Source organism: Perognathus longimembris, chromosome 12 (assembly GCF_023159225.1).
Source record: "Perognathus longimembris pacificus isolate PPM17 chromosome 12, ASM2315922v1, whole genome shotgun sequence".
Taxonomy (NCBI): Eukaryota; Metazoa; Chordata; class Mammalia; order Rodentia; family Heteromyidae; genus Perognathus; species Perognathus longimembris.
In genome coordinates, this window is record NC_063172.1 from 38801924 (window position 1) to 39370831 (window position 568908).

Sequence of the window (568908 nt, forward strand, 5' to 3'; positions counted from 1 at the left end):
CATAACTGTTTCCCAGTACGAAATACTGGTAATAAACCAAATTTTTTTGTTCGTTCAGTTCCACTTGTGAATACATGTTCAGTCTCACTATTCACAAAACTCTCTCCCTTACATATAGACACACATACATAAACACCCACACCATAAACATACATGCATACATACCATGCACACATACAAACACACAGAGAACACTTTCAAAAAAAGACATTATTACCTTTGTTTCTCCATTATTAAAATTTTAGGCAATCTGGGGGGTTTTTGCAGGAATATTTTGGGATATTTCTTGATAAACTCATTGTGAGCATTGGAAGGACTCCGGCTTTAGAAAGAAAAAGCAGTGAGAGAAAGAGAAAAAAGGAATTATAAATATTATATGACAATCACTTTCAAAGAAAACATTTTAGCTTGATATGTACAAATTCTATATCATTATTATTGAGCTAAGCCTTACGGCTTTTATTTTTGTAATTGATTAAAGCTGTTACAAAATAAAACACAAAATAATAGTCCCTTCAAAACGATTCACAAATAGCTTATATACATTACTAAAAATATATTTATCTGAACCTCTGCAATGATTTGTGGAAAGTCTCATGCCCTATTTTTGTAAACCATAATTCAAAAAGAATTAAGTAAAAACATCAGCATTTCCTAGGTCCCAAGATATATGGAAATAACTCAGGATGTATTTGGTAAGTAAAAATGTCTACATTTTTGTCCCACTGCATCATAAACTCCAATAGTAGTACCTGAATGGATTCTCTATTTTAAGAATTATCCTCTGAACAATTTTTCTACCTATCCAGCTATTAATCCACTGCAAATATGAAATGCCAATAAATTACTTTTTTTCTAGAAACTCCTACTCATTCAATTTTCAACTGACAAGTACTGTGCAATCCTGGTCAGTTTTTCAAATGTTAAGTATTCATCTTGACAGCTTATTTCAATAATTAACAAAAATGATCATGCTTCAAGATGAACTCTGACAGTCAACACTTGCCTCATGATACTGAATGAAAAAATCAAGAGGAGACCTTTTCTTTTCTTTTTTTTTTTTTTTTTTTTTGCCAGTCCTGGCCTTGGACTCAGGGCCTGAGCACTGTCCCTGGCTTCTTTTTGCTCAAGGCCAGCACTCTGCCACTTGAGCCACAGCGCCACTTCTGGCCATTTTTTATTTATGTGGTGCTGGGGAATCAAACCCAGGGCTTCATGCATACGAGGCAAGCACTCTTGCCACTAGGCCATATTCCCAGCCCTTTTCTTATTTTATTGTCAGTAAAAATAATAACAGAATCAAAAGTATTTATAATTGCTTCTTTTTCTCTTTGATAAATTTCCTGAAGCACCACATTCATACTTTATATGCAATAAGTGCTACACCTTTTAAGAATCTTTCTTAACATATCTTAATTGGCCCAATCAATATAATTTAGACATGATTGAATACAATGATGGATTATTTTATTTTATTACTATAGGGATATATTAATCAGGTATCTAATTTTGGAATGCAGGCTGTAGCTCAGTGGTATAGTACTTGCCTAGCATGTGCAAGGCTCTGAGTTCAATTCCCCATTCTCCGTGCTGATTTTCATTTGTTTGTTTATTTTTCTTGCTTGTTATTCTGACCATTCATTTCAATAGAGACTTTACAAAGGTCTTTTTCCTTCTGTTTGGAAGTAAACCCTATGGCTTTTTACATATGTACCTGATTTTATGAAGAAATTTTTTGTCTTTTGTCTTTTGTTTTTTGGTTGGTTGATTGGTTGGCTGGTTTCTGTGGTAATGGAGTTGAACTCAAGGTTTGTGTGCTTGCTAGGCAGACACTTTAGCACTAGAGCCATACTCCTAGCTCCTGGCTATATTCCAAGCTTGGATTTGTTTCATTACATTTTAATGCTAATCTACATGAAAAGAAACTGCAATTTTAACCATTAGCCTAATCTTATAACTGGGAAATTGGAGGATTCACAGTGCAGATGAAAGTGTTTATTGTTGCTGTTGATTCAACAGTCCCCATCTCTGAAAGAGTGGGTGCTAAGCTAAGGTGATTGTCCTTGGAGACACCTAATAAAAGAGATGCTAAGGAATGGAGTCTAACTCTATGTCTGGGAAGAAAAAGACACAATTTAGGGGAACTTAGAGGATCTTTTGAAATAGACATAAATGCCAATAAAAATTACAAATGGGGAAAAAGTAAAAAAATTAATATGCAAATTCAATCTGTCTTGACTTCAAGACAAGGTTCTTTCATCCCTTAGAGGTAGGTAAAAGCTAAGAGAAGAGGCAGGAAGTAAGGACGCATGTCACGTAAATAGGGAAAACTCCAAACACATTAATTGATACTTCTTTCTCTGATCTAGGAAGGGTACTTGACATATTCATGCTGAGTGGTGAACATGAGAAGGGAAGAGGGATGAATGCTGCTGAAAAAAATATTTCCACTTGAAATTCTCAGTGTCCCCTTCTAGTTGCACAGGAGCAAGATGGCTCTGGAAGTCACACAATAAAGACGAAGAAGCAGACATTTGAGAGAAGCCAAAAATCTTAAACCAGAAACAACCTGCTAATCAAAAATATATCTTTATGGTGTGATACAAAAAAGTAACAAACTATTAAGTCATTAAGATTTAGGGTTTATCTACAGTAGCTGGAAATATCTTCACACAATATTTCTTTTACATTGCATTCCATGCTACGCAGCTCTGAGAACATAACAAAATCTTAATAAAATATTACTTAATTATATTTAAGTGTTTGCCTTGAGGCAGTCCACGTTCTTTATTTTAAATTAATCAAACCATAAAAGTTTAATCTATTCAATTTCCTACACACTTTTTTCTACCTGAATTTGCCTCACAAATACTGTGACAGTACACACACTTAGCTGATGGAAATTGAAGGAAATATGATAGGTTTTCTTTCACAATAAATAAAATATGTGCAATTTCTTCTGAATTAAGATGACTCTTTTTACATAGATATCTCTGTAACGGATTTCATCTCAACAGGGTATAGTATGACTTACTTACAGGGTATAGTATGACTTAACTGAAAATACCCTGTAAGAATGGCAATAGCAATGTATTTAACATTAAACCCTCTACCTAGTGGAGCTCATTCAAACAGTATTCTTTTCAAATGATGCCATTGCAGTGTCATTGCAGATAGTCTTTCTACTTCAAATTGTATGAAAACAGTCTCTACTGATTAATTTGATCACCTTCCTTATGGATAAAACGTATTATTGAATAACTTTATAGCTTCAAAATCATACTTTTTTCAGGACGCATGCACTACAGCACTGTTAAACATAAATGTTAATGTTAACCTTTCACTTTCATAAAATTCCTCAAGAAACTTTAAAGATGCATTTCTGAAAAGCCAACTGAAAATACATGACTTAAAGACCAAATGTAAACATTCTTTAGAGATATTGATCTGTCATACTATTCTCTGAAATAATTGAAAGTCTACCTGCCTAGAAAATCAATATTGGATTTGTGTATAAAACTCAAACAATGGTTTGAACTTACACACATATTTAAACACCTCATGTATCTGTTGTTGTTGTTTTTTTAATTTAGCAGAGCTGAGTACCAAATTCAAAGCCTTTCACTTGCCAAGCAAGGGCTCATTCACTGAGCTAAATCCCTGGCTCCAAATCTCATGTATGTACTTGTCTCTAAAAAAGCATTTGCTGTCTTGTAGACTAGAAAAAAAAATGAATGCAAAGTTTCTGACATATTTCATACATATTGTATGTAAATACATAAAATAATAAGTATTGATATACATTTAAGAATATATAGCATCTAGTAACCAAGATAAGTAAAAATATTTACTACTTCTTATCCTCCCCTACAACTACTCAGTCCTTCTGCATCTCTCACATCTAGTAATCACATATTTGTTTGCTTTCTCTGCATATTTTCAGTGATTTTTGTCATTTTATCGCATTTGAAATAGTATTTTCACATGATTAGCTCTCTAGATAATACCAAAGAGTACTTTAAATCTGCCTGCTTTACTAACATAAACAACACCAATTAATCACATATGAATAATTTTGTAAACATCAAAAAATATTCATTTACTAAATATTAAAATGATATTCAAGAAATGTCAAGAAATTGGAAAAATCCTTGCTTTAATATGCCAAGGATAAGCTTTTACTTTGATTGATTTTCTCAGATTGTTAGTAACACAGAAATTCTAGAGAAAAATAATCCCAGATGAATTTCTAGCAAATATTGATATGCATAAACTTAACCAAGAAGACTTAACCCTGCTAAACAGACCCATGTGAAGTAATAAAATAGAAGCAGAAATAAGAGATCTCCCATCCAAGAAAAGCCCAGGTCCAGATGTATTCACAGCATTATTCTCTAAACCCTTCAAAGCAAAACTCATACCAGGACTCCTCAAACTCTTCAATGAAATTGAAATGAAAGATTGCTACCAATCACATTCTATGAAACCAGTATAACCCTTATCCCAAAACTAGTCAGAGACTCATCAAAGAAAGAGAAATATGGACCATTTCTTCAATGACGATTGATGCAAAACTTCTCAACAAAATTCCGGCCAATTGACTTCAACAAGTCATCAAAAAAATTACACACTATAATCAAACCAGATTCATTCCAGGAAAGCAAAGCTGGTTCAATATACACAAGTCAATTAACATTCACATCAATAGGAGCAAGAACAAGAATCACATGATCATATTTTTAATTCTTTTTTTTAATTTTTATTGTCAAACTGATGTTCAGAGAGGATACATTTTTGTATATTAGGTATTGGAAATATTTTTTGTACTGTTTGTTACCCCTTCCCTTATTCCCCCTCCCACCACTCCCTTTCCCTTTCCCGCCATGAGTTGTTCAGTTGAAAACATCAAACAGTTTTGCAAGTATTGCTTTTGTAGTCGTTTCTCTTTTTACCCTGTGTCTCTCGATTTTGGTATTCCCTTTCAGTTTCCTACTTCTAATACCAGTATACACGGTTTCCAATGTACTCAGATAAGATACAGAGATAGTGCAGGTACAACCACAAGAAGGGGATACAATAGGATTATCAATAATAGATGCTACGGATTCACATGGGATGTTGAAAGTAATTACAGCAGTGATATGACAGTCGTTTCCATAACACGGAGTTCATTTCACTTAGCATCATGTTATGCATTCATTGGGGCATAGCTATTAGGCTCTTCTGATCCTCGGCTTTGACTAGCCTAAACCTGTGCTAATTATTCCCTATGAGAAAAACCATAGAGTCCATGTTTTTTGGGTCTGGCTCACGTCATTTAGTGTAATTTTTTCCAAGTCTTTCCATATTCTTACGAATGGGGCAATGTCATTCTTTCTAATGAAGGCATAAAATTCCATTGTGTATATGTACCACTTTTTCCTGATCCATTTGTCTACTAAGGGGCATATGGGTAGGTTCCATTTTCCAGCTATGACAAATTGTGCTGAGATGAACATTGTTGTGCTGGTGTGTGTTCTTGTTTGTGGTCTTTGGGTAGATGCCTAAAAGTGGAGCTGCTGGGTCATAGGGTAGCTCTATGTTTAGCCTTCTGAGGAATCTGCATATTGCTTTCCAGAGTGGCTGAACCAGTTTACATTCCCACCAACAATGAAGTAGGGTTCCCTTTTAACCACATCCTCTCCAACATCTGTTAGTGTGAGTTTTCTTGATATAGGACATTCTTACTGGGGTGAGATGGAATCTCAGTGTAGTTTCGATTTGCATTTCTTTTATGGCCAGTGATGTAGAGCACTTTTCATATGTCTCTTGGCCATACTCATGTCCTCATCAGAGAAGACTCTTTTTAAGTATTTAGTTCACTTGTTGAGGGTGCCATTGGTTCTTTGCAGTTTTGTTTTGGAGGAATGATTTTTTTTTAGTTCTGCATATATTTTAGACATGAGGCCTTTGTTCGTTGTATGGCCGGTAAAGACCTTTTCCCAATCTGTGGGCTTTCTGTTTATCTTGAGAGCTATGTCCTTTGCCCTGCAGAAGCTCTGCAGTTTGATGCAGTCCCATTTGTCCATCCTTTCTTTGATTTGTAGCATTTCTGGGTCTTTGTTAAGGAAGTTCCGTCCTGTGCCAAGGAGCCAAAGTGTTTCTCCTACCTTTAGTGTTCTCCTTCCTTTAGTGTTTTCAGGGTATCTGTTTTGATTTCGAGGTCTTTGATCCATTTGGAATTGATTTTGGTGCAGGGTGATATATAAGGAACTAGTTTTAGTTTGTTGCATATGTTGAACCAGTTTTGCCAGCACCATTTCTTAAAGAGACTATCTTTCTTCCAGACTATTTTTTTAGCTCCTTTATCAAAGATTAAGTAGGCATAGTTCTGTGGGTTCATTTCTGGGCCTTCAATTCTGTTCAATTGGTCTTCAGGCCTGTTCGAGTGCTAATACCAAGCTGTTTTTATTACTATAGAAGTATAATACAGCTTGAAGTTTGGTATTGTAATTCCTCCAGCACTGTTCCTTCTGCCTAGGTTTATTTTTGCTATTCTGGGTCTTTTATTGTTCCATATGAATTTCTGGATTGCTTCCTCTATTTCATTAAAAAATGGTGTTGGGATATTAATGGGTATTGCATTGAATTTGTAGATAGCCTTTGGCAATATTGCCTTTTTGATTATATTAATCCTCCCAATCCAGGAGAATGGGAGGTTTTTCCATTTTCTTATTTCTGCCTTAATTTTGTTTTTCATGTTTTTAACGTTCTCATCATAGAGGTCTTTCACTTCTTTGGTTAAGGTTATTCCTAGGTATTTTATGTTTTTTGAGGCTATTGCAAAAGGAGTTGCTTTCCTGATTGTAGCCTCGGCATTCAGGTCATTAGCATATAGAAAGGCCATTGATTTGTGAGGTTTATTTTATATCCTGCAATTTTGCCAAAGTTTTGGATCAGCTCTAGTAGCTTGGGAGTAGTCTCTATGGGTTTTTTTAGGTATAGGATCATGTCATCTGCGAAGAGAGAAAGTTTAACTTCATCTTTTCCTATTTGGATCCCCTTTATATTTTCTTCGTGCCTAATTGCTCTGGCTAGAAATTCTAGTAATATGTTGAAGAGAAAGGGAGAGAGCAGACATCCCTGTCTTGCTCCTGATTTTAAAGGGAATGGTTTAGCTTTTCACCATTTAGAATTATGCTTGCTGTTGGTTTGTCATAAACTGCCTTTATTATATTCAGGAGTATTCCCTGGAATTTCAGTTTTTCCAGGGCTTTTAACATAAATGGGTACTGGATTTTATCAAATGCCTTTTCCGCATCCAGAGATATAACCATGTGATTCTTTATCTTGCTCCGGTTGATGTGGTGGATTACATTAATTGACTTGGGTATATTGAACCAACTTTTCATCCCTGGATGAATCGAGTTTGATCGTGGTTTTTTTGATCAATGATTTTTTTGATGAGCTGTTGAAGTCGATTGGCCAGATTTTTGTTGAGAATTTTTGCATATGTTCATCAGGGAAATCGGTCTATAATTCTCTTTCCATGATGAGTCCTTGCCTGGTTTTGGACTGAGGGTTATAATGGCTTCATAGAATGTGTCTGGTAGTGAACTTTTTCTTTCAATTTCATTGAAGAATTTGAGAAATATTGGTGTGAGTTCTGTTTTGAAGGCCTTGTAGAATTCTGCTGTGAATCTGTCTGGACCTGGGCTTTTCTTGGATGGGAGATTACTTGTTGCTGTTTCTATTTCAATGCTGGATAGGGGTCTGTTCAGAAGGTTTAAATCTTCATGGTGGAGTTTGGGGATATCGCTTTTTTCTAGGAAACCATCCATTTCTTCCAGGTTCTCAAATTTGTTGGCATTAAGGTTTGCAAAATAGTCCCTTATTGTGTTTTGAATTTTGGTTGTTTCTGTGGTGATGTTACCTGCTGCATCTCAGATCTTGTTTATTTGGGTGTGTTGCTTTCGTTTTTTTGGTCAGGTTTGCTAAGAGTCTGTCTATCTTGTTAGTTTTTTCAAAGAACCAACTCTTTGCTTTGTTGATTCTTTCTACTTTTTTTGTCTCTAATAGATTTAACTCTGAATTGATTTTAATTATATGCTTCAGTCTATTGACTTGGGGTTTGGCTTGTTGTTCCCTTTCGAGGAGATTAAGGTGCTTCCTTAAGTTGTTGAGCTGCTGTTTCTCCAGATTGTTGGTGTAGGCACTCAAAGATATAAAATTTCCTCTGAGTACTGCATATGCTGTGTCCCAAAGGAGCTGGCATTTTGTGTACTCATCTTGGTTAAATTCCACAAACATGTGAATTTCTGTTCTTATTTCTTCAATGACCCATTGATGGTTCAGCAGTGTGTTGTTTAGTCTTCATGAATTGTAGGATTTTCTGTGGTGGCTGTTTGAGTTGCGCTCTAATTTTATTCCATTGTGGTCTGAGAGAATGCAAAGAATGGTTTTGATACTCCTATATTTGTACAGATTTTCTTTGTGCCCTAAGATGTGATCTATTTTGGGGAATGTTCCATGTGCTACTGAGAAGAATGTGTATTCTGTTGTTTCTGGATGTAATATTCTGTAGATGTCAGTTAAGTCTAGTTGGTCTATGCAGTTATTAAGTTCTGTGGTTTCTTTGTTCAGTTTTTGGCGTGTTGATCTGTCTTGAGGTGATAGTGGAGTGTTAAAGTCCCCAACTATAAATGTGTATGGGTCTATGAGTGTTTTTAGAGTCAGTAGTGTTTGTATTTGCTGTGTAGATATTTAGGATGGTTATATCCTCCCAAAGGAGAGATACCTATATTAGATATGTAGTAACCTTCTTTGTCTCTTCTTACCATTTTTAATTTGAAGTCATTTTTATCTGATACTAGGATTGCAATGCCAACCTGCTTATAGGGGCCATTTGCTTGATAGATTTTATTCCAACCTTTCACTTTTAGAAGATGTTTACTTTTGCTGGATAGATGTGTCTCTTGGAGGCAGCCGAAAGATGGATCTTGATTTTTGATCCAAATTATGAGCCTATGTCGTTTGATTGGAGAATTAAGTCCATTAATGTTGAGAGTTAGGATTGAGAGATGATTGTTTGTTCCTTTCATTATAGCTATCTTGTTAAAAGCTGTGTCTTCCCGTTTCTTGATCTAATATTCTGGTTTTCTATTTAGGATTCATTTCTCTGTCTGTATTGGGATCTTGATTATTTTCCCTGTATAGTACATCTTTGAGGGTTTTCTGTAAAGCTGGTTTGGTGGAGCTATATTGTTTCAGTTTTTCCTTACTGTGGAAGACTTTCATTTGACCTTCAGCGATGAATGAGAGTTTAGCTGGGTACAGTATTCTTGGTTGGTAGTTATTTTTATTTAGGGTTTGGTATACCTCATTCCAGGCTCTCCTTGCTTTCATGGTCTCTGCTGAGAAGTCTGGGGTAATTCTGATTGCTTTTCCTTTATATGTGATTGTTTTCTTCTCCCTAACAACTTTAAGGATTCTTTCCTTGGACTCTATTGATCCTGTTTTGATCACAATGTGTCGGTGGGATGTCCTATTCTGGTCTGGTCGGTTTGGAGTACTAAATGCTTCTTGTATCTGTATAGGCCTATCCTTCTGCATATTTGGGAAGTTCTCAGCTAATATTCTGTTAAATAGGTTGCCTATTCCATTAACTTCTTTCTACAGGTTTTCCTCAATACCTATTAGCCTTAAATTGGGCTTCCGATTGTGTCTTGAAGCTCCTGGAGTGATCTGCTTTGTCAATTGGATTGGTTTTCTATTGATTTTTGATCTTTCACCATAGTTTCTAGGGAATCTTCAGCTCTTGAGCTTCAATCCTCTGCTTCAGTTAGTCAGGACTGTAGGCTATCTACTTGATTTTGAATCTCTTTTCCTTCTGTCTGGACTTTCCTGTGATTTCCATGGCCTTGCTATACTTTTCTCTTAGGTTCTGCATGGACTTCTTTACTTCATTAACTTCATTAATTTGTTTTTGAATGCTGTCTCTCAAATCTTTTAGCTGGGTAACTATCTTTTCGTTTGACTCTTGAAGTTCAATTATCTTTCTATTTGTGGAGGCCATGAAATTCTCCATTAATATTTTCTTTGCCTCCTCACACTCTAGAATAGTTGACTGAAGAGATTCAAATTTTTCATTTATCATTTTTATCAGTAGACTTTGTAGAGCATTTTGAGGGTTCTCTTCCATGTCTTTGATTGACTGCTCTGCTTCCTGCTTGTTTTGAGTGGGAGATGAGACTCCATTGTTTGCCATCTTTCTTGTGTTTCTTCTGCCCATCTTGATTGGGAATGCCTATCTACAAGCACCTGTGAGCACCGTTTAAGATCCAAAGCGAGCCTTACAGAGCACTGTTGTGTAAATCTTAGAAGTTCACAATTATATAAAGATACCTTGTATACCTGTGTATAAAATTAGATTTGGTGTTCCTAAAGAGTACAATTTTTATATAACAACCAATCCTGAGCCCCATATTCAGTATTTAGTTATTTACTGTTACAACCCTATGAGCAATTTTTGTTCTTATATTAAGTTCTTTTTGGACTGGTTTGCTTTGTCTTTGAACCCCTTTGATTCACTCTGATTGAGCAGGGATACCCTCTATCCAATAACTAGGTGTCAATGGAATCTGGAAGTCCTGGAAGTAAATCAGGAGGGTATGTTAGAGGTAGTAAAGGGAATAGAGTAAAATGTATGGGGGGGTGATGATTTTGGTTTAGTTTCAGTGATGTGGAAATGTGGAGAAGAGTAGAATCAGTAGAATGAACCAGGTTAAAATCATAGACAAAGCAGAATTAGCAGAAAAGATTGGAGGTGTTATTCATAGGAAAGTAATTTTATAAAGAAAATGTGAAGAAATGTGAAGAGAGAAAAAAAGAAAAAATACTGGAAGACAAATGCACAAAACAGAGAAAAATTATATATATATATAATATATATATATATATATATATAATATAATATATATATATAATATAATATATATAATATATATAACACAGAAAAACGAACAACCAAAAAAAACTGATAAAACAAACAAATAAAAATGGAAAACAAAAAAACAATGATGTCTCAAAAATGAAAAAAAAACAGTTTGAAAAAAAAATGGAGTTTTCCTTGTTTGGGTGTGCTTTATACAGTTAAGATGGTCTGCAGTCTATTTTGCTGCTTGGTTGGTTTGACTTGCTTTCAGTTTGCAGGGGGTGGATCTGCTTTGACACTCTTCCCCTGTTACTGATATCCTGGGGCTCTGTAGTTCACACAGCTTTCATGTAGGATTTGGGTGTCCTCTGCAGATGGGGGACGTGAACAGTATTGGGAACCTTGTCTCCTCCCGTCTACTGCGGGGACTCTGCCTTTAATCCCTGGCTTTGAATAGGCTGTGGACTCAGGCCTTTGGCCTGATTTACCTGGCTGAGAGTCACTTGCCTGGGAGAGGTTCCTCCCTCCTGGGCGGCGTGGCCTCCTGGGCAGAGCTGGCTATGGAATTCAACTCTGTTTGGGGCTGGGAATTGGGCTTCCTCTGTGATGGGACCATTTATCTGTCTCAAGAACTGTTTGTTCTCCCATCTGGTTGTTCCCTGCCACTGTAGCTGCTCACTGCTTTCAGTTTTAATTTAGAAATTCCGGCGGGCAGGGTGGGGCACTTCTAGCTTAGTTTACCTGAGCCTGGGCAGGGGTCGTTCTCCTGGGCAGAGCTGGCTCTCACTGGTCGGTCTCTCTTGCCCTTTTCAAAGATGGCCCCTTTGTCCTCACTTTCCCCAGGCCCACTTTGGTTCCAGTCTTGTCTGACCCTTTGCCAGTGCCAAAGATGGTGCTTTGTTCTGGCAGTGGGGGAAGGGCTACTTTCCAGATGCTGCACTGTGGGCAGGAGTGAGAATGTCTTTTGTGGGGTACTCATGTTTTCTCTGCGATTTCAGCCCATCTGTGCTCAGCCTGCCATCCGTGTCTGTCTGCCGCCGTCTGGAGGATTTCTCCCTGGTCGCCGCTGTCTGCTTTAGGTGCACCGAGTGCAGGGCACTGTGCCTGCGCTGGCACTGGTGTGATGGCAGGATGCAACCTGGAGCTCAAGTCTGTGTTTTCAGGCCAGCAAACTCAATTTTTCTTTCCTGGCCAGAATCCCTACACTGTTATAACTTACTTGGGCTGTCTTTCTAGGAGTAAAAGTTTCTCTGGAGTGGTAAAACTGTGATGTCGGAGGGAGCTTAGCTAGGGCTCTGCTGCTCTTCTGACGTCTTCCTGGAAGTATCTACATGATAATTTCTTTAGACACAGAAAAGGCATTTGAAAAAATTCAACACCCATTTATGATGAAAGCTGTGGAGAAACTAGGAATCCAAAGAACATTCCTGAATATAATAACAGGCTGTGTATGACAAACCTACAGCTAGCATATACTTAATGATGAAAAGTTAAAGCATTTCCTTTACAATCAGGAGCAAGACAAAGATATCTACTCCCTCCATTCCTCTTCAACATAGTACTAGAATTCCTGGTCAGAGCAGTAAGGCAAGAGGCAGATATAAAAGGGATCCAAATAGAGAAAGATGAAGTAAAACTCTCTCTCTTTGCAGATTACATGATTGTGTATTAAAAGAATCTCATAGACTCCATTCCCAAGTTACTTGATCTGATCCAAAACTTTGGCTAAGTAGCAGGATCCTGAATAAATCCTCAAAAATCAATAGTTTTTCTGTATACCAACAATTCACTGCACGAGGCTAAAATCAGGAAAGCAACTCTTTCTGCAATAGCTCAAGAAATAAAAATGAAATACCTAAGAATAACCTTAACCAAAGATGTGAAGGCCTCTATGATGAAAACTTTAAAAACCTGAAAAAGGAAATTAAAGCAGATCTATGGAAATGGAAAAACTTCCCATGTTCCTGGATTAGGAGGATTAACATCGTGAAAATAGCAATACTGCCAAAATCAATCTACATATTCAATGCAATACCTATCAATATTCCAACAAGATTCTTTAATGAAATAGAGGAGGCAATACAATAATTCATGTGGAAGAATAAAGACCCAGAATAGCAGGAACAACAGTGCTGGAGAAATGTCAATATCAAACTTCAAACTCTATTACAAAGCTATAGTAATAAAAACAGCTTGGCACAAGAACATGCCTGAGGACGAATGGAATAGAACTGAAGACCCAAATGAACCCACACCTAATCAACTAATCTTTGATAAAGGAGCTAAAAAAATAGGATGGAACAAAGAGAGCCTCTTCAACAAATGGTGTTGGCTGGAAAAATTGGTTAAACATTTGTAACAAACTAAAGTTAGACCTTTAATATCACCCTGCATCAGAATCAATTCTCAATAGATCATAGACCTCAATGTAAAAGCAGATATCCAGAAAACATCGTAGGAAGGAATAGGAGAAACACGGGCTCCTTGGCACAGGCCAAAACTTTCTTAATAAAGGCCCAGCAACACAACTACTCAAAGAAAGGTTGGAAAAATAGGATGGCATCAATCTACAGAGCTTCTGCACAGCAAAGGATATAAGGATATAGATTGCAAGATGAATACAAAGCCTTCAGATTGGGAGAAGATCTTCACAGGCCATACAATAGACAAGGGCCTTATATCTAGAATATATGTAGAATTCAAAAACTCAAGTTCCGGGGCTGGGGATATAGCCTAGTGGCAAGAGTGCCTGCCTCGGATACACGAGGCCCTAGGTTCGATTCCCCAGCACCACATACACAGAAAACGGCCAGAAGCGGCGCTGTGGCTCAAGTGGCAGAGTGCTAGCCTTGAGCGGGAAGAAGCCAGGGACAGTGCTCAGGCCCTGAGTCCAAGGCCCAGGACTGGCCAAAAAAAAAAAAAAAGTCAAGTTCCCCCAAAACAAATCCTCAAAGAAACAACTGCCCCCTTAATAATTGGACTAAACACTTAAAGAGAGACTTCTTTGAAGAGGAAATGAGAATGGCCAAGGGGTACATGAAGGTGCTCAACATCACTGGCCATAGACTAAATGCAAACCAAAACAACACTGAGATTCCACGTCACCCCAGTAAGAATGGCTATTATCAGGAAAACTAATAATAGATGCTGATGGGGATGTGGACAAAAGGAAACCATACTAGACTGTTGGTGGGAGTGTAAACTTATCCAACCACTCTGGAAATCAGGGTGGAGGTTCCTCAGAAGGCTAAATAAACATAAAGCTCCCCTATAACTCTGCAGCTCCACTTTGGACATTTACCCAAAAGATTACAAGCAAGACCAAACTAAAGCTACCAGTACAACTATGTTCATTGCTGCACAATTTACCATCACTAAAATATGGAACCAACACAGATGCCCCTCAGTAGATGAATGGATCAAGAAAACATGGTACATATACACAATAGAATTCTATCATTCTACCAGAAAGAATGAAATTGCCCCAGTCATAAGGAAAAGGAAAGACTTGGAAAAAAATAATACTACATGAAGTGAGCCAGACCCAAAGAAATATAGACTCTATGGTTTCCCTCATTGGTATTTATTAGTACATGTCTAGGATAGTACTAGCAGAAGATCACAATAGCTCAATAGCTATGTACATATGAACACATAAGATGATGCTAAGGGAAATGAATGTATAGTTATGGAAATAAGTATTTACCCTTGTCGTTGTTATTTTCAATGCACCATGTGAAATTCTGCCTTTTTCTTTTGTCTTTCTTCCCCATGGTTTTACCCCTGATGTCATTGTAACTTATTTTGGTACCCTGGGTATTTTATATATGTTTGCAGGAACTAGGGAAGGGAAGGGGAACAACAAATTGGAGAGACAAAGGGTAAAAGAAGAAACAATGTCACAACAATACCTACAAGACAACATGTTCTAAACCAACTGTACAACTCTGGAGGAAAAGGGAGTTTGGTATGGGGGAAAGTGGGAGAAAAATGAGGGAAGAGGTAAAAAGAAATGTACTCACTGCCTTATGTATGAAATTGTAACCCATCTGTGCATTAGTAGATAAATTAATAAAAATCATCCCAGAATGTTAATTATAATTATTATTATTATAATAATAATTCAAGATATGACCTTTTATAGAAGTTTCATTTACAAACTTTCAAATCTTGAATCATCTAATTTGCAGCTTTCCCTTCTGTTTATATTATAAAGGAAAACTATGTGTCTATGATCATTTTAAGTGTACACAAATAATAAGCATGAAGGCATGTCTTTTTTCTTAAAATTATTTCAGACTCTTTAAAATAACTTGAAACTTTATTGTTCCAAAGTATGTAAATAATCTTTATGAGTGAAATTCTGCTAACATTATCTAAAGATATCTTAAGGGTGGAAAGAAGAACTGAATTGCCATGTCTCCATTGATTTGTTATCATTTATTTTCTCACTAAGTATAAATATTCCTTTTTATGTCTGTGTATATGCACAGTATTACAAATAAATGATACAAAGTCTAAGTATAGATATTGTAAAACTTTAGTCTTAGGCCCTAGTTATATATCAATGACTCAAAAGAATGCATCTAAAAAACTCATGAAGATTAAAGTCTAAAAAAGGAGGTAACAGATATTGTATACTTCGTAAAAGAAATCAGAAAGGACAACTAGACTGAACCTGAACCAGATGACAGGATCCAATGAAAGCACATCACCTGGAAGAGATTATCTAATCCAGGAAGGAGGATGCTGTTAAATTTAGAGTTGGCACTTTGGCAGATCCAAACCTACACTACTTGATCTCTCTCATTATAATCTCCCAAAGGTAAACCAAAAAAAGAAAGAAAGAACAAAAATCTAGAAACATGTTGAAAAAAAAAGAAAAGAAAAGTTATATGTCTTGCCCAGAAAGAAAAGAAAAAGAAGTATAAAGTTTCCAAACCCTTAACTAGTCTAATGCATTTGAGAAGGGACTAACATACATGATACATTCAGATCTTTGATAGGAAAGCTTTCAAAAGTTCAAAACTAGGAGGAGCATTTTGGGAGGACAATAATTAGAAACACACCTAAAATCCTTTCTTTGTGTCATGCAATTTGCATATATTATCTCCTTGAATAATCATGATACTCCTCAGAACGGTCATTATCCCCATTTTTCAAGAGGAACTGAGGCAAATGGTACTCAAGGTCATTTTGCACATGCGGGCTAAGCCTGACACTGTACTTCTTCACGTTATGCTAAAAGATATCAGGAATAAGAAGGAGAGAGCAATATACAAGGGGGAAATTCCCTTTTTAGTATAAATCTAGGGAATGTCAAATAATCATGCTCTCTTTCCTACCTCTGTAAAGAAAGGGGGGGGAAGAAAAATGAGAATAGAAAAGGTATTTGATATAGTGAAGGGAGTGTGAATTAGAAATATTTTAAGTCAAAGAGAGGAAATCCATAAGCCTAAGGCATTTCCTGCACAACCCCATTGGGTGGAGAGGGGAAAGGTGGAAAGTAGACCTGCAATGATGGATTTTGCCCAAAAGCCCCTTTTGAGGAAAGGAGTTGGCAACAAAATAGAATTACCAACATTTGATTTTCAAGTATCACACATCTTAGCAATCCTGAGCTGCGTGCAATGATATTTCCTAGCACTCAAACTCCAGTATATTGCAAGTAAGCATTCCCTGTGCACTGCTCAGGTACTTATTTCTCTCAGTATTTACGTTTTCAATCATTTAAGGAGCTCTCTTCTCTGGTTGCTTTTTTAATATACTAAAAAGGACCCAGAAAGGAATGAATTATGTTTGTTCCATACCAAATTGTTTCCATAAAATATGACAGAGATATTCTGCCCCTTCAATCTAGAGAAATAACCTCCAAGTTTTCTAATGTTTTTATCTGTGTGGTAAATCAGGTACATACAAGAGTTGGTGATGGTTTATTGCTATACTTTATCCATAAAACAAGCATATTCATATTCATTTCCATGACAGAAAAAGAAATGCATGAATAACATACCTGCTGCGGAGTCCTCTAATGTGGCATAATGCATTCAACTGACCATAATTAATGTTCTTAGTTACTTTCAAGCCTGCAAAAAATCAATTAAAAATGTGAGTAATTTTCTGCAATCTTATTAACGAAGTGTGTAAATAGAGTTTAATTGCAAACATTCATCATACTAAAGGAATCATAGAAGAGAGGCATTCAGAGTCTTTGTTTGATACACACACAAAGCAATTGAATTGGGTGATTTAAATGAGGGAAGAATTTGTTTTTCACTAATTTCAAATCAATTCTGGCTATTTTTAATTCAAGTAAATGCTGAAATTGTTACTTGTCATAGATTGTTATTTTGGAGCACTTTATGGTTACATGGTACCATGTAACAAAACAAATTTCTAGTCATTTTAGGTATTTCAGGTCATGCAGGGCTTTCCTCCTAAGGGAGAGGTCAAGATCACATAGACTGGGTACAAGTATAGGAGTAGATGCAAATACAATTGGAAAGGTAAAATAAGAACCCCAAAACTATTTCTAACTAGTTTCTATTTCTAACTAGTTACATATTGAAACTTTGTTTCAATATGTGAATATTGAAGAGAATAAATTACTTTCTCATTTACCTAATAATATCATTAAGACCTTCCATGCATTGCACTGCAGTAAGATATTCAAAATAGTTTGTGACATTGATCAAGATATATTGTATTCATTAACTGTTTGTTAAATGGCAACTCCTTTGTACTTAAAGATAATTTAAATTTTTAAACCAGTTTGTGTGTTTATGTGAATATCCTTTTTTTTCTATTTTAAGGTGTTTTTTTAAAATTCACATAAACTTCCAATATGAGGAGGTTTCATTGTGATGGTTGCATAGGTGTGCACATTTTGATCAAGTTCACATCTAATACTCTATTTCTATGTCTACTCTTCTCCCCCACTTCATTTTTAACAGTATATGAAGAGTTTAGTTATGCTATCATGTGCAATACTTTGCTACCCTTCGTTCCCTCAGTATCCTCTCTTTTCTCCCTGGCCCTCCCACCCATCCCTCACCAGATAGTCCCCTTATACATTGATGATTATCATCATCATCATATTCAGTCTAGATACCACAAGTAAGCCAAAAACATGAGAAATTTCAAGAGGATATCCTTTAGAATGAAGCAAAGTGATAATATTAGGTCTTTCAGAATTTCTCATCAAGACATTTAGAATATGAACTGGTCCCAGAACTATTCCAAGCATGACCATTCAAAGAAGAGTTTTCTAATATTTTATATTTCTCTCTTCTCTTTCCCTTCCTCTTCCTCCCCATTCCAGTCAACCCTCTCTAGACACACCTACTCAGTATTACAGTCTCCCATCTTTGAGCAGCCTCTCTTTAGAGTACATTTCAAGGTCTAACTTAGTTTTGTGGTGGTGCTGAAGTTCCCATGTAGGAAAATCACAAAAGACTCCTTAAGATAAGGAAACATAATCATGAATGCTGATAAGCAAATGAGTGCAGTGTCATAATGAGGTGACATCCTTTGAGTGAGATGGAAAAAAAATAAAAACACTTCAGTATGACTAGCATGATTTTGAAGAACACTTGTATCAGAGAACCTCTGTTTGCTCCAGAAGAGGGAAAGCTGCTAGACATATTGAGAAATGGAAATCTGTAATAAATTCTAGCTAATGTGTATTATCCCTTTTCTTGTGAAAAGATATTGAGAAAATGTATATCTTAATGCATTTCTAAATCTTTTCATAGGCACTGGATGACAATTCTATTTAAGAAAAATCAAACCTTCACATGTATAGACTTAATTTCAGGTTCCTAGATCATGAAGTTTTGCTTTATCTAAATCCTTTGTGCCCTAAAAACTAAACAATACCACATCATACTTCCTAATATAAAATTGAAATAAAGAATATGAACTTACTGCTTCCCACATGTATGAGACCTATAGTACATTTGCAATATCCATTATGATTTTAGGCATATTCCCAACTATATTAATCAGGTAAGCTTTAAGAAATAAAATACTACCTAACTTCATTTTAAGTATCACATGGAACAATTTGTACTTTAGATATGTCAAAGTATTTCCAAAACTAATACTTCTAATATGTGATATGCAAAATCTTATAGTAGACTGTTAAACACATAGATTAGAAAGAGGTTTGTTATGATGTATTATGTTATTATGTATCAGGTCCATTTTCCTAATCAAGTTCAAGAATAAGGTTAACAATAACTCAGAGAGTTGTATAGACAAGAAAAAAAATGATGGCATAGAAGTTTGGAACAAAGGAACCAAAAGGGAGTTTTTAAGTCAGGTACTGGGTGGCTCATACCAGTAATCCTAGTGAGTAAGGAGGCTGAAATCCGAGAATTGCCATTCAAGACCACCCTGATCAAGAAAGTCCATAACACTCTTATCTCCAATTAACCACTTAAAACAAAACCGATAGGTGGAGCTGTAGTTCAAGTGGTTGAGTGCCAGCCTTGGACAAAAATGATGTGACTAGTCCTTAAGGTCAAACCTCAGTATCAGTAAACATACACACATACATGCATGTGTGTGTGGATGCACAATACATACACACACAGTTTTTTTGTTTTATACAAAGAGTTTTAAAACAATCAATATACTTTATCCTTCATTTAAAACAGCTTACAAAAACAGGCATTAAAGAACAATTATGAGACTAGTAATTGTTTCAAAGTAGAGAAAAATTTAAAAACAGCACTTTACTTTTTTTCTAAAATCACTATGCCTGAGGAAAGTTATAGCAATTGAAGCCAAGGCTTCATGTGAGGTTTGGAGAACAGTCAAGAAAACTCAAAAACAGAAAACGGTATCTAACTAGCACCCACCACCCACTAGTAGAAAAGCACTTATTCATCAAACTATTTCTTCACTGATCCTCAGTTCTGAGTGATTATTTTTTACATGGGTCTCTCTACCAACAGCTTTGAGCAATGTAATGGATCTTACCTTTGAAAACAAATTCATTAAAAACAACAGAGCCAAATATTTCAACATGAAATTGTAACTATGTAAAGACCAGATGTGCAGCTTTTCTAGTGATCAAATTTAATAGAGGGATAAAGCTTAAAGAGTTTCCACACTACAACATTTACATTTGTTTTCTACTATAGATTTTCCCTCATAAATATGTCTTGGCTAGGCTTTTGACAGAAGCAGAGGGAACTAACCCCAATACTGGTGATAAAATCAAGGATTTTGACCAAAGTGTGAAAGAGGATTAGAAACTAATGTGAAAAAGTGGTTACAAATTAATCCTACACAAGAAACCCACTGTGCAATTAAAAACTCAACCAGTGTTTTAATCTTTACTGATAAAGTCTCAGTATATTCTTGAAATAGAAAAACAAAATTCCAATGTTCTATATAAATAGAACTTTGATGATCTTTTAAGTATATGCTAGTGTTTAGTCAGAATAATATGTTTCCCTATTTGTAAAGTTATAAAGATTTATTTGGAGTGGTTTTTGTGACCAGAACTAAAGTTAATAAACTATTTGTATTGAAAACTTTTATTAAAAAATTATATAAAATATTTGATTAACAAAACAAGAAAGCAACTATAAGTGATTTATCTGCCAATCACTGTTTTACCACATATTAAATATATGCACATATAGATCATAATAAGATGTTGTAAAATCTCAAATATCCACAGTAAATCTATTTTTGTGAGTGTTAAATATAATTAACAAGTTCTCTCTTAAGAGGTAGATAAGTATCTTTTGCAAAAGGTGAAGAGACAACAATGGAGTAAGTGGTAAGTGAATCCTGAGAAATACTATACTTGTGCCACCACTGTTTACTAGGAGAATTGGCCTCTCTGAGTGCCTAGAAGACAGGTGAGAGAGGAACAGCTAGACCTAGAGAAAAATGTCGCCTTGACTCCATAGAAGTGTGAATACACTTGGCTGGAAAGTACAAAGCTGAAACTTCCCCAGTATAGTACAGTGTGAGCTCTACAATTATTTCAATGATAAAAGGAATCATGCTTGATATATTTATCAGAGCACAAGTAAGCATTTCAGCACCAATAGCAAGAGAAAGATAAGCAACTATCGTTTTGTAGTAGTAACAACACACTTAATATACCAATAAGCAGAAGACAAATTCTAGCACAGGACTGAAGTACTGAAAAGAAAATGGATAACAAACTGTACAACGTTGGGGAGGGTAGGAGAGGAGCAAAAGTGGGAGTAAAATGAGGGAGGAGGTTGCCAGTTTGACAAGAAATGTATCATGCCTGGCACCGGTGGCTCATGCCTGTAATCCTAGCTACTATGGAGGCTGAGATCAGAGGGTCACGATTCAAAGCCAGACTGAGCAGGAAAGTCCAAGAGATTCTTATCTCCAATTAATCACCAGAAAAATGGAAATAGCTCTGTGGCGCAAGTGGTAAAGTGCTAGGCTAAAGAGCTCAGGGACAGCGCCTGGGACCAGAGTTCAAACCCCACAACTAACAAAAAATAAAAGAAACATGTTCACTGGCTTATTATGTAACTGTAACCCCTCTGTACATCACCTTGACAATAAAATTAAAGCAAATGGATAAAAAAAGACCAAAGGGTTATAAGCATGATTAATCATCCCTGTGTATTTGGATAAGTTATCCAGTTCTAGAGGAATGAAATATGTTTGGTAATAAGACAAAGCTTTGTAATAAAAGACTATTAAAATACCTTTGATACTGATTAGTTATATGCTTATTTGTTTCACTTAACCTAGACTTGGTTGTCTTCTAAATTCCAAATTTAACCCTTCAAATAATATTGGATATGCAGCTGAAATGGCACCTGGAAAGGGCAAGTAAATAAACCACTAAGAGGCAAGAAATAGAACTGAATCTACGTTTATATATAAAAGTTGGAAATCCAGAAAAATCTATTACCTAAGAGGACCTATAATGTTTTTTTACTTGTGTGAATAGAGATTAGGGTCCTAAACTAGTATTGTTTTAACTGTGTAGAGGAGAATGTTTTATAATAAATTGACAAAATAACTTTCCTTTATATCCAACATTTTGAAAAACTCATCTATGTTCATTGATCCTCTCTAGTTCCTCAACCAAATTCAATCTCTACTCACTATAATTCATCTTCTGCTTTTATTATTTATGGAAAGGAATTTCATTAACATCATCAGAGCTCTTGTCATTTCTAATACACTGATTTAAGTACAGAGATCTAGTGATCTTTTCTTACTCTTTGTCCTGTTGTGTGGCATTTGCTAGTAGTGGTTTCTTCTTAGGAACCTTCTGTCACACCTTCCTATCCTTTCTTGCTTCCTCTTTCTTGGTCTGTTCCACTGAGTTCAGTCTTCTTAGGCATTGATTTTTGTCTGAAGTTCTGTTCTCAGTACCTCCATCTTCTCATGGCCCATATTTTCAAGTATTACATATTCTTCAGATTCTCTCTTTACATAGACTTCTAAACTGTATGCTACCAACATTCATGTAAATAGAACCCCGTAAATCAAACTCAGAAGTTCCTCCCTTATTTCTTTTACTTATAAGCCTGACCTTCTTCTGAATTACCTATCTAGGGTAACAATATTCTATCGATTTAGAAACCAGGAATTATAAAGTCTATCAATTATTCTGAAACATATCTTTAGTGTCTTCCAGATGTGTCCCTCTCTGAATCCTAATGGCAGTCAGGGCCAACATTTGGGACCAGGTGACATACATCCTGGAAATTACTATTGTCCACATGCATGCATCATTTAGGAGATCATTTCAGGACCTCCTTAGTCATCTGTACTACTATAATGATGTCCTAACTTATCTCCCAAACTCCAGATTCTTTCTCTGCAACCCACCCTCCATGTAAAAATCACAGTATTTTCTAAAGTTTCCATGTGGTGATGACATTGCCTTACTTGAAATCCTTTTAATTCTCTACAGGCTAAAAGTTAAGCTTTTCATATAGAATGTCTTTCTTTATAATCATACCTGAAGTGACATCTATTGGATCTCGTTGGGTACTTGTTCCTCCCTCTGTTCCTCACCTCTCAGTTTTCACCACCTCTCAGTAGCACATCTGGCTGCTGCATGTATGTCCCTTAGACTTTCAACATTTTCTCTTTTTTATTGTAAAGGTGATGTACATAGGGATTAGAGTTACGTAAGTCAGGTACTGAGTACATTTTGTTTTGAACAGTTTCATTCCCTCCCTCATTTTCTCATTTTGTCCCAGTTTATCTTTTGTTTTGTTTTGTTTTTGTCTGTGGTGGGGTTTGAACTCAAGGCCTGGGTGATGTTACTGAACTCTTTTGCTTAAGACTAACATCAATATTTTCTTTGGTTCATTTCTCGACAGAAAATTGATCCTTATCCTTTATCCTTATTTTTTCATTTATGCAAAACAAAATAATAAGAAAACAAATTACACATCATTAAACATAAATATGTTTCCATTTAGGAAAAAAAGATAAAACTATGGCCAAATATAATGACCACTTTGAAGAAGTTAACTTAGGTGAGGACACCAGGCAAACTGTACACAGACAGAGTCTAATAGAAATTTTTAATGAATATTAAGCACCTAAAAAGAAGAAAAACAACATAATCAAATGGAGCCAATATATGATGGTGGGAGCTGCAGCTGCAATAATGAAATAGAAATCTGGATCTTCTGTGTTTTGTTATTTTTTAAAATCTGGCATGACCTCATGCATCTGACACAACTGTGGAATGAGTCAGGAATTTCCAAGTCCAGTTTAGGGAAAAGACAGTAGAGGGAGGCCTATGATTCAGAGTAAAACACTGCAGCCATGATGGCCTGAGGATACCAAGATCCTACCACAATGTGGTGGAACAGAAGCTACTCTAGAGGAAATAAGATGAGTCATCATCTGCCATTTCCACAGTAGATAAGTGATTCCTAAAACAGCAGTAGTTCTTCTCCATATAAGCATGGCAAAGCAAGTGCAGCTGGCTTTTTCAGTGGCACACCCAATGCCCTGTATGCCAGTCTGCACTGGCTCAGTGGGTCGGAGACAAACACTGCCCGGCATTGCTACTATCCACTTCACCCAGAGCACCTGCCCACATTGTCCATATGGTTTGAACCAGTAGCAGAGGTACTCAAGCATATTCCCCAAGAGTCAAGGGCCCTTCATGGCTTGAAGCAGACCCCAGCAGGACACAAAGCACAACCTGGGAAAGGTAGAGTGGGTCTTAGAGAGGTCCTATATTATACTCCTTCTCTCACATGGGGAATTGCATCAATTCAAACTGAATATGGGAGTGGTATCTCAGATTGGAAGTATGTTTCCTTTTGAAAAGAGAAACAAACTGGCAACAACACTATACCCTTACCAAGACCAGAAAACTATTTGTCCATTGTTCTTGGTGTTATTGTTGTTTCTGCCTTTGTTCTGTTTGCTATCTTCCTACCTTGATTCTTGAGTATTTTTTTCTCTTCACTTTTTTTCACACTACTCTCACTCATAACCTACTATTAATGTATTACTCAACCTCACACTTCGCTGCCATAAAATGCTTACCTTTTGCACTCATTTCCTACCCCAGACATAACCATTCTTCCTTACATCCCAACTGCATACATATGAAAAGTGATTTAAGTGGCTGTAACTATCATATTCTACTTCCCACCCTACCATCTTCCTTATCCCATATCTCCTTGCTTATCCTTGCTACTTCTACTACTATGCAAAGGAAATGTACAAGTTCAATGTAATAACAAGTAAAACCCATAATGCTATATTGCAGCACATGAAGATATACACTATTTTTCAGGTAAAAATTATTTTTTTTGCCAGTCCTGGGGCTTAAACTCTGGGCCTGAGTGCTCTCCCTGAGCTCTTTTTGCTCAAGGCTAGCATTCTACCACTTCAGCCATAGTGTCACTTCCAGCCTTTTCGGTGATTAACTGGAGATAAGAGTCTCACAGACTTTCCTGCCCAGACTGGCTTTGAACTGCAATCCTCAGATGTTAGCCTCCTGAGTAACTAGGATTTACAGGCATGAGCCACTGCACCCAGAAAAATTAATATTAAATCACAAGAATGAAGAAAAATACATACACATACTAACATACACACATTAACATGTTTGCTAAGCTCAAGAAAAAAAATTACTTTGTTCTGAGAACTGGATAAGTACATGAGCTAAAAGTACTAATTTTTCAAAAATTTCCATGCTAATGCATGCATTAATTATCCATTTATTTATTTGTTTATTTGTTTGTTGGTCCTGGGGCTTGAACTCAGGCTCTGAGCACTCTTCCTGAACCTCTTTGTATTCAAGGACAGCACTCTACCACTTGAGCCACTTACAGCTTTTTCTGAGAAGTTTATTGGAGATAAGCCTCACTTTCCTGCCAGGGCTGTCTTCGAACCACACTCAGATCTAAGCCTTGCAATGAATTTTTTAAAGCTCTATTTACCCAAATCCCTAAAGTTGTCTGAGAGTTGCTTATTCCTAATTTCATTTACTAATCACCTGTGTGATTGATGCCGAAGAACTGAGACAAGACATTTACCTAGAAGGAATCATAACCCAGAGGCATGTGTCACTGAGGTATCTAATGTGAAATTAATATGAATAGGATGGATACAGAAAAGAGGTTAAGGGAGTTCAGTGATAAGGAAGAGGTTAATTTACATTGGACTGCCAGGAGAATGTTTGCAAAGACTAAAATTGTTAAAGAGAACTCTGAGGAGGTGGAATGATAGGAGGAAATAGAGGAAGATAGAAGAAACTTGAGCGAAACTTGACAGCAGGGTGAGTATTTACAATAGCCAAACTTGAGAAATAATCTTCTACTCATGTGAAATCTCCAGCTCTGTTTTCCAGAGCCTGGACTGAGAGTCACTGTATTGAGAAACAACATCGCTTATGATAGTAATATCTCCTAGTAATTGCTACTAGACTAGGAAGAATGATAGATGACTTACAAATATCTCATGAGACATCAGAATGGGCTTTCCCAAGTACATTGCTCTTGTAGCTGAGATTTTTTTGTCAGGGAGGGGGGGGATCAGGACTAATGCCTATGGATTTTTTAATGAGATATTAGCTTATAAATTTCTTAGGCATGTATAATTCAGAACCTACCCTTGAACTTGAACTACTATGTTGGAGGCAAAGAATAGTATGTTGGCTGCTATTAGGCAGCTGTGATTTCTGCTACAGAATGGGACCCTTTGGCATCGTCCTTCTGGGAGACCATAATTCTATTTTGCATTCTAGTGACCATGTGTGCCAAGAGTGGCCATTTGATTGTTTAATTAAACCTAGGAATTCCTCCTTGCATCTCTGATCAGTATTGGCAGTTAATATTTAAGCAACTCAACACAATTTAGCTGTAGTACAGAGTTATCCATGGAACTGCAAAAGTCAAGACACAAGTAATAGATTTCAGCCAAATCATGAGAGATTTAAATGTGAGACTGTGAAAAATGAATTGTAGTCTAAGTTTTGAAAGAAAGTGGGGTCCTGACAGCTTTTGAGTGGAGAGTTAATATGATCAAATTTCTTTTTCTACTCATTTGATGAGACAAGTAATCTGCTTCTCAATATATGTTGGATCAAAGACCAGAGATTAGTTCAGTAAAATGTGATGGAGAACCTATCTAGATGGATGAAAAATTGGTAAAGCCCTAGGACTGCTTATAATAGAGTTCTAATTTCAGAGATAGGATAGAGCAATAGTCTGAGACAGGGGAGACCTAGCCTGACATCTAGTGGACAAATCTGACTTGCAGTGCAATTCTATTTATGTCACCATTTCCTGTTTCTTGCCAGAACCCTCAGGCATAATTGAGCTCAAATTTAAATTCCCATAATTTAATTATCAAGGCCACTCAAGACTGTCTGACCAACAAAAAAAAGAAAGAGAGAGGGTGGGGGAGGGAGGCAGGAAGGGAGGGAGAGAGGGAGGGAGGGGGAGGAAGGGAGGAAAGGAAGGAAGGAAGGAAGGAAGGAAGGAAGGAAGGAAGGAAGGAAGGAAGGAAGGAAGGAAGGAAGGAAGGAAGGAAGGAAGGAAGGAAGGAATTTTAAAAAGAATGACACAAATACAAACAGACTGGGGAAGGAAACTAGTGGAAAGGGAGCATTAAAGAAAGGGAGCTTAGGGGTGGAAGAAAGGTGATTATGATCAAACCACTTTATATGCATGTATAAAAACAGAATGAACCCCACGAAAAACTGCTTCAAAAGACAAGAAGGCCAGAAAAGTGATAGAGGTGACTAATTCAAAGTACATTATTATATTTTTTGTGTTATTTTGTAGGTCATGGGTCTTGAACTTGGAACCTAGGTGCTATCCCTGAGACTTTTTGCTCAAGGCAAGCACTCTACCACTTTGAGCCACAGTCCACTTCTGGTTTTCAGGTGCTTAATTGGAGCTAAGAGTCTCACAGACGTTCTTGCCTGGGCTGGCTTTGAACATTGATCCTGAGATCTCAGCCTCCTGAGTAGCTAGGATTACATGTGTGAGCTGCCATCACTGGGCAGTGAAACTCCTCAGGTATAATTAATTTACAATAGTATAAAAAATATATGACAAAAATGTAAGTACAATAAAGGGAAAGAAAAAGCATCTTTGTTTTGTTTTGTTTTGAGATGGGGACCTGGCTCTCTAGACCAGACTGGCCTAGAACTTGAAATCATCCTCACTATTGCTGACTTAAAGATATAATCTGTCTTCTGTAGTGGCTTTTTTTGCTTATTTGTTTGTTTTTACCCCAATGAAATTTCCAACAATTTTCTTTGGTATAGAAGAACAGTGAGTGATTTACACTGAAATAAAAGTCACAAAAAATAATCTTACAATACTATTTCCCCTAAGTTATACAATGGTTACTTTTTATACTATTAAGTATAACACATGCACAGACATGTATATGCATGCATTCAACATATTTTCCAATTTTTATTCCATCTTGGAATTTCTCTTCTCATTTCTTGCAGAGACATTTTTATAACCTTGTTTCTTCATACAGTTTGCTTCCCTGTTTTTGTTCTTTACTAAAAGCCTTGTCCTTTTACCTGTACTCCTAGGATTTAAATAGTTTAAAACCTTATAATGGTGCAATATTCATTTTTCCAAATAAATATATTTTTGAAACTCCTTTAATATTTAGTTTCTAAATAACCAAAAAATTTCTCAAATGACAAAAAATGATCTATGTTGAGAATGAAGGCACAGTATTATCAGACTGAGAGTAAACATACACCATAAAATGAAAAAGAACAAAGGAAAGCATCATTTAAGAAGACTATCTGGTTTCTACATTCCTTCAAATGTCTCTAGTTTTGAACACATTTTCCCCCTCTGCATCCTCATACGTTAGAACCAGTAAAACATACCTAGGAATACCTGTGAACTTAGAATTTCTACAAAAAAACACAGAAATTCTTTCTCTGAGATCAATTCAGTAGTCAAAATGTAAAGCATATTTCTAAAGTTTACCCTGGCTAAGAGTGAGCCTATTTGGGACAAGGCAACAAACAGTACAAGAAATGTATCCAATGCCCAACGTATGATACTGTAACCTCTCTGTACATCAGTTTGATAATAAAAATTTGAGAAAAAAAAAGAGTGAGCCTATTTAATTACATAGAAACTAAAGTTGCAGCATATTAATATAAACAAATGTACCTAATTTAGATCAGAGTCATAGTGATAAGCCAAGCGGTGTTGGTCACCTTCTTGTCTTCTACTAACAATCATTTCTCCTGTGTCTTTTCAGGAAATCAAATAATAATAATAATGTCAATGTATGAACTTCAACCAAATGCTTTGTTTCACTGAGGTGGTAAAACTACTGTATGCTCTGCTAACTGTAAGGCCTTTGAAGAATTCTCACCCAAAATAAAAAGTGGCACTGACTCCTTTGCTTTTGAGAACACATATCCATTCCCTGAGGCTCTCAAGCTATAAAACTGACTTGAGACACAAGTCAAAGAGGATATAGTAGAAGATTTGAAAGTGTCAAAGGAAAAGAAAAGTGATAGTAAGCCCTAAGCTGACTCAAAAGCTAAACTACTTGAAGTATTTGTGTGTCATATTTTATAAATCAGGAGAAAGAAGTAAGTCGAATTGACCATGCGTGATGTGTTGCCTCCCTTATGTCAAAAGCCTCTAAGCAAATGGCACCATGTAATTGATGTGTATTTTTCATTTAATGTATGGAATGGATGATGGATTTCATGGAGGTTAGTAGGGAGGCAATGAGAAGGCTACCATAAAGCTGCTCCTCCTGCTGGTTTTATGCACAGAGACAGCTCATAAACATAAAGACTACTCCTTCACTTCCAGGGAAAACTTCTTGAGACCCAAATCTCATTACCTTTTGTTTAAAAATGGATCATTATTTTATTGTTCTTGTAACCAGTTACCTCAATTCTAGAAGCTTAAAAACAACATATGTATGTTGTTTTATACTTCTGGAAAGCAGATTTTTAAAGCAAGCCACCAGGTTGACATTAAGTTGTCAGCAAGATTGGCTTCCTTTTGAGGCTCTGGGCTTTCTACATGAATACCTTAGCTCTTCCTTTTCTCCTATTTTCATTGCTCTCCAAAACTAGCAATGGCCATTCAAATCCTTTTCACATCTCATCATTTAGATTCTCATTCCTGCAGCTCACTTCGGTGTTACTTCAGTGGGCTCTGGGACAATCCAGGATCTCTTCCCCAATTTGAGATTAGCTGACTAAGCTACCTTAATTCTATCTGAAGCTTCCATTCCCACTTGGTTTATAGCATAGAATATTCACAGGTCCTGGGAATTAGAGCCAAGGCCATTATTCTGCCTACCACAGACCTCATAAGGTTCATGTGTAGAAAAATGAAACAGCGGAACATGCAATATGCTTGAATGCTGCCTACAGGAAACACTCAATAAACATTATTTGTTTATAAATATTTATTATAAGTAGATATAAATTACTAAATCTAGTTCAGCTGACCAAAACCAAAGTAAACAGGATCTACATAGTGACTATTTATTAGGCATCTAAACAAATATTCCTACTTATTACCTTTGCATTTTGAATCATTCCCATTTATATCTCCTTTATAATTCAGCATCAGTCATTTTATAGATTGAAATCATCAGCCACACACTGGCTTTTCATACAATCATTGTTTCAACAGTGACAACCAGAGTCTACTGAGGGAAACTGTTGATTTGCTGGAGTTGGCACAAAGACACAGCCATTAAGCAAGCAGGACACGTCTCCAAAGAGCAGTCACAGACACATAACATCAAGTAGGAAGCTCTAAAGAGAAAATCGTGAGCTCTGCTACTTTCCATTATGTGCCATTCAGTGCTGAGATCTAAATTGCTCCTGATTTTTCATCTTTTAATCACTTCACACAAGTTAAGTGTCCTTGGGAGACACTGCAGAGGGTAGCATATATCTCATTCCGTTGATTCTAAATTAATCTGATTTTTAACTTCCAGCTACTGAACTTCCTAGTCGCCTTAAAATGAAAAAAAAAAAAAAAGAAATCCTGTAGTGATGGATTTTTTTTTCTTTTTCACAAATGAAATCTGACAATAGAAGCTGTAGTTTGGAGCAAAAATATATAGAATACTTATTTCCACAAAGTGTAAAACTTTGGCAATACACAAGAATTTTTAGATAGAAATACAGACACTGAAAAGAATGAAAGTAGTTTACCTTCAGGATTATGTCTAATAATATTCAAGACATAGGTACAAGCCTTCAAAGAGCATCATCTTCTGTCTGTGCTATCTTTTCTCTGAAGACTATGAGCAGTAATTAAAAAAACTTATCTGAAGGAATTAACTCTCACAGGAAGTCCAAAGAAAAATGCTAGTTAATATTTTATTGAAGCTGGAAAGCATCATGAGTGTTACTTTTATTGTCTAACATTCTTTTTAAATCTCAATTAAAACTGACACTATTACATGTCACCAGTCAAAAGGTTGATATTCAATTAGGTCTATGAACTGTATTCTTATAAGTGGTTACAGTCTTGGAAGAAAATGTTCTGAGTGTAAATTGACTACATAGAATAAATACTGTCAGTTATATACATTGCTAAATATTGAATTCCATATTACTTCTATATTAGTTCAAAAGGTAGACAATAAAAGTTCAAATGAAATAGGAAAAAGTATCACAGCAGAAATTGTATTCCCCCCCTTTTAAATTTAAAATAAGAATGTGCCTAGTGAACATTAAATATTATTTCATGAAGGGGCAGTAAACCAACTTTGGATAAGGACTAGAAGATATATCAAAAACAGATAACCTTGGTCTATATGACCTCTCTGAGCCTCTATTTTCTTTCATATTTAGAAACACTTCACTGAATGTGAAGCTATGAGAGTTTGTAAAGATCCTTATTTCACAAATGAAAAAATATCTGAGGCATAGGGAATTGAAATGACCTCAAGTAGACAAAGCAGGATTTATACACCTAGGCTCTTTCCATTTCACTAGGCCGTTGGTAGCATGACCAATGTCCCTAGTAACCCTCAAATATCCTGTTTCTTATATCTGTTACAAGTATCACTGAAAACAGCAAAAGAACAGGACCCTACTTACTTGGTATGTTACGAAGAGGAGGAGGAGGCACATTTTCAATGGCTATCATGTGAGAGTAAATAGCGGCTGGAAGAGAAGACATGGGCATCTTGACGAGTCGAAAGCAGGTAACCAGAGGTGATTTGAGGGTTAAATGATCAGCCTTATCCTGAGAGCATCATAAAGCAGAATCCTCAGTTTCTTTTCTGATAGGCTGAGTCCCACAGAATCTTCTCATTTACAGTTCTGACATGGTGTTTCAGGATGAAATCTAGAAAGAACTACATTTTATTGCAGTGGAATTTTTAAGTGGGACTGTATGAGCAAAGGAATGAGGAGGAGGATTGAGGAAGCAACATGTAATCCATAAGGCACGTTTGCGGAGGTCAAAAACACTCTTGCATGGAAGTTAAATGGAAGAATCTGCTGTGCTGCTCTTCTTTAATCCAGAGTCCTTTTCCTTTCTACCATGTCTACACTAGGAATCAAAGACCTTTTTGGTAGCATGGCAACAAGAATAGAGCATTTCTACTGCTCTCCATGACTACACACATAGGGTATAGCACTTCATCAAACTAGGAAACTCATTCCTGATCCTGTTGGACTGTAGTATTTGTTTTCAGTTATTTTCTACTGCTGTCAATAATCAAGGCTGGTTTTACTGTCTCATCTTGAAGGTCCTACCTTAGGTTTTTTTTCAAAATAATTTACAGGTGCCATAATGATCTTGTGTGATATATGAAAGGACTATGTCAATACCTGAGCTAGACTAATAGAGTTGACCATTTATCTACCAACTTCATTTAGATACCATTAATAACTAGAGTTTAAAACTATCCATGGTGTTCAAAAAGTAACAAATGTATGTTTCTTGAAACAATTCTTACTAAATTTCATCTTCTCAATAAACAAAAACTTTTTAACCCAGTATATTTTCTCCTGTTCCTAGTGTTGCAAGCTTTAGATTCAAGGCAGACTCAAATTTATTGAATCCTACCATTTTTCATTCTACATTTTTGCCCCACATGAATCATATTAACCTACCTGGCTGCACCTCAGGAAAATATTGTCACCCCAAATGTTACCCCTTGGCAATTCCTAATGCCTTCATTTTGACAGGATATCCAACACCGTTGCCATTCTCCTATATAAAACTTTTGTCTTGCTTTCTTTTCCTAAGTTAGATGTAGCTCTATGAAATGTTTCTGTATTTCATATATAATAAACATTATATTCTGAAATCTATGTAAGATGGTAGTAATTTCATATCAAATTCGACCTTTCTTGACATTTTTAAAAAGAAGATATAAGAATTTTTTAAAAGGCAAGCAAACCAGATCACTCACAGGAAACAGAAATAAACAAAATACCTTATTAATTTTAACGTAGTCTACATAATCTTCATAAGTTTGTGCTTGCAGCTGCTAGTATCTATTCAGAGAAAGTCTACCAGTTCACAAATTCAGCTCCTATCAAAGATTTTTCATTACTCATTTCAATTTATTCTGAATCATTTTAAAACAGGTTTCAAGAACAATAGCATAATCATATGGTTCATTTTTGGAGAGATGGATTTTATTAAATTGATTTTGTATGCCTGGACATGCCTCATAAGTCTGGTCAATTCTCAATACCTTATTTCTAAAATCATCTCAGGCAAGTCCCTTAATCTGCCTTAATCTTAATAACCTATTCTACACAATAGTGATAATGATAAAACCTCATACTAATGATCTGAAGATTAAATAAAATAATGGAGATACAGCTCTTATGCACAGTGCCTAGATATATGAGTTAGAAACTTTCATCTTTATTAGTAACACTGAAAATTTCAAATGAGTAAGAAAAGAACAAGAGAATAAGAGGAAAAGTTGGACAGTTTTAAAAGAGACCAGAAGTTGAAAAGTTTCAGGAATTTTGCAAAATGAGTAACTGGAGAACATCATCTTGAGTGTAATAAATTATATACATAAGCAAGTATCACATTTCTCATCTCATATGTGGAAACTTTAAAAAAAATAAGAAGAACTATTAAGGTATGAGAAGAGAGTACAAAGAAAGGTGAGAGAAGGGGGAAATAGGAGAGCAAGAGAAGGCTGAAAGGAGGGCAGACATGACCAAAGCATGCCATGTGCACGTAGGGAAATGTCACAAGTAAACCCATCAATTGGAACAAGTAATAAATATTAGAAGACATAAGGATGATGACAATAATAACATAGCCAATATATATTGGGCATCTTTTTTCCCATGCATTGCTTTTCATATCCTGTACAAATTTATCCATTGCATTCTATGAAGTACTAACAACATAATATGCTTACTTTGTAGATGACATAAATTAGGGTATCTAGAGGTAGATAACTTGAGAAATTCATACAGGACAAAAGAGGATTGCTTTGAACCTGGTCTAGAAGGACCAGCAAGGGCTGGGCCACAAAGGAACTCTTGAGAATGGAGTAGGAAAATACAAGACAGGATATTTGCTATTTTTCCCTTCCTCAAAATGAGACTATTTTACCCAAGAACCCTAATAAAATTATTTCCTCAGTTTGTATTTGTCAAAAGCACTAAAATTCTGAGATTCCACTTGTATAAGAATGCAATTATTGATATTAAATTCCCAACAAAGGTGAAATAAGTGCATTATTTTAATTGAATATTTCTCAAAAAAATTACCAGACAAATGTTTTTTTGGAACATACAAATAAACTATAATTCTTCAATAACTCTGTAATCTTGTCCAATATGATCAAAATAATACTTCAATGATATTCAATAGACATATGAATATTCCACAGGAAAGTTGGAGTACATTAATACTAGGCTATGACTAGCAAAAGTAATCAGAATAGCATCAACTATAGGCGAGTATAAAGCAAAAACAAATTAAGTCAGCCTTTCAAGGGAATAATTAAACATTTATACCATTCATGTCTGGAAAACTACTGAGACTGAGACTCTTCTCAGACTGATGACATTATCAATCTCTAGGCAGGCTTTCAGATAAAATTATTTGTATCACATTGACTGTATCACAAAACTTTTTGAAATAACTTTTTGAACCAACTCCTAAAATTATTTCCATTTTTATGACCACTCACAGATGGCATCTTCCTATTGAAGTTGGCTTTTTTCTTAAACAAAATGAAAAGTAAAAAATGTTTACAATATATAACATTTTCATCCAGCTAAGGTATTAAGCCATTCATTCTGTTAGATTTTGAAGTGCCCCTTAGACACTTAATGTCTGTTCAAAATTCAGTATTATAAAGTCACCAAACCCATTTATACTCTACTCTACAACCCACCTCTTCAAGTTTATTTGATCAAACTTGAACTCAATAACATGGTGAGAATATTAATTTCAAGCATTCCTATTTGAACTTATGTTCTCATGACAGTAATAACTGAATGGCCAATTGTATTATCTCCTATTTACATCAATCCCTGTGAAAGACTATGAGGCATAAACTGATACTATTCTCTTTTTGTCAATTTGGAAACAAAGTCCTGGTAATGTGACATAATTACCTAGGCCTTCCAGCCACTGAAGAAGCACTGCTCTGTGATTCTAGCTTAGGCTTGCTCTGCACCCTATTGGTCCAGCATTGATTCATACAAAGGGCAGCATGTTTGGCAATCCTTTTCCCTGACCTATTTTAAAGGGTAACCCCTCTTATTAGAATCAGACTCATACCTTATTTAAGCAAATAACTGTCATTACAATTAGGAATTTATCTGACCGTTCTTATGTGCTGTGAATACTGGCTCACTTTCACTCCTTAGATTCACAGTCTATTTTCTTACTGGACATTTCTTCAGTTGCACTGATTGGGATTCACATTTTGTTCTGCAAGTGCTCAAAATTCAAATTTAAAAGTACAATATCTACTTTCTACTCATGAGAACATGTACTGTGTCTTCCTTCCTAAATTTAAGAGGTACATCTTAGTGTCCATTTCTCTTTCATTTCTTCCTCTCATGAAATTTCATTAACATGACTTAGGCATTCTCAAGCATTCACTTGACCTTATTCACATGTGCCTAGAGAAGAATTTTAGAAGGGTCCTCATTCTTTTTCTTGGTCTCAACATACAGAGCATCTTCTTTTCAGTAGGAAAAAAAACTCAGTCTTACAACTTCATCCCAACTAGTGACGAGTTAGTGATTCAGTCATGATTGAAGTTGTACTGCTCAGGTTTTCGTCACTGTGACAAAACAGCTGAGACACCTTCAGGGACATAGACAGTTGCAGAGGTTCAGTACAATTGGCTGATGATATCGAATTTAGGCCTGTCACAGAGCAGAAACAACATTACAAAACATAATACAAAGGAAAATTGGAGCCAGGAAACCACCAGAGTGGAAAAGTTCAGAAACAGGATGGACAAACCCAGGGTACTACTTTCTACAACTAGACCCCACCTCAATGCAATCTCTTCATCTACAAATGCATCAATGGGTTATCCAGGGATGGAGTTAGAGCAAATCTGAATCAAGCACTTCCCAAAAGACCATCAGCTGGCAACCAATCCATGAACACATTACCAATTGGGAGACATTTTCTGATTCAGATCATATAGAGAAACCAGCTCACAAAATCCTTTTCTGGCCAATTTCTGTCTCCTGCTTGATGTTTTTCAGTTCGTACACAAGTGAATATTATTCCCACCCAGTAATTTCTAAGTCTAGCCAGTTTTCACCATGAATGACTTTTAAGAAGGTGCTTTTCATGACATCAAATGAGCCACTTGTCATCTTGATTTTTTTTCCTTAATGCAATCTTATTGTCATTTAGATATGACATTTTAGAGACTTGAACTTCAATGTACTATACTATTCAAAGTTGCTTGGAGACATGTGCTGAGCTGAGCTTTTCCCCTGTGATTCAAGGAAGAACATTATTCTTCTTTCTTTATTGCTCCAGTCTTCCACTCTACACTTCCACAAATCACTATAATTTGCACCACACAGCATACTATCTGTACAACGTGTCCTGGAGCAACTTCTGAAATGGCCTATAATATTATAAATCTTTGTGCTATTTTGGTATAAAATGTTGGTTAGGTAAATATCCATTGTTGTGCATTTTTTCTCCAAAGGACCATTAGTCACATTTTATTGTACAGAAAGAAAGCCTGTTAGCACTCATATTTCATCTACTGGCTTGTGTGTGTGTGTGTGTGTGTGTGTGTGTGTGTGTGTGTGTGTGTGTGTGTGACTGCTGTGGTTTACAGCTATATTTCTGTACCCATTAGGCATAGTGTCTTTGAAAAATATGCATATGTGTTTATATGTTAGTGAATCAAAAATCACAAACCAGTATTAAAAGCTGACTGATGCCCATTTTAATATATTTATTAATCACTATTTTATTACTTGGCTTCTACAACAAAGAACAGATTTATAAACAATGAAAAATGGCTTAGTTGAAGAAATTTGTCCCTTCCTCAGGTCAAGTACATGAGAGGCAGCTATGGTGAAAAATCTGACTGGAATACAGATTTGATCACATCAATTTTGATGTTTTACCTGCTTTCTATGATATGTCAAATTGTCCATCAAAAATGTGCATGATGCTAAAAGAGATGCAAGCTGTATTCTGAGCTAGAACTGCTGCTTCTTGCATCAATTTTATTAGTCAGAGAAGCAAGGAGATATACTAAATGAGAGATGTATTATTAACAAATGAAAGATTTATTACTGGTAAATTGAGATTTATCACTGGGATTTGAACATAAGCAATGATACAATACAAATCCATTTTATGGAATCATTGTTCATTTCTTCCCCTTTTTTTTTTTGTTTTTTATTTGTTTGTTTGTTTGTTTGGGGTTTTTTTTTGCCAGTCGTGGGGCTTGAACTCAGGGCTTGAGCACTGTCCCTGGCTTCTTTTTGCTCAAGGCTAGTACTCTGCCACTTGAGCCACAGCGCCACTTCTGGCCGTTTTATATATATGTGGTGCTGAGGAATCGAACCCAGGGCTTCATATATATGAGGCAAGCACTCTTGCCACTAGGCCATATCCCCAGCCCCATTGTTCATTTCTTAACCAATTTCAATTGTTTTTTCCTTAAATAGACTCCATATCAAAGAAAAGTACCATAGTAAAAAACTAACATATTAAAGGAAATCACCATGAAAGTAAACCCAGGAGAATAGAACAACAATACAATTCAGAATAGTAATTAGATACCCGCTCCAATATAGTTCCTCTAAGTTTTTAGTAAAACAGACATTTTTATGTTGAAAAGACTAAATGTATCATATTAAAATTGGAGATTGATTGAAATCATAATGACAAACTATGGTATTTTAAAGTATATGGAAAAGACTGATTTAAGAATCCTCCTGCTATGGCTTGAAAAATGTGTTTTTGTGCTCACACACGTGCATGTGCACAGGTCTAGGTGCCTAAAGACACAGCATGAAGGCCAATATCATGGAGGCAGAGGTGGAAGAATTTCAAGTTTAAAACCAGCTATTATACTCCTTTCCTGACACAAATTTTATGCTGAATACATGCCACTGTTTTCTTTGCCTTGACATGGCTTTATCATGGGAAAGAGGGAAGGATTTGGTACCATCAACATTAGACTCTTGCTGAATTCAATCTCAACATCAAAAATTTTAAAATTCATTATCCCATTGAAATATAAATGCATTAAAAAAACTCAAGTATTTTATTAGGTACCCAAATGCTCAAAATAGGTCACTTTCTTTGTGATGTCCTATATACAGCTCTGTAATTAGGTCTTAAAGTTTCTTGTGCATGACGATTGTGACAGCAGAATGACAATGATAGCCATAGGTATTTTGAAAGAACTACATAGGAAGGAGAAAAGCATAATTAGTTACTGCTAAGAATATATCAGCATTATGTGAATAATTTAAAACTTCAAAAAGGTTTTTAGTGATATACATAACTACTTCAGTTCCAAATTTAGAACATCACATGTATTTTTAACTTTTAGAAGTAGATGCTCTAGGGGGAGGGGAATCCCATAAATATTCTTTAAAGAAAAAAGACTCAAATATTCTCTTGACAAAACATGGAAAAAGACTGTCATTCTGAGCAGTTGACTGATGATGACCCTAGTAGAGATGTCTGTTTTTAGCTATTTGATGCTTTTTTTCAAAAGCATCAAAGTCATTCCACAGTCTCATGATAAATTGTCAGATGTCTCTAGAGTTGTTGTTACTTTCCAGTCATATATGTCTATTCATGAAAACTTAAAAAAAAAAACTATAAGTAAACTTGTCTCTGACTCTGAGTTCTCATGAAAGAGAAGTCATTGTATATTTTATTTTCTTTCCTAAAAGCATTTACCACTTTGGTAAATTGCCTGAATTATATTCACTGCAATAACAGAAAAATTCAGACTGAGTTGAAAACACCAGAACAGATACCTGGAGTGTTCTGATGTATATTAAGTGCCCATCAAAAAAAAAGTATATGTTGAAGTTGTGGCCCTTGTCTGGTAGATCAATTGAGAGGTGAATTAATGAATAGGCTCTGACCTTATTACTGGAACAACTCATTAATGGGTTCATAATTTGAAGGTATAGTTGGGAAGTGGTGGAAATTAGAAGGTGGGTCTGATCGCTGGGAGAATGCCTTTGAAAAGACAGTATATTCGTGGATCCTCCCCACCACCACCTCTCCTTCTGCCTTGCAGTCACAATAAGGTGAGGATCTTTGCTCTGCCATATACTCATCACCATGATATTCAGCTTTGTTTCAAGTATAAAGCATTGGAGCCTACTGAAATTGGACTGAAAATTCAGATACTGTGAGCAAAAATAAACTCATCCTTACCTTATATTCTTTTCATGGGCTAATTTCTCAAGCAATGAAAATTTGTACTAATTTTCTGTGTTAGAGGAGTCATTACAGTGACTATTTCTAATCGTGTGATTCAGAAGCTTTTGGAGCTGGTTTGTGGGTGGAGTAGGAGAAGGCTTAGGAAAGTGAACTAGGGACACCTAGCATGCCATAAGCACTGCCTAACAAGTGGTTTCAATGGGCCTTCAGAAGACTAGACTTCTAATAGGAATGGAAGCAGTGAAGACCGTGTTCCTAAAGTTTCAGATGGGAATAGGACTCTGTTAAAAATTGAACTAGAGGCCAATACTTTCCTACATTGTGACAAATTTTCACATTTACGCCCATGCCCGGAGACTTTCTGGGAGGCTAAGTTTAAGGGCAAGTGAGTAGCCATGCATAGTTTTCCAGGCCTAAATACTAGCACTCAGGAGGCAAAGGCATGAGGATCATGAATTTGAGGACAGCCTAAGAGACATTTTGAGTTTAAGGCCATCTTGCGGTTCAATCCAGTTCAATCTTGATTTTTTTCTTTAATTATTTAGGTCTTGTGTTTAAAAACTGAAAGTAAAAAGTAAACATAATTGACTAATTGAGTGAAGGAAGTTTTAAGATAGCCCAGCACTCAGGCAGCAGGTAGGGGTATTCATTCCTGGCTGCACTGGGCCAAGTTAGTAGTGAGCAAAAATCAGAGCCAAGAGACTTGAAAAATATATACTTTGATCAGAAAAGGAACATGTTTAAAAATTGTAGACAAAGCTGAGAGCTGATGCCTCATACCTGTAATCCTAGCAACTCAGGTGTCTGAAATCTAAAGTTCATGGTTTGAATCCAGCCTAAGCAGAAAGGTCTGTGAAACACATCTCCAATTAATCAGCCAGAAGTCAAAGTATTTTTGGGGTCAGCTGTGCCTTTAAGAGGCCACAGCTGGCCTTGGCCTGTCTTCTCCCCTCTTCTTCTGCAGAAGCCCCTGCCCCTGGGGCGAGCACGTGGGGGTACCCCAGAAACCCAACCCTTGGGAGGCTGGGCCTCTGCCCACAAGGGAAGTCCCTTGACATCACTTGACTGACAGTTTGCGTGGCCAATCTGTTCTCCCTCTCTTGTGCCTGCCGTTGGGGTATATCTATGCCTCCTCATTTGAATAAAAATAGAACCATCCCAGAGACGGTCCCAGAGATGGTCTCCGAAACCCCTCGCGCTGGTGTCTCTCCTTGGGCTGGCGAGTATGGGGGTCCCGCAACCACACAGGAACCGAGGCTAATCCAGGTCCCCGCTTCCGCGTCTAATCCCTACCTGCCAGCGGTTGGTGGGGGACGTGAGAGAGTAAGTATGGATCCCAGACAGAAGAGATAGATAAGCCCAGGACCCCACCCCACGTGGATTGGGAGGGGTAGAGCAAAGCCCGGCAATTTGAAGCCCAACAAGTATGGCTTACGTGTTAGAGTGCTAGCCTTTAGTGAAAAAAAACAAAACAAAACAAAAAAAAGAGCACAAGGCCTTGTGTTCAAGCCCCAGTAATCAGCACCAGAAAAAAATAAAGTACAGACTGGATGGGTATGTTAGAGATTAGAACCCTTAAAAAAAAGAAGACATATATTTGTACTAGGACAATAGGAAACACATCACAAAAATATGTCAGAAATCAGCTAACTGCACCTAATGCTGGCTTGAGAGTATGAAGGTAGTCTCTGACAGCATGTCTGAGGCCATTTGTTGGCACATGGATGCTTAGTAAGTTGTTTCAAAAGGAAACATTTTACTGTTCAGCCATCTAGACACTCAAAGGGCTGCGTAACCATAGTCTAACAGGGCCTAGCCACTCTTCCAGCTGAAAGCAAGCCTGGACATCCTTCATATGAGGCTGGTTTTGTTGGTATTCAGAGAGCAAGAGTTAGAATCTGGAAGCTTCCATTCAGATTTCAAAGAAAAAACATGGGATCCAGGCAATGTGTAGTCATTTCAGATTCCCTGTGGGTAGCCATGGATAAAGTGATGTGTGAAACTGTGAGAGGAAAAAAACACAACAGATAACCACAGAAGAATTTTAAAAAATCAAAGCATGGGCTGGGAGCATGTCTCAAGCAGTAGAGTTCCTCACTGGCAAGCATAAGTGTTAACTTTGGAAATGACTAAAACAAGAGGAGGGAAGAGGAGGAGGAGGAGAAGGACAAGGAGGATGAGGAGGATAAGGAGGAAACATAAAACACAAAGTAATATAAAAACAATACTAAATGTACATCCAAAACCAAAAAGTAAAGGACAAAAAATTTGAGATGCTCCTCCAGAATTCCCTAACCTTAGAAGTCACTAGGTCTGTGGAGCAGTGACAGGGTCATTTTTTAGTCTTTCTCTGTGCCCTTGAGCCAGTTGGTACTATATGTGAGGTAGGGGCCAGGTAAGAGAGAAGCTTGTTGTCAGTGTCAGCGTAACATTCACTTTAGACGCTTCCCTCGTTTGTATGGTAGGAGACACGGGTGCCTATGGGTCAGGCACGTTCTCCTCTCCAGAGGCTGCTCAGACCATTCACTGGGGTCAGCCAACTCCAAGGTGATGGAATCACCTTGAATCACAGTGTCAGGAAATCACACAAGGTACCAAGTTCTTCACTAGTTGGAAAGAACCAAGGGAACTGGCTCCATTGCCTGCTGGTGCTTTCAGCTCCTTCCCACAGCAAGGAAGCTGTGGACATCGATCCATTTTTCATACCTACTCTCAGTTCTCAATCCGATTCAGCAGAAAATCTCATGTGGCAGCTGGAATGCCATGCCACACCAGAGGCCAGCCTAACCATCTGCCATCTACAGGCTCACAACTTATTCTCCATAGCCATCACAGATGCTAAGACTCACTGGGTCCCATAGAGGGCAGTGCCACAAACCACCAAGCCTGCAATGGCACAAACTCCCTTCTGCCTAAATCTCTCTAAGCTCCATATCTATCCACTTCTGTATCCAGTCCTGACTTCAGGCCATGTCACACACAGACTCTGTGTCAGAGCATCCCCAAGCTCCTTGACCTGGGACTACTCCTTGTTTTCAGATCCCCAGGAGAGTTCAGTCTCAAACAATAAGCCTCACCATGACCAGCTCTTGTACTAGAGATTTGGGGAGTTCAATGGATGTCTCTTCTAGTGCTGGCTTGTCAGGAAGCAGGAGTCATTATCACATCAAATTCCCACATGGGACTTAATAGCTTGTGAGAACTGTGAGTTTCTCCTAAGACTACAAAAGACAGCTTACTATCACCAGGACCGCCTGGCTTGCCTTGTGATTGTAGCCTTACATTCTTCCTTCCACTAGTGATCCAGGATTGGAGTTGAGGGCTATTTCCTCCATTTCACTGCATAACTCTGTTTTTCTGTGTTTTTTAGCTCTTCAGTCACCAACTGCTGGGTTCTATTTGCTCTTCCCCTTCCTCATTCGAGATTCTCCTTATTTATCTTGGCTCTTCTCATTCGTAGAACCACACCAAAAAAAAAAAAATCTTTTTAAAAATTTCTTTTCTTTTGCCAGTCCTGGGGCTTGAACTCTGAGCCTGGGTGGAACTGTCCCTGAGCTTATTTTACTTAAGGCTAGTGCTGAACCACTTGAGCCAAAGCACTACTTCTGGATTTTTCTAAGTAGTTTATTGGAGGTAAGAGTCTCATGGTCTTTCCTACCTGGGATAGCTTTGAACCTCGTAAGTAAGAAATTTCTAATATATCATCTTACTCTGAATTCTCCTAGCTCGTTTCCCTCATTCTCATTTGATCTGGATTAAGTTCTTGGATCCATTAGTTGTCAAGGGGAGATTAATTCCAAATACTTTATTTAGCTTTGCTATTAGAAGATTATCACTAGTATTACCTCCCACCAAAATTTCTTGTGAAGAAAAGCATGCAGATAACACACACACACACACACACACACACACACACACACAACACACACTAATATTTATTATCCATCTAGAATATTTAGGTTATCTTACAAATATGTATTATATAAAATGCTTCAAGAAATCACAGAGATGTCAAAAATGAATCAGATACAAATATTACTGTTAATAAATTTACAGTCTCAGAGGAAGGGTGTCAAAGTGAGTATAGTAGGGCAGCTGGATATATTGAAAGTATGTTATATGCACATGTTAAAATACATAATGAGACCCATTAGATCATACAATGAATATGTGTGAATAAGAAAGAAACAGTCTCAGATAGACTAAATGCTTTAGAACCACATTACATACTTACTTTTATATTCTAAAAAAATCAGGAAGGTTTTAGATTGAACTATATATAATCCTAGTATTCAGTGCTTTTTCTCCTATAAAATGGCAATTTCACATGTTTTAAACTAAAATTTCAGCTAAGCAGATAACATAAGCATTAAATTATCAAGCTCTGAAGGTTAATAGGCAGATTATACATTTTTATTCCCTTCACCATTCTTCCCCAATTTATAATAGTCACTATAAACTAAATTGAGTGCACAAAGAATGTTTGTCAGCACTGACCCCAATTCACTGAAGCTTTATTTCTGCTACCTAGTAATAGAATTTCAGTAATGCCTACAGATTAAAACAAAATATTTACTATGTTTTATATCTGATATCATTAAAATGAGTGTCTTCAATGTGAAAATAAATTTTCAGAATTAAAATTAGAATATTTAGCCAAGGGGAATTAGCTCAAGAGAAAAACGTTCCATGATTTTTCTATAAGTTGGATGAGTTCAAAGGTCCTTATCATGGAAAATGCTTATTTTAGATGCTCAACTTATTTTAGTAACAAAAATAATAACCAGAAAATTCAGTTCCAGAAAAGGGGTTAATTATAAATAGGAGAATAAATAAGAATCCACAACAGAAAATATTGAGGATTAGGAAACAACAGACTCCAAAAACATGCCAAATTTTTCAAGACTTTCTCCTTTCCTTCCTCAGAATTATGGAGAGGGAAGTTACCATGCCAACTTATTGAAACAATGTTTCTATGGTAACTAATTGTGCATAGTAAAAGGTTATTATTTTTCCAATTCACTCCTAAGGTAACTCTCAATCAAAGAACAGTGGACCTTATCAAGAATTGGCAAAGTGATGCATTTCAGTTCATTTCATGCTGACAAAATAAATGTGCCATAGACTGGGTTTATTTCTAATGAACAGAAACTTGTTGGCTTCTGGGTCTAGAAGCTATGAAGTCCAAGACTGAGGGATCAGAATCTTGATAAGGCATTTTTGCTGCATCGTCCATGGCAGAAAGCAAAAGGTAGAAAAAGATAGGCAAAACCATCCTTTTTTAAAGAAATCTACCTTGTAAGCTGGGTGCTGGTGGCTCATGCCTGAAATGCTAGCTACTCTAGAGGCTGAGAACTGTGGATCACAGTTCAAAGCAAGCCCAGACAGGAAAGTTGGTGAGACTCTCATCTCCATTTAATCACTAGAAAACAAGAAGTGGTGCTGTAGCCTTGAGCTCAAGAGTTCAAGGTCAGTGCCCAAGTTCAGAGTTCAATCCCCAGGACCAACAAAGAAAAAAAAACAACAGAAAGAAATCTATCTCATATTAACAGCACTGTCTTGCTCTCCTTAGGTCACAGATCCCAAAACAATATCAGTGTATGTTTTAAAAGAATGCATGCCCAGAAGATATATTTTGCTTATACTTAGAAGATACTTTGTATTCAATAATAACAATGTGTCAGAAAATTTGCTCGCAACTTTTTAGTCAAGCAAAATGTATAAACTTCCTAAATCTGTGTGTGTGTGTGTGTGTGTGTGTGTGTGTGTGTGTGTGTGTAAAAGCATATACAGAAAAAAAAAATTGGGTCAGAAGCAAACTTTTGTCCATACACCCTGTTTCTGTAAAGAAACTTTTCAAGCTCAGTTCATAGGAGGGAATCAACTTATCAGGGAATTAAGGAAGGACTTACAGAGAAGATGGGATTTTAGCTGAGCCTTAAATAATAGATAAGGCTTTTACAGGAAAAGATTGGATGTTATAGGGTTCCTGATGTAAAAAAGAACACTCCTAAACTCATACAGATTGCTGAGGAAGAGCTAGTAATGTGAAATCGCTGGCATAGGAGCAACAAGGACAAATGTCAGGTTACAGAGAAAAGTTTGTGGTCAGAATTTGAAAGGATGTAAAGGCTAGACAAAGGAATGCAGAACAAAGAAACATGAGGGTTGTTGTTGCTATAATTATAATCATCAAAAACATAAAGCCTGGGCTAGGAATATGGCCTAGTGGCAAGAGTGCTTGCCTCCTACACATGAAGCTCTCAGTTCGATTCCCCAGCACCACATATATGGAAAACGGCCAGAAGGGGCGCTGTGGCTCAGGTGGCAGAGTGCTAGCCTTTAGCGGGAGGAAGCCAGGGACAGTGCTCAGGCGCTGAGTCCAAGGCCCAGGACTGGCCAAATAAATAAATAAATAAAGCCTGCATATAAAGCTGAACTTTAAGAGAGTTGATCCTGAATCTTTCTTTAGAAATAATTGTAGTTTAAAAAAATCTTCTGAAAAGAAGCAGTGAGGGAATTAAGGATGGAGTTCCATGGTGGCTCAACGTATTACTATTCATGAGACCCTGGTTTTGATGCCTAGCAATGTGAAAATGGATTAAATGCTATAAAACATGATGATGATAATTACAGTAAACTACATTTGATTATCAAAATTTCTTCTTGGCCAGCAGTATTAAAAATAAGAGGGCAGGAATGAAAAACTGTGTATAAAAAGCTATGTGTGGCTCTCGGTCCTCGGTGGCGTGTTACCTGGAAAGTCCGAGCTATAGTCAAGGGCCTTTTGCAAGTCGAGGCCAACAAGGCTCATCATTAAGGGGCTAGACCAGTAGCATCGCCTCCCCAATCGACCCAGTCCAGCGCTCTGCCTTGGGCAAGGAGAGGGAGATGGCGGCCTCCATGCTTGGTGAGTTGGGCTCTGCATGAATAAGGAACCTGAGGAGCAGAGGGATGCTGGCCCTGGTGCTTCTGTCACCTCCCAGTCCAGGACTACAGTCATGTATGTACCCACACAAGTGCTTCTCTTGACATTTCCCCAAGATTGGAGAAGAAAATTGCTTAGACTCCACAACTGCCTGGAGAGCCTCAGAGACCAGCAGAGATCTACTACCGTCAACCAAGTCAAACAGAGCAAGGACAAGATGTGGAATCTGGCAAAATGGATACAGGAATGTCTACTGATCGGTCTCTGGCCCAGTTGGAATTCAGTGATAAAAAGGGTGACCTGAAAATTAAAGAGGTTCTCTTAGAAGCAAAAGATATGGCAGTAAGAGAGCACAGCGTGGAACTGAGACCCAATTTATACATTGCTTAGTGAACCTCGGGGAGAGGCCAGTGCTTGAAACGCATTCGCTACCACGGCAGAAGTCGTTGTGGCATCATAGAGAAGGTTTACTGCCATTACTTTGTGGAACTGGTGGAGCCCCTCGCCCCAACCCCATGACCAAAAGCACACAAGAAGGCTCCCACACCAGGAGTACATGATTTACACTCTGTGACAGGCTCAAGCCCACAGTGTACATATATTTTTTAAAATAAAAGAAAGAGAAATTGCTTTTTTAAATGTATGTGTGAACGTTCAGATGACTCAGCTTTAATATCTCAGCAATACAGAACAATTGTTTCTCTCAGATATAAGAAATCAGAGGGAAAAGCAAATGTATGAGTGAAGGAAAAGAAGGAGTCACAAGAGATTAGAGATTTAGATCTTCAGTGCATAAAAATATTTGTATGTCAGGCAAAAAGGAATGGATGAAGATGGAACGCCAAGATGGTGACACCCTAAAATAAAGTCTTAAAGGAAAACTCAGGACCTTAGAAAGAAATACAGTGTGGTCTAGCCTGATGAGATGATGGTATAAAGCATGCAGATTATTAGGTTTAGGATTATTAAATACTTAGAATGATTTTTTATTTCTGTACTGGAAATGATGGCATTGCCTAAACACACAATTGTCTTCAAATTGTAACTTAAAATTAGAGAGGAAATTGGGAAGGACTGAGGCAGGAATATTGCTGCTGCTATTATCCATGAGGTACGTGTAGCTCCTTTTTCTCTGTGTTGAATGACTATACCCTTGACTCCAGAGAGAGTCATGCATTCTCTTCCAGCAATAATGATTTGCCAGAAGAATTTGAATCTGTCTAATAGTGAGCAAACATGAATTTCCTCAATTGTTATTTACTCAGTAAAAAGTCTTGAAATATTTTCTTGCAATATAATGCAATTATCTCTGATAAACAACAACAGAACAGTAATGGATTTATAGACATTTGAAAGTTAGAAAAAATAAGATATGCCATTCAGACACATTTTTTACTTTTATAACAAATAATGAATTTGACATAGCCAGGGGATAGATGTTCAAAGTGTAACTCGTACGCATGGATATTTGAAACTATGATTCTAAGAAACGAAAGTTTTTAGTTCTCATAGGCCCAAGGATAAATTTTATAATAGAAAATAGCATTTCCCAAAGTGGTTAGAGATAAGAGGTAATTTACTCAAAAGCTATTTTGAAAAGGAACTTTTTCTCAAACAAATTTGCAAATTGATTATTTTAAGTTTCTTTCCCTTCTTTCCAATCTGATAACTATGTTTTTCTGGTACTTGGCAAACCAATGGAACTCATTTGTTATTTTAACTTTTTAATCATCATGGTATACTTTTGAGAAATAAATGGTAAAGATTATATAAATTCATGTCTTAAAGTTTTCATTATGGTCTAAAATTCATCTCAAGAAACAATTATTTCTGTCCTTCAAATTGCCTCAGAGTTATAATTCTGAGCCAAATCATGAAGGTACTATTTGCCAGATATTAATTAATTGAGCATACTTCTGCAGGCAAAAAATGGTCACATGTTTGGGTTTTTAATTGGGGGGATATCAGCTAATTTCATACTTTTTGGGTGTTTCTTCTATGTGTCCTCTTTACTGGCCACATTTCCAAACAATGTTCCTCACAATTCAAACTTGTCATTTATATATTAGTAAGTCCCTAGAAAATATTTTTGTCATAACTTTTTCACAGTTTAAGCTCATCAGTGGCTCTGTCTCTGTGTCTCCATGTGTGCACACATGCATGGACACAAACACACTCTTCAGTCCTGGGACTTGAACTCAGAGGCTAAGTGATGTCTCTTGAGCCATTTTTGTCAAGGCTAATGCTCTACCACTTGAACCAAAGCTCTACTTAGAGCTTTGTGGTGGTTAATAGGAGATAAAATTCTCATGGACTGCTTGGAATATGGCCTAGTGGTAGAGTGCTTGCCTCGTGTACATGAAACTCTGGGTTCAATGCCTCAGCACCACATATATAGAAAAAGCTGGAAGTGGCTCTGAGGCCCAAGTGGTAGAGTGCTAGCCTTGAGCAAAAAGAGGCCAGGGACAGGGGCTGAGTTCAAGCCCAGGAATGGCTATATCAAAACAAGCCAAAAAAAAAAATAAGAAAGAAAGAAAGAGAGGAAAAAGATTCTCATGGACTATGCCACCTGGGCTGATTTCAAAAGTCTCCTGAGCAGCTAAGATCATAAGCAGGAGCCACAGGAGCCCGGAAACACTGGCTCTTTGTATCATCCAAATTAAGATCCATATTAAGATTAAATTCTTGCATTTCTTCTCCAATTTATCTTTCACTATCTGGCCTTTTTCACCTTTTCTTTATTCACTTTTTTTTTTTTTTTTGGCTAACATTGCGACTCAAACTCAGTGTTCATAATATGGTTCATTCAGCTTGCTTACTCATGGCTAGTAGTCTACTACTTGAACCATGCATCCAGAATGGCTTTTGCTGAGGAATTGGAGATAGAGACTAACAGATTTCTCTGCCCAAGCTGGCTTCAAACCATAAGCTTCCAAGTCACAGCCTCCTGAGTAGCCAGGATTAAGGAGAAGGAAATGCTGCACAAATAGTTACAATTCTCTGTGTACAATGTGAAAACTGAAGTGGGAAACCAGATATGATTGGTGGGAGGAGTGAGGGGAGAAGAATGATGAAAGAGGTAACACTGATCAAAAACTTAAAACATAAATGGACATGTTCAATTCAATCCCCTGTATAACTGTTTGAACATAAAAAACTAAAACAATTTCCCCATCTCTTAAACAGTGATTATAAAAGTGCCACGTTCATAAGATGGAATTAGAAGATATACCTAAAGGTAAAGCATAGAATCTTCAACAGAGATGGCAGTCATTTTTAGCCACAAGTACATATTATCACTACTATAATATATTTTAATCTATGACCTGCTACTAAAACAAAATACCTGAGACTTCTTGTTTTGTAAAAAATAAAAGTTAGTCAGGAGCCTGTGTCTCACACCTATAACCGTAGTTACACAGAAGGCTGAGATTTGAGGGTTCAAAGTCATCCCAGCCAGGAAAGTATGAGACTCTTATCTCCAATAAACTACACAGAAAAAGCTGGAAGTGACTGTGGTTCAAGTGACAAGGGACAGTTCCCATGCTCTGAGTTCAATCCCTTAGCATTGACAGCAATAATAATAATAATAAAATTTATTTAGTTCATGTTTCTGGAGGCTAGAAAGTAAGATCATGGTGCCAACATCTGATCAGCATTGAGGTCATGTTGTATTATGACATAGTAATGATCAAAAAGTGACTAGAACACTAGTCACTAGATCAGAGAGCTATACAATGGGACTCAATTTGAATTATGTAGTTCTAGACTATTTTTCATGTTTTAGCTGGTAGACCATTTCCTTCCCTCTGGTCTTAGGTTCTTTCAATGTTTTCATTGTCCAGAGCATACTGTTCCTATCTTACTAGGAGCATAGCCAGAAACATTTTGATGTAGACAAACCCCAAGGTCATCTTAAACTTACTCAGAAAGTAGAAAACTTACCATCTTCACCATCACATTCTGTGGCAATTTTCTCTGGAATGTAGATTACAGGACTGAATGTACACCTTTTCCGTTATTCAGTAGACTTGATCATCACTGACGCCCTCGGGGTGGCGTGGGGGGTGGAATACACCTGAAAATTAATGAGAAAAGTGAATCTGCTACCTGTTTCATTTCATGTATTTTGAAACAACCCTAAGTAAGAGTTGATAATAGAGTTGATTAGAATAATATCTAATCAAATGACTCAATTTAAAAACATTTTTATAAAAATTTAAAAAGCCAAAGGGTGATTAGAGCATTTCATTAAGACTCTTTCTGTTTCAATGTACCTGGATCTAGTGCTCTTTAAGGACTATTTATGTTTGTAGGAAAATAGTCAAAGTAATAAATGGAAGTAGTCGAGGTGATAAATTGAAAGCTTGAAACTTTATATATGCCTGATGAAAGTGTAAAGTATGACTTAATGATGCTTAAAATTCTGAAAAATATTTCTGTCCACTGGCCCTACAAAACTCTACAAAGTATACTTACAAAATGACATGTATACTGTCAATACATTTTTCATTCAATAATTCAACACATATGAGTGCTTTAAAAGATCAATCATTCCTATTTCCTTTTATATGTATAATTTCTCCTTTTAGGACTGTTCAATTCTTTTGTGGCAGAAAGTAAATATACTGTGATTCAAAGACCATCAAAAGTTGTCAAATTAGATGCTTTTAATATGAACAATTTTATTTTCCATTCTTTTTCTGAATAACTTGAAAATTTTATTACAGTATATAAAAGCATTCTCTCAACTTCAGTGAATATAGGAAACAGCATGGGGCCGAGTTCATAATAGGTGTTCAACAAGAGTATATTAAATTCAACCTAAGTTTTCAAATATTTGGTTTTGGATGAAAATAACTAAATCATATGTGAATTAACTCTCTTTATGCTGAGTTCTATAAAACACAACCTCTGACAAGTTATTCAAATTAAAAATCCTCTTTCTGTGAGGGCAATTTGCCTCATCTGCATTCTAGAGGCAAAGCCAGAAGAATTATCCATATTCCTTTTCCGTCTCCTGATACAAAGCCCTAGAAGAACTTTCTGATATGAATGCTATGCCAGAAAGTTTTCTCCACTTCTTTACAGCTACATAGGCAAGAGAATCTGTGTATATAAAACACAGTAACCAATCTGAGGAGAGTAAGTAGAGGCTGACCTTGTGATGGCTGAAATTCTTTTACCTTTTCTACCTTGTTTTTCATATTTTACATCCTACTTGAATTTTCTAACTCCTTGATCCTGAGGCACACTCTGTGGCCTGAATTTTTCCAGTTAACTGCAACATATGCTCAATTTGTAATTGAGCAACAGAAGAGAAGTTGTATCATGGAGAACCCATTTTTTGGCATGGGAGGTGGCATAGCTTTGCGGAGCATCACTAAGGGATCCCATAGTGTAGCTGCTGCAGTGAAGAGTTAAAGCCATTGTGTCTTCATTTCATAAGGCTCCAAGTTGGCAGTCATGACCCCACCAAACTCCCTGGCTCCTCAGTGAAACACCTTGAAATTCTGTGTACTAATAAATTCTTTCCTTTAAAAAACCTACAATAGATTCTCTCTTCCAATTGTTAGTAGAAATGATTCTAAATATCTAAAAGCTGCCACTCATAATCTGTGTTCCTGACCACTCAGCTACTTTTTGCGGGCTGTTTTCCTCATCTGTGAATGAACAATGACACAGTAGTTCTTGATGGAGGAGAGACTTAACTGTTAAAAAGTGGAGTCATTAATGTTCAACCATAGAAGTATAAGATATTTAATTACAGTTTTGGTGAATATCTTCTAAACATATGACATAGCCTATAAACAAAACTGTATGTGATTATTCATCTAAATTAGACAATTTAAAATGTTTTACAGCAAGTACTTTAAATAAGCAAAATAAGGAAATATATAACATACTAAAGTCTAATGTGTTTTTGCAAAAATGGCCATGTAAATAAGATAAAAACCCAATAAGCTCAGGGAATAATGTCCAACCTCACTAATAGCAAAGAAATTGAAATCAAAGCAAGAAAATACCATTTTCAGCTTTAAAAATGTGAAGTTTGGATGTTAACAAATACAAATTAACATTACTAGCACTCACTATAGATAAATGTGTGTTAACATAGCCTTTGGCCAAGAAATTCTATCATAAATTTGCAAGCACATAAACTTTGGTGGCTCACAATTACATTTCTGAGAAAGTGCCCCAAAGATAATCTTACAAGTCTATAAAAATATCTAAAAGTATATTTCTCACAGCATTGTTTTTAGTTGAAAAATAGTAATAACCTAAATGTCCATCAGAATGTTCATAGTTAAAAATAATGGTACATTCATGTAATTCAGTGCCCTGAAACCACTAGAAAGAATGATGCTGATTTGGAGAAAATCTAAAACAAAGTTCTAAGATGAAATATTTAAGGAGATATAAAACCACAGTATACATACATTGTTGTCCTTCTAGTAAACTTTTAAAAGGATGCCATGTGTATGTAATGTTTTCAAAGTAGTTGCTTCTGGTGGAAGATTATATTTTCTAATGTTTCCAATAATAATATTTTCCATCTCATTTACCATTGCTAAACATAGGGCCTTGGGTTTGGATGTGGGTCAGTGGTGCCATGTTTGCTTTCTATGCAAAGAGGTATAGATAGTGGGTAGATAAACATTTGGTAATATTATGATATAATATTATTTTAATCATATTATGAACTAAAATAATATTAGCAGCTTTGGTTTAGAGAACTACAGGACCTAAACAAATGTTCCAAGTCTGAGAATAAAAACTTAAGCGTAATTACTAGTGTGATACCATAAACTACAATTGAGATATTCTAAGGATTGTTACAGAAATTTCAAAGAGTTACTGTCTCTAAGTCAGCCTATAGTTGGTTTTGTCTAGAAAATAATTTCTGGATAAGTGACATATGCTCAGTGTTGAAGTGTATATTTCTCTTTCAGGATGGAAAAAGTAGCTATCTAAGGCCTAACAAGTGAAAATATGGTAAGCATTTAAGAATTTTTATAATCAATTTTGATATAAAAATGTAGAAACTACACAAAGGCCAAAAAGACACAACAACATAGTGATCGAGATGCATCATACTCATAAGTGATGTGCTGAATTGAAAAAAAACTTTCTTCAACTACTTGATGATTAAAAAATAAAATGAGAAGCGACATACTGCTTAGTCCCTGGCTGTGTGCCAAAAAAGAAGAAAAATGATTTGTACATGGAGGTGATACTTAATCATGATTGTCAATTTGACTAGATTGAGAGCCCTAGGAGAATAAATACCCAGTGAAGGAATTTTCAGAGACAAGTAGATGATGAGAGGTCTCTGACCTGATCAACAGTTTAATCCATTGATGGAGTCACAATTTGAATAGCGTATTGGGAAACAGTGGAATTACAGAACATAGGGATTATTGGGAAGAAATAGATCATTGGAAAATATCTTTCAAGTGTAAATCTTGGTCCTAGACCTTTCTTATTACTCCTCTCTGCTTCTTGGCCACCATAAGGAAAACAACTCTACTTCATCACACCTTCTCTCTCATGATGTTTTACCCTACCATACACATGTAACCATAGACAAACTGTAAGCCAAAGTCTATTCTTCCTTGTGTAAATTAATTCTCTCGGGTATTTGCTACAAACATGAAAAGTCTCACACAATGGAAAGAAAGTAACTATAACAACATGGATATAGAGATCCACACCTTCCATCTTTCTACTCCCTTTTCCCTCTAATGTTCCCATTTCCTATGTACACACATTACATATGGCATAAGAATTTTTACCTATTTATCTATAATTACCCAAATCAGCACATAAATAAGATCTTCTTTCCATTTAATAACTATGCTACTACAATAGGTTTATCAGAACAAAATTCTACTGTAACACCATGTGGAAAATGAACTAGGTAACTTGTGGGCAGGGACAAGAGGGGGAAATTGGATGACATTGTCCAAAAAAAAAGAAATGTACTCATTACCTGACTTATAAACACCTCTGTGTCACACCATCATAATAATAAAATTGTATTTTAATTCTATTATAAGTATAGTAGCATCTGTACTGCTAGTAACACAATCACTTAAATTAGATTGAGCATTCCACAATGAAGAATGCATAATGAGTGTTAAGTATGGAGAATTCTGTACATAACGGATTAAGGCAAATAAAAAACCATGAACAAAAATTAACTTCATTAAAGCAGGGGCATAATATTAAAGAAAGAGGTTTCAGTACAGATGTAAACATATGTGACAATGCTGGACAGATGCTTAAATGTTATCCTACTTCCTTGAGCAGATGTAAGACATAATTCACTGTTCTATTTCAGTAAACAGGCAACATCATCATGAAACAGACACATTTGGCAAGAAGAGCTCATCACTTTCATGAATTAAATTTTTTGAAGATGAGATGTTTCAAAGAATTTTACTAGAGAATATCATTGTACCTGGTACACATTTATTGTGTATTTTTCCCCTTTATTTCCTTTCAAAATTGACTAAGTCATGTCAAGTTTCAATGAGATTAAATGAACTGATGAAAAGCTGTTTCTGAGTCTTTGAAGTGGTTTGAGCTTTTTTTTGATGAAGGCAAATCTGTCTTGTAGTATGTTAATGTAAATTATAGTAGTGAATGTCAGATCTCCATCTGCTCCAACAATCTGGTAAAACACACAGTTCTTTTCTAGGGAAAAGAGTTCACAATCCCTCAGAACACTGTATTGGTACACTTCTACTCAAAAGTCTACTTTGGTAAAATTGATTCTTCACCAATGACCCAATCCTCTACCCTCTACCCTAGCAGCTTACAACGTGTCTTCTCTATTCCTAGAAAGGGTCTCCTCAGCTTTTGAAATGGGGCCACAACAGTGCAGCCATTGCATTTAGAAACCACCATGACAGCTAGTGGTTATTCTCAGCAGTATATTCACTTTGGAAAAACACAATAAATCAAAGATTAAAAATTGAGTTTTCAGGGCTGGGAATATGGCCTAGTGGCAAGAACTCTTGCCTCCTACACATGAAGCTCTTGGTTCGATTCCCCAGCACCACATATATGGAAAACGGCCAGAAGGGGCGCTGTGGCTCAAGTGGTAGAGTGCTAGCCTTGAGCAGGAAGAAGCCAGGGACGGTGCTCAGGCCCTGAGTCCAAGGCCCAGGACTGGCAAAAAAAATGGAGTTTTCAATCACAAGAGCAACCTTACCATATCCTTGGATCATTTTGAGGCATCAGCAATGGTTTGATGGAACCTTCTCATCTGCTCTCCACAGAAAATGCTTGTGCAAGTTACTTAACACTCAGAGCCCCATTTTATAACATATACATGCAGATGAGGAGATGAAATTATTTTTGTGAAAATAACTCATAAAGCATCATGGGAGTATTGTTTAAGGTGAGATAACTACACTTGTCAATTTGTTGTAAGTGTTAAGGAATTAAAACCTGTACAATACTTTTTCATTTTAATGATTTTAATAAATTTGTATTTTGAAAACTCTTAATTTCAGTTTGGCAAAGTAAACAAAACAAAGTAACAATAATTTTAGAACACTAAACTGGAAGATATTTTAAAGATAACTTGATTCAACTGCCGTATTTTAAAGAGTATTTGAACACTGATTTTCAGGAGAGTTAAATGGTTTTATACTGATCGTCGTAACTATTTTATTCAAATTTCTTTGGAATCAATAAAACATTTTTACCAGTAACTGGAAAAAGCGGCTTCTTTCAAGGCTGTACTAAGGTCAGACTGTTTTGTTTTTGAAAGAACACTATCATACAAACATAATGTAATTTTTACTGAGATCTGTTCAGGATAGGTGTGAACATTATTTCTAAGAGCAATAAAAAACAATGGTAAGATATAAGTATAGCCAAGGGCCATAATAAACATGTAACAAAAGAAGCAAGTCAAATCCCAACCAATTACTTCACATATAACGGGTATTAACTCTGGCTATCACATTGCTTGCCATTTTTTTTTTGTAGAAACCTTTCTGTCTACTTTGTATGTCTTTGATTCACTCTTAAGGTGGTTATAACACTTTTTCAGGTCATACTATCTCATCAATTCCTTTTTTCCTTCCGCGAGTAAAGATCACATGTACCATGCTACTATTGCTCATCACATTGCTCCACAACAGCTGGCTTATTCTCTCCTTCCTCTGCACTGTGAGGTGTGTAAAACAAAGGAAAATTGCCTGCTCCAACTTGCACTTTTCTCATTCCACAATCCCTTTCCTCATTCTCTATCCACGTTGATAGAATATTTACCATGGAGAGACTGCAAAATAGTTTGTGCAATCAGTGTGAGTACTTCAAAGTTACAGTAAAGCAAAAGAATATAACTGTTGCCTTCTGCAAATAAGAAAAAAATTAGTAGTGGCACTGGTTAAAGATTTTCTTCTCTGGATAAATAATTTTGAATTTGTTCATCAGTGACTACATAAATTCGGTGCTTCCAGTGTCCATCTAGCATTTTTAGCAACAATTCTGGGAGCAGAAAACCTCAGAGAATGGAGTAAGCACTAAACTGCCAAGTCAAAGAGAGACATGAGTGATTTGTTCTATTTGGAGAAATTAAATATAAATTTGTTTCATCATAGCAACTTAATGAGACAAATGCCATTTCCTCTTTTTAGTTTATATATTGTGTTCCTTCTATGTTGCACAGCAAAAAAAAACTCTTTAATATTTCTATGTTCAGACTTCTCATAATATTCTAAAACCAAAATACATTTTATATTATATGTAATAAAGGTACTAAAACACATTTTATTCTTACATTTCTACTAATATAATTTTTAAATTTTTATTCTTATTATAAAGGTGAGATTCAGAGAGGTTACAGTTATATGATGATGTAAACTTTAAAGTCATCCTAATATGAAGCATTTTGGAAAGTAGACAACGTAGTGCCCATCTGTAATCTCAGCACTAGAGCAGCAGGATCATGCATTCAGTCTGAACTACAATATAGTGAGTTTGAACACAGCCTAGAATACAAAGTGAAACCTTGTCTCAAACTAAAATGGAGCCAAATAAAGAAAAAATATGCACATTTAGTAAATGTGCTCTCATTACTCATTCTAAGGAAATGTGAATTTATATTTGCCCATAAATGTGCATTCTACTTCAAGAATGGGAATAAGCCATAACATAAACATTGAAGATTCAAAAGAATGTATTTCATAAGAAAAAATTATTAGTCATTACACATAAGCCACTGGGAGCTGTCATGAGGACATGAATACAATTTCAGATACATTATAAAAGCAAAGTTTCACTCCTACAGCATGATATATCTGAACTTTAGAGAACTAGTATGTCAATGAGCATTAAAAGACACTACTAGAGATTTGCTGCAACAAAAACACATAAGTGCACATTCAGGGGGAAAAAGCATTCTGGCAAGTCATTATAAAGCCTCTCCTAGAGTTTCAGTAGTTTCAGAAACTGTAATGCCTTTTGATCTTTACCTGAGAAAGCAATTTGAATCCTATGTCCCCAAAACCACTATATATATATATATATATACATATATATACACATATATGTATATACACATATATATGTATATATATATATATATATACTAAAACCTTCACCTATTTGTAAAAAGCTAAAGTAAACACATATTTGAGCTCAGGAAAGTTATTTCTTGTTTTTTCTTCTAGTTTTTTGTTTTTGTTTTTATTTCTGTTGGTCAGGGAGCTTGAACTCAGGGCTTGGGTGCTGTTCCTGAACTCTTTTTGCTCAAGGCTAGAGCTCTATCACTCTGAGCCATAGCACCACTTCCTCTTAGTTATTCTGATGTGTGTAATCTATAAATGCTTTCTAGAAAACAAACAGGTTTGATCATTTAAATAGGATGTCTACAATTTTTTAAAGAAATATGTTAGCTAGGTACCAGCATCTCTTGCCTTTAATACTAACTACTCCGGAGGATGACATGTGAGTATTTCAAGAAGTAGAGCTGCGGCTCAAAGTGGTAGAGTGCTAACCTTAAGCACAAAAGCTCAGAGGTTCAAGCCCAAGACTGACAGAGGGAGGGAAGGAGGGAGGGAGGGAGGGAGGGAGGGAGGGAGGGAGGGAGGGAGGGAGGGAGGGAGGGAGGGAGGGAGGGAGGGAGAGGGGGGAGAGGAGAGAGGAGAGAGAGAGAGAGAGAGCGCTGAGTATTTCAGTTCAAAGCCAACCTGGACAGGAAAGTCCATTACACTCATGTGTAATTAACCACAAAAGTCTATAGTTGAGCTTTGACTCAAGTGGAAGAGTGCTAGCCTTGAATAAAAAAGCTCATGGACAGTGGCTAGACTCAGAGTTCAAACCCCAGTACAAGCACAAAAAGAAAAGGAAAGAAAAGAAATATATTTGTATGGTCCTTAAACTTGAGAGCAAATGTTATTACGTAAATGCACTGATGCCAGATTTGAGAAAAACTGAAAGAATCAAAACTCCAAAATGTTGATTTTAATCAAGAATAAATGCTAAAGTAAACAGAAAGCTAGTTATGTGCATACATATATGCATATATATACACATATTGGCACATGCATACAGTGTTTTCTTTCATGTCCAGAAGTTAATGAAGGAATATTTTAACTGAGGTCAGCAAAAGTTTACTGACCCTAAAAGCCTTTTTAAATTTCATGACATATTACTTGCAGTGGTTTACCTCATAGGACCTGATCTGCATTGCTTTGACAAATGTGAGGAGAAAAAGGAACTTCAACCCCAAAACATCACTCAATTTCAACAGACTACACCAACAAGATTAAAACAAGTTAGGGCTTCTGTTATTTGCAATATTGGCTATTTAGCAGTTGAATATGTGTTCCTAGAAAAAATATGGACAGAAACTATCTGAATTATATTTATATACTCAATAAAATCAAAATGATTCAAAGAGATTTAATCACACAGAATTATTGGGGGAAGGGGCAGTTATGGAGCTTAAACTCAGGGCCAAGGTTCTATTCCTGAGCTTTTGATTTCAAGGCTAGAGCTCTACCACTTTGAGCCACAAATCCACTAACACTTTTCTGGTGGTTAATTGGAGATAAGAGATTCACAGACTTTTCTGCTCAGGCTGGCTTTGAACCACAATCCTCAGATCTCAGCCTCCTGAGTAGTTAGGACTACAGTCATGAGCCACCAACACTTGACCCAGAATATTTTTTTAAACAAAGCTTGTTCCATTATAATTACATAGAAGTGACCTGGATGACCCTTGAATACAAACTGTTACCAACATGGTATTTGTATGTAAAGATGTTCCATTGTCTTCCTAAGATATTTTCTTAATCCAAATTTCTCATAAATCTCTAATAGAAGATATAAATGCTATTCATCATAATCTAAATTTTATGTTTCCACATATGTATTATATAGTAAGTATGTTCGGTTGCATGATTAAAGGATAGATTTTAAATGGCAATGAGAGAGGCATATGAGAGAGATGGTAGATAGATGTATAGATTCATACATCCAGGCATGTACACATACATAGATTACTCCTGAATTTCAAGTTTTTGAGCATATCAGTGATCATATGGCAGAATATGATCATCCAGCTTGTTTTAGTAGGAAAATCTAATTATTTTAATTTTTCTCCTCTGTCTCCTACATCAGATAACAGAACATAATTATGTTCCCTTAGTGCTTACTAAGGCTGGAAGATTTGGCTGTTCTTGACCTCTAGTCTTCAGTTACTGTTAATTCTACCTTAATGGAGTTTCAGTTTCCACTGGGAAAAAAAGTAAGAGGGGATTAGAAAGACTATCTCAAATGAGAAAAAAAAGTGACCACAGGATGTAGAAAACAGAATCTGAAGAGTAGAGTAGCAAGTATTGGGAGTTACCACAAGGATCCCTGTCAGTCCCAGAAGGCCAAAAGCTACTATTACTACTAATAATAATTGAAAAGTACCTCATCCCAGAGACGAGTCTAATTGGTCAACCAAATAACTGTCTCCCTGTTTCAATTTCTCAGTCTTTGTGTTATATAGCTATAATGTACTCCTTCAAAATGTCCACAACTTGAACTCTTTGAATATGAGTCAGGTGACCCAACTATCAGTGTTAGAGAGGACTTTACCCTATTTGCACCTCATTAGGTTTTGGAGTAGCAATGCCCATGACAACTTCACTTGATTCTGTTATAGTCATACCATAAACCCAAGCCACAGATTGTCCTGAAGTATTGTCCAACACAAAGATTCAGGGATTCTAGCAATTTAAGCAAATCTTTCCACAGACACCAGAAAGGATTTAACTCAAAAAGATCAAGCCCTCTGAACTGGAACGTGTTTACTGTTGTTACCTTTAGATATTGTTGGGTAAAAACTACATTAAATATTCTTCAAAATTTCTTTAGTGAGTCAAATAAGTCTTTAGGACCCTTATGCATCACATATTTGTCAAAGCCGCACTGTGTGTTAATCACATAGTTTCATTTTAGCATAGAAAATTCTGCATAATATATGTTTCCCTTAGAAATGAAAAAAAAATCTAGATGGTACTGTTATAAAACACAAGCCAGTGTACTAAGATTTAATAGCCAACCTAAAAAAGGACTTTTATGGGCAGCTCCTGTGAATGGAAGGACCCAAGATAGACTTGAAAAAATAATGGGAGTTTGATCCCCTATGACCCAGCAGCCCCACTTTTGGGTATCTATCCAAAAGACCACAAACAAAATCACAGTAATGCCACCAGCTCAACAATGTTCATCGCAGCACAATCTGGCATAGTGAGAATCTGGAACCAACCCAGATGCCCCTCAGTAGACGAATGGATCAGGAAAATGTGGTACATATATACAGTGGAATTTTATGCCTCTATCAGAAAGAATGACATTGTCCCATTTGTAAGGAAATGGAAAGACTTGGAAAAAATTATACTAAGTGAAGTGAGCCAGACCCAAAGAAACATGGACTCTATGGTCTCCCTTATAGGGAATAATTAGTACAGGTGTAGGCAAGTCATAGCAGAGCACCACAAGGCCCAATAGCTATACCCTTATGAACACATAAGATGATGCTAAGTGAAATGAACTCCATGTTATGGAGACAATTGCTATATCACAGTTGTAACTACTTTCAACATCCCATGTGTATCTGTAGCTTCTATTATTGATGATGTTCTTGTATCACCTTCCTGTGGTTGTACCTACACTATCTCTGTAATCTTATCTGAGTATACTGGAAACAGTGCATACTGGTATTGGAACTAGGAAATTCAAAGGGAATACCAAAATTGAGAGACACAGGGTAAAAAAAGAGAAACAACTACAAAAGCAATACTTGCAAACTGTTTGTTGTAAGTGAACTGAACACCTCAGGGGGGGAAAGGGTAAGGGGGAGGTGGGAGGGGGGTATGAGGGACAAGGTAACAAACAGTACAAGAAATGTATCCAATGCCTAACGTATGAAAGTGTTACCTCTCTGTACATCAGTTTGATAATAACAATTTGAAAAAAAAATAATGGGAGTTTGAACTAGACCTTAAAGAAATGAAAGTATCTGAGAAGGTAGAGAGAAAGCATTGGTATTACATGTTAGGAAAATAGTTCAAATAATATTATTCCCACGAGAGAAAATGAAAGAAAAACAAAGGAGGGGATAATAATATTCAAAAGGAACTTATTACCTTACTTACGTAACGGTAACCCCTCTGTACATCTCCTTTACAATAAAATTAAATTTTATAAAGATTGTTCCCTTGTGAATCTAGAATGCATAAAATATATCTTTAAATAAAGGCTTCAGAATGTAAGTCAAGTTATAGAGCAGCTGATTTCCAATTATTTTCACGAACTAATAATAGTCAGCCAATTATCTACTACAGATAGACATCATCTGAGTATTATTTTTGGCAGGTTCTATGCATATTACTCATGATACAACTGTGAGTGAAAATAGTCATGTTTTTACTGCTGGAATATTAAGGGCAACAGATTTTAATCAAAGATACCTGTAGTTTCATATGAGACTGAGGAAAATTAATAACCTGTCACATCACTAGCTAGCAGAACAGAGAGCATATTAATTAAGGACTAGGTGACCCAAAGCTCATGTTCACTGTTACAAGATGTCTTCTGTGACTTTGGAAAAGAGACTACTTAAATGGGACAGAGGAAGACGATATTGGTTTGAAGACTTTACATAATAGAAACACACATTTTAGTTCAGTGAATTTCCGAAACAATCACAAATGCTCGAAATTAGAATTGTCTGCCTTTCAGCTGGAAATTTAAGCTATGACTGAATTACTATCTGACTCTACTACCATAGGAGAGATTCCTGGCACTAAACTATATGTAATACAATTATTGTAAAAACAATCCCAAAAGTTCTATAAATGTTTATCCACTATCTTGGGTTTTCCTTTGATTATGTTTCTGAAGTATTCTCAGTAATCTTTACCTGACAGCTCCATTGTTGATTTATGCCACTACTATATTATCAAATCAAGGGGAAATTTGAGATGTTTAGCTTTGAGCATCTTTTAAATATTCAGTATATTCTATATCAAATTAGTATTCAACATAATTTCTTCAAAACCTTAAATTAAGACTTGATTTTAATTACCTCTCAATTACATCTTACACCACTCCTGTGAGTTAGCTATTTTAAAGAAAGCAAAGTCACTAGAAAGAAATAGATTTTAAAATGCAATATGACAACTTTACGTTTAACTTACATAGCAATTATAAACTAGTTCTCCCAAACAAGCTGCTTTCATGTAATTTGTTTTCTTTTTTTGATTACTTACCTCTCAATGTTGCCTGAAATTTCATGTGTATCAAGGCCTTTTCAACAGCAATAGATAGAAATAAGCATTCGTTGGTCTTAAGAGATAAGCACTAGTTTGAATGAGATTGGGAAGCAGACGGACGATGTGTATTTTTATGCATAGTAATAAAGGTTTTAAAAGACTCAAATTTTAACCACTTGGTTATCCCAAGGGTTAAAATTTGGTGGACTTATAATTTAGAAATAGGAAACTGAAAGGGAATACCAAAATCTAGAGACACCGGGTAAAAAAGACAAACGACTACAAAAAGCAATACTTGTTTGGTGTAAATGAACTGAACAACTCATGGTGGGGAAAGGGAAAGGGGAAGGGGGAAGGGGGGATGAGGGAGGAGTAACAAACAGTACAAGAAATGTATCCAATGCTTAACGTATGAAACTGTAACCTCTCTTTACATCAGTTTGACAATAAATTTTTTTTAAAAAGCTAAAAAAATAATTTAATCACATCCTCAACTGGTTTCAGAAGTTTGTCCAATGCATAGAATCCCACTAATATTTAAAATCATTGCTAATAAAACAAACATATACAATAGTGAAAATGACCATGGCTGATGGTAACAGCTACACATCTACATTATCAATTATCTAGCATGTCAAGAGAACATTTATGTATACGCTACATGTATTAATTTTCTAACAGCTTTAAGGGAAAAGTTCCAATTTACTGGCTTCAAATATATATATATATATATATATATATATATAATATATATGAGAAAATAGGTTCATTCCTAGTTCCACAACTAGAAATAAGTCTTCTAGATTCTAATATTGTTCATGAGAACTTCAAAGCCTATGTTCTAGCTGGACATTGGTGGTTCACATCTATAAATCTAGATACTCAGGAGGCTGAGATCTGATCAAAGGTCAAAACCAGCTCCATGAGATGAATCTAAGACTCTTATTTCAAATTCACCAACAGAAAGCCAGAACTGGGGTTATGGCTCAAGTGACAGAGCAGAAATTGGGAATAAAAAAGCTAAGTAAATTTGGGTACCAGTGGCTTACACCTTTAATTCTAGCTACTCAAGAAGCTGAGATCTGAGGATGGCCATCTCAAGCCAGGCCAGGTTGGAAAGTCTGAGACTCTTATCTCCAATTATCCACTAGAAACCCAGAGGTGGTGCTGTAGCTCAAAACAGTGCTAGCCTTGAGTGAAAGAACTAAGGGACAGCATCCAGGCCCTGAGTTTCAAGCACCACACCAACACTGCAACAACATAAAAAGCTAAGTAATTCAAGACCTTGAGTTCAAGCCCCTGTACCAACAAAAAAGTTAAAAACCTTACATTCTCAACTATTATCCTGATACTAATATCACTAATTTATGCTTCTGTGTTTTATCTTATTTTTTGTTTTCTTTATTTGTTTTCGTTTTATTGTTAACCTGATGTACAGAAGGGTTAGTTTCATATGTACAGCAGTGAGTACATTTCTTATTTTTTGAATAATTACTTATTTATTGTCAAAGTGACGTACAGAGGAGTTAGTTTCATACATAAGGCAGTGGGTACATTTCTTGCACAATTTGTTCCTTCCTCATTTCGCCCCTCCCCCTCCCCCTTCCACTCTTCCCCCATGAGTTGTTCAGTTGGTTTACACCAAATGGTTTTGTAAGTATGGCTTTTCGGTTCATTTGTCTATTTATCCTTTATCTCTCTATTTTGATATTCCCTTTCACTTTCCTAGTTCTAAGACCAGCATATACAGCATCCAGGGTACTCAGATGAGATACAGTGATAGATACCACAGGGGCAACCACAGGCAGGAGATACAAGAGGATCATCAACAAAAAAGCACTACTGTTTCACATGGCACGTTTAAAATAATTACAAAAGTAATCTAACACTCCTTTCCATAACATGGAGTTCATTTAACGTAACATCATCTTATGTGTTCATAAGGGCATAGCTATTGGGCCCTTATGATCCTCTACTGTGACTAGCCTAAACCTGTGCTAATTATTCCCTGTGAGGGAAACCTTAGAGTTCATGTTTCTTTGGGTCTGGCTCACTTCACTTAGTATAATTTTTTCCAAGTCCTTCCATTTCTTTACGAATGGGGCAATGTCATTCTTTCTGATAGAGGCATAGAATTCCATTCTGTATATCTACCACATTTTCCTGATTCATTCATCTACTGAGTGGCATCTGAGTTGGTTAAATATTTTGGCAATGACAAATTGTGCTTTCATGAACATTGTTGTGCTGGTAGCTTTAGTGTATTCTTGTTTGTAATCTTTTGGGTAGAGCTCTATGTTTAGCCTTCTGAGGAATCTCAATACCACTTTCCAGAGAGGCTGAACAAGTTTACATTCCCACCCACAATGTAGTAGGGTTCCCTTTTGGCCACATCCCCTCCAGCATTTGTTATTGTTAGTTTTCCTGATAATGGACATTCTTACTGGGGTGAGGTGGATCCTCAATGTTGTTTTGATTTGCATTTCTTTTATGGTCAGAGATATAGAGCATTTGTTCATGTGTCTCTTCGCCATTTTCATTTCCTCTTCAGAGAAGCCTCTTTTTAGGTCTTCAGCCCACTTGTTGAGGAGGCTGTTTGTTCTTTGAGGTTTTGTTTTGGATGAAGGTAATTTTTTTTAGTTCTGCATCTATTTTTAGATATGAGCTTTTGTCCATTGTGTGGCTGGTAAAGACCGTCTTCCAATCTGTGGGTTTTCTGTTTATCTTGGAAGCTATGTCCTTTGCCCAGCAGAAGCTCTGCAATTCGATGCAGTCCTATTTGTACAATCTTTCTTTGATTTGTTGCATTTCTAGGCATTTGTTAAAGAAGTTTCATCCTGTGCCAAAGAGCCCAAGTGTTTCTACTATTCCTTCTTGTAAAGTTTTCAGGTTATCTGTTTTCATTTCCAAGACCTTAATCCATTTGGAATTGATTTTGGTGCAGGGTGATATATAAAGAACTAGTTTTAATTTGTTTCAGGTGTTGAACCAGTTTTGCCAGCACCATTTGTTAAAGAGACTATCTTTCTTCCATCCTATTTTTTTAGCTCCTTTATCAAAGATTAAGTAGGCATAGTTCTGTGGGTTCATTTCTGGGTATTCAATTCTGTGCCATTGGTCTTCTGGCCTGTTCCTCTGCCAATACCAAGCTGTTTTTATAACTATAGCTTTATAATACAGCTTAAAATTTGGTACTGTAATTCCTCCAGCACTGTACTTTCTGCTTAGGATTGTTTTTGCTATTCAATGTCTTTTATTGTTCCATATGAATTTCTGGATTGCTTCCACTATTTCATTAAAAAAATGGTGTTGGGATATTAATGGGTATTGCACTGAATTTATAGATAGCCTTTGGCAATATTGCCATTTTGACAATATTAATCCTCACAATGCAGGAGCATGGGAGGTTTTTCCATTTCCTTAGTTCTGCCTTAATTTCATTTCTCATGTTTTTAAAGTTCTCATCATAGAGGTCTTTCACTTCTTTGGTTAAGGTTATTCCTTAGTATTTTATGTTTTTTTGAGGCTATTGAAAAAGGAGTTGATGGGGCTGGGGATATAGCCTAGTGGCAAGAGTGCCTGCCTCGGATACACGAGGCCCTAGGTTCGATTCCCCAGCACCACATATACAGAAAATGGCCAGAAGCGGCGCTGTGGCTCAAGTGGCAGAGTGCTAGCCTTGAGCAGGAAGAAGCCAGGGACAGTACTCAGGCCCTGAGTCCAAGGCCCAGGACTAGCCAAAAAAAAAAAAAAAAAGAAAAAAAAAAAGAAAAAGGAGTTGCTTGTCTAATTGCATCCTCGGTCTTTGGGTCTTTGGCACAGAGAATAGCCATTTATTTTTGAGAGTTTATTTTATATCCTGCAACTTTGCCAAAGTTTTGGATCAGCTCAAGTAACTTCGGAATAGAGTCCACGGGGTTCTTTAGATACAGGATCATCTGCAAAGAGAGTTTCACTTTATCTTTTCCTATTTGGATCACCTTTATTTCTTCCTCTTGCCTTATTACTCTGGCTAGGAATTCTAGCACTATGTTTAAGAGAAGAGGGGAGAGTGGACAACTTTGTCTTGCTCCTGATTTTAGAGGAAATGACTTTAACTTTTCCCCATTAAGAGTCATTTTCGCTGTGCGTTTGTAGTAGACATTATGAATCATATTCAGGAATGTTCCCTGAGTCCTAGTTTCTTCAAACTTTTTTCATAAATGGGTGCTGGACTTTATCAAAATCTTTATCCACATCTAGTGAAATAATCATGTGATTCTTGATCATGCTCCGGTTTTATGGTGGATCATTGATTGACTTGCATATATATTGAACCAGCTTTGCATACCAGGAATGAATCCAGTTTGGTCATAGTGTATGATTTTTTTTGATGACCAATTGAAGTCAATTGGCCAGAATTTTTTTGACAATTTTTGCATCAATATTCATCAGGGAACTCGGCCTATAGTTCTTTCCTTGATGAGTCCCTGCCGGCTTTTGGGATAAGGGTTATACTGGCATCATAGAATGTGTTTGGTAGCGAACATTCTTTTTCAATTTCATTGAAGAGTTTGAGAAATATTGGTATGAGTTCTGTTTTGAAGGCCTTGTAGAATTCAGCTGTGAATCCATCTGGACTTGGACTTTTCTTGGATGGGAGATCTCTTCTTGCAGTTTCTATTTCAATGCTGGATATGGGTCTGTTTAGAAGATTTAAATCTTCATGGTTGAGGTTAGGGATGTCAATTTTTGCTAGGAAATTGCCCATTTCTTCCTTGAATTTGTTGGGATAAAGATTTGCAAAATAGTCCCTTATTGTGTTCAGAAGTTTGGTTGTTTCTGTGGTGATGTTACCTGTTTTATCTCTGATCTTGTTTATTTGTGTGTGATGTCTTCATTTTTTGGTCAGATTTGCTAGGGGTCTGTCTATCTTGTTAATTTTTTCAAAGAACCAACTTCATTTTGTTGATACTTTCAATGGTTTCATTTGACTATAAGTCATTTAATTCTGATTTGATATTAATTATTTGCTTCCATCTATTGGCTTATGGTTTGGCCTGATGTTCTCTTTCAAGGAGCTTAAGGTGCTTCCTTAAGTTGTTGAATTGATGTTTCTCCAGTTTGTTAATGAAGGCACTCAGAGATATAAAGTTTCCTCTGAGCACTGCCTTTGCTGTGTCCCAAAGGAACTGGTACTTTGTGCACTCATCTTAGTTTAATTCCATAAACATTTGGATTTCTGTTCTAATTTCTTCAATGACCCACTGGTGGTTCAGCAGTATGTTGTTTAGTCTCTATGAATTGGAGGATTTTCAGTGGTGGCTGTTTGAGTTGAGCTCTAATTTTATTCCATTGTGGTCTGAGAGAATGCAGGGAATGATTTCGATACCTCTGAATTTGTACAGATTTTCTTTGTGCCCTAAGATGTGATCTATTTTGGAGAATGTTCCATGTGCTGCTGAAAAGAAAGTGTATTCTGGTATTGCTGGATGGAATATTCTGTAGATGTTGGTTAAGTCTATTTGGTCTATGCAGTTGTTTAGTTCTGAGGTTTCTTTGCTCAGTTTTTGGCATGTTGATCTGTCCAGAGGTGACAGTGGAGTGTTTGTCTCCAACTATCAATGTGTTTGGGTCTATGAGTGTTTTTAGAGTCAGTAGTGTTGGTTTGATGAAGTTGGGTGCTCCTGTATTTGAAGTATAATATTTAGGATGGTTATATCCTCCTGTAGGAGAGATCCCTTTATTAATATGTAGTAACCTTCTTTGTCTCTTCTTACCATTTTTAACTTGAAGTCAATTTTACCTGACACTAGGATTGCAACTCCAGCCTGCTTATGAGGACCATTTGCTTGGTAGATTTTATTCCAGCCTTTCACTTTTAGAAAATGTTTGCTTTTGCTGCATAGGTGTGTCTCTTGGAAGCAGCAGAAAGATGGATCTTGATTCTTGATCCAACTTATAAGCCTATGTCATTTAATTGGAAAATTAAGTCCATTAATATTGAGAGGATTGAGAGATGATCATTTGTTCCTTTCGTTATAGCTATCTTTGTAAAGGCTGTGTCTTCCCCATTCTTGTCCAAATATCCCAGTATTCTATTCACGGTTCATTTTTATGCATTGTGATCTTGATTATTTTCCATGTGTAGTACATCCTTGAAGATTTTCTGTAAAGCTGGTTTGGTGGAAATATATTGTTTCAGTTTGTCCTTACTGTGGAAGACTTTTATTTGACCTTTGGCTATGAATGAGAGTTTAGCTGGGTGCAGTACTCTTGGTTGATAGTTATTTTTCTTTAGGGTGTGGCATACCTCATTCCAGGCTCTCCTTGCTTTCTTGGTCTCTGCTGAGAAGTCTGGAGTAATTCTGATTGGTTTTACTTTATATGTGATTGTTTTCTTCTCCCTAACAGCTTTAAGGATTCTTTTCTTGGTCTCTATTGATTCTGTTCAGATTACAATGTGTTGGTTGGATGTCCTTTTGTGGTCTGTTCTGTTTGGGATTCTAAATGCTTCCTGTATCTGGATAGGTCTATCTTTCTGAATATTTGGGAAGATCTGTGATTTTTTTTTGTTGAACATATTGCCTATTCCATTAACTTCTTTCTCTATGTTTCCTCTATATCTATTAGCCTTAAATTGAGCATCCTGATTGTATCTTGGAGCACCTGAAGCGATCTGTTTTGCTGATTGGATTGGTTTTTGTAGTATTTGTTGTTGTTGTTTTTCTTTTGCCATAGATTCTAGGGAATCTTCAGTTCCTGAGATTCGATTCTCTGCTTCATCTCGTCTGCTCTGTAAGCTGGCTACTTGATTTCGAGTCTCCCTTTCTTCTGACTGGTCTTTCTTGATGGCTTCCATGTGTTTGGTATAATTTTATCTTAGGTCCTGTATGAACTTCTTTACTTCATTAATTTGCTTTTGAGTGCTGTCTCTCAAATCTTTTAGCTGGGTAGCTATCTTTTCACTGGACTCTTGAAGTTCATTTATCTTTCTATTTGTGGAGGCCATGAAATCCTCTATTAATGTATGGGAAAATTGATGCATTAATCTTGGGCTCGCCTCCTCACACTCTAGATTACTTGTCTGAAGAGATTCAAACTTTTCATTTAACATTTTTATCAGTAGAGTTTGTAGAGCATTTGAGCGTTCTCTTCTAGATATTTGATTGACTGCTCTGCTTCTTGTTTATTTTGAGTGGGAGATGAGATTCCCTGGCTTGCCCTCTTTCTTGTGCTTCCTCTGCTCATTTGGATTAGAAATGCCAATTTACCAGCACCTATGAACACCGTTTAAGACCCAAAGCAGACCTTACCACACCCTGTTGTATAAATCTTAAAAGTTCACGATCATTTACAGATATCTCTTTTTTGTGTATAAAAGCAGATTTGGTGTCCCCACAGAATATAATTTTAATGTAACAAACAACCCTGAGTCCTGTCTTCAGTAGTTATTTACCATTATAATATTATGAGAAAACATGTTCTTACATTTAGTTCTTTTTGGACTGGTGGGATTTCTTTATGAACCCCTTCGACTCACTCGGATTGAACAGGATACCTTCTATCTAGTCTGCCAATAACCAGCGGTCAATGGAATCTGGAGGTCCTGGAAGTAAATTTAGGAGGGTAAGTTAGGAGTAGGGAAGAAAATGGAGTAAAGGAATGTGGGATAATGATTTGGGTTTAATTTCAGTGAAGTGGAAAGGTGGAGAAGAGTAGAATGGGTAGAAAAACAAGATTAAAAAACAAACAACTCAAAAATGAAAGATTAAAAAATAAGAAAGTTAAAAAATGGATAAGAAACAATAAGAATAGTCAACCATGAGAAGCAAAAGGGAGTCTTCCTTGTTTGTGTGGGCTCTTTACAGTCTCTGATTTCCTTGCCATGGTCTACCATCTACTTTCCTGCTGCTTGGCTGGTTTGATTTGCTTTTAGCTTGGAAGGGGTGGATCTGCTCTGACCCTCCTCCCCTATTAGTTAAATCCTAGGGCTCTGTGGTTCCCACAGTTTGCAGGTAGGAGTCTTAGCCCATTTGTTAAGGGGGTAGTTGGTTCTTTGAGGATTCATTTTGGAGGAATTTAATATTTTGAATTCTACATATATTTTACTTATGAGGCCTTTGCTGTATGACTGGTAAAGATTTTCTCCCAATCTGTGTGCTTTCTATTTATCTTGAAATCTATGTCCTTTGCAATGCAGAAGCTCTGCAGTTTGATGCAATCCCATTTGTCCAACCTTTCTTTGATTTGTTGTGTTTCTGGGCCTTTATTAAGAACGTTTTGACCTGTGCCAAGGAGCCCAAGTGTTTCTCCTATTTCTTCTTGCAATGTTTTCAGGGTTTCTGATTTTACCTCGATGTCATTGATCCATTTGGAATTGACCCTAGTGCAGGGTGATATTTAAGGATCTGGTTTTAGTTTATTACAGGTGTTAAACCAGTTTTGCCAGCACCATTTGTTGAAGAGGTTGTCTTTCTTCCATCCTGTTTTTTAACTTTTAACTCCTTTATCACAGATTAAGTAGCTATTGGTCTGTGGGTTCATTCCTGGGTCTTCAATTCTATTCCATTGGTCCTCAGGCCTGTTTTTGTGCCAATAGTGTTTTTATTACTATGGATTTGTAATACAGTTTGAAGTTTGGTATTGAAATTCCTCCAGTAATGTTGTTTCTGCTTAGGATTGTTTTTACTATTTAGCGTCTTTTATCATTCCATATGAATTTCTGGGTTACTTCCTCTAGTTCATTAAAGAATGCTGTTAGGATATTGATGGGTATAGCATTGAATTTGTAGATAGCCTTTTGGCGGTATTGCCATTTTCACAATGTTCATCTTCCCAATCCAAGAGCATGGAGGTTTTTCCATTTTCTTAGTTCTGTTTCAATTTCCTTTTTCAGGTTTTTAAAGTTATCATAAATGTCTTTCACTCCTTTGGTTAAGGTTATTCTTAAGTGTTTTATGTTCTTTTGAGGCTATGGCAAAAGGAGTTGCTTCACTGACTTCAGCCTCGCTCTTTGCATTGTTGGCATACAGAAAAGCTATTGACTTTTGAGGGTTTTATATCCTGCCACTTTGCCAGAGCTTTACATCAGCTGACGTAACTTGGGAGTAGAGTCTATGGGGTTCTTTAAATACAGGATTGTGTCATCTGCAAAGAGAGAGAGTTTAACTTCATCTTTCCCTATGTGGATCCCCTTTATATCTGGCTCTTGCCTTATGGCTCTGTCTAGGAAGTCTAGTACTATGTTGAAGATGAGTGGAGAGAGCACACATCCTTTTCTTGCTCCTGACATTAAAGGAAATGGCTAAATTTTCACCAGTAATATGATGCTAGCTGTAGGTTCATCATAGACAGTCTTTATTATATTGAGGGAATGTTCCCTGAAATCCTAGTTTCTACAAAGCTTTCATCATAAATGGGTGCTGAATTTTATCAAACCCTTTTTCTGCATCTAAGGAAATAACCATGTGATTCTTGACCTTGCTCCTATTGATGTGAGTTATGTTAATTGACTTGTGTATATTGAACCAGCTTTGCATTCCTGGAATTAATCCAGTTTGATCATGGTATGATTTTTGTTGATGACTTCTTGAAGTTGGTTGGTGAGAATTTTGTTGAGAAGTTTTGCACTGATGTTCAAAGAAATGGGTTTAAAGTTCTCCCTGTTAGATGAGTCCCTGTCTAGTTTTGGGATAAGGGTTATACTGGCATCATTGAATGTGTTCAGTAGTGAACTTTCAACTTGTTGAAGAGTTTGAGTATTGATGTGAGTTCTGCTTTGAAGGCCTTGTAGAATTCCACTGTGAATTCATCTGGACCCAGGCTTTTCTTGGATAGGAGATCTCTTATTTCTGTTTCTATTTTATTGCTTGATATTTATTGCTTTCTATGAGTCTGTTTTGTAAGTTTAAATCTTCTTGGTTAAGTTTGGGCATATCAGTTTTTGCTAGGAATTCATCCATTTCTTCCAGGTTCCTAAACTTATTAGCATATAGATTTGAAAAATATTCCCTTATTATATTCTGAATCTTGGTTGTTTGTCATGATGTTTCTAATCTCATCTCTGATTTTGTTTATTTGTGTGTGCTTTTTGTTTTTTGGTCAGATTTGTAAGGGACCTGTCGATTTTGTTAATTTTTTGGAAGAACCAACTGTTTTGTAGATTCTTTCTATTTTTTTGTACTCTAAGTCATTTAATTCTGACTTAATTTTAATTGTTTACTTCCATCTATTGGCTTGGGATTTGGCTTGTCGCTCTCTTTCAAGGTCTGCTTCTGTTTTAGAAATGAACAGACAACTCCCCTACACTACGTCAGCTTGGAATGGAGAATACTAATCGCTCTTTAATGTTTAACTAAACTGCAACAGCAAACAACTAATTTTAAAAGAGCTTCAGATGAGCAAGACCCACAATAAGCATAGAACTTCTGTGTTTAAAATGTCATCGCCTCTTGTATCTCAATCCAAAAGGAAGGAAAAACCTAAAAGACTTCTGTCTGCACACAGGAAACAGCTGGGGGCTAACAAGAACAGAACCCAGGACAGCATTGAGGCATCTTCAAAATGAAGAAAACCTGAAAGCAAAAATGGGTGAGGAATCACACAGGCAGACTATGTTTTCTGGACTGTCAGTGAGATGGGTTGAAGAAAAGAGATTGAATCATCATGGATCTTTCAACTGCCAGTCTTGAATGGCTGGGAAAGAAAAGAGTATAAAATGCTTTATTCAGATGCACATACATATAATAAAACTCTCCATAAGCCTACAAGGCTACCTTCATTCTTTCCTCCTATGAGCTACTGAAGTATAAAACATATGCTCCAGCCAGAACTGTTCTCTTTAGACAAAATATTAATATGCAAGCATTTTGTACAAAATATTTACTAACATATCAAAATAAAATAAAAACAGCAAAAGAAAAAAGTGGGAACAATTTGCCAGGGAAATATTTGTAAAGAAAAATAGTAAAAATATGTTAAGAGATAGTTGAGAATGTTGAAATGTTGATCGAGATGCATTGTGCACATAAACTACTTTGTTAAACAGCAACTCCTTTGTACACCTTAAAAACAGTAAAAAAAAAAAAATAAAGAAATACATGTAGTCATAGGTGTCAGAAATTTGTTGAAAAAAAATAGCTACAAAAACAAAAACTCAAAAAGAGGGACAAGAGCCCTGGAAAGAAACAGTGAAAAAGGAGGTAGAAATAATCTGAGAAATGGGAGAGGTCAACACTGTTATAGAGTTAGATCCACTGAGGGCAAATAAACAGAATTTTGCCAAGAATAAATAAAAAATTAGGGACTGAGATTGCAGGACTGGGGAATGGAAGCAAAGTGACATAATGTTTAGCATCATCTTATACGATCATATGTACATAGTCATTGAGCCATTGTTATCCTCTGCCAGAATTATCCTAAGTAGTTCATCATTGTTGTTATATTTAATATACTATGTGAAATATTTTTTTCTTGCATTTTTCTTCCCTATAGTTTAGCCCCTTTTGACACTGTATTTGATTTTGGTACCCTAGATGTTGTCTATATCAAGTTTGACAAGAAATATACTCAATACCATACATATGTAACTGTAACCCCTCTGTACATCACCTTGACAATAAAATTAAATTTGAAAAAATGTTTAGAGAGAAAAACTAGGTAGATGATCAATTGATTGATAGATAGTACTAGAGACAAACATATAAAGATTGTTAATTAACAAATGTTATAGCATATAATCACTATATTAGATCTTTATATTATAGAAAGATAACTAATGTTCATTGTCAAATACTTCCATATATTGAACAAAAAATCACATCAAATCCTAAAATGTAGAAATGAGAATGGCAATATACTTTTGGGGTTTTTGTTTTCCTTTTTAATACTAATTTATTGTTAGAAGAGAGGTACTGCACAGAGGGATTACAATTACATGAATCAGGTAATGAGTACATTTCCTTTCATATAATGTCTTCTGTTCCCTCATTCTCTCCCAGTATCTCCTTCCCAACTCTACTCATGAATTGTATAGTTTGTTGTCAGTGTCCAATGAACTTCACTGACACACTTTTTCACTCTTTCCTTTGAGTTCTGTACCCTCCCCCTAGCCCTTCTGAAGATGCACACTTGAATACATGATACATAAGATAAAGAAGTCAGAATCAAGAAAGTCTCTGTGTCCATATCTTGGAGTTCATTCAGTATGTATATTATTTTATATAAATATGAAGAGGCACTTAGGCATTGCATCTTTGTACTTCTCTCAAGAGCATCTTCTTTCAATATATTTTTGAACACAAACGAAGAAAATTAGAAATTCATAAGAAAGGTAGAAAAGACTTTCAAACAAAACTACAATAAAAAATAAATGATGTTTGCAAACTAATAACAATGAAATTAACTTGTGGAAATGATGTGATAAAGCTGAGCTGCTTTGAAGTGAAGAGTCATAGCCTTCAAGATTTACATGGACATCTGAATGAAATAGACTTATCATCACGAGAAGTAAGGAGAAGTAATTTCCTAAGTGCTTTTGTAGTACCCTGTAGCTAAGGCTTTATTGGGACATTTGGGGTTTTCTGTCCTATTAAACTAGTATTTGCCATTAGGAACAAGAAGCATATCTTAACTGTTCACCAGTGTAAGGGTCATCAGAGGAAGCACATAATACAAACTTTTGAATGATTGTATGAATGATAGTTATACATATGTAATAATTTGGGGAATTGACTAACTTAACATCTGTTTTCAATTCCAGTAGCTCATACATATAAGATTTCTTAAGATGATTATTTTAGTCCTGTTAAATCTTTGAAAAACAGAAAGCCAAAACTAATCTCTTGGAGGTGAAGTGACAGAGCCAAACAAATAAGCACAATTATAATGCAAAAAAGGAAATGCATAATTTTATCTAAATTGCATTTATTTTAATGGTTACAGAAAATAAAAAATTATACATATTAATGGTAATATGATAGATGTATCACATGCATATATTTTGTAATGATTCAATAAGGTTAAACATATTCATCTCGTCAAATATTTTCTATTTCTTCATGCAAAATCATTTTTCCTAGCTTGTTAAAATATACTTTACATTGTTACTCTCACCCATAGCCAACCTACAGTGCATTAGCACACCAGAATTTCTCACTCCCATCTGGCACTTAGCACTGGCTGATCCATCTTTCCTCCTTCCTTCCTTCCTCACCTCTACTCATAATCCTTCCAACTCTCTCCCTTTCTGAAATTAGCTATTCTATATTCCACATGAGTGACATGATGGACTTGTCCATCTGCACCTGGATTATTTCACCTAACATAGCAACCTCCACTTCCAAATGTGTTGTTTTCATAAATTTTTATTCTGATTTTGTTATAGTATTTCACTGTATATATGAACCACATTGTCTTTTTCTGTACATTGCTTGATGGATACTTGGGTTGTTTTGGTTTCTTGGCTGTTTTAGTTTTGATTTTGCGACAGGATCTCACTATGTGGCTCAGACTAGTCTCCAATCCACATTCTTCCTACTCTAGCCTCCCAAGTGAGAAGTATGAACAGTTAGGAACCACCAAACTAGGCAACACTGACTCTTTTCAGTAGTACTCCAAAAACTTTAAGACTACAGATGTAACTTTCACATCCCAAATTCCTTTTTTCTTTAGATATGTATGGGAATGTCACTGTTAGATTATGACAGTTCTATTTTTAATTTGAGGAACTTCAGTGCTGTTTTCCATAATCATATTCATTTGCCTTCACACTAGTAGTGTGCAAGAATTCCTTTTTCTCCACATCCTCACCAGCAGTCATACATCTTTTGATAACAGCCATTCTTTCTGGACTGAACTGACACTTGGTTGTGGTTCTGACATTTTCCTGTTAATTAGTTATGCTGACCATTTTCTTATAAACTTGTTGGGCATTAGGTCAGTTGACCATTTTTTAATTATTTGTGGATTCTTGCTATTGAACTTTTAGAACTTTTATGTACTTTATTGACCCTTTGTTAATATTTCATAAATATTAATATTTTGTTAACAAATTTTCTACTCTTCAGTATTCTATTTCCTCCACTTGTTATTTATTGGTGAGCAGAAGCATTAAGTTTACTGAGATGTAGTCACACATTTTTCCATTTGCTTCCTGTGTTTTGGGTATCTTCTGAAAAAAAAAATCTTTTGCCTGTTTCAATATCCTGATAAATGTGCTCAACTACTTTTAATGTTCCCAAGAGGCAAAATGAAGAAGTTTGTTATTCAAAACTTTTGTTCCCTATTTACTAGTTACTAAAATTCATTCCCTATCTACTAATCAAAAAAGATGAAATTGTAAGAATTTCATATCTAAAGCCAGCTATTGTGTTACATGATTGTAATCCAAGCACTTGAAAGATTAGATTCTAAGTTCCAGGCCTGGGATAAGGAGAAAGACCATGAAAAAATAATATCTTAGATGATTATTATTGAATTATATAATTTTCAGGCTTGACATTTTAAAATGCCATTGAAAAGCTGTTCATTGAACATGTGCTGTACTAACCAAACTCCAGAAAAATATATTTAAGATTTCTTGGAGATTACTTTTATTTTACAGAAATGTAACAACTATCTCTTGTAAATGGTCACAATTGTTGGTCTATAGAAGAGAACTCAAAAAGGAATCAACATTGCAGACTATAAAATTTTTTTGCCAATATTGTAGGTCTAAAGGTTTTTACAGAATATATCTGCATATTTTTACCATATAGTACCATCATAGTTTGCTCACTAAAATTACCTTTAATTACTACTAGAGAGAAATTTGGCTCATAATTGAGTTTAAAATTTTGTAGCAAATCCTCATAGGCTACCTAAAACTAGTTATTGGTTGTCATGCTAGGAATAGGCATGTTTTATATCCAGAAGGTATAACTTACTTCAAAGTGTTAATAAATATAGTTAGAACTTTCCATTATTCTCCATTAAGTTGAATTGTGAATTCATTTCATATACCATATGAAAATCAATTTAGATTTTCTTAATGAAGTTTTGACTGAGCATAACCTCCCCAAAATATACCACATTAGCAATGCCTTGCTGAAGTATACTTCAGAAGTATACTTTTTTAATTAAAAAAAAAGAAATTTTCTTGATTATTTGTTCTCATTTGCTAAGAAGTTCATACAAAAGTGTTACATAAGTATTACATAAGTTACATTATTTAAGTTTTACTTACATAATGGTAAAATTATTTTTTCCTTACAAACAAATGTTTTATTTTTATATAATTTATTGTAAAGGTGAGGTACAGAAGAGTTACAATTACATAAGTAAGGAAACAAGTATATTTCTTGTCAAATAATGTTAACCCCTGCTTCATTTTCTCCCACTCTCCCCCGCCCAAGTTGTAAAGGTTAATTCCAACAAAGTGTCTTTTGAGTCACTGTTGCATTGGTTCACTGTCCTTTGTCTCGCCATTTTGTTATTCACCTTCATTTCCCCAAATTGGATGAACATATATACAAGTCACAGGGTATCAAAATAAAAAACAGTGACAACAGGGGATAAACCCAAGCAGGGAAAATGAAAGAAAAATTAACTTCACATAGTACATTAAACTACTGTTTCCATATCTTGGAGTTCATTTCGATTGGCATCATTTTATATAGCATCATTTATATTTTAATCATACATTTTATATAGCATCATTTATATTTTAATCATACATATACATAATTATGAAGCTACTGTTATCCTCAGCTAGTACTATCCTGGACCTACACTAATTATTAACAAGTGAGGAAAACCATGGAGCCTATATTTTTTAGCCTGGCTTACTTCATTTAATATGATTTTTCTAAGTTTTTCCATTTTCTTATGAATGGGGCAATATTATATCTGATGAAAGCATGAAATTCTGCTGAAAGCATGTGGATAAACACTAGGGCTCCTTGGCACAGATAGGAACTTTCTCAACATAGACCCAGAAGCCTACAAATCAAGGAAAGTTTGGTCAGAGGGGATTGCTTTAAACTGTGGAGCTTCTGCATGGCAGAGAACATAGCTAGGGAAAAAGGTCTTCACTAGTTACACTACAAATAAGGGCCTCAAATTTAAAATATGCTTAGAGCTCAAAAAATTACCCCCTCCTCCAAAAGAAGTCCTTCACTCCATTAAAAGAAATAATCACTCCATTAATAATTGGGCTAAAGACTTAAAGAGGCTTCTCTGAAGAAGAAATACAAATGGCAAACAGATACATGAAGAAATGTTCAACCTCTCTGGCCATAAAAGAAATGCAAATCGAAATATCAATTTTTTTTTTTTTTTGGCCAGTCCTGGGGACTGGACTCAGGGCCTGAGCACTGTCCCTGGCTTCTTCTTGCTCAAGGCTAGCACTCTGCCACTTGAGCCACAGTGCCCCTTCTGGCCATTTTCTGTATATGTGGTGCTGGGGGATCGAACCCAGGGCCTCATGTATATGAGGCAGGCACTCTTGCCACTAGGCCATATCCCCAGCCCGAAATATCAAATATTTTAAACCAACAAGTCCATGAACTTCTTATCAGCACAGAAAAAAATACTTTGAAACAAGATGATGTAAGTTTTTTCAAACTGAGATAAAAATTATGTGCACATCAAACCAAGGATTATATTCTTAGGCTAGGATCCAAGGGCTCAATAGCTATGTGCATATAATCATACAATGATTAAATGACACTTATCTAAATGAACTCTAAGAAATGGCAGCAAGGGATTTTTCATTTTACTTTTTATGGTTTGTTGTTGTTTTTCCCCTTTTGTCACTGCTTTTTATTTCTGTACATTTTGTCTTGAATGTAAATTTATCCAGTTTGGAGAGGGAAAACAGGAAAAGCATAGAAATGATGGGCAAAAGGGTGAACAAATGTAGCGGTGATACTGACTGGACACCATATTGAAAATGTCCTATACAATTTGTGGGGAGAGGGGTGGAGAGGGACAAAACTGGGAGAAAATGAGAAAGTCAATACCTGACTTACATAACTGTAACCTATCTGTACATCATCTTTGCAATAAACTTTAAAAAAATAATAAACATAGAATTAAAGTAGCTTTAAAATTATAATTTCATGTAGACAGAATGAAGGATAAACCAAAATGTTTCAAGTAGTTGCTATATATTCTTCTGTTTTCACTTTACATAAACTGAAAGTTTTCCCAAATACTGCTGAAAACAAGTAAACTAAAAGATTTTTAAAGAATGTGATGGTTCATTTTAAAGTGCCTGTGAAGTTCACACTATCATTAAGATGAATCCTTCAAAAATATCATACATTTTAGGAAATTCTCATAATGTCTGATAATACACTTAAAGAATCTGAAACTGATGGAATATGCAACATTTCCTGAGGCAAAACAAGTAGTGTAATTCAAGTTTGTTAAATATTTTGCCCACACAAATTTGTTTATATGCAAACAAAAGATAACAACATAGTCTCTAAAAAAATCACATTCAAGATTATTTCTACTTTTTATCACTAGGCACATATGGAGGAAATATTTTCCTAACTTTTTCATGTTGTTGCATATGAATCATGGAAAGTCTTAGAAAAAGTAAAATTCTTAAATTGAATCCATATTTTTACAAACAAAAATGAAATATGCAGGAATATTTGTGTGTGTGTGTGTGTGTGTGTGTGTGTGTGTGTGTGTGTGTGTGTGTGTGTGTGTACTAGCCCTGGGGCTGAACTCAGGGCCTAGGCACTGTCCTTGATCTTGTGTGCTCAAGGATAACACTCCGACATGTGAACCACAGCTCCACCGTCAGATTTTTTTGGGGTAGTTAATTGCTGACTTGGAACCATGATCCATGGAACTCAACTCTCTAGAGCAGCTAGAATAACAGGCTTGAGCTATTTGGAAAATGTGGAATGGAAAAGGAATGGGCCAGACTCAATCCTCAACAGGTGAGGACTATATTTATTGAGGAACAGCAAGGGGCACAGACCTTCCTGTGGGTTTGCAGGTTGTGCTCACAACTGGGCTTGGGGGTGGGCTTATATAGGGCTTAACAAGGAACTAGAAAACAAAATGGGTTATGGTCCCAGGATGATGTCTTTGACCACTCCCACAGTGGAATGCTCCACCTAGGGTGAGGGGCTATTATCTCTTGGGGACCAAGGGTGGTGTCCTTGGCTCTGCCCAATTGGAACTGCTTGAGGACAGGCACATGTGATCAAGCCTGTTGTATTGCTTAACCTTGGGAATGAGGAAGGAATCAATCCTTCATTTTCCATCTTTAGATACACAGAATGAATGGGTCTAGAAGGAAGGGTCTTTGGATATGTAAAAAGAATGTACTGAGAGGGGAGCAACATGGAGTTATGAGAACAAAGATTCCTATCACTTGAAACCCTGGAGTATAAAAAGTTGAGGGATGTCGTGGTTCTTTTCTGGCTACTTCCTGCTGACATGGGAGCATTGAGGAGTAACTGGGTCTGTGGTCTTCAGAGTCCTGGTCTGTGCTGGGCAGGGCAGCAGTGTGAGGGAAGCCTCCAGTTGCTTGCTTGCAGTGCCGATACTTGCTCCCATGTAGTGTCCTGAGGGCTGTTATCCAGTTAAAGAGAAACTGGAGAAAGGTGAGATTAGGCAAAAGACTGATGAGGTGGCAGGACTAGTTGATAAGAATGACATAGGAAAACATGACCCAGGCACATGCCAGAAAAGTTCCATTTGGAGCATAATCCCAGTTTCGCCTATTACAGGGAAAGAGGAATCTCCATATTACTGGAAAATAGATGTCTGGACTATATAATATGAATAGGAAACTATAATGGAAGGTAACAAAGGCAAGAATGTAAATTTCTGTCCAGTTAGAAGGTAAACAGGCATAGGCATTAGATGGGCAAGCCTCTTAACTAATTACCCTTGATCTCCTGGTTCTCGTTAATTTTGAAAGGGCAAGCACAGAGTGGCTCCATTTTGGATTTGACCCTCTTACTCCTCTCCATGATTCCTGTTTATCTGGACTGGCCTGAAGGTCCAGGGTCTTATTGCTGGGATGGCTCTTTAGGCATTTCTTTAGACTCAGGGTTTGATCTCAAGGCCTGGGCATGGTCCCTCAGCACTTCTGCTCAAGGCTATGATACTTTAAGATAATAACTGAGGTTAAGACATTGTCACTAAGCCTTTGTGATTGCAAGAAAGAATGCAGGAGTTGGTGTCCTTTTAGCTCTGTATTGAAGGCAGCTTGCATATGAAACAGGGGAAAATGGCATTTGAGTTAAAAAGTGTTCATTTAAAGGACCATGACAAACAAACACTTCTATAGATGGGACATAAAAGAATTAACTCAAGCTCTTTATCTTTTAAGACATACTCAAACCATCACCTACGTACTCAAAACTTTCTGGGGTTTGTCTTAATGTCCATGGAACTCACCTTTAAGACAATTGTTACTTTCTAAATCCTTTCTTATCCTGAGGAAACCATTTCTTGTTTCCTCAATTTCCCTTTCCAAGGCTCTTTACTAACTTTTCTTTTGGTTTCACCGCTGCTGTCTAGAAGAGGAGCTGGGCCTCATCCTGCTACGGGGCAGTGGCTGCTTTGTGGGCTAGAGAGTCTGCAAGATTGTTGAGGGAAATGTAATCTTGCCTTTTTGGTGTCCACAACAATGGATGATGGCTGCCTACTAGGGAAGCAGTGCAGAATCCAGGAGGTCCTGAATAATAGTGGCATTAATACGAGATCCTTTTGTAGTTAAAAATCCTCTCTCCCTCCAAATTAGATTGTTGAAGTGAATGATGCTATATGCATATTTTGAGTCGGTATAGACGTTAACTTTCTAACCGATAATGTGGTGGAGGGCAGCATGGTGGAGGGACGAGCTTCACCTGCTGTGAGGTGGGAGGGGGGTAAAGATTTCACTTCTATGTGTACAGGATGGCTCGGTTCCTCCTGGTTACCTTGAATAATGGCATATCCTGCCGTATATGCCATATATCTAAGAGAGATGCTATCAATAAAACAACCCAGGGGGCCCCAGGGATAGGCAGGTCAGAGATGTGGGAGAATGGGTTTAGAGAGACATCTAGGGTTTCAGAGTAGGAATGTATTAATGGTTCTGGTTCTTGGGCTGAGGTGGGCAAGAGGGTAGCAGGGTTTAGAGGGGGAAGTCTGTTCAAAGAAAAGGGTAGGGTCAAGGAAAAGGCATGAAGAGTCTGGATTCCAGAGGGAGGCAAGGAGAGAAAGGCTTTGTGGCTGAAGAGAACCTTAAGGGAGTAAGAGGTTAGAATGTGGAATGGGCCTCCATATGAGTGCCACAGCTGCTGGAACCTGGGGACAGTGGGGCCACCCCTGTGTCACCTTATCCAGTTGTTTGGATAGGTACCCTAAGAAAGAATCTGTCCACGCCACCTCAGGGGACCATGCAGAGGAGAGAGTCAGGAGATAGACAAAAAAAGGTTTTTAAGTAAGTTTATTAGTGGGGCCTTATCTCCCAGGCTTGTGCACCTTAATCCAGGTGATAGCTTACTTCCTTGGGGGCTAGATGGGAAGTAGGTAGGTCTGAGTGGCAAGTGGAAGTGGCCAATTAAAGCTCTAGGGCAGGGATTTCAGGTATGGGTAGAGCTGGGGCTAGAAGGAGGTGCTAAGGACCTGAGGGGGGCGGAGTGGATACTAACACCCTAGGTGGTGAAAGATGTCTTCTCCCTTTTGACAGAGAATAGAAAAGGAAAAAGGGTTGAGAGGGATAGTGTAGAGGCTTTGGACAGAGTGAGCTTAAATTGGCGGATAGGAGCCGAGAGGGATTGGAGAAACAGTAGAGGCTCATCAAGGGGCCCTTTACTGGCAAGAGTACAGAGGTTGGGCTGTAAGAGAAAAGTTGAGGATCCAGATAAAGAAGTTAAAGCGGCCTAGGAGGGCCAAGAGGTCTCACTTGGATTGAGGCTGGGGATACTTGAAGGGCTCCTGAACCCTATTGAGAGATATAGCTTGTCTCTCTTGAAAAATGGTTAGTCCCAAATATGTAACTGATTTTTGGCATATCTGGGACTTGTTTTTGGAGGCCCTATAACCCCAAGAAGCAAGGTAATTAGGAGAGCAGAGTTGTGTTTAGATCAGCAAAAGGGCTGAGGTCATCTACATATTGAACGAGGAGGCTAGAGGACAGATCTAATGAGGCTAAATCCTTTTGCAGGGCTTGATAAAAATAATGGGGGCTGTCACAGGACCTGGAAGCATGGTTCCAGATTAGCTGCTGGGCCTGGAGGGTGTCTGGGTCTTCCCAGGTAAAGGCAGAAAGGGGCCTAGAGGTGGGGTATATAGGGATCTTTAGGTCAAAGAGTGAAAAGAATGAGCAATTAGGGGTAATATGGGAGAGTAGGGTGTAGGGGTTGAACACAATAGAGCACTTGAGACAATTGCATGGTTAATTTTTCAGAGGTCTTGAACCAATCAATAGGAACCATTTGGCTTTTTCACTCCCATGATTGGGGTGTTGTGAGAAGAATGGATAGGAGTTAGGAGAGAGGCTAGGAGAAGGCAGAGAATAATAGGCCTTAGCCCTCAGGCAGGTAGAGGGAGAAAGTGAGTATTGGTTTTGGGTTACAAAAATGATGGGGTCGGGCTGGGGATATGGCCTAGTGGCGAGAGAGCTTGCCTCGTATACATGAGGCCCTGGGTTCGATTCCCCAGCACCACATATACAGAAAACGGCCAAAAGTGGTGCTGTGGCTCAAGTGGCAGAGTGCTAGCCTTGAGCAAAAAGGAAACCAGGGACAGTGCTCAGGCCCTGAGTCCAAGGCCCAGGACTGGCAAAAAAAAAAAAAAAGAAAGAAAGAAAAGTGATGGGGTCTTTGAGAAAAGGTCCGGTTGGTGGTACAAGGCTATAGAAAGGTGTGAAGTATCCCAGATTAGGGGCTTTACTTCATGGAGGAGGGTGGGGAAGGCAGAGGATTGGGTTTGGTGAGGGAGCTCACCTGAGTTTGGTTTCATCTGGAGGAAGGAAATAGTGGTGGATTTTAGGGGAGGCATATATAAGGAAACTTTTGAAGTGTAGAAAGCAAGTCCCTTCCTAATAAAGGTAGGGGACATTGAAGCATAATTAGAAGGGAATGGCTGAGTTAATTTTTCTGGAATTTCAGTGACAAAATGATTATTTTGTCCAATATGATAGAACCACATGGTCAGTTTTAGATAAACAGACAATACTAAACAAAATGCAAGACAAAATTTAAGATTTAGCAAACAGAATTTAAAAGTCTCCATGCTTAAACATTGATAACAAGAACAGAAAACCTTAAAAGTTTTGATGCTGAGGCACTTTAGTATATGAATTGGATATTTTAACACCTAGAAGATAGAAGAGTAAGCTTGGAAGTGGGGGGGGGGGGTGATGCAGAACCCTCCATACGACCTTTGTCTCTTCCTAGGTGTCAGTCTCCAAGGCCTGTAAAGAGAATTGGGAGAGGGGGTGGCTGAACAGGTTTCTAAGGAGAGGAAGCAATTGGATAGAGCTATCAGACAGGGTAGAGGTGAGAGGGAAGGATTTTTCTTCTGCAGCTCCTCGGAGTCTGCCTTAAGGGAGAAACTAAGAATCCAGATTTTGAAGCCTATAGGCTCAGGAAGAGACAAGGAATGTGTCTGAGTCCCAAAGGCAAAAAGGATGGGTTTCTTTGCGATGTGCTATGGGATTTTGGGGTGGAGGAAAAAGAAGTGAGAGACGGCAAAGGTCAATAGAAGTTTTGCTTGTAGCAGACAGTTTTTACTTAGAGAATCCAGCCAGGCTATAGTTACTGGAGCCAGGAGAGAGAAAACACTTGGGCTATGGAATGCTAATCCAGGATGGCTAGGCTTTAAGAGGAAACCTAGAGGGGCGTCCCTGGGACCCTGCCTGTGTATCACTCTCAAGGGCACAAGGACTATCAGCAGGAATGGAGGTGATGTAATGGTAAATGATTTCCCATCCGGAGGTTGTCAGAGAGAGGAGGGAGGAGATGGAGATTGCTACAAGGCAAGGAAAGTTCCCTTTCTAGAGACAGCTGGGAGGCTTACAGTGAAGAAAATAGAATACAGAAAAGGACAACAGGTGAGGACTGTTTATTGAGGAACAGCGAGGGGCACAGACCTTTCCACGGGTTTGGAGGTTGTGCTCACAACTGGGTTTGGGGTGGCTTATATAGGGCTTAACAAGGAAATAGAAAACACAAATTGGGTTATGATCCCTGGGTGATGTCCTTGACAGGTCCCACAGTGGAATGCTCCACCTGAGGTGAGGGGCTATTGTGCCTATGAAGGGTGGTGTCCTTGGCTCTGCCCAGATTGGAATAATCTGCCTGAGAACAGGCATGTGATCAGGTCTGTTGTATTGCTTGACCTTGGGAATGAGGTAGGAATCAATCTTTCATGAGCCACTATCATGTAGTTCGCAGAATTTTAAAAGAATCTAATGGCAAATTTTGAGCTAAATTGTCTCTAAGAAGTTCAAATTTGTTCTTGTTCATTAGAAATAGATTTTCATATCTATATTACAATAAGATTTGGCCTTCCACAAATGACTATGTATTTAGTTAAAATATATACCATTTGTGGAAATTAAATGAGAATGTTTCCTAAATTTTTATATATTATGATATATGTTAACACATTACAGAAATTTTTAATGTTAAAACTATATGCAACAAGTTATGTTTAATATACAGTGAAACTATATAAATATTCTTCCAATGAGAAGAAACCAAGCAGAAAAATAAGCTTTCAAAACCTCTAGCAATTACAAAGAAACATAATACATCCCATAACTGAAACTGAAGACAATGGTTTTGCCCCTTGGTGAGTACAAAGTCTGTAAACACAGCTAGGATATAAAATTTTTTTAAAAAAAGTGCAGCAATAAATCCCACTATTCAGGTTAATTCCCAGAACAGTATCAACTCTCCCAGAACAAGAAAACAAAAGAAGGTTTTATTTGGGAACCTTTCACATAATCACATAGGACTCATCATTACAAGTAGAAAGGTACATAGTCCTGGACATGCTCAATTGAAGGTCATATGTTTTATACATATCCTGTACACAAAATGCCAGATGGGTACACTTTCGATTGAAGGATTCAGCATGCTATTGAGAAATCTCACTCAAACTCTTCAAATAGAACCATTTAAAATCAGCAATCACCTAATTAACACACAGAGTTGAATTTAGGTTTTAAAAGGTGGTACAACAGCAGAGGATCACAAGAGCCCAATAGCTATGCCCTTATGAACACCTAAGATGATGCTAAGTGAAATGAACTCCACGTTATGGAAATGAGTGTTATATCACTGTTGTAATTACTTTCAACATGCCATGTGAAATGGTAGCTTTTTGTTGTTGTTGTTGTTGATGATCCTCTTGAATCCCCTGCCTGTAATTGCCCCCGTGCTATCACTGTATCTCATCTGAGTACCCTGGATATTGTATATATAGGTATGAGAACTAGGGAAGGGAAAGGGAAATTGAGAGATAAAGGATAAAAAGACAAATGATTCCCAAAGCAATACTTACAAAAACATTTGGTGTAAACCAACTGAACAACTCATGGGGGAGAGAGAAATGGGGAGGGGAAGGGGGGAAATGAGGGAGGAGGTACCAAATTGTACAAGAAATGTACCCACTGCCTTACTATGAAACTGTAACCCCTCTGTACATCACTTTGACAATAAATAAGTAATTATTAAAAAAAAATAAAGAGTGTGGAGAAAGCTATAAGGGAATCTAAAGCCCAGCAAATTAAAACAAAGTTATTCTTAGTTCTTAAGTGGCAAATTGAAAATTTATATTACATGAACTTGCTGAGATATGTAACTGAAGGAATGAGACAGAAAGGAGAAGTACCCATAAGACAAGGAGAACAGCCTCAGCATAGGAAGAGCGTGGGAAGGAAGAGGAAGAAGGAGTCAGTACTCAAACCTTAGGCTTCTTTCAGACTTCCATCTCAGGATATGGGTGACCACTACTGAACCAAATAAATTACAAAGGGCAAATAAGCTCAGGACGTATTGCTCAGAGTTAGGACCACGCTGTTCTCCACTACAATAAAGAGAGAAATCTTAGAATAAATCAGAAGAGCCAAATGGAGATACTCTGTGGCTCATAAACATACACATAAATGCACACAGATCTTTTCCTGTTATTAAGGTTCACACAACTCATAACTTATGCAAATGGATACACACAATGAACTATCTAGGTATTTTAGAGAAAGAAAAGTTAGCAAATATTGCATTTTAAAAAAATTTCTGTATCAGGGGCTGGGGATATGACCTAGTGGTAGAGTGCTTGCCTCGCATGCATGAAGCACTGGGTTCAATTCCTCAGCACCACATATATAGAAAAAGCCAGAAGTGGTGCTGTGGCTCAAGAGGTAGAGTGGTAGTCTTGAGGAAAAAAAACCCATATCATGCTCTCATCCAATTCCATTTTCATGGCTTTTGTTCATAATTCAGACATTAAGATATATTCCCTTTCTCATAAAGAGATGATTTATGTTAGAAAAATATATTTTCTTTAACAACTTTAAACCATTGCATTTCAATAGTTTAATAGTCCCATTGCCAGAAAAATTTCATATTTTACATTTGCAGATATACATTCTTGTTGTTGATGTAGTAATAGCTACGGTTTATTGAATCCCTGTTTCCCAGGAAGCATATTTGTGAATTTGCATGTGTTATATAACATAAGACAAAATAGCTCTATGAAGGAAAGACTGGGGATGATTTTAGGAAATATTTTTAAGAAAAGAATATTGTGAAAATAACTGAGTTATAGAGTAATTCATCCATGATCATATATTCAAATTAAACTTTCCTGTTCCAGAGTCTTTTTATTTTTACTGTACAGTTCTACCTTTCCTTTGCATCTCAAGCTATTGTCTCAGCTTATCTCTTCATTTACGAAGTCTGACACCCGAGCAACATCCAAAGAACTCTAAGAGAACATGTCTTGGATAGTGATGTTTTTGTTCAGAATAAGCTTTGCGCATACATTTTTGCATATAGAATTACCCAGAAAGCCATTCATTTTCATCCTTCATCAGTATATTAGCATAATATATTTAACTTATTTTTTTACTATATCCATCATTTTCACAAGTCATAGTTATTCTTGGAAGCTCATTATTAATGGTACTTATCTTATTTTTTTTCAAGTCCCATTAGTACTTATGATAATAATATGCACTAATTATATTAATGACAAATGCAAATGTCTAACCATAGAGAGAAAAGGAAAATATGGTAATTGGAGGGCTGGGTATAAAGGCTACTAAAATGGCTTTGGGAAAAGAAAGTGGTAATGAGAATGGAGGGGAAGGATGAACACAAGCAGGCCTGGGGGCTTATGAGCAAAAACCAGTGGAGGGAAGTACCATTAAGGGTTCTCAATATAAGATGTTCTGTATTTAAACAATTTGTTGATTTTATTTGCATGTGCTACCATTTCACATGTGTCTAATCTCTACAACCATTACACAAATTAAGTAAATAATTGTCATCTAAATTTATAGATGACAAATCTGGGGTCTTTGCTTTCTTAAAAAGAAATAGACTGAAGCTTTGGTAACATGAAAAAGTCAATGGCATGTGCAATTGCTAACAAACACTTCTTTTCGGCAACATTTTCTTTTCTATATACTATCACAAACTATTGCTGTCCGTTGTGTGATGAGTTATCTTTTCTGTTCCATGGCTTTTTTTTTTATTGTTTGGGGGAGGTGTGTGTGTGCATGTGCGCATGTGCACGTGCTAGCTGTATTGGTGTTTGAACAGGTTTCTACCAGCTGTTTTTATTTATTTTTTTTTTTTTTGGCCAGTCCTGGGCCTTGGACTCAGGGCCTGAGCACCGTCCCTGGCTTCTTCCCGCTCAAGGCTAGCACTCTGCCACTTGAGCCACAGCGCCGCTTCTGGCCGTTTTCTGTATATGTGGTGCTGGGGAATCGAACCTAGGGCCTCGTATATCCGAGGCAGGCACTCTTGCCACGAGGCTATATCCCCAGCCCCTCTACCAGCTGTTTTTAAGATGGTGTCTTGCTTCTAGCCTGAAGCCTCCCCAGAGCTGTAATCTCCCTACTTTAGGTTTCTTTGTAGCTGCTTGGGTCCCAGGAGTGCACTACCACATCCGTTTTGCTTCACGGAGCTGCCCTGAAACCACAATCACCCCATTCTGACAATCCTGTCATGTAGCATGGGACGAAAGGCATGTCACCCAAGTGGCCCTCGGCCAGCTATGGTTTTAAAGAAAGTCTCGAGAGATTTTGAGCCTGAGCTCATCCAGTCTTCAAGTTGCTAGAATGACAGGCATGAGTCCCTGTGGCCCAGTTCCATGGGTTACCAAATTCAAAGAAAATGATAGATTTGAGAACGAATAGGTAAGACAAGAGCCGCATCTGTGAGAATTTCATAGTGGGCCTCATTAGTGAAATAAATTAGAGGAAATTCATGCTTCACAGTTGAAAATCCCCAGCTTACCTAACTTCACACATCAGTGAAGTTAATATGAATGAAGAAGTCTTTTTAAAACTTGATGAATACATTCAGTGCAGCCTGACAAGTCTACTTTGATGCTTAAGCACTAGAGTCAAAACAATCATACTAAAATATGAGTAATGAATTGTGTCAGTTACTAATAAATTTATAAGGCACTGATCAGTTTTCTATATCCATGGTTATAAGTCTTGAAACCCATTTCCAAATCCATTTCTAGAGAACAAATTTGTTGTTTGATGACACATGACTTGAGCAGCAAAAGGATTGGAATAAAACAGTCTCTCCCTAATAGCAACAAGCGTAATGTTTTTATCCAGATATTTTCCTAGTTACACAGCTCTGACATCAATTCCATTGCAATATAAGTCATTCTAAAAAGTGCATAAAAGCCAGATGGGCAGAAAATAATTGGCAAGCCTGACATCTCTTTTAATGTTAATTTTTATTTTCAAATGAAGTTGATGATGACAGTAACGACACTAGTGACCATTTGCCAAATACTTACTAGATGTTAAAGGCTATCTATTTCATTGCTTCATTAAATTCCTATAAAAACTTTAGAATTATATGCACAAAATTTTCAGTGATGTTTGGGAACTGAGGCTTAGAAGGGTAAAGTAAAAATGTTGGAGTTTATGACATAGAAAATATACCAGCACAAACTATCTTTGCAAATTGGGGATCATCTTGGAAAATTTCACTTCTGGAACTTACTACTGACTTCTTACTCTGTCTGAATGATTTCCAACCCACTTTTCCACTGAACCTCTCCCATTGTATCTAATCATCTTGATCATCGTCCACACTATAAATACAATCCCAACTTTTTGGTTCTATTTATGATAGGACCACCTTATGAGGGATCATATACTGTGCCGTAGACATCAGAATTGGAATATGGGATTTTTTAATCTCTACCTAGATGAACCATATTCCATATGCCATTTTTTTTTCCTGATGCTGAATGACTACAGGAAGCCTTCACTCTTAGTTTTGCTAGTCATGAATGGAGACACCAACACTTCCCAGTAGATTGTGTTGTTACCTATGGTGTCCAGTAGGTTAGATGTGGTAAGTGCTCTTTTGAAGAACATCTGTATTTATCAACATCTTTCATTATCTTTATAGTCTTTTTATGTATCTATCCCTTCTTGAATGAATGGTCTGTGAAGACTGAAAACTTTCCTTCTTTCCCGTTCTCACCATTTTATTTGTGGAACATGCACTTCCTGACACAAAGGAAATGTTCAGTACATATTTAGTAATTAAATAAATGAACTCTAAAACTACAGGTGTGTGTATATAGCCCTTAAAATCCAGATAATGAGAGCTGACTTCCCTCAAGACATCAAATGCATGGACTAAACACATGTAAAGGACAAACAGACATAATGAAGAGATGGACTTGCTTGAACTACTTAGATGACTAGCTTGGTATTGATGGAAATCCGAATCCTGTGTTCTAGAAAATGAGACCATGACAATTGATTATTCTGATTTATTCATTAATATACACAATACAGAATACATTTAATTTTCTAGCTACAGCTATGAGCCTTGAACACATTCTTGCTCTATCCAATCATGTCGATGTGAAATGAATGGCCTCCAGGACTGCATGCTTCAAGGAAAATTTGTCCAGATCATGAACACAAATTCCTCCAAATTCAGCTCCTGTCAGGAGCGGGAGTATTTGAACAGGGACCTAAGTAAAGAATAGAAACTCTTTTTCTCCCTTTGGGCTCAATTCTTGCCTATATTTGGTCTCCCGATTATAAACTACATAAAACTCATTTGAATTGTCACCTATGTAATTCAATTCTGGAGCAATGTTTCCTTGAAAGAGATAACAGTTCAAATAACTAAGTAATACTAACATTAGTTAACAAATCAAAAATCTAAAAATTTACCCATGTCTCTCAAAGGCATTAGTTAATACACTCCAAATCCCTTACTAATACCATTTTTTCACATCTCTATTCACCCAGAGGCTCTCATTTTCTGCTTCTTCTCCCTTCTACTTTCCCTGCTTTTTCTTCCACCAAAGATTCCTAGGCAACATTTGCAGCTATATCTCCCTCAACTAAACTGACAATTGCAGGCCCACCAAGGCACTATACTATGATCAGTATAACATAATAAATTTTGTCTGATCACACAGCTGTTCCATTTTGCCTACAAGAACATCAGTGGAGTAATATTTTTTTATTTTGTTCCCTATTTTCAAGTCACTCTTATTCCTAAAGTCAGACTATCATCTTTTTTGGTGACTCTCTTTCTAAATCCACTAGGAAATGATATTCTCTGGGAAATAAAGAATGTTTAACTTCCAGATGTTCTTAGCACTCAAATGGGTAAACTTCTAAATACTTGCAAAGAAAGATAATGATCAATGACAGAAAGACACTGTTATTCTATCAAAGGTACTTTTTTTCCATCAAATATCAGCAGTTCTTTATGTTTACCAGATTTTTGAAGTGTATATCACGTTTAAATTACTACCATTGGTACAGGGAAAGAAAAATCATGTACCTGTAAGGTATACTAATCAGTTGTTTCAAATCTGTGATGCTAGAGCTCTACAGTCTTTCCCCCCAAGCAAATGGAATTATTTAAAAAATTATCTACATCCTTCATGGTTTCCTTTTAAAACTAAAACTCTCTCAAGCTGAAATATGTCCCTGAGGTGGATTTTTGTCAGAATATATTCATTTTTTAATTTGAAGTAATTTTGAAAAATTACTTGCCCTTGAAAGGGCAAACATACCATTAAGTGACCATGGTCATTCCTTTAAAATATTTGATGAATATTTACACATGTACTTACACATGTACACATGTATTTACACATGTACACATGTAAATATGTACTTCTCAGAAAATCAGACCCACAAGTCAATTGAGTTGTGTATTGAAATCATCAAATGAATGAAGCATGCAGCAGGAAAGGGAAGAATGATGGAAGGGATAACACTGATCAGGATGCATGGTATTTACAAATAGACATGTTAAAATAAAATTATTTTAGCTAACTACTTAAATAGTTTTAAGATTACATGACAGGATTTTTTTTTATTGATGGAGTAAACCCCTATTGTTGAAAACAAAGAAATGAAAGTTGTGGAGATTTTTATTACCGGATAGTCTTTAGAAGTGTGAGAATATTTCTACCCACTTTAATCCATACTCTCTTCTGTGTTGTAGGAGCTAGGATCCTGAAAGCAACATTTCTCACAAATCCTGACACCTGGTTCACAGATTAAAAAGTACCACAAGGAAGTCCAGATCATATTATTGTTTCAACATCGCAAGAGGAAAAAAAAATCAACCCACAGACTTACAGCTTTCAACCAATGGAATGCTTTGCATCAGCCTCTGATTGGTTACAGAGATCCCCTTAGCTCTGTTGTAAAGACCATAACCAACCAGTCTTTCCCCAGAATTCCAGAGACATACTCAATATTAGAACACCTGAAGGTAAATGATATTATTTTTAATTCCCCAACCTTCCAATGGCTTCATGAGCATTTCATTATTTGTATGCTTGCCTTTTTCTTTTGACATATTCCTGGTTCTTTTGAGTTTCTGACCAAACTTTAGACAATACATACTATAGGTTTCCAAGGTGAGTCACCTGCAACCTTGTTCAAAATCAATCATAGCTTTTTTTTCCCTCAGGAGCCAACAAAGTTTTACTAGTGTATTATAAAAATCAAAGAAGAATAAAAAGGAAAAGAAAAGCAACCCCTGACATGCAAGAAGGTAGGTGCTAGTGGCTCAGATCCATCATATACTTAGACAGTGAACTAGATCACAATCTCTAACAGAGACTTAGCAGAAAAGATGTTTTTTTCTCAAGAAAAAAGGAGCAAATCTGAAGGTTTTGGGGGGTTTTTTTGTAATCTGAGAAAAGGTCACTGGGAGGAATTCTGTGAGCAGTGACATATCTTCCAATTGATCACCTTGTCTGGGAGACTTGGGGTATGAACTATGCTTGATGAAGTCTGAGGAAACCTGAGGACAGAAAAATATCAGAAAGAATGACATTAAGTTAAGAATGAGGAAACTTGAACTTATACCTCATTTTTCCTAGTATTTCTGACATTTTATTATTCACTACTTCACTTCTCTGAGCTTTCAAAACTCATATTCAGTCACTCCCAAAGTCTATCCCAACTCTACCATTCAGGCCTGATAATAGCCATACATCACCAGAAAACGGAGGAAATGAGGTCTTTTTTGCTCTTCTAGCATTTGCTATGCAACTCCAAAATTCCTCTGAGTATTTGACAAAGTTCTAGTCTCTCTCTGAGGAGATATGCAAATAAACATGTCCGTTTTGCAATTTACACATTCAATATTTGAAATGTCATGTGTGATCAAAAGGAATAAGAGAATAAATTATTCCTGTGCATCCAAAACAAAATCATCCTGTGCGATTTCATTTGACTCAGGAAAGAAACCCTCTTATTGCCTCTTACCACCTTTCAAACACACAGACATCAACAAAGCCATCTTCCACAGCTTTCCAAGGGCTCTGCCAAGAGAATAAAGATTAGCTCTGTATCTTTATAAGAAATATAAATATACCCTTATCTTTGAACATACATTCAGTCATCTAAATTTGGAAGCTCTCATGAATATTTAAGTAATCAGTAAGTAGTAGTAATCATTTCCATTTTATAATTAAGGTGGATGGGTCTTATTTTTAATTTAGGAACATCTCTCTCTCGCTCTCTCTCTCTCTCTCTCTCACTCACTCTCTTAGGCAATCATAGCAATTCCTGATTGAATGTATGATTTATCTGGTAAGAGACATCACCCAAAATAAAAAGTCACTCTTCTTTGGAAAAAAAAATTAGTGGATTAAATCAGACAAAATTTTTTACTATTATAATTAAGATGATGTTTAATTTTTAAAATTCCCTAACTATGGATATACAAGCCAAAATATGTAATATTTTCATATGCACCTTCACAAACTCAGGGCAGTGGAAAGTGGGAGTGTAAAATTGCCTTGAATTCAGTAATCCTACTCATGTACCCAAGTTCATTTTTACTTTAACTATAATTCTCTAAATATTATTCCTACAAACTAAATATTTAAGTAACAGTGAACCATTTGTCTGCATCCGTTCTTCCCTACAAGAACAGAGAATATTCCATTCATTTATCTTTGCCTTAAAAAATAATTCAGCAAATAAATTTCACAATGAATTTTCCTGGAATTCAAACAATTCTAAACCAACTCTGAGGGAATTGAAGTAAGGATGTCAGGTTTGGCCAGTGCCATCTTGGTCACATGGTGAATTGTAGGACACATGTCTTGTCTTCATAGGTGTGCCTGAATTCCTAAATGAAGGTAAGCCCCACCCCCAGGTGATGGGTGTGCCTGAATCACTGGAGACAGGGTGGGCACTTGGCCTATAAGTTACTGAACCTGTCAGTCCAGTGCTTGAGACTGGGAGCTTCCTGTGACCCTGCCCCCTGACCTGACCCTATTTAGGATCAGGCCAGCTCAGGCACCATTATACCACACCACATGTCTCAATGGTAGCGTCCTATGTCCTGTCTCCTGATTCATCTCTGGTCACCATGACATCCTACTTGAGCTCTCCACTGGAGCTGAATTGGTTTGTAGGTATTGTTTTTGTTCTTTTTTTAAAAACTTAAGTATTTTATTTGTTTGCAACTAAGCTTGTTAACACTATATAATGAAAATGTACAAAGAATAATGTTGCAGTTTTTGGTTAGATTTGTCAAAGGTATTCATCAATAAAGAATCTTTGAATGTGAACATCCCAGGAATTTCTCTAAGCCATCGGATCAGACCAACTGTCTCTGAATATTACCTTACTTTTGGAAGGCATTGGCATATGTTTGAAATATAACTCAAGAGTTTCTTCAAAATAAGCCATAATTTAAAAAAAAACTACTCTGTATTCAAACTAAAACAATTTTAATAGAACTTTCCTCTCCAGAAACAATAGCAAAAGGAAACAAGGCATTTTGTAAAATGTGGTCCTGAACAAGTCACGGTAAAAAATAAATGCATACTTAACTTCCACCTCCTCAAAACAGAGGCTACTTTCTGTTCCACAGCCTTGGAAACAAGGTGAAGAATAGTCTATATAAGCACCTTCAGGCAGAGAGTTGCCAAAAAAGAACCTCAAGCAGTTGAATATGGACACCTCAGAAGTTTGGATGCAAGGATACAAATTCTCTTTTTAATAACTGAAAGGTGAAGTGGCCCGTGAACCTTCTGAACAGACCCATATCCAGTGTTGAAATAGAAATGGCAATAAGTGATCTACCATCCAAGAAAAGTCCAGGTCCAGATGGATTCACAGCAGAATTCCACAAGGCCTTCAAAACAGAATTCACAGCAATATTTCTCAAACTCTTCAATGAAATTGAAAGACAAAGTTCACTACCAGACACATTCTATGAAGCCAGTATAACCCTCAGTCCAAAACCAGGCAAGGACTCATCACGGAAAGAGAACTATAGACCAATTTCCCTGATGAAGATAGATGCAAAAATTTTCAACAAAATTCTGGCCAATCGACTTCAACATGTCATCAAAAACATCATACACCATGATCAAACTGGATTCATCCCAGGGATGCAAAGTTGGTTCAATATACAAAAGTCAATTAATGTAATCCACCGCATCAACCAGAACAAGGTAAAGAACCACATGGTTATATCTCTGGATGCGGAAAAGGCATTTGAAAAAATCCAGCACCCATTTATGCTAAAAGCCCTGGAAAAGCTGGAATTCCAGGGAACACTCCTGAATATAACAAGGGCAATCTATGACAAACCAACAGCAAGTATAATTCTAAATGGTGAAAAACTAAAGCCATTCCTTTAAAATCAGGAGCAAGACAGGGATGTCCGCTCTCACCCCTTCTCTTGAACATAATACCAGAATTTCTAGCCAGAGCAATTAGGCAAGAAGAAAATGTAAATGGGATCCACATAGGAAAAGATGAAATTAAACTTTGTCTCTTTGCAGATGACATGATCCTATACCTAAAGAAACCCATTGACTCTACTCCCAAGCTACTAGAGCTGATCCAAAACTTTGGCAAAGTTGTAGGATATAAAATAAACCCTCAAAAATCAATGGCCTTTCTATATGCTAAGGACTCAAATGCCGAGGCTGAAATCAGGAAAGCAACTCCTTTTGCAATAGCCTCAAAAAACATACAATACCTAGGAATAACCTTAACCAAAGAAGTGAAAGACCTCTATGATGAGAACTTTAAAAACATGAAAAATGAAATTAAGGCAGAACTAAGGAAATGGAAAAACTTCCCATGCTCCTAGATTGGGAGGATTAATATAATCAAAATGGCAATATTGCCAAAGGCTATCTACAAATTCAATACAATACCCATTTATATCCCAACACCATTTTTTAATGAAATAGAGTGTTAGGTCCTCTCCCAGAGTGCTCCATGGAGCTGCCCCCACCTCATTAAGTCTCCACCCAGTTACCTGGGTAATCTGCAGACCTGGAGGCAGTTACTTCCCCTTTCCCTCAGGTCACCTCCTAATCCACCTGGCCACACCCCTTGCCCCTGCCCTAGATATAAGGCAGGGCTGGGTGGGGGTCGCTCTTTCTCTTGGGCCATGGATCATCTTGGCCACAGGCCAGCAGTTCAGTAATAAACTTTCTTTCCTGCCTGAATACCGCGTGGTGTTCTCCTTTACCAGCAACCTACTTTAAAAACCTAACATAGAGGAAGCAATCCAGAAATTCATATGAAACAATAAAAGACCACGAATAGCAAAAACAATCCCAAGGAGAAAGAACAGTGCTAGAGGAATTATAATACCCAACTTTAAGCTGTATTATAAAGCTATAGTAATAAAAAAAAACAGCTTGGTATTGGCACCTGAACAAGCCTGAAGACCAATGGAACAGAATTGAAGACCCAGAAATGAACCCACAGAACTATGACTACTTAAACTTTGATAAAGGAGCTAAAAAAATTGGATGGAAGAATGACAGCCTTGTAACAAATGGTGCTGGCAAAACTGGTTCAACACATGCAACAAACTAAAACTAGATCCTTATATATCACCCAGGACCAAAATCAATTCCAAATGGATCAAAGACCTCAAAATTAAAACAGATACCCTGGGGGCTGGGGATATGGCCTAGTGGCAAGAGAGCTTGCCTCGTATACATGAGGCCCTGGGTTCAATTCCCCAGCACCACACATACAGAAAATGGCCAGAAGTGGCGCTGTGGCTCAAGTGGCAGAGTGCTAGCCTTGAGCAAAAAGGAAGCCAGGGACAGTGCTCAGGCCCTGAGTCCCAAGGCCCAGGACTGGCCAAAAAAAAAAAAAAAAAAAAAACAGATACCCTGAAAACACTAAAGGAATGAGTAGGAATGTTGGGATTTTTAGCCTCTCGCACTCTCCTGACCTGCAGGAGAGACGGGAAAACACGCCCCAACTGGACAAGCCAAGAAGAGGAAAAAAGGGCAGACAGACTGCCACCCCAGCCCTCCTTTCATCGGGGACAGACAGTCCGGGAGCCAAGTCAGTGCTAAGACTCAGTTTAATGGTGAAAAGGAGCTACTTTTTAAAGGGTCAGAGAGTGGTGGAAGGGGAGGGGTACGTGCACCTATGTAGGGGCTGTGAATGGACGCCTGAGCTGTCCATCAAGAGCGGAGAGCCAAGGGACCACCCTAAGGGCAGCCTAATTCTAGGTCACAGCCCACAGGACTGCCTCCGGGTTTACCACCAGGCCCCATCTTGGCTATATGTGGTCCCAAGGCTGGGAGGCAGGGCCAGCTAGAACCACCTTTCCGGTTCTGTGGATCCTGGAAGGCAGGCAGGGCTATCCACAAGGCCCCAGGGCTGGGAAAACAGGTGGGGCCAGCTAGAACCGCCTTTTAATGATGCAAGGCGTCCGGGCAGGGGTGCCCCACATAGAAGAAACGCTTGGGCTCCTTGGCACGGGACAGAACTTCCTTAGCAAAGACCCAGAAATGCCACAAATCAAAGAAAGGATGGACAAATGGGACTGCATCAAACTGCAGAGTCTCTGCAGGGCAAAGGACATAGCTCACAAGATAAACAGAAAACCCACAGATTGGGAAAAGATCTTTACTGGCCATACAACAAACAAAGGCCTCATATCTAAAATATATGCAGAACTAAAAAAATTACATTCCTCCAAAACAAAACCGCAAAGAACCAATAGCCCCCTCAACAAGTGAGCTAAATACTTAAAAAGAGACTTCTCTGATGAGGACATGAGAATGGCCAAGAGACATATGAAAAAATGCTCTACATCACTGGCCATAAAAGAAATGCAAATCAAAACAACACTCAGATTCCATCTCACCCCAGTAAGAATGTACTGTATCAAGAAAACTCACAATAACAAATGTTGGAGGAGATGTGGCCAAAAGGGAACCCTACCACATTGTTGGTGGGAATGTAAACTGGTTCAGCCACTCTGGAAAGTGATATGGAGATTCCTCAGAAGGCTAAACATAGAGCTACCCTATGACCCAGCAACCCCAATTTTAAGCATCTACCTAAAAGACCACAAACAAGAACACACTAAAGCTACCAGCACAACAATGTTCTTCGCAGCACAATTTGTCATAGCTGGAAAATGGAACCAACCCAGATGCCCCTCAGTAGACGAATGGATCAGGAAAATGTGGTAGATATACACAATGGAATTTTATGCCTTTATCAGAACGAATGACATTGCCTCATTCGTAAGGAAATGGAAGGACTTGGAAAAAATTACACTAAATGAAGTGAGCCAGATCCAAAGAAACATGGACTCTATGGTCTCTCTCATAGGGAATAATTAGCACAGGTTTAGGCTAGTCACAGCAGAAGATCACAAGAGCCCAGTAGCTATACCCTTAATGAACACATAAGATGATGCTAAGTGAAATGAACTCCATGTTATGGAAAAGACTGTTATATCACTGTTGTAATTACTTTCAACATGCAATGTGAAACTGTAGCTTCTATTATTGATGATCCTCTTGAATGCCCTTCCTGTGGTCGTACCTTCACTATCTCTGTGTCTTATGTGAGTACATTGGAAACCGTGCATATAGGTATTAGAACTAGGAAACTGTAAGGGAATAATACCAAAATCAAGAGACACAGGGTAAAAGACAAATGATTACAAAAGCAATATTTGCAAAACTGTTTAGTGTAAATCTACTAAACAACTCATGGGGGGGAAGGGAAGAAGAAAGGGGGTAGGGGGGAATGAGAGAGGAGGTAACAAACAGTACAAGAAATGTATCAAATGCCTAAAGTATGAAACTGTAACCGCTCTGTATATCAGTTTGACAAAAAAAAAAAAAAAGAAGGTTTGGTGGGAAAGAATTATAGCTAGGGTAAACACCGTGATTAGGATCCATTCAGAGGAGAGCAAAAAAGTTCAATTTCAAAATTTTGTCAATTTTATAAAGGTTATTTTTGTAAGTTTAATATTTGATGAATTCAAAGTTTTATGAAGAGGAAAGCCTGGGGCAAAATGAGGGAGGAGTAACTCCCTGACTTACCTGACTTATTTAACTATAATCCCTTTGTATATCACCTTTACAATAAAAAAGTCAAATACATAAATAAATAAATAAATAAATAAATAAATAAATAAATAAATAAATAAATTCATAGCCAGAATCTCAAAGATTAAAAAAAAATCTGCACAATACAAATAGTAACTTAAAACACACACATACACATACACACATACACGCATTCTCACACACACACTTCTTATAGAACTGTGCTTGGGGAAACTCCATTTGTTGACTGACACCATATTTTGCTAAACTGCTGCTCCAGGTATTTTTGTTTGTAAATTCTATCACAGTAGCGCACAGATGTTTATTGGATGAGCAGAAAAGAAAGATATGCTTGTGGACACCAGAAAGTTTTAAGATCTTTCAAGTTGTATGAAGTGGACCTGCAGAAACACTGAAGTGTTCTCAGGATGCAAAGTTGGAGCAAAATGTGATTTCAAACCAGTTGCAAAAAGTATACAGCAGCCATCTCTTGAGGTCAAACCTGGTATCCAGATATGCAAAAGAGTTTCAGGATACATAGCTTGTTGGCCTTGTCCCATATCGTCACATAATTTAATCATGTGTGAATTTCACAAACGATTCATACTGTTTTGCTAGTTTTATATTGGGGATTTGATCATACTCCTCCTGAATTTTTTCTTCATAGTCTTTTAAGAGTCTCTCACGTATTATTCCAACTTGTCGAAGGGTAAAAGTAGGCTGGTCCTTCATCCAAGAAGAACCTGGAGAACTGGGTGCTGTGAGTGTGGAAGAGACAGGCTGGCTTTCTGAAGTACAAGCTTCACTTTGATTGAGAACAACTTCTAGATGTCTCCACTTCTGAAAACGACTATATTCTTGTTTTATGTTCTGAAAAATTTGTTCCTGAGTTGGAAGGTGCCGCTCGCTGCCGGGCGAGGTGGGCTGCTGGAGACTCGGCGAGAGGGCGTCTGGGGGCGTGAGGCCCGGTGTGGGGCCGGGCAGAGGGGCGCAGCGCCCCCACTTTGGGGAGCCAGCGCTCAGCAGCGCGTCCTCAAACTCCATAGGCCGTTTCAGAGTCGCCCCGCAAGCCATTCAGCTGAGGGGGTAGGGACCAGGAGGGGACTGGGCAGCAAGGGTGGCCAGAGCTCCGACTGCTCACCGGAGCTCCCAAGCCCAGCCGGCTCCAGTGGCGCCTCCAGCACCCGGCCTGTTTTTGTAGATTCTATCTTTCCTCTCTGGCATGTTTTTGAACAGTGTTAAGGGTATTTGTGGGCTGCAGGACTTTGTAACAACTGGCTGCCCAAAGACTGCAAGCATTCTAATAAAGACACCAAGATTCTATCCTTCAAAATGTGGCTTCGCTGATAATTTACCTTGAAATAGAATGACTTATGATGTAAGACACACTACATACTTAGTACCAGGAAATCGGCAACAAGGAACATAAGGTTCTCTTAGTCCTTGATTCTGTTCCTTTCTGCTCAGCATTAAAAGGATACCCACATTTTTCTAACACAATCTGGTTATCAAGAATGTCCTTAAATGTCAAGTTCCATCATTTATTTTGTCTAGAACTCAATGTTTACTACATTTTACTTTCCTAGTTGAGCACATGACCATCCCAACACACAGTAATTCCTTGAGGCTAGAAAGCACATCAATGGCTCAAAGTTAATAGGATAATTATTTAAATTCTGACTGACCATGTGAATGTGACAAGAAGAAACTGCATTCTACTTTCATCACTAAAAGAATTAGAGCTAAATTGGATTATATATTTTAAAGAATTGCAAGACCACTTGGGAGGAGGTATGTTCAAATTTAAAAGGAGATCCATATAATTTGATAAGTATAAAGTGAGTTTCTGTTCTATTTTCTATGCCCAATGTTTTCATTGATAAGGAAGCTTCCTTGGACTTACAGCACACCACAGCCCACCCAGGACATAACAGAGCCTTAATTTTGTTACTGCAACATGCAGACTCCTATTCTCTGCTACTTCTTCAGCCAGTCTCTGAGAAAGTGTTCTTTCTTCAAGGCACTGATAGTCTCAAAACTATTCTTTCAGGAGCCAGAATCAAAATTAACCTTGAGAATAAACTCTATTATTTTCAAGAAGGTTTGAAAATGTTAAATATTAGTATATTTACCTAGATTATGATCATCAATCAATAGCCATATCTACAGAGAATCCCTTGGTAGTGAATAGCCTTCAAACTCTTTGGGCAATTATTTATTATTGCTTAGCATCATCCTTTTGGTGTGACTTAAAGACTGAATTACCATGGTTAAGCAATTTGGGACTTCAGGGTCAGAAAATCAGACATGTAACACCTAAATAGTGATGATTGTAACTCTCAAAATAGAAAGAAGAGAAATAACATCTAATACATGTTTCTCTCCCCAATCCATTATTTGTATGACACTTTTCACATGACCATGGTCCAGAATGAATAACTCTTTTTCATAAAGACATTATTGACTAATTTGGCTCAAAATAATCTACCCCATCTGCCACAACCTTTCCTTTGATTCTCTCAGTCTCTCAGGCAAACCACTTAACATGAGGTATTTGTCAGGTGCTCCAAGCATCAACCATAAATTGTGTCTGTCAGCTATTTCCATATTATTAAGAGTTATTGGACGGCAGGGAATATGAATTTGGGTGCCTTGAGATTCATAAAACCTAAACAAATTTTAAAACAGAGCATCCTCTCCCATTTTATTGAAAGCAATTTACTTGAAATATATGGGAGAGTTGTTTGTTTGCTTGCTTTTAACAATTATTCCATCCATTTTTTGGTATCATCAGTATATTGAATGAGAAGTGACAACAATAAGAAAAGGCAATGAGTTTCAGAGCCCAAAATGCCACAGATCAATCAGGCTTCAGTCATTTACATCCATTCATCAAATGTATCATTGTGACCACCTGGTAGGAGTGTGGTCTGGGGGCAGTTATAAGGCAATGATCATTAATGCATGATTCCTGTTCCCAAGAAATTGTATGCAAGACATTATGGGAGAAGCATAAAAGTATAAATATACTACAAGGGAAAGCATAGAAAACGTCATTGAATAATAAAGCTTAAACTTGTATCTACTGATATCTGGTAGATGTACATTGCAAAGGATAATTTTGTGTGAAAATGAGTCATGTAGTCCTAGCCTTAATCAAATAACATAGAATAAAAAGGGAGCCAGAAAAGTTGGAAGATGGTACAGATATCTTTGAGTAAAAGATTATTTGTATCCAAATAATTCTTGAAAGAGTACTTTTTCACTTCCTGTTTTAAAAATCTGCCTCTTCTTAGCAGCCTCAGAAATCTTCTTCAACTTAATTTCAGAAACTAAAAGAACATTAAGGAATCTACAAATACTAGCATTGAATATTAACTATTGAATAACTGACTTGGTTGCACATTTAGAAAAACCCAAGTCGAATATTTTAAGCTATAATTGATACTAACAGTTTCAATCATCTCCTTTAAAAGATTTTTTAATATCTTGTGGAAGAAAACAAATAATAAACCTGGCATATTGTTGCATTCCTGTAATTACTTGGGACATTGAGGCAGTAGAATTATAAATTTCAGGATTGCAGATCTGGATCTACAAAATGAGACTGTCTTAGGAAAAAGAAGTTGTGAAAATCAGTTACAAAACATGAAGAATAAAATATTGTTCTTCAGAAAATTTGTGCATCACAGTCAGCTTTCTAATTAGAAAACAACCATAAATCTAGGCAATTCATGTGGAAACACTGAAAATTTAGTCAAATTCGGTGGTTTACAAAGCCAGTTACAGGGCTGTGGCTGTCCAGGTGACCCACAAGGTCCTCCTGAAGTGGTGGAAGTAAGGACATGCATGTTCACTGGCCTCTGCCACCGTGGAGCTGCACTGCCTGGGGCCTCTGAATGGTGGATGCGAGCTCCGGAGAATGATGGGAAGATGCTGGCAGGCTGTCACATATACCCATCTGTTGAAGCACATGAACCTGCCCGCAGGAGCAAGAAGAGCTTCTGTTGCTCTTCTGCCTTCCAAATCTTGCAGAAGACCTTCTCATGGGCAAAATCTAATCCAGAACTCCACTGGCATAAATTCTGGAAACATCATTACCAAGAATCCAAAAGAAAACATAGTAGGAGAAAAATGGTAAGCTGCCATCAGATCATCTGACTTATCTCTAAATTCAACACTTAGACTTACTATGTGTAATTTTTTTTATGGTTTCAGGGGTTTATAATGTTAATCTTTGCCCTATTTCTTGCCTGATGTCACCCTATGAAGCTGATATAAATAAGTTTTTCTTTACCTTTCTACTCATTCTGGGCATACTCGAGGAAAAAGAAATAAGCATAGTTAAGGGTCAGACAGCTACTCAGAAAGTAGAGATCAGAAGGACTGTATTTTGAAGTCAGCCTAGGCAGAAAAGCATGTAAGACTCTGTCTTCAAAATAACTAGCAAAGGCTAGCTGGAAGTATGGCTCAAATAATGGAGTAGATCTGAACAAGCAAGCTGAGGTGCTGAGTTCAAACTCCAGTATTGCCACTGTAGATATATAGATAGTCTTATATAACTAAAATACAAAAAAAGTAAAATTAAGTAAATGTCTTACGTTGATGAGACATACAATAACTATTAAAATGTTAAATATAATTTCAAAAATAACATGAACTCTTATATGACAAAATCTGTGTTCATGGTAAAATTTCCCATCAAAATAATAACAATAATGACAACAGTAATAATAATATAGTTCAAGAAATAGTAGACATTATTGAAAACTTCATAACTAATCTCAATGTGTAAAAAAAAAAAAAGATGGGAAGTGAGGGGAATAAACTGGGTGTGATGGTATAATCCTGTATTCCCAGTAGTTAGGAGGCTGAGACAGGAAGTTTATGAATTCAAGGACAGCCTGGACTTCGCAGGTTAGTTATGGGACAGTCTGGGTTAAATTTCATTCCATGTCTCACAAAAACCAAAATAAAATGATTAGGAATAAAAATAATGAGTAAAAAAAGTCAACATTATAAATTATTCAATAGCTGTCTCCTTTTACATTCAAAAACACAATACAAAAATTAGGCCATTACTTCAGTGTGCAGTATTTAATAGTGTTAACGGATATGCATTATTGTATAACTTATCTAGAAAAATTGCACCAAGACAAGGGATTCTTCATATTCACTGAACAGCTCTCCTATTTCCCCAGTTGCTGAAAACCTCCATTTTACTTTTGTGTTTGTAGGAATTTCATATAAGTGGAACCATGTGGTGGTTATCTTTCTACCATTTCCTTATCTTACTTAGCTTAATGGCCTCAAAGTTCATCCATATTATAAAAATATGACAGAACTTGTTAAGACAATAATATCTGATTGCAAGTTGGAGCTTTCCTTACATCTTTAAATTAATTGCACAGAATGATTGGCTTTATTGTGACATTTTCATACTGGCATACAATGTACTTCAATTATATTCATCCCATCATACTGTCTATTGTTCCTTCTAACACTCCTTGCTGGTGCCTTTTTCCCAAATAATGTCCCTTCTACTTTCATGTATATTTTTTTCAAAAACAAATCTAGATCCTGCATATGAGGAAAAATATACAATATTTTTCTTTCTGAGCCTGGCTTATTGTGTTAGTGGACATTGAAATTGTCCTAATTTCTAGGAAATGTGGATAATGCTACATGTATAGAACTGCAACCACATCCATGAGATGCTGATTTCAGAATTCTTAGATAATCATAACAAGTAGAATTATTTTTACACGCAGCAATATCATTTTATTTCCTACCAAGGATGTACAAGGGTTCAAATTTCTCCAGAGTCTTGTCAACATTTATTATTAATGTCATTGTTGTTATTGTTGCTTATAATAGCCATCATAGCACATGATAATCACTCATTGTGGTTTTGACATCTATCTCCTTATTGGTTAGTAATGTTGAATATCTTCTTTGTGCATCTGTAGGCCACATGTATATTTTCACTGGTGACATGTTCATATACTCCTCCTCTTTAGATAATTGAGTTATTATATTTTCTATTGAGTTGTTAGAATGTATATGTGTAATTTTATGTTTGAATTATACCTTCTTAGAACTTTAGCCGAAGAGTTTCCAAAAACAATCTATTTGTAATATACATACAAATAAAAAGCAATTTATTTGTATGCTTGATATTGTACTCATTTTTATTTCCTGCAATTTTCTGAACTTTTATTATTTATATATGTGTAATGTAAAGTATACGTTTCATAGAGAACTCTAAGTTGAGTATAACATAGCTCCTTGATATTATTATATTTTTAATCTTCATTATGACTGCAAATTTTCCCTTTGTGTTCTGCATTTTTCCTATTTTGCATGTCATTTTCTTTTTTCCTTTAAATCAACCTTGCCAGATGCCTCCCTGACTCATTAATCACTTCAAAGGTCTGTTTGGGGTTTAGTTAATCTTCTCCACTGTTTTTGCTGGTGTTATTTTTGTGCAGTATTTCATGGGTCTATGCTCATTATTATTTCCTTCCCACTTGTTTATTTCAGTTTTCTCAGTGCTCCATTTTGAACTTCCCAAGCTGAATACTTAAGCTGACTTGTTTCCTATTTTCTGATTAAAATTTTAAAGCCATAAGTCACCACCACCTCTCCCTTCCTAGTGCTGCGGGAGCTATTTCTTATAGAGAAAAACTAGTATAATGCAACTTCATGTAGATTTGGCCCCTAGGCACAGAATGAGCTGAGGTCTCAGATTATACAAGATGACTCCTTGCCTTCATTGTGAAACATCAAATACCATTACAACAAGATATGGAAAACCTGAAGTGAAAAATGGGAAAGTCAGAAATGATTAATTTCATCCATCTCTGCAAATTGGTAAAGGAAGAGAAAGACACACTGGAAGTGAGATAGATAACAAATGCCTTTGATATTGAGATTTTTTTTAACCAGTTGTTCTGCTCACTCTCAGATAGTTCCCTTTTACGTTAGGTTCAGCAAATATGCTTATTTGGTTTATCTCATTTCTTCTTCCTCTTCTGATCCCAAGCATCATCTGAGTCCCAATCAGACTCATCAAACCTTTACTATATGCCAAGCCTTTATTCTATGAGCTAAGCATTATAAAAATCATGTGAAAGACAAGCGGATTCCTGTTATCAAAGTTTTAAATCTGTAAATTCTTATGCAGAGCACCTGATAACATTGCTTTGGCATCTTTTCACAAAATATTTGGATATGTGTTGCTTTTCCTATATGAAAAAAAGACTAATAGTTATAATAACTAGACACTATGGTGGAAATGAACTTTACAACTTGTGGGGAGGTGGTCAGAGACGGAAAGCAGATGAAAACAAGGGAGGGATTACACTACTCAAAAAGAAATGTACTTTTTACCTTGCTTATGTAACTGTAACCCTTCTGTACACCATCTTTATAATAATATTAAAAAATAAAATAAGCAAATTTTCAAAAATAAAGTGGAGTTTGCTCCCCAACTCCTAAGTGAAGAGGTGGGTGTTGGAGTTGTATGGCAAATGGGAAATGATAATTTCTTCACTTAGGCAGTAGGTGGATGAAGTGCAGCCGTTGGCATAGAACATATATCAGGATGAGTGATATAGTTAAAGAATGCTAGTTCAGGATTTTACACACAATTTGGGGATTTTTTTCCTATGAAATTCAAGTAAATATATATTGTTAAGCCAATGGCTATATTAGTCTAGATTTTAGGAAACATTTCATCTGGAGAATAACATATAGAAATCATGTTTCCATGAATGTTCATCAAAAACATGACTATGGATGTTATCACCCAGAAAAGTAGACAAGAAGCACACAGGGCTAACATAACTGAAACTCCCAAAGCTACCCCTTCATAGTCCTATAGCCTAATGGATGAGGAGCTGGCGTGTACCATCCTATAACTCTTGCTCTCCTGCATCTTATATTGGATACACTTGATGAATTACAACATTACCAGTGTTCTATTTACCTCCAGTCTGTTGATTACACTGCACAATTACTTTTGTATAGGCTACAGAATACATCCATCCAGTCAAGATGACACACAATCACACTATGTTAATGGTCACTAGTCTTACCCATTTGCAAACTTGGCATCCTATAAGTAATTATTAATTTTTGTTTTGTTTTACATACAGATATATATGTGTATATATGTATAAATATTTCAAGTTGACTGAAGCATAGTAGATGTATATGTGAAATATCATAGTGAAGCTCCTCTGAACAATTAACATATCCTGACTAGAACATGGGTATAAACAGACAGTTTCAAGGGAAATAGAGAATGAAAGACTGTGAATATGGTCCAAATGCTTTATTCATGTGTGTAAAAACAGAAAACTGAGGGATGAGGTAACAAATTTGATAAGAAATGTACTCACTGCCTTACATATGAAACTGTAAGCCCTCTGTACATCACTTTGACAATACATAAATAAAAAGAAAGAAAAAAGTTTTCATTTTGGTTTTAAAATACTTTTTAAATTTTTTAGTCTAAAATATTTGGCATTCAAGTTCCATTTAGAAGTAGGTAATGTGAATTATATACTGGTAAGCATTAAATATTCATGGAAAGAGAAAAGGAGTCTCAGTGTGAACACTCAGTGAAGAAGTACCTTGGGAATGAAGAAACAGGAGGGCTTTCAGGAATGCATCTTTGATATTGTAGCCCATTTAAGCTTCCCAAGAAGATAAGGGTTACCCAAGGTAAATTCAAGCAACCAGTCTCTTATTTTAACTCTCTTCTTTAAAAAAAAAAAATCTTTCGTTTCCTTTGAAGTTTAAGAGCTCTGAGACTTACAGAACTTTGCCTGGAAAATAAATGTGTTTCTCTCCCACTGCCTACTGTAGTAATTGCTCTTCTAGACATTTGAAGAATAAATAAATAATCAAAGATCATATGCTCTATTTGAAACAAATTACATCTACCATATATTACTTGGATTGCTTTTCAGCATGAATATTACCGTAAAGAATTTGAAAGAGACATTGAAGTTCACAGAGATACATTTCTGTATCTCTGTAGGTCATCAATGCCTGACCCACCAGTCAAATTTGCCTTGACATATTGCAGAATTTCAATTAGTAAGTCATTTGGGAAAACAGAAAAAAAAGTGATGGCATGAAAATTAAATATGGAGGCATTTAAGATCTGAAAGCTTTCATGCAGATGAACTCAAACTGTCCTCTGCTCAGTTTTCCAATTTCCTAATGCCTTGGCTATATAGTAGTCCTAGACCACTTGAGAATTTACAAAGAAAAAATCAGAATGTGTAGCTCAAGCAGTAGAGCACTTGTCTTGACTGAAAAAGCCAAATAAGAGCCCAAGAACCAGAGTTCAAGGTCCAGAACTTGCACAAAACAAACATAAAAAAGAAGTCATTTAAAAAGTACAGGTGATGGTGTTTACACCTCTAATTTTAGCTATTTCACAGCTTAAAATCTGAGGATCTTGAAGAATGAAAGGAGGAAGGAAGAAATAAAGTACCCAATTTTACTTTTTACAAAGTCAGCCCAAGTGAAAGGAGTTGTCTTCATAGATTGTTTCCATGCTCACCAAGAAAACTTCTGATCCAAGATATGGAAACAAGAGTGTGTTTTTTAAATGCTGCTGATATTTTTAATGTAGTATGTAAAATTATTTCTTTTTTCTTTCCTATGCTTTCCTATGCTTTACCCCTTATTGTTACTGTATTTGATTTTGGTTTCCTGATATATATGTATATATATATATATATATATATATATATACACATATATACGTATATATATATACATATATATACAGTTTTTCTAAAAGGAAAGATAATTTGCTCATACCAATATAAACATTCTTCCTTACCTGAGCATTCAATATTTAAAATGGTGAATTAATAAGTTAGAGTTCTTGACAACATGCCAGTCTCATAGGAATTGTGTTTGGTAGCAATGCCAAGAGGATGTCAACTCAGGGTAAATTTGAAAAATTAATTTCTCAGCTTGCAAACCTAACCCAACAAGTGATGACCTTATCAAATAATGACTCTGACTTTGTGTAAACCATCAACCAGCTTCCCAAATGTGTACTTCCTTAACTGCCGCAATTACAACAATCCAAATAACAAGTTGTCAGAAAACCAAATTTTTCTGTACTGCTTTTTAATTCCTGACTTATTTCCCAGAGGTACAACTTTTTAATCAAAAGCTACTTTGTTTTCTTCCATTTCATGTTTATTAACCCATTATCAAGCCATTGGCAGATGATAAATTATGCATAATTCCATTTGGTATCTCACTGAGGAAAACTGCAGCATTAACTTGTACTATACAATCCAACTTTTCTCAACCAAATCATCAGTGTGGGCTTACAAGGAATGTAGTGAGAACTTTATCTGAAAATATGGCAGACTGGCTTTCAAAGAGGGAAAAGTAAACATTCAAGGGATATGTGAGGGCAAACTTTGTTTCTGCCAAAAGCCATTGGATAATTAAAATATCATGTACAGGCCATACACAATTATCAATACAGACAGATTACCACAAACAGCCAAAGGGAAGCATAAGAGAATTATACTTGTTGGTCCTGCCATGTACAAAATACTTTCCGGACCCTTCTATGGACCTTGGATCAGCCATGGATCATCTCTGTATCTAATATTAAACATCACTGACTTCAAAGTAAAACTTTCTTATAGACAAGTGAGTGGGGGTCCTCAAACTTTAACATACATCGGAATTTGGGTAAAGAGCTTGTTAAAATCCAGATTGCTGGGCTCCATTCCAAAGGTTCCATTTTAGGAAATCTGGAGCATGACCAGATCATTTGCATTTCCCCCAAGTCTCCAGATGTTGCTGATGCTGCTGGTGGAAGATCCATACTTTTGAGAACTACTACTTTTTATTTAAGGAAAATGTCAATTAATGTTTTTTTAATCCGTTTACAACAATGTGTGGTGACACTAACTATGCACTGGAATCACCTGAATGCACCCCAGACCAGTTAAATGAGGGTGGTGCTCATGTGCCATGCTTTCATATTTTATTAATAAAAGCCCAATGTGGAAAGTTTGAGGAATGGTAATATGCCTAGATCACTAGTTGCATGTAGCCCATCACTGGATGCATTGAAAAATGAGTCTGAGGCTCATTAGTTCTTCATATGAGTTCATGAATCTTACTCATAAGAAAGTACCAGCACTGGAACCAAACTTCAAATCCCAATTCCTCCTGTGTGTTATATCTATAAAATTAATAATAATCATAATATGGCATCTTCCCCTACAATGTGGTGGATCTCTCTCTGGAATGGAGGAAATGCAAAGTAAAGGGTTTCTTTTATTATTAATATATCTACTACATCTAACATTCAAAGGTGCCTGGGATCTCAGCCCTTCTCAAAGTGACTATCTCAATGGGCAGACAAGACTGTCAGCACAAGACTGTCTACAGAAATAACTCCTCCTACTTTCTCTTTCAGGTTAGGATAAAGTTCTGGATCCCCCTTGTCCATCTGTACTGTTCAGTAAAAATATTTATATAACCTTAAATTTTTGCTATTTCAGTTCATGGTAACAACATCATCCATGCATTAGGTAAGGATGGGCCTTGGGGACTCAAATGTGAAGTTGTGCAGACTGTTCTCTGTGCCCCAAGATAGAAATGTTAGAGGTAACAACACTGTGCACAGGGCACCTTGTTCTCATTTTTGAAAGAATCTCCTGAACAGGGCACTTTATGTCCAATAGCCGAATTGTTGTAAGAATCAGTTATGAGGGGTGTGATATATGGACTCACCTTGTCATGACTGCAGCCATCTTAGGTCCTAACCATCAGGATTGCCCCAACATAATATGGTCACCTAGCATGGTTTTTTCCTTGAAAACTACAGAGACAAAGCTATCAGAGTTTTAGGTGGAACTTCGTGATTATAGCCTAACATTAGAATGTGCCTAACTCTTCAATGTGAGTTTGAGATTAAACTAGGCTCATTCTGGCGTGGATAAAGTCCTTTTTGCCTCTTTTGTCCTCATCAATACATATGCCTCCTCTGACCTAAATTATGTGGATCCAGTAAATCTTGTTGATTTGTTTCTATCAGAAAGCTTCCCAACTAATTTTACTGGGTATATTATGACCTCTATCTGCCTCTTTCTCTTGGGATCACTGTTTCTTGGGGCCAATTTTCACACAGTAGGCCCAACATGTTCTGGAACACTTATTATTCAAAACTATCCTTAAAAAACCCTATTCAGCTTTTTTTTTTTTTTTTTTTTTTGCCAGTCCTGGAGCTTGGACTCAGGGCCTGAGCACTGTCCCTGGCTTCGTTTTGCTCAAGGCTAGCACTCTGCCACTTGAGTCATAGCGCCACTTCTGTCTTTTTCTGTTTATGTGGTGCTAAGGAATCAAAGCCAGGGCTTCATGTATACAAAGCAAGCACTCTTGCCACTAGGCCATATTCCCATCCCTTGTTCAGCATTTTAGAATTATGTATTGGTAACACAAATATATTATTAATTTAGTGTGAAGGAATTTAATTATAGTGGAATTACACAGTACAGAGGCCCATGATAGTGATCTCTAGAAAGAGTGAGAATTTAGAAAATACAATGGGTGTACCAATTTAGTTCAAATAATACAAGCTCCAATTAGAAGATTCACTTAGTAGTTTATTTCCAGATATGCTATTAGCCATCCAAACTCTTTGTCTTGTCACCCTGAACAACTTCAGTGTTCAACGACTAGTAAAAGTGTCAATGGTTTTTAAATTATATGCTATAGTGTATAGCATATAGTATAGTTTCTAAATTACAAGCTATTTTTACAAAATCCTCAAATAAAAATATGCTTCAGATGAAACTATATTGAGATGATTAAGATTTTTAACATCTTTTATTAATATGTTTAGTTATCTGGCAGAATATATTGCTTGCTTATATATACAGAAGCACTATAAAGGCTCACAATTGTCATGTTATATTCCTTGCATCTAAATGCTTACATGGTCAATCTACATACATATGTCTCTCTAGAAGCATTGAGTTCTTAAAGAATAGGATGTCTCAGTTTCTGTCTCTCTAATTTTCAGTAGATAAGGAGTATAGCTAACTTCCAGAATCCTAGCTTTACTATTTTCTGCCTATGTAGCTATTGGCAAATTACTTAACAATTTTTTTTACTATTTTTTTATTTATTGTTGAAGTGACATACAGATGGGTTGTACATAAGGCAGTGAGTACATTTCTTATCCAACTTGTTACCTCTTCCCTCATTTTTCCAGTCTTCCCCCCTCCTATCCCCCCCCCCATGAGTTGTACAGTTGGATTACAGCATATAGTTTTAAGTATTGCTAGGGTTCCTCTTTTATCCTGACTTTCCATTTTGATGTTCCCCTTCCCTTTCCTAGTTCCAATAAACGTATAAACAATACCCAGGTACCAAAGCCAGTTACTTAACTAAGTTTCCTTTTACACCTGACTATTAAAGGTGATCATTAGAACCTCCATAATAAAGTATTATGTGTATTAAGTAATAAAAATGAAATTAATATTAGAATAGTTGATAGTTCCCTGTAGAAAAAGAATCTAGTCTTATTTTAAGCTACCAAAATAATGAAAAATATACAGAAAGAAAGAGAAAGGGAGAGGGGATGGAAAAGAGAGAGCAGAAAGAAGGAAGGAAGCGAGGGAAGGAAGGAAGGGAGGGAAGGGAGGAAGGAAGGGAGGGAGGGAGGGAAGGAGGGAGGGAGGGAGGGAGGGAGGAAGGAAGGAAGGAAGGAAGGAAGGAAGGAAGGAAGGAAGGAAGGAAGGAAGGAAGGTGAAGGAAGGAGAGGGGAGAAGAGAGAGAGGAGAGGAGGAAAAGAAGGGAAGGCATGAGAAAGAAAAGGAAAGACAGAAAAGACTAAAAGGTCATGGAAATCAAATGAAATACACAATCTTGTAATGAACTTTTGACCAGAAAAGAAAAAGGGACATTTTTAAACAGTTGGTAGAATTTATACAAAGTCTGTGGATTGAATGGGTATGCCATATTCTATACTGGTTTTCTGAACTGGAGTTTGAACTGAGGTCACATAGGACAGTGTCCAAAGCACAAATGGGGATATTTAAGTATGATGGGACGTTGTTTGCCACTTGCTGTTAAATCATTCAGAAAAGGACTATTAATCATTAGTACACATATATTAATATGTAGAGAAGGAGACCACAAATATAATAAATCTGAAATGTTGCCAAACTGGAGAATTGTCATGAAGTGAATCTTAACTTCTTTGTAGTGCTCTTTATAGTGACATTAAAAATAGAAACACAGGGCTGGGAATATGGCCTAGTGGCAAGAGTGCTCTTGATTCAATTCCCCAGCACCACATATATGGAAAATGGCCAGAAGGGGCACTGTGGCTCAGGTGGCAGAGTGCTAGCCTTGAGCAGGAAGAAGCCAGGGACAGGGCTCAGGCGCTGAGTCCAAGGCCCAGGACTGGCCAAAAAAAAATAATAAATAAATAAATAAATAGAAACACAGACAAGACTGCTGGATTGGTGGTAAAAAATGACCGATTTCTTTTTAAGGAGGGTGACTGTAAAGTGATTTAAAGACATTGCAGACTAAATTTTGAGCAGGCTGAAGGCATCATAATACTGAACACAAGGATAAAGTACTTCTAGCTTCTAAATAATGGACTAATAATATTTTTAAATATTGAAAACATATTTGACATCTATTCTTCTCTTTGCAGAGGCATAATTTAGTAAAGTTTTTGCCATTGGTAAATATGAGTGTTGGAACATAATATACTTATGTCAAATCAAGGATTAAGACACTTTTTTTTTTTTTTTTTGCCAGTCCTGGGCCTTGGACTTAGGGCCTGAGCACTGTTCCTGGCTTCTTTTTGCTCAAGACTAGCACTCTGCCACTTGAGCCACATCGCCACTTCTGGTGATTTTCTATATATGTGGTGCTGAGGAATTGAACCCAGGACTTGATGTACACAAGTCAAGCACTCTTGCCACTAGGCCATATTCCCAGCCCTAAGACACATTTCTTACAAACTTTATTATTAAGATAATCAATAGCTATTACTCATCAACCAAAAACCACTTCTACTTCAAATTGGATGTGTGTTTTATTGGGCAAAGACCATACAATCTTAACTCAGAAATTTCTAAAACAGTAGACTCAAACTACTCATAAATTTTGAATACAGAAAATAAAAAAACACAGTTGAAAGCAGCTTATCTAGAAAGCTAATTGTGGATAGACAATCTTCTTTGAGAATTGCACTATTAATCTTCTTACATAACAGTAGATCTTGATGTTCAGTTAACTGAAATGCTTTCAGTTAGCTCAACAGATGATAAACAATAAATAAGTAAGCAATAATAGTGAAAAATTGGAATCAAATAGTGAAGGAGGATAATCAACTTTTTAAAAGAATGAGAAAATGCCACATAGATACTCCATTCATATACAGAGAGCAAATCCATCACAACTCGATTACTGTTTATAAAATACTAACATAAGGAATTTTTCAAAACATTTATTCTATTAGTCACAGTCTCAACCAGTATAGAATTCATTAGTCACAGATGCCACTAGTTATTAACAATTTCCTGGAGGCATTTTTACCCTTAATATTTGTTATATTTGCTACTTGTGCATCTTAATTATAGATTTTTAAATCAATGCAAATATTATAATCAAAGAAATGGAGTACATTTCAACTTACTGAAATACATATTTAAAATCACTCTAGTTTCAGAAATTCTTCATGTCAGTTGAGGTGTTTTACATCTAGTCTCATTACACCTGCAGGTGACTGAGAAGAAAATTTCTAGATATTCTAAACTTGTCATCACATAATCACCCTGGCAAATATTTATAAATAGTGTTTTACATATTTTATTATGTAAAGCTTCCTCTGAGTGTCAAATTTTGTAAGATAATTAAATATTTGATGTCATCAACTCCAGAAAACCAAATATATTTAGAGTTTCCTTTGAATATTTATCTTCTAATTTAAAGTTAGTATTTTATTAGTTCTATAAAAATAAAAGGAACATGACATTGGTGTCTCTTCAGTACCCTTTTAAAATCAGATTGTTCAAAGGTAATATATAATATAAAGAAAATTGCATGTGTATTTAATGCTTATTACTAACATCTAACAGTGTTTAACAAACCTTGTTAGAGGGGTCTACTGAGAACATTGTGGTAGCTGCACAAACTGCTATTGTAATATTTCAGCTGGATGCTGTTTCTGATGTCTGCAGAGTCCTTCCATTCCACATTTGCTAAGAATTCCTCATCCTTCCAAACTGTCATGAATATTAGCTCCTCGAGGAGCTAATTCTCCATTTTGTAGTCCACTCATTCAGGCAGAATAGGCCACTTGCACTTCTATGCTACTACAGCATAGCATGTTCTTTCCCTCCATTCCTCCCTCTTCCTTTTCCTCTCCTTTCTCCTTTCCCATCGCCTTACAGTTACCTGGGATAGGCTCCATGTGTGGTCATGTGGCCACTTCTATGTACTTATAGCAGCTACTGGAGCATCTGAAACACAATAACTCAAATATTACTCTTAAATAAAATTACATTTGGCTTACAGTATCTTAAACATTAGTAGTTTCAGAAGCACATTTTATTCCATTCAATTAGAAATTGTGTGTGTGTGTGTGTGTGTGTGTGTGTGTGTGTGTGTGTGTGTGTGTGAGGCTTGGATCTTGAAATCAGGGCTTGGTCACTGTCCCCTGAGCTTTTCTTCTTAAGGCTAGCATTGTACCCCTTGAGACACAGCTTTTGAATGGTTAATTGCAGGTAAGAGTCTCAAGGACTTTCTTGCCCCGGTTGGCTTCAAACCATGATCCTCAAATCTCAGCTTCCTGAGTAGCTAGGGTTACATGCATGAGCCACTTGCACCCAACAATTTAACATTCATTCCCATGTTATTTCATTCATTAAATTCCATCATCTCCAAATCCTATAGGAGCTTGTTCTATTAGCTTCCATTGTGAAGATGATAGCTGAAACCCTGGGTGACCCAACAACAGGACAAAGGCTTTTGCCTCTCAAGTACTATAACTGAAACAAATACTCATAATTCAATCCCTACTCTCCTGTCTTAATAAATGTAATGTATACAGGGGAGTGGTTCGTTTTTTATTTCAGGACTCTGCCAGTGCTTAAATTTATCATTAGTTACATTTCTCCTCCATATAGATATCAGCCCCATCTGAGATGGGAGAACTTGCATTGTTTTCTTTCAAGTGCAAAATGTAACTTTTGTTGGTTTTATAGCTTTAGTTTGTTTTCCATAGACTGTTAGAAAAACACAAAACCTCCAACCCATCTCCCCTCATGTTCCCACCATCATAAGAGACCTTAACTTGGAAATTACTAGAGATAAAATTCTCTTCACTCAGAATCACCCTCTGATGCAACTTTGTTAAATACTATTACTACAGAGTCCTTCAAAGAAGCATAACTGTTCTCAACCCTCACTCATATTCAGTGAAGATTTTATTGTAGGCCTACAATATTAGTCTGGATAATATCAAAGTAGGTTGAACCCTGAAGCTTCTATACAAACTTGATTCACTGATAATTTTAGTCAGCTATAAAACTAATATTTATTTGCAAATTTAATATACTTAAAAATCAATACAATTAAAACAGTGCCAGTATGATTACCAATGCCCTGCTAAAGCTAAACTAGTATTTACAACAAGAATCTGATATTTATTTCATGTATGATACTACCGAGCATTATTTATATAGATGCTCTTAGTATCTAACAAACAGATTGTTATGAAAGAAGCCACTATTTTATGTAACTTTTTCCATTTTATCTCATTTATTTCTTTTTGCAAGCTTCCTCTGCTTACCACAAGCCCAGCTGAGGCTAATGTGTTCACTTCCATTACTATTAATAAAAAAGCAATTAGGCTACAGCATCCATGTTCCTTCCATGTTTTCTCTCCTTCTCACATTTAGCATCTGCCACAGAAAACTACTGTACTCTTAATCCGTAGCAAAAGTTTCTCTAAACCATTATCTTCATCATTTGCACAATAAACATTTTCAGAGTATCTAGAATACCTGAAAGCTGGAGCTGGGCACAAATGACTTGCCTTTGGTCAAAGCACACCCCTTCTGGAAGAAGTTTATACTTTGATAAGAACACCAGATATGGAAACAGTTGTATGTATGATAAGAAAGGAGAATGTGAGGATCTCCAAGGGTCATAGGGACAAAAGGGGCAACAAATGTGTTGTCAATGATAGAGAAGAGACAAGTAGGAGCAGAGAAATAATTAGCTGGAGCTACAGAAATGTTGAAAGTAGGGGAGTTGTATATGATAAGAGCAAATCGAAGTAAGCAGAAGTAAAGTAATTTAAATTAATTTGTTATAGCAGGTACTAAGAATGGGAAGAAATGGAAACTATAGATTAGACTAGAGAGTCAGTCATAAAGAGCCCAGAATATCTTAGTATGGAATTTTTCCATGAGATCTCAAGGTATGAGCTGTGGCTTTAAGGTTTGAGTTACATGAGAACAACAGAAAATTCAAGATGTTATTTGTGAACCCCCTATAAAGATGTCACCCAGAGCAAATGACCTCTTGTTTGTATTGTCCTCTTCCTGATGTTGCTCCTCTGTGAACAATAACATTTTTAAAAATACAGAATTTTTAAGTCAGAATGAAACATAGGTATTATTGTATCATTTCTAGGCTAAGGCCAAAGATCTGTCTTAGATCTCAGATCTACTGAAGTCAATAAAGCTGACTGAAATTCACAAGTCTCTTTTTGGAATTCTTTCCAATAATTTATTTTTTAATCTTCAAAATAAACTTACCTGGATAAAGTTTTTATGCTGATAGCACTCACTCTGCTGACAAAGTAAGATTGTTTACAGGTATTTTCTTTTCCTTTTTAATTTTGTCTGACCTAGGGGTTGAACTCCTTGTTCTTGAGCTCCTTTTGCATCCTGTTAGCACTCTACCACTTAAGCCATAGAATCACTTCCAGCTTCTTCTGTGATTAATTGGAAATAAGAGTCTCACAGACTTCTTTCTTGACTGTGCTGGCATCAAAACCAGATCCTCAGACCTCACCCTCCTGAGTAGCTAGGATTACAGGTGTAAGCCACCAACACCCAGCTGTTACAGGTATTTTGAGTCTTTTTTTTTTTTTTTTGCTAAAATAAGTACCTTCACTACTCTAATTCTAGCCTGCAATGAACCTAAGACTTGAACTGGATCATACCACACCCAAGAATCAAAGCTTTCACCTAGTGCCTGCCTTCATTAATGACCCAGTGGTCACAGACTAACATCAGGGATAGATAGAACAAACTTTTTAAGAAAAACCCAAAAGTATCAGACACAGAATACAATGCTATCCATGCTTATCCTGCATTTGGACAGTTCAGTTTTGTATTTTCCAATAATTTTTGAGCACTGTAAGTGAAGTCATTTCTCACAAAAGCAAAGCAAATTGGTTTGGGGCCCTCTCTCTTTCATATTCCCTTACAAAGCTTACATCCTACATTCTCCAGTCAGTCAGGCCATGTAAATCCATAAATGTAGGATTATCTGCAAAATATAATGCAAACTGACCAGAATTTCCTTATTCAATGCAATCTATATGCCGTGACTCACTTCTTCGCGCCTTTTTAGTGTTTTGTAGCAATAAAAAGATATTCAAGCAAGCACCCATGTTGAAAAAGAATTGTCACAACCTTCTGTTAAGATCTGTCCTATTCAAGACTTGTCTTTGATGTCTACATCCTAAGTTCAAAATGCAATCAACTGTGAACCAGGGGACACCCTGGCCAAATGCCAAATTTTCTTGCTATTTTATTCAGAATTATTTCTGAAGCAATGATGAAGCCAGAAACACCCCCCACCCCACAAAAAAAAAACCACTCTTTATTTTTATTTTTTTTTTCAAATTTTTATTATCAAACTGATGTACAGAGATGTTACAATTTCATACGTTAGGCATTGGATACATTTCTTGTACTGTTTGTTACCTTGTCCCTTATACCCCCCTCCCTCCTTCCCCCTTTCCCTTTCCCCCCCGAGGTGTTCAGTTCACTTTCACCAAACAGTTTTGCAAGTATTGCTTGTATGCTGGTATTAGAAGTAGAAAATTGAAAGGGAATACCAAAATTGAGAGACATAGGGTAAAAAAAGACAAACAACCACTCTTTATTTTTTAAAAAGGTAAAAATGAGTTCCTTTGCCAGGCATAATAAACCACAACTGAAACCCCCAAATTCAGGAGGCTGAAATAGGAAGATCTCAGGATCAAGTCCAGCTTGAGCTACAGAGCAAGATACTATATAAAAAAAATGTTTTGGCTAAGAGCTTATGCCTATAATCCCCATCTACTCAGAGGCATAGACCTAGAGGATCCAGATTTGAGGACAATAAAATTAGTGTGAGCCCTATCCCAACAAAGAAGTGGAACATTATAGTATATCTTTAATCTCACCTATACTGGAAAGTGTAGGGGAGGAATTGTATCAAAGTCCAAGGCTGATTGCCAGAAAAAAAGAAAATGTCTGAAACCCTATCTGGAAAATAATTAAAGAAAAAAGGGCTGGTGTAGTGACTCAAATACTAGATTGCCTAACTAACAAGCATGAAGCCATTAATTCAAACCCCAGCATTGCCAAAGAAAGGAAGGAGGAAAGAAAGAAAGGAAGGAGAGGAGGGAGGGAGGGAGGGAGGGAGGGAGGGAGGGAGGGAGGGAGGAAGGAAGGAAGGAAGGAAGGAAGGAAGGAAGGAAGGAAGGAAGGAAGGAAGGAAGGAAGGAAGGAAGGAAGGAAAAATAAATTTATGTCTCCAGGATATTATAAATCAAACTAATCAAGGTATCTATTAGACAAATTCACAAAACGTTTGAATTGACAAAATAGTTGAATCTAAAATTTCAATTTGTTAGATGTTTTGAAAATCAATAAGGGATGTGTGATTTGGGTAATTTGGAAAACTAAGATTTTCCTTTCATAAGAACGTAAATGTTCTTTCCCTCTGTGAGCTGCAGCAAATGTACATTAAAATCCTAACTAGTATCTCAAGGAAGTTTACACAGCAGAAATATAAAGTACAAGAAGTACTTGAGGAACTGAGTCAAGCTGAGTCCATGTCTCGCTGGGAGGCATGCAGAGGGAAGCCCTCCTGCTCAAAGACTGTGTAGAAGTGCACACAGTAAACATGGTCCCTTAGTATAACATTTTCCAAGTCCTTCCATTTCCTTACAAATGGAACAATGTCATTCTTTCTGATACAGGCATAAAATTCCATTGTGTATATGTACCACATTTTCCTGATCCATTCGTCTATGGAGGGGCATCTGGGTTGGTTCCAGATTCTCGCTATGACAAATTGTGCTGTGATGAACATTGTTGTGCTGGTGGCATTACTGTGATTTTGTTTGTGGGCTTTTGGATAGATACCCAAAAGTGGGGCTGCTGGGTCATAGGGGAGTTCTATATTGAGCCTTCTGAAGAATCTCCATACTGCTTGCCAGAGTGGCTGAACCAGTTTACATTCCCACCAACAATTAAGTAGGGTTCCCTTTTGGCCACATCCCCTCCAACAGTTGTTATTATTAGTTTTCTTGATATATGACATTCTTGCTGGGGTGAGATGGAATCTCAATGTTGTTTTGATTTGCATTTCCTTTATGGCCAGTGGTGTAGAAGTGAGCCAGACCCAAAGAAACATGGACTCTATGGCCTCCCTTATTGGGAATAATTAGTACAGGTTTAGGCAAGCCATAGCAGAGCATCACAAGGTCCAATAGCTATACCCTTATGAACACATAAGATGATGCTAAGTGAAATGAACTCCATGTTATGGAAACAATTGTTATATCACAGTTGTAACTACTTTCAACGTCCAATGTGTATATGTAGTTTCTATTATTGATGATATTCTTGTATCACCTTCCTGTGGTTGTACCTACACTATCTCTGTAATCTTATCTGAGTATATTGGAAACCGTGTTTACTGGTATTGGAAGTAGGAAATTCAAAGGGAATACCAAATTTGAGAGACACAGGGTAAAAAAAGAGAAACAACTACAAAAACAATACTTCCAAAACTGTTTGGTGTAAGTGAACTGAACACCTGGGGGGGGGGGGAGGGAAAGGGGGTGAGGGAGGGGGGCATGAGGGACAAGGTAACAAACAGTACAAGAAATGTATCCAATGCCTAACGTATGAAACTGTAACCTCTCTGTACATCAGTTTGATAATAAAAATTTGAAAAAAAAAAAAAGAAAACATGGTCCCTTTAAAATAAAAGAAAACTCTTTAATTGTTTTTAAATACACAAGTCCATCCTTGTTGGTTTGTTTACTTTAACAAACAAAAATCAACTGGCACCAGCACTTGGGCGTTTTGGTCTCTGGATAGAGAAGAAAGGCTCTTTAATGATTGTTGATCTTCTACCTATCCCTTGCAAAGGTTAAATGCCCAAATACACACACACACACACACACACACACACACACACACACACACACACACACTTGATTAAGCAAGATTTTCTGCAATCTAGATCAACCATGAGCAGAAGAGTTAAAGTAAGTTTAAAAACATCTTAACCTCATAGTGCAAGATTCAAGAAGCACTAGAAGAACCTCTGGGCATGTTTTGTTTTTTAATCATTTTTAATCGTTTGCATGTAGTATTTGCTTAGATTTATACACATAAAGATAGATAAGTAATTAGAAAGTAAGCACATAATGAATTAGCATGATCACATTTAAACAAATCAACCACAAAGATTTGTTTAATCCTGTCCTCATACGTGATTCACAGGGGCATTCTGACTATCAAAAGTTCTGTGCTATTCACCCAAGCAGAAGTGATTTGCTGCTTTTAAGCCAAAGCTCTGACTAGCTAGGGAGTTGCCTGTAGGAATTAGCCAGAACAAAATCCTGATTAAACAACTAATTGGCTTGTCTACTAAGGAAAAGCAAAACAAAGTACATTTCTCTACCTTGAGACACACAGTGATAAAAGGAGACACAGTGATTTCTAAGATGTGGACCTCACTCAAATTGAACAAGATTGCACCTGCAGAAGAGAACAGTGAAAATGAACAATGCTGTCAGCCTAGCAGTTACTCACACCAACCCACACCCCAGGTATGTTCTTTCCCATCCTCACTTGCATTCTTTCAGTAATGGAGGATAGCAACTGCTGTAATACACAAGATTGCCTCAGAGTAGGACCTTCTGTCCTCTGGGTTGTGTGCTCTTCAGGTTATATCCTCAGTATTTTTACATATTCTGCAAATATTTGCTAAAAGACAGTAAATATTTCTACATTATATTAGAAATTTGAAAAAGCCAAATGAGACTTTTTGTTGCTAATTTGAACTTCTCCTATCATGCACAATGAATCCCTTCTCAAATATTTTAAGTCTGACATCTCCACAGGAAGCAATATTGCCATGCAAGTGGACATTTGACAATGTCTGGGGATGGTTAACGTATCTTGCTGTTGTCACACTGGCATCTAGCAAAGTCCAGAAATGCTGCTAAGCACTCTAAGATAACTGCCTACACTGTGGGATTCTCTGCTGATGAATTTCCATCATGCCAAGGTGGGAACTTTGGCTGTAGACAAATATGTTCTGATGTTCTAAAGCCATTCATCTGTAAAATGGAGATAATAATCACTGCTTTTTAGCTTTGGTAGAAGTGGCAATTATTTTTGTCATTATTAATAATGTGTGCCTTATGACAAGTGTAAGTTCAAAGTGATAGTGACAAGAGCAATATTTATCTATACTTGCCAGAATTACCCAAAAGAGGTAAGGAAGATTTTGAAATTGATAGTTATTTTCCTCTCTGAGCAAGCTAGATGAGAGATGTCAAGAAGAAGCAGGAATTTACCCCAGGGCTTAGGGTAGTACAGTCTAATGAGTCAGGTTAAATGAACCTAGAGTATGGATAACATAGTGATTACTTGACATTGGACCTGGAAAGATTGCCATTCTATTTTGATTAATGTTGGCTATTTTTATGTGAAGAGACATAGAGGTTATACTTAGCATTACTTGACAAAAATGCCTGTTTTTCCTTCTCTATGTCAACATTGCCTATTGTGATTATTTTCACACAGATCCCCCCAAAATAATCCATGCTTTATTGTCTTAAAGAACATAATAGCTAACTGTAATTACCATGCTTCGAGCAATATACTAAGTCCTTTCCAAACACTATTGTATGTAATCCTCACAAAAGCCTTAGGTGCTGGTCTAATTTGCTGCTTGCACATAGAAAACAAATGGCAAAGTATGGTCTGGGTTCCTATTCTACCTCACATTAGTACCTAAAGGCTAAACCACCAGGTTCTATGGCCTCAGACAATGGGTTATTGGTTGAATTATCTTTCCAGATGGTTCTTCCTGTAGGATAACTAGATGATGGGGGGAGGGCGGAAAACTGAAAACAAATTGCTTTAAATGTTATGCTTTAACAGTAGCAGATTGTGGCACCCACCTATTATCTCATTTAGAAGAGAGACAGACTCCAGGAGGATCTCAATTTTAAGGCCAACTGGGAGAAATGTGATATTCAATTTCAAAATCAAATTGAACTAAGCATGGAGGTTCATATCTCCCACCTTGGGAGGCTGATATTAGGAAGATTGAGGTTTTTGAGGTCACACCTGGCCAAAAAAAAACATTAATGAGACCCTCGTGTCAACCATTAGGCTGGATGTGGTGATATGTGCTTGTGATCTGAGCTATACAGAAATCCTGAGATATTAAATCAGATCATAGAAAGTTTGTCTCCCAAGGTATGTGCAATCTTGTCAGGGAAAACAAGTACACAAAAATGTGAGTGCAAGGAAATGTAGGTGAGTTGTGTGGACTCATACCTTTCTAGCTTTACACACTAGCATCTTCATCATTGTCATATCAGTATGGCCTAACACACATGATTGCTGTGAGACTTAAAGACATCTGATTTAATAACTTTGCAGCTTAACGCACTTCTATAACACTGTCTATGAATTGTCTTCTCCATTGCTTTCCCATTTAACAACTTTGTACAGTAGCCTCCCCTCCCCCCACACTTATGTACAATCAATCCATAACATCTGTCTGGAAACTGGAATGCATGCCTTCTTTGCCTGCAAAAGAAACACATCATCTATGCAATAGTCTCCTCTCCTTTGCTTCAACACCAGTAGAATTGACTATTCCACTGCATGTCCATCCAGTATTACCATATCACCTACAATTCCTTGCACTCACATTTTTGCATATTTGTTTCCTCATCAGACTGTGCATAGCTTGGAAGAAAAGCTGTCTATGCTCTGACTTAATATCTTGATTCACTATTGTCCCTTGGGCATACATGACTTCATCCTGAATGACAGTGTGACATAGCTACATTGCAGAGCAAAGCTTCAATGCTCAGGCAAATGTTGAGGTAGAGCCACAACTAAATCATGGAAAGAAGGGAGATATAGATGAAGGGATAAAACTGCCTCTCTCTCAGCCATTTTAAATTCACCCACTGAAGATCTCTATGGGGACCTGTGTTAAGTGCTTTGTGAGGTTAAGACCAGAATTGGGAGAGACAGGAGCCGGGTAGCACTGATAAAATCAGAGTGTTTTCATAGTCAAGAAATTATGGGGTTAAAGTTCAATAGTAGAACCAAAGTTGTCTTATATATGCATAAGAATTGTCATTTTTAGTAAAACACAAATGTTCAGTTTTAATTATTGTACAGATAACTAATTGGAAGCAGCTGCATTTTGCATTCATTTTTACTTCACGTTTTGAAGGTTTTTTGTTGTTGTTGTTCTTGTTTTTATTTTTGAACTAACTCTCAGGGACAGTATGGGGGGTCAACTCCATTTATGTGAATAGAGTCTCTATTTTATTTCACAAAAGGGTGAAAACAAAAGCAAGAAAGAATATGTGAAAACCAAGAAGACGCCTGTCACATTTGAAGAGTTATACATCAAAAGGCAAGGTAATTTATATGAAAAAGTAAAATTCATCTTTCTCTGAAATGTATTGTCTGATAAAACATTTGTCCTTGACTAAGAAAATTATCTAAAGTCACAGTGAGGCTATTTAAAGAACTGAATGTCTGCAAGAACATTATTTTTCCATCCACCCATCCATCCATCCCTCCACTGAATGGTATTTTTATCACCTACCATGTTCCAGGGACCATTTCATAACCTGGAGATATAATGATTTTACAATGTAAGCTAACATGAAACTTATATTCTACAGAAAATTAAATCAACCATAGACAAATAAGAGCATTATGAGCAATGTAAATTCAGACAATGACAAGAGTTATAAGGCAATAACACAGGAATAGATTGTTCATATTCAAAGGTTCATTGGTGGTACCTCCACTGTTCTCCCTCTAAACTCTTTGCATGAGAAATCCCATCCATACTCTTTTATATATGGATTATTTGGAATCACTATCAAAACAATTACATTTTTAATATTTAGTCCAATGTTTTCCACCTAGGCATTGCACATACACACTTACATATTTTTTTTTTCATTTCAAAGAAAACTTGTAGGCCCAGAGCATGGCTCAAGTAATAGAGCACTTATCTATCAAGTTCAAGGTCTTGAATTTAAACCCTCTATTTCCAATAAAGGAACGAAAAAGAAGAAAAAGAAGGGCAGGGCAGGGGAGGGGAGGGGAAGGGAAGAAAGGGAAGGGACAGGAAGGGAAGGGATTGAAAGGGAAAGGAAGAAATGTGACTCCTCAAATAAAACACTTTTTAAACTGTATTCCTTATCTTCTCTTTAAATGAGCCCCTCCTCTGCTTTACTTGTCTTTAGTAATATTATGTTTTTAATTTCTCAAGCCTAAACACTCACATTTTATTCCTCTACCTAAGAGTCCAATTAAGAAAATTACTCACCAAATCTCCCTTCCTAATAGCACTCAAACTCTCTTGCTGTCTGTGCAACTCCAGTAATACCACCCTGTTTTAGTCCTTTATTACTTAAATTGGGCCTATACTACACACAGTTCTAGTGGTTGCTTCTACTTAGACTTCTGTTTCACTCAGTCTCTCCTCTTTGATCTAAGACTCCAATATTCCTTTCATTAATCACCACATTGTCCTCACACTTAAGCTCAAGAACTTTAAGTGCCTCCATACTGCTTGTAGAATAAAATCTTCACTTTAAAGAATCTACTGCATTCCAATCCCAACATCCCTTTCTAGCCCTTTTCTCCTACTTCTTCCCAGTATAAATGCTATGTTCTAATCAAGAAAACACAACAATGACAGAAAAGTCAATAGAATAAAATATTCCATTGCTGAAAATGGAAATATAAAATGATTGCCATAAAACTAGAATAAATATTTCATCTTCTTCTATTAGACAAAGTCTGGGAATAATGGGTTTTTTTGTTGTTGTTGTTTTTGTGGGGTTTTTTGTGGGGGTTTTTTGCCAGTTCTGGGCCTTGAACTAGGGCCTGAGCACTGTCCCTGGCTTCTTTTTGCTCAAGGCTAGCACTCTGCCACTTGAGCCACAGCGCCACTTCTGGCTGTTTTCCATATATGTGGTGCTGGGGAATCGAAACCAGGGCTTCATGTATATGAGGCGAGCACTCTTGCCATTAGGCCATATTCCCAGCCCCGGGAATAATGTTTTAACAACTTTTATTTTTGCATTAAAATTAATACTTGATCTGGGCACAATTCCGTTTTTGTTAATTAAAACTTCTCATCTTCAGAAAAACAAAAAAGAAACACTTGAAGATTGTAAAATAAAGATACAATTCACAGCTGAGCAGCATTGGTTCAAGTCTATTATCTTACCTACTTGGAAAGCTGGTACTACAAGGATCAAAATTAAGGCCAACCCAGGCAGAAAACTCTGATCCATAGCTCAATATGTCATAGTTGTTTTATGAAAGAGCAAAACTTCAGGCAAAAAGTTTCTCAAAACTCCACCTCAACAGACGAAGGTGGGTATGGTATCTCAAGTCAATCATACCAGCTACAACAGAAGTGTAAACTGGGCTGGGAAAATGGCTTAGTGGCAAGAGTGCTTGCCTCCTACACATGAAGCTCTCGGTTCGATTCCCCAGCACCACATATATGGAAAACAACCAGAAGGGGCGCTGTGGCTTAGGTGGCAGAGTGCTAGCCTTGAGCAGGAAGAAGCCAGGGATGGTGCTCAGGCCCTGAGTCCAAGGCCTAGGACTGGAAAAAAAAAAAAAAAAAGAAGTGTAAACTGGGCAGATTTCAGTCTAGGTATTCTTACATCACTAACATGCTGACTCCCTTAAAATAAAAGCAGTCAAAGAACTTGAAGAATAGAACTGAAGACCCAGAAATGAACCCACAGACACATGGCCACATAATCTTTGATAACAAGCCAAAAACAGGTTGGAAGAAAGACAACCTCTTCACCAAAAGGTACTGGCAGTATTAATTATACATGTGTAGAAAACTGAAATTAGATCCTTATATATCACTCTGAACTAGAACAATTCCAAATGGATCAAAATACCTTGAGGTAAAAGCAGATACCCTGAAAATATTACAGGAAAGGATAGGGGATATACTAGGGCTTTTTGGCACAGGATGAAACTTTCTGAATAAAGAACCAGAAACACAACAAATCAAAGGAAGGTTAAATAAATGGGATTACATTAAACTGCAGAGCTTCTGCATGGCAAAGAAAAATAGCAAAATAAATAGAAAGCCCACAGATTGTGAGAAGATCTTTGCTCGCCATACAACAGACAAGGGCCTTATATCTAAAATATACTTATAGCTCAAAAAATTAAGTTCACCCCCAAAACAATCCTCAAAGAAACAACCACCCAGTTAACTAGTGGGATAAAGACTTAAGGAGAGGCTTCTCTGAAGAAGAAATAAGAATGGCCAATAAACACATGGAGAAATGCTCAACTTGAAGAAATGCAAATCAAAACAACACTGAGATTCTACCTTAACCCAGGTAGAATAGCCATTATCAAGAAATCTAATAACAACACATGCTAGCAAGGATGCAGCCAAAAGGAAACCTACTATGCAGTTGCTGGGAATGTAAACTTGTCCAGACAACTCTGGAAAGCAGTACGGAGGTTCCTCAAACACTAAACATAGAGCCTCCCTATAACCCAGCAATCCCACTTCTGGGCATGTACCCAAATGATCACAAATAAGCCGATATTAAAGCTACCAGCACAACAATGTTCATTGCAGCATTGTTTACAATATCTAAAATATGGAACCAATCCAGATGTCCCTCAGTAGATGGATGAATCAAGAAAATGTGGTTTATATACACAATGGAATTTCTGTGCTTCAATCAGAAAAAATGTCATTGCCCCATACATAAAGAAATGGAAAGACTTGAAAAAAAATCATATTAAATAAAGTAAGCCAGACCCAAAGAAACATAGGCTCCATGGCTTTTTTGACATATAATAATTATAATGCTTTATTTATTTATTTATTTATTTATTTTTGCCAGTCCTGGGGCTTGGACTCAGGGCCTGAACACTGTCCCTGGCTTCTTTGTGCTCAAGGCTAGCACTCTGCCACTTGAGCCACAGCACCACTTCTGGCCATTTTCTATATATGTGGTGCTGAGGAATGGAACCCAGGGCTTCATGTATACAAGGCAAGCACTCTTGCCACTAGGCCATATTCCCAGCCCTATAATGCTCCATTTTTAACAGTTTATTTTCTTATTTTCATTTTTTGCCAGTCCTGGGCCTTGAATTCAGGGCCTGAGCACTGCCCCTGGCTTCTTTTTGCTCAAGGCTAGCACTCTGCCACTTGAGCCACAGTGCCACTTCTGATGATTTTCTATATATGTGGTTCTGAGGAATTGAACCCAGAGCTTCTTCATGCATATGAGGCAAGCGCTCTTGCCACTAGGCCATATTCCCAGCCCCATTTTTAACAGTTTAATGCACTGAGAAAACTACAAATAGTATGAATCCTGTGCCAAAGGGAGGGAGAAAGGAAGGAAGGGAGGGAGGGAGGGACAGAGGGAGGGAGGGAGGGAGGGAGGGAGGGAGGGAGGGAGGGAGGAAGGAAGGGAGGGAGGAAGGAAGGAAGGAAGGAAGGAAGGAAGGAAGGAAGGACGGAAGGAAGGAAGGAAGGAAGGAAGGAAGGAAGGAAGGAAGGAAGGAAGGAAGGAAGGAAGGAAGGAAGGAAGGAAGGAAGGAAGGAAGGGAAGGATGGAAAAAAGAGAAAAGAATGGAGGGAGGAAGGAACAAAGAGAGGTGGGAAAAGAAGGGAGGAAGGATGGAAGACCTGCTTTCTTCTAGCCATTAATTGAGGACAATTTTCAATCTTCAAATATTTTAAAAGGAGAAGAAGACCCTTTTGCATGTCATATTACATTGTATTACATGTCAGAATTATCAAGATAATTCAAGCAAGAGTTCTGGTTTTCCCAGGAGTTACTTGGTAATAGAGTTGATTTCAAATCTGCAGTTCCTCACACAGAAAAATACATCTTCAGTAGCAGAAAGCAAAGGAACACATATTTAGGATAACGAGTTTATACTTATCCTTGTTTTAAAGCATGCCTTTAAGCTGAAATTTTTCATAGCTGGTAGTAAAAACTCTTTGTGGAAGTTTAATTTAACAGAGGAGCTTTTGCAGTAGGAAGGAAAAAGTCATTTCATTTAAATCTGCAGAGTGTGCATATCTTCAAAACATTCCACAGAACTAAGTTATATTTAAGATATCTTGTCTTGAAAAAAGCAAAATTATTAGTGTTCAAAGATAGCTCTTCATATATGCTTGATATTTTTACGCTCTTTACTTCAAAACTTGCAGGTGCAGTGTCACAAAATGTGCAGACACTGATTTCTGATTATAGGACTCTTATCTTCTGCAGAGCTTGGTTTAATTTATATCTGCCATGGAAATGAGGAATGCAACACATTTTGGATTCAAATACGATAACTTACTAATGTCATCTTCTGATTACAATCATCTTTCTTAGGCCTCTACCTACTTATACAACATCAAATGCTTCTTTAAGCAAATATTTTTGTACCAGTAGAGAATATGCAAATGACTGACCTTAACAATGAATTATCATGCTGAAAGTGACCTTATTTGTGTGGAAATGGGTCAAATTGTGTTCTTATCACAGGATAGTACGGTACACTGAATAATGATTGCTCAAAGACCATGTTATACTCCCCAAAATATAGTGATTTGGTTTTCTGTCTGCATAAACAAAATGCTTTTATGTTATTAGGGATGTGTGATTGGAAAATACCCTGGATTATCCTGGTATCTTCAGTATAGGGAGGGCTCCCTGTGAGAGGAAGACAAGAGGACCAAAGCAGAAGGAAATGGAGAAATGAAGTTGAGGTTGAACTGGTACACTCTAGCGGTGATGGAAAGGATCATAAGTCAAGGGATGCAGGTGCCCTATAAACAAAAATACAAAAAAAAAATGAGCATCTCCTAAACCCTCTAGGAGGAACTTGGGCCCCTATAAGCCCTCAACCCCCTTAAATGTCCAACTTCCTGGACTAAAAGAAAATAAACCTTAGATTGCTTAAATTTGTAGCAATTTGCTACAGCAGCTAAATATTTCAACTTCATAAGAAGTAAAAATTTTGAAAAGAAAATGTCTCGTAAGCAATCATGAAAATTCATAGTCAAGGCAGCAGGTTGGACTAGGAAGAGCATTTTAGAGTTAACACCCCTAAATTCAAATTACAACCCTGTTTCTAATCCCTGAGTCAAGATATTGAGCATCTTTGAGTCTCACCTTGCTCATGTGTAAAATAAAGATAATATCATTATGGCTAGATTTTGAGTTAGATTATACATAGGAAGAATTTAGCATTGAGGTTGGTAAATTGTGTGGTGAGAGAAGATATATGAACAGAATAAGGAATTGTCATACATACTTTGTCTAAACAGGCCAGGGGCTACTCAGTTCTGCCCATTGTTGCTGTATGAGGATGAGAGCCAAGAGCAGTCAAGCATTTCTTATCTACAGGGACTATAAATGCAAATTTTAATAGGGGGTTTCTCCACTATTTTTATAGTATTTAGATATTTCTATTTTTAATCATTAAGAAACAATATGAATTGTTGTCCAATTTCATCAGATCATTCTGTTGCCTCTGACTACCACGTGGTAGAGACATTATGTTGGTCACAGACGTGATCAATGTTATCCTAGACAAAGTTTGCACTCTGGCAATCTCTAGCTATCCACTTACTCTTTCTTTCCTGCTTATTCATGAAATATACCTGAGATTGCTTACCTAACATGATAGAAAGGAGGTGGCCTTTCTTAAGCACCTGTGTCAATTAGTTTCCCATTGGCAAAGCCTCTAGGCTCCAAGCCTCGTCCATTTCAAGGTCTACAGAAGTGTCCTAAGCCTCATCTCAGCCCCAATCATTTTGGACAGCAGTTTAGAAGACTGAAAACTTACTCTAAAATAAAGAAATAAGCAGACATTTATTTTTAAAAGAAATGAGGAGACAGAAAAGCAGGAAAACAGTAGTAGCTTATTTAAGTAGGAAACCAGTTTTTAGTCCTTGGCAGTAACAATTAGCAGATGAAATTTAATTTGATCTATGTGGAATAGAAAAATAAACAAACTCTGCTAAAATTTTTAAGATTTAGTGAGGTATCCCTATATTATAAGTAAGACCAACAAGTTTGGCATGCATGGGAGGTACTGCTATGGCTAATTTGAGCAATATAGTCCACCTCCTACACGATCGGTTCTACCCACCAGTTAAAGGAGAAGATGGAAACATATTGTTAAGTACAATTATTTTTGTCAAAACCACTTAAAAATTTCTGTTTCATCTAATCAGAGCTAGTCTTATATAGTTAACTACCAGACTTGATGAACTTAGTAAGAATTTTATTTTCAAAACAATATTTGATAGGATGACAGAAAAATAAAAAATGAATAAACTTAACACACAAAATTTCTGAAAACTTAGTTTAGGAAAAAATACAAATAAAGATGTACTTTCTTGTTGGAAGTGATGAAAAATCCCCAACAATGCCCATTTGGCCAGGGATAGAGGCATAACCAGGCCATCTTCAGTGGTGGCCAGAGCTCATTGTAAGAAACCTGTGAAAAACTGGAACTGAAAGGAGATTCAGGACAGAGGCAGCCCTAAGAGCTAATTGCTTTCTCTGCCTCTCCCTCACAGTGAATACAGCTTCATTTCCCATGACCACTGTGTTTTCTCGGCATGTGTACTGTGCACCGCTCTCTTTCCCATTTACTCATTTCCCAGTTTCAACTCCAGGGAGAGCCGTCTGCCCAACACAGATAACAGCCTCTGCTCCCAGGGGCAGAGCCCGTCCTGCTGCCCTCAAGCTTCCCGTAGGCCACATAGTCTAGGGCGGTTGCCAGCTGTGTGCTCCATCAGTAAGTATCCCTTCCTAATGCAGAGAATGGCCTCACTCTAAATGCTTAAACCAATCAGCAGAGGAGAAGCTGAACACACAAAATATTCCATTTTCAATATCTAGTGGAAGACCAGACTCTGAGTGACAAAATTACTGCTAATACCTTTTTATATTAAAACCTTAAGAAATTCAAATCTCATGGATAGAATATTTTTAAATTCTTTTTTTCTGTTTACTTGATTTGAACCAATGTGCATAATTAAATTAAACCCTGCTTTTCAGCTTCTTTCTGCTAAAGAATACATCTGGATTATGGGAAATTGCATCATATTTTCCTGCTCTCTGCTTTATTAAGTAAATGGAAACACTTGCATGTCCAACATATAATAATGTAATAGTCTTAGGCAGATCTGAGTTAACATACATTAAAAAAAAAAAAAAGACAAGTTGTCCTGTTTACCAGGTCTGTCTGGTAGAGCGTTTTATATTTCTGTTGCATTTTTCTCAAACGGGGTCTTGATCTAATCCTTATAGTAATCCTCAGGACAAAAGCATTTCTCATTTTATGGATGAGAAGCTGTTATAGAAAACCACTTAAGCAGAATCACTGAGAGAATTAATGATATGAGAACTGGAGCTCTTTATTCAGTACCAGTGCTGCTAAATCACCACATGTCTTTAAGATCTAAGTGTGTTTTCTAAAGGAATCATTCTCAACAGGCAGGTCCCTGAAACCAAGCATGACAAAAGACAGCACAATGCCCATGAACCTGACATAATGCCAAATCTTACTTTGATGGATCCATAGTCTGCGTTTGTTCATTTGTTCATTTCTACACTCAAGATGATGCATACCAAAGTCAAAAATCTTCCAAAGCCGGGAACCAGTGGCTCCCACCTGTAAGCCTAAGAGGCTGAGATCTGAGTACCAAGGTTTAAAGCCAGCCCTGGCAGGAGAGTCCATGAGACTCTCATCTCCAATTAACCACCAAAAAAACCGAAGTGGTGCTGTGGCTCAAGTGGTAGAGTACCAGCCATGAGCTGAAGAGCTCAGGGACAGTGCCCAGGTGCAGAGTTCAAGCCCAACAACTCACAAAATAATCTTCCTAAATAACCCTTCAAGAATTTAGCGCTCAGTAAAGGACACCTAAGCTCTGAACCATTCTACTCTCCTTCCTTAAAAGTCTCCAGATTTTTCCAGAACTCCTCCAGCTAAAGGGGCTTTTGCAGGCTTATGTTTTGCTGACAAATTATTAGAATGTTGGGTGTTTAGCTTATTTATTTTGTAAATTCCATTGACAGGTTCTACTTTGTTTTCTAAAACATAAGAAATATATTTTTAAACTAAGTAATAGCCCCTCAAAGAATTTAAAATTGCTCTTAGGTCACAGGTTAATCTTCAAAATGTTAAAGAACCAAAGAACCATTCCTTATAGAAAATAGTTTCCAGGATGATTACTCTATTTCTGGATTGTTTTATAAATTGTACATGTATTTCTTTATATAAAATGTCATTGTTCTTCATTCATTCACTACAGTGAATTAGGGAATTTTTTTCAGATTCTAGTTTATGTATATTACTATAGTGTTTGTCGACTTACTCTGCCATTTTATAATCTGCAAATATGCAATATAATTTCAATTTGGTCAAAATTTCAAAATTGTTTTATTTCCAAGTACTTTACATTATCTAACAATGATAAAATTGACTATAAATGGACACAAAAATGCAATCATGGATACTATACAAATATTCATTAATTATATCACTTTGTGGTGGAATGTTTTGTTTTATTTTGGTTTGGTTTTTGTTATTTTGCAGTAAGTGTTTAAACTCTATTTCAGGCAGACACTTCACCATTTGACCTACTCCCCTAGCCTAATAATTACACCCTTCTTAAGACTGTTTTAATCACTACCTTATTTAATCATTGCCTTATCTACATATTTATTTACTGAGATTAAAACAGTATCATTATTAATCTAATAAAAGTATTCCTATTTAATCTCTATTAATTCATCAAGGATGTAGTTACTCAGGTACTGCTGGTTCTTAATCAAAGGAGATTCATTTTTTCAACATGCCAGTAATAAATTTCTTATTATAGGAATTAGAAATTCAATCAAGTAAAATCATCCCCTAGGACAGACATTCCAGCCAATGAAAGCATCTTTCAAGTCTTGTTTTGATATCCATCATAAAAAAGGGCTAATTGAATATCTTTCCAATTCACAATCTTATTCCAAATTAGGTTGCTGTGTTTGAATTTCTCCTTTTGCAGCATTTTCTTAATGGCTCTGATGAAAACTATGGAAGGTTAATGCATTTCCACATCACTTATTTCCTCACTCGAAGAGGCAAGCAGATGTTTCACACCTGCTCTGGTCTCCATGATGCACTGCTACAAGAGCCAAGCAGATTGCAAGTGGATTACCCAGGCCCAGTGTGAGATGTTGCCAACATGGAGACAGACTCAACCAGGTGTGTGGAGGGCAAACCCAATAATACTCAATCTCACACATTCAATGAAAGCAACCATAGCAGAGTTCTTTAATTCCAAATTTCACTGTGTGCTGTAGGTACACATTCCAGGACAGAATTTGACCAAGTGTGCTGATGAGACCTGGCAGTGGCTATACAATATACCTAGAGCATGCTGGCAGAAAGAGTTCTCCTATTCATTTGGGCAGCTACAGAGGAGGGAATCCTGTTGCCCATGTGTGAAGTTGGGAAGAAGTTCAACATACAGTTGAACAGCTCCATCCAGATGCCAGAGCAAGATTTTGCCTTGTATTTTAAATTTCTCCTTTGTGAGGATGAAGCACACACTCTGACCATCTGTTCCAACAAATAACTTGCTGTGTGGATAAAGAGACAAGCACACTGAACTGTGATTGGAGGGAATCCTTTTGGATTAATCCTCCTGCATTTTACAGTCATTCTACTTTGAGTCCAAGGAGAGGCAAGAACTGAATTGTTTGTCCTTTTCATCAACATGTGATTATGGATTTGTTTCATAATGAATGGCTTGCCTGCAAGTCAAATTAGACTGGGATTAATTCCTAAATCTCCTAGACTTTAAATAGACTTTTAAAACAGAAATGGTGCCATTTTAGAAGAATGTGTGAATGTGGCTAAAAGAAGACTAAGGTACTAGGATGAACAATACAATTAACTTAATACAAATTTTATAATGATAATTTTATTTAGAAAAGAGGCACTTAATTGGTACTAGCAGAAAAGTAGTACTGTAGCCTGAATGAGCAGAGATAGTAACTGCAGTTCATAGCCATTTTCAGTTCCAGATTCTTTGAATGGCCCATAGTAACTCTAAATCCCATCAATGAAAAAATAAGTATACATAACATACAGTCTTCAGTCATCTATAACAAGAGAGTAAGAATTCTGCTTTGCCATAGTTTACAATCATTGTTCCAGTGTCTGTGGGTAGGGAGAAAGAGGATAGGCTGCCACATTTGTAGCACCATGAATTCTTTTCCTTCTTTCCTTCTTCCCTTCTGCCTTCCTTCTTTCATTCTTTCTTTTTTGGCTAAAGGGAAATGGGAAAATGTAGCTTGATCCAAGCACATAAAAAATAGAGATCTTTCTCTTGTATATCAAAACTTCTTAGTACAAAGTAATTTATTACAAGGATAATTTTTTACTCTAAAAGCTCAATAATGGACTCTGTGTGCCTCTATAGAAAGAACCCTATCCTGAAAAGTTAGGTAAGACTATATTCCCTTTATCACATTTCAATGTATCTTTGAAGTGCATAAGAAGCCCTTACACACTTCAAAGAATACAATGATACAACCAAAGGCTGCTTTATATACCCAAAATAAGTTGGAGAGCTTGGAGTTTTCCATTTTTAGTCATGTTTTCTATTTTACAGACAAAAATTCTATGTAATTTCAAAATAAAAGCAATATCTTGGGAAATTCAAGGTTTTATGCTTTTTATTCATAAACTTCTAAAAGTAAAAATTTTTAGTGAAAAATTTTATATCAAAGAGTTCTGTGGTGACATTTTTAAGTGATTATCCCCTAATTTACCAATTTGAAAATTTCAAATTTCAATACTGAATTTGCTTAAATGTTTAAAGTATAATGTACTAGAGCAAAATAAGATTGATATTTTGAGGTCTGTTTTTCAATTTTCCAAGTACATCCAATTAAAAATTAATTAGGAACTGTGGGAAATGAATAACCATTAAATTGTCCTCTTTTCTTTTTACCTTTTCCATTTTCTTTTAATATTATGTAATTTTCTTTAATTAAAAATGTCTCAATAATCAAAACATTTACCAGTGAGTTGACTATTTCCTGAGTAAATTATCATTTTAATACCAATTGGAAATATTTTTAGGTTTGATGAGAAAATTTTAATTTCTGAACTGAAAATAAAGCTAGTATGTACTAATTCATGTTATTTCTTTAGAAAAAATGTGATAGCAAAAGATAATCAAATCAAAAGCAAAGATTTGATTTCATTAAAAAGTCAGAATGTGAATTTAAAGCAATATCATCAAGATAATTTCTACCTATTTTCCTTTGATGAATTTTATGATGCATCAATTTTAGCCAAGAATTATGAATAGTTTAGCAAAATCAAAAATGTCTGAAAATAGAACAATGAAAGCTTGCTGAGATTGGCTTCAGAAGGAGAGGATGGGGGAGAGTGGCAGAGGAAGTGGGTGTGAACAAGGTACATTTTGTGCATGCACAGCTCAGTACAACTAATTGATTCTAAGAAGACTGGAGGAACTGCTTTTTGAAGGAATCTGCTTTGCTGCTAATATCAAAAAGAAATATCCCATGTGCACTTTTTATTCTATAACCCACTTTTCATTGACCTTAAGGTGTTTGCAGGTTAACTCCTAATGCTTTGCTAAGAAGGAATCCCCTGGGAGGTCCTCCTAGCAACATCTTCATAGCTTATATTGCCAGATATAACTGTGTGGAGAATGGCACATATTCTTCTATATGTTGTTTCCTTGTCATAGATAAATCAGTGGAGAAAAAATCTTTCAGAGAGTCAGCCTCAAAATCTGACCTTCAAAATCCAGCAGGACAGACTGGAACAGTGTCAGAGTGGAAGGAAATGGAAACTGAGCAAGAAAACCCAACCAGGTGAGAGCTTTAACACTTAACACATATTGGAGGTGTCGATCAGCTACCACACACACACACAAAAGGCAAACACCTATTTCCCTCTTTGGTTCAGTCAATGGGTAAAGGAACTACAATAGTTATATAAAGAAACTCAACCAGAACTTAAATTTTAGTTCTGTCTAGCAAGTCACTGTGCCTTACCAGCCAGCTATGGCCACTAAAAGTTCCAGGCAGCCATTTTGGCTAGAGACCAAAATCACACCCACAGAAGCATCATAATCACATATCTGAGTCACTATCTCATCATGGAAACAGCCCACATGTTTACTAGGTATGTACATGAAAAAGAAAGAATTGAAGGGAATTTTCTAAATTCACAAAGAAATTGCTATTTCAGTTTTGTAAATATTTTATTGTTCCAGAAGATTGATTATGATTTCCTTTAAGCTGCTAAGGAAAGAGCAGCATGAAAACCAAAGATAATTACAGAAACAGGCAATCTTTATGCCATTGAAGGAATACAGCTTTATAAATACTTCACCCAAATAATGGGGAATATCACAAAGAGATGTCAATTTAAATGTGAATCTGCAAAGCCACAATAATACACAGCTAGGAGGGCCTGCATTTTGCTACTTCTTGGCACAGTGTTATATGCCTGCTGATCCAACTTGAATTGATTAACTATAGTTCAGATAATTGCAATCAGCTTATGAAACAATAACAGCTTATTCTTATGCTTAGAAAGGAAGGCTTGTCATTTTATAAGTCAAAAATACATCTTCCTTCATCCCATCCCATCCTACCCCACTTTCCTTCTCTCAGTAATTCCTCTACATTCCCAAAGCATTTCCTGTCAGCAGGCCTTTCCGTGATGATCTGGGACCCAGGATGCAGCTGACCGAGCAATTGGCATTAGAACCAATGCATTTTCTGAACACAAATATGTCTACCTAAGAAAATAAACACAAGCTCACTCTAAGCAAACACTACTTGACAAAAATAAGACTTGACATATCATTTAAGCCCAGAGACGATGCCTAAACTCTGAGGTAAGGACTAGAATTGTACCACCAGATAAGTAATTATTTATATGATTTATATAATTGTTGGTGTTTACAGAATGATTTGCACTTCTATTAGCAGCTCATCCTTATCTTTGCAGCACAGATAAACAACCAAAGCAAACAGAGGTTAATTAGTTTGCTTGTAGTAATAGGGTCAGCTCAGATAAGATTTAACTGCAGGAGACCTGAATTCCTAAGTGGAATTTTCCCCTTTCTTTCACCAATACACAACCTTTTCATCAACCCTTTAACCTTTTGAACTAATCCCTTTCTAACATTTATTTAGCTACATTTTCAGTTTTTGCAAAAAGAAAGTGGTGGTAATAGCTTTCAAAAGACATGTTGAATCCACAACTAATATTTTAGGGGGAATATTCCTGTTAACATATATTCTAATATAGTACCCACTCTTCTGAAATGTGGAAATGAAAAATTTTCAATTGCCTAGAAAGTAGGTCAAGGAGACAATACAGCTCCCAAGCCCAAAATTCCTCCTGGACTTGACAGATAAGGAATTACTTGGTCTGCCTCCTTCCTGATTTTACTTTGCCCTGTCCCAGCACACAACTCTGAATCTACCTTCTCTCTTCTCTGTTCCAGCCACACACATCGCATTTCAGTCTCTTCTCTCCTGCCATAGGCTTTGTAACAAATTGTTTCTTCTGTTCTTCAATTTACCCGATTTTTTTTTTTTTGCCAGTCCTGGGGCTTGAATTCAGGGCTTGGGCACTATCCCTGGGCTGCTGCTTATTATTTTATTTTATTTTATTTTATTTGCTCAAGGCTAGCACACTAACACTTGAGCCACAGGGCCATTTCCATCTTTTTCTGTTTATGTGGTGCTGAGGAATGGAACCCAGGGCTTCATGTATGCTAGGGAAGCATTCTACCACTAAGCCACATTCCCAGCCCCTGCTCTTCCATTCTGTACTCCTCTACTATCCCAAGTTAACTCCTCTCACTCTTCTGAAGTCAATCTGACCATTGCTTCTTAGGGTTTTCATGGTTTTCCTAACTAGCTAATACCAGAAGTGATATTAACTTCAATTTCAATTAATTTCAATTAATGTCACTATCACTCAGTCTCTTCCAATTTTCTATGTGTTTTCTTACAACAGGGGCCATCAATGTCAGTTTGTTGACGATTGATAGTCCCAGTCCCCTGCTCAATGTCTGGCCCAGAGTATACCTCCAACAAGTATTAATAAACATAATGAATGAATCCCAACATATTGAATATTTCTAAAATTTCACAGCCATGTAGCATGTCAAGAAGAGACAGTAAGATGCAAATTGGATCCAGGACTCCCCATTCCTATTCAGAACTCTGGGCAAGAGGAACCATGTCAAATCATGAAGACTATGAGAAAACAACCTTAGGCTCTCAAGGCTTAATTCCTTACCCTCTGACTTGGCTTTCCATTACCTATTGCTACCCTGAGCTAGCAAAATAGTTTAAACCTGTATAACTTTCTGATGCCTTCCTGAGATTTTTTTTTTTGTACAAGCGAGGTAGCACTGCAGCTTGAATATTCATTGACAAGCTGAGTAGCCCAAGTTAGCTTCAAGCTCATGCTTTATTACTAGACAGATGTTCATATCTTTATTCAGAATGGAGTAAAAAAAAACCACTTACACTATAAGGGCAACATAAAAAAGGGTATTGGAAGCTCCAGTATCACTTTTTAACTAAAAATAACATGAATCTGGGGCTGGAAATATGGCCTAGTGGCAAGAGTGCTTGCCTTGTATACATGAAGCCCTGGTTTGAATTCCCCAGCACCACATATATAGAAAATGTCCAGAAGTGGCGCTGTGGCTCAAGTGGGAGAGTGCTAGCCTTGAGTAAAAAGAAGCCAGGGACAGTGCTCAAGCCCTGATTCCAAGGCCCAGGACTGGCAAAAATAAATAAATAAATAAAATAAAAATAACAAGAATCTATGGGCTGGCTATGTGGCTTAGTGGTAGAGTGCTTGCCTAGCATGCATGAAGCCCTGGGTTCCATTCTTTAGTACCACATACACAGAAAAAGCCAGAAGTGGTGCTGTAGCTCAAGTGGTAAAGAACTAGACTTGAACACAGAGAAGCTCAACGACAGAGCCCAGGCCTAGAGTTCAAGCCCATGACTGGCAAAAAAAAAAAAAAGCATCTAAATGGCCTAGCACCAGATAATACTAATCAGGACTTTCTGTTTTGATCTCATGGGTATCAGTGCTATGACATCTAGAGCCCTAGAGAAGTGAATATGTGATTAGATAATATCAAAAATAAGATAACTCTACTGAAGGGCTATTTAACTATAGTCTTAGTATGGAAAAATGTTACTACTTGAAATTACTAAAAGGTAGGCTACTCAAGATCAAATTTGAAGGAACTCTTCCTCCTCCTTAATAAATATAATATGATATAGATATATATATATGATTTGATTGATGGATTGTAGATACTAAATATATATCACAGCCAAGACTGCAACCAGTTCTTGCCTCGATTTTTATTCTGGTTTATTCTGAGGTTTACATTCAGAGTCTCATGCTCACTAGGCAGGTGTTCTGCCACTTGAGCCATGCCTCCAGCTCTTTCCCATTTGTGTTATTTTTCTGGATAAGATCTTGTCTTTTCTCCTGGAGCTGGCCTTATGAGAAGATTCCAGCTGTTCTTTTCTTGGGCCTGACATTACAAACAAGCACCACTAGACCCAGCCTTGCCTGAACTTTTAAATTGTGAATGTTTTAAATCACTAAATAAAAATTAACAGTAGACCTTTTATACTAAATACATTAACTTTACCCTCTGATCTAAGCCCTGGGCCAAATCAGGATTATCATGTCTATGCTGAGTAATGAGTATAGGGAAAATGCATGCTGTGGTTATTACTACCTCTGAGTAAAAATTGCAGTAGGATGTTGTTGATAATGTCTTTGGTTTCTGCTTTGCTTAGAAGATGGACAGAGTAGCCGCCATGAGGAACATACACATGTGTAGACTCTATAGCTACATCCCCAGACAAATACAAATAAAATGAGATATATACATAAAATTATTATTAAGAATTAGCTCCTGAAATTTTAGTGACAGAAAAGTCCCAAGATTCACAGTAAGAAAACTAGAGAACCCAAAGAGCTGATTGTTCAAGACCAAGTCTGAGAACAAGTAGCACTGACAATACAAGTTACAGGTTCAAGATTCAAAAGGAGTGTATGCTTCATTTCATGTGTAAGGACGTGAAAGCTCAAAATGCTCAAAAATTCAGGAAGGACTCTCTTATTCACAGGATGACAAGTCTTTGTGTTCTATGCAGAGATCAATCTTTTTTACTCAGTCCTCTGATTTAGATCTTTTTTTTTTTTTTTTTTTTTTTTTTTTTGGCCAGTCCTGGGCTGTGAACTCAGGGCCTGAGCACTGTCCCTGGCTTCTTTTTTGCTCAAGGCTAGCACTCTGCCACTTGAGCCACAGCGCCACTTCTGGCCATTTTCTGTATATGTGGTGCTGGGGAATCGAACCCAGGGCCTCATGTATACGAGGCAAGCACTCTTGCCACTAGGCCATATTCCCAACCCTCTGATTTAGATCTTAATGTCATCCAATGCAGTACAAAAACACTTTCAAAAGTGTTACTGAGACCTGTGGCCCAGTCATTTTGACACATAATAGTAATTACTGCCCTTGTTCCATTATGTACATAAAGAAATCAAAACAGGGCTAAAGGGATGGCTCGGCGGTATCACACCTACCTAGTAAGGGTAAAGCCCTGAGTTCAAACCCATTACTGCCAAAAACAGATAGTGGAACTATGTATCTTGTTTTTTAGGATGTTCAAGTATAGCATCTTCTTGCCATTTCATGCACTTCTGGCTTCAATGAGCCCACAAAAATTTTCCACACGGTACCTCTATACTCTTGTCCATACAGAAAAATGATCATCATGCCACCGGATCTAATGTTGTCTGTTAACACAATTGAGCATTGACTTTATACAATGCTACCTTTACTCTTGCCTCAAATGTTATGTTATAAAATGAAAATATGTGTATATAGTTAAGCATATTAAATCTACTTAGCTGTTTGAATAAACACAAAAAGAATTGGATAAAATTTGCCTTGTTATAAAGATAAACATTTCACAGTGCAAAATACTTCTGTGGGCTTTTTAACCCAGTCATCAGTAAGATTGTAATTTCTTACCCAATAATTACTGCAATAATAACATTCATCTCAGCCAGGCACCAATGTCTCACACCTGTAATCCTAGCTACTCAAGAAGCTGAGATCTGAGGATCGACACCTGTAATCCTAGCTAATCAAGAAGCTGAGATCTGAGGATCGCTGTTTAAAGCTGGCCCAGGCAAGAAAGTCCATGAGATTCTTATCTCCAATTAACCACCAGAAGACTGGAAGTGGCACTGTGGCTCAAGTGGTAGAGCACTAGCCTTGACCTGGAAGAGCCCAGGGACAGCAACCAGGCCCAGAATTCAAGCCCACGGCCGACCAAACAAAAAAAAAGATTCATCTCAAATATACATCAGACAAGGAAGAATTTTTTTCAGATATCCAATATTATATGTCCACATTTCTGATGGAAATCTACTTGTACTAAACTAACATTCATTCTTCCTTTCCCTTTTAAGTTATCCTATCACAACATTCTCTCAATTGTCCGTCTGAGAAAAGAAATTCTCTACAAGTCTTCCTCAAAAAAAATCCAAAACTTGTTATCTTGTCAAGTGAATCATTTAGCTACTGAAAGACATGGGGGTTCACTGCTGCAAAGACCCACTAATGCCAGATCCATGACCAAGAAAATGCCTGCTCTGGCATCCTATCTGAGCACATCCATATTTTTAAATATAAAAAGATATAATGCTGATGAACACTAATGAATGCCAAGCAAAAGTAGATGTGTTTTGCCTGGAAATGTCAAATAAGTACGTCAGATAAGGGAAACAGTAGAAGGGCTGAGAGGTTAAGTGGCTCAATGAGAAACAAGCGGAGAATAGAATGTTGTGCCTGTGACTGGAAGGTGCAGCAAGACAGCACTCAGAGCACCATGCACACCCTACATCACAATTGCAACCACAGTGCTGAGAAGGAGGGTTAGGTCTATGAATAGTCTGCTTTGTTCATAACAGCAATCAGTCTCTATTTGGGTGGTTTTAAAATAAGCAATCATTTCACAGCGGGGACAATGAAAGCAGACGAGATTTCAGAATCTTATCAGAACTCATAAACACTGATGTTTATTGTCCCTTAACCAGAAAAAGAAAAAAAAAATCACTGCAGGAAAGATGCTTAGAAGTCTATATGTGACTTGATAGTTGAGGAAGAATAGGAATGTCAGCGATCAAGTTTACAAAAGCAAAAAGTAATTTATATTTCAACAGTTTGTAAGCATGTGATAAGGAAAAGGGAAAGTAGATACTTATTTGTTGGTTTTGTGAAATGCATAATGAGAATTATGCATCATTTAATTTTCCTGTATGGTAGGTAATGTTTTTTTATAAGTAAGCAATAAAAACACTTCAAACAGTAGCTCATCAATTTATTAGCAATAATGATTGCTAACTTGCATTTCTGATAAGATGAAATGTAAAATATTTGTAGAAGTTTGTGGAAAAGGGAAGTTAAAATATAAAACCGTACTTCAATTATCTAAAAACAAAAAATTTTAAATGACTCAATTTGAGAGCCCAGTATCTCTGAGAGAAAGTTCTTGTAAATATGATTGTATAGTCAAAAATTACTAAAGACATAGAGAAATAAATTACTGCAACATAAAAAAGACAATATAAATAAACTGAACTGTAGAACCAGATGCTTAATATCTGAAGACCATGAAATTATCAGACACGGAATATAAAATAAACATAAATATATTTAAAGAAATAAAATGGATGATTTAAAATAAGGCAAAACACAAAGTATTAAAATGCATAAGATATTTTTGCCAAACAAGTAAGCAAAACTTCTAGAAATGAAAAAAAATCTCTAAAATTAGAGTTAGTGAATTAAACAACAGATTAGACATTTGAACAGTCTGTAAAAAGGATGACAGAGCTAAAGAAATTACCTGGAACTCCACCTTAAGAAAAGATGGAAAAAGTACAAGGGGGAATGTGTGGTGCAGCTATAGGCATACATGTATATGAGAAGGAGAAAGGGGGATTAAGAAACATTGAGCATAGTGAAAAGTTCAGGAAGGTACAATATAAATATAATCAGAATGTTTGGAGAAGACAGATGATCAAATGATAGTTGGTGAAAGACAATAATTTTCAGTTATTTCTTTTTAGATATACTGTATTGATTTTTGCCATTTAACACAGCAGTTTATATGCAGTATATACAGTACATCTTGATCAGTGTCATCCCTTTCAACACTATCACAAAGCATGAAGATCAACATTAGTAAATCTATCCCAAATATATCCTAGTAGAAATTAATAAGACAAAATTAAGATCTTTAAACTAGCCAGACTAGTTCAACCTCTACTACAATAAAACCTGAATCATCTAGGATGGAAAACTAGCTATCTAGAATGTAAAGTAGGTCTCAACAGATGTTAAAATTTTAGTATCATGTTGATAATGTTCTCCAACCACTATACCATGAAACTAAAAGTTATTTTTTTCAAAGTTAAAATTTTGAAAACATCTGGCATAATTAACATTTTTAATGTACATTAAGTAGCTGAGGTCAAAAATTAAGTCATAAGCGAAGTGAATAAATGCTTAGAAAGGAAGAATTAGGGAAGTTTTGCATGCTAAACTTGAGAAATGAAAGAAATATAAGGTATCTGATTTTCCTTTTCTGTTTGGGTTTTCCTCTTTGTGTCTTTTTCAGATAGTTGATTTCAATGAGAAGTTGACGCTAAAGTTCATTTAAGAGAACAAAATGAACACCAAAAAAAAAAAAAAAAAGACGGGAAAATAATGAAAACTAAGAATTACAGATGTGATTTTATGCCTTCCAGATGTGTAAAACATACTAAATCTTCTCTAATTAAGTAAATATGACATTGGCACATGAATAAATAACTCAATAAAACAAATAATAAATACACAAATAGAATTAATTACATAAAAATAGTGTGTAAGTTGGCAGCTAAAAATCTCAAGAAAGAAATAGATTTAAATAAGTAGTGTTCAAGAGCTGGGATTATGGCCTAGTCAACAGTGCTTTCCTTGCATACATGAAGCCCTGCGTTCAATTCCTTGGTACCACACATATAGAAAAAGCCATAAGTAGGGCTGTGGCTCAAGTGGAAAAGTGCTAGCCTTGAGAAAAAGATGCCAGCGACAGTGCTCAGGCCCTGAGTTCAGGCCTTGGGACTGGAAAAAAAAAAAAGATGGGAAGTGTTAAAGTAACTGAGTAGCCACATGGAAATCACTGAAACTGGACTTAACTCTTATGAAACACACCAGTATAAATTCTCAGTGAGCCAGAGGTCTAAAAGCAATCAGAAATTCTTGATACATTTTACTATATTAGAAAAAGACTTAGTATTATTTTTTTTAAATGTTGTAAGCAATGTAGCCTAAATAGCTCACATTTGTAATTTTAGCTACTCAGGAATCACAGACTTGGAGCATCAAAATTTGAAGTCTTCTATACTACACATTACCTATTATATAGAGTAGTATATATCTACATATATAGCATATGACAAATAATATAATATTTATATACTACGCATTGCATGTTACATTTCCCTGCTACAGTCTCCGCTGTGCCTTCTCTACTTAAAAGTCCCTAATTGTGCCACCTGGAATTAAACACCACTCACCAAGAGGAAGCAGAATACTGTCAGAAGCTCGAAGAGTACTTTCCTAGTAGGTGACTATACATGAGTCAGTGGATGAAACACACAATTTTTGAAGATGTGCAGTGGCCCTGAATGAGGAACCAGCCTACAGACCCAGCTTGATGTTCTGTCTTAAAACTACTTCATTCTTTATTGTAGAGATGACAGCTCAGATAGTTCAGATGCCTGTTGTCAAAAAAAAAAAAAAGCAGAGCAGACAAAATTTATGTGTCTCTTTTTTTCTTTTTCCCTTCCTTTCAATATAGAAAGAAGAAAATTAGGCAATTGTTATATTTTTTATGGTACTTAAATTACAACTTTCAAAAATTGGATCTTCTTGAGTACCTAGAAAAGTGAGAGGAGCCATGATACAATCGATTGATACTGATTGAACGTTTTTGAAAATTACATGAGAACACCAGACATCTACAAAAGGGGCCAGTAGCACTCATGAATTACATACACTGTGGGTCAGGAAAAAAAAAAAAAAACTGAGCAAACCTGACAACAATAGAGACAGAGTAGGGGGAATACTGAGCTGAACTTGTGAGCAAGATTTTCACAAAGAATCCATCTAACTGAGAGTTGTCATCTGGGAAAGGAGATCACATGCTGCATGTGGTCAGATTTGTTTAATTTTTTATCTAGAAGTCCATATTTTGACATTAGAAGAAAGTGAACTGAAATTCTTTTAAACTTAAGGCCAAACAAAATAGAGCTACGGTCACTTGTGTAACATCTCTGCCTCAAAAGGCAGTTCTAAAGTAAACCACTATCAAAAAAGCGTAATTGCATCATAAAGTTAGAGATGTGGCTTGTAGGAATACCACTCATTAATGTTGTTTTAGGTGTAAAATACTTATAGAGGGTAGATCAAAACTACCAGAATTATTTGAACAGTTGCATTCGTTTTGTTGCACTTCCTCTCTTTTTATTTTTGTTTACGGGGTTTCAGTTACTTTAATTTTATTTTATTTTATTGTGGGTCCTGAACTTGGTCTGGGTGCTGTCCCTGAGCTTTTCAGCTGAAGGTTAGCACTCTACCACTTGAGCCACAGCACCACTTCCGATTTTTTGGTGGGTTTTTGTTTTGTTTTGTTTTGTTTTTTGCCAGTCCTGGGACTTAGACTCAGGGCCTGAGCACTGTCCCTGGCTTCTTTTTGCTCAAGGCTAGCACCCTACCACTCGTGCCACAGCACCACTTCTGGCTTTTTCTGTTTATGTAGTGCTGAGGAATCAAACCCAGGGCTTCATGCATTCAAGGCAAGCACTCTACCACTAAGGCATATTCGCAGCCTTCTGGTGGGGTTTTTGTAGATATGCATCTCATGGACTTTCCTGCCCAAGCTGGATTTGAAATGATTTCAGACTCCTGAGTAGCTAGGATTACAGGTGTGAGCCACCAGTGCCCAGCTTAATATTTTTAAATGTTAATATTTATAGATACATTTGTCTGACATTACTTAGTAAGAAGTCTTTCATGGTAAATAGGATGTCTCTGTAGTCAACCTCTTGAATGCATCTGTAATAATTGTAAATACCAACTGACAGCAAGAGCCTAGAAAAGAGATTTGGTTGACTATCCAAAATTCAAATGACAGAGGGATTGTGGAAGATCTGGTTAAAATGGGTGAAATGGAAGCTCCCCACAGTGAAAGGATAAGTGAGTGAGTCCTTGTGATTCTTAACATCTTCTTCTTCTAGAAGAAAGTGATTGGTCTGACTAGGACTGGCATTAGCCAGAGAAAAGAGTGGAGACAGATAGCATGTCAACTGGTGCTGACAGGAGAGATAAGTAGCAATCACCAGTCACCAGGGAAAGGAAATAGATTTCAACCTAGTGTTAGGTCCTCTCCCTGAGGGCTCCATTTAGATGCCCCCACCTCATTAAGTCTCCACCCAGTTACCTGGGTAACCTGCAGACCTGGAGGCAGTTACCTCCCCTTTCCCTGAGGTCACATCCTAATCCACCTGGCCACACCCCTTGCCCCTGCCCTAGATATAAGGTAGAGCTGGGTGGGGGTCGCTCTCTCTCTCCCTTCTCTTCGGCCATGGATCATCTTGGCCACAGGCCAGCAGTTCGGTAATAAACTTTCTCTCCTGCCTGAATACCGCGTGGCATTCTCCTTTACTGGCTACCTACTTTAAAAAACTTAACACCTGGGGCTGGGGATATGGCCTAGTGGCAAGAGAGCTTGCCTCGTATACATGAGGCCCTGGGTTCGATTCCCCAGCACCACATATACAGAAAACGGCCAGAAGTGGCGCTGTGGCTCAAGTGGCAGAGTGCTAGCCTTGAGCAAAAGGAAGCCAGGGACAGTGCTCAGGCCCTGAGTCCAAGGCCCAGGACTGGCCAAAAAAAAAAAAAAAAAAAAAACTTAACACCTAGTGAGTGGACATTTCAGCCATAGGTGATGGGAAAACTAGACACTAACTTGCAGCACAGAGATTTTCAACAAGTGGCAAAAATGCCCACACAGAGAATCTGAGGGAAGCAAGCCCATAAAGAACTGGAAAAAAATGTGGTTTAGCGATGGAGTGTTTGCCTAGCATACATGAGGCCCTGGATTCAATTCTTCAGGACCATATAAATGAAATAAAAAAAAAATTTAAAATCAGTTGGCCTATGAGAATCAAGGCAAGAATGGCAGCATATGATACACGCTCCTCATTTGTGAGTAGGGACTTACCTGTTACAGGAAACCAGCAGCAAACATATTGAGAAAAACCATTGTCTAGTGTGAAGCCATTCCCAGAAGGTTAGAGAATTCCATCCCAAATAGTGAGCACAGGGTCCTGGCCTTAAATCAGGTAGTTGACAGCTAAACCCAGTTTACCATTCTGAGGAATCTCCATGCTGCTTTCCAGAGAGCTGAACCAGTTTACATTCCCACCAACAATGAAGTAGGGTTCCCTTTTGGCCACATCCCCTCCAACATTTGTTAATGTTAGTTTTCTTGATAATGGACATTCTTACTGGGGTGAGGTGGAATCTCAATGTTGTATTGATTTGCATTTCTTTTATGGCCAGTGATGTAGAGCACTTTTTCATATGTCTCTTGGCCATTCTCATTTCCTCTTCAGAGAAGTCTGTTCTTTAGCCCACTTGTTGAGAGGGCTGTTGGTTCTTTGAGGCTTTGCTTGGGAGGAATTTAATTATTTTAGTTCTGCCTATATTTTAGAAGTGAGGCCTTTGTCCGTTGTAGGGCTGGTAAAGATCTTTTCCCAATCTGTTTGCTTTCTGTTTATCTTGTAAGCTATGTCCTTTGCCCTGCGGAAGCTATGCAGTTGGATGCAGTCCCATTTGTCCAACCTTTCTTAGACTCATTGCAATTCTGGGCCTTTAGTAAGGAAGTTTCATCCTGTTCCAAGGAGCCCAAATGTTTCTCCGACTTCTTCGTGTAGTATTTTCAAGGTATCTGTTTTTATTTTAAGGTCTTTGATCCATTTGGAATTGATTTTGGTGGAGGGTGATATATAAGGATGTAGTTTTAGTTTGTTGCAGGTGTTGAACCAGTTTTGCCAACACCATTTGTTAAACAGGCTATCTTACTTCCATCCTGTTTTTTAGCACCTTTATCAAAGATTAAGTAGGCATAGTTCTGCAGGTTAATGGCTGGGTCTTCAGTTCTGATCCATTGGTCTTCAGGCCTGTTCCTGTGCCATTACCAACCTGGTTTTATTACTAGAGCTTTGGAATACCGCTTGAAATTTGATATTGTAGCACTGTTCTTTCTGCTTAGGATTGTTTTTGCTATTCTGGGTCTTTTATTGCCCCATATGAATTTCTGGATTGCTTCCTCTATTTCATTAAAAATGGTGTGGGGATATTAATGGGTATTGCATTGAGTTTGTAGATAGCCTTTGGCAATAATCCCATTTCGACAATATTAATTCTCCCAGTTCCGGAGTATGGAAGGTTTTTCCATTTTCTTAGTTCTGCCTTAATTTTATTTTTCACGTTTTTAAAGTTCTCATCATAGAGATCTTTCATTTCTTTGTTAAGGTTATTCCTAGTATCTTAAGTTTTTTGAGGCTATTGCAAAAGGAGCTGCTTTCCTGACTTTGGCCTCAGTCGTTAGGTCATTGGCATATAGAAAAGCCATTGGTTTTTGAGGGTTTATTTTAAATCCTGCTACTTTGACAAAGTTTTGGATCAGCTCTAGTAGCTTGGGAGTAGAGTCCATGGGGTTCTTTAGGCAAAAGATCATGTCATCAGTGAGGAGAGAAAGTTTAACTTCATCTTTTCCTATTTGGATCCCCTTTATGTTTTTTTCTTGCCTAATTGCTCTGGCTAGGAATTCTAATACTATGTTGAAGAGAAGAGAACGGACATCCCTGTCTTACTCCTGATTTTAAAGGGAATGGCTTTAGCTTTTCACCGTTTAGAATTGTGCATGGTGTTGGTTTGTTATAGATTGCCTTTATTATATTCAGGAATTGTCCCTGGAATCCCAGTTTTCCAAGGCTTTTAGCATAAATGGGTGCTGGATTTTATCGAACACCTTTTCTGCATCTGGGGATGTAACCGTGTGATTCTTTACCTTGCTCCTGTTGATGTGGTGTATTACATTAATTGACTTGCGTATATTGAACCAACTTTGCATCCCTGGGATGAATCCAGTTTGATCATGGTGTATGATTTTTTTGATGACCTGTTGAAGTCAATTGGCCAGAATTTTGTTGGCAATTTTTGCATCATTGTTCATCAGGGAAATCGGCCTATAGTTCTCTTTCCTTGATGAGTCCCTGCCTGGTTTGGGGATGGGGGTTATACTGGCATCATAGAATGTGTTTGGTACCAAACTTTCTCTTTCAATTTCATTGAAGAGTTTGAGCAATATTGGTGTGAGTTCTGTTTTGAAGGCCTTGTAGAATTCTGCTGTGAATCCATCTGGACCTGGACTTTTCTTGGATGGGAGATCTCTTCTTGCAGTTTCTATTTCAATGCTGGATATGGGTCTGTTTAGAAGACTTAAATCTTCATGGTTGAGTTTGAGGATATCAATTTTTGCTAGGAAATTGTCCATTTCTTCCAGGTTCTTGAATTTGTTAGCATAAAGTTTTGCAAAATAGTCCCTTATTGTGTTCAGAATTTCGGTTGTTTCTGTGGTGATGTTACCTGTTTCATCTCTGATCTTGTTTATTTGTGTGTGGTGTCTTCGTTTTTCGGTCAGATTTGCTAGGGGCCTGTCTATCTTGTTAATTTTTTTCAAAGAACCAACTCTTTGTTTTGTTGATTCTTTCGATGGTTTTATTTGACTATAAGTCATTTAATTCTGATTTGATATTAATTATTTGCTTCCATCTATTGGCTTATGATTTGGCTTGATGTTCTCTTTCAAGGAGCTTAAGGTGCTTCCTTAAGTTGTTGAATTGATGTTTCTCCAGTTTGTTAATGAAGGCACTCAGAGATATAAAGTTTCCTCTGAGCACTGCCTTTGCTGTGTCCCAAAGGAGCTGGTACTTTGTGCACTCATCTTGGTTTAATTCCATAAACATTTGGATTTCTGTTCTAATTTCTTCAATGACCCACTGGTGGTTCAGCAGTGTGTTGTTTAGTCTCCATGAATTGGAGGATTTTCAGTGGTGGCTGTTTGAGTTGAGCTCTAATTTTATTCCATTGTGGTCTGAGAGAATGCAGCGAATAATTTCGATACTTCTGAATCTGTACAGATTTTCTTTGTGCCCTAAGATGTGATCTATTTTGGAGAATGTTCCATGTGCTGCTGAAAAGAAAGTGTATTCTGGTATTGCTGGATGGAATATTCTGTAGATGTTGATTAAGTCTATTTAGTCTATGCAGTTGTTTAGTTCTGTGGTTTCTTTGTTCAGTTTTTGGTGTGTTGATCAGTCCAGAGGTGACAGCGGAGTGTTAAAGTCTCCAACTATCAATATTTTTGGGTCTATGCGTGTTTTTAGAGTCAGTAGTGTTTGTTTGATGAAGTTGGGTGCTCCTGTATTTGGTGTGTAGATATTTAGAATGGTTATATCCTCCTGTAGGAGAGATCCCTTTATTAATATGTAGTGCCCTTCTTTGTCTCCTCTTACCAGGTTTAATTTGAAGTCAATTTTACCTGACATTAGGATTGCAACTCCAGCCTGCTTATGAGGACCATTTGCTTGGTAGATTTTATTCCAGCCTTTCACTTTTAGAAGATGTTTGCTTTTGCTGAATAGATATGTCTCTTGGAGGCTGAAGAAAGATGGATCTTGATTTTTGATCCAACTTATAAGCCTATGTCATTTAATTGAAAAATTAAGTCTGTTATTATTGAGAGTTAGGATTGAAAGATGCTCATTTGTTCCTTTCATTATAGCTATCTTGTTAAAAAGCCATGTCTTCCCAATTCTGGATCTAATATTCTGGTTTTCTATTTAGGGTTCATTTCTCTGTCTGTCTTGTGATCTTGATTATTTTCCATGTGTAGTACATCCTTGAGGATTTTCTATAAAGCTGGTTTGGTGGAGATATATTGTTTCAGTTTGTCCTTTCTGTGGAAGACTTTTATTTGACCTTTGGCTATGAATGAGAGTTTAGCTGGGTACAGTATTCTTGGGTGATAGTTATTTTTCTTTAGGGTGTGGCATAGCTAATTTCAGGCTCTCCTTGCTTTCTTGGTCTCTGCTGAGAAGTCTGGGGTAATTCTGATTGGTTTTCCTTTATATGTGATTACTTTCTTCTCCCTAGCTGCTTTAAGGATTCTTACCTTGGACTCTATTGATCCTGTTTTGATCACATTGTGTCTGTGGGATGTCCTATTCTGGTCTGGTCAGTTTGGGGTTCTGAATTCTTCTTGTATTTGGATAGGCCTATCCTTCTGGATATTTGGGAAGTTCTCAGCTAATATTGTTAAATTATTTGCCTATTCCATTGACATCTTTCTCTAGGTTTTCCTCTGTACCTATTAGCCTTAAATTGAGCATCCTGATTCTATCTTGGAGCTCCTGGAGTGATGTTTTGCTGATTGAATTGGTTTTGTATTGTTTTTTGTTTTTTTTATTCATAGATTCTAGGGAATCTTCAGTTCCTGAGATTCGATTCTTTGCTTCATCTAGTCTGCTCTGTAGGCTAGTTACTTGATTTCTATTCTCCCTTTCTTCTGACTGGTCTTTCTTGATAGCTTCCATGTCTTTGCTATAATTTTCTCTTAGGTCCTGTGTGGACTTCTTTACTTCATAAATTTGGTTCTGAGTGCTGTCTCTCAAATATTTTAGCTGGACTTTTCATTGGACTCTTGAAGTTCAGATATCTTTCTATTTGCGGAGGCCATGAAATCCTCTATTAATTTTTGGTTTGCCTCCTCATGTCCTAGAATAGCTGTCTGAAGACATTCAAACTTTTCACTTAACATTTTTATCAGTAGACTTTGTAGAGCATTTTGAGGTTTCTCTTGTAGGTCTTTGATTGACTGCCATCTTTCTTATGCTTCTTCTGCCCATTTGGATTGGAAATGCCAATTTACCAGCACCTGTGAGCATCGTTTAAGACCCAAAGCAGACCTTACCAAGCACTATTGTATAAATCTTAGAAGTTCACAATTATAAACAGATACCTTCCTTCTCTGTTTTGTATATAAAAGGAGATTTGGTGTCCCTAAAGAATACAAATTTAATATAACAACCAACCCTGAGCCCTCTATTCAGTTGTTACTTATTTACCATTATAACTCTATGAGCAATTTTTGTTCTTCTATTTAGTTCTTTTTGGACTGGTGGAATTTCTCTATGAACCCCTTTGACTCACTCAGATTGAACAGTGATACCCTTTATTCGATAACCAGGGGTCAGTGGAGTCTGGAGGTCCTGGAATTAAATTTAGGAGGGTAAGGTAGGGGTTGTAAAAAGAATAGAGTAAAATGAATGGGGAGGGTGATGATTTTTGTTTAGTTTCAGTGAAGTGGAAATGTTGAGAAACTAGAATCAGAAGAAAAAACGAGGTTAAAATGATAGACAATGGAGAGCCAGCAGAAAAGAGTAAAGGTGTTAGTCAAAGGAAAGTAATTTTAAAGAAAGAAAATGTGGGGGCTGGGAATGTGGCCTAGTGACAAGAGTGCTTGCCTCCTACACATGAAGCTCTCGGTTCGATTTCCCAGCACCACATATATGGAAAATGGCCAGAAGGGGAACTGTGGCTCAGGTGGCAGAGTGCCAGCCTTGAGCGGGAAGAAGCCAGGGATGGTGCTCAGGCTCTGAGTCCAAGGCCCAGGACTGGCCCAAAAAAAAAAAGAAAGAAAGAAAATGTGAAAAGAGAAACAAAGAAAAAATACAGGAAAACAAACATACTAACAAAAAAATTACCAAAAAAAATCCCAATAAAACAAACAAAAAACAGAAAACAAAAATAAATTGCAGCTCAAAAATTAAAAATAAAATTTTAAAAAATGTTTTAAAAAATGGAGTCTTCCTTGTTTGGGTGGCTCTTTCCAATCTCTAGTTTCCTTGTGATGGTCTACAATCTATTTTCCTGCTGCTTGGCTGGTTGGATTGGTTTCTGCTCTGACCCTCCTCCCCTGTTAGTTAAATCCTGGGACCCTGTGGTTTGCATGGCTTGCAGGTAAGACTTGGGTGTCCTCTGTAGTTGGGAGATGCTGAACAGTCTGGAGAACCATGGCTGCTGTGTGTCCCGTCTGCTGTGGGACCACAGCCTTTAATGCCTGGCTCTGAATAGGCTGCGGACTCAGCAGGGCGGGGCCCTCAGGCCTAGTTTACCTGGTTGAGGGCTGCTTGCCCATGGGGAGGTTCCTCCCTCTTGGGCATGGCAACCTTCTGGGCAGAGCTGGCTGTGGAATTCAGCTCAGTTTGTTGGTGGGAGTTGGGAGTTGGGTATCCTCTGTAAAGGGACCGTTTATCTGTCTCAGGTACTGTTCACTCTCCCTTCTGATTCCATACTGACAGTAGCTGCTCACTACTTTCGGTTTGATTTTAGAATTCCTGGCTGCTGGAGAGTCAGCAGCCCCAGTGGTGGGGTGGGTTGGGCACCTCTGGCTGAGTTTACCTGAGTCTGTGAGCCTTGGCCCAGGAACAAGCCTCCCGCCTGGGCTGTGGGACATTCTCTTGGGCGGAGCTGGCTCTCACCATTCAGTCACTCTTGTCCTTTCCAAGATGGCCCCTTTGTCCTTGCTTTCCCCTGGCCCTATTTAGTTCCAGTCTGGTCTGACCAGGTCTGTGCCAGAGTCAAAGATGGCACTTTGCTCTGGCGGGGGGGAAGGGCCACCTTCCAGTTGCTGCTCTGTGGGCACAAGTGAGAATGTCTTTCGTGGGGTACTCATGCTTTCTCTGCAATTTCGACCCATCCATGCTCAGCCTGCAATCCGCGTCTGTCTGCTGCCATCTGGAGGATTTCTCCCTGGTCGCCACTGTGTGCTTTAGGTGCACAGAGTGCGGGGTGCTGTGCTGGTGTAGCCACCAGCGTGGTGGCGGGAAGACACCCAGAGCTCAAATCTGTGTTTTCAGGCAAGCAAAGTCGATTTTTCCTTTCTAGCCAGAATCCCTATACTGTTATAACTTACTTGGGCTGTCTTTCTAGGAGTAAAAGTTTCTCTGGAGTGGTAAAACTGCAATGTTGGAGGGAGCTCAGCTAGGGCTCTGCTGCTCCACCGCTGTCTTCCCAGAAAGCCTCCCATTTTCGCTTATTTTTGCACTATTCCAGCATCCCATAGTATATAGACAGTTCTAAGATGTGGTAAAACATAAAACAGTGAGCAGAAACATCTAATAATTCTCTCTCAATAAATGTTTGCCCTAATTCTGCTGATTCAGTAATAGCTTAGCAATTAGTTTATGTGCCAACAACCAGCTAGGCAAATTGCCTTTACCTGGCCTAATGATTCATTTCATCACAACTGTTCACCAGTGTGGCCAGCTTGCAGAACAGGCCCGTTTGTACTCAGCCATGCCCTGGTGACTGTAAAACACCAATAGGAAATGATAGAATAATAACTATGTTAGCAGCAAAAGGATAAGTGGACAAAATAGGAGCCACCAGAAGCAAACTTCCATATGCTTCCATGAGCAAATATTGCACGCATGTGCTCTGGAACTCATTGACTCCACTCTTGTTGTTACTACACAGAATGAGCTGAGCACCCTTGTTTCTGGGCCTATCCTTTGGTGTAGAGGGTTTTACCCTCTCACCTACCCATCCATAGCTCTCTGCCAATAATCCTCTTGCTGTCCTAGAACACTTAATTACATTCTCTCCATTGCATGAATGCTGAGATTCCAGGAGTCTAACTACCGTACCTGGTTTATATTCTATGTCTTTTAAATATCTGTCTTATCCATCTCTCTCTACTAGCAAATAAGGCCTTGAAAATAGGTCTTTGTTATGTTTACTTCTACAGTCTCAGTTCTCAAAAGACTTTGTGACATATAATAGGGCTATGATAAATATATGCTAAATGGCAATATCCATGAATGAATGATTCTTAAATTTCATAATTTTCAATGGAGCATGAGGTTTTTCCCATAACTTTGCTAATATTCTTAAATCCTTAAGTTTATGATGTTGCCAAGTTCATTTCCCTTCAATAACTCAGCAAACATTTCCTGGATATATTTGATCAAGTTTCATGTCATAGCATAATCATAAATACCACTGAGTCTTTTTCAATAGGAAAAATGAATGCTGTTTCAAGATATTGATAAAGAAAGAAATTGAATTGTCATGCTTTAATTGATTCTTTAAGTCCAAAAGGTTATGCATTTGATTTCCTATCTACAAGAGTTGGTTTCAACTGCAATCATTCTGTCTCACAGGTTAAGCAGATTTCACAAAAGCACCCCAATCAGAGGGTAGCTGCTCTAGTGTGTTCACCTCAAGAGTCTAGGACATGATATAAAAGTTGCTTGAAAAGAAAGTAATGACTTAAGTCTGGGCCTCGGTAACTATCCATCCACATAACAAGAGCACCAGGCTCCTATTCAAGGAAAAGCTAATTAAAGAAAGGTTTTGCTTCCCTCTGGATTAAGACACAAATGGTGGCCACATGAAAGAGTTCTCAAAGCTGTTGCATTTTTACCTACTTGTAGCTCAGTGCAGTGCTTTTCTCACACTAATGAGCAGTGCCTACTCTCACATGCTTTTAAAATTAGAAGCAGAGGGTATTTTTTAAGTAACGAATGTTTTGTTTCAACTGTACCAACATGTGTTTTGAAAGGCACTGAATATGTAACATATGGTCCATATAGACTTCAATAGGCCTTGTTCAGACATTCATCTGAGTGGAAGAGGAGCTGTTCACTTGTCCACCTCCTTAGGCAACACTATCTGTGCTCAGTCACCAATCCATTCTTCTTAGATCAGATATTTGTGTCAGCAGGACCTGTGAAAACACTTCATGCTCTTTCAGTGATCTTTTTGCCAAATATTCCCTGAAAAAAATACAAACTACAACATAAAAAGAAGAGTATTCTGTTTGTGCACAAGTGATTTATATAAAAACTACATTTATATGATAATACTTAGCCCACTGTTGGTGTGAAGCCTCCATAAAGACTGTAGTAAGGCTCCCAAGTCAGCATCCAGGACTTGATGAAAATCTTACCAGATATCAAGTGTGTCTCTTTGATTCTTCTCATCAGCATCAGATTCTGCCTCTCTCACCATGTATTTTGTGTCTTACTATGATCCACACCATTTGGATCAACCCCATATGTTGGACAAATGCATAATTAGTAGGCCTAACAACTTTCCATCTCACTGCCCACCCCATGCCAAAATGTCTAGTGCCATATATAAACCATGTGCAGCTCTATCCAGAAGGGGGTCTGTTGGAACTGCATGCTCCTATTGGTCATGTCCCTGAAACCCAATCTGTTCTTACTATTAAGCTTTGACTATTTTTTTTTTTTGCAGGGGGGGAAGTATGGTCACTTTTCTCTTTGCAGCCAGAGAAGGTTTTCTGCTTCTAAAGGCTTACAGGATTAGATTGGACCCAGCCAGATAATCCAGGATAATATCACATTTGAAGCTTAGTAACCCACAGGCCCATTCACTATGAAACATTCACAGCATCTTGATATGAACTGTGGACATTCCAGGGGACCATTCTGACAGTATCTCCTCACACCTGAGATTTATTTGATCTTGAAAGATTAGTTTATTGATCCATGGAATAATTTGAGCTGGTAAACACTGTGAAAAACAGAACAAAACCCAAACAACAAAAAATGAAAGCTTTTCAAGACAGTAGTTTAATTGGCCAAAGAAGAAAGCTGCCTACTCACTAACAGAAATACATATGAGAATTCTACTCAGAGTAAGATGTTGTCAAAGGAATTTAGCAGATAATTAAGAATCCTAAACAATTTGTTTCTTACAAGATGTTTTTGGGGAGAGGCTTATTGTCTGTGGATAATTTTTAAATTCTTGGACATGCGCTAGTTTACACTCATTTCAAATCTAATTTTTAGCAACAATCTGTTCTTAAGCACTGCTGCTAATACCACATTTCCAATTCCAACATTGCTAGTGACTTCTGAATTTTTTTTAAAAACCTACTAACTTCTTGTTATTTTTTCATACAGATGATACCATTTTTAAAAGTGTTTTGCAAGTCACTGGTTCTTTGAAACTCGTAATGCATTTCTCCATTGTAACCATGTTAAAAATGACAGATGCACACAAAATTCAATTTGAATTATACCTTATGTAGGACCAGGGATGCATAAAATGAAGCACAGAACTAATCAGTGAGACACTGTATCCTAAGGTCCAGTTTAGAGCACCTCGTGCTACAAGGTGAGGTTGCTATCTCTTTCTCAGCTTCCCAGGCTGGAGCAAGTCCCAGTCAGCAAGAGAGAAACCTCTAGGGCCCATAAATGGCTCCCAAATCTCACCCCAGAAAGTCCTTCAGAGAAATGCCTTTGGGCAGGTAGTGAATGCTATACAGCTTTCAGAAGTATGGGGTCACAGAGCCAAGCTTCCCACCCAGGCCACCTGAAGGAATCCTGATTGCTCAGATTTGTGTTTTGCTTTTCCTCTCCACCCATTCCTCCATGATAGTTAAACTCTCTCTATTCCTGGATAACAGTATAAGAAAAGGCAACTTAATAAATTTTCCTCTTCTTTTGTCTGTCTCATAAGCACAGTCCTTTAATAATCTGCAATAAGGTTTGACTGCTAGAAATAAGAATTTTAATTTTTATAGTAATTTATTCTTTATCTTAAGATAACTTTCACAGCTACTACTGTAGACATTTTGAAAACAGAAAAGCACAAAATTAAAGTAAAAATGGCTCATAATCCTAACAGTTACCTTATTAGCCTTTATTGAAAGATGCAAATGATTGAATAAGTCTAGAATATAAGACGCAAACACGGCTTTTCTTGATTGCACAAACTCTATGACAATATTCCATAGTCTTTCCAGCACTAGCTCCTATCATGAAGCAGGCTGCTGAACCAAGACATGGATTAAGTTAAGAGGCATAGTAGCCATCAGTCACAACAAAGCTCAGCTCTGCTAACTGCCTTTGAGCAGCATCCTGTTGCACACACAAACATGCAGTTATACTGCCCTCTAGTGTCTGTCTACTAGATGTCATGCAGCAGCAAACAAAATCAGAATCTTTGGAAAGCTGAGATCAAAGGAAAGCCAAGATAAAGTGTGGAAGGAAACAACTAGAAAAGGAATTGTGGGCATTCAGTGAATTCCCAATATAGAAAAAATAAGTTATTTTTCTTTGTTCTCTACTCCCAATTCTCTTCAACATAGTATGGAATCTGGTTTGTTCCTTTGTTTTCATTCTCACTATGATTATCCCTGTAAAGAAAATTATCATTCCCATACAGCTATAAAGAAAGACTTCTGTGCATGTTACAAATACTTGAGTTTATGCAAAGAATGTCAGTCTAATTCAAAATAGGAATCTAAATTCTAGAAAGAGAATAAACTCCTTAAAAGGAAATGTTAGATAACATCACAGATCACAAGAAAACAAAGGAGTATTTGTAAAGTTGTGTTAGATGAGGAACTATTTCTAAGAATTGAAAAAATATTTACCTCCGCACCTCAAAACAAAGAGCCAAATAGATCTCAGAGGGATGAAGGTAAAATTAAAATTGTTTTAATTGCATGGAAAATTAAAGTGGATCGTCATCAAATACATGATGCATTTTCTAATCTGAAATGTAGATTGTTTGGAGTATCTGAAAATAAAAACTTTCCTGTTAAAGAATAGAGCAGGGACACATGAACAGTTAAAATCTGTTTATTATTCACACCTATAGAATGCATGAAAAGCTTATACAAAGAGAGGACAAAGATAATGACTTCAAAAGCTGTAGCACTTAACAAGTGGGAAAAGGGTGGCCAGTAAGTAGATATCACATTTTCAGCTTAAGAGTAACAAAAATCAGCTCATTAAAATTACATGCCTTTTCTTGGCCTGCCAAATTAGTAGAAGTGTCTTTTAAAAAAAAAAAAGACTATTCAATGCTGGAAAAGGAAGATAAAACATAAGCCTTCTCAAGCAAAAATAATATTTCTTCAAAAAAGCCATCAGCAAGTTAGCAGGATTCTTAGACATAGCCATGCCCAAAAATATCCAATGCTACTATTTGCGAGAATATATTCTAAGGAATTATTCTGGTGTGTATGAAGTCTTCATGGTAAAAGATGTTGCAATATCTATTAAAAGCACAACATTGTACCTATAATACAAGATGTGGCTACACCTTAATACACAGAGAGAACAATGCAGAGTCTCGCTGACAGACTGCCATGCTTTAGAACAAATTACAGAATCACTGAGCCTGTCACCCTTCAAAGGTGATAATAGGATTTTGCTGTGTAGACAAAGCCCCAGGACAGTTCATGCAAGCCTCAAGCATTCCTACTTTTCACGTCAGAGTGCCTTAAAAATAGTACTTTCTACCATCCAAAGAAAGAATCTTAAGATAGATATGTAAATGTGATTATTATTAAAATCTTTACAAAGTTTGGGGCTTGAAATCAGGTTCCAAATTATCACTCAGCACTGAGTCATGCCTCTAGTTCCAGGTTTTTGCTGATAAGTTGGTACAGAGTCTCTCAGGTTTGCTGCCCTCTGGCTTCGAATCTCCATCCTCAGATCTCAGCCTTCTGCATGGCTAGAATTAGAGGCATGAACCATCATTACTCAGCTTAAAAAAAAAAAACAAAAGCCTATGAGATGGTTACTAGCAACAACAAAAAGATACAAAGTTGTATGTATGTATAGAACAAAGACTTTATATGCACCAAAATGTTAATAGCTTTTTAAAAAAAATTTCTAATCCTTTCCTTTTTCTATAATCCAAATCTTCAATAATGACTACTTATTTTAAAAAATTTTTAAAAAATTGAGGGGAAGAGGGAGGGGGGTATGAGGAACGAGGTAACAAATGGTACAAGTAATGTATCCAATGCCTAACGTATGAAACTGTAACCTCTCTGTACATCAGTTTGATAATAAAAATTTGAAAAATAAATAAATAAATACATAAATAAATAAATAAATAAATAAATAAATTGAAAATCCTTAATGGAAACATCCCTAACAAAGGAACAAAGGAATTTGAACATACTATAGCAGAAATGATCACTTCCAAGTAGTTATCTGTCAAATTATTGTTAAATAAAATCTTCTACGAGGTGACATGGTTCATTGTACAGTATGCTATGGTGCTGTAGTCTGCCTCTTTTTTAAATTTAATTTTATTGTTACATATGTAAGGTAGTGAGACTTCTTATCAAACTTACTACCTCCTCCCTCATTTTTCTCCTACCTCTCCTCTTCCTCCATCCCCAGCCCCAAAGTTGAACAATTAGTTTACAACATATTATCTTGTAAGCATCACTATTGCATTGGTTCACCCTTTGTCTTTTGTCTCTCCATTTTGATGTTCCCCCTCGCTTTCCTAATTCAGATAAACGTATATACAATACCCAGGGTACCAAAATGAAATATAGTGACAACAGGGCTAAAACATAGGGAAGAAAAACGTGATGACAAAGAAATAATTTTACATAGTACATTAAGAATATGATCATATAAGATGGTGCTAAGCAAAATGAACTCCAATATATGGAAACAAATGGTTTTTTTATTTTTTTATTGTTTTACTCTACATTACTTAAGCAGTGCACAGAGGGCTCATCTTCAAAGATCAGGAAGTTACCTGTTCAGATGAGAGGTGGAGTGGAAATTGTACTAGAAAAGTTCTGGATTGTACTGGAAGGTTCTGGATTGGCTTCCAAAATCTGCCTTGTCTGCCCCCAAGTTATAAAGTTACAGATTATTATAAATACTAGAGCCTAATATGGATTTCAAAAAATATTTCAACACTAAAAGAAATTAAATCTCATAAACTCTGTAATATTAAAATTTAGGCACATTTGAGAATTTTAAATTTTTGAAGTTGTGCTCCATGTTCTTTATTCTTAAACCTGCCAAAGACATTTTTTTCTACAGGTAGGACTAGTTGAATCTAAAAGAAGAGTGGGATAGATATTACATGCAAAATTTTCAAGTTGGATAATTGTGAACTCCTAGCAAGTAAAAGAGAAAAACAAGCTTACTTTCCTACAGAAAATAAATAAATAAAACATTCGACAAGGCTGAGGAGGCAAGAATTTTAGTACCTGTTATATTATTTACACTTAAACTATATTTAACATGATGTTACATATAAGGATTTAGTAAAAGAATGAAGTGTGTACTAGAACTTCTGATTTTAAACCTCAATTACCAAAATATTTCAACATTGGTTATATTATAGGATTCATGAGATTTAATTTTTTCAGAGTTGAAATCTTTTCTAAAATGCATATTGGGCTCTAACAATAAAAAATCCAAAGCTAATTATAAAAATTAGGAATTACTCAAAACAACGTCTCTTTATCTTACTACTTCATCTACTTTGGGGGTATTAGTTGTCATTTTTATTATTACTGGACTTACTGGAAGTAGGAAAATAAAGAGAATCGAATTTTAAAAAGTTAATCTCTTTGAATGAAGCAGAGGTACATTGTAAATAGAAAATCAAAATAGAGAAAGAAGTTGTACTCTTTAAGGAAAAAAAATAGCAGATTTTTACTTTACTTATCATTTAAACACAGCTAAGATAAAAATATTCATTATGAAAATTTCTTAGCTGCAAATTTTCAAACATTTAAATAAATGATACCGAGTATGTAAGTATTTGAAAATGGAAAGCAATATACTTTAATAATTTTCAAGCTCTCATATAAATGCTTCATTCAGAGTTGAGTTAATCATTAACACTCAGCAAAACAAAGAACAGAGCTTTAGATCTATCTATTATTTAAGTGAAATAAACCAATAAAAATATTCTCTTTTATCACATATTGCTCTTAGGTTATAGTGATTTGTTTTGGAAATGTTTAGACTTCCTTTTCTTGAAAATGCAAGGAAATATGTATAGCAATTAATTGTTCTCACGTCACTAAAAGAAACTGAACATGTTTAAATTTCATGGAAGTTTTGTTCCTTTATTTGGCTTGATTTGGATGAAAGAAAATAAGGGAGAAAGGATAAGAGGAAAGGATAGTAATAACAGAAAGGAAAAGTAAAAGGAAGGAAGAAATTAAGAAGGGATGGCAGGGAAACAACGAGAAAGAGGAAAACCTAGGTATGTATAGGAAGGCTAGAGAAGGGAATGGAGGACCAAGATGGGGAAGAAACGAAGAAGAAAAGCAGGAAAGAAGATAAACTGAACTTTTAATTCCAAATGACTCTTCTCAGGAAGCCTAAGAAAGAAAATGAAAGTGGAAGATTATGAGCAGTGGTCAAATACAATACTTCCAAAGCCCTATCAACTTAGAGAGAGGAATATATTCTAACAAATTTGCAGTTTGGGACAATAAGAGATTTTGTTGCTTTCAGCAATTTTCATTTGCTTGTTGCAAAAATCAGTCACATTATCTGTTCAGGGCCAATATCTCTACAATACTCAACAAGAATCAATGAATACCAATTTTGTTAGAATTATAAGAATATACAATATATTAGCACTTGATCATCTTAGTGCTATTATTTATCTGCAAATTTAGGCCCGGTTCATTTACACTTCATGAACCAAGCACTACAGCAACGTCAGAAAATAATGAACATTATTTTTACAATATGTATTTTATAATCTACGGGTTACAGCAAAAAAAAATAAATAACTCCTCAGGTTTTAAAGAAATTAAGAATTATGCTTTCAGAAGAAAAATAAACTTGTATTCCACTTCACTGAGCTTCAAAATCTAAAGAAGTATCCAAATAATCACTTCCCGTCATTAATTGCTAATTGTAGGGAAACAGTCATTAGCTGATTATACAATACAGGATTTTAGAATATACCAAAAAATAGAAGAGTAAGGGTATATACAGAAGAATTTAGAATATGAAATTTCAAACAAAATATTAAGAAAGGAAGTGAATAAGAGAGAACAGGACTATATTTCCGCTGTAACAAACAGTCTTTACAAACTTATTGAAAAATTTCTGTAATCTGGCCTGGTGCAGCATTCAACTGTGAAATCGTTAAAATTTATCATCATCACCCACAGAGCTCCTTGACTTCCTCAGCTCAAAACTTTCCTTCTTTTCAAACTTTTATCTTTTTCTCATTGGAAATCCCAACTTCCTAGCGCCTCTTGTAACAACCCACCTCTTTCCCACTAACCAACTCTCACCCCAACATCTAAATCTGCTTCAAGAAATAAAATAATCTGGGTAGTTTGAATCTTGGTGCAAATAATGTGCTAATTCTCAGAAAGGCAAAACAAGTTTAATTCTGTATGTGGAGCACAAAGCTTTACCCTGTTTAAAAAAATTAATGAAATCTAACACATGGTGAAATGTGAGTTGTCAGTGGAACTGCACTCCATAGACAACACTTTTCTCCATTAATAAAAATGTTTTCTTGCCCCAGTCGAACACTCCAATAAGTTTGAGCTTGAAAAATGCTCTCTATTCCACTCCTAAAAGATAACTACCATCATCCATGATATCATAGTAATATTCACACAAATGTCATTTTTCCCTGATGAAAATAATATTTATATTTTATTTCTAAGGAAGCTCTAGGTAACAAATGACATTTAGAATTATGTTTATTTACAAATACTTTGAATCTCATTTAATAGGGGGAGGGTGAATTAATTTCCAAAGAGAGATATGGCCTAAAATCAGGAAACTAAAATTCATATAACTCTGTCAAACCTTCCAACAGCATTAGAAGATGTGGGTTTCTTGGTGTTCTTAAACCATAATCACAGAGAACTCTTTCTTTTCTTTGATAACATGCATTATTTTGTACAGCAGTGTTCCATTGGAATATTTCCACAGATGAATATAATATACTTTGACCATATTCTCCTCTTCTACTTCCTTTCATATCTACTTTCTTTCTTACTACATTATCGCCTACTTATTTTTACAATTCTATGAGTATCTTTATTTATATTACTTTCATTTATATTACATATACATTCATAATATATTTTGATGTTTTTGTGATGGTATTGAACTCACTGCCTCATTCTTCCTGAGCCGCCACTCTTTCACTTGAACCATGACTCCAGCACTTTTTTATGGTGGCTACTTTTTTTTGCCATTCCTGGGCCTTGAACTCAGGGCTTGGGCTCTGGCCCTGAGCCTCTCTGTGCTCAAGGCCAGTACTCTACCATTTGATCCACAGTGCCATTTCCCACTTTTTCTGTGTATGTGGTACTCAGGAATTGAACCCAGAACTTCATGAATGCTAGGCAAGCATTCTACCACTAAGGCACATTCCCAGCCCTAGGTTGGCTCTTTTCAAGGCAGGATATCACTTTATGCCTTGGCTAAGATCCTCCTGCTCATGCTTCTCATGTCACCAGGAATAACAGGCATGTGCAACTACAGCTGATCATTGGTTGAAATGTATTTCCTGATCTTCACCTCCTGAGTAACTGGGTTTGAACCACTGGTGCTTGGCTTAATTTTATCATTTCTTTCTCTTTCCTTTTTCACTACTAGGGTGCAAACCCAAGGTCTGATCTTGCTAGACAACCATTGTACCATCAAACTGCATCTCCAGTCCTAGAATGGATTGTTAAACATAATTTTTGACCACTTAAAAAATAAAAATAGCCTAACATTTTCCAGTATTCCAGTAAGCTTCTCGGAGGCAAGGTCTTCAGCATTCTATCTCTAGAATCAAGTGAAAAGCCTACTATATCAATAGAGGTTTATTGAGGGAATGAGTGTGATGAATTTCCTAAATAACTGGTTGAGGAAGAAATGTATATAACAAAAAAGTATCTGTTACTAAGTGAACAATTAAGTAACAGTTGCTAAATTTGTAATGTTATGCAACCATCATCTCTTCTTTCAAAATGTTTCCAAGTTTATCAAGTAAAACCTTGTACCATTGAACAGTTTCTCATGGTATCGGTAACTTTGAATTCCGGTGTCCACCAGTAGATGTTCTGTGTTCATTTATTTATGTATTCATCTAGAATGCAAATGGAATCACACAATATGTGTCCTTTTGTGTCCATCTTCCTTCACTTACCCTAGGTTTTTAAGGTTCATCAATGTTGTGGCCTGTATCAACACTTCATCTTTTTGATGGACAAAAATAAATATGTCCTATGGTAATGCCACACAGTATGTAGGAGAAATAAATGCTATCATTTGTTATTCTCTTTTCCACTAATGGATATTGGGCCGTTTCCATCTTTTGGCTATTGTGAGTAGTGTTGTTAGGAACACATGGGTACATGTCCTTGTTTAAGGCGTTGTTTTCAAATTATTTGTAGTATGTTCCTAAGGAGTTGGATTTGGGGGGCATAGGATGAAGCTATGGTTAATGTTTTGAGGAACTGCCATAATGTCTTTCACAATGACTTAACCACCTTGTTTCTCAACAATGACACAAACAAAGCTTTCAATTTCTAACTAACATTGCTAACATTGATTTTCTTTCTTTTTTTTCAATTTAAATATATATTGTTGTGAAGCAGCCCTTCTGAGTCATAGATTTTAAAACATGAAACTGTTTTTTAAAACATATTAAGTGACTTCACTGAAAAGCTAATAAAGCTTATGTTCCAGAGCCCTGCTCAGAAGACCTTATGCTGAAATGACAACTCAAGACTTTCTGTTCTTTTCCTTTTGTTAAAGTTCCCAAACTCTTTGTCAGGTTGTATCAGTGAAAAGGACTTGGATACCAAGGAAGATGATTGAAGATGAATGTGGTCAAAGTGTATGATTCAATTAGGTAACTGATGGAAGGAATGTCATGCAATCTCCAAGCAGGAGAGAAATTTATTCTGAACTGCTGCCCCTGCCCCCAGTGCATGGTTGAGACATAAGGCTAAAAGCTGCTTGGCAGGGGCTTATCTAGGGAAGGGAAGGGAGAGACCCTGTGGCCCTGGTAAGGGAAGGTGTGGACACACCAGATGCAAATGTGACCTCAGATAAAGGGGGAAAGTAACTGCCTCCTGGTGTTCCAGTTACATAGTTAACACAGGTACTGGGTGGAGACTTAGACAGAAGTAGGGGTGGAGTCTGCACAGGTAGGTGCCTTCCCAGGTGTACATTTCAGCCATTTAATAATTATGAAAAGGGGCCCAGATTCCCTCTGGCTACGTCCTGCTAGCAAGGGACATCTGCATTGGGGGTAAAAGGCAGAGATGTAGTTCCTTCTGGGTGAAGAGAGAAAGCAGCAGCTGTCCATTGGTAGTAGATGAGCATCCTTGAAATCTGGAATAAATCTCATGAGTCAGGGGCTGGATAACAATAAAGATATTAGAGAGCACACAAACTGCAAAGGGAAGTATTTTCAGGGGAGAAAATTAAAAATTGGATGACTTGGCTAGTTGAGCTGGTTCCTTTTTCCTATGTTCCAGGAAGTCCTGGAGTTGAAAAGTGTCCCTAGATACTTCTGACTTCTGGGAACTGGGTAGGGGAGAGCATGGTAGACCAGTAAGCAATCAGAAGCTGGGGCTGGGATTGGAGTGGTTAAGGAGCCTGACAGGAGGCCTTGGTGAATGTCTAGATTACAGACTGTGTATGGGAGACCCAGGAAGCTGCCAAGGCTAATAGCCCTGAGTATAAGACTCACTATAAGTACATATATCAGGTAACAAAGGCAAGAATTTAAATTCCTGTCCAGTTAGAAGGTACACAAGTATGGACATTAGATGGACAAGCTTAAATATTTCTGTTGATCTCCTGACTCTGATTCATTTTGAAAGGGTGTATGTAGAGTGACCCCATTTATGATATGACATCATCTCTTCTAACTCCTCTCCAGAATCCCTCATTCCCTGAACTGACTGGCTGCCAGGGGTCTACTTGCTCCTTGCTGGAATTGCCTGTGCCAGTTGACATTTCTTTTGTCAGTCACCGGGTTTGAACTCAAGGTCTGGGCACTGTCCCTGAGCAGTTCTGCTCAGGGCTAGTGCTCTCCCCTTCAAGTCACTGTGCCACTTCCAGTGTTTGGCTAGTTAATTATAGATAAGAATCTCTTGAGCAGTACTTTCAGCCTGGATCTTTGCTGATTAGTTATGAGATGGAGTTTTAGAAGGAGTATTCTGTCTGGGCTGGGTTTGAACTACAATCAAGGGAGTCTTTGCCACAAAAACCTTTTTGTTTAAATTTCTAATTGAAGCAAGAAGGAGACCAATAGGAATAGAACTTACCTGTAATTTATGAAGAATTGACCAACATGGGAATGTAAACTTGTTCAGTCACTCTGGAAAGTGGTATGGAGATTCTTCAGAAAGCTAAACATAGAGCTCCCCTATGACCCAGCAGCCCCACTTTGGGGCATCTACCCAAAAGATTACAAACAAGAACACACTAAAGCAACCAGCACAATGTTCATCACAGCACAATTTGTCATAGCTAAAATATGGAACCAAACCAGATGCCCTTCAGCAGACGAATGGATCAGGAAAATGTGGTACATATACACAATGGAATTGTATGCCTCTATCAGAAAGAATGACATCATCCCATTTGGAAGGAAATGGAAGAACTTGGAAAAAATTATACTAAGTGAAGTGAGCCAGACCCAAAGAAACATGGACTCTATGATTTCCCTCATAGGGAATAATTAGCACAGGTTTAGGCTAGTCACAGCAGAGGATCACAAGGGCCCAATAGCTATGCCCCTATGAACACATAAGATGATGCTAAGTGAAATGAACTCCATGTTATGGAAATGAGTGTTATATCACTGTTGTAATTACTTTCAACATGCCATGTGAAACCGTAGCTTCTTTTGTTGATGATCATCTTGTATCCCCTTCTTGTGGTTGTCCAGGTGCTATCACTGTATCTCATCTGAGTAGCCTGGATACTGTATATACTGGTATTAGAACTAGGGAAGTAAAAGGAAATATCAAAATCGAGAGACAAAGAATAAAAAGACAAATGACTCCAAAAGCAATACTTGCAAAACCATTTGGTGAAAACCAACTGAACCACTAACTCATAGGGGAAGAAGTGAAGGGGGAGGGGGGAGGAGGGAGTGAGGGAGGAGGTAACAAATAGTACAAGAAATGTACCCATGGCCTTACATATGAAACTGTAACCCCTCTGTACATCACTTGGACAATAAATGAGTAATTATTATTTTTAAAAAAAATTTAAGCCAAAAAAATAAAGGAATTTGCCAACAAATTTTTGCCAGAGTTCTCCAATGACAAAACTCAGTAGATGTAATGAGAGTTTAGAACATATATAACCTGATTTCTGGTGACCCTAACACAAAGTAGGTTGTTTCTATCTATTAAACTAGAACAACGAAATGTCTTGAATTATTTGGGGAATAGGGAAAGGAGAGTGATAGAGAAGGGAGAATTGATTGGAATATAATATAAAAATGAGTGGTAATTTAACAGTAAATCCTTCCCTGTTTAAGTAATGAATGTAAGCTAATACAAGAAAGAAAGAAAAATTAAAAGGCCTGAAAATAATACAAAATTTGACATTCCTCTTCCTCCTAGCAAATAAAGATGCCTACTGCTCATGGCTATAACAACCCCATACCTACCTCCAGCATTGGCACTGAAGTCTTTTGTCACCAACAGCGATATTCATATTTAAAAGCTTTAAGCCAGTATCTTACTACCTGAGTAAAAACCTAGCGTTATAAGATTCCTAATAATTTCAACTGCCAATCAATGTAAAATACTACAAGTTTGTGTTATTGCATAAAAGATAAATATAATTTTCCAGTTTCTCCAAGAATTCAGGTACAATTCTGCTGACAATTATCTCTTCTCAAATATCAATTTATTTTTTAAAAAAGCAGATCCATAAGGTGTTTGTAGTACTTTAACAATGTCATCTCTTACATTGCATTTGCATTTTCTTTTTTTTTTTTTGCCAGTCCTGGGGCTTGGACTCAGGGCCTGAGCACTGTCCCTGGCTTCTTCCCGCTCAAGGCTAGCACTCTGCCACCTGAGCCACAGCGCCCCTTCTGGCCATTTTCCATATATGTGGTGCTGGGGAATCGAACCAAGAGCTTCATGTGTAGGAGGCAAGCACTCTTGCCACTAGGCCATATTCCCAGCCCCATGCCTTTGCATTTTCTTGTGGCCAACAGAATGATTCTGTCATATACCCTAAGAGGAATCAAGTTGCAGATGCAAATTCATATGACTGTGGATGTTCTTCATTTACATTAAAATCTGTGATGCACATCCAAGATCTGCCCTGACTACAAATGGTTCAAATGACAAACATTCTCAACCATGCCCACATGATAAATAAGTAAGCTTTACAGCTATGTGCTGTTATGCCATTCAGAAATCAGGGTATTTTCAGTGAATATTCAGGGCAACACAGTATGTGACAGGCTGGCTATACAGATGTATTTGTACAGACACCACAAGCTGTATTGACCTTATGATTTGATGACAGTGTTCATCAGGAGATTGGTCCACCCCTCTGAAAACTCTTGAGAAATTTACATTTGTCTTCCACATAGTGTTCTTCATTTTCTATACTTTCCTCTTGGAAAACCAAGAGTATTTTCCTATAGTTTCTCATATTCTTTACCTATGTACAATATTAGATTTACCTTATGGACAAGCAAACTAAGTTACTATTGTTCAATTTCAATTATTAACAATCATCTCCTAGATTGCTAAAATGGGACACAAATGATGTATTTTGTGTAGACATGTTCTGTGATCTCTGACTGTTCCTTGCTTCTTAAGATAAAATATTCATTATAAGATTCATTTGGCCTCTTAAAATCAGAATACTCACCTTTCAAGGATACAAATATTGAGCTCTCATTATTTCTTTTTCCCTCTTCTTTGGTGCTAATTTGTTTATAACCTTCTAGCACCTATTTTCATGCATGGCTTTTCAACCAGACAGACTGAACTTCACGTAGTTTATCTGGAAAAAAATACATGAAAACCCACTCATTGGTTTTATAAGAATCATATGTCACACTGATTCAGCTGGTATTCCAGAAAAATCAGAACTTTTACCTTTCCTGCAAGAAAAGAAAATGTTTAAGAGTAAATAGAAGTTGAGCACTACAAGTGGTAGAGTGCTAGCCTTGAGCAAAAAGAAGCCAGGGATGGTGCTCAGGCCCTGAGTCCAAGGCCCAGGACTGGCCAAAAAAGTTGAGCACTAATCAGCACTTTTCAGATAAATCTACATAGCTACTCCAGAAACAATGTTTCACAGATTTTAATGGCCACACAAATCATTTAAAATGTGGATTCTGATTCCACAGATCTAGATAGGAACTGATCAGCTCTCATGGGAATGCCAACACTGTAAGTCCACAGAAAAACTCTATAACAACTGAAACTCCATAGTTTTTCCCAAGTTTTTAACTAAGTAGGGAGCCTGTCTTCAGGTTAAAGATGGCTTTTATTAACTAAGCATTTAGCTTGTGTATACTTGTGAAAAACAAAACAAACAAACAAAAACATGGAAAGATCCCTTGCTCTCCCAATGATAACATAGAACACAATACCAGCTATCACAACCCAGATGTTAACTCTGATGATCTACCAATTTTATTCACATTTCCCTCAGTTTGCTAGTACACACATTAATATGTACATATTTCATTTTTATACCTTTGACACATGCAAGTTCATGAATTGCCCACCATAATTAAGAAACAAAGCAATTCTATAACTACAAAGATCCCACATGTGACTATCCTGTCTTCATAGTTGCACCCCACTCAACTGACCCCTGACTATCACTCTACATTTTTGTTACTGCAAAAAAAATGGTTAATAAATGGAATCATAGCATATTAAAGTTTGACCTAGTGACATTAAAGGTTGAGAAACATGGCTTTCTACATCATCTTGCATGTCTAGATATGGGAAGTTATTTACAGGACCCCAACTTTTTCTAAGTTTAAGTCCCTTTTCTCTTTTCTAGAGGAAAGGGCAAAAGCCTTGGTTTTTTAGGATACTGTTTGTGTCAACATGACACCCTGGAACTGGCTTTTGATCAGCATAATTTCCCAGTGACTCATCCAGTTGGGCATCAATAGTTCATTTCTGTTTGTGTGTTTGTCTGGTTGTTTGTTAGGGTTGAAAAGTATTCTAGTACTTGGACATGCCCCAGTTCGTTTAACCACTCACCACTTGAGGGACATCCAGTTGTAACCAGCTTAGCGTTACTATATATAAAGCTATTTTGCATGTTTTTGTACAAACATTTGTGTGAACCTTGTTTTTCATTTCTCTATAATAAATGTTCAAATATAATTGTAGGCTACTTTTCCACAGCGGGTATGCCATTTTCCATTGCAACCAGCAATGTATGAATGATCTGTTTTCTTCACAAACTTTAGAGAACTTGGTATTCTTGTTATTTATTTTAGCTATCTTGAAAAGGACCAAGTCAAAGTACTTTATGGTTTTAATTTGCATTTCATAGTAGCCAGTGCTGCTGAACATCTACTTACATTTTTCTTAGTTATCTATGTATACTCTCCTATGAAATGCCTGTTCATGTCTTTTGCCCACTTTACCATGAGATTGCAGGCTGGAGATACTCACTGGTAGAGCACTTGCTCAAGGGCCTTGGTTCAATCCCCACTAACAAGAGGAAGCAAAAAGTTGTTCTATAATGAGATTGTCTTCATTGATTTCTTTATACATTCTAGATGCCAAGCCTCTGTCAGGTGTGTGGTCTACAAACGTTTTCTACCAGACTGTAGCTTTTCTCTCATTATTTTAATAAGACCTTTCATAAAGCAAAAGTTTCTGATTTTAATCATTCCGTTCAACCTTTTCAGGGTTGTGATTTTTGTGTCAAATTTAAGAACTTCTTAGGAACCCTAGAACCAGAAGAGCATTTTTCTCCTTTCTAAATAGTTTATAGTTTTGCTTCCTATTTCAGTCCATGATCCATTTTGAGTTAATTTTTGTGCAATGTTTTTTCCTTATGAGTGTCTAATTTCCCCTACACAATTTTTAAAAGGGTATCTTTCCTCCTTTAAATTTCTGTTCTACCTTTGTAAAAATCTCAGTGGGTAGCCTTATAATAGTGCCCCCAATGTTCTGCAGGTCTTTTCTCAGCAGCAAATAGCAGACAAGAGGCTGGGAGTGTGGCTTAGTGGTAGGGTGCCTGCTAGCATACATGAAGCCCTGGGTTCAATTCCTCAGTACCATATAAACACAAAAAGCTAGAAGTAGTGCTGTGGCTCAAGTGGTAGAGTGCTAGCCATGAGTAATAGAAACTCAGGGACAGTGCAAGAACCAGGACTGCCAAAGAAAAGAAGGAGGTTGGAAGGAAGAAAGGAAAGAAGGAAGGAAGGAAGGAAGGAAGGAAGGAAGGAAGGAAGGAAGGAAGGAAGGAAGGAAGAAAGGAAGGAAGGAGAGAGAGAGAGACAGAGAGAGAGAGAGAATGTCATTGACCCAGGCAGTCCAGGTTTCCTCATGAATGTAATTTCTAAAAGAAAAAGGAGAGAGCAGCCCAAGATGGCTGACTTCAAGGATCGGGTGTCAGATGAGGAGAAGGTACACATAGCTGCTAAATTCATCACCCATGCACCCCCAGGAGAGTTTAATGAAGTACTCAATGATGTTCAGCTACTACTTAATAATGACAATCTCCTCAGGGAAGGGGCAGCACATGCATTTGCCCAGTATAATATGGTTCAGTTCTCATCTGTGAAGATAGAAGGATATGAAGATTAGGTCCTAATAACAGAGCACGATGTCCTGGGTAATAGCAGATTTTTAGATCCAAGGAACAAATTTTCTTTAAGTTTGATCACTTATGGAAAGAAGCAAGTGACCCTCAGCCAGAGGAAGTAGATGGAGGCTTGAAGTCTTGGAGAGAAACCTGTGACAGTGCTTTCAGAGCCGACATGAAAGGTTATTATTTCAACGGCTTCTGTACTGTTTATGCTAAAACTATAGATGGGCAACAGACTATAATTGTGTGTGTTGAAAGACACCAGTTTCAGCCTAAAAACTTCTGGAATGGTCGTTGGAGATCAGAGTGGAAGTTTACAATCACACCACCTACAGCCCAGGTAGTTGGAGTGCTAAAGATTCAGGTTCACTATTATGAAGATGGCAATGTTCAGTTGGTTAGTCATAAAGATATACAAGATTCAGTAACTGTTTCTAATGAAGTCCAAGCTGCCAAGGACTTTATGAAAATCATAGAGAGTACATAAAATGAGTATCAGACAGCAATTAGTGAAAACTATCAAACAATGTCAGATACCACATTCAAGGCCTTGCACCGGCAGCTTCCAGTTACCCATAACAAAATCGACATTAACAAGATAGTCAGCTACAAGATTGGTAAAGAAATGCAGAGTGCTTACAAGCTGACTAAAGGATTCTTCAGTGTATGGGAGGAAAGGGATTCAACATGGTCATATGATAAATATGTGATTTATAAACAAGAGGATATTTTGCTAGGGCTTTCAAAGTTAACTGATTTTCTAGCCTCATGGAATACTGTTGAACCTATAGCATTGTCTTGATTTTATGTGTGTGTGTGTTCTCTATCTTGCAGTTCTCTGTTATCACTATATCTATTAGTGTAAATCTTTTTTTTTTCTTCCCTACTACATTTAAGGGAGCGATCTCTCCTGGAGTCACTTTACCATTTAGAAAATTTTCCTAGCCATGAATTCAAGTTGTTGACTTAAACAGAAAATATGGTCAGTAGGGTTTTTGTTGTTGTTGTTGTTGTTGTTGTTGTTTTTAACGCCTATTCTTTAAAGCACTTCTGGTACCAGTAGTTGTTACTGATCCACCAACAGCTAAAGAGGCTATGCTACAAACTAGCTAAATGGAAGACACATTCATCCTTCTCCCTCTGACTGCTTTGATCATCATCTGTAGCATCTCACAAATGTAGTTTGCAGAAGTTTAGATTGCGGCTTTTCGGGTCTATTGGGGGAAGGGGCGCAGAGGAAATTTTTAGAAATTCTACAATACTCAACTTCTCTGAGGGATCTTGTTTTTAAATCCAAAGACTTGAACCACATTCCCTGCACCTGAATGTTTGCTTTTTTTCTTTTTCAATTCCTGCATTGTCTTCTCATTAAGTACCATTGTAGTTTGAAACATCTACATTTTTAGGAAAGTTCTACCCATTTATATTTTTGTTTCCTCTTCAAGAACTGCTTAAATATTGTGGACATAATAGAGTATGAAACTTGAAAAATGAAGATGTTCAAGAAATAATAGGTATCTTGTGCTTTAAGATTTTGTGGCAGGATTGTAATATAAGCAAATGAAACAGACAGCTATAAAAACTACAGAAACTAAAAATGAACCAAAGTGAAAAGGATAACTTCCAGGCAGTATCTTTCTATTGTAACCTGTTATTTAAGGGAATACTAGTAGTCTACTAGTATTTAAAGGAATACTAGTATTTCTATTCTATATTCTATTCTAGAATACTAGTATATTCTATTCTAGAATTCTAGAATACGATTTAAGAAAATACTAGTATTTCTTCTAAATAGGTGTAAAACTTGTTCCAAATTACTCTTTCTTGATCCAACCTGCCAAGAACTCATGTAACTGTGATATAAGCAATGAAAGCATAGGTCCCAGCCATCCCAGAGGATCATGTGGAAATAATCACAGACAGGAGAAGAAGATTCATAAGGAGGTTTATTAGTGGGGCCATAGTTCCCACGGGAGAGGGAGTTACATGGCATCTGCACCTTATCCAGGTGGCAGCTTCTCTGTGGTAAAGGCGAAGTAGTTACTAGTGAGTAGGAGTGGCTCATTAGGTATGGGTGGATCTGGGGGCTAGTGGGAGGAGCTGAGGACCTGAGGTTAGGGAAATGCTAACATTCCCCCATTTGTTGTTTATTAATAACAGAGGAGGGGTACCAGGCTGGGAGTATGGGTGGAGGTTATTTCTTCTGGAGCTACTGCCTGCTGAAAAGGGGCAAAGTAGTCAGGGATCCCTGTTTCATCATTTGGCCTGGTACTGTCCAGTTTGGTTGGTAAAAGTCCTCATCATTTCCACGAGAATGGTTATCAGGGCCAATAGGTGTCATGGTCTTCTCTGACTACCTCCTGCAGCTTGGGCACATCAAGGAGTCCCTGGGCCTGGGGTCTTCAGGGTCCAGATCTGCACTGGGCAGAGCAGTGTAGTAAGAAGATGGCCTTGAACTGCAAGTTCCCAGGTGGCAACCTCGGTGAGGGATATTATCCTGTTAAAAGAGACTTTTGAAAAGGTCAGGCAAAAGGCTGACAAGTTCACAGGACCAGTTAACATGAACAACATGGGAGAACACACCCTGGGCATAAGCCAGAAAAGTTCCATTTGGAACATAAACCCAATTTTGGCCCATTACAAGGAAGGAGGAATAACTGGACTGAGGGCAGGAAGGAAGTGTTTAGGGATAATGGACTGGTTGGGAGTAACCAGTCAGAGGCTAATATATATATATATATATATATATATATATATATATATATATATATATATATATATATATATGTATAATATATATAATAATATATATAATATATAATATATATAATAATATATAATATATGTATATATATACACATATATATATGTATACAAATAGCAAGTAACTAGGGTAAGAATGCAAGTTTCTGTCCAGATGGAAGAAGGACAGGTATGAACATTAGGTGGGTAAACAACTATTCCTCTTGATCTCCCGGCTCTGATTAATTTTGAAAGGGCAAGACAAAGTGACTCCATTTAGTATGTGACACCATTCTCCTCTTACTCCTCTCTATGATCCTTGTTCCCTGGACTGGCCGAGTCCCAGGGGTCCAGGTGCTTGTTGCTGGGATGGCATGCTCCCATTGACATTCACGGGGTTTGAGCTCAGGTCCGGGGCACTGTCCCTGAGCACTTCTGCTCGAGGCTAGCACTCTACCACTTGAGCCACCGTGCCACTTTCAACATTTCTCTGGTTCTCTTGAGCCAAGCTTCCTGCCTGGCTCTTTGCTAGTTAGTTGGGAGATGGAGTTTTAGAGAGATTTTCTGCCCAGGCTGGCTTCGAACCGCAATCCGAGGAGTTCTAGCCATAAAAGCCCTTTTTATATCCAATTACAGCAACAAGGAGAACAATAGGAATAGAGCTCATCTGTAACTTGATGAGAATTGACCAACAAACACTTGCCAGAGTTTATAGTTAGAGAACAGCAGACTGAATGAGATCCATGTGCCATCAAATCAAATCATTTAACCTTACTGGCAGGTGGAAGAGAGCACAAATGAATTAATAATCAAGAGGGCAAAGGGTTAAGACAATGTAAAAGTCTCAGCTTCAGTGGATCCAAAGTGGCTGTGTCTTCCATCCCAAATCAGCAGGCTTCATTATTCAGGTGTGATGGAGGCAGGCAAGGGAGATGAGTTGGATCTGGGTGAGGCTGTAGTGGCATCTCAGAGTCCCCTGGATAGATTGTCACACCTCCTGCTGGGTTGCCTGCAAAATTTCTACGCAAGACTGGTTAAGGACATTTGAAATCTCCCAGTATTCCCTGGTTGCTTACTCTGAGTACTCTGGCTTTAAGCAGGGTTACAACTTTAAACAGATTTTAGAAGGCTTGTGCCTTTAACCATCTTCCTAGTCACAAAATCCACACAGACCAAAGGCCAACCAAGTCTGCTCTCTGTAGCAGCCATGACAGTTTCTGAGACCTGGAGGGGGAAGACCAATGCTACCCCAATGCAACCCTGTGGCCACCCCTGTAGCCACAGACCACCACAGTCCACACAGATAGCACACATGTTGACCTGAATCCTATAAAGCAAAATATGAGAGCACAGGAGAGAAAAATGGAGAATCAAAATACCAAAGAATTGCCAGGATCAGATGTACATTTGACTTTTAACATAGATAGACATAAAAAAATAACACACTGGTTTTACATCATTGTACTTATACCACATGCTGCATATTTGAATTTTTCGGAGTTTTTCTTAGACACATTTGCTTGCACCCAAACATGATCAGTTTGGGTTTAAAACCTGGAATTTTTCTTTTGGCTTGGGGTCTGGTGCACTGTGACTCCACCCACAGGCTGCAAAGGAAAGTTTAACAGAAGACTTAAAGTAAGTTAAAATAGTAGCCAAAAGCAAGTAATTTTGAAACCATGATGCCAGATTTTACATGTTTTACCAACAGACAGCAGACAGACAGTCATACAGACACTAGTGCACAAGCTTTGAGGCACACTTAGATTTTAATTTTAATTGGCCATGTAAGTTTTTTGTAATTCCAGTCACAAAATTATATTATTTTGCCCATATTTTAGAACCACATGGTCAGTTAGAAAACAAAAAAACTTTTCCTAGCAAACAAAAATTTTCACAGATTATCTGGTGAGGAAATGAAGAAGCCACATTTTGAGAAACCAGTTTAGCATTGAATTACAAGGCACATTTGAATTGCAAAACCACAGTTACAGAATTTAGGGTGGGGGGGCAGGGTTACCAGGAGCTTGAGTCTCCCAAGTCCCTGCCCTGCCTCAAGGAATTCTAGGAATTTTGCATGCCCATTACCTCTGGGATGGGTGGGACTCCACCTCCAAGAGTTTTTGGAACTTTGATGGAACCAAGATGGCACTTGCTAAAATTAATTCTATTGTCCACGTGGTCAATGCTAGAGAAAACAGGATTTAGCCAACAACAAGCAGAACTTAACCGAATCTCCAAGCTTAACAAACATCAATCAAAGCAGATGTTAAACAAATATTGGTACTTTTGGAAGCTAGTACCAGCCCATCATAGGCAGGTAGGCAGAGTTTAGAGAGAGGCAGAAAGAGAAAGAGAGAGAGAGAGAGAGAGAGAACTCCATCCACCTGAGCGCTCATAGAAGTTATGTAAGTCCAAATTTGTAAGACTGTGAGCAGCTTTAGACTGTTCCCCATTTGATGAGTGACCAGCAGAGCTGAACTAGAGATCAGTTGACTCCAAACACCCGCAATTGCTGATTCCCTTGACCTAGCCCAGTGGCTAAAGGTCAGCGGCCCAGTGGCCTTCCCTGGGAGTGGGGCTCAGAGCTTGGAGCCAAGATTTATGGTGGCCCAGTGGCCTTATGGAAAATCCAAGCTCCCAGCTAATGGTCACTCACCCTGGTTGGAGTCTCAAATCTGTTGTGGTGGATGATTGTGCCCCTCCCATGGTAAGTGATTAGCGGAGCTGAGGAGTTAATACCAAACGTCCTCGGTATTACTCTGGTCAGCTGAAATGTGAGAGACAATCAGCGATGGAATCGTCACCCCAATCACTGTGTCTCGGACCAAGTGCGGAGTGTGGCCCTGTGGCCGCAGCCCTGTGGCCCTATGCGATGGTCATTGAGTGGGGCTTGGAACTTGGCGCCAAGATTTTTGGTGTGGCCCAGAAGCCACGGCCCTGTGGCCCTACGGTAAATTGGAAAATCGGATCCGAGCCCTAGTTTAGATGATCACTTACCCTGGGTGTGAGGGCAAATTTGTAGATTGTCGTGGTGGATGGAAATAGAGCGCTCAGTCAGGAGAAGTTACCTCAGTGGTCATCTGAGTGGACTTAGGACAGCAGAATAGGTCCCGGAGGCAGCTTGGACCCCCCAGAAAAGGGGGAGCAAATCCACCAGGGAACCTATCCTGGGATCAGCACCAATGAAAGCATAGGTCCCAACCATCCCAGAGAACCATGCTTTTAAGCAACCCTTCCCAGGTATATTGGCAGGCACATTTCTGACCTTAGAATATGCAGATAACATAGATATGCTATGACAACTGGTAGTGGTGGATTCATTTACATTGTTTACGCTGCTATGTCCAGGCCTTAAGGGAAGGTCAGTTTTTTAAAAAATGAGTAGTGTCTTCCTACCTGTCTTCAAATAATTGTCAAAACAGGAGGAGAAGGAAGATGGTGCCACCACAGTAGGGAGGCACCCCAACTCACTCCAACTGAATAGAGAGCTGGGAACTCCAGCACCCAACACCCTTTCAAAAACCCAGCAAACCCGGCAGCCAGAAGCAACAGAGAAATTCAGGAAATGAAAAAAAAAATTTTTTAAAGAAGAGCCTATAACCTGCACGGAGCTGGAAAATCTCTGGGGTACCCTTCCCGACCCGCCGACCCTGGCCCAAGCAGAGCCAGGCTGGGAAAGAGGACCCGGCGCCAACAAACCGACTGCCGAAAAGTCACGCCAGGAGCACAGAGTCCAGACAGCAGGACTCCACGGACCCCAGGGGGTGCACAGACTGATCGAGACTGACGGCGGCAGAGGGGAGGTACAGGACCGCACAACCAGAATCGGATGTGAGCGACAGGGGAACCGGGCAGTGCAGAAGGGGAGAGCCGGGCTGCCACCACCAAATGACAGATCGCCACACCTCAGCACCCCACCCCCAAAGGGCCAACAGCAGCGCGGGACACACACACAATCCAGGACCAGTAAGTTCCCCATTATCCCCTCCCCCAACGGGAGACCAACTATCAGAGACCCAAACCCTACAAAGAAGCTAGAGCTCCCTCCCTCCCCCTCCCCACCCTGAGGGAACAAAGAACCCCAAATCAGGCGGCAAAAGGTCACTTCAGACTCTGGGAGGACACAGGAGCTAGCAGAGGCGGAGCAGTGCCAAGGCAGCAGAGGAGCCTGAACCAGCTGCACCGGCCCCGCCCCCTCCCCAACAGGGGCCTGGGGACTGGCAGGCATTGGAAACCGGACCTGAGGCTCCTGGTCCTCGCGGACTTTTTGAACAAAAGTCACAGGCTCGCTGGTGGGCAATACCAGCCCAGCAGGGACACCTGGGCCCGATCACACACACCCCTCTCAGCAGAGGAGCAGAGTCTGTGGGCACCAACCCGCGCCCGGATACTTGATCCTACTGGGGCCCACACATACCGCCCCCCAAAGCAAACTCGCAGGAGGGCACAAGCACACCCCAACAACCCGGGGCCCGCTCTGGTAGGCGTACGCTGCTCAGGTGGGCAGGGTCCCCCAGCAGCAGTGCCCGCAGTGGTAGGCACACTTCACACAGGTGGGCAGGGCCCCCCAGCGGCAGCGCCCACTCTGATAGGCGCACCCGCATAGGAGGGCAGAGCCCCCCATCGGCAGCGTCCACTCAGATTGGCACATTTTGCACAAGTGGATGGGCCACCCCTCAACAACACCAGCCCCAGAGCAATCCACACAGGTGGGTGAACCGTCTGAGAGGTGAGCTCCTCTGACCAAGATACTGAGTGGAAAAAAGAACCAAAAAAGAGAAAAGCCTCCACACCACGCTGAATCAGTGACCAGCAAACCCCACCAGGGGCACGCTAGGGTCAGCACAACACAGCAACAGGACACTATCCCGCAGAGAAAGACACAGAACCTACCCACCCCCAAGTGCAGTGAGGGTGACCACCTCGGCAACAACCGAGATGGTCACGCTCACCCACTGGGCAGTAAGGTTCAACAGCCAAACTCAAACCCACAGCCAGGACACAAACAAGTCTCCCACTGACGGACCAGCAGGAACCAGCACAAAGCCAAACCAGGGAAGCCACCCACAGATCTCCCAATGTGCAAATCACAAAGAAATACAACAAATTTCATCAAAGGGCAAGCCTACTTGCCAGCTCCAAAAAGCAGTACGACTGAAGAGGAGATGGAGAATAAAAAAATAACTGAGGCTATGATAGCAGAAATAATGGAAAGCCTCAGAAATGAAATCAGAAAACGATTCCAGGAGTTTAGAGTGGAAGTCTCGAAGGACATCCAGGACGCCAAGAAAGAAATGGAAGCAAAAATGGATACAGTGCAAACCTCCGTTAAAGAAGACCTTAACATCCTGAGAAGTGAAATGCATGAAAAAATAGATTTAAAATACAACTCTTTAAAGGAAGAAATTTCCGTGATCAGAGCTGATCTGGCAACAATAAATAGCTCTCTGACATCCATAAATTCCACACTTGAATCCACAGCACAAAGAATTGACCATATTGAAGCCAGAATCTCTCTCTTGGACGATGATGCAGCCGATAAGGTCCAGAAAATTACCATACTCCAAGAAATGGTAAAGCTCCAGGGCAGACTAATCCAGGGGCTAGTGGACAAAGACAAAAGATATAATCTGTGCATAACTGGAATAGAAGAAGGAGGTGAATACCAGAGCAGAGGGCTTCAACATATTTTCAATAAAGTGATTGCAGAAAACTTCCCCAATCTCACAAGGACCTCATCCAGGTAACCGAAGCCTATAGGACACCTGGCAGATCAGACACTAGAAAAGCCACGCCAAGGCACATAATATTCAAGACTTCAGATCTCAAGAATAAAGAGCAAATTTTGAATGCAGCCAAAGCGAAGAAAGAAATTTATTACAATGGGAAGAGGATCCGAATAACAGAAGACCTCTCCACACAAACCTACCACGTGAGAAGAGAATGGAAGGACACCATCCAAGTCCTACAGGCCAACAACTGCCAACCTAGAATAAAATATCCAGCGAAGCTGGAGTTCATATTCGAGGGGAAAACTAAATCTTTCCATAGCAAAGAGGATCTAAAGGAGTATGTGAATAAAAAACCAGCCCTACAGCTAATTCTAAGAGGGGAACCCCACCCAACAGAAATCGTACAGGACACACAGACAGAAACAGAAAGAAACTACAATAGCCAGAGCCCAACAGAAAGAGCAGTGCGCTAAAGACAAGAAAAAGAAAAAAAAAGAAGAGGAAAAACAGCCTAACAAGAAAATGGAAGGAGAAAAAGCACTCTTATCCTTGATCTCTTTGAATATAAATGGCATAAACTCTCAGATAAAGAGGAGCAGACTGGCAGAATGGATTCGCAAACAAAAAGTTGCCATCTGTTGTCTACAAGAGACCCACCGTACAGCAAGGGATAAAAACAGGCTCCGAATGAAAGGATGGAGCAAGATCTTCCAAGCAAACGCACCTACCAAAATGGCAGGAGCAGCCATCCTGATCATTAAAATCAAACTCAAAAAGACAAAGAAGGTCACTACATTTTAATACAAGGAAAAATCCAGAATCAAGACATCACAGTGATAAATGTATACTCACCGAACAAAAGAGGCCCTACATATGTCAAGCAAATTCTCACAGAACTACAGAACAAGATAGACCCAAACACAATCATAGTGGGTCATTTTAATACCTCACTCTCTCCAAGAGACAGATCCAACACCCAGAGGATTAGCAAGGGAGCTGAGGACCTAAGTAACACCTTATCCCAAATGGATCTGACATATCTATACAGAATCTTCCACCCTACAGAGACTCAATACACCTTTCTTCTCAGCACCCCATGGATCATACTCAAAATAGACCATGTCATAGCCCACACAAAGAACCTCAGCAAATACAAAAGTATTGATGTCATCCCATGTATTATATCTGACCACAGTGGATTAAAGGTAACCCTCAATAACAACAGTTACTACAGAGGCTATACACATTCTTGGAGACTAAACCCCACACTGTTATCCAACACTTGGGCCACAGACCAAATTAAAGAATTCATAAGCCACAATGACAATGAAAATACACAATCACAAAGAAACCTATGGGACACAGCTAAGGCAGTACTGAGGGGCAAGATCATCGCCCTCAGCACTCACATTAAAAGAATGGAAACAGAGCAGGTGAATAACCTCATGATGAAACTAAAACAACTGGAGAAACAAGAAATGATCGAATCTAAAATGACTAGGAGGAGAGAGATCACAAAGATTAAAGAAGAGATAAATCTGATTGAAAATAGAAAGGCCATTCAACATATAAATAAGACTAAAAGCTGGTTCTTTGAGAAAATAAATAAAATTTACAGACCCCTCTCAAGACTTACAAAAAAAAAAAAAAAGGGAAGAGACTCATATACATAAAATCAGGGACTCCACCGGAAAAATTACAAGTGCACACGATATTCAAACAACCATAAGGAACTATTTCCCAAACCTCTACTCACTAAAAAACAATAATTTTACAGAAATGGATCAATTTTTAGAGAAGTATAAACTGCCCAAACTGAACCAAGAAGAAATAAATCAACTAAACAAACCAATAACTTACAGCGAGATACAGGGGGTAATCAAGAACCTCCCAACAAAGAAAAGCCCAGGCCCAGATGGATTCACCAATGAATTCTATAAAACCTCTAGTGAGGAGTTAATACCAATACTCCTCAAACTCTGACACAAAATAGAAACAGAGGGAGAAATCCCAAACTCATTCTATGAAGCTAATATCATACTCATTCCCAAACCAGGCAAAGACCCAACAAAAAAAGAGAACTACAGACCAATATCACTAATGAACACAGATGCAAAGCTTCTCAATAAAATATTAGCTAACAGGATCCAGAAACTGATCAAGAAAATTATACATCATGACCAAGTAGGCTTCATCCCACAGTCACAAGGATGGTTCAACATCCGTAAATCAATCAATGTAATTCACTACATAAACAGAACTAAAATCAAGAATCACATTGTTATCTCAGTCGATGCCCAAAAAGCCTTTGACAAAATACAACATCCATACTTATTAAAAGCTCTGGAGAGAACAGGAATAGATAGAACATTCCTCAAAACAATAAAAGCTATATACAACAGACCAACGGCTAACATTGTATTAAATGGAGAGAAACTTAAATCATTCCCCCTAAACTCAGGAACAAGACAAGGATGCCCACTCTCCCCACTTCTTTTCAACATAGTGCTGGAATCCCTAGCCATAGCAATAAGGCAAGAGGAGGACATCAAAGGGATCCACATCAGCAAGGAAGAAATCAAGCTATCCCTATTCGCAGATGACATGATCTTATATCTGAAGGACCCAAAAAACTCAGTCCCCAAACTCCTACACCTAATAAACCATTTTGGCAAAGTAGCAGGATACAAAATCAATCCCCAAAAGTCATCAGCTTTTCTGTACACCAGCAATGTACAAGCAGAAAAGGAAATTATGGAAACAATTCCAGTTACAGTAGCCAAAAAAATAATAATAAAGTACCTAGGGATCAACCTAACCAATGACGTGACGGACCTATTTAATGAGAACTATAAAAATCTAAAAAGGGAAATCAAAGAGGACACAAGGAGATGGAAAGACCTCTCATGCTCATGGGTAGGAAGAATCAATATAGTGAAAATGGCCATATTGCTCAAATTGTTATACAAATTCAATGCAATCCCTATCAAAATCCCAGTTACATTCTTCACTGAAATAGAGAAAGCAATCCATAAAATCATATGGAACAGCAAAAGACCTAGAATAGCCAAAGCAATTCTAGGCAAAAAAAGCAGTGCAGGAGGTATCACAATACCAGACTTCAAGCTCTACTATGGAGCCATCATAACAAAAACAGCCTGGTATTGGTATAAAAACAGACCGGAAGACCAATGGAATAGAATTGAAGACCCAGAAATAAAACCGCACTCTTTACAGTCAGCTGATATTCGACAAAGGAGCTAAAGACATACAATGGAATAAGCAGAGCCTCTTCAACTACTGGTGCTGGAAGAACTGGGCAGCCATATGCAGAATACTCAAAGTAGACCCAAGCCTATCACCTTGCACCAAGATCAACTCAAAATGGATCAAGGACCTCAATATCAGACCTGAATCCTTGAAACTACTGAAGGACAGAGTAGGAAAGACGCTAGAACTTATAGGCACAGGAAGGAACTTCCTGAATAGAGTCCCAGGGGCACAACAAATAGGGGAGAGACTCAACAAATAGGGGAGAGACTCGACAAATGGGACTACTACAAATTAAAAAGTTTCTGCACAGGTAAGGACATAGCCACCAAAATAGAAAGACAGCCAACCATATGGGAAAGGATCTTTACAAGCACAGCAACAGACAAAGGCCTAATATCTGTCATCCACAGAGAACTCAAAAAATTAAGCCCCTCCAAGCCCAGTAAACCAATTAGGAAATGGGTAAAGGAGCTAAAGAGAGACTTCACAAGAGAAAAGACAAAAATGGCAAAGAAAAATATGAGGAAATGTTCAACATCCCTGGTAGTAAAGGAAATGCAAATAAAAACAACCCTGAGATACCACCTCACTCCAGTTAGAATGGCCTATACTCTGAACTCAGGCAACAACAAAAGCTGGAGGGAGTGCAGGGAAAGAGGAACCCTTCTCCATTTTTGGTGGGAGTGCAAATTAGTACAACCACTTTGGAGAACAGTATGGAGGTTTCTCAAAAAGCTCAATATAGACCTACCCTATGACCCAGCCATACCACTCCTAGGCATCTATCCTGAACAGCAGGTCCCAAGATATCAAAAAGACATCTGCATTTCCATGTTTATTGCTGCACAATTCACAATAGCCAAAATATGGAATCAACCCAGATGCCCCTCCACAGATGAATGGATCCAAAAAATATGGCACCGATACTCAATGAAATACTACATAGCGATTAGGAATGGTGAAATATTGTTAGTCACAGGGAAATGGTCAGAACTTGAACAAATAATGTTGAGCGAGCCAAGCCTAGAACACAGAAAACAAAGGGGCATGATCTCCCTGATATATGACTGCTAAGATGAAGTGAAGGGGAGACCAGGTCTGTGAAACCAAAAACTTCTTGTGGAATGGTATTTCCCACAGGATTGGGTCAGCGACCCAACATTATGTAACTAAAACCAAACAACTACTCAACATATAAAGGTCAAAAATAGACCTCTCAGTGGAATACAATAGGTCAAAAGCTATATATGTACATTCATATAAGACTATTGTCGACATATTGTCTAATGTCAACATTACATTTAAAGCCCTAGGCAAATTTTCTTTGGCGTGGGCCACGTGGCTACTGTATATGTTCTTGGTACATTGTGTATATGTCTACCTGACCTAGGGAAGGGAAAGAAAAACAGGGTGTAAGATATCACAAGAAATGTACACACTGCCCTACTATGTAAATGTACCCTTTTTGCACAACACCTTGTCAAAAAATTTTGTTTAATTAATAAATAAATTGCAAAAAAAACAGAAGGATGTTTGTGCTTCAGCTTTGTTTCGCTCTGTCAAGCAACAGTTTGTTTCTAAGTGAAAGCTATGTAAGCATTTTGTTTATTTCAAATAAAATATATTTGTATTATTTGTCATTCATACTATGCATCTATACCACGCTATCTTCTATATCAAGCAGTCCAATAGAAATATACTTGTTTTGTTCTAAAATAAATAAATAAATAAATAAATAAAAATAAAAAATAAAAGAAATAAAAGAAAAAGGAATGTCATTACCATTTGCTTGCATCTGAAGGGAAGTTTCAATGTAAAGCCAGGCTACCAGTAAAGTTCTTTCTCTGTGTTTTAACAGTATCAGCACCTTACTTTCTTTCATCTTGCTCTTTTTTGGGTGGGGTGGGGGTCTTCTGGTATTGAGGTTTACACTCAAATCTTTACTTGCAAAGCAGGAGCTCAACATCATGAACCATACCACCAGCCCTTTTGCTATGGTTATTTTTCATATAGGGTCTCCTATTTTGAGGGAAAAAGCCTGGACTGTAATCCTATTTAAGCTCCTGATTATAGCTGAGAAGACATGCTACAACAGTAGCTTTTGCTGTTGAGATGCTGTCTTGTGAAATTTTGCCTAAAACTGTAATCTGATCTTTAATCTGCCACCCAAATAGGTAACATTACAGATGTGAGCCATTGTGCCACCTTCATCTTGCTTTTTATTAATCTACTGTTAGTATAATTTATATACTTCAGCCTTTCCTTTAGTTGTTTGGAAATCAAAAGTTAGATTTTTCCCCCTTGCTACCCACATTCCTCAGTATGTACAGTTTGCGTCTCATACTTCAGATTAATTCACTGAATCTTCACAGATCTTTATTTAAAAGAAGGAAAGGATTCCACCATTAATTTGACACTATGAGTAGCCTTAAATATATGCACTGCTCTCTTTTATCTCAATGTCAAAATGAATATTTACTCTGGGTACTTTCTTTATTGGGTGTTCTTAATTCCTAACCTGGAATGAAAATGTCTTTCTTTATGCTTTAAAAAAAGTTATGCAAATATTTTCCAGTCAGGGAAATGAAACCCTGAAAATCATTTGTTCCCTGCTCACTCCCTAAAAAGAAGGTATCTGAGAAGTTTTCACAGTTACACACTGAATTTTCTAATTTCTAAATGAGTGAGGCTGGAAATCTGATCTTCTCAAGCTCTAGAAGCTGGTGACAGCCACACATAAGTCACCAGAGTTGAGAATTCTGTACCCAGATATGCAGAATCATGACCTTATCATATTCATGATATCTCTGAATATTAGCATCCCCACTTTCTCCTGCCTGGGTCTGATTTCCTTTTGTGCTATTTCTGGCTTCTCTAAGTCTCACATGCAGTTTTACTCCACTGACTCACAGTCGTGGCTTCCTTCTTTCTACAAATTGCCTTCATTTGCATTTAGATTATTGAATTGCTCTGAATGGATCCTCTTCCTGATTGACAGGCACATCTCCATTGGGAACCTTATGAATGAAGCTGATCTCTGCATCATGAGCTTCTGCTTCCATCACCACACTTGAGCCATACATACCACGTGTGGCAGCGGTAATGGCAAAACTATAACAGAGGGGTGGGGGTACCTCACACAGGAATCCCAGCCACTCAAAGCCAGTCCAGGCAAAAAGTTAGCAAGACTCTATCTGAAAAACAAACTAGAAGTTAAAAGGACTGGGGAATCATTTAGATGGTACATGTTTTAGAGATGCTTTCAATCCCTCGTAGTTAATGTGGGCAGAAAGGAAGAGAGGGACCCTGGAGGGAAAGAAAAGTCTCAGGGTGATTGACATTTGTTTAGGTAGGGATGTTTGCTACAGTCTTCATCAGCCTTGTGACTTGTTATCCTTATCTTCTCAACTACTCAGTGGGAGAAGTTGGGTCAGAATCCAAGGCTTCCATCCACCATATTTTAGTGCTGATTTGAATTTTTGTGCCTTAATGACAAAGAGCAGGGCCTCACCTTACCTCTAGGTTTATTTCTCTTATACATGGAATTTTAAATCTCAGGAAAATTCTCCCTTAAAATCTGTAGTAAGGTGGACACATTGCCTGGCCTGTGGCTATAGCATATTCTTCCCCAATGAAGAGTTTCTCAACTATTCTTGTACCACAGCTCTTCATTTTACAGCTAACAAAAACTCAACTTCTTCATCTGCTTCCTCCTCTTTTTAAGCACTTTTTATTTCTGAATTCTCTTCCTACTGTGTTACTTAGCTTCTTACTGCCATGACGAAATACCCAAAAAAATCAACTTAAAGGGAGAAAAGATTTTATTTTGGCTCACAGTTTCACAGACTTTAGTCCAGGGGAGTTGGCTTATTGCTTTGAGCCTGTGGTGAAGCAGAATATCATGGTGGGCAGCACATGATCAGGAAGCAAAGAGAAGAAAAAGAAGAGGTACAAGGGTCCCATTACCCCTTCAAGGGCACCCCTCTCCCAATAACCTGCTTCCTTCTACCAGATCTACTAACTAAACATTTCACCATCTCCCAATACAACAGACTGGTAACCAGATCTATAACATATTTAAGATTTAAATCATAATACTTGCTGCTGAAGGAAGAAGCCACATCATGAGTTTTCTGCCATCTCTGTAAGGTTTTAGGACTTTTCTCTTTAATGTGAGTATTCTGAGACTTATGACTGTGTGCTAGGTTAGAGTTTTCTCTTAATCACTTTTTCATCTTGATTATCTCTGCATCTGAAGATATATATTTCTTTAGAAATGTTCCTCTATAATGTCTTTAAGCTATCTGTTCCTCTTCCACTTTGTCTCCTTTGGGAACTAAGTGTTAGAAGTTCTAGATCTAACCTCATCACCTTTTCTTCTGTCCTTCCTTACCTTCTTTCACATTCTTTTTACCTGTTGTCCTTCTGGGCTACATTCAAAGAGAATTCTTCAGTTCACTAGTTCTTTCTTTAGCTGTGTCTCTTAAGTAATTATGTAACTCCTATCTTTGGTTTGGTTGCTATTTTTGGTGTTTTTGTATCTGCAAGTCTCTAATTGATTGTCTTTCACAACAATCTATGTCAATTAACACAAAATGGACATGTCTAGAAAGATCTGGATCTTTTTAAAATTATTGTGTTCTTAATTCTGCTTTGTTATATGTTAATTTCTCTGGTATTTTTAATATAATTATATTATTATTAAGGTGTTATACAGAGGAGTTACCATTTCATAAGTCACTCTTTGTTTTGTTTTTATTTTGTTTCTTTAGTACAAGTCATAGTATTGGTTTTGCACAGTTGTTTGATCATTTTAGGCTTCTACTTGAAGTTTCTCATGATTTGTGTATATCAGTAGCATAAAAAGAGGAGACAGTACAAGCGTCTACCTTGGAATGAAAATGATTTAATCAATATTATTTATTTTTTAAATTTAATTTTATTATCAAGGTGATGTACAGAGGGGTTACAGTTACATACATAAGGTAGTGAGTACATTGACATATATTGATCATAGAAAGCAGTTAAACTTCATTGTTCAGATTGTGTTTAATTGACCATATAGTATCCTTCTCCAGCCATTTATTGCCTATATTTAAAGAAGATCATTTCCGCAAAGCCCCTGTCAGTCTACTGCCTTACCTTCCTCTACTATTAGTTATGACATTGTTGCAGACATTTTTCTGATTACTGTATTGTAGGTTAAAATATTTTGAGAGGAATATGATACAACTTTTGGGCAGACAGTCCTTCAGTCCTTCTAATTTTTGCCATCTTCCTCAGATATAGCTGTGCTTCTACCATCAAACTGTCTCTGTCTGACTAGAGATAATTGCTTCTGCTTTGTTCACCTGATACAGTTGTGGTGAGAATGACAACCAAATCCACAGCTCTGAATATACCTCCTCATTCACTCATCTTAATGGCTGATCATGGCCCCTTCCAGCTTCTTGTTCCCATCCAGTCTTTGCAACATCTCTTGGGGATACACAGTGGTTTTGTTGATTGGTTCTAACAGCAACACTGTTCTGTAGCCATCAGTTGTGAGCATCAAATTGGTTAATAGAAATCTAGGCTTTCAGGGCTGGGGTTATGGCCTAGTGGTAAGAGTGCTTGCCTCCTATACATGAAGCTCTGGGTTCAATTCCCCAGCACCACATATACAGAATGAATCAGGGGTGGGTACCATTTAGTTCCTGGCCATGTAAAATCATTGGGTACTTGACAGCCAAGTCAAGAGTGCTTCTTGTTGGCTGTCCTCAGCTCTCTGCCTGTATTATAATTTTGTTCTTCCCCTAATGATGATAAAAATAGTCAAATAGGGGCTGGGGATATAGCCTAGCGGCAAGAGTGCCTGCCTCGGATACACGAGGCCCTAGGTTCGATTCCCCAGCACCACATATACAGAAAACGGCCAGAAGCGGCGCTGTGGCTCAAGTGGCAGAGTGCTAGCCTTGAGCGGGAAGAAGCCAGGGACAGTGCTCAGGCCCTGAGTCCAAGGCCCAGGACTGGCAAAAAAAAAAAAAAAAAAAATAGTCAAATAGCCTTTGGAAGAAAAAAAAGTTACTCACCCATGAAAAAGACTGACTTGGGGGGCTGGGAAAATGGCCTAGTGGCAAGAGTGCTTGCCCCATATACATGAAGCCCTGGGTTTGATTCCTCAGCACCACATATACAGAAAATGGCCAGAAGTGGTGCTGTGGCTCAAGTGGCAGAATGCTAGCCTTGAGCAAAAAGAAGCTAGGGACAGTGCTCAGGCGCTGAGTCCAAGCCCAGGACTGGCAAAAAAAAAAAGAGAAAGAAAGAAAGAAAGAAAAGAAAGAAAGAAAGAAAGAAAGAAAGAAAGAAAGAAAGAAAGAAAGAAAGAAAGAAAGAAAGAAAGAAAGAAAGAAAGAAAGAAAGAAACCTAGGCTTTCTTTCATAAATTTCTCAGATTTCTCAAATTTTTGGTAGCAACATCTTAGTTTCTAAGACTGGTTTCTTCCTTTGTTTTTCTTTTTGCTTTTTTCTTTTTGTTGAGGAGAGGATGGTACTATGGAATGAACATAAGGCCTTACTTAGACTGGTGTCCTACCACTTGAATCACACCTCTAGCCCTCCATTTGCTTCATAAAAACAGCATTATACACAGCCAGGTGCTGGTGGCTCATGCTGGTAATCTGAGATATTCAGGAGGATGAGATCTAAGGATCACGGTTCTAAGCCAGCCAGTCTAAAAGACCCTCATCTCCAAATAAACACCAAAAAGCCAAAAGTGGATCTGTGGTTTAAGTGATAAAATGCCAGCCTTGAGCAAAACAAAAACAAAACAAAACAAAACAAAAAACCTCATGAACAGCGAAGGCCCTGCTCTGAGTTCAAGCCCCAGGGCTGACAATGAAAAAAGGATTACATAAATCAAGTTATGAATACAATGCTTCTTGGTCATTATCACCTCTTCCTTCATTCTGTACCCCCCCCCACCCCCTGTGGCCAAATGATTCTTTATAAACTATTTTTAGCCAGGCATCAATGGCTCACTCCTGTAATCCTAGCTAGTCAGGAGGCTAAGATGTGAATATGAGGATTGTGATTTGAAGCCAGGCAGGTAGAAAAGTCCACTCAATCATCAAAAAGCTAGAAGTAGAACTTTTTGTTCTAGATACATATATCCTGTGTCAAGATTTACTTTCTGACAGTTCCAGTACCTAGAAGTCTAAGATTAAGGTTCTAATCTTTGAGTTTCTGGGGACAGCTTTCTTCTGGATTATAGATGGTCATCTCCTTGCTGTAGCCCCACACAGTCTTTTGGGGGGGTATGGAACAAAAACACCCTCTGGTATCTCTCACTTTCTTATAGTCACCAATCCTAGTACATGAAGGATCACACTTTCAGCCTTATCTAAACACTGTAAGAGCCCTATCTCCCAATGTAGTCCTACTGAATGTTAGGGTGTTAAAACATACAGTCAGTTCATAACATATTCAAATTGAATATCTTACAAATGAAGGAAATATCAATCTATATAAAATAGATAAATGAGAACAAAGGTAAGCGTGTACTCAAAAGGGAAGAAATATTAACTAAGAAAGCTTCAAAGTGAACACAAAACATATTATCTTTCCTGACCCAAAGCAGGTATACAATGAATGAGATACTCAAAGGCACCTCAGAACTTCCCCACAGCAATAATTTTCAGGAATATCTGTGAATGCATTCCTTGGCTTTCTCTGGCTGCCATGGACCTAACATCCAAGACTTACACATCAAAAGAAGGAAAGTTATAGAGATTAGACTGCTGATAGAAGTGAATCAAGCTTTAGAGCCATAGATGCCTGGAGCATGTTACAGACAGATCAAGATTAATTTAGGTTGGGAAATCATGTAGCATAATGTACATATGTACATTACCATATGTACAAATGAATGTGTACAAGTAATACCATATGTAAAAGTGAAATGTGATAAACAATTCAAACTCTTCATAGTATTTAGGGGTGAATGTGAGAAGGCATTGGTTGAGTTATATCCCTACTCAGTAAAAGTTGCTAAAAATGTGTAGGCTGTATGGTAGACAGTCATATACCTTATTAAAAAATCAGAATTTTGTACTACTTCAATTACTTGAAATGTGCCCCCCCATCGATGTTTTCCCAACATAAAGCTTGAACTCAGGACCTGAGTGCTGTTCTTGAGCTTTTTGTTCAAGGCTAACATGCTGCCACTTGAGTCATAGTTCTACTTCTAGATTTTTGATGATTAAGTGGACTTTTCTACCTGCCTGGCTTCAAATCACAATCCTCACACTCACATTTTAGCCTCCTGACTAGCTAGGATTACAGGGGTGAGCCATTGATGCCTGGCTAAAAATAGTTTATAAAGAATCCTTTGGCCACTGGGGTGGGGAGGTGCAGATGAAGGAAAAGGTGATATTGACCAAGAAGCATTGTATTCATAACTTGACTTATGTAATTGTAACCACTTTGTACAACTACTGAATAATAATAACAGTAATAATGATGAATAAATTTCAAAAGTAACACCTTGGGCTGGGAATATGGCCTAGTGGCAAGAGTGCTTGCCTTGTATACATGAAGCCCTGGGTTCGATTCCCAAGCACCACATATATAGAAAACGGCCAGAAGTGGCACTGTGGCTCAAGTGGTAGAGTGCTAGCCTTGAGCGGGAAGAAGCCAGGGACAGTGCTCAGGCCCTGAGTCCAAGGCCCAGGACTGGCAAAAAAACAACAACAACAACAACAAAAAACTAAAAAAAAAAGTAACACCTTACATGTATACCTTTCTTAAAAGTGGTATTTCTGAGGATATCTGCAAACCACAGATTTACTTTCTTATCTTACCTTTTACAATATCTTTCCCCCATTTTACCAAAAGAACAGTTTGTTTCTCACCCATCCAAGTCTTCCTGTGACACATTATCTTGAGGGCAAAGATCTCTGCAAACCTAAGAGATAATTTCCAACTATGTAATTTTTTTTTTTTTTTGCCAGACTGGGGCTTGAACTCTCAGCCTGGTCTTTGCCCCTGAGATTCTTTTACTCAAGGCTAGTGCTCTACCATTTGAACCACAGTGTCACTTCTGGATTTTTCTGAGTAGTTTATTGGAAATAAGAGTCTCATGGACTTTTCAACCTAGGCTGGCTTCAAACCTCCATCCTCAGAGCTCAACCGTTTGAGTAGATAGGATTACAGGAGTGATTTAATTTAAAGAAATGAGGAATATCAGTATAATTCTATTACCTCTTATCAACAATTTAAAAAGCTCTCTCCCTTTATTTTAAAAATACCCCAAATTTCATTATAACAATTCTTTATTCTTCTTTATTCTTCCTTATAAGCATGTAAATAAATTTTAGAAGTCATAGGCTTCTCAAGGGATGACATACTAAGAGATTCCTTTTATGTTTGCTTGCAAAAATATGCAAAATATTTTTGCTACTACCAAATCTTTTGTCATAAAATTATGAAGAATAATTCTGCTAAAAACATACACCAAGCCAGATGCCGGTGGCTCATGCCTGCAATCCTAGCTACTCAGGAGACTGAGATCTGAGGATCAAGGTTCAAAGTCAGACTGGGCAGAAAAGTCTCCATGAGACTCTTATTTCAATCTACTCAAAAAAGGCAGAAGTAATGCTATGGCTCAAGTTGAAGAGCAGAGTCTCAGGAACAGCACCCAGGTCCTGAGTTCAAGCCCCAAGATGGACAATTTAAAAAAATCAAATAACTACAAATGCCAAGTATAGCTCAAGGAAGAACAATTACATGAGGCATACCCATTGATTTCCAGTTATCTAAACAAAATAATATGTATAGCTTTTATATGTAGATTGAACATAGGATAGGCAAAGACTTCCAAAAAGGAAGCAGGAAAGCAAAAAAATGAAATACAGTGATATAATATTCTAGTGGTCACCAAAATATATGAGTTGTAATATATTTGAAATGCTAGCACGCTTATTAGTACTTTTTTCCATTGTTTTATCCATGAGATAGGTTTACATATCAACAGGTGTGATTAATGTCAATTATATGGTCAATTAGAGCCAATAGATAATTCAGGAATTGGAGATATATAAGTATTCCCCTTAGGCTTTAGGACTAAAATTAGACATTTTGACAATTTGAATGTGTGATATTATAGTTAATGATCTATAAACCTTAAACACTGCTTCTTATAGATTTTTGAAGTGTTAAGGCATATTAAATAAGTTCAAACAAAAGGTTAGAAGTAGCTGGTTTATTCAATAAGCAATTACTAAAAATCTTCTTTGTTCACGGTCTTGCAGAAAATAAATGAAAGTTCTTGACCTTGAGTTCTTCACAATTACAATGACATCATCCAATTATGTTGCTTTAACTGTCCCTTATAGACCCTATGACCACCAAGTTGTTGTTACCAGGACTGTAGTTCTGAATGTCTCCCCAACATGACAGTTACCCTGAACCAAACCTAAACACTGATGCACAGACAGACAGACAGACACACACACACACACACACACACACACACACACACACACACACACGCCCTTTTATTCTTGTTTTTTTTCTATGTTTTTCTATGTGCTCACTGTATATAAGCACCTGCACTCTGGATTCTTATTTATATTAGTACCACCTTCAGAAATCTAGTCTCTTATAACAAAATAAAAAGTCATTCCTGATTCTTTACTTGAGTTAGCCAAACCCTGAGAACATTCACCAAGTGTGGTACATTCTATCTCTAAACTTGAATCTTTTTTCTCTCTCTTAGCTCAGCTTTACCTGATAAAATAATTTTTTTTGCCCCAGCTTCATGCTTTCATGCTGTCACTCTTCAATACATTATTCAATGTTGCTATTTCTGCAAAATACAAATTTATCTGCTCATGCTCCTCATTTGCTTACAGTCTACATTGGCTCCTTTTTGTAATTGATTGTCAAAACTCCTGAATGGGGCAAATGGGGCCATCATAATGTTACTTTACTCTTCCAGATCCAGCTACTACTACCCGCTCTTCCTGGCACATCAGTTCCAGCAACATCAAAATACTTACTAAATATATCATGTTCTTTCACATCTTTGAACGAGTCACTGTCAAGATTTAGAAGTTAATCTGTAACTTCTCTGTCTAGGGACTATTTCTCCCTTAACCACTGATATAAGCTTCATCTGTAAAAATCCTTCCTCAAAACCTTAGTGTGATTATACTACTTTCACATAAATGTTCATGTACTACTACATGTACATTCAATGTGAGTGTACTACTTTCTTCATATGCTTATAATCTACTGTTAGCTACTATTGTATAAATGCTTGCCTCCAATGAACTATGAATGTACATAGTACCAGTCTCTAACTCATTTGTATTTATAGCACATAAAATAGAAACTTTATAACTACTTGATGGATGAATAAGCTTCTAAGCATAATAAGATCTCAAGAATCAATACATGATCTGAAGCATAACGTGTTACCTCACAAGCATATATAATTTTATGTGCTATATACAAGTTAAATTTAAATTAGAAATATTGTAAAAAGAAATCAGTGAAACGGAACTTACTGTAATCCCAAGAAGTCACTCTGGTTTTATGCTCCTCATTGCCAGCTATTTCTGTATTCATACATATCTAATTTCCCTCCAAGGTAGCTCAGTCTTCACCATTCTTAAACAGACATATATGCCTTACCTAGTGTGATACTCATAAAGAATCTAAATTCTCCAAAAGGACTTGTATCCTTTGATGGAGGCATAAATTGTATTAGGACCATAAGAAAGGAAGAGAGAAGACAGTCATAGCCCAGGAATCTATAAACAGTCATAGATATGATACCTCCAGGAACCAAGTAGCAGTTTATGAGTAGAGGCTCATACTAGGATTTCCCCTAAGTTTACAGGTTACACAGTTCCAGTGTGAACCCCAAGGGCTCCAATCTGTAAGACAGGAAGAGTGTACATGGATGTGAGTGGATGAGATGCATGGAGCTGACATGGACCTGCACAGAGCCAGAGTCCGACCGTAGAAGGAAGAGTGTGAGATCACTGATGGAAACCTCTGAAGAAATCCACATCTTTCTGAGCTACACTAGCTTATACCATGTACTCTCTTGGTGTGTCCTTTTGGATGTCTTCTCAAAAGAAAGATGTGTTGCGTTACTATTGTTTTGCTGCAATGTAACACAACTCAGTGACTTGAAACACCTATTTATTAGTTCACAGTTTCACAGATCTGGGTAAGCTTGTCTAGATTATCCTAAAAATTCACAAGGCTGAAATAAATATGTCAGCCTGTCCAGGTGAGACTGTCAATATTATCTACATTCAAATTCATTTAGGTGATTGGCAAAAAATGCTTCCTGTATTTGTAAGACTGAGGCCTATGCTTTCTTGTTATTGGCTAGCCAAGACTCACTCTAAGTCTTTCAGAAACTCATCAAGTTCTTATTGAACTATTTATTGCCAGAAATGGAGGCTTTCTCTAACATAACATTACTTTTTTGGCTTCAAACTTCTGACTTCTTTCTCTGGCAGCAGTTGGAGAGAAACTGCTTTCAAAGACCTCATGTGATTAAACTAAGGTGACTTGTCTCCCCTCTTTATCTTGATGAATAACAGGAAATAATTATAACAGTAAAACCACCATATTATTTCCCTCTTGTTATGCAGATCATGTGTAAATAGCATCAGGAGATCTTGGTCTTCTTAGATTTATACCTTTTCCTCTTTTATCTGGTGACACAACTTTTTTTTTCATTGCTAGAGATCAATCCTAGCATATTGTACATGGGCAAGTGCTCAACCACTGAGCTACAGCCTGGCCCTACCAACACTGTTACTGACTTCATATTCTCAAGATCACTACCTTCCTGTGTATGAATTCTAAGTTTCCCAACATCAGTAGATGTACTTATAAAGCAAGCCTAAGGCATCTAATTTCTAAGTGACAAGTCTACATTCTACCAGGACTATTTCCATTAAATTTAAAGGCTTGAATTTTTCTTTTGAGTTACAAATAGAGGAAGTTATAATCTTGAATATAAAGAGAGGATTAAAATATTCAACCACAACCTTGTTCAGGTCTCCTTGTGGACTGATTTCTAGCTCCATTTTTTTTAATTTCTTATTTAGTGCAAAGAGGAAACCACTTGGGGCACCTGTTATAAATGAGTATGCAGATGCCCAGCTGCAAAACCTAGTAAGGAGAATGCACCAAAGAACAGCTCTATACAAGAGAAAGCTGACAGAGGGAGAAATATCTTCACCCATACCCAGTCCACACACTGGTAAGCATCATTTTTTTTTATTTTGTAAAATTTTATTCTAAATATTTCAAATTTAAATATAAGTTATGACACATATATAATATTAGAATTAGAACTTTTAAAATATATTTTTAAATTAAATTTTGTTGTCAAGGTGATATACAGAGGAGTTACAGTTACATACATAGGTAGTGAATACATTTTTGTCATAGCCCCTCCCTCATTTTTTTCCCACCTTCCTCCCTCCCCAAATCACACCCTTCCCCTGGAGCTGTATAGCTAATTTCCAACATACTGTCTTGTAAATATTGCTGTTGGGTTGGTTTGCCTTTATCCTTTGCCTCACCATCTTGATGTTCCCCTTCCCTTCCCTAATTCAGATAAACATATATACAATACCCAGGGTAACTGTTCTTAAAGAAGCATTAGAATGGAAAATAGAAGTTTGTAATTTCATTACATGTAATTCTACACTCATGAATATGATCTCTATGGACAATCTTCAGCTAATCAAACATAATGTTTTGTTTTATGTTTGTTTTTTACTTTGATGCTGATACTTGGGCTTGAACTGTGGACCTCAAGCTTTAGCTCAGCTTTTCTGTTCAATGCTGACTTTCTACCAACTTACCCCCACCCCACTTCTGCTTTTTTGCAAATTAATTGAAGATAAGACTCTCAGATTTGTTTATCTGAGCTGGTTTTGGACGAAAATCCTCATAGCTCATCCTCCTGAGTTATAATCCTCTTGATTATAGGCATGAGACATTGGAGCCTGGTAAACACAATTATTTTTATAGAGGAAGAGAGAGTCTTTCCCTCCATAGTTTTTATTAGCACCCATTAGTTGTACAAGGGGTATCATTCTGACATCTCTGTGTACACAATATACCTTAATTATGCTAATTCCTTCATCATTGTCATTTTCCTTTTCTCAAACTAATCTCAACAAGCTTTATTATCTCATTTTTTTTGTTGGAGGTAATGCTGATTTTTATTTTATTTTATATATATTTTTTATTACCAAACTGAATTACAGAGAGGTTACAGTTTCATACATTAGGCATTGGCTACATTACTTGTACTGGTTTTTGTTGTTGTTGTTTGTTTGTTTTTGCCAGTCCTGGGGCTTGGGACTCAGGGCCTAAGCTCTGTCCCTGGCTTCTTTTTTGCTCAAGGCTAGCACTCTGCCACTTGAGCCACAGTACCCCTTCTGGCTTTTTCTATATATGTAGTGCTGAGGAATGGAACCCAGGGCTTCATGTATACAAGACAAGCTCTCTACCATGAGCCATATTCCCAGCCCCCAGCATCACTTTTTTTTGAAGCATGTGGTAGAGGATGTTATGAAGGGACACATACTTTCAATTGTTTTGGTTTGGATCCCCTAAAATAAGATGCTGAGAAGATTATTTTGGTTCACATCATTTGTTTTGAGTGACCCAGAAGGTAGGAGTATCAAAAGAGTGGGACAAAGGTGCATTCATTTTCCAAATCCAGAAAAAAAAAATTGAGCATCACATCAAAAAGGTTTCCTAATGAAAAGGAAGAAGCTGGTTTCTGCCAGGCATGTTATTAACTCCCCAGGACCTCAGACAGCTTGCTCAAGAAAAATAATCTTCAGACAGAGAGAAAAAAACAGGGAGCTCATCAGATGACAGAAAATGATCAATTTTTCCTATTAATTACAGAAATTTATTTATGAAAAAGTAATGACAATACAGTGTAGCATAAAAGTCATAGAAACTGTGATTGCATCTATGCAAAATATGTACCTATGTATAGATAAAGGAGAAAAAAGTTTGGTTTCATAATAAACAAAAATCAAATCAGTAATGACATGAGACAGTTGAGAGGAGAGTGGGTTTTCAAAATGAACTACATAGTATATAATGTTTTATCTTTTTGAGAGGTAAGACTAACTATATTGTGGTCATTAGAGTTTGAAGAATAAAATTTTTGAGTTGTACTTTCCCATGGCTTGGAAAATATGTGCAGAGGATATGTTTTCACACCATACTGAAACCTAGGGGAGGTATCACATTTCATGCAACCCCTTTATCAGTGAGTTAACTTACTGTACATTTCCTAAATTCCATTGTTTCCATTACTTGAATATTTTCATATATGTCATTGCTTTTTTTAATTGTGTGTACTTAAAGTATACAACATGCTTTTTTTGTATCCATATGGTTAAATCAATGTCTCTATTTTTAAACATGTGAGTTTTGCAAGGGGAAGATTTTCAAATATTCTAGATTCATCAAATCCCAGCTTTTTGCTCATGAAATCAACTTGTGTGAGCTTAACCTATTAAAAACGTTTCCTCTTTTTTTTTCGTCTTATAAAGCAAAACCCACAGCTGCATCATCAACGCAAGAAAGCAATTCCAAGCTAAAAAAAGAACCTAACTGTGGCGTGTTGTGTTGCAAATTCCAGAAGGTGCCTCTGAGAGAGCACTTAAAGAGATTTAGAATTCCAAACAGCATGGACGCACACACAGGTACCAACAATGGATTCTCTAATCGAAAGGGTTGGCTATCACCAAGAGTCCTTTTGATCAAAAGTCACAGATAGCTTCTGTCTTACCACAATCTGCATCTATCTAGAAAGCATCGTTTAGACCATATCATGGGCAAAAGACTGTGAGGACAATAGATTAAATATTCCAGCCTGTGTTTAAAAGGCAGTCTAGAGCCTGTCTGTCCCTAATTACCTTTGAAAACAAAACCCCAAAGCACTCAGCAATAAGTATACTGACACCAAAAAAAAAAAAAATCATTACAATGTGTCCATCTTCTCCCATGGCTTCACACAGCTAATTATTCTAATCAAACAAATTCCCTCTACAGCTTCCCATGGGCAGAAGAAAGCAATATGGGAAGGGACTGTGGAGAGCCTTAATGCATTGATTCTCAACTCCCCCTACTCAGAGCCACGACCCCCTGGGCAGCATGGGGCCTTGCTCCTTCCTGTCAGGGCTGTGCTGAAGCTTATATGCTGAGTGTGGACCTTTTGCCTCAGTGGGGGGTATCTCTGACTTTTCTTGGGTTTCTTCTTTCCCAAATCCACATAGTGTGATTACCCATTGTAACACACCTTGTCAAGACACAAAAAGGAAACTACTGTTGAAAGTGTCCATAAAATCATTTTCTATTCCATACACAGTACAACACTTCCCAGTATAGAGGCAGAATTGGATCGAATGTTTAACAGAGAGCCTTATTAGAAATTGTTATTTCTAAAATGGAATGCCTCAATTGACCAATCTGAGCCAGAGAACTCTGTTGACATCTATTCCATGCCTTTTGAATGACCCTACTTCCTTGTTTTTCAGACAAACTCTATCTCCTGTGGCTCTTGCTTGTCACCATGGCTTACAACTGGAACTGCTGGCTGATACCACTGCGCCTTGTCTTTCCATATCAAACACCCAACAACATGTGCTACTGGCTTGGTATTGACATTGTCTGCGATTGCATCTACCTTTGTGATATGCTATTAATCCAGCCCAGACTCCAGTTTATAAAAGGAGGAGAAATAATAGTAAGTGGGGTTTGGGAAAAGAAGCTGACAAATATATAGTATCTCACTAGACTATAAAAAATATATTCACAATAGTTTAATGTTTGATCTGCTTCTTCCAGGGTGTGTCTTTAACCCAGAGAAAATCCATCAGTAAGAATAATTACTGATAAAAATAATGAAACAACCATTGAGTGACCACTGCATACTAAAGAACAGGCAACTCTCTGTGCCTTGGTTTCCTCATCTTTCAGATGGAAATATTATAGTACCTTGATAGTATTGATACGAGTGTTTAAATCAATGCACATAAAGTACCTGAAGCCACCTTGGCACATAGTGAGGCAGTATGAAATGTCAATTGTCATTATTACACTAGTCAATTTGCTCTTATGTCTCAGTCCTTTCTATGAACCTACAAATCAGATGTTAGTAGCCTAATGTAAAGATGATTGAACTGAGCTTTGCTGGAGGTAGGTGATGTGCTCAATGCACAAAACTAAACAGAGTGCAGGATTCAAAAATCAGATTTTGTCTCCAAAACCATGCTGGTTCAAGTTGGCACAAGTGGATAATACCTGAGGCCACAAAGCTTAAGTGCTACACCTGGAAAGTCAGAATCTACACATATTTTAGCTGCCTAATGTCTTTAATTAAATGTATAAATTATCAATAGAAAAAGAAGAAGAATTGACTGTATATTCTTCCAGTAGTCAAGCCTGAGTCTGAGAAACAGTTGGCTTCTATCACAGCACAGTTTGCCATTCAGCTCAGTATTCAAAAAGAAAGAGAAAGGCATTATTTCACTCATTAGCACCTACTCAACCTTCTAAGGAGATAGCTGGCAGGAAGAGAATGCACTTGACTGTAATTTGTTCTGGAGACAGACTGTGCTTGCTTTATCATTTTATACTCAGCACCAAGTCCAGAGCCTGCATGTAAGCATACAAACCAAGTGAAAAGTCTGGAACGGGAGGTAATTTTACCTTTAAAAGCAATGCAGTCTTGCTGGGTACCCTGATAATTCCTGTAATACTAGCTACTCAGGAGGCTGAGATCTGAGGATTGTAGTTTGAAGCCAGCCTAGACAGAAATGTATGCTTTTGTTTTCATTTGTTGGTCCTGGGGCTTGAACTCTGGTCCTGGGTGCTGTCCCTGAGCTCCTTTTTGTGCAAGGCTGGCCCTCTACCACTTGAGACAAAGTGAGACTTCCAATTTTCTGAGTAATTTATTGGAGATAAGAGTCTCACAAACTTTCCTGCTCTGACTTGTCTTTGTACCATGATCCTCAAATCTCTGCCTCCTGTGGAACATCAGACATGAACCATTGGCACCTGGCTAAAAGTATGCTTTTACAAGGCCATACCCACATCTCTCAGCACCTGTTTCTGGCTCTTCCCTAACTCACCAGCAGAAAGCTCATTAGTGACTAAGGGACTATGCAGCATATTTCTTACAGTCACAACAAAGACTGCATAGATCAAGCTTGCCAGTGTCCAAGCAGGATGAGCAGCCTGAAAAAGGAGTAACTGAAGTGCATACTTATTTTTAGAATAAGAGTTAGGCTCTTTAATGTCTGGAATATTTTCCTTTGAATCTCTACAAGATCTCAAATTATGATAAAGCTGAAAACGACTTTCATTATTTTAGTCATGTATCTTCTGTAGAGTGCCCCCATATTCAAAAGAAATTCAAAAGGAAGAGCCGAAGCTGTAACAAAAAGCTCCTCACAGTTTTCCTTGTGCTGACTTGAAAGCATTAGTTCACTTACTAGCACCATCCCCCGAGTCCACTGGCAACTTGATGAATGGTGATGATGGTGTACAAATAAGAAGTAAACAACCCTGAAAAAAAGAGCACTAATTTCAACCTCCATTAGATGCACAAAGGGGAGAAAAATCAATGTTTGACAAATGGAAAATGACAAAATCAGTAAGGGGAGATTTTTGTTTTCAATTTTCTAAGAGGCCTTTGCACACAATGGAGTGTTAAAACCAAGAAAAATATCCAATAAAAACACACTCAATGGGCTCTATTTAAAATGCATTATAGCAAGCTACAAATACAGAGAAGGATCTAATTGCTTTGTTTGTTCATAAGAACTTTAATGGTTTCTTTAATTTAGAGTAGGTAGTTTAAGTCTTTGAAACTTGCTTACATTTTAGTCCATAGAGTTATCTAACAGACTTCACCACATTGATTTGTCCATGCTATCTGAGATGAACATCACCAGAGTATTTGTCCAACAAATAATTATTAAAGACCTACATTAACTAGGTAGGCATAGCTACCTAATATATGTATGTATCTATGTGCATATGTGTATGTAGGTATTTAATGCATACTATATTACAGGTTGGAAGATGGAAACAGTTATATTCTATAAGGAGTTGAGAGTAAACAGATGGGTAGGCAAGGGTGAATCACACCTGTAATACTAGCTAGTCAGGATGCTGAGACCTGAAGGCCAACCCAGGAAAGAATGTCTACAAGACTCTTAGCTCCAGATAACCAGCAAAAAGCCAGAGGTGGAGCTGTGACTCAAGTGGTAGAGTGCTAACTTGAGCAAAAAGGCTTAGGGACAGTGCCCAGACTCTCAGTTCTCTCTCACAGGACTGGCACACACACACACAAACATACACAAAAGAGTAAACAGATGAGTAACAGACAACAGGCCAAAGGACTAACAGTCACAACAGTGGAAATCAAGAAGGTTTATAAATAGTCTACATTTATTTTCAATATCTTTCCCTTGGAAATATGGAAATAATTCTATATACACTCATGTATATAGCAGCAATATTCACAACAGCCAAGTTATACAATCAGCCTATGCTCACATAAATAGATAAATAAATTTAAAATGCATATGTAGACAATGAAGTATTAAATTCAGCATAAAGAAGAATGTAATAATGTCATTTGCAGATAACGAGTAGAAATGGAGATCATTATATTAAGTAACATAAATCAGACTAAGAGTCTCACATGGCAATCAAATAAATATTGAGGAAGGGAAGAGACAAGAAAAAGGAATGGAGGAGAATGATTAAAATACATTATGTACATGTATGAAAATATTATAATGAAACCCACTTTGAAATATACAAAAAAGATGCTGGAAGATTAAGAACCAGCACAAATATTTCTTGAATATAATTTCTTTTTTAATTTGATTTTATTATCAAGGTGATATACAGAGGGGTTACAGTTACATATGTAAGGTAGTAAGTACAATCCTTGTCATACTTGTAAATTCTTACATACAATTAGGAATCAGGTTGGAACTGACTGGATATTATTGAGAAATGACACACATATCTCTTGGGTAGCTAAACCTACTAATCACAAGATCCATGGAAATATTAAAAAGTCATGTAGTTAAAACATTAATTAGGCCTTCTGTTATAGTCACTAAAACCTTATTACTGTTCATAAGATCATCTGAAGAAAAATAACCACTTTCTGTATTTCAGATACCTAACTCCAATTTCTGTTAATTTTCTTCAATAAAAATTTGACTACTTATGATATAACAGAAACAACCAAAGGTCAAACTTTACTTTCATAATTTATGAACAATATTATTTAAAGATAACAATGTTTTCACTGAGTACTTTCTTTTCTACCTATGAAATGAGATTAGTACCAATCTTGCACACCTATTACAAAGATTAAATAATACAGTGTTGGCATGAAGCCCAAGGTCTGGCATGTAGAAAATGCAGAGCAAATTGTTAAATTAGTTAAATGAATAGATACTTACACATGTTACATTTCCTTCTTTGTTGCCTACTTACATATTTAGCTCCCTTTCTTACTCGATACATATCTTGAAAGTTGGGACAGAATTCACCTCATTTCTGCAAACATATCCCAAAGATGCTCTTTGAGGTTAGAAAAGGAATTGGTTCAAGGATTTTCTTTCCTTAATTATACTTTAATCTTCATGACCATTATTTCAGATGACATTCTTTTCGACTTTTGCCTGTTCTATGTAAAATTGCAGAAGTATTTATCAGAAGAGGCAAATAAAAAATACTCTAACATCTGAATAGAGCTTTTTCAAAAGCTAGCTGATGGGAGATTTAGGTGCAATTACTATATTTTTCTTAAAGCCATCCTCCCCTGAAGAAACACTGCTTGCTGCTTAATGAGGAAGCTGAAAAGAGGGAGAGAATTAAGGAAGGTGATATTTTAGAAGTGCCTAATTGTTATGAGGGAGCATGCTGATCCTCATAAAGCTAATGATGCCAAATTTATTTTAACACTCTAAAGAAGAGAGATTTTAGAATCACTACATGATACCGTGATTTAATCCAACAAGTCTGATTCACATTTATATTTATTCAATCACAGCATCACAGATAATTTTCAAAGTAAATAGATAAAGGTATTAAAGCATTCTTTTGGGGTGGAGGGTGAGTTAGCTTAACAGCTTGCCATTTGACCTGTGTCTCTTCTGTACCATACAGGCTTTGAAGGAGCTGACTGATTTTCCTCCAGGTTGTCCTATAATTTATAAAGCCATCAATTTAAATCTGCCTCTGCCTACTTGTGGCTCCAACAGCCATTTTATTTCACAAAACAGACTATTAAAATGAGCATGCTATAAAGTTGGGGTATGCATGTATTTAAAATTATAGCTTACAAAGGGGCAAAAACAGCAGTAATGGAGAAGTTGATTAAGCTTTGACACTGCTCTGCAGATGTTTCCAACTTCTGAACTTAAACATCACAAATGATCATTGTTATGCAATGTTGCTTCTACATGATCAAATTCTGTTACTTTAGTCAACTCGTTAAAGGGCCATGACAAGTTTCTTCTTCTGCATCACAGAAACTGTGATGCAGAAACCTATTGAATGTACATTCAATATTAGCATTTGTTCTTTCAGGTCTGAGTATTAAGTGCCTTTCTTCTCATCTGAAACATGGAACACATTTAATGAACACCTAGCATATGTTAAACTCTAAAAGGAACTGAGAAAATATAACTCTGTACCTGTTTCTGACATAACCCAGGTGTGAAAGAGCTTCTGACATGGCCCAGGTGTGAGAGACAGACAAATAAAAGAAAAATGTAGACATTTTATATTGTAAGTCTTGTTAAGATGAACCCATAGGTTCAAATCTTGATGAACAGTTAGAGTATAATTCTATCACTGTAATTTAAAATATGTTTTGAGTTTTGAGATCAGCATGGGTAAAGAGTTAAGATGACAACCTCTAACACATTTGGGAACTACTAGTCTATGTGTTTAGCAGATGCTACCAGAGGCAACAAGAGAAGAGAAGGCAGAGCTTTGTGTACCATGAAGGGAGTTTGAGTCTTTCTTTTTTCTTGAAATCATGCTGTCAGAGGATTTGACACAAAAGGGGACTGTTAAGTACTCTGATTTGTAGATCTGCCTGCTATTGTAAAATAGATAAAAGGGATCAGAGACTTAAGGCAGGGAGATCATCTCCAAAAGGAGAGAGTGGGTTAAAGAACACTTCATGATGAAGACTCGGTAGAAATGGGTTGCGAGTGGAGAAGGGCTGAGGGAGAGAGAGAGGTCTCATGTCTCTAACGAATGTAGAGGTGGGCACTCATAGGATGCGAAATGCAATGGAGGATCACAATGGAAGGTGGTCATGGATTTAGGTTTGCTGCAAACAGCTGACAAAAACAATGTCTTCTGGAAGTAGGCATTTTTAACATCAACATATAGGGTGGTCTTTGAAATTACAAGAGTGCATGAGATCTTCCAGCAAGTAAGTGTATACCAAAATAAGAAGGGAATCAAATCTAAAAACACCAAAGAGTGAGTGCTTAACAAGTAAAAAATAAACCAAGAATGGCATTACTAGTTCATTGGAAAGAGAAAAGTTCAAGGACAAAATTGTCTCCAAAAAGATATTGGGAAATTTTCATTCACCTCTTCATTCTGGTATCTGTTCAATCTGCTCAGTAATGACTGAGCTTTTAAGCACTAGCTATAACCAGTTGATAAACAAAATCAACCATGTCCACCACTAGATTGCTATTTAATAAAGCAGACCACCTTTAAGCAAAGAATCCAAGAAATATGTGCATCATTTGGGAATGTGGCAAGGGCCATAACTGGATGCTAAGTGCAGACAGAGCATTCTGAGGGCCACAATTAAGATGATACTGTGGTCTTTGCACTGTTCATCTGGATAGAATGAGAGAAGAGGGAGGAAACATAATTGTCATTTTGTTGCCCTGGGTAACATCAAAAGTGAGAGGAAGATGTGGTGGCTCTCCCGAGAATATCAACTTCAGTAAACAGTAAGGTAATAACAACAAAAAAACAAAAGTCAGGGAAGGGTTTATGTCTTTAAATGTGAGAGGAAGGAGCATATTTTTACAATGAGGTTGGAAGAAACCAGTAGAGAGAAATAACTATAAACAAAAAGCACAAAATGAGAATTTAAATCATAAAACTGGCTAAAATTAATTGAAGACTATATGTGTGTGCGTGCGTGCATGTGTGTATTTATATAAGCATTTTTTTTTTTGCAGGTAGAATCAAATGAACTAAAGAGACACTACAGGAATTCTACAAAATTCCAGGTAGGTGATTTACAAGTTATCCATTGCTGATCAGGAAAATGTGGTACATATGCACAATGGAATTTTATGCCTCTATCAGAAAGAATGACATTGCCCCATTCATAAGGACATGAAAGGACTTGTACTAAGTGAAGTGAGCCAGACCCAAAGAAACATGGACTCTATGGTTTCCCTCATAGGGAATAATTAGCACAGGTTCAGGCTAGTCACAGCAGAGGATCACAAGGGCCCAACAGCTATGCCCTTATGAACACATAAGATGATGCTAAGTGAAATTAACTCCATGTTATGGAAATGAGTGTTATATCACTGTTGTAATTACTTTCAACATGCCATGTGAAACCATAGCTTCTTTTGCTGATGATCCTCTTGTATCCCCTTCCTGTGATTGTCCCCGCGCCATCACTGTATCTCATCTGAGTACCCTGGATACTGTATATACTGGTATTAGAACTACGGAAGTGAAAGGGCATATCAAAATTAAGAGACACAGGATAAAAAAATAAACGACTCCAAAAGCAATACTTGCAAAACCATTTGGTGTAAACCAACTGAACAACTCATGGGGGGAGAGGGGAAGGGGTAGGGGAAGGGGGAGTGAGGGAGGAGGTAACAAATAGTACAAGAAATGTACTCATGGCCTTACGTATGAAACTGCAACCCCATAACATGCCTTTAAATGTGTAAATGAGAAATTCAATATGTGAGTCTGTATATACCACACGAAAATAAATAAATAAATTCTCACATTTTAGTTGCAATTTAAATGTCAGTAAAGAAAGATAGGGTGCCTTGTTTCTTTCCTAAAATATTCATCTCCAAGTCTAAGTTTCTGAGCACAATTACTTTTTCTTCTTGTTCATCTATTAAAAGGAAAAGAATCAATCTAGTAAAAAAGGAAAAGAAGCAATTATTTAAAGAACATGGTATCTTCTTTTTTTAAATTACAATATGATTTTGTACAAGTACTGAGGCTTTAACTTCAAGCCTCATGTTCATGCTCCTGCACACACACACACACACACACACACTGCATTCTGTACTTGAGCCACATCTTCATTCCCAGGTCTTTTCTAGATAATTGAAGAAAATTTCTTTTGATATGTCTGCCCATGAAGGCAAACAGCAAATAAAATCTTGTTTTTACATTTTTATCACTCTTAAGATGATTAAGAGTAAAGAAAAAAAAGAGAAATGTTTATGAACTATTTTTCCTCTTTACTCTGAGAAATAGGTAAGTTACAAAACTTGTGTACATAAATTCCAGCCTCCTACTTCAAAGACAGCAATTTTGTTAGTGCAGATTTTGTTAAAAAAAAAAAAAAAAACAACAAAAACAAAAACTCAAATCTGGGTTTAGGTCCCAACCTGTTAAATATTAACAGTGATTAAAATCTCAGTCAGTCTGTTTTTATCTTTATTACTTTTTTGTGAAAAATCACCTTGTACTTGGATTTATTCATAAAAGATCTAGACTACTTTGAATTCTACAAAGATAATATTATTTGTTAAAAAAAAACAAAGCTAACTGCAAACTCAGTACTTTTTTAGATTGACCAAGCATTAAAATATATTTAATGTTTGTGCTTATAAATATAAATTTTGAATTTATTTAATCATAGGCACTTTTTTCGAATTCTCTTAGCACATCCTGTTTGACATTGCATTGTTGTTATTTTGTACTTGGCTGTTCCACTATACATGGCAAAATTCTCATGGACAAAAATCTTAAGGGTCTCTTGGCCTTTCTTGCCTAACCTGGGTTTGGATTGCGATCTTCAGATCTCAGCCTCCGGAGTAGCTAGGATTATAGGTGTGAGCCACCAGCTCATAGAATATTTTTATTTGCCCTTCTGTTATGAATGACAGCTTTTCTGGCTATTCTGGGTTTTGCTGTTATTTTGGTGGAGTGCACTTGGTTTTTCTTTATTGCAGCTGTAAGTATTCTTTCCTTGTTCTCTGTACTTATTAAAGCCAACCTAATCATTCATTAAATTATTTCAATTAGTTCATTAAGTTAGTTTATAATAAGGTAAAACTTTAATTTTTGACATTATGATGTTTATCAGCTAATTATTCCTCTATTGAGAGAGCAAATAAAAAGTTCTTACTCCAGATCTGACACTGTCAAATCATGAGTCTCCTTTAGCTAGGATTTTAACTATATCCTGGAGCAAATTATTTGGTTATTTTAACCTTTACTTTCAAACAAAGAAAAAAAATCCCTGCTTTACAAAAACTTTTTGATTTTGTCTGTTGTGGGGCTTGAATTCAGGGCCTGGGCACTGTCCCTGAGCCTTTTTGTACTCAAGGCTAGTACTCCCCTGCTTGAGCCACAGTGCCACTTCTGGTTTTTGCGTGGTTAATTAGAGGTAAGAGCCATATGGGGACTTTACTACCTTGCCTGGCTTTGAACCATAATCCTCAGATCTCAGCCTCCTGAGTAGCTAGGATTACATGTGTGAGTTAGCAGTGCCCAGCTCTAAAATATCTTTAAGAATGAAGTAATATACTATATTTCTGTGAAACGTTTGTCTATTGAGGAACAAGGTTGTGCTGGTGATTTTTACTGTATGCTAGTCTGTATTATTTTGTATAAATTCCCAGAGTAGAATTCTGAATTAAGACTACTGTTCTATGTTTAGGGTTTTTGTTTTTTTTTTTTTTTTTTTTTTTTGAGGAACCTCCATACTGCTCTCCAGAATGGTTGAACAAACGTATATTCCCACTAACAGTGTATTCGAGTTCCCTTTTGGTGACATCCTTGTATCCTAGAACTAATGACCTTTGCATCGTTTCCAAAGAAATGGAACAACCTGGAAAAATTATGTTACATGAAGTAAGTTAGGCCCAGAAAAATGAAGGTTGCATGTTTTCTCTCATATGTGGGAGCTAGAATTATAAATAGTTTATAAATGTATAATAAATGCTTTGGGTGGTACTCAAGTATACACAAATGTACTAACTGAAATAAGGTACAAATTCCTTAGAAAGGTGAGATCAAAGGTAAACAAAATAAACATCAGAAAATTTATTCTTAAAGGGGGTTGGGTGGGATCAGGGAGAGTGAGAATAGATGAATGAAGAGAAGAAGGGGAAAGAATGCAGTCAAAAATTAAATGTGTATCCTACAAAATTAAGAAAAAGGAGGGAAGGAATGAGTTGGGAGGGATGGGTGAGAATGTTGAAAGGGGTAACACTGATCAGGATGCATCGTATTCATAAACTGCTTCTTTGAATGGCAACTCCTTTGTACAACTACTGAAAGAGCATGTAAAAACATTTAAATTGAAAAAAATCTTACCTCCTATTCCAACTCCAAATGCTTTACAAATTGTCTTATACAGTGTTTTAGTGTTGGACAATCTTTTTCAATCATTTTTCTGCAATTCAATGAAAAATAAATCATCTCTGTCTATAAAAGTTCTTTCCAAAAGGTTGAGACGACTGTTATATCACTGTTGTAATTACTTTCAACATGCAATGTGAAACCGTAGCTTCTATTATTGATGATCCTCTTGTATCCCCTTCCTGTGGTTGTACCTGCACTATCTCTGTATCTTATCTGAGTACATTGGAAACCGTGTATACTGTTATTAAAACTAGGAAACTGAAAGGGAATACCAAAATCGAGAGACACAGGATATAAAGACAAACGACTATAAAAGCAATACTTGCAAAACTGTTTGGTGTAAATCAACTGAACAACTCATGGGGGGGGGGGGGGCAGGGGAAGAGAAAGGGAGAGGGGAGGGGGGAATGAGGGAGGAGGTAACAAACAGTACAAGAAATGTATCCAATGCCTAAAGTATGAAACTGTAACCTCTCTGTACATCAGTTTGACAATAAAAATTTAAAAAAAAAATAAAAATCACTATGACTGCATAGAAAAACTGAATGGGCAACAGCGTAGAAATCAAGAAAAGTTTCTGTTTGTTGTTTTGTGAATCCTATGGCTTGAACTCTAGACCTAGGTGCTGTCCCTGAGCTCCTTCTACTCAAGGCTAGCACTCTACCACTTGAGCTACAGCTCCGCTTCTGGATTTTTCTGTAATTAAATGTATGTAGGCATCTCATGGACTTTCCTGCCAGGCTAGCTTTGAACCATTGTCATCAGATCTCAGCCTCCTAAGTAGCTAGAATTACAGGTGTGAGCTGCCTGATGAAAGTTACCATTCTACTTGAAACAGAAGCCATGATTCTTTGCTAACACTAAACAAGTCAACAGCCCCATGCTCCTGCTTCCTTATTATTAGGATATTATATTCTGAACACTTCTCCATTTGTCACACAAATCAATATATGCAAGGTAAAATCAATGATGCTTGATGAAATGATAAAATGTCTAAATAAATACTGTTAGCAATGTGTTTATAATAGATAGTTTGCTTGATCCTAACTACAAGATTCATTTCTATTATTTTTTTTTATTATTATTATTTTTTTTTTTTTTTTGGCCAGTCCTGGGCCTTGGACTCAGGGCCTGAGCACTGTCCCTGGCCTTTTTGCTCAAGGCTAGCACTCTGCCACTTGAGCCACAGCGCCACTTCTGGCCATTTTCTATATATGTGGTGTTGGGGAATCGAACCTAGGGCTTCATGTATATGAGGCAAACACTCTTGCCACTAGGCCATATTCCCAGCCCTCATTTCTATTATTGATATTAATCATATTAAGAATTTGGACTCTGGGTCTCCCACGTGTTATGAATCTGGAGGATTACAAGCTGAGGAAAATCTAGCCAGAAAGGTTCAGACCTCTTTTCAAACCAGAGCATGGTTCCATAATACACAGCTATCATTCCGTACAAGGAGGCTGAGATTGAAAAGATCATGCTTACAGGCCAGCCAGAGCAGAAAAGTCCATGAGATTCCATCTCCACAAAAGAGAGCTGAATATTCTGGCAGGCATATAATGTTCTAAAGACTATCAGAAGCCTATAGTAGGTGAGTCACAGCTCAGGCAGGATAAGTAAGTAAGTCCCTATCCTGAAATATATCAGTGAAAAACAGGGCTTGAGGCCTGGCTCACCAGATTCATACCACATGGGAGACTCCAATCCCTGGTGAGTCACCAGTACTTGGCTGCAAGTTCTATTTCTGTTCAGTAGCTGTTGGCTTTAGAATTCTGTTACATTGTTAATTCTCTCAACTTTCTATTCTGATCTAATAATATCTTCCTAACTGCTCTTGTTTCAAGATAGATTAAAATATTTAATATACCCTATATTTAAGACTATATAAACTTTAAAGAAAATAATTCCTTTATATAAAGAATTCTTTGCTATTGCAAACAAAAAAGTATGCAAGTGTGATATTTGTCATTTCCCTAGTCATTTAGTAATGACTATGATAGGAGAAGGCCAGAATAGTATTAAGTACATGACAAAATTTTAAAATATATAGTCTTAGCAGTAAATAACATAATTTCTTCAATGTCTTTACCCATCAGAGTTGGCGAATGAATAACAGACATCTTCCTTGTCTTGTCTTAGCCTGAGATATTCTCATAGCAGTTAACTTGTAGCAAAATAATCCAAATAGATAATGGGAGAAAGCATTGAGGACCATCAATGAACTACACCAATAGAACCTACTCTACACACTAGAGAGTTGCAGGAAACAAAAAGCATGCCATGTGTAATTTAGTTCCAGAATTTAGTATTGAAAAGACTACTGAAATAGAATGGAATGATGGCCCGTGCCATCACTAAAATATTTGTGAAAGCTCAACAAAATTTCTAGCCAAGGTGGTAGCTAATCAGTAATCAGGTGCATGAAGGTGGGAATGAAATACAATAGGAATTTTTGTTTTCATGGACCCAGCATGCCTTTCAGTGGCACCATGCATATTTATCTCTATGAAATTTTGAATTAACAGTGAATTTATTGTAACTGGTTGTTTTGGCATACATTGGTATAAAACCCTACATACACTGAAAATTATGTAAACATAATATAATTGTAGGTATGTTCTTCCAACAGTTGGATATTGCATCAATAATGCCTTTTGATGTTTTCTACCTCTTCTTTGGGTTTAACCCCATATTTAGAACAAATAGGATATTAAAGGTAAGATAATTTCATTTAACTGTCTTCTTACAATAATGAAAATATTGAAGCCATTTGAAACACCTTAAAATTATCCGTGATCTTATTTTTTTCAAACTGCCCTACATTTTTCTGCCTTTATAAAAGCCATGACAGATTGTTATAGTAAAGAAAAGTGTCATTACATCTACTGATGAGAATTTTTGTTTGTCTTTAACCTGTATCTTGTAATAGGAATTGTTCAATCTGAATGAGTAATGTTTTGTATTTCTAAGTGCAACTATAATTACAAATGAGTCTTTCATGATTTTTTCTACTTGTTCTTTTTCATCAAATAGTTTTAAAAAAACAAAAATAAAGACTATGTAATAGGACATGTAGATTATCTATAAGGTTTATTCAAATTTATGTAAACACATCTCTTTTGCATCATAAAATTACATTCATATATGTCTACAACTGAAAATGTTCATCAAGAGGGAAGTAATTAAAGATATCTCCACTTAGCTACACAGCAGAGTACTTTGAACCTTTAAAATATGCCCTCTCTCTCTCTCTCTCTCTCTCTCTCTCTCTCTCTCTCTCTTCTCTCTCTCTCCCTTTCTCTCTCTCTGTCTCACTATGTGGTCCAGGCTGCCCAAAACTCATCATTCCTCTTCTTAGTATCCCAAGTACAAGAACTCAGCCATGCACTGCTATATGCAGCATAACACATAGATTTTTCTACAGAGTAACATGGAAAGATATCCAAAATAAATTGTGAAGTGGAAAGTAAAATAAGCTAGATACATAACCATCTATAGAATAATGCTAATGTCCATGTTACAAAGAAAGGGACAAGTACCCAAGTTTTCTGTTTTCCCATAAATACCTAAAGACAAAACAAAACAAAACAAAACAAAAACCAATGAAAGTAATTAATGGGAAAACGGAAGGCAAATCATGATAGCTGACCGTAAGAGGAAGACTTCTGAAGGTATATGTTTAATATTGATTTCAGAACTATAAAAATATCCACTTAAAATTCATGAATGCTTCTTAACTCATAGTCTTGTTAGGTACTTGAGAATAATCAGAGTTAGAAATTTCATATAAATCTTTTACGAGAACTTGTATCTCCAAAGACAGCCTTCATTAAAAAAACTAGAAAAGATTTTACAAAATTCAGTTGATAATCATTTTTTGCATCTTGAGAAGAAAAGATACTTTGGCATCATGACACTAGTGGATCCTGAAACACACTACCTACTATTTGTTTAATACACCTTTGGCTTACATACTTTACCAAAACTAAGTATAAATGATTTCTTCTATTCCTACAACTAGAAATGAAGAACATGATCATGGGTCAGTGATAATCTATTCAGATACACTACTGATGAGATGCAGTATCTGGACTTCATCACACTTACCTGACTATAAATTCTTTGCTAGAATAAAATTATATCAGGCAGAAAAGGCCTTCCTTCCATGCTCTGTAATGTTCCCAAAGTAAAAATGTCCTACCCAATTTCCATATACTCAAAACAACTCTAGGCACTGTTGGCTTTAGTTTATAATGGGAGTATAAATTGAGGCATAGCACAAATATTCCATGCAGACTATGGTCTAGCCATTCTTCATACAATTTACAGTTACCCAATAGTTTCAGGAGGTACTTGCTCAAACACAATCCATTTCCAGAAAGATTTGGGTGCCTGAGAATTTGGGGGCTTATCTGGTTTTAGAATAAAACCTTATAAAATACTATCTCTTTATACCCCATCTCTGTACATCTAAGATGTTAGAAAGCTTTTTGTAGCCTTCAGTTGTCAAAAAAAATAGAGATTATGAGATCTACATAGATCTTTACCCAGCTTTAAAGTCCTGAATGTCACTTATTTATAAGAATGTGATTGGAAGGGACTAATTTGTTAGGATAAATGTTCATCATCTGTCTTCAAGTTCTAAGTGGGAAAAAAACATTATGTATAAATGTTATCAATGCTATGCCCATTTAGAACATGAAAACAAAAATCCACAGATTAAAATGATCATACTCAGAGTATTTGAGGGATATTTTCTTACTTGGAAATTCTGGGAAGGGAAAAACAACTCATTTATGTATATTTCTAGTTGAAAAGTTATTGCTATTACATATGCTAAGTTCAATCCTAAATATTCTATTACACTCATATAGGATAAACTTTTGAACTATGATTTTATTCCTATCTTGCACTGCATTAAAAAAGGAAGGGACACAGAGGGGCCGGCATGCATGGAGGCAGTGAGAATCGAGATAAGGTTAGAAGTAAACAGGAAAGAACCTTAAGGGAAATAGCAACTCTTACTACACCTTTGAATAATGTGAATAGTGGCTAGCTAATGCTAACACTTAGCAAACTTCAAATGTTGTCAAAAGAAGTATATATTTACTGCATCTTGCTTAAAAATAATGTTAATACTTAGCTGTAGAAGTTCCTACATATGACTACAATATATTGCATTGTGCTTTTCCTCCTTTACTGAGGTTTAGGGGAGTGTGATTTTTAATTATTGTGAAATAGAGTTCTACTATACACTAAAATGGAAATAGACAATTGCCACAATTAAGGCTATAAATGGAGACAGAAATGACATAAAGCAAGAAGCTCTGAAAGCTTCATTCCATGCTACAATATACTACCGCCCACAGGAAAATGCCATTAAATAGGGTTAAGACTCAAGATTTTTAAGAGATCTATGAATAAAATCACTGTGAGTAACATATAGCATGTTTTAATATTCTTGTATCTAATAAAGGGATCTGAAATTAATATACGCTCACATTTCTTTTGCATATTTTCCACACAGTACACTTCATTTTTGGAGTTTAATCATCACCTCGAGTCTCTAATAGATAAAGCATATGTCTACAGGTAACGTATAATCTGTATACTTGTAGGAACTGGAAAGATAAACGGTACATTTTAGGCAGCACTTGGGAGAAAATAGCCATCATACTCAAGAAAATAGCACAATTTCAGATTTGGGTTGTATAAAGTATATTTCTATAGAATATATGGGGTATTTCAAGTGAGAGAAAAGCATGGAAATCATATCAGATTTTAGATGAAAACGAGATTAAGTAATAGGATTTATTACCTACTTTAGCAAAAACAAGTAAGTTAAACAGGCTCTTTTGTAAGTTAGCTTTCCAGTTCTCTCATGACAATTGATTTGTATTCTGTTTCACTCATTTGCTGTTATGAACTTCTTGCACAGAGACCTCTGGTCTCAGTTCATAGTTGCATAAAGACCCCGGAGAGCTTTGCAGAGATAGCCAGTTAAATCAGCATGACATATTTTATGGGACTCAAACTGGAGAGGTGACCCTTGAGGCATGTCTTTCACAGAGCTGACTCACACCATCTGTGAAAAGAAGTGAATATTTTGGTTTTTACACTCTGTCAGTCCCAGTCAAGACACTGCAGTCAGACAATCTGCCGCGGTACCTTTACTTCCTATGGTACTAATGAGAGTTAACAGTTGGCAAATCTAAAACAAGGGCTTTCAGTGGAGACTTAGAGGAAAAGAAAATGTTAAAGTAGGCTGTATTCCAGAAACCACATGAATCCTTACTGTGCATTTATTCCCTCTGACAGAATCATTCGAACAACTGGATACTTGCTGTTTATTCTTCACATCAATGCCTGCATTTATTATTGGGCTTCAAAGTATGAAGGAATTGGCACAACTAAATGGGTTTATAATGGTGAAGGAAACAAGTAAGTTTAATTTTGAAAGAAACTTTTATTGATTCTTATTAATTTTCTCTTTCTGTTCATGGAATTTCTTAAGTCAGTATCTTTTTGTTATCAACAATATCCCATTCATGAGCAAAACACCCCAGTAATATGGTCACTGTATTTTCAAGTAAGAGTATAGATATCAGTCTCCCTGATAATAGTGGTCTATGTGCACATGTGTGTATCCTGGGCTGGCTTGTGTTATACATTTATTACTCAGGATTATGACAAAAAAAGTTTAGAAGCCTTTCTGTTCAATATCTGAGTAATAAGGGAACTTTTATTATCTCCAATACTGGTCACTAGTAATGAACAATGTTAATTATTTAGAGGGCAGGTGCAGTGATTAATTAGTTTACTACTGAAAGGTTTTATGGGTTTATGAGTCAGCTATAACCACTAATTCAATTAAACAGAGATAAACAAGGCTCATAAATAAAATTTGACTGTTAGCTATGTGAGTATCTGAGAAATAAAAGAGATCATTTGAAATATGCAATGCAAAAGAACCAGGACTCAGTAACTGGCAACTGAGATATTTATAGAAATGGTTTCTTTGAATAAATATGAAAGCTTGATATAAAGTAGACACCAAGGAATTTCTGTTCCACTGAAGTGACATTGAACATATTATAAGGCAATATCCTTGCAGGAAGAAAGTAAGCCCTAATTGAAGGTCAACATACCACCCTTGAGATGGATAAAACATTATATATGAACGCTACTTCATTGTTGGTGGGAATGTAAACTGGTTCAGCTCTCTGGAAAACGGTATGGAGTTTCCTCAGAAGGATAAACATAGAGCTACCCTATGACCCAGCAGCCACACTTTTGGGCATCTACCCAAAAGACCACAAACAAGACCACACTAAAGCCTCCAGCACAACAATGTTCGTCGCAGCACAATTTGTCATAGCTAGAATATGGAACCAACCCAGATGCCCCTCAGGAAAATGTGGTACATATACACAATGGAATTGTATGCCTCTATCAGAAAGAATGACATTGCCCCATTTGTAAGGAAATGGAAGAACTTGGAAAAAATTATACTAAGTGAAGTGAGCCAGACCCAAAGAAACATGGACTCTATGATTTCCCTCATAGGGAATAATTAGCACAGGTTTAGGCTAGTCACAGCAGAGGATCAAAAGAGCCCAATAGCTATACCTAAAGATACACATAAGATGATGCTAAGTGAAATGAAGTCCATGTTATGGAAATGCTTGTTATATCACTGTTGTAACTGCTTTCACTGTTCTATGTGTAACCGTAGCTTCTATTATTGATGATCTTCTTGTATCCCCTTCCTGTGGTTGTACCTGCACTATCTCTGTAACTTATTTGAGTACATTGGAAACCGTGTGTACTGGTATTAGAACTAGGAAACTGAAAGGGAATACCAAAATTGAGAGACACAGGGTAAAAAAGACAAATCACTACAAAAGCAATACTGGCAAAACTGTTTGGTATAAATGAACTGAACAACTCATGGGGGGAAAAGGGAAAGGGGGAAGGGGGAGGGGGGAATGAGGGAGGAGGGAACAAACAGCACAAGAAATGTATCCAATGCCTAAAGTATGAAACTGTAACCTCTCTGTACATCAGTTTGACAATAAAAATTTTAAAAGAAAGTATCTTACAAAATAATACACTACATAGAGGACATTGGATACATGCAAGGGGTTAAAACTTTTTTGAGCTTTTAACCAGACTTTATTTTTTAAAACTTATATTAGAAGACCTATGAACTGTCAACACACACACACACACACACACACACACACACACACTCACAGAGAGAGAGAATTTCATCTCAGAAAGTTTCTATCCAGACCTGTAGGTTTCTAGCCAAAATGTATTAATAAGTAATTTTCTTTAGAATATGGGTTAAATTTCAATATGTAGTTGCCGTGACACATATAATTAATTTTACAGAAAATTAATATAGCAATTATGTTAAATACATATTTGCTACAATATGAAGATTTAAAACTAAGGGTTGTGATAAGGTTAATGTTACAATTTTATCACCGTGACACCTACATGAAAAAAAAAGACTGGAAAGGAGGAAAGGTTGAAGCATATAGAAGGCTAGCTCCATTACTATGGGCCTGATATAGCCACAGTAACAGGAGTAATTGAGGCGTCTGTTCACCTCATGACAGCCAGGAGACAGAAAGGAAAAATGCCAAGCTTTTGCCTTTTTCCACTGCCCCTTCAACTTATAGGAAGGTACCATTCATATTCTGGACAAGTCATTCCCCATATTGGCAATTCTCTCTTAAAATGCCCTCACAGACACCCAGAGGCATATTTTACTAATTTCTTAGGCATTTCTCAATCCAATACAGTTGACAAAGCTAACAGATCTCTGATGTATTCTTTTTTTTTAATAGTGACAGATTTTATTTACTTCATGTTACCTATTTTTTATATTTTTATATTTACACAACATAATCTTAACTTGTTGATGTATAGAAATAAAGTTATCACTTAGTTTTGTCAAGCACTCAGCTCTTTGTGATAATATACTTCTGTGTTTAAAATTAACTCTTTTGCATGAGACACTCTGACCACAGAAATAGATATATTTAGTAGCATATTTTATTACTTGAATTTATGAAGGTATCCCTACTACTCCAGCTTGCAAATATTATTACCTTAACTTTGGTGAATCTGTGAAATTTCATCTATTGGGAATTCTTATCTTGGGAATGACATAAAATAGCACAACCATTTTAGGAAAGATCAATTAGTTTCTTTTACAACTAAACATACACTTACATACAACTCAAAAATGTCAAGCTTAGATATTTACCCAAGACAATTTAAAATGTACCACCAGAGAAAAAATCATTATAAGAAAATTTGTAGAAGCTGTGCTCATAATAACCCAAAATATGAGACAGCACAACTATTCATCCATAGATGAATAGATTTTTTAAGAAAGACTGACAATAATTGGCCCCTAAGTTTCAAGTAGGTCAAACATACCTCCATACTTCAGAGTAGTAAGCAGTACCCATCATGGCCACTCAGAACTATTTTCTAATGGTTGGAGGTTGCTAGACATGCATCCAGCTCAGGAAGAATAAAAGCAGCAGATAACAGCTGTCATTTTGAGTCTTTAATTCTCATTTTCTGCATGGGGAACAGGAAATGTTTAGTGTTTCTCTTTTCAATTTCTCCCTACTTCAACCACGGTATGCCAAAATAAATCCTTGCTAAAACTTCCACATTGTGAGACTCTCCTTTTTATGAGACACCCTGAAATGCTTTCATGAGTTTATCTCAAGAACCTGTGATTTGTGTGTATGTGTGTGTGGAAACTGGGAAGCTAAGGGAATCTCTCTTCCAATTTCTGATGACAGTTTAATGACCAAATAATCTTCAAATATATTTCATTTTAAAAGGGGGCATATAGGAGCTGGGAATGTGGCTTAGTAGTAGAGTGCTTTCCTAGCATACACAAAGCCCTGGGTTCCATTCCTCAGCACCACAGAAAGAGAAAAAACTGGAAGCGGCACTGTGACTCAAGAGGTAGAATGCTAACCTTGAGCAAAAAAGAAGCCAGGGAAAATGCTCAGACCCTGAGTCCAAGCCCCAGAACTGGCAAAAATAAATAAATAAAGGACATACAAATACCCAACAAGTATCTGAGATGGTATGCAATGATGCCATTAATAAATATAGAAATGCAAACCAAGAAAAAGTTGCGGAAGACGGCGGAGGAGCGGCTGTGCCCTGCAGAGCTCCCTCTGATATGGTAGTTTTCTCACCTCATAGAAACTGTTTCTCCGAGAAAGACAGCCAAAGTAACTTCTAACAGTACAGGGATTCTCTCCAGGAAGGAAAAATTGACTTTGCTGGTCTGAAAACACAGTTTTGAGCTCCAGGCGGCGTCCCGCCGCGGCGCCAGCGCTGGCTCCGGCACAGTGCCGGGCACAGCCCCCAGCACTCCACGCAGCTAAAGCGAGAAATACTCCAGACGGCAGCCGAGCACGGAGGACCTGACATCGCAGAGACCGCGTGAGTACCCCGCAAAAAAAAAAAAAAAAAAAAAAAAATTATTTTCGCTTGTGCCCACAGTCCAGCTTCTGGAAGGCATCCCTGTCCCCACCGCCAGAGCAAAGCGCCATCTTTGCCACTGGCATAGGGTCAGACCAGACTGAAACTGAAGCGGGCCTGGGGAAAGCGAGGTCAAAAAAGCCATCTTTGAAAAGGGCAGGAGGGGCGGAATCAGTGAGAATCAGCTCCGCCCAGAAGAACGCCCCCTGCCCTGGTGGGAGGCGAGTCCGGGGCCTAGCCAGAGAAGCCCCGCCCTGCCCGCCGGAACTTCTAAACTTAAAGCAAAAGCTGGGAGCAGCTACCAGGGGCACGGAAACAACAGAAGGAGGAACAAACAGTTCCGGGGACAGCTAAACGGTCCCGTCACAGAGGAAACTAATTCCCAGCCCAAAACGGAGCTGCATTCCATAGCTACCTATGCCAAGGAGGCCGCCTCCCTCAGGCAAGCAACTCTTAGTGGAGCAAAACAGGCTAGAGGCGCCATGCTCTGCTGAGTTCACAGTCTAGTCAAGACCAGGCATCAAAGGCAGCGGCCCAACAGCAGACAGAGGAGCCACAGTTCCTGTGACTGCCCACGTCCCCATCGACAGAGGACGCCCAAGGCCTGCCTGCAAGCTGTGCGAACCTCAGAGACCCACGATTGCACCAACAGGGGAGAAAGTCAGAACAGAACCACCCCTTGCCAACTGAAATCAAGTCAAATCAGCCAATCAGGAAAATAGACTGCAGTCCATTGCAGGGAAACGAGAGACTGGTTTCTTTTTCTTTTCAAACATTTTTTTTTTAACTTTTCTTTTAAATTTTCTTTTTAATTTTTTCACACCTGAAACATCATTGGCTGTTTTTTCTTTTGTTTTTTTTTTTTTTTTTTTTTTTTTTTGGTTTGTTTGTTTGTTTTCCATTTTTACTGGTTTGTTGTATCAAGTTTTTTTGTGTGTTTGTTTATTTGCTAGGTTTGTTCCTTTTCGGTTATTTTCCTTTTTATTTACTTATACTTCCTTGTTAAATAATTTTTCTCTGTTTTGTGTATCTGTCTTCCAGTATTTTTACTTCATTTCTCTCATTGCGTCCTCTTCCTATAAAAATTACTTTCCTATAAATAACACCTACACCCTTTTCTGCTAACTCTCCAGTGTCTGTCATTTTATGAATGTTCTTTCTACTGATTCTACTCTTCTCCACATTTCCACGTCACTGAAACTAAACCAAAATCACCACCACCACCCCCCCAATACAGTTGACTCTATTCTCTTTACTACCTCCAACTTACCCTCCGGACTTACTGCCTGGACCTCCAGGTTCCATTGACTTCTGGTTATTGGATAGAGGATATCACAGCTTAATACGAGTGAATCAAAGGGGTTCACAGAGAAAGCCAGTCCTAAAAGAACTTAATATAAAAACAAGAATTGCGTATAAGGTTGTAACAGTAAATAAGTAACTACTGAATACAGGGCCCAGGATCAGATGTTATATTGAAATTATATTCTTTAGAACACCAAATCTAACTTTATAGACAGGTATACAAGTTATCTGTTTATAATTGTGAAATTGTAAGATTTACACAACAGTGCTTGGTAAGGGCTGCTTTGGGTCTTAAACAGTGCTCACAGGTGCTGGTAGGTTGGCATTCCCAATTCAAATGGGCAGAAGAAACACAAGAAAGATGGCAAATAATGAAGTCTTATCCCCCACCCAAAACAAGCAGGAAGCAGAGCAGTCAATCAAAAACATAGAAGAAAACCCCCAAAATGCTCTACAAAGTTTACTGATAAACATGATAAATGAAAAGTTTGAATCTCTTCAGTCAATTATGTTAGAGCGTGAGGAGGCAAAGCAAAAATTAATGGAGAATTTCATGGCATCCACAAATAGAAAGATAAGTGAGCTTCAAGAGTCAAATGAAAAGATAGCTACCCAACTTAAAGATTTGAGAGACAACACTCAAAACCAAAGTAATGAAGTTAATGAAGTAAAGAAGTCCATACAGGACCTAAGAAATGACATGGAAAACATCAGGAAAGACCAGTCAGAAGGAAAAGAGATTCGAAATCAAGTAGTTAGCCTACAGTCCCGACTAACTGAAGCAGAGGATCGAATCTCAGGAGCTGAAGATTCCTTAGATTCTATGGAGAAAGATCAAAAATCAATACAAATCCAGTCCAAGCAACAAAACAGATCGCTACAGGAGATTCAAGACACAATCAGGAAGCCCAATTTAAGGATAATAGGTATTGAGGAAAACTTGGAGAAAGAGGTTAATGGGATAGGCAACCTATTTAACAGAATATTAGCTGAGAACTTCCCAAATATCCAGAAGGAAAGGCCTATACAGATACAAGAAGCATTTAGAACCCCAAATCGACCAGACCAGAATAGGACTTCCCATCGACACATTGTGATCAAAACAGCTTCTGCAGAGTGCAAGGAAAAAATACTCAAAGCTGTTAGGGCAAAGAAAACAATCACATATAAAGGAAAAGCAATCAGAATTACCCCAGACTTCTCAGCAGAGACCATGAAAGCAAGGAGAGCCTGGAATGAAGTATACCAAACTCTAAATAAAAATAACTACCAACCAAGAATTCTGTACCCCGCCAAACTCTCCTTCATAGCCGAAGGTCAAATAAAAGTCTTCCACAATAAGGAAAAACTGAAACAATATATCTCCACCAAACCAGCTTTACACAAAATCCTTAAAGATGTACTATACAGGGAAAATAATCAGGATCCCAACACAGAGAGAGAAATGAACCCTAATTAGTAAACACTAGATCAAGAAATGGGAAGACACAGCTTCAAACAAGACAGTGATAATGAAAGGAACAAACGATCACCTCTCAATCCTAACTGTCAACATTAATGGACTTAATTCTCCAATCAAACGACATAGGCTCATAAGTTGGATCAAAAATCAAGATCCATCTTTCTGCTGCCTCCAAGAGACACATCTATCCAGCAAAAGTAAACATCTTCTAAAAGTGAAAGGCTGGAAACAAATCTATCAAGCAAATGGCCCCCATAAGCAGGCTGGAGTTGCAATCCTAGTATCAGACAAAATTGACTTCAAATTAAAAAAGGTAAGAAGAGACAAAGAAGGTTACTACATACTAGTAAAAGGATCTCTCCAACAGGAAGAAATAACCATCCTAAATATCTACACGCCAAATGCAGGAGCACCCAACTTCATCAAACAAACACTACTGGCTCTAAAAACATTCATAGACCCAAACACAATGATAGTGGGGGACTTTAACACTCCACTATCACCTCTGGACAGATCAACACGCCAAAAACTGAACAAAGAAACCACAGAACTAAACAATTGCATAGACCAACTAGACTTAATCGACATCTACAGAATATTCCACCCAGCAAGGACAGAATACACATTCTTTTCGGCAGCACACGGAACATTCTCCAAAATAGATCACATCTTAGGGCACAAAGAAAATCTGTACAAATTCAGAAGTATCAAAATCATTCCCTGCATTCTTTCAGACCACAATGGAATAAAATTAGAGCTCAACTCATTCAGCCACCACAGAAAATCCCACAATTCATGGAGACTAAAGAACACACTGCTAAACCATCAGTGGATCATTGAAGAAATTAAAACAGAAATTCAAATGTTTATGGACTTCAACCAAGTTGAGGGCACAAAGTACCAGCTCCTTTGGGACACAGCAAAGGCAGTACTTAGAGGAAAATTTATATCTCTGAGTACATACATCAACAAACTGGAGAAACAGCAACTCAGTAATTTAAGGAAGCACCTTAATTTTCTGGAGAGAGAACAGCAAGCCAAACCCCAAGTCAATAGACGGAAGCAAATAATTAAAATCAAATCAGAATTAAATCAATTAGAGACGAAAAAAACCATCGAAAGAATCAACAAAACAAAGAGTTGGTTCTTTGAAAAAATCAACAAGATAGACAGACCCCTGGCAAACCTGACCAAAGAACGAAGGCAGCACACTCAAATAAACAAGATAAGAGATGAAACAGGTAGCATCACCACAGAAATAACCGAAATTCAGAAAATAATAAGGGACTATTTTGCAAACCTTTATGCCAACAAATTCGAGAACTTGGAAGAAATGGATGATTTCCTAGAAAAAATTGATACCCCCAAACTCAACTATGAAGACTTAAACCTTCTAAACAGACCCATATCCAGTATTGAAATAGAAACAGCAATAAATGATCTCCCATCCAAGAAAAGCCCAGGTCCAGATGGATTCACAGCAGAATTCTACAAGGCCTTCAAAACAGAACTCACTCCAATATTTCTCAAACTCTTCAATGAAATTGAAAGAGAACGTTCACTGCCAGACTCATTTTATGAAGCCAGTATAACCCTCATCCCAAAACCAGGCAGGGACTCATCACGGAAAGAGGACTACAGACCAATCTCCCTGATGAACATAGATGCAAAAATTCTCAACAAAATTCTGGCCAATCGACTTCAACAAGTCATCAAAAAAATCATACACCACGATCAAACTGGATTCATCCCAGGGATGCAAAGCTGGTTTAATATACGCAAGTCAATTAATGTAATCCACCACATCAACCGGAGCAAGGTAAAGAACCACATGGTTTTATCGCTGGATGCGGAAAAAGCGTTCGATAAAATCCAGCACCCATTTATGCTAAAAGCCCTGGAAAAACTGGGATTCCAGGGAACATTCCTGAATATAATCAAGGCAGTTTATGACAAACCAACAGCAAGCATAACTCTAAATGGTGAAAAACTAAAGCCATTCCCTTTAAAATCAGGAACAAGGCAGGGATGTCCACTCTCTCCCCTGCTCTTCAACATAGTACTAGAATTCCTAGCCAGAGCAATTAGGCAAGAAGAGAATATAAAGGGGATCCAAATAGGAAAAGATGAAGTTAAACTTTCTCTCTTCGCAGATGACATGATCCTATACCTAAAGAATCCCATAGACTCTACCCCCAAGCTACTAGAGCTGATACAAAACTTTGGCAAAGTCGCAGGATATAAAATAAACCTTCAAAAATCAACGGCCTTTCTCTATGCTAACAACCCGAAGACCGAGGCTGAAATCAGGAAAGCAACTCCTTTCGCAATAGCCCCCAAAAACATAAAATACCTAGGAATAACCTTAACCAAAGAAGTGAAAGACCTCTTTGAAGAGAACTTTAAAAGCTTGAAAAATGAAATTAAGTCAGAACTAAGAAAATGGAAAAACCTCCCATGCTCCTGGATTGGGAGGATTAATATAATCAAAATGGCAATATTGCCAAAGGCTATCTACAAATTCAATGCAATACCCATTAATATCCCAACACCATTCTTTAATGAAATAGAGGAAGCAATCCAGAAATTCATATGGAACAATAAAAGACCTAGAATAGCAAAAACACTCCTAAGCAGAAAGAACAGTGCTGGAGGAATTACAATACCCAACTTCAAGCTGTATTATAAAGCTATAGTAATAAAAACAGCTTGGTATTGGCACCGGAACAGGCCTGAAGACCAATGGAACAGAATTGAAGACCCAGAATTAAACCCACAGAACTATGCCTACTTAATCTTTGATAAAGGAGCTAAAACAATAGTATGGAAGAAAGATAGCCTCTTTAACAAGTGGTGCTGGCAAAACTGGCTCAACACATGCAACAAACTAAAACTAGATCCTTATATATCACCCTGCACCAAAATCAATTCCAAATGGATTAAAGACCTTGAAATCAAAACAGGCACCCTGAAGACACTAAAGGAAGGAGTAGGAGAAACACTTGGGCTCCTTGGCACAGGACAGAACTTCCTTAACAAAGACCCTGAAAGGCTACAAATCAAAGAAAGGTTGGACAAATGGGATTGCATCAAACTCCAGAGCTTCTGCACGGCAAAGGACATAGCTCTCAAGATAAACAGAAAGCCCACAGACTGGGAGAAAATCTTTACCGGACATTCAACAGACAAAGGCCTCATCTCTAAAATATATGCAGAACTAAAAAAATTACCTTCTTCCAAAACAAAACTGCAAAGAACCAACAGCCCCCTCATCAAGTGGGCTAAAGACTTACAAAGAAACTTCTCTGATGAGGAAATGAGAATGGCCAATAGACATATGAAAAAATGCTCTACATCACTGGCCATAAAGGAAATGCAAATCAAAACAACATTGAGATTCCATCTCACCCCAGCAAGAATGTCATATATCAAGAAAACTAATAATAACAATTGTTGGAGGGGATGTGGCCAAAAGGGAACCCTACTTCATTGTTGGTGGGAATGTAAACTGGTTCAGCCACTCTGGCAAGCAGTATGGAGATTCCTCAGAAGGCTCAATATAGAACTCCCCTATGACCCAGCAGCCCCACTGTTGGGTATCTATCCAAAAGACCACAAACAAAATCACAGTAATGCCACCAGCACAACAATGTTCATCGCAGCACAATTTGTCATAGCGAGAAGCTGGAACCAACCCAGATGCCCCTCCATAGATGAATGGATCAGGAAAATGTGGTACATTTACACAATGGAATTTTATGCCTCTATCAGAAAGAATGACATTGTTCCATTTGTAAGGAAATGGAAGGACTTGGAAAAAGTTATACTAAGTGAAGTGAGCCAGACCCAAAGAAACATGGACTCTATGGCCTCCCTTATTGGGAATAATTAGTACAGGTTTAGGCAAGCCATAGCAGAGCATCACAAGGCCCAATAGCTATACCCTTAGGAACACATAAGATGATGCTAAGTGAAATGAACTCCATGATATGGAAACAAGTGATATATCACAGTTATAACTACTTTCAACGTCCTATGTGAATGTGTAGTTTCTATTATTGATGATGTTTTGTATCACCTTCCTATGTTTGTACCTACACTATCTCTGTAATCTTATCTGAGTATATTGGAAACCGTGTTTACTGGTATTGGAAGTAGGAAATTCAAAGGGAATACCAAATTCGAGAGACACGGGGTAAAAAAAGAGAAATAACTACAAAAGCAATACTTGCAAAACTGTTTGGTGTAAGTGAACTGAACAACTGGGCGGGGGGGAGGGAAGGGGGGGAGGGAGGGGGGCATGAGGGACAAGGCAACAAACAGTACAAGAAATGTATCCAACGCCCAACGTATGATACTGTAACCTCTCTGTACGTCAGTTTGAAAATAAAAATTTGAGAAAAAAAAAAAAAAAAAAAAAAAAAAAGAAATGCAAACCAAAACCACAATGAGATGTCATCTCACCCAAGTTAGTATGACAACAGAAAATGCTATTAATGATACAGATAAAGAGGACAGTCCATACACTGTTGCTAGAAATGCAAATTACAATAGCCACTGATGAAGATAAAGTATTCTTTTAATTATAGCCATACTGACTGATATGATATCTCTGTGGCTTTGACTTGAATTTCCCCCATGATTAATACTAGGCTTTTCATTTTTCATATTCTTTTGCAGCATTAGCATATCTTTTTTTATTTTTGCCAATCCTGGGGTTTGGGACTTAGGCCTGAGCTCGGTCCCTGGATTCTTTTTGCTAAAGGCTAACTCTACCACTTGAGCCACAGCACCACTTCTAGCTTTATCTGTTTAAGTGGTGCTGAGGAATCAAACCCAGGGCTAGGAAAGCACTCAACCACTAAGCCACGTTCCCATCCCTACATATCTTCTTTTAAGAAATGTCCCTTCATGTTATTTCCCCCTTTGTGAACAGATTGTTTATTTCTTTTTTTTTTTTTGCTGCTAAGTTTTTCCATTCCTTAGATACTCAGAGAGGAAGAATTTCTATATTGCACATTAAATTTCTCATGTAAAATTCTGCTTTATTGCTTTAACTTGGAGGGGAGTGTGTGTGTGTGTGTGTGTGTGTGTGTGTGTGTGTGTGTGTGTAGTCTGTGTATTTAATCAGCCAGATAGAATCTCCTTGAAAAGCTCCATCTGCCTAGGGTGTAGATATTAGAGATGGACACACTTGACTAATTAAGCTAATCCTAGAAAATCAATATGATGCCTTCTAATTAAATTACAAATCCTACCTTTGGTTGGGTGCATGTCTGGGTAAAAGACATTGCTGGGGAAAAAAATAAACCACAAAGTATAGAGGCAGAAAACTTCCAATTTACATAGCAGACAATTGAATATTTTTTAAGTTCAAAGTTCATAGTTTAGATCTGGAAAGACAATACCAAAATTTTACATTTTATTGTTATTTTTAACATGTATAAATAAGAAAGTGAAAAATGTTGTGTGTGTATTTGTCCCTATTAAAACTGAAGTAACCTTGAAAGAGACCAGACTCTCAATACTTATAATAGAATCGACTGTGTAGGGAGACATCTAGTCCCTCCTCACTCGTGGGCAACATTAGATTTAATAAGTTTCCCTAATTGAAAGAGATGCACAGTGACCAAAATAAATTATATAACAGGATATTAGAAATCTCAATCAGAAAAGTTAAAATGCAATCCAGAAAATTACTTTTATACTTCTTCAAGGTGGTTTGCTTTGACATCAAGTTCACTATGCTGTCAGTAAGCCCAAAGAAGCCTGGTCGAAAAAAAATTTATTCCTTTGCACAGTGATTTCAAACCCTACCAAAGAGTTCATTATCTTTTTTCTTCCTAAAACCACCATATATATATATATATATATATATATATATATATATATATATATATATATATATATATATCCCCTGTCCTTCAAAAGGTGTTGGATTTGAAAGGGAGTCATTTCTTTCCATATTTGTTTATATTTGAATATTGATTCAATTTGTTTCATTAGTTGAAAACCTCAATCTCTCAATATTTGATCATAAAACTATCACTATTGCACAGAGAGAAGATCATCTTCCTCAAAAATGAATACCATTTGTCCTTTTTCTCACCATTTTGTTGTTCCCTTTCCTTTCCCTAATGCAGATAAACATATATACAATATCCAGGATACCAAAATCAAATACAGAGTGACAACAAGGGATAAACCACGGGGGGCGGGGGGCGGTGGGGATCAAAAAGAAAAAGAAATAACTTCACATAGTAGGAGGGAAAGTGGGAGAAAAATGAGTGAGGAATTAACAAGTTTGACAAGAAATGTACTCACTACCTTATGTATGTAACTGTAACCCCTCTGTATATCACTTTGACAAAAAAAAGTAATTATTTAAAAAAAAAAACCCTAATACACAATAAGAAAGCTCACTAGAATAAACAAGTAAGAGCCCAGCCAGGACATGATTCTGTAAAATTTTCTGCATTTCTGTGTCTACCATAAGCACTAAAATTGATAATGCAGACATAGTAAATGCAAGTGATTCTAACATATCTGAAGCTATTCCTTACATATAGGATCATTTTTATGGATTCAATCAGAACACTTGTCCCCAGTGACAATCTTAGAACTGTATGAAGCTTAAAAAATGCAACACCTTATAATGCACAAAATATGAAATACATGATTGTAAGTCCACATGAGGTTGTAATATTAACTTTTATTCCCAGATCACTATGGAATACATGAACTCCATAACAAAATACAGACAAATCAATGTCATTTCCTAATCTTTATCATACTCTTTTCTGCTCTTCTCTGGGTTATAGTCACAGCATTATCTTCTTTTTGCAATTGTCCAAGTAGAGTATAGAATCTTTATTTTTTATATATCTATGAATATTTGGCTTTCTTCAGTACTAAAGTTCTAAATAAATTATGTATTATACTCAAGATTAATTTTCTGATTAAGATGTTTCTCACATAGTTCAACTGCTGTCTCCACCATGGTTTGCTTATTCAATAACATAATAAAATGTGGGTAGATAACATAGTGAAAGTGTCTATCTGTTCTATTTGCAATAACCCAAAACAATTAGATTTGAACTGTGAAAGGTTTTCCAATCAGCATGAGCACACTTAATCTCTATAATATTCCTTCAAACTCAGTTGTTGGACAGTTTAAAAATGGCTTCCGATACTTTGCTAGTCCTCAGTAGAGAGAGAACAGGCCCTAATGGTTTGCTTTGCAAATAAAACATAGTAACAAATTAAGTAGCTATAGGATTTCTGGGTTATATAAAACACTCAACTAGTTCATTAGCTGCTATGCTCTGGGGCAAGCAGCTGCCAAATAAGAAGCCTAGTGCCTCTGAGGTGGCCATGTGGTGAGGAAACCGGAACTCCTCACATTGGGAAGCAAAAGGTAAAGAGTAATCACCAGCTTCAGCTTTCCCAACCATCCCAACCCAGATTCAGATCTGCAAAGGAAGAGGCTACCTTGGGCATTCCAAGTATCTTCTACTGCACAGAAGAATAAAATAACCCATCCAACAGTAAAAATCATGACCTCAGATCAAATCTTGGAGAAATTTCCAACCATTCAGCATCTTCTACTAAGGGCCTATTCATCACAGATCATAGATGAGTAATCTCTGAACAGCCTTTCACAAATCATTCACAAAGTATGAACCTAATAAAATGATGTTTTTAGACTAGTGAAGACTGCTAAATTAAACCCTCCTTAGGTTTAATTGCATAATCATTTCATAGTGTTTATTAAGAAGTTTACATTATAATACTCCTTAATTAGTAATAAATTTGTTATAATTTAATAGTTATCTATGCTCCCAAAGAAAATGATACCTCAACGGAAAAAAAGAAAATATTCACTGATACAAAAAAGAAAATGTTAAAATGATATTTCAGTTACATAAAAAAAGGAAATGGTTTTTTTCCACAGGTATCTGAGATGTTATTATTGGGCAGTTCGAACTTTAATAACCATTGGGGGTCTTCCAGAACCACAAACTTCATTTGAAATTGCTTTTCAACTCTTGAATTTTTTTTGTGGAGTGTTTGTGTTCTCCAGCTTGATTGGCCAGGTGAGTGGAATATGAACCCCTAGGGTTTTCATAAAGCCAGCAAGTGCTTATGATTTTATGGAGAAAATCATTCAATTTTTCCAGGTGATTCTTCTTCTTTGCCCCATCCCTCCTCTTCTCCTTTTCTTCTTTTTCTTCTTCCTCCTCCACTTCTTCTTCCTACTTTATCCCTACAGTCTTTCACTTACTTTAATGACATGAAAGACAACATGTTTAGATTATTAGCATTGTATTTCCAATTCTCAACCATTACATCAGAAAACCTGTTAGCAGTGTTCACTGGTTAGGACTTTTAAAGAAAGGTAACAGATTGAGAGACAATTCCAATGAAAAAGTAACTGTTCCCACTCACAGATATCAAGAAGTGGAGTACATCCCTCCATGAGGAGTGAGAGGAACTAGATAAACTAGAGAAGCACCAGGACAGGAGTAAGGAAGGAAAACGAGGCAGGATTGGGGCTAACTGATGTGTGTGATTTCAACAAGCTCTGACTGTAGGACTATTTCAATGTATATCATACTTGGCACTGGGCATAGAAAGATAGTGATCTGAATGTGGGTACCTCATAAAGAAGGAAGCTGGGAATGTGAGCTCTTGGATTCATTTGTATATAAATGACTCTCCATGGACCATCACTATCCCTAGGAATTATCTAACCATCAGATAGGTAAGAGAGCCACCAATACATACACATACATTTTTTTGTTCTCTCTTTTTTCTTTTTTTGCCAGTCCTGGGCCTTGGACTCAGGGCCTGAGCACTGTCCCTGGCTTCTTTTGGCTCAAGGCTAGCACTCTGCCACTTGAACCACAGTGTCACTTCCGGCCATTTTTATATATGTGGTGCTGGGGAATCGAACCCAGGGCTTCATGTATATGAGGCAAGCACTTTTGCCACTAGGCCATATTCCCAGGACACATACATTTTTTTAAAGAGAAATACGGATAATGTAGATATGCAGGATGTGGCAATTCCATCCTGAACAAGTTAATAGACTAGAAAAGAAGCTAAAAAGAAATTTTCATTTGGAAAACATTTTGTTCTTTACTTAAATTCTCACATGTATTTGTACCAGTGACCACATCCTAAAACTAATCAACTTTTAACTGCACAATTTAACTGCAATATTTGGTTCTCTGTTGTAACTCATAGAATCTGACATATCATTCCACATACTCCTACCCCCATATTCTTCCTTATATTGGGCTAAGACCAAAGGCTTTCTCAATTACTACAACAACACAACACAACATTGCTTATGGATAACACATACACTACTCTGATTACCACCAGTACAAACCTTGTGGACTTGAACACCAGTCATTAATTTACCTTGTCTTTGGTTTCCAACTAATACTCGATTAAATCTCTCAAGCCAATAGTCACAGCAGAGGATCACAAGAGCCCAATAGCTATACCCTTATGAACACATAAGATGATGCTGAGTGAAATGAACTCCATATTATGGAAACGATTGTTATATCACTGTTGTAACTACTGTCAATGTGCTATGTGTAACTGTAGCTTCTATTATTGATGATCCTCTTGTATCCCCTTCCTGTGGTTGTACTTACACTATCTCTATATCTTATCTGAGTATATTGGAAACCATGTATACTGGTAAACAGTGGTATGTAGGGTAAAAAATACAAACAACTACAAAAGCAATACTTGCAAAACTGTTTGGTGTAAATGAACTGAACAACTCATGGGGGGAAAGGGAAAGGAGGAGGGGGGAAGAGGGAATGAGGGGTGTGGTAACAAACAGTACAAGAAATGTATCCAATGTCTAATGTATGAAACTGAACCTCTCTGTATATCAGTTTGATAATAAAAATTTGAAAAAAAATCTCCCAAACAAAGAGAGATTATGTAAAGCTAGCCATAGCTCAATGAATTGAAGCCATGGCCCATTGCAGCTGAGTACCACAGGCTGCTTTTTGTCCCTAGCTCCCAGTCCTTGGCTTCAAGCCCCAAGCACATGTACATATGTCCTGGCTCTTTATCTAGGTTCATTGGAGGCCTGGAAGACAGAGTAGGGCTTTGATTGCCTTAGGAAACTTTCGCACAGGAGCTCAGTGAATGGGCTCAGAAGCTTAGAAAACTTCTTTGAGGAAGTGGGTTTAGCAGTGATGGCAGGAATGTTCTCCTGTAGTTTGAGGGATGGCGAAGGCTCACAAAGGGGTATTTTTTTTTGTGCCAGTGGTGGGACTTGAACTCGGGGTCTGGGCACTACTGTTCCTGAGCTCTTTTGCAGAAGGCTAGTGCTGTACCACATGAACTCCAATATATGGAAACAGGAGGTCTTATTATGTCCTGTATATAGTTTTGTTGTTTCTCTTAGTTTTCTGTACCTTGTGTTTTGTATGTAAAATTATTCAATATGTGGTAGGGCAAGGGGATCACAGAAACAGCAGGACAAAGATGAGCCAATGCAACATTGATACTCACTTGACAGTATGTGGGATAAGAACTTTACAACTTGGGGGAAGGAGATTAAGGAAGCGTAAGTGGGAGATAAGGAGGGATGGGTAACAATGATTAAAACAAATGTACTCATTACCTTACTTACGTAAGTGAACCCCCCATCACCTTTTCAATAAAAACAAAATTTTAAAAAGATAAAATATTATAATAAAATAAACACCTTGAAACAAAGTAAATAAATCTCCAAATCCAACCCCCAATATTCCAAGTCTCCCAGTCTTGCGTGACTGGATTATAGTTAGATAATAGTCAGGAGTGCCATGGAGAAGGGACATTTAGAAACTGAGATTGTGGAGGGTTTGGAACAGCCCCTAAGATGTAAGAGACTCAGAAAGATAAGAAACAGTGGGATTGTCTACATAGCTCTTCAGGAGATACTTTTGAAAGGGAGAATTTAACATTCAAGGAAATTTAGAAAGACATTAAAATGTAAGTCATTATTTGAGCAAGACTCCAAAATATGTATAGTTTTGTTTTGGTTTTTTTTTTTTTTCATAAGCAGAAAAGGCTCTACAGCTACTAGAAAGAGCAAAGCTTAGCATGAAAGCGAGGCTCTGGCTTTTTTCCTATTATAAACCCACACTCAAAGCAAATTTACAACCACTTTCTTCCCTCTATATGAGAGGAAGAGTCAAGCAATATATCTTTTTTGTGCTGAGACCTTCAAGATGAGCTTTTAACCTAGAGTGGGTTTTTATGGCTGAGTTATAAACATCCAAGAACTACACCTGACAGTTTCTTAAGTATTGTCACAGCAGTAGAAGATGCTTCAGTAATTTTGGCACACTTCAGCTTCTGCTGAATACTGCGCCCTAAGCATGATGAGATTTGATTTTTCCTGTCTAAACAACACAAAAAGAAACACTGAAGTTGCAATTTTGTGATGAAATGAGTCTGTGTAGTATACCTCATTGGATAATCTGAGAATGCCTGCAGAGTGAGATTCCCCAAAATGGACTAGCTATTCTGCCAGATAATTGCCCACTTTTTGTTACATGTTTCTCAAGTATGCACAGGTTTTTAAATATCAACTAACAATCTCTTCTGTAATATACTTGTGTGTATACATATGAAGATTATATGCAGTCACCTATACTATATGACTGAATCCTCACAAACATCTTCCATGATATGACAAGTCTTCTTGTTACCCAATATTTTATGGAAAGGGTGTGACATTAGGATCCAGTAACAACATGGTAAAATCAGAAAACCAAGGAAGGAGGAGCTGGAATTTGTGTTGTGAGGGCAAGTCAGGGGGAGAGGGGCAGATGAATGGAGAGAGGAAATTTGGGAGAAGAGAATCATAATATTCAGTTATACATGTGAAATGGAACCAGGCAACTTGTAAACTTGATGGAATTGGAAGAGCTGGGAAAGGTTGACATTGATTAAGATACATTGTACTCAAAGTGACATATTGAATTGAAGTCTCTTTGTACAGCTACATAAAGATAATAATAATAATAGAAAGGATACGTAAAAAAATACTTAATTCAACTAGCTATTTAGTAACTTTCAATTCCTCTGCTGGATTTTAATGTGACCATGTTTGTGATTTTAGATGCGAGATATAATTGGGGCATCAACAGCCAGTCAGAATAACTTCCGTGTCTGTATGGATCATACCATTGCCTACATGAACAATTATTCCATTCCTCAAGGTGTGCAGAATCGCGTTCGAACTTGGTTTGAATACACATGGGCTTCTCAAAGAATGTTAGGTAGGTATGATAGATTACTGACTAAATTCTTACAAACCCTGTCATATAATGAAAATTATGTCAGGTAAAAGAGAAGATGAATTAAAAATCAAAAATAATTAAATGATCATTAAGACATTAGCGTAATACCATGGGAAATGTTTCCTTAAATGAGGAGTTATATTTATTTTGTTGGGTAAGATAAATGTTGAGAGAGAAAACATAACACATATTCAGTGGTATAACTTTGTCTCATTAAAAAATAAACATTTTTTAATTATGAGAAAGTAGGCAAATTTTAAGAGACAAGTAAACAGTAGAGGCTCCTAAGAAATGTGGACAAGGGTGAAGAACCAACAAGTAGCTCACTAGAACCCACACCTGAATCTGTTCTCCAAGCCCTTCTTCCTGCAACATCTCCTGCTTCCTTGAAAAGAACAGCAAACTCTCAGGCCACACTCTTCTAGAGCAGAACAGAGGTTGTTCTAATTAATAGTGTCTGCAAGTTATGATACAATACTGGAGTTAAAATATTTTTTTATTAAACGCTATAAAGTGAATTGAATATGCTAGTTAATAATTAAATTCAACATTTAATGTAAGCTATAAAAATAGGAATTAGGGCCAATGAGATGTTTTACAAAATTACTGCCTCTAGGACAAAAATAAGATTGTCATGTTACAAACATAGATAAAAGGGGCTGGGGGAGTGGCTTAAGTAGCATTATGCCTCTTTAGTACATCTGCAGTCCTGAGTTCAATACCAAGTATCATTTTTTAAAAAGAGGCACAGAAGAGGTGACATTGTTCAAAAAGAAATACCTGACTTATATAACTGTAACATCTCTGTACATCACCTTTACAATAAAATTATTTCAGAAAAGAGAATGACATATATTCCTAAGAGCATAAAGGTCCCACTGGTCATTCATAATGGGATTTTTCTTTCATCCTTTTGTCACTCACTCATAAGATATACTTCATGTTTTGAACTGCTCCCTCAATGACTATGATTCAGCTGAGTTCTCTCTTGAACAGCTACCCCAGGGAGCAGTTCAAGTGGGGACAAAGTCCCCAACGCAACAAGAGTGCTGTTTCGACCTTATCCCCTTTATCAGTTGTAGCTACTGATCCAGCCCCTTTGCCTAGGAAGTAACTGAAAACATACAGCCCCATGGTTTTATGTGGAAGATGTGTATATATCTCTTCTCTATTGGAATTAAATTAGGGTTTAACAGAGTGATTTTTCTCTTTTCTAAATAGATATAAAGAAACATAAAAAATAGTCAACTCTCATAAACCCTGGGTATACTACACATTAAGAGGAGGCAGTTTTGTTTATGAAACATTTTGTCAGTCTGAAGGCCCATAGTTTAATCCACACATGAAAAAAAACTATAATGTATTCAAATTCTTTATTGAGTTAATAAGCAACTAAGTAACAATAAATTGAATTTACTCAGTACATTTCTGCCTTAGATTCCATTCCCAGCTGTGCCACCTACTAATTACACTCAGTCTGGCAAGTCACTTACAGCCTCTTTGAGTTTTCACTCTTTTTTGTTTTTCTCCTGTCTGCAAAGTAGCCATGAGAACACTCACCCTTAGGGTTGTCACAGAGTCAAATTAGATAATGGGCATGACAGAGCTCTGAAAGCCTTTACACATCACCTGCTGTTCCTTATTACCTACCATCCCTAGCATGTTAGGGCTGGAAAACAAGAGAAACAGAAGATAAGAGTTAGATCCTTTTTCCCACCCTTGCTTGTTCACTAGCCTTTGTCCTCTGATCATTAAGCTCCCTATCTGAAGTTTCAGCAAGCAAAGACTCTGGAATTCTTCAGTATACCACCTAAAGTTAAAAATACTTCTTATATACATGCACAATAGTATGATTGTGCTAGGTATGTAGATCCAATAGATGTCATGAAACTATAGAATCTGATAGATCTGTTTATTTTATTACATATGTGTTTTGTTTCCTTCATTTTTCATAATTTCTACTTATTCTTTGGTAAGTTATTTCACTAATTGCTCTTCTTTTGGGGGTACCCATATTTATCTTTACAAAGATGAGTCTGGCTTTCTTGAGACCCTGCCAACCACAATGCAGTTATCCATCGCCATTGATATGAACTTCAGCATCCTCAGCAAAGTTGACTTATTCAAGGCAAGTACTTTAGCAGTACTAGAAATTAAGATCAATTTATCTGAAAAATCTCTCCCAAGACTTATGGTGGGCTTTTTGTTGTTGTTGTTGTTGTTTGCCTTATGTTTTAGCAAAGTCAAAATAACCTAGAGAATTTGTGAGAGCCAAATAAATCACAGGTCCCTCCTCAACAGATGACTCACTCTTTAGAAGCTTTTCTCTTCTAATTGGTGCCAAGGAAGAAGAGTTCTTCAGATTTTCTTACATTAATTTAAATATAATTAAACTCTCCAGCTCTCTATCTTTGCTAGTTATGTGTACCCCATTGCATTTACAAATGTGCTCTGGCAATGAATGATGAATCAAGCCTCAAATTAGCTCTGGACTGGCCTGACAATCACAGAATTGTGCCTAATCATGTATTTGTTCAAGTATTTTGCACTTAGACTTTTAAAATGCTAAATTTAGGTTTAGAGACATTTTTCTCAGAAATTAAAAAAAACAAATATGACTTTAACTTTTGAATATTTTTAATTTTACTATTTCCTTTACAGATTATGATGAATAAAACTTTTCCTTGCTATCAGACACCAAAAGCTCACACCTATAATCCTAGCTATTCAGGAGGCTGAGATCTGAGGTTCAGAGCTCGAAGGCACCTTGGGCAAGAAAGTCTGTAAGACTTATATCTCCAATTAAGCACCAAAAAGCCAGAAGTGTATCTTTGGCTCAAGTGGTGGAACACTAGTTTAAAAAAATGCTCAAGAACAGCATGCAGGCCCTGAGTTCAAGCCTACCAAAAGATAAAGGTTTCATTTCCTAAAATTTATTCTATGTGACATTCCTTGATTCATCTATTCAACTAATTGATATGTTTTTACTAGGTTTGGGTCACCATTTTGGCCACTAGAAATACAATAGTTGAAAACTAATACATGCATGTATGAAGCTTAAATTCCAGAAAAGGAGAGAGAAAAATAATATATAACATGTGGAAGCCATAATGTCGTGAGCAAAAATTAAAGGAATTGAGGGGGATGAGAATGACACTGACCATAATGGATCTTTCTGATGAAGTACATATGAACAGAGGATCATAGAAGACGTGGAAATTACCTGTGCAGACACAGAGAGTACAGAACAGAATGAGGAGGGAAAATGTTATGGAAAGGTGGACAGGATGGAGTTCTGAGCTAGGAATATACTTCAAGGAGGCCAGAAGGGGCTAAAGTAAAGTTAGAGGGATGAGAATCAGGGCCATCAGGGAAAAGTAATTAAAAGGCAGGCTGCACAGGAGATCCTGTTCATGGAGGAGCTTATAGGCTAAAGTGTAAACTTTGGACTCAATGGTTCTCAAAGAGATGAAGATAATGAGAACATTGAGCAGAAAATGATGTATTTGAGATCAATTTGAAAATAATTCTCTTTCTCAGTGGTTGGAGAATGCACCATAAGAATGACATATGTGACTCGCAGAGGCAAAATGGAAATTATCATAACAATCATTCAGAAAAGATGATGGTGCCCAGATGCGTGATAGTGAGGACAGAATCAGTGAGAAGGGCTCTAATATTGAGTGTGTACGGGGGAACAGAAACAAGAGTGTAAAGAGGGTAAGGAAAAGAATGACCCTGGGAATTGGGGCCTAAGGAATTGGAGGTGAAGTATTATGTATGAAATAGAAAGAGTGATGGAATTTACAAACCAACTACATTAAAGTTTGAGTGATGGTTACCTCCTCCAAAATCCATGTTGAGGTTCAACTCCCAAAGGAACAGTATTAAGGGATATGACTTTTAGGTGGTGATTAAGTGATGGAGACTTTGCTCTCATGAGAGTGAGTAGCACCTCGTTAAAATCATCCCCAAATTAATATAATGTTCTTTAGTCATATAAGGGACACAAAATGTCTCCTCTCCATAGTCTATTTTGAAAATAGAGCAGCCCACACAAAACACCTTGATGTTGGACTCCTCAGCTGTCAACACTCTATAAGAAACAGTTATATTCATCTATAGTATGTTATTAGAGCAGCAAAAATATTAAGGCAGATGTTAATTGGCAGTGACTGTTAAACTTCCATGTGGAAATGTCATGTAGCCAGTTTGATTCATAAATTTCTGTTCCAAGGAGAGGCTCAAGTTTGAACAATGAATTTGGACCCATCAGCCTATTGATCTATTTTAAGCCAAGGTACTTGAAGTGACCATTTCAATGTAGACAGGAAAGAACCTGTAATGCATGAAGAAATGAATGCCTTGTAAATACATAATTGTGGAGGGCATGTGTCTGGAAGAACAGCTACTTGGGAAATGAGATAAAGAGTATTGTGGTTGAGGATTGTGGCCAGCTGGAGCAAAACTATTAGCAGTGCCATAATCAAAAGGCAAGCTGGGCATACTGCTGTCCATTCTTGGAAATTATAAGAAAGTAATTTCCAACTTCTAGTGGAGGGATTCTCCCAGCATGGAACCTGAGAGAGTGAATTCATCATCAAATGGCATGAAACGTTTTTTTCTGACCTCACAGGTAAGCTATGAAAAGGCCTCCTTCATCACTTCGCAGGGCTGTATTGGTAAATGACTTGCATGCTACAGCTGGTCATCTGGTGCTTAAGTGAATGAATCTAAGTGAGTCACAACTAGCAAAGTGGAGAATGCATAAAATGTGTTTCTGCTATTTATTTTTAAATATGCACATACATACTTATTTGTGTGCTGGGCCCAATAAAATTGTTTGTTTTACATGCTCTGATCAAAAACATATGAAACCCACTAGGCCATATTGACAATTCTTGAAAATGTTCTCCAATTCTTGATACCTTATTATCTAACTAAATTTAAAATGACAATTATGTTTTTTTCTAAAGGAAAAAATACTATAAATTAAATGTCAAAGAGTTTTCTGTTCACAATTCTGCTTTCACTTTTACATATGGTCTTGAAAACCTATCAAGTCAGCAGCATCTGATTGAAAAAAAAAGAGTTCAATCTCCACGCCTTGCTAGAAGTGTGTATAAACAGATTCTTTCCTGACATTTTCACTAAAGATGCAGTCCCTCCCAGAAAAAGCCCATTTTTATCTCTATTTCTGTTTAATGAAAAGATTGAGGGTTTTTTTCCTAAAGCCATGTGAAGTAAAATCTAAGCAGATGTGGAATCTTTCTAAATTCATTTTCTTTTTTTTTTTGGCCAGTCCTGGGGCTTGGAATCAGGGCCTGAGCACTGTCCCTGGCTTCCTTTTGCTCAAGGCTAGCACTCTGCCACTTGAGCCACAGCGCCACTTCTGGCCGTTTTCTGTATATGTGGTGCTGGGGAATCGAACCCAGGGCCTCATGTATACGAGGCAGGCACTGTTGCCATTAGGCCATATCCCCAGCCCCTAAATTCATTTTCTTGGAGACAGTCTTTACAGTTTATACAAGTTTATTATTTTCTAGGGAAGAAATGGGTTGATAATCCTACACCCTATGTCTCATAACATAGACCTTGCTGGTTCTTGCCTTCCTACTGAATCAGTCATCTGAGCTCTTTGTGAGACACCTTTGGACCCCAAGAAGGGCACTCAGGAATTGTTGAGAGATGGTGGGCCTGGAGCCTCACAAAGATAAAAAAAAAGTCTTTGGATGAACCTAGAAATGTCCATGAAAGATGAGCTGCATGGGCAGCTATGAAAGAAGAAAACAGATAGGACAGACCTCAGTTTTACCAACACAAAACACCAGGCTACATGAAATGACCAGAAGATCTAGAGTCAAAGAAAGTGGCTGCCAACTGCATCTTGAATTCTCCTGGAAACAAATCTTTGAAAAGCAAGATAGGTACAGGGACAGACAAAGGCCCAGCATCAGTATAGAAGGTTCACAGGTAAACTTTGTATTTTTGCAAATAGGGTCACTAAGGAGATTCATAATTATTAAGCTCACAAATGCCTAATTTAGAATGCTCAAAAGAATGCTTTCAAAGTTTATGTTTTGAGCATTTAGCCAAATTTTTCAGTACCTTCTTCTCTTTTGTAAATCTGGGAGTAAATATAGATCTAATAGAGGTGATTAGCACCAGAGAATAATACTGAGTTGAATAAACCTGCTTCAGTTTTTCAATACATACTTCTTTTTGTTCCAATTTTATAGTACACCCAAATACACCCTTGTACTAAAAATGTGCTTTAATTTTATATTAGACCCAAATGTGTAATACAAATGTTCACATATTCCTTGCCATTCAGCCTTGTGAAATTTGTGTCTCCATAGAATAATGGATCTCATAAGGCTTTAGGAAAAGTAATATAGCAATGCCACAGCATCATAATTATCATTAGGATGACACCATATGAAGGTCATATGCAATCCTTCAGTTCCAGCAGTACTGGTACTTTGCTTTCCCCCCAGTTCCTACATGCCTCCCAAGTATTTTCAAGTCAGTGTGGCATGCAGTAAAATACAAGGAATCAGCGCCCCTTGAATTTTAAAAGAGATATGTATGTTTGCACAAAGTAACAACGGCTGTTTATTGAATATTGCAGACTACTTATTACCTTCTTTCAATTAATCCTCACCAAACTCACTTGTTAGAGTCTTAATTGTGTCCACTGGCTCCAAAATTCTTGTAACTAATTTTATAGCCCCCAGATATGACTATATTTGAAGACCTTTCAAGAGATGATTGAGTTCAAATGAGACCTGTAGGCTTGGTCCTGACCCAGTCTGACTGGGGTCCTTACAAGAAAAGGAAAGTTGGATATACTGAGACTTACAAGAGATTTTGTACAGGGATAGATTATTTGAAGACACAAGGAGAAGGTGGCCATCAGCAAACCTACAAGAGAAACCTCAGAAAAGCCTACAAGAGAGACCTCAGAAAATAACAATTTGAAAACAGCTGAGTATTATTAGACTTCAGGTATCTAGAGCTGTGAGAAAATTACCTTTGTTGTTTAAATGAAGCCTGTTCTATTTTTCTTTTCAAAGCTAGCAAACTAATACATCTGCAACATCTATTTTGTCACTATCCTGATATTTTTTTATATGTGTCCCAGTCTTGGGGCTTGAACTCAGGGCCTGGGTGCTGTCCCTGAGCTTCTTTTTGCTCAAGGTTTGGGCTCTACCCCTTAAGCCACAGTGTCTCTTCTGGCTTTTTCTGAGTGGTTTAGTGGAGATAAGAGTCTTACAGACATCCCTGCCTGAGCTGGCTTCAAACCCTGATCTTCAGATCACAGCCTCCGAGTAGCTAGGATCACAGGAGTGAGCCACCAGCACCCACCCAGTCCTCTCCTGACTGGCACAGAAGAAGCAAACAACTCATTGACAGTCCTAGAGCTCTAGGCAATGGACAGAGTGAACATGGGTTTCTTGGTATATTATGATCTATGAACCTAACTACAGATAACTGATAAGTGGTGGGTGTGTCAGATTTTTCACTGGGACAGTATGATGGATATCATCAAAAGGAGAAGTTGATTCTGCCTCTTGATTTGAGATGGTGTGAACATGTGGTAGAAGAGGCTCTTCACCTTATGGGGACCAGAAAACAAAGAAACAACATGCAGGGGTTGAGGTACCAATATCCCTTTCACAGGTATGTCTCTGTGACTTAGCGTCCATTATGAGGCCCCACCTTCAAAGGGCTCCGCCACTTCCCAATAAGACCAAATTCCAAATCAAAAGCTTTGCAATAAGGACGTTTCATTTGAGTCAAAAGTTAATTTTAGCTGGATACTGGTGGCTCACACTTGTAGTCCTATCTACTCAGAAGTCTGAGATCTGAAGGCTCAAGGTTGGGCCAGCCTAGGCAGAAAAGTTTATTATGCTCCATTTTTTAATTAAATTAGCAAAATGCTAGACTGGAGAGAGAGCTCAAGTGGTAGAACAAGAGATAAGCAAGCATGCTCTTCAAGTGCAAGGCACTAATTTCAAAATCCCATACTGATTAAGAAGAAGAAAATAGGGGCTGGGAATATGGCCTAGTGGCAAGGGTGCTTGCCTCCTACACATGAAGCTCTTGGTTCGATTCCCCAGCACCACATATATGGAAAACGGCCAGAAGGGGTGCTGTGGCTCAGGTGGCAGAGTGCTAGCCTTGAGCGGGAAGAAGCCAGGGACAGTGCTCAGGCCCTGAGTCCAAGGCCCAGGACTGGCCAAAAAATAAATAAAGAAATAAAGAAGAAGAAAATAAACAGTCAACAGGGCTGGGAATGTGGCTTAGTGGTAGAGTGCTTGCCTAGCATACATGAAGACCTGGGTTCCATTCCTCAGTACCACATAAGCAGAAAAAGCCGGAAGTGGTGCCATTTTTACAGAATTAGACTTGGCATATTTGTCAGAGATCTAAATTTAAGTGTTCTTTCCTATTCTCATACAAAATTCCCAGTATTTTCCCCTTTAAAAGAAGTAGATCCCATGTCATTTTTTATTAAAACTTTGCTTTGGTCAATTATGGTGTTCTGATACATTTTTCTGCTTTAACATGGGGGGTGGTCAGAGTTTTGAAACAGCTTAAACAGAAGAAGTTTCATTATAATTTTTTTTCCCCACAAAATGGATGCTGTTCCCTGCAGATTTCATTTTATTCTAGTCCTAATGATAGGTATTAAACTAATAAAGAGATATTGTTTTTATAAAATTGGGCAATTTTTCCTCCTTTATGTTGAGCTATTATTCTGATTTCAATTTTTTTTTAGATATATTTTTCCAAATTAAATACTGTAGAAATCACACTTTGTCATTGAAGTGCCAGGCACAGAAGAAAATGTAATGAGAGTTCTGCTGTGCCACCTCGTGGCTGGAATTAAAACTGCAACCTACAGAAACAGCCCACAGCTCAAACAAAGGGAACTCAAAGGACCTAGAGAGAACAAAATTGTAGCGTAGATATCACCTGTCTATCAGAGAGTCTATCAAAGAAGGCAAAGTGTGTCTGCTGCTGTGTGAAAAATACAGAGACCATCCGAAGCAAGACTCCTTGCTGTGACCTATGACTCATTATTTGTGATTATTTAGCAAACAGTGCTTCTATTCCTGGCTCAGGAATAGGTGGGAATGACAAAATTACTTGTGCCACTCATACTTAGATCTCCAGCAGTGACAGCCCATTTAGACAAGCTATCATGCACTTACTCACCATCGCCTGAAATCCATGCTACCAAAAAGCTATACCATTTTCACCAACTGCTATTTTTAACCACAGTGATAGCAATCATAAAGCATGATTCCAAGGTTTTATAAAGTATTTTGAACAGTGATCTTGTATCTGACAACTCCATTTAACTGAATATCCCGATTAGTTTCTCTCTGTAAAAGCACTGAGTGGAGACAGTAAGGGTTCCCTGGTTATTGCACCCATACTACCCCTGTTCTGCAGAGTCCCCACATTAGGGAAAGAAAGTAAATAAGATGGCATGCTTGGTTTTTGTGTGGTCATTAAGTGTGCCAAGCATCTAAAGTGCTTATATCTATCTAGTATATGTATCTAGTACATAGGAAATTATCATTCTCATTACTTTATAACTGAGCAATCAAACTGATATAAGTTTCCACATAACAAAATTAAGTTCTTCCCTACTTGATCAGAGAAAGATAGATTAGCTTCATCCTTAGGAGTGCATCCAGTTTATGATTTTTCACCATGACTACCTGAAACTCCTGGAAAAGTGGAAGTATTGTCAGTTCCCCAGGAAAAGTGACATTTACTAGTGTTTGCAAATGTTAAGTAATTTAAAGCTCAATGTTAATAAGTTGTGACCTCACACTATCTGCAAATTATTTGATACATTCGACTTGGCTGCTCCAAACAGCTTTCTATCAGTAGTATCCCTGGACAAGTCGATAGCATGGGCAACTGGATTCAGACTTCCTTCCTCGGGATCTACTGCTTCCATCATTTGCTCCTTTTATGGGGGTGGAGTTTAAATAGACCAAAGCATTTCCTCTCAGAGTTGGGAAAATCCCTGAAGACCATTGCTAATACTTAAGGGTGGGTTCTACATTGCTAATAATGTCTTAAGTTCTGTTTCAAAGAAACAGAAATGAGCCTAGAAATGGATAGGTGCTATAGAAATAAGAGTAGATATTCCAAAGACAAATTTTCCCAACTTGACCACTATGACCAGTTTTCCATTAGTAAAAAGAACTTCCAGATATAGTAACAGCCATCTAACCAATAGGCTACATTCTGAACAAAGCTAGGATTTCCCCTAACTCAATTCCATTCTCCACATCCTTTACTGAAATATGTAACACAGTTTTTAGAGAGCATCGAACTCACTACTGTCCAAAATGGAATGTCTCCTAACATCTCATTCCATACATCAGCCCCTATTTATTTAGTGTGAGGCATGTCCCAACCCTGGGGAGGCTGTGGAGACACCACAGTGATTACACACTTGGATCCCAAGTTGATCCAGATGTAGATAAAACTCATACACTGTGGTAAGAAGAGTCTGACTCTGACACCTGTTATAGGAAAAGCCAGAAAGACTTCCTGAGACTTGTAACTTTTATCTGAAAAATGAGTGATAACAATATGTTTGTTAATGCCGGGTTTCACAGAGAGGTTGAAAACTTAAGTCAACAAACAATAAAATTGAGTACAAATATTCAGTACCATTATGACAGCTGCACACCTACCTTCATTTTATAGAAAGGAGAGCAGGTGTGGTGTTGAACATCTACAATCCCAGCCAGGCAGGAAGCAGACGGAAGGATTCCAATCCAAAGGAGTTATGGGCCAAAGTACTGACCAGAAAAATTAACTAAATCAAAAGGGCTCTGTGTGTGGCTCAAGTGGTACAACTCTTGCCTAGCAAGCACAAAGCTCTGATGTCAAATTCCAATGCTGCCATAAAAAAATGAACAAAACAAGGATTGTTCTCTGTGGTGTGTCCCCATGGTGTCACTATGGTTGGGACATACTAGACACTAAGTAAATATTGGGGAGGGGAAGTAAAGGAAGGGGGAGGGAAGGGAAAGGAACTAAATGACAAAGAAAAGAAAAGCTAGCCCCAGGATGGAATTAGTTTTAATCATATAATAACAAAGCAAAATGTATCTGGAGAAAAATAATCATTTTGTACAGAAAAAGAAAAGAAAAAAATCAAACATCCTCCAACACAACATAAAATAGAATGAATTCATAATGCAAACTTCATTTCACTAAGCCTAAATCCAGATGAGAAGGATTTTTGTCCTAAAATACAGCTGTCCAAAGTCAGCTGTGGCGCCTTTCCAGAAAGCCATCCTCAGAGACAGAATGGCTTCACCCATAGCACTCAGCTGCTATGCTCAGTTTATTTGATGGCATCGATATTCCACACAAGAATATTCATAAGAAGTCAGAATCACTCAACTGTTTTTCTCTAAGAAAATCTAAGCCCTGAGTCTAAATCTATTGATGGAGTATTGTTTCTTTCTATGAACATAACACTAATTGTTGGCTTATCTATTTTAGGGATTATCTCCCAGGTTGGTCTAACACTTCCCATTGATTCAATCTTCTTAATAGTGTTTTCTGCCAGTGAGCTTGAATGAAAAATTGGAGAGGAGAGATGAAATATATTTCTCTGCAGAAAAAGAAATTATTTTATTACCATTTTAAATGAATAAAAATTAAAGTTGAAGTCTCATCAGTTTTTTTCCAGGTTCATTGTCCTTTCTTCACAATGGGGCTACAAAGATTATTTTTGAGGACATTCTTATCATTTTTAGAATTTTATATTTTATCAATAAAATATACTTGGGCAGTATTTTGTGTATTTTTTCACAATCTCATAGTATGCTCCGTAACTTGCTTTTGTTCAGTCCACATTATTTGTTGTATTCTTTGCAATCAAATATTATTTCAGCTGACAAATACACAATATTTTATCCACTGATGGATGAGACACCATTTACATTTTTCTCAGTTTTGAAAAGATATCCAGTTTCAATGCAATGGCTCAATCCTATAACCCTAGAAACTAGGCAAGTAGAGATTGAGAGACTGAGGGTAGCCCAACCATAAAAGGTTGCCGGAACTAGGAGCCTAGGGCTCACATCTATAATCCTAACAACTCTGGAGGCTGAAATCTGAAGATCAGAGTTCAAAGCCAGTCTGGACAGAAAAATTTACAAGACTCCTATTTCTAATTAACCAGAAAAATGGCATTATAGCCATTTTGGAATTATAGCTCAAGCAGTAGTCATGACTGAAAAAGCCTAGCAAAAGCATGAGACCGAGTGTTCAAGTCCTGGTACAAAAAACCAAGACAAATAACAACAACAAAAAAAAAAACTTTTCAGACTACTTTACTCAGAGGCTGGGTGTAGTGGTACTCCCCATCAGTGTGGATAAAATATTGCATATTTCTGGGTTGAAATACTGGGGAGTAGTTAAAATAATATTTGATGACAAAGAATATAACTAATAATGTGGTCTGAAAAAAAAACAAAGTATGGAACCTATCGGTTTATCATGAGATTACAAAAAATATGCTACACAAAATACCAGACCACGATCCTCCTATTTACACTTCCTACTATGACTAACATAACAAGTACATGCCACCACACCTGGCTTTTTCTGTTGAGATAGGATCTCATTACCTTTTTTTTTGTCCAGGCTGGCTAGGAACCATGATCATCTCAATCTTCACCTCTGAAAGGATATAAGTATAATTTTAATAATAATTTTACACATTAGGAAACTGATTAGGTGAAAGGTCACAGTAATAAGTACAAAGAGAATTGTCCTATATCTACTTGATCAGATTTCTGATTTTTTACGATAAGATTGTAAGTACCTCTCTTTACCTCAAGCTTGAGTCATGGCAAGTCCATACCATTCACAGTTTGTGTTTTAATGCTACTGCAAACATTTATTACTATTTATTTTCACTGCATTGTAATTTTCATTTGAAATATTAGTCTTTTAGTTGTGCCTATAAAATTATATTTTTCCTATTCTATAGGATTGTGATACCCAGATGATTTATGACATGTTGCTAAGGTTGAAATCTACTATTTATTTACCTGGTGACTTTGTCTGCAGAAAGGTGAGTGCTCACTACTTTCAAATAGACAACTAATAAATACATCTGAGAAATTCAGACACAGGCCAAGAGCATAGTTAACATAAAAGGCCAGGCTGACTTCCATATAACAGAAATAATGATGTAAAACATTCATGTATTCTTGGAGCTAAAAATAGAGCAAGACAATACAGACCTCATTACATAGATCACAAGATAGGAGTGTGGATGGTCTGAAAATCTTCTTTGTGCAAATGTAATTATGGATCATCACACCCCATTAATCCCAGATATTTAATGAGAAGGAATATTACAGAAATGATAAGTGGTTCTGCCCTGTTATGTCTTTGGCAAACTATCATTTGCCTCCATTTTGTGCTCCCAGATAGTAGATAATCTGTGCCACACTTTTAACAACTCTCCTGTGCTTTTTGTGAACACAAAAGCAATACGTACTTATTACTTTTAAATAGAAAATACATAAAACACAAAAACCTACCATTCATAAAGTGCCACTATTTATCTATTTTGCCTATTTTTATACAAATTAATGGGTAGTTACAGCTTGTTTTATGACATTGGCATCCTACCATACAAATGTTTTGAAATTTGTTTTTCCATGTAATAATATGTTATATGAACATTTTACACATTAACAATTAATCTCCTACAACCTCATCTTTAAAGTTGCATAGTATTCCAGTCAATGAATAAATCAATTTCAAAATTGGCTATTATTATTAATAACTCATAAAGGAACTTCTTGTATAAAATTGAATATCTCTCAGATGAGAGAAGTAAATAGAATGTTGAGTTTTATACACAGAGTCTAGCTCAATGGTAATGACAATCATCAGTAGCAAGATGATGAGTTTGAACCAATAAAAGTCTTTGGAGAGTTTACAAGAATGAATTAGGATAAAAAGTATTTCAATCCAAAATAATGGCAAAATATGGGCTGGGAATGTGACCTAGTGGTAAAGTGCTCACCTCATATACATGAAGCCCAGGGTTCGATTCCTCAGCACCACATATATAGAAAAAAGCCAGCAGTGATGCTGTGGCTCAAGTGGTAGAGCGCTAGCCTTGAGCAAAAACCCAGGGACAGTGCTCAAGCCCTGAGTTCAAGCCCCAGGACTGGCAAAAAACAAAACAAAACAAAATATTGGCAAAATAAGCATGGGTATTTTAGGACACTGGATAAGAGCATTTGTTCCCCCCAAACACTGGCAAAATTTCCTCAAAAAAGATATTTATACTAAGTTTTAAAAAATAAATTGGGGGCTTGGAATATGGCCTAGTGGTAGAGTGTGAGCAAAAAGAAGCAAGGGACTGTGCTCAGGCCCTGAGTTCAAGCCCCAGGACTGGCAAACAAACAAAAAAAATAAATAAATAAGTTGGAGTGAATCAGGTCAAAGAAGAAATAGGTGTTGTAAGGAAAGGAAAGAATGCTGCATGAGCGAAGGCAGAGGGAAAGAAAGATGTCTGCAGAAGAAGTGAGGAGGACTACAGTGAGATAAATATCAGAGAGGTTTTAGAATGGTCTACTGAATAAAATTCAAGAGATATAACTGAGTTCTCTGGGTGATGCACCGTGCTAGGTACTGGGCAAAGCAAAGATGATCCAGAGGCTTGTAGTCAAGTGTATGGTTCACCCTGCACATCAGATTCACCTCAACATTGGAGTCTAGGACCCACATTTAGGAACTCAGTTGGTCTGGATGGAGCCAAAATAATTCTAAATATGAAAGCAGTTCCCATATGATTCTGAAACTCAGCCAAATCTCTGGCCTAATGGAAGCAAAGGCAATCAATAAATGAAATTATGTAAATGTATAATACAAAAAATCCGCTGAATTCTAAAAGGAAAGTAGAAGTCTCTAGGAGATTGTGTACTGGATGAGGTACTTAATTTAGATTGCAGGCTGGGAGAGAGGGAGGTGCCAGTGTGTCAAGCAAGACCTTTTTCAAACCTAAAGAAAAATAGCTCTTTGAAAAAAAGAGGGCAAAAATGAAAAAAATGAACAAGATACTATTTCTGCTAAAGAGTTGGAGCCATGAGCCAATCTGAAAAACAGGGCTTAGCATATCCAAAGAATGGAAGTGAGTGACAGGGAAAATGAGAAAAGACAAAATCAAATGCAACGTGATATACTTCAAGACACCTGGTGGAAATGTCAGATCCAGGTGGAAATAGTCTGGTGAGAGAAGATGGAACCGGTAACGCTGCGGAGCTGGATTTTAACGTAAGATGACTATAAGAGAAGAAGATGTAAGAGAAAGTAGGCCAAGGCTATTTCTTCCATCTGCAAGAAAACCAGTTTTCAGAGGTCAATGGAAAAGCAGCAGAGGCCAACTCCAAAGGAACTATGAGAGATAAAAGAGGAAAAATGAGCAACAAATGGAGGGACAAAGTATGACAAAACAGACTTTGGGAATATGCCATTTCTAGAAATATATAATTCCACACAGACTCATAGAAGTTAAAAGTGAGCAGACTTGTAAAGTGAATTGTTTCCATTACAACAGAAACTACAATACCCAGCACTGTCCATTTACAGACCCCTTTAATAAGTGATGCATTGAAATGATACTGTTTTAATGCACCAAAAATACCAGTTCAATGTGCTCCAATACCAATGGGGACTGCAAATGGAAATAACTCCTGGCAACTGCACCACTAGTGCCCCTAAGCAGTGCAGATTTGCTTAACAAAGTGTGCAATGCAGAGCATAGATGCAGCTTTCTCTTCTCGTTTCTAATTCTTTCATCACATCACACTCATCTTCCAGTAGTTAAAAAAAAAAACACAGTTCCATGAACAGAAAGGAGAGAAGGAAGAGAAGTTGGGAGAGAAGCAGAAATAAGACAGGAGAACTTCAAAACACAGTTCTTAATTTTGTTTTAGTTTTATGCCTTTTTAATTTTTTATTGTTATTATACAGGTGATTTACAGAGGGATTTCAGTTACATAAGTCAGATAAAGAGGATATTTCTTTTTGGACAATGTCACCCCTTCCCTCCTCTCTCCCAGGTTTCTCCCTCCTGTCCCCACACACAGTTGTATAGTCCATTTTCCACAGAGTGTCTAGTGAGTACCGCTGCTGCATTTGTTCAACCCCTTCTCTTACTCTCCTAAAGACAGATTAAAAAAAAAAACAAGACAAAATGTAAGAAAAATAAAGAAAAACAAAGAAAAAATCTCATTTCCATTTTCTGGAATTTATTCCCATAAATATTACTTTTGTTGTTGTTGTTGTTGTTGTAGTTAGTCATGGGGCTTGAACTCAGGACCTGAACACTCTCCCTGAACTCTTTTGCTCAGGGACAGCATTTTATCACTTGGAGCAACAGTCTGGTTTTTTGGTGGTTAGTTGGAAATTAAAGTCTCACAGACCTTCCTGCTTGAGCTGGCTTCAAACTGTGGCCTCAGACTCCTGAGTAGTCAGGATTATGGGTATGAGCCACCAGTGCCCAACTCAATAATATTATTTTATATGATCAAATACATATAGGCATTGTGCCTTTTGTTCCTCTCCTAAGGGTAACCTCCTTTGGTCTCACTGTGTATGAATGTCTATCATGTTCCAGTGTATTTTAGACCAAATTTCCACATATGAAAGAGAACATGTGCCATTTGTCACTCTGAGTTTGGCTTATCCTCAACATGGTTTCTTCTAGGTATCCATTTCCCTTCAAATGACTAGTACTATTTTTTCTAATGGTAAAATTCTATTGTGTATAGGTACCATATTTTTGGAGTCCACTCATCTATTGCAGACTCATCTATTGCAGAACATCAGGCAATTTCCATGGCTTGGCTATTGTGAATAGTGCAGCAATGAACATGTGCCAATGTCTTTAAAATATCCTGGCTTGTGATGTTTTGGGTAGATGCCCAGAAATAGTTATGAGCTGGGTCATAGGGAAAATCTATGTTTAGCTTTTTGACTGCTGTCCAGATTGGTTCTAACTAGTTTACATTCCCACCAACAGTGCAATAGGGTTCCTTTTCCCCATATCTCTGTCAATATGTGTTGTCATTCAAATGATGTTAACCAATCTAACTGAAGTGAGATGGAATCTTAGTATTGTTTTGATTTGCATTTCCTTATGTTCAAGGATAATGAACATTTCCTCTTTGACATCCTGAACTCTTCTGTGAAGTCTCTCCTTAGTTCCTTTGCCCATTTAGTAATTGGCTTACTAGCTTTGGGAGGGGGTACTTTCTTGAGCTCCTTGTATATTTTTGATATTAGGCCTTTGTCTGATGTATTGCTGGTAAAGATCTCCTCCAAGTCTGTTAGCTGTCTTTCTAGTTTGGTAACCATGTCCTTTGCTGTGCAGAAACTTTTTATTTTGATATAATCCTATTTCTGAAGTCTTTCTCCTATTTGCTGTGCCCCCGAGACTCTTTTCAAAAAGTTTCTGCTATGCCTATGAATTCTACTGTTTCTTCTACTCCCTCGAAGTAATTTCAAAGTTTAAGGTCTGACATTGAGGTCTTTGATCCACTTTGAGTTGATATTATTGCATGGTGACAAATAGGGATCCACTTTCAGTTTTCTATATCTGGAGTCTAGTTTTCCTAACAGCTATTACTGAAGAAGCTACTTTTTTCCACTGTATATCTTTGGTTCTCACATCAAATATTAAATGGCTGTAGTTATATGGTTTTATTCCGGGTCTTCTAGTCTTTTCTATTCATCTTTGGGTCTATTTTTATATCTATTTTTCTTATTATAGCTCTGTAGTAGAGTTTGAAGTCTGGGATTGTGATACTACCAGCATTACCTTTGTTTTCTCCTAGAACTGCTTTGGGTAATCCAGATCTTTTGTGGTTCTATATGAACTTTTTGATTATTTTCACTATCTCAGAAAAGAGGGCTGGGGATATAGCCTAGTGGCAAGAGTGCCTGCCTCGGATACACGAGGCCCTAGGTTCGATTCCCCAGCACCACATATACAGAAAAATGGCCAGAAGCGGCACTGTGGCTCAAGTGGCAGAGTGCTAGCCTTGAGCGGGAAGAAGCCAGGGACAGTGCTCAGGCCCTGAGTCCAAGGCCCAGGACTGGCCAAAAAAAAAAAAAAAAAAAAAAGTCTCAGAAAAGAGCTTCATTGGGATTTTGATGGTGATTGCATTAAATTTGTGGATCATTTTTGGCAGTATGACCATTTTCACAATATTAATTCTACATATCCATGAATATAGAAGGTCTTTGCATTTCTTGGTGTCTCTGATATTTTTTTCTGGTCATGGGGCTTGAATTCAGCCTGGGCACTGTTCCTGAACTATTTTACTTAAGGCTAACACTCTACCACTTCAACCACAGCTCCACTTCTGAATTTTTTCTGTGATTAATTGGAGATAAGAATCTCCCAGACTTTCCTGCCTGGGTTGGTTTCAAACTGTGACCCTGAGATCTCAGCCTCTTTAGGGTTATGCCCATGTCGCGAGGAGACCACCAAGAAGACCACTGAGAGCCAGACGTTCCAAAATGCAAAAGCAAGGCTTTATTCAGGCGAGCTGCAACTCTGGCCTCGTCCTACCCACCGATACAGCGGAGGTTAGGAGGAAGGCCACGAGCAGAGTTTTACATGGGTATTTAAAGGAAAAAATCACAAAGTTACATAAACCAGGTGCAGGCAGGATTGGGGTGTGAGGAAAAATCTGACTGACATGAGCCAGGTGCAGGGTTGGGGTATGAGGACAAATCTGATTGACTGGGGGCTAGGGGTTCTCTAAAAATTGGTCTGATGACATTCCAGGGTGGTCAAAGTATCTGGAACGTTCCCGAACCAGTTGGGCCATCCGGGAAATGGGTTTTTATGGCCAGTTGGTTTTGGGAAATGGGCTTTTATGGCCGGTTGGTTTATTCTTAGCTTAACACAAACAACAAGATGGTTGCAGTTTCAAGATGAAGTCGTCCTAGTCTTTCATTTAGTAGCTAGGATTATAGGCATGAACCACCAGTGCCCAGCTTTCTCTTTGATTTCTTCTTTTTTTTTTTATAGTTTTTGCTAAAGGTATTTTGCTTCTATGGGTAGGTTTATTCCCAGATATTTTTAGGCTGTTGAAAATGGAATTGTTTTCCTGATTTCCCTCTCTGCTTCTACATTGTTGACATATAGAAAGGCTACTGATTTTTTGCGGCTTAATTTTGTATCCTTTTAAAAATATGTATCTTTATTGAAAAGGTGGGGGGGGTTACAGATCTAAGTAAAGTAATGATTACATTTTTAAAACAATGTTACCCCAATCATTCATTTTCTTCCACTTACCTCTCCTTACCCTCCTACCCCCAAAATGTAAGATTGACATCCAACCTATTGTTAAGTGGGTATCATTGTTCTGTTAGTTTCTCCTTTGTCCTGCTTTTTCTGTGATTGCCTTTCCCTTCCCCAAGTCAAATAATCTTTTTTTTTAAAATTTTTATTGTCAAGGTGATGTATATAGGGGTTACAATTACATACATAAGGTAGTGAGTACATTTCTTGTCAAACTTGTTACCTCCTCCGTTATTTTCTGCCACCTCCCCTCTTCCCCAGTCCCCCCACCCCACCCCACACACCCTCCCAGTGGTCGGATAATCTTATATACAAGATACAAGGTACAGAAAAATGTGGGGCACACCTGCCCAGACGCCTTGCATCATCACGAGGCGATTCTAGCTGGCAACGCCTCTTTTTCCAGCCCTGGGGACCTCATGGCTAGTAGCCCCACCTCCCGCCTCTGGAGTGCATGTGCTTGCCTAGAGGGAGGCAGGGGAGGAACCAAGAGGTGGCCCTGAGGACCTGACATAGATGTGGGCAGCCCCTTAGGGAGGTCCCTTGGAGCGTCCACCCTGACAGACAGCTCTGGCATCAAATCCCAGCTCCTACATAGGTGCACGTACCCCTCCCCTTCCACTGCTCTCCAACCTATGTAAAAGAACGATTCATTTCCTGAATAAATGAGTTTGGCTCTGACCAGCTTCCAGGCTGCCTGTTTGTCCTCTGTGGAGAAGAGGGCTGGGTGGTAGTCTGTCAACCCCCATATCCTCTTCCTGGACCCGCCCATGTGGGGTACGCTTTCCCGTCTCTCCTGCAGGACAGGAGAACTCGTGAGGCTAAAAACCCCCGGCAAAAAATAAGCGATGAAAGAAAAATAACTTATAAACTATGTACCGTACATAATGAGAACCTCTTACTTCCATATTTTGGAGTTCGTGTTGCTACATTTCATTATATATGGTGCTATGTACTAAGCAATTGGATGGTTGAGATCCTCTGTTAAGAATATCATAGACTAATTTTGTATCCTTTTACTTTGCCAAAGTTACCATTCAGCTCCAAGAGCTTAAGGGTGGAGTCTTTTGAGTCTTTTCTATATAAGATCATGTCTTCTACAAATAGGTATAATTTGACTTCTTTCCCTATGTAAATCACCTTTATGTCTTTTTCTTGTCTTATTGCTCTGGCTAAGAGTTCTAGAACTATATTGAATAGGAGTAGAGACAATGGACATTCTTCCTTGTTCCTGATTTTAGAGGAAATAGTTTTAGTTTTTCACCATACAGTATGATGCTGGCTCTTGCTTTGTCATATATAGCCTTTATTATTTCGAGGTATGTTCCTTCTAGTCCAAGGCTTTCTGGAACTATTCACATGAATAGATGTTGGATTTTGTCTATGGCTGCATTTATTGAGCTGATCCTGTGGTTCCTATAGTTAATGTGGTTATGTTTGTTGATTTACATATTTTAAACTAGCCTTGCATCTCTGTGATAAAACCCACTTGATCATAATGTGTGATCCTGTTTTCTGTTTTATATTTACTACTTGCTGAATTCTGTTGGCTAGAATTGTGTTGAACAGCTTTGAGTCTATTTGTCTGAGAAATTGGTCTATAGTTCTCTATCACTGGATTCCTACGAGCTTTGGAGATGAGTATGATTCTGGCTTCATAAAATTAGCTTGGAACTGATACTTCTCTTTCTATTTCACAGAAAAGTATGAGGAGTATTGATCAACTTTACAAGTTAGATCAACTTTAAAAATCTTATAGAATTCAGCCATGAATCCACAGGGATCTGGGCTTTTCCTTGTTGGAAGACCCCTGATTACTTCCTCAATCTTGTTATGTGTTATGTGGTATTTAAGTGGTTTATATCTTCTTGGTTTCACTTAGGCAGTTTAGAAGTTTGTAGGAATTTATCGGTATGTACTATATTTTCCATCTCATTTTTTCCTGAATAATTATTTATTTATTGTCAAAGTGATGTACAGAGGGGTTACAGTTTCATATGTAAGGCAAGTGGGTACATTTCTTGTACAACTTGTTTCCTCCTCCCTCACTTCCCCCCTTCCCCCTCCCTCTTCCCCTCTCCCCCCATGAATTGTTCAGTTGGTTTACACCAAATGGTTTTGCAAGTATTGCTTTTGGAGTTGTTTGTCTTTTTATTCTTTGCCTCTTGATTTTGATATTTCCTTTCACTTCCCTAGTTCTAATACCAGTATATACAGTATCCAGGCTACTCAGATGAGATATAGTGATAGCGCGGGGACAACCACAGGAAGGGGATACAAGAGGATCATGGACAAAAGAAGCTAGTTTCACATGGCATGTTGAAAGTAATTACAACAGTGATACAACACTCGTTTCCATAACATGGAGTTCATTTCACTTAGCATCATCTTATGTGTTCATAAGGTCATGGCTCTTGTGATCCTCTGCTGTGACTAGCCTAAACCTGTGCTAATTATTCCCTATGAGGGAAACCATAGAATCCATGTGTCTTTGGGTCTTGCTCACTTCACTTAGTATAATTTTTTCCAAGTCCTTCCATTTCCTTATGAATGGGGCCATGTCATTCTTTCTGATAGAGGCATAAAATTCCATTGTGTATATGTACCACAATTTCCTGATCCATTCGTCTATTGAGGGGCATCTGGATTGGTTCCATATTTTAGCAATGACAAATTGTACGGTGATGAACATTGTTGTGCTGGTGGCTTTGGTGTGTTCTTGCTTGTAATCTTTTTGAGTACAGGTTTTGAAGGTAGTCCATCATAATCTTTTGGCTTTCTTGGATGCTTGTTGTAATGTTTCCTTTGGCATCTCTAATTCTATTGTTTTGAGTCTCTTATTCTCATCAATTTAGCTAGTGGTCTATTTCACTGATTTTTTTCAGAGACCCAGCCTTTTATTTCATTGATTTTATGTATAGCTTTTTTTAATTTCTGCCATAATCTTTACTATCTCTCTCTGACTAGTAGTTTTGGCTTTGGTTTGTTCCTGTTTTCTAACAGCTTTGGTTGCATCAAGGTAATCTACTTCCACTGTTTCTGCTTTCTCTACGTGTACACTTAGAGTTATGAACTTTTCTCTCAACACTGCTTTTGCAGACATCCAAAGCTTCCCATATGACATGTTTTTACTTTATTTTGTTTTTAAAGATGATTTACCTGAGAGGCAATACTGGCAGAGAAGAAAGAGTGTTACCTGGCCAGATTCAGACAGCTGAATTTAGTTTGGTTTTTGCTTACAATTTCCACAAAATGGAAGAAATTGGAACAGAAAAAAAATTCAATTTGTGGTTACCCAAATAATTGAAAAGTGTCAGGGTTTGAGACTGAGTTTGTATTAAACTTATTGGGTAAAGTTTCCTGGCTAGGGTATCTGTCCCAGATCCTTCTATTTTAGGATCTAACTGTTCTTCTTTGACCTCTGAAAACTTTGGTTTTCTTCCATGTTACTGGGCAAAAAGCTAGACAGCTTCAAGACTACCTGGGAAATTTTCTCTGGATACTGTGCAGCCATATAGGAATGACCCACAGATCTTTAAGTACAAATTTCTGGAATTTCACTTGCAGAGATTCTGACTCAATATTCTTGCACTGAGACCTGAAAATTTCACCTTTCAAAAAGCTCTTAAGTGATGCTGTGGTCCAAGAACTACACTGTACATAGCACTATTCTTGCTACAAATCTTGAAAATAACTTTCTCTTACAGGAACCCTGAATTTCAGACATGTATTCTCACTGAGGGTTACCTCATTCTTCTCAAAGTTTTTGCATTTCTACACTTTCTCCAAATTACTGCATAAACCAACCACAAGAGCTAAGTTGGATCTTATTTTGCACATGCTGTCAGCTCTTACTCTCTAAGGGATGTCTACTTCATTTGAATGCTAATTAAACTTGCAGGAAAGGCTTAAATTAGCCTAGAAATATGCAAGAAGTTGTGGAAGTTTTGGTTCGTTGATTATGCTAGATCTCCTTGGAAAATTATTGAAATGATCATTAAGAAATAATTAAAAGTGGTGAACTATATTTAAGTACCCATTATGTACTTCCACCTCCAGTCAGTTGTAATAACTGCCTTTAAAAAATCATTCCAGATCCTTGAGAACTACTTCATGCAAAAAATAAAGAATATGACCCTGTCTTCATCATTACTTCTCAGAGTACCTCTTGGAAAACTAATTTTTCAAACAACTTGACTTAAAAAGAATAGGTATATGTAGTTATTTCATTTAAGAAATCAGTCCTAATATTGGATTCATCACTGGATGCTGTATAAGCATATAGTCTATGTACTTAGGTGACATAAGTATTGCCACTTCTCATGATATCACCTGCCAGCCTTATAACATTATTTGAGACCTTCTAAGCATGATGCTGACTACTGTTGAGGTCCTTATCACTAAATCATGACATGACCTCACATAAGAAAAGAAAAAGAAAACAGAGCAAGCTTTCAGAGAAAGCTGATGTAGTAAAGCCACTCTGGTGAAAATCAATCCATGAATGGGTAATCAAGTCATGAAGGCAGAGCTCCTGACCTGATCACCTCCCAAATGTTTCACCTGCAAACACCATTATTAATATGGGTTTTGAGTTTAAATTGAAATATGGAGGACAAGTTTCGAGCCAAAGCAATAGCTGAGAGTGATTAATATCTAATAATCTGACATGTAGGATCTGTTATCCAAATATTTCACCTTGTATTATGCAAACTGAACTATTTATCTTAAACAGGCTTTCTTTTTTTTCTTTTCTTCTTTTTTTTTGGCCAGTCCTGGAGCTTAAACTCAGGGCCTTATCACTGTCCCTGTCTTCTTTTTGCTCAAAGTTAGCACTCTACCACTTGAGCCACTTCTGGCCTTTTCTATATAATATGGTGCTGAGGAATCGAACCCAGGGCTTCATGTATACAAGGCAAGCCCTCTATCACTAGGCCATATTCCCATCCCTAAACAGATTTTCTTGACCTTAGTGTAATAAAGGTTCTTGTAAGACATGCTTTTTCTTTGGGGAAAAATGCAGTAAGAGAGGTGCCCAGGGACTCCACACTCACTCATTATTTGGCAATTTGCTCAAAGTACTCACATAATTCAACATAAAGCTATATGTATAGCTTCAGAAATGTGTACTCACAGATATAGTCAGGAACAGTGACAAAATGATGTGCATTGACAAGGACTAGAGATTTATAGCATAGGCATACTAGGTTCTACTAATGTAAGGGACACTTGACTGAATTTTTTTTCTTAGTGGATAATAGAAACATGATCAAAATATCTTCAGTTCAAGAAGTTCATCTTGATCTAAGGTCCAGAATTTTCAAATGGGACTGGTCACATACCTACATGACAGACTATAGTTTAGACTCTAAACAAGGCACTAAATACACACCAATAATCAATGGATTTATATTAAACAATGCTGACTAGTTGTTACATACTGCTTTGGGTGCACAGAATGATAGCACTAGCCAGTAACTACGTGAAAATTCAAGGAGTTGGATTCTCAGATCGTGACCTAACTTCTAAGAGACTTTGTAGAGAAGAACGAACATTACAAACATCTGGTTATTAACAACATCTCTAAAGTGAAATCAAAATAACATCCCAAAGATCTCCTATCCCTCAAGTCCCAAAATCAGACCATTAATGCTAACAGAACAGAATGACCTTTAACTACAATCCACGGTTTATGAAGAGTCCAGGTACCTTCTTTGGAGCATCATAGAGGTCACCAAATCCAGCCTTGACCATATGTACAATCAGCTACTTCCTCTGACTGTGCCTATTGCTGGATTGTGTTCTGACTGAAATACCTTCACATGTCAAGTGGTGGCTCAGAGATCATGTATCATCTTCCAAACAATTTCTTTCACATGATACAGTCAACCAATGCCAGCAATCACATGAAGTCTTCAGAAAATTATTTTACAGTGATGTTCTCTCTTTTCTTCCTTTGCATTCACTCCTCTAGAAGAGTGTATATTTCAAAGTGTGCAGTAGAATTTTCAAGAATAGAGTAGCTACTACTTCCTCTTCATGTTTATTCGACAGGGAGAAATTGGAAGGGAAATGTATATCATCAAGCGAGGAGAGATCCATGTTCTCGGAGGACCTGATGGTACTCACGTTCTGGTTACTCTGAAAGCTGGAGCAGTGTTTGGAGAAATCAGGTATGTAAAAAGTAACTCATACCTAAAATACTAAAGTTTACCACTGTCATAAAATAACAATTTTTGGATTAACAGTAAGTAATTTGTCAAATGTTTATTCTGAGAGTGTTGGTAAAATAAGGATGTTGACATTTCTACCCATCTCTTCTTTCCTTTCTTTCCCTCAAAAGAACAGGAAAAAGATACTGGGTCATTTATATTTTTAGTCTTAGGTACAGGATGTAAATCAGTGCCCAGGGTAAGGTAGATTGATTACCGATATATATTCAATGAATATGCAAATAAAGGAATGAATAAATGAAAAATGACAGAAAGTTGGGGAGAGTTGGCCTTGAAATCCTTGAATTCCAGGATAATGTGGGTTTTAAATAGTTTCCCAAACTTATCATAGATGTAGAATCAAATTGCCTGAGTCTAAATTCTACTTTCTCCACTTACTAGTTTTGTTTTTCTGTCACACAAACCCTCTATTCCTCAGTTCCCTTATCTTTTTTTCCCCATATATCCCAGGCTTGCTTGAAACTCTCTTTGTGCCTCAGCCTCCAACTACTGGGATTGCAGGCATGGAACACCATACTCACCTGTTCCCTTACCCTTAGATAATTAGAATCATAGCAGTACATATCTTGGAGGGTTGGCAAATGAGTCAGATCATTGAAAGCACTTAAAACAGTGTTTTGCATTTATTTAAAAGTTCCACAAATATTACCTATTCTTAGCATTTCTTGCTATTGGCCAGGAAAACTTTATCCTAAAACAAGAACGCCTCCAAAAGCAAGAATACAGAAAGAAAACCTAAGCATTTTGTGGGCTAAACACTTCCGTAAGCATTATTGCACTTAAAACTATTCATTATTAATCCAAAAAATAATAATATTCACTGAGTGCCTAGTACATATCAGATTGTCACAAATTGTTCTAAGCTCTCAAAGTACACTGTTCAAAAGAGTACACAAAACATTGTTTCTTCCAAGAGCTTGGTCTAGTGTGGAGAAGTGGCAATAATGCAACCTTTAGGTAAATAGATAAATTCACTTTGTGGTAACTGCTCTAAATGTACTAAATTGTTATTAAGTGATAAGGAATGTTACTTTAGATATAGTGATCACAGATGGCCTTACCAAATAGATAGGTAATGCTTGGCTTGACTTAAGAGACTAAAAGGAGGAGTTATCCAGAAATGGGTAATAGTGTCTCAGACGATAGGATAACAAAAGTCTGGTGATAAAACAAGGTGTTGAGCTGGATGTCAGTGGCTCATGTCTGTAATTCTAGCTAGTCAGGAAGCTGATATTTGAGGATGGTGGTTCAAAGCCAGCCTAGGTAGAAAATTCCTTAAGACTCTGATCTTTGATAATGAGTAAAAAGTCAAAAGTGTGCTAGAGTGCTACTCTTCAGTAGAAAACGATAAGGGACAGTGCTCAGGTCCTGAGTTTAGACCCAGTACTGGCACAATTAGATAGATAGGTAGATAGATAGATAGATAGATAGATAGATAGATAGATAGATAGATAGATAGATACAGACAGACAGACAGACAGACATTTTTTTGGTCAAAGGACAGAAGAGACAATGTGGCTGATTCATAAGAACAAAAATGCTATGGCAAGGTGAGGACACATAGATGAACAAAGACCAGATCAGGCACGGTCTCTTAAACACGATAAAGAATAGATGCCAGTAGAAAATGTTAGGCAAAATATCACATAATCTGAATTATTATTTTGAAAGACAATCCCAATATCTATGTGGCAAAGAGATAGTAGAGGAGCAAGAACACAAGTAGAAGACAGAAGCCATCCAGAAATCAGTTGTAGTGAGACACATGAAAGATGGTGGTGTCTTGACACAGGAAGCTGGTTTTTCAGACGGGGGTAAAAATACTAAGTCTAAGGCCACCATACTATAGAAGAAAAGGCCTTTTCCTAACTTCCCACTTCATGGCTGACCACACATTTTCTCTGTGTTTCTAAGAACTTGAGATGACTTCCTACTGGCATAGCTAAACGTTTCTTTAAATTTTGAAGTATGTTATTTCTCTGTTGATAATATTTCTTTGCCTTTCCATTTTTCTCCACCTGTTTAACTGGTTAATCACTCCTGTGAAGGAAGCACTCTGGAGAAATTGTGTAAATACTTCTCAGAAAGTCTAAGCCCTGTGTTCTTTGTCTATTTTCTATCATTTCCTTCCTGAGAGTCCTTGCAAAAGTGACTTAATATTTTTGTGACTTAATAATCACTGGTATCTTCAAGGCCATAAAACATGCCAAGTCTAATCTGAAACACTACAAAAATTAATTAGCTAGCCCCTCCCAAGGGTTGAGTATCTCTGAAGAATAAAGCTTTCTTCATACAAGTATATGAATTGCTGATATTATCACAGGAAGAAATAAGCTAGGAATACAATCCAGATGCTGCTGGGTTACAACTGAAAGCCATCCCAGAGTCCTGACAGCAGCTTCTCAAACAAATTTCCTGTTACCCATTTAGTCTCTAAAGCCAAATTGAAACAGGTAAGCCAGACGTACTCAAAACTTGCTCCCTAGTCTGATTGACTCAAATAAAATGGAAGGGTTCACATTGGCTCGCTTCTGGCTATGGTTGATGAGAAACAAGATACATCTGCCTCTTCCAGATGTCCAGGCACCTCCCGGGCCCACAGCTGTCCTCTGCCCCTGGAGCTCTAGTCATTTATTTCAGAAGAAACCAGGCCTGAAAAACACCCAGACACTGGAAAAATCCAGTAATAGTGTTTACTACTCAGAAATGCTGTGACCTTTGCTGAAAAAGAGCAAAATTCAGCACTATCATGATAGTAGCTTTTCTAAAGATTTTTTTAAGGAAAAATAAATAAATAAAACAGGAAAGGACTGAGGGATTTTAAGGACATTATATATTAATCCAAAAGAGCAAAGCCTGACTGAAATATAAATTTACAGCCTGCCCTAGAGAAAACCCAGACCACATTTCCAATTAACACCTGAAAAGAACAGACACCCCATTAATAAAAGAAGGACTCAGATTCTGCCAAGGGATGACACTATTGTGGTGTGGTTCCATTGTCCTTATTCCATGCACAGCTGGTGTCAAGTCATTTTTACTGAATGTAGTTGGCCAGTCCTTACCTGCCTCCTGCTTCTGTAGAAATTTCATTTTTCTTGAAATGACTGGTTTTTTACCGTTGAATTGCTCTTAGGATTCCTTGCTGGTTTCATCTCACCTTGGAATATCCTCGCCCTGGAAAAATCTTACTCATCCTTCAAAAACTAATTCAACTGCTATCTCTTAGAAGCCACCTCTAGTTACCCAAAACAAATAGTATCTCCCTGTTCTTTGCCTCCACAGTATTTTATATGAGCCTTCATTACAGTGACTACTACTGATTTATAGTTAATTTGTTTAGATGGATCTTTCCAACAGACTGAGATATTGAAATACAAGAATTGGTACTTATTTATCTTTATAGTCATAATAGCTACATGATAACTATACAATAAAAGGTCATTTTTATTTCTATCCTGTTTCTATTTTTAAAAAGTTGTATCATCTATTTGGTAATTTTCGATTAATTAATGGTCATTGTAGCTTGATAAAAAATGGCAAAAGAAAATTATATTCAGGCCCATAATAACCTAACATGAGTGCCTCACTGGTGGCCAGGCATTTTCTTCTTTCTGGGCCACACAGTGCCAGCCAAAGGTAACCAGGGAACAATTTCCCCCACTCGGAGGCATCACAAACCACTTTGATGGTAAAACCAACACTTTAGTTCCAAGGGATTCAATTGGGTCCAACAATGAGAGCCCACATAGGACACCAGGCAGAACAAAGACTTCACAAAGACCAGTGTCATTTAGATTTGACAATGATTTCAGGCTATTTGATGTGTTAGTGAGTTTTTGATCACTTAAGAAATCTATCTTAAGAAGATAGATTTATAGATTGGTCATGGCTTGAGAATGTGCCGTGTTATTATTAGGCCTGTGGCAAGACAGTGCATTCTGATACAGGCAGATAGCACAGCAGAACAGTTCATACCAAAGCAATGTATCAAAAAGGAAAGAAAAAAGGGATAGGGGCTAAGATGCCACTACTGTATCCCCTTTGCAGGTCAACCTCAATGACCTGAAGGCTTCTCACTAGATCTCACCTCTTAAGTTTTTACCACTTCCCCTTAGTGCCATCCTTGTTGTCATGTCCGCCTCCTACATGGACCTTTGGGGGATGTTTATGATCCAAACTAACAACAGTCTGACTGATGATAGATCCTTTAGTGTGCTTCAAATGATGAGTGGAGCCAGGGATGTTGTACATCATACCAGTAGCCTAACTGTGGAATATGTAAAAGATTATTCACTTGATGTCTCAGAGTGGAGTGAAGGGCTGACTTCATAAAGACTTGTTCATATTCAAACCCCCACAACCTGTGAATATAACTTTGTTTGGAGAAAGAGTATTTGGAGATATCACTAAGATAAAGATCTTAAGATGAGATTATCTCAATGGGTCCTATATCTGGTAACAAATGTTGCACAAAAGACAGAAGAGGGAGTTGAGTGAAGAAAGAGGGAGAACGGGGAGGGATCTCTACACCAGGATATGCATTGAGGGGCTTGAGGGCTGAAACACAGCCTTCACCCCACTCCTGAGCCCTGAGCCCTGTAAATGTGCTCTCTCTCTTTCTCTCTTTTTCACTGTCTCTGTCAGTATGTCTGTCTATCTCTTTCTCTCTCTCATATAGGTGCCTTTTACCTTACAAAAAAAACAGTGCATGCTTCTAGCTAATATTTTTGCATCAATGGGACTGCATACTCCCAGCAAGGCCACATTTTAAGACTCCCCAAAATCCTCTGAGACACCATATGTAGTTTATCCTGTGTTCATTCTCAGCCCTTAGGACAGTGGTTGGCCCATATAAGTGCCTAACTGTTACTGAGTAAATAAGTAGATGCAATTATCTTGCTGTCTCTGTAGATATGCAAATACACACTCATCCTTGTCATGAATATGCATATTCAGCCTTGTACCCTTTTTGTCAGTTTTTATTGTTAAGAATATCACTGTTATATTTATCTTTGTAAAACACTTTTTTATTTCTTTGAGGTTTATTCCCAAATGTTCAATCAGTAAGTCAAAAGATAGAAACATTTGAGTAATTCTTGTAATACATGAGCAGATCATTTTTAAAAAACAGAACCAATTTACAATATAACCAGCAATATATAGCTATTTCTCCTCACTATTGCTGATATTACTTTATTAATCTTATTAGGTTTGCATTTTAATCGGTTGTTTCAACTTGTATTTCTCTAAATAGTGCCTGGAAAATAATAGATCCTCAATACATTTTTGCTAAACAAATTGATTCTCTACAGGCTTATTTATTTTCATAAATGTGATCACTTGCTTTCTTGTTTACTATACTTTTTCCACTACTTCATGGGAAGAATTTAGGTATTGGTATATTTTTATATGTTTTGTATATTCTGGTTTTTACACAAGATATTTATGGGAGGTTTATTCATCAATTATCCTAGCCAGATCACCTATCCAAAGGATTTCTTTATTGATACTTACTTTATATTATTGCAAAAAGGCCAAATATTTCAAAAACTAAATTTAGGTCCTTTGTTTCCTGTCAAATCATTGCTTTCCTGTTTTAACTAACAGTCAACTTTCAAATAGTGGTCGAGAGAGATGTATATGTCTTTGGAGTACTTAAATCTATATTCTTATTCTTCATCAGGATAGCACTGCTCTCCTTTTTTTTTTTTCCTAAGTGGTAAAAGTCGTAGACATACGTTAGAGCAATGGTAAGAACATTTGATTACTGAAGAGAAAACACTCTTTATTTCTATACTTTTTCTATTTCAAATATGTGAATGGTTCCAGAATTTAAAAGTACATGTTTACATTTTCCTAATATTACATTCTTTGGAGTCCATTTGATTGTGTAGCATCATTTTGCACAAAGCAAAAGGCATAATTCATCTAAGTCTCCCGATATCCCTGTGAACAAATGTATTATCAGCGTAATTTTTCACATTTGTTCAAATATTCTCAAGAGCCTTCCTAAGAGACTTGATGCAATGGTAAATCATGGCTCTTTATTATGATTTGGTATAGCAGATGAGTGCAGATCCTTGTCGTCAAACCTGAGCATAACTCACCATGCTTGCTGGATTGGCTTCCTCCCATGGGATTCCTAGTGTCCATTGAAAAAAACTCGATATTGTTAGAGACAATAATAGCATCAGTGACTTCTTTGGTATCACTACAGTTGTTGTATAAGGAAAAGACCTTCAAGTTAGTTCTCATCTTGGCTTTTCTCTCTCTCTCTCTCTCTCTCTCTTTCTTTCTTTCTTTCTTTCTTTCCTTCCTTCTCTCTCTATCTCTCTTTCAGTCTATCTATACCTGTCTCTATTCCCTTTCTCTTTTTCTTACTTTCTTTTCTCTTCTAGTGATACAGATCAAACCCAAAGCTTTGCAAGCCCCTAGGACCTTTTGCTTTTAGCTTGTTTTTCAGATAATGTCTCATTTTTTTCCAGGGCCAGTTTTGAACTGCAACCTTTCTACCTTTACCTCTCAAATACCTGGGATTATAGGTGTACACAGCCATGTACAGTGTTGTTTGTTCATTTTCAGTGGCAAATCCCTCTCAGTATTTGCTCTTACACAAATCTCTTAGCAGAGTCCAAAACTCAGCTTTCATATCTATAAGTACAGATAAGAAATACTTTAGCTATGACAAATTGTGCTGCGATGAACACTGTTGTGCTGGTGGCATTACTGTGATTTTGTTTGTGGTCTTTTGGATAGATACCCAAAAGTGGGGCTGCTGGGTCATAGGGGAGTTCTATATTGAGCCTTCTGAGGAATCTCCATACTGCTTGCCAGAGTGGCTGAACCAGTTTACATTCCCACCAACAATGAAGTAGGGTTCCCTTTTGGCCACATCCCCTCCAACAATTGTTATTATTAGTTTTCTTGATATATGACATTCTTGCTGGGGTGAGATGGAATCTCAATGTTGTTTTGATTTGCATTTCCTTTATGGCCAGTGATGTAGAGCATTTTTTCATATGTCTATTGGACATTCTCATTTCCTCATCAGAGAAGTTTCTTTGTAAGTCTTTAGCGAGAATCTGGAACCAACCCAGATACCCCTCCGTAGACGAATGGATCAGGAAAATGTGGTACATATACACAATGGAATTTTATGCCTCTATCAGAAAGAATGACATTGTTCCATTTGTAAGGAAATGGAAGGACTTGGAAAAAGTTATACTAAGTGAAGTGAGCCAGACCCAAAGAAACATGGACTCTATGGCCTCCCTTATTGGGAATAATTAGTACAGGTTTAGGCAAGTCATAGCAGAGCATCACAAGGCCCAATAGCTATACCCTTATGAACACATAAGATGATGCTAAGTGAAATGAACTCCATGTTATGGAAACAATTGTTATATCACAGTTGTAACTACTTTCAACGTCCTATGTGTATCTGTAGCTTCTATTATTGATGATGTTCTTGTATCACCTTCCTGTGGTTGTACCTACACTATCTCTGTAATCTTATCTGAGTATATTGGAAACCATGTTTACTGGTATTGGAAGTAGGAAATTCAAAGGGAATACCAAATTTGAGAGACACGGGGTAAAAAAAGAGAAACAACTACAAAAGCAATACTTGCAAAACTGTTTGGTGTAAGTGAACTGAACACCTCCGGGGGGGGCGGAGGGAAAGGGGGTGAGGGAGGGGGGTATGAGGGACAAGGTAACAAACAGTACAAGAAACGTATCCAATGCCTAACGTATGAAACTGTAACTCCTCTGTACATCAGTTTGATAATAAAAATTTGAATTAAAAAAAAGAAATACTTTAGCAAATTAATATAATTATTAAACAAAAACATATAAAGGGATTTGGTTTAAAAAGAAAAACACTTCTACAATAAATGTTGTACATATATAAACTGTTTTGAATGCAAAGAAACGCTTAGATCACTCAATACAGTATTTTCTAACCAAACTGTTATAGAAAAGCATTTATATGGAACCTGAAGGACGGTAGTTAAGTAAGCAGAGAAGAAAATACAGAATATACATTCTATTTTTCTCCTCAGTTCTTTCTGGAAATTTTTACTCCTGGTCTTCATTTTTCATTCATTTTTGTAAGGCTAAAATCAAGCCTGAAAAGGGACTGTACATTCTATATCTGCAAAATCTAAAACTCTACAGCTTTGTTGTAAATTCATGTGTGCAGACATTTCTCAAAATATATTATTAAAAAATAAATCTAAGCCAACATATGTTTATCATTCAGCACATGATTTTATGAATATCAGAGGATCTACAAAGAGCCAGAAGCCAAGGTAACTGTGACTCCAGTGTCTTCTAATATTTGCTCATTCGAAAGTTTGGTTAGAATTTGTTCTGAGTCAAATCAGAGAAGTGTCAGGGAAAAAAATGTTCCCCAATAACATTAACACATAAAAAAGAATATCTCACACCAATTTAAAAAATCCGCACGGATTATCTAACCTCATATCCCCCCAAATACAACCCAGTTAGAAATTTGCTTAATGAGAACACATATTTAAGATTTAGTCTTTACCTCAGTATTGATGTGCTGCTTTATTTACTTCAAGTATATGCATTAGTCTCTCTTCTGCTCTAGGTAACAGTTCTGCATGAGCAAACATATTGAGATTAGAAATACTTTGTTTCAAAAACAAAAGAAATACATTGCTTTAGGAAATATTCCCTTTTCTTCCCATTATCAAGGAATTACTTATACTTATAAATTGTATTTATCTGGCTATGAAAGCTGGATGGCTAGGTTTTCACTCCAGTGCTATAACTTGTGTTCTGTAAGCCTGCCCAAGTTGTTCAACCAAGAATTAATTGTTCCTCAGCCAAAATAGCCCTAACAATGTATAACCTACCTCATATTACTAAAAAAATGTTACCTGTACTCATAGACAACTGAAACACCTGGCATACTGTGTGCACTCAGTGTTAGCTATTTATCTTATTTTATAACTATTGTTATTACTATTTATTAGTCCAACTCCCTTTATACAACTTACTTTACTCCTAGATGAAAACAGCTTGAAGGCAGATGTTAATTATCTTTATAACCCAAGAACTAGTCTCTTATGGGAGCATACACTCATTTATATATCATTTAATTCTTTTTATTGCAACTTATGCAAGGAATTCTTTATTTTAATTTTTATTGTCAAGGTGATGTACAGAGGGTTATTTTTAATGCACTATGTGAAATTATTTCTTTTTCTTTTGTTTGTCTTCCCTGTGGTTTAGCCATAGTTGTCACTTTTTATTTTGGTATCCTGGGTATTGTATATATGCTTGTCTGAATCAGGAAAGGAAAGGAGAACATCAAAATGGTGAGCAAAAGGTAAAAGACAAACCAATGCAACAAGGAATTCTTTATCTTCTCCTGCATGATTAATCTCCAAAGCACAATCTCAAATCCATACAAAAGAAAAACAAAAACCCTACTTACCAAAGCCCAGCTGTGGGATAAGGGTATAGCTTAGTTGTAGAGCAATTGCTTAGCATGTGTGAAGACAGAGTTTAGTTCCTAGCACTGCAAATATAAGTGAATAAATTGAGGGATGAATGAAAGAATAAATGACCCATCAAAGAAAGGCAACGTTTAAGCATAACTTATTTCTTCAAATATTCTAAACAGTATCACAGATCATTTCAGAGAAAGAACAACAACCAAAAAGCACAAGATATCTGGAACACATTGCACTGAGCAGACGGTTCCATTTATTGGCTTACTCCTATGTAACTGTAGTTGAAAACAAAACACAGTGTTGCAAATAGTCCTAGGTATTTTACTGTGTGTGGAGAATATGATGCTTTCCCTGTTTTACACCATGGCCTCTTCATTAAGCCCTGAAAGAGACATGCCTGCTTTATTTATTTATTTATTTATTTATTTATTTATTTATTTATTTTGCCAGTCCTGGACGTTGGACTCAGGGCCTGAGCACTGTCCTTGGCTTCTTTTTGCTCAAGGCTAGCACTCTGCCACTTGAGCCACAGCGCCACTTCTGGCCTTTTTCTATATATGTGGTGCTGGGGAATTGAACCCTGGGCTTCATGTATACGAGGCAAGCACTCTTGCCACTAGGCCAGATTCTCAGCAACATGCCTGCTTTAAAACCAAGAATAGATTTCTGTTTATACTATGAATGACTTAAAATCAAATTTGTAAATGTCTATGGCAAAACTTTGACTTTTTAATATGAATTTCATTTATCTCTCCATTTTGTTTTCCTTTTGCTTTTCCACCCAAAACAAGTTCTCTTTTTTTTAATTTGATTTTATTCTCGAGGTGAAGTACAGAGGGGTTACAGTTATGGGCTTTTTTTTTTTTTTTTTTTTTTTTTTTTGCTAGTCCTAGGGATTGAACTCAGAGCCTGGGCACTGTCCTTGAGCTTCTTTTGCTCAAGACTAGCACTTTACCACTTGAGCCACTGTGCCACTTGTGGCTTTTTCTGTTTATGTGGTACTGGGGAATTGAACCCAAGACGTCATGCATGCTAGGCAAGCACTCTACCACTAAGCCACATTCCCAGCCCTGAGGGGTTACAGTTATATATGTAAGGTAGTGAGTACATTTCTTTACAAACTTGTTACCTCCTCCCTTATTTTTCTCCCACTTTCACTCCTCCCCAATCCCCCCACCCAGAGTTGTACAGTTAATTTCCAACATACTGTCTTATAAGTATGGCTGTTGCATTGGTTCACCTTTTATCCTTTATCTCATCATTTTGCTGTTCCCCTTCCCTTCCCTAATTCAAATAAATGTGTATAAAATATTCAGAGTACCAAAATCAAACACAGAGTCAACAGGGGCTAAACCATAGAGAATAAAAATGCAAGGAAAAGAAATAATTTCACACAGCACATTAAAAATAACAGCAACAATGAAAGGCACACATTTCCATATCTTGGAGTTCATTTCACTTAGCATCATCTTACATGATCATATGTACATAGTAATTGAGCTATTGTGATCCATTCATAAGGAAATGGAAAGATTTGGGGAAAAGTATACTAAGTGAAGTGACCCAGACCCAAAGAAACAAAGACTCTGTGTTTCCCTCACTGGTAATAATTAGTAGATGTCTAGGAGAGTCCAATCTGAGGATCACAATGGCTCAATGCAAGTTCTCTTATATTCAGTTTTTCCAGGTGCGTGCTTTCTGAATACATTAGCTAGAAAGCACACTGTAGGAAGCGCACTGCTCGATTCTAGGAAGTATACTTCATGCAATTTGTATTGTCATATGTGGCAGTATGAAAGTTTCTTAGAATCAATAAACGGCTAGGAACAATCTGAATATTCTAGCTCTTTCATAAAGAAATACACACATGGGCTAGGATAATGGGCTGGGTAATGGTAGAGTGATTGCCTAGAGTGCATGGAGTCCTAGGTTCAATTCCTTACTACCGCAAAAACAGAAAAGGCCAGAAGTAGCACAGTGGCTCAAGTGGTAGAGTGCTAGCAAAAAGAAGCTCAGGGATAGTGCTGGGGCTCTGAGTTCAAGCCCCAGGATTGGCAAAATAAATAAATAAGTACATACATACATATATAAACACACACATATAAGCTACTTATGTCTATGTGAATATGTGTGTACATCTTAGCTCATTTACCATTGCTATAAGAAACTACCTGAAATCAATCATTTATAAAGAACAGAGGTTAATTTGCTCATAGATCTGGGACATCTTCCCCAGCAGAGAATACCAAGACATAGCATTGCATCTTCTCAGCTTCTGGTGAGGACCTTTGTGCTATATCATAACTAGGCAGAGGATATCACATAGCAAGATAAAGCAAAACTGCTAGCTGTGCTGATAATTCTTCATCTAGTTCTATTAAGTTCCCAAACCCCATCTCCTATACCATTCATATGTGAATTTAGATATTAAGATTCTAATACATGAACTTTGCAAAACACATTCAAACCATAGCAATGTGTATGCTGTGGGTATATAGCAATGGCATGTGTGTGCATGTGTTCAAACAGCTGTTTGTTCTTGACATTTACACACACAGGTTCTCTCTCATAGTGTCTAAATATACTATTTTCATAGTATTCATATAATGACTTTTCTTCATCCAACTTTGGCATACTTAGTGTGCCAAACAAATAGCTCAATGTCCAGTCATACATTGCAAACAAGGGCTTAAAACTATTCAGCCAGGGGCTGGGGATATGGCCTAGTGGCAAGAGAGCTTGCCTCATATACATGAGGCCCTGGGTTCGATTCCCCAGCACCACATATACAGAAAAAAAAAACGGCCAGAAGTGGCGCTGTGGCTCAAGTGGCAGAGTGCTAGCCTTGAGCAAAAGGAAGCCAGGGACAGTGCTCAGGCCCTGAGTCCAAGCCCCAGGACTGGCCAAAAAAAAAAAAAAAAAACTATTCAGCCAGGGCTAGGAAAGTGGTTTAGTGGTAGAGTGCTTGCCTAGCAAGTATGAAGCCCTAGATTCAATTCCTCAGTACCACACAAATAGAAAAGGCCAGAATTGGTGCTGTGGCTCAAGTGAAAGTGCGAGCCTTGAGCAGTGAAGCTCAGGGACAATGTCCAGGCCTTGAGTTCAAGCCCCAGGACTGGAAAACAAACAAACAAACAACTATTCAGCCATAAATCTTGCCTCATCTCAATTTCTTCATAATTGACTACCACAGGTCTACAAAGAGCTAGTTTTTTTTTTTTTTTGGTTGTTGTTTTGTTTTGTTTTTCTCTTTTGTGGTACTTCAAATTGAACTCAGGGCTTCATACTTGCTGAGCAAGGGCTTTGGCTCTTGAGCTATATCTGAAGTCTTTTAAGATGGAATGTGTGTGTGTGTGTGTGTGTGTGTGTGTGTGTGTGTGCGCGCGCGCGCTAGGGGCTCATTACTTTTTGCTTGAGCTGGCCTCAAACTCCAAATCCTTTGGCCTCTTGTTCCTGAGTAGCTGGGATTACAGGCATGTTAATATAGTGAGCTCTCTTGGTTTTTTGGTTTTGGGTTGTTTTTTTTTAGATAGGACATTGTTATGCAACCAAGTCAGGCATGATGCTCACTAAGTAACCTAAACTTGCTTGCAACTTTTGATTCTCCTGCCTCAGCCTCCAGGGTGCTGAAATTACATAGGTACCACCACACAAAATGGCTCAACTAGTTTTTAAACATAATCAGATTCCTATAATAGACTAAAGATGGCTTTGTTTTGTACAGGAAAGATCAGTAATTAAACAGACTTAGAAAGAAATAAAGTTTTTTGGTCCTTAAGCCATGTATTGTTTGCACAAAATCATATCATGCTTTAATAATTCTCTTCCCCAACCTCATGTCACTATGTTGAATACATAGTAGGGACTTAATGCTTACAGGATTCAACTGAAAATCAAGAAATCCCTAGAGTCTAAGGTCACAGAAAATAGAGGTAGGTCTAGAATTAGAATCTGATCCTTTGTTTCCTGAGCCACTGCTCAATTCACTCACATTAACCTCAACTCTTTGTCCTTCAGCCTGGGCTCTTTAAGAAATTCTGTGTAGAGCTGAGAATCTTTAGGAACCTTCTTACTAAGCAATTTAGTGAGTGAAACTTTCCATTGGTGGAATGCTAGAGAAGCATTTTGTGGGCAACAGGGGGAAAAAAAGATGCTATTTTAAACATTGCTGAGAGAGTTTGGGCAAAATCCATCTGGCAGACAGACTATTTCTTTCGTTCAAAACCTCATCAAGCACTCCAAACGTGTAACCTGTAGGCAAGTTTAATTAAAGCTTGAGAAATCTCAAAATAACCTGACATTTAAATATGTTATTTCCGCTCTCTTCTTATAGTCTGACACAGTCGTAGAGGCTTTCAGTTTCCTGTTAACCTTCCCAGTGATACCCAGCCCTGCCTAACCACTGGGTTATGTTGTATTTGAGGCTTCAGGAAGGTGAATTCAATTGACTCACCTGATGATTGTCCTTCAAATATCAATAGTCATTGTATAGAGAGGAAGAATTTCAGTAGAATAGATTATCATGATAGATAGATAGATAGATAGATAGATAGATAGATAGATAGATAGATAGATAGATAGATAGACAGACAGATAGATAGTGCCTGTGTCTTATTAACACATGATTTCAGTAAGTGGCTCTGGCCTTAAACTCAAAGTCCCTGTGCCTCCATGTCCTGAGTGTGAAGACTTAGATGTACATCACCACACCTGCCTGGATCTTGTTTGGTTGTCTGTTTTTATCTTGCCTGTACTAGAGTTTGAACTCAGAGCTCACATTTGTTAGATTAATGATCTACCATTTCAAACATACTTCAAGCCATATTTTTGTAAAGCTATGATTTCCCCCCCCCCCAAGTTAGTTTTGAACCATGACCCTCTGGATTTTATCCTACTGTTCTGTTTTTAGTTGAGCATTTTTTATGATTCATTTCTATTTCCTCTCTTAGTACAATCATTATACTTAACCAGGTGCCAGAAGCACATATCTGTAATCCTAGAAGACTGGGCAGTATTCAAAACTCTAACTTGCCAGTATTGTAGTTTATACCTGTAATCCCAGGCAGGTGGGTGCAGGAGGACCCCAAATCTATGGTGGGGCATACAGCAAGATCATTCCAAAAACATAAACAGAAAGATTTAATGTTGCCCTAAAGTTTTAAATACACATTTTAAATCAACTTGTCCACAGTCACACAAACCTATACCACCTCATATGTAGAACTATTATTACCTTAGAAAATTTCTCATTCTCTTCTCTTATCCCTTATGACACTGTTCTCACTCATTGCAGTTAATCATATGCTATTATTGCCAAACACATTGTCAAGTTAATACTTAAAAAATTAGTGTGTGTGTGTGTGTCTGTGTGTGTCTGTGTGTGTGTGTGTGTATGTATGTATTGGTCCTGGGGCTTGAACTCAGGGCCTGAGTGGTATTCTTCACCTTTGGTGTTCAAGGCTAATGTTCTGCCACTTGAGCCACAGCTTTACTTCTAGTTTTCTTGGTGGTTAATTGGCGATAAGAGTCCCTCGAATTTTCTTCCTGGGGCTGGCATTGAATTGCAATCCTTAGATCTAAAATAACTAGGAGTATAGATATGAAACATGGCTAAACAATTATCTTTTATTTAAATTGAGACTAACAAAGAAGAAGAAAAAAGAAGGGGCCAGCATGAGAAAAGAATACAAGTGAATGTGTCTGAAAAGGATGAATTTGATCAAAGTACATTATATTCATGCATAAAAATGTCATAAAGAAACCCGCTCAAATGTTATTTCAAAAGTAAGAATGTTGATTTTTAAAAAGTAAATGTAATTCAATCAAAAAAGGATAAGAAAAATAAAAATATTTTTCTCACTTTAATCTCTTCATTTCACAATATTCTTTCTTGGTGGAGAAGTCAGCTTCCGATCTATACCACTGCGTTTCTCCCTGAAGAATTTCTTTTAATGTTTCATGCATGACAAATCTCCTAACAAAGATTTTCTCAGTTTTCGCTATTGTGAAAAAGTCTATGTTTTTTTCTTTACTTTTAAAAAATAGGGATAGTTTAATTTCTTATTTTCTTATGTGATTCTCCTTTTCTTGCCTGGTTAAGAATTCCAGAGGGGCTGGGAATATGGCCTAGTGGCAAGAGTGCTTGCTTCCTACACATGAAGCTCTTGGTTCAATTCCCCAGCACCACATATATGGAAAACGGCCAGAAGGGGTGCTGTGGCTCAGGTGGCAGAGTGCTAGCCTTGAGTGGGAAGAAGCCAGGGAAGGTGCTCAGGCCCTGAGTTCAAGGCCCAGGACTGGCCAAAAAAAAAAAAAAAAAAGAATTCCAGAACTATATTGAAGAGGATGGGAGAGAGTGGGTATCCTTGCCTTGTTCCTAATTTTAGGGAAAGTGTTTTAGTTTTTCTCCTTTTCGTATGATGTTGGCAGTTGATCTGTCATATATAGCCTTTATTGTTTTAAGGAATGTTCCTTCTGTTCCTAGTTTGTTACTTTTTCTTCTTCTGTTGAGATCATGTTGTTTTTGTCCTTGGCTCTGTTGACATGGTGAATTACATTTATTGATTTGTGTATGTTAAATCAGCCTTGCATTTGTGTCATGAAGCCTATGTGGTCATAATGTATAATATTTTTATTTGTTTCTGGATCTTTTGGCTAATATTTTCTTGAAGGGCTTTGCATCTGTGTTTGTCAGAAAAATTGGTCAGTAGTTCTCTTTTTTTGTTGGATCCTTGCCTGGTTTGGGGATGAGTGTGATATTGGCTTCATCAAATGAGTTTGGAATTGCTCCCTCGGTTTCTATCTTATGGAAAAGCTAGAGGAGTATTGGTGCTAATTCATCTTTAAAAGTGAATCCATCTGGACCTGGGCTTTTCCTTGTTGGAAGACTTCTAATTACTTCCTCTGTCTCCTTGCATATTTTTGGCTTGTTTAGCTGGTTTATATCTTCTTGGTTCAGTTTAGGCAATTTGTATTTATTTAACAATGCATCCATTTTTTTTGCTAGGTTTTCCTTCTTTTGTGAGTATAAGTTTTGAAATAGAAATAGAAAATTAAAAAAAATACATAAAATCAATGAAACAAGAAACTGATTTTTTAAAAATTAATAGGAATGATGGACCACTTGCAACATTAATGAAAAAAAGAAGAAAGGAAATTCAAATCAGTTATATCACAGATGCCACAGGAAATATTACAAGTTCCAAGAAATTAGAATGATTATAAAGATTACTTTCAAAACTTATACTCTTCTTAAAGAATGCTTCTTAAAGAATGCTTTCAGTGGATATAAAATTCTTAGTGGCTTGTTTCGAACAATTTAAAATCTTTCACTCTACTCTCCAGCTTGCATTTCTGATAAACAATCCACTGTACTTCTTATCCCTATTTCTTCATATCTTAATTATTCACCCTTTTCCCTCCAGCTCTTCCAAGATATTCTGTTTTACTTCAGTTTTCTGTGATTGAATATATGCTTAGGAATAACTTGGAGTTTGGGCTTGTTTTTTTTTTCCTATATTTATCCCAATTAATGTTCCCCAATATTCCTGCTTCCACAGTTTGGTATCTGACTTTAGTGTTGGAAAGTTTTAGGCCCTTGAGGCTTCAAAGATGTGATGCATTCTCTTTCCCTTCTCCTTCTGCTCTTCCACTTGCATGTATATTTTGGTTTTTAAAATTACACTGTAGTTTGCTGGGCACTGGTGGCTCACACCTGTAATCCTAACTACTCAGGAGACTGAGATCTGAGGATTGTGATTCAAAACCAGCCTGGGCAGGAAAGTACATGAGACTCTTATCTCCAATTAACCACCAGAAAACAGGATGTGGCATTGTAGCTCAAGTGGTAGAGTGCTAGCTGTGAGCTGACGACCTCAGGAATGTCCAGGCCCAGAGTTCAAGTCTCACGACCAAAAACGAAATTATACTACAGTTCTTAATGTTCAGTTCTGTTTATTTCCCTGCATTTTATTCCTCTGGAAATGTTCTGTTGACCTATGTTTAAGCTAGTTGAGTCTTTCCTATGCCAGTCTACTGATGGGTACATTAAAGCATTTTTCACTTCTATTGAATGTCATGTACTTCTAACATTTCTTTTTTTTTTTTTTTAAGAATTTCCATATCTATTTATATTAATCATGGGCCCTTGCATGATGACTAATACACTTTTTCCATTAGATTTCTTGGGTTCTTTTTTTGGCCAGTCCTGGGCCTTGGACTCAGGGCCTGAGCACTGTCCCTGGCTTCCTTTTTGCTCAAGGCTAGCACTCTGCCACTTGAGCCACAGCGCCACTTCTGGCCGTTTTCTGTATATGTGGTGCTGGGGAATCGAACCCAGGGCCTCATGTATACGAGGCAAGCTCTCTCGCCACTAGGCCATATCCCCAGCCCTCCATTAGATTTCTTAACATATTAATCGTAGTTATTTTTGTTATATGCTTTTGATAATACTGGGGATTAAATTCAGGGCCTTGTGTTTGCTAGGCAAGCACTTTACCATTTGCTTCCCACCCTCACTTTTTTGCTTTTAGTTTGTTTTTCAGATAAAGTCTCATGCTTTTGCAGAGGCTGACTTCAGACCAAGATTTTCCTATCTCTTCTTCTAAACAGCTGGGATCACCAGGTGTGCACTAGCATACTTTATTTTTAATTTGGGATTTTTATTATGAAATTTGTCTTAATTCAGTCTAGTTCTACCCCATACTTGGTCTCTTCAGGCTGTTTCTTGTTCATGCATCTTAATATTCCTTAGAATGTTTGAAAACTCAAAATGATGTAACAGATAATAGTGTCTGAGACAAATGGACCTAGAAGTTTTAGATTATCTGACTAAGAGTTAAGTATGGAAAATGTTTGCCATATCTACAGGTACATAAGTTCCAAGTGTCTCTTGTGTCATGGATTTTGTCTCCCTGTGATAATGTCACTTCCTTTAGTACTCCTCCTCCAGGAGCATGTGCATCTTGTAGCTGTTGCTATAATGCAGTACTGTTGCATGGTGGTCCTTCCTATTGGTGTGGTAGGGGAGGGGAAAAAACTAAAATGTTAATGAGTCTCAGTCTTTGCACTATGTGTCCCTGTGCTATGACCTTTACTGGACTTACTTAGTCTCCCATTATCCTTAGATATGATAGGCTTCAGGGGCTGTGACAGGTAAAATGTTCTTCCCTCAGGTGGGATAAACTAGTTCCCATTAAACATGAGGCATGTGTTATGAAAAACAAATGTGCTCTGAGTATAAATGCATATAACATTTTCTGTTTATTTTTGTTAAAACATCTCTGTAGAGGAAGGAGATGAGTGGCCAAGTCTTGCTTTTCTCTCTTGCAGCCTTCTGGCAACAGGAGGGGAAAACCGTAGAACTGCTGATGTAGTGGCCCATGGGTTTGCCAACCTTTTAACTCTAGACAAAAAGACCCTCCAAGAAATCCTGCTGCATTATCCAGATTCTAAAAGACTCCTCATGAAGAAAGCCAGGTACAGACTTGAAAACTCCATTAGATATGGACAGGGTTAGCTTTGTTAGGATGTGTGTGTCATGACTATAGTCAGACTGTTACATGAAATATTCTAAGTACAACCCAGTGCAGTATTGTAGATGTTGTAGAAATTCTCAAAGGGCTTCCCAAAACTATGTTTGTCTCCTGTCCTCAGAGTGCTTTTAAAGCAGAAGGGCAAGGCCACAGAGATAACCCCTCAAAGAAAAGGACTTGCTTTTCTCTTCCCATCAAAAAAAGAAGCAACCAAGATATTTCAAGCTTTTCTGAGAGGCCCAGGAAAAGCAGATCTTGGAAGACTCTTCACAATGAAAAGAGAGCAAACAGCTCAGGTAATAAGGGAATGAATGGAGGGCTGTGATAGAAAGAGCCTGGGGCTCATTACACACAGATATGCTTCCATCTAATTACATTTCAGACATTGGAATAATTCAGAGTCATCTAATGCTAATAAATACTGCTTCATATATATTCCTATTGAAACTTTATCTTCAGATACCGTTCCATTAAATCTTCATAAGTTTATATAGATTACCTCAATATATATTTATAAATTCTGTCAAACTTTATTACTTATGGCGCCTTTATTTGCGAATCTCTATACTCTATATATTTGTAGTACACAAATGAACAGTTCTAATAAATTTGTGATCATTCATGAACAAATGCATATGCCAAAGAAGAAAAGAAAGAAAGGAATATCTACCTGATGCATACACTCCCAACTGAAGGAGATATCTTGCACCTCTATTTCTTGTTTCAGCTCCATAGTGCAAAGGAGTGATGCTTTTGCAATCTGTTTTGTGCTCGTTTTTAATTTCATTTTATGCTTTTTTAAATGTTTTGGTGATCTTGATGGAGAATTCAGTGAAGAATTCAGTGTACACCTTACAAAATTAATGAGTGAGAGAAGGAGTGTGTAGGGAGAGATGGGTGAGAATGTTGAAAGGAGTGATATTGATCATTGATACATTGCTCTTGTGAATGGCAACTCTGTTGTACACTACTTAAAGATATTTTTTTAAAACAAAGAATAAAACTAAAATTTTCCAGAAGAAAAAATGGCCTTCCAATGAGTGCTGAAGTTCATAAGTTCCTATGTGCAAAAATACTTTGTGTTTCTTATAGAGAAAATACATGTATAGAATAAATTTTACTGAAGCACTAGTTATAAGGCTGTTGTCCATGAACTCAATGTAATGAAAAACAATTCTTCAAACCAATTAAATAAAGCATCTCAAATAGAAACCCATGAAAAAGGTTATGTATTATCAATTAACAAAAATGTGGCCTAGCCAGGCACTGGTGGCTCATGCCTATAATAATAGCTACTCAGGAGGCAGAGATGTGAGGATCATAATTCAAGGCCAGCACAGACAGGAAAATCTGTGAGACTCATATGTCCAATTAACCACCAAAGCTAGAAATGGAGCTGTGGCTCAAATGATATAGTGCTGGTCTTGAACACAAAAAAAGCTCAGGGGAAACTCCCAGGCCCTGAATTCAAGATTCGGGATTTGCAAAAACAACAAAAAATACACAAGGGCAAAGACCCATAAGACTAACTCTCTATCTTCTCTGAGAACAATGGTTCATATATGCTATTCCAGTGCTCACTTCACTTCATAAAACAGAATTATGTATGGAATGGTAATCTCTTTGTACAACTACTTAATAAAACCTTTTTTAAAAACAGAATTATCATGAGTAAGAGCCAACAGTATACATGCAGCTAAAATATATAAACATAGTGGGATAAATACATTAGGTGGCCAACATTCCAGTAAACATTTCACAAATATTCAATCAATAAATGTCAAAATGAGGGCTGGGGATATAGCCTAGTGGCAAGAGTGCCTGCCTCATATACACGAGGCCCTAGGTTCGATTCCCCAGCACCACATATACAGAAAACGGCCAGAAGCGGCGCTGTGGCTCAAGTGGCAGAGTGCTAGCCTTGAGCGGGAAGAAGCCAGGGACAGTGCTCAGGCCCTGAGTCCAAGGCCCAGGACTGGCCAAAATAAATAAATAAATAAATAAATAAATGTCAAAATGATTAAAGACAGAAATAAGGTTACATATTTTACCCAAGCCTTTCATGTCATGGATGAAGAAACCAAGATCCAGACTGAAGAACTTAAGTAAGAGCACAATTAGTTACAGAGCAAAAAATGAATACTCAGAGTTTCGACTTACTTCTCTAATTCCTAAAAATGTAAAAGTACTCAAATGTGATTGTTTTTCCTTTCCTTTGTTTCTAGATTTTTTTATTTTATAGTAAAGCTATGAGAGCACATACTGAGAAATAGAGCAGAAAGTCAGGTTTTTTGAACTTACATTATTGTTATAGTGTAACAATAATAGGAATGGCTATGGATCTTTCAGAATATGAGTAAAGCAAATATAAAATCAATCCTAGGGCTGGGAATGTGGCTTAGTGGTAGAGTGCTTGCCTAGCATGCATGAAGCCCTGGGTTCGATTCTCAGCACCACATATATAGAAAAAGCCAAAAGTAGTGCTGTGGCTCAAGTGGTAGAGAGCTAGGCCTTGAGCAAAAACAAGCCAGGGACAGTGCTCAGGCCCTGAGTTCAAGACCTAGGACTGGAAAAAAAATCAATCCTACTCAACAGACTAAAATGCCTCTTTAATTTTTACATATCCAAATTATGAAAAAAGATACACAGTGAAAATCAAATGTCTCATTTATATCCATCCAGAAATAATCATCTATACAGTACACATATGGGGATAAAGAACTATGTAAATAAATCTGCCAATTTAAAAATATCAATTTTATCTGTGAACAATCAGTTTTAGGCAAGTCTTTCACAAGTTCATTACAAGCATTATTTGTAAGGAACACAGCATATTTTTTAAGCTATGAAATATCTAATACTAAATAGAATCAGTAAAAAAAAAAAGACGCAACTCAGGCACTGATAAGACAAATGGAGATTACTAAATTAGCAAAGGGATATGAGTTTCTCGCTGAGGTTTTCTCATACATACATGCAAGAGGGAAAGCATACACCCCGCAGGTATTACATATAGTAATTGGTTAATATTTCATTAAACACAAATACTAAAAATTTCCTATCCAAATTCAATGACCATATGTGAAAATGGAACTGCGTCACATGAGGGGATAGGTGAGGTGGGAAGAAAGATGGAAGAAGTGATTTTGATGGAGCTACATTATAATAATAAGTTGACATGCTGACTTGAAACCGCTTTGTACAACCACTTAAAGATCATTTAAAATATTTATTTCATCTCTATAAAATAGATAAAATATGCCAAAAATACATAAAAGTAAAAGCAAAGTCTCTCAAGTCCTGAATCTAATGATGATAGGAGTACAAGGAACAACAGTAAGAAATTTCCTTGGTAGGGCCAGAGAAAAATGTGATGTAGACTAACAATGTAAACCCACAAAACAGCTCAGCTCCCTTCTCCAGCACACAAGCAAACATAGTCCAATGACAGCTGGAAGCAAGGCAGACCTGCCTCACACAGTTATTTCCTTCAGGCAGTGTCTGTCCTGGTCATGACTCCAATATCTTTGATTGTAATTTCAATACCAATTCTTTGTGCCTGCTTTTTTTTCCAGAAAGAAAATGAAAATTCCAAAACAGGAGAGGGCAAAGGCGAAGAATATGAAGATAAAGGAAGAAAGCCAGAAGAGAAAACACTGGACAGAGACAAATGTCAAGCAAGTCATCCTACAGCACAGGAAAAGCCCCCTTTGACTAGAAGAGCAGTTTTACCACAAGGAACTTCCCACCAACCACTCATCATCAGCATGGCTCCTTCTGCTGAGGCTGGGGAAGAGGTTCTGACTGTTGAAGTCAAAGAAAAGGCTGGGCAATAAATGACTGAATTTCTTTAGATGTAACCTCACCAGTTCCCAAAGAGATTGTACCCAGGACTGTCATCTACATGATTAAGAGGAGTCAACCTTACTGCATTCCTTGAGAAATCCAGACATACCCCTAGCTTAGCTTCTGTGACTTATCTGAGAGTGTCATTTTCATGGAATCATGATAAGATTACTTAAAACCCTACTTTCCACTGTCATCTTTGTGCAACTGCTTCAGCTTACAGTTGTATATTTTAGTTTCCTCCTGTATATTTTTCCTCCTGCTCCTTCCTAATGATGTTTCTTCTTCCCATTTTGATTAGTATGGTCTTGGTTCTCATGTGATCCACTATCCCGAGTGTTCACCTAAATTAATTTGCTTTAATATCTGGAATAGAATAGTTAATTTTGGCTACATATCCTAGGTAGAATAACACCTCATGAGTAGGAGTAGGATATGAGATTTTATATTAAATAGGCTTAAATTTCAAGTGATTTCCACTTATATCAGAATAATGAGTCAGAAAAATTTCAAATTATATAGCAGCTGAGAGTGAAAGAAACAGAGATCATGAAGCCTTTTGAATGAGAAATCTGATGTTCACTGAAGGGCAATGTTGGTTACTGAGACCAACAAATTGGACAATCACATTGCAGTCATACAATGGAAATTTTATATTCTTTTCCACTGAAACATGTTAGTATTTTCCAAACTTAAAAAAAAACAAAAATCTATCTATCTCCTCCTGCCCAACAGACTCAGCCTGGCCGTCAGACTTTCTCCAGTCATATTAGCTAAAGTTCCATCTCAGAGCTAGGCATGGTGAATGACCCCTGTAATCCCAGATACTAGGCAGGCAGAGATAGGAGGGTTGTGGTTTGAGGCAGATCGAAGCACAAAGGGAATAGTGGTATTTACCTATAATCTCATCTACACAGGAGGCAGAGGTAGGAAGAGAGCAGCGCAAGGCTAGCTCTAGGCAACAAACAAGGCCCTGCTTGAAAAATAACTAAAACAAAAAGGACTGGTGGTATGGCTCAAGCAGTAGAGAGCACATACCTAGCAAGAAAGAGGCACTGACTTTAAACTCCAGTACCACTACAATAATCATAATAATAATAAAAGTGACACTTCCCAGACTTCTGAAGTTAAGAAGGTACCTTCATTAAGCAGGTACCAGATTGGAATTTCATGTTGTTTTAATTTTAGTTTTAAAAAAAATGATGAGGTTAGAAAGGCAGACTGTACACACGTCAGATTGACATATCCCCACAATTTGCGGAACCTACATGTACAGCTGTTTACAAAATCGCCAAGTTAATTAAGTGCACTTTGGGAAGTTGTCCTCATGAATCAGCTAGCATTAGCATAATTACCAAAGCAGCATGCTGTGAGGAGACTAAAAAGCTAAGATGATGTCAGAAATAATAATACATATAGAATTCCATTTTAATAAATTCCATTTGTGTATAATAAGGCTATTTCCAAATCCCAGCACTTTGTGAGAGGATTTTTAACAAATTATATTAGCTCAAGGGACTACAACATGGATGCATTCAGCAAATCATGTGCAAATCAATCAATGTAAATATATATATATATATATACACATATATATATTCAATCATTTGGGGATAAAACTGCCATTTTTAATACAGCATTTGAATGTCACAAAATAAGACAAGTTTTACAAAGGCTGATTGCTGTTCTCCAGGATGTCAGGAAATATAGACAAATACTTAATAAATGGGAGTGTGTAGAAAGCGATTAGAAAACATGGAAAGTAAGTCTAGCAAGGAAAATGAATAAAACTCATGAACACCTTACATTCTGTAACTTGTTCAAATAAAAGTTATAACACCGTGGCAACCTTCTTCTATTGATTATTTTTCCTAAAAATTTATCTTATTTTACTTATTATCATATCCTCTTATTCCCAGTATACACACTAAAAATAGCATAAGAATTTATACAGGCACCAGTGGTTCCTATCTGCAATTCGAGCTACACAAAAGGCTATGTAACTGCAATGGTTCAAGGCCAGTCCAGGTAAAAAGTTCACTAGACTACATCTCCAAAATAATGAGCTAAAAAGGAGGGCTGGGGATGTGTCTCCAGTAACAGTGCTGGCCTATTAAGGTGTGAAGCTTGAGTTCAACCCCCAATTCAAGAATAATCAATAGCTCTTTCATTATATGTACAGTGTTGTCAAATCTTCTTTTTCCTTTTGTTAACCTTCTTAAGTATTCTTTCTTTGTTACTCCCAATGTTAATACCCAGCAAATATTTTCTGTTCATTCCAAGTAAAGATTCACTTCCTACATACAATCTATTCTCATCATTAGTCTAGCTTCATGATCCTTTGTCTTAAGAAAATTAGATCTTTCCAAAACCTCACTTTTGATATTGTTACACAGGGGCTATATTAGTTAGTATTCTTCAGAGAAACAAAACCAAGAGGCCTTTGAGTCAGCCTCAAGCTATACTATTGGCTTTCCTGGTCTCCAGTTTGAAGATGGGAAATTGTAAGAGCTTTCATCCTTCATAATTACATGAGCTAATTTCTTATGATAAAAAAAACTTTATAGCTATATATGAGACTTACTATATATTTTAATATTGCATATAGAGATTTTAGTCTTCCATATAACATTATGAAATATTTTAATATTATATAAAGACATTTCAGTAGTCTATATGACATTTCAATTATTTGTTATTCTGGGATTCATTGTTTGGAATTGGCTTACACAATTGTGAAGGCTGAGAATTCCCATTATCTTCAATCTGCATGAGATAGACCCAAGAGATCTGGTGTTATCATTCCAGTCTGATTCCAAAGGCCTGATGACCAAGAAAGCAGATGGTATAAATTCTAGTGTAAGTCTGGATAAGACTAATAATGTACCAGCTGGAGCAGGAATTCTCCCTTCCTCCACCTTTTTGTTTCATTAAGTACTTCCATAGATTACATAATGTCCATTTATACTGGCCAGTCCTCCAGTGCAAATGCAGAACTCATCTAGAAATCCCCCAATGACACACTCACAAGTAAGCTCTTACATCCTGTCTTACACCCTGTGAACTTGTCAAGTTAACTCCTAACATTAACTATTGTAAGGCTCTACAAGCTCTCTACTAATTAAATCTTTTTTATTCAAAGTTAATTAACACTACCATAAACACACCCTCTGTTAAAGCTGATGTCTTCCATCTTCTGGCCTTTGTCCATGATGCTAGCTTTAGCTTGGACAGTGGTCTCTCTTTTCTATCACTTCTTTTCTAGGTTTTCTCACAACTTCCTCTGAACCTATGATGATCCAATTGTAACGGATTATCTTTTGCACTTTTACACTGCACTTCATTCTACTGTTGTTAATTTCTGACTAGTTATAAATTGTTTTGCCTTGCTATAAATTATAACAAGGCAAAAACTCCTAAGCTTTATTTATATAAAGACAGAAAGCAAAGTTTTTTTTAAGGGAGAAAGTCTATGAATAGGTATTTTATGGGGAAAAACAACAAGTAACTACTGACATAGGATTCTTGACTTCACTTGTGTTCAAAGAAATACAGATCAGAACAGAAATAGAAAACCATATTATATCCATATAGTTGGAGAACATTGGAAAGCAGAAAATAATGCCAAGTTCTGGCAAGTATATACCTTGGAAATACTACTCTGGTAATATATTTAGCAAAATCCTGGCAGTATGTCTTAAAATACAGCAGGACTATTTCAGAGTAGGTATGTTCCAGAAAATTCCCCAGCAGGTCTATGAGAGGAAATGGCATGAAGAGAGGCAGCATTTTTTATAGCACAAAGGAATTGGAGGCAAGTCAGGAGAATGGATTAACAACAATAAGAAGTGTGGGAGTGCAGATGTGTTTACAGGATAAAGCTCTATTCAAAAATAGGAATTAATGGATTAGATTTGCATACTGTAACATGGATAAATCTCTTTCAAATACTGTATGTGGGTGCCTAAAAACAAGGAAAAACAAAACAAAAGATACCCTCTATGGATATGTATTTTTATAAATCCTGTCAGAAAAAGACCCATCAGGAAAGAACTATAACATAGTCAGCTTTATTAACTTGCAACAAAAGAAAATACTGCCAGAGTGAATAGTGTCCCACCAAACACAAGAAAGACAAGCTTACTATGGAATATTGGAATATTGGAAGAGAGAGTTTAAGTAGAGTTTAAGTGGAGTGATCTTTGACATGCTCACATTAAAGCAAGACTGTCTGTAAAAGGGCTAACATTAAGCTTAGGACAAGAAAGCTTAATATTAATCTAAGTACTACTATCAGAAAAAGAGACTATTGTGCCCCAAAAATCTTGTATTTAAAGTTATGTATCTGTTTACTTCTGTGTGTCAAAATGGGTACAAATGCGCAGTGCATAGTGTTGTTGATAAGATTTTATATAGCAAAGTTTCTGAATCTACGATTCAAGTAAACAGATTTTTCTGAGCACTCTGTGTGTTGCTGATTATGAAAAATAGTTTTCATAGTCTCTAAAGGTAAAGCATCGTGGTTCAAGTGGCAGAGTGCTAGCCTTGAGCAAAAAGAAGCCAAGGCCAGTGCCCAGACCCTGAGTTCAAGCCCCAGGACTGGCAAAAAAATAAAAGGAAAAATAAATTAAAATGATAGTTTAAAAAATAAAAAATAAAGGTAAAGCATTGACAAAGCACTATATGCTGACATACCAGGCAGTGGCAGAGCACTTCTTATCATGCATGTGGCCCTGAGTTCAATCTCCAGCACCAAATAAAACCACAGTACAAGAATTGTACCCAAGGCCTAACGTATGAAACTGTAACCTCTCTGTACATCACTTTGACAATAAATAAATAAAAACTAAAAAAAAAGATCTTTACCCCCCCCCAAAGTATGCCGATGTCTGTGGAAATGTGCTATATGCATTGCACTTTAGAAAACAGATGATACAACACTCTATTGATGCCTAATTGCTGCAACACTGTAAATTAAACAGATAGCAAAATATAGAAAGATAGTGACTGTGGAAAGAGGAAACTGTAAATTGTAATAGAAATAAATAATCTGACACTTAGGAGAGGATCACAAAGGCTCAACAGCCATATGCATATGATCATATAAAATGATATTTACCAAAATGAACTCCAAGAAATGGAAATTAGAGGGTGTTCTTATTTTTGTTTCTTTTGTTTTCTTTTTATATTTTTTCTCCTTTGTTGCTGTTCTTGTTTCCTGTACCTTTTGTCTTATATGTAAGTTTATCTATTTGGGAGGAGTGTAAAGGGGGAGCACAGAAATGGTGGGACAAAAGCTGAACAAATACAGCAGTGATACTCACTAGACATTATGCTGAAAAAAACAATTTGTAGGGGGGAGCTCAGGAGGGAAAAACTGGGAGAAAGCAAGGGAAGGGGTGACACTGTTCAGAAAGAAATGTGCTCATTACCTGACTTACAGGACTAAAATCCCTCTGTATATCCCTTTACGATAACTTTTTTTAAAACTTATAAAAAAACAAACAGATTATCAGAGCTGGGAGTATGGCTCAAGTAGTAGAGTACCTGCTTAGCAAGCATGAGGCCCTTAAGTTTAAGCTGAAATAGAAAGATGACTTCTTAAAAACTTCAATGCTTAAAATCAGAGGCAAATCTCAGTGTTTTTTGTCCTAGTTCATTTCTCTAGAATGAAATAATTGTGCCTATGCAATTAAAAAGTAGCTGAACAAACAGGATCTTAAAATTAAATCTACATTCTCTCTATCTTCACTTCCTGAGTCTGCCTTTATCACTCCAGCAGGTCTCGGTCTCATGGCTGAACCTTTTCTGAAATAATCTGAGCGTATAATACATAGAGCCTTCTAGATCTTTCATCCTACCTTCTCTTCACTCTCCTAGTTTAGGATTTACAAATTGCCAAAAAGTTCTTGCTCAGATCTGCTTAAGATGGTAGGGATTCTTTTTCTTCTTCTTAAGTTACATTTTTATTATTTTTAAGTAGTCATATAAAGAGGTTACAATTCAACATGCTAGTGTATAACTACAATGCATCTTGATCAATATCACCCTTTTCATCATTCTCTCCCATCTCTACCAACCCCCTCAATTTTCTTAATTTAACATTGAGCATTATGACTGAATTCCCCCCGCACACATTTCTTTTCTTCATTTGGCTTATCTTCTAACATTATATGCTTAATTCCAAGTGTCCCAGCTATAGACAACGTCTTCAAAATGCAATGGGCACAGAACAACCTCCCAACTTCATTTCCAAAGGCATGCTGTATATTGTCAAGTACCTAGATTTACAATATGGCTTTTCTAAGCAAGATGTAGGTGAGACCAATGTCCATCCATACTGGACCACAACCCACCACCATTTCTTACTTTAAACATTCCAAACTTAGCATTAGCTTAAGCCAAATATTTGCAAGAAAGAAAAACAGCTATTCTCCTAGTTGTATAATACTCTCCAAATAAACACTAACTAGGGCATTTGAGATGGCCCTATCAAAAGTTCTACTATTGTATTGTAGACAAATAAATCACTTTTCAATTATGTACATATGCCACTCCAAAGTTACCCATTAGTATGAACAATTAAGAACTATTTTAAAACATGACATTTTTTCCTAATCAGTTTAAAGTCAGGAAGAAATTTTCAAGCACATACATAGTTGAAAGTTGAGTCTTCCATGCTAAGGTTTCAGACAGGCTCACAATAATTATAGTTAGGTATCGCCCATGTGTTAAAGGATCAGTCCCCAGACGTTGGCTATTGAGAGGTAGTAGAGTCTCAGAAATTGAGTCTAGTGGAAGTCTTTAAGTCACTGAGGGCATGGGACCAGGGCCATATCCTGGTGAAGCGAGCAATATTGCCTGGATACATGTTTCTGCCAGAATGTGCTACTTTGCCACAGCTAGAAAAGCAATAGGGTTAACCAATCATAGAGGGAACCTACAAAACTCTGAGCTATAATAAACATTTTCTCTGTATAAATTGATTGTCTCATATAGGTGTCCTAGTAATGGAAATCTGATACATGCATGTTCCATGTATCAATATGTCAAATATCTATTAACTGATTTAAACTTCTTATAATAGCCCTTGAGAAGTTTGTAACTTTAAAAAATCATCTTCACCTTGTTTCAGATGAAGAATATGATTCACAATAGTTATTAACTTGTCCTAGGACATTATAAACACAATGTTTTCCAAGAGGGCTTACCATACTCCACAAAGCATACTCATACTCACTAGTTTTATTTAAAGGCTCTGGAAACAATGCACCATGAAAAAAGAGCCTAAGAAAACACAGGGGGTCCATCTGGTATTCCTTGAGCCAGCTTCCCAGGGTTATAACTCACAGATGGATTTAACTACTCTCTTGGAATTGAACCACTAAATTTGTGTAAAGAATTTCGATTTCAAGTTTCCAGTTGGACACGGTGTATGTGTGTGTGTGTGGGGGGGGGGATATCTGTTAGTCTGAGTTCAGTCATACAAGCTTTTCTGATACTATTTCTTTCTTCTACACATCTCTATTTTTTTATTTTTTTGTAGTTCATGCTCATGTTATTTCTCAAACCAACAAATACTGTATTGACTAACTTGCTAATTGATAATACTTAGATAAAGAAATTTATTCCCCCGTCCCTACCCAGATCTGAGCTCAATAACCAATCACAGTAAAGAAACATGGAACAGGCTGGATAAAGATATGTAGCCTAACAAGATCTGCAGAGAAAGAAGAAAAAGCAAAGAGCCACTACTTAGCAGAGGCCCAACACTTTAAGCATTATGGGGTACAGAAGAGGCAAAACAATGATTTTTTTAAATGAAAGTAAATACTTTTTTTTTACCATGGACACAAATATTTATTTCAATAAGCAAGTTCCTCTGATTTACTGAAGTCCCAAGTGTTACTTCTCAAAAATTGATGACAAAAATAAAAAAAAGAAAAATAAAGGGTATCAGTATACTTAAAAAAATTACCTCCTACATTACTTTGACCTGTGGCCCTCAAAATACAGTACAGGGCTGGGAATATGGCCTAGTGGCAAGAGAGCCTGCCTCGTATACATGAAGCCCTGGGTTCAATTCCCCAGTACCACATATATGGAAAACGGCCAGAAGTGGCGCTGTGGCTCAAGTGGCAGAGTGCTAGCCTTGAACAAAAAGAAGCCAGGGACAGTGCTCAGGCCCTGAGTCCAAGGCCCAAGACTGGCAAAAACAAAAACAAAAACAAAAACACAGTACAATCTCAAAATGACCTCCAGTTTTCAAAAAGGCCTTCCTCTTTTAGATACCAGTGGTTCACACCCATACCCTAGCTCCTCAGGAGGCTGAGGTCCAGAGGCATGATCTGAAGCCAGCCTCAACAGAATATTTGTGAGACTATGTCAAAATAACTAGAAAAGAAAAAGAATGAAAGAAGGAGAGAAAGAAAGAAAGGAAGGAAGGAAGGAAGGAAGGAAGGAAGGAAGGAAGGAAGGAAGGAAGGAAGGAAGAAAGAAAGAAAGAAAGAAAAAGAAAGAAAGAAAGAAAGAAAGAAAGAAAGAAAGAAAGAAAGAAAGAAAGAAAGAAAGAAAGAAAGAAAGAAAAGAAAGAACCAACAGGATGGATCAGATGATTCAAGCGGAAGAACACAAGCAGAGCAAGGAAGCCATAGCCAGTGCAAGTTCCTGAGTACCACCATCAACGCCAAACAAAAGTATAGAAAAGGGAAGAAAGTGGCTTATTCAGAAATAAGGATATAGCTTAGTAGTACTGTACTTGCCTAGTACTAACCTAGAGCAATGGCCTGGGTCCTAATCCCCAGCACATGCACACACATGCATGTACACACACACACACACACACTCACATCACACACATATTAGGAGGGAGGCAATTCTGCTTTTTATCAATTTGCCTTTGACATCTAAAACTTAGTGACTTACAATAACAATTACTTATGAACTCATGATTATCTCAACACTGCCAGTTTGGGCCAAAGTCAGCTGATTAGTTCTTCTGGTCTCTCCTGGGGTAATTTAAGCACTTCTGTCAGCTGTGGGTTGACTAGATTGGCTGGAGGAGGCCAGTCTTAAATGGAATTGTTTGCCTCTAATCCACATGGTCTCCCATTTACTCTCACAAAGGTTCACCTGGGCCTAGAAGAGCGATGGCTCCACGAGACAAAGCAAGCAGAAAGTGAGCAAGGCTCTGGAGGCCTAAGCTCCAAACTGGTCATCATTACTTCCACAATATTCTATTATGGCAAGTAACAAATGAGGTCACAATACTAGCCTAGATATAAAGGTTAGAGAAGTAAAATCTACTTCTTAATGAGAGGACTGAAGAATCACATTGAAGAAATGGTGGAGCCAGACAAAGTAGAAAGATTATGGCCAATTATGCAATTTATCACTCAGAGTGTTAGGTAAATTGCTGGATTCCCATTTGTGAACAATTTGCAGTATAGATATGGTCTGTGTCATATTTAAGACATATAGACAGTAAACATCTGTAATTCAATTTTAATTTGGTATAATATATTTTTCTTTGATAGGTCAGGCAATCTTATACATATACCATGTCAAAAATCAGTAAAATTTTTCTTGAAAAGTGAGAAGTTACCTAGAAATTACCTTTACAATGTACAATGTTACCAAATGTTGTATCCAAATGGGCCAAAAGCTCTCAGTATGTGCCAAAAAAAGGAAAAGCCTGCCCCTGCCTCCATAATCTTGAGACAATTTCTGGCTGAATGCTGCTATTAAATAGTCCTAAAATAATATATAATAGATTGTTTAAATTCTGCTATATAGTAGATGAAAAACTGCTATATAGAATACCAACAAGATAAGACTCTATACTTTCTATAATTTGTGGTAATTCTTTAACTTTCCTATGAGGAATTTTTCAAACCTTTGGAGAGATTAATCACTATACTATTCTGGAATTTATTGTATCTAATCAAACCAAATATACTTGAAATTCATGTTTTAAGCACCATATCCATAACACTGTAGTAAAATTTGATGTTTTCCTCTATGAGCTTTTATGACTGGCTGTATTTTCTCTACTATAACTTTTGTGACTAGAACGGATGGTGCAAAGGTCAAATAAATGTGCATCATTAAGCAATACAACCTGACCTTTCTAGGTAATAACTCCCTTGGAAGAGGCAAGGGAGAGCTACCTGAAAGGTCACAGCCTTTCTTACTGTCCCTCTGCACCAGTAGTCAATGCTGCCCACTGCACACAGTGATTTTGCAACAAATTTATGGGCTACCTGTCTGTTGGGAATCCCAAGTAATATGGAATTCAGCACACAGTGAATGTTAAGGTTTATTACCCAGGTTCATAATGCAGTTTCTTGCATTCAGCCTTAAGTAAATCTTAAAGTTCAGTTGATTGTAACAGAATCACAGACTGGAGAATTCAGATTCTTATTCCAAGCCCTCATATTACAAAAGACAAACCATAATCCTTTTCCAGAGTTACTGTGGAGTATAACAGTTCCCGGCTAATGGATACTATATAACTTATCAAACATGAAGATCATACAGTAATTTCAAAAAAGTAGGACCTACCAAGAGCAAAATTTTTTCAAGTCAACAAATGCATTACCCAAAATTTCACAAAGTCCAATGATGATCAAGCTTGTCAAGTTTGGACCATATTTATATTCCCAATCTGATAGGAAAGAATAAATTTAGCTTGTCCTTCAGAAAGGGACTTAATCATAGACCTTATTAGGACTGGACTATGTCAAAGATGAACATAGTTTGAATTTAAATGTCATTTTTGTAAAAGTGAGCAAAGAAATGGCTGTGACACAATAGGGTACTTACAAACACATTCATCTGGCTGTCCTAACAATGTTCACTAATCCAGTCTATTCACCTATTTCATGCCAGCCACAACGGCCATTTCTCTTAGACAGCATCCTTTTGTGTTCTCTGCATTGTAACACCCTATGCAGATCCCAAATGAAATGCAAAAACACTCCCAAAGCTCTTCCAGACTTTCCCACTGCTTCAAATATCCCTTAAATTTCATAGAGAAGCTCTCCTACTTTAAACTTCAGAATTTTCTCATGTACAGAAACATTTATCTTTCTAACTTCTATCATCATTTGTGCACTAACACTTCATTCACTATGTATGGATTTAGCAAGTACCTACTAAATGCCCAGAGTTATAGGTTCTGAGATAAAAAGTTATTCTCTGACTCCTTTTTCTTTTTGATTTGGGTTTAGTTGCTTAAAATACATACACACACACACACACACACACACACACACACACACACATATTCACAGATGATGTCTCTACATGATAATAAATATCATGGGAATTAAATTAACATTACTATTCTAGTACACATTTCCTATATGTGTGTTTTTATACCTTGCTCCTCAACATTCAAACCTAAATTCCTACAGTGTTACCACAACATTCTAGGCACACAGCCACTCAGGCTCTGCACCCAAGCTCTGAATTCAAGCTCCAGGACCAGCAACCACACAGATAAAACTATGCAACTTAAAATATCTAGGAATAACCTTAACCAAAGAAGTGAAAGACCTTGATGATGAAAACTTTATAAACATGAAAAACGAAATTAAGGCAGAACTAAGGCAATGGAAAAACCTCCCATGCTCCTGGATTGGGAGAATTAATATAATCAAAATGGCAATATTGCCAAAGGCTATCTACAAATTCAATTCAATACCCATTAATATCCCAACACCATTTTTTAATGAAATAGTGGAAGCAATCCAGAAATTCATATGGAACAATAAAAGACCCAGAATAGCAAAAACAATCCTAAGCAGAAAGAACAGTGCTGGAGGAATTACAATACCAAACTTCAAGCTGTATTATAAAGCTATAGTAATAAAAACAGCTTGGTATTGGCACCAGAACAGGCCTGAAGACCAATGGAACAGAATTGAAGACCCAGAAATGAACCCACAGAACTACGCCTACTTAATCTTTGATAAAGGAGCTAAAAAATTAGTCTGGAAGAAAGACCACAAACAATAACTCACTAAAGCTACCAGCACAACAATGTTCATCGTAGCACAATTTGTCATAGCTAAAATTTGGAACAAACCCAGATGTCCCTCAGTAGACGAATGGATCAGCAAAATGTGGTACATATACACAATGGAATTTTATGCCTCTACCAGAAAGAATGACATTGCCACATTCATAAGGGAATGGAAGGACTTGGAAAAATACTAAGTGAAGTGAGCCAGACCCAAAGAAACATGGACTCCATGGTCTCCCTCATAGGGAATAATTAGCACAGGTTTAGGCTAGTCACAGCAGAGGATCACAAGAGCCCAATAGCTATGCCCTTATGAACACATAAGATGATGCTAAGTGACATGAACTCCATGTTATGGAAACGACTGTTATATCACTGTTGTAATTACTTTCAACATCCTATGTGTATCTGTAGCTTCTATTATTGATGATGTTCTTGTATCACATTCCTGTGGTTGTACCTACACTATCTTTGTAATCTTATCTGAGTATATTGGAAACCGTGTTTACTGGTATTGGAAGTAGGAAATTCAAAGGGAATACCAAATTTGAGAGACACAGGGTAAAAAAAAGAGAAACAACTACAAAAGCAATACTTGCAAAACTGTTTGGTGTAAGTGAACTGAACACCTCCGGGGTGGGGAGGGAAAGGGGGTGAGGGAGGGGGGTATGAGGGACAAGGTAACAAACAGTACAAGAAATGTATCCAGGGGCTGGGGATATAGCCTAGTGGCAAGAGTGCCTGCCTCGGATACACGAGGCCCTAGGTTCGATTCCCCAGCACCACATATACAGAAAACGGCCAGAAGCGGCGCTGTGGCTCAAGTGGCAGAGTGCTAGCCTTGAGCGGGAAGAAGCCAGGGACAGTGCTCAGGCCCTGAGTCCAAGGCCCAGGACTGGCCAAAAAAAAAAAAAAAAGAAAGAAAAAGAAGGGCTGGGGATATAGCCTAGTGGCAAGAGTGCCTGCCTCGGATACACGAGGCCCTAGGTTCGATTCCCCAGCACCACATATACAGAAAACGGCCAGAAGTGGCGCTGTGGCTCAAGTGGCAGAGTGCTAGCCTTGAGCGGGAAGAAGCCAGGGACAGTGCTCAGGCCCTGAGACCAAGGCCCAGGCCTGGCCAAAAAAAAAAAAAAAAAAAAAAAAAAAAAGAAAAAGAAATGTATCCAATGCCTAACGTATGAAACTGTAACCTCTCTGTACGTCAGTTTGATAATAAAAATTTGGGAAAAAAAATGGCTTCCTGTGGTTGCACCCCTGCTATCACTGTATCTCATCTGAGTACCCTGGATACTGTATATATGTATATTAGAACTAGGGAAAGGAAAGGGAATATCAAAATTGAGAGACAAATGGATAAAAAGACAAACCATTCCAAATGCAATACTTACAAAACCATTTAGTGTAAACTAACTGTGCAACTCATAGAGGGAGAGGGGAAGGGGGAGGGGAAAGGCAGGGGAAAAATGAGGGAGGAGGTAACAAGTTGAACAAGAAATGTACTCACTGCCTTACATGTGAAACTGTAACCCCTCTGTACTTCACTTTGACAATAAAGGGGAAAACAGACTTTCAAAAAATGAAATGGAAAGGTATAAAAAAGCAAATAGGGAAGAAGCTTAGGAAACAAAAGAGGAAGAGAAGGGGCTGTGCTATGAGGAACACTGAAGAGTTGTTAGAATTAGTGGACTAAAGGCACCAGTGGATAATTGGCTAGTGTTGTGATGCTACGAGTAAGCTAGAAAGCAAGTTGTTCTTGAAAAATGATATTATTTGGAAATGAGATTTACAGTGTGGGTTTCTTATCAATAGTAATAAGGTCTAAATGCTCTTTGGAATGTGGGGCAATGTAGAGAACAATATTATTACAAAGATATATACGATATATAATAAGGATATTAACCAATCCAATGATTAGAGAAATCTAATGATTGAAATTCAAAGTCAGAGATCATAAAGAGGGGAAAGTCTTGGTATTCAGGAGGCTGAGCCAGGAGGATCTCGATTTTCAAAGCAGCCTGTGCTATGTACTGAGATTCTGTTTGTAAAAACAAGAAGTAGAAAGTAGGGGTTAAGAAGGAACCAAGTCCAGTGGTAGATCAGGAAGAGGAAATAGCTCTACTTGACAAGGTTATAGAGGAAATAATGTGCAAGAGTCAAATTTAAGTAAGGAATAGATGGATTAGTAGTAGGGATTTTGTCAGATAAAGCATTAATCTAAGGGATTTTTACTAATGCATGACCCATTTCCACAGAGCAGAGTGAAAGGGTTGGGCATCAGAAAGAAGTGGGATGTTGGAGTGAGACTATGGCTTGTACAAAGTGGGTTAGAGTACAGAAGCAATTGATCAGGACTTGCTGTGAGGATTGACATGAAGAGACCCAGTTGTCATGGAACAGGAGGGAGGAGTAACAAATGCTTGGGTAGGTGGGATGGGATGTAACAAGTAGGTGCCAGTGGCTCATGCCTTTAATCCTAGCTACTCAGGAGGCTGAGATCTGAGGATTGTGGTTCAAAGCCAGCTCAGGTAAGGAAGTCTGTGAGACTCTTACCTCCATTAAACTACAAAAAAGCTGGAAGTGGAGCTGTGGTTCAAGTGGAAGAGCACTAGCTTGAGCACAAAAGCATAGAGTCAGCAGCCAGACTTAAGAGTTCAAACCCCTGCACTGACAGGAAGGAAGGAAGGGAGGGAGGGAGGAAGGGAAGGAGAGAGAGACAGGGAGAGAGGGAGAGAGAGAGAAAGAGAGAGAGAGAGAGAGAGAGAGAGAGATAAAAGGGAAGGGAAGGGTAGGGAAGGAAAGGAGCACAGCAAGTGAGGCACTATAGATGCCTGAAAGCATGAGAAGGGACAGCCTGACTCTACATATAGAGGGGCTCCTTAATGCTGTTTCCATATTTTATTATTTCATAAGGTTTGAAGTCAGAATCTCTTTCTGAATTCTCCTGCTATTTGCCAGGGGAATGCTGAGGTGCTTAGTACTGTGCAAAGAAGACAACAACATTTCTTATAGGGTGAAATAGATAGTGGAAAAACACAAATCATTCCCTACTTGATCTTCTCCCTGAGAACTCTCTAGAGCTCTCCAACTCCTGAAACTTCTTTGAGTCCAGTTCTGGAAGATGAGCTGCTATTACCTCGTGCTTGATGAATCAACTGATGAATGGAGTCTGTATAAGGCTGTCTTTTCCCCAGTTGTATGAAGTCATCATTCTGTTGGAACAATACATGCCTACTTCATTTCTTTTGGAATAAAGTGAATAGCTAAGATAAAGTGTGATTCTTCAAGAGCACTGCAATCTCTTGAGAGTCTTCTGTAGTAGGAGGCCAAAGATAATGGTAGTGACAGGTGACATGGGGGGGGAGCACGTTCTCACCACAAACAAGGGTTTGGCAATCTGTGTTATCACCAAGTTAAGCTTCTGAACCATTATGAAATTGAGATCTGGAGACAGACTTGTGGTAATAAAGGAATTTAAAGGGCTGGTTGCTGGTGGCTTATACCTGTACTCCAAGCTACCCAGGAGGCTGAGATCTGAGAATCATGGTTTGAAACCAGCCTGGGGAAGGAAAGTCCATGAGCCTCTTATGTCCAGTTAACAACTAGAAAACAAAGTGGTGCTGTGGCTCAAAGTAGTAGAATGGTAGCCTTGAGCAAAAAAATGCTTAAGGATAGCACACAGACCCTGAGTTTAAGCCTCATCACCACCACCACCAACAACAACAACAGAAGAATTTAGGAACAGACCAAGAATCCGATGCTGATTCTGAAGCAAAAAGTGATCACTGAAAACTCCTTTACTACCACAAAGCCATTGTGGCTAGAACAAAGCTTGGTAATAGGCCTAGGATATAAATCTACCAGCCAGTCTACTTCCTCTCTCTATTCCTCTTAGACCTCTCCTCCACAACTTAAGAGTCCAGCAAACTTACTTTTTTCCATTTCATATGACCTATTCATAGAAGTTCCTAATCTCATGTCTTAGAAAAGTATTATGGACCTACTTCAAATCTTTAAAACAAATAGATCCTATAAAACGACCTCCTACCAAGTACCTAATTCAGTAAAATACAATTTACACACAATATAAAATGCAACATCCACTTTATACTGTGGTCTGAATGGCCTTCCAATATTTGTATTGGAATTTAATTGGCATCATATCAGTAATAACAGCTAGAACTTAGGAGGCCATTAGGTCACAAGGGGATGGAGTAGTGCTATCCTCCTGTCATGAGTGGATTAATGCTGCTGTCACAGGAGTGGGTCAGTTACTGTAGAAGTGGGTTCTTGTCTTCTATGTGCTTACTTTAGCCCTCCACAGTGTTACGTCTCAGCAGAGGCCATCTTCAGATGTTGGCACTATGCTTTTCAATTTCCCAGCTTGTATTATTCATAAATTACTCAACCTTTACAATTCTGTTACAGCAGCAGAAAATAGATTAAGACAAGTTACTTCTAACTTTTCTATTGATTTTGTAAGATGGAGAAGGAATTGAAATGAAAACGAGACACCACTGTGTCACATTAAGAAGTAACTTTATCCAAAGGGGTTCACATGGAGGATATGTTTAACATATTAATTCATATATTAGAAAGTTTACACAGGCTTAGATATGACATTCATAAAAATACAAAATTGCCTCTCACAATTTCCACCACACTTCTGACCTTATATATCACTTTCAGGAAGAAAAATAGAGACTACAAGAGACTTATTAAAGATGAATTTCCAGTAAATTTACAAATGATTAAAAAAAAAAAGTATGTCAAAATACAGCATTAGCAGTAAGGGGCCCCTGAATTTACTTTGGAAAAGCTGCCTAAGGTACACCTAAAGCAAATAGCTATAAATCCCTCTTCAGACTTTAAATGTTTAAAGGTCTTACAACTGGTCTTAACCACAAGATGACATGGCTAGACCAATGGGCATAGTATTTTCTCAGCACATTTATATGTGCGAAATAATCTACCATTTCAATGCATATTTGCAATACATCTAATTACATCATACTTGAAAGTCATTTGGGTTATTTTTTAATGCATCTTAAAAAACAAATAGTTAAAGCAGGCACTGGTGGCTTATATCTGTAATCCTAGCTACTCAGGAGGCTGAGATCTGAAGACTGCAGTTCAAAGCCAGCCCAAGCAGGAAAGTCTGTAAGGTTCTTACCAATTAATCATCATAAAGAAAAAGAAAGAAAGTAAGGAAGGAAGAAGGAAGGAAAGAAGGAAGGAAGAAAAGAAAGCTGAAGTGGAGCTGTAGCTCAAGTGGCAGAGCATTAGCTTTGAGTTGAAAAAGCTCTGGGATAGCACTCAGGCATTGAATTCAAACCTAGGACTGGTAAGAAAAAATAAATAAATAAAAAGAACAGCTAGCTGGGCTCTGGGGGCTCCCACCTGTAATCCTAGTTACTCAAGAAAGTTGTTCTAAGAAAGCCCATAGACCTTTATCTGCAATAAAGTACCCAAAGAAAGCCAGAAGTGAAGCTATGGCTCAAGTAGTAGAGTGCTAGACTTGAGCAACCACAAAATTTAAAAAAAATTTTTAAAAAGCTCAGAGACAGCACCCAGGGCTTGAGTTCAAGCCCCAGGACCAGCACAAATTTTTTTTAAAAAAGTTATCTGCATGTTGGTGGCTTACAACTGTAATCCTACCTACTCAGAAGACATGGATCTGAGGACCACGACAAGAGTCCACAAGAGTCTTAGCTCCAAATAACCAGAAAACAAAAACAAAAATAGAGAAGTAGAGGTTCAGCTCAGCGGTAGACCACAGGCTTTGAGCCAGAAAGCCACAGGAGAATAGAACCTAAGCTCCTAGTTCAAGCTCTAGCACCAGCACCACTACCCCCCAAAAAAGAGGGAATGAATGACAATACAAGATGCAAGGGGTTATTTTAATAGAAAAAAAATTTAGAAAGAGAAAACAGTAGTAAAACAGCTTGTAATGTGGCTGCTAAATTTTTAAGAATTTTTTTAAATGACAATTGAGAAACTGTAACAGCTTTCATTTCCAGCTACAGAAAGGTACCAGTCATGTTGATTCACTGGCCTTCTAGCTTAAATGAATTTATTGATGAAGCTAATCAAAAAATGAACACTGGAAAGAAAAATGTGTTTTAAAGGGAGCAATTCTGGAAAAAACAGAATATAAAGTTATGAGGACCAAATGCATGTCCAATGAAAGCAACCAATGCTCACAACCAGCAGTTCCCAGGTGGCTGGGGCAGGTGACCAGGTGTCGATGAGGAAGTAGGGTAGGAGTAGAGGGAGCAGGAGGCAGAGCGAGACCGGACACAGCATTCATCAGACAAGCTACACTCCTTACTGCTTTCCACACACTGAGCATATATGTAAATCATTTATTAAACACCTTTCTACGTTTAAAAAATGGGAAATTACAAACTACAGCAACTCATCTATTCTGTTCACAAGCACGCAGAGAACTAAAATGAGGACATCTGAAACAATGACGTCTCAACAAAAGAAAAAGTGCTCAATTTTCTTTTGTATTGATAATATTGAAATAATTTATTATCTGATGAGCTATATAATAGACTAGACTAGCAGCCTTTTAGGTGGGTGCCTTGTGCTTAAGAGTCACCTCCAGGGGTCAGCTAGTCAAGTGGGAAGGGGTAACTGCCCATCTAGGCTCAGCACCTGTACCTACTGAGCTCTTTCAGGAAGCTAAGGTGTTGGTGACTGACAGCTTACTTCCTTCACATGCTGTAGAGAGAAGAGGCAGGGGCTGTACAGCAGATCTGCATTCATGTGGCAGGGCCAATTCTCTGCGCATCCACTCAGGGATATGTGATGAGCACACAATTTTTAATGTTAGCTCTCATAAGGGGGCAACATATGGACATGCACAGTCCTTGGCACACAGCTCCTTAATCAAAAGTTACTGACTCTATTCTGAAAAGGTAATGTTTACTACATAATATTTCTAATGGGTACCATTAGAAAAATAAATTCTACTCTTGAGCAAAAAAGTAGAGCCACTGGTGCTCACGCTTGTAATTCAAGCTACTCAGGAAGTTAAGATGTGAGAATGATATAATTGTACGCCATTAAAATGTTAAAAGTGATTTTGATTGATGAATACATAATGGGTCAAAAGCAGAAATGTTATTTTTTAAAAAGGAAAAATGTCAAAATAAATCTGTACAAATTAATATATGGGACCTTAGCAAGGAAAAGTATAAAAATTACTTAGCAGCCTTTCTATTTATATTAGTCTTTCTTTAGTCAGAAGGAGCTAGAATTCTGAATTTTCACCTTTATGTTTGGTCCTCATGGCTTTCTAGACAAAGCAATACTAACCATTTTAGCAAACCCTAATTAAAATAATCTAATGATGTTGATTCAGGCGCAACCTAAGATCTATGCTTCTACAGAATCCTGAGTGTCTCATTCAGTCAAAGCAAAGCAAATGGTGAGCATAGAGTGCTCCACAATGACAATGAGAAACCTAAAAAGGTGTGAGAAGCTCCCTATTTACTGCCTGTGCATTTAAAACACTGAGTATATGTTTTCCTTCTCTGTGGTCTCACGAGACTACATGTAGTTCTGTAAACCACATAATGTCTATCCTGCAGCAAAAATGTGCCACATAGTTTGAGCCCCTGAGGCAAAACTGAAGATAGGGCTACCAGAGCAAAGTCAGTATTACCTAATTTAAGACACTGGCTCAGTTAATAATGTGGACATTGACTGTGAAACATTTAATGCAAAGCCCAGTAAGCTGCAAAAAGTACATCATCCTAACAATCTCCCATTCTTCCTAATGACAAGCATTTAAACATGACATTTTCACCAAATGGAAGTAAACAACAAAAATGAGCTTTCCCCGTGCTAAATTCCCACCCGAATAGCTTCAGTACAATTACTATAAATCATATGCAGTTGCTCAATTGATTGGGTGAAGTTGAACTTGGCACTAGCTGCCTCAAAATGCACAAAAACTATGCTTTGAAAAGAATCCACAAAAAACAAATGACATCTGCATCCTAAATGCTGGGGGTGAAGAGTATACAAAGTGGCAGGTACATGGCAGATACATGGTTTTGTGTGGCATCGCTTCTCACAGAGGAGGCCCAGGAGTTCCCTTGGCAGTGGTCACGGCTCCAGTTATTTCATCGCTGGGTTCTTGGGAGGAAGGAGTTTGTATGTGTTGAAGTAGCCCACCACCTGCTGGGGAATCTCTGCCAAGACACACTGAGCCAGGGCTTCTTTAGGAGCCTTTAGACAAACGAAATCATAAAAGCTGTTATCAACCGAAAATTACTGCATTTTTTAAGAAAAGGCTAGAATTACTTCGCTAGTTATTAACAAGCTGTACTTCCCAATTCCTAGCTTTGGGAACAAGACCCAAAATATAGAATAAGCTAAATAATTAATGCTACTTATGATTGCTATTATCACCTGTGCAAATTACCTGTCAAGTTCTATTTTTGGTTCCAGTCTTTTAATGTTTGGTAATTTGTTGCTGGTGTCTTTTAATTTTTAAATTTGTCTTTTATTTGCTGGGTATTAAGTAATACCATTTCCTATTTCAAAACAATTACAGGTTCACAGGAAGGTGTGAAGGCAATAGGGTGTCATGGCCTTTCGACTAGTTTTCTTCAAAGGTACCATCATACATAGCTATACTATAACATCAAACCAGGAAACTGACATTAGTACAGACCCTCACCAGGTTTCCCTTTGTGTGTGTGTGTGTGTGTGTGTGTGTGTGTGTGTGTGTGTGTGTGCGCGCATTCAACTATAAAATTTGGAGCCAATCTTAGTAACCACAAAATCAAGCCAGAGCTCTCTCATAGCCATAAAGATGTCTAACATTTCTATTTTATAATAATACACAGGCAACTTTTGCTCTCACAGCTAGTGGTAATATAAAATGGTATAGGCACTGAAAACATTTGAGATGATCTAATATTTACATATGTAATTATGATAGGACCCAGAACCTGTACACTTGGTTATAGTAAAGGAATAAAATTTTATGGACACACACACACACACACACACACACACACACACACACACTCCCTATACATGAATGTCTATAACAGCTTTTTATATAACTGACCAAAACTAGAAACAATCATTTTTGTACAACTGGTGAAAAATGCACAGTATTCAACCACAAGTGAACCACCTTCTATCTGATAAATCCAAAATTACTTGTATAGAGGGTTTTTTCAAAGATAAAAATAAAATATATCTGAGACTTTCACAACAATACTGTATTAATAGTTCATTAAATAGACTACAAGCTGTAACCAAGGCACAAGAGTTGCACAGCCAATCAGAGCTCTCAAATAGAAAAGGGGTGATAATACTCACACATCCATCTCTGAACAATGCACACTGACTCAGCTGCTAAGTTGTTTGAATAGAGTGGAGTGGTACTCACATTCTGGAATTGTCTGAAAGGCACAAATTGGACAATATCTCTGATGGCCACTTCGCCGGATGGGGAGCGCAGACTTCCTCCATCGCCATCCAGAAATTCCATGGCACTAAAGTCAGCCCCTCCAACTCCAACAATGATGATGGACATAGGCAGCTTGGCAGCATTAACTATAGCTTGTCTGGTTTCATCAAGGTCTGTGATCACACCATCCGTAATGATTAAGAGCACAAAATATTGCTGTCAAAAAAAAACAGGCTGTGAATATGGCTTAGTGGCAAGAGTGCTCGTCTTGTATACATGAAGCCCTGGGTTCGATTCCCCAGCACCACATATGTAGAAAACAGCCAGAAGTGGTGCTTGGCTCACGTGGCAATGTGCTAGCCTTGAGCGGGAAGAAGCCAGGGACAGTGCTCAGGCCCTGAGTGCAAGGACCAGGACTGGCCAAAAAAAAAAAAAAAGCAAGTAAAGCATGTCCACTGAGCAGGTTGAGTATGATTAATGACCTCTCATTCTTGCTTCTTTCCTTACCAGTCTTTACTCGGGGTACCTGCATAAAATACCCTATGATTCTCCAAAACAAGAAAATTCTCTGATTACTCACACAGAAACTACAGTTTCATTAAAAGTGCAGCATGCCACAAAGTTAGGTTGGCAAAATACACAGAGACAAGGCATCTAAATGTCAAAGGTAAATGTTTCCATAGGCACAGAAATAAAAACCCTCATTTAATTGAGACATTAGGACACATCATCAAAGTATTGATCAAAAGAGCAGGTAGCAATTCTAGTCACAAAAGTCCAAACTAAAATACCCTGTTTAAACAAACCTGGCATTGCCAGGCACTGGTGTCTCGTGCCTAATATTCTAGTTATGGAGGAGGCTGAGATTTGAGGATCAAGCTTCAAATGCAGCCCAGGCAGAAAAATCCAAAGCCAGAAGTGGGCTTTTGAGTCAAATGGTAGAGTGCCCGAATTAAGCAAAACAGCTGATGGAAAGTACCTAGCCCTGAGTTCCAGCCCTGGTAATGGGACAATCATTAATTAATTAATTAAAACTCTGACATTTACTAGTTTAGACAGTAAATCTTTCTGAATTTTGCCATCTCTACCAAAATTTTTCAGAGAACTGAAAAATGTCACATAAAGTTGTAACTCCATCTACGGATTTATAATGTTACTTAGCATGTGCTATTTCCTGTGACACAGGCACTATGCATTTTCTAGGAATTATTTATTTATTCCTTTCAACAATTCCATAAGGGAGCTTCCAGCCAATCCCACCCTTACTTCTGAGTATAATGAAACTAGGATAGATTTGTTATTTGTTATATAAGGCCCAATTGGCAATAGTGCATTCAAACTTCTTTAGTATAGTCACTGATCTTACCAAGGTGACTAGTATTAAGTCTCCTTGAGCTTTAATCCACGAAATCTACTTTTAAAAAGATAGATGGCAGCCTTTGGGGGGTTGAGACGATAATACTCTAAGAACATTAATTCAAAACAGAATGACTCATGAATGCAGGCACTGCTTTTTTTTTATTATTGAAAACATACGCTACATTACTTCTTGCAATAGAAACATGGCAAGGGCCATGACTAAGGAGGCCCCACATCTTTCACATCCTGTGACCACAGGGCACTTACAGAAGCTGTCTGCTGCTGTGTTGCTGCAGCTGCAAATCTGGCCACGTGGTTTATGATTGGAGAAAAGTTAGTTGGTCCGTAGAGTTTGATCTGAGGAAGACAGGCCCGGTATGCCTCTATAATGCCCTGGATTCCTAGACCCCCCCCCCCAAAGAAAGATCAATATTAAAAATCCTCAAGCACAATGTATTCATTTGTAATATTCATACTATAGTTATATGTCAACAGACAGTACTTTAAGTGGTCAAAAGTTCCATATTCCATAGTTCCTCTAAACCTTACTATAAAATGCCATAGCCAGGGCTGGGAATATGGCCTAGTGGCAAGAGCGCTTGCCTCGTAAACATGAAGCCCTGGGTTCGATTCCCCAGTACCACATCTATAGAAAATGGCCAGAAGTGGCATTGTGGCTCAAGTGGCAGAGTACTAGCCTTGAGCAAAAAGAAGCCAGGGACAGTGCTCAGGCCCTGAGTCCAAGGCCCAGGACTGGCCAAAAAAATAATAATAATAATAAATGTCATAGCTAGATTCATTGCAAAACCTACAAACTCTGCTCTCTCATGGTAGCTTGTATTCTTATCTCTGTCAAATTATTCATTAGTCTACTGCTTTGTTACATTTCACTTAATTTTGGTGTGACTCCCGATATCTATGACATTTTTTAGGAGAGAAAACTATAAGAAAGTTGCTGCACTGATAGTAGCAGTAAAGAATAATTACTGACAAGATGAAAAGAGACTTGTGTATTTGGCCAAATTTTCTCCTAAAATATGCTTATAAAGCTAGTATTAATTCTAGTTAAGTAGCTAGGAACTGGTGGCTTACACCTGTAATCCTAGCTACTTAGGAGAGTGAGATCTGAAGATTGTAGTTTGAAGCCAGCCAAGTCAGGAAAGTCTGTGAGACTCTTAAATTAAGCACCAAGATGATTGGAGGCTGAACTGTGGCTCAAGTGGTAGTTTGCTAACCTTGAGCAAAGAATCTCAAGAACAGTGCCCTCACCCTGAATTCAAGCTCCAGAACCAGCACACATACACACACACATACACACACACACACACACACAAATATAGTTAATTAAGGTACACAAATGTTTACTTGATAACATAAAGATTAAGCATGTTCAGTAGACTGTATTCATTGTAAATAGTCACTTCAGGGTTATAAATAACAGTCTGCATTTCACTATAAAAACATTTGATGAGGTTCTGCTCATAGCTACGTTGAAGTGGAAGGTAACAGAAAATTGAGCTGAGACATTTGACTGGCTATGTCCTGCATGACTAAGTAGATGCTTTAAGAACCTGCTTTTTTTCTAGCCCCCTTTCTCTGCCAACTTCCAGAAGAGGAAACATGAAGAGCTGGAAGTGGTGTGGCATATCTATAATCCCAGCACTTAGGAGTCTGTGGCCAACCTAAACTGCATAGGAAGATCTTATCTCAAAAGAACAAAAGCAAACAAAGAAACGTGGAGCAGAGTTACAATTTAGCCACAGGTCAAGTAAGCAAGAAATAAACTGTTGTACCTACAAGACACTGAGATTTAGAGATTCTTTTTTGGTTATTATTACAACAGCACAGTCTAGTGTTGTGACATTTTGACTGGCATTCTTAGAAAACAGACTGTTGATGAAACTCTTATCCTATATAAGATTGTTGAATATGCCGACCATAACAGAGACTTTAAGATGCAAGTCGAATAATAAAATACTCAGAATTCCCTACAATACTTTTTTTGAGATCATCAGAGAAAAATTGGTAATGCAAACCAGAACAAGTCTCCTGCTTCAGAAATGTCCACTAGACCATAGATTAAAAGGACCATATATCTGGTGTAAAAGCTTGCTTCACAAGATCAATTCTCTTCTCTTAAAATTTAAGAATTCCAATAAACTCTTCTTGTTCATGTTGAACTTAGAAATAACTTGTCTTATGAATGACCTCGACTATAGTCAATCCAGCTGTAATAAACACAGTAACATTAACAAAGGCTAGAAGCCAAGTTGTCTCACTACAAAGAAATATACTGTAGAAAAATGGAGCCAATAACTTCAGAAACAATATTTCCTTCCATTTCTATTCTCTCTGCTTGCTTTTTAACCTGAAAGCATAAACAAACATCAGCAGTCTTCATTTCCTCATCTAAAACTGAATTATCCTAAAAGCTTTCCTGTATATTACTAAATAGTCTGTAGTCAGACAAGTAAGAAAGGGAATTTAGCTTCCTTTCCTTAACATAGGCTGCATTTTTTCTATACATAATTCCTTTAAATTCAAACCAATTATTTTTTCCAGATTTTCCATCAAAATTTAAAAAGCTGTGTTTGATAAAAAGTCCAAAAATAAGCTTGTGTTGCTTACACAGTAAATGAACTAAAATGAATTGTCACATGATGTAAGTTACCCATACTGCAAATATAATTCCAATTGTACTAGAAGAAAAAAACATATTTCTTAAAAGAATAATATTTTCAGTTTCAAACAAGGATAAAAAGGATCATAATTGCTGGGTGCTGGTGGCTCATGCTTGTAATCTTATATACTCAGGAGGCTGAGATCTGAGGATCACAGTTCAAAGTCAGCCCAGGCAAGTTAGTGAGACTCTTATCTCTACCTAACCACCAGAAAATCAGAAGTGTTCCTGTGGCTCAAGTGGTAGAGCACTAACCAGGAGCTGAAGAGCTCAGAGACAGCACCCAGGCCCAGAGTCCAAGCCCCATGAATGATTCCCCCCCCCAAAAAAGGGTCACAATTGGCCACTGAAAGTACACCAAAAGAACAATGAATTAGTATGGAGATGTATGAACAAAATAGAAAACTTGCATACGAATTGCCCCAATATTAATGAACATTGTTTAGGAAGAGAAGGAAAAAATACCTTCTTCATATAAAAAATCAGCACATGTATTAAAAGTAATTTTTAAAAACTCTATGCAAAAAATGGCATATTCTCTAGAATTTTAAATGATGCCTCTAACACCACACCCATCTGTCTTCTAAATGGTTTGGTCTTACATAATTCAGTGGAAGATTTGGACTTGTACGTTTATTTTTTTTTTCAATATGGTTAAAAAAACCCATAGGAATATTTATTTATATTTGAGGTAAAAAGTGAAAAGAAAGACAAGGTCTGCCTCCTGCTTGCTACACTGAAGAAATTTATTTCAATTCTTTGTTCCTTTAACTCGTCTTTCCACTTACAAAGTATTATGTGAGCAGATAATTAGAGACTGGATTCCGCAGAGAACACTGTCCACTTTGAAAAGGTTTCCTCAGGCCTACAAGACTGAATTGATCCCTCAACTTGAACTCAGGGGCTTGAACTCAGTACCAGGCACTGTACCTGAGCTTTTGTGCTCAAGGTTAGCACTCCAGCACTTTCAGCCACAGCTCCACTTCTGATGTTCTGGTAGCTAACTGGAGATAAGAGTCTCACGGATTTTCCTGCCTAAGGCAGCTTTGAAGCTCAACTTTCAGACCTCAGCCTTCTGAGGATTACATGTGTGAGCCACCAGGGCCTGGCCTGAATTTTTGAAGTATATTTTACAAACAATATTATGTGAGAATATTTTTCTATATGGTTTTTGTTGATCTGTTCTTAAGGTTCTGATTTTATTCTGTTAAACCCTATAAAGTAGAATAACATAGCATAAATTGAGACTTTCATCATCATAGTACTCCTGGACTCTATATTATTACCACATCAACCTTGTGCAGTTTTTATACCTTATACAACAGGAAGTTAAATGTGTCACAAAATGAAACCTAGATTTGGAATTTCAGTACTTTTAAACTGCAAGAAAAACAGAGACTAACGAGGAGCTCATTTTAAAATGTTCATGGTACCATTCACTTACCATTACAGTAGGGATTGGATGGATTGAAGTTGATTGGAAATTCATGGGATACCTGTCCAAAGACAAAACAAAGACTGAAGAGGCCTGGTTTGCTTTTTTTAGGAAGCAAAGCTTTTAAGTGACATTTCTTCTTACCTGCCATTGAGGAGGTATCTGAGCACCAAAACCAAAAGCTGGAAACATTTTATCACTAAAAAGAAAATTTTTAAAAATGTGAAATACTGTCTTTTCAAGAGAGCCTTTATCTTTACTTTCAATAAAATCAATATAAGTTCCTTCTTTAAAAAATATTTCTGAGAGAGCAGGATGTCTGGCGCTCTAGTAGCGACAGAGGAGTGAATTTACAATGGGTGATGTTGAGAAAGACAAGAAGATTTTTGTTCAGAAGTGTGCCCAGTGCCACACGCTTGAAAGGGAGGCAAGCACAAGACTGGGCCTAATCTCCATGGTCTGTTTGGTCAGAAGACAGGTCAAGCAGCTGGATTCACTTACACAGATGCCAACAAGAACAAAGGCATCACCTGGGAAGAGGATCCACTGATAGAGTACTTGGAGAATCCCAAAAAGTACATCCCAGGAACAAAAATCATCTTCACTGGCATTAAGAAGAAGGAAGAAAGGGAAGATGTGATAGCTTACCTCAAGAAAGCTAAAAATGAGTAATGGCCACTGCCTTATTTATTTATTGCAAAACAAATGTCTCATGGCCTTTTTAATGTGTACCATAATTCACTTGATCTCTAATACCAGATTTCAGATCATGAATGGCTGACAGAATATTTTTGGACAGTCCTGATTTAAGTAAAACTGGCTTGTGGTTAAGTGAATGTGATCTTTTAAAAAAAATTGTCATTTGTTCCCCTTTCTGTGATATGATTGGACTTAGTAATGTTCAATTTTTCAACAAGTTAGGGAATACCATCTCTGATTGTGTCAGATTGGCCTTATATTCAGATTTATATAGCGAATTATGAGAACATCTTTTAAACATGGGGGAAATCCCTTCACTGTCTCACAATCAAGCAAAATTAACCTGTTTGAATTTGTGATCATTAACTTGTTAAAGGCAATGGTTGAAGGTGAGCAAGCAATGTCTATATTTTTGGTCTTGACTATGCCAATTTAATTAGAGTTCCCTGTCTCTGAAATCTGCTTTTTACTTATTGAAAGACATTTTAGTGTGGCTTATGTATAAATATCAAATAAAGAATATTTAACACTAAAAAAATATTTTGATGGCTTAGAAAACTACAAAGATAAAACAAGGGTTACTCATAATGCCAACAGGGTCAATGCTGATACCTCACAACTCTCATTTTAAAGTATTTTTCTGTGCAATGAAAGGGCAAAAGTCTCTATATTTTATGAGTATAGAATTCATATTTATGTTTCACAACAATCTTTTTTCTCTTTAAATCTTGTGCATTATATCACTATACAAATGTGTAAAAAACAAACAAACCATAAGGCCCAAAAAGTTTGTTGTTAGTTCCCAACAAATTCATGTGACACAGGATAAGCACAGGCTTTACACTGAGCTATGTGTCTGGCCCCAAATCTATTCAAAATCTAACCAATGCAATCTATTCAGAAAATTCTAGCCATGTGATTAAGTGCCCAATGTTGAAACTCACAATTTTAAAAATACTAATTTAGTGAATGCTAAGGAAATAGATAGGTTAAGAAAAAGGCTTTACGAAGACATGTCATCTTTACCACACCATTTCCCCAACTTATTCCTAATGCCTAAACCTGAAGGAACAAGAAGAATCTTGCTGACATTATTCAACTAGTAAATAAGCAAACTAGGTGCAGCACATTATAGTTAATCACAGCAAGAAATGAGACATCAGAGGTAAACACTAAAACTGTCATAAAGAAGCTGGGCAATAGTGGCTCATGCATGTAATCCTAGATAGGAGGCTGAGATCCGAGGATCACAATTCCAAGCCAGTCTGGGCAGGAAAGACTATGAGACTCTTATCTCTGATAAATCACTAAAAAGCTGAAAATAGAGCTGTGGTTTGAGCGGTAGAATACTAGCATTGTGGGGTGAGGACGGGGAAACATAGCAACAGCATCCTGGCCTGGCACAAAATAATAATAAAAAATAATAATACTGTCATGAACAGACAAATAGAAAAATCTAAGGCAAAAAAATTAAAAAGAAAACTCATTTATCACCACCTTTATATTATACCACTTATGGAACACTGGATAATGAAACAGAAATTATTCCTCCTGGGGAATTATGGAAACAAGTATTGTAGCATTTCCAAAGTCATACTCACGCATCATAATCTTGAATGACCAATCCCACAGACCAGATGGCAGTCAAATATTCATTGACACCATTGGGGCTAATATAGTGAAGAGAGTCAGGAGACCTTGGGTCGCCATTGGAGCCAGTGAAGTCTACTCCCACCTGTCAAACAGAGCGAGGAGCCCTTACTAAAATAAGAAGGCAGAGACACCTGTGCTTGGGATTCAAGAAACATGAAAGAGACTGGATCCATTCATTCAGGGCCGGTACTGCCATTTCCTCACCAATGCCTATCAGTAATTCCATAGAAAATTAAATGATTAAATCTTCAACATGAAATCATCTGCTGTTCTTATTTTTCTTGCTTCCCCAAATCACAAATCATTATCTACATATACTTATATACATATAATCACTAATCATTTTATATATATGATATATATATTTGTGTTTATATATATGTATATGTAAATTCAATCTTAGGGACTGTGTTTTGTACGTTTGCTTAAATTACAGCAGGATAACCACTGTTTTGTATATATCTGCTTTCTCTCAAGACGAAGGGATTCCCATCAACAAAGTCAAAATTCCCATCATGAACCTGAACAACCTTTCTGAGGTGTGTGAGGAGAGCATATCAAATAATAGTGTAAATTCCATGACATAATCACGTTGACAGTTAAAAAGTACTGTAAAATGGAGAGGAAAAGTCTATGTTGGAAAATGCAGTATGTTACTTACAGTAAAGTTCAGCTGACATCCTCCCATGATGTAGTCAAGGAATGTGCATTCTACTGTTATCTAAAGACAAACAGCAGATTGTTAAAACTGAAACTGGCCTACTATAGGAGAGGCACAAAAGGCTCCATGGCATATGGTTTTCAGATTCTAGACATTGAGCAGCACATGATATAAACATGAGGAAATCGCCCCAGGGTTTGAGCATAAGGAACTCCTGTCCCTGGATTTCACAAATCTGTTTGATCTTACTTCAAGATTATTATAACAATGTTAAGATTACAATATTAATGGGAAAAGATGAAATATTGTCACTTTAAGTTTTTTTTTTTTTTTTTTTTTTTTGGCCAGTCCTGGGCCTTGGACTCAGGGCCTGAGCACTGTCCCTGGCTTCTTCCCGCTCAAGGCTAGCACTCTGCCACTTGAGCCACAGCGCCGCTTCTGGCCGTTTTCTGTATATGTGGCGCTGGGGAATCGAACCTAGGGCCTCGTGTATCCGAGGCAGGCACTCTTGCCACTAGGCTATATCCCCAGCCCTGTCACTTTAAGTTTTAAGAGATTAGGAATGATCTCAACATTCTGTCTTGAGAGTTTGAACAAACATGGTGATCAAGATTTAAAAATAAATAAATAAAACATCCTGATTCTCAAGTCTCACATTTTTGTCAGCTACAGAAATGACTGCAAATGGTATTTAAGTGTTTCTGGTGGACCTGTCTGTGGTCATTACATTGGATTTTGTGGTATCCTATATTTCACAAGAAATATTATTGGTGAACATTTTTCTTATCCTTTCCCACTAGTATATACTTGTAGCTGAATACTTACTGAAACTGCGGTGGTTTTTTGTTTTGTTTGTCTTTTTTGCCAGTCCTAAGGCTTGAACTCAGGGCCTGGGTGCTATCCCAGGGCTTTTTTTTTACTCAAGGCTAGCACTCTACAGTTCCTCTTTTGGTAGTTTATTGGAGATAGAAACCTCATAGATTTGCCTTCCTGGACTGGACTGGCTTGGAACCATCATTTTCAGATCTCAGCCTCCTGAGTAGCTAGGATTGGCATAAGCCACTGGTAGTCAGCTTGAAACTACATTCTTTTAGAATGATGAGCTTTCAACTATTTCCTAGCCTGAATTCCTCTTTGTTTTACTGTAAAAACAAATATAAAATTTTAGTAACTATTCGTAAATAAATGTTTTTAAAATATTTTTTCACTATAAGAAAGTTGGTCTTTCTCCTTCCATTTACAACTTTTCATCTTGACATCATAGTCATAGCAGATAAACTAGGTCAGGCAATTTCCATTGATAGGCTGAAAAAATACCAAGACTCTATATTTGCTAAGGTAATGGAAAGTTTTAATATTCCTTGTCTGTGGCTAAAAAATTAAGTAGGAAGCAAAATTTCTTAAAAGATTCTTCACTATTTCTTACTCTATACTGTTTCCTTAGTAGACCAGATCATCCAGTGATTTTCAGTTGTCTAAAGCACTTATCTGAAACAAATCCAACTGCAGGACAACTAAAAATACGACCTTGTTGCAAGTGATTGAAGCCAACTGACCTCACAGAGTTTCACGCTGATAACGCCTGAATTCTTATAGCTTTTTTTCTTTTGCCTCTTCTTTTCATTTATGCATTCATATTCAATCTGTAGGAAGAGAGGAGAAAATGTTACATTTTTCACTATCAATATTCTAAATGCCAATGTAAATTTAAATGAACACCCATTTCCTCTTGGAATCAAACCACTTATGATAGAGGTCAGTTGCAACATGCAATTCTGAATTACACAATGCATTAAGACCAAGAAATCACTACTGGTCAAACTTCCAAATATTAGGGTACTCCTAAAAATTATAAACCTTTTAAAATAGTTTGTCAGTATAAAGTTTGCCTATATAGGTAACTAATTTCTTGGGCAAGTACTCCAAATGATAACTTTCCTTCCTTATGATAAAGGAAATAAAATGTTACTTTTCGATGTTAACTATACAAAAAAATATATTTTGTTTAGGAAAGAAGAGAAAGCTGTCATCATAAATCAGGATTATATGAAGCCCAACCCTATGGTAAAATATGCAGCAAAGATCATCTCTTTTCACAGGGAATTTGTGTTAAAAAATAAATCTATTTTCCTCTCACCTCTTACCATCACAATGATCTTCCCTACATCTCCAAATCACCATCCTTCTTTAAGACTTCACTTTAGTCACCTCTAGTGTTATAATGACTGGTCTCTATCAATCTACAACTATAGCACATTCAGATAACACACTCTGTTCTCAACTGTTTCAGTTTAGTAATTTTTTTTTCTTCACAGAGGTCATAACCACCTCCAACTTATACCTTTGATTTCTCACTGTCTTGCCTAGTAAGAACATTACTTTTAGTTAATAGGAAGCTTCTTAGGTACACCATTGATAGTCATTCCTAATTTTCTAAGAATCAACATTAGGAAGTATATTTGATATAATAATGTTTATTGGAATTATGTAACGGAATTCCTCAATGGTTCAGAACTTGAACAGTTATAATTATAAACACTTATTATTACAGATACAAAAAAAAAGTCCTAAACAGAATCTCATTGAAAAACAGCTAAATTATTTTACTCTCTTCATTCATCTTTTTACAATGTGTCTACCAAGAGGCATAGTGCTAGGGCTGGGGATATGGCCTAGTGGCAAGAGTGCTTGCCTAGTATACATGAGGCCCTGGGTTCAGTTCCCCAGCACCACATATACAGAAAATGGCCAGAAGTGGCGCTGTGGCTCAAGTGGCAGAGTGCTAGCCTTGAGCAAGAAGAAGCCAGGGACAGTGCTCAGGCCCTGAGTCCAAGCCCCAGGACTGGCCAAAAAAAAAAAAAAAGGCATAGTGCTATGTAATCTTTGACAACAAAATATGAGAAAACATAGCCTTATCCCTGGTGGGTAAGCCTTATCATGGTAGTAACATTAAAAGTTTCACTTTAATAGGTTTGTTGGCACATGCCTATAATCCCAGCACTTGGCACACAGATTCAGGACTCCAGGTTCAGGGCCAGCCCGGGTTACAGAACAAGACAGAAAAGTTTCAGAAGCACTCTCTTAATTAATAAGTTGGAATGTTACATAATAAATGTGGTTAAAACAGCCAAATGGTCTTTACAAAAATCCATGCCAGGAGATTATAGCTTAATATTATATAGTTTAAATGTTAAAGAAAAGTCAGAAAGAAAACTACAAATCCCTGTGGGGAAAAAATTGCCTAAGTATACATAATAAAAGTATGTATAAAAGTATACATAATAAAAGCCTGGGAATTTGTCTGGTGGTAGAGATATTAATTATTGTAACCAATGAAATGTCCAAAGCCTTACAAATACAGATTTGAAATACAATCATATATGCTATCTTAAACTAAAAGAAATCAAACCTCTGATACAAATATACTTGGTGTGCATAGTTCATGACAGCTGCTTAGCCACATAGGATGGGTCTCAGAACTTCTTTACAGGAGATGAGTATCTACACTGTGTGTGCTGAACTGCATGTATGGAAACAGCTTGCCACTTTCAAACTCAAGAGTACTTCTTGCTCTCCTTAGGGCCTGTAGGTCAATGGCCCTCAACCCCACTGCCAGCATTCAACAGTTCAGATTACTGCTAGGGGTTTCTACTGAAGTAAAAACTTCCTACTTAGGTTGCCAGAAGGGAGCTGTTGGACGTGATGGAAGAAAACTATTCATATAGCTGATCTTGCTCTGTCTTCTCTACAACAGTGAAGTGGTGTTCCATTCAGTGCTTGACTGTGTTAGGTTTTCTCTTCTAAGATACAGGGGCGAAAGTCACTTCCATTCCCAGTGACTGAAATTGTAATGTTCTTTGCCTTCCTTCAAGTTGGAGTCCTCCTCCGCCATCGAGGACCATAATATAGTATTCAGAGAAACAAGAAACATACCCCACATATGAACTCTAGATGATCTAATCATCAAACAAATAAAACCCATCAATTTGTGAGAATTATGCAATATAACAAAACACAGTAAACTATTTCTATACCAAAAGAAAAACTAATAATAAACACAGCTAGACTATATAATACATATGAAGATGAAACTTACAGGTGAATTTCTGGAAGCTTCTTTCAGTTTTGTCATGGTAGTTTGAAATGTTCCAATAAGATCATGTGATCCATCATTGTCATAATCATAGCACTCTACCTGGAATTGATGATAAAAAACGTATGTAAATCAAGACTCTTACTAATAAGTATTAGATACTTGTTATTAAGAAGTGCCTTTGTAAATAAACCAGCTGAAGGTGTTTAGTATGAAGCCCTACCTGAATGAGTAGAGACTAACTCTAGAGAACTGATATTAAAATCCTTTCAACTCTAGCTGTCCTTAAACTCACAGATAAATCATAGGCAAGGAAAATCTGCATGTGAAGTTTCCAGCTCTTATGCTATGGCCTGTACAAGTGCTGGTAAAAGGGAAAGTGGAATCACACCCACTTTCCCATCTGCTTCTTTATTGTTTCATCACCCATATCACTTACTATATGGCTACGGGTCATAATCTAGAGAAAGGCAGGCAATATCCTAGGCAGCTAAAAAATTTATAATTAAATCCTAGAACTACGAGAATTTAGAATGACGGGAAGTTTCATTGCCTGAACTTCGTATAGAGGTTAGATATGAACTCAGATTTTCATCATTCTCAAGATCACAACTCTTACAATGAATGGAAAATTCTAGGACAAGGATACTTAGACCACTGAGGAAGTATCTATACTGTAACATAATGACTCCTTTTCCTTTGCCATGTAAGACAAAATGAGCTCCAGAATGAGCTCTAGATTAAGAGCTGTTTCTCTCTCTCTTCCCTTATGCCCTCCCTCTCTTAAAAAGATAAGAATGTTTTATTTGCTTTAGTTTTACATGAAGTTAACTGATGCAATGTAAATAGGAAAGTAAAAAGTAAATATCGTTCCAAATACTAAACTTCTTTCCAAAGGGGAAAAATAAAATCATGACTATTATTAGCAAACTGAGGTGTTCAAAGGAATCTAAAATCTGACCAAAATGGTTATGAATATTCAGTAACAATGTTTTTACACTACATCATGACCTCAAAAGAGATTTCTGTAAGGAAATTTATTGCACTTGGCAATAAAGGCCTTGTGAGCTACAGTGGGATTCCTGTCATTATTTCTTTTTAGAACTTAAAGTTGGAGAAACTGAACAAAAAGTATTTAAAGGTAGTATGTCTTATGTGGTAACCAATGTGGGTAAAGTAAGGCTATGTAAAGGATTCTTTTGAGAGCTTCTGGAGCTTCTTTCAAAATAAAAGCTTGTTTAAAACAAAGGAATTTACTTTACTGCTGTCTAATAGACAGCGCCATCTTGCCACTACTCTTTTAGGAGGTTGTATTAATCAACTTAATGCTAAAGATTTTATTTGTTCACTTGGCAGAGTGATATTTGTTCTGTTCAGTCCCAAACAATGACTGTTAAGATAACTGGAAAACTTTCATTCCTTACTTGGTTTTCATTCTTCTTTGGAAACAGTAAAAGTCTTTTAAGTGATCAGAGCAGGCAATTGTGAAAAACAATATAGGATTTTGCTTAAAGAAAAGTTTTATAAGCACTGATCTAATCTGACACTCTCACTCTTGTCCTACATCTTCAATATCCAATTTTATAGCCAGGCCCCTTTGTCTGACTTTTTATAGTAACAAGAGAAAAGAAAATTAATAGTCTTAATGATTTTTTTCTAGAGGACATAAAATATTGATAAAATAGAACACTATCTTACTATTAGAGCAAGATCAACTCAGCAGAAGTTCTTAAATTATGCACAATGAAACATTACATTTTAAATTTCATTCAGGGTGCAACAATATATATTTAAGTAAGATTAGGCTTTTATAAAGACTGGATTTTATTTAAACAAATCTCATCAAGAACTAAAAATATAAATGTTTAGACTGAACCTTCATAAAGTATAAAATATATTTTTACTCTAAAAGTTTTCACTATTCACTACAAAAAAACAAAACCAAAAAAAAAAAAACAAAACAGATGTTAGGGCTGGGAATATGGCCTACTGGCAAGAGTGCTTGCCTCATATACATGAAGTCCTAGGTTCAATTCCTCAGCATCACATACATAGAAAAGGCCAGAAGTGGCGCTGTGGCTCAAGTGGCAGAGTGCTAGCCTTAAGCAAAAGGAAGCCAGGGACAGTGCTCAGACCCCGAGTTCAAGGGGTAGTACTGGCAAAAAGAAAAACAAAACAAACAAAAAACCAGATGATAAAATTTCCTTCCAATCTCCCTGAAGGTGGACTTATCATTTTTCTGCATGCCAGTTCTGGGGCTTGAACTCAGGGCCTGGGCACTGTCTCTGAGCTTTCTTGCTCAAGGCTAGCACTCCACCTCTTGAGCCTGCTTTTAGCCTTTTGGAAGCTAATTGGAAACAAGAATTGTATGGACTTTCCTGCCCAGGCTGGCTTTGAATTGCAATCCTCAGATCTGTCTCCTGAGTAGCTAAGATTACAGGCATGAATCACCAATGTCTGGCTAGACATAGCCTTTTTTTTTTTTTTTTTTTTTGCCAGTCCTGGGCCTTGGACTCAGGGCCTGAGCACTGTTCCCTGGTTTCTTTTTGCTCAAGGCTAGCACTCTGCCACTTGAGCCACAGCGCCACTTCTGGCCATTTTCTATATATGTGGTGCTGGGGAATCGAACCCAGGGCTTCATGTATAAGGCAGGTGCTCTTGCCACTAGGCCATATTTCCAGCCCCTAGACATAGCATTTTAAATGCTGGTATGTTCAGATGAAGTTTGAGGCAAGATGGTTTATGTAACTTAATTTCTCTCTTCTCAAGAATCCAAGAGATAAGACTACTGACTAAACACAGATATCAGAAGAACTTATGAAATTTAAATATGTGTTTATATACATATATGCATACGTATGTATGTATGCATAAGAATGCACACTCCACACAATGCATTCCCATTGTAGGCATGGTGGTAGCATGCATGATTATTTCTCTTAAGCGTTTGGTTTTATTATGGAAATAATAAATGCTTGAGTGGTGACACACAGAAAGTACTGAGGATTCTGACTTTATTCTCTGCTCTGTAATTCTTCACTATGCCTCTAAGTCATTTCTGAACATTAACTGAACCACAGATGTATGACTATCTGATGTTGCAAAGAAATACAAAACTAGAGAAATAAAGTCAGTGGCAAAATGACAAGGCAAGTTGTGAATAATTAAAAAACAAACTGAGAAACTTTGAAGAATGGAACACATTCATCAGACAAAGCTCAGAAAGTCAATTTACTTACTACAATAAATTAGCCCTGTAAGCAAGTCACTGTAAGCAAAAAGTTAAGAAAGTTTTGTTGTTAGAATATCAATATAAACAATCAAATCCTTACAGATTAGATTTTCCTGCTTTCTCAGATCTAATGGTGCATACCATTTTTAATGGGAAAAGCAAAAGTTCTGGAATTTATCTAATAATGAAGGTTATTATTATAGCTTCTTTTCTATAATTTACATTATACCTAAATTTTCACTGCATATGACATACCTTCCAAATCATACTTAACACTCACTTTTAAAGTTCTCTGAAACTGAGAATAATTTTCTTCTGTAGCTCAGAAATTAAGCAGTTTTCAACAATAAAAGCAATCTCTATAGTGTCTTCCAATTTTCAAAATGTTCACCCTTTTTATTTTACCTTTACTTTCTTGTATGGGAGAAGTTATTACCTCCATCACGTAAGTAAAGAAGTAGGCTTACCTACTCAGCATCCATTACCTTGTTAAAAGTCATGGGGCTTGAACTCTAAGCCTGGGAGCTGTCCTTGAGCTCTTCAGCTCAAGGCTAGTGCTCTACCATTTTGAGCCACAGCACCACTTCCAGTTTAATGGTGGTTAAATGGAGATCAGAGTCTCACAGACTTTCCTGCCAGGGCTGGCTTTGAACCACAATCCTCAGATCTCAGCATGCTGAGTAGCTAGGATCATAGGCATGAGCCACCAATACCTGACTATTTTGACTTTTTTTTTATAAGTATACATTAGTTGTACTAGGAGGTTTCATTGTGACATTTCCACACCGGTACACCATGCACACAAATCAATCTCACTCACTCTCCCTTTCCACTCCACCTTCTTAAAACAATTTCAACACGTTTTATTGTTCTGTTTTCATAATGCAAATAAACATATCAACCATATTCATCCTCACTACTCTCTTTTTCAGCTATCCTTCCTCCTACTGGTACCCACGTATCTCCATCCAAGCCTGTTTTACTCTGTGTGTTTACTCTGTGTGTGTGTGTGTGTGTGTGTGTGTGTGTGTGTGTGTGTCCCCAAGACAAGGGATTTCAGTGTGGTTATTTCAGATACATTTATTATGTTTTGCTCAGAATAAGCTTCCCTATTGCTTTCTCTAGCCTGCCTTCCCACTCCCTGATTAACCAACAGTTCTCAGTGAGGTTTCTCATGCCTTCTTTATAGATATATTTAGATATACTCTGTTTTCAAATTACTTCCTCTCCATCGTTCTTTCTTCCTTTCTCTTCCTCCCTCCCTCCCTCCCTCTCCTTCCTTCCTTTCCTTTCCTCTTTCTTTCTTTCTTTCCTGTTCCCTTGTCCTTTCCCAGTCCTATCGTTAGAACAGTGTTTTACATATATGTATAAATGTATGTACACAGGTATATATATATGCATATGTACATGTTCATGAGATAATTTACTTTAAAACTATTAACTTGAATAAGTGAATATTTGTGTATGTGCATATATATTTATTATATATCTCAGTCCCTAACCTACCTAGGATGGTAGGACTTAATGTTTTTTGGCTATATGGTATGTGAAAGTGAGACCATCAGCAGAAACTGTACATTAAGTTTTGAATTTTGGTACCTTCCTGGGCTAATGACGGATAATGAGGTTTACTTGCAAGCTCACTCCTGCAATCCTAGCTATTCAGAAGGCTCAGATTTAAGATCTTGGTTTTTAAGCTAGCCTGAGTAGAAAACTCTATGAAACTCTTATATTCAATTAAGCAGCCAAAAGCCACAAGTAAAAGTGTGGCTCAAGTGGCAGAGTGACAGCCTTAAATAAAAAAGCCAAATAAAAGCCCACTACTAACACACACATGTCTGCGTGTGCGCGCACACACACCACAAAGTAAAAGGATTATCCTGCAATGCTGAGTAAGAGCAGAAAGCTGAAGCTTCCGTCAGCTGCATGACCACGTAGATAAACAGTGGATACTCTATAACATAGTGTGTTGCTAAACTATGTTGTTTGGTAAGTAGTATATCAAATGCATCTTTAGCATGATGTTTGCTTTCCTATTTTTTTTGGGGGGGAGGGGTGTGTGTGGAGGGTGAGATAGAGATTGAACCCAGTCTTGTGCACACTAACTACACAGTTACCAGTCAGTTGTTTACAGACTAACTTAATGATATTTTTAACTTGATAATGGATTTTTCAATACATAAGCCCACTGATAAGTCAAGTAACATTTTCATACAATTTCAAATTACCTTAATGATTTTGTCCATATCGCCATAGCAAAGAGAGTTAAGAGAGACTTTGAAAGGCTTCCAAACAGGATTCAAGTTATTTTTAATAACCTATAAAGATGACGATTGAAAGATCTATTAGAACAATATCCCATTCATTAACATTTTGCTCTTGCCTTTCCAAGGCTCTTACTACATCCTTATTATTCATCCCTCAACTTTTCACACACCTTGACTCAATAAAAAACTAGTTAGGACAATAATATGCAACTCTCTCGTGAAAAATTTAATAAGTTGCCCAGCTGTAGCACATCCTCAGAAAAGACATGTGGGAAACGTGTTAACTTAATATTTAGAAACTACAGCCAGCTGGGCATGGTGACATATGCCTGTAATCCCAGCACTCAGGAGATTGAGGCAGAAGGATAGCAAGTTTGAGGTCAGCCTGGGCTACAGAGAGATCACCTCTTAGAAAACCACAGAGAAAGAGAAGGAAAGAGGAGGAGAAGAGAGGAGAAAGGAGGGGAGAGAAGGAGAGGAAGGGGAAGAGCAGGGAGAGAAGAAAAGGAAACAAAAGAAGAGAAGAGAGGAGGAAACTGAAGCTTACTGCTTTGTGGGATACTAGGCATTTCATTGAAGGCAAATATCGAATAAGAAATGGTAAGAATTAACCTTGTGTTAGATTTGAGTTGCAGAAAGTTTATAATTTGAAAAATTTTAGTGACATAAATACTTGGGCACAAATATATGTTTCGTAGCTGTGTCCACTGAAAAAGCTGAAAAAAAATGGTATCTTGGTATCAATGAGCTCTTCTAGCATTCATTTGTTGATGTCTAATTCCAATTCTGATGCCTCTTAGAGAAGTAGAGTGCCTCCTGAGAAATGGGTCATTCCAACTTTGGGACAGGATTAAAAAACATACTCTATAATAAAGTAAAAGACTGCTTTAAAACAAATGTGGTCACAAAGAACCCAGAAGACATTTGTAGAAGCCCTCCCTAGCCAAATTTGGATTCATTTGAGCAGCCAAAATAATGATATTAATGAATTATAACAATCCAAGTGTTTACAAAGATACAAAAAGAAACCCATTTTTCAACCCCTGGTTTAAGTGATTAGCCAAAGATCATCAACAGATGCCACAACTGTTAGTAGGTAATTCGTACAATCACACATCACATATTTACTTATTAATTACAAGAAGAAAAAAATGGGACTTTATTGTGGCAAGATCACCAGCTTAATGAAGCTGCTAAGCCTAATCCTAGCATCATCAAAACTGAGTCCCCAGATGATGCAAAGGAAGGACCACACAGAGAGTTTTTGACAGATACATTTGATCTCCATCTAGATGTGAGAAAAGAGAAGATTCCAGTATGTTGGAGATTCTAGTCTTAATTATTCAAGAGTTTCAATGACATCAAAGTATAAGGAGGAAAACAAGAGCCCTATATTCGAAGCATAAAATCTGAATGCAAATCATGGACCTTCATGGGTCCATGGGTCTTAGAAAGCAAAACAAATCAATATCTATATAGAATGCGTGGGACAACTGAGGGCATCTGAGTTGGAATATAGAATGATGATGCTAAAACAGGGGTAATTTTCTCAGGTATGGTGATATAGAAAACCTTTTTTCTTTTTTCCTTCAGTATTAGGGTAGGAAGAGCCTTATATTTGCTAAGCAAGTGCCCTGCCACTTCAGCAACACCCACCCACTCAGAATGCCTTGTTCATGACAGGTGCTGCTGTAGTATTTATAGGCCAAGAGTCTTAATGCTAATGTCTTTGCCTGTATCAGAAGGGTTTTTACCAAAGGAAAATATATGTGTGTGCATATGTGTGTGTATGCTCATATGTGTTCAGAAAGAGAGAAAGGGTACCCTAGAGCTAGAGGCAGAAAAGTGCATGCAAGGATGAGCACTAGTGACTTCAGTGAGAAGAACACAAATGTTGTTTAGGTGGTTTAAAGTTTTTTAAACAGAAATAATGAAGCATGATAGCATTTCCTCATTAAAAGCAAAAAAAGTAAGCATTCTAATTTAGTATTTATTTCTGGACTCAATATTCCTATAAATATTTAATCTTTTAAAATAACTAGAATTCCAAAGAACACTTCTATTGTAGTTTTCAGATTTAGATTCTCACCTCTGTTCGATAAACCATTAGCCAGTTTCCATCAGATGTCTGCTTGTGAAATTCCAGGTATGGATCTGACTTTCCAAAAAGATCCTACATTTGAAACAAACACATTCAGTCCTCCTCTGAAGCATGTGTGACTACATGTTATATAGGCTTATAACCTTTGGTCTAACTCCTGGTATGGACTTACCATAAATGTAAATCCCATCATTGTTCTCACTACGCCTGGATATACACACATACACACACATACAAATAATTCCAGAATGACATACAAATCAATAGTAGAGATTAAACTCAAGTGGTATAATTATGGATGAATTGTTTTCCACTTTCTGTCTTTATTTTGAAAGGCAAATACTACTAAGTATATGTGAGTTGCTATTCTTAAAAATGAGAGTACTTGCTAATCCTGTGTGCAGGTATGTTTCTGAAGTAAAGATTTGTTCTGTTGTGAACAACCCTTGATATTTAAAATCCAAGATAATATTCCTGCCCTGAGCATGAAATTTAATTCAAGCAAATAACGTGGTATGCAGCAAAAATTGTAAACAAAATGATTATGTAGAACTTTAACCTTATCACTCAGAAGGATCATACATAAATGAAATAAGCCTACAAGTGTCTCTCATATTATAAAACTAAGAACAGAATCCTACTTAGATTAGTTAATACTGCAAAAACACATTACTATGCCATGTGACTTATCTTAAAAAAAATTCCCACAGGAAAGGCACAATTTACTTATTACCATTTTGAAGAACAGAAAAGACTTTTTTTTCCAAAGGTCATTAAACTGTTAAGTTCCTAACTTTGACTACCAAGTGAAAACAACAGGTGAAAAAAGTATCTGGGGGGGCGGGGGGGAGAAGGGAATGAGGGAGGAGGTAACAAACAGTACAAGAAATGTATCCAATGCCTAACGTATGAAACTGTAACCGCTCTGTATATCAGTTTGACAATAAAATAATTAATTAATTAATTTTAAAAAAAGAAATGATATAAATTTAGTACTCTAAGAAGTAGCATTGTGTTTCTTCTATGTAAAAAAATAAATAAAAATTTAATATCTCTTAAAAAAATAAAACCCAAGGCACTACAAAAAAAAGAAAGAAAGAAAAGAAAAAAGTATCTCATATGAAACATTTACTTTAAGGGCCCTTGCTAAAGAAATATTAGTGTCCACAACCATACCAAATAATTTAGTTCTTTTTTTATTAAAAAAATGTCATTTCTAGACAGGCTCTGGTAGCTCACACCTATAATCATACCTACTCAGGAGGCTAAGATCTGAGGATCATGGTTCAAAGTCAGCCTGAGCAGTAAAGCCAAGACCCTTACCTCCAATTAATGACCAAAAAGTGGGAAGTGGAACTGTGGCTCAAGCACTAGAACACAAGCCCTGAGAAAAGCTCAGAGACAGTGCCCAGGCCCTGAGTTCATGCCCCAGAACCAGCACAAAAATGTAAGTAAATAAGTAAGTCTTGTCTTTTGGACGTGGTGGCATATTCTGCAATCATCTAACTCAAAGGTATGCACTCTAGAAAACAATGAGGAACAGTATCCAATGAATTGTGAGCACATGTATATACACTGTAGCTTCTACATACCAACTACACTAAAAATAACAGGGCTGCTCTTAATGTGCCAATCTGAAACAGCACCTCCTGTCTTGCCACAGGACAAGGAATATAAAGATGCCCAAGGTCATGCCAAGAGGTCTCAGGAACAAACTAAAAGAGGTACCCTCAAAGCAAGGTTGGGATTCTTTGAATGAATAAGCTGTTATAGTTCATAATGTTTAAATCATGAGTTTATATCAATTCTTAAAAAAATACAGCAAAACAAAAATCTCATAGTTATATTTAGAGAATGCTAAGGAACCAGCTTCATTGGAAAATAGTAAACATGGGAGAAAAAAATCAAACGTTTTAATTTTCCTTCCTCTGTACATGGTTCTCAAAATATATAAATAACTAATATAGAAAAATGTCCCTCTAAGAGACATTCTTGTTAGGAAATAAAGAAGCAGTTTGGTGCTGACTTTTGAAAACAAAAAGAATAACTTACCAGTGCACTAATCCAACTACTGTCTAATAACTTTCATAAAAACAGCAATGCTTTTATTCACTTCTTGTTTTAATCTAGACAAATTATTTGATAACATCCAAGTGAAAGAAATGAAGGAAAATGAGTTCTGCTTACACACACACACACACACACACACAAACACACACACACACACACACACACACACACACACACACACCAGGTGGATAAACAGGCAGGCAAAAGAAAGGAGAATAAGAATGAGAGCAACAGAGAGACAGAGAGAGAAAGAGAGAAAGAGAGAGAGAAAGAGAGAAAAAGAGAGAAAGAGAAAGAAAGAAAGAGAGATGAATCTAGAAGTAATTGAAAACCCATGTAATACTCAGGTAATGCAATTCACGTTAACTGAATTGCAAATTGTAATTTTTTTTCAATGTGATGCAAAATCTGGTACTACTTGTTGAATTTGCATAATCGACCAACCTTATTATCCAGCTTTCTGGCTTCCATTTCAAATAAGACCACTCTGTTATCCTTTATTTCTTCTGCTGAAATCTATGAGTAGATAAGGTATGTGAAAGAAAACATATATTAGTGATTCTGATACCCTTATGAACTAAGTACTTTTTATCTAATAGTACAGAAAGTCTATTTTAGTATATATGACTTCTAAAATGATACAATTAGCAAACATTTACCCTTATTTCTTATATATGTGTGAAATAATTTTCCCAAATATACCAAGAACGCATTCTGCAACTCTTTTTAAATTCAGTTGCCCAAATTGTATATTTTCTATCCCATAAAGAAATCAATGCCCTGAAAGATTTGCACAAAACGAAAATAGCTCCAAATATAGAGAAGTATGAAGAAATCAGACTCGGACAGCTCTTTAAAGTATGTGATTATTGTGTTTTCATCCAATGAAACTGAATTACTTTACTTAAAAACAAATCGCAGGCTATCATGCCCCAACAGCCATAAAGCTAACTACTGATAATGTTCTCTTGTCTTGTGAAAGTCAACATTCCCAATGGTCTGAACATTCTTAGGCCTTTGGAAATCTAACCTAGGGCCAAACAGCTACAGAGGAAAAAAAATATTAGATAAATGCAATAACTCTTAAACATGGGTCTCTCAGGAAGCAAGGTTTCCAGTCTGAGAAAAAGCACACCAGTGGTTTCCTGGACAGAAATTCTAGGAGCGATAGTGTTTTAAATTGGTCATCATATAATAGAAATCTACAGTATGATAAAGCACATATTCCTTTTAACAAGGCCTGCAGTCTGCCAGGGAAGCTCTGGTGGGTGTGTAATGGAGTACAAGAACTAAAAGCGATGGTACAATTTATAGTTTCCATGGCCATCTCTTGAGAAACAATCCACTACAGAAAGGTTTCGTCATGTTGAGGGGACTGTTTGCCTTGTAGAGGATCAAATAATCCATTAGGGTTATTATGCCTTGTAGAGGATCAAATAATCCATTAGGATTATTAACTTAAACTGGGTGCTGGTGACTCACACCTTGTAGTCCTAACTGCTCAGGAGGCTGAGGTCAATGGATCACAGTTCAAAGCCAGCCCACCCAGAAAAGTCCATGAAATTCACGTCTCCAATAAGCTATTCAGAAAAGGCCAGAAATGGTGCTGTGGTTCAAGTGGTAGTGCACTAGCCGTGAGCAAAAGGGACTCAAGGGTAGCACCTAGCACCTGAGTACAAGCCCCAAGACTGACACAAATAATAAAAAAATAAAGCAAAGATTATTAACTTAAGTAGTGGCATTCTAACTTGGGAAGTGAACTTCCCTGGGAGAGAGACAAGCATCATCAGGCATACCTGACTGCTATCTACAGGGCAACTTAAAATGCTGAAAGAAGGGATCCTCATGCTGCATTTATCTCCTATTTTAACATGGCACATTATGGAAATTTTGTTATCACTGTGGCAAAGGAGAATGGAAAACAATATTCAAACGATCAAGCATAGATGTAGAATATTAATTTGATATACATATATAAATATATATTTGCAGTGACTGTGCTAAATCTTTTAAGACAAAAGACAACTATCTTTACCGTAATACTCCCTTTCCCAGCAGGTTTTCCATTTTTAAGTACCAGTGGTCGAGTTATCTTCTTACTGGAAACAATCTATTAAAAATAAAAAGTAATACAAAATGCTATATCATCTCAACATGCAAATTTTGAAACTGAATAATTTCAAAAGAAAAAGTTAATAATAAAGTTCATTTAAACTCATTAAATATGGGAACATTGAAGTCCACTTCTTAGAAGCATCAAGATTTTAACAACATTTAAAATGTATCTCCACATTTCAAATAATGGAAAAGATTTCCCAGAAGCCTACTCTGGCAGATACAATCTCCCTGACCAGTAGTTTCTTTACTAATTGTTTCAAAGTTTAACTTCTCCCTTGCAATGGGAAAATAGGTTCAGATTTTCATCTTTACACAGATCACTGAGCTGAAACCCTGAAAGATAAAGGGTAGGCTTCAGAACATTTAATAAATGTGATCCAAATTTTCAACTAACACATAACTAAAATCTCTGCCTCCAGAAAACATCACTTTGCTTAGAATATTATACACTGACATACCTTCAAATAGATCTACCTGTCAAATTCATTAGAATTTCAGATACATAATTTTTTTCAACAAACAAAACTAAATATTTCATTAATTTTCCCTATTTGTGAAAGTTTTACAAATCAGATCCATTCTGTAATGTCCTTGGGAGAATAAAAATCATGGTCTCCAAATAATTCAATACTCAAAAATAATCTCATCAAACACAAATTTGAAGGATAAATAAAACCTACTGAAAAAATGGACTCCTCCCCAATAAAGCTTTTCTCAAATTACACAAATAGTTATGACCTCTTCCAATACATGGGACAGAGCTAGAAGTTAGTAGTGGCTCAGCACACAGATACTGCTTTGACCAAGTGCATCATATACAGGTAATAGGCTCCTAAAATGAAATATGGTGAGAAGCAGTAGGATGTCAAGGATGAGGTCAGCAAATGGGCTCTATACTAGTCTAGAGGGTCAGAGAAGGTTCAAGGGGGAAATGAAGTTTAAGGCAACTCCTCTAAGGTGGAGGAAGAGCAAGTCAGATAAAATGGTGGTATTAGGGCTTCAGAGTAAAGAGGTATCCTCACTCACACTAGTGAGAATATCAGAGAAATTAACGATACATCAATAGGATTACAATTTGGCCATAAGAGTCAAACAATACTGAACTCAGCTAAGCTGGAATCTTAGTTTAACTTCTTTATTTTTCTCTGTGTGTTCCAGTATCCAGGCTTGAACTCAGGGCCAGGGTGCTGTCCCTTGGATTTTTTTGCTCAAAGCTGGTACTGACCATACTTCTTACTTTTTGCTGGTTAGCTGAAGTTAAGAATCTCATGGACTTTCCTGCTTGGGCTGACTTCAAACTGTAATCCTCACATCTCAGCTTCTGAGTCACCAGGATTATAGGCCTGAGTCATCAAGCATTTCTTGCAATGCCTAATGAAGCATTCCTAACTCAAAAGAATGTTTTTTTGTGCTAGAAGCATATGGTCCTTATCCTCTCTCTCACACACACATACACATATATACACACACACACACACACACACAATCATAAATTCTGTAAGCTTAAAGTCAATCATACTACTTTAGAAACTCAGTCTCTAAAGTGATTATTTTCCAAGCTTAAAAATTAAACTAGTGAATACTTGTCAAAACATCCAAATCTTTAGTTAAAAATTCAGCTAAGAAAAAAATGTAAGAGCTATTGGTACTCACTTGTCCAAGGGTACATTCAAATTCTCCTAGGAAGTCATCATCACTCAGCTCAATGGTTTTGTTGTCAATGTCATAAATTCCAAATTTCAATTTCTGAACCACTTCAAAGTAGTAATCAATAATAAATGTCTTGGAAAACTTGGGACTCAGGCAATTCTTAATTCTCTCTGTACGTTCAACCTACACCCATCACCCCAAACAAAAACAAATAGAATTTTTTTTTTCAGGTCAAAGGTACACATGGATTTCAGCATCTTTATGTACTAAATGTACATAAATATAAGAAACTAAAAGGAGTTTTTATATGTATATGGAAAATTTCACAAGTGAAGACACATTTTCAAAGCAAACAAACAAACGAACTACAGTAACAAGTTAGAGGACATTCCATTTCTAACCCTCTAAAAAAATTACTCCTCACATTTTGAAAAGAATAATTCGAATGACTTTTCACCTAAAGTATTCGGTATTATTACCTCATACCACTGATGTCCACTCGTGTTCAAAAATAGCACACATAAAGGGTCTGACTTTGAGGCCACATCTGTATCCAAGAGATTGTTGCAGGAAACATTCAGCTCCACCTTGGTGACACACTGGGCAGCCATCTCCGGAGCTGTTAAGAAACCAGTGGGAAGAAAACTTGTGACTGGGTGCCCTTAGGAAGCACACTCACTCCTAGTGGATATGGCGGAGTTCTGAAGATGAGCTGCCAGATAGGCTTGCAGAGTGAATGTGCTGGAATGAGACCATTTCTTTACGAGACTCCTGGGGATTTGCTGTTACGCGCTCAGCCCTGTGATGTTATTTAATGTACTGGCTGAGATAAAACTCACCACATGACACTAAAAGTACCTTTTAAGATGGCAATTAAGACACAGTTATCATTTTTACCTCATTATACACTTTACCCTTCAGAGAAAGTCCAAGCACAATCTCAATTATTTTTGTTGTGCTACACAGCACAACAGATTCGATTACTGCCTAATTTTTACTTTTATTTATTTAACAAAAAATATAAGGATGTTTTCTGTTTTATAAAAGTTTTGACTAAGTAAGAGCCGAATCATGGGCATAAAGTCAACCAATATCTCCTTCCCTCTACTCTGCCCCCAGGTCTACATGTTTTACAGCAGTGGTTCACAATCATGGTTCTTACTAGAACCATCTTTAAAGACGCTGATGCCTATATCTCACAAAGGCATTTGCTTTAACTGGGTTAGGGTACAACTTGGGCATCAGTCACCTAGATTTTCCTAATGAGTAGATATAAGGTGGGCAAGGCTACTGTTCTACAGGGGGCATCCAGCAAACAGATACAGTCCATCTTCTTTCCTGTTGTACCAAGGAATATCAGAGTAAATCTCACTTCTCCAGACCTACCCTCCCAAGCTCCAATCAGCAAAAACAAGAGCACTTGAAGGGGCATGCAGTATTGAAGAAGAGCCGGGAATTGACAGGAACTCAATGTAGTGCTAGCGGTGTAACCACACAAAAGTAACTTAACTTCCCTGAACCTAGAGTTCCTCATTAGTAGAAAGAGAGATACTATAATTATAACCCTAAATCTGTCATGTTCGAGTAATTTTGTTTTACATTTCCTACATAGAATCTGTGGAATTAAATCAATTGTACAATTTCCCCCTCCTCCTCATTATAAAATGGTTTAATCTTATAAATGATTGTCAGCAATACCTTGGTAGATAATGATAGCGGGGGAAAAAAGATCCCTAAAATTCCGCAACATGTAGAGAAAGCTCCACCAGCAACCAGAAAAGTCTTTCTTGGGATGGGAAGAACACAACAGCAAATGAAGGTATTTATGTACCGAATCAATCTCCACCAAAGAAGTAGAACATTATCAGTTAAATGTATTTTCCCCTCTTAAAAATGTTCATATAAAAGCTACAAAACATGTCAGATATAACTGATTATTTAGCAAACTGCTGACAATTACATTAGTTCTCTGTGGTCAGAATGCAAATTGCTTCTATTAATAGCAGGTCCTCTTCCCATGAAAATGACCCTGACCTCTGTCTGCCTCTTTTGTATGTCTCAAAACCCATTATGTCTGCTTGGGAAGTGGAAGAAATTATATAAATGCTCAGGCCTGAAGCCTTGTCAATAGCAATATTCATAAAGATGCTCTTTCCATTTGCTTTCTAGCAATTATTCATACATAATAAACAAGTTGTTAAAAATAGTAACATAGTATCTCAAGCACAAACCTGCTTCCTGATAGATTTATTCAATAAGGCTGCCAACAGCATTCTGCTAGGTCAACTCCAACCTTCTCTTAAAGGTGAAGCTACAGGCCCTCCATGTATAGTTATAATCCTATATCAAGTCTTCAGTATCTGTCCCTTGCCTATTGTATAGCTTTCTAGTGGGTACCCCACTGTGATCCTCTCTCCACTCCTATCAGGATTTCATCTGAAGTGGAAAGTGAAAATGACACTGAGGGAAACTTCATAAACCCTCAACTGGACCAGGTAACAAAATGGCTCAAGTGGTGAGTGACCACTGTGAGGAAAAAGGAAAAAAAACAACAACTTGCAAGAGCTTGAGGCTAAGTTTAAGCCTTAATAATGGAGGGGGGGGCGGGGAGGAAAATGAGGCTGACTAGAGCTTATCATATCTCATGAGCTAAGCCTGGAATTCATTCGCTTAGCCCAAATTTGTCCCCAGATCCTCTGCCTCTCTAAAGTCTTCCAGAGCTACACCAGTTGGGCATAGTGGTACATGCAAATAATCTCAGCATTTGGGAAACTAAAGCAAGAAAACTGAGTTTGAAATGACCCTGTCTCAAAACAAAACAAAACAACCCATTTCAAAGGCTACTTCTTCCATAAAGTTCATGCCTATAACCCATCTGCTCTAATGGCCTTCACCTTGTATTCCTTCCACTGACACATGCACACACCTACAACTTCCTAAAGTGGATAACTGTCACCATCGGCAAATTACCTATCTGAACCTCAGCTTCCTCATCTATGGGAATGAAAAGCACATGATAGGTGCAGATTTGTAACTTACACAATATGTGTCCTAAATTCCAGCAGTTATTTTTATCAGTTCCTCAAATATTTTAGTTGATTGTCTCTGCACAGATGGCTTAAAGTAGAGAGACATAAAGCACCTCTTCCACCCTTGCTTATGAATAACTTTGAAATAATATAAAAGAATCATTACCATAAACTTCAGTCCCCTCCAGCTACTGGAGGCAACCTGTGGTAAGAGAAAATTCCGAGATGTCCTAAATTTAGCTACAAAGATGAGGATAGAGGAAAGGACAGGTAAGAGAATAGATTCAGTTAACAACCCAGGGCCAAAACCTCAGTAAGACTACTCCACCTTCCTTGAAATCCTGAACTGAAACACTCAGGAAATCCACCTTGAAGATGACTTTGCCTTCAGAACAAAGCTCTAATCAGTAAGTCACTCATACTTCTTATAGACTAGCCTTCTATTCTAAAACTATTCCAGAACCTTTCCCACTTCTCTCTGCCTATAGCCCTCTTATCTATTCTTATTGCAGGCTCAATGTAAGAAATTCATACTCTATTTTCCTCAAATTTTCATCACAAAAAATGCTAGCTTTTTAGATCCAGTGGACATTTTTCAATTGCTACTTACCCTTACAGCTTGTGACTAGGAAAAAAAAAATGTCTCAGATTCAATCCCTTCTCCCATTCTCTTCCTGCTTTGCTCTACCCCTCTCTTTTACCCTCTCTTCTGGCAATATGGCATAAATCTGCAGTTCCAGCGTTAGAAACTTGCTTGAGGTTGAGAGATCATGAGTTTGAGGAAAGCTTAAGCTATAATAGTGATAGTCTTTAAAAATTTATTTATTCAACAATATCCTGAGATAACATTAGATGTTTCTTTTAGTTCTTCACTAAGTGATTCACTAAGTGCCATTCCATAATGCACCGCACCCCGTGTAAAGACAGCTGAAAGCAAGCAGAGGTAACCTTGGGGCAGCTGGAGTGCAGACCAGCAACATCACCTCTTTTACAGATGGCTGGCATTCTACTTACTACCTGAGCCACAGTTCTACTCCCAGTTTTTTGATTAATTGAACATAAAAGTCTCACAGAGTTTTCTGCCAGTCTGTCAAATGGAAATCCTCAGATTTTAACCTCCTAAGTAACTAGGAATACAGGCATGCGCCATCAGTGCCCCAAAACAATTATTTATTGAAGACATTCTATATGTCCTAAAAATGAGGAAGGGGAAAGCAACACTGTTACTTTGAATGTATACTACAGTAGATACGAGGGCTATGATGGTCAAGCAGAACAGTTCATAAGTCTGGAATAGGAGGATTATCTATAAAGCAAAACAATTATCTAGTTATTTTTGTGAATGTGAAATTAAAAGTATGCAATTCAGACAGAAAGCTATGAAAGCGTCCTTAGCTATAAAAGTGCCCTCTACTTAAAAAGAACAGATACTATGTTGTCACTGATCATTGGATTTTTTTTAAGCCCATTAATTTAGCAGAAGAGACTAAGAAGGAAGATGAAAGGGGAAAAGACAGAGCTAAAAATTCCACACATCTGGATTGTTTTTCCTTTTTCTACTTTTGAAAGTGCTTCTAAGTAACAGTAACATATTACCTCTGACTCTTATGAAAATCATAATGAGGATTACTCTTCATGTTGTTGCAGTGACTAAAATGTTAAACATTTAACTATGTGAATGGATTACCCTAGTATATGCTGGTTATTTTCAGAAGATTGCTAATTATCAAGACAATGCATAGTACCTATTAGGTAAAAGATGAGTTTCTACAAGTCAAATTACTCAGCCTAGTTCACCACCAGTAATAAATGGTAGAACCAAAGCTAGGATTTCCCACCATGCCAAAATGCTTTCAAGACACCAAATTAATATTTGCATAGAGTAACAATATTCTTTATCTGATTCCCTTATTGCTTATTAGTTAACACAACAAATGCCATCTTTATCCTTACACAAATAAGTAATGAAATAAGACTCTAAAATGTACAAGGCTGTAATTCTTAAAAGTCTTTCTTACACAAACAGTAACTTTCCCAGGAATGGAACAACTGGAGAGTTTATATTTGTATCATAGCAGTTCCTCTTGTGGATAGCCCATTAGTCTGTAAATGACTTAAGGTTAAGAAGTATGTTCTGTTTCTAGGCCATCTCCACACACAGGTCAGCTGGACCATCTTAGAACAGCAATATTTATTCTCAGGAATTGTTAGTCAGCTTTCCATCACTGTGACAAAAATACCAAGTCTTCAGCACATGAGCCCGTGGGAGATACTGAAGATTCAATTCATAAAAGGAATATACCGCATTAATAACCAGACTGGCTGTGGGCAGAGATCAGTGATGGAGTGCATGCCTTGCATGTTCCAGACCCTAGACTCAGTCCCCCAGCCTTAAATATGTAAATAAATGGAAGCTGAGAATAAAAATCTAACATTAAAGGATGTCAAACAAACCCTACCTTCTATTTAGTAGGAAAATACTGATGCCTAGAGTTTTTGTTTCTTTGTTGTTGTTTTAATCCCTACCACAAAATTTGAGAAATGGGGAAAGAAAATGAGGTCAAAGCAAATGCACACAAAACAGAGAAAATGACACATTTTTCTTTAATATGAAAAGGAGAAAAACAAGAATGATAATCAGATCAGGACTGAATTACATTGGACTCAGGTGGGCTTGTGTGGGGGAAAAGCATTAACTTTTTAGGTCTTGTTTTTTTCCAACTGTTTTTTCTCAGTTGAGTCAATCCCATTAGTTAACTGCTAAAATATCTTCTTAATATTATACTACTCCAGTTTAATTACAGTCAACTGAACACGGAATTTGTTTAATGAATAGAATATATCAGAATATTTATAAGAACTAAAAGGAGAAATGGAAGAACAAAGTTTTCCAAGCTTGGCCTCTGTCTTGCTCTACTAAAATAAGGTATATATGAAAATATATATAGCTAGATACTTTCTCACTAATTAAGGACTTTTTCTTGAAACTGTGATTATAATCTTGCATAACTTGAAAAAATAATGCATTTCAACAAACAAAAGGTAGAATCTAGTCTACTAAGTAAATGCAGCAGCAGGAGGAAGTGAGTTTTATGTCCCCATAGATTCTCACATTTTAAGTTCTCATTATATGACAGCAAAAAGAATCCGTTTTTAATACCATTTGTTTTTCCAAAAGTGTTTATAGGCACTAGAGATGTAGCTTTTATTAGTAGAGCATGTGCTTAGCCCTGTCCCTAAACTTGTCTCCCAAGTTTTAAAGAAAGAAAAGATTTAAACTATCACTAGTAGCTGGGTACCAGTAGCTCACACATGTACTTGTAGCTATTCAGGAGGCTGCAATCAGAGGATTGCAATTTAAAGCTAGAACAGGCAGAAAAGTCTGTGAGACTCTATCTTCAATTAAGCACCAAAAAAGCTGGAAGTGGAGCCATGGCTCAAGTGATAGAGCACTAGACTTGAGCAAAAAGACTCAGGAACACTGCCTAGGCCATGAATTCAAGTCCCAGGACCAGCACCAAATAAAAGTAAATACAGTTTTATCTTGATGTCATTGCTACAAAGTGAGCTATCAACTAAGGCTCTTTCCTTAATTTCTCTAAAAACTGATGTCCTTAAAATGTATTATCCTATTCTATGACTCAAAGCAGGCTATAGAGATTACTAAATATGCTTTTCAAGTTATATTATTTTTTCCTGTCTTGCCACTGCATATATATTTGAAAAAAGCATTAACTGATTGGATTTTTCAGTTCCATCAAAGGAACAGTACATTATAGTTCACTTAGAGAAGTGAGAAGCAATGACAATATCTCAGTATTGTCTCACCTTGTTAAGCAAGCACCTTGGCAAAACTGGCTATAAAATATTTACAGAGCCAATCATCATTTACTCTCTATAAAAATCAAAGTTGTACCCTGAAGCTAAAAATCCTAGGGCATTCATGAAACATATTAAATAAGGCCTTACTAAAGGCTGGCTATACAACAGGCAGTGTGAACAGTATAGCAGGGCACATCCATGTTGAGACTAAAATCCCTGGGGCTCTTACCTACCTTCAAAGTATTGTAAGAATTTTTCACCTTGTGGATTTTTCTCCCAGATGTTGAGCCAGCTCAACCTACCCTAGTGCCTACGATGTTCTGACTCTAAATGCTCACCTCTTAAAGCTTGGCTCCCTCTCTTCTCTCCTCATTGAATATGTAGAATGTTTAACTAGAAAAAGACAAGCATTTTACCTTTTATCACTATGTGCATTCTCCAGTGTATGGTGAACAATGATATAAAAGTTCCTTAGGATAAAAGCTGCAACAGCAACTACTTTTACTGTTAAACTGTCTGTATGTCTTAAGCAGGGCAGTACTGGTGGCTATACCTGTAATCCTAGTGATTTGGCAAGCTGAGACCTGAGGATCACACTTCAAAGCCATCCTTGGCACAAAAGTTCAAGATACTCTTACTTCTAGTTTACCACCTCAAAGCCAGAAGTAGAGGCACACAGACTTGAGTGAAAAATCCAAGGGAAACCATCCAAGCCTTGAGTTTAAGCTCCAGTACCAGCACAAAATAAATAAGCAAAAGTAATAAGTAAATAAAACAAAACACACAGATGATGTCCTTATCATTCCCAACATTAACGAATAAATAAATAAAAGCATGCATATTAAGTAAAGACTATGGAAATATCTTGACATTTTCAGATTTCAAGAATATTCATTTCCTGATTGCTTAGCAAACACAATTCAGCTGTTTAATTTTCTGGCAAATCTTCCATATTTTCCAGTCATGAATAATTGAATCATACAGCTCGCTCATTCAGCAAATACTTATGGAATGCATACTATGTGACAGAGATTACTCTGAGGTGCTGGGGAACCAACAAAGAGGAAAACAGACAATAAACAAAATTTGTACTCTGTAGAGGGCATAGGGAAACAGATAACAATACTGGTAAAGCAATAAAATAGCATGTTACGTAGCAGTTAAGTGCTAATGAGAAAGAGCAAGAGGAACAAGAAGTATTCAAAGTGAGATGCAACTATATGTATTTGAGAAACTTTTTTGATAATGCCTTCAGGAAGTATTTGTTTTGCTTTTCACTTCTTTGGTTTAAAAAAGTTCTGAACCTTTAACAAATTGAAAAAATGTGCACCAACAAGTTTCTCTTTACATTTGTAGACATATCTTTTAACATGTACTAATTATCATCTTAAAGTCTAGAAGCAAGGGAAACTAAAAGCTTCAAAACATCTAAGTAGCTGATAGTGTATTGCAACCTAACCACTGCTTTGGTAATTACCACAGGAGCTAGACACAATACATTCATTTGGTAAGAGGATATTTCAAAAGGACTTATTAACACAACTGTACAGTATTTCCTTTCATTTTTGATAAGCAAATTGTATTATGACACTACCTTTCTAATGTATATATTAATAAATTGACTATTGACTGATTTCCCTGTCATTAAATCTGTGATCACATTTTGCTATTATATGTGTATATATATCAAAAGAATACATGAACAGCCTGTCCCAAAGAACTCTATTATCAGCCCACATCCAATATCCTTCTAACACATTTGTAAATATAGTTATCAGAACCTTATTAAATGTATACATAATAACTGTTTGATAATCACTATCAGAACCTTAAATAACATTATTTAATTAAGTCTAGGTGGTAATTTAAACCTCCTTCTTGGCCAATACTTTAAGAAATTTCATTAGCCTAGCATTAGTGGCTCACACCTATGCAGGAGGCTGAAATCTAAGGATTGAGGTTCAAAGCTAGCCTAGGAAGAAAAGTCATAAGCAGAAAAACCTATAAGACTCTTAACTCCAAAAAGGCCAAAAAAGGCAGAAGTGGAGGTGCAGCCCATGTGGTAGAATGCCAGCCTTGAGGGAAACAGCCAAACACAAATAACAAATAGTGTGGTTATACCCATACCAAAAAAAAAAACCTTCCAATCACATAATTTACTCAATGGATTTGGATTTTAACAGTCAGAAATCCTAATAAGATAAACAAGAACATAAAAGGGAAACATTGGTGGGAAGAAAGCTGGATTGTAAAGTGAAGGTAATGCAGGGTATGTGATGGCAATGTCCTCCTATTTTGGCCTTTTCCAGCTTGTTGAATACCATTGATTCTGTAAAGATCCACCTGAGAGATTATGCTTGGATAAACAGTGATGGCTCACTGTAATATTCAAAAGTCAAAATGTCTTGATATCACTTTTTCACTCTACACTATCTTTCTTAAGTTTTGCTGACAGGCATACATTTCTGGCATAATAAGTAACTAATGGAAAGGAAATTTGAGAATTAAAGAAAACACTTAATAGGAAAAAAAATTGATAACAAGAAGAAAGAAAAAATGTCAAAAATTTTTAAATACACTTAAAGCTATATAAAAGAGATGTCACTTGGTAGTAGAATACTTGCTGCCTAGAATGAGGCTTGAGGTTTGTTCTCAGTACCTCAAAAAAAAAACCCACATACATGCACACACACACTCACACGTGTGTGTGTGTGTGTGTGCATAACTAGGCTTGGTGCTATATAACTGTAATACCAGCATTGAGGAAGTAAAAGCAGATGGGTAGAAGATGGATCACAAGTTCAAATGCAGACTGTGCTAGACAGAGGGAGAGAGAGAGAGAGAGAGAGAGAGAGAGAGAGAGAGAGAGAGAGAGAGAGAGAGAGAGAGAGAGAGAGAGAGATAAACCAAAAAACTCTACAAAAAGTTGAAGGAACAAAACATTTACTATGAACTGGGTTTCTAAACAAGCTAACAAAATAAATATTCAGGGCAACAGAAATAGCATTATAAGTACTAAAATATTTTATTTACTGAGCAGTGCTGGGGATTGAATTTAGGGCCTCCTATGTGGTATATAAGAGCCATTCCCCAGCCCAATAAAATATTTTAAAATGTGTAATTGCTAGACTGCCTTAAATTTATGTGGAAAGGAAGAGCATTGCTATAAGATGTTCACTGTTACAGGTAAAAGTGGAAGAAGTATCATTAAGATATCCCAGAGGCAAAGAATTCCTGGAACCTTCTTTTCGTGGGGGGCAAGACCAAAGAGGAGAAATCCTGAAAGAAATGGCATACTTCATTTTGCCATATACCTTTTGGTCTGAGAACCAGAAATTCAATTCCATAAAACATCTAGAGAATCTCAAAATGGTCCAATCCTGGAGGCTGGCCCTTTAAAGCTTTCCAGCCCAGATTAGGATACTTTTTGCCAATGCATCGACCCAAAGGAACTATCTTTTTAAAAGTTCTCACAAAAGCAAAATTAATTAATTAAAGCAAACTAAATACCTGAGAACCACAGATTCATATCTGAGACATCTATTGGTGTGGTCTAATTGCCCTCACAAGTCAGAAGTCCACAGTTCTCTTCTCCCATCCTTTGCCATTTTCCTCTACCTGTCCTCTCAGGCCTTTACAGGATTTGTGGAGAGGAGGCTGGCAGCACTCACAGTTGGAGTCTGCCGATTCCAATTAATGGCCACAGCAGGAGGAAAGTAAGAGTAGCTTACCACTATGTGCCAGGCACTCTCCTAAGTGTTTTACAAATACAAATTTTGCTAAATCCTCTGAACAGCTCTGTGACACAGCAGGTACTTATCTCTGTTTTACAAATGCATAGACATGCTCTAAAAGGTTAAGTATCCTGCTTCAGATCAGACAACTAACGCACTTCAAAGCATAAATTTGAAAGGAGACAGATGTCTGTCTTATCCAAAGAATAATTCTCCTTTACTTAAATCCTAAGACTGGTTGCCCTAAATCCATACGGACCTAATGCAAGCCCTGCCACACTGAGTTTCCTGGGGATATGAAATAGGTAACAACAGCACTTAAGTGTTCATGAGCATTATCTAGCAGAGCAGAGTTGTAAGACACTGTAATCAATCACTGCTATATTTAACACCACTTTTCCCTCTGATTATGCATTTCAGAGGCAGCCATGAAAAGGTAACAGTAAGAAGCAGCAAACGTTAGAGATAACCATCAATGCATGGGGAACAAACTAATGGTCACTTGGCTTACACACGTTTCTGGCACCATAGCACTTCCTCCACGCCCGTTTTGTAGAGTCCAGGGCACTGGACAGAATTTCGAAGCAGGAACAAGTACCCCCGGGGTTGCTAGAATACTATTCCTCCAAGGCCTGGATTTACTCCGAAATCAGTTGCTCACCTTTGTCCATCTCACCTGGCAGCTACTCCGAGAGGGCTCTGAAGCGCGCATGCCCGCTTCATCTGGCTCGCCAGCAGCGTGGCGTAGTGGCCCTACTCCACTCTCCCCGGGTGATCTGGGGACATTTCGCCATTCCCCACCCCCCCTCCCCTAGGACACACACCTGACTCTCCCCTCCCTGCGGGTCCCCAGCACCGCCCGTTCAGGTGCACGAGCTCCGCGACCAGGAGGCCTTTGCGGCCAAGGTCTGAGATCCGGGGCCGGGCTCCTCCTGGGGGCGCTAGCGAACCCTCGCTTTTCTCTCTTACTGTCTCTCTCTCCCTATTATTTATTTATTTTGCCAGTCCTGGGGCTTGAACTCAAGGATCTGGGCCACACACAGCTCTACTTCCAGCGTTATGGTAGTTTATTGGAGATAAGGGTCTCACAAACTTTCCTGCCCGGGCTAGCTTCGAATACCAATCCTCAGTTCTCCTAGGTAACTGGGGTTACAGGCGTGAGCCGCCGAAGCCCGGCTCGAACCCCTGCTTTAGCAGGCCGCGGACTCGCTGGCAGCAGCTCCCGGGGCCCAGGGCTGAGCACTCCCAGCGCAAAGCCAGGCGGCCCGGCTGCGCGCAGCCTGCGGCCCGGCCTCCCTCAACCAGGAAGATCTTCCCTACCCCAAGAAGCCGGTGGGTAGCGGAGGGGTGGGGGGTGGGGGGTTGGCGCACCCGCCCCGGGGCTGGGGCGGCCCGCACTCACGCACCGACGCACTGGAGGGAAGCCTGGCGAAGATAGTGGAAAGGTAGAGTCCTCAAGGCTGCCGCGGCCGCCCGGGGTTTACAGGAACCTGGGGCTGGACGGACAGATGGGCGGGGTCGGGAGGGCAGGGCGGGGGCCGCGGAGGGTGGGGACAGGGGAGGAGGAGGGAAGAGGGGGGGGAAGGAGCGAAGGGGTGGAAGAAGGAAGGGAGGGGGCGGGACCTGCCACTTCCAGCCCACACTGTTCCTACCACTAACTCTGCCAGATTTTAGTAAACTTCCTGCCGGTAAGCTGTTTTGGGGATTTGGGGATTTTTCATTTTTTGTCGACCACGGGGCTTGAACTCAAGGCCTGGGCACTGTCCCTGAGCGTTTCTGCACGCTCTACCACTTTGAGCCACAGCGCCACTTACCGTTTTATGGTGGTTAACTGGAGGTAAGAGTCTCAAGGTCCTTCCTGCCCTGGCTGTCTGGGAACCATGATCCTCAGAGCTAAGGCTTTTGAGTAACTAGTATTACAGGCCTGAGCCACCAGCGCCTGGCCAGTAAGTTATTTGAAAAGCTATTCAGTTCAACACTGTTCAAAAAGAAATGTACTTGTTACCTGACTTAATGTTAGCTCTGTCCATTACCTTTACAATAACATTTAAGTTAAAAAATAAAAGCTATTCGGGAGATCTTGTGAACTCCAAACCAAAAGTTGATTGTAAACATTAATAAGGGGATGCATCTAGAAAAAATTCCTGAAGAATGAAGAATGAAAATACGAGAGAGAGTGTGTGATTGGATTCACCCCAAACTTGATGCTACTACTCAACTAAGCAAACTACTGTGGAAGATAGTGATATTCTGCTTCAAAATTTATAACTTCTGCCCACAAAACAGGAAAAAATAAATCAAATACTTGGAAATTATTTGCCACAATTTGACAAGGATTAGTTCATTTACTTAACAGGCGACAGGGAAACAAAATTACACCATAGAAATGGGCAAAAAATAATATTCAATATTGTACAAGTGAAAAATGAAAAAGCTATGGACCAAACATTGTTGTAGATTCCTGCTAAATGAGTGAGCCTGACAGGAGATTTTGTACTAAAAGATGAGCAAATAATATGTTATTAAAGACCAAAGAGGTCTCACACAGCAACCAGTGTCAAGAGGAAAGGATACAGAGAACTGTGATAGAGAAGGACTTGTAGATAAAAACAGGGACTTATTTAGACTGGGGATGTGAAAGACTTTCTAAGATGGTATTTGATCTGACACTTCAAATGATAAGAAGGAAAGCTGAGTGCTGGTGGCTCATGCCTGTAATCCTGTCTACTCAGGAGCCTGAGATCTGAGGATCATGGCTCAAGCCAGCTCAGACAGGAAAGTCCATGAGACTTGCATCTCTAATTAACCACCAAAAAGCCAGAAGTGGAGCTGTGGCTCAAGAGGTAGAGCATTAAACTGGAGCACAAAAGCTTAGTGACAGCTCCCAGGCCCAAAGTTCAAGCAGGGACCAGCAAGGGGGTGGCGGGGGAGGCAAAGCCTGGGACACAGCCAGACAGCCAGACACTGGTGGCTCACACCTGTTATCCTAGATACTCAGGAGGTTGAGATCTGAGGATCATGGTTCAAAGCCATGAGACAGTCCCAGAGAGTCTCCAATTAACCACCAAAATGCCAGGAGTGGAGTGGTAGCTCAAATGATAGAGAGCTAGCACTGAGTGAAAAAGCTAAAGCTAAGTGATAGTTTCCAGATTCTGAGTTCAAGCCCCAGTGCCAGCACTAACTAAACAAAGGAATGAATAAGTAATAAATTTAAAAAGCTAGCCACCTGTGGCTCACTCATATAATCCTAGCTACTGAGAAGGTTGAGAACTAAGGATCACAGTTCAAAGTTAGACTGAGCAGGAAAGTCTTGAGACTCTGATATCCAATTAACCACCAAAAAGCCAGAAGTAGCACTATGGCTTAAGTGGTAGACTGCTAGCCTTGGGCAAAAAAGCTCAAGAAGCCCAGGCCCTGAGTTAAAGTCCCCAAATCAGTACTAAAATACAAAATAAACAAATATCTAGGGGTATAAGAATTGTAGGAGGGACAGAGGCAAGAAAAAGGCCAACAGAGTGCAAGAAGAGAGCAAGGCCTTTGTGGCTGGAATAGAGTTGAGATGAAAAGAGATTTATTTATTTTATTTCCTAAGGTTGCTGGCTCTATTTTTTGTTTCTAAATTTAAATAAATGTCCTCAGACACCACTAATTTAATTTTCAAAATTCCCATAATACACAATATCTATAACTAACTTTCAACTTCTATCTTCACTAGACTAATCAGAGAGTAGAGGCAGCTTTATGCTTTTAGCCAAAAAAGCCATTTATTTTTGGCACTGTGTCTTTGAATACATATGCCAAAGCTATTGAATGAATTTATTCATTCTCCTCAACAAGAGTCTAAAATTCCATTCTACTTTTGTTTTTACTCATTCACTTACTAATTGGACAAGTGTTGAATGCATGTTATATAACAGATATAATGAGATGTAGAAACAAAAATATAGGACTTAATGTCTGATAGAGAGTTAAATGTGTATTGAAATAAATGAGATTTTACAAACACTTACCTAGATTTTCTACCTCATAGGTTGTTCTTATCTCCATTGTGTTTCAATCCTTATAAATCCCAGAAGTTTTTGTTTGTTTTCTTGCTTTCTTTGTTGCCTTGGGGGTTTTGTTTTGTGATTGTTTTGCATTTTTGTTTTTGGAGATGGGTTTCACTATTGTAACTCTGGATATGCTTGAATTCTCAATGTTGTTCAGGCTGGCCTCAAACTCATGACCGTCCTACCACTGCCTCCAAAGTGCTATGATTACTGGTGTGAACCACACCACTCACTTTGCTAGTTTTTAAACACTGAAGTACCCCAGGGATTGGTTCTTGGATCTTTTCTTTTTTCTGTCTTCATTCATATCTTTAGTTACTGTACAACCTCAAAGATTTCAATATCATCTGTTCTTTCTTTCTTTCTTTCTTTCTTTCTTTCTTTCTCTCTTTCTTTCTTTCTTTCTTTTTTACTTGTTGAGATAGGAGTATCTCTAGCCATTTGCCTGGGCTGGTCTCAAATCAAAATTAGTTGTATTAGCCAACTGTCCCATCATGCATTTTAAATCTATGCATTTCAAAATATGTGCAGTTGCAAAGTCCTAATGAAGTTCCTCTCCAAAGCACTTCTCCTACATTCTTCTCTTTCCAAAGTAATGGAAAATCCTTCTTCTGCTGTTTGGCCTACACTTGCCTAGCAGCATAATGTCCTGATACCAACCTAGCAGACTGGAGTTGGTGCAGATGTGTGTGTATGCGTGTGTGTGTTTGTGTGTGTGTGTGCACATGCACGCATGCACGTGCCTATGGTGTGACCTCCTGGGGCTTCAATTCAAGACCTGGGCACTGTCTCTGAGCTTCTGCTCAAGAGTAGTGCTCTGCCACTTGAGCTACAGCTCTGTGTCCAGCTTTTTGATGGTTAATTGGAGAAAGGAGTTTCATGGACTTCATGCCCCTGTTGGCTTTGAACAAGGAATCTCAGATCTCAGCCTCCTGAGCATTTAGGATTATAGGCCTGAGCCACTAGTGTTCAGTGGCTCTTCGACTCTTCTTCCATACCACTGATAGAGCACACCAGGTGTCAAAGATGTGCTAACCCTGTCAGCTCTATCCAAACATATTCAGATTCTGACCATATCTCTTCCGGTGTAGTCCAAGTCATTGCCATTGCTTTCTAGACTAGCAAGTGCTTCTTACATGCTTTGCTTTAGTCTGTTTTCAAAAGGATCTAATTAAAATGTAAATTAATCTGATGTGGGTAGCTCATGCCTATAATCCTAGCTACTCAAGAGGCTGAGATCTAAGAATTTGGCTTGAAGTCATTCTGAGCAGCAAAGTCTGTGAGACTCTTATCTCCAATAAACTACTAAAAAATGCCAGATGTGGCACTGTGATTCAAGTGGTAAAATACTAGCCTTGAGCTAACAAAACTCAGACAAAGCAACCAGGCACAGAGTTCAAGCCTCAGGATTGGCAAAAAAAAAAAAAAGTAAATTAAATCATGCTATAATCATACACAAAAACATCAAAATTCTTACAATGGCCTATAAATTTCTACAGTACTTGGCACTTATCTCATTTGTGATCTCTGATATTCTCCTTGTTCGCTCTATTCCATCTATGGTGGACTTACTTTTCATGTAAAACACCATTTGCCTTCCCATAGCAGGTCTTTACATTTTCTTTCCCTTCCACACAAAACACTCAGCTCATAAATAGCCTCATGGTTCACTTTTTCTTTGGTTCTTTATTTAAAAGTTTTCAGTATGTTTTTTTTTCTGTCTATCACCTAACTTCTGGGCTGAAGGAGTCATTCACAGGTATAGAGTACTTGCCTACCAATATGATGTCCTGGGATCAATCTCTAGTACTGTGGAAAAAAATGCCGTAAGATTGCAAGTAAATAGTTATTGCAAATAGGAAATATTTCTGTTTTATTGTCCTTGTTAGCATTTACCAACATATACCATATTATATCTTTTGATATTTATGTTGTTTATATATTTCCTCAACTAAAATATGTGCTCTACTAGGAACTGTTCTGCTAACTGCTTCTAGAAGAATATTAGGCATATTGCAGGTACATAATATATATTTCCTGAGCAAATGGAGAATTTGTGCAAGCTTAGTATGAGCAAAATATCACATATGGCCATTAACATCACACTACAGTGAAGATATGTGTTACCAATCATCATCAACCATGTCTCCAAAATGTAACTCCAGATTAACATCATACAAGTAAAACTGAAATTATATTATGTGTTTAACATAAAGAAAATGAAAGTATATTAGGAAGAAATAAAAGCATTTTCTTTGAAGAACTGACATTTAAGCTGAGAGCTAATGGGAAGCTGGGAATATGGCCTAGTGGCAAGAGTGCTTGACTTGTATACGTGAAGCCCTGGGTTCAGATCCCCAATACCACGTATATAGAAAACAGCCAGATGGCGCAAATGCAGAGTGCTATCCTTGAGCAAAGAGAAGCCAGGTACAGTGCTCAGGCCCTGAGTCCAAGCCCCAGGACTGGCAAACAAAAAAACAAAAAACAAAACGGAGAGCTAATAGGTAAATAGAAATTAGTGGTCTGCAGAATATGATGTGGGGTAAAGGAGGAAAGGTATCAGGTGGCAGAATGGAAAAGATTGCTGACAGAATATCACATTGGCTCATTTTGAGAAAGAAAAGATTATCATGAGGCTCACTGAAGTAAAGAAAACTGTGTGTGTGTGTGTGTGTGTGTGTGTGTGTGTGTGTAAGAAGAGGAGGGAGGAAAGGATAAGGGGTAGAGGGAGAGGGAGAATGAGAGACTAAAGAGGAGAGTGCAAGATAGCAGATAGCATTGGTTAATTGGGTAGGATATAGTGTAGCAGAAATGATTTTAAACAATGGGGATTAAATGTCCTAATTTACCTCTTTTCTTGTCAGTGCTGGAGATCACACCTAGGCACCCTGTCACTGAGTGATATTAGCAATCCTTTTAATCTCCCTTTTAAATGGATCCTGATTCATGCTGGGGTTGTAGCTCAGTAGCAAAGCACCAGTTTAGTATGCACAGGTACTGGGTTTGATCCTAAGCACAAAACTTTTTTTTTTTTTAAATCTGCTTTTCCAGTATTTGAGCAAAATTTCATCAGAGGCCTCATTACATTAAACTATGAACAGGCTATGTCACAAAATGGTCCTGCCAAAAATTCATGCCCTGAGTCAAGTCATATGAAACAATCAACAAAACTTAAGGGACACTGTAAGCCAATGATTCTCAACCATCAAGAATATAGTGGGATTGACAGACACAACGCGGAAAATCAGAACTTTAAAACAAATATGTACCATGGAATATGGTGTAGCTCAGTGGTAGAGTACTTACCTAGCACAAGGTCCCATGTTTCTCCGCAGTACACACACACACACACACACACACACACACACACACTCTATCAGAAATGCAATTTCAGAATGGTCATGTCAAATATAGTATTTAGCAATATTGAGATTGCCATCAGCAGAAATAAGATAAAAGTAAAAGTAGTCCAGAAACTGAGGAAACTTATGTATTTTTGAAAAAAAGAACAAACATTTCCGAAACAAAGCAAATAGGATCCAGGCATGGTGACAAAAAACTCTAACTTGAGCACTTGGGAGGTGAAGGCAAGAGGACAGTAAGTTGAGGTCATCTTAAACCACACAGTGAGACCTTGTCTCCAAAACACCTTTCTAAATCCCAACCAATCAACCAAACAAACCCATTATCCAAGACAAAAACACAAATAGAGATATCACCTAATAAATCTTCAATAAATATGGCTGAAATGGTGAAGAGACAAGCCATACATCTTTTAAAAATCACTATCACTCTTTCCCATTGTATGTGTGTGTGTATGTGTGTATTCCAGTCTTCCAAGAAAAAAATCTACTAGCTTTTTGTCCTCTGTTATATTTAGTAACTTTCTTTTCTTTTACTATTGTTTTGCTATATTACTTCACAAGATAATTGGGAAGAACAAATGAAATAGGAGTCTACTTCACTATGTGTGTCAAAAAAATACCACATTAGGGCTGGGGATATGGCCTAGTGGCAAGAGTGCCTGCCTCGTATACATGAGGCCCTGGGTTCGATTCCCCAGTACCACTTATACAAAAAATGGCCAGAAGTGGCGCTGTGGCTCAAGTGGCAGAGTGCTAGCCTTGAGCAAGAAGAAGCCAAGGACAGTGCTCAGGCCCTGAGTCCAAGCCCCAGGACTGGTCAAAAAAAAAAAAATACCACATTGGGCTGGGGATATGGCCTAGTGGCAAGAGTGCTTGCCTCATATACATGAAGCCCTGGGTTCGATTCCCCAGCACCACATATATGGAAAACGGCCAGAAGTGGCAGAGTGCTAGCCTTGACCAAAAAGAAACCAGGGACAATGCTCAGGCCCTGAGTCCAAGCTCCAGGACTGGCCAAAAAAAAAAAAGAAATACCACATTGATAAAACCCATTTTTTAAAGCAATGACTACTTGCCTTTATATTCCACAAAATTCATCGTGTAGTCTATATAGAAGACATTCTTTCTGCAGCCTATTTTCACATACATCAATCTTAGAAGTAGGGAGCAATTTCCTTCATGACCTCCAAAGCTCCCATTCTAGAGGGAAAAGCTTTTAAGGTGAAACCTCAGGTCACATCTCTAACAGAGCTAGCTTATTTCTGTTGGACAATGCTAGGGATAACCACCTATGCATAGACTGTTGCATATTGGGCAAGCTGAGCTTTCCACTTCAGACTGGCATCAACTTCTTTTGAAGAGCCCTTCTTTTCCTGGTCTTTCTTACTGAGACCAGGTGGTGCTTTGTTTTGTTGCTCTTCTCTGTCTTTCCTCTTCCCTTGAAACTCCAGTTCCAGACTCAATCTCTTCCTTTCCTTGATGTGAGCAATTTAGTTCTTCCAAGCATCCATTTCCTAAAAGGAATCCTTAGTGCCAGCATTCAACCTATGTTTAAAGGCAGCAGCGAGATCGGTACAACTCTTTTTCCATACTTATGTTCTTGTATTTACTTCAGAAGTTCCAATTCTGATCTGGTTAGTGATATTTTCTTTTGGTCTAGACCTTGAAACAACTCCAGGATGGTAGCAGCAGAACACATACTCGCCAGGAGAGGGCTCTCTTATGCCCTGCTCTTGTCCTCTCCGCGCATGTGCAAGAAGTGCACGAAGCCCCACCCATCCGCGGTGTTTTCCCGTCCCCGGAACCCGTGGAACGGAAGTCGAAGGCGGAAGCAAGGGAAGACGCATTGCACCCACCCCCTCCGTAGCTTCGGGGTGAAGTGAAGGGTCTGCCCTGTGAGACATCTTTCATGGCGCTGGCCTCGCGAGTGTGGCGCTTTTTCCCTTTGGGACGCGTTGCCGCCCTGGGCCTTCGGTTCCCGTGGAGGACTAGTGGTAGCCGCGGGCTGTGCGGCCCCCGTCCTCTAGGCGGCTCCGAGGTAACCCCGCCGTCTCTACCGCGCCTCCCCGCCGAGGGACTCGGGGTTCCCCTTCCTCCCAGCCTGGTGGAACGCTGGGCTGAGGACGGAGCTCCGGGCTGGAGCTCTGGAACGCTCCCAGTGACCGCGGCGGACGGGCCTGGCCCTCTCCCCAGCCTCTGCGGTGAAACCGGGCTGGGGCCCGAGGAGGGGGTGCGGCTCCCCGAGAAGGTGCCTCCTGCCTGCCCTTCCGGTGCCCTACCCGGAGATGCCCGGGGGAAGGAACTTGGACTGCCTGCCACTTTAGCGGTGTGGATCCTGAGTCAGGGCCGGGTTACGTGGAGGTCCCCTCGACCTGCATGCTGTCACTTGGAAAATTCCTAGGATTAAGAGGCGATTTTTTTTTTTTTTTGGTACTATTTGAGGTTTTGCTTGTGTTTAGTAATTGTTTCTGAGTTACTTGACTCAGCTGGCTAATATTTAGGAAGGATATTCTCAATCCTGGGCCTGTTTATTCTTTTTCGAAAGAGGACGGGTGCATATGTTTGGTTCTCTTTAAGTTTTACATTAGTTTACACTCTTAAAATACATTTTAAAATCCCTGCTTAAAATAACGAACATTTACTATCTGTTATTGAGCCGGAACCTAGACTCCTGAGTTCTCTTGAGACTAAACCAAGCTGTCATCGGCTATGGTCTAATATAGTAAGAAAGCCCTTTTTCATTTAGTTACAGGCCTGGGCTTTGATCCTTCTGTTTATATATCTCCCACACAGCCGGGTTGACCCATACGTGCCACCTCACCACACTTTTTATTGGGTAAGATAGGATTTCAAAAATTTAACCTAGGCTGGACTTGAACCTTCATCCTCCTGATTGATCTCTGCCTCCCGAGTAGCTAGGATTACAAGCCACAATGCCTGGCTCAGATGATTACCTTTTGATAACTGGATTAGACATACAGGTTCAGAAGCCTTTAATATATAATTTTAAGTTAAGCCAGTTGCATTCAAAGTACTTATTAGTGAGACCAAAAGAAGGATCAGTAGATTTTAGGAAGTAAGAAAGAGTAGTAGCATATTCCTTTCCACTTAGTGATGGTTTTTTTTTCTTTTTCCCCTTCTAGCCCCTAAGTTTTCAATTAATATTGAAGAAAAGACATATCTAAGGAAAGCATGCTTCAGCAAACGTTTTTAAAGAACTCATGTTATGAAAGGCATTGAACTGGGCTTTGAAGATACAGAGTGAAATGGCACACTCAAGCTGTTTCACAAGCTATAAGTGTCTTTGGTTCCACTGAATTCTTTATTTTCTTTTGTTTATCTTTTATTCCAGAAACATGATTTTTTCCAAGTAATGAGCAAAAATCCTGTTTCACATTAGCCAAACTGATAAGAGCTTAGGCAGTAAGCTGCCAGTTCATGAATTTACAAGAAAATTATAGTCTCTCAGTGATAGAGTATTTTTTTTCTCCCCTTTAAGAAAGCAAGGATATTGTTGTGCATTATTTGAGCACAGAAAATGAACACTAAACAATTTTCTCAAATTATGGTGTACATAGTCTTTGTACAATGTAGTATCCCTGTCAGCTATAGAAAAATTAAAAGACTTGCTTTTTTTTTTTTTTTTTTTGGCCAGTTCTGGGCCTACATAGTCTTTGTACAATGTAGTATCCCTGTCAGCTATAGAAAAATTAAAAGACTTGCTTTTTTTTTGGCCAGTTCTGGGCCTTGGACTCAGGGCCTGAGCACTGTCCCTGGCTTCTTCCCGCTCAAGGCTAGCACTCTGCCACTTGAGCCACAGCGCCACTTCTGGCCGTTTTCTGTATATGTGGTGCTGGGGAATCGAACCTAGGGCCTCGTGTATCCGAGGCAGGCACTCTTGCCACTAGGCTATATCCCCAGCCCAAAAGACTTGCTTTTAAATCTTGGTCTTTTCCTCTTATTTTTTTCTAGACAACTACACACATTCACCTACCCACTCATCTGTGTGTGTGCGCGCGCGCACTAGTACTGGGGCTTAGACTCAGGGCCTAGGTGCTGCCCCCGAGCTCTTTTGCTTAAAGCTAGAGCTCCATTTCCAGCATTCTGTGGTTTATTGGAGATAAGAGTCTCAGGGACTTCTCCCCAGGTTGGCTTTGAACTGTGATAATCAGATCTCAGCTTCTGAGTATCTACAGTTACTGGTGAAATCCTCCAGAGCCTGGACCATCTGTACTTCTAGTTGGTAATTAAAAACAAACTCTGAAAATTAAGTGCTAGGAAAGTGAGTGTGACTGATTTAGTTTTACTACTTTGGTAACTTTTTTATATTCCATTTGTGTGGAATACATTGAAGATTCATGCTCAGCAGAGCATGTAGCAAATTGAAATGTGTTACATTCCCCTTTTTAAGCTGAACAAGTAGGAAGGTGCATATATGATGCTGAATTTTAGAAGAGACATTCAGACTAACAATGTTTTGGGGAGGTTGGTATTTGGGACTGTGAGATGAAATGAGATCAAACAGAAAAGAAGAGGTCTGAGACAATAAGAATGAAATAGCAGAGATGAGGAACTAACAAACGAAACAGCAGTCAATTGAAGTAGAAGAAACAGCATTTTAAAAGACAGAGTGAGTAGTAGAACAAAGTAAACACTGGGAAAATAAGTTACAAAGAAGAAACTTCCAGGATAATATGTGTATTATCTTTTGTTTTAATAATGATTTCCCAAGTTGAAACAAGCCTTAAAGTTGTATACCCTATACAGTCTGTATGTATATGTGAATAATGCTGTTTTAAGAAATATCCATTTGTACAGGGAATGATCCTCTGTCAAACAGGTCAAATATACAGGATGAATTTTTTTTTTCCTTTTAGTGATACTGAGGTTTGAACTCAGGACATTATGCTTATTTGGAAACTACTCTGCCACTTAGCTTCTTCAGATTGGGTCTCAGACTTCTGCCCCTGGTGTGGCTTCACACTGAAATCCTACCTCCACCTCCTACCTAGCTGAGATTACAGAAGTGTACCACCACACCTGGCTTATTTATTATAACATCTTGTTGCCTTGGTCTTGAACCAACATCCTCCCATATCTGCCTGTCATATAGCTGGAATTATAGGTGTGCAGTGTATAACCAGCATTCTTAGTCTGAAAATGTAAATGTTTTAATATTTTAAAAAGTTGAATTGCATAGTGAAAAATTCCATATTTGTGTCAAGACACAGTAAAATACACACACTAAAAATATGTAAAATTTCCTTCTGTGTGTGTGTGTGTGTGTGTGCATGTATGTGTATTTCAAGAAACATGAATTTTTTTTGGCCAGTCCTGGGGCTTGAACTCAGGGCCTGAGCACTGTCCCTGGCTTCTTTTTCTCAAGGCTACTACTCTACCCCTGAGCCACAGCACCACTTCTGGCTTTTTCTAAATATGTGGTGCTAAAGAATCGAACCCAGGGCTTCATGTATGCGAAGCAAGCACTCTACCCCTAGGCCATGTTCACAGCCCCCATGAATTTTGTATTTTGACTGGGGTCTCATCCACAAACATCTCATGTTAATGCAAATATTCTGGAATCTGAAAAAAAAAATCCAAGATCTGAAATCCTAGTCCCAAGCATTTAACATAATGAATACTCAACCTGTAGCAGTATTTTCATTGTCATTAACTAATCGCACCAGTGGGGTTGTGGGGATAAAGTGTGATTTGTGTGGGATGAGGAACGAGTAGAGAAAAGTAGAGATAGTACAGAAAACTTTTTAAAGACTTACTGAAAAGTAGGAGTTGAGAAATAAGACTAGGGAGATATCAAGTCAAAAAAATGTTTAAAAAAATATAGCTTGTTTTTCAAAACGGCTAACATTGTTTTTATGTTGGTGGAATGAAAACAGAAAAGGAAAAATGATAAGATGTTAAAGATTATGGGAAAAGGAAACTTCTGGAGTGATAATGATATTCTCTTGCCACTATTTTCAAGAATCTGACCATATTGAAAATTAATTTCTAGACCTTCATGAATAAAATCTTTTTTTTCATTTATGATTTATTTATTTACAAACTGAGTTTCTGAGCTGAAAGTGTGGCTTAAGTAGTAAAATGCTTGCCTAGCAAACACAGGCACCAAGTTCAAACACCAGTACTGCCCCACCAAATAAATATCTTTACTCTGGATATGGCAGTGCATGCTTACAATCCCAATGACTTGGTGCTCAGAGATAGGAAGACAGGTCCTGGCCAGTCTGGAAAAAAGTGCAAGACCATACCTGGAAAATAATTTAAAACCTAAAGGACTGGGGTCATGGCTCAAGTGGTAGGACATAGCATAGCAAACCCAAGGCCTTGAGTTCAAATCCCAGTACCTTTAAAATAGGTAAAGATGAATAAATTGTCTTCATGAAATTAAAACTGGGTTTTGTGAGTAGAGTTTGATGATACTTCGCTCAAAGCTAAACTACAATTTCATGTGTAGTAATTACATTATTCTTATTTTCTTCTCTTCTAATAATATATGTTAGTAACTCATTTTATATCATACAATTTATAAAACCTATATCTCAGAAAATAAGTTGCAGATCTTCCAATTTAGCATGGCTATGGTTATATTTTTATTGGGGATATACAGCTTGGGGCCTCAAACTCATTCTGTAAGCACTCTATCACTGAACAATATTCACAGCACATCACTGAGTTTTAGATGAGCTGCCACTTGTTTGTTTGTTGGTAGTGTAGCTTGAACTCGGCCTGGACGCTGTCCCTGAGCTCTTCAGCTCAAGGCTAGTGCTCTACCACTTCTGGTTTTCTGGTGATTAATTGGAGGTCAGAGTCTCATGGCCTCTCCTGCCTGGGCTGGCTTTGAACCGAGATCCTCAGATCTCAGCCTCCTGAGTAGCTAGGATTACAGGAATGCACCACTGGTGCCTGGCTTGAACTGCCACTTGTAGGTTGTGTCTTTCTTAAGATACTCTCCAAATAAGATGTGAAATTAGATGAAGTAGTTTTCAAGCTACTCATATTTAATTGATTTTGGAGATGGGAGGAAATGGATATGTTTTGCTTGGTGTAGCAGTTTGACTAAATTTTCTAAGACTGGTAACTTTGATCATGTTTTCTACAGGTGATAGGAAACATGAAAACATTCAAAAGAGGCCTGTTGTTCTCAGCTTTGTCTTATTTGGGTTTTGAAACTTACCAAGTCATTTCTCAGGCTGCTGTGGTTCATGCCAAAGCCAAAGGTAAGATCAAGCAAAACATCTACAAGATTTAGAGCTATTTTTGTCTGATAAGTAGTTATTTTTGAAAATGTAGTTAAGATTTTTATATAATATCGTTATGCAATCCTTGTATATATATTTAAATTTTTGGCAGGGTCCCTTGGCTCACCCCTGTAATCATAGCCACTTGTGAAGTTCTCATCTCAGTTTGAGGCCAGCTTGGGCAAAAATTTTCATTAGACCCTTTCTCAACTACTCACTTGGTGCTGGGTGCAGAGCCACACACCTGTAGCCCTGAGCTTTGTGGAAAGCTGAGATTTAGAGTATCATGGACCTAAGTGTGCCAAGTTGAAAAGCCCAGGAGAATCTATCACCACAAAGGGAAGCTACATGTAGTTTCACACTTGTGATCCCAGCTTATCCTTAAAGTAGGTAGAGGTAGCTCTACCTACCAGCTGAGGTACCCCTGATGAGAAATGAGACCCTATCCTAAAAGTAGCCAGTGAAAAAACAGGACTTGGAGGTGTGGTTCAGTGCTACTGTGCCCACCCAGCTCCTAGAATATATTCAGTGGTAAAAACCTCTTAGTATGTGTGAATAGGTAAGAAACATGCACACAGAAGAGTACACCAGTACTAGGACTTGAACTCAGGACCAGGACAGTCTCCTGTAACTTTTTCACGCAAATCTAGCACTCGAGTCACATTTGAGCCACATTTCCACTACAGGCTTTTTGCTGGGTAATTGGACATTTTCTGTCTGTTCATCTGTTTTCCTCATAGGCAGTTTCTGTATTTGATTTTATTAGCCTGCATGTAAAATGTGTGATTTCTTTTTTTTTTTAGAGTTACTGCTGTCTAATTAGGGAAGACCCATTTTATTATGTCTTTTTTTTTCTTTTATAATCTTTGAAGTTGAGGAAGTCCTTGAACAAGCAGACTATCTATATGAAAGTGGAGAAACGGAAAAACTTTATCATTTGCTAACCCAGTACAAAGAAAGGTAAGAAATGTATGCTAGACCTAGGACTATGGCTTCTTCCAAATCTTTGTGTTAATAAGAAAGTGGTCTCATAATCTTTTTTTTATTTCTGGTGCTGTTATATTACACCCTTGTTTGGCTCTTTCACTCAAAGCTGGCACTCTACCTCTTCTGGGTTTTGCTGGTTAAGTGGAGATAAGAGTCTCTTGGATTTGTCTGCTTTGGCTAGTGTAAAACCAACATCCTAGATCTTAGGTTTCTGCGTAGCTAGGATTACAGGTGTGAGCCAATGACACCAGGCTTGAAATCTTTTAAATTGTAGTTTTTTTCTTTACTATAATATTTCTTAAAATTTATATTATAAACGGTTTCTTATGTTAAATAAATCAGAAGTGCCACATGAATCTCATTGATTCAATACAGGTGCCTCTACTGGAATGTTAAACTATTTTTTTGTTTCTTTTGATACAAGTTGTCACTAAGTGTACCTCACCTATCTATATGTATCACCTATCTATATAGATTATTTCCTATTTCTTCTTTTAAACTAACTCCTTACTGGAATAAGTTCTAAATGAATTTATGAAGGTTTGGGATGATCATATGCCACCATTGAATGACAGCTATGTTTAGAAACAGTTTTACAAAGAAACCAAATATAACCTTCTTTTTCTGTATGTTTGGTCTAGAAAGTGAGTGTGTACTGCTTTTTTGGAAGGTATAGATAGAGGAAGACTGAGTCCTATAATGAAGTCATATAGACTAGGTGGCATTTCCAGAGACCTCATTTACCTCAGTTTCTAATCAAGGAATTTTAAGTAATTTGTCAACTACTTTTGCTAGATTTCAAAAACCAGTTTTCTCTCCAAGACCCATAGTTTTACTTCCTAGCTTTATACAAGAACACCTTTTCTTCTCCATTCCATCTTTGAGATGATGGTTTGGGTATTTTGTAGTCATTATAGTGATACTTTTAAGATGTAAGTAGTTTGATTACTCCATTTTCTTTGAATAATATACTATTTTAGTTTAAAACTCTTATGCAAATACTTTTTGCCTAAAAATGAAAAAGAACTCAAGCTTTTAGAATATTTTAAAAATTGGGGCTGGGAATATGGCCTAGTGGCAAGAGTGCTTGCTTCATATACATGGGTTCGATTTCTCAGCACCACATATATAGAAAATGGCCAGAAGTGGCTCTGTGGCTCAAGTGGTAGAGTGCTAGCCTTGAGCAAAAAGAAGCCAGGGACAGTGCTCAGGCCCTGAGTTTAAGGCCCAGGACTGGCCAAAAAAAAAAAAAAAGAATATTTTAAAATTGTGATCATTAATTTATTAACCATTTAAAAATATTATATTTCAGTAGCCATTCTTTTTTGTCAGTCGTAGGGCTTGAATTTAAGGCCTGGACACTGTCCCTAAGCTCTTTCACTCAAGGCTAGTTCTCTATAACTTTGAGCCACAGCTCTGCTTCTGATTTTCTGGTGGTTCATTGAAAATAAGAGTCTCACAGACTTTCCTGCCCAGGCTGGCTTTGAACTGCAATCCTCAGTGCTCAGCCTCCTGAGTAGTTAGGAGTACAGGTACAAGCCACCAATGTCTGGTGTCGGTGGCAGTTCTTGAAGGAGTCTGGTGCTCTTACTTGAAATAAGCTATTTATCATGGTATTCAAACATAGGACTTACTTTGTTATATTATGGTGAATCATTTATTCATTAGATGTGCCTATCATTTACCTGTTTTGTTCCTGGTGTTATATTTAAGATTAGGGATTTGGTTGGTTATTTTTAGTATATGATTCCATCATAAATTATGTGTTTTATGGTACTATCTGAACCATTTAGTGAGTTACATGAAGCATAATGCTAGTGAGCTCAGGCTTCAAGCTACATGTTGAGAGGACAAACAAAAATATTTTTTCAGGAAGACAGTATTTTAGATATTGTATTTAGTCAGTATTTAGATATTGACTAATATGGAAATTTTTTATGAGAAGTTTACCAAATAAAAATTTTTATGAAAGAAAATAAATTTAGCATTTTTAATAATAGTATCTGATATGTTGCTTTCTGTATCCTAATTGAGCTAACAGACTATTCATTAGTGATGAGACCTTTAACAGTTGTATATGTGAATGAAAATGTTCACTTTGTGTTTGTTTCTATTAGTGAAGATGCAGAGTTACTGTGGCGTTTGGCACGGGCCTCACGTGATGTAGCTCAGCTTAATAGCACTTCAGAAGAGGAGAGAAAGCTTTTGATCTATGAAGCCCTAGAGTATGCAAAAAGAGCACTAGAAAAAAATGAGTCAAGTTTTGGTGCTCATAAGGTGAGTTGGCCAATGTAAAATGTTATTTTCTGAGTGATCTATTGGTCTTTACTGACTCCTAATTTATATAGGAGAAAAAACAGCTCTATATTAAAGTAGGGAAGAGATTTATTTTTACAGTTTTATCAAAAAGTAGTTTTAAGTTCAAATTTCTTTAGTACATTAGCTAAATTATTATCATTTTGGAGGACTGGGAGATCTTGAACTCAGTGCTTGGGCAATATCCCTGAAACTTTTTCTCAAGGCTAGCTAGCACTCTACCACTTGAATCACAGCCCCACTTCCAACATCCTGGCCAGGCACTTCCTTGGCATAACCCCCCTAAGTGTGAAAGGACACACTTTGTGTATTTTGCTGTTGTTAGGCATATATTTGTAGGTTTCATTTAGGTCATTTTGGTTATTTTCTTGCTTGAGTCGTCTAAATCCATTCTGATGTTCTATAATTTATTGAGAAGGGAATGTTGAAACCTTTGAGTTTACTTCTTTTCGCAATTTCATTAATTTTTACAAGTGCTATTATAAACATTTAGGATTGCAATAGTTTCTTGGTGAATTTTTAAGGTTATAAAATTATATAATTTTAAAATATCATTATAAAATTACTCTCTTTATATTTTTGATTTTATATTCTTGCTTATTGGCTATTGTAAGCATGATTGGTTTATTTTGATGTGTTCTGTCCTTTTAGTCCATTTGTGGATTTTTTTGTTTGTCTTGTTTTGTTTTATTATAGTTCTGTGGATTGATCTCAGGGCTTTGGACTTGCTAACAAGTTTTCTACCACTTGAGCCATGCCCATTGCTTTTGGTTTGCTTTTCAAAGTTTTCTTGTTATCTTTGCCACGTCTGGGCTTGGCCTGCAATCCTCCTCCTTCTATCTCCTGAGTAGCTGGCCTCCAAAGCATGTACCACCATGAACTAGGGCTGTGGAGAGTGTTACAGTTCACAACTGTGGCCGCCCTATCATAACATAAATGTCAAGAAGAGGTGATTCCAAGAAAAGTGTGAATAAATAAAAACTTTGTCATTCATTTATAAATTTTGCTAAATTTATACTCAAACCATAACAGTGACTTACTGTCTTCTCATTATATTGACAGTTTTCTTAGGTAATTCAGTACTTTCTACTCTATAATGCCATGTTTTCTACAAACATTTCCTATCCTGTCCCTTAGTTTCTAGAGGGCCAGGACTACTTTGTGTCTACATTTTACAAAGTTTAATGCCCAATAATTTTTTGCTAAATGACAACTGAAAAATAATCATATAATTTTTCTTTGTTCTGAATGAAATATTAAGAGTATTGCTCTCCTTTTTTCCCTACTTCAGTGGTATGCAATCTGCATAAGTGATGTTGGAGATTACGAAGGCATCAAGGTTAAAATTGCAAACGCTTATGTTATCAAGGAGCATTTTGAGGTACTGATGAATTATTGAATTTCATTAAAAAAATCAATACTTTTCTGATTTGGTTTATATCAGTAATCAATTACTGAATAGTACAAAATCTTGACTTAGTCATCTACAGCTGAACATATTGACCTTTGACTGTAGTCCTAGATTCTTAAAGAAACTGAGGCATGAGGATAGTTTGAATCTAGGATTCAGGGTCAGCCTGGGCAACAAAATGCAACCCTATTTTTCTTTTCTTTTCTTTTTTTTTTGACAGTCCTGAACTTGAACTCAGGGTCGGGATGCTGTCCCTGAGCCTCTTTGTGCTCAAGGCTAGAACTCTACTTCTTGAGCCACAGCACCACTTCCAGCTTTTTCTGAGTAGTTTATTGGAGATGAGTCTCACAAACTTCTGCCTGGGCTGGGTTTGAACCACAATCCTCAGATCTCAGCTTCTTGGGTAGCTAGGATTACAGGTGTGAGCATCTCTTCAAAAACAAAACAAAACAACTTAGTGGCTTACAGTGATGAGTTTATTATTTTCCTACAATTTTCTGGTCTGAGTGCAGTAGTACTTCTGCCTTGACTGGGTGCTCAGGTAGGTCTGTTGTTCAAGATGGCCTCCTCTCCACTTGTCTCTTCATCATTTAGTGGTATAGTCCAAACCTGTTTACAGCACAGTAGTGAGCTTTCAGGACTGACTGACTGTTCTACCAAGGGTAATGATGACTCAAGCCTATAATCCTACCTACTTGGGAGGAGGAAGAGGGGATTCTAGTTTGAGGCCAACCCAAGCATAAAAGATGGATAGACTGTATCTATCTAATGGCTGGGCGTACTGGCCAATTATTCCCAGTTATGAGTTCAGCAATGTACCTGTTATTGCCCAATGAAACATGCAACCACAAATGGGAGGGAAAATGGGCATGTTTTGTGTGTATGTGTATGCATGCATGCACGCTTGAGCACATTTCAGTCCTGGGGCTTGAGCTCAGGGCCTAAGTTCTGTCCCTGAGCTTTTTCTGGTCACAGCCCACACTACCACTTGAACCACAACTCCATTTCCCACTTTTTCCTGATTAATTAGAGGTCTGAATCTCACAGACTTTTCTCCTGAGCTGGCTTCAAACTGCAGTCCTCAGATCTCAGCTTCCTGAATAGCTGGGATTACAGGCTTGAGCCACTGGCACCCGGCCAGAAAAGGCTTAGCTGTAATAGACTTTGAAAGGCTGCTCTTAATCATTATAAATATTTGAAAGTGAGTATGTCATTAAAAGTGAAAAAAGTGGTTATAGGAGAACATATATTTCTATTACAATCAACATTGTTAACTTTCCATATAGTACTGGCTAAAAGAAGTGACTCCTTTAAAATTCACTCTGTTGTTCAAGCTTCATACTAATTGGCTCAGTAAGAAATTAGAGGAAAGTTTTTGTGAACATTTTCCTATTTTGGCACATCATTATGTTCTATGAATAAGAATTGATTTTTGGAGTGCAGTGGGGAAGTTCAACAAAATATTATAAAGACTACAAAATTGTGTACTTCTAGATCTTTAAAAAATAATACTGTTATTTTATTTTAAACATTTCTTTATATTTTAAGCTTATTTTCAACAGTTAAATACTAAACATTTTAGATTTAATGTGTATATTTTGTGATTTTTCTCATCTTAATAGGCCTTAGATTAATTTATGAACCTACAGTATCCATAGTTCAGTGGACTGAAACAAATTTATCAAAGAATCAGAAGAAAGAAAATTTTGATATTCAGCTGGGTTAGTAGCTGATGCCTGTAATCCTAGGTACTCAGGAGGCAAACATTGTGAGGATAGTAGTTTAAAGCCAGTCTGGGTGAAAAGTTTAGTGATAAGCCATCTCAACTAGTAGCTGGGTATGGTGTGTCACATCTATTATCCCAGATAAAAATAAGCTTAAAATAAGCCTAGAATTGCAATTTAAGGAGGATTGAAGTCCAGGCCAGCTTAGGTATAAATGCTATATACAGTACCAAATAATCTAGGTATAGACAAAATGGCTTAGGGGGTAAAGCATCTGCCTAGCCTGCCCAAAGCCTTAAGTTCAAAACCTAGTACCACCAAAAGAAAAACAAATACTGCTTATTAAAATTCAGGACTGAATTTTTTTTTTAAATCATGGCTTTTTAGAAAACTTACACACTTATTGATGTTTGGAAAATGACTGATTTTATTTTTAAATTTCTTGATAGAAAGCAATTAACCTGAATCCTAAAGATGCAACCTCAATTCACCTTATGGGTATTTGGTAAGAAATTTTTCTTCATATTTCAGTGCTGTTTAGTATGGACTTTTTATTTTGTAGTTTATACAAAGCAAAATGTAACACTGAAAAATACTCAACAGAGTTCAGTGAATCATTAAGTATCACTTATATATTAGGATACTTTTTATTTGCCATGTTAAGTAAAACTGGATTAATTTACCTACAGTAATATAGAAGGATGCTTAGGGACTGTCCCTGAGCTTCTTTTGCTCAAGGGTTAGTGCTCTACCACTTGAGCTTCAGTGCCAATTCCATATTTTTCTGTGTATGTGGTACTGAGGAATCAAACCAAGGCTTTGTGCATGCAAGGCAAGCACTCTACCACTAAGTCAGATTCCCAGCACATCAAAGAATCTTTTGAGTAACAAGTTACAAGTGTTTCCTTTGTTTATAGTCTGCAGAGCTAAAGATTTATTGTTTTCTGAATGGGGTAACTTAACACCCCTGTCAAACTTTAAAGTACAAGCTAAAGGACAGTAAATTACTGATGATTTGTAATAGAGAGGCAGTCACTTAGTAAACAAATGGTACATCCTCTTCCTCAAGAAGTTCAGGCTCTCAGCAAAGATCCAAAACATTTTCCTACTTATTTTAGAAAGTTGTAAATATTTTGGATGTTAATTTCCATCACTCCTTTAAAAATAGGCTAAACTTATTTTTATTATTAATTCATAGCATGTTTAGTTTTTTTTTCAATTTTAATTAGTAAGTTTTTTTAACATTGAGTGAAAAAAAGAAAAAGAAATAATGAGCCAGGTTTGGTGGCATATGTCTGTAATCCAAGCCCTTGGGAGATAGAGATAGGTAGACCATGAGTTCAAAACTTCCAGCCTGTGCTTGAAGTGAAACCAGGTCTTTCAAAAAAAGAAGAAAGCCTATTCAGGCAGCTATTGGTCCAAGACTAGCTCTGGACAAAAATTTGAGATCCTGTCCAAAGAAAAACTAAAGCATTTTAAACAAGGGCTGCAAATGTGGCTCATGTGGTAGAGTCACCTGCCTTGACGTCCTAAGTTTGTGTCATACTGCCACAAAACAAAAACACTATAAACCAAGCGTGCAACTAGTGATTGTGTCTCAGCCCAGTACCTGACATGAAGGAAGCACTCAGTGGTAGATGATATATGTTGTATTACTATTATTTGTACTATTGCTTATTACTTACATTTAATCATAAAATACTCACTAACTACTAAACCAAGTCAGTCATTTTTTTTTATTTTTTTATTTTGCCAGTCCTGGGCCTTAAACTCAGGCCTGAGCACTCTCCCTGGCTTCTTTTTGCTCAAGGCTAGCATTCTGCCACTTGAGCCACAGCACCACTTCTGGCCATTTTCTATATATGTGGTACTGAAGAATCAAACCCAGGGCTTCATGTGTATGAGGCAAGCACTCTTGCCACTAGGCCATATTCCCAGCCCCCCAAGTCAGTCTTTATCATGGGTGAGTAACTTTTTTTTTCTTCCAAAGGCTATTTGACTATTTGTAACATCATTAGGGGAAGAACAAAATTATAATACAGGCAGAGAGCTGAGGGCAGCCAACAAGCATACTTGACTTGGCTGTCATGTACCCAATGATTTTACATGGCCAAGGACTGAATGGTCCCCACCCCTGATTCACTGTGAATATTAACCAATTGGATATGTAAAGTATCAGTTGTTTTATAGATTTCCTTTATAGCTTAAAAAGTTTAGTTCTTTTTATCTGAAATAAAAAGTAGTTTTTGAATGTATATCTTGAATGTTTATTTTCCTGTATAGGTGCTACACATTTGCTGAAATGCCCTGGTATCAAAGAAGAATTGCTAAAATGCTGTTTGCAACTCCTCCTAGTTCCACCTATGAGGAGGTAGTGTGATGTCCTTTGTTAAATTAGTACCGATATCTTACTGCAGCGCGTTCAACAGTATTTATACCTACGGCATATGGAGCTCAGAGTCAGTGAGGGACTTGAGCAAGTTTCTAATGACCCAATCCAACTATCCTATCACAAAGACTTAATACTTATTATCCAGGACTGGTGAGTGCTTTTTTTTTTTCCCCTTTAGGCAAGTGGCTGGTCATTCTGGTATACTGTCCACTTAAATAGCTCATGGCTAAAATCTACTTTCATTTTGTACTTGAAGTTTATACCATATAAAATCCACATGGAACAAGAAGCAACAGTATCAGTTACCCAGTGTGTTTCATGTATTCTACAAAATAAGTTAATTTAGGGAAAAAAGAACGTGAGTTGAAAACTTAATTTTCTATAAAAAAATTAACATGTAAGGCCTATCTCCTTTATTTTCAAGGCCTTTTGCTTTTAGGCATTTAAAAGGGATTTCTGCCTAACCTGTTGTTTTTGTTCATTTTTGGTACTCAGAATTAAACCAGGCCTTGTACATACAGAATATTTTCAGAGTATAAGGAAATGGACAACTGAAAACAATTGTGCCAATACTTCACACTTTCACAACAAAGAATGTAATTGTTTTCTTTCTTTCTTTGCCTCTGGAGTAGTATAGAACTTGATACAAACAATTTTTAGATATATAATTGGAATATAGTTTTCTGTAGGAAAAAAGTCAGCTCTTACAAAATTAGTCATGTTTCTGAGAAGTCAAATTTAAGGTAACTACTATAGAGATAGTAGTTTAAGTTGTACAAAAATAAGCACAGAATTTCAAGTTCACAATACATTGTAGATAGGAATTTCAATAATGGTCTTAAAAATTGGATATTGGGGGGCTTGGGGATATGGCCTAGTGGCAAGAGTGCTTGCCTTGTATACATGAGGCCCTGGGTTCGATTCCCCAGCACCACATATACAGAAAACGGCCAGAAGTGGCGCTGTGGCTCAAGTGGCAGAGTGCTAGCCTTGAGCAAAAAGAAGCCAGGGACAGTGCTCAGGCCCTGAGTTCAAGGCGCAGGACTGGCCAAAAAAAAATGGATATTGGAGCTAGAAATATGACTCAGAGCACCCGCCTAGTGGGTCCAAGTTTCTTGGTTCTACCCAAAGCACTCCACCCCCCACCCCCAAAAAAAAGAAATTTTAAAAATCACAAAGCACAATCTGTATTTTGTTGAGTAAGTTCAGCTTTTTAGTAGGAGTCACTATTATGATATAAGACTAAAGATAAAATAGCTGAATTACACTTATTTCTGTCCCTCTGCTGTTTTTTTCTTGCTCTTGGCACTGGGCTTGACCTCGTACTTGCTCCACTTGCTTCCCCAGCTGTTTCTCCAACACTTAAGCAATGACTTCAGCATGTTTGCTGGGGACAGTCTTAAGACATTTTTGCCGTGGCTGGCCTCAAACTTAGCTCTTGAGTAGCTAGTATTACAGGCTTGCACATGCTAGTTTGCTATGCTATAAATCACAATGAAATTATTCACACAGGTGTCCACATACTATAATCTTATTTGATGATTTAATAGTATGTATTCTATTTGGCCATGTTACTGTCAGTTGTTGAATTGATCATTATTTTTAGAATGGTTTTCTTACTAATATTAATTCTTTGAGAATATACTTTAAAAAATATTTAGTGTAATTTTTGTTTGTACTCTTTTTAACAGGCTTTGAGCTACTTTCACAGGGCAGAGCAAGGTAATGCATTTTGATTTCACATATTGATAGTTTAAATTATATGAATATTGAATTATATAATAGCAATTTTTTATACCCATACTGAATAGGAATTGTTAAAACATAGGTACAACTTGTTAGATTTTTTTTGTATTAGATATTGTAAAGCATACCATTGTCTTTATTTAACGAAGGTAACCTAAATAAGAAATAAACCACTACTGGAATTTAGAGATCTAGTTCTAGAATGGTCCATTTATTTAATTCAACCCTCTGTTTTTCAGGGTGAGAGAGGCTCACTGGTTTGAACTTAGGCCTTGAGGTTTTTACCTCAGTATGTACCAACCCTCAACTTTCCCTTTTGAGTGGCGCTTCTTTGACAACTTGACTATTTTGTTTAAGGATATAGCCTAATTAGATACACTTAAAATGACAGTTCTGGCTTTAAACCAGGCAGGTGTTTGGTGTGTTAGAAAATACTGTATTCTTTTGCAAGTTTCAATTTTTCACTTTAAACAATGACAAACCCTTGAAATTTTTATCATATGTCTTACACATTTATCCTTTTCAACAATATTGATGGAATGGTTGTAGCCCAGTGGCATGCAGGTAACCTAGCATGCATGAGGCCATTGTTTCAAACCCCAGCACCAGGGGGAAAAAAAGTACCAAATATACCATAAAAACCACTGCAAAGAGTGGTTCGTGCTTATAGTCCAACCTTCTTAGCAGGTTGAGATCTGTGACTATAAATTTGTAGCCAGCCTGGGGCAGACAAATCCTTGGCACTATTTCCAATTAACCAGCAACATTCCACAAGTGGAGGCATGACTCACACCATCTGTGAATGAAAAAGCTGCATATGAGGCTCTTGAAATGAAGCCCCAGAACCAGCACACACATGTATATGCACACATGCCAATCCAGATATACTTGTATAAAATTTAATCAGAAGGAAAATAAGACAGACTGTTTGTTTTATTTGAGGCCCTATACTCATGGACTTGTTCAAAAGCTTTAATGATAACAGGCAAGTTAAGTTTTTAAAAACATGCCTTCTACAGAATTCGTTTGAAGCTAAGTGCAGGACACACCTATAATCCCAGCTACAGTCAGTGATCTGGTTATGGTGGTGCAAATCCATACTCTAATTCATGAATTCTGGTTTACTTTATTGCTGTTCACAGATAGCTTCTAATCATACCATTTTATGCACTACATGAATATAAATCTTGGAATATAACTTTCTCAAAAGGATTAAAACTGCAATTACAAAGTAAAAAGTAGACTTTAGATTTAAGAACTGAAAGTGCTGATGGAAACATGGCCCTGTCTTCAATGAGTCTAAATAATCCTTGTAATACCAATCATCCTTCATGTATCATTTGAGTGCTCACTTTCCATAGGCAAAAGCTTACCCAAATTCAGAAAATCTTCCTGTGTTCTTAAATGTGTGTACCTCTCTCATCATAGCCCCTTTTCACTTAATATTTATGTGTACAAGGCTGAAAGTACAGGAAATTTGGGATTATATCTTTCTCGTATAGAATTTCATCTTCACTGCCTTACCTACGATGCTTAGCATATTTGCTGAATAAATAACAGATTCATGAATGAATCAGTGTACTTTAAAGCTGGGGAACCTTAAGTATACCAACTTGACATAACACAAAATACATGCTAAAGTTGTACAAGTATACTTACATTCCTTGCTAAGGACTAAATTAGTACATACTGTGCCATGTATTCTACCACCAAGCTATATATACAACCCCAGAAAGTGTTTTGAATAGAGGGCCCCAGATTGTTAGGAGGAAACAGAAATTAATGAATAAGCCCAACATGCCAGTTATCTTGGGAGGCTGAATTTGAAGCCAGAGGATCTCAAGACTGGCCTAGACTGCAGTGAGACATTGACATGGGCAAAAATAAAAAAAATCAATGAAATTAGTGAAAAAATCTTGCTTAGTATGTAGCTTGGCTGGGCCTCCAATGCATTGTCTTCCCATGTCTGCCTCCTGTATGCCACCATGCTCATCCTCCATGCTTTCATTCGTAGACTTCGTAAAAATTATTTTTATTAGAATACATTAGTTTACAGGAGGGGTTTCACTGTGACATTTCCACACATGTATACATTGTATCCCAATCAATCTTACCCCGTTGCTTTTAACCTCCTTCTCCCCTTCCTAAAACAATTTCAACAGGTTTCATTGTTCTAATATTATACATGCAAACAAACTACTTCAACCATATCTATCCTCAATACAAATTTACACTTAATGGACACATAATTCTTGTTTATGAAGAACTATGTCAGCTTGTAATAGTACATAAGGACCAGACTAATTGCTATTTCCATTTCTTTCAACTTTGATCATTCTTACTGTTGAGAAGCTTTAAATTCTTTATAAAATCAGTAAGTAAAAACTGTAGTCACCCTTTCTCTGCTGTACATCTTATTCTTCTTAACTATTTTGTTACCCTGCTTTGACCAGCCTACCTTTTTCTTTTCTCCACCCCTTTTCTAGTGACCATCCTGCGCTCATTTTCATAGCTCTTTTTTCATACTTTTTTCCTTCAACCAATAACACTCTTCTGTTCATCCTCCAAGTCAGCACAGGTATTATCACTCAGTTGATTTTTCCTTTGGCTTCTTGTTACTTTGAAGTTTGTACATCTGATAAAGAAGGCATTTCTCTTCATTCTTATTGCACATTGTGGTCATTTTTCTCCTTTTCATTATCAACTTCAAAAAGCAGACTGTTCATTCTAAAAATTCTGGACACTTACCATATGTTGATAAAACTTACATAATTATCATGATTTCCTTCAGTCAGCAAAAATACAGTGTGTGTGTGTGTGTGTGTGTGTGGTCACTTTTTTAGGCACTTGGGTTACAGGTAGGAAAAGAGGTTTAAAAGAATAGCTATTCATACTGTGGCTTACATTCTTGATCAAGAGCCCTTAGCTATAAAATAGAAATAGCTAATTTATGCAATAGTTAAAATGATAAATGTATGTAATCTATATTTAGTAATGGGCTTTGAGCAAATGGTAATTAGTTTACAGATACTTGTTTGAAATAAGAATAGTTGAGCAAAAGAAAAATGCAGTCTAATCGGTTACTGACCATACAATTTTATTAGTAGAATTTAGACCAAAAAAATCAGACTTTTAAAAATGAGAGCAACCCTATTTCTTTTTAATTAAATTTAATTTTCTTCCTTTTGTACAGTGGATCCAAATTTCTACAGCAAAAACTTGCTCCTTATAGGAAAGACATACTTGAAACTAAACAACAAAAAGCTTGCTGCTCTCTGGTTAATGAAAGCCAAGGATTATCCAGCACACACAGAGGAAGATAAACAGGTAAAATATTTCTAATAACTAATGTAAGGCAGATAGGTTTTGTTGAGGCACTACTAATGGTGAACTAAAAACTTCTTCAAAAGCATAATTGTCCCAACACATAATTTTGTGTCATTATCACCAAATGTTATGACTTTCTTGCTGCAATGCAGAACAAATAAGTCCTAAAGCATAAAATCAAAGGATGTGGTAGGGATTTAGTTAAGTGGTGAAGCACTTGTTTGGCAGACACAAGACCCTAGGTTAAGCTCTGGAGCACTGCAATGGTGGAATGGTTTTATAAGAGTCTTAGTTATCACTGAAGGAATTTTTTTCTTATAATGTCCTATCTTGTTATTTTGGAAACTCATAGAAACCACAGTCCACTTTACTAACTTTTTAAATTTCAGAAGTAATCCTTTAAACTGTACTTTTTATAAAATGTTTTTTTCTTTTTAGATACAAACAGAAGCCGCTCAGTTGCTTACAAGTTTGTGACAAGAACTGAGAATGTTCTAGAGAACATCAAGTATCTTAACAGATTTTGCCTTTTCATTTACTTATAAAGATAATATTTACTTTTCATTTACTTATAAAGATAATATATTTACCATAACTGTTGTGTGGCTCAGTTCTTCTAATGTTCTGATTTAACAGGTTACATATACAAAATTCTACGTTTTGTAAATACAACAGAATAAAGAAAATGATTGCCATATTGTCCTAATATGGAAGCAGTAAACTTCTAAGGCTCAGCCAGATTATTTTGCCTCTGAGATAACAATACAAAATCATTAAGATTCCACATGAAGACAATAGGGTATCACAAAGGAAAGCTTTGTGGAAGAGGTGACATGCAGCATAGTGGATTTTCAATTTGAATTTGATTCATAGTTGAGGTCTTAGAGAAGATATACAAGGGAAGTGTTAGGGTGTTGGTGGGGTTCTTGGCTTAGTTACATAAGCCATCTTGGAGTCAACTTGAATAATTCAACCTTTGAAACGGAGTAGTTTTTCTTTTAAAATGTGGTCTCTCAAATTTGTCACTAGAGAAAGCCAAACTTCTATACTCTGACCAGATAAAAGGAACTCAGAATTTAGGATTAAATGGCACTTGGTTTAATTAGGCAGAACAGTGATACTTGAGTTTGCCACCACTGAAAATCTCAAGTTTTATAAAGTAGGGGTAAAATGCCAGTGTGTAGGTATATTTTTACCAAAGGATTTGAGAATTGCAAAAGTGAAGTATAATGAATGGTTTAGGAATGTCCTGTTTATCATGTGAGTCTAAATATGAAGACAAAGTGAATTCTATATACCCATCTCTGATACACAACAACTGTTTCTTTTGCTATAGTGTACTTACACATGTCTATTCATAGATGTTTCTAAAAATCTTTGAAACTGTAGACAGAATATATCACTGTAAAATATGTAAACATCTCTTCCGAATAAAGGCTTCCAAAACTATAGTCCATTATTACAAATGCAAACAGTAATTCTCTAACATCACCTAATATCAAAAGCCTTGTAAAAATTTTTTCAACTGTCTAAAGTTTTATACTTGTTAAAGCTAGTGCCAAAGACCATATGTTGCACTTAATTGACAGCTTAATTTTAATACAGGAATTTTTGAATTTCTAATTTGGATTTTTTTCAAATCTGCAATTTATTAATTGAGCATATTGGGCCCAAATCCTTACCTCCCGAGTGCTGTGGATTAAACTCTAGAATGGGCACATATGAATAAGTGCTCTAGTAGAGGTACATCCATCCCCTTTTCTAATTTTTAAGAGTGACTTAAATGTAATTTTTTAGGTGTATAATTCTTTTGTTACCAGCAAGACTAGGTAGTCAATGGAAGGTGGTAACTAAGGGTTTAGTAGAATAACAATCCGTGAGTACATCACAGAAGTAAAGCGAATACTTAGTATACACAAGATCCTGGGTTCAATTTCCAGCACACATATACAAAATTATGTGTATAGAAGGATTTTGTGGTATTTGTAGAACTTAAAAATTATTTTGAGATAATTAGATTCACAGAGAAATTCAAAAAATTTCAGAGGTTGTATATGCCCTTGGATTCCAGTTTGCCCCCCCTCCCCACAGTAACGTCTTCACTATGCTATAACAAATACTACACCAGGAAACATACTGGTGCAACCCATATATCTAATTCATTTTAACTTTTCTGTGTTCTCACTTGTGCACAGTTCTTATTTTATCACTTATAAACTTTTATACCTGCCACCAAAGTTTGCCACAAAGATTCCTAGTGCTAAGTGGGTTCTCATAGCCAACCACTGTCTCTTCAGTACCCTACTCATCCTTGACTCTTGACAATCACTGATCTGTTCTCTACAATTTTGTCACTTCATAAATGTTACAGAATCATTGTTATGTAACTTTTTGGAGTTGCCCTTTCATATTCAGCTACCGAAAACCCATCTAATTTCATTAGTAATTTTTGATGTTGACTTGTATTTCACTGTTTGGATATACTAGCTTATTTAACCATTCAAGTGTAAAATTGTTGTGAATTTGTTTGGTATGTCTTCCCAAAATTCTGATCTGGTACTTTCTAAATTCTTCCAAAGTAGTGAGGAAGTACTTCGTTTTGACTTCTCGGTACCCTAATTTACATTGTTTCTTGTTTCCCTAGTTGAGACCCACTCTCAAGAATTTTTTCTCAACAGTTTTTCTCCATTACATTCTTGTATAATTTCCATCTACCTGACTCTCCTTGTGTACATTTCAGAGCTAACTGGTCACTGAGCAGCCTTAATACCTTTCCACATATGTGCAAATTTCTATATTGCAGACATAGACAATGGGTTTCTCTCATGTTTTTTTGCTTTTTTTCCCCTCTGAGAAAAGATCTCACTATATAGTGTCCACTATATAGTCTTGAACTCTCAATCTTGCCTCAGCCTCAAAGTGCTGCAGTCAACATGTGTGTGAACACTGTGCCTGTCTCCTTTCTTCCTTCAAGGATGTAAGAAACGAGTTTATATAGCCCCCCCCCATGTTGACCCCTGAACCTGTGCATCCTAGGCCAAAAAACTGTACTGGTTTTTTTTTTTTTTTTTTCAGTGCTAGAGGTTTAACTTGTTTTCACTTCTCCCCTTTTTTTTTTCTTCCAATTGGGGCTGGGGACTGAACCCGTGTCCTCATACATGCTAGACATATCCTCTACCACTGAGCTGCTGGCCCAGCCCTCTTGTTCTCTTGTTCTCACTTCTGGATAGCATAATATTCCCCACTACATTTTTAGTCATTGCTTATAGTGAACTAGCTATGGGTGCTGTAAACATGACTTTGCAGATCACTTTTCTCATTTCCAAACTAAACATGATTAAAACAAAAAATCACCAATCTCATGTAATGGAGTGGTGAGATCTAAGAGAATACTTTTTTATGTAAAGGATTTATAATGAGCATTAGTAACTTTCAAAAATACTGTTAACATCTAACTCCTTTGCTACATTTGGGATCAGAAATTTCACAATTCATGAGACATCAATTTTGGACTTAGACCAAACTTTGGTATTAAGTACACAGAGTAAGAAAACTAGGGACGTTACAAAAAAAAATTTTATTTTCTCATTCACAAAATTCAACAGATTTCTGTTTTGCCTCTGCAATATTCATTAGATTGTTTTAGGTTTAATCAAACATTAGGACTCAACCTACATTTGACATAAATTTACTTAGAAAGTGGTAGGGCAGGAATATAACTGGCCAGCAGGCTAACCTTGGGCTTTCTTTCAGAAGCCCTCTTACCGGCATTGTAAACAGTATCCATATTGTACTCTAAACAACCATCATCTCCTCAACTCAGGGTCTTTATAAGGGCCAGGCAGTTGGAAGTTTTCTCACTCAGAGGAAATCCTAATTATAAATCTCCCTATTACGTATCTGGACATTATTTTTACTCCAGATGCAGTTTATCAGGGTCACTTTTATCCTCAAATAGAAGCAAGGTTGCCTGGCAATGAGAACACACCACCATCTTATCTAGTTTTCAGGTGAAGAAGTTCTAGGCATTTAGTTATTATGAAAAATGTTTTGTGAATATGTTTAACTCCACCTGTTCAGCAAAGATACAAATCAAAGCACTGATAGCTTTTCCTGGAGAACAGACTGATCTGATGGATGAAACTGTTAAGTGTTAGGTTTATATTAGTGGTGGGCATGTAACCAAAATGTAGTATGAACCTGTATGAGAGCCTCTATCCTGTATTTCCTCATGAGCTGTTTTCAAGCACTATGAACTTTGTACTAATATCTCTGTTGCCACTCTAGCTCAGAGGAGGGATTGGAAGAGAGGAGTGGACTACATTTCTCTTGGGCTTTTGACTGCCACTCAGTAAATGACACTCTTTCTGTAGGTTTGTTTTTTATGTAATTAGGTATGAAAAGTGGAAAGGTACAGGCAAGTGTGTAGTCTTTGGAAACCAGAAAGCTGATGTGGGCTCTGTAGCCTTACCTGATGGACTGCAACTTCATACAAGAGGGGTCCATACCCTGAACTCTTACCTGAGTCTAACGTATCTCCACCAAATGACATACAACTTCTGTGATAGATAAATTCATATAGCAACAGAAAGTTTCTAATCAGGATCTAAGAGAGGATTCTACTCAACTAAGTGGATCACTGCCTTTTCCATCTTTACTATGGCTTATGAATAAAAATGCAGGGCAATCTAAAATGTGTAGAAAAATAAAATTTTGGCAAAACAAAAACTAGTGTTTAAAAATTAAGTTGTATACTAGTATTTTCTGTATGCACTCGGGAATATTTACAGGTACCATTCTTAGAAGTCAGTTCTTATTTAAAAAAATTTAAGTCAATGAAATTTATAGTGCATACTGGAAGCATGATATAAATAGGAATTGTAATTTTTATATTAATTGGGAAGCCCATTTTGCTGAAATCAGTATTGTCATTCACATCGGGTTTTATTTTTATCTGTATCTTTGTAGTTTACTGAATACCCTTATAATTAAAACGTATTATTTGAACAAAATTAACTTAATTATAAAATTGGGTATAGAAGAAACAGATTTTTTAATTTGCTCACTTAACAGAATTTTCATGAATCTGATAGGAAGTAGGCTACTGAAACACTAATAGAAAGTTCTTAGTATATTTGTTTAAATGTTTATGTAACTTTTCAACCCATCTGTTTTTATTCTACCTGTTTTTATAAAGCCAAAGCTTAAACACAAACAAAAGTGGCAAAGTCCACATTACCATTTTTATGTTCCTAAATATCAAACTATCAATTTATTACTAGTAATCTGAAGAACATCACATTGAAAAAAATAAGTACAGAAATGCCTGATTCTTTAAAATTCCATAAATACCTAACATCCCAAAGAAACATGTAAACAAATCTCTACATTGCTCAATGAGTTCTTCCCAATCTCTAACAGTTATTGGACTGAGTACATGAGCTCCATGTAAGTTAAGGTTTCATTCATTACTTTAACTGTTATTACTGAAAGAGCAAAGAGGGAGTTTTTCAACTATATATTCATTTAAAACAGGTCCAAGCACCTGTCTTCATAAAAGCCAGCAGCATTTTTAATATAGTCAGGTAAGATTTGGCATAAGCCCTTAATACCTTCCTGAACAGCCATGCAACTAACACTCTCAGGAGTTGTTCCCTAAGAGAGATGACCATGGGACAATTTGCACTTTCCCCTGGACAACAGAAAAGGTAGAGCAAATTATACCTTTATGAAGGAACGGCTGGCATGTTTAATACACGTGGAGCTCTATAAAACTAGAGCCACTATCATATATGTTTATATAGCTATATACTTATTATTTTTAATAAAGTCTTGCTTGCTTCAAAATTTAAGGATGATTTTTTTCCTGGTCAGTCATTTCAAGGGAAAAATAAATAAAGTAGAAAACGATGAACTGTTTTGCATATTTCTGTGGAAGAATGGAAAACATTTATACTTTGAGAGGTTCAGAAAGTTCACTGTACAGAATGAACAGCTTATATACACTATCTGTGCAATTTTCTTTGCTGGGTATTTAAATGCAAGAGCTCCTCCAAGACAAGGAGCCACATTCATTCTTGTCCAAATCCCTCTGTCTCTTCTATTGCAAAAAGTAGTTTTTCCTTTAGTTGTTCATAACTCTTATATGGTGGTAGATCCAAGCGATTAAAACTGAACAAAAACAAAAACAAAATCAGGTGTTTTCAATAAAATAAACTGAGAAGATTTATAATACAGTATTTTAACTACAGCATTCTTTAAAGCATATTGAAAAGCTGAATGGAGTAGGCTGTATATGTAAAAGCTTTTGCCAAAAATATTCTAAAATTCACAATAGTAACTTTATTATATATAACATATCCACATTTCTAAGACAAACCTATTCATGTAAGAATACATAAAATATTTAAATATTTGACAGAGTAATTATTGTACCAATACAGGTAGACTGGAATCGTTTTTCTTTTTAAGCATTAATTTTATTATTTATGTCTCTGTCCCCCTCTTCTCCTGGACTAAGAGTCTATTTTTCTTTCACTCATTAGAATGAATAACTGAAAAACTTTATGTGCAAGATACAGTTCATCTAGCTGGTGGTAAGGAGATTAAAAGATGAAACAGGGGGCTGGGGATATAGCCTAGTGGCAAGAGTGCCTGCCTCGGATACACGAGGCCCTAGGTTCGATTCCCCAGCACCACATATACAGAAAACGGCCAGAAACAGCGCTGTGGCTCAAGTGGCAGAGTGCTAGCCTTGAGCGGGAAGAAGCCAGGGACAGTGCTCAGGCCCTGAGTCCAAGGCCCAGGACTGGCCAAAAAAAAAAAAAAAGATGAAACAGGAGATGAAAGAGAATTATTTCTAAAATACAGATATTTTATAAATAAAAAATATGCTTTTTATTGTCAATTCAATAATCTAACCATATAAACTGACAGTTTTTCAGACCTGCCAGAATCAATTCCTTTCTGGGATTGAATGATTAAAAAAAAATTTTTTAAAGCCAGGCACTGGGTGGCTCAGGTCTGTAATCCTAGCTACTCAGGAAACTGAGTTCTGATGATCATCACAGTTTGAAGCCAGGCCAGACAGAAAAGTTCATGGGAGACTCATCTCCAATTAACTACTCAAACAACAACTTCCACAAAATTGTGGAGCTGTGGCTCAAAGTGGTAAGAGTACTGAACAATAAGAGATCACAGACAGTGCCCAGGTCCTGAGTTTAAGCCCCACAACCAACCAAAAAAGAAAAAAAAAATCCAACAACTAAAAATGATTAAATATACTGCTTTCCACTTTACAAAAAAAAAAAAAAGTAGTTATCTAAAACTTTCCAAAATACAGTTCTGACTGGCTGTATTAGAATTCCAATATCCGAGGTGTGTGAGACTTCATAAAATAAGTAAACGTAGTCAGAATGTTTCTGTGACTTTATTTCCTCGGGTGGAAACTCCCTATATGCCCTTTCCTACTTCTATATAAGAATCAGGAAAGTTGAAAATAAATTCTTTGACAGAAGGCTAAAAACTGCTTGGTGGAACCATATTGTTTGCATTTTATAGAAGTTAAATATAATAATAGTAGCAATTAAACAGAACATTTACTACCCTTCACTTCAAACTATATGCTTCAAAAAGAGATGACCCTTTCAATATACCATGTGAAACTGTAAAAAAACAACAACAACAACAAAAACGAAATGACCCAGGAAGGGTCTCATAATGATGGAGATTAGGAAAAAAATGTTCATTTTCCATAAAGTATTAAACCAAGACAACTTTTATGCTTCCTCACCTAACACTACCCAAAGAACCTTGCTAAAAGACATCATAGCTGAGCCTCTCCCCAAGTCTTGCTGCTTCCAGCTGCTATGGATATAGAAGAGGTCTGCTGATGCTCTTTAGTTTTGCCTCTTATCTCCTAATCTTGTTCTAGCATAATTTTCTCAGTTACCATGATCTCAGCTCTGTCTGATCTGAAATATCCTTTTCTGCCTGTGAAAGTCTCATTCTTCAGAGTAAATGCTACAGCATCTTCAAGAGGATCGTAAGGAGAATTAGCAATTCACCTATCCACACTTTCTTTTTCTGGTGGTGTGGTTTTAAACTTGAGGTTCTCATGTTTGCTAGTCATATGGTATTTTTATTTCTACTTTGTATTATTTCACTTTGTATTATGATTGACTGGTTTTCCCACAGACATTGAAATCCACAGAACCTTTGTACTCTTGTTAACACTGAACTCTTTTGTATATGATATTTAGTAAAGTGTCAAGACAGAAAATGATAAAAGTTGATTATTTGAAAATATCCAAAACATTAGTCATTATATGCTGTGCTGTTTTATAAAAGGATACTTGCTATGTGAACATCAAAGTTTTAAATTTTCATCCTGGCTTTCAAATGGATGTGTTTCAAAGGTACAAATACAAAATCAAATTTACTATTTCAATTTTCTTATTTAAAAACAGAGACAAGACTGGCCAATATATTTTCCTTATAGTATTAGGAAATGATATGCAATTGGCTCACCAACTGTACAAAACTTAAGCTTAAAGCTGCCACCTCACTAAGGAAAGCACTGCACTAACGATGATCACAGCAACAATACTAATTCCTCTAAGAATAAAATAGGCTAATTTCATAACAGATCAGATCATTGTTTACCTTAGTTACTGTTAAAAAAAAATTGGCTTATATCTGTAATCCTAGCTACTCCTGAGGCTAAGATCTGGCAGAAAAGATCCTGAGACACTTTCTCCAATTAACTACCAAACAAATGGAAGTGGAGCTGTGGCTCACGTGGTAGAGCAATAGTCTTGAGTGAAAGAAGCTCAAGATAGCACCTTGGCTCTGAGTTCAAGCCCCAGGACCTGCAAACACCCACACACACAAAAAAATCCCAAACCCTGTGCTCCAACTTAGATCTTTCCAATTATGGATTTTAAAAAAAGTTATTTTTTTCATAGTCTGTAGTTTCCTATAGTCTGCTGACCTGTGGTCATGCTAGAGCTTAAACTCAGAGCCTAGGTGTTGTCCCTTAGCTTTTTGCTCAAGGCTGGCGCTTTACCACTTCCAGCTTTTTGCTGGCTAATTGGAGAAGTGTCTTGGGGGTTTTTCGGCCCAGGTTGGCTTCAAACCACAATCCTCAGATCTTAGCCTCCTGAGTAGCTAGGATTATAGGCATCAGCCACCAGGACTGTTGTCATTTTAAATAGTAAATCCAAGTGAGTAATCACTTTGATTCAGCCCTATTTGTCTCCTCAACACTTGTCTATTATCTTGAAACTCTCCCAATTCTTTTTCCTTAAAAAGTTAGGCAATGACCTGATCTTATACTTTGAGAATACAGAAACTAAATTGTTGATAACTATTATCCCACTACAAAACTGATAATCTTTCTCCCTTACCTCAACAGTCTTTACTAGATTTTCCACTTTAATCCACAGGGTCTTAAATATGTTTGGTCACAGGAACCAAAAATGACTTTTGTTTATATGAATTCCATTGATACAAACAAAAATGCAATTTAAAAAATACTAATGTTGCCAGGTGCTAGTGGCTCATGCCTGTAATCCTAGCTACTCAGGAGGCTGAAATCGGGATCATGATTCAAAGCCAGCTTGGGCAAGAAAGTCTGTGAGACTCTTATTTCCTATTAATCACAGAAAAAGCCAGAAGTGGCACTGTGGCTGGAATGGTAGAGTGCTAGCCTTGAGCAAAAAGCAGCTCAGGGACAACACCCAAGCCCAGAATTCAAGCTCCAGGACCGGTAAAAAAGAAAAAAAATTAAAATAAATTAAAAAATGAAAAATTATATATATACACTAACATTGACATAAACATAAAAAACCGCTATTTCCAAAAACTAGTGAAGTGGATTTGTTTTATTGCTTTCCAAATCTCTTAAGATGTGGTTTAATAGAAGACATTTTGTGCATTTAATGTGTTTTATAGTTTATATTTCTTCAATTGCACATATATGAAAACTTAGATTAAACATATGAGACTTTTTTTTTTTTTGGCCAGTCTTGGGCCTTGGACTCAGGACTGTCTCTGGCTTCTTTTTGCTCAAGGCTAGCACTCTGCCACTTGAGCCACAGTGCCACTTCTGGCCATTTTCTATATATATGGTTTTGGGGAATCGAACCCAGGACTTCATGTATACGAGGCAAGCACTCTTGCCAATTGGCCGTATTCCCAGCCCCCATAGATTAAACATATGAATAACAGCAGTCCTCAGACCTTAGCCTCCTGAATAGGTAGGACTGCAGGACCACAGACAGATAAGCAGTTAGAAAATGGAGATGCACTTTTGTCACTTTCTTAGATAACTGCTGATATTCTTTGAGTTAACTACATTAAGTTTGACAAGGTAATGCACAGTAGGGACTCTGATATACCAAAGATAACTTGGCTTTTGTTATAAAGTCATTGATATCTTTTGTACTTTGAGTGAATCTTCTATCCACTCATGATATTGTAATATCATGCATTGGTCATTAAAAATGTTGGCTAACCAAGTTATAAATAAATCTAGATGTGTATATAGTTAATTATAAAAGCAAAACATCATCACCATTAATCTTATCAGTAAAGTTCTGGGAAACAGGCTTCCACTGACAGAAATTTTCCAAAATTCTAATTTTTGTTTCAGATTTCAACTTTTAGCTGGGCATAATCCTAGTACTCAGAAGTCTAGAGTAGAAGAATCATGGATTCAAGGCCAGCTTGAGCTGGCTCAAAAACAGAGCTCAAAAGATAAACAAAACAAATGTCACTTATTTTTCTTTAAGTGACAAGATTACTTCATTACTTACCAAAAAAGAAAGCGAATTATCCACTTGAACAAGCATAATTTTTCATTCTTTCATGTAAAAATAGTGTTCCATAAAAAAGCAAGTGAATTTAATCTTTTAACTGAAGCATGTGCCCAAGAACTTTCCTTTAAGAAACCATTCTTTGGTGTATAGAAATGTCATAGGCAAGCTTCTTATTTCTTCACATAGAATTTTAAGAAGACACAATCTTCAACCTTTGACATCTAATAAACTTTATGATTTAGAAATTCTTTATGCTTTAGAAACAGTCTTCAACAAATATGGCTTCTTTTGTTGTTACAAATGTGTACTCTTGTCATTGCTGTGATTTCTGAAGTGTCAGCCCCCATTGCTTTTGTACCTTAAGTATAAATTGCAAAATAATAAAAGCCAGATAATGGCTTAGGATAAAAATAATTCTGGTTTCCAGAAAGAACCACATAATCTCTGAGCCGTCACTGCTTGCTTGGATGATAGCACATTTTTGTGACTAATCTTCCTGAATTCACTCAATGCCTTCTCTACACTGCTGCGAGATGACATTTCTTGGATCTCATAACTTGTTATTTAAAATGCTTCAAATTTTCCTTACAATAGAACACCAATTCCTTGAACTAGGCAATAAGGGTCTACATAATTTAGCCCCTACCTATGTTTCCAAATTCTATCCTCTGATTCACCAAGTTCTAATAACACTGATCATCTTTTATTTCCTTGAATAATTATTACTTCAGGGTTTTTGTTTACCTTAAGAATGCTCTTTCTCTATTTCTTCCCCACAGCATGCCACTATTACACTCAAGTTAAACATTATCCCTTCCAAGAAATTTCCCTGACAACCTGAACAGTTGTGTCTTGTCGTATCACTTTATTTCCAATTGTCACTCGTGCTTTATATATACCTAGTACTATAAATATTTATTGAGTCAATGTAACACATTTCTCAAGTAATTCTATCCAATAAAAAGTCATTCTAAAGTGTTTATTGACTGCTGTGTTAATCTCTTCTCAAAAGGGATAATAAAGTTATACTGGTTCTTACATGTTTTATTTTTTGTGTGCTAGTACTGGGGCTTGAACTCAAAACTTTGTGCTCTTACTTGGCCTTTTTTTTTGTTTTTAAACTCAGCTGCCAATCTTAACACTTGAGCCACAACATCACTCCTGAGGATCTTACAAAAGACTCTGATTCCATCTTCCTATTTAGGATTTTTTAACTTACCATGTATGGCTTCTTGGTAACCAGGTGTCTTTGCCAACTTTTTCAATACAAAACTTTTGAGGCCCATTACTTCCTAAACCAGGAAAATAAAATAATATTTATCTGGTCCTTTAAATTCTTGGTTTGGACAATTCATTACATAGCAGAACATGTTATATAGTCATACGGATGACATAGAATAAACCAAAGAAGAGGTTCACAACATAAGTTGCTTCTACAAGGAGAAGGTTAGTGCTGCAGATAACCAGTAGGAATTACATCTATGGAAAGACAGCTATTTCTTCATTCAGAATCATACCACCTTCTCTAGAGAGCAAAGCCATGGTGGACATTTGGGCTAAATGAGGAAACGGTGATTTTTATTATGGTTATTTCTTATGGCTGAAACCTCATATAGAGCTCTAATAATCATTCTTAAGTTCAAGTCTATCAGATACCTCAAAGGTATTAATACAACAAAACCAGCGAGAAACTGCAGTGGAAATGCATTTACCCATGAGCTCAGCAAATCCTCCTAGAGGTAAACGGCAGGTTCCAGTGACAAACTGCAATAGTCGCATTCTTACTTCATTGTCTGTCTCTTTCACAAACTGTAACAAAAACAAATGTACTTTAATTTTTTTAACTGTGTGTTAAATTCTCTTCAAGAATGAAAATAGCAGACGGTTGAAGAAATTAAATAATATTTAGCACTGAAATTAGTTCAAAATATATGTGATACAAAGTGGATCTAGCATTTATAATTTATTCAGTTTAGGCACTATGCAAAGTTAGTATGAATCTTATGCCACTACTCCATTTAACCCTGGTGATTGGCTGCTGCTGTATTATGTCCACCTTGCAGACAGGAAATAAATGAGAATAGTAAAGAAAGGCTCTAATGATTTTTAAGTAGTTACTACTTATGTGAAGAATATGCCAGGACTAGAGATTTTAAGTTCTCAAAAACATAAAACAAGGGCTGGGGATATGGCCTAGTGGCAAGAGTGCCTGCCTCATATACATGAGGCCCTGGGTTCGATTCCCCAGCACCACATATACAGAAAATGGCCAGAAGTGGCGCTGTGGCTCAAGTGGCAGAGTGCTAGCCTTGAGCAAAAAGAAGCCAGGGACAGTGCTCAGGCCCTGAGTCCAAGCCCCAGGACTGGCCAAAAAAAAAAAAAAAAAAAAAACATAAAACAAAATGTCTACTAAAATGTGCTTCAAGAATAGTCTGGGGGGGGGCTGGGAATATGGCCTAGTGGCAAGAGTGCTTGCCTCGTATACATGAGGCCCTGGGTTCAATTCCTGAGCACCACATATACAGAAAATGGCCAGAAGTGGCGCTGTGGCTCAAGTGGCAGAGTGCTAGCCTTGCGCAAAAAGAAGCCAGGGACAGTGCTCGGGCCCTGAGTTCACAGTCTAGGACTGGCCAAAAAAAGAAAAAAAAAAAAAAGAATAGTCTGGGGCACTTTGTTTTTGTTTTGTTTTTTTCAAATTTTTATTATCAAACTGATGTACAGAGAGGTTACAGGTTCATAGGTTAGGCATTGGATACATTTCTTGTACTGTTTGTTACCTTGTCCCTCATACCCCCCTCCCCCCTCCCCCTTACCCTTTCCCCCCCTGAGGTGTTCAGTTCACTTACACCAAACAGGTCTGGGGCACTTTGATATCCAGAGATCCACCTTACAGATAAAAGTTAACACACAATAAAAATAAATAGGGGCTGGGAATATGGCCTAGTGGAAAAAGTGCTTGCCTCCTGTACATGAAGTCCTGGGTTCAATTCCCCAGCACCACATATGTAGAAAATGGCCAGAAGTGGCGTTGTGGCTCAAGTGGCAGAGTACTAGCCTTGAGCATAAAGAAGCCAAGTACAGTGCTCAGGCCCCAAGTCCAAGGCCCAGGACTGGCAAAAATAAGTAAATAAGTAAAGATAAATAAAGTTTGTTTTGGACATTATCTTCTTTTGGACATTATCTTATTTCCTTACAATATTATCACCTCAGAACAATTAACAAAACTGTGTTGATTTTCTTATTAAAAACACAATCCTCACTGGGGGAAGTAGAGAACCTCCATTGTACCTATATTTGGGAAGCTAGGGCAAGAAAATGATGAAGTTGGGGCTGGGAATGTGGCCTAGTGGTAAAGTGCTCATCTTGTATACATGAAGCCCTGGGTTTGATTCCTCAGCACCATGTATATAGAAAAAGCCGGAAGTGGCACTGTGGCTCAAGTGGCAGAGTGCTAGCCTTGAACAAAAAGAAGCCAGGTACAGTGCTCTGGCCCTGAGTTCAAGCCCCAGGACTGGCAAAAAAAAAAAAAAATGATGAAGTTGGTTAACCTGGGCTTGCTGTCCAATGAGACTGTCTAAATCTGCCTTCCTTTCCCCACATAAAAATAATAATAAATTCATAATTTCTAATTTACTTCTAGAAATAGGTAGAATTTATGGAATTCAGTTGATGCCGCAAAAATGCTCTGTTTAAAACTATTATCATTAAATTATAACTTAAGACCCTTTTAAACTTTTTAAATGTATTTGTTAGAATATATTTTCTTTGAATTCTTGGTTTCAAAAGATAAAGCAAGTACCTGCCAAAACCAAATAATTTGCTTGCTGTTTCTTGTATAATGTCGATAAACTGTATTTCTCTGCCAATCTGTCAAGTCAACCTCCTGCATGCCACACAACATAACCTGGGAAATAAGCACAGTATCAGGTCACAATCAAGATTTAGTGACAGGCTTACAATGAAACTTTCTGATACATAGTTATGTACACAGCATAATCAGGTCAAAAGCACAGCCAGTAAGAATCACAATAAACAAATCCAAATTCTGATAGCACTGCATAAAGGATTCTTTGGGATGTTCTTTTACCCATTGTGACTGAACTCAAACCAGCTGTAAGGGAAAGCATAACTACTTTATTACAGACACACATCCCAAACCAGAGATCCAAATTATTGACAATCAAACATCTTCTCAATTTCAAATCTATGCTATCTGATATATTTAAAATGTAAAAAAAAAAACATAAGCTCATTATTCATTTATCTAGCTTAATTGGGAATATTCTACATAGGTGGGATTTTCAAACAGTCCCAGTTTATTATATATGGAATAAAAACTCTGCAAGGCATAATACATATTCACTTTGAGCAATAACTTTAAGAATATTTCCCCATTATGTCTCTTTTTTGCTAGCAGACCATCAATAGCATTATGTGATCAAGAAGTTCACCATGTCTTTTTGAGACTATCATATGGATATATACATGTTTTTGTCTTGTGCCACATACACATTCCAGCCCCCTTCAGTGCCCATAACCACTCACACAATATTTCTGAGGTGCATCAATGTTGTGGGTACACATCACTGATTAGTACTGCATTATATGAATATAGAACAATTCATTTGTTGATGGGCACTTAAGTCACTTTCACCTTTTAGGATGTAATGAATCACTTTGCAATAAACATTCAAAAACAAGTATTTGTGTGAATATGTGTTTCATTTCATTTTACTAAACACCTAATAAGGATCTGTGAGAATATAAAGTAGACATACATTTAACAATATAAGAAACTACCAGCATTAGGTGAATGTGGTATTTCATTTACTTTTCATTCTATGTCCCAGTAACTAATGAGCATCTTTCAGTGTGTTCACTTGCCATCTATGTGAATGTGTACGTACTAATATTTACACTTATTTTGAGATGGGGTCTTCCTGTGTTCCCAAGGCCAGCTCAGACTCCTAGGCTCACATGATCCTCATGTCTCAGTTTCCTTAGTAGCCAATTAAGGTATTCACCACTATGTCTAACATTTATATCTTATTTTGTGAAATGGATTTTTGCCTATTAAAATGTTTTTATGGAGTTATGAGTTAAAAAAATGATTCTCTTGTCTCAATAGTCTCTCACAATTTATAGGCTGCCTTTTGATTTTCATGGTGCCTTTTGAAGGTAAGTTTTTTGACTTGATAAGGTTGAATTAATCTGTAATTTTCTTTTACAGAAGTTTCTTTTTGTTCCTCCAAAGAAATTTCTGCATACTTTGTACTTATAATTTAATTAAAATGAATCTGTTTATGGACTGAGGGAGGAGCCAAAGTTAATTTTCTCCCATATTTTGATAGCTAGTTGAACCAACATTATTTGTTAAAAAGGTTTATGCCTTTTCTTGTTGAAATACTTGTACCTTTGTTGAAAATCAATTGACAATACATGTGTGGGGTCTATTTCTGTACTCTTTAGATGACACTGAGTAGTCTGTTCATCCTTTCACAAATACCACACTATCTCTTACTTGGTTGTGGTGGTGGTCATGGGGCTTGGAGTCAGGGCCTGGGTGCTGTCTCTGAGCTCTTTTGCTCAAGGCTAGCGCTCTACCAATCTGAGCCACCAGCACCCATAAATCAAGCGTATAAATTCTCCAAGATATTCTTTTCTAAAACTGTTCTGGCTATTCTAGAGCCTCTGTACTTCAGTGTAATTTTAAAATCAGTCTAAAATTTTCTACTAAAAGAATTTCGTTGGGATTTTGAAAATAAGACATATATTACTCCATTTATAAGGGCTTCTTTTCTGAACAATAGAGGTCTTGTGTGTATTTGCTTACTTTTTTCTGATTTAAAATATATATGAGTATTATTCTGATACATGGTACAGAATGGACAACATTTCATGGTAAATGACATCAATAGTCACAGAAAGACAAATACTGCATGATTCCATTTAAAGTACAGATCTTTAGAATAGTGGTCACCAGGCATGAGGGGTATGAGGAATTGTTCATATGAACAGGGTTTTAGTTTTACAACATGCAGGAATTCTGGAGGCTGGATACATAAGGATGTGATTATACTTGATATTACTAAAATGGTTAAGATGATAAATTTTATATGTACTTTAACACATACAAACAGACAAAAAGAATTTCTGACCTACTAACAAACCAACATACAGTTAAAGAGCACTAAGAATTCATTACTTAAAATTCTAAGCTTTAAAAGTACTAAACTAAAATCTCAGAAACGTCCTCAAGTTATTAATAATGTTAAAATCATTCCTTATGACTGATAGTAGGTGACACTGATGCATGATTTTGTGTTCATGATACATTCTAGTTCAGAGAATATAATCAAGACACTTACCAAATGCTAGAATTAATGCCACCTAAAGATTTAGACAAATGAAAAGTATTTGAAGACTGTGTTATATATGCTTTTAAAATGTGTAGACACTGTCCAAAAAAAAAGCACCAAAACAAGCCAGCCATGGTGGGCCAGGCCTGTGCTCCCAGCACAGAGAGGCAGAGGTACAGGCAGGAAGACTGAGCCGGAGGTTCACTTGGTTTACACAGAGAAACCTTGTGTTAGAATAGAAAGGAAAAGGAAAGAAAACAAGGCATCAACACAGCCCCTTCCCCCATTAATATGTTTTCTACAATAGCATAATAAAAGAGCCTAACCTCCAATTCTTTTTCATCAAAGTACTGTAGCCACTGAAGGGGAACAACTTCATTAAAACCATCAAGGAAAGCTTTGGTCTGTTCTTGTACTCCTCGAGAAAAACGCCATTCTGTCATTAAGCTGAAAATAAAGATGGTATTTGATAAAAAGGTCATCTGTATGTGAAGTTAAAGCATTAAAAGAACCATTAATTTCTTAAGTTCCTTCTCTTTCTCTTAATATACCACATAGACAGCACACATATATACACAGCACACATGTATACATGTATGTATGCCTATATATAGGTAGATACAACACACATATATTTATGTATGCATGTATATATGGAAATAGTATGAAATAGTATGTGAAATCAGGGATTGCTGTTAGTTTTAAGTCAATAGGTTCCTATCAGTACACTAATAAAATTTCAGCACTAGTTCCTGCTAATATGTACACAACTCCAAATAATGTGTGTTGGCATAGGAAGGGAATGGCTTGTCTTTAAAAGGCTGCCTTTGCCAAGGACTTGAAAAATGGCTCGAGGATTACCCTGATAACCTGAAATGATAATCTGGCCTTGGTCCATGTTTTTGTATAGTTTCATAGTCTGGAAGGATTAAAACTGGAGAATAGGTTCTTTATGTGCTTGTTTGTTGGAGAACAAATTTCAAAACAAAAAGAAAGTATCAAGATCAAAATGGAATATTCGGAAAATATTTAAAATAGCCACAGCATAGGGAAGTAGGACAAAAAAAGGAGGAAGAAATTCTGTCAATGATCTATGTATAAGGATAGGTCTGGCTATATGATCTTCTGGTTAAACAGTACAAACTGCCTAAAGAGGAGAATCAATATGAGCAGGTATCAGAGAACAATCTATCCAATGCAACTCCAGTTCTATCTTTTCATTTTGTGTACTACGGAAGTTGGTTTTCATCAGTTCTTTGCCTAGGCCAGATGCCAGTGACTCACATCTGTAATCCTAGCTACTCAGGAGGCCCAGATCTGAAGATCACGGTTGGAAGCCAGCCTAGGCTGGAAAGTCTGTGAAACTCTTATTCCAATTAGCCACCAGAAAACTGTAAATGGAGCTATGGCTAGCCTTGGGGGGTGGTGGGGGTGGTGGTGGTGGTGGTGGAGAAAGCTCAGGGACAGTCCCCAGGCCCTGAATTCAAGCTCCACAACCCACCAGAAACAAAAACAACACTCAGAGGTGTTTGTTCCTTCAACCGAGGGAGTCTTAAACTATTCTCCCTCTCCTTTGAATTACTGTACTTCTAAGAGGGAATAGATTCTTTGTACCAACCTTCTCTCTTCCTACCCAACCCAAATTTAAGAAACCATGGTAGTCTAGCTTCCAATATCTTTTTCAAGAACCAAAAAATTTCTTCACAAATGTTACCAAAGGTCTAATTGTCAAACAGGATATATTCTCAGCATTCATGCTACCTCAACCGCCTGCAACAGACGTTAGTATTCCCAACTCTTACACAGTACCTCCTGGATTGTTCATTCCAATTCTGATTGAACATTGGTAACTTCAAATTAATCAATGTTGGTAACTTCAAATTAATCAATAATGACATTGTATCTCTCTATTCATGTCATATCGTCAGTAATCCATCCTGTCGTTTTTTAAGTTCTATAGCTGGCTATATTTCAAGTCTCATTACTAGATTACTGAAGTGACCTCGAGTATTCTGATCTCTAATTACTTCCTTTGTCAAATATCTCCCAGTTTATCTTCAACAAACCATAACTGTCATTCTCAAAATAATTCTGACTGTGCTATCTCAGTTTATAATGTCTACTTATAATTCAGAGTAAAAATTGAGATGTTTTAGAACAGTAGTTTCCTTACAGAAAGTTGAAATCTGGTATAATTTTAAGCTCCCGTCTAGGCACCATTTCTCACCTTTGTTGTTGTTTTGATTGGTTGTGGGGCTTGAACTCAGAGCCTAGGTGCTGTCCCTGGGCCTCTGCGCTCAAAGCCATCACTCTACCTCTTAAGCCACAGCACCACTTCGTATTTTTGAGTGGTTAATTGGAGTATGAGTCTCAAAGGAACTTTCCTGCTTGGGCTGGCCTCGAACCATGGTCCTCAGATATCAACTCCTGAGTAGCTAGCATTACAAGTATGAGCCACTGACACCTGGCTCTCATCCTCTTATAACATTCCTAAACACTGAAGTTGTAGATACTAATCTATTTCCTATGTTCTTGTTATTTTATTTTCCACCTCTCCAAAAATTCCTCGTCATGTAAATTCTCACAGATGTTGTGTGAACTCAGGTCCTGGGCACTGTCCCTATCGTTGTGTTCAAAGTAAGTGCTCTTCCACTTTAGCCACAGCTCCACTTCTGGCTTTTTGGTAGTTAACTACAGACAGGTTTTGCAGACTGCCCTGGCTGGCTTCAAAGGGCAATCACTCAGATCCTACCCATCAGAGAGGCTAAGTTTACAGCCATGAGCCACCAGAGCCTAGCTTTCTCACAGATGTTTTGTTTTGTTTTTTCAAATTTTTATTATCAAACTGATGTACAGAGAGGTTACAGTTTCCTATGTTAGGCATTGGATACATTTCTTGTACTGTTTGTTACCTTGTCCCTCATAGATGTTTTAAGACCTAACTCACACACAAAATCCTATGAAGAGATTTCCTGCCTTCACTCAGCAGAACTGATAGTTCCTTTCTAACACTCAATGCTGACAATACTTCATACATATTTCTACCATTCATTTACTCCAATTTGTAGAGGGACTATTTTGCTCCCTAAAGGTATCAGCTAAGAGAAGGGTAACATCACAGTTTTCAAAAGATTAAAAAACAAGATTAAAGTCTGCTTTACTTAAGACTGAGACAGAATCCTCCAGAACTTGTATTCAGGATTAGATTATCAGGTCTTTAGAGCAGATACTACACAGATAAGATTTTAAGATATAGTTAACACAAAACAGAAAAAGTTCCAAGTACAGCTACATAATGTGATAAACCTGTTATGATAAACCTTTATTTCAGATCACTGAAAGCATTTTCTTAAATGCATAAGACATTCTATTTATTGGTTATTGCTAGGAGTTTTAAAAAGCTTAGGTATATACTACATACTCTCTTCATGAACACATTTTCTTCAAAATATATAAACATATTGTAATTTCCAGTACTCATGGCATAACAAAGCAAACCAAAAATACCTCAGAAATTACAAAGATATACAAAGAAGAAATCAAGGACTGGTAATTTCTCTTAGTTCTTAGAAATGACTGGCTTAGCAAACAAATAGGGAACAAGAGGCCCCACATGCTAAGAAGTATGCATTTAACTTAATAAGACAAGAATAAAGGATTGCTATAACCTTCCAAGAAAGTAACACAGTAAATGTTTAGTATTTAACCCAATAATCTCATTTCTGTAGATCTACTCCAGAGAAAAGCAACATGGAGTGTGGATTCATGCTTAAGGCAGCTTTCTGCTGTCTTGCTTGTACTGGTCCAAACTGGGCACTAAGCTGAATGACTCCTAGTAACAGAAATTACAGACAATATGTAGTAAATATACTTTAATTTATGTAGGTATTAGAAAATGAGGTGAATCTCTACTGATGTGAAAGATGGAAAAAACAAGCTAGAGTAACATGAACGATATGATCCTATTTTAAAAATAAAAAACAAAAACCCCCCACAAAAACCTGACAGGAAAAAACAAAAATGAAAGCCCAAATCCAGTGAAGATGAGAGTAAGAATGGTAGTAACATGAGAATAGAAATGGGTTAGGAAGAGACTATAGGGAGAAAAAATGAGAACTTTTATTTTGGACATGCTAAATTTAAGATAATTATTTAGTAGTTTACAAGTGAGCAAACTATAGCCCATAGCACAATGTGGACCCCCATCTTAAAAAACAAAAATCAAGGTTTTGTTCCTGCCTAACAGAGCCTCGGTACCTTCAACTAAAACTGAAGGTCTGCACATTCGTTGCAAGCCCTTTTACAATGTCAATACTCAATGGTTCTTTACCTGGTCAAAAGTAGAATGCTTACAACAAATGGCAGTGACAAAATAAAGACTGCTATGTATTTTGTCATTTTAAGAACATTAGTATTTTCCCAAGTTTATTTGCAGTAATAAAATTAGTAATACAGACTGAGGATTAAGTTTTAATGTATAACTGAGCTCAAGCTAGTCTATCAGCTTACCCAATATATTCATCTTTATTCTCCTCAGTCACCAGGATATTGGAACCTCCCAACTTCAGGTCATGTGAAGTAACTTTTCCTAAAATCTCCATGTCAACAGAAAAGTACATTTCTAAGCCACATTCTTCTATGTTGTTATCCCTAGATAAAACAAATAACATACATATCCATACATATATAGGAGATATACTATACATACATTCTAATTAACAAAATGATTAAGTGTGTTTCAAGAAAATGGATTACTGAAAAAAAATCTTCAAACCTTATCCAGATAAGAGAGTTATAAAATTCAGTATCAATAGACTCCAAATCCTTAATAGTAAGTTTTTTACTTAGCATACGCTTGTAGAATGGTAAAGAGAAACCAGTGTCAATAAACTTTCCATGAAATAGTGCCTGCAAAAGAAAGCAAAATATGTTATGTAAAATTGATTTTAAGTAACAATAATTACAAAGTAATTTCTTATTTATAGTTTAATAATAACTCAAATCATGAAGCTGTCTGAAGTCAGAAAAATAAAGTAAATGGCATAAATCACAAAAAATATATTAAGTATTAGGATGATAAAAGATGTTTTAGAAAAAGTAGGAGGGGTTGGTAATAAAAATACTCTTCCTAATGTCTTGTAAGTTAACATAACTGAATTCAGAAATAAAAAAGTTTCTGTGCAGATGGAAAGCACCCACTTTTATTTATTTATTTATTTTGCCAGTCCTGGGCTTGAACTCAGGGCCTGAGCACTGTCTCTGGCTTCTTTTTGCTCAAGACTAGCTCTCTGCCACTAGAGCCACAGCGTCACTTCTGGCCGTTTTCTGTATATGTGGTGCTGGGGAATTGAACCCAGGGCCTCATGTATACAAGGCAAGCACTCTACCACTAGGCCATATCCCCAGCCCCTCACCCACTTTTATTTCTTATTTTCTTTCTTATTTTTCAGGAGCACAGCACCTCCATTCATAGTAATAGTAATCTCTTAAGAAAAGAAACTACTCATCTCCCAGAAATTTTTGACCCTGAGGAATTTAAAAAAATCTGTGACACTAATACATTATTACTGTCTTTCTATTCCCTCATTAACTTAGGCTCCCCTACCTGAGTTTTGGTTCTATCAATCATTAAAATTATTCCCTTATGTACCTGTTTAAACCCTTCCCTACTACATTTCCCACAAAATCCCCAGCCTAGCTAAATTTCAAGTTTGATTTTACTCAATACCTACACATAAATGGCAAAAATATGCCAGAAATGCATATATCAAGCTTAGTTCATTAACCAATAACCTAAAAGCGAAAGCTTAGTTTTGCTAGGATAAAATATTTCTCCACTCTCATGACTATTCCCTTCCTATTACTTTCTGCTCAATAACTCCTCTCCAGTCTTCATTTGAGTTGATCTGACTTCATATTTCACTGAGGAAACAACTGGGAGAGAACTCCTATAATGTTTCTACCAACTCTCACTAAATCACCTACATTCATGAATTTTATTATGAAAAAGCTTTGTATTATCTTCTGTGTACAACAAAGCATGTACTCTCTCTTTTACATAGGCCATTACTTCCATATTCCTTGTATTACTGACCTCATGACAGTCTTATTCAACATTATCAGCAATACAAATTGTGTGTCTGTGTGCTGGTCCTGGGGCTTGAAATCAAGAGTCTGGGTGAGGTCTCTGAGCTTTTGTGCTCAAGGCTATCACTCTAACCACCTGAGCCAGAGCTTTACCTCCAGCTTTTCTGGAAGTTAACTGGAATTAAAAGTCTCATAGGCTTTCCTGCCTAGGCTGGCTTTGAACAATGATTCTCAGATCTCAGCCTGCTGAGTAGGTAGGATTACACACATGAGCCACCAGCAACAGTTATATAAATGTTTATTCCACCCCCTCCCACCTTAATTCTGTATACCTTTCTAACTAGTTACAGCTCTATGATCCTTTAGAGCAAACTCATTAAAAGAATACCATATGTTTGTTGTCACTACTTCTTCCATTCTCTCAATTTTCCTCTTATCAATCTTTCCAACCTACTACTCATGAATACCTTTCACCTTGACAAACCAGTCAACTCAGAGTTCATTTAATTTCAAGACTTTTCAATAACATTTCATTTTGACAAATTTTCTTTCTCCTTTGTCTTGTAGGAACCACTCTTCTATTTTCCTACCTCAGTTCTTTTGCTGATTCCTTCTCATTTCATTCACTTACGGATGTCTCCAGAAATTCTGTCCAAATACTTCTTGAAATAATCCTAAAGGCTTTAGTACTCTCTTTATGGAGAATATTAAAAGCCCAGAATGCTCAAATGCCTCTCTCTAGCCTAGATAATGTATCATTCTTCTCAGTTTAAATATCTAATGACCTATTTTACATTTCCACTTGGATGTCTACATATATCCCAAACTTAGCAAGCTAAATCTATAGGCTTGATTTCACCCATCCCTGATATTAGCTCTTGCTACAACCCTGCCTACTCTGGGAAATGGCAACTTCAACAGGATATGCAAGCCATAAATTCTGGTGCCATACTTGGTTTGCATCTAATAAGTCAGAAAATTCTTTTAAGTTCTAACTTCATAATATACCCAGAATTCAGCCCTGGTAATATTGTGGTTACCATACCTCACTAAAACACTGACATTTATGAATTTATTATGAAAAAGTCTTCCTGTTTCTACCCTTGCTTTCCTTTGCCACCAATTATTATATATAATCTTTCTTCTATAGAGTAGCAAAGCAAACTTAATAGCATTTAAGTTAAATCATGTTACTTAATTTATATTGTTAACTGTTCGTGCAAAATCTTTATGTGAATTTCTAAAAGTCCCACACAGAATTTAGGTCCCATTTCCTACCACACTCTCTTCCTATGCTCTGTTCCAGTCATATTCTCTTTCTCTACCAAAACTACCTCTGCCTTGAAGACTCTGTCTTGCTATTGCTTCTGCCTAAAATGTTCTTCTCCAAGACATCTTCAAGAATTAATCCCTTGTCTTCTTCATGTTTCTTTTCCTAAGTCAGTATTTAGAGGCCTCCTCTAACCACAATATGCAAAAAAGCAATACACTCTTTCCCCGCCTCCAGCACATATTTACATTTATTATTTTGCTCCCTCTCATAAATGTAGATCCCTAGGAGTAGGAATTGTGTCTTTCCTTGACCCCCAGGGCCAAGAACAAGGCATGCCAATATAGTAGGCTCTCAATAAATAAATAACTTGTTAAATGAATTAATGGATAATCCATTCCCAAAAAAATGCATATACTTCTCAAAAGACAATCATTTCACAGGATTTCTGCAAATTCCAAAAAACATCAAGCCACTTAAGAGATAACTCAGATTTTCTTTCCTTTTATTATAAAGAAATCATATATACTTAGGCCTAAGTAGAAAATGACTTTTAGATATTAATCAGCTATTGAAGTATTCTTCATAGTAATAATCTGATTTTTTTTGGTGCCAGTCTTAGGACTTGAACTCAAGAGCCTGAGCACCCTCCCTGGTTTCTTTTTGCTCAAGGCTAGAACTCTACCATTTGAGCCACAGTGCCACTTCTGGCTTTTTCTGTATACATGTTGCTGAGGAATTGAACCCAGGACTTCATGTATGCTAGGCAAGCACTTTACCACTAGACCACATTCCAAGCCCAATAAGCTAAATTTGATATTCTCTTACAAAGTAAACTTTCTTAGTAACAAAATGTATGAATGACAAGTATAGTGGCATACCTATAACCTCAGTATTTGGGAGGCAGGAGGATCGTAAGTTCAAGGCTAGCCTGAATAACAAGACATTATCTCAAGAAACAAAGAAGTGAATAACAAACATAATGCTCAGCTTCTCTTACTAATGTTCTCATAAAATGCTTTTCAAATAAGCAGCATTTAAATAAAATAGCTAAAAGTTGGGAACTCACCATTGCAATAAAGCGACCAATGAAACAGAAGTAAGAAAGATGGTCTGGATTTATAGTTGATGCTGGATTTATCTGTAGACAATAGTTGTTTTTGCCCGCATATTCAAATAAGCAATACATTGGGTTCAAAACTTCATGTGAAAGCAAGAAAAACCATTCTCTATAAGAAAATAAGTGAATTTTTGTTTCAGCGTTCATTTATTTGTGAATTTACAAAGAAATCTTAAATAGACTTATACATGCTCATCGTATCTGTTCTCAAAAGCCTTTAACAGTTCCACTGCCAATGCTTCAGCCCTCCTCCATCTAAGCTATTCTATGATCTGGCTTTCCATTCAAGCTATCTGATGGTTCCTCTATTGGCTAACTACAAAATCACTGTTCTTAAATATACAGGTTCTTTTCTGTAACACCTTTTTATTTGGATATGGCTCTTCAACATCCATTCAATCATGTAGATTCTACCTTTTTCTCAATGCATGCATGTGAAAATACAACTTCAGCAATTTTTTAAGCAATTTCTAAATATTACCTATATTAGTCACTGAATTCTTTGTATAACAAAAACCACTTTCACTGGACTGTTAAGTTTCATGAAGTTAAAAGCTATGTCTGTCTGTGTGTGTGTGTGTGTGTGTGTGTCCTTAATTCTTACAGGCATTTTAGGATTTATTTACAACAGGGCTTTTTGTGGGGGGTGGGGTGGTGGTAGGGATCATAGCTGGGCCCTTAGGCACACTAGGCAAAGGCTGTCTCACTGTGCTACTCCTTAACCCCCACAACTGTTTTCCATATTTGCTAGTGATACTGCAATACATGGCACACTTCTATGAAAGGACAGTTTACAACTGTTGTCAATATATTTAAAAGGAACCAGAATTAAAATATTAGATGTGATAACTAAACTTTAACTTTTTAGTATTTTGTATTTTTAATCATTTGTAAGTTCAATTTACAAAACGCCCTTTCAACAACAATTTCCTCTGAAGAAGATTCCCAATTTATAAGCTAGTTGATCAGTGAGCACACTTAACATTATCTGCTTAGTCACAATCCCCCATTCCTCATTATAGCCCAGCTGATATTACTGTCTCTAAGGAAGGATAATCTTGGCACATGATGCTAGCCCTCCAGTGATTGGCTAGTGCTGGGCACTATAGTAAAACAGTGTATATTCTAGTCAAAGACTGGGATGTGGGTCTCTGTTTGCAAAGAAAAGCCATAAATATTGATTCTCAAGCATTATCTGGGCATTTTTTTTAATATTATTAAGCAATTTGAAAATTTTTAAACCACCTTAGGCCACTTCTATGCAGGTTTGTATGGCCTAGCAACTTATTTACAAATGTTTTGTTTTGTTATTTTGAAAAAAAGCTTTTAAACCATAATACTTGACATTGCTTAAAGGATACAGGGAGTTTCTAAACAAAACCAACTGGAAAACTGATTAATACTAATTTACAAAAATAAATCCAGTCCCCAAACAGTCCTTGAAGCAGGTGATTTTCCTCAGTGATGAGACTGAAATAACATATGCCCCAGGGAAGAGCACTGACCAAGTCAAGTGAGAATGTGTCTAGACACAAAGAAAGCATACATTTCCCATAACTTCAGATCATTATCAGCAACCAGGACTCCAGAGGAAACCAAAGCTATTCAAATGAATGATTACAATATGGCAATTAACCTTTGTCTTGTACTAGCACAAAGGAGAAAAATTCCTAACCAGCAAGAGACAGAAGAGTTAACAATCAACATATCCTTCTCTACACTCAAATGAACTGAAGGGACATAGAGGTTGAAAATTATGACACAACAGATGAGCTAGAAGAACCTACAAAAGAAAATAAAAAAGGTAAAACCACCAATGAAGAAAAAAAATCACATTAGAAGCAGTAAAAGGTAGGGCAGTACTGTAGTGACATAAGGATAGGCTCAAGAAAACTCAAAACAAAATAGAAAAGCATAGATATAAAAATGATTAGAGAAATGACAGACATGTAAGACTGACAGAGGAGATTCCACATACCCATGATTGATGTTCCTGAAGAAAAATGGAACAAATGGAACAGAAAAAAAATATTCAAAGATATAGTAGAAGAAATTTCCTTGAAATTAAGGAAGATCTTAATTTGTTCCTTAAAAAAAGATATAAGCAATCAACAATGAAATTAACCTTAAAGTAAGGGACTGTGTGTGCAGACTCAGACACGTTTCCTACAGGGGCTAGCTTCATACTTACTTACATTCAATGCTAGAATAGTGAAGCAATGCCTACAGAGTATTGGAGAAGCATTATTTGAGATATTTATATTAGGTAAGTTGGCTAATCATATAAAAAGCAATAGAAAATCCTTTTTTCAGACATGCAAGTTTAGGAATATACAATCTGTGAACTTTTTTTTAAACCTTTTTATGTTTGTCCTGGGGCTTTTATGTTTGCCTGGGCACTGTCACTGAGCCTCTCTGTGCTCAAGGCTAGGTGCTCTATCACTTGAGCCACAGCTCTACTTCCAGTTTTTGAGTAGTTAACTGGAAATAAGAGTATAAGGACTTTTCTGCCTGGCCTGGCTTTGAACCTCAATCCTCAGATCTCAGCCTCCTGAATAACTAGGATTACAGGTGTAAACCACTGGCACCTGGCTAGCTCATGAACTCCTGAATAAAACATTTAATTATGGATCCAGCCTATGAGCACATGAATCAAATAAAGAATTTAGAATTAAGGAAACAATAGTATAAGAGTTGTATTAGCTAGGTATATAGGTATTTTTATTACATTGATACAGAAAAATGTCTACAACATATAAAATAGCCAAATCATTTACCCTCTTGCCTTTCACTTTTCCCCTCTCCCCCTTCCTACCTTATTTAATTGGGAATGCAGGAAATGAAATTCAAGTTCTCATGCATGCTAGGCTACACTACTCACAACTACATGCTCACCACTAAAATCAATCTTATATTTTCTAATTGTATAGTTCATCTTTTTAAATGCATATTCACTGTATATAATAAGAATGCTTATTTCAAAACAGATGTGTTTAATTTTACCTTGCCAGACCTCCATAATCAAGTCCTTCTTCTCCTCTAAATATTACATATAATCGCCTCCTCAAGTCATATGGTTTTAATGCCATGATCTAATTAAAAAAACATGATTATTTAAGTATACACAGAGTATAAGTGACTTCTAAAATAATTCAATCTATACTTAAACTATATTTTCAAATGATAGTGTCTTATCTCTAAATGAACACATCAATCTACTAAATTTTCATTGACTCACTTTTATACAATCATCTCCTCTTTTAATATTCAATGGTAGTTATACTTTGGGTTAGTGATAAGAAAAAAGAGTTTAATACAAAAGATTTCTTTTTTTTTTTTTTTGGCCAGTCCTGGGCCTTGAACTCAGGGCCTGAGCACTGTCCCTGGCTTCTTTTTGCTCAAGGCTAGCACTCTGCCACTTGAGCCACAGCGCCACTTCTGGCCGTTTTCTGTATATGTGGTGCTGGGGAATTGAACCCAGGGCCTCATGTATACAAGGCAAGCACTCTTGTCACTAGGCCATATCCCCAGCCCCAAAAGATTTCTTTTTTGAACTCAGGGCCTCAGTGCTATCCCTGAGCTTTTTTGCTCCAATTAGCCCTCTAACACTTTGAGCCACAGAGCCACTTCCTGTTTTCTTGTGATTACTTGGTGATGTCTCAGGGACTTTATTGCTCAGGCTGGCTTCAAACTGCGATCCTCAGATCTCGGTCTCCTGAAGATCTAGTATTACAGGCATGATCCACTAGGGCCCAGTGAGGACACTTTTAAGTAATTACAAAACAGACTTTCTCCTCATTCCTCAAAACTGTACCAATAAGTGACCTGTAATTTTTTCTGAACAGCAAGAGCTAAACAGCAAAATAATTTGTTTTATATCCAGCTTATATTTCTCATCTCAATGCTTATTAGGAAAGTAATGATACATTTGTATAAACTATAAAATACCTTAGTAATTAACCAAGTTTTCATACTTGCTAAGTTAACAATCAACATTAAAAATAAGTAGGCTTCACCTGTGGATAAAAATGAATTACTTCCACCACACATGTCAGAACCACACAGCAAGACTCAGTCAAGACTGGCAGGTCTAAGACAGAGCACATTTTACCAGCAGGCTTCTTCAGGGGCAGTTATAGGCTCCATCCCATCTAGCTATAAAAGACTACAATTTGCTCCCCATGACAGAATAAAGGAAAATAAAATCAACAAGAATTTAGATATAATTACTAAAATCAGCTCAACACCTTGGAGCAAGGTATTTAGAAAAGTGAAACACTTAATTTGCTAGGAATTTATTAACTCACACACACATAAAAAAAGATTCATAGTAGCTACATTAATGATCATGTCACTTAGTCTATAAGTACTAGGCAAAGAACAATAAGGTAAATAGCCATGCTCTCATGGAGCTTACATTCCAGTAAGGGAGACCAAGAAAATCCAACACATGAGGTATCAAGTTTTATGAGAAAGAATAAAGTAGGATAAGTGCTAGAATGTGACTATGAAGAGGGTGAGCAGGGATGGACATCTTAAACAGCATGCTCAGATAAGGTTGCTCTATGATCATGATATTAAAAAAGAAACCTAAAGGTGGGAATGAATTATTAGAGTTACTAATAGTCTCTGTTAAATTTATCATTAGCTTATTAATAGTAGCTACTAATGGAAAGTTCAAATGAAATACAGTATCTGCCAATTTAATTTAAATTTGTGAGCATTATCAATACCTTTTTTGTTTGAGGTAATAAATTCTTAGCTAAGTAAGTACTGAAACAGATCAACTTGATCTAAAAGTTGTGTACTGTTCATTGAGTACATAGACATCTAAATTCATGATGTAGTAATTGTCTCTCAGTCTCAACACCTTTACATATAAAAAGGAGAAAGGGTCACGAGGTGGTGGTGCATGCCTGTAATCCTAGCTACTCAGGAGGCTGAGAGCTGAGGATTGTGGTTCAAAGACAGCCTGGTCAGGAAAGGCCGTGAGACTCTTAACTCCAATTGACCACCAGAAAACTGGAAGTGGTGCTGTGGATCAAAGTGGTAGAACACTAGCCTTGAGCTAAAGAGCTCAAGAACAGTTCCCAGGCCCAGAGTTCAAGCCCATGACCACCAAAAAAAAAGAGAGAGAGAGAGAAAGAAACAGGATCTCAAAAGGATACTGTGAGGATGGATGAAATAACAAAGATAAGATGCAAATGTCAATCACTCAATGAATGCATGGTGAGGTTTAATACAACTATTATTATTAAAGTGATCATTCAGGAAATGGTACCCAAATCTTCAACTCCCATTCATTGTAAAGTTGTTTTTTCAGTACAAGAAAAGTTTCCTTACCTGTTGGAAGGAATCTTCAAATAATGTCTGCCGGGACACATTGATCTTTACATGACTGGGAAGTGCATTAGACTAAAAACAAAAATATCATGTAAGCCACAGTATACATATAGTATAAGGATCAGACTTAATGATTATAAAGATAAGATTTATTTACCACTGTAGTACCTGGCACAAATAACGGAAGTGAGCAAGTTTCCACCTAAAGCTGCGTTCATAAGCAATTTGTGGACCACCTTTTGTTCTACAGAAAAACAAAACAAACTACATGTTAATTCATAATGAATTGAGTATTTAATATTCAAAATGAAATCAGAGTGTACCAGAGTCCTACATATGACTAAAGAAAGTCATTTACAAGGAGAGAAATAAAGCTACATGCAATAAAATAGAAAGCTGAGCATAGGGTCAATCACAGCACCAGAATATACACACACTTCATGGAGGAACAAGTGCTTTCTTAAGGAATTAGTTAGCTAAAAAAATATTTTTTGTTGTTTATTAATTGAACACAAATTTTTTTACAAGGTGTTGTGCAAAAAGGGTACAGTTACATAGTAGGGCAGTGTGTACATTTCTTGTGATATCTTACGTCCTGTTTTTCTATCCCTTCTCTAGGTCAGGTAGACATATATACAATATACAATGTATCAAGAACATATACAGTATTCACAGACTTGGTCTCTACTGTCTCTCCGTCTCCCTTTGTTAACAGTCATATATCAGGGAGATCATGCCCCTTTGTTTTCTGTGTTCTAGGCTTGTCTCGCTCAACATTATTTGTTCGAGTTCTGACCATTTCCCTGCGAATAACAATATTTCACCATTCCTAATCGCTATGTAGTATTCCATTGTGTATAAGCACCATATTTTTTGGATCTATTCGTCTGTGGAGGGGCATCTGGGTTGTTTCCATATTTTGGCTATTGTGAATTGTGCCGCGATAAACATGGAAGTACAAATGTCTTTTTGATATCTTGGGGTTTGCTGTTTAGGACAGATGCCTAGGAGTGGTATGGCCGGGTCATAGGGTAGGTCTATATTGAGCTTTTTGAGAAACCTCCATAATGTTCTCCAAAGTGGTTGTACTAATTTGCACTCCCACCAACAATGGAGAAGGGTTCCTCTTTCCCCACACCCCCTCCAGCATTTGTTGTTGCCCGAGTTTAGAGTATAGGCCATTCTAACTGGGGTGAGGTGGTATCTCAGGGTTGTTTTTATTTGCATTTCCTTTACCACCAGGGATGTTGAGCATTTCCTCATGTGTTTCTTTGCCATTTTTATATCTTCTCTTGTGAAGTCTCTCTTTAGCTCCTTTGCCCATTTCCTAATAGGTTTATTGGAGTTAGCTAAAAATTTAACTGTATTACAGACTACTTGATTCAAATAAAGCCTTTGCTAATCCCTTAGTTTAAATGAGGATAGTCACTGTAGGTAAGAAAGACACAGAAGAAAGTTATAACAAATCCCAAGTCTATCCTGAGCAAAAAATACTGCTGGAGAAAATAAATGAAGCAAGAACAAATTTCTAGGAAGAAGTTACAACTAGGTCACATAAATCAGTCAGTGAGAGAAGAGGCAGACTGGTGAAATCTAGGAGTTTATTTTTAATCAGGATTTGCCTCATAGGAGAGGGCTTGAATCTGCTGTCTATTTAGATAGAGATAGCCTAACAGTAGGTACAAAGAATTTGCACAACTTGAGGGAATACTTAAGAGTAGAAAGAGTGTTCTCTTACATTGTCAGCTTCAAGTTAATTCAACAAAAATTAACTAAATGCGTAGCATGTTCACTTTTCCAGACAATGAACGCATTACTTATTAATAGGTAAAAAGTGCATTTTTGTGAAACAGGTATTTTGTGGAATAAGTAAGTACTACTGAGAGAGACAAAACCACAGGAATAAGTAAACTACATACAGTATGTGTAAAAAGGAGTTTGATAAATGGCTTTCTACTTAGAGGAGAGGTATTTCTCTTAAAAGCAGAAAGGATAGGACTTGAACATAAATCAAGTGGTAAAGCACTTACTTAGCAAACATGAGGCCCTGAGTTCAGTCTTCAATACCAGAGGGAGGAGAAGGAAGAATGACAAAGATTAGGAGTGGTACGGGAAGCAAAGAGTAGATTGATAAACAAGGGCTATTTGAGCAAAAACATGAAGAAGGAGAAGACATAAGCCACGTAGGTATTTAGAGAAAGAATATAACAAGCAGAAGGAATAAAGAAGCATAAGGAGTTTGAGGTATATACAGCCAGGTGGCCTGTGAAGGTGGTGTATAGTGAATAAATAGGAAAACAAGTTGGAGAGATAACAAGTCCAATTCTACAAGGCCTGATAGGTCATTATAGAGATTCGACTCTATACTGAGGACACTTTTGTACTAGGAATTGACTTCCTATTTGGAAATTTTAAAAATCAGTCTGTTCTGTACAGAACAGGAGAACATCATACAAGGTGTGAACAGAAAGGAGAGAGAGAGAGCAAGAGAGAGAGAGAGAGAGAGAGAGAGAGAGAGAGAGAGAGAGAGAGACTCCAATGTCACTGCAGACAAAAGAAAATGGAAGATTACACCAAACGGGTGATGGGAAAGGTGGTGAGATATAGTGGACATGTTCTCAAGTTGAGAACAAGGAAAAATCATAAGTGATAAAAGCTGTTAGGAAGGCACACATCTGACACTGTGAATTTACAAAAGACTTTATGACATGCTTCTGCTTTCTAAAGTGATAAAAAGAGATCATACATGACACATGAGTAAGGATGAAGGCAAGATCTGTGAACTGCTTAATTAAGGAATCTTTATCTGGAAAACTCAGTTTTACTCAAGTCTTATTCACAGATGTTGCTGGTGCAGTATGATGTGGCATCTAAGAGCACAGACTGGGGATAGATTGCTTTGTTCTGAAACCAGCTCTATTTCAGGCCTTATAACATTGCAGTTAGCTGTGCTTGTTTCAGCCATGTACTAGGTAAACAGGAAAATAACTACTTAAAGGAGCTATTGGAAGATTAAAAATGAACTAATAGATACAAAGTTCTTAAAACAACCCTTGACAGCTATTAATCACAATATATATTTACTATTGTTATATGTTGTATAATATATAAAATAGTTTATGTTATATAGTTATATGCCACAAAGCCATTCTGGAATAAGACAAAACAAAGACAGAGATACTAGAGTTATTACTTGTGCAGGTTTTCTTTCTTTTTTTTTTTTTTTTTTAGCCAGTCCTAGGGCTTGGGACTCAGGACCTGAGCATTGTCCCTGGCTTCCTTTTGCTCAAGGCTAGAATTCTACCACTTGAGCCACAGCACCCACTTTCTGTGTATGTGGTGCTGAGGAATCGAACCCAGGGATTCATGCACGTAGGCAAGCACTCTACCACTAAGCCACATTCCCAGCCTCCTATGCAGGTTTTCTTGAACAGGAAAATAGAATTTCCTACTCAATTTGAGGCTGCATTAGAGACTAAACCCATGTTTTCATTAAGTACCATATAAGGTATTCTTCACACTTTCACTTACACAGATGACTTCCCATTGCGAGGATCTTTGAAAGTTGTTGTCCTTGTGTTATGATCAACAAAATACCTAACACCTTCCCGAGTATACCTAATTTCCCAGCCTTCCGGTAGAGGTTCTTCATTCTGTAAGCTAAAAGACAGAAGTTGCAATTCCCAAGTGAATATTTTCTAAGTACTAAAGGCTCATTGTTTTGATGTACAGTTATATGCAAGATGACTTAAATAAAGCTGCAGTATATACATACCCTTGAGTTCTAGGATCTTCCCACTGGGTTGTTTTTGTGTTGTGATTCACAAAATAAACCCTGTCCGTTGAATCCACTCTTTTTTCTAAAAACAAAGTGATGCAATATTTACATAACTATTTGACTATAGACCCTGCAAGTTGTTTTCATCAATATTCTATCAACTTACCCCAGCCTGGTGGTAAAGGTCCATATGGGTCATTTTCTGCAGCCAACATTGAAGCCTGGTTGGAGAAAGAATTGAGTGCAGAAATAAAACAACAGAATTTCAGTATAACAGTAGAAATATACTAAGGCAACACGGCAGTCGCATCTTACAATTTAAAAAATATGCATTTTAATGAAATGCTATTCCATTATCAGAAAGTTGTAAGCATAATAGCAGCTAATCAACTGATATTACCAGTTTTGCAAAAAAGATTTAGAAATAACATATTGATATCAATATTTTAATATTCTATTCCTTCCATAATGATCTATAGAGGAGATAGAAGATGAGCAAGGAGCATGTAAGTATTACGATGTTTAAATAAGGAAGCAGTTGTTTAAAATATAAAACCAAAACAAAAATTTAAAAACAGAACTATAACAGGGCCCTTTTAAAACAAATGCTCATAAATACAAACAATATTAAATTCTAGAATCATTTTTGTAGAAATAAGCTTTATCTACTACTATATTTGTAGAATTTACATATTTTCTGCCTGTTTATACATTATAATGTATCAATGTATTCAGAAAATATTCTATCATGAATTTTGAATATAAAATTATTTTTAAAATAATCACTTGTAAACACACACATATACTAGCACACTTAATTAGCACACTTAACTAGCACACTTAAAGGGGCCTCATTGTGGTGTTTCTATACATGTATACCATCTACTTTGATCAAATTCATGCCCTCTATTACTTTTTCTTCTCCATTTTTAAAACACTTTTAATGAATTTCATTATGTCTTTTCAGACATGGATACAAAATACTTTAATCACATTCACCCCTGCTTCACCTTCTGACTTTACCCTTCTTCCTTCCCTGGTTCTCATTCTCTTTAACAGTCCTCATGTTCTAAATTGTTGTCATTCTTTAATAATTTCTTATTGATAAAGCATATCAATGATGGATACCTTAGAATACTGGTACAGATATCTCAGTATATATACAACAGTATATATTTTCACCTCTTCTTTCTCAATAATGAAGCTACCATTTATCCTTATGGATATAATTCTCATCCTGCCTTGTGGCTGCTTTGGTAGAGTGAGAAGTTCTGCGAAATAGGCAGAAAGCTATGGTGTGCATATCTCTTGCTAAGAAAATGGCAAGGGCTTGCTAAATATGAGAGAAGAACAAAGTGTCTTTCCTTTCAGTTCTCCTTTCCCTTTCTTCTCGCATAGACTCTGGAAATCAGAACTGGAGGGAAGTCACACCATCTTCTCAAAGCCACAAGTATGATGCATCATAAGGACAGGTGAGCTAAAAAGCAGAACTTGGTTACTTCATAGCATGGTGAGCCAATGTAGCTCTATCTATCTATCTACTCATATCCCAAATTTATCATTCTACTGAAATAACTATCCTCAGTCCATTTAAGGAAATTGTTACAGTAGAAAATATTTCAGAACTATATCTACTACCCTTGTCCTGCTGCCCTAAGGTTTTCAGGCTCACAGCTAAGACTCATAGAGAAACCAAATCAACATTCACAGTACATAATTTCTTATTTATTATATAAAGATTGAGCATATCTAATTCAAAATCTGAAATGCCCCAAAGCAAGAAATATTTTGAGTACTCACTCTATATATGCATCAGAAACAATATTTTTTAAAACTTAACTTAAAAAAACTGAAATGTAGTCTGTTCCACTTTAGAACATGGCCAAAATAGAGAGAGCAATGGCAAACACAAAGGCTGTATTCCCATGTTATAAACTACTCATTACCGAATAGAGGTATCGTTGGTTGAACTGTTGCATTGCTCCCTGCAATTGGTTCCGCTGAGATTGCCACTGTTCAAAATTTCGAACAGATTCCATGGTAGGACGCTGCCATGTTGTTGTTCTGGTATTATGATCCACATAATAAACTCTTCCACGATCATCAACTCTTCTTTCCCAACTATCACAAATAAATAATAATATTCCATAAGAAACTGAAAACTAGTTAGTACTTCACTGAAATTAAAGATCAAGACTAAGACATAACAAAATAACCTTTTGTTACTTTGCTGACAGAATCGCGATGTAATAGTCATTCATTTAGGCCCATCCACTCACGGCCATAATATGTGGTTTATTTCACTGAAACTACTGTCCAAAAATTTGGCAGGGCCTCTTTAAGTTGATCTTTAGAACCTTTTATGCAACTAATGCCGTACAAATAAATTAAAAATTACACGTGTTAAAACTAAAAATGAAGATAAAGATGCAACATTACCCTGGGGGTAAAGGTTGTGGTCTCTCCCATGTAGTAGTTCGAGTATTATGATCCACATAATAGGTTCTACCATGAGGATCCTTTCTCTGTTCCCATCTTTAATAAAAATGCAATAAGATAAAAGACAACAGATAAGCACAATCGGAAAAATTACAATCAGCAAAATTACGAGTTAAATTTTAAATATATATATATGTTCACATAAGAAAATTATAAAGGTATTAACTGCATTTTTTACACTTTCAAAACATATTTATTGTCTTTAAATAGATGTACAAAGGAGTTACCATTCAACAAATCAATTCGTGAATACAATGCATCTTGATGCATGTCAACCCTTTTATTATTCTTCCCCATCCCTCCCGACCATTCTCCTCCCTTCAATTTTCTTAATTTTGTAGACTATGCATTGAATTTTATGACTGTATTCTTCTCCCTTCCTCTCTTCATTCATCTATTCATCCCTAGATTCCTCTCTGCTATGGCTATTTCAATCTCTTTAATCATTCTATATAACAATGTTAGAAAGTCAAACAATAATTGTAGCTAGCAGAGAAAAAATTTGAAAGTTATACTAATTTATAAAGTTCCAATTATCAGATAAAAATATAATCAAAAATAGAGGAATCTCATGCTATTATCAAGCCCAAGGCATAAAATACTATTAAGAAATATCAGTTCTGCCGATGACTTCAAGATTTTACCAGAAATAGCCTTAAAAGTATATAGTATTTCTGCTTCCTGATAATTCATCTTTTGTATATATAGCATCTTATTGAGCACCTCTATCCCACATTTGGTTTTGATAGACCTCTGAATTTACAGACAATCTTATCTACTTATTTCTATCTCAGATTTTCAGCCTCTCATTTCCTGTTTGCTTCCCATAGGATCTATATTTCCTTTTTTCCATTGTTAACATATAGAAAAGCAAAGTTTGAAGTAAAAAACCTGATAAATTTTAGTTTAGCTTTGTTTTCATATATAACAGGTTGAAAGTACTTTTCCTTTATTTGAAACAAAGGTGTCCAATTATATAGTAATTGATTTTTAGAAAACCCTTAAGTTACTTCCCACAAATTATCTTCATACACTGAGGCTCTTTTTTTTTTTTTTGGTCCATCATGGGGCTTCAACTCGGCCTGGGTGCTGTCGGTGAGCTCTTTAGCTCTTCAGATAACACTACCACATGAGCCAAAGCGCCACTTCTGGTTTTCTGGTGGTCAATAGGTGAGAAGACTCTTACAGACTTTCTGACCTGGGCTGGCTCTGAACCGCAGTCCTCAGATCTCAGCCTCCTGGGTAGCTAGGATTACAGGCGTGAGCCACTGGCGCCCGGCTAAGGCTGCACGTATTAAAACTAGTCTCTACTACTAGATTGGACTGTCCTTAACATGACATGCAAAAGTAAATTAATAATCTGTTGAAGCCTCACCTAACAAATCTAAATCATACAATAATTTACTAACAACGAATAATAGAGTCCCAAGTTCGTAGTTGTACAGAAGCATAGATTATTAAACTTCCCTATTAAAAACCACAATGGTATAAAATGCTACAGAAATGTAGATATTTCTTACTTATAAGAAATTTCCCTAGAAATAAATGATAAGTTCAAATTTACCCAAATTGTTTGAGTAAAACAGTAAGGAAAATGTAGGATTTAAAAACACAATTTCAACTTAAAGGTATTTCAATAATTCCTGTAACATTACCTAGCTGTATGAATGCTTAATTACATAAACAAATGAGTACTAGAAGACTTGATTTAGTTTCCAGAGATTCCTAATATTGGTATTTGATTTTTTTTAGATATTCTCATCATCGGTCCTGAAATTTGTATTGCTATTATAGCAATAATTCCTGATTTCAAACCTTTCTTCACAAACTATTATTTTATATTAAGCTTCAATTTTTATCAAAATTATATAATTTTAATATAGCTTAATGCATTCATGTACAGGTATGTAATTATTTGCACCTTCACATAAATTAAACAGTTATGTAGTTTGTGGAGTTCACTGTTAAAACAATAGTTCTTATTGTATCCTTCATTTCATTTCCCACTTCTAATGACAACATATTCAAATCTTTTCAATTCTCTGGTATTTATCTCTTTTTCTTGTTAACATGCTGTTTCTATTACTTATTTACCTTCAAACAGAATGTATTGATTTCTTCTGTAAAATTTACCTTGAGTTCTGAACACTTAAAAACTAACTTCTCAACAATTTCAAGTTCAAAACTTACTCTGAGTTCAATCCGCAGTACTACCATAAACAAATACAAAAAGCAGAGTAAAAGGCTGGGGTTGTGATTCAAGCAGGAGAAGGAAGAAAGAGAGGAGGAGACGGTGGGTGAGAGAGAGAAAGAAAGAGAGAGAGAGAGATGAATGCTATACTAGAGGAAAATAAAGCATGTGAAACAGTTAAGAAAAAAGAGGAGCTTAATTCAGACAGGAATCCTGAAAGGCCTCTTGAATGAGGGAATATTTTAGCAGTGACCTGAGTGTGGTTTATGCTGGAATGTAAAGAACAACAATAGTTAGAGCTTTTTACAATAGTTAGAGATTTTTACTTAGGCCCAAAACACTCTGATGTATTCACGGGGTTAGAACAGTCTTGAGAATACCACCCTGGTGAATGTCATGCGTTAACATTAAGTAACTGGAAGCCCTACAAGCATGGAACACCACCTCTCCCCTCCCCTCCTCCAAAATCAACGTTCTATAATCATTTCAGTGAAATTACACATACTTTACGCAGATACCTAAGGAAAGAGCGAGAAAATATTTTTATATCTCTCGATTTTTAATCTCTGAAATATACCAGTTTTCTAGACCTGTGCTTTAAGTTAATCTTGATACACACAACTTTGCATTTCACCTACAAATAAAGAGAATCAAAATTATGGCTCTAAATAATGTTATTTTATTTGTTTTTGTTTTGGCAGTCCTGGGGCTTGGACTCAGGGCCTGAGCACTGTCCCTGGCTTCTTTTTGCTCAAGGCTAGCACTCTGCCACTTGAGCCACAGCGCCACTTCTGGCCGTTTTCTATATATGTGGTGCTGGGGAATCGAACCCAGGGCTTCATGTATAGGAAGCAAGCACTTTAGCCACTAGGCCATATCCCCAGCCCATAATGAGTTATTTTTAAAAGCACTTAAAAGCAGCAATTCTTAAGATAGTTGTATATTAGAATCACTGACTAAAATGCTTTGAATCTATGTTATAGTTAGCTAAATAATCTGTTAAATCACCAAAGGGAGATACACAGACCAAGATTTTTTAAGCAAGCAAGAAAGATGATGTGGAGTTAAAAACTGCCGTATCAGTTACACAACCAAGTTTACTTATGCCAGAAAAAATACACCTGATTCCATTTCTCCTCTCTCTCTACCATGACTCACAAAAAGCTTCGTATGCTAAACTTTTACGATGATATTAAGATCCATATCACCCTAAAAGATTATTATCTATAAAGTTTTATATCACAACTTAGGGCAAGAAATATATTGTATAAAAAATCTGTGTGTTCTACGCTATTTACCTACAGATACTATGCACACATATGTACATATCAGAAAAAAAAAGTTTCAGGAAATAATGCTAACATTTCTGGGTGATGGGGTAGTACTTAAGTTTGACCTTAAGAGCCTTGTATCACTTGAGCCATGTCTCAACTGCTTATTCTCACTATGTGGAAAACACTACAATACTTCTCATCCTAGCCTACACTGATTTACTTCCTTATGTGTTCAAATACTGGTCACAACCACAATTTTAAAATACTTATTGAAATTACTGCAAATTTTCTAATACACAGATGACAAATGGTGGCTACAGGATTGCTGATGAATTGCTCAGAGAATAAAGTTAATACATTTGTTTTTTTGAACTAGAATGTATAACTCAACTCCAAATCTATTCTGATAGTCACTGAAAGAGCCTAACAAGATGAAAATCAGGCCACTTCACTATTAAATTCCTTAATGCTTTTCAAAACTCCTCAATCCTTAGCAGACATACAACAATATTTATTCAACTGTTTAATCTTCATTGTTATAGTCCTTGCTTCATAAAGCCCTTCTTAAAGCCCTTGCTGAACTTAAAATACTGACTCCTGCCTTCAGTATACTATTTTCCTGCATACTAGAGCTGGTACTCTGGAAAATGAAATCTTTCACTCTTGAGCTCCCTTACTTGATCTGTTAAGTCCTGCTCCTCTTTCAGAAAGGTTCTTTCATGATCTAGATGTCATCTCTCCCAGACTCCATTTTTTACCTCAAAATGCAGGACATTCCTCTGACCCTCTACTCAACTCTGCCTATATTCCCATTCCATAGTATCCTATATATTGCTGGTAGAGCTTTACTGTACTGTACAATAGTTCATTGTCTTTACCCTTTATTAGACCATGAGGTTCTTCACAGCAAGAACAGCATCTTATTATGTCTGCATAAACTGAAGGGTGAATAAGTGACTGAGATTAGTGACTAAATTACCAAACATAGACATAGCACAAGAAATTTTTGAGGAGGAAGTGAAACATAACATATGGTCTGAAATGCCTACAATAAACAGAAGGAATTATCCCAAGAGGCAGCTAAAAATAATGTTAGAGGAAGATAGAGAGTTTTAATAAATAAAATGACACAAGCATACAGACTTGCCAGGGGAACAAGATACCAAAGGCTGAAACTGCAATTAAAAAGTGGGGAGAATGGAGAACTAGATGAAACAAGAAAGGGTGCAGGGGGTGGGGAAGTCCCAAAGTAGGAAAGAAGCATGAGTATAGATACTGTGATGAGCAAATGAAAGCACTAGGTAACTAAACACCCCAGAAGGATAGTTTCAACAGCTATACATTGACACTGATTCTGTAATCTGTGTTTACACTGTTATTACTGTACTTTTAAGATATATTACATGCACATGTATTCAAATATGAACCCATATAGAAGGCAATAAATGACTATTTCTTAATTAGCATCACCAGTGACAAATAGAGTCAAAACAACTAAGTAAGTATAAGTACAGAAGGGATGACTATAGCTAGAATAAAGACAAACATTCTTTAAGAAAATCATAGGGAGCTGAATAGAGAGGGACACATAAAAGAGACTAATAAAAAGTAAGCAGCAATAAAAACCTGAGGTTTTTTTTTTTTAATAACAGGGCCCATGGAAAGGGCTGGAAGACTGTCACCAGCATTCAGTATTAACTGAGGAAATAGACTACTAGTTGTTCTCAAGGGTGAGGCTTGGAGAGAAGAGTGCACAGAAAGCTGCAAGACTAGCATTATGTACTATCACTGTCACTCTCATCAAAAAGGAAAAATCAAATTAAGAATATCTTACAAATTAATATCAGGTTCTTTTTTCTTCATACTGCACATACTTCAGCTAGATGAACAATTGTTCTCAGATCCAAAAAGTACTTTCATTGGAGAAAAAAGCATATAAATCATTCCAACTTCGATTTAAAAATTTTCAAATATTAGAAATATTTTAGCAGAGAGGAAAAAGTGTTAAAAAATCTAAATGAAATGAATCTAACCAAAGTACATTATATGCATACAGGCAAATATTTTAATGAAACCCCTTTGTATAACTAATTTATGCTAATAAAAGCATCATATTTATACATCCAATATCCATATAACTACTAATTAAATGAAAGTCACATACCCTGATGGCAAAGACTCTGTGTTTGCATTTCCAGACTGCTGCCGAAGAGGTTCCACACATCCATCTGGTTGCCTTAATTTGTCAAAAGCAGAACTACTTCCAGAATTAGAGGAATTAAGGTCTAATAGATTCTGAGCTTCAGGTCCCAATTCTGTACTGACAGAAGGAATACATTCATTGTGTTCTGAGGATGCCAGTAGCTCCTGAACAGGAGAATCTTCGATGGTAGTGCTAGTGCAATCTGAAGTCAATGTGGGTTCTTCGGATGGTACCGGAGTACCCATGGCAGAAGCATTAGCAATTAGTGCAGATGAAGATGATTCTCCATTAACTGAGAGGGAAAAACAAAAAAGAGGACCTATGAAGTAATAACAAAGTACCTAGTTACCTAATTTATACTTCAAATCAGAATTCAGACTGATCAGGACCAGGTACTGATGAACCTAAAAGATTACACTTTTTATAGTTCACATTTAAGGATAAGTGTGTAAACAATAAAAATTTAAGTAGACATGCTAATAGCCTTGATTTAAGGAAACAGAAACCATTAGCATATAAATGTTTCTCTTCCAAATTATCATTCTGTGGGACAATCTACATGAAAAAATGTTTCTCTCAATTCCCCTTTTAATGTACACAAAGGAAATGTATGATTCTACATTTGCTGAAGATATAACTGTCCTGAGACCTACTGACATTTTTTTTTTCAGTTGGTCTTGGGGCTTGAACTGTGGGCTTACGTGCTGTCCGAGCTCTTCAGCTCAAGGTTAGTGCTCTACCACTTGAGCCACAGCGCCACTTCTGGTTTCCTGGTGATTCATTGGAGATAGAAGAGTCTCGTGGACTTTCCTACCTATGCTGGCTTTGAACCACAATCCTCAGATCTCAGACTCCTTGAGTAGCTCGGATTACAGGTATGAGCCACCAGCATCCGGACCCACTGACATTCTTAAGTTTCATGTTTTAAGTGTAACTGGTCCATTCCCAGTATGTATACACTATAAAAGTTTGTAAAGTTAAACTTCAAGGAAGAGGATTCATGATGGTGTGCACTAACATACTCCAATGGCTACAGCACAACTACTCAAAGTACTACAGTGAGTCCACTGAGACCCATAGGTTCTAACACAGTATATTACAGAAAAGTACAGTAATCACTCCCCAAAATGCCAATAGGAAAACTATACTATACAGATAAAATATATTTTGTATATGTATGTGTGCATATGCATGTATGAATGAAAACACAATGATAAAACTCATTCAAAAGTTACAAGCCGGGTATCAGTGGCTACTCCTGTAATCCAAACTACTTAGGGAGGCTGAGAACTGGAAGATCAAGGTTCTAAGTCAACCTAAGCAGAAAAGACCATGGAATTCCATCTCAAAAGTAACCTGCATAAACCAGTCTGAGGAAATGGCCCAAGTGGTAGAAAAGCAGCCGAGCTGTGAGCAAGAAAGCTGAGAGAATGAGGCCTTAAGTTCAAGCCCCAAATATAGGAGCAAAAATATTTAGGTAGTGGGAAGGGGGTAAATTTGATATGTTTTTGTATGCAAACACCACAATGAAATGCTTTTCAGTCGTCCTTTGCTATATGGCTCACTTATTGTGGCTTCAGTGTATTGAGAGTTCTTTAAAAAATACATAGTGATCCCTCGTTTATTGTGAGAGTTCTGTTCCAGAGACCCCTGTGATACGTGAAAATCAGTAAAGTAAATAAATAGGGAATCGGATAAGTACTTTCAAGAGTGACAAGTTATTTAAAAAAAAAAAAGGAGGCAAAACTCCTTAGGCTCACTTGGGCTTTCTGTCATATGACCTCTCCTTCTGTATATGTTCTAGACATGGCCTTTCTCTTCACATGTCAAACAAATGGGGCCATATCATCTCAGACTTTCAGCCTCCAAAACTGTGGGCTAAATAAAATCTCTTCTTTATCCTCAGGTGTTCTGTTATTGGAACATAGACTAATATACCACTTTGTACCTCCAAAGCAGGAGGATTATAAGTTCAATGTTAGTCTAAGCTACAAAGCAAGACCCTGTCTAAAAGCAAACAAACAAAAAGTCAATATATACTTAAGAGTGGATGTAGCTGTAAAGAAGAAAAACATGAGTAAGCCATATGGTAACAGTGAAGTTTTCATATTGTGACTGCTGTGCCCATTATATGAAACATACCTATGTCAAATTACACAGAACTTAACGCACTCACATGAAATGAAAGCAAAATTATATGAAAACACTCTGTAGTTTGCACCACTGTCCATTTCCTGATGCAGATAATTTACTATAGTAATACAAGCTGTTAATACTACAAATATAATATTCATGGCTATTTTAACAATTCTTTGGGGAAGGCTCATACATGGGACCTTCCTATACATTATCTTTGTAGTTCTTTAATATAAAACTTAAGGAAAAAAAGTGTTATAAATTTCTGAGATCAGCTAGCTCTGGCTGAAGAGACTGAGCTTTGATCAATTTTATTTTTAAAAATGATGACTATGTATTACAAAAAGACCCATTTAGGGCTAGGAATATGGCCTAATGGTAAAGTGCTTGCCTCGTATAAATGAAGCCCTGGGTTTGATTCCTCAGCACCACATATATATATATATACATATATGTATGTACATATATATGTACGTATATATACATATACATACATATATACACGTACATATATACATATACGTACATATATACGTACGTACATATATACATATATACGTATATACATATATACATATATGTACGTACGTATATATACGTACGTACATATATATGTACGTACGTATATATGTACGTATATGTATATATGTATATATATGTACGTACATATATACATGTACATATATATATATATATATATATATATATATAAAAAAGCCAGCAGTGGTGCTGTGGCTAGTGGTAGAGTGCTAGACTTGAGCAAAAAGAAGCCAGGGACAGTGCTCAGGCCCTGAGTTCAAGGCCCAGGACTGGCAAAAAACAAACAAACAAAAAAGAGACCCATTTAACAATAGTTAAGGATAAGGGAATTAAATGGGAATGAATATATCGACTATCTAAAAACTGTAGTAGTTTTGTAAGCTCATTTAAACTTTCAAAACAATCCTATAAAACCTCTTTTTAATATAGGAGCTAATTTTGAAAATGTTTCATTTGTCCAAGAGTACCATTAACTGATTAAATAGCTGAGCTCAATCCTACATGAAGCCAAAATCAACTCTTCACTACACTGTCACTGTCTCTCTTCGGAGGCTAAAATTAAGTACTAATAATCAAAGCAACTAAATCTTTTATAAGTATCTTAAGACTATAAAGAATAGGAAGGGAGGAAAAGCCTTCATGTGTTATGGTATGCAGGAAGTTACCATCTGTCTCAACTCCTAGTGCTTGCTATTCTAGAATCTTTATCTGAAACGCTAGAGAGCGTAACTTTTTGGCCCTCAAAGGTCATGAAAAGTAATAAGGCACATATATTTATTACATACTACATTAATACCAGAGTAGAGAATGACACATTATGATTAAATTTGTTAATTGTTTCATAAAATATGGGAATATGCATCATGAACATGATAAATAAAACCTGTAGGGTTTATTTTTCTGGAGGAACATGGCAGTCCAAATTCAGGACTTGGGGGGAAACTTTGGGGCCTGAGTGCTGTCCTTGAGCTTTTTTGTTTGAGATTCTCAGTGAAGAACATGGAATAAAGCAGCAGTTCTGCTGAAGCCCTCAGGGAGAATGGGAGGACATATATGAGAAGAGAACAAGGGATTGTATGTCCAGATAGATAGCCAAAGAACCAGAAGCTAAAGAACAATTCAGGGGTCAGGCTCACACTCAGAAAACTAAAGACAGATTATGTGACACATGGAATATGTTCTTCTCTACCCTCATCCCATTTACAACTCTAACAACAAAAACTTAGTTCTAAGGACCTTACCTTAAACAAAGAAATACTGATTTGTGCCAACATCTTAAAGAAATAGGAACTGCCCATTCCTGGAAAAGGTACCTGAATTCATCCTCCTGGTAAGGGATGATGAACATACAAGAAGATATCCATTAAGTGGTTGCTATCAACAGGCTAGGTTCCGGAAGTCTTATAAAGTAGGCAACAGAATGATGACAATACGATTGTTTTGTAAGACACCTTCAATAATAATTAGAAGATGTAAAAAGGATGGAGAATACTATTTGAAGCCTATCATTCTACAATCAGAAAATACTAAATTAATTCCTCCTTCCTTAATTATGTCAACATCTGAATACACCCAAACACTAAAACATGAAACTAAGGGTCAGTAAATTATTTTCACTAATCTATTCAGATAGGTAATCACTTCACAAATAAGAAAGTTCCATGGACTTTAAATAGAGAGATAAGAAAACAAAAAGGAGAGTTGTATAAACCTTTCTAAAAGAAGTACTCAACATTTTCACCTTATATTCTTTTCATGAAGTCAAGAGTACTCGAGTCAGGCTTGGTGGTTCACACCAGTTACTCCTAGTTACTCAGGAAGCTAAGATCCTAAAGATCTAAATTCAAAGTCAGCCCAGGCAGAAAGTCTGAGACTCTACCTCCAAAAATTATCACCAAAAAGCCAGACTGGAAGTATGGTCAAGGAGTTGAGTGCCAGCCAGGCCCTTAGTTCCAAATCTGGTACTGGCCAAGGGCTAGGGGAAAAAATAAAGAGTATAGATTAGATATAAATGATAGGCTCTGGTATCTAATTGCTGTCAGAAAGAACTAGCTCAACCTTTTTTTTTTTTTTTTTTTTTTGCTTGTTTTCTTTCTTTGCCAGTCCTGGGGCTTGAACTCAGGGCCTGAGAAATGTCCCTGGCTTCTTTTTGCTCAAGACTAGCACTCTAACTCTTGAACCACAGCGCCACTTCTGACTTTTTTCTATATATGCAGTGCTGAGGAATCGAACCCAGGGCTTCATGTACATAAGGCAAACAATTAACCACCATATTCTCATATTCACAGCCATATTCCCAGCCCCTAGCTCAACCTTTCTTAATTCAAAGATAATCATATAAAACAACTCATTTATTTGGTCATATGAAAACTAAATTTAAATAGCTATTCTTAGAACTTCTTGGGTAAGTTTATAAGGAAATTATACAATGAAATACAAATTTTTAAAATATGTGAATGAGTACAATTTTTCTTCATTGTTTAGTATGGGTAACTACTTGGGAACTTTAGTCCTCTTGGCTAAAAAGTATTTTTTGTATGCCATATCATGCAGAACTCTGGTACTCATTTAATCTGTGTTTATATTTTTAAAAAATATTAGTCTGTCATCCTGTAGCTGGTTCCTCAGACTATATTTTAAAAACTGCAAGTTTTAACTTTTTTTAATAGCCAAGCTAAGTATTTAGAACATGTTGTTTTGGCCATCTGTAACATTAGTTTTAACTTATTTGCATTATATGTCATTGTTGTGCCAAGACGCGAAACGACCACCAAGAAGGCCACCGAGACTCAGACGTTCCGAAATGCAAAAGCAAGGCAAGGCTTTATTCAAGCGAGCTGCAACTCGGGCCTCGTCCTACCCACCGACACAGCAGAGGTTAGGAGGGAGCCCCGAGCTGTGATTACACAGGGCTTATAAAGGCAAAAAACAAAGTTACAACAATCAGGTGTTCAAGCAAGCAAGATTAGGACACAGGTACAAATCTGATTGGCTCAGGGTTCGAGGCATTCTAGGGATGGTAAGAGTTAAGCATTCCCAGCGGTTAGAGTTCTAGACCGACTGGGCCGTAATGGGCTTGTCCTGGGTCTGCTCACAGGGCCTGCTTATCTCAGGTTCACGTGGTAAAGTGGGGTTCGCGTGGTAAAGTGGGGTTCACATGGTAAAGTGGGGCCTGACTTCAAAGTCTGGCACTTCATTTCCCCCTTTTTCTTTTTGGTACCTTGGGAGCCAATCATGGCTCCATTCTGTCCATTTCAATGGCTTGCATGTCTAGGGGAGGATATAGAGGTAAGGCATGGGCCAGTAGGGCCCAAAGTAGTATCCAAAAATAACTCTGGTACCTCGGTTTTAAGGGAGGCTGATGGGTGAAGATCATCCATCTACTGTATCTTCTTCAGGCTGACTCAGGGGCATTGACCTTACCTAGCCAGGAACCTATAACCTTAGTCTACTTTACCAAGGGACTGCACACATCAAACTGGACAGGACTCCTGCTCATCACACTCGGGAAGTCGCTTATTCAGGTTCAGGTCCAAGTGATCTGGCACATCCCAGTTGCCTGTGGCCAGATCACATAAGTAAGTCTGGCCACCAGGTTCCTAAGGGCGCTTCCTTAGTTGCTAAAATAAGGGGGTCACCCCACTTTGGAGTGAGCTGCCAAAATAATTGGAAAGGATGGTGAGGGTTGACAGGCCTTGCAATTTTTAACAATATCTTCAATAAGTTGATCTCCTTGTCTAATTTTCACTTTGGAGTGTCGGAGCAAGTCCTGCATTCTTCGGGTTCCCATGTGAGCAGCTCAGTGGATTCTCTTAAGGATCCCCTTACCCAGCTCTTATGGCAAGATAAGTTTCCCTTCACAAGTTTTCCACCAGTCATTGTTTCCTTCTCTGTTTGGGGTTTTGTGGGCCATGGGATTTTTCTTTATCCACTCCAAGTCTTCTTGGGAATACTGGGGCACAGGAGGCAAGGCTCATGGCCCTGGGTCTACTAAAGTCCTTACTTTTGCTCTGGGCTGAAGGGCTGCTTCCTTGGCTACCAGGTCGGCTAGATATTTGGTGGCTTCATATAGAAGCTTGGCCATCTCAGCAAACCCAGGTATCCACAGCCGGCAAAAAGCCTGCTGTTGCTGTTCCCAGGAACTCTGACTTGTCTGGCTGATTTAGGCACAGGGATTTTTAGCACAATCTACGTGCATCTGACAGCCAACGCTTGCTCTCTTTTAATATGAAGCCCAGATGGGTGACTTCAGGTTTATAAATTCGTGCCTTTTAACATTCTAGTTTGTAAAAGCTTTTTCCAGACTGGCTGGGGAACTGATCTCTGATGACCTAAAAAGTTACCTTTGCAGGCCTTTAACAGATCTCAATAAGGACACAATCTCAGGTCTATAAGCTTTCTTTCCTGAACAGATGTATCAGCTTAAAATTCTCACTGCCAGTCAGAGCTTTGAGTAGATGTGGGGGGTTGAAATTTTAAACTATCCTCTCATTTGACAAACTTACCCTTACTAACCACTATCACAGGTGACTGGCACGTTTCTGCCCAGTAGACAGACATGGGCATTGGAAAGGCATGCTTATGAACTATTCTTCTAGGACTTCCCGGCTTTAACTTTTGAAAGGCCAAACAGGAGTGACTCTAGGATCTGACACCATCTCTGCCATCCAAAAAGTGGCTTACTGACTCTGGATGCTCCATCACTTTTGTCCCAGGAGGAGTAACTTTCCACTGGACTTGGACTCAGGGCCTGAGCGCTGTCCCCCAGCTCTCCAGCTCAAGACTAGCGCCCTACCACTTTGAGCTCCACACAACTCCATTCCCAACACTCTGCTGGCTGATTAGAGACAAGTCTCTCACAGGGACCTTTCTCTGCCCGGGCTGGCTTCGAACCGCAGATTTCAGATCAGTGAGTCTTACAAGAGGCCACTTTACTCCAATTAAAGCAACAAGGTGGTCCGCACAGAAGTAGTTTTAAGCATGCTCTTACCTGGAACTTATTAAGGGCCAGTATTAGATCTTGACAAACTTGTAGGAATTACCTGTGCTTCTCTGTGGGCCTGCTGGAAACTGTTACAAAAAAAAAAAAAAAAAAAAAAAAAAAAAAACCTACAAAGAAGCTGGAATGGCAATTAAACATTTTGGTAGCCATAATTCTCCTTTTCTCACTTTGCAATAATTATTTAGGACAATTTTACTTCCAAATTTCTTATCTAGAAATGTATTCTTGATTTCCAAAGCCTTTTTACTAACCCAACACTTTAGCTTTTATCTGCATTGGAAAAACTGAAGCTCACAGGCATTCTGAAACCAGGTGCTGCCCTTTGCCTACGGGCTGCTTGTTTCAAAAGAGCCTCTTTTTTTTTTTTTCAGTCCCAGTTACTGCATGGCATGAAGACCTTTGAATTTTTCCTTAATGCAAGAATTACAATTACAGAATTAGAAATGCTGATCCATTCAGCTTTCCAATATATTAGTGAGAAACATTGGCCCATTTTGCCATTTCTTCCTACATACATAGAGTTAATGAGAGTTTACTTTTATCCCCATCAGTTTAATATATAGCCTTTTAAATCCAAATTTTTGACACTTAGCTCTGATTTTTTTTAACTATAGTTCCTCTTTAATGCAATGCAAGAATCCTTTAAAGCATTTGGTAATGCCCAAACTTGATGACCATTTGAATTTAAACTTAAACTCACTCAATTTTACATCATACTAACAGTCTTGAACATGTTCACTCACACATTCACACACACATACATATTCAAAAGATCTTAAAGCGCGCAGAATAAGCATCGGCCGTACATTTTAAAACAAAAACCTTTAACGAATGATTTTAGCATTCTCCAGCCTCATTTTCCAGGGCTTGATAGTTTTAGTAAAACATTTTTAGTCATAGTAAAACATTTTAGCACACCAAATATTTTTCTGGTTAAGAAGGCTGGGTGGGCGGGGCTGGGAATATGGCCTAGTGGCAAGAGTGCTTGCCTCGTATACATGAGGCCCTGGGTTCAATTCCTCCAGCACCACATATACAGAAAAAAAATGGCCAGAAGTGGCGCTGTGGCTCAAGTGGCAGAGTGCTAGCCTCGAGCAAAAAAGAAGCCAGGGACAGTGCTCAGGCCCTGAGTTCACGGCCTAGGACTGGCCAAAAAAAAAAAAAAAGGCTGGGTGGGGGTCCCCCTAGAGTTCTTTTTTTTTTGCGGACACTCACACTGATTGTGGGCTGTCGCCTGTACAGTCAGTCTCATGCAGGTTTGACACAAAAGAGACTATCAGAACACAGACAACAGTGCTGCGCGGTGGGGTCACTCCCCACCGCCTGCAGGTGGCTTGGGCTGGCCCCGTGTCTGCCCCTGTTGGTGGCGGCTGCGGGTCAAGACTCGGGGCCAACGCCTCCGTGCCCTGGGCTGCCGGCGCCAGGACTGGTCGGGACCCTCCAAAGCGGAGGACACAGCTGAAACATTTTAAGAAAGGCAGAACCCAAGCTGGAGTGTCCCTGTCAACTAGTTCCCTCCAGGTGCCTATATAAGCCTAGATAGCCTAAATGAGGGGCACCGATTTAAAGCTCCCCTTAGGTGGCCAATTAGCTCTCTCAAGGATGGGCCATTCTGACTTGCACAGGGTAAACCTAGCAAGTCAGAGACTGTGATCTTGAGAATTGCAGTTCCTTACGGGCCACACCTTGGTTCTGAGCTATCTCCTTGACCTCCCTCCAGTGAGCTAGGGTCAAATCTAGGGGGCTAGATGGAGGTCCCCAAGATAGAACATTACCCATAGCTCTGATCAGATGTTTAGTTCAAAAGGCTACAAAAAAACAAAAACAAAAAACACAAGGCCTGAGAATAAGAAAAGAGTTGGAGATCTCTTAAGTTGGCCCACAAGCCTCCTCCTGCAAGAAGCAACAGGAGCAGATCTAAGTTGGCCCAACCTCCCGCAAGGGTGCAGGAGGAGTGGACCAGAGTGGATTCAAGTAGTGGTAGAGAATCTGGGATTCCCATGGGATTGCCAAGTAAGTGCATCCGCTTCGACAACCCCTTAAAGAACCCCTTTAAGAAATAAGCAAAAGTAAAACAGACAAACAGACAAATTACAGGACAAGACAAATAAACAAATGAACAGAGCTGTTTCCTTACCTTCGGAGTCTGGGGTCTCCGGGGTCTCTGGGGTGATCCCGGACAAAACCCCAAATGTTGTGCCAAGTCGCGAGATGACCACCAAGAAGGCCACCGAGACTCAGACGTTCCGAAATGCAAAAGCAAGGCAAGGCTTTATGCAAGCGAGCTGCAACTCGGGCCTCGTCCTACCCACCGACACAGCAGAGGTTAGGAGGGAGCCCTGTGCTGTGATTACACAGGGCTTATAAAGGCAAAAAACAAAGTTACAACAGGTGTTCAAGTAAGCAAGATTAGGACACAGGTACAAATCTGATTGGCTCAGGGTTCGAGGCATTTTAGGGGTGGTCAGAGTTAAGCATTCCCAGCAGTTAGAGTTCTAGACGGACTGGGCCCTATTGGGCTTGTCCTGGGTCTGCTCACAGGACCTGCTTATCTCAGGTTCACGTGGTAAAATGGGGTTCACGTGGTAAAGTGGGGTTCACATGGTAAAGTGGGGCCTGACTTCAAAGTCTGGCACTTCAGTCATGATCTACATTGAAGTATAGGTAACATAAAGCAAGACTGATAAATCACAATGTTAAGTACAATCTTGAGTTACAAAATGTTATATTATGCTGATCTAAAAACATTACAGAGAAAAATCTTCCATAGCTATTGACTCTCTAACAAAGTAATTTCTACCTTGAGGCTGTAAAATTTTCTGCTAGTTGTATTAAGTCACAGGCCATCTTAATACCAAATAAGATAGGAGAGCAAAATGAACCATTTGCTTCTAAGTTTTAGTTACAAACCAATGAATTCACTAAAGTTCTTTCAGAAACATTCTACAACATCAAAAATTAAATGTACTTTGAGGAATAAAGCCTAAGAAGTTACCTATCATAAAAGTTGAGTACAAGTGTGTAGTCCTCTCTAAAATAGTTTTCTAATGCCATCTTAAGTGATCCAAAGAAATCAAAATTTCAGAGAAAAATTACAGCCATTGTTATTTCAAATTTTCTGCCAAAGAATAAAGTGGAACTCACTAGACACTATGCTGAAAATGAACTACACAACTTGTGGGTGGGGACGGGAGGGAAAACTGGAAGAAAGTGAAGGAAGGGGTGACATTGTTCAAAAAGAAATGCACTCATTACCTGACTTATATAACTCTAATCGATCTGTACATCACTTTTACAATAAAAAATTTTAAAAAGATTACACAACAAAGGAAGTATAGGCATAGATACATAGACTTAACTTTGCTTTGATTTAAACAATGTATCATAAACAGCCAAGGTTACCAGTGTCATTGGCAGGCTCAGAGGTGAGTGGTTTTGGAGCTGGTGTATTTTTGGGTCTGGCAGCAACCTGAGACGGGGATGAAGGTGTGTTGTCTCCATTAACTACATACGAACAGCATGAGTTTGGGATGCCAGTATTTGTAGGTACATGATTATCTATTCCATTAGTACCTTCAATAGCCAACCTTTAAAAACAAACAAAAATGTCTTAGTTCAATAAGTTAAGTATAACTGAATAATTTTTCATCAGGATTTCCCTAAGAAAAATTTAGAATTCTTAATATTCATGTAAAGTAATCGGTAGAAAAAGCAAGGGGCAAAGATACGGTCTGTTTTATTTCATTAAAGTTTAAAATACTTTTAGTTTTAATTGTACAGTACTGAGACTTGTGCCTCATGTTCTTACTTGGTTTTTCGCTCAGGGCTGGCACCCTACCACTTAATCCACACTTCTCTTCCAGCTTTTTGCTGGTTAATTAAGAGATAAGAGACAAGTACTTTTCTGCCCCAGACGGCTTCAAACCTCTACACTCAGATCTTAGCTTCCTAAGTTGCCGGAACGATAGCATGAACCACCAGCATCTGGGCTTAAATTTTTATCTTTAGACAGGGTCTAAGATGGCCAACCTGGCCACAAACTTCTGCCTCAGCCTCCAGAGTACCTGAGAGTACAACACCATACCTTCTGGTCCAAGTGATTTTATGAGGACCATTTAATGACAACTTAAGATCACTAGTACCAACTTAATTAAGAGTAGAGTAATACAGGTCACATTTTGTTTCCCCAACATGTTTTTTTAATGTCCCAAGTAATTTTGCAGAAACATATTTTTATATTTTAAGACCACACTTCTACCATAATTGATATTAAACATATTTATTCCAATTTAAATGTCAGAAAGCCTCTATTGTCACAAAATGTGAATCATGTTTTTGAAATGACACGATGATTACAGTAGAAAAGCAAATCAGTAGAACACTTATCTTCCTGTGATCTACAGAATGCCAGTTCAGATAGAAGTAAGATTTATCCATAATGAATTTATTTGCCAAAAAGCCAAAGTACAGATTAAAAAACACATTTTTAGTAAGAAAGAATGAAGCTCAGACACAAAAATGAATTTCATATATCATTGCAACATAAATGAATCTTGAACTGTTATGCTAAGTCTGAGAAGCCAATCATAAATATTCACAATTTATGAATTTTATATGAAATGACAAATATAGAAACAAAAGGTAAGTGGATGGGTAGGTTGCGTAGTCTCGAAATATACAAAATCTACTGAAATTTATTCTTTAAAAGAATTACTGTGGTATGTGTTATATCTTAATAAACTACTATTGTTTTTAAAAGCTACTTTCATAAGCATTCAACAAATATGTTTTCATGTAAGCTTTTAAATTTTGTGACAAATTCTAAATTAAAGTTAAAAGTTTAAACTTCCTACTTAGGGCTGAGTGTGGCTATGCATAATTGTAATTCCAGGGCCTGAGGGGTTAAGGCAGGAAGATGTTGAGTTTGAAGCTAGCCTGATCTATATACAGCCCATTTCAAAAAATTAACCAATTAAAAGTAGTTTCAAAAACAAGAACGAAACCATTTTGTTGTGCCTGTACAGTGGCTTGATCTCAGGACCTAGGCATCAATCATTAAGTTTTTTGCTCAAGGCTCATGCTGTACTGCTGGAGCCACAGTTGATGGTAATAGTAGATCAAAGTCTCATGGACTTTCCTGACCTAGCTGGCTTGGAATCTGGGTCCTCACATGTCAGTCTCCTTAGAGTAGCTAGGATTACAAGTGTGAACTACTGGAGTGCAGTCCAAACCACTTTATACTAGGAAATGTTACCACAGACATTGAAATGAAACATTCTACCTGGTTGTTGTCCTTGCCAAAGGATCTCCATTTTCATGTAAGGCATCCCCATTTTGCTGTATTTCTACTGAACAAGAAACAAAGAAAGAACTAGGTTTTCATATACTTCTTGCAGACTTACTTTAAATTTTAAAAGCATACATGTAGCTTACTTGTTGGAGATGAGCTATGATTTGCTAGATTTTCTGGCTCAATCACTAGTCCATCAAGTACAACTGTTAGTTCACCAGTTTGTACTACACCATTCTTGTTTTCCAAAGAGAGTTTTAGTTGTTCTTTCACTTTTTCCACTAGAAAAAAGAATAACCTATTTAATCACTTTGGCTACATTCGAAATCAAAATTACATTTCAAGAATGAATCTAACTCAGTACTTGACAGCTATGGTCAGAAGGAAGTCTTTGTATTTTTATCTATACTAGCTTTTCACACCTAATTAAGTAATTCTTCTCTCCCCCTCCCCAAACTTTCGATAGATCATCTTTAACTGCTTCTATACACAGTTTGAACTTCATATTACATAAATAAATCTAATAGTTTGTGTAATGACTGAACAAACGTACTCTTCAGTCCAACTCTTTGGTTAAGGCATAATTTCTGCATAATAATCAAACAGCAACTATTGTGACAAATTCTAGCTCTGCTACTAATTAGCCACATTATGGATTAAATTATTTAAATTTCTTGAACCCTCATTTTTCTCATTTCCTTACTTCAAAAAGGATAGTCAGACTTAAAAAAAACAAAACTTCAAACTAAAACCAGTCATAAGCACTTAATGCAAAGCCCACATCGGGCACACAAGTCCTCAAGGAATGCTACTAAGAATCATGACAACAGTTTAGGATTTCCTTTTTATATAAAACCAAATATTTCTCTTTCATCATTGGGGTATTTAGATGTTACTTAAATGAAAAGTCATTTTATGATCTAATGAAGAAATCAGAATGTTTGTAATATCAAATACTCTTATTGGAATACTTATACATTCTTAGCAAAAATGAAGTAAACAAAACTCAAAATGTTTTACTAGAGTTCATTCACCTGATGCTGAACTAAAAATGCAGAATCAAAGCACTATATAAGGTAGCTCAATCAAAGAAAGCCTAGAATTTATCATCTTTATAAATGAAACATTTTTGTTTCAAGGCTAACTAAGCACAGTAAATTTATATTACTTCCAATCCAAATTCACACTTAAGAAACAAAATATGTCTTCTACCTACAACCTTGCAATTACTTGTTACTCTAGCAAGTAACTTTAAGTTATTTTTATAATAAAGTGAGTGAGACTAAGATACACAGATTTCTTCTATCTTTGAATCATTATAAATTTATCACAAGGTTTAATCTTTGCAATGAACTGATTTACATTTTGTAAGGAAATAAGATAAGCAAAAAGATTTACAGATTTTAACATTAGTTTGAATTAACTACTGGAACTGGTCTGATGTTAGAAAATAAGACTTAATGTTATAAAAAAAAATTGTATGGCACTTAAAGTTGAAACCAGAACTGCTTATAACCTTCTATGAATTACATATTTTGAGAATTCAATAAAGCCTGATTTGTAATTCTACGGAATTACAAGTTGAAGTACATAAATCTATACTTTCACAAACACTGGTAAGAGGTTTACAAAATATTTGCAGTATAACCTATCCTAAAAATCCTCTAGCTAGAAAAATTTAAATCATGGAAACATAATTACAGTATACTGATAAATTTTTAAGAGCAGAACATCAAATAATAAATGGTCATGTTTATGTCTATGAACAAGAAAATCACAGAAACCAAATTACTGAATGGGGTATTCTAGGATAGAAAAATCATAGATAATTTTTATATTACTGTCTGATTTTCTGTATTCTCCACATTTTCTACAGTAATTGGTCATATGATGAAATTCCAAAAGTTAAAGTTAGAACTTATTTTATCCAAATACAAGTTTATTCTAGAAACAAAGAAGAGTAGGCTCAGACACTGGTCATTTTTATTTTCAAGGGCCTTTGTCTTGGGGGATATGGTTCAAAACAGGATCTTCCTATATCGCCTAGCTTGACCTGGAACTCACAATTCTCCTGCCTCAGCCTCCCAGATGCTAGGGATGCAGATGTGTACCATCATGTGTTGCTTAAGTTTTAAAATACACAAATGAGTAAAATAACGAATGACTAATTATCTTGGATAGAATACTTGCAGATGACTGAAATCATTTTATAGAATGGAGAAAAGCAAGGGTTTTAAATATTATTTCATATGATACCCATCAATTTAAACGCAATCACATGCAAAAACTAATATTCTCCTTTAACAATACAAAATTATAGTTTGCTGTTGTATTATAGGGTATGTTAAACGTGTATGGAATAAACTTACAAAGAAACAAAGGTCAAAAAGATACTTACATTTTCTATTGTGCGTTAAAAGGGCTTGTTTCAGATCCACCATTGCTCTTCCTAATAAGGCATCTGCTTTTAAAGTGTGATGACTCCAAACTCGAAATTCTAATGTTGTCTGTGGGGTCACATTTCTGTAGGAGTAAAATTAAGGCAAAACACAAACACCATCACTGTATGGGAATATTTATTTCAATACTTTTTAAAATTAACAGAAAATTCATTATTTAATATCATATGAAATGAAACTATTTGAATTATTAATTTTTACTTTCAAATACATAAAGATTTTAATAGTTACATAAAAATTTCTGTAGTTACTAATCCAAAATATCCACAATACTCTGAGTTGTACTGAGAATTTAAAACAATACTATTTTTATCTGAAAAAAATTCAAACAAATTTCAAAAACATTTCAGAAAACTGATGGCATTAGTTAGAATATTTTTACTACAAATGAATACATCCCCTATTATTTCTAAAATACCAAAATTTTAATTTCCATGCTAAATCATTCAGAGTAAAAAAGGTTCTATGGAAATAATTTAATAAAACAAAGCAAGAATTATTATTCTTTCTCGTTAAGAAAAATGAATTCAACTACCTTCCCATTTTAAATCACCTATTAACAATGAGGAAAAGAGATACTTTACATTGAAGTCATCTTACAAACTTAAGAACGTACTTACACAGTAAGCTGTTCATCCCATTTTGGATTAGAAGAACTACTGGACTTCGCTGTTTTTTTAATTTCTCCATCAACAGTTACTTCTGTATATATTGCTGTTCCAAACCAGTTCTTTTTTCTTTTTAGTTTGGCACTAGAAACTAACAGAAAAATAATCATCATTAATATGTACAGTCAATAAGTAGTATTGCCTACTAATGAATCAATAAAAATGGAAGTTCTTAAAGACCACAAATAAGAACACACTAAAGCCACCAGTACAACAATGTTTATTGCAGCACAATTTGTCATAGCTAGAATATGGAACCAACCCAGATGCCCCTCAGTAGACGAATGGATCAGGAAAATGTGGTACATATACACAATGGAATTTTATGCCTCTATCAGAAAGAATGACATTGCCCCATTCGTAAGGAAATGGAAGGACATGGAAAAAATTATACTAAGTGAAGTGAGCCAGACCCAAAGAAACATGGACTCTATGGTCTCCCTCATAGAGAATAATTAGCACAGGTTTAGGCTAGTCACAGCAGAGGATCACAAGAGCCCAATAGCTATACCCTTATGAACACACAAGATGATGCTCAGTGAAATGAACTCCAGGTTATGGAAACGATTGTTATATCACAGTTGTAACTACTTTCAACGTGCTATGTGTATGTCAGTCTAACAATAAAAATTTTTTTAAAAAAAGGAAGTTCTTCTAGTGCAACTAAATCTCTTCCCACTGGCAAAAGGAGAAGGTAGCAATAATGCCTGAGAGCTATTTGAATTTTTGTTATTCTGACATATAATTTACACATCATATAATTCATCCAATTATGGATGAAATGGCTGAATTTATTGGCCTTAAAAGAATCACAGAGTTGTGCAAATATTACTTGCAATCAATTTTAAAGCATTTTTGCTGAGCTGGCTGTGTGGTGGTGTACACCTATAACACCAGCACTAGAAAAGCTGAGGCAGAAAGATCATAAGTTCCAGGAAAACATAAGCTAGATATGAGCTACAGAGTGAAAGCCAGTGTAAAATAATCCCAAAACCAAAAAAGAAAATAGAAAGTCAAAGAAATAGATGCTATTGAGCAGGATGTCTACTCAACATTCCTATTAACATCCTTGCTGGACGGTATTCTTCATTCGAAATGTGTAAAAGCTTTAATTGAAAATGGGATTCAAAAAGCAAGAAAAGCAACTGCATTTTTAAATAAAAAGTTTGAAAGTAAAATGTCATTTTAAGTTAATCAGAATCTTCTATAGAAAATAAACTTTAAATGTAATTTACCTAAGACATGAAGGAACTAATAATTAGGCTATACATTTGTCTTTCATGTTTCCAACTACTAACCTAAACAAGAAAATAAATATTCTGTCAGAGCAGTACAAACAATTTATCTTATCTCTAAAATGGACTATGCCTATCCTGGGTCTATGATGAGAAAGTGAAAGACCTTCCCATGTCATATACACTAGGTGTTAAACATACGGAAACAAACCAGCTAATGCAGGCTTCTACTATCTTGTGACAGTAGTCACACAAATACATCAGGAAAACTCAACCTGATAAATGTCTCAGTAGAGGCACAGTTCTTGAGTAACAGTAGTCCTCATTAATACCTGAGGAATAGTAGATTTATAGCAAATACTACATTCAAGTATTGGCAACACAGAACAAAGAGTGTTCAACATTATTTCTGATGTGCTACTATCAGAGTCTTAACAAAATTCATTTCCATCCTTCACTATTCAAGTTGCTTTTATGTTCAGCACCACTGGACTGATATAAAAGGCCCAGACTTGCAAGCTCTCAAGAAATCCCCTGCATGTTTCATCCCAGGTGAAAGTGTCATTTCCTTGGTAATACAGGTCGTATCTATCCACACGAGAAGAAAACAGGAAGGAGAAGATAATACAGAATCACAATGAAAGCACAGAGAGACTATATCTAGGCTCATATTTTAATTCTACCAACTACTAGAACTTGATAGTAAGAATGTCAATTAACCATGCATTCCAATTTTTTTCCGTCTGAAGAATACCTAATTCTTAGGATTGGTAAGTGATAAGATGAAAAGCACTACCATCATCAATGAATTCCTGGCACCCAAAATGGTGAACATTACTATTATACAGTTACTATTGTACAATGGTGAACATTATATTATACAGTTATAATATAGACACTTTGAGCTAACTGCAAACTCAATCAAAGCACATCGGTCTACCTTTTTAACTGGCAACATGCTCAATACTACCAGAAGCTGGAATGACAAAAAATTAGTATTAGTATTAGTACTATCTGACAATCTTGGGGCTTGAACTCAGAGCCTGGGCACTGTCTCTGGGCCTCCTTGTGCTCCTGGTTAGTACTATACCATTTCAGACACAGCACCACTTCCAGCTTTTCATGAGTAGTTTACTGGAGATAAGTCTCACAGACTTTCTTGTCCAGGCAGGTTCCAAACCACAATCCTCAGATTTCAGTCTCCTAAGTAGGTAGGACTATAGGCATGAGTTACCAGTGCTTCATTAAGACAACAAATTTTTAAGGATAATTTTTAATCTCACTAAAAATTTACAAAAATATACAGAAGATGACTATAATTCTGATTGTAAATAATCAAAAATCAATACCATTATTTCAAATAGTTCTAACTAGTGGAAATTATGTAGGGTATGTAGGAAAATATGTAGTGGAAATATGTAGGGTAAGAGTGCATATCCTCATTTAATGGGAGTTACCTTTGGTATTATACATAGAATGTCCTCTGCTACAAAGTTATGTACATACTGAAAAACTATTAGAAAATAAGGAGGTTAACTTTTAAATGATACAACAGCTCCTCTAAAAAAAATCAGTAATAATCTTAAATGTGCAGGAGTGACATAAAGTTAACTAAAAAACTTTAATGATGGACATAATAGATGAAAAGAATGAATATTCATTGAATATTTTTGGATTTGAAATTTTCAATATAGAAAGATCCAAATTATCTCTTATTTAATATAGTATTTTAAATCAAAGTGCCACTTTTTTTTTTTTTTAGTTTCTCTGGTGGGGGTAGAGGAAATGAGGAAGATTCAAACTAAATAAAGTTAAAAAAAAAAATTAGAGGGCTGAGAATGTGGCTTAGTGGTAGAGTGCTTGCCTAGCATGCATGAAGGCCGGGGTTCGATTCCTCAGCACCACATACACAGAAAAAGCCAGAAGTGGCGGTGTGGCTCAAATGCCTTGAGCAAAAAAAAGAAGCCAGGGACAGTGTTCAGGCCCTAAGTTCAAGCCTCAGGACTGGCAAAAAAAAAATAGAGCACGAAGAAAGTAGAAATATGCATAATATGCAAAGTATGAGAGGTTCCTTCAAATCTGCTTTAAGTAGTGTAAGACGAAACTAATTATGGCAGTCTGACAGTGATGAGAGAAAGGTGACGAGAATAGTGAGGTGTCTGTATACAATGATGATACTTAAAATCAATAGAAGACAAGATAATTCCATAAATATTACAACACTAAGAACGTAGTCTATCAATTCATACCGCCAATACTCAAATGAGACATATACAAATTTATATTCTTAGTTTTAAAAAGTGAAATTATTAAGGTAATAGCCAACACAATAGCTAAAAATACTCCAAGTGTGATTATAACAGCCTATAACTTTTTCAAACTTAGGTATTCTCTTATGTGTACTTTGCAAACTTTGTGCTTCTGACCTTTTCCCTTCAAAAATCTAAAATCTAAAAAGATATTCAAGATAATAACTTCTGTATGCTACTATGCTGATGCACATGGTAACCTACAATATGCTACCACATTGCAGTGAACATTTTCTGTTGGAGTCTTTTGTCATAATTTTCCTGCTTCACGTGATCGCTCTTCTTATTGTTACAAAGATCGTAATTACTATTATAATTATTATTTTGCTATACTGGGAATCAATCCCAAGTCTAGTATGCCAAGGAAAGTCTCTTTCTCTCTCTCTCTCACACACACACACACACACACACACACACACACACACTGCTGCCCACTATTATTATTTGTTGCTTTCAATCAGATATGGGTTAAGTATAGAAAGAAGAAAAAGAATAGCAGATTACATCCTAGCACCAAGGAAGCTAAGGTAGGAGTATCACAAGTTCAAGGCTAGCCTGGGCTACATAGTGAGACTCTGTCTCAATAAAAAAAAAAGGATACGCTAATAATAGAAACAAATCAGGGTGTTAAAAATAATTTATCTTAGTGAAGAGTACACCCAATTTCGCAATAGCATCTGATAGCATCTGATTATTTAAAAATAAAACTAGAGATGTAGCTCATTGGAAAAGCAATTGCCTAGCATGCTTGAGGCCCTGAGTTCAACCCTTAGTACCACAAAGAATAATCAGTACATAGATCACTGTTAACTAATGTAAAAAGTGCAAAGCCTAAGAATCCTAACATCTTAATTGGTCTCTTATTACCAAAAGAAGGCACTTAGTCCCTTTGCTTATTGGATGCTTCAATAATGAGGAATAATGATACATATTACACAGGGTACGGTGAAATCAGGAGAACAGTAGATTTTACCAGGTAGTTTTTATTTTAAAAATTAGATTAACAAGATGAGAAAGGCACAGGAAAGGAGAAAATAGAAAACAAAAGCAAAGAACTAAAACTGGGTGCCATTTAACAGAGGAATACTTGAGTATTTCCCAAGAACGTTATTATGCAATAAGTCTGCTGAATTAGTTTATTCAAAACTGAATTTCAGCGAATCACCATATTAAATTATTATGAAAACCACTTACCAGTTACCTGTAACTGTAACCTTCCACTGTGGTTATCATTACTATCAGACCTTGGTGAAGCAGTGGCCATGTCCCAAATTTCAGTTTAAGTCTACAAAAAAAGACCATTTATTCATGTATGAGACATCATGTATGAGACACAATACTGCAATTTTCTAAATGTTTAAATATGACTGTTCAAATCGACTATAATCCACTCTTATTTTCAGCCCATTACATTTATGTTCACAGGCATCCTTCATCTGAAATTACAACTGAGCATTAGAAACATAAATTTCAGAATATGGTAAATAAATCACATCTGAGTCAATGTAAATGACAACATAAATGATTATACTAAGAATCGAGGGTCACATATTAAATAAGAATACAATGAATAAATTCATATTTTTATATTATGTGAATCACTTGAGTACATTGACCTTTGTATACTTCAATACTTTGTATTTCCTAAGATTATCTTAAATAATCACAGCATAATGATCAAGTTTGGGAATTTAAATAGCATTTTAAAATTCTCTAGTATGTGGTTCATATTCTAATTTTAACAATATACTTCATAAAATTTCTAAAATTTTATGCAGTCTAGTTGCATATTCTACATGTTTAAATGTACTGTATATGTATGTTTGTATTATAAAGATAATAAATAGTTGTTAATATGATTAACTGAGTAATCTGCATTCACTGTTTTTGAGATCTCATTGGGGCCAATGCTCTCATTCATAAGATGGGAAAATAGGCTTAAAAATTATATCAACTTGAGATCTCATTGGGGCCAATGCTCTCATTCATAAGATAGGAAAATAGGCTTAAAAATTATATGAACTTGATAGGCTGGGAATGTGGCTTAGTGGTAGAGTGTTTGCCTAGCATGTGTAGGCCCTGGGTTCGATTCCTCAGTACCCCATAAACAAAAAAGGCTGGAAGTGGCACTGTAGCTCAAGTGGTAAAATGCTACCCTTGAGCACAAGAAGCTCAGGGACAATGCCAAGGCCCTGGGTTCAAGCCTAGGACTGACAAAAAAAAAGTATAAAAATTTTGTCTACTTAAGGATAATCAGCTGTCCTATTTGAGGCCAATGGACATGAAATTATTAACCAATGAACACTGGTTAGTAATGAGCTGAACAGTCAACAAACACTGAAGAAAACCAATTGAAATAGAGGACTTCAATTTCTAGTAGTCTAGTCTAGTATATATCCTGAAAGTCCTTCCTGCTTAAACATAAATAGGTTCAGCATAAGTTAAGCTAATAAGCCTCTTTTCAAGTTCCATTATATTCTCAAGAACTACGAGAAATAATAAGCCTTCACTTAACACTAGCCTTCAAAAATACACACACCTTAAACTGAGCAGTACAAAATAACTGAGCAGTACAAAATAGTAAATAGTCAGTATACATAAATAAATAAGTACAAGTGTTGCCCAAAATGTGAATATTGAAATTAGCATCCTAAGATCAGAAAACAAATTATTGGGCCTGTTGCAATGTTAGAGGAGCTCATTAAGAAAGGGCACACATCCATAGTTACCTCTAACAATCATCAAAAGATATGCAAATGCTCTCAAGGTAGACCACTGGTATGACTGAAGATGAACAGCAACTAATCCAAGCCATAATTTAAAAACAAAGAAAAAAGGTTTTATAGGAAAATGTGTCCCCATGTGTGAGAGTCAGCCGATACCAAATACAGGACTTTACACGTATCAAATGCCAACTTGTGCATGTGTGCATGTATGCATGTGTGCATGCGTGCGTGTGTGTGCATGTGTGCGTGCATGTGTGCAAGCATGTGGGTGCCAGGACTTCAACTCAGGGTCTGGGAGCTATCTCTTAGCGTTTTTGCTTAAGGATGGCCCTCTAATACTTAAGCCTCTCCCCTTCACTCACTTCTGGCTGTTTGCTGATTAATTGGAAATAAACATCTTATGTCCTTTTCTGCTGGACTGACTTCAAACTGAGATCCTCAGATCTCAGCCTCCTAGGTAGCTAGGACCAGAGATGTAAGCCATCAGAACCCAACTTCAAATCTAAACTCTGAAAAAGTAGCTTTATCAACAAGAGATGAAATGAAGCATGTCCAAACGAAAAACTAATACAATGACAATGAAAAATAATTAGACAGAATTTAGGCATCATTTGTTTTTACTTTAGCGTAGTCTCAGATCTATAGATCTATAGATAACCCAAAATCAACTCCATTATTTTATGAGTTGCTTTTACTTTTTTTAAATGACATAAAATTCATACAGTACAATGTATGTTTCAAAAATGTGTTCAATGTTCAAATCAGGATAAGCCTATCTATCCATTCAAACACTTATCATTTGACATCAAAATATTATTTCTAGCTTTTTTCAACCATACAGTACACTACAGTAATGCTACTGTTCAATATAACACACTTCTTTCTCACTATGACTTGACTAGCCATGCACTAGCCCTTCTCTAGCCCTCCCTCTCTTTCCTATGCCTCTGTTTTGACATCTTACTTTAGTATGTTACATTGTCATAATAAATTAGTAAATACTGATGTTGTTATTAACTAAATTCTTCAGTTTATTCAAATCTCCTTAGGTTTTACCCAAACCTTTCTTCTGTCCCAAGATCCCATCAAAGACTATGTAGCAGATCCTATCTCAAAAAAAAAACAACAACAACTAAAAGAAACATTATACTTCTTTCATTATTGCATTTCATTAAGTTCCTCTGGGCTCTGACAGTTTCTTGATATTTTCCTTGTTTTTTTTTAAATTAGTATTTTGAGGTGATAGTGATCCAACCTAGAGTTTCATACCTGCTTAGGCAAGTATTGTACCACTAAACTTCATCTCCAGCTTAATTCTATTTTGTTTTATTATTCTTAATAAACAGAACCTGTGAGTATTAACATCTACCTCTCACTCAGTCCTACCCACAAGATCTAATACTCCAAGAACTGAAGTCATCAAAAAATTCTTTTGGATTTCTTTTTGCTGTCATTAGGATATCTCACCTTTCGCCAAGCATTTTCTTTAAAAATGGCATACTGCCATAGTTGAAAAAAACAAAGTGTGGATGGTGAGTCTACAAAGCTTATACAACAAACACAATTATATGAAGCACACTGAAAAATTACTAAGATCCAAAGGGTTACCAACAGATACCACTGTTTAAAGACTCTACAATTATTTTCTGGTTATACCATATAAATACGTTTCTGATTATGTATTGTTGTATGCTTGAATGTTTTCCTTGCATTGTATAAAAATCTGTAAATTAGATTTTCCTCTATAATACAATACTTACTATGTGTGCAAGCTTTAAAAACCATACAGACTGGCTGGGCACAGATGGCTGATGTCTGTAATCCTAGGTATTCAGAAGGCAAGAGATCTGAGGATTGTGGTTTGAAGCCAGTGCTGGCAAGAAAGGTCCAGAAGATTCTTATCTTAAATTAGCCATCAAAAAGCCAGAAGCAGAGTTGTAGCTTAAGTAGTAGAGCACTAGCCTTGAGCAAAATAATACAGGGACAGTGCTTACGCTGCGAGTTCAACCTCAAGGACCAGGACAAAAAATAAATAAAAACGAAAACAGACAGACTAAATTGAAACTCAAAGCCAAGAACTGTATTTGTTGTATTCAAAAAGAAAAGGCCAGGGGTGGTGATTCCTACCTATAATCCTACCTACTCAGAAAGCAGAGATGAGGATGAACTAAGGGTAGGTAGGTGTTTAACATTTGACATTATTATATAAAGCTGCACATTTGGATTCCCAGGTAAAAATTTCAAGAGACTTTATTTCAACCAATTAAAAAAAACTGGGTATAGTAACAGGACCTTATCATCCCAATTACATGAAAAGCATAAATAGTAGAATTAAAATGCAGGCTAGCCTACGCATAAATGTGAGATCCTATTAAAAAATTGTTTTTTTTAAAAGGTCTAGGGTATGACTCAAGTGGTTGAGCATCTCTCTGACATGCACAAGTCCCTGAACTGAAACCACAATACCACCAAAATTAAGAAATAAAAAATTTAGGAGCCAGGCACTGGTAGTTCACACCTATAATCCTAGTTACTCAGGAGGCTGAGATCTAAGGATCTGGATTCAAAGCCATGTTAGGCAGGAAAGTCCCTGAGGCTCTTATCTACAATTAACCACTCAAATCCAAAAGTAGAGCTGTGACTCAAGTAGTAAGTAGAGTGTTAGCATTGAGCAAAAACAGCTCAGGGACAGCACCCAGGACCAGCCAAAAAAAAAAAAAGGAAAGGAAAAAAGATAATATTTACATTGGAGCTGGAAAAAGAAGAATATGGGATAAGGGCTGCATTCACTGGTAGCTCATTAACCATATTAAAACAAATCTAAATTCTAGTTTGGAATGGTTGGTTCACAGATATCTGTATTTATTACTCACTTCCACATGTTACATACATTCTGCATGTTCAAACTTACACTACGCCTAACCTCACAATTCATATGTAAACTAAGGAATATATATGTGGGGGGAAGTTTGTGTCTGTAACATATACACATACACTTATACATATTCTTTAAACATTATAATAACACTATGATGAGAGAGTACCATGTATGATACAGTCTACAACTTAAAGATGAGGAAACTGCCCCTCAGAAGTGTCCGTCTATAGCCATACTGTTAAAACAACATCTTAATAGTTCTACTTAAGTATAATTAACAACATGCACTGAGTTTGACTGCCATATAGTATTTGTGTAAAAATGGTAATCACTTACTATGTATGAGGAACTGTACTAGACACTGGGGACAAAAAGATGAGCAAAACACGATTCCTTCTTTCAAGGAGCTCATAGTCTGCTGAAGAGATAACCCTGCAAACAAACAAACAGCTTTCACTGTAATAATGGATGAAAAATGTGTGTTCACATGGCAACTAACCCATCTACAGGGTTCAGGAAAAGGTTCACAGAGAAGATAACTTATATGTGAATTGCATCCTGAAGTATAATTCTTCAGCATAGAATTCCACAAGTACAATGTCAGGAAGCAGGTGGACCAAGAGGCTTTCTCCATACCCAGTGAATCTCTTGGCTCTCAGAATTATTTTTTTTTTAACTCTCCAAATCATCACCAGGTTGATTCCTAATGATCCAAACAATCTCCACTTTCTGCATAGACATCCTTTAACACTTGGTCCTGCTGTTCCTCCCTAGCCCATGCTATCATATTCATTTTACAGCCTCCCATTTAAAACCCTTGTAGCTTGCAGATCTCCATTCCATTCAGTAGCACTCCATCCTGAAACTGATGGCCCTATCCAGCCCGCATCTCCCAATAGTTGCAACCTTAGAATCTGTCCCCCCATCTCCGGGAAGCCGGCACTCCCTTAGTATGCATAGCACTTCAGTGTCCAAGATTAACATATACTCTATCTCCGAAATAGAGTGTGTAACTGTTTCTAAATTAACGAAGGCAACACTGACTTTTTTTTTTTTCATTTCTTTCACAGTGTTTTTCTTCTCTAGTATCACCCTTAACTACTATGAATTTTTATCTCAAATAAACCTGGTACTAAATTCTCATTATACTTTCAACTATCTGGTATAAAACCTAGCTGATATCTCGACAAGCTCTCTTGTTCAGGGACCTCTCAATAAATATCTCTGATTAATCCCTTTCAGTCCCTAACATAAAAATGGCATCTTCCTCTTAATTTACAAGTGTGCTGCTGGGGGATAAAAGAGTAATGTTTCTCTGAAACTTTTCCTTGAGTTGAAGAATGTTATTAGATCTGGTTTTGTTTTTTAGTAAGGTCCAACACTGACCTTCTCTCTATAAATATCAAATTGATTCCATTAAATACAAAAAATGCAGAGATGGCATCATTTTGATACTTTGTAAGTATGCTACTGGGTGATAAGTCACAGTTTGTTGTGATCTTTTTAATCTTCCAAGCAGTTGTACAGATGGGATTCAATTCAACTTATTAGTTAAGAAGTACAATGCCCACTTTCTTTTGTCTTTTTTCCCCAGGGTTTTACCCCTGATGTCACTGTTACTGATTTCAATACCCAGGGTATTTATTGTATATATGTTTACTAGAACTACAGAAGGGAAGGAGAACATCAAAATGGAGAGACAAAGGGTACAAGGAAAACCAATGCAACAGCAATACTTACAAAACTATATCCCATAATCCAACTGTACAACTCATGGGGGGGAGGGAATGGAAAGGGTGAAGGCGGTAGAAAAATGAGGGAGGATGTAACAAGCTTGATAAGAAACATACTCACCGCCTTATGTATGAAACCACAAAGCCTATGTACATTACTTAGACAATAAATTTTTAAAAATAAAATAAAAAGGAGTACAATGCATCTTAGTCAATGCCACTTTTCATCATTCACCCCCATCTCTAAGCTTATACATTTCCTAAATTTTCCAAGTCCCATTTTCACATATGTACACTGAATATTATGACTGCATTTTCACACTATTCCCCTCCACATTTGTCTACCCATCTCTAACACAAGTTTCAGCTTCTTGGTATTCATTTTGTTAAACTGTAAGTTAGTTGTTAAAGGGAGGTCTAGCATGGGAAATCCTCCCCTGCATATACAATACTTTAGTTAATATGCTTGCATATGTAGGCATATGACCCTGTATGTATTTACTTATATATTTATAATTTAGATCTAACTTCCACATATGAGAAAAAGCATGTGTCCTCTGTCTCTCTGAGCCTGACTTACTTCACTTAACATCTTTTCCAGGTCCATCCATTCCCCTGAAAATGACTATCATTTTTTCTAATGGATCAGTAAAATTCCATTGTTATATTACACTTTCTTGATCCACTCATCCATTGAAGAGCATCTTCTAAGCTATGCCCTTCTGGTGACTTAAAGATTCCACTCACAATAGCTACCAGAAAAGGCAACCAACGGCAGGGACACAGGCGTACCACTTACATCAATTGTTCAACTATTTGGTTTTTCTTCAACTTACAAAATGCTTATCTAATCATAGGATCTAATAACCTCATCTGTCCTCCATCACTCTATGTTTTCAGTCAATTTCAAAGTCCCATTTAGGACACATATTTAGTACTTTGATATAGGAATACAGGAAGTATTTTTTAAAAATAAGTTTACCCTCATATCACCCAATTTCCAAAGTCAGTATTAATATCCAATTCTTATTATTCATTTCTACCTAATTTCCGATTTTCACCTTCAGCCAGAAGAAATGAACATATTCATTTTTCTGAAACCTGGTTCTGTTTGTGTTTATCCTCAAATTTCTACTTCTTCTTTTGCAGCAACATAAATTAATACATTTTCTTTCTTCAGGTATATCTCTTATTTCTCCTTTCATGAATTCATTTGATTCTTACTTTTTTACTTGATTCATTTTCTTTTGTGTACAATCAGTTTATATCCAAGTGTATTTTTACATTTTCCTCCAAATTAGAGAAATTTCTTCTGCTTTAAAATATCTCAAGATTTATCTCTAATAAGTGTAATATAAATAAAAATATTCTTACATTAATATGTACCATTTACCTCACAATTTCAGCTTTAAAAGTAAATCTTGATCCATTTAGGGGGAAAACCTCTGATTCCTAGATACTCAACCTGTGCTAACTTACAGCACTAAGAAAATGAGGTGAGTCAATAGTGATAAAAGCACAGAAAGAGCTATTTGAGATTAAAAAGCACAAAAGAAATGTGAAGAGCCAACATCACAGAAAGTATCAGGGAATAAGTTAAGGAATCTTTGCCTAATGGCTCCAATTCCTCAGTGTAGCAGGAGGCACACTAAGACCTCAGAAAGACTAAATTTCTCTGTTTTATCAAAAAGGTGGCTAAAATAAAGAATTTGAAGCAGAGGAGAAATCTGGACCCAGCTAAGAAGTGACCCAATTCCCACAGACTCATGAATTTTCTTTTAACCTATTTTCACAACTCAGATCAAGAAGCAAGCAATTATCAGTGTCAGAGTTGTTTAGAGGACAAATGCCAGGGAAGATAGGGTTCTAGACATGACCAAACTACTTATCACTCTGACACATTTTTTATACTCACACTCCATTGTTCATTAAAAGCCCCCCTTTTTTTTTTCATTAAAAGCCCTTTACCCAAAGCTCACTATTCCTCATATATTTCTAATCCATTCCAGTTTCCCCCAACCTGACTGCATGTCAGATCACTTGGGAACTATGTTGGAATTCTGTGCATGCTCATATTCAAATTCATGTACCAATGACATCCTAGATGTTATTACTACCTCCTATCTCCTTCATTTCTATTTACCCATACAGCTCAGGTCAGGTGTCACCTCTATCACACTGAGATGTGACTTTATAGCTATGAATACTTCTCTATCTCACCCTTAAACTGTACATTTCTTTACTAATTGCAGTTCAGGGCTGAGCCCAGTGTCTTGTCCTTATTAAATACTCAATAAACATGTGTTGAATGAAGAGTCACAATTAATAAAATATAGTAGAACAGTGAGGGTGATTAGGTTAAAAAAAAATCTCAATAGTGCTGGTAGCCAGGGAATAACAGCTATAATCCTAGCTACTCAGGAGGCTGTGATGTGAGGATCATGGTTCATAGCCAGCCCAGGCAGGAAAATCCATGAGATTCTTATCTCCAATTAACCTCCAGAAAAGCAGAAGTGGTGCTGTAGCTCAAAGTGGTAGAATGCTAGCCTTGAGCAAAAAGCACTCAGGAACAGCATCCTGTCCCTGAGTTCAAGGCCCACAACAAAACAAAACAAAACAAAACAAAAAAATCTATATATCACAGAACTTAAACTTCTAATTAAAATATCCTTTTAACCCCATGAAGATGAACTATAAAACTACATATATCTTCTTCCATCTTCGCCCTGTAAATTCAGAAAACCAGGTCCAAGTCCATGTCTCCAAAAGTAAAGAATCTTTACAAAAGTAGAGAACCTACAATGCTTATTGGACCTGTTAAATTCCAAAGCAAGCAAAAGAGTGTACATAAAAGGTCTTTACACTTGGATATTCTCAAGCCACAGTTAAATATTCAAAACATTCCAGAAGTATCCTAATCCCCATTATATATCAACTAGACTCTCAAAAAAATGAAAAAAAGATGACTAAGAACAAGGTACAATGTCACAAACAATGTCACTAAAAGCTATTGAACCTAAACATGCTGAAGTGCTTATACTTTACAAGGAAGCCAATTTTTCCAGGGCTTCCACCAATACTTGTGTTCATATGCACTGTCCCTGTAAAATCAAGGCAGAGTTATGCATTTCAATTTTTTTTCATTGAATACTACAGTAAGTTCCAAGAGTGCCAGAACAAATCCTCTCCTTTGCATGTACTTACTTACCGCTCTCAAAGTCTAGCACACATAAAGCATTTAACTTATACCCAAGTCAATCAGTTATCAGAAACAACAAACATAGGTACTAAGCCTAAATGAACTTATTTCTTTTAGGTGCTATCGTTCTATTTTCTTATATTGCAGTGCTGGGATACAACTTAAGATTCCCATGCACATTAGGCAAGCATTCTACTACGGAGCTACAGCCCTTTAGGTATTTTCTTACACAGTACTTTTCTCCCCTCTCTTGAAAAATTATCATCAAAATGGCAGCATGCTGAGTCAATATACGCATAGTCTCCAAGAAGGTAGAGGGTCAATTAAACCCAGGGCGTTAAAACTAACCTGGACAACACAGCAAGACAATGAAGAGGGAAAAAAATTATCATCGAAATGAAATATATATATATATAATGTAAGCTAGAAAATATTCTTCAGAGAGTAGTTCAAAATACACTGCTTAATGTTTAAAGATGCAAAAACACAACGCAGTTGTGAACAGGGAGGACAAGGGGGAAAACAAGGCAAAGTGAAAGAGGAGGTGATATTGTCCAAGAAGCATTGTACTCATTACTTGACTTATGGAATTGTAATCCCTTTGTACAACTACTGGTGGCTCACAACTGTAATCCTAGCTACTTAGGAAGCTGAGATCTGACAATCACAGAAGCCATCCCAGGCAGAAGAGTCCCTGTGAGACTCTTATCTTCAATTAACCACTCAAAAACAGGAAGTGGCACTGTGGCTCAAGTGGTAGAGCACTAGCCTTGAGCACAAAGAGGCTCAGGGATGGCCAGTTTGGGAGTTCAAGCCCTAACTGACAATAAACAAATACATACATAGATACAATTTAAAAAAAAAGAATCAAGCCAATGAGGTCGAATGTCAAAGAGAGGAAACTGAGAAGAAACAAGAGAAGATGCACAGAACAATACAGACTTAGAAGTCAGAAGAAAGAAAGCATTACTAAACAAAGCACTCCTACACAAAGAGGAAATAGAGACTTTAAGGCAAGGCAGGTAGGTACCTTGGTTGATGTTCATGTTAATTACTTACAAAGTCAGTCTAATTTGAAATAATTTTCCTACATTCAGATTAAAAAATAAGATTATATGTATTTAGAAACACTGCCATTTAGAAACCTGATGCACTCCTTGGCTAATATCTAGAACACAATTTTTGCTCATAGCTGTAAAAACTTCACTTTTAACAATATTCTTACAGAGCCACAAGATGGTGATATTGCTCCACAAAAAGAACCTTTAAAAAATAAATCATATCCATTTCCCCCAAGTGAAATAACTCCTTTACCAAAAGAAATATAAAAATTGCCTATATTTTAGAAATATTAGTGAAAAAGGAAAATTTTCATCAAAGTGATCAGCAACTATTCTAATTTTTAACATAAACAGCTATGATTTCTTGAAAAAAATTAAACAGAAAAACAAGACTTTGGTAACACTGCTGTGTCTACCATAATGAACTTTCCTTCTACCTCCTTTAAACTCTATCATAAAAAAACTGAAATATATTTTTATTTATTCATTGAAAAACTCTATTTACTCCTTAATTAAGATGATGCTTATTTTTCAGTCTTAAATGAATTGATACTAAACCAATCACATCAAAAAAGGACTACACCTAAATGGTTTCAGTACTAAAAATGAAGTAAGTTTTTCTTTTCCTTCTAGTGGATTAGTTCTCCACTTCCTATGACAAGTTGATAATGGGAAGACATCAAAACTTCTTAAAAAACAACAACTAGGCATTTGGTATGTTTGTTGACTGTTTTAGTAAAACTCTGTAGAACAGGTATCCCATTCATGCCCTGAATAAAATCACTTAAAATATTTATCAAATAGCAATAAACACATTAAAAATTGAGCTCCAAGCTTTTAGAATGAACCCAAGTTGACATATATCAAGAGCTGCATAAATACAGCCATCCCTTAGTATCTACAAGGAATCCCCAAATCCAATACCATATTCCTTATATAAAATGACAATGTATTTATTTGCATAAAACTTACACATATCCTCCCTATGCTTTAAATCATCTGTAGCTTGCTTATGATAACCAACACAATGCAAATAACTGTTACACCATACTTCTCAGGAAACAATGGTACGGATGATGTCTATGGATGTTCAGTCCCCATGAAAGGTTTTCCTCATATATTTTTAACCCAAGGTTGCTGGGGTCCATGAATAGAGAGCCCACAGATAGGGAGGATTGACTATATTTGCTATGTCTTATGAAGCAGCAGAATGCAGATAGTCATATGAATTCTTGAAGCTGAAGCCAAAGCTGAGAGGTGATTAAAAGCCTCAGGAACATAAAGCTTCTTATGTCAGTCAAATCCAGACCCGCTAAGAAGGCTAGTTACTAACACACTTCCATACTGTACAGATCACTAGCATGTCACAATCCAAAGTTACATTCACCACGAAACATTTCCTGGTTGTTTCCAAATATATTAAGAACCCCGATTTACTATAACTTAAGCACTGAATTCCCTTATTCTTCAATTCCATAGACAACTTTTACTTTGAGAAGAACATGATGGAATAGTTAGAAAGCAGTTCTTAATTCAGAAAAGCTTAAGCACAAACTCTTCAACCCTACTGTTTTTGTACATTTCATCAAGTCTGTTTTCTTGTCTCAAAAATAAGGATACTAAGGCAAAAATAATGTAGTTTTGAGGGACTGAAAAAAAATTACTCCAGGAAACTAGAACTCTTTCCAGACTCAAGAATAAGGTGTTAAATTCCCAACCCCCTTTCCCCCCAAGCATCCCACCACCACTACAACCACATTCTTAATTACTCTGAAGCACATAAACTTTTCTCTGATATTTCCAACAATAATAGAGGACACTAGTTTAAGAAGGCGTTCGGTTTCATAGACATGTTGCAAAACAACACACAGTAAACCCCATACTTGCAGCGAGGAACGTAAGAGGAAGAAGCACTGCCACAGTTTTTGTTATAAAAATAAAACTAGCTCAGTGTGATAGCATCCAGCTGTAAATTGCAGCACTTGGAGGTAGGTAGAGGCAGGAAGATGGTTGAGCTCACAGCTAGCCAGAGCTACAGAGAGAGACCCTATTTCAAAGGATGAAAAAGAGAAAGTGAAAGAAAGAAAAGAAAAATTTATCTTAGAATTACTAAAGTAATACATACACTATAAGTCAATATTAAAAAATCTTCCTAAGAAGTTTAAAGCATGCTATAAAATATAAAGTTTCATTAACATTTTTCATTCTTAGAGGAAAATATTAGAATCCAAAATACATACATTTTCCAAAAGGAGATAAACCAATTCAGCCAATAGCTGAAACTCTAGCCCCAGAATAAAGTAATCCTTACCAAGTTAAAATTCAGTAAAAACAGGATATTTTATCCTCAAATTCAAAACACAAAAAGCTGTAAAACTGAGAGTTCCTTCATTACTCAATGCTGGCAAAAACTAAACCGTTCTGAACTCATTCAGCAGTAAAATGTGGCCTCATGTGAGATTACTTACTGTCCTTAACTGATTCATAAACATTTTTCAAACAAAGCACAGGCACTGACTACTCCAGACTTCACTGGGGTTTCATGTAACGTAGTACACAGAGTTATTCTCACTTAAAAGTAAGAAAATTCTGCTTGGGTAATGTGGCTCACACCTTTAATCTTAGCTACTCAGGAGGCTGAGATTAGAGAATCATGACTGGAAGTCAGGCCAGGGAAGTTTGAAAGTCTGTGAGACTCCTGTCTCCAATAACCACCCCAAAGCCACAAGTGGAGCTGTGGTTCAAGGGGTAGAGTGCTAGCCTTGAACAAGAGTTCAGGGACAGTGTCCAGGCCCTGAGTTCAAACCCCAAGACCAGCACCAAATGATGATGATGATGATGATGATGATGATGATGATGATGATGATGATGATGGAAATTATGAAACAGATTTGAATAAATTAGTGGTATTGTCAACCTATCCTAATGAATACTAAGTGCTAGATTACTAAGATTTATGTGGGTTTAAGACTCATATAAATCTATGAATTAGGCATTATTATTCTCACCGTACATTTATAAAACTCAGGCTTAGGTTAAGTTAACCTGACCAATATCATTAAGCCAATAAGCCAGTGCCAGAATTCAAGTCTAGATTTCTTTAAACTTCATTTCTGATCTAAGCTTTAAAAAATGTTTTAAAGAAAAAGTTAAACTACATAAAAAGTTTTAAAACAAATGATTTTTTTAACCTCAAAAAATTCCCTAGTATAATGAATACTTCTCATTCTGGGTGTTCAACATCTAAAAACAAACACTCTATTTCACAAGTCACAAGACAGAAAGAAATGTCTATTGTTCTTTTTCCCCTCATAGAAGGGGCCACAAAACAGTGAAAACAACCTCAAAAACAATAGGCTTCTCTCAAACAGTAATGTCAACTGATATTTTCCATTCAAATTTAGAAAGTATCATGGGCTTGGTATGGTTTCTTTTCTACCATAAAATGTAGGCCATAACTCTGTTTATTTCAACACTGCTTTTTGGTTTGAACTGGCTCCAATTTGCGCTGTTCTTCCAATGACAGAGCTGAGGAGATTCTGTAGCACTGTGGGTCATAAAATTAATGAAGATTTTCACTGCAGACACACACAGGCAGCCCTCACCAGCAAAAGTTATAGAAAATGGCTTTGTATTTTTTTACTTAAAATTTAAACCTTCTCTCATGATTTTCTTCCCAAGTCAATGCCCTTATACTAAGCAATGGCTTTTTCCCAAAAGACCTATCACAACTACAGTCAACCTACTTTTTACTCAAAAACCTAATTCTACATTTGACACACTTCAATCAAAATCTCTATTTTTGAGTAGATTATTTTAACTAAGTAAAAAAGATATCAGATGTATCAAACAAATTGTAATATCCAACTTAACCCTTTCTATTAGTTATTTCTTTAAATGAAATGTTTTCTTCTGTAGAATGGTGTCATTCCCTGGCCCATTCCTCATGGCAACCACCGTATTAGCTTTCTGTAGTTGGTTGGAATCAAGTCCCAGCAACTGAGTAATAAGCCTTTTCAAACATCTGGCAGATTCAGACATTAAGCCCTCTTTATATTTACATTACATAAATGGGCACTAGGAAACACTTTAGTTAGGAAAACCATCTCTAACAGAGCTACAGAGCTTACTAGAACCCCCAAAGACATATCCTGTTTCTGCCAGCAGGTATTAAATTAATGTGTATAGTTTCATCTGAATGCTTGCTTAAAAACAAAAATGAAGATGCTGAAAGATCTTCATAACAAGTACTCTTTCTGATCACTGTTAATCAAGAACTGCATCTTGACAAACCGGGCTACACATTCCCATCTAAGGTTGATATTAACCATTTCTTGTTTCCAGATTACACAGCCTACCTGCCACCAAATGATAATCAGCCCAGTTGAATCAGTTATCACCTGCAATTAAAAGCTGAGGTTTGAGCTGCTCCAAGGAAGAGGAAGGAGTTTGAGGCCAATGGGGCAAAGTGAGTAAGCACTATCTGGAGGCACGGATCAAGTGGCAAAGCACTAGCCTAATGAGGCCCTGGGTTTAATTCCCAGTACTGCAAAAGGGGAAAGAGTGGGGAACAGGAGAAGAAGGGAGATTTAAAATGCAGTTCTGCCCACACACAAACGTAGCTCCACAGTGGAGTGCCTACCTTTTGAATTTTCAACTTAATCATAATGAATTAACTGCAGAGAGAAAAAAATATTGCAGTCAACTAACTTCCATTTTATAAAAATGCTTTCAGTTAATTCTTACAAAAAAGTCATGAAAATACTTGTTACCCTTTTCAAAAGAAACTGAGGTGACACTACTAAAGAGCTTTGATAGGAGCTAAATCTGATGATTTTCAACAGTAGCTCTTAACTCATATGCCAAGAGTGACTTATTCTTAAAAACCTTGTCTACCTTTTTCTGTTGTGTTTGCTTTTTTGTTTAATTTAATTAATAGAGATGTAGTTTATGTAGTTCAGGGTATCCTTGAACTCAAAATCCTCCTGTGTCAAGCCACCTGAATGTTAGGACTACTAGTGTGGCCAACTATGCCTGGCCAAGTCCTTCTATTTCTAAGGTAAAGAGTATCTTCACTTATCTAATTCATTGGCGTAATAATATGACAGTGGTATTCAACTTTGAGTTACAAGTCGACAATACGCTTCTACTCTCCCTATTTAATCATAAATACAAATACACTAAATAGCTATCAAAAGAATTTATTCTCCCTAGTTAAATAAAGCTACTATACCTACATTTCTGTTACTGCTAGGACTTTTTATAAACTAACCACATAATTTAGAGCAGGGAGAAGTATCAGTAAAAAATACTACAATTCAGGCTGGGAATGTGGCTTAGTGGTATGGTAAAGTGCTTGCCTAGCATGCGTGAAGCCCTGGGTTCGATTCCTCAGCACCACATAAACAGAAAAAGCCAGCAGTAGCGCTGTGGCTCAAGAGGTAGAGTGGTAGCCTTGAGCAAAAAAAAGCCAGGGACAGTGCTCAGGCACTGAGTCCCAAGCCCCAGAACTGGCAAAAAAAGAAAAAAAATAAATGTACTCACTGCCTTATGTACAAAACTGTAAACCCTCTGTACTTCACTTTGACAATAAATAAATAAACAAACAATAAATAATTTTTTTAATACTACAATTCAATTTTTAGTTTTTAGAGAAACTTCCATACTGATTTCTATATGATCCAACAACCATTCTTCGGCACATATCCAAAGGAATTTAAATCAGGATACAATAGGGGCACCTATTTATTGCATGCCCATATTTATTGCAGCACTATTCACAATAGCCCAACTATTGAAACAGCCCAGATGCCCTACAATCTATGAACAGATCAAGAAAACATGGCATTTGTAGGCAATGAAGTATTATTCATCTGTAAAGAATAGAAATATATGTCACTTGCAGGAAACCAAATGGAACTGAAGAGCAAACATATTAAAGAAACTAAGCTAGAAAGCCAAAGGAGGAGTATTTTTCTCTCATATGTAGATGCCTGACCTAAAAGACCTGTATATATGTAAACACAAGGAGGGTCACATAAACAATGTATTTGTAACTGTGGATCTATTTGAGGAGATTAAAGACAGGAGAGCAAAAGTGCACACTAGAAGGTGAACAATACTAAAATACACTGCACCTGTGAATGAAGATCTAAATTAGCAAAATGAAACTCACTCAAAACTACTGAATACAGGGGGCTGGGAATATGGCCTAGTGGCAAGAGTGCTCTTGCATAGTATACATGAAGCCCTAAGTTCGATTCCCCAGCACCACCTATATAGAAAATGGCCAGAAGTGATGCTGTGGCTCAAGTGGCAGAGTGCTGGCCTTGAGCAAAAAGAAACCAGGGACAGTGCTCAGGCCCTGAGTTCAAGCCCCAGGACAAGCAAAAACCAAAACTACTGAATAGAGGATAGTATGAGTAAAATGAGAGTAAATAAGGGGGTCAATCTGATTAAAATACTGTATATGCATGTTTGAAACCCCTTTGAACAATCAGCATACACTAAAAAACATGAATGTCAGAGTGATGGTACTAGTGGAATTGGGGAGGAAAAGAGGTTGAATATGGTCAAAATACTTCATATGGTCAAAATAATTCATTACTTGCATGAATATAGGTTGCTGAGATTGGTTTGGGAAAAGGTAGAAGAAGGAGGGACAGTAATGGAAGGACTGAGTCTAATCAAGGTATACTGTGCACATATATGGAAATGTCAAAATGAAATCCCCCTGTATAAGTAACCAATGCCAATAAAAGAATGAGGAAAAAGGAAAACACCATAAGAAGTACTCCTTACTCTATTTCTACTTCTCTCCACTTTGCTAAACAAACTTTTTTGTCATTTTTTATTTATTAATTAAATTTTGTTGACAAGGTGTTGTGCAAAAGGGGTACAGTTACATAATAGGGCAGTGAGTACATTTCTTGTGATATCTTACAAACTTTTGCTCATCTTCAAAAAGAAAAAAAGAAGCCAGGTACCAGAGGCTCACATCTACAATCATAATTAGGAAACTAAAATTCAGAAACTCTTGCGTCAAGGCTGGCCAAACCCCATAACCAAAATAATCAACACCAAGTCAGGCCAGAGAAGTGACTCAAGTGGTAGAGTAAATAAAGCAAGTAAGGCAAGTAAGTACAAGGCCATGAGTTCAAACTCCAACAGTGGAAGAACTAGAAAGTAGAAAAGGAGGGAAGGAGGATGAACCTTCTTAAGATAGTTCTACCTATCCCTTTCTTTGCATCTTAGTCTTTCCTACTTCTATAAATCATGTGTCTCAGTACATTCAGTCATCTAACTCCTCCTCATCACAGTCAATGTACTATTTGAAGAAATATACAACATGGTTTGCTGTAGGTTTCAATAAAATGTACTAATTCACAATTCCACTCAGAAAGCCATAGTGTTAAAAAAAAAAAATTCATTTCCTTTATTTCACATTAACCATGTTACCATTCAGTAGTTAACATGGAAGTAAATAAATAATTATATTGAAACTAAAACAAAATGACAATGAAGTCAACAGTACTAAAAAAAAAAAAGTAAACACAGCCAGCAACATATGCATCTACTTGATCAGGAAGGGACAGGCATGACCAATTCCCCTCATTTCCACATAACTCTCACAGTATTCTCTCCTTCATTATTATTAGGCTTCTCTAAAAACAAAACAAACAAACAAACAAAAAACGGCTCATCTAACCTTTCTTAACACAACACAAAAGTAGGACACATATGGTTCAAGGCCAGAGTGACTGGCCAAGTAGCTATGCTTCCCTTTGGTGTCATATCTAATCACAAGGAGCGAGGCAGATGGGCCTCTGCTGTATCTGCTGCCCTCAAATAGAATCAATTTTGCCACATTACAGTGGATGCATTCTTGGCTAGACCTCAAGCCATAGAGGCTATGTGTGTATGTGCATGTGTGTTGCTAGAGTTAGAACCTAAGGACTCAAACATGCTATGCAGTTGCGTAACTCTGAACTACATACCAGCTCCCCTTGATGTCTTCCCAAGGATAGACCCAGCTATTTCCATCTGTGTAGCATGCCAAATGTGCTATCATTTGCACTTTAGACTCATCTTTCCCTCTGGCAGGACCAGGCTCAAAATTTAGATTGAGGAAAGCAATCTAAGCTTCCATTTTCAAGACAGTATCCCACAATACTTGTTTTATGTAATGACTGACACTGTATTTTTAAAGTAATTCCTGGTCATCTATTTGAATGGTGGCCCCAAAGGATTCATGTAGAGCTAAACCTGTGATTTGCTTTAACCAACAAAAGGAGGCAGGAGTGATACTCTGCCAGTCCCAGACGTGAGCTGATAGCTTCAGAAGGCCTATTTGTTTCTAATTTTGCACTCTTGAGAACCATAAGCTGCCGATAAGGCTGGCAGCCCTCCTACAAAGGACACCTGCAGAGGGCGGGGCTAGACTACAAGACTGCATGCAGAATGCAGGGTGTATGTCCATCCCTCAGCTCACCTGCCAGGTGAAAGTAGTCATTACAGTGACACCAGCAGATCCTGAAAAACCGACCAACTAAGCCCAACCAAGGAGATCAAAACTATAAATAAAACAGTCACACAGCACAAGATGCTTGAAATAACGCTTACTGGGTTTCTTGTATTTCTGCATATTTTGTTAAAATGCTCCCAAAAAACGGGGCAGGAAGGATATAGCTAATTATGATCCCCAAATTCATACAACTTCAGAAGACAAGTCTATTTTCTTACTGATTGATGTCAATGACACTACCACCTTCCAAGTTCTAAGAGAACTAGCTTCAGGTTTGTTGTCTCAAAATTATACCAAGTACCCAGTAGAATGTACGGCACACCGTTACTACATCAGTGGGTGTTGTGAATAAATACCAAGTTTAAGGAACGTCAAGACTAAATCAACAAATGCTAGTTTTACTATGTTAGAAACTATCTGACATATGGTTCTGTACAAAGAATTCAAACATTAAAAAAAAAAGTTAAACACTAATGTGTGAGCACTGGTAGCTCATGCCTGTAATCTTAGCTACTCAAGAGGCTGGGATCTGAAGTTTGGGAGTTTAAAGCCACTAGAAAGGTGTTCAAGGGGCTGGGGATATAGCCTAGTGGCAAAAGTGCCTGCCTCGGATACACGAGGCCCTAGGTTCGATTCCCCAGCACCACATATACAGAAAACGGCCAGAAGTGGTGCTGTGGCTCAAGTGGCAGAGTACTAGCCTTGAGCGGGAAGAAGCCAGGGACAGTGCTCAGGCCCTGAGTCCAAGGCCCAGGACTGGCAAAAAAAAAAAAAAAAAAAGAAAGGTGTTCAAGTCTTAGACCAGAGAAAAGCAAGGCTACTGTGGTGGCTCATGCCTATAATCCTAGCTAAGATCTGAGGATTGCAACTCAAAGCCAGCCAAGGTCAGTGAGACTCTCAATCATTTGAGTTAGGGCTTAGTCTTGGAGGAAAAAAACCAACCTCAGGGACAGTGCTTAGGCCCTGAGTTCAAGCCCCAGGACAAGCATGCATGTGCTCACTGGCCTGCATGCGTGCATGCATGTAAACACACACACACACACACACACTAGGGCTGGAGACATGGCTCAAATGGTAGAATAGCTGCCATGAGCAAGCAAGCACAGGCTCTGAGTTCAAGCCTCAATACCAACAAGAAAAGAAATAACTAATTTCTAAGGACCTTTATAGTGGTTTGTCTTTTTTAATAATTCGGTTTGATATGTAATGATGAAAATCATGAAGTATCATTATATATACTTAATCATCAATGATAATAAAACTTCATCTTCAAACTATAGAATTAAAAGCAACAAATTTTCAAAAGGAAACTAATACCTTCATATCACCAATGTACCTTTTTCAAACAAGAGGTCAACATTTGTTTTATACTTAACAGTATAACTACATATGGGATAAAATATATAAATTTATATCTACTACCAATAGCCACTAAAATTGCAGTTTCTATCTTAACACAGAGAAAGCAACAGTTTATATTGCCACAAAAGTTAATCAGGAAAATTCAAAATCTTTATGTATATACTACAAGTAGTTTTAGGTGAAAAAAAAAGTTTAGTGAGAATACTAAACAAAATTCAGCCAGCACAGACAGAAAAGTCCATAAGATTCTTATCTGCAATTCACTTCTAAAAAACTAGAAGCAAAGCTGTGGCTTAAGTGGCAGAGTACTAGCCTGGAACATAAGTTTAAGCCCCAGGATGGGCACATACACAAAGAAGAGGATTCAATGTTTAAAAATTAGTACAAAAGTAAGAGTTCTAGTCTTAGTTCTAAGTTTGGCTGCTGCAAACTAACCATACACTGGGACGCTACCACTTGAGTCACTTTTCCAGCCTATCCTTTTGATGGTCATTTTGGAAATGATTCTTACAGATTTTTTTTTTTGGGGGGGGGGGTCTGGGTTTAGCTTCAAACCATGATCCTCTGATCTCAGCCATTTAAGAAGCCAGGATTACAGGTCTGAGCTGCACTGTATTCACCTAGAAGACAATGACTACCTTTTAACCACCTAGTTCACAACTGCCATGAGAATCAAATGATAAAATATATGTGAAATATATATGTAGATGAAATATCTATAATGGATATTAGATATTCATTTTAATGCCAGCAAAGAAATTTCATGTTTTCTTCAGACAGTTTTCTTCTACATGTATTACTAATCAGCTCACTGTACACTAATAAAGGGCAATTTATTGGGTTTTTCTACTGTTCATTAGAATTATGTCCTATCTTATATGAAGAGTTAAAATGATTCCAGTCTTTCTAATAATTAAAGCAAATATAGAAGAAACTATTATCTCTATATTTCCCTAAAAGAAAAACCAAGAAATAACATGTCCTGTTTCCTTACTACTAGGGAGCCAATCTTAACAGGTATAGAAGTTATTTACTAAGCGAACAATACTAGAAAAAAACTAGTTGCAAGTTAGCTACTTTAATCCTTTTATTGAATAGGAGAATATGAACACCATTTTCTTTCTTTCCTTCTTCCTCCTTCCCTCTATCCTTCCCTGCTTTCTTTCTTTCTTTCTTTCTCTTTCTTTCTTCCTTTGTGCATCTTGTCCTAGTGCTTGAACTCAGGGCTTGGATTCTATCTCTTGGCTGTTTGTTGCTCAAGACCAATGCATTACCACCTGAGCCACAGTCCCACTTTTGGCTTTTTTAGTAGTTTACTGGAGAGAAGAATCTCATGGACTAGCTTTCAACAGTGATCTCAGATCTTGAATTCCTGAGTAGCTAGGATATTGCTATATGCAGAGCATCCAAATCATCACTCAGATTCACTAGCTCCCAATCACATAGCAAACAAGATGGATATGCATACCAATGGAAATCCAAGATTCAAGAACCCCATGCCTACCTATATCCAGAGCAATCAGGTTTATGTACATGCAGGCTCTCTCTACCTCCAGTCACATTACACAGTGCTACAATATTGATCCTCCCAAGACAAAAGTTCTGAAATTCCAATGCAAAACCCATCTATGGAACCCTCACAGCTTCTAAGTCCAAAGTTATCAGCCTGGCATTAAGAATAACCCATTAACTAGTCCAACTTTTTTACTTCAAGCTTTCTCACCAGAAAGTACAAACTCACATTAAGTACAAATATTTAATGTTCCACCCAAACATAATTACTTACCTCTCCCCAGCTAATAAACTCTGGATTCTCTTAGGTCCTTCTCTTGCTTGCTTCTATAACCTTTACCTGACCACCAAACCACACAGTCATCCTTCAAGCCCAAGAGCCCATAACCAGAGGCTCTTGAATTCTACATGTTAAGTTTGAATTCTGAGAATGTCTGTATTATTTATGAAATTTGTCTATAAGTTAAAAGAGATGCCTCATGTGATGGTTCATGCCTGTCATCTCAGAACTTAGGCTGTGACTGCAAAAACTGATATTCATCCTCATAATCACCTAGCACAGTCAGGCAAGAGATGCTGAATAACTGAAAAGTAAAAGAAATTTCAACCATGACAGGGTAAGCAGTAAAAGATCACTATCTCTTTGAAGGCAAGGACCTAATCTACAGCATCTTCTGACATCTTCTATCCAAAAAAACCTAACTCTAAATTACAGCTTTTCAAAGCTGTGTCTTATATATCATAAGCAATTCAGCATTTAATGGGAAGAAGTATTTGCAAATGTTAATGTTCTATCTTTCCTAAATAACTATGCCACATACTTTACATGGCTCAATTTCCATAGCCCTCACATGTGACTTTCAATTTTAAGACTTACTAACCGTTTATGAAAAAAAGTAGATCATTTCTCAGTAAGAACTAAAAATATTCCTTCATAGCTACAAGACACAGAGAATACCTCTCTTTAAAAAGAGTACACTTTCATTTTGCTTGCACAATAATACATCGACTTAATAAGCCTGGCAAAGTGGATTTATACTTAATCATGAACTCTTGTAGAAACCTGCAGAGAACTATAAACCAGGTATTTCAGGTAAATAACACCGCAGGGGCAGGGAGTGGGGGTGGAGGGTTGTTGAGGTAACTCTTTTTCCACTACTTTTAACAGCAGCTTCTGAAAGCAGAAACTCCAATCTGGTGGCATATTCATCGCTCAAAAAGATAAAAAAACAACAAAGTGAAGGCTCCTGGAGAAAACAAAATTTTTTAAAGTACCAAAATGCTAACTACCGCTCTTTGGTAACGAAGGTTTCCTATGAGATGGAGCATAGGAAGCAACTCCAGATCGATGCACACACTGCACAATCTCCGGCGCACAAAAAATAAATAAATAAGTAAAATCAGGTAGAGGCTGGAAAAGCAAAGAGCACACAATGAAATTTGAATGTGAAAAGATTACTAAAGGGTAGGACCGAGCCACCGGAGTCGATAAAGACTAGGAAAAATCTGCAAGGTCACAGGAACCTACTGGGTCACAAAAGGTGGGGACGGGGACGGCGGTGGAGGGGAGCTGCGAAGCCCAAGCCCCCGGAGTGTTGTTGTTGTTTTTTTCTTCTTTGTTTTTTTTAAATAACATGTCTGAAGAAGACGTGTTATATGGTCTCGAGCTCGGGGTGGAGGGACTGGGGTGAAAAGTCCCGGGCACTGGCAGTTCTGCCGGAGGTGTGAGGCAAAGGTGGAAGGCAGGAGAGGAGGAGGCTGAGGAAGCCGGGAGCTGCGGCTTGCAGAGTCACGGAAACACTTGGCTCCGCTCGGACGTCCCCGGCACAGGCCGGTGACAAGGCCAACTCGGGGCAAGACCCTTGACCCCACCCCAACACCCCAGCGAACTCCAGGTCCCGGTGGGGTGGGGTGCGGGGGCTGGAGCGCGGCGGCGCCCGTCGGCCCCCGAGCGTCCCCCTGGGGAGCCCCCGCGAGGGGGGGGAGCCGCACCCCCGGCCGCGTCCTTACCCCGGGGCGAAGCTGTCGGCTCCGGGCGGCCGGGCCGGTCAGCCACCGCGGCGGTAGCAGCGCCTCCTCCAGCGGCGGGCGCCCTCACCCTTCCGCGCCCAAGATCGCCATCTCGCAGTCGGCGCGGCGGCAGCGGCGGCGACAGCCACCCAGGCGTCGGCCCCGGCAGCCCAGGCCGCCTCGCCTCGCAGCCGCTCGGAAGCTGCACGCCGAGTTCGCCGACACCCGACCCTCCCCCCACCCCACCCCGGCCGCGCGCCACCCTCCTCCCCCTCCCCTCCCCGCCGACCCCACGCCTCCCTTCCTAGGGAGCGCGCCCTGGCCGCGTGCCTGCGACGCCGGCGCCGCGCACTCCGCGCGCGCCCTCACGCCCGCGGGCGCGCGCGCGCCGCGGTGCCACGGACACCCCGGAGCCTCCAACTCCCGACCTAAAAGCCAGCTTCCTGCGAGCATGCGCAGCGAGGGCGCACTGATCCTGCCTTTGGGAAAACTCCGCTGCTCCGGGTCTTGCGAGTGGTCAAATGCCCGCCAATAGGAGAAGGGGGCGGGGCCTGAGCCTGTGGAAGAGGCGGGGCCAACCCCGAGATTTGGCCTGTGGTTTCTCTTAGCTGTAGCTGGCCGCTCAATGCTGACTTGGACTTTCTGGTCCACCGCGGAATCCTGCGCGTGACCTCCAGTAAGATCCTCCGGGCACTGCCATTTTCTCCTCCGAACACTTTGCCGCAGAAGTAGGCTGTTAATGAATACTCCCTGACCTAGCTCAGCATTTGACTTAGAATCCATTGCAAAAAGTAAATAGTTGCACTTAGTGGATAGCCCTACCAAAAGACTTGCAGCCCATCCTAATCAAATCATTCGCTCCCCTGGCCAACACATCACCCCAATAATAGAGCGAATACCTAGTGAGAAAGTGCATGTGTCAGCGGCAGTTAATCCACATAAATCCTGTAAGGTAGCTCTTCTTATCTCCATTATAGAATGAGTAAGCCGGTTCACTTAGTGCTGATGACGATTTGTGTAGCTTTTGTAAGAAAGGCCGCCCTGTTAATACAAGTCAGCAATGACCACATTACTCACCAGATAATCTAATCTACTTCAGAGAGCTAAGATCTTCGAGCATATATGTCTACAATTCTTTTTACAAATACCTCATCCAACCCCTACAAATTCCCTACATCCACATTAGTCCTCATGAATTCCTGCCTCCAACTTCATCTAAATTAGGTGCATTATCAACATGATGCACAAAGATCATTTGGAAACATCCATCTGAAAAATACCACTTCACAGTTTAAAATCATCCATTCTTCAGGAATCTCCTGATAAATCAGTGATATTCAAGGATTTAGTGCTCACATGCTCTAATGCTCCTGTTTCAAAATCTGTTCAGAAATCCTTAAAGTGCTCACTCTTGCAGCTTAAACACATTTTCTCCCCCCTTTTGCCTTCAGGTCCATTTAAGTAAATGTAACAGCTGCTAATAAAGATCTGCTCAAAAGTCTCATGCACATCCCCAGGTAGGGTCTCCACTCCTCCATAAGTGTGCAAGGGGTCCTTTGGCTTCTTGTTCTATCCTCCACTTTATTTCCCTTTGGGCTGTACAGAACTCCTAGTATTCTCCTAGTCCCCTGAATTGATAGCCAATATGACATATTTGTTTTTAATGTTGACTTTTTTTGTTTTAAATCTTTTCATACATGTATCATTGTTTCTGTCCTTATTTGCTGTCTTGAGTTAAATCTTCCAAAGTAATCAAAGGGTGTGAACAAGTTTAGCCCTTTTGAAACACTTTGGCAAGTTGCCTTCCAGGGAAGAATCTAGGATCAAAACTCAGCTCTGGGCTGGGGATATAGCCTAGTGGCAAGAGTGCCTGCCTCGGATACACGAGGCCCTAGGTTCGATTCCCCAGCACCACATATGCAGAAAACGGCCAGAAGCGGTGCTGTGGCTCAAGTGGCAGAGTGCTAGCCTTGAGCGGGAAGAAGGCAGGGACAGTGCTCAGGCCCTGAGTCCAAGGCCCAGGACTGGCAAAAAAAAAAAAAAAAAAACAACTCAGCTCTGTCATTGAAGGCCACATTATGACTTGGGCATGGCCTTAGGCATTTTTATGTTTGTGGTCCTCTTCCTCCACAAATTAATACTGCACATTCTATATTCTGACTACATTTGTATTGTAACAACTGAATTGATATTAAGCTGATCCTGTTATCACCTACAAACTACAAGATTTGGCTAGTTTACTTAATCAGAAGGCACCTCAGCTACAACACTAGGAGTCATATCTCCCTCACTGTCCCTTTTCTTTCTGGACTGCTCACGGAGTATTTAATATTTCATGGAGATATTGATTCTATGTAAAACTAGTAGTATTATTCACTTTTTGCTTTCTGGTTTTACTTCACATCCTAAGATCAAATATTTATTCACCTTTTGTTTCTACTTGACAATTTACTTTTTGTTAAATAATTTAATCCCTTAGGATTTGTTTTGAAATGATGATCCTTTATTTTCTCTAAGGAGCTCATTTGTATTCCTTAGCTTATTTATTAAAGAATCTTTCTCATAACTATAAATGATTTTAAAATATATACAAAAGTTTGTTGATAGCTCTTCCTTCGCAAACAGAAGCTGTTCTCATCCAAGTGATTGTGAGCTACAGTCAGTGACTTGGTTGTAATGTAGAAACTAACACACAAAAATGTCCCTTCCATTAATAGGTTATGAAGAGGTATTGTAGTCCTTTCCATACTCTTAGGTCATGAGCAGCTAGCTGCCAATCGCAAGATCACATAGAGCAACCACCACAGAGTGAGAAAGTAAAGCATCTTGCCAGCAACCAGCAAGTATCTGAGGCCTCCTGGCCAGTCACCGTATGAGTGACAGACACATCATAGAAGTGGATCCTCCAAGCCTTCAGATGATTGTATCTTGACTACAACCTCATCACAGACTTTGAGCTAGAACCACCCAGCTAAATCTCTCTCACATTCCTGACCCACAGAAATGATGAATTAATAAACATTTATTTTTTTTTTACTTTTAAGAATAATTTGCCATCTAGACAATAGAGAACAAATATACTAACCCACTGGTTCTCAACCTGGGAGAACTTTGCATCCCAGAGGAATCTGGCAGTGTCTAGAGATGTTTCCTGTGGTGGTGTTTTGGAGAGGTGGTTTCCATTGGTTCTTAATAGGTAGTTAACATCAAGAATGATGTTAATTATATTAATACTGGAAAATGCACAAAATGATTTATTTACATTAGCACTGAGAAAAACCATGTACTTTATACTCAAAAGGTTCCTCTTTCACATATGTTGGTGCAAAATATGGCATTTGTACTATATCCATTACTCAAATGTTACTTTGTTCATTTTATAACTCTCTAGTTTTCTCCTCATGACCCACTCCTGGTCAAAATCCAATATCACAGAGTGCCGTGCCAATCAAGACAATGCTGCTTTTTTCTACATTCCTTTGATGACAGTGACGTTAACATGAGGTCTTCCTTGATGTTCTCTGTCCTACTCATCTTTGTCAAGTATATACACATTTGTCAAATATTGTACACCTAAAATATTTTACACTCAGAACAACTGTATCCTCTGAAGCAAACTATTTTTGGTGATTGTATTAGGTTGAGTTCGTCAAATATAGAAGATATATATATATATGTATAGTATATTTTATATTATGCACACACATGCACACAATATTGGGAAATCGCTTCAGCCACTCTTTGGTATTTGACACAGCAACACAGAGATTGAAAAGTTCCTTGATGACTGTTCATCTCCAAGATGGACAGCCAGAGAAACCAATAGCAATGACTCAGTCACAGCAGCCCAAAGCCTGTGGACTAGATAAATACTGTTTCAAGGACTTGGGAAGGTTTGTTATGAATCTTTATTTAGGTAATTTATAACACAAAGAAGCTTAAATGACAATTCACTACTGAGAACATTGTGTGTCTGTATTTGAGATATGTCAGACATAACATTTGTACATAATAAATATTCTCATGTATCTATCCCCATTTTCTTTATTTTTTTCCTCCTTCCTTCTTTCCTCCTCTTCTCTCTTCCTTTCTCTTTCTCTCTCCTACTTTCTTTTCTTTCCTACTTTTCTTTCTCTTTCTTTCTCTCCCTCCCTCTCTCGCTCCCTCTCTTCCTTCCTTCATTCCCCACCCCCCCTTTCTTTCTCTCTTGGCAGGGTCTCTGCCTATAACCATGGCTAGCATGAAACTCCAGATCCTCTTGCTACAGTTTCCTGGGTGCTGGTATTACTGAGTGCTGGCTATTTATATCTCTTTTTACTTACTCTGTCTCTGAAAAACTTGTTTTACTACCTCAAGGGTAGTACTAGCATGAAGAAGTATTTTTTTCCAGCACTTTAAGTATTGAACTTTCCAGAAAGATATCTCATGCTGATCCTGGAATATGGGGGGCAACAGGAGAGGATTGTGGGCTGGAGTGATGTAGTGAGACCCATCAGTTAACTAATTATTTGGGTCATGGTAGTATATGTCTCTAACCCCAGCTTTACACAGACAAAGAGGGAAGCTTGTGGTCTCAGGCTTGTCTGAGATAAAAACATGAGACCCTATCTGAACAAACAACTAAAGCATGGTGACTATTGGAACAATGAAGTTTGTTGAAATTGATTGGGGAAGTGAAGTGAGGAAAGGGAATGAGGAACATTGATGAGGTAGTGAATCTGATCAAGGTGCATTGTATGCATATATGGACATGTTCAAATGAACCCTCCTTGTTCAACTGACTGATGCTAATAAAAAATGTGGGGAAAAGACTAATGTAAAAATGCCTGGGGTATGTGGCTCAAGAGAAATAGCACTGTAGTTCAAATCCCAGGATGGATGGATGGATGGATGGATGGATGGATGGATGGATGGATGGATAGATTTATTTCTGACTTCATTATGTAGACAGTATGTATTTGAGATATTAAGAAATTAGATTAAGAAATTTATGTGGTCAAGACAATAAAAATAATTATATTCTTTGTTTTAAATTCTCATGTGGATTTAAGCTATGTATGAGAAGCAAACAGAAGGCACTCAGGCTTATGAATGCTTTCCCAGTAACATTTCTTGATGATTCAGACTAATAAATGCCTGTCTCAGAAGATTTTGGGAAATGTAAGCTGTGAGATAAAGTCTTTGCTCTTATTTCTTAGGGTGAGAGAGGTTCCTAGATAGCAAACAAAGATGGTTTCAGTTCCATTTAAGAAATTATTGACCACCTGTTACATGGCAGGAATTATAAGTGCAAAATCAGGAGACAAAAAAAGTCTCTGCCCTAGATGAATGTGTTCAAAAGACATAACTAGACAAATAATGATATCAATAAGCTCTATAAACCCAGTTCGGGAAGGTACACACAAAACTTGCTGTGGTTAGAAAGTGTGGAGGATCAGATGGAAGACCATGTATGTCGCAGAAATTTAAAGATTGAATAGAATCAAAAGAAAGATTAAGCTGTGTGTAATGCTGTAAATCTCCACATTTGGGAGACTATAATAGAAGAATCTTGCGTCAGATGTTCCTGGGCCACAAAAGGAGTTTCTGTCTCAAGAAACCAAATATAAGGATTTGTGTGAACAATACCTAGCATGAGCAGTGGTGTAGGCTCTGAAACAGCATCTCAGCACCCAATAATGTGCCTGCTATGTTGTAGGAATTCAGTAAATAGTTTTTGAATAGATTACTGAATTATTGAGCCAGTAAACTTTGCCAAAGTCCAGTAAGAAAATTTATCTTTTTTTTTTTTGCTTGTAAATAATTGTCTTGAATAACTTGCTTTTCTCAAATTGGCTTCAGTAAAGGATAACTTAATATGCTGTCATTTATTTATCTCTAATTTTTCACATTGAACACATGCAATTGTTTTATCCTTATATATCTATCTATTCATATTCATTCAGCATAAGCTTATTAGATACTTTCTTAGGCACTGGCATTGTGCTACAGATCAGGCTCTGCTAGTAACAAGTAAGGCTGAATATGGACTGCAATATAGCTTCTAGTCCACCAAAGAAGGCAAACAGGTATTGAGCAAACAACTACCTACACTCTGATATTGTAAAACATCTAAGGGAGTTGGTCACAATATCTTCTAGCATGGACTGCAATGCAGTCATTATGTAATACCCTTATCCCATTTTGATATCTCATTCTTCATGATTTCTTTTATTATATTATATATAGTGAATTTATGTCACTATCGAAAGCGCTTGTTGAATGACTGTCAGGATAAGTATTTCTTTGTGGAATTTGCCTTTTATAATGATATATCTATAAATTGGTGAACTAATCATAGCCATAAAGTAGACGATTTATGCTAATATTAACTATCCACCACTCCATTAGCATCCTGATCCAGACATAGATTCTTAAATATAAATAAGATTATTGGGGGCTGGGGATATGGCCTAGTGGCAAGAGTGCTTGCCTTGTATACATGAAGCCCTGGGTTCGATTCCCCAGCACCACATATACAGAAAACGGCCAGAAGTGGCGCTGTGGCTCAAGTGGCAGAGTGCTAGCCTTGAGCAAGAAGAAGCCAGGGACAGTGCTCAGGCCCTGAATCCAAGGCCCAGGACTGGCAAAAAAAATCAATCAATCAATCAATCAATCAATAAGATTATTAGCCAAATCTATCAATTATTTGGGTTTGTTTTGGTTAGTTTGTGTTTGTTGTGGTACTAAGGAATGAACTCAGGATCTATGTGTGCTAGCGAAATACACTACAACTTGAAACACAGCCTAGTTCTCGGTTGTTTTGGTGTTATGGTGGTGGTGGGCAGTGGAGGTTGTGGCACTGGGCTTGAAGTCAGAGTCTGATTCTAATAATTATTTAGTTTTATTCAATAGATATTCATTTAAGGTCCATATACATTTTTCAGTAGATGTGAAGAAGAAGGTGTTCATCTTTGTCTTTGAAAATGGATTCTGTCAAGCCGTGTGTGGTAGCTTTTGCCTATATTCCCATCAACTCAGGAGATAGAGATAGAGGAAGTGAGAGTTCTAGGCCAGATCTAACAACGTTGGTATGATGTCATAAGAAATACATAAATTAAAAAAGAAAAAAAGGTTGTGGCATGCCTACTAAGAATGAGGCTCTAAACTCAATTCTCTGCCAGAAAGTTAAGGGAAAGGTATGCTAGGAATATGGTACAGCATATGTAAGTACAATGGCTATGATTATTTTCTACTCCCCTTCCTTTTTTTTTTCTCTTCAGTCCTGGGGCTTGAACTCAGGGCCTGGGTGCTGTCCCCGAGCCTCTTTGTGCTCAAAGCTAGTGCTCTACCACTTGAGCCACCGCACCACTTCTGGCAGTTTCTGAGTAGTTCATAGGAGATAAGAGAGTCTCATGGACTTTTCTGCCCTGGCTGACTTTGAACTATGATCCAGATCTCAGCCTCCTGAGAAGCTAATATTACAGGCGTGAGCCACCAGAGCCTTGAGTCCCCCTTCTTTTTTATTGAGATGCTGGGGCTTGAGTTCAGGGCCTTGTGTTCGCTAGGCAAGTGCTTTACTACTTTAGCCACACCCTAGGCTGAGACCCTTATAAACTATTTTTATTCACATTCTTGTTCATTATTCCTTTACAAATTTCTTCTTTGCTCAACTAAATCTGTTAGATAAAGATTTACAACATATCCATCTTTAACATGGCTAGAATTTGATTCCTCTTTTGAAAATGGAAAAATGTAGAACAATATTCTGCTCCAACAAAAGGCAATTCAACCATTTACACAAGTTAAAAGAACCAGAATCTGGCTGGGAATGTGGCTTAGCAGTAGAGTGCTTGCCTATCATGCATGAAGCCCTGGGTTCCATTCCTCAGTACCACATAAACAGAAAAAGCTGGAAGTGTTGTTATGGCTCACATGGTAGCATGCTAGCCTTGTACACAGAGATGCTCAGAGACAGAGCCTAGGCCCTGAGTTCAAGCCCCAGGACTGGCAAAAACAACAACAACAAAAAGAACCAGAATCTATATGTAACCATCTATTAGACTGTTGGCCTTAAAAAATAAAAAGTGGCCTCTTTGGTAGTTGTGGGTGGTAACTGGACTTCATAACTTTATTTAGCTCTTGCAGCTTTATAGATGCTTCCCATTGTCTCCTTACCCTGCTAACTGGAAAAGTCTTTCCTTTGACAGCCCCTGTGAGTACTTTCTTTGTATCGCAGGATCATATGATCTCCAGCTCCAGGATCTTGCCACATATAACTCAGAGGAAAACAACTCAAAGCCTAGCTGGATCAATCAGATTCTCTTACACTTGAATTTCAATTAAGATGTGAGGAATTTGACTTAGTAATCATTTGTGGGTACTGGAGCTGTACCATCTGGTCAAGTCTGAGTCAGAAGGCTTCATTGCAGTACAAAGCTGGTGTTTACTAGAAGTTCCCCAGGAATAGACACCAAGAATCTAGTGAAAGATGCTTGGCTGTATAAAGGGGTGGGCTTATAGAAAGATGGAGAGGAGGGGAATGGTGCTCTCTACCATTTTTCAAACATTTATGAAGCCTAATGGTTCTATTTGCAGTTACATTATGTAATATTCCCACTTATACTTGAAATGAATTCTCTATTCACCTGGGCTATTGGAATAGCTTTCCCAAATCTTTAAACAAACAATTTTAGAATAAGAATTTATATAGCAATTGCAGGCTATCTATTATAGTTTGCATGTCAGATGTTTCCCCCAAAGGCTTGTGTGTTGAAGGATTGAATCTTAACTGATAGACCCAATCACTGAGAGGTGATTGGACCATGAGGGCTCGCACACATTCAATGGATTACTCCTTTGTTAGGTTCAGAATGGGGTCTAATTGGAAGAAGTCAGTCAAAGGCGGTATGCCCTGAAAATATGCTTCTGTCCCCTTCCCGTCTTGTTTCTGTTCTCTGGACTCCATGAGGTGAGGAACTTTGGTCTCCCAAGGCCTTTTGCCATGAAGTTCTACTTTACCACAGGCCAGGCCTCAAAATAATGCAGCCAGCAGCCATGGTATGAAGTTTTTGACACTGTGAGCCAAAATAAAACTTCCCTTCTGTAAGCTGATTTTCCTCAGAAGTTTTGTCACAGTGAAAAAAAACAACTAATTAATATATTACCTCAGGTTCTCTATGGGTATGACCACACCCCTCGTGGAAGAGTTGAGGTGTTCTCACAGCTGCCAGAGTTTCCTCTATCTTTGCCAATACATGTTCTTCCCAGACACTACATGTTTTAAAACTAATTTATGGAGTTTTCTCAGCCAGCAAACAGGCCTAGCATTTAGATAGCTTACTTAGCTTATTCTTCTTTACCGCCAAGAGTTGAAAGCATAATCTTAACTTCAGCTGGGAAAGTATTCTAGATAGCATAACTTGAAAACATTGCAGGGCTGGGAAAGAACTTAACTAGCATGTATGGGGCTCTGTGTTTGATCCTGAGCCCTGGAGGACAATGCAAAACAGGAAGGCATTACAGGAGTATTTGTAAGAATAGGGATGTTGAAAAAAATCCTGCTGCTGACATAGAGAAGGCAAAACCAAGTGGTGCTAGGATGTCATCATTGTGGGGCATGTTGACAACTTGTCCTGTCCAAGTCACAATAATTAGGATTAGGCTCTGCACATGATCAGACAAACTTGTTTTTGTCTCAGAAAGCATGCAGGATAGTCTGGGTTTAGTAGTAGAGAAAAAGAGAGATGCTGCTCAAGATTAAAATCAATGTTATTAGGGAATAAAGAAAAGCATATAAATAATCCATGACAGAAAGAACCATCTGGTTCTAGAAGAACCAGATATTTCCACGAGGGAGTGTCTGTTGAAAGAGGGCCATTTTTCAGAACAGCTCCAAATTCCTGATCATGAGGAACTCAAAGACAAAAGGGAATCCCTGAAGCAATCAGAAGGCTTGTCCCATATGCATGAATGCACCAGCATCTGCACAGATGTGGGCTTGTGGAGCTAGTCCCATACTATGGAGAGGATTTTGGGTTACTGGATGTTAATATCAATTTTTATGTTTCTCTGGATTAATTTCTCCATAATCCTAATCATCATCTGAAAATTCTATTTTCTTTTTTATGTATACATATATGTATATACATAATATATAGTTACTATAAAAAGCAATGTTCTTATTTTCTTATTGTCTGCCTCCCTACCAGTAAAATGCATGTCTTTAAAAAAAAAAGACATGAATATATTTCTCCCCCAACCCAACTTCTGGATTTTTAATACAGTCTCAGGAAATGCTTACCCAATAAATAAACAGAAGTCTATGAATCCTGTGACACAGTCACAGGAAAAGGGCTACACAACAGCCCCAGTCTGGTGATTCTGACAGTCCTTACTTATGCCTACTTGGTTCCCTAATACCACAAGTAAAAACCAATTTTAAAAGGCTACTTTTAAACACACCTCTGGAAAACAACCACCTCTGACCTCCCACCCCATTCACCCATAAATTCTGTTGTCAATTCTGATGTTGCACATTTTCTAAGAAGGAAGAATGATTCATGCGAATGTCCTATCTGCTTACTTCTGGTTTGCAAGCACTCAGCTGGAAAAGCTTTCTGTTTTCCTCAGCCTGCTTCTGAGATGATTCTGCTACTCCCTCCCCCACCCCACCCCCATTTTGTCTCTTTCTTCTCAGTAAACAAATCTTTCAGTTCTCACAGATAATAAAACACACCTTTATCAGGGAAGTACAATTGCATGTGTTTTTGGAAAACAGCTGAAATGTCTCATATACTCTGCTTTTCTGAAAAGTAGCCACATGGCACAATATGTATACAGCACTTGCTTACTAATTAGCAAGCTGCCTCTCACTGAGTCAGTCACCCTTCCTGTCTCTATTTCCTCTTTCCTTCTTAGAAAGTTGTATGAATTAAGTAGAAACTAGGTCCAGCACTTCTCTGTTTGCAATGTGATCATATTTATTAACCTGGACATTTCCATCCTTGAAATACATTTCTTCAGATGACATCATTAAAGTGAGAATGGTTTCTTACAGCAAAGGTAAGTTTTGAAGATACTAAGAACATACAGTTTAATTATGAATATGCATAAATCAAAAGAATCAGCTTTGTATTTGTGGGTAAATCACTCAACAGCTAGTGAACACCTTTTATATGCTGTGCCCCAAGAGGGGTAATCAGTGTGACACAGGAAACAACTGAATTCCAGACTTGTTAGTTCTGTTGGGTAGGATAGGCTTTGTGTTCATTAAAATAAATTAAACTGTTAAGAAGGTTCAAAGGACTGGAATGATTGATAAAATTTATCTTGATGGGTCACTAAAATTTCAGAGAAGAGATAAGATTTAAAATAGTCTTGGAGATTAAATAATGTAATTACATTAAGAGCCTCTCCTAAATCCTAAGAAACTGGTGAATAGGAACAGCTGTCTTAGTGTGACCCGTGGCTAAAACTTGGAATGATCAGTTTGAGTTGAAAGAATATTTTGTAAGGTTAAGGTTCTTTAAAAGTGATCGTAAAAGGTACATCTTTTCTCTTTGGAGATGTCATTATTTTTCAATAAGGTTTAAGTTATTATTTAACAAATGGCACCAACATACAGTGGTTCCCAATGGCATTTCTTATGACTGTGGACACTGTGGGCCCGAAACAGGAACATGACTCAGTGAATGGCTTTGTCTCTGCTTACATCTGGAACTTCAGCTTAGAAGACTTAGAAGCAGGATGACCCATTGGCGGGAAATGGAGTCACCTGGAAACAATTCACTCCCATGTCTGGCAATTGATGCTGGTGTTTGGCTGGGATCTTAACTCGAGTTGTCAACAAGAACTCTTCTCCATGGCTTCTCCATGTAGCCTGAATTTTGTTCACAAAAAGACAGCATTAGACATTCAAACATCCTCTGTAGTGGCTCAGGACTGCTAACAGGAGTGTCAGCAACTTAGGAAGAAGCCATACTACATTTCTCACCTAGCTTCAAAAGGCAAGCACTATCAGTTCTTTTCAATTCTTAAGTTATAGTTATAAGAGAATCAGCCCTACAGCCAAGCTTTCTGTCATAATGCTACTGAAACCACTGTAGTTCAGATGAACTTTGACCTTCATAGAGATGAATGAAACTGTAGGTATTTCATTGTTTCATATGAGCCACATTTTACTGTGTGTGTGTGGTGTGTGTGTGTGTGTGTGTGTGTGTGTGTGTGTGTGAACTTGGGCCTTGAGCTTGCTGAGCAGATGTTCTACCACTTGAGCTACATCTAAGCCTTTTGCCTTCATTATTTTTCAGATTCAGTATTGTGCTTTTTCTCCAGGCTAGCCTCAGACAATAATCCTTCTACCTTGTTGTTTGTTCAGATGAAATCTTTATAACTTTTTCCCCAGGCTGGTTTGAACCACAGTTCTTCCAATCTCTACATCCAGAGGAGCTGAGATTCACAGGTATGTGACACATTCCTAGCTCTATCTTAGTTGACAAGTTTTCTTAGCATCTTCCTTTCCCTTTCTTTGATTTTGTAGTTTTTCAATAGCATTCTATTTTTGTCTTTAGAATGTTACTTTCTATTGTCTCCTTTTCATTCTCCTTTGTGATGTTCTTCCTTATTTTTCAGACTAGTCCTTGGGTATTGATGTTGCCCTAGGATCCCATTTTTAAGTTTCTTCTTCCTACAAATTATGTTAAGCTTTATTGCTTTTCTTCCTATAACTTTTTTCTTGATGCATTTATTCTGTATATGTCCGCTTCTTAATAAGAGATGGTCTTGACATTAAACTGTGTTGAACATAGAGTTCTCTTGAGTTCTGTATTCCTGTTTCTCATAGTCACTGGACATGTGCTTACATGTTCTTAGAACCTCTCACCACACATATACAAACCTGAACTCACCCTGTGCCTGTACCTCAACATTGCTGATTATCTTCAATTCCTCATCTTGAGTATCCAGAATATGTACCAGTTAGAAATGAGAAATGTAGAATTCAATATTCATTCCTTGCTTTCCTTGCCTACATATACCAATGAATCAATTGAATGAATTAATGAATATTGATTTGGGGCTTTTCAACTAAATGTTTCTGGAAATTATCTTCTTTCTATGTCCACTGCCCTAAGTTTAGCCTCTTAGTCATTTATCCTCAAAATTACTCAACAACCTCAGTTGCTCTGCATTTTATTTATCTCTTCTAAGTTTCTGACACTTAATTTCTAGAATAAACCTTTTATACATCAGTTTAACTGTATTTCCTCCATACTATAAAACCCTTCAAGACGCCTTCCTTTTTAAAATGAAATTAAATGCTTGTATGAAGAGCAATAAAATATTTACAAAAGATTTTACAATTCAAATGAGCTATTTACATGCAACTTGGTTATTGTTGTATGTAGAGTGGTAAGTGGCCTCTGAGATCTCATAACAAAATAATGCCAGTTTCCCCGTCCTTCTCTGTATCCTCCCTCTTAACAATTTGAGTCAAGAGAGTTATTTCTCCCAGCCCCTTGAGTCTGAACTGGCTCATGATTTGCTTGGATTCTGAGGCTAGACATTAGGTGGAATTGTGTACATTAGACATCGATCACTATGAAGGAACAAGTACTGGCTAAGGATGAAAGACCATGTATAACAAAGCCTAGTCTTCCCAGCTGAGGTCATCTTGACACAGCCCCAAATCAACCTGTAATATGACCACAGACAGTATGAATGAGCCCAGAACTGATCAATCCCAGACCAGGTCAAAAACAATGATTAAGCTTTCCCTCAATATGAGAAGAAAACAATAACAACAACAAAAACTATTGTTGTTTTAAGCCACTAAGTTTTTGGGTAGGTTGCTATGCAGCCTTATGTGGTAATAGACACATTTCTATCCCGGGAATATTTGACAGCACAAGAATGTAGTCTTCATTGCAAACACAAGCCTCTTCAGCTATCATGTTCCATCCTTCCAGTTTACCTGCCATAATTCTTTCAAAGTCTGAGGCTTCCAAAGCAGAGATTCTCCCACTTTGTTACTATTCATCTGAACCCTTATGCATTCACTCAGGAATAAAACCTAAAACTAAGATATTACTTAATAGAGATTAATGGGCTTTGGAGTTTTCCTGTTTGAAAAGTACCCTTTTTAAATAATAAAATATTGGATCACTATACGCAGAACTTTAATATGAAGGATAATTTTGGACTCAACTAATTATGAAATGTACAATGATTATGTGTTCTAGTCTATGGGTGTATATCTTACATAGACTATAATTAGTACAAAGTCTTTCTAGCTCAGTGTCAAAAATTTTCCTTATTGGAGATCAAAAATGGTTACTGAAGGAGTTAGGCAAAGATGAAAGCTAGTCTCTTGACAAGATGGTACACTTTAATTTTTATGCATCTATTCCTGTATATTGATTAATAAATTGCTAGTGGAATAGGATTTTATAGTACTCAATAGCCCATCAGGTTTTTTGTTTTGTTTGTTGTTGTTTTGTTAGTCATGGGGCTTGAACTCTGGGCCTGGGTGCTGTCCTTGAGCTCTTCAGCTCAAGGCTAGCGCTCTACTATTTGAGCTACAGCACCACTTCCAGTTTTCTGGTGGTTAATTGGAGATAAGAGTGGCACTGACGTTCTTGCCCAGGCTGGCTTTGAACCATGATCCTCAGATCTCAGCCTCCTAAGTAGCTAGGGTTACAGGCGTGTGCCACTGGCATCAGTTTTATATGTAGCAAGTTAGATTTTATAAGTAGAACTGACAGTTTTTTTATGAAGAGAACCCCAGTCTTCAAACCTCAATGTCTCTCCTACCATTTTCAATGTTTGAGCTCCAATCCCTCGAGACTAGAATTTTATTTTTGTCTATAAAGCATTGATAGCTAGGAAGATTTTGACAAAGAGTTGGGTCAATGGGTCTGCACTAAGAGAAATATAAATGTTCAAAAGTTTAAAAGTTAGAAAGAAAGGATATACTTGGGTAAAGTCATTTTATTAGGCAATATCTAAAAAATGATTTAGGTGCTAATGTTTATTACATGATTATTAGATGCCAGGAATCATAACAACTTGATAAGATTATAATTTTTAATCCTTTTAAGATCCACTTTTGAAGGTAGCCTCATTTGAAAATGAAGAAAATCTCTAAAAGGTGGAGGTGAGAGTTAGAACTTAGCATGCTTATTGACTTTCTGTCTTCTATGCACTGTATCCATTTTGGCAGATCCTTTGGGCTTTACCTTAAAATATATCCAGAATTTGACCACTTCTAACCACATCCATTGCTGTTTCCAAACCTAATTTCATTTTCCACTTGGCCATTGCCACAGGCTTCACATTGGTCTCCCTCAGCCTAATTTGTTCTCTCTCCCACAATGTATTCTGTACATTGCATTCAAGAAAGTAACTTTCAAATTGATGGTAGGTAGAATCTTTCAAACATTTTCCATCAAAAATTAAATTTAAATCCTCAGTCTAGCTTACATGGTACTACATAGTCTGGTGTTTTAGAAGTTCACATGTGTTATACCTTGGTTCATTTTGTGCTACATAATGCCTGAGACTGAGAAATTTATTATTTAAAAAAAGGAGCATTATTGGCTTACAGTTCTGGAAGCTGGGAACTTCCAAATCAAGATGCCATTATCTACAAAGGCCTTCTTGCTATTGTATCACATGACAGAAGTTAAGACAGTAAGAAAGGACAAGAGGGATAGAAATTTCCTTCTCATAATGGCATCAATTCCATAAGTATGTCCTCTTCCTATCTGATTACCATCTCTTAAATTGTTACTACAGCAACTAAATTCCAACTTGTTTTAAAATGAGTATATGTTTAGGCAGGAGGCAAACATTTAAATTACTGCATAGTACAAACACACAAAAAGCAGACACATGTAAGGACACACAGCTACCACTGACATTCAGAAGCTGTTTTCTTAGTCCTGGCACAATGTAGCTTCCCTGCAAATGACACTAAACATTCTTTAACCTGGGAAAAATCTTTCCGTATTTCCTCCTATATCTTCAAATTTTAAAAAAAAGCAACTATATACAAATGCTTTGAATATATATGCACTGTACTAAAGACCACATCAGAGACTGATGTGATTTCAAAGGGCAGGACAATTTGAGTAGAGGAAGCACTTACATGGGAGAAAAGATAATTAGCATCTCAGATCTTCCCCCACACAGACTGTATGAAAACAACAATTTCTTGCAAGATGAAGTATCATTTCCCAATAGCCAAGCATCAATTTTCTTGCCGCTTGCCTTCTTCTTGTTCTTCTTTTTTTTTCCAGGTCATGTTTCTGGAAGAACACCACAATTACCTGAGATTCATAATAGCTGCACCTGGGCCCTGGGGAACATTTTGCAATGTTCAGTGATTTAGGTTTACTTGTAAATTTGAGTATAAGTAGTTCTAATCATAGTGCCTGGCACATAAGACCTATTATTTATACTGGCAATTAGGCATGGACACAAAATTGTAAATGATGTTCTCTTGGAAAATAACATTTAATTCAAAATTTTAAAAAGTCAAATGCAAGTGAATTTAATAATAGTAATTTAAAGTTTTTGTATTTATTAACAATTTAATTTTTTTCTTTAATTTCCATAGGATTGCAAATATTTTAGAAGACATAAAACACAAGTAAAAATCCTTTAATTTTTAATAGATTTTTCACAAAATACATCTCTAGGTCATGAGGGCATTTAGTTTATACATTTAAAAATTTTTAATCATGTTTAGGATAATAAGTTGAGAGCATGAAAGAATTTTTTGTCTTTTTAAATATATTTTTTATTTTATTAATTAAATTTTGTTGATAAGGTGTTGTGCAAAAGGGGTACAGTTACATAATAAGGCAATGAGTACATTTCTTGTGATATCTTACACCTCGTTTTTCTTTCCCTTCCCTAGATCCAGTAGGCATATATACAATATCCAGTGTACCAAAATCATATACAGCAACCACGTAGTTACGCCAAAGGAAATTCACCTAGAACTTTAAATGTAACGTCAACAATAGAATCCTCCTGTGTCCTTCTCTTGGAGTTGTTTTTGCTTATCCTTGTCTTATATGATCGTGTATACATAGCTGTTGACCTATTGTGATCCAAAAGGTCTATTCTAGACCTTTTTATGTTTAGTAGTTGTTTGGTTTTAGATATATAATGTAAGGTCGCTGACCCAAACCTGTGGAAATACCATTTGAAAAGAAGTTTGTTGTTTGACAGACCTGGCCTCTACTGTCCCCTTCCCCCACCCCAAAAGTCATGTATCAAGGAGGCCATGCCCCTTTTTTCTCTGTGTTCTAGGCTTGTCTCACTCAACATTATTTGTTCAAGTTCTGACCATTTCCCTGCAAATATCAATATTTTATTATTTCTAATCACTATGTAATATTTCATTGTGTATAGGTGAGGTGCCAGACTTTGAAGTCAGGCCCCACCACGTGAACCCCATTTTAGAATCGAACCCTGAGCCAATCAGATCTGTACCTGTGTTCTAATCTTGCTTGCACAGCTAATTGTTGTAACCTTGTTTTTTGCCTTTATAAGCCCTGTGTAATCACAGCTCGGGGCTCCCTCCTAACCTCCGCTGTGTCGGTGGGTAGGACGAGGCCCGAGTTGGCAGCTCGTTAAATAAAGCCTTGCCTTGCTTTTGCATTTCGGAGTGTCTGAATCTCGGTGGTCTTCTTGGGGGTGGTCTTGCAACTTGGCACAACATTTGGGGTTTCGTCCGGGATAGCCCCAGAGACCCCGAGATCCCAGACTCCGAAGGTAAGAAAACAGCGCTCTTCATTTGTCTTGTCCTGTAATTTGTCTGTTTGTCTGTTTTGCTTTTGCTTATACTTGTAGGGCACGAGTCAGTTTGGTTTTTGGCCGGAACTGACCAGGAGGGCCTCCTAAACGAGACTCAACCCGCCCACCTTGTACTTGGGTCTGCTCCTTCTGCTTATCTGGCAGGAGGTTGTGGGCCAACTTGGGTCCACTCCTCCTGTACCCTGGCAGGAGGTTGTGGGCCAACTTGGGAGATCTCCAACTCGTAACTCGGGTCCACTCCTTCTGCACCCTTGCAGGAGGTTGTGGGCCAACTCGGGTCCACTCCTTCTGCACCCTTGCAGGAGGTTGTGGGCCAACTCGGGTCCACTCCTTCTTGCAGGAGGTTGTGGGCCAACTCGGGTCCATTCCTTCTGCACCCTTGTAGGAGGTTGTGGGCCAGCTTGGGAGATCTCCAACTCGTAGCTTTTCTTAGGCCTATGTGTTTTCCTCCTTTTGTATTATCTTGAGGACCTCCATCGAGCCCCCTAGACTTGATCCTAGCTCACTGGAGGGAGAAGGAGATAGCTCAGAACCAAGGTGTGGCCCTTAAGAAGGAAAAGTGGATCACCCTGTGCAAGTCAGAATGGTCCACCTTTGAGGAAATTGAGGGAGCTTTGACATAGGGAGGAAGCACGGAGGAGGAAATGTTTCCCGCTCCATACTCCCCATCCCAGTTAACTCTACAAGAGGAGGACTCTGAGGAAAATGTTTCAGCTGTGCCCTCCGCTCCGGAGGGTCCTGCCCAGTCAACTCGCCGGCGCCGACAGCCCAGGACACGGACGCATCAGCCCCAAGTCCAAGTCCTGACCCGCAGCCGCCGACGTGGTGGATGTAGGGCCAGCCCAAGCCACCCACAGGTGGCAGGGAGTGACCTCACCATGCTGCGCTGTCATCTCTGTGTTGTTTGTAAGTCTAACAGTCTCTTGTGTCAAACCTGCATAGCTCATTGGAAAGATGTACAGGCGATGGTTCACAATTAGAGTATGAGTGTCCACAGAAAGAACTCTGGGGGGACCCCCACCCAGCCTTCTTAAGCAGAATATATATTAAACTAATGGCATAGAAGTAAACTCTCATTAACTCTATGTATGTAGGAAGAAATGGCAAAATGGGCCAATGTTTCTCACTAATATATTGGAAAGCTGAATGGATAAGTATTTCTAATTGTAATTCTTGCATTAAGGAAAAATTGTCATGTGAGTTCAAAGGTCTTCATGCCATGCAGTAACTGGGACTGAAAAAAAAAAAAAGAGGCTCTTTTGAAACAAGCAGTCTGTAGGCAAAGGGCGGCACCTGGTTTCAGAATGTCTGTGAGCTTCAGTTTTTCCAATGCAGATAAAAGCTAAAGTGTTGGGTTAGTAAAAAGGCTTTGGAAATCAAGAATACATTTCTAGATAAGAAATTTGGAAGTAAAATTGTCCTAAATAATTATCGCAAAGTGAGAAAAGGAGAATTATGGCTACCAAAATGTTTAATTGCCATTCTAGCTTCTTTGTAGTTTTTTTTGTAACAGTTTCCAGCAGGCCCACAGAGAAGCACAGGTGATTCCTACAAGTTTGTCAAGATCTAATACTGGCCCTTAATAAGTTCCAGGTAAGAGAGCATGCTTAAAAACTACTTCTGTGTGGACCACCTTGTTGCTTATAATTGGAGTAAAGTGGCCCCTTATAAGACTCATTGATCTGAATCTGCGGTTCGAAGCCAGCCCGGGCAAAGAAAGGTCCCTGTGAGAGACTTGTCTCTAATCAGCCATCAGAGTGCTGGGAACGGAGTGGTGTGGAACTCAAAAGTGGTAGGGTGCTAGTCTTGAGCTGGAGAGCTGAGGGACAGCACTCAGGCCCTGAGTCCAAGTCGAAAGTCACTCCTGGGACAAAAGTGATGGAGCATCCAGAGGCAGTAAGCCACTGCTTGGATGGCAGAGATGGTGTCAGATCCTAGAGTCACTACTGTTGGCCTTTCAAAAGTTAAAGCCGGGAAGTCCTAGAAGCATAGTTCATAAGCATGCCTTTCCAATGCCCATGTCTGTCTACTGGGCAGGAATTTGCCAGTCATCTGTGATAGTGGTTAGTAAGGGTAAGTTTGTCAAATGAGATAGATTAAAATCTCACCCCCCACATTTACTCAAAGCCCTGACTGGCAGTAAGAATTTTAAGCTGATACATCTGTTTAGGAAAGAAAGCTTGTAGACCTGAGATTGTGTTGTGTCCTTATTGAGATCTGTTAAAGGCCTGTCAGCTTGCCAATGCCCTCAATCAACAGATTAACCACGGTGGAAGGGACCCTAGACGGCATCGCCACTTGGGTTCATTGCTTCCACGCCAGGCCAGCTGACCCCTTTGCCCTGGATGACAACTACCGTGATGGAACATGGGAGGTCTCCAAGCACCCAACTCAGCCGCTTTGCCTTTGCCTCAAGAAAAGAAAGTTAGACTGAGACTAAGGTTATAGGTTCCTGGCTAGGTAAGGTCTACGCCCCTGAGTCAGCCTGAAGAAGTTACAGAAGATGGATGATCTTCACCCATCAGCCCCCCTTTAAAATCAAGGGACCAGAGTTTTTGGGAAGATGAGGCAGGATAAACTAGAGGCATGCAAAACAGAGGTACAGAGACTATTCTTTTAAGAAATGGTGACAGGCCCTTTGGTTACTACATTGGGCCCTACTGGCCCATGCCTTATCTCTATATCATCCCCCAGACATGCAAGCCATTGAAATGGACAGAATGGAGCCATGATTGGCTCCGAAGGTACCAAAAAGAAAAAGGGGGAAATGAGGTGCCAGACTTTGAAGTCAGGCCCCACCACGTGAACCCCATTTTAGAATCGAACCCTGAGCCAATCAGATCTGTACCTGTGTTCTAATCTTGCTTGCACAGCTAATTGTTGTAACCTTGTTTTTTGCCTTTATAAGCCCTGTGTAATCACAGCTCGGGGCTCCCTCCTAACCTCCGCTGTGTCGGTGGGTAGGACGAGGCCCGAGTTGGCAGCTCGTTAAATAAAGCCTTGCCTTGCTTTTGCATTTCGGAGTGTCTGAATCTCGGTGGTCTTCTTGGGGGTGGTCTTGCAACTTGGCACAACATAGGTACCACATTTTTTGTATCTATCATGAAAGAAATTTTAAAATACAAAGTAAAGTCTCCCAAAGAGGGAAAAACTGTAAAGTAAAATAAAACAGGAAATTATTCTCTGAAAATTCAGAATTTATACATGTAAAGAAATTTGTAGTTTCATATTCTTTGGTTATTTAATTATTAATTAAAACAATGATAACACAAAGGAGACTTTCCTCATACTGTTGCTGTGGGCTCATTAGTTATGTTAGTTAATAGTATGTTAATTTTCTTCACAGAATATATTATGTAATACCATAACATTCATGTTTCTTTGCCTCTGCTATGTCTCCTAATTAAATTTAAGATAAATGCCATCAAGAACTTTGCTTACTTCAAAACTATTCATTCCCAAGACTAAAGCAATGCTGATTTAAAGCATGGGTTCAAGAAATCTTTGTTGAATGTAGACCACTAACACATCAACCAGCTTTGTCACTCTACATTCTGCATTGTTAAGGCTTTGTAAAAATCTCTGGAAAAATACCGGAGAAAAGAAAAATTAGGTTCAAATCCCATTTGTGTGTGCGTGCTATGTGTGTTACTGGGAACATTTTAGACTAATGTTATTATTACAATTCTCATCTTAATAATAGAGTCTTTATGGTAATAAAGCCTCAGACTAGGGACTTTATTGATTACAGGTCAGAAAGGCAGAATGAGCTTATTGTTTCTGTCTGTTTCCCTTGTCCACCAAGGTCTAAAGAAATGCTGTATTTGTAGTGAGTTTAGGTCTCCATGGAAGAACTCCATTCTTTTTTCTTCTTTTTTTCTTTTTTGCCAGTTCTGAGGTTTGAACTCTGGGTGTGGCCATGGTCTGTGAGCTTTTTTGTTCAAGGCCAGTGCTCTACCAGTTGAATGACAGCTTCATTTGTGGCTCTTTTTTTTGTTGGTTAGTGACAACAAGAGTCTCATGGACTTTTCGTGCCAAAGCTGGCTTCAAACAGTGATCCTCAGATCTCAGCTTCCTGAGTAGCTAGGATTACAGTTGTGAGCCACCAGTGCCAAGCTAGAACTCTATTCTTAACATTATTATTATTATTATTTGCCAGATCTGGGGTTTGAACTCAAAGCCTTGCACTCTCGCTCAGCTTACTTGCCCATGACTGGTGCTCTACCACCTGAGTCATGCCCTCCACCTAGATTTTTTTGCTGACTAATTAGAGATAGAATCTCACATACTTTTCTGCTCATTCTGAACCATCATTCTCAATATCTCATCCTCCTAAATAGCAAAGATTACAGACATGAGCCACTGATGCCCTAGCTAAACTGTTTTTTAATGCACTGCATGTAAGCCCATCTGACTTTTGACCTGGAGGGACATTATTTTTATTATATTTGACAGTAAATAAATCAGCTTTTCTTCTAGCTTCTAGAAGGTAGTATCTTCTAAGGCTGATTGCTCTAGAAGCATTTGTGAAAAGACAGTCCACAACTAAAGTCCATGAGTGCTCTTCTTAGGAGAGAAAATTCTAAAGAAATATAGAAAAGAATGGTCCTCTATATTGGTACCTCCTGGTAGAATCTTCTTAAGTGTAACACATGACAGATTGTTCTCATCCTTTTCTTGATGTCCTAGTCACATGTTAGATCATAGACTTTAACTAACTGTTGATTTTTTAAAAAAACTTAAGATATTAATAGTGGACAATGTTGTTTTTGTTTTGTTTTTTGCCAGTCCTGGGGTTTGGGACAGGGCCTGAGCACTGTCCCTGGCTTCTTTTTGCTCAAGGCTAGCACTCTACTTCTTGAGCCACAGCACCACTTCTGCCTTCTTCTGTTTATGTGGTGCTGAACAATCGAACCCAGGGATTCATACATGCTAGACAAGCACTCTACTGCTAAACCACATTCCCTACCCTGGGCAATGGTTTTGTCTTTCATCCAATTGACACTAGAGATAAGAGCTCAGGCTCCACATTCAGTCTCACCTGAGTAAACTTCCAGACTTTCCACCCACTGGCTGTTTAACTTTGGGTAAACCCTTGTGTGGCATTAATAGAAACACTTTTCATTCTTGGTATGTACTGGGATTTACCTACTTGTTCTAGACTTTGACCCTTAGGATCAATGCAGATTTAGAAAATTAAGCCTAAAGTTAGAGTTGTTGCTGTTAAATAAATTCCCAAGTAGAAAGTGAAAGTCTATAATACAGCCAATAATCTGAGTGCCTAAAGGCCCAAGTAGAGAAAGACTACATCTCTGTAGGGAAGGCCTTTGAGCAGTAGAGAGCCCAGGAATAGGGCATCCTTGCCAGTGCCAGGAGACTGGAAAACACCCCTCTTATTAGACTGTAGTCTCCTCTCATACCACAACCACAGAAAAGATGAGATCTGAGCAGAAGATGAGAGTTTTCAGTGAGAGTAAATTCTGACTTTTTAAATATTTGATTTTTTATTAGAAGTGTCTGGAATTGGGGCTGGGGATATGGCCTAGTGACAAGAGTGCTTGCTTCGTATACATGAGGCCCTGCACCCAGCACCACATATACAGAAAATGGCCATAAGTGGCGCTGTGGCTCAAGTGGCAGAGTGCTAGCCTTGAGCAAGAAGAAGCCAGGGACAGTGCTCAGGCCCTGAGTCCAAGCCCCAGGGCTGGCAAAAAAAAAAAAAAAGAAAGAAAAAGAAAAAGAAAATGGCCAGAAGTGGTGCTGTGGCTCAAGAGGTAGAGTGCTAGCCTTGAGCAAAAAGAAGCCAAGGACCGTGCTCAGGCCCTGAGTTCAAGCCCAGGACTGGCAACCAAAAAAAAAAAAAAAAAAAAAGAAGTGTCTGGAATTACTATGGGCAAATCTATGGTTGTTTTTGTTTTTATTTTTTTCAGTCAGTGAATAGTGTTTCTCATAAAGTAATTTGTATTCAAGTTTAGAAAAATGATGGGAGATATCCTTTTTTTTTGAGTATCTGAGAACTTCTTGACTATTAATTCCAAATCTGCTATCCAAAGAGCAGATTGGCACACTGCCACATGGAATGTATTCAATTAGCATCATTTATGATTACTGAGTGTTCTATGCATATAAATTTACAAAGCCTTAGGTACTACTAAAAAGTGTTTACAATTTGTCCAGATCCTCTGAATATCTCACTTCCTTATTAACTAATTTTCCCTAAAGTACTGATGGATTTACTCCCCCACCCAGTACTTTCCAGTTGCAGAAGACAACCAAGCCTAAAGCCCTTCAAAAGGAAGAAAGAATGCACATCTAATTATGGGGTGCAAAATCTGAGACTAGCTGTGGAGATATTTTGGGGTAGTGGGGGGTGCTGCTTCTCACAAATTATATATCACAAGTGTCTGCCTGCTTTTTTCCCCTCCTAAGATATAGTTTAGCACAGGATCCTTAGACTGCTAAATCAGGAGGGAGTGGCACTGGAAATTTGGCCTTTTCCTGGAAGACTTTCAGAAGAGTTGTTTTGTCCAGGTTTTCAAACTCCTAATGTACTAGCTTTAATTCTAATCGCTATTTTTAATCTACAGTTTTCTCATTTGGGTAGAAAGAATTTATATTATAATTAATTTGACTGTACTTTCAATTTTACTCTGATTAGTTTGAAAAAAATTGTTTGGTATATAAAAGACCATCCTTGAGGTGTCTGGGAATGGTTTTATTGAAATGATAAATTACTGGTATAAAATTTCTATGAACTCTATTGTCCAGAGTGAAATCATGCATTTACACATTTCTGAATATATGATGTATTCCAACTGGTAATAGGCATGTTTTTGTAACTGCACAGAATTTATGTTAGTATGTACTTCCTTTTGTCATACAGGAAGTCAAGTAATTTTAATTCCAGAGCTGCTTCTTGAAAATGCATTGGTAAGGTGAGGTCTGCTTGCCCCACTTGTTGTTGGTCTGTTTCATTGTTACAACTGCAGCCTTGATTGTCACATGTAAAACAATGGTGCTTTTCCTGCTCATGCACTCTTTCTGGTTTGTCTTATTCCTTCTCTATTAACTATATAACACATGGTTAATAACATTTAATGAAAATAAAAATCTACTTGGAACCCTGATTTCCAGTTAAGACAACTCTATTTGTTCTGTTGGTTTTTAGAAATTTTAGAACCACCACGTTAAAACCTAATTTACTTTGTTCTGTCAACTTTTCGTGAAATTCTTACATGCCTCCACAAAACAAAAGAAAAACATTACTTTTTCACACAGCTACAAAAAAACTACATAAAACTTTGAGATGAATAACTTTAGCACAACTTCTTTGTCATTATCTAGATTCTATAGTTACTCCCATTAACTCAGAAATGGTTTAGATAAGGATGTGAAAGTTATGGTAATAAAAACTATGAAGTGGTAGAGACTCAGCATCTCAGAATTAGAAGGAGTTTTCTGTGTCTAGCATGTCTTACATGTATAGCCCCCCCACCCCCCGTGATGGGGCTATACATACAGAGAACACAACTGTACTTGTAGCTTTCACAAATTTCATGATAAATTAATAACATCTATTATCTTTCATTTAAATGCTTTATAACTATCACCAGGCCCATTAGTTTACATTGCTCTTGGTTGAACATTCTAGATGTCTCTTTAAAATATCTGGGTTGGTTTTTTTTGTTGTTGTTGTTGTTGTTTGTTTTTGCCAGTCCTGGGCCTTGGACTCAGGGCCTGAGCACTGTCCCCGACTTCTTTTTGCTCAAGGCTAGCACTCTACCACTTGAGCCACAGCGTCACTTCTGGCCATTTTCTGTATATGTGGTGCTGGGGAATTGAACCCAGGACTTCATGTATACGAGGCAAGCATTTTTTGCCACTAGGCCATACTCCCAGCCCAAAATAACTGGTTTTAATTTGACATATTAACTTGCTTGATTTTTCTCTATTCCATACAGTTCTTAAATATGCCATGCTCAAGAATGAATGCATTCTCTTCGCAAAAAGTCTTACAAAGGCTGAGTAGAGCCAGACTATATCCTTGCTAATCCCAGATATTTTAAGAATTTTTATTTTCAGATTTCAGATATCTTTGATCAAAACTAGGTTTGAAAATTATACTACCAAAGATAGTAAGTAAGGCTTCCTAGGAAACACATTCTTCTAGAAAAACGTAAAAATAAACTAGAGAGCAATGACAGAAAAGAGAAATATAGTGTTGATTGGACAAAAAATAAACTAAATTTGCACCACAAATTGTCTATTTTTTAAATGAAGGCCAATAGAATATTTATCCAGTAAACTCATTGTTTTTTAATTTTGTGGACATCTGTTTCTTCCTTCTCTCTAGGTATTATGGTTGTGTTGAATGGTGTAAGATTTAGAGCTAAGATCTTTTAATGTGCACTCTCTCAAGTACCTAAGGGACAAGATTTTAATTATTTCTCAAATGTGGCTGATAATATTTCCAGCAATACCTGTACTTGTTGGGTAGATCATTCTAGTGATACATGTTCTACTCTTTGAAGATAAAAGAGAATGCAATAGACACCCTGACTCTGGAGTAGAGTGCTAAGTAGCACTTTGATGACTGGTTTGTCAACATGTAATCAAAATCTTGTGATATAGTTCATTGTTGGTTTAAAAAAAAAACAAGGAAAACAAAGTTGAGTTTTCCAAGGAAAATATCCATTTGTTCTTTAGAGCTTCCTTCTTTGATGTTCTCCATGCTTGCCTTCATAGGCAGAAATTCAGAAAAAAAAACACAAAAAACTTTGAACTACAAATGACAGCCTTTCCAATTCAGACTGAAAAGAATAGAATTGAACATTGTGTTTATGAGTATGATTTAATAATAATGAGCACAAATTAATTCTAACTAACTGAAGCAAAGTTAACTTACTGGCAAAATGAGAAATTCATTCAGGGTAAATGGGCTTGAGAATGAGCCACACAGTGTTCTACATATTGATGTTTTTGAAAGGTCATCACATTTTGAATCTTCTATTATTTCTCCATGTAATTTTTTATTTTATACTGCATCATTTTCATGAATAACTCTGTAAATAAACTAAGCATACCAATGTATTATTTTATCAACATTTATAGCATTCCTTTTTTTGGCATACTGGCCATTTTGTCCAAAACATTATTTCATAGATACTTCCACCTTGGAGGAGCTCCATGAGCTTCTATGAGTAATATAGTAAGAGAGGGAGGACTTATACTCCTTTTCTCCCTCGTTGTTTCCACGCTTTGTTTTTCTTCTTTCATCCTCACTTTCTCCCTTTCTCTTTTTGTTTCTCATACTCAATTCTCCTTTGTTTTCTTTATTCTTCTATCCCCACATTTTACTTTGTGTAAAACAAATGGGCTTATTTTATGATGCAAGTGGGCTGTTGTCCACATTTTCCCTCAAGTTTTATTCCTTTCCAGCACCATCTGTAAGTCTCCTATGAATAGGGGTTATAGAAGGTACATTATAGAACAGATTCAATGAAAGAAACTTTCTAGGTTTTCAACTTTTAAATAATTTCCTAGAATATCTCTCCTGGAGAAAAGTAATTATTTTTTTTAACATATGGTGGCTGTTACAATTGGGAATTTGTAACAGGAAAGGATATGAAAATATGAGATAACCAATTTCTACCATGTAGTCCTTTTTTCCTTAAAATTAAATAAGGTTAAAGTGGAAACATGGCTTAGTGGTAGAGTGGCCTAGCATGCATGAGTCCCTGGATTCAATTCCTTGGTACCACATAAACAAAAAAGAAATAAAATTAAAATAACAGACTGTACTGTCTCATAGCAATCCTGGTCATTTGTTAAAAAAAATAGTAAGGTCAAAACCATGTGTACATGCTATGGTATCTGTTTCCCAGAGCTGTCATTGTAAAGTACCATATATTGGGTAGATTCAAGAACAGAAATGTACTTTCTACAATTCTAGAGGCTTGAAGCCTAAGATTAAGGTATAAGCATGGTAGGTTTTCTTGAACATCTTTCCTCTGTCTTCACAGGAAAAAAAGAATGACCATCACATAATTGTCCCTCTCAGTTTAGGCCCTAATCTCCTCTCCTTATATAGACTTTATTCATATTGGATTAGAGGCCATCTATGATGTTATTTTAACTTAATTACCTCCTTAAAGATCCTATCTACAAATATGGTCACATTTTGATGTATCAGGGGTACAAATTTTAAGGGCATAATTCAGCCCTGTAAGCAACTGTTTAAGAAATCTTAAGGGCTTGATAAATGAGAACACCTATGGCTTACTATTTGACATAGTACAATGTTTTATGTCGAACCTGGGGACTTCTTCCACATATATGAAGTAAATGTACTTTATTCTTTCTACTAAATATATGCGCATGCACATGCACATGCGTACACACACACACACACACACACACACACACACACACATACACACATCCTGGACATCATATACAAAGGAAACAAGAAAGCTTTGAAAAGTTCACAGAAGAAAGACTGAGGATATAATTCAGCAGTGGAGTACTTCGCTAGCATGCATAATCCATTGAGTTCAATCTGCATTACTGGAAAAACAAATAAACAAAAGCCTAAGACGTCTGGACCTGAGGAATGACTTCAAGGTATGTTTTCTGGGACTACTTTTTATCTGGCTTTACACAGTAGATTCCCCTTAGGTGTGAGGGTTCATTAGAAGACCCCTATTAGGGGTCCCATTTTCTCTGATTCCTGTCCACAGTGAAGAAGCTCCTCTGTCACATATTCCTGTTGCCAATGATGTTCTTCCCAAGTTCATGAGGGTCAACTGAGCCTTCTGAATGCTGAGCCAAAATATATCCTTCCAACCTTAAAAAAGAAAAAGACACTTGTCAGCTGAACCATGAACAGTACCAAACCTTGTATGACTCTATTTACTCCAACACATATGTATGATAAAGTTTAATTTATGATTTTGATACAATATGATAGTAACAATAAGATAATAATAAAATAGAATGATTATATAACTTTAGATTATAATAAAATTTAAGTAATTGTGATCCCCCCCCCAATGTCTTATTATCCCTTACTTTTCACTTAAAGGAATCATTTCATGGCTTCTCTGTGACTTGTCTGAGTCACCAGCATCATTACTCTTGTGCTTTGTGGTCATTAACAAGTAAAGTAAGTGTGATTTGAATAAAAGCTTTGGGGTACTGGGACAGTCAATCTGAAAATCAAGATGTCTTCTTGTGAATGACGAGCAGAGAGTAAGCATGTATAGTGGACAAGGTATGATTCACATTCTATGTAGAAATGGGCAAGATTTCATCACATTACTCAGACCAGTATGTAAGTTAATACTTATAATCTGGGCAAGGAAACTAGACCTGTAATCCTAGCTTTTCAGGAGGCTAAGGCATGAGGAACCCATGAGTGTAGGAGTCTAGGGCCAGTGTAAGCTACATAGTGAGAATCTCAACAAATGTAAAAATAAATAAATAACAAAGAAAAGATACCACATACTCACCCAGACAACAAGGCCAAATGAGTTTCAGATGATTATATCTTTAGGCCCTATCCTTTGCTTGAAATCTGGGAATTTCTATCTTTCCCTTTATGTAATTAAGAGATACCCTTTTCCCTTGCTGACAATATAGACCAGTGGGGTACTTGATTTCCACTACACCCTTGTGGTAATAAGACCTCTCTCCCTTTCCCGCTAAGGCAGCATCAGAAGAAGTCTGATACTACTCAGCAACAGTCAGGCCATGTCTCCCCCTGCATGTCACTGGAGGTCACATGGGAGGCAATAGGAAGTTACCTCTCCCTTCTAGCCAGTAGGTATAGGAGAGACCCAATAGGAAGGCTGAACCCTCATTGCTGTCCAGTAGTAATAAGGAACCCCTCTCCAGCTGAGTGATAGTGGAGGTGATGTGGAGAATCTAGACTTCCATCCTGCAAATGGCAATGACAAGGAGGGGCTACTTCAGCCATTACAGTAATATCAGAAGAGTGCTGCTAGCATGCAAAATTAAACAGTCTACACATAATGCCAAAATGTCTGTGTTTCACCAAAGAGATATGGTTTCTTTCATATGAAGAACCTAGAAGATGTCAAAGCAAATGAGACAAGAAAATCAACGCATGCTGAAGCTAAGTTTCAGATGTTAGAATTACCGTAAATGAACTTGAAAGCAGCCACCTTAAACATGCTTCAATAACCAATATGAAAATTAAAGAAATGAAATTGGACTCACAGCAGAAAAAAAGTTTCAAAGAAGAAGTTACAAACTGGAAAATGCTAAGAAATTTTAGAAAAATTATAAAAATAAAAACTTAAGAAAAAGCAGTGAATGAACTTAACAAAAGAAAGAGAACAAAGGAAGGAACTTGAAGGCAAAACAACAGATTTGCATAACATGAACAATGGATAGAAAGTAAACTGAAAAAACTATCAGTCTCTAGGACATGTGATATTAAAATATCCAACAGTGGCCTCATTGGAGCACTCAAAGAGACATGAAAGAGAATGGAGCTGAAATAATAATCAAATAAATAGTGAATACAAGCAGAGAATTCGAACACAACAAAGCAACAAGAAAATAGCCTGCAGATTAAAGAAATGGAGTGATCTCCAAACAAGATAAATACCAACATACATCATGGTCAGACTTCTGAAAATTGAAAACAAAAAGAAAATTGGAAAACAGCAAGAGCTAAATGACACATTACCAATAGGGAAAATAATTTATCAACAGTGAATTTCTCATCAGAAAAATCTTGGCAATATTTGCCAATTATTCAAGGAAAAGAAACGACAACTCAGAATTCCACATCCAATAAAATAAAAAAGTAAAAACATTTTTAGGTAAAAGGAAATGAAGAGACTATATGGCCAGACCTACTATAAAAGAATGGCTAAAGGACATTCATGACACACAATAAGTAATGATAGTTATGGTTTTGATTTTAAATGTCCCCCTCTAGCTTATGGACTAAATGCTTGGTCCTCAGCTGGTAGTTCTATGTTGGGATATTCTAGAAGTTTCAGGAGGTGGGGCCTCACTGAAGGAAGATGTTCACTGGGAGCTACTCCTTGGAGGCTGTATTTTTTTTAAGCTTTTTTTTTTATTGTAAAGTAATGTAGAGAGGGGTTATAGTTACAAGCATAAGGCAGTGAGTACATTTCTTATTAAACTTGTTACCTCCTCCTTCATTTTTCCTGTGCCTTCCCCCTCCCCGGTTCCCTCCCCACCCTCCTGAGATGTACAGTTGGTTTACAGCATATTGTCCTTTAAGTATTGCTGTTGCATTGGTTCACCTTTTACCTTTGTCCTTCCATTTTGGTGTTCCCTTCCTCTAGTTTCAATAAGTGTACATACAACAATACCCAGTGTTCCAAAATCAGTTACAGTGACATCAGGGGTAAAACCTTGGGGAAGAAAGACAAAAGAAAAGGCATAATTTCATACAGTACATTGGAAATAACAACAAAGACAAACCCCTTATTTCCAAGTCTTGTAGTTCATTTCACTTAGGATCCTCTTATGTGATCATATGTATATTGCTATTGAGCTATTGTGCTCCTCTGCTAGGACTATCCTAGATAAGTATTAATTGTTTCCAATGAGTGAAAGCATAGGGCTTATGTTTCTTTGGGTCTGGCTCACTTCACACAATCTACCATCACTAAAATATGGAACCAACCTAGATGTCTCTCAGTAAATGAAGATCAAGAAAATGTACATATACACAATGGAATTCTATGTATCTATTAGAAGAAATGACAGCCCCATTTGTGGGGAAATGGAAAGACTTGGAGGATGTATTTTATATTGGAATATTCTTGATGCCTATCTGTTTCTTTGGCCGTGTCATGCTCTGCTTCTCAGAAGAGAGGTCAAGAACCTATGCCATTGCATATTTCTGCCCACCATGATGTTGTACCCTAGTACACACAAGCATGCACTGAACCTTCTAAAACCATGGACAAAATAAATTCCTCCTTCTTTAAGATGTTCTTACAAGTATTTTCGTTATAGCTACACAAAAGTAACTAATACAATCATAGAACTATGTTGGGAATGCCAGGAAGGAAGGAAAAAATGAGCTAAAATGTAGGTAAGTATACTACTGATTGGTATTGTTCTCAATATACCTAAGGAGGTTCCCCTTCTCAGTACTTGTTCAGCTGGCAGTCTACTGCTTAAGCCATACCTGCAGTCCTGCTTTTTGCTAATTAATTTTGGAGGTGAAGAGGAAGTGGTAGGGAAGAATATCTGCAGAAGTGATGGAACATTTCTGTGTTTTCATGGAAGAGCTGGAGGAGTCCACATTTGTTATAAAGTGATGCAGAACAGTGTGTGCATTGTACCAATACCAAATCCCCAGTTTGACATTACATGGTTGCATACTTTGCCAAATCCCGAGTTTGATATTACATGGTAGTTACATAAGGAGGACAACCATTGACAGAAACTGAATGACAAGAATGTGGGACCTTTATCCCACAATGTCTTATAAATCTAACATTATTTCAAAATAAGAAGTTTGAAAGATAGCTAAACCTTCCAGGAAAAATGTTGATGATATACTGCATTTACTTCTTTGCGTCCTTCCTAATTGCTTCAGGAGATCTAGGTCAGAGGGGAATTGGCGACAGGGAGTCCAGGTGACCAGTGAGTGGTGCAGGCAGGTGGCCTCTTCCATTGGTCAGGAAGTTGGAATTCAGAACTTAACCCAAAGGCTCAAGGGAAATACTACTGAAAGATTAATCTTACAGAATCCTTTTTATAATTTTTTGCCCCCAAGTATGAAATATTTATGAAAAAACAAAGTACTTGTTCCCCCCACCTTGTCCTTTTCCTACCAATACCTCCAAACCAATCTACATTAATAAGTATGATTCTTAGGGACATATTAATATTTCCAAAGATTATGAGAACATTATGGAGACATTTTAGATTTACCTGCAAGTTCTACATATCCTTCAACTTCTGGTGCTTTAAGTTTTGGTAAAAGTTTTGTAACACTATTTAGGTTTCCAGAAGAAGAATAGTCATGAAACACACACCAAAATGCTGTCCATCTGCCTTTGTTGTTTACTCTAAGCCTGGTGTTATTGGTTTACTTTTTAATTTTAATTTTTATTGTTATAAAGGTGATGTACAGAAGGGTTGCAGTTTTTTAAGCCAGGTAATAAGTACATTTCTTTTTGGACAAAGGTCATCTCTTCCCTTCTCCCAGTTTTAGCATGGTTTTCTTCTTAAGATTTGTTTCCTAAGCATATATTAGTTGTATGAGAGAGATTTCATTATGACATTTCAATACATGCATACATGTACTCTCTCAACTTCATCCCTTCTATTGGTCTCCTTTATCATCCATCCCTCCTTCTTAAAACAATTCATCTGATTTTGTTGTTGTGTTCTCAAATGCCATTGCATGAATTTTGAGGCAACTAATTTCTCTGAGATTTGATTTTATCAGCTGAACAATAGTCTTAATAACCTTGGCACCATAGAGCTTTCCTGTAATAATGCTCAAGTACTATCACTAAGCACATAAACTACTGTCTGGCTATTGATAAGGATGGGTCATTTACTCTCTTACCAGCCTCACTGCTGCTTCATAAGACACTTTTATAAGGAATCAGACCTAGTTACTACATGTTCCACAGTTAACCTTTGACAACTGTTTGGTCAAGTTTGTTCCAGGAGTACTGCTACCATTTTCCTGAGGCCTTCCACTCCTGATGCATCCAGACTCTCTACCTGGGATCACAAAACAGGTGCAGTACTTAGAGGAAGAATGAAAACTACTCTAAAAGGAAGCAAGCAGCGATGAACTTCACCTGCTTTCTCATTGTTTTCTCCTTGGCATGTGAAGTGTATTTCCACAAGCAGCAAAGGACACCCCTCTAGGTACACTAGATACTTCAGCACATTTTTCCACTGCTGGTCCCAGCAGCATAAGTCGACTCATGTTTGTTTAAAAGGATGTGCTGTGGAGATCCTTATAACCATTAACATTGTGTGATGAGAGAGTGAAAAAAAAGTCAGAAAATTCAAGGACTTGCAGCAGTGATTGCCACACATCAATTTCATTCTTACCTGTCCTGATGACTTCCACCCCCTCTAAGGTACATTTGCAGCCTCTTCAGTACTTCGGCTGTTCTTGGCTTCTACTCAGACTGCAGAAGAAACAACAATAAGGCAGTATCTGAAAAGCACTATCAATGACATGACAATAAGCAACTCTGGACAGTCACAGAAATGAACATTCACTTCCATTAAGAGATGGCCTCTGCCCCATTCGTAAGGAAATGGAAGGACTTGGAAAAAATTATACTAAGTGAAGTGAGCCAGACCCAAAGAAACATGGACTCTATGGTCTCCCTCATAGGGAATAATTAGCACAGGTTTAGGCAAGTCACAGCAGAGGATCACAAGAGCCCAATAGCTATATCCTTATGAACATATAAGATGATGCTAAGTGAAATGAACTCTAGGTTATGGAAACGATTGTTATATCACTGTTGTAACTACTTTTAACGTGCTATGTGTAACCGTAGCTTCTATTATTGATGATCTTGTATCCCCTTCCTGTGGTTGTACCTGTACTATCTCTGTATCTTTTTTTTTTTTTTTGCCAGTCCTGGGCCTTGAACTCAGGGCCTGAGCACTGTCCCTGGCTTCTTTTTGCTCAAGGCTAGCACTCTGCCACTTGAGCCACAGTGTCACTTCTGGCCGTCTTCTGTATATGTGGTGCTGGGGAATCGAACCCAGGGCCTCATGCATACAAGGCAAGCACTCTTGCCACTAGGCCATATCCCCAGCCCCCTATCTCTGTATCTTATCTGAGTACATTGGAAACCGTGTATACTGGTATTAGAACTAGGAAACTGAACGGGAATACCAAAATCAAGAGACACAGGGTAAAAAGACAAATGACTACAAAAGCAATACTTGCAAACTTGGTGTAAAGGAAAAGGGGGAGGTGGGAGGGAGGAATGAGGAAGGAGGTAACAAACAGTACAAGAAATGTGTCCAATGCCTAAATCAGTTTGACAATAAAAAAATTTTTTTAAGGTAAAAAAAATCTGTAAACAGGCAAAAAAAAAAAAAAAAAAAGAGAGATGGCCTCATGGTGCAGGTCACAATTTGAGTTGAGTTGAGTTGAGAAAAAAATGATCCTGAAGCAAATATTTTAGTCAGAATAAACAGGAATGGTAAAACTATGGAGGTAGGAAAAACCCGAATGTGAACTGAAATTGTCACTATGCCAACATGGCCTTATAATAGAGGGCATTTAAAATGCCATGAAAACTGTTAAGGCCACTAAAGGAAGAATGCCATGCTGGAGACAAGAGAAAAGTTGACACTTTTCTTTTGGGAAATTGAGGACTTCCTACTCATAGAAAACAGATGAGAGAAGAGTATCCAGGTGAGAAGCTAAAAAATCATAATCTTGCTTATGATAAAAAGGAGAGAAAACTGAACTGAGCTCTTTTCCAGAAAGGTCAATGGGTCAAACAAGTCACATGGCATAGAAAAGCTGAAGAGGGTAAAGTGGGAAGAAGGCATTTGAAGTCTGTGTTGAGATCATTGGTGAACTCTGAGGGGAAAGGAGAAGAAAATCACATGGCATGGATGGCGTGGTGGAAAGAGAGAGCTATTTCTGTGACATTTGTAATGAAAGAACAGTATGATTGGGCAGTAATTTGAGGGGAGAGCAGAATGAAGAAAACTTCCATAACAACAGTAAATCTTTCTTGCTGCGACTGGAGTCAATTTCCTCCTGTGCTAGATGGGGTAAAGACAGGTTTAGAAAAGTTATTAACAGGCATGTCGTCTTTCTGTGCTGCCCTGTTCTAATCACTGCAACTTCAGATTTCAGTAGGAATGAAGCTATCAGAGAGCTGCAGGTGGGAAAATGTCACTGTTCACTGTGGGCTTGGGGTGGGTGGATGTGGGGGGCTCTTTGAGTTGGAAATGAGATGCTTATTGTGGGAGGGTAATTTAAAGGCAGTTTGAATTGAGAGGTGTAAAAAATTTTATTCTATGGTCTTTTAGGTCCAAGCTTTAAGGACAGATGATAATGGTGTTCCACTATTTTTTTTTCATTAATCTTAGTTCTAAGCCTGATTTCTTCTCACAAGTTCAGTTGCCTGTGGATAAAAATGAAGTTAGAAAGATACAAATTATCTAAACAGAAATTTCTCTTATTCTCAGAGTCTTACACTATTAGTGTCCCCAGGAAGAACAATTTATTAAACATATACTCTTTTCCAAGGATATTAGTTATATGATGTATAATCCTTATGATAGCATGTTAAATAATATCAGTTTCATTTCATATGTTTGAAATTTGGTTTCAATATAATGAAATTGTCAATATCATTAAACTATGTGTGTCTGTAACATCAATTTTCAATATCCAAAATCTATGTCTGTAAAATTATATCCTTACATTGCAAAACATATCTTTTCCAAGAATCATAGCTAGTAAGCAGTATTTTTCTTGTTTTTAAATTGTCATGTCTAATGACCTGGTTTTTAGTTCTGGTTACAGCTTTGACCATTGGTGAAATCCTGTATTCGTATTTGATAGCTAAGAGGAAAATGAACTTGTCTAAATATCAAGTGATCAGGTATCCTGAAATATTTCGTTCTTTCTTTCTCTTATTTTCTCCTATCTCTATTTCCCTCCTTCTTTCCTTCTTCCCTTCCCTTCCTTCTCTTTCTCCCTCCACCTCTTTCTTTTCTTTCTTCTTTTCTCTCTCTCTCTTTTTCTATTTTCTCTTTCTTTCCCTCTCTCTTCTTTGGTTCTGGGATTTAAATTGAGGGCATAGCAATTGTTAGGTAAGTGATCTATTATGTAAGTCATACTCACAGAACTTTTTACTTAAATTGTCAGACAGAATCTCATGCTTTTCATCTTGAGTTGACCTCAACACTGATCTTCCTACCTCAGCCTCCCACATAGGTAAGATTACAGACATGGGCTACTACCATGCCCAATCTTTTTATCTTTCCATCTGTACAAAGGTGATAATAGTTATAATTTATACAATTTTTATCATACATAGGTGTGCACTTACCTAGCATTACCTATCATTAGTAAAAAGAACCAAAGCTGCTTTAATACAGAACAGTTTTTTATTCTTAAATATGGTTACACATTGTGATACAAAAATAAACCTCAAATTGCAGAAATGGAACTGCATAGTAAAAACAGGTTTAAACTTTCTCAGACTTTTCCATAATCTGTTTTCATCAGGATTTCCTCAAGTACTTTTAGTCAAAGTTGAAAAGGATTTATGTTTCTCATTTCCTAATTGAAATCATGAGTAGTTACTCTTATTTATCTATTTTTGCCAGTCCTGGGGCTTATACTCAGGGCCTGAGCACTGTCCCTGAACTTCTTTTGCTCAAGGCTAGCACTCTACCACTTGGGCCACAGTGCCACATCTAGCCTTTTCTGTGTATGTGGTACAGAAAAATTGAACCCAGGGCTTGATGCGTGCTAGGCAAGCACTCTACCACTGAGCCACATTCCAAGCCCTTATTTATTTAACTATTGTTCATTTTTTTCTTTGAGACAGGTTCTTACTATGTAACCTAGCCTGATCTTGAACTCTTAGTCCTCCCGTATCAGCCTCCCAAATACTAGGATTACAAGGATGTACACCACACAGGGCCTTCTTTGATTTTTTTATATGATAAGATACACACCTAAAGCTTCATGTTTTAGTTATATATTTCTTGCCATTACGTATGCACACTTGTTATACAGAGTTTATCATCATCCATTTATAGTATTTTCAGTCTTCCTCAACTGCAACTCCAGGTCCATTAAGCACTATTTCTCTTACTGGTTTTCAGCCAGTTGCCCCAATCCTAGCTACTTAGGAGGCTGAGATCTGAGGATCATGTTTCAAATCCAGTCCTGGCAGAAAAGTCCCCGCGAGACTCTTAGCTCCAATTAACCACTCAAAAACCGGAAGTGGAACTGTAGATCAAAGTGATAGAGTGCTAACCTTGAGCATAGGAGATCAGGGACAAGTGCCCAGACCCTGAGTTCAAGCCCTATGACCAACTACCCCCCTCCAAAAAATGGTTTTTATAAAAGTTAAAAATGAGTAAATCATGTAGTGTGCTAGAAGATGTTGTTCTGACAAGTAGGAAGAAAAAGACAGGATGAGGAAAATGGGATAAGGGAGAAATGGTAAGTTACAGTTGCAGATGGAGTGGTTACAAGATGTTTCATTGGGAAACTGGCCATTTGGGCAAAACTCCAAGGAGAAAAACAAGTCATTTGAGACACATGGAGAAGAATGAAGTCCGTAAAGTGGAACTGGGCCTCGAAGTTTCAAGGAATAGTCAGGAGAAAGTATTTCTAGAGCAGAGAGCATGGAATGAGCTGACAATGAATCCTAGGAAAATAACCACAGATGCCCAAGGATTTATACATTGATGTCTGTTGATGAGTTTTATTGAATAAATAATGCTATTCATGTTCATGAAGAACATTTAATGCATTAATAAAATACTCAGAAGTTAGTGGTAAATGAGATGTGTTATCACATGAAATCTATAAACACAGATTAGGATAAGTTTATTTAGAGAAGGAGTACAGCTCAGTGGTAGAGCACTTATCTACCACAGATCACTGAGCATGTGTGTTGTATGTGTGAAACCCCAAGTTCCATTCCCACCACTGTTAAAAATAAGCAGCAAACCAACACAACAATATTCATTGCAGCACTGTTGGCCAAGATATGGAAGCAGCCCAGATCTCCCTCAGTGGACAAATGGGTCAAGAAAATGTGTTATCTATATCTAGATATATCATATATATGTGTGTGTATAGATCTATATAGATCATATATATGTGTGGATATGTATATATACAATATATATAGCTGAGTAGAATTTCTTTACACATACACAATGGAATTCTACTCATCTATTAAAAAGGATGATATTGTACCATTCATATGGAAATGGAAAGACTTGGAAAAAATTATATTAAGTGAAGTAAGCTAGACCCAGAGACACAAAGGTTGCATATTTTCCCTCATTTGTGATAGATAGAATGTGCCTATAAAACTTATAAGTAAACATGTTGGATGGTAGGCAAGTGGTTACAAATGAATTAACTGGAGGATAATAGACTCTTTGGAGAAGTTCCAGTAGAATAATTCTTTTTTTTTAGAAACACAAAGCCCAACAAAATCAGCACCAGGAAATGGGTACATGCAAGAGTGGAGATGGGGCCAAGGGGAGAAGGGTCAATTAATGAAGTGGGAAGGAGGGAGAGTGTATATTCATTCATTGTATATACCACTAAATTCATTGTACATGCCATAAAACTTTAAAAAGTAAGGGAAGGGGTGAGTCCAAGGGGTGTGAGAATGTTGAATGGAGTGACATGGATAATGATGTATTGTATTCATAAACCACTTTGTTAAATGGCACCTCCTTTGTACAAATAAAAATAATTTTTAAAGGATCCATTTCAATAGGTATATAAGCATACCGAATTTAAGAGTCATAGTCTGGGCTGGGGATATAGCCTAGTGGCAAGAGTGCCTGCCTCAGATACATGAGGCCCTAGGTTCGATTCCCCAGCACCACATATACAGAAAACGGCCAGAAGCGGCGCTGTGGCTCAAGTGGCAGAGTGCTAGCCTTGAGCGGGAAGAAGCCAGGGACAGTGCTCAGGCCCTGAGTCCAAGGCCCAGGACTGGCCAAAAAAAAAAAAAGTAAAAATAAAAAAAAAAAGAGTCATAGTCTGTTGTTCATGTTAACTATCCTTATACTCTATTTTTCAAATTATTTATACATGATTTCTTGGGGGCGGGAGGAGAGGATGTTTTGAACCAGTTGCATTCAAGAACCATGAGGTAGTGTTTATAAATTTGAGTGGGCCTAGTCTGTGATAATTTGGAGAACTGATCAGCATGCGTTCACTCACTACTCCTCAGTTTGTAGAGGAGGTATACCTCATTAACCTTACAGTGTGAAGTTTGGTCTTGTGACTTGTTTTTTTTCTTTTTACTTTTTTTTTTTTTTTTTTTTGGCCAGTCCTGGGCCTTGGACTCATGGCCTGAGCACTGTCCCTGGCTTCTTCCCGCTCAAGGCTAGCACTCTGCCACTTGAGCCACAGCGCTGCTTCTGGCCCTTTTCTGTATATGTGGTGCTGGGGGATCGAACCTAGGGCCTCGTGTATCTGAGGCAGGCACTCTTGCCACTAGGCTATATCCCCAGCCCTGTGACTTGTTTTTGCCAATGAATGTTAACAGTCAGACCAGGAGCCTTAAGTGGACTTGATTCTTCATTTGACTTGGTTCTGACATTGAAGTGACATGCTATAAGGACAGTGTGCCTCAGGTTAAAAACAAATACATGTAGAGCATACCTGAACCTAAACCATCATCAGATTCACACAAAGAGCAGAGCCACCCAGCTGAGCAGAGCATAAGAGGCATAAGTTTCTGTGAGCCCTTTAGTTTAAGTTATTATTCAGCATTATTACAGCAAAAACTAATTTGTAGACAGTATGTTTTCCTTGAATCACATTAAAAAGCACATTCAATGCTGCTTGGAAGCGATTGTAAAGATACAGACCATTAATCCTATAGATTTTTATGCCTGGCCCAGGATCTACAATCCAAGTCACTTGCTCACACATTACTCATTCAAAGGAACAGATAGTGATCTAATTTGCAAGTCCATTTTGCTAGCAAGAGTGGGTTAAGTTTGATTAGGTAAAATTGCATGGGAACAGTTTGGTTTTGAAGAGTAACCCATACACTAAGGTTTAAGGCACTAAGCATGCAAATCCCAGATTCAGTCTATTTCCCAGGGAGGCTGACTTAAATGAATGTAAGTAGTGAAGAGACACATGTCTACATACGTGCGCACATACGTGAGGATGCTTGTGAGTGCTTAGCAAATTCCTGAAATGCCATAATACGAAATTACTGCAGTACATGTATGGACACATCAGAATGAAAACCTTTAGTGCAACTAATATATTTTTTAAAAGCCCACAAAACTGTTGCAATGGAAATGGGAATGGGAGATTGTTAATGAGAGAATTTTTTTCTTGATACCTTTTTTCTTTCGAATTTTTTTCTACATTGTTTTTCTAGTAAAGACTCTTTAACATACTTTTTTAAGAAACAAACAAATATAACTAAATTAAAAAAAGCTCCAACATACTCTGCTAATAAACCAAGCTCAGTCAGAAGATATATTCAGTGGACTATGCACAAGTAATAGTGTCTTTAAAATAAAGACTAGCTTATTATAAACACTTTAAAATAAAGATAGTATGCTTTAAAACAGTAGTGTCTATTTTTAAAACAGAGGATCAATATGAGGAAATTAAGCAATACTAAAGGCTAAAAAAGTCTTAAAATTATGGTAAATCACATTCTACAGAAATAATTTTCCTGCAGAAATCTTCCCATACATATACACAGATGGAAGCATAAATCTATAAATTGGTAGACGTCATTTCTAATGAGATAACATTCTAAATAAAGAGTATTAAATTTAAATATATTTGAGTTGAAGAGAAAAAAAAAAGACTTGGAGGGACATTGTGTTCTAAAAATTTCCCTAAACTTAAGAAAAGTGATAATGAAAAGCATTAAGCAGTTGAGTCATTCTTAAAAATTACTTCCTTCCATTTTAAACAACATTGATTGAAGTCAGCTATGAGAACCAGGGAGATTACTAACAAAAGCTAACACTCTGCTTGAGTGATACAATATGCCAAGGACCGTCCTAAATGCCCTATATGAATGAAATCAACCCTGAAAGGTACAAGTACTATTCTCAGTGTTTACATAAAAACACCAAGGTACAGGAAGGTTACCTGACACACCACTTCAGAAAAAACAAGGTCAGAAATCTGTCTTAGGCTGCCCTAGCCTCCTGGCCACAGAAGAGCCACCTTTCACATCAGTCTCTCCATCCTCATTGGTTAGCTAAACTCTTCTGTGTTGCCAAATTGTATATTCCTTATATTGTTTTGCATACCGTCGTTTTTGGACCACACTAGATGCTTTAATATTCATTCCACACTTAGGTGTTTTGCATGTATATGCTAGCCTACTTACAGGGATTTTCTATTTCTGGGTTTTGTAATTTGTTTTCATCTTTCTGCTTATTTTCCCCACCCAGTAAGAATCCATGAATGCTATTGTTCCTGGAGCTCTTTTAGATTTGGGAAGCTTTACTTGATGTTCTGTCATCTTGGTTTAATCTAATCCTCTTGGGCCATATTTTTTTTTCCTTTAGACATTTCCTTTATATGTTTATCTACTGTGTTTTGGATTGCATCATGCTATGAAAAGTTAAGACAGCCTCAATTTTTTTCTCTTTTATGAGATATTCTGCCTAGTGCCTGAAGAAAACTGTCTGCTACTTTTGTCCCCTCCCACCTACTTTTCCTTCATTGTCTCCCCACCTTCTGTTTGTTTTCTTTATTTTAAAATAATTATTTTAATTGAAGTACAGCTTAGTACTGTTTATTCTGTTTGTATAATCATCTCTGCCAGGAAAATTCTTTGAGAGTTCTTTTTTTTTCTGTAATATTTTCTGGGAAGCATTTGTTGCATGAATTAAGTTCACTAGTTTCAAAATGATTTCTCTTGAGTTGTAGATAACATCCCCCCATATTTGTTTGTTTAAATTTGATTCTTTCAATATTTTCCCATTTTCATTTGGTGATTTTTTTACTGTTTTTATTGGTGATTATTTCAATCCTTTCTTTTAGTAATTAAAATTGTTTTTCTGTCCATTCTGTTTCTAACAATACATTAATTTTCTGTAATGATGTTGTTTTGCTCTTCCATCACATTTTTACCATCTTCCATTTCTTCCGTTTATCATCTTACATTTTCCTTCATGTTTTAGGAAAATGTAATATCATGCTAATATCATGTTTTTATTAGCATTGTAGATTATCTTCCCAGTCCCCTCTCTTTATTTTTGCTTGGATGATCCAAAAAGTATACTTGCCTTTACCTTTCCACTGTGCCTAAGCAGAGCTGGCTTCTCTTTTTGTGGCATGGTTTAAAAGATGTTTTCTATGGCACAAATCTTAAGAATGGTTCAACACAAAATGATATCTTCTGGTTGTAATCATATCTGGGACCGACTACCACATCTAAAGCTTTTTTTCCCCCTTTTCTTTTTTAAGATTTGTAGTATGGTTATGTATTAGTCTCAGCTCTCTGTTGTAACAAGTTATTCTCAAACTTGGAAATTAGACACAATGAAAAAATATTGCAGTTCACTTACACCATCATCCAATGAGGATGTTATCTTGTGAGGCTATCATTGTCAACATGTGGCCACCAATGGCACTATGGAAAGGCAAGAGCAAATAGAGGACGTCACATGGATCTGTGCATGCTGTTTATAACATTTCCCCACATGTTCTATTGGTTGAAACTCAGTCCTACAGCCCCAAAGGGAAAGAAAACATATTTACTGCGTATATAACATTGTTTCTGCTACAGGTTAAGTCCCCACACTTCCCCCCCCCCTCCCCCAGCACACACAGAAGGACAATGACTTTCTGCTTCCCCTGCAGTGTGACTCATTGAGACTAAGTAAATCCCATGGTTAGTTCCCTGACATTACCAGTTTTTCCCATCAGTCACTTCTACAATAAAAGTGGAATGACTCTTTTAGTTTTTACACAAAAGCTGAGTATTGGAGCATGAGAGAGATTTCTCAGAAATATGTTTGACTCAACAGAATACAAAGATGAGTCCTAACATTTCCAGTACTGCTAGTGACATCTTCATGGTGTCCTGAAAAGCGGAGTCTCCCTGCCCTTGCCAGGCAGGCCCGGAACCCACCGAGAGGTTCTCCTCACTGAGCCTGTACTAGCTGTTCCCTTCCCAGTCTTCCATTGGTTGGAGGTTTCCTCCATGCCAGCTGTACAGTGATTCAAATAAGTCACTCACGCCTTCCAGTGAGTTGTGCCAGAAGGCACCCATCCACTTGTAACCACAAAGGCTACCAGAGTCTGTCTGCTAGGCTGAGTACAGGGTTCTCTTCTATGCTGCGTGAACACACTGCTGTTAGTCTCCTCTCTTCTTTGTCATCTTGGGGTGAGGGACCTTTATCCCAAGGTGAAGAGTAGGTGATCAGACAAAGAGGGATAGGAAAGTCTATTACACTGCCTGCTTAACTTTGTTCCAGAGTTCTGTGGGGGTTTTCATTATAATATTTTTTTAAAATATAATATGAGGTGATATTGGTTTCATTGTTTTCATTTGTCTTTTTCCCTTTGAATTTCTTTATTGTTAAAGATTGTTCATACATAAGGCAATACATATATTCCTTATCCAACTTGTTACCTCCTCCCTCCTTCCTCCCCCTCCCCTTCCCCATTTGTCTTTTGCTAGGACTATTACTTGAAGGTTGTGGACAGTTTGAAGGTCATGTTGTTTTATGTTGAACTTCTTTAGAGACAGTGATCTTGTAGAAAAGCATGTTGGGACATTGGGGAAGGGGCTTGGGGAAGCCAGATCTGGTGTCAATGCAGAGCATGAATGACAAATAAGACAGGAAACAGAGATGGAGACACTGTATGTGACATTTAAAAAAGAGCAAAGGTAACTTATACACTGAAAGAAGTACACTTGGTGAAATTATTAAAATGCTGAAACCATGTGATATCATTTTAATTTCATCATGCTTAACATTCTTTTTGTTTGATTAGACAACAATTTCTGTGCTATCAAAGACAAATAGGAGCTACTGAGTTCCTGAGCAAATGCATCCTCAAGAAAGCTTTGTAGTTTACAGACAAATTCTACTTTTAAGGATTAAAAATTGCTTTAAAACATCTTACTTTCCACAGCCAGACTATTCTGTAGTTTCTATTTTCCTGTGCCTCCATGACTTTTGGTATTATTGCATTTTATCTCTGCAGTCTTCTCTCATGCTGGCAGTTAAAAGCATTGCTATCTTGTCCACCTATAAATAAAAGATAATAATATATAAATCCATATGTTTCATCTTGACTTGAACACACTGGTAAATACTATACACATCTGTGCCATCTGAATTAGCCTTTGTGTCTTCATGTCCCACAGTTACCATGAACCATGTTTTAAAGAAAACTGTGATACATTCTTCACCCTTCTCTTCCCCTCCTCTTCTGCTCTTTCTTGCTCTTCTTATCCCTCCTCTTTTCTGTGTCTGACTTTCTTCATTTTTAGCAGTTTTGCTTTGTACTTACCCTCTGATTCTAACTAGAAAACAAGGTTAATAAACCTTAGGAAATGTTCATACATATTCATTTAATATTTTGGTTTTGATGGTACTGGGGTTTGAACTCAGGACTTCATGCTTCCTAGGCAAGTGCTTTACCACTTGAACCATACTCCCCAATCTACCACCTTTTGAATTTAGTTATTTTTCAGATAGGATCTCATGCTTTACCCGGGGATGACCTCAGATTGTCCTTTTCCTATCTATGCCTCCTATGTGGCTAGAAATACAGGTCTGTTCCTCCAGGCTAGGCTTCTTGGGTAAGATGAAATCTTACTAACTTTTTTTCCTGAGCTGACCTCAATGCATGGTACTCCGAATCTCTACTTACCAAGAATCTGGGATTACAGGTACATACCACCATTCCTGGCTCCATTGTTATTTTTATTATCTACCATATCAGAAACCAAGGTTTGTGATAAGTTTACAAAGATGAAAACAGTAAAACTCTAATTGCTTAAAATATAGTAGGAAAGACGATAGAATGCCAAAAGCATAATATGTTTAATAATGGATATATCAAAGAGTTAAAGGAGTATAGAAGAAGGGTATCTTACATAAAAAAATCAGTAGAAAGCTGGGCACCAGTGGCGCATGCTTGTAATTTTAGCTACTGGGGAGGTTGAGATCTAAGGATTACAGTTTGAATCCATCCCGGGCAAGAAAATCCATAAGGCTCTTATCTTCAAAAAAACCACTCAGAAAAAGCCAGAGGCGACACTATGGCTCAATTGGTAGAGAGCTAGCCTTCAGCACAAAGAGACTCAGGGACAGTGCCCATGTCCTGAGTTCAAGCCCCAGGACTGGGGGAAAAAATGAAAACCTCAACAAGTAAAATGTGCAATTCACCATCCTTAGTTATTCACAGGAAAGATACCAACATTTTTTTTTTTTTTTTTTTTTTTTTTTTTTTTTTTTTTGCCAGTCCTGGGGCTTGGACTCAGGGCCTGAGCACTGTCCCTGGCTTCTTTTTGCTCAAGGCTAGCACTCTGCCACTTGAGCCACAGCGCCACTTCTGGCCATTTTCTGTGTATGTGGTGCTGGGGAATTGAACCCAGGGCCTCATGTATAGGAGGCAAGCACTCTTGCCACTAGGCCATATATCCCCAGCCCATGATACCGACATTTTTGAATCAATAAAATGTTTCCATCACTAGAGGGTCTTTCCAAATATATTTTATGCAATTACTATAGCATGACTTAATGTATTTCACAATTTCCCTTTATAAAAATATTTTTAATATCTTTAAGTGGTTGTATAAAGGAGCGACCATCCAACAAAGCAGTTAACGAATGCATTGCATTTTGATCGATGCCACCCCTTTTGCATTCTCCTTCATCCTTTCCAACCTTACCCTTCCCTCAATTCTCTTAACTTTGTAGGATACTCATTGAATTTTATGACTGCATGATACTCCCTTCTTCTCTGTATTCATCTACGCGCACCCCTCCCTAGTACCTGTTTCCTGGCATTTTGTAATTTTAAGGAATTACTCCATTTGATTTCTTCCCTGAATTTACTATGTTTAAATCCATTTTTATACACATACATACTGACAATTTTCCTTTTATTTTATTTATGTATTTATTTTGCTGGTCCTGGGGCTTGAATTGTGGGCCTGGGTGCTGTCCTTGAGTCTCTTTGAGCTCAAGGATAGCTCTCTACCGCACCACACCTGTCTTTTTGTGTGATTAATTGGAGATAGGAGCCTCACAGATTTTCCTGCTGGGGCTGGCTTCAAGCTTCTGTGATCCTCAGAACTCAGCCTCCTGAGTAGCTAGAATTATAGGCATGAACTACTGGTGCATGGCTCAAACTTTTTTTAAAGCATCTTTTTGACCAATGTAGTATTTATTTTGATGTAGGTGAATTGAAGGGCCAAGGGTCCAGTTTCCTTCATTACTCCAAATCCACTTGATTCCCACATATTGGTTATGAATGTGATAATAATGTTATTATCCATCTGTAGTAATGATTGAATGAAGCAACCATTTCAATAAATTATCTGGTGCAGTTTGGTACTTCTTTATTCCTGAGTTAGAAGTGCCAGCAACAAAGCCAATTAGATAATGGAAAAACATTTTCATTTAATTCTTTCTCTGGAGAGGAAGAAGCTGCTGTTATGATCAGAACAGCAGCATGCAGAACTCTGCTTGCTCTGTTAATGAAGGAATCATCCATCAGAAATGCCATCGCAATTTTAATTTCCAAGTTTATTACTTGGAATCTTATCTTTTTGGCTCAATTTAATCAGAACTCTTAAGTTTGATATGTCAAAATGGTTGTGTGTGTGTGTGTGTGTGTGTGTGTGAGAGAGAGAGAGAGAGAGACATGGGGGGAGAGGAAAGACAGAGAGAACCTAAATAAATGGATTTTGCAATAATTTGGATAATTATTCAGCTAGTCATGCTTATAGGTTGAAAAACATTCATGGATCATTCACAAATGAATGCTCTGCATTTCTTCTCAATCAGATGGCAAATGGAGAAGGTGACTTCTTAAACTGGTGCTCTGCGAACTCCTACACCTAAATGTCAATCCACCACCTACAATTTCCATTTTCAGCTTCTCACTCTTATTCCTTTGGGTTTAGAAAACTATTTAGTTCTTATCATCTCAAAGGCTAAGAGAACGTTAAAAAGAAAAAATGCATGGGTTACAACATTTTTATTATAGAAACATTGCTGATTTAAAGCATCTTGCCTTATTACCGTTCTTTAGGAAAAGACATTTTGGTCATAAGTTTATGTCAATTAATTAAGATGGTGATGATGACTGACTGTTTGATTGGTGGCAACTAGTATATATAAAGCAATTATAGCATGCTTGGTATGCTTAAGAATTAGACATGAATCATTATATCTAATCCTTGCATCAACAACAAAGTTTTATACTTCCATCATTTGTAATTTGCAGATTAAAAAGAATTGAGTCTTACAGAAGTTGTAAAAGGGTCATACCTATCCATCTTCCCTGCTGAGAATCTAAACTTGGGTTTCTGCCTCTTCTATCAAAGTTTTTTTTTTTTTTTTCCAGTCCTGGACCTTGGACTCAGGGCCTGAGCACTGTCCCTGGCTTCTTTTTTTTTGCTCAAGGCTAGCACTCTACCTCTTGAGCCACAGCACCACTTCTGGCCCTTTTCTATATATGTGGTGCTAGGGAATAGAACCCGGGGCTTCATGTATACAAGGTAAGCACTCTTCCCACTAGGCCATATTCCCAGTCCTCTATCAAAGTTCTTAAGTGCCCTGTGAGCATCTTGAGTGTGGCCCCAGGGTCTGTCTACTGGGACCCTCTGACAATTTTCTTTCTACTTCAGCTTTCTTTAAAATGGCTTCTCTTAGGGCTGAGGATGTAGTTCAGTTGTATAGGGTGTGCTTAGCATGCATAGATCCTGGGTTCAGTTACCCTACACCACAAAACAAACAGAAAAAAGAAGATTCTCTCAAGTTTCACTTTCATTGTTGATGTGTACATTCAACAATCACTTATTGACCAATTGTTGTCTCAGGAACATACTATGAACAGAAAAACAACAACAATTTTTAAAGCAGTCCCCTCCCTGAAGCAGTTAATGGCCCAATGGTAAAGAATAAGTAGAAAACGGGGGAGGGAGGGGGGCATGAGGGACAAGGTAACAAACAGTACAAGAAATGTATCCAATGCCTAACGTATGAAACTGTAACCTCTCTGTACATCAGTTTGATAATAAAAATTTGGGAAAAAAAAGAATAAGTAGAAAAGGAATTATAAGTGCAACATAATGAGAACCACAGAACAACAAGCAAGGCATGCTGGGTGCCCCACAACTGGTGTGGAAGGTAGGGGATTCTGCCTGGCAGTGGTAACACTGCCCTGTGGTTTACCTTCCTCCTGACTTTCAAGAGGTACAGTCTTCTCCCTCTTTTTTGGTCATTCATTTATCAAATAGTGAATATAAGCAAAAGAGGATTAACCAGGAGAGCCACACTATAGTTAAGAGTGTTTTCCCTGAGTCAGGCTTATTTCCTCTGCTGAGTGACCTTGTACTAGTTACTTAGCCTATCACAGCACTGGAGTTTCTTATTTCTATTTCTTAGTTCCTGCTCAGTTTTCATCAGAACTCCCACTACACATTGGTAAATTGTTGAACATACAGTTTTCTGAAAGGTACTAAGGAGCTGTTTTTGCTGAAAATCTCTGATTTCTCAGGTGGGCTTGCAAAATTTCTAAAGAATAACAAAAAGATTTGTATCTCTGTCTCCATTTTGTATCTGTGTTTTTTGTTCTGAGCTGTTTTCTTTGCAATTATCTTGCAAGCACTTTGGAATCCAGGAAGGAAAAGACTGATTGGTAACATCTTGTGACAAGAGTCAAACTGTCCTCCAGACAATTCCATTTTTATTGTGGCCAAGAAATGCTTAACCACCTAAAAGAATGACCAACTGGATCAGGACTATAATATTTTTGCATACCTTTCATCTCCTCCTACTCCAATTGTACTCTATAACAGACAGGGACCTAGTCCCCCCTCTCCCCCCCCCTTTTTTTTTCCTGGATCCCATTCTGTAGTTGCTCAAATAAGCCTTTTATTCCAGCCATCTTGCTGTTGGGAGCACTGGTTCTTGGATGGTAACCTCAAGCAATGGGTCCTCAGGTTGCCTTCTTGGCTAAAAATCAGGGGTTCCCATATTTGTCCTTCATGTGTGATGACTTACTATCATGGTCTCACAGCTAAGGGCTTATCAGTAGGGCTTTACTTGCTACGACTTTTTTTTTTTTTTTGGTTGGTCGTGGGGCTTGGAACTCTGGTCCTGGCTGCTGTCTCTGACTAATTCAGCTCAAGGCTAGGGCTCTACCACATGAGCCACAGCACCACTCCTGGTTTTCTGGTAGTTAATTGGAGATAAGAATATCATGGACTTTCCTGACCAGGCTAATTTTGAACCACAATCCTCAGATTTCAGTTATCAACCTCCTGAGTAGCTAGGATGACAAACATGAGCCATGGGCACCTGGCTGCTACTACTGATTTATTGTAAAAGATAGTAAAGAGAATTCAAATGGAGTCTCTAGGCAAAGATCACATCTTCACAAAATAGTAAGGTCTGGAATATCTCCAAGCAACAACTCTGCTTGTGTAGTCAGAGTGCCCCCTTCCCACATGGGGATTGACCAGCCAAGCAATTCTCTGAGTCCCTCCATTTAGGGTTTTTGTGTGGGTTCCATTACATAGGCATGGTTAATTAAACCAGTGCCATGGGTAATTAAATCTGTCCTAGTTCCTCTCCCCTTCCTGGAGTTTGAGGGTGGTGCTCAAAGTTCTAGCCCTCTAATCACATGGTTGGTTCCTCTGGCCAGCAGTTCCTGTCTTCTCAGTCACTCATTAGCAGATACACAAGTCACATGGAAAGCAACTTACTGAAGACAAGAAAAAATGTTCCTTTCACCTCTGTCACATAGGAAATTTCAAGTGTTTTAGAAGCATAGTATCTAGCCAGTATCACTGTTGAATTGGTTCACCCTTTGTCCCATTATTTCTGTGCTTCTCCTTACCTTCCCCAAATCAGAAAAAAACTTATATAGAAGCCAAATGGTACAGAAATCAAAACAGTAGTGGTGCAGTAGCTAAATGTGGAAGTGTGCTAACCTCAAGTGAAAAAGCTCAGGACAGCACCTAGGCACTGAGTTCAAGCCTCAGGACCACCAAAATAAAAAAAAAAAAGAAAACCAAGAACAGTGGTAATAGGGAATAAAACAAGGGGAAAACAAGGAAAAGAAATAACTGCAAACAGTACAATAAAAACTCCTCTTGTTTCCATTTCTTGGAGTTCATTTTAATGAACATCATTTTATATGGTCATATGCATATAGCGATTGAATTTAGGGGGCAGAAGGTAATAGGGGCAAGTGGGAGGTAATAGAGAGGGTTAACACTGCTCAAAAAGAAATGTACTCATCACTTGACTTATGTAACTTATTACCTAACTTATGTATAGGGAGTTACCCTCTGTATGTCACCTTTACAATAATATTTAAATTTAAGAAAAAAGAAGCACTAAAACCAAAAAGTTGCTCCCATCATCCAGGACACTCAGGAAACTCTCAGAGCTTTAGCAGCTCTGTTCCAGGAACCCAAAACAGAGACCGATGCATTTATTGTAATGATGGAATGTATTAAATGTATTTTCATGCCTGACCTTTACATTAACAATAACTAATTGGGATAGCTAACTAGCGGTAGCTACTAGTAATACCTGTAGTTGTTGACTTTGAGTTTCACTTGAAGTTTTCAAGAGCCTATTCTTTGGAGAGAAAAGTGTTCTTAAGATTACAAAATCTTAGCTTTATACAATATGAACCAAACCTAGAGTATTTACAGTCTACCATAGCCATTATAGAGAGTGAGACTATAGATTTTAAGGATCTAAGAGCAATTTTAAGTCATAATGTAAGAACAGAACAAAGAAGAAACTCAACAGCACAAAAATACTAATTTCAAGAAGAAATTTGTATAGTATTTGGAAAGAACTGGAGAGCTTATATACTATGTGTGAAGCTTTGCTTGTTGCTACTCATCTATTCATTTATGTACTGAAATCCGCCTACAATAATGGTAATGATGATGATGATATTTTCTAAGCAAATGCTCAATGCCAGACTTTCTAAGTGTTTTACATTATGTAATTCAGAAACAAAACATAGTGAAAACTATTGTCTCTATTTTATACATAATAATTTTAAGGCACTCATAAGGCTGAGATCTGAACATTGCAGTTTGATGCCAGCTTGGGAAGGAAAATCCAATTAAACACCCCAAAAAACCAGAAGTATTGTTGTAGCTTAAGTGGTAGCAAAAAAAAAAAAAAATCCCTCAGAGGTAGCACCCAGGTCCTGAGAACAAGTCCCCAGTGCATACACACACACAATTTTAAGGCAGTAAACATCTTTCCCAGGGTCTTATAGCTAATGTTGCAACAGAGCTAGAACCCACACAGTATCTCCAGATCCTGTACCATTTCTGCTGGATTTTGAGACCAAGAAGAAGAATAACTTGTGGAATTCTGGATGGAGTAAAGCTTCCTAGAATATTCATGTGGGAGTCAGCTTCCACTAAGCCTTACAGTAATGTTCTCCCCTCCCCCGGGGAACTGGCAACCTTGTGCGATCCCCTTCTACAATGTGACCAACAGAATTTGATACAAGTGATGGCAGATGACTTCTAAAGCTAGGTCATAAAAGATAATATGGCTTCCGTTGTTCTGTTTCTTCAGATTACCTGCTCCAGAGGAAGATAGTTGCTGAGTCCTGGGGCCAGAGAGACCCACAATGTGAAGAACCGAGACTTTTGGCCATAAATCAGTGAGAATGGAAGTGGAGCTGGAAACTAATCCTCTACTGCCCTGACAGATATTCTATGAAAACCTCAGGAAAGAACTGAGCAAGGCCTACTTACCCATACTGCTTTGCCACTCCTGACTCACAGAAATAGGGAGAATACAAACTTGGTTTGAGTGTTAGAGCAGTTTTTAATGTCACAGTAGATGACTACAGAACAGTACCAACAAAAAGTAGATATAAGAAAAATAGTAGGGCAGCATGCTTTGGAAAAGCAAATATGAGCCAATCCACTTCACTCCCTAATTGTCCCTAGCTAAGAATTTAGGTCTCCCAGAGCAGTCCAAAGCTGGGTTAAGGAATCCTGTAACTGGATGTGAATAGTGGACTTTCCATGCCAAGGTAACATACTGTTTCACCAACTGAGGTTATTCATGGGAGACACTAAAGAAAGAGGCCAATGCCCAAGTTCAAGCAGCCAGAACTCCACTCTAGTTACAATTTAACCAGACAGCAGAGAAGGGAGTCCCAGATCCTTCCTCTCCCACAAGCCCAATGTACATGTCTCAAGAATGTATAAAGTCTCATGAATTTTGTTTTTAAAATTTATTATCTTTAAGTAGTTGTACAAAGAAGTTGCCATTTAACAAAGCAGTTTATAAATACAATACATTTTGATCAGTGTCACCTTTTCAACATTCTCTCTCTCCCCCACCCTTTCCCTTTTATTAATTTTGTGGTATATGCAATGGATTCTTGACTGCATTCTCCCCATCTTGTCGCTTTACCTCTCACCTTTGGAGACTTCGGAATTTTATTCCAGCAAGAGAGGGCAAAGAAAAGGAGAGAAGACAGAGTCATTAGAGACTGTTTAAATAGAAACTAAGTTACGTTGAGTGGATGAGAATGATTTTTCTACCATAGATAGAAATCCGTTTCAGTTATAGAGACTGAAATTCTTTATAGACTTTTGCTCATCCAATATTTCCAGTTATAAATCTATTTCTTGATTGATAAAGACCTCTTTATTCTAAAGCAAGATAAAAAGAAATACATAAAGAGTACATAAAAGAATACATAAAGGAGGAATGCCAACTTTTATGAGAGTGAAGATGTAATATCATATTGTTTTAGTATTTAGAAATAAATCTTTCTGAAGAATAGGCTCTCTTATTACATGTAGGATGAGGAATCTCAATTTATTCACAAAGTGAATTAATTTATTCATTCCATGGAATGATTCTGACCACATTACAAACTTGAACTCTTTCTGTTCTCACAACAAATCTTTAAGATACTTATGACCACTTGTGCTATTTTAAAACGAAGGATTGAGGCACAGGAAAATTAAGCCAAGTGCCAAAGGTCATAAAGAGTCTGGCTCTAAGACCAATGAACTTAAGCACTTTCTTCTCATGTTCCTTAGCAGGTATCATATTCTTTCAAATACTTTATTTCCAGTACATCAGATTCACTCTGATTTGTGACTAAGTTGGGAAATTTTAAGATTTGAAAGCAGATATCATGTGGATTCCTCTATTGGCAGTGGGCAGGAGTTCATTGGCTTATCTCTAAAGTGGCACTAATTACATTCACTTACATGCATAGATTTTATGGAGCTTATTCTGTTATATCTGGGCTTCCCTGTAAAGATAAATCACCTTGGGAATACTGACTGGGGAGTGGAAGACAGCTGAATCTTTAAGGGCTGCCTTGTAAACATGTAATCGGAAGAGCTAGTGCTGCCTGAGAATCTAGAGCAGGTTTTAAATAGCTCACAGGGAGCTAAGTTGGTCTTTCCAAGGCCAAGTTATCAAAAATAGTTTCTTGGTTTGTGTGTTTGACCTTTTCTGCCAACATAGGCTGAGCTTTGAAGGCCATTATGTCTTTGTCTCTCTTCTAGGGACAAGAAAAGAGCAAACTCAAACATGAACTACAATTTGAAAGCCTAAATAATCTCAAAGAGTGCTTCCTTGATAGTGTAGTGTGAAGCCCTTGCATTTCTAGGAGTTGCATAGAAGCTCTCTTGACCAGATAGATGCCTCCTAAATAGTAACACAAAATCAGAGTGGCTGGCTGGGTCTTTGAGTTACCAAAATGTTCAGCTACAAATAGAAACAGTCATAGACAGAGAGAAGACTGAAGCTTCTTCCATAAATGATTTGAGAATCTTTGATATTGCTATTAACTTTCACCTGACATGACTAGAGGTAATTTTAGTACAATTAATTGTCTTGCTCTCTTCACATCTGAATCTATTTGGTGGACTTCCCCCTGAGAGTAGTTCTGATCCATCCTTGTATGTGAAGCAAGGGGGATAGAAAAGAAATAATTTCCATGCTGAGATATTTTCCCCAATTTATGACACACAAGGAAATATTATGAAACATAAAAAAAACAGTAAAACTAGCTTTCAAAGTAATCAAGGAGCCACGTTTTTGCACTACTCTTCACTTAAAAAAATCCCTGCTTCTTTGGTCAAGAAAAAAAAAAAAAAGGTTCATTGCTCTAAATTCCCACCTAGCAAAATTTGTTGTTTGTATGAAATGCCAAGTCATGATTATCTAATACCATTTTTACTCAGCAAAGGATTTGGTTTGGTTTTCCAGATGAGCGGGCTGGAATTTGATACTTCATTTTTGTTACTTAATATTGTAATTTGATTTTTATCCAAAGAATAACTTAATAGTTTATTTAGAATAGCTCAAGAAATCAAATAGTTATTTTAGGACACTTTGTTCATCTCTTTGTCCATTGGTATAAAAAAACTCAGCTGCTATAGCAGCTTATAATCATCCTAAGTGACTCCCAAATGCCTGCATAATACAAGACTCAGTCCTTGTTTTGGTATTTGGAAGGCAGTAGCAACTGCCAGAGATATGATCTATTAGGTTTTAAGTCCTTGATGGTGTGCCTTCAGAAGCGATCACTCATACTTGGCCATGAGATGAATGGATATTGTCTGCCAGATGCCTCTTCTGTGATGGGCTGAAGTACCACAGACCCAACGCAACAAGACTGAGTGCTCACAGACTGAAAGCTCCAAAACAGTAAACCTCTTTTTCTGTAGATTTATTCCAGGTATTTGTTATGGAAACCTTCAAGAGGCAGTCCTAGTAGAAGGTACTTCAGTTGTGGTGGTTCCATCATCATGGGTATGTTAATGGGTTAGGTCTCATGGTGTATGAGTTCTTTTTAAAAGAACAAGACTGGTCTTTTTTTTTTTTTTCTTGTTTCGTTGTTTACACATAGGTCTTTTCTGTGCATGCTTGTTCCTCTGCTTTGCTGCCATTTTGTGGAACTAACAGATTATTATTTTTTTTTGTAGCTCCACAAAACAGATTGAGACAGTGTACAACGACTAATGGTATGTTATTCTTTGGTATAATACAAGATAAGAACCAAAAGATTACTCTAGTTCCTAGAATATTTATATCTTTGCAAATACTTCCTTACTCATTATAAGGGGACCTCTCAAACTTGATTTATTTTATAAAGATCTTGGTCTAAGCAATGGAAAGCTGTTCCAATGTCTTTTTCTTATGTTTCTCTACCTTAGAATTTTCTATTTATTGATTGATTAATGGTGGCATGAGGATTTGCTAGAAAAGCACTCTATCACTTAAGCCATACCTCCAGCACTACTTTAGATTTTTCTTAGCATTTATCTGCCTTTGAATGAATTTTGTGAGCTTTTTTTTCTTCCATTATGTCATATAACAGAACAAATAATGAAAATGTTTCCCAAGTTTTAAATAATTTTCCCTTCCTTTAGTTTTTCTTTAATAATATAATAGTCTGAAGTATATGCCATCTTATCACAACTGTAATTTTTATGTTAGACATTACATTAAAGTCAAACGTTAATAAAGAAAGTTAATGAAGTCAAAATAAAGGTTTGCAAATGAAAACTAACATTGGACTGTGTACAAATATTTATTCATATATATGAAATACTTCATATTTTGACTTTATAACTACAAGTTGGTTGCAATATGTATTTTAAATGGAATGATCAGAAAAAAATTCTTACTGTGAGTAAAGCACATTCAAAATAAGCTTGTATCATTTGCCTTGCACAAGCGGGGCCACCTTGATGGTTATATAAATAAGAGGAATAAACCAGATCATTCTAAATTCAGAAAGTTTGAACAAATGTATTTCAACAAGGTTTATTTTCCCATGTTAGTTTGAAAATATAAACACGCATCGTTTAACTAGATTCCAAAGTTCAGAAGCATGATTAGCTGAAAGTTCTCTATTTTTAAAATTATTGTTTGCAGAAGTAAACCTTTGTCCTCAATCTGTAAATTATTAAAATAAGTAAATCAGGCTTAGTGCTGGTGGCTCATGCCTCTAATAGTAGCTTTGCAGGGGGCTGAGATCTGAAGATCATGATTCAAAGCCAGACTAGGCAGGAACATCCATGTGATGCTTTTCTCCAATGAACCACTAGAAAACCAGAAGTGGCCTTGAGCCACTTCTGGTCAGGGACAGTGCACAGAACTCAGTGCTGAGTTTAAGCTCTACAACAGACAAAAAAAAAAAAAGGTGAATGACACCTTGCCATATGTCTCGTGTTCACGTCATGTGTCCTGTCTCCTGGCTCATCTCTGGTCACCATGGAGTCCCATTTCAGCTCTCCATTGGAACTGAATTGGTCTGTTGGTATTGTTTTTGTTCTTTCTTTCTTCTCTGGTTGGCTTCCTGACAGTGTTAAGGGTGTTTGTGGGCTGCAAGCCTTTGTAACAACTGGCTGCCTAAAGAGTGCTAATGCTCTAAATAAAAACTCCAAGATTTGAACTTAAAAAAAAAAGGTGTGTCGGGGGGGGGAAGGTTCCAGATTTATTTGTTAGGTCTTGTAAATGGAATGGTTTGTTTCCTTATGTTGGGACAGGGACTAGGGGTCGCTCAGTGGTTGAATAGAGTCTTGGAGTACATGAAGCCATGGATTCAATCCCTAGCACCAAACCAGAAATAAACCAAAAGGAAGAAAAGAAAGAAGGAAAAGAGAAAAGGGAGAAGGAAGGAAGGAAGGAAGGAAGGAAGGAAGGAAGGAAGGAAGGAAGGAAGGAAGGAAGGAAGGAAGGAGGAGAGGAGGAGGAATGAAGGAAAAAGGGAGGGAGGGAGAAAGGGAAGGAGAGAAGGAAAGGAGGAAGAAAGGAAGGAGGGAAAGAAGAAAGGGAAGGAGGGAGGGAAGGGAAGGAAGGAAGAATATGTAAGGTCAAAGGGAACTTTTTCTTCCCTCTCTGAGGGTTTGCATCTTTATCACTGCGAAAATGGATGGGTAACATGGCTTAACAGGACCCACATAAAATATGAAGCTGAAAGAACATCAGATGTGTGGAGCTTAAGGGAAGTGGGAAGGCAGGGGCTGTGAGGAATTTTAGAGAAAGGAATAGTAAGTTTTGTGGATGGGGAATGGGTGAGTCTGAAAAATAGTGGCCTAGGACAAAGTTCCTCTAGGCTCTTCCTGTGGTAAGACTTTAATTTTCTTTGGTTAATGAAATTTTAGTAAGAAGGTCAAAAGTTAATTGTATTTCTCAGCTAAACCTCACAGTCTTTAGCTTCCATCTCTGACTGTTTTGTATTGCCATAATAAATCACCTATAACTGGGTAATTGATAACAAACAGGAAAGTATTTGGCTCAAGGTTCTGGAGGCAGGTCACCTGGGATCTTTTCCCTCAAGGAAGGGAGTTGCTACTTCACTATTTCGGGGGCTTACTTGGTGTTTATACTGGCTGCCTATGCTATGTGGATGAGGGGAGTCTACTGGGGAACAAAGGACGTTTTTTGTTTGGACCAGCTGGTTCTTCACATACCACCCCCCCAACTGTTGTGTGATCTGCCCAGCTGGATGGAAGTGATGAGAGGACTTTCTTTCTCTCTGGGTTGTTTGCTTTTTGTTTATAATTTCCCTCTCTTGGGAGTATGTCTCTGGCAAGCAAAAAATGCAAAAGCACACACTGATAGAGTGTAGACACTCCACTGGAAACACTGAACTCAGACAGGTGTTTGTTTTTGCTCTTATTGCACAGGATGGGGATGTTGGTGACGGCATGCCCATGGGGTAGCTACATGCCACCATCTCTCCCTGACTATCTGAGCAGTCAGGACCCCAGTAGCAGGAGAGATGTCTCCCTGGATTACAGGGTCCTTCCCCCTGAGGACACCTGGGAAGGCCTTTCCCTTTTGTTCTCTGTTCACAGATGGGAACCCAACAGTCTTGAGTCCTGATGGGTCCCCACTCACCCACCTACTCAATAATTTCCCCTAAAATTACTTTCGTATCTTAATCTTAAGGGAAAGATCTGGAGGAATATCTCCTGTCTATGCACTCAGCTTGAGTTTTTAAATTCCTGGCAGCTATATACCATGTCTCATTCTCCCTAATCTATCCTGCTTTATTTTCCCCTAGAATGACTTCCATCCCTTAATCTTAGGGGAAGTTGACCGGTGAAGATCCATCTTCTGTAACTGCTTCAAGCTGAGAAGGAGCATTGGGCCTGCCTAGCCAGAGACCTGAAGTCTTGTCCTGTCTTACAGAGGGGTAACATGAGAAGTTCAGTGGTTGGATTACCAGGATCCTATGTCAGTAGGACCATTCTTTGACTCTGAACTGGAAAGGAAGTCAAAGAAGAAATTAGGGAGGATGATAAGCCACAGAAACAATATAAGGTACAGCAAATTAGTATTCCTCCACAAATTAATGCCATAGGATTAACAATCATTTTTCCCACCACATGGTTCCGGAGAATCATGAGGTTAAGAAATTCATTAAAGCTAAGAGCAGAGTCAGATATAGCATTAATCTGAATGTGTAGATCCTGAAGGACTGAGGAGGCATTGAGTTGTCTGGAATATACACACAGCATTTAATTTATAATTTTGCAGATTCCTCCTTGAGCTGCAGTGAGGATGTCTAAAACCATTCTATTATGATGAGCCTATCTCATCCTACTGATCATGATATGCTATTCGCAGCTGAGAGTACTTTTGGCTCAGTTGTCAGTAGTGGTGGATAGCCAGAAATAATCATCTCAAATCTGATAGCATCCTTTAAAGAATTATCTAGACCCAAAGACCTACAGGAACACTTAAATGAATTTTGACTTAGTTAAACTACGTATTACTAACTCTACTAATAAGTTCTATCAAAATTTAAGGCATAATCATACCATCTACTTCTTACTCGAAAATTCTGTGGTTAGTTTTAGTTTTTCCCTTTTTCCATTTTGGAATGAACATTAAAGCCAAATGTTACTTCCCAAATACTTTTTAATCCAAAGGAAACCATTTTTGTTTCCTCAATTTCCTTTCCCAAGGCTTAAAAAAAAACAACAACTAACATTCCTTTATCTCCTTACTGATTGTTTTTAAAATTGCACTCTGAATTAATTCTTAGAAAAAAATTAGAACCCAATGACAGATCTTTTTCTTTTTCTTTTTTTTTGCCAGTCCTGGGCCTTGGACTCAGGGCCTGAGCACTGTCCCTGGCTTCTTCCCGCTCAAGGCTAGCACTCTGCCACTTGAGCCACAGCACCGCCTCTGGCCGTTTTCTGTATATGTGGTGCTGGGGAATCGAACCTAGGGCCTCGTGTATCTGAGCCAGGCACTCTTGCCACTAGGCCATATCCCCAGCCCACAGATCTTTTTCTTAATGTAAGGTAATAACCCTTAGACACATTTGTTGCAAGCTGATATTCCCTGTTAGGTTTTAAAACAAGGAGAATAGGAGAATTAATGGAGACTGTCGCTGTCCTAAGAATCCAAACTTTAAACTTTAATCAAAGGCTGAAGCCCTCTGCAGATTTTTGGCTTAATAGGGTTGTTAGGAAATTTTGGAGGTTCTTTAAGCAGATAACAACTGGCTGTGCATTTATGGATTTTCCAGGTGTTTCTGTGTCCCAAACCTGAAGACCTATAGTTAAAGAGATTCCCTTTGAGATACCAGAGAGGTCTTTGGTAGGGAAGATCACTAACACCCCTAGAAGGGGAGATGTGTCTCAGGCCTAAGTTAATAATAACCACCAAAGTTGCTAACATGTCTTTTCTCATGAGGGGTTGGACATTTAGATATTACTGGAAATGGATGAGAGAAAATAAAATTTTCGTACCTGTAGGTCAGGGGCTGAGTGAATCTTTTGACCTTTGGGCACATCATCAACATCAGTCACAGAGCACATTTGTTTTGATAGAGGTCTAGAAAAGGTTGTGAATGCAGAATAGCAAGCCCCAGTATCCAAGAAAAAATGAAATGATATGTTTTTAACTTTAGGAAAAACCCAAGCTTCTTCAGATGTTATCAGTGGCTGTCTGGTTGGGGCTTGATTCAGAGGAAGCCTTGGACACCTTCATTCTTCCAGTACTGTCATCTTGGAGGCAGCTGGCTTCTCCTCCCTTGGAAGCAAGGACATACCTCCTTCCTCCAGTGGTTTCCTTCTTGGGGGAGGAAGCAAAATTACAGTGGTTTTGGTTTCCTTTTAGGAAGATTGTACTTCCAGTGCCCTTGCTCTCCACACTGATCATGTTTCCCTTTCAGGTTACCAGAGCCAACTCCATGATCTGGATTCTTACAGGTATATTCTTGGAAAAGGAGATCATTTTTTTTTCCCCAGGACAGTGTTTCCTGTAGTTAAAGCCAATAGTTGAGCTTCCTCCTTTGCTCCCTTGTTGCCCCTTTATATTATCTCAGTAGTTGAAGACCTCAAAGGCCAAATCTACTAGTTGATTTAATGGGGGTTTTGTTTTTGAACTTTTCAGAGAATATTCAAAGTTGCCTGGCTAGTAAGATTGTTTCCTAGCAATATCTGTCCTTCATGAAACTCAATTAATATTTGTTCATTTCTTTTCTTTTCTTTTGTTTTTGCCAGTCCTGGGGCTTGAACTCAGGGCCTGTGGACTGTCCCTGGCTTCTTTTTCCTCAAGGCTAGCACTCTACCACTTGAGCCACAGTGCCATGTCTGGCTTTTCCTATATATGTGGTGCTGAGGAATCGAACCCAGGGCTTCATGTATATGAGGCAAGCACTTTACCACTAGACCATATTCCCAGCTCCCTATTTGTACATTTCTTAAGAGTCTCAGTTAACATACATAAAAATAATGCTGGGATTTTGTTTTTGTTCTTCTAGCTTGGAGGAGCTAAAACCACCACTCCGATGACCCCTCTCCCATTGTCCAGAAACTCTTTCATCAAAAACTGTATCCCTTCCTGCCGACTGATACAGATCACCTAACTCATATGCCTTTCCAACTGAATGAATTAAAGGAAACTGGGAAGGATTTGGAAAGCTCTACTGAAAATCCTGAGGGATATATTCAGATGTTTAGAGAGGTGGGACAGATGTTTGAGCTGGCCCTTTGAGTTGGCCTTCTAGACCAGACTATGACTGCATTTAAAAAAAAAAAAAAAAGCAAAGAATCCTAGAGCAGGCAGTGGCAGCAGGAAATGATGATTATTTAGCTAAGGCTAGAAAAGGGGAGGAGGGACAGCAGGTGACAGGCAAGAAATGAAGTGAAGTTGTGATCCATACCCCTACTGGGGAGCAGACAGTTCCCCAAACTCACCCTGGATGGGACCACAAAAGGGTAGTCAATAAATAGAGGAAAAAACATTTTCTCTTCTGCATTTCTGAAGGGTTAAGGAGAGCCAAGTTAAATCCCCTTAATTATTCACAACTCATTAAAGTCTAGCAGGGACTAGGACCCCTCAGGTCTTTTTACAGAGTCTGAAGGATGCTATGCAAAGGCACATTATGTAACTCCAGCAGTGGAGGAGTCAGCCCCAAACATCTGCAGGACACTGCAAAAACTGGTGGCTGAAAATAAACTCTAGCTCAATTAGAATAGGGAACTACCTCTGTGTACTATAACAGGGGTGTGGAAAAGGAGAAAAAGGAGGACAAGAGACAGGAGGCACTGGAGCCCACTTCTCAGGGGACAGAAGCAAACCTGAAGGTTTGTTTCCATTGTGAGCAGTTAGAGCTCCCAAACAGGAGTGTCCCCAGAGGAAAAGAACTAGAAAGCTGATGTCCTCCAGCCAGCATAGACCGCAAACATAGATTAGGCATGAACAGCCCCGTTCTGTACCTCAACAATCTATAGAGCTGCAGCTGGAAAGAGCCAGAAACAAAATAGGATGCCTGTGGAGGGAGATACCAAATTGTTTATGGCTTGAAAGATCGTAAAAGGGTCTTTAGGTCAGTCCCTGGCGCCGTTATGGCTTGAGTACTGGAGAGATCGTAAAGGGGTCTTCAGGTCAGTTCCTGACCCCTTCCTGAACCCTGTTCCTTGCCTTATTTAGGCTGTCCAATCAGAATCCTGTAACTATGCCTTTAGCTTCTGTAAACCCGCTTCTGCAACCCCCATAAAAACCCCTAGAAACCGAGCCCCGGGCGCGCCATCCCTGCGAGGACTTGGACGCCCGGGTACCCGTCCCATAATAAACCTCTTGCTTTTGCATCCATCGTGTGTCTCGCTGTTCCTTGGAGGGGTCTCTTCGATTGATCGACCTCCCCAACTCGGGGGTCTTTCAGATGGGGGCTCGTCCGGGATAGAGACCCCCACCCAGGGACCACCGACCCACCGATGGGAGGTAAGCTGGCCAGCACTCTGTGTTGTTTCTGTGTTGTTTTTGTGAGGTTTCTGTACTGCGCCTGCGTCTGCATCTGCACTAGTTGGCTAACTAGATCTGCATCTGGCGGACCCGTGGAGGAGCTGACGAGCTCAGGACTCCCGACCGCGGCCCTGGGAGACGTCCCAGTGGTGTCTGGGGCCAAGGTGGCCCATCTGTAGTCTGGGGCCAAGGTGGCCCATCTGTTGTCTGGGGCCAAGTATTTGGCCCACCAGCATTCTGTGAATCCTACCCAAATAGGACTTTTTTGGGGCATCTCAGCTGTCCGACGGGTACGTGGTTCTTCTGGGAGACGAGAGTAGCCGGGCTCTCACTAGGTCTCCATCTGAAGTTTTGTTTTCGGTACCGAAGCCGCGCCGCGAAAGTCTGTCTTGGTCTCGCCTCCCTGCTGTTCGCTTTGTCTGTCCTAGGACTCTGTGTATCTCTTTTGTGTCAAACCTGCATAACCTGTTTTGTTACCTTGTCCTGTGTTTGTTGAATTCCTCCTAGGCATGGGGATTAAGCTGAGAATGTGGCAAACAGAAGACTTCCAGGGATGACTCCTTCTCTTTCTCTTTATGTCCCCAGCAGAATTTTCCTCCCTACCTTTCCTTAGCAGCGTTGCTTCTCCAGATTTGTCAAACTGCTTTTACTCTCGCCACTTTTGTATGTTTGTCTGGTTTATGTAAAATGCTCTGAGAAGTCTAAATGAGGTGGTTAATTGGACTTTGATGTAAAAGAGAAAGTGAAATTGAAAGCAGAAGGGCCTAGGACGAGAGTGAGTATAGAGGAGACTAGGTCTGGTGGTAAATTAGAAAAGAAAGTAATAGTAAATCCAATTACATACTAGAAAAGATTATGTTGTAGAAAAAAAATTGTCTGGTCTGGACTGTTCTTCCCTGTTTTTGTATCTCCTGACTGTGACGGACGTAATGGGACAGATTCCCTCTACCCCCTTGGATTTATGTTTAGCTCATTTGAAAGATATGCAGGCGACAGCTCACAATCAGAGTGATCAGAGTGTGAGTGTCTGCAAAAAGAACTCTGGGTGACCCCCCCACCCAGCCTTCTTCAGCAGAAAATTATTTGGTGTGCTAAAATGTTTTGCTAAAGTTATCAAGCCCTGGAAAATGAGGCTGGAGAATGCTAAAATCATTTGTTAAAAGCTTTGTCTTAAAATTTGGGAGTTACAGGAGTAAGATTGGCAAAAATACCTCCTGCCACTGGAAAATGTACGGCCGATGTTTATTTTGCGCGCTTTAAGATCTTTTAAATGTGTGTGTGTGTGTGTGCATGTGTGAGTGTGAACATGTACAAGACTGTTAGCATGATGTAAAATTGAGTGAGTTTAAGTTTAAATTCAAATGGTCATTAAGTTTGGGTGTTACCAAATGCTTTAAAGGATTATTGCATTGTTTTAAAGAGGAACTGTAGTTAAAGAAAATGTTTCATTAATTAAAAAAAAATTATTAAGGTTAAGTGTCAGAAATTTTGATGTAAAGGTTTATCACTGTTAAAAAAAAAAAAAAAAGAGAAAATTGCTTGGGTTTCTAAAAAGAAAAAAAATGGGCCTGTATGCCTATCCACAGGAGTGAGGGGTGGTCTGGCAACAGTACAGCTTAGCCAGCCCACGTGGTGGCACAGGCCCTGGAGGGAATCCACGTGGTGGGACAGCCAAAAGGGGGTGTCCTTGCATGGTGGAAGAGAAGTGGGGCCGGCACCAAGACAGTTCATCAAGCTCTGAGGAGTAGGATGAAAGGATGAAAATAGGCTGTTTGGCAGGACAGGCCATGGAGGCCTCTCTTTTGACTCTTTTGTTTTCAGGTGAACTTTGGAAACCTGGTGGTAAAAATGAATGGTTTGGCTGGAATTTTTAAAAAAAACTGCCCCTTGAGGTACTAAGAATTAAAAAAAAAAAAAAAAAAAGTTTTTTAAATGGTTAAAAAGTATATTTATCTGATGTAATTTGATTCCTGTGCTATTTTGTAATTCGGATGTATTGAAAAAGCAAAGATGCTGAGACTGGATTTCATGTGTTTGTAATTTTGGTGACTGTTTTAACTTTTGTTACAATTGTTTTGGATATCAGTTTAATGATTCAGGTACTGAATTTTATGTGATGTAATAGTAAGACTCGTAACTATCTTAAGTTACACATAATGAGGCAAGTATAAAAGTAAACTCTCATTAACTCTCTGTATGTAGGAGGAAATGGCAAAATGGGCTATCTCACTACTTTATTGGAAAGCTGAATGGATAAGTATTTCTAATTTTGTAATTGTAATTCTTGCATTAAGGAAAAATTGTCATTTGAGTCCAAAGGTCTTCATGCCATGTGGTAACTGGGACTAAAGAAAAAGAAAAAAAAAAAGGCTCTTTTAAAACGGGCAGCCCAAAGGCAAAGGGCAGTACCGGTTTCAGAATGCCTCTAAGCTTCAGAGTTTTTCCAACACAGATAAGAGCTAAAGAGCTAAAGTGTTAGTGTTAAACAGAGGTTAGTAAAAGACCTTGCAAATCAAGAATGCATTTCTAGATAAGAAATTTGGAAGTAAAATTGTCCTGAATGATTATTGCAAAGTGAGAAAAGGAGAATTATGGCTACCAAAATGTTTAATTGCCATTCCAGTTTCTTTGTAGGTTTTTTGTAACAGTTTCCAGCAGGCCCCACAGAGAAGGACAAATGAGTTCTACAAGTTTGTCAAGATCTAACATTGGCCCTTAATAAGTTCCAGGTAAGAGCATGCTTAAAAACTACTTATTTGTGGACCACCTTGTTGCTTTTAATTGGAGTAAAGTGGCCTCTTGTAAGACTCATTGATCTGAAATCTGCAGTTCAAAGCCAGCCCGGGTAAAGAAAGGTCCCTGTGAGAGTCTTCATCTCTAATCAGCTAGCAGAGTGCTGGGAACAGAGTCGTGAGTCGCTTTGAGGCTCAAAGTGGTAGGGTGCTAGACTTGAGCTGGAGAGCTGAGGGACAGCACTCAGGCCCTGAGTCCAAGTCCAGTGATGGACCAAGAGAAATGACAAAGGTGCATTTATACCAGCATGGAAAAGTTACTCCTGGGACAGAGTGATTGCACATCCAGAGGCAGTAAGCCACTGCTTGGATGACAGAGAGCGTGTCAGATCCTAGAGTCACTCCTGTTTGGCCTTTCAAAAGTTAATCAGAGCCGGGAGGTCCTAGAAGACTAGTTCGTAAGCATGCCTTTTATTGCCCATGTCTATCTATTTTGTAACTGGACAGGAACTTGCCAGTCATCTGCGGTAGTGGGTAGTAAAGCCAAGTTTGTTAAATAGGGGATAGTTTGAAAATCCCAACCCCCTGCATCTACTCAAAGCCCTGACTGGCAGTGAGAATTTTAAGCTGATACATCTGTTCAGGAAAGAAAGTTTGTGGACCTGAGATTGTGTCCTTATTGAGATCTGTTAAAGGCCTGCAAAGGTAATGTAGTCACTGTTAGGTCATCAGAGATCAGTTCCCCAGCCAGTCGGGAAAATGCTTTCGCAAACTAAGATATTAGAAGGCTACACTGCGGTAGCTCAAAAAGAAGTCTGTGTAGTTGTTTAAAGTTAAATGGTAAAGATAATTTCCAGTTTGGAGTAAAGCTCCTAATGGACATCTGATCCTGCAGCCCCTTGGTAAAGTGGAATAAAATTATAGATTCCTGGCGAGGTAAGGTCAACGTCCCTGAGTCAGCCTGAAGAAGTTACAGAAGATGAATGATCTTCGCCCATCAGCCCCCCCCCTTTTTTTAGGGCCAAGGGACCAGAATTGTTTTCGGAAAGATGAGACAGGATAAATTAGGGGCATGGACAACAGGGTTAACAGTGTACAGAAACTGCACTTGTGAGAAATGGTTACAGGCCAAACCTTCTATGTTGGTTAAAAAAAAAAAAAAAAACAAAACCCTAGCCTTATTGGAAACATTTGATTTAAACTTATTGTTCTGGCAAAATGACCCAAGGGCCATTGATTGCCTAAAGCTGTCTTGACATTCAGTGATGTGCCAGCCTACAAAAGCTAGTGTGCTTAAGAAGGAATCAGGAAAATACAAGGAAATTTGACTAAAGTTATGCCTTAGGTTAACTTAGGTTAAGCTTCTCTAACCAGTCTATGGAGAAAGTTGCAGGTAACCCAGAAGGTGTGACATTCTACTGGAACCACTGGAAGCCACTGCTGCCTGATACCACCATGACCCCTGCCCATTGCATTTGAGTGAGGATCAAGGAGAGTCTAACAGTCATCTGGAAGAATCTACATTTTCACCCTGTGTAGCCCTATCGTGGTAAAACAAATGGGACTCTTATCATGAGCAGCTGATTTCTGCTGGAAAGTGCTTTGGATCTGCTGAAACTAAAATTTTGGGGGGATATTCTTGAGTTGACTGGAGATAACTAGCTCTATTAAGAAAATTGGATATTGTAAGAAATTTTCAAGCAGACTGGCCTGCTGCTAAAATCAAAGCATATATGACAGGCTGGAGAGTCACTTCCAGGCAATGCCTGGAGTGGGGTATTAAAATGTGTCCAGATGAATTAGGGTGTGACCTCAGAAGAAAGGGAGGTAACTGCCATCAGGTGTGCCAGATACCAAGGTAACTGGACAGAGATTTAAACTGTGATTTAAACTGTCTGGGGGCATCTTCATGGAGCCCTCCTGAGGGTGGATCTTACAGATGCCACTGGCCAACCTTAGGCACTTAAAGGCACTGGAATCAGGAGAAATCCACTCTAAAATAGTAACTCATGATAGTTGGCTCTGGTCTGGCTTTTTAGAAGCAGCAGTCCCCATCAGGCTGACCCTTGCCCCACCTTTGTTTTCCCTAACAGCCTGTGGGTAGAGTCACAGTAAATTGCCTTGATGTAGCTGAGATAAACTAGATTCTACAAACCAGAGGAAGAGAAACTCTAGCAGCAAAGAAGCCCCAGAAACTGTAAAGAGGAAAGTTAGTATAGTAAGCCTTGGAGAATAAGAAAGGGATTTAAAAAGTCAAGTGTTACAGAATGTTCCAGTAAGTCACTGCTGGCGTGAGGAAGTAAAAGGTGGTGTGAGTAGGGATATGTTAAACTGTATAAAGAAAGACTTTAGAAAAGAGAATTAGGGAAGCAAAAACATTTCCTTTAGATGAAACGGTTTTGGCATGCTAAAAGTAAGAATGACAATCCCTAGAAAGTTTGAGTGTGTAGCAAATGATATCAATATGTCTTAAAATTAGAGCTTATGAGTAAAGTTGGTATATAATCAAATTGGCTATTGCCCCAGCCCGTGGGGTTTCGTCAACAGGAGCCCGAGGGGGAATTGACCTGAATGAGAGACAAACCAGACACAAGGAGGGAGACCAAGACAGGATTCTGATCAAGGTCTCAAACTTTATTTTTGCAGGGCAGCTTATATAGTAATCAGCAAAGGGTAACTCACATAGACAGCGTCATTAGGTTGCTAGGTTACAGAACTGTGGGATGTTCTTTCTCAGGACAGGGACTGGATAAGTTCACAAGGTTGTTGATTAAAGCTGGACCAGATGTTAGGCTTAACAGGCAAAGTTGTAAAAGTATCAAGTGTCCTTAGCGGTTAAGTCTTAGAGTTTCTTTATTTACAACATGAAAGCCAGACCCAGGTGTCCCTATCAGCTAAGTTTTGTAGTTTCTTTAAGTTACATCCAGACAGCTATTTTGGCTCCCGGCAGGCTATAATATAAATAGGTAAATAGGGCCAGAATTGGGGGTTCGATGTGAAACTTCTGTACCTGCATCTGCGGGGTTAAGGGACTTATGTGATGCCATCTAAATGTTAACCAGAAAGATCTCATATCTTTAACTGCTTGATTCCCTCGCTGAGATGGTTTTGTAGGTAAAGCCTGGATTTGTTCATGTGTGGCCTTAGGAACAGCAGGGTTGTTTGAGAGTTGGTTCACCAGGTCCCCCTGGTTTACAACCCTAATCTCCACTTTGTTGGGACCCCTTACCATTGTTCTGTTAATTCTGCTTTTTGGCCCTTGCATTCTTAATAGGCTAGTACAGTTCATGAAAGATAGAATGTCTGTTATACAAGCCTTAGTACTTACCCAACAGTATCACCAACTAAGGCAACAAGAGCCTGAGACCAGCCGAGAAACGGCTCTCCTGGTTGAATAAAAGATTTTATTCAGTTCAAAGAAAAAGGGGGGAATGAAAGGTGTCCTCCAGCCAGCATAGACCGCAAACATAGATTAGGCATGAACAGCCCCGTTCTGTACCTCAACAATCTATAGAGCTGCAGCTGGAAAGAGCCAGAAACAAAATAGGATGCCTGTGGAGGGAGATACCAAATTGTTTATGGCTTGAAAGATCGTAAAAGGGTCTTTAGGTCAGTCCCTGGCGCCGTTATGGCTTGAGTACTGGAGAGATCGTAAAGGGGTCTTCAGGTCAGTTCCTGACCCCTTCCTGAACCCTGTTCCTTGCCTTATTTAGGCTGTCCAATCAGAATCCTGTAACTATGCCTTTAGCTTCTGTAAACCCGCTTCTGCAACCCCCATAAAAACCCCTAGAAACCGAGCCCCGGGCGCGCCATCCCTGCGAGGACTTGGACGCCCGGGTACCCGTCCCATAATAAACCTCTTGCTTTTGCATCCATCGTGTGTCTCGCTGTTCCTTGGAGGGGTCTCTTCGATTGATCGACCTCCCCAACTCGGGGGTCTTTCAAAAGCCACATCCTGGTCTCTCTGCAGAGAGATGCATTGACTCCAGCAGGTGGAGTTCACCACTCCAACCCCAAGTATAGTCCTGGGATTTCCCACACAGACTCCTGAAATCTCTCACATCCAAACTGAGGCAGTTGTCCAGGTTGAGAAGCAGCAGTATCAGCCTTCTAATTGTCGTAGGTGCTCTTTTTTCTGCCTTTCCCCTTTTTCTTGGTCTTTGGTTCTCTAGCAAGATTATTGTTCTGGACATGTCTGGCCAGAGTCTACAGCATTATTTCACTCAAGTCACAGCTCAGCGTCTTTCCTGATCACTGTACATCCCTTTGGATAATAGATAGTGACACAATAACCCTTGGATCTCCAGTGACTGATACGACTCAAGCTGGCGTAGAAATATTCTCTGTTCACCTCCTATAAATATAATCACACCAGCTTAGAGTTGCAGGGCCAATCTCCCTATTGTCTCCAAAGCCACCTACCCAGGTGGCTTCCTCAAGCATCTCCTTTGAACTGACATCCATGCTTGGGATCAAATATAAAATACTACATATGGCTTCATGGATAGGCCCTGTGTGTTGCAATTACTAACAAAAGATCAAAACATAAATAACCACTGATATAGAAACCAACAAGAGCTGAGGAGGACTGGCGTCACTGCAACCACTTAAAAGTCCCTCAGCTCCTCTGAGTCTCCTCTGGTAGCTGTCATGGACTCCTTTTATCACCCTATTCAGCAGGAAATAGCCAGAACAGAGCTCCATGTATCCCCATGACAGCAGTTAGGGAACACTCAGAAAAGGGAAATGAAAGACAGTGAACTGTTTGGGGCAACCTGCCCCCTACCTCTGCCACCACCCAGAAGAGGGTTTTGAGTCTTGCCATGCCTTGGACCAAGCCGGCCGTCCTGTGGCCACCACATTGGAGAAGGTCTGGTCTGATTCAAACATACCATAATATGACAGGCTGCCTGAAGAGAAGAGAGAAAACAAAGGATGGGGGAGCAATAGCCCAGGCTACGAGATGGGAAAACCATGGGTTTTCTGGGTGGCCTTTACTTACTCTTTACTAAGTAAACTCTTTAAAACTGTCCTCATTGTTCCTAGTATCACTTCAATACTACCAGAGAACAAGAACCCACCATGCTTGTGTCTGATGCATCAACTCCTGCCATGAACCTATGAAAACCAAACTATTCCCCTACTTCAAAAGTACAATGATAGGGCAGGCACATACAGGAATTTCATTCCAAGGGGGCAAGTAGGCAAGGAGAAAGGAGACACTGGTCACAAGACAATTCAATACTTAATAGAAGAAACTTTAAGTACTGAATGTGAGAATCATTTTCCTTAACTCCATTTGGTTCATCCTGTGCACATTGGTGTGGGATTCAGACCCCTAAGTCCTTGGAAAACTCAGGACCCACTAACTTACTGTCCCATTATGGCCCTATACTCTGGGAGAGCACTTCTGTGCTCTCATCTCAGGCCTCCATTAGGTACTATTCTAGTAAAGCTGTTTGTGGTATCTCTGACATCATCTTTTGGGGAAGCATTGGCCCAGCAGAATTTTTTTTTTTGCTGGTCTTTGGCCTTGAACTCAGGGCCTGGGCACTGTCTCTGAGCCTCTCTGTGCTCCAGGCTAATGCTCTACCTCTTAAGCCACAGTGCCACTTCCCAATTTTTCAGTTAATGTGTTACTGAGGAATCGAACCTAGGGTTTCATGCATGCTAGGCAAGCACCCTACCACTATGCCACATTCCCAACCCCCAGGATTTTGTGCAGTAATATCCCTGCAATAAATCTGCTTGGGCCTCCAGATAATTGAGGTGGAGGAAGCCTCATCCCCACTACTCTTGAATTCTGAATGCTGACAGACTTAACATCATGGCATTGCTATCAAGGATGACCACTTGTACCTTCTAGAGGAGATGGGACCCACACTGCATTTGGACCCTCTTGACCCTGCCTGAGTCATGGCTGAGACAGAACAAAAAGGTTGTGCTGGAATACAGGAAGTCCTGAAGATGTGCTTGGGCCTGTCCTCCAAAATCATTCTGTTTGTGCAGTTTGTTTTGTTGATCTATTCTCTGCACTAATCATCTTGGCAAGTGGTTACTATGCTATATTCTTGGTTTCATTGCTCCTAAAGTGCATTTATTTATTTGTTTGCTTATTTATTTATTTAGACACAGAGTCTTACTGCTGGGTAAGTGGTACAGTGCTTTCCTGGCAATCAGTGGCCCCAAATTTGATCACCAGCATTGCAAAATAAATAGATGAATAGACAAACAAATAAATATCACATGGAGTAAAATAAGCCAGGTATAAGAAGCTTTTCTATAGAATAATTCCATTTGTATCAAATTTTAGAAAATACAAAACTATAGAAAGAAATCGATCTATGATTGCTTAGAATCATAGATGGACAAAGGGAATTGATCTGCAAAAAAGAAAAAAGGACTATATTTGAAATGATGAATGAGTTCTACGCTGTGGTTATTATATTAGCTTTGCAAATCTACTTGCTGTACATTTATCAAAACTCAGGCCAGCTTAAATATTGTATATAAATTTGGTCTCAATAAAATTAAAAATTTAAATATGTGGTAATAGCTATGATTAAGCTAAAAAAGTAATCTGGAAATTACTTATTGCTGATAGTAGTTACAATTTGAAAAGGAGGACTATACGGTATTGCTGTTTGAACTCACAGGCTTGCACTTGCTAGGCAAATGTTTTACTGATGAGCCATTCTCACACCCCTTTCTTGTGCTGGTTATGCATATATAAACACACACACACACACACAATTTTTTGTGTTTGGGTACTTTTTGCTTATTCAAACATGAATTCAAAACATAGTTTTGAAAACTTCTGTTTTCTTGAGTTTACAGCTGAAATTATATCTGTATTGACCAGAAGAATAACAGCACAGCTCCTCTAAATGAGCCTAAAAGAATAAAATAGTAACAAAGTTGCATTATATTGCTTTTGAAATACTTACCAATGTAGCTATCATTAATGATATTTTATTTCTTCAAGTAGATGTGTTATCATCTAGTGTCATTTTATATTTTTTATTGTTTTAAAGGTGAGTGAGGTACAGAAGGGTTACAGTTACATAAATCAGCTAATAAGTACATTTCTTTTTGGACAATGTCACCCCCTAACTCTCTCGCAGTTTTTCCCTGCTGTCCCCATCTACAACTTGTAAATTAATTTCATCTAGTGTCTTTGCTTGTTAGGTTGGTAGAGGCCCTTTGGGATAGACCTGCTGGTTGGAATCTTGTGGCTTTCATTTATTTGGGAACATCTTTGTTTCTCTCAATCTTGTCTTGCTGAAGATAGAATCCTTTCAGTTATTTCCTGGACACTTGCACAGCCTGGCCTCATACATAGCCTTGGCAAGCTTCAGGAAAATGCCAGAGCTTTTTGAAGGCCTGCTGGGATTAGTGCCACTGTATAGTTCAGGCTGTGATTCTGTTTATCTATGCTTTTTTTGTTGCCTTAGGAAATTACTGTGTTGAATAATTGCAGTTGATTGTTTCAGACAAATGACCCACAGACAGATTTTCCCACAGAGCAATCTGAGTCATTGCAAAGAACAGTTTAGGTGGTGCAAGTGGGACTTTCTTAAACAGCTAAGGAGTGGATGTTAGAACATGTGTCAGAGCTAGGAACAATGGTCTAGAAACAGATTTGTTTTGAGAATCTTTGAACTGTAATCCCTGTTTCAAATTATCTTTTTTTCTTCTGAATGTATTAATTTGATAATAATTAAATGACAAATCAAACTAAACTCTTGCAAGTAATCTATTTTATTTTTCCTGATTTTGTCATGTAGGCTCTGTTAATAATTGAAAACAGAATATATTTAATGAAGGTGGGACAAAAGGATAACACTTTCTGCCAGAGAATCCAGAATTCCAGTAGTACAGAGAAGAAAAAATTAGAAATTATATAGAATTTTTAAAAAAGATTTCTCAGTTACAATGGCTCAACAGAAGAAAATACAGCTCAAGCGAGAACTTGGGTATTTCTGGGGCACCGATTTTTTAATTATTAATATAATTGGGGCAGGAATTTTTGTGTCTCCCAAAGGGGTTCTGGAGTATTCTTGCATGAATATAGGTATCGCCTCTATGTGTTTGGATTGTCTGTGCTATATTGTCCCTGACAAACTCTCTTTGCTTTGTGGAGATAAGTGTAACTTTCCCATGCAGTGCAGCTCATTACTTTTTTCTGAAGAGATGCTATGGCTCCATGGCTTCCTTCCTGAGAGTTTGGACATCCATTTTTCTGGGGCCAGCAATGACTGCTGGCCATGCCCTGATGCTAACTGAGTATGGTCTCCAGCCTTTTTATCCCAGCTGTGTTACCCCAAATCTACCAAAGAAATGTGTAGCCCTGGCTGCATTGTGGATGGTGGGATTTCTGAACTGCCGAGGAATAAAAGAGATGACTTGGCTTCAGATGGCCAGCACAGTGCTGAAGATATCCATACTTAGTATCATTTCCCTAAGTGGAGTGTTTATTCTGGTGAGAGGAAGGAGGAAGAATATAGAAAAGTTGCAGAACATTTTTGATGGGGACATTCCAGACATCTCCCAGATAATAGAAGCCATCTTCCAAGGATATTTTGCATTTTCAGGAGGGGGGTGCATTACATTCATAGCAGGTAATTAACAATCTATTAAGAGAAAGTCAAGCCACAACTTATTGGATGTAATACATATCTTTTTATGGTGGTCTGAATTTTATCTAAAAAAAATTGATTATTTTCCCTGCTTTGACTTTATGTGTCAGTATATGTCAGCATTGTACTTGTCACTTAATCTTAATTCCTTTTTCCTGTTGTACCCAAACTCTTATGGATTTTTTTGTTCTTTTAATATAGCACTTCTCTTTTTTCCAACTGTCTTTAATAGGACCACAAATACAGGACTCCTGAATTAATATAGTTTCCTCATGTGAATGTAGCTCAATTGGTGGAACTATTTTCCTCTTATGACACTGTGAATTCAGGATTGATCAAATGTTGGACTTTGTTTGGGTTGAATACATTTGTTTGTTTACTTTTGGAGCTGTGTTGTATTGCAGAATTTTTCCTTCATAGGTGAATGTCATGTTAAGTTTTTAAAAATTTATTCATTGTCAGGATGATGTACATGCTTAAGGTAGTGAATATATATATATACATTTTTTGTTATACCTGTTTTCACCTTCCTTGTTTTGCTCCCTCCTTCCCTTCCCCCCAGCCCTTCATCCCACCCCCTTGCTTTCTTAATTATTTTTTCAAAAAACAAAATTTAAAATAAAATAAACAGATCTTATCCTTAATGTCCATTGTTACTCTAGTCTACAATGCTTATATCCTCCATGATTAGTAACTGTAAAACAATTCCTTCTTTCCAGCTCAGGTGGTATATACATATACAACTTTTTTTTTCTTCCTGTAATCTGTTCCTTCTTTTTCTCTAATTTCCCCTCTCCCCAGCCCTGCTGCCCTTGAGTTGCTTAGCTTGTTCTCTTCAGTGCTCTTTGCAGCTGTTGGGCCCTTTCTATTGTATTCGGCCCACTCCGCCCCCCCTCCCCCATCTTCCACTCACTCTGTGTCCTTCTTCCAGCTTCTCTTAGATGTACCTGTGTACATCTTGTATGAGGAAAGGGTATAGGGTCTTTTAGTTTTTCTAAGATTGATTATGAAGAAGTCTTTTGCTTCTTTATTTTTGGTGTTCTTACAGCCTGGATATTAAATTATATACATATGAATTTATGTACATATAATTTAGAGATTGTGTTTCACTTTTGGGTGCCTTTCTCGTAAGGCAGCCCATCCCCCCTTTTATGGCCTCCCTGTGAATTGGTACCTCAGGTCCTGCTTTCTTTGTCATGCCTCTTTGTTGTTTATTTCTAACATGTACATATCAGGGAGATGATGCGCCTCTGTTCTCTGTGTTCTAGGATTGTCCCGCTCAACATTATTTGTTCAAAACCTGTCCGTTTCCCTGCGAATGCCATTATTTTATCATTTCTAATCAATGTTCATGTTAAGTTTTGACATAATACAAATTGTTGTTGGATCCAGTTAGCCCATTTTTACATCAAGAACTTCAAATTAGTGATCAGGATCTAGTCTGCAGGGTGACTTTGATTAAGATACATTAACTACTTAGAAACTGATACATTAAAACTCCATTGGCTGGGAATGTGGCTTGGTGGTAGAGTGTTTACGGGGCAAGCATGAAGCCCTGGGCTTAGACTCCTCAGTACCACATAAACAGAAAAAGCTAGAAGTGGTGTTGTGGCTCAAATGGTAGTGCTAGCCTTGCATACAAAGAGGCTCAGAAACAAAGCCCAGGTCCTGAGTTCAAGCCCCAGGACTTAAGTATCTAGAGATAATTTTTTTTTTTTTTTTGCCAGCCTGGGGCTTGGACTCAGGGCCTGAGCACTGTCCCTGGCTTCTTTTTGCTCAAGGCTAGCAACTCTGCAACCTGAGCCACAGCGCCCCTTCTGGCCGTTTTCCATATATGTGGTGCTGGGGAATCGAACCCAGGGCTTCATGTATACGAGGCAAGCACTCTTGCCACTAGGCCATATTCCCAGCCCCGATTCCGTATATTTCTTGATATTTGAGTTAGTTTACCATTTAAACACATCCATGACTGATATAAGATGATAGAAGCCTATAACCCAGGATACTATGATATGAAGGCTATTTTTTTTTCCATTAAAAAAATGATCTCTAGGGCTGGGGATATGGCCTAGTGGCAAGAGTGCTTGCCTCCTATACATGAGGCCCTGGGTTCAATTCCCCAGCACCACATATACAGAAAACGGCCAGAAGCGTCGCTGTGGCTCAAGTGGCAGAGTGCTAGCCTTGAGCGGGAAGAAGCCAGGGACGGTGCTCAGGCCCTGAGTCCAAGGCCCAGGACTGGCAAAAAAAAAGAAAAAAAGAAAAAAAGAAAAAAGAAATATATGGAATTATGATTATAGGAAGCCACATTCTCTAGACTAGCACTACTTGTGCACCAATTTTAGCTTTTGTTGATGTGATTGTTTAACTAATGTATAGATACTCTCATTCAGGTCAAATGTCTTCTGGTTTTGCTCATTGCTGTATTCCCACTCCCCAAACTCAGGGTAAAGATCCTAGGTAGATTCCAAGTGCTACTAGCACTGTTGGATCAAATTTCACTTTTGACTCTTTTTTGTTGTTGTTGCTGTTGCTTATTCCAAGGCTTAAACTTAAGACCTTGTGCTCTCTCACTTGTTTTTTTTTTGTTGTTGTTGTTGTTCAGGTTATTTGTACACAGCTAGCACTGTGTACAATATAACTATTTGCTGTTTATTTTGGAAACGGAGTATTGAAGACTTTTTTGCTCTGGTTGGCTTTGAATCTTGATTTTCTGATCTCAGCCTCCTGAGTAGTGAGGATTTCAAGTGTGATTTACTAGTGTCCAGCTCATTTTTAACTTTTGTATCTTCAGAAATACTACCAATCATGGGGAAAATGTCCCTTTCTTTCATTTAGAACCAGTCTTGGAGATGAGTGTGTAGCAGTTTGTGTGTATGTGTGTATATGGTGATTGATACAGAGGATAGAAAGAAGAACCCAATTAATGTTGGATGCATGCATAATTTTAAAAATAAGTTTTCAGAAATTATTTTTACCAGTCATGATTTTGCTTTTTTATGTGTTATAGGGGAGTTGAAGGAACCCAGTAAGACAATTCCCAAATGCGTACTTATGGCAGTACCTCTGGTGACTGTGGTTTATTTACTGGCTGATATCTCCTACTTGACTGTCCTGTCACCCAGGGAAATTCTCTCTTCAGGTTTGTACACAAATGGACAAGACAATAAGTAAAGTGTTGGTCTTTTCTGCACAATTACAGAATGACTTTGCCATTGTTGACTGTCCATTGTTCAATCATAGGGCCAATTTATAGTGTTTAAATAACATTGTGCCAAAGTGTGTGATCTGGTTTGGAAAGGAGATTCATGCTAAAGAAAGGCATTCCTGTTAATATGGGAAAGGTAAGTATAATGTTGACATATAGTACAGATTGGATTCAAAATCCTTCTTGTCCCTGTGTTGTCGTACAATCAGTACTAAGTCTTTCAAAACGTTTACTTTTTAGTATTATTCTAGATGACACTCACAAAAATGATCAGTTGAAAATGTAGGATATTAGCAGTTGAAAGAGTAGATAGTAATGTTCAATTTGGTACATGCAGTTAATGCCAATATATGAAACAATGTAGTTGTTTACCTTAAATAATTCAGCTTAAATAATTAGAAAAAGAGTGTACACTGAAATTTTGACTGAAATAATTACTTCCCTAGAGCTCGAATTGTGCAACAAAGAATAAAATATGAGGAAAATCTTATAAGAAATGAACATACATAAATAGCAGATTTGCAGAATCAAAGGAGAGGTGAAAATAAATGAAAAGTAGGAGAAAAAGAAAAACTAGGATTTTTCTCACATTACCATTAAGCCTTGAGTCACTATTTTCTGAGAAAAGCCTAAGCCTGTCATCACTCAGAATCTTGGGATTCTATCTGAATAATTCCTACTGATTTTTTTTTTAATTTTTGCCAGTCCTGGGGCTTGAACTCAGGGCCTAGGCACTGTCTTTCTGAGTTTCTTTTGCTCAAGGCTAGCACTCTACCACTTCAGCCACAGCATCACTTCCGGCTTTTGCTGTTTATGTGGCACTGAGGAATTGAAACCAGGGCTTCGTGCATGCTAGGCAAGCACTGTACCACTAAGCTACATTCCCAGCCCAATTCCTACTGATTTCATGAATACGTGGAGATACATCTAAAGGAAGTATTTAAAAATAGACATGATTGTAATTGAACATATTTATGTACTATACTATGATAATCTAGTGCATTGTATGTAAGACATAATGATAAATTAGGGTAGCCAATGTTTCCAAATCCTTAAACATGATCATTTATGATGGGAATCTTCAAACCTATAGAAGGCTTGAATGCAAAAATTGTAACAAGCAGCTCCAATTTCCATGTGACTGCTTTATAGTATTCTGTCCCATGCCATATCATATCATTGCAGATTCATAATGTTCAAGTATTTGAGGGATAAATCAGGATTCTGAGTGTTTGTAGGAACAAATCAAATGCCAACCAAACTAGCATAAACAAGCAGTGAGTTCTCTTTCTTTTCTTTTCTTTTTATCTTTTTGTCAGTTGTAAAGCTTTAACTCAGAGCCTGGGCACTGTCTCTGAGCTCTTTTTGCTCAACTTTAGCATTCTACCACTTTGAGTCACAGCTGTACTTCACATTTTTGAGTGGTTAATTTGAGAGAAGAGTCTCACAGGAGCTGGGAGCTGGTGGCTCACAACTATAATCCTAGCTACTCAGGAGGTTGAGATCTGAGGATTGTGGTTCAAAGCCAGCCTGGACAGCAAAGTCCATGAGACGCTTATCTCCAATTAACCATCGGAAAACCAGATGTGGTGCTGTGGCTCAAGTGGAAGAGTGCTAGCCTTAAGCTGAAGAGATCAAGGACAACTGGTATGGTTTGTTAAATCTGCCATTTGGAATGTCTGGCCATGTCGATTATTAAGAAACTAAAAATGTGGGATTGGAGATGTGAATCAAGTAGTAGAGGACCTGTGTATCAAATGCAAAGCCTTGAGTTTAAACCCCAGTACTAAAAACAAAAATGGAAATATCTCCTCTGATGCTTTCATAATGGTTGCAAAATTTTGTGGGTGCTCCGTGATTTTGCCTTATGTGGATAACACATGAAGTATTTTCACTGCAAACTTTTGTAATTTTTTTAAATTTAATTTTATTGTCAAGGATATGGAGAGAGGAGTAACAGTTACATGCATAAGGTAGTGAATACATTTCTTGTTGAACATAATTACCCCTTTCCTCATTTTTCTCCCACCTTCCCTCCTCACCAGCTTTGGTAATTTGATTTCGGTGTCTTTCAGGTTAATAATCTTTAAACTTCATTTTAATACTGAATTGACATTTATCAGTTTGAATATCTGCATTTTTATTATATTAGGAACTCAATTTAAGAAAATAATCAGAACTACATACGAAAAATGTACATTTAAGGATGGTTATTATATCATTATGTATTGCAGCAACAAAGTTAGAAACAACTAAAATAATCAATAAGTGAAATAAATTACTTAGCTAAATCCATAGACTATTCTGAGCTTTTGAAAGATCATATTGTTGAGTTGAGTGCTGGTAGCTCATGCCTGTAATCTTTGCTACTCAGAAGGCTGAGATCTGAGGACTGAAGTTAGTAACAACCTGGCACTGAAAAGTCTTCAAGACTCCAATACCAATTAACCAGAAAAAATGTTGCCTGGAGGCATGGGTCAAGTAGTAGAATAACATCTATGAGTAAGATAACCAAGTGACAGATGAGACCCTGAGTTCAAACCCCAATACAAGTGCAAAACAAAAACTGTATTAAATGCTTTTAAAACAAAAATATATAGCAGAGTTAGCCATCAGTGGCTTCCACCTAGCTATTTGGAAGACTAAGATCAGGAGGATCATGGTTTGAGGCCATCCTGGACATAAACTTTTGGTTTCACACTCAATGGCTGAGCATAGTTGCAACCATTAGTTGAGATACAGTTGTGTTATGTAGTCCAGGTTGGCCTAAAACTTTTGATGCCTCAGTCATCTAAGTGTTGAAATTCCAGGTACTTAATCTCTTACAGGTATGCTGAGAGTTGTGAAGGATGGTGAACATTGGAAATTGTAGCTACCTGGAAAGTGGTCCAAGGCTGAACCAGAAAAAAGTGTGAGAAAATAAGCTAAAGCAAAAAAGGACTGAGAGTACTGCTCAAGTGGTAGAGTTCCTACTTAGTGAACAGGAGGCTCTGAGTCAAAGCCCTTTTTATCTAATCAACCAGCCAAAAACAAGCAAAACTCTACCAACATAGGATTAGTATATAAATTAATGAATGATTATATAATTGAATACTGAAAACTCACTAAAATAATTGCAGGGATGTACATGTACTAATAGTCAAGATACTTTAGAAAGTGAAGTAAAATAAAGTCTAGGCATGCTAACATGCAAATCTACCCTCCTACACATGTACAGTCCCAACAGAGCTTTTATATTATAATCACAAATTATTAATAATTATTAAAGTAATCAATTAACTAATTAATTTAATTAACCATAAATTATAATATGGATTTCCTGAAGACAATCCAAACATATGTTGACAGGAGTTGCATTTGGGAGGCATGAATGAGAAATTGCTAAGGAGAGCATCTACTTTTCACTTTATGTGCTTCAATGCGATTTTACTTTTTGTCAAAGTTATATATGGTATATTTTTTGTGGTAGTAATGATTGAACTCAAGGCCTTGGTTTGCTAGGTAGGCAATCTACCACATGAGCCCCCCTGCCCCCCACAGTCCTTCCTTTAGCAATTTTGGGGGTTGGGTCTTGAGTTTTTACCATGATCTTTCTGTTTTTGCATACTGGAGTGATGGACATTTAGTAGATAATTTTTTCACCTGGCTGGCCTCCCACTACAACCTTTCTAGTCTCTGCTTTTCAATGGTGAGACTTGCAGGTGTGAGCTACCACATCCAGCAAAAGTACATTTTTCTTAAAGAAATGATATACTGTGAATAGAGTTCTTAAATAAGCAATAGACCATGGGTACCAATCTGAGAATATATAATCTTATTATATATTGAATGGGAAGAAAAAGAGAAAAAATACTGTGGTAGGAGTTAAAAAAGAAAATAATCCATATATGAGATAGAGACGAAGACCATGCAGAAATATGATGCATAATTTTACCAGCCAGTGCTGGAAGAGTTGCATTAGCCTCTCCTTTACCAATCATATTTGTGGAATGTCCACTGGAAATTAAAGAATTTCCTTTGCATGATGGAAAATAAATATTTCTAAAATGTCTCTGAAAACAGCAGTGTGTGGAGATAAAGTGCTTAGGAAAAACAATAAACAATATTGTACTTAAGATGAGTAGGAATTGAGACAGGAGATACTTTTATACAAGTTCCAATATTGTAGGACAGAGCCAGTGAAGAAAGTGATATGATACTTGAGACTATTTAAAAGGGTTAATAGCTGGGTATTGTAGCAAAAGTCTGTAATCCCAGCACCTTGAACAACCAATCACAGAATGATTTTGTTTTCTGCTATCCTGGGCTGCATAGCTATTTGTCTGTGAATAGATGGATGGATGAATGGATGGATGGGTGGATGGATAGATAGCTCTGATAGACAGATGATAGTAGATGACAGAAAAATTGGTTAAAAATAATGATTGTATGAATAAGAACCATAGATGACATTTTAATTCTGTCACATTGAAATTTCTTACAGTTTGTTAGGAGCCAGTATATTGATGTCCCAGAGACATCCCTGGAACCAATCTAGCTATACACAAAAGTATAACCTGAAACATTAGATTCCGTCGTACTAATGCAGGTGACACACAGAACTGCTAACATGTTTCTTGGAGGAAGAAGCTGTCTGTCCTAGTGGATTCTCATGGATACAGGGTTCCTTTCTCTGTTGGTATTCTTCATACCTACTGTCACATTAAATGAGTGTTCTGAAGACCTCTTCAATTTTAAGTGCAGAAAACTCAAAGCAAAGCAAAACAAACAAAATGCTGCACAGAATGTTCCCTAAAGGCTGGTGTCTAGTAGGATTTCTCAGTTTTGATACTACTGATTATTTATTTATTATAGTGCTGGAGACTGAATTCAGGGCCTTGCCAGTCGAGGTAAAGGATCATTCCCAACCCAGGAACATATAATCTTGTGTTGCTGAGGGATTCCGTGGTGATGTTCAGCAATATCCTTAGTCTCTACCTACTAGTTGCCTTAGCAACTTCCTATCTCCTCAACTTGTGATAACCAGTCTCCAGATATTGCTACATGACCCCTAGGGTGTAAAAATCACTTCTGCTGGGAAGCAGTTTAGACAGTCTCAAATACCAAAACATTTTTACCTGTGAGTTATTTATTTCCTTTGTCACTGTGTTTCAGTTTTCTAAATGGTTCCAAGTACAGTATAATATTAGTAAGGGTCCCTCCTAGTTCTTCAGTGTTGCAGTGTTTCTGAGTCTTACTGCATCAATTAACATTCTGTTAATAGAACAAGCTTCCGAACATCTGTTCAATGAAACTAATTTATTGTTGAAGTTATTTCTCCGAAACTTGCTACATGCCCGTCAGGCATAGAAGTAGTTGCATAGAAGAGAAATGAAGGACCCTTGATCTCAAAATGTTTCTGGTCTTTTGCAGAAGAGATAAAAATGGTTAATGAAATAGGTGTATGAGAGCTGGGAATGTTGCTTAGCGGTAGACTGCTTGCCTAGCATGCACAAAGCCTTGGATTTGATTCATCAGCCCCACGTAAACAGAAAAAGCCAGAAGTGGCGCTGTGGCTCAAGGTAGAGTGCTAGCCTTGAGCAAAAAGAAGCCAGGGATAGTAGTGCTCAGCACCTGAGTCTAAGCCCCAGGACTGGTTTAAAAAAAAAAAAAAAAGAAATAGATGCATGAGGTTCTGTAGGCATAACACAATGAAATCAACAGGTAACTTTTCTCAGTGACTTAAAAACCGTGCTTTTATTGTGAAATAATATTATTCAAAGGTTTTCCATTAGATCTTGATTTGTAACCTACGTCCTTTGGTGTGTTTTTGTTTCTCTGCAGGGACGGTGGCAATGACATGGACTGCCAACATGATCCCTCAGTTAACAAGGATTGTTCCTTTTGCGATTTCTGCCTCATTATTGAGTAACATTATGATTAATGTAATTGAGGTCTCAAGAATATTTTTAATTGCAGGGCACCTAGACCAACTGCCTTTGTTATTTAAGACACTTAATATTCACTCCTCTCCATTTATACCTGTCCTAGTAAATGTTATTATGGCATCCTTTTTAATTGCTTCAGCAAGTCTAATGGAGCTGATAAACTATGTGTATTTTGTGTCTTCTATCTGGACTACACTAATCATGATTGGAATACTGAAACTGAGATACCAGGAGCCCAATCTACATAGACCTTATAAGGTAAAAGTGGCTTTTCTAATTTTTTTGTTTTTGGTAAAAATAATAGTTGCATGTAACTATATTTGAAGAGTATTTTTAGAATATCTAAGAGTAGATATTTTTCTACTTAACAAATTGTGAAATATGTGAAGAAAATCTGGTCTTCGTTTCAATTCTAATTTTTATTTATTTATTTATTTATTTTTTTTTTTTTTTGGCCAGTCCTGGGCCTTGGACTCAGGGCCTGAGCACTGTCCCTGGCTTCTTCCCGCTCAAGGCTAGCACTCTGCCACTTGAGCCACAGCGCCGCTTCTGGCCGTTTTCTGTATATGTGGTGCTGGGGAATCGAACCTAGGGCCTCGGGTATACCGAGGCAGGCACTCTTGCCACTAGGCTATATCCCCAGCCCTCTAATTTTTATTGATTAGGCTTTAGTCAATATAAAAGCTGTCAGGTTCCATTAAATGGTTTATTAGAGAAAACAGTTGCAAAAGGGATAGATCACTATAATACTTCTGACAAGAGATTACGAGGATTGTTAATTAAGAGTACTAATACATAACAGTATTTTATACAGTCAGGATAAAAGTTGGTGAATGGGAAATAGAAGACAGCCGGAGGTCACAAATGACAATAGCCACTGTTCTGAAACACCAGCTTCTTTTGATCATTGCCAAATTCCATCTCTCTGAGTTTACTACCTTTAAACTTATTTTCCAATTTAAAGGAGAAAAAAATTTCACATGACAGGGCAGCATAAGGATAGAGAGAGAGAGAGATGGTCTAACTGAATGGCCTAAATGTCTTTTGCTTGGTTTAGTAGTACTCAGGGCCTGGGAACTGTCCTTGAGCTTTTTTGCTCAAAGCTAGTGCTCTACTACTTGAGCTACAGCTCTATGTTCAACTTTTTGATGGTTAATTAAAGGTAAGAGTCTCATGGACTTTCCTGCCCAAGCTGGCTTCAAACTATGATCCTTATATCTCTTTCTCCTGAGTAGCTAGGATTACAGGCATGAACCACTTGCCTCTGGCTTAAAGCTTTGCTTGGATAATCACCCTTAGTTCTCTCAATGATGAGAAAGGTGTATATTCCGTTAGGCTCTCATACAGTTGAGGAAACAGGTTTAGGAGAGCTAAGTCCATTCCCCAAGCTCACAACACATGTAATGCAGCCAAGATTGAAATCCTAGCATTATCTTCGGAGTGTTGGACTCTTCCTAAGTACAAGATATAAGAAGGCAGAAAGAAAGTAATATCTCATCACCAACTTTGGTTAATTTGCAATCATCTTTTCCTTCTACCTTTTCCACACATCTATTACTTAACACTTGGATGTTTGAGTGTTGTGCCAAGTTGCAAGACCACCCCCAAGAAGACCACCGAGATTCAGACACTCCGAAATGCAAAAGCAAGGCAAGGCTTTATTTAACGAGCTGCCAACTCGGGCCTCGTCCTACCCACCGACACAGCGGAGGTTAGGAGGAAGCCCCGAGCTGTGATTACACAGGGCTTATAAAGGCAAAGAACAAGGTTACAACAATCAGCTGTGCAAGCAAGATTAGAACACAGGTACAAATCTGATTGGCTCAGGGTTCGATTCTAAAATGGGGTTCACGTGGTGGGGCCTGACTTCAAAGTCTGGCACCTCATTTCCCCCTTTTTCTTTTTGGTACCTTGGGAGCCAATCATGGCTCCATTCTGTCCATTTCAATGGCTTGCATGTCTAGGGGATGATATAGAGGTAAGGCATGGGCCAGTAGGGCCAAAAGTAGTATCCGAAAATAACTCTGGTCCCTCGGTTTTAAAGGGGGGCTGATGGGTGAAGATCATCCATCTTCTGTAACTTCTTCAGGCTGACTCAGGGGCGTTGACCTCACCCAGCCAGGAACCTATAACCCTAGTTTACTTTACCAAGGGACTGCAGGATTCACCTCACTTTGGAGTGAGCTGCCAAAATAACACTAGCCAGGGTAGTAAGGAAAGAAGGCAAAAAGAAAATTATAACAATATTCAGTCTAACTTTTGAGGCGAAGGCGAAGCGGCCCAGCTGGGTGCTTGGAGACCTCCCATGTTCCATCACGGTAGTTGTCATCCAGGGCAAAGGGGTCAGCTGGCCTGGCGTGGAAGCAATGAACCCAAGTGGTGATGCCATCCAGGGTCCCCTCCACCGTGGTTAATCTGTTGATTGGGGGCATTGGCAAGCTGACAGGCCTTTAACAGATCTCAATAAGGACACAACACAATCTCAGGTCTACAAACTTTCTTTCCTAAACAGATGTATCAACTTAAAATTCTTACTGCCAGTCAGGGCTTTGAGTAAATGCGGGGGGTGAGATTTTAATCTATCCTCTCATTTAACAAACTTACCCTTACCAACCACTATCACAGATGACTGGCAAATTCCTGCCCAGTAGACAGACATGGGTATTGGAAAGGCATGCTTATGAACTATTCTTCTAGGACTTCCCGGCTTTAACTTTTGAAAGGCCAACAGTAGTGACTCTAGGATCTGACACCATCTCTGCCATCCAAGCAGTGGCTTACTGCCTCTGGATGCTCCATTTTGTCCCAGGAGGAGTGACTTTCAACTTGGACTCAGGGCCTGAGTGCTGTCCCTCAGCTCTCCAGCTCAAGACTAGCACCGTACCACTTTTGAGCTCCACACCACTCCGTTCCCAGCACTCTGCTGGCTGATTAGAGACAAGTCTCTCACAGGGACCTTTCTTTGCCCGGGCTGGCTTCGAACCACAGATTCAGATCAATGAGTCTTATAAGGGGCCACTTTACTCCAATTATAAGCAACAAGGTGGTCCACACAGAAGTAGTTTTTAAGCATGCTCTCTTACCTGGAACTTATTAAGGGTCAGTATTAGATCTTGACAAACTTGTAGGAATCACCTGTGCTTCTCTGTGGGCCTGCTGGAAACTGTTACAAAAAACCTACAAAGAAGCTGGAATGGCAATTAAACATTTTGGTAGCCATAATTCTCCTTTTCTCACTTTGCAATAATTATTTAGGACAATTTTACTTCCAAATTTCTTATCTAGAAATGTATTCTTGATTTCCAAAGCCTTTTTAACACTAACACAACACTTTAGCTTTTATCTGCATCGGAAAAACTGAAGCTCACAGGCAATCTGAAACCAGGTGCCGCCCTTTGCTTACGGGCTGCTTGTGTTTCAAAAGAGCCTTTTTTTTTTTTTCTTCAGTCCCAGTTACTGCATGGCATGAAGACCTTTGAATTTAAACTTAGTTTTGCATCATACTGCAGTCTTGAACATGTTCACACTCACATGCACACACACATACATTTTCAAAAGATCTTAAAGCACGCTGAATAAGCATCAGCCGTACATTTTAAGACAAAAACCTTTAACAAATGATTTTAGCATTCTCCAGCCTCATTTTCCAGGGCTTGATAGTTTTAGTAAAACATTTTTAGTCTTAGTAAAACATTTTAGCACACCAAACAATTTTCTGCTTAAAAAGGCTGGGTGGGGGTCCACCTAGAGTTCTTTCTGTCGACACTCACACTCTGATTGTGAACCATTGCCTGTACATCTTTCCAATGAGCTATGCAGATTTGACACAAAAGAGACTGTTAGACTTACAAACAACACAGAGATGACAGCGCAGCATGGTGAGGTCACTCCCTGCCACCTGTGGGTGGCTTGGGCTGGCCCTACATCCACCCCGTCGGCGGCTGCGGGTCAGGACTTGGACTTGGGGCTGATGCGTCCGTGTCCTGGGCTGTCGGCGCCGGCGAGTTGACTGGGCAGGACCCTCCAGAGCGGAGGGCACAGCTGAAAACTTTTCCTCAGAGTCCTCCTCTTGTAGAGTTAACTGGGATGGGGAGTATGGAGCGGGAAACATTTCCTCCTCCGTGCTTCCTCCCTATGTCAAAGCTCCCTCAATTTCCTCAAAGGTGGACCATTCTGACTTGCACAGGGTGATCCACTTTTACTTTTTAAGGGCCACACCTTGGTTCTGAGCTATCTCCTTAAACTCCCTCCAGTGAGCTAGGATCAAGTCTAGGGGGCTAGATGGAGGTTCTCAAGATAGAACATTATCCATAGCTCTGATCAGATGTACAGTCCAAAAGGCTACAAAAAACAAAACAATTAATACAAAAGGAGGAAAACACACAGGCCTAAGAAAAGCTACAAGTTGGAGATCTCCCAAGCTGGCCCACAACCTCCTACAAGGGTGCAGAAGGAATGGACCCGAGTTGGCCCACAACCTCCTGCAATGGTGCAGAAGGAGTGGACCCGAGTTGGCCCACAACCTCCTGCAAGGGTGCAGAAGGAGTGGACCCGAGTTATGAGTTGGAGATCTCCCAAGTTGGCCCACAACCTCCTGCCAGGGTACAGGAGGAGTGGACCCAAGTTGGCCCACAACCTCCTGCCAGATAAGCAGAAGGAGCAGACCCAAGTACAAGGTGGGCAGGTTGAGTCTCGTTTAGGAGGCCCTCCTGGTCAGTTCCGGCCAAAAACCAAACTGACTCGTGCCCTACAAGTATAAGCAAAAGCAAAACAGACAAGCAGACAAATTACAGGACAAGACAAATGAACAGCGCTGTTTTCTTACCTTCGGAGTCTGGGATCTCGGGGTCTCTGGGGCTATCCCGGACGAAACCCCAAATGTTGTGCCAAGTTGCAAGACCACCCCCAAGAAGACCACCGAGATTCAGACACTCCGAAATGCAAAAGCAAGGCAAGGCTTTATTTAACGAGCTGCCAACTCGGGCCTCGTCCTACCCACCGACACAGCGGAGGTTAGGAGGAAGCCCCGAGCTGTGATTACACAGGGCTTATAAAGGCAAAGAACAAGGTTACAACAATCAGCTGTGCAAGCAAGATTAGAACACAGGTACAAATCTGATTGGCTCAGGGTTCGATTCTAAAATGGGGTTCACGTGGTGGGGCCTGACTTCAAAGTCTGGCACCTCAGAGTACTCATTATAAAGAAATGACTAGATTGCAATAAGATATAGCTCTTGCCTTTAGGCTGGCTATAATCTATCTGGACAGTCAAAAAAATAGAATACCAAACTATGCAAATTGGTACACAGTGATTTCCCCAGGCTGCTCAGATATCCCCTGGGGGGAGTGGGGACGTCATCTAGAGTAATCCTCCTTAGGGACTTCCTAAAGTCTAATCTCCTCATAGTTTCACTTCCAGCAACTTTTAATCTTTCCATTCTTTTCTGCCTTCTGACCCACATTTTGTTAGACCCTTCACCCTAATTAGGTAATATGAAAGAAGTTATAAACTGATAATGGATTTGTAATACACTAAGAAATAATTTGTAATACACTAAGATGAACATTAAGAGCTTGATCTCAAGTCTAAATGCTCAGCTTATTTTCTTAACTCCATCATATCATTTAACATCAGACCCACTGTTTTTCACATCTACAATGGGAATGCATAAGGTACCTCTCTCCTAAGAATGATGGATGGATTAAGTAAGCTGAAAAGAACCTACAGTCTGACATTAATGGCTATCATTGTTTATATGATCATATTATTATTTGACTTCCATTCGCTCAAAAAGAAGACACAAAAATATTTTTAGTTACCTGGATGTGTGTGTGTGTGTGTGTGTGTGTGTGTGTGTGTGCATGTGTGGGGTACACACCCTTGCTCACACCAGTCTTGGGGCTCAGGACATGGGCACTGTCCCTAAGCTTGTTTTTGCTCAAAGGTAGTGCTCTACCACTTGAACCATAGTTCTACTTGTGGTGTTTTGATGGTTACTTGGAGATAAGAGTCTCATGGACTTTCCTGCCTGGGTTGGCTTTGAACCTCAACCTTCAGAGCTCAGCCTTCTGAGTAGCTAAGATTGCAGGCATGGGCCACCTGCTGCAGCTGGGAGTTAGTTCAATTTTTGGAAACAGAGTATCCCTATATAGTGTCAACCCACCTGGAAATCACTGTGTAGCTTCTGCGGGCCTCAAAGCCACAATTCTGCCTCTACCTCCCAAGTGCTGGGATTACAGGCATGTATCTCCATGCTCTTCAAAGGCAACCTTAAATACAAGTTAAATTTTTCTTGTCCGCCTATATGAGTGCTGGTTTCTCTTCTCTCAATTTTTTTATTACTAATACTGAGCTGTTAGATGATAGGCTATCATGTCTCTTTAAAGACATCTCAGAAGTGACTTGCCTACAGCCAGGTGAATACTGCGATTGCAGTGTTCAGAAAGCTGAGGCAGAAAGATCAGGGGTTCAAGGCCAGCCTGGGCTATATAACAAAGCCTTGTTTTAAAAAGAACAAAAGGATAACAACAAAAGACAGCCTGTTGAATTTAATCTCTAGGTTGAATAATGTTAGGTGCAGGACCCTCATAATTCTAACACTAACAAGATATTAGGGACTGGTCCTAAATATTGCTGGCAAAACAAAAACAAAAACATAGAGCGAATTGTTTTGGCCAAAGTCATCATCCTGATTTTAATTGTACTAAGTATACTAAACCATTAATATCCATTGTATATTAATGATCTTAATATACTAAACCTGCAAATTCATCATATTTATCTTTGAATATTTATCTGAGCAACAGAGAGTCTTAAAATAGTCTTTGCTGGGTCGTAGGGGAGCTCTACCTTTAGTCTTTTGAGGAACCTCTGTCCTGATTTCCAGAGTGGTTCAACAAGTTTACATTCCCACCAATAGTGAAGTAGAATTCCCTTTTGGCCACATCCATACCAGCATCTGTTGTAGTAAATTTTCTTGGTAATGGTCATTCTAACTGGGGTGAGGTGGGATCTCCATAGAAGTAAGAATGGCCAATAGACACATGAAGAAAAAGTCTTTGTCTTGAATTTCTTACTGACTTGGTATATTTTCTAGAGAAGTTTGTGTGACTTCCACTAAGCCTTAGAAACTCCTTCTAAGTATATTTATGCTTTCTAGGTCAAAAGATGATATTGTACTATTAAAAGGTCATGGTCATTTCCATTCACAAAGTCAAATGCTAGACACTTCATTCACTCCAATAAAAACTTGGGCAATGAGGGTTCCTAGCAATTCCTTCTTCTCATTTATGTGTGTATAAGCTAGGTTTATTTAACCTAATTAGGCTAATTTAGCCTGGTTTCTACTATTAGCTTATTTTTTTGCTTATGTAGAATGAATCACTTGTATGTGGATTTTCATATTTATTATTGTTTTTTTACTTTGCTTTTTTTCTCCAGGTCTCTTTACCATTTGTATTTATAACAATAGCCATCTGCATGTGCTTGGTTCTTATACCACTGATAAAGTCTCCAAAGATGCATTATATCTATGTGACTCTGTTTATTTTCAGTGGACTACTGCTTTACATACCTTTCACACGCTTTAAATTGAAGTTGGTTTGGGTTGAGAAACTGACTTGCTATTTACAATTGCTATTTAATATCTGCATCCCTGATGAGCCTGACAAACTAATGTTAGAAATAGAAACTTATAGCCATTTACAATTGCTATTTAATATCTGCATCCCTGATGAGCCTGACAAACTAATGTTAGAAATAGAAACTTATAGCCATCTAAAAACAGATCAAACAAGGTAACAAACAGTACAAGAAATGTATCCGATGCCTAACGTATGAAACTGTAACTTCTCTGTACATCAGTTTGATAATAAAAATTTGAAAAATAAAATGAAAAATAAAATAAAAATAAAAATAAAAACAGATCAAGTTCCAAATAAAGACTGAACACATGATAGAATATTAATGATGGGGCTGGGAATATGGCCTAGTGGCAAGAGTGCTTGCCTCCTACACATGAAGCTTTCAGTTCGATTCCCCAGCACCACATATATGGAAAATGGCCAGAAGGGGCGCTGTGGCTCAGGTGGCAGAGTGCTAGCCTTGAGTGGGAAGAAGCCAGGGACCGTGCTCAGGCCCTAAGTCCAAGGCCCAGGACTGGCCAAAAAGAAAAAAAGAAAAAAAAAAAAAAAAAAAGAATATTAATGATGAAATTCCCATGGTAATTTACTTAAATGAAATAATGTATGTGACAGTGCTCAGGATAGAACCTTGCCTTCAAATCACAAATAAATCATTATGTGTAACTAAAACTCTGTTTTGTTTGCTAAAAAAAAGTTTGATATATTAGTGTTATTGATCTTATTCTTCCATTTTCCCCTTGTATTTCATCTCCTTTCTATCATAGTTCTGCTATTATAATAAAAGTTAATGATTAAAAATATAAAATCATTCTCCTTATCTCTCAATTTTCTTGGGAGGAGGCTGGTTTTAAGATAAAAAGAACAATTCCATTTGCCCCGTTTGCCTTTCTCCTTCAGGAGTATTAGAAAAGCTTGAGTTTTTAGTTTATTTTACTTCTAGTTTCTTTCTTTATGTCCTTAGGTATCTTGGAAGAACAACATTCCTATGTCTTCATTTGACAAAAATGGAGAAGCATTTACAATCTGTATGCAATTATATGTAGGAGATGTGAGTAATAGATAGTTGAGTGGATAGCATTCTAATAGTTCATTCAACTAGTATAATTCAGCTTCAAAAACTGTGTCCAGCTGAGTTTAAAAGGCTTTGGGTTAGATGCCCTTTCACAAAGTTGAAAAAATATGGTAGTGACAACCTTTATTTAGTTAGTTTTAATTTAATTTTTTGTCAAGGTGATGTACAGAGCAGTTACAGTTACATATGTAAGGTAATGAGTACATTTCTGGTCAAAGATCGTTATCCCCTCCCTCATTTTTACCCTCTTTCCCTCCCCCATTCCTTCCTCCCAAAAGTTGTAAAGTTAATTTCCAACATATTGTCTTGTGAGTATCACTGCTGATTGGTTTACCCTTTGTCCTTTGTCTTACCCTTCTGATGTTCCCTTTCCCTTCCCTAATTCAGACAGACATATATACGATATCCAGGGTACCAAAATCAAATACAGTGACATCAGGGGATAAAACAAAGAAGAAAAGAAAGACAAAAGAAATAACTTCACACAGCATATTAAAACCAAAAGAACCCCTTTGTTTGCATATCTTGGAGTTAATTTCACTTAGCATCATCTTATATGGTCATATGTACATAGCTAGTGAGTTATTAGCTGGCTCTGTTCTTCATCTCTTTATGCTTTGTATGTGGCTCTTGTCTAGTTCGAGGACCATCTCCTGGTTTGGTGGTTAAATTTCTTTGCATTCTCCTCCTACTTCTTCTTCCTCCTTTTTATCTTTTGGGATAAGCTCTCACGATGTTGCCCAGACTGGCCTCAAACTCCAGGGCACAAACGATCTTCCTGCCTCCATCTCTCAAGAAGCTAATTGGCTGGAACTATATGGGTAAGTGCCACCATACCTGGCTTATGGTTAACTTTATGTGTTCACTTACCTAGGTCACAATGCTCAGACATTCATTTGGTCAAACATTATTCTGTATGTTTCCCCAGGTGTAAAAAATAAAGCAACACCACCAACAAAACTATTTAAATGAATAATCTTCGAGTAAACCAGATTTCTCTTTAGTGGAAGGGGCCTTCACTCAATAAGTTGAACCCCTTAATAGAATGAATTTTGACTTTGACTTCCCACACTACCCCCCTCAGAAGGAGAGAATTCTAAGCTTTAAGGTTTCAACTGCAACATTGACTCTTCCCTGGATCTATAGCCAGCCTGCACTGTAGAATCAGATTGACTGGGCTCCATAATCCTATAAGCCAGTTCCTTGAAATACCCTTTCCCCTTTCCTCCACATACACTCCCATTGGTTTTCTCTCAGGAGACTTGAATAAACACTGGATTTTCTCAGGTCTAGAATAGATAGGGTATTCTTGCTTACCAGGGACAATTCTTCGTCTTTTCCCTTTTGTACAATTGTTAAGCATCATTCAAACTTACTCCAAATTATACTCAAGTTAGAAGGACAGATATATCTAATTATATTATATCATTTATTTTCTGAGATAGTCCTTGTGGGCCTTACAGCTCAACAGTCCCTTTGCTACCTTCACACAATGGTCTAACTTTCTTCTTCCTATGATCTTTCATAGAAAAGTGTGTCAAAAATGATCTTTGAGCTTAGTTTCACAGAAGTCATTCACATTTTGTAGATTCAAAAATCACAGCTTCAGATTCTAAAGACTTGAAGATATTTGAATTATGCATGAGCAAAACCCACAGGTTTGATTGATATCTGAATTAAAAGGAAATTGAATGCCTATAGAACTCTTCCAAAAACACCCGCCTACCTAGCTTGCAGGCTTCCAGAGTGGAGGAAAGATGTTGGTCCTATCTTAGCATGGCTCTGCCTCTCCAAAAGGTTTGTCTAATAAGAAGCTGCAATGTAATCATTACCTGTGAGGGAAACCTAATCCTTTCTCATATGATGTCCTTTCAGATATTTGACAACAGCCATTTCATCATGGATAAATCTCCTTCAGATTAAAAGTTCTAGTTAACCAGGCACCCATGGGTCACACCTATAATCCTAGTGACTCAGGAGTCTGAGATCTAGGGACCATGAGAATCAAAGCCAGCCCAAGCAGAAAGTCTATGAGACTTTTATCTAAAATTAACTACACTCCTCCCTCCCCCAACTCAGAAGTGGAGCTCTGGCTTAAGTTGTAGAGCACTAACTTTGAGCAAAAGAAGCTCAGGAATAGTATCTAGGCCCTGAGTTCAAGCCTCAGGACTGGCATCAAATAATAAAAAAAAGTAAGTTAAATAATTAATGAAACAAAAAATTCCTCCAGATATTCAAGAGTTGCTGTGTTTAAAAAACTGTGATTCCCGGAAGAAAGATGGCGCCGATGGAATAGGGAGGCACCCCGACGCGCTCCAACGGCATAGTGAGCTGGGAACCCCAACACCCAACACCCCATCAAGAACCCAGCAAAACCAGCAGCCAGAAGCAGTGGAGAAACGCAGGAAAACAAAAAGGAGCAAAAAAGAAGAACCGAAAACCTACATGGAGCCGGAGATTCACCGGGGCACCCTCCCCCCTCCAGCCGACCCTGGCCCAAACAGGGCCAGGCTGGGAAAGGGGAACCCGGCGATCGGCAGACAGGCTGCCAGGAGCGCAGAATTCATATAGGGGGAGACCCCACGGACACAAGGCAGGGTGCGGACCAAGACACACCGGCAGCGACGAGAAGTTCGGGTCCACACCGGGTTTGGACAAGGGAACCCTGCGCGGCAGAAATCGGGAACCAGGGAAGCCACCACGACACTTAGCCAACCCCTGGAGGGCCAACGGCTGCGAGGGACACACACACAAAGCAGCAAAAGTGAGTGCCCTCCCTCCCCCCTCCCCCACCCCTGAGGGAACAAAGAACCCACAAATCAGGCGGGGAAGCTCCCATCAGGCGCTGGGAAGTCAGTTTAGCAGGGGAAGGGCTCAGCAGCACCAACACCCCACAGGTTCCTGAACTGGCAGAACCGGCCCCGCCCCCTTCCCAACAGGGGCCGGGAGACAGCCGGTTGTGCAAACCCCACCTGAGGCGCCTGGACCTCGCAGACTCTTACAACTAAAACCACAGGCGCTGGTGGGCAATACCAGCCCAGCAGGGTCACTTGAGCCTGATCACGTCCCCTCTCCTCACAGCGGAGGTGAGGTCTGAAGGTGCCAAGCCACACCCGGACAGTCGATCCCACTGGGCCCCACACGTACCCCCCCCCCAACGGACTCGTGGGAGGGCGCAAGCACAACCCAACAACCCAGGACTTGCTCTGGGAGGCATATCCCGCCGAAGTGCCTGTTGCATTGAACGCACAGAGCACAGGAGGGCGGGGCCCCCGGCGACAGCGCCCGCTCTGGTAGGCGTACCCTGCACTGGTGGGCGGGGACACAGCGACAGCACCTGCTGCCGTAGACACGTCTACACAGGAGGGAGGGAGGAGCTACAAACCAAACCTGAGAAGCCATCCAGATCTCCAGATGCGCAAATCACAAAGAAACATAACTCAGTTCATCAAAGGGCAAGCCAACTCGCCAGCTCCAAAAAGCAGCACGACTGAAGAGGAGATGGAGACTAAAAAAGCAAATGAGGCCATGTTAACAGGAATGATCGAAAGCGTCAGAAATGAAATCAGAAAACAATTCCAGGAATTTAGAGCGGAAATCTGGAAGGACACCCAGGAAGCCAAGAAAGAAATGGAAGCAAAACTGGATACAATGCAAGCTGCCTTTAAAGAAAATCTCCACATCCTAAGAATTGAAATGCATGAAAAAATAGATTTAAAATACAACTCTTTAAAGGAAGAAATCTCCACGATGAGAGCTGATATGACAACCATAAATAGCTCTCTGACATCCATAAACTCCGCAATTGAAACCATGACACAAAGAGTAGACCATATAGAATCCAGAATCTCTCGCCTGGACGATGAAGCAGCTGACAACAACCAGAAAATGACCACACTCCAAGAAAAGGTGAAGCTTCAGGGAAGACTAATCCAGGAACTAATGGACAAAGACAAGAGATATAATCTGCGCATAATTGGAATAGAAGAAGGAGCCGAATACCAGAGCAGAGGGCTTAATCATGTTCTCAATAAAGTTATTGCAGAAAACTTCCCCAATCTCACAGGGGACCCCATCCAGGTAACCGAAGCCTATAGGACACCTGGCAGGCCAGACCCCAGGAAAGCCACCCCAAGGCACATAATATTCAAGACTACAGACCTCAAGATTAAAGAGCAAATTCTGAATTCAGCCAAAGCGAAGAAGGAAACTTTTTTCAATGGGAAGAGGATTCGAATAACATCCGACTTATCCACACAAACTTACCAAGCTCGAAGCGAGTGGAAGAACACCATCCAAGTACTCCAGAATAACAATTTACAACCTCGGATCAAATATCCAGCGAAATTGGAGTTCACATTCGAAGGGAGAACCAGATCTTTCCACACCAAAGAGGAGCTAAAGGAGTATGTGAATAAAAAACCAGCCCTACAGCGAATATTAAGAGGGGAACCCCACCCAACAGAGATCGTAAAAGACACACAGACAGAATCAGAAAGAAACTTCAATAGCCAAAGTCCAGCAGAAACACAAGCTCACTAAAGACAAGAAGAAAAAAAAAAAAAAAGAAGAAAAAACAGCCCACCAAGAAAATGGAAGGAGAAAAAACACCCTTATCCTTGATCTCTTTAAATATAAATGGTTTAAACTCCCCGATAAAGAGGAGCAGACTGGCAGAATGGATTCGCAAACAAAAAGTTGACATCTGCTGTCTACAAGAGACCCACCTTACAGCAAGGGACAAAAACAGGCTTCGAGTGAAAGGATGGAGCAAGATCTACCAAGCAAATGCATCCACCAAAACGGCAGGTGTAGCCATCCTGATCTCAGACAAGCTTGACTTCTCTTTAAAGTCCACTCAAAAAGACAAAGAAGGACACTACATATTAATACAAGGAAAAATACAGAATCAAGAAATCACGGTGATAAATGTATACTCACAAAACAAAAGAGGCCCGACATATGTCAAGCAAATTCTCAAAGAATTACAGAGCAAGATAGACGCAAACACAATCATAGTGGGTGACTTTAATACTCCTCTCTCTCCAAGAGACAGATCCAACACCCAGAGGATTAGTAAGGGAGCTGAGGACCTAAATAACACCATTTCCCAAATGGATCTAACAGACCTATATAGAACCTTTCACCCCACAGAGACCCAATACACCTTCTTTTCAGCAGCCCATGGATCATATTCCAAAATAGACCACGTCATAGCCCACACAAAGAACCTCAGCAAATACAAAAGTATTGATGTCATCCCATGTATTATATCTGATCACAGTGGATTAAAGGTAACCCTCAACAACAAAGGATACCACAGAGCCTATACACACTCTTGGAGGCTAAACCCCACGCTGCTATCCAACACTTGGGCTACAGATCAAATTAAAGATGAAATCAACGAATTCATAAGCCACAATGACAAAGAAAACACATCACAAAGAAACCTATGGGACACAGCTAAGGCAGTACTGAGGGGCAAGATCATTGCACTCAGCACCCACATTAAAAGAATGGAAGCAGAGCAGGTGAATACCCTCACGATGAAACTAAAACAACTGGAGAAACAAGAAATGACAGAATCTAAAACGACTAGGAGGGGAGAGATCACAAAGATTAAAGAAGAGATAAATCTGATTGAAAATAGAAAGACCATTCAACAAATAAATAAGACTAAAAGCTGGTTCTTTGAGAAAATAAACAAAATTGACAGACCCCTTGCAAGACTTACAAAAAAAAGAAGAGAAGAGACTCATATTCGTAAAATCAGGGACTCCACAGGAAAAATTACAACAAGTACACACGAGTTTCAAACAATCATAAGGAGCTATTTCCAAAACCTCTACTCAGCAAAAAACAATAATTCTACAGAAATGGATCAATTCTTACAGAAGTACAAACTGCCCAAACTGAACCAAGAAGAAATAAATCAGCTAAATAAACCAATAACTTACGGTGAGATACAGGAGGTAATCAAGAACCTCCCTGCTAAGAAAAGCCCAGGCCCAGATGGATTCACCAACGAATTCTACAAAACCTTTAGTGAGGAGCTAATTCCAATACTCCTCAAACTCTTCCGCGAAATAGAAATGGAGGGAGAAATCCCAAACTCTTTCTACGAAGCTAATATCATACTAATTCCCAAACCAGGCAAAGACCCAACAAAAAAAGAGAACTACAGACCAATATCACTAATGAACACAGATGCAAAGCTCCTCAATAAAATATTAGCTAATAGGATCCAGAAAGTGATCAAGAATATCATACATCATGACCAAGTAGGCTTCATCCCTCAGTCACAAGGATGGTTCAACATCCGTAAATCAATCAACGTAATTCACCACATAAACAGAACTAAAATCAAGAATCACATTGTTATCTCAGTCGATGCCCAAAAAGCCTTTGACAAAATACAACATCCATACCTATTAAAAGCTTTGGAGAGAACAGGAATAGATGGAACATTCCTCAAAACAATAAAAGCCATATACAACAGACCAACTGCTAATATCATATTAAATGGAGAGAAACTTAAGTCATTCCCCCTAAACTCAGGAACAAGACAAGGATGCCCACTCTCCCCACTTCTGTTCAACATAGTGCTGGAATCCCTAGCCATAGCAATAAGGCAAGAGGAGGACATCAAAGGGATCCACATCGGCAAGGAAGAAATCAAGTTATCCCTATTCGCAGACGACATGATCTTGTATCTGAAGGACCCAAAAACCTCAGTACCCAAACTCCTACACCTAATAAACCAATTTGGCAAAGTAGCAGGATACAAAATCAACCCACAAAAGTCAGCAGCTTTTCTGTACACCAGCAATAGACAAACAGAAAAGGAAATTATGGAAACAATTCCATTTACAGTAGCCAAAAAAAGAATAAAGTACCTAGGGATCAACATAACCAAGGACGTGACGGACCTATTCAATGAAAACTACAAAAATCTAATAAGGGAAATCAAAGAAGACACAAGGAGATGGAAAGACCTCCCATGCTCATGGGTAGGCAGAATCAATATAGTGAAAATGGCCATATTGCCCAAATTGTTATACAAATTCAATGCAATACCTATCAAAATCCCAGCCACATTCTTCACTGAAATAGAGAAACCAATCCATAAATTCATATGGAACAGCAAAAAACCTAGAATAGCCAAAGCAATTCTAGGCAAAAAAAGCAATGCAGGAGGTATCACAATACTTGACTTCAAGATCTACTACAAGGCCATCATAACAAAAACAGCATGGTATTGGTATAAAAACAGATCGGAAGACCAATGGATTAGAACTGAAGACCCAGAAATAAAACCGCACTCTTACAGCCAACTGATATTCGACAAAGGAGCTAAAGATATACAATGGAATAAACATAGCCTCTTCAACTACTGGTGCTGGGAGAACTGGGCAGCCATATGCAGAAAACTCAAAGTAGACCCAAGCCTATCACCATGCACCAAGATCAACTCAAAATGGATCAAGGACCTCAACATCAGACCTGAATCCTTGAAACTACTGAAGGACAGAGTAGGAAAGACACTAGAACTTATAGGCACAGGAAGGAACTTCCTGAATAGAGTCCCAGGGGCACAACAAATAGGAGAAAGACTCGACAAATGGGACTACTACAAATTAAAAAGTTTCTGCACAGCTAAGGACATAGCCACCAAAATAGAAAGACAGCCAACGATATGGGAAAGGATATTTACCAGCACAGCAACAGACAAAGGCCTGATATCGGTCATCTACAGAGAACTCAAAAAACTAAGCCCCTCCAAGCCCAATAAACGGGCAAAATAAATGGCCCAATAAATGGGCAAAAGAGCTAAAGAGAGACTTCACAAGAGAAGATATAAAAATGGCAAAGAAACATATGAGAAAATGCTCAACATCCCTGCTAGTAAAGGAAATGCAAATAAAAACAACCCTGAGATACCACCTCACCCCAGTTAGAATGGCCTATACTCTGAACTCAGGAAACAACAAATGCTGGAGGGGCTGTGGGGAAAGAGGAACCCTTCTCCATTGTTGGTGGGAGTGCAAATTAGTACAACCACTTTGGAGAACAGTATGGAGGTTTCTCAAAAAGCTCAATATAGACCTACCCTATGACCCAGCCATACCACTCCTAGGCATCTATCCTAAACAGCAAAATCCAAGATATCAAAAAGGCATTTGTACTACCATGTTTATCGCGGCACAATTCACAATAGCTAAAATATGGAAATAACCCAGATGCCCCTCCACAGACGAATGGATCCAAAAAATATGGTACTTATACACAATGGAATACTACATAGCGATTAGGAATGGTGAAATATTGTTATTTGCAGGGAAATGGTCCGAACTCGAACAAATAATGTTGAGTGAGACAAGCCTAGAACACAGAAAACAAAGGGGCATGATCTCCCTGATATATGACTGTTAACAAAGGGAGACGGAGAGACAGTAGAGACCAAGTCTGTGAATACTGTATATGTTCTTGATACATTGTATATTGCATATATGTCAACCTGACCTAGACAAGGGATAGAAAAACAGGTTGTAAGATATCATAAGAAATGTACACACTGCCCTACTATGTAACTGCACCCTCTTTGCACAACACCTTGTAAAAAAATTTATGTCCAATTAATAAAAAAAAAAAAAACTGTGATTCCTAAATTTTTATTCTACAAACCATGAAATCTTTTTAGATAATGTCTGGCTACAGAAGGGTAGAACATAGCTATCATTGAGCATGTTCTAAATGTAGTTTTATTCAATGTTTTGGTACTATTGTTTGAGGTGCCAGACTTTGAAGTCAGGCCCCACCACGTGAACCCCATTTTAGAATCGAACCCTGAGCCAATCAGATTTGTACCTGTGTTCTAATCTTGCTTGCACAGCTGATTGTTGTAACCTTGTTCTTTGCCTTTATAAGCCATGTGTAATCACAGCTCGAGGCTTCCTCCTAACCTCCGCTGTGTCGGTGGGTAGGACAAGGCCCGAGTTGGCAGCTCGTTAAATAAAGCCTTGCCTTGCTTTTGCATTTCGGAGTGTCTGAATCTCGGTGGTCTTCTTGGGGGTGGTCTTGCGACTTGGCACAACATTTGGGGGCTCGTCCGGGATAGCCCCAGAGACCCCGAGATCCCAGACTCCGAAGGTAAGAAAACAGCGGCTTATACTTGTAGGGCGAGAGTCAGTTTGGTTTTTGGCTGGAACTGACCAGGAGGGCCTCCTAAATGAGACTCAACCCACCCACCTTGTACTTGGGTCTGCTCCTTCTGCTTATCTGGCAGGAGGTTGTGGGCCAACTCGGGTCCACTCCTTCTGCACCCTTGCAGGAGGTTGTGGGCCAACTCGGGTCCATTCCTTCTGCACCCTTGTAGGAGGTTGTGGGCCAGCTTGGGAGATCTCCAACTCGTAGCTTTTCTTAGGCCTGTGTGTTTTCCTCCTTTTGTATTACATCTGATCAGAGCTATGGATAACTTTCTATCTTGAGGACCTCCATCTAGCCCCCTAGACTTGATCCTAGCTCACTGGAGGGAAGTTAAGGAGATAGCTCATTTTTGTGTGTTTCTTTCTTGCACTGTGCCTGACTGACAAACGGATGATGGGGAACGTTCCTTCCACTCCCCTGGACTTGACTTTAGCTCATTGGAAAGATGTACAGGCGATGGTTCACAATCAGAGTGTGAGTGTCCACAAAAAGAACTCTGGGGGGACCCCCACCCAGCCTTCTTAAGCAGAAAATTGTTTGGTGCGCTAAAATGTTTTACTAAGACTAAAAATGTTTTACTAAAACTATCAAGCCCTGGAAAATGAGGCTGGAGAATGGTAAAATCATTTGTTAAAGGTTTTTGTCTTAAAATGTACGGCCGATGCTTATTCAGCGCGCTTTAAGATCTTTTGAAAATGTATGTGTGTGTGCATGTGTGAGTGAACATGTTCAAGACTGCAGTATGATGTAAAACTAAGTTTAAATTCAAAGGTCTTCATGCCATGCAGTAACTGGGACTGAATTAAAAAAAAAAAAAGAGGCTCTTTTGAAATAAGCAGCCCGTAAGCAAAGGGCGGCACCTGGTTTCAGAATGCCTGTGAGCTTCAGTTTTTCCGATACAGATAAAAGCTAAAGTGTTGTTAGTGTTAGAAAGGCTTTGGAAATCAAGAATACATTTCTAGATAAGAGGTTTGGAAGTAAAATTGTCCTAAATAATTATTGCAAAGTGAGAAAGGGAGAATTGTGGCTACCAAAATGTTTAATTGCCATTCCAGCTTCTTTGTAGGTTTTTTGTAACAGTTTCCAGCAGGCCCACAGAGAAGCACAGGTGATTCCTACAAGTTTGTCAAGATCTAATACTGGCCCTTAATAAGTTCCAGGTAAGAGAGCATGCTTAAAAACTACTTCTGTGTGGACCACCTTGTTCAACGCCCCTGAGTCAGCCTGAAGAAATTACAGAAGATGGATGATCTTCACCCATCAGCCCCCCTTTAAAACCGAGGGACCAGAGTTATTTTCGGATACTACTTTGGGCCCTACTGGCCCATGCCTTACCTCTATATCATCCCCTAGACATGCAAGCCATTAAAATGGACAGAATGGAGCCATGATTGGCTCCCAAGGTACCAAAAAGAAAAAGGGGGAAATGAGGTGCCAGACTTTGAAGTCAGGCCCCACCACGTGAACTCCATTTTAGAATCGAACCCTGAGCCAATCAGATTTGTACCTGTGTTCTAATCTTGCTTACACAGCTGATTGTTGTAACCTTGTTCTTTGCCTTTATAAGCCCTGTGTAATCACAGCTCGAGGCTTCCTCCTAACCTCCGCTGTGTCGGTGGGTAGGACGAGGCCCGAGTTGGCAGCTCGTTAAATAAAGCCTTGCCTTGCTTTTGCATTTCGGAGTGTCTGAATCTCGGTGGTCTTCTTGGGAGTGGTCTTGCGACTTGGCACAACAGTTTATTCATATCTCTAAAATCTTCCTCGTGAATTACAGCCAAGTCATATCTGTAATGGCATGGTGGGGGCGGGAGAGGGAATCCCCCATCCCTCCAAGAGTCCACCACTCAGAGACAGTCTCAAGTAAAAAGATGGATTTATTGGGGAAGTTTGGGATGGACAAGTCCCATGTTTCAGGAAAACATATAACACAAAACAGGATAGTGGCACAGAGATTTACTTCCGGAAGATTTCCAAGTACCAACAAACCAATTCAGCTCCAATGGAGAGCTGAATTGGGATGCCATGGGGATGAGAGACACAAGACTCAAACATGTGGTATGGCATAATGGCTCCTGAACTGGCCTGCCCCTAAATAGGGTCAGGTCAGGGGGCAGGGTCACTGGGAAGCTCCCAGTTCCAAGCACTTTAGGTTCAGTAACCTATAGGCCATGTGCCCAACCATCAAGAATTGACCGGAGGATTCGGATTGGGGGTGGGGGGGGTGGGCAGTATTGTTACAAGGAGAGGGAATCTTCCCGGGCTTCTGAGCAGACAGGGCTGGGGAGATAGTGGAGATGGAATCAGCTTCTGCCCTCTTTTGCTGGCCAGATCTGACCTCCATATTACCATATCTATCATAAGACTGGGTGCAGTACTACCTGGGATAATGGCAGGATTAATCTCATATACTTTTGATATTATTTAGGGAAATATGTCCCGTTTGTATAGGACAGCTTCTGCTTTCCAGTTCCTTTAGGACCACTGCTGACCCAGTGACTCATGTCCCTCCATGCTCACTTTAGGAGGAGTCTATTTTGATAACAACAGACAAGAACTTATTTGTTAAAGTAGGGTTAATGACATTTACCTATATGACCTGGGTGTACCATAGAGAGGAGACAATTCTGTAAGAGCATATATTCATGCTGTAGGGTAAACACATTGACTGACCTCAGAGATATTTATTACCCCTTGTACCCTTTGCACTTCGTGTTTGCACCATGAAGTCAGTTAAATAGATAACAACATAGAAGCTAATACCTTCTCCCTTTCCAGAACATTTCTTTAAATAGCTCTTGAGGACTGGCAAAAGGATAGATTAGTTTTCTAGATCTTCCACCACAAATTCAGTTTGGCTCAAAAACTTTAGATAGTGTAGCTCACGTCTCAAACCCTAGGTATTCAGGTGGCTGAGCTCTGAGGACTGTGGTTCAAAACCTGGGCTGGAAAGTGAGACTCTTATCTCCAGTTAACCACCAAAAAGCCAGAAGTGGAGCTGTGGCTCATGAGTGCGAGTCTTTAACACAAAAGCTCGGGGACATTGTCCTGACCCTGAGTTCAAGCCCTAGGACCGGCACAAAACAAAGAAAAACACCACAGATGATTATTCTCTCACAGACGACCAGAGAACAAAATGAAGGTGTTGGGGTGGATGGTTTCTATGGCAGTTCTGAGGAAGAATCCATTGTATGCTTGTGTCCTAACTCACAGTGGTAGCTAGAAATGCTTGGTGTTCCTGAGCTTGGAGCTGCACCTCTCCAGTTGAACTTCTGCCCTTACTTGGTTTTCCCCTGTGTCTCTCTGCCAAATCTCATTTCAAGATTCTTAATTATGTCCATGAAGACCTTTATTTTACAGAAGATCAGATTCTGCAGTTCAGGTAGATATTTCTTTAGGGTCATCCCCTAACCTACGTAGGTTTTTGTAGTAACCAAATTCAGTTCCTGCTTAGCTGGTGGCTTCTTCCCACAAAGGCTGATTCTCTCTGCAGTAACTCATCTGTATGTTGGAGGTGAAACTAAAATGTGAAGCCTGAAAGGATCTCAAGCTCCACCTAAATTGTATGCTGAGTCTACATACTAGCATTATCTTTGGCAGGATGGGGTCATCTTCCAATAGAACTGAGGAATGTGACAGATAATTTCTTTTTTTTTTGGCCAGTCCTGGGACCTGGGCTCAGGGCCTGAGCACTGTCCCTGGCTTCTTTTTGCTCAAGGCTAACACTCTGCCACTTTAGCCACAGCGCCCCTTCTGGCCATTTTCTGTATATGTGGTGCTGGGGAATTGAACCCAGGGCCTCATGTATATGAGGCAAGCAGTCTTGCCACTAGGCCATATCCCCAGCCCCGTGACAGATAATTTCTAATGATGAATTATTTGGATCCTGAGGCCTGGGTATCCTAGTGAACAGACAAGAGCTTTGGGAATTCTTGACAAAGAAGAATCTTGTTGCTATTTACACCGTGCTTTGCTGTCTTGTCTAATGA

The 568908-nt window shown here is 37.7% G+C and overlaps 7 protein-coding genes, 4 long non-coding RNA genes and 3 pseudogenes across 16 annotated transcripts in view; 8 read left to right on the forward strand and 6 right to left on the reverse strand.

The window, feature by feature from the left end:
• Window positions 1–31584, reverse strand: part of Cnbd1 (cyclic nucleotide binding domain containing 1) — a 285819-nt gene extending 254235 nt beyond the window's left edge. Inside the window, exons 1-4 of the mRNA XM_048358771.1 lie at window positions 31497–31584; window positions 16922–16998; window positions 5252–5256; window positions 218–322 (exon numbers count right to left, since the gene is read on the reverse strand). Of these exons, the coding sequence (XP_048214728.1) occupies window positions 218–322; window positions 5252–5256; window positions 16922–16998; window positions 31497–31584 (275 nt within the window). The remainder of the gene's footprint in view (window positions 1–217; window positions 323–5251; window positions 5257–16921; window positions 16999–31496) is intronic.
• A 14610-nt stretch (window positions 31585–46194) lies between these two features.
• On the forward strand, window positions 46195–46750 carry LOC125360601 (annotated as a pseudogene).
• Window positions 46751–101524: 54774 nt separating this feature from the next.
• LOC125360834 (akirin-1-like) lies at window positions 101525–102144 on the reverse strand. Of its 2 annotated transcripts, XM_048358965.1 has the most exons (2): window positions 101814–102144; window positions 101644–101684 (listed from the first exon to the last, which is right to left on the reverse strand). In XM_048358965.1, the coding sequence occupies exons 1-2, from the start codon at window positions 102142–102144 to the stop codon at window positions 101644–101646; spliced, it is 372 nt and encodes a 123-aa protein (XP_048214922.1). The 2 variants fall into 2 exon arrangements, with proteins under 2 accessions (XP_048214921.1, XP_048214922.1); XM_048358964.1 differs by having other exon boundaries at window positions 101525–102144.
• Window positions 102145–176413: 74269 nt separating this feature from the next.
• Window positions 176414–177435, forward strand: LOC125360602 (annotated as a pseudogene).
• A 23032-nt stretch (window positions 177436–200467) lies between these two features.
• Cngb3 (cyclic nucleotide gated channel subunit beta 3) lies at window positions 200468–289207 on the forward strand. The gene is made up of 16 exons (XM_048358651.1): window positions 200468–200544; window positions 201499–201653; window positions 203983–204135; window positions 204970–205178; window positions 211687–211737; window positions 217722–217808; window positions 220620–220684; window positions 221411–221533; window positions 236344–236485; window positions 240538–240697; window positions 242749–242846; window positions 253767–253850; window positions 266169–266287; window positions 285169–285315; window positions 285493–285667; window positions 288947–289207. Exons 1-16 carry the CDS (start codon window positions 200468–200470, stop codon window positions 289205–289207), a joined length of 2106 nt encoding a protein of 701 aa, XP_048214608.1.
• A 17676-nt stretch (window positions 289208–306883) lies between these two features.
• Cpne3 (copine 3) lies at window positions 306884–348799 on the reverse strand. The gene is made up of 16 exons (XM_048358500.1): window positions 348697–348799; window positions 337185–337324; window positions 336709–336888; window positions 334973–335047; window positions 333382–333453; window positions 330856–330939; window positions 328728–328817; window positions 323271–323369; window positions 320731–320817; window positions 319175–319234; window positions 318462–318595; window positions 316306–316360; window positions 316171–316222; window positions 312314–312447; window positions 310667–310903; window positions 306884–309489 (listed from the first exon to the last, which is right to left on the reverse strand). Exons 2-16 carry the CDS (start codon window positions 337314–337316, stop codon window positions 309379–309381), a joined length of 1602 nt encoding a protein of 533 aa, XP_048214457.1. The 5' UTR covers window positions 337317–337324; window positions 348697–348799; the 3' UTR covers window positions 306884–309378.
• LOC125360521 lies at window positions 316517–316833 on the forward strand (annotated as a pseudogene).
• A 7729-nt stretch (window positions 348800–356528) lies between the features above and the next one.
• On the forward strand, window positions 356529–376427 carry Rmdn1 (regulator of microtubule dynamics 1). Its single transcript, XM_048358723.1, has 10 exons — window positions 356529–356745; window positions 361828–361945; window positions 362839–362926; window positions 365071–365230; window positions 366561–366650; window positions 368854–368909; window positions 370688–370775; window positions 372488–372518; window positions 375736–375869; window positions 376308–376427. The coding sequence occupies exons 1-10, from the start codon at window positions 356617–356619 to the stop codon at window positions 376344–376346; spliced, it is 933 nt and encodes a 310-aa protein (XP_048214680.1). The 5' UTR covers window positions 356529–356616; the 3' UTR covers window positions 376347–376427.
• A 2811-nt stretch (window positions 376428–379238) lies between these two features.
• Window positions 379239–463684, reverse strand: Wwp1 (WW domain containing E3 ubiquitin protein ligase 1). 5 transcript variants are annotated; one of them, XM_048358722.1, is made up of 25 exons: window positions 463458–463684; window positions 444393–444488; window positions 439647–439737; window positions 434861–434999; window positions 434180–434304; window positions 431925–432062; window positions 431773–431836; window positions 429894–430078; window positions 418775–419105; window positions 413086–413181; window positions 412593–412767; window positions 410813–410867; window positions 410644–410728; window positions 410400–410528; window positions 407037–407112; window positions 406869–406940; window positions 404529–404617; window positions 401475–401634; window positions 397823–397956; window positions 397558–397698; window positions 393375–393495; window positions 390489–390593; window positions 388402–388498; window positions 387909–387981; window positions 379239–382040 (listed from the first exon to the last, which is right to left on the reverse strand). In XM_048358722.1, the coding sequence occupies exons 3-25, from the start codon at window positions 439714–439716 to the stop codon at window positions 381941–381943; spliced, it is 2760 nt and encodes a 919-aa protein (XP_048214679.1). In that variant the 5' UTR covers window positions 439717–439737; window positions 444393–444488; window positions 463458–463684; the 3' UTR covers window positions 379239–381940. The 5 variants fall into 5 exon arrangements, with proteins under 5 accessions (XP_048214679.1, XP_048214675.1, XP_048214678.1 ...); XM_048358718.1 differs by having other exon boundaries at window positions 431773–431839; window positions 463458–463683; XM_048358721.1 differs by lacking the exon at window positions 463458–463684 and adding an exon at window positions 462487–462694 and having other exon boundaries at window positions 431773–431839.
• On the forward strand, window positions 407482–417844 carry LOC125360681. Its single transcript, XR_007212789.1, has 3 exons — window positions 407482–407491; window positions 408321–408323; window positions 416232–417844. It is a non-coding gene; the product is annotated as an uncharacterized LOC125360681 (long non-coding RNA).
• Window positions 463685–506258: 42574 nt separating the features above from the next.
• LOC125360791 lies at window positions 506259–507233 on the reverse strand. Its single transcript, XR_007212809.1, has 3 exons — window positions 507134–507233; window positions 506568–506632; window positions 506259–506353 (listed from the first exon to the last, which is right to left on the reverse strand). It is a non-coding gene; the product is annotated as an uncharacterized LOC125360791 (long non-coding RNA).
• Window positions 507234–518573: 11340 nt separating this feature from the next.
• On the forward strand, window positions 518574–534208 carry LOC125360478. The gene is made up of 3 exons (XR_007212759.1): window positions 518574–519029; window positions 522423–522554; window positions 533763–534208. It is a non-coding gene; the product is annotated as an uncharacterized LOC125360478 (long non-coding RNA).
• Window positions 534209–537045: 2837 nt separating this feature from the next.
• On the forward strand, window positions 537046–555322 carry Slc7a13 (solute carrier family 7 member 13). The gene is given in 7 exon segments (XM_048358438.1): window positions 537046–537307; window positions 537309–537846; window positions 540875–541006; window positions 546896–547257; window positions 554441–554703; window positions 554923–554956; window positions 555196–555322. Coding segments are annotated over 6 exon segments (1467 nt in total). The 5' UTR covers window positions 537046–537160; the 3' UTR covers window positions 554948–554956; window positions 555196–555322.
• Window positions 539272–541846, reverse strand: LOC125360479. The gene is made up of 2 exons (XR_007212760.1): window positions 541579–541846; window positions 539272–539361 (listed from the first exon to the last, which is right to left on the reverse strand). It is a non-coding gene; the product is annotated as an uncharacterized LOC125360479 (long non-coding RNA).
• Window positions 555323–568908: the final 13586 nt, after the last annotated feature.

Bases quoted from the DNA above. Each gene is read 5' to 3' on its own strand.
- Rmdn1 (XM_048358723.1), top strand. From the start codon at position 356,617: ATGGCGCTGGCCTCGCGAGTGTGGCGCTTTTTCCCTTTGGGACGCGTT. The intron at 356,746-361,827 runs GTAACCCCGCCG...TGTTTTCTACAG, and splicing joins GTCCTCTAGGCGGCTCCGAG to GTGATAGGAAACATGAAAAC. The intron at 368,910-370,687 runs GTAAGAAATTTT...TTTCCTGTATAG, and splicing joins ATTCACCTTATGGGTATTTG to GTGCTACACATTTGCTGAAA.
- Cpne3 (XM_048358500.1), bottom strand. From the start codon at position 337,316: ATGGCTGCCCAGTGTGTCACCAAGGTGGAGCTGAATGTTTCCTGCAAC. The intron at 335,048-336,708 runs GTGAGTACCAAT...TATTTTTAATAG, and splicing joins TTGAATGTACCCTTGGACAA to ATTGTTTCCAGTAAGAAGAT. The intron at 320,818-323,270 runs GTAAGTTTCATC...CTCTTCCTACAG, and splicing joins AAGCTTCCAGAAATTCACCT to ATTGAATATGAATGCATAAA.
- Wwp1 (XM_048358718.1), bottom strand. From the start codon at position 439,716: ATGGCCACTGCTTCACCAAGGTCTGATAGTAATGATAACCACAGTGGA. The intron at 432,063-434,179 runs GTAAGTATCTTT...TCTTTTTTCTAG, and splicing joins TTTAACGCACAATAGAAAAT to TGGAAAAAGTGAAAGAACAA. The intron at 388,499-390,488 runs GTACTTGCTTTA...TTTTTGTTACAG, and splicing joins AAATTATTTGGTTTTGGCAG to TTTGTGAAAGAGACAGACAA.
- LOC125360834 (XM_048358964.1), bottom strand. From the start codon at position 102,144: ATGGCTTGCGGGGCGACTCTGAAACGGCCTATGGAGTTTGAGGACGCG.
- Cngb3 (XM_048358651.1), top strand. From the start codon at position 200,468: ATGTACTCTCTTGGTGTGTCCTTTTGGATGTCTTCTCAAAAGAAAGAT. The intron at 236,486-240,537 runs GTGAGTGGAATA...TTGTGATTTTAG, and splicing joins TCTCCAGCTTGATTGGCCAG to ATGCGAGATATAATTGGGGC. The intron at 285,316-285,492 runs GTACAGACTTGA...TCCTGTCCTCAG, and splicing joins CTCCTCATGAAGAAAGCCAG to AGTGCTTTTAAAGCAGAAGG.